Source organism: Camponotus vicinus, unplaced genomic scaffold (genome assembly GCF_025532165.1).
Source record: "Camponotus vicinus isolate PSW18456_S1 unplaced genomic scaffold, iyCamVici1.0 SCAF_10, whole genome shotgun sequence".
Taxonomy (NCBI): domain Eukaryota; kingdom Metazoa; phylum Arthropoda; class Insecta; order Hymenoptera; family Formicidae; genus Camponotus; species Camponotus vicinus.
Window position 1 is genome coordinate 9,164,295 of NW_028141946.1, and position 476,995 is coordinate 9,641,289.

At 33.9% G+C, this 476,995-nt stretch overlaps 40 protein-coding genes, 6 long non-coding RNA genes, 1 other non-coding gene and 1 pseudogene across 95 annotated transcripts; 26 read left to right on the plus strand and 22 right to left on the minus strand.

Moving 5' to 3' along the window:
* The first annotated feature begins 16,408 nt into the window (after positions 1 to 16,408).
* Positions 16,409 to 17,524, plus strand: LOC145960970 (uncharacterized). Its single transcript, XM_083080730.1, has 4 exons — positions 16,409 to 16,560; positions 16,637 to 16,735; positions 16,959 to 17,095; positions 17,287 to 17,524. The coding sequence occupies exons 1-4, from the start codon at positions 16,497 to 16,499 to the stop codon at positions 17,404 to 17,406; spliced, it is 420 nt and encodes a 139-aa protein (XP_082936856.1). The 5' UTR covers positions 16,409 to 16,496; the 3' UTR covers positions 17,407 to 17,524.
* On the plus strand, positions 17,479 to 17,733 carry LOC145960971 (uncharacterized). Its single transcript, XM_083080731.1, has one exon. It carries the CDS (start codon positions 17,479 to 17,481, stop codon positions 17,731 to 17,733), a length of 255 nt encoding a protein of 84 aa, XP_082936857.1.
* A 229-nt stretch (positions 17,734 to 17,962) lies between these two features.
* Positions 17,963 to 18,708, plus strand: Nrk1 (nicotinamide riboside kinase). The gene has a single exon (XM_083080728.1). The coding sequence runs from the start codon at positions 17,963 to 17,965 to the stop codon at positions 18,548 to 18,550; it is 588 nt and encodes a 195-aa protein (XP_082936854.1). The 3' UTR covers positions 18,551 to 18,708.
* A 630-nt stretch (positions 18,709 to 19,338) lies between these two features.
* On the minus strand, positions 19,339 to 22,627 carry Csn3 (COP9 signalosome subunit 3). Its single transcript, XM_083080714.1, has 4 exons — positions 22,197 to 22,627; positions 21,544 to 21,801; positions 20,323 to 21,047; positions 19,339 to 19,854 (listed from the first exon to the last, which is right to left on the minus strand). The coding sequence occupies exons 1-4, from the start codon at positions 22,249 to 22,251 to the stop codon at positions 19,558 to 19,560; spliced, it is 1,335 nt and encodes a 444-aa protein (XP_082936840.1). The 5' UTR covers positions 22,252 to 22,627; the 3' UTR covers positions 19,339 to 19,557.
* A 133-nt stretch (positions 22,628 to 22,760) lies between these two features.
* LOC145960973 (dynein regulatory complex subunit 11-like) lies at positions 22,761 to 35,264 on the plus strand. The gene is made up of 13 exons (XM_083080733.1): positions 22,761 to 22,984; positions 23,981 to 24,088; positions 24,149 to 24,657; positions 25,569 to 25,779; positions 26,137 to 26,414; positions 26,777 to 27,086; positions 27,404 to 27,688; positions 28,450 to 28,694; positions 29,059 to 29,346; positions 30,332 to 30,424; positions 30,510 to 30,627; positions 33,924 to 34,114; positions 34,849 to 35,264. Exons 2-12 carry the CDS (start codon positions 24,058 to 24,060, stop codon positions 34,031 to 34,033), a joined length of 2,478 nt encoding a protein of 825 aa, XP_082936859.1. The 5' UTR covers positions 22,761 to 22,984; positions 23,981 to 24,057; the 3' UTR covers positions 34,034 to 34,114; positions 34,849 to 35,264.
* Positions 35,265 to 38,348: 3,084 nt separating this feature from the next.
* Fasn1 (Fatty acid synthase 1) lies at positions 38,349 to 55,816 on the plus strand. The gene is made up of 10 exons (XM_083080709.1): positions 38,349 to 38,644; positions 45,341 to 45,507; positions 45,570 to 45,923; positions 46,546 to 49,721; positions 49,985 to 50,447; positions 50,542 to 50,905; positions 50,983 to 52,469; positions 52,808 to 53,733; positions 54,349 to 54,585; positions 54,851 to 55,816. Exons 2-10 carry the CDS (start codon positions 45,399 to 45,401, stop codon positions 54,950 to 54,952), a joined length of 7,218 nt encoding a protein of 2,405 aa, XP_082936835.1. The 5' UTR covers positions 38,349 to 38,644; positions 45,341 to 45,398; the 3' UTR covers positions 54,953 to 55,816.
* LOC145960963 (2-oxoglutarate and iron-dependent oxygenase domain-containing protein 3) lies at positions 55,085 to 59,330 on the minus strand. Its single transcript, XM_083080720.1, has 6 exons — positions 59,232 to 59,330; positions 58,773 to 59,014; positions 58,130 to 58,567; positions 57,647 to 57,800; positions 57,364 to 57,490; positions 55,085 to 57,286 (listed from the first exon to the last, which is right to left on the minus strand). Exons 2-6 carry the CDS (start codon positions 58,871 to 58,873, stop codon positions 57,138 to 57,140), a joined length of 969 nt encoding a protein of 322 aa, XP_082936846.1. The 5' UTR covers positions 58,874 to 59,014; positions 59,232 to 59,330; the 3' UTR covers positions 55,085 to 57,137.
* Positions 59,331 to 59,341: 11 nt separating this feature from the next.
* LOC145960967 (uncharacterized) lies at positions 59,342 to 60,821 on the plus strand. The gene is made up of 5 exons (XM_083080727.1): positions 59,342 to 59,564; positions 59,920 to 60,041; positions 60,161 to 60,282; positions 60,348 to 60,424; positions 60,621 to 60,821. Exons 1-5 carry the CDS (start codon positions 59,441 to 59,443, stop codon positions 60,761 to 60,763), a joined length of 588 nt encoding a protein of 195 aa, XP_082936853.1. The 5' UTR covers positions 59,342 to 59,440; the 3' UTR covers positions 60,764 to 60,821.
* A 669-nt stretch (positions 60,822 to 61,490) lies between these two features.
* Positions 61,491 to 62,521, plus strand: Galla-1 (cytosolic iron-sulfur assembly component galla-1). Its single transcript, XM_083080725.1, has 3 exons — positions 61,491 to 61,743; positions 61,979 to 62,242; positions 62,327 to 62,521. The coding sequence occupies exons 1-3, from the start codon at positions 61,491 to 61,493 to the stop codon at positions 62,425 to 62,427; spliced, it is 618 nt and encodes a 205-aa protein (XP_082936851.1). The 3' UTR covers positions 62,428 to 62,521.
* A 765-nt stretch (positions 62,522 to 63,286) lies between these two features.
* LOC145960975 (uncharacterized) lies at positions 63,287 to 111,362 on the minus strand. 2 transcript variants are annotated; one of them, XR_014435503.1, is made up of 5 exons: positions 110,785 to 111,362; positions 108,875 to 108,944; positions 78,395 to 78,688; positions 67,491 to 68,461; positions 63,303 to 66,999 (listed from the first exon to the last, which is right to left on the minus strand). It is a non-coding gene; the product is annotated as an uncharacterized LOC145960975 (long non-coding RNA). The 2 variants fall into 2 exon arrangements; XR_014435502.1 differs by having other exon boundaries at positions 63,287 to 68,461; positions 110,785 to 111,354.
* Positions 64,121 to 70,101, plus strand: LOC145960961 (serine protease snk). Its single transcript, XM_083080715.1, has 6 exons — positions 64,121 to 64,384; positions 64,768 to 64,890; positions 66,774 to 66,974; positions 68,107 to 68,372; positions 68,710 to 69,005; positions 69,272 to 70,101. Exons 2-6 carry the CDS (start codon positions 64,776 to 64,778, stop codon positions 69,567 to 69,569), a joined length of 1,176 nt encoding a protein of 391 aa, XP_082936841.1. The 5' UTR covers positions 64,121 to 64,384; positions 64,768 to 64,775; the 3' UTR covers positions 69,570 to 70,101.
* Positions 70,209 to 108,140, plus strand: LOC145960972 (dynein beta chain, ciliary). The gene is made up of 65 exons (XM_083080732.1): positions 70,209 to 70,343; positions 70,851 to 71,084; positions 71,173 to 71,280; positions 71,536 to 71,764; positions 72,111 to 72,263; positions 72,489 to 72,700; positions 73,411 to 73,644; positions 74,931 to 75,134; positions 75,251 to 75,442; positions 75,564 to 75,773; positions 75,998 to 76,272; positions 76,980 to 77,098; positions 77,172 to 77,489; positions 77,740 to 77,821; positions 77,936 to 78,115; positions 78,385 to 78,613; positions 79,222 to 79,317; positions 79,584 to 79,930; positions 80,084 to 80,240; positions 80,568 to 80,800; positions 80,872 to 81,161; positions 82,343 to 82,491; positions 82,808 to 83,053; positions 83,118 to 83,342; positions 83,635 to 83,836; positions 83,913 to 84,079; positions 84,525 to 84,937; positions 86,475 to 86,745; positions 87,235 to 87,497; positions 87,560 to 87,870; positions 89,051 to 89,166; positions 89,268 to 89,479; positions 89,602 to 89,805; positions 90,175 to 90,246; positions 90,452 to 90,667; positions 90,791 to 91,028; positions 91,241 to 91,433; positions 91,827 to 92,004; positions 92,363 to 92,491; positions 93,023 to 93,242; positions 93,304 to 93,465; positions 93,592 to 93,741; positions 94,219 to 94,380; positions 94,644 to 94,880; positions 95,204 to 95,425; positions 96,402 to 96,653; positions 97,203 to 97,329; positions 97,391 to 97,524; positions 97,821 to 98,058; positions 98,199 to 98,386; positions 98,461 to 98,630; positions 99,099 to 99,319; positions 99,492 to 99,768; positions 99,856 to 100,131; positions 100,790 to 101,195; positions 101,897 to 102,213; positions 102,337 to 102,469; positions 102,646 to 102,927; positions 103,098 to 103,304; positions 103,605 to 103,938; positions 104,179 to 104,354; positions 104,830 to 104,940; positions 105,000 to 105,173; positions 105,408 to 105,556; positions 105,781 to 108,140. The coding sequence occupies exons 1-65, from the start codon at positions 70,212 to 70,214 to the stop codon at positions 106,073 to 106,075; spliced, it is 13,659 nt and encodes a 4,552-aa protein (XP_082936858.1). The 5' UTR covers positions 70,209 to 70,211; the 3' UTR covers positions 106,076 to 108,140.
* On the plus strand, positions 110,581 to 159,013 carry LOC145960976 (uncharacterized). 2 transcript variants are annotated; one of them, XR_014435505.1, is made up of 7 exons: positions 110,581 to 110,721; positions 110,815 to 111,078; positions 154,689 to 154,938; positions 155,078 to 156,570; positions 157,141 to 157,382; positions 158,254 to 158,349; positions 158,845 to 159,013. It is a non-coding gene; the product is annotated as an uncharacterized LOC145960976 (long non-coding RNA). The 2 variants fall into 2 exon arrangements; XR_014435504.1 differs by lacking the exon at positions 158,254 to 158,349.
* On the minus strand, positions 124,848 to 128,388 carry LOC145960977 (uncharacterized). Its single transcript, XR_014435506.1, has 2 exons — positions 128,092 to 128,388; positions 124,848 to 124,898 (listed from the first exon to the last, which is right to left on the minus strand). It is a non-coding gene; the product is annotated as an uncharacterized LOC145960977 (long non-coding RNA).
* On the minus strand, positions 146,489 to 156,104 carry LOC145960959 (uncharacterized). Its single transcript, XM_083080713.1, has 2 exons — positions 155,375 to 156,104; positions 146,489 to 150,506 (listed from the first exon to the last, which is right to left on the minus strand). The coding sequence occupies exons 1-2, from the start codon at positions 155,594 to 155,596 to the stop codon at positions 149,169 to 149,171; spliced, it is 1,560 nt and encodes a 519-aa protein (XP_082936839.1). The 5' UTR covers positions 155,597 to 156,104; the 3' UTR covers positions 146,489 to 149,168.
* Betaggt-ii (geranylgeranyl transferase type-2 subunit beta) lies at positions 158,141 to 161,088 on the minus strand. Of its 3 annotated transcripts, none has more exons than XM_083080718.1 (7): positions 161,018 to 161,088; positions 160,674 to 160,744; positions 160,386 to 160,490; positions 159,839 to 160,195; positions 159,410 to 159,554; positions 159,165 to 159,340; positions 158,141 to 158,952 (listed from the first exon to the last, which is right to left on the minus strand). In XM_083080718.1, the coding sequence occupies exons 2-7, from the start codon at positions 160,674 to 160,676 to the stop codon at positions 158,740 to 158,742; spliced, it is 999 nt and encodes a 332-aa protein (XP_082936844.1). In that variant the 5' UTR covers positions 160,677 to 160,744; positions 161,018 to 161,088; the 3' UTR covers positions 158,141 to 158,739. The 3 variants fall into 3 exon arrangements, with proteins under 3 accessions (XP_082936844.1, XP_082936842.1, XP_082936845.1); XM_083080716.1 differs by having other exon boundaries at positions 160,984 to 161,081; XM_083080719.1 differs by having other exon boundaries at positions 161,045 to 161,064.
* Positions 161,089 to 161,323: 235 nt separating this feature from the next.
* Positions 161,324 to 162,552, plus strand: LOC145960964 (18S rRNA aminocarboxypropyltransferase-like). Its single transcript, XM_083080721.1, has 4 exons — positions 161,324 to 161,552; positions 161,630 to 161,796; positions 161,862 to 162,249; positions 162,318 to 162,552. Exons 1-4 carry the CDS (start codon positions 161,429 to 161,431, stop codon positions 162,431 to 162,433), a joined length of 795 nt encoding a protein of 264 aa, XP_082936847.1. The 5' UTR covers positions 161,324 to 161,428; the 3' UTR covers positions 162,434 to 162,552.
* A 139-nt stretch (positions 162,553 to 162,691) lies between these two features.
* Positions 162,692 to 171,606, plus strand: LOC145960958 (protein Aster-B). 3 transcript variants are annotated; one of them, XM_083080711.1, is made up of 14 exons: positions 162,692 to 163,228; positions 163,418 to 163,506; positions 163,620 to 163,914; positions 164,006 to 164,201; positions 164,389 to 164,669; positions 165,579 to 165,731; positions 166,514 to 166,691; positions 168,843 to 169,001; positions 169,335 to 169,456; positions 169,547 to 169,739; positions 170,098 to 170,322; positions 170,420 to 170,576; positions 170,656 to 170,776; positions 171,153 to 171,606. In XM_083080711.1, coding segments are annotated over exons 2-14 (2,208 nt in total). In that variant the 5' UTR covers positions 162,692 to 163,228; positions 163,418 to 163,504; the 3' UTR covers positions 171,279 to 171,606. The 3 variants fall into 3 exon arrangements, with proteins under 3 accessions (XP_082936837.1, XP_082936836.1, XP_082936838.1); XM_083080710.1 differs by having other exon boundaries at positions 162,692 to 163,506; XM_083080712.1 differs by having other exon boundaries at positions 162,692 to 163,506; positions 170,423 to 170,576.
* Positions 171,607 to 171,827: 221 nt separating this feature from the next.
* On the minus strand, positions 171,828 to 175,275 carry Rps27a (ribosomal protein S27A). The gene is made up of 4 exons (XM_083080729.1): positions 175,176 to 175,275; positions 172,682 to 172,795; positions 172,088 to 172,305; positions 171,828 to 171,995 (listed from the first exon to the last, which is right to left on the minus strand). Exons 2-4 carry the CDS (start codon positions 172,782 to 172,784, stop codon positions 171,846 to 171,848), a joined length of 471 nt encoding a protein of 156 aa, XP_082936855.1. The 5' UTR covers positions 172,785 to 172,795; positions 175,176 to 175,275; the 3' UTR covers positions 171,828 to 171,845.
* Positions 173,100 to 175,252, minus strand: Ip259 (NSA2 ribosome biogenesis factor-like IP259). 2 transcript variants are annotated; one of them, XM_083080723.1, is made up of 2 exons: positions 175,176 to 175,252; positions 173,100 to 174,031 (listed from the first exon to the last, which is right to left on the minus strand). In XM_083080723.1, exon 2 carries the CDS (start codon positions 173,987 to 173,989, stop codon positions 173,210 to 173,212), a length of 780 nt encoding a protein of 259 aa, XP_082936849.1. In that variant the 5' UTR covers positions 173,990 to 174,031; positions 175,176 to 175,252; the 3' UTR covers positions 173,100 to 173,209. The 2 variants fall into 2 exon arrangements, with proteins under 2 accessions (XP_082936849.1, XP_082936850.1); XM_083080724.1 differs by having other exon boundaries at positions 175,095 to 175,197.
* A 1,030-nt stretch (positions 175,276 to 176,305) lies between the features above and the next one.
* LOC145961016 (uncharacterized) lies at positions 176,306 to 177,996 on the plus strand. Its single transcript, XM_083080804.1, has 3 exons — positions 176,306 to 176,570; positions 176,653 to 177,056; positions 177,134 to 177,996. The coding sequence occupies exons 1-3, from the start codon at positions 176,567 to 176,569 to the stop codon at positions 177,779 to 177,781; spliced, it is 1,056 nt and encodes a 351-aa protein (XP_082936930.1). The 5' UTR covers positions 176,306 to 176,566; the 3' UTR covers positions 177,782 to 177,996.
* Positions 177,988 to 179,215, minus strand: Rpl30 (ribosomal protein L30). The gene is made up of 4 exons (XM_083080805.1): positions 179,135 to 179,215; positions 178,992 to 179,036; positions 178,619 to 178,764; positions 177,988 to 178,206 (listed from the first exon to the last, which is right to left on the minus strand). The coding sequence occupies exons 2-4, from the start codon at positions 179,010 to 179,012 to the stop codon at positions 178,029 to 178,031; spliced, it is 345 nt and encodes a 114-aa protein (XP_082936931.1). The 5' UTR covers positions 179,013 to 179,036; positions 179,135 to 179,215; the 3' UTR covers positions 177,988 to 178,028.
* A 778-nt stretch (positions 179,216 to 179,993) lies between these two features.
* Mpi (mannose phosphate isomerase) lies at positions 179,994 to 183,050 on the plus strand. 3 transcript variants are annotated; one of them, XM_083080813.1, is made up of 7 exons: positions 180,019 to 180,033; positions 180,106 to 180,268; positions 181,136 to 181,463; positions 181,524 to 181,839; positions 182,045 to 182,212; positions 182,285 to 182,487; positions 182,564 to 183,050. In XM_083080813.1, exons 3-7 carry the CDS (start codon positions 181,149 to 181,151, stop codon positions 182,765 to 182,767), a joined length of 1,206 nt encoding a protein of 401 aa, XP_082936939.1. In that variant the 5' UTR covers positions 180,019 to 180,033; positions 180,106 to 180,268; positions 181,136 to 181,148; the 3' UTR covers positions 182,768 to 183,050. The 3 variants fall into 3 exon arrangements, with proteins under 3 accessions (XP_082936938.1, XP_082936939.1, XP_082936940.1); XM_083080812.1 differs by having other exon boundaries at positions 179,994 to 180,268; XM_083080814.1 differs by lacking the exons at positions 180,019 to 180,033; positions 180,106 to 180,268 and adding an exon at positions 180,323 to 180,474.
* On the minus strand, positions 182,981 to 184,681 carry Tfiifbeta (transcription factor TFIIFbeta). 2 transcript variants are annotated; one of them, XM_083080816.1, is made up of 6 exons: positions 184,338 to 184,664; positions 183,900 to 184,051; positions 183,744 to 183,833; positions 183,524 to 183,648; positions 183,300 to 183,443; positions 182,981 to 183,194 (listed from the first exon to the last, which is right to left on the minus strand). In XM_083080816.1, the coding sequence occupies exons 1-6, from the start codon at positions 184,484 to 184,486 to the stop codon at positions 183,036 to 183,038; spliced, it is 819 nt and encodes a 272-aa protein (XP_082936942.1). In that variant the 5' UTR covers positions 184,487 to 184,664; the 3' UTR covers positions 182,981 to 183,035. The 2 variants fall into 2 exon arrangements, with proteins under 2 accessions (XP_082936942.1, XP_082936941.1); XM_083080815.1 differs by having other exon boundaries at positions 183,744 to 184,051; positions 184,338 to 184,681.
* Positions 184,682 to 184,838: 157 nt separating this feature from the next.
* On the plus strand, positions 184,839 to 188,981 carry Rexo5 (RNA exonuclease 5). Of its 3 annotated transcripts, none has more exons than XM_083080809.1 (10): positions 184,839 to 184,979; positions 185,655 to 185,814; positions 185,917 to 186,083; positions 186,178 to 186,424; positions 186,519 to 186,717; positions 186,893 to 187,133; positions 187,204 to 187,348; positions 187,419 to 187,669; positions 187,755 to 188,151; positions 188,314 to 188,981. In XM_083080809.1, exons 2-10 carry the CDS (start codon positions 185,689 to 185,691, stop codon positions 188,605 to 188,607), a joined length of 2,067 nt encoding a protein of 688 aa, XP_082936935.1. In that variant the 5' UTR covers positions 184,839 to 184,979; positions 185,655 to 185,688; the 3' UTR covers positions 188,608 to 188,981. The 3 variants fall into 3 exon arrangements, with proteins under 3 accessions (XP_082936935.1, XP_082936937.1, XP_082936936.1); XM_083080811.1 differs by having other exon boundaries at positions 186,914 to 187,133; XM_083080810.1 differs by having other exon boundaries at positions 184,881 to 185,035.
* LOC145961018 (uncharacterized) lies at positions 188,804 to 197,219 on the minus strand. Of its 2 annotated transcripts, XM_083080808.1 has the most exons (7): positions 196,951 to 197,219; positions 196,044 to 196,386; positions 195,699 to 195,961; positions 195,430 to 195,534; positions 195,196 to 195,285; positions 194,601 to 194,984; positions 188,804 to 194,480 (listed from the first exon to the last, which is right to left on the minus strand). In XM_083080808.1, the coding sequence occupies exons 1-7, from the start codon at positions 196,997 to 196,999 to the stop codon at positions 189,154 to 189,156; spliced, it is 6,561 nt and encodes a 2,186-aa protein (XP_082936934.1). In that variant the 5' UTR covers positions 197,000 to 197,219; the 3' UTR covers positions 188,804 to 189,153. The 2 variants fall into 2 exon arrangements, with proteins under 2 accessions (XP_082936934.1, XP_082936932.1); XM_083080806.1 differs by having other exon boundaries at positions 188,804 to 194,984.
* A 1,235-nt stretch (positions 197,220 to 198,454) lies between these two features.
* Positions 198,455 to 198,527, plus strand: Trnak-cuu (transfer RNA lysine (anticodon CUU)). The gene has a single exon. It is a non-coding gene; the product is annotated as a tRNA-Lys (tRNA).
* A 4,221-nt stretch (positions 198,528 to 202,748) lies between these two features.
* On the plus strand, positions 202,749 to 222,399 carry Axed (BTB/POZ domain-containing protein axundead). Of its 3 annotated transcripts, none has more exons than XM_083080593.1 (6): positions 202,749 to 202,871; positions 217,096 to 217,310; positions 217,817 to 217,989; positions 218,342 to 218,613; positions 218,903 to 219,297; positions 219,486 to 222,399. In XM_083080593.1, the coding sequence occupies exons 1-6, from the start codon at positions 202,844 to 202,846 to the stop codon at positions 219,702 to 219,704; spliced, it is 1,302 nt and encodes a 433-aa protein (XP_082936719.1). In that variant the 5' UTR covers positions 202,749 to 202,843; the 3' UTR covers positions 219,705 to 222,399. The 3 variants fall into 3 exon arrangements, with proteins under 3 accessions (XP_082936719.1, XP_082936718.1, XP_082936721.1); XM_083080592.1 differs by lacking the exon at positions 202,749 to 202,871 and adding an exon at positions 208,553 to 209,001; XM_083080595.1 differs by lacking the exon at positions 202,749 to 202,871 and adding an exon at positions 215,540 to 215,850.
* Positions 221,993 to 229,102, minus strand: LOC145960895 (ADP-ribosylhydrolase ARH3-like). 3 transcript variants are annotated; one of them, XM_083080596.1, is made up of 7 exons: positions 228,991 to 229,102; positions 227,237 to 227,399; positions 225,947 to 226,104; positions 222,972 to 223,214; positions 222,763 to 222,869; positions 222,469 to 222,679; positions 221,993 to 222,346 (listed from the first exon to the last, which is right to left on the minus strand). In XM_083080596.1, exons 2-7 carry the CDS (start codon positions 227,397 to 227,399, stop codon positions 222,176 to 222,178), a joined length of 1,053 nt encoding a protein of 350 aa, XP_082936722.1. In that variant the 5' UTR covers positions 228,991 to 229,102; the 3' UTR covers positions 221,993 to 222,175. The 3 variants fall into 3 exon arrangements, with proteins under 3 accessions (XP_082936722.1, XP_082936723.1, XP_082936724.1); XM_083080597.1 differs by lacking the exon at positions 228,991 to 229,102 and adding an exon at positions 228,942 to 228,960; XM_083080598.1 differs by lacking the exon at positions 228,991 to 229,102 and adding an exon at positions 228,525 to 228,544.
* A 1,247-nt stretch (positions 229,103 to 230,349) lies between these two features.
* Positions 230,350 to 235,613, minus strand: LOC145960898 (ADP-ribosylhydrolase ARH3-like). Of its 4 annotated transcripts, XM_083080613.1 has the most exons (8): positions 235,366 to 235,613; positions 235,066 to 235,228; positions 233,696 to 233,853; positions 231,340 to 231,582; positions 231,131 to 231,237; positions 230,956 to 231,047; positions 230,837 to 230,898; positions 230,350 to 230,706 (listed from the first exon to the last, which is right to left on the minus strand). In XM_083080613.1, the coding sequence occupies exons 1-8, from the start codon at positions 235,384 to 235,386 to the stop codon at positions 230,536 to 230,538; spliced, it is 1,017 nt and encodes a 338-aa protein (XP_082936739.1). In that variant the 5' UTR covers positions 235,387 to 235,613; the 3' UTR covers positions 230,350 to 230,535. The 4 variants fall into 4 exon arrangements, with proteins under 4 accessions (XP_082936739.1, XP_082936737.1, XP_082936738.1 ...); XM_083080611.1 differs by having other exon boundaries at positions 230,837 to 231,047; positions 235,366 to 235,612; XM_083080612.1 differs by having other exon boundaries at positions 230,837 to 231,047; positions 235,362 to 235,612.
* Positions 235,614 to 241,992: 6,379 nt separating this feature from the next.
* On the minus strand, positions 241,993 to 246,357 carry LOC145960900 (ADP-ribosylhydrolase ARH3-like). Its single transcript, XM_083080616.1, has 6 exons — positions 245,842 to 246,357; positions 245,460 to 245,617; positions 243,580 to 243,807; positions 243,375 to 243,484; positions 243,079 to 243,289; positions 241,993 to 242,950 (listed from the first exon to the last, which is right to left on the minus strand). Exons 1-6 carry the CDS (start codon positions 245,999 to 246,001, stop codon positions 242,780 to 242,782), a joined length of 1,038 nt encoding a protein of 345 aa, XP_082936742.1. The 5' UTR covers positions 246,002 to 246,357; the 3' UTR covers positions 241,993 to 242,779.
* Positions 246,358 to 246,574: 217 nt separating this feature from the next.
* On the plus strand, positions 246,575 to 247,939 carry LOC145960902 (uncharacterized). The gene is made up of 3 exons (XR_014435489.1): positions 246,575 to 246,662; positions 246,734 to 247,307; positions 247,373 to 247,939. It is a non-coding gene; the product is annotated as an uncharacterized LOC145960902 (long non-coding RNA).
* A 655-nt stretch (positions 247,940 to 248,594) lies between these two features.
* LOC145960899 (ADP-ribosylhydrolase ARH3-like) lies at positions 248,595 to 253,590 on the minus strand. The gene is made up of 6 exons (XM_083080615.1): positions 253,373 to 253,590; positions 253,003 to 253,160; positions 249,501 to 249,737; positions 249,292 to 249,398; positions 248,976 to 249,186; positions 248,595 to 248,847 (listed from the first exon to the last, which is right to left on the minus strand). The coding sequence occupies exons 1-6, from the start codon at positions 253,533 to 253,535 to the stop codon at positions 248,677 to 248,679; spliced, it is 1,047 nt and encodes a 348-aa protein (XP_082936741.1). The 5' UTR covers positions 253,536 to 253,590; the 3' UTR covers positions 248,595 to 248,676.
* Positions 253,591 to 257,715: 4,125 nt separating this feature from the next.
* LOC145960901 (uncharacterized) lies at positions 257,716 to 263,744 on the plus strand. Its single transcript, XM_083080617.1, has 8 exons — positions 257,716 to 258,404; positions 258,626 to 258,820; positions 258,932 to 259,003; positions 259,103 to 259,306; positions 259,388 to 259,581; positions 259,743 to 259,902; positions 260,033 to 260,178; positions 263,544 to 263,744. The coding sequence occupies exons 3-7, from the start codon at positions 258,970 to 258,972 to the stop codon at positions 260,155 to 260,157; spliced, it is 717 nt and encodes a 238-aa protein (XP_082936743.1). The 5' UTR covers positions 257,716 to 258,404; positions 258,626 to 258,820; positions 258,932 to 258,969; the 3' UTR covers positions 260,158 to 260,178; positions 263,544 to 263,744.
* LOC145960896 (ADP-ribosylhydrolase ARH3-like) lies at positions 259,563 to 272,673 on the minus strand. Of its 10 annotated transcripts, none has more exons than XM_083080600.1 (8): positions 272,379 to 272,671; positions 272,088 to 272,250; positions 271,480 to 271,637; positions 267,680 to 267,916; positions 267,466 to 267,575; positions 267,172 to 267,382; positions 264,658 to 264,832; positions 259,563 to 264,456 (listed from the first exon to the last, which is right to left on the minus strand). In XM_083080600.1, the coding sequence occupies exons 1-7, from the start codon at positions 272,406 to 272,408 to the stop codon at positions 264,662 to 264,664; spliced, it is 1,080 nt and encodes a 359-aa protein (XP_082936726.1). In that variant the 5' UTR covers positions 272,409 to 272,671; the 3' UTR covers positions 259,563 to 264,456; positions 264,658 to 264,661. The 10 variants fall into 10 exon arrangements, with proteins under 10 accessions (XP_082936726.1, XP_082936727.1, XP_082936729.1 ...); XM_083080601.1 differs by having other exon boundaries at positions 259,563 to 264,477; XM_083080603.1 differs by lacking the exon at positions 259,563 to 264,456 and having other exon boundaries at positions 264,591 to 264,832; positions 272,509 to 272,673.
* Positions 272,674 to 274,274: 1,601 nt separating this feature from the next.
* Positions 274,275 to 336,481, plus strand: LOC145960879 (A-type potassium channel modulatory protein KCNIP1). Of its 5 annotated transcripts, XM_083080580.1 has the most exons (8): positions 274,275 to 274,838; positions 275,273 to 275,448; positions 277,635 to 278,003; positions 325,153 to 325,222; positions 325,295 to 325,365; positions 327,025 to 327,297; positions 328,540 to 328,838; positions 329,298 to 336,481. In XM_083080580.1, exons 3-7 carry the CDS (start codon positions 277,839 to 277,841, stop codon positions 328,585 to 328,587), a joined length of 627 nt encoding a protein of 208 aa, XP_082936706.1. In that variant the 5' UTR covers positions 274,275 to 274,838; positions 275,273 to 275,448; positions 277,635 to 277,838; the 3' UTR covers positions 328,588 to 328,838; positions 329,298 to 336,481. The 5 variants fall into 5 exon arrangements, with proteins under 5 accessions (XP_082936706.1, XP_082936705.1, XP_082936709.1 ...); XM_083080579.1 differs by lacking the exon at positions 275,273 to 275,448; XM_083080581.1 differs by lacking the exon at positions 275,273 to 275,448 and having other exon boundaries at positions 274,281 to 274,350.
* LOC145960878 (dynein regulatory complex subunit 5) lies at positions 305,230 to 331,754 on the minus strand. 6 transcript variants are annotated; one of them, XM_083080574.1, is made up of 12 exons: positions 331,508 to 331,751; positions 327,013 to 327,325; positions 324,666 to 324,727; positions 321,398 to 321,670; positions 319,793 to 319,984; positions 314,660 to 314,830; positions 314,436 to 314,574; positions 313,667 to 313,904; positions 310,230 to 310,385; positions 309,634 to 309,748; positions 306,085 to 306,251; positions 305,230 to 305,574 (listed from the first exon to the last, which is right to left on the minus strand). In XM_083080574.1, exons 3-12 carry the CDS (start codon positions 324,710 to 324,712, stop codon positions 305,513 to 305,515), a joined length of 1,560 nt encoding a protein of 519 aa, XP_082936700.1. In that variant the 5' UTR covers positions 324,713 to 324,727; positions 327,013 to 327,325; positions 331,508 to 331,751; the 3' UTR covers positions 305,230 to 305,512. The 6 variants fall into 6 exon arrangements, with proteins under 6 accessions (XP_082936700.1, XP_082936699.1, XP_082936702.1 ...); XM_083080573.1 differs by lacking the exon at positions 327,013 to 327,325 and having other exon boundaries at positions 331,508 to 331,750; XM_083080576.1 differs by lacking the exons at positions 327,013 to 327,325; positions 331,508 to 331,751 and adding an exon at positions 324,888 to 324,950.
* Positions 336,480 to 342,639, minus strand: Lkrsdh (lysine ketoglutarate reductase/saccharopine dehydrogenase). The gene is made up of 10 exons (XM_083080563.1): positions 342,406 to 342,639; positions 341,621 to 342,103; positions 340,902 to 341,127; positions 340,247 to 340,574; positions 339,026 to 339,386; positions 338,587 to 338,909; positions 338,047 to 338,296; positions 337,641 to 337,904; positions 337,154 to 337,535; positions 336,480 to 336,762 (listed from the first exon to the last, which is right to left on the minus strand). Exons 1-10 carry the CDS (start codon positions 342,487 to 342,489, stop codon positions 336,647 to 336,649), a joined length of 2,817 nt encoding a protein of 938 aa, XP_082936689.1. The 5' UTR covers positions 342,490 to 342,639; the 3' UTR covers positions 336,480 to 336,646.
* Positions 342,640 to 342,981: 342 nt separating this feature from the next.
* Positions 342,982 to 346,081, minus strand: Tfiifalpha (transcription factor IIFalpha). The gene is made up of 7 exons (XM_083080572.1): positions 345,428 to 346,081; positions 345,261 to 345,307; positions 344,809 to 345,180; positions 344,422 to 344,741; positions 344,008 to 344,297; positions 343,490 to 343,833; positions 342,982 to 343,406 (listed from the first exon to the last, which is right to left on the minus strand). The coding sequence occupies exons 1-7, from the start codon at positions 345,449 to 345,451 to the stop codon at positions 343,193 to 343,195; spliced, it is 1,611 nt and encodes a 536-aa protein (XP_082936698.1). The 5' UTR covers positions 345,452 to 346,081; the 3' UTR covers positions 342,982 to 343,192.
* Positions 346,005 to 351,796, plus strand: LOC145960875 (uncharacterized). 3 transcript variants are annotated; one of them, XM_083080566.1, is made up of 5 exons: positions 346,005 to 346,239; positions 347,094 to 347,189; positions 348,094 to 348,146; positions 348,355 to 349,198; positions 349,376 to 351,796. In XM_083080566.1, the coding sequence occupies exons 2-5, from the start codon at positions 347,162 to 347,164 to the stop codon at positions 350,611 to 350,613; spliced, it is 2,163 nt and encodes a 720-aa protein (XP_082936692.1). In that variant the 5' UTR covers positions 346,005 to 346,239; positions 347,094 to 347,161; the 3' UTR covers positions 350,614 to 351,796. The 3 variants fall into 3 exon arrangements, with proteins under 3 accessions (XP_082936692.1, XP_082936691.1, XP_082936690.1); XM_083080565.1 differs by lacking the exon at positions 346,005 to 346,239 and adding an exon at positions 346,409 to 346,534; XM_083080564.1 differs by lacking the exon at positions 346,005 to 346,239 and adding an exon at positions 346,410 to 346,473.
* On the minus strand, positions 346,800 to 350,255 carry LOC145960880 (uncharacterized). The gene is made up of 4 exons (XR_014435484.1): positions 349,584 to 350,255; positions 348,962 to 349,091; positions 347,263 to 347,467; positions 346,800 to 347,156 (listed from the first exon to the last, which is right to left on the minus strand). It is a non-coding gene; the product is annotated as an uncharacterized LOC145960880 (long non-coding RNA).
* Positions 351,797 to 352,214: 418 nt separating the features above from the next.
* On the plus strand, positions 352,215 to 357,547 carry LOC145960876 (RCC1 and BTB domain-containing protein 1-like). Of its 5 annotated transcripts, none has more exons than XM_083080567.1 (12): positions 352,215 to 352,354; positions 352,780 to 352,881; positions 353,396 to 353,535; positions 353,605 to 353,792; positions 355,391 to 355,564; positions 355,636 to 355,900; positions 355,985 to 356,085; positions 356,156 to 356,428; positions 356,561 to 356,679; positions 356,770 to 356,873; positions 356,944 to 357,074; positions 357,162 to 357,547. In XM_083080567.1, the coding sequence occupies exons 1-12, from the start codon at positions 352,350 to 352,352 to the stop codon at positions 357,294 to 357,296; spliced, it is 1,737 nt and encodes a 578-aa protein (XP_082936693.1). In that variant the 5' UTR covers positions 352,215 to 352,349; the 3' UTR covers positions 357,297 to 357,547. The 5 variants fall into 5 exon arrangements, with proteins under 5 accessions (XP_082936693.1, XP_082936696.1, XP_082936695.1 ...); XM_083080570.1 differs by having other exon boundaries at positions 355,732 to 355,900; XM_083080569.1 differs by having other exon boundaries at positions 352,271 to 352,344.
* LOC145960881 (uncharacterized) lies at positions 356,690 to 358,669 on the minus strand. The gene is made up of 4 exons (XR_014435485.1): positions 358,584 to 358,669; positions 358,343 to 358,474; positions 358,016 to 358,263; positions 356,690 to 356,855 (listed from the first exon to the last, which is right to left on the minus strand). It is a non-coding gene; the product is annotated as an uncharacterized LOC145960881 (long non-coding RNA).
* A 3,373-nt stretch (positions 358,670 to 362,042) lies between these two features.
* Positions 362,043 to 365,857, plus strand: LOC145960882 (uncharacterized; annotated as a pseudogene). The gene is made up of 4 exons (XR_014435487.1): positions 362,043 to 362,170; positions 363,295 to 363,350; positions 363,627 to 364,442; positions 364,657 to 365,857. The product of XR_014435487.1 is annotated as an uncharacterized LOC145960882 (transcript).
* Positions 365,858 to 369,374: 3,517 nt separating this feature from the next.
* Positions 369,375 to 374,049, plus strand: Afg3l2 (AFG3 like matrix AAA peptidase subunit 2). 2 transcript variants are annotated; one of them, XM_083079690.1, is made up of 13 exons: positions 369,375 to 369,763; positions 370,184 to 370,322; positions 370,418 to 370,733; positions 370,873 to 370,966; positions 371,040 to 371,205; positions 371,322 to 371,457; positions 371,537 to 371,655; positions 371,790 to 372,065; positions 372,151 to 372,378; positions 372,519 to 372,745; positions 372,819 to 372,995; positions 373,116 to 373,334; positions 373,422 to 374,049. In XM_083079690.1, the coding sequence occupies exons 1-13, from the start codon at positions 369,677 to 369,679 to the stop codon at positions 373,707 to 373,709; spliced, it is 2,472 nt and encodes an 823-aa protein (XP_082935816.1). In that variant the 5' UTR covers positions 369,375 to 369,676; the 3' UTR covers positions 373,710 to 374,049. The 2 variants fall into 2 exon arrangements, with proteins under 2 accessions (XP_082935816.1, XP_082935818.1); XM_083079692.1 differs by lacking the exon at positions 369,375 to 369,763 and adding an exon at positions 369,948 to 370,105.
* Positions 374,050 to 381,556: 7,507 nt separating this feature from the next.
* On the minus strand, positions 381,557 to 397,156 carry LOC145960488 (uncharacterized). Its single transcript, XM_083079997.1, has 4 exons — positions 394,164 to 397,156; positions 388,094 to 389,443; positions 385,162 to 385,648; positions 381,557 to 383,332 (listed from the first exon to the last, which is right to left on the minus strand). Exons 1-3 carry the CDS (start codon positions 394,327 to 394,329, stop codon positions 385,206 to 385,208), a joined length of 1,959 nt encoding a protein of 652 aa, XP_082936123.1. The 5' UTR covers positions 394,330 to 397,156; the 3' UTR covers positions 381,557 to 383,332; positions 385,162 to 385,205.
* Positions 397,157 to 415,076: 17,920 nt separating this feature from the next.
* On the plus strand, positions 415,077 to 426,361 carry Scrt (scratch). The gene is made up of 3 exons (XM_083080118.1): positions 415,077 to 416,342; positions 422,757 to 423,501; positions 425,267 to 426,361. The coding sequence occupies exons 1-3, from the start codon at positions 416,003 to 416,005 to the stop codon at positions 425,901 to 425,903; spliced, it is 1,722 nt and encodes a 573-aa protein (XP_082936244.1). The 5' UTR covers positions 415,077 to 416,002; the 3' UTR covers positions 425,904 to 426,361.
* Positions 426,362 to 448,476: 22,115 nt separating this feature from the next.
* Positions 448,477 to 461,633, plus strand: LOC145960454 (prestin). Of its 3 annotated transcripts, XM_083079948.1 has the most exons (15): positions 448,477 to 448,750; positions 449,459 to 449,489; positions 454,804 to 454,917; positions 455,455 to 455,616; positions 456,719 to 456,829; positions 457,046 to 457,221; positions 457,610 to 457,777; positions 458,613 to 458,717; positions 458,826 to 458,959; positions 459,234 to 459,396; positions 459,627 to 459,803; positions 459,931 to 460,203; positions 460,506 to 460,679; positions 460,865 to 460,991; positions 461,313 to 461,633. In XM_083079948.1, the coding sequence occupies exons 1-15, from the start codon at positions 448,715 to 448,717 to the stop codon at positions 461,486 to 461,488; spliced, it is 2,127 nt and encodes a 708-aa protein (XP_082936074.1). In that variant the 5' UTR covers positions 448,477 to 448,714; the 3' UTR covers positions 461,489 to 461,633. The 3 variants fall into 3 exon arrangements, with proteins under 3 accessions (XP_082936074.1, XP_082936076.1, XP_082936075.1); XM_083079950.1 differs by lacking the exons at positions 448,477 to 448,750; positions 449,459 to 449,489 and adding an exon at positions 450,227 to 450,511; XM_083079949.1 differs by lacking the exons at positions 448,477 to 448,750; positions 449,459 to 449,489 and adding an exon at positions 451,162 to 451,367.
* The last annotated feature ends 15,362 nt before the right edge of the window (positions 461,634 to 476,995 follow it).

A 476,995-nucleotide genomic window follows, 5' to 3' on the forward strand; every position in this document is an offset into this window, starting at 1 on the left:
AGCTCTCAATAGACACGTGCGCGATATAATTATTATCACTTAAATATAGAAAATCGAAAATATTTCAACAATCATTTGAGATCTGTAATGTTTGTGAATATGCAATTCAGCGACCGAATTACTGCGAATTTTTATAAGATATATCGCGATTTAAAATTCGCGATAAAACGCGAATAAACGATAAATAAATCCATAAAATTCAAAATATTAAATTGCAGATACGTGAGTGACATACCGATAATCCGATAAAAAGAGGAGCGATCTTAAAAATGGAGAACGATTAACATCTTGTTTCTACATCAGATTTCGCAACATCAATCTGCGAAGAAAGTTAAGTGATCCATTGAACGTCGGGAATTCCATCGTAGGAGGGAACGAATCCTGGATCTTCCGGACTATTCCCGATAGCAATGATTTCAGTATTAAATCAAAGACAATTATCCCTCGTCATTATTTTCAATTCACGAAATTGATATTCACGTCAGAAAACATGTTCTTCCATTACTAAGAAATATATTTCTTTATTGAAAATTAAATGGATATAACCTTTGTTATTGAAATGTGATTACGAACGATTATATTTATAAATAATAAAATACATGCATTATTGGAATTTGTGTTAAATGTGCGAACACATAATTTGGGGTACCGTCTGCGCGCGCGAGACGAATCGAACCCGATAACAGCAAGATTTAAAAAATTTCAATTCGAATAGTTTTCAAAATAAAATAAATGAAATAGTTTTAATTATATAATTAATTCTAGATTAATTATCTAGATTCTTATTCTTGTAACCGTTTAAATTAATAATTTTTTTTTCTTTTAATCAATATCTTACTGATATAAGGGTACCCATTCGATTCGTCTCTAAATTTTTAAGTATTCGCACATTTTATGTAACATTCATGTATAATTTCGCGTATATATAATATATCATATTAACAAAAATTATAAAAATATTTTGGATACGTTAATTTGTTCATGTATTTTATTATACATATATATAAAATGATATATATATCTGAAAACTAATATTCCAAATTGGCGATGGATGTCCAATACTTGCAAATAGTTTCTTAAAAGAAACTAAAAACTACTATTAATATCCCCAGTACCCGGAAATAATTTTTCAAATGAGATAATTAATTAATAATTAATAAAATATATTCGTTCGTAAACATTTTTATCAAAAAATTAATAAAAATTAATTACAATATGAAATTTCTTGAAAAATTAAAGTTTATACACAACGCTATATCCATATTTAATCTACTATTAAATTTTTCTGGCATTATATATATAGACAATAATAATACCAATCCTAATAATGATAGAACATTTTTAATGAAGAAAAAAAAAGATACATTTCTCTCATCTAAATATATATTATTTAAATTAATTCGACGTTAAAGAAGCGTATCGTCCTCGAATTACTAACGAAATCATTGCTTTCGGAAATTGCCAGGAAAACCTGGGATTAATTCTAATCTTACAATAAAAATTCCCAATTTTTAACAGGGCACCGAACTAAACGTCGCGAATGGATCTCACAAGAACCGATGAGAAATAATTCTCCATAATGAAAATCGTTTCGACTCCTCCGCGGTACGAGCAACTTTCATTAACGTTTATTTAACGGAAGGAACAACGATAACTCTTTTATTAAAACGACAATCTTGTCAAAGAACACGAAAGGAACGCGGGAAAAACACGGTGATTTCGCAACCGTAATTTATTAATTTATTTATGAATATTTTCCGATACGAAATTCGTAAGTATAAATGTAACTGAAAAACAAATTATTAAATTCATAATAATTAACTCGCGATTCCATAATATCGAAGATGATCGTTAAATTTTGTGAAGCTAATATTTAATCGTTGACTTATCACATCGAATCTTCACACTCTTATTCGATCATTCTGTATATTTAATTAGCAATATTTAGGAATATTATCTGACGAGAGGGACAGCGATAAAAATCTTTTGTTAAAACGATAATTTTGTATAAGAACTTGTATTAAAAATTTTATATTTGATCGCGCGATGTATATACTTAATATGTATACCTATACATTAGACGCCACTCCCGGTTTCCGTACGAGCGAAAATCCCATTTCACTTACGAAAATCAACTTCGAGCCAACCGGTCGGGATTGCAACGATACAACGAGCAAGGACTAAGCCCAAACCGGAAAGAAGACGAAACGATTGACGGAAATAGAGGAAAATGAAGTTCGCCAACTCTTTTTCGCGCATAATTATCCTATCTCGTATCGAACCTGGACCCGCTAAGCACGATTTCAGGTGCTCCGCCCGGACATATTATGCCTCTCGCGGTTGCTATATGCTACACCAGGCTAGTAGACGGCAAAAGAAGAGGATACCCACATTTTTTAAATGCTTACATTCAGCAATTTAGAAAATGGGGAGGCAACCCCTTTTACCGAGCGAAAATCGTGCCTAGGGGAATCCACTCGACTCCTCGACAGGGTTAACACACGCAGTGCGTGTGGCTGTAGACGAGCAAAGAGAAGGGACCCATTGACGACCATTCCGAGCAATCGATCGAGTTCTAACTAATTCGGGCCGAATCACTTGACGAAGCACGAAGCAAGAGTATACGTTGCGTAGCAACGTGTGCAAACTCGAAACATCCCAGTTAGTTGGCATCGGAAGTAGAAACTCGTGACAATAAGGAAATTGGGATTTTTATACGAAAAGTCCAACGCGGAAGCGCGAAAACGCGACGACGCGAAAATACTACAACGCGGAAATGCGGTAACGAAATGCCGCCGTCCGCGACACGTTGACGGCACCGACGATGGAAAGTCGATGACGCAATGTAACTCTTTTATTAAAACGACAATCTCGTCTAAGAACGCCAAAAAGAACGCGGGAAAAACATTGTGTTTTCGCAACCGTAATTTATTAATTTATTTATGAATATTTTCCGATACGAAATTCGTAAATACAAATATAACTGAAAAGCAAATTATTAAATTCATAATAATTAACTCGCGATCCTATAATAGCGAAGGTAACGCGAAGAGAACGCGGAAAGAACACGGTATTTTCGCAATCATAATTTAATAATTTATTTTAAGAATATTCAGTTCCGCGCGATATGGAATTCATAAATAGATAAATCTAACGGAAAGCATAAAAGCATCATTATATTTATAATAATTGACTCGCGATTCTACATTTTATATAAAAATTTTCCGAATTTATTAATGACTCTTTGATATGAAAATATAAACTTCTTTTACGAATATTTCAAAAATATATACTATAGAAACAAATATGTTAATTTAACGAATTAATATTATACGTATACTTACGTATAATCATATATATACATATAATATATACGTATAATCATTATACGTATACTTTCGATAACTTTTCGTGTAATTTACATAAGAATGTATTCACGTAATTTACAATCGTAAATACAATTTCATGTAATATAATTATAGTTATAATTGTATTTTATACAACTATGTCAATAATTAAAAATATCAATATTAGATTATAATTAATATACAATTATAACTATTTACAATTTACATCGTAAATAGACACAATACGATTTACAATCGTAAATACAATTTCATGTAGTATAATTATAGTTATAATTGTATTTTATACAACTATGTCAATAATTAAAAATATCAATATTAGATTGTAATTAATATACAATTATAACTATTTACAATTTACAAAACACAATTTATTAATTACAAAGTACAATTTACAAAATATAATTTATGATGTTATCAATATCAAATAAATGTACTCGATTTATTCAAATGTTTAATAACATAAATAATTTGATATTGATAACATTAACATTTGGACTTAATATTATAGCTATACATTAATTTACACATTTATATGATATATTTTTAATTTTTAAAATCAAATATAACATGCTAAAATATATCTTGAACATTTATAATTATGCAATTTGTTTAATCTTCTTGAAAATAATTTTGATAATTTAAATTTCATTTTTAGAACATTTTTAAAAATAAATTTAATTTAATTTTGTAAGAATAATTTTAAATTATTACAAAGAATTACAAAAGTATCTAAAATATACGTATAATATAAAATTTATTAAAAATTTCTACATAGTCCAAACAAGGCTGATTAGCGATGATGAATTACGCGATATTTATTATTAATAATCGACATACAATAATAGAATTTAAGAATAGAAATTGGTTTTATATAAATAACGCTTAAACATAAATAATCGTGATCAAAAGGGTCATTAATAAAATTATTGATAGTTTTTCCGATTGTAAAGGAAAGTATTTGCATTACTGGCGCATGTAGATTATTAATATTCAAAACGCGAAAAGATAGATCAAGCTTCGATGTAAATCAATGATTAAAGTACAAGATAAATAACAATTTAAAATTCGCGAGAGAGCGATAACGAATAAATAAATCGATTATTAGGAATAGTTGATTACGAGTTTATGCATAATTTTTGTAATATGATAATCGAAACCGCTAATAGACAGCGCGCGACATAATTATTATCAAACAAATGCAAAGATATTTCGAGACATTTGAGATTTATAATATTTGCGGATATAGAATTTATTACAAATTTTTAGAAGATAAATCGTGATTTACAATTCGCGAGAAGACGCGACAAATAAATCAATCGACAATATTCGGAATATTTGATTGCGATATGTATAATTTTTATAATATAATCGGAGCCCCTAATGGACACGCGTAATATAATTAATAGAGAATAACGGGTTTAATAGAGAATAACGGAACGAATAATTTTATCAAAGTCTCTCTCTAATAATTTAACTATCTAATTATATCATCTCTAACTATCGATGTATTAGTAAAGTTTAATAAGATTTATATAATGATTTAAATAATCGCGATTTTAATCATTAATAAAATTATCGATCATCTTCTTAAATAGTAAAAAAAATATTTGCACTATTAGCGCAGACTATAAAAGACAATATTCAAAGACGTGGAAAGGTAGACAAAGTTTCGACGTATAAGTCAACGATTAAATTATAAGATAATATTAAGTTATAAGATAAATCGCGATTTACAATTCGCGAGAAGACGCAACAAATAAATAAATCGACAATATTCGGAATATTTGATTGCAATATGTATAATTTTAATAATATAATCGGAGCACTTAATAGACACGCGCGATATAATTACTATCACGCACAAGTACAAAAATATTTCGACAGGTCTGTAATATCTGCGAATTTATTTGCGATTAATACGCTATTTTATAGAAATATCGCGATTGAAAAATACATATTGAAAATACATACATCTCGCGCATGATTAGTTACATGAAATAAAATGAATCTTAAGACTTTACAATTTCAAATATAATTAACATATAATTAAAAAATCGCGTTGTTCGCCACGTTTAATAGAGAATAACGGAACAAATAATTTTATCAAAATCCCTCTCTAATAATTTAACTATCTAACTATATCTCTAACTATCGATGTATTAGTAGAGTTTAATAAGATTTATATAATGATTTAAATAATCGCGATGAATCATTAATAAAATTATCGGTCATCTTCTTAAATAATAAAAAAATATATTTGCACTACTAGCGAAGACTATAAAAGACAATATTCAAAGACGTGGAAAGATAGACAAAATTTCGACGTATAAGTCAACGATTAAATTATAAGATAAATCGCGATTTAAAATTCACGAGAAAACGCGACGAATAAATATAATGATCGAAGCTCTCAATAGACACGAGCGCGATATAATAATTATCACGTAAGTATAAAAAATCAAAAATATTTCAACAATTATTTGAGGTCTGTAATGTTTGTGAATATACAATTCACCGACCGATTTACTTGCGAATTTTTATAAGATAAATCGCGATTTAAAATTCGCGATAAAACGCGACGAATAAATAAATCGATAATATTTCAAAATATTCAATTGCAGATACGATTGCGAGTGGCATACCGGTAATATCCGATAAAAAGAGGAGCGATCTTAAAAATGGAGAACGATTAACATATTGTTTCTACATCAGATTTCGCAAGATCAATCTGCGAAGAAAAGTTAAGTGATCCATTGAACGTCGGGAATTCCATCGTAGGAGGGAACGAATCCTGGATCTTCCGGACTATTCCCGATAGCAATGATTTCAATATTAAATCAAAGACAATTATCCCTCGTCAATATTTTCAATTCACGAAATTGATATTCACGTCAGAAAACATGTTCTTCCATTACTAAGAAATATATTTCTTTATTGAAAATTAAATGGATATAACCTTTGTTATTGAAATGTGATTACGAACGATTATATTTATAAATGATAAAATACATGCATTATTGGAGTTTGTGTTAAATGTGCGAACACATAATTTGGGGTACCGTCTGCGCGCGCGAGACGAATCGAACCCGATAACAGCAAGATTTAAAAAATTTCAATTCGAATAGTTTTCAAAATAAAATAAATGAAATAGTTTTAATTATATAATTAATTCTAGATTAATTATCTAGATTCTTATTCTTGTAACGTTTAAATTAATAATTTTTTTTTCTTTTAATCAATATCTTACTGATATAAGGGTACCCATTCGATTCGTCTCTAAATTTTTAAGTATTCGCACATTTTATGTAACATTCATGTATAATTTCGCGTATATATAATATATCATATTAACAAAAATTATAAAAATATTTTGGATACGTTAATTTGTTCATGTATTTTATTATACATATATATAAAATGATATATATATCTGAAAACTAATATTCTAAATTGGCGATGGATGTCCAATACTTGCAAATAGTTTCTTAAAAGAAACTAAAAACTACTATTAATATTCCCAGTACATAGAAATAATTTTTCAAATGAGATAATTAATTAATAATTAATAAAATATATTCGTTCGTAAGCATTTTTATCAAAAAATTAATAAAAATTAATTACAATATGAAATTTCTTGAAAAATTAAAGTTTATACACAACGCTATATCCATATTTAATCTACTATTAAATCTTTCTGGCATTATATAGACAATAATAATACCAATCCTAATAATGAAGAACATTTTTTAACGAAGAAAAGAAAAGATACATTTCTCTCATCTAAATATATATTATTTAAATTAATTCGACGTTAAAGAAGCGTATCGTCGTTGAATTACTACCGAAATCATTGCTTTCGGAAATTGCCAGGAAAACCTGGGATTAGTTCCAATCTTACAGTAAAAATTCCCAATTTTTAACAGGGCACCGAACTAGACATCGCGAATGGATCTCACAAGAACCGGTGAGAAATAATTCTCCATGATGAAAATCGTTTCGACTCCTCGGCGGTACGAGCCACGCAACTTTTATTAACGTTTATTTAACGGAAGGAACAACGATAACTCTTTTATTAAAACGATAATTTCGTCTAAGAATGCAAAAAGAACGCGAGAAAAACACGGTGATTTCGCAACCGTAATTTATTAATTTATTTATGAATATTTTCCGATACGAAATTCGTAAATACAAATATAACTGAAAAAACAAATTAATAAATTCATAATAATTAACTCGTGATTCTATAATATCGAAGGTGATCGTTAAATTTTGTGAAGCTAATATTTAATCGTTGACTTATCACATCAAATCTTCACACTCTTATTCGATAATTCTGTATATTTAATTAGCAATATTTAGGAATATTATCTGACGAGAGGGACAGCGATAAAAATCTTTTGTTAAAACGATAATTTTGTATAAGAACTTGTATTAAAAATTTTATATTTGATCGCGCGATGTATATACTTAATATGTATACCTATACATTAGACGGCACTCCCGGTTTCGGTACGAGCGAAAATCCCATTTCACTTACGAGAATCAACTTCGAGTCAACCGGTCGGGATTGCAACGATACAACGAGCAAGGACTAAGCCCAAACCGGAAAGAAGACGAAACGATTGACGGAAATAGAGGAAAATGAAGTTCACCAACTCTTTTTCGCGCATAATTATCCTATCTCGTATCGAACCTGGACCCGCTAAGCACGATTTCAGGTGCTCCGCCCGGACATATTATGCCTCCCGCGGTTGCTATATGCTACACCAGGCTAGTAGACGGCAAAAGAAGAGGATACCCACATTTTTTAAATGCTTACATTTAGCAATTTAGAAAATGGGGAGGCAACCCCTTTTACCGAGCGAAAATCGTGCCTAGGGGAATCCACTCGACTCCTCGACAGGGTTAACACACGCAGTGCGTGTGGCTGTAGACGAGCAAAGAGAAGGGACCCATTGACGACCATTCCGAGCAATCGATCGAGTTCTAACTAATTCTGGCCGAATCACTTGACGAAGCACGAAGCAAGAGTGTACGTTGCATAGCAACGTGTGCAAACTCGAAACATCCCAGTTAATTGGCATCGGAAGTAGAGACTCGTGACAATAAGGAAATTGGGATTTTATACGAAAAGTCCAACGCGGAAGCGCAAAAAAGCGACAACGCGAGAATACTACAACGCGGAAATGCGGTAACGAAATGCCGCCGTCCGCGACACGTTGACGGCACCGACGATGGAAAGTCGATGACGCAATGTAACTCTTTTATTAAAACGACAATCTCGTCTAAAAACGTCAAAAAGAACGCGGTAGAACGTGGTGTTTTCGCAACCATATTATTAATTTATTTATGAATATTTTCCGATACGAAATTCGTAAATATAACTGAAAAAACAAATTATTAAATTCATAATAATTAACTCGCGATTCTATAATATCGAAGGTGATTGTTAAATTTTGTGAAGTTATTATTTAATCGTTGACTTATTATATCGAATCTTCACATTTTTATTCGATATTTCTTTATATTTAATTAGCAATATTTAAGAATATTATCTGACGAGAGGGACAGCGATAAAATTCTTTTGTTAAAACGGTAATCTTTTATAAGGGCGCGAAAAGAACGCGAAAAGAACGCGGAAAGAATGCGAAAAGAATGCGGAAAGAACGCGGAAAGAACACGGAAAGAACACGGAAAGAACACGGAAAGAACACGGTATTTTCGCAATCATAATTTAATAATTTATTTTAAGAATATTTAGCTCCGCGCGATATGGAATTCATAAATAGATAAATCTAACGGAAAGCATATCATAAAATTTATAATAATTGACTCGCGATTCTATAACAAAGGCGTTTGTCAAATTTTATAATTAATCATTAATTATATTTAATCATTAATTTAGCATCGAATTTTTACATTTTATATAAAAATTTTTCGAATTTATTAATGACTCTTTGGTATGAAAATATAAATAGTTACTCTTTTATGAATATTTAAAGAATATATACTATAAAAATAAATATGTTAATTTAATGAATTATTATTATATAATCATTATACGTATACTTTGGATAATTTTTCGTGTAATTTACATAAGAATGTATTTACGCAATTTACAATCTTCTTAAACATTAACAATTTTGCAATTTCTTTTAGTATTCCTGAAAATAATTTTAATAATTTAAATTAATAATTTAAATATTTTCATTTTTTTAGCATTTTTAAAAATAAATTCCATTTAACTTTTTAAACTGAAATAAAGCCAAATTACAAATTTCTCTATATTATATTAGACTGCTAACACGGCCATATCTCATATGATAAAATGTAAAACAAAGGCAACCATTTATAACTGGACAGAATTTATACCGGGTATCACAGAATTTAACATAACATAACTATCGCTCTCGAAAGATGCAATTGTAATTTATATGAGTATCGATTGTATATTTATTTTAATAATTGCTGGTTATTGCTTATATTTATTTAAATACTATATTTTAATATTTTGTAACTACTTATGTTCATTTTAATCACTATCTCGTAGACGTTTATATTTATTTTAATAAATGCCGGCAAAAATTGACAGTACGACATAATATGTATATTAATCTAATCTGTATATGTATATCCTGCCCAAATGTAAATGGTTATCCTGGCTTCAGCTGTTAGCAGCTTGATATAATATATAAAATTCTTATAATATAAAAGTCTCTGTGCAGATTATCAATAAAAACTGATTGATATTATAATAATATATATGTAATTAATAAGTTTTTATAGTAATGCATAATTTATAATAAAATATAAAATTAATGTGTATAACATTTATCATATTACATTTATCACATTACAAGTTATTTCATTAATTAATCATTTGGCTTTACATTAAGTTTAAAAACAATATCTACAACAAATGTTGTAATGGATGAGCTAATAAGAAATTAGAGTAAGATAAGTGAATAAGATAAATGCGCGTTAAAAGCGAATAAATTAGCATTAGATGTAATTGATATAATTTTTTGTGTTCTTTATTTTTAATAAATTAGGTAAAATCTATACAAAAATAATCTTTTCTCTATCTTTTTTCTTTATAATTAAAATACTGCAATATATTTTCGCAATGGATGCAATATATTTCGATCGAATTTATTAAAAGTTATTTAATTTAATCTATTCTAGCTCATCCATTTTAAAGCAAAGGGATTTATCTACAATCTCTATGAATCCGTCACTTTAAAATTAAATAAAAGTTTTTATTACTTACCGAAGCATTGATGTGCCACAGCGGAGTTGTCATTATCGAAGCTACGTTGTCTGTAACATACAAATATAAAATTCATTTATAACAAAGCTCAAAATACAATCAATATTTCAAAAAATTATTATTGTGCGGAATTTCATATCCGGTGTGTAAAATAATAAGCAGATATAAACACGTGGGAAGATTTTATAAATTTTAAAATAACTTTTTAAATAGAAATTTTTATATATGATTTTTATAAAAATCTTTCTCTCTAATTTTCTCTTTAATTCCTTTAAATTATAAGAACGAATTATTGTGCGTAACAATTGATATACAAATAATAAATATTCACCATCAGGTTGCTTCGCCGATGCAAGATGCCTCTCCCAGGCCTCCTCCTCCTCTCACAATAGTTTGTTGGTCTGTAACATGCAAAGAAGATTCAAATTGTAGTCACGGTCAAAAAATTATTATTATATGCATTTAATTTTATATCCGACGCACATAAACAATAAGCAGATAAACAATTTTATAAATTTTGAAAAAAATTCTATTAATAAGTAATAATTTAATAATTCTATTAAAAGCTATTCAAACATAGAAACTTTTAAATTACAGTTTTTATGTAAAAATTTCTTTCTTTTTCTCTTGTTTAAGTCATGTATATAAAAAATCAAATTACGCGATTAATTACTTAATTTAAATCGCGCGTACGCAATTAATAAATAATTATATATAAGCGATAATTTATTTACCATAGAGTTGCTTCACAGGTGCCTGATGCCTCTCCCAGGTCTCCTCCTCCTCCTCTCATGTTGTTGACGCGCGATACTTTCAACGGCACTCCCGCACTCACGAGCGATATTTTTATATCGCTATTTTCGCTATTTTACGCGCGATACTTAACAATTTTCGCAGTATTTCGATGCGATTAAAAATTTTATATTTGATCGCGCGATGTATACACTTAATATACCTATACATTAAACGGCACTCCCGGTTTCGGTACGAGCGAAAATCCCATTTCACTTACGAGAATCAACTTCGAGTCAACCGGTCGGGATTGCAACGATACAACGAGCAAGGACTAAGCCCAAACCGGAAAGAAGACGAAACGATTGACGGAAATAGAGGAAAATGAAGTTCACCAACTCTTTTTCGCGCATAATTATCCTATCTCATATCGAACCTGGACCCGCTAAGCACGATTTCAGGTGCTCCGCCCGGACATATTATGCCTTCCGCGGTTGCTATATGCTACACCAGGCTAGTAGACGGCAAAAGAAGAGGATACCCACATTTTTTAAATGCTTACATTCAGCAATTTAGAAAATGGGGAGGCAACCCCTTTTACCGAGCGAAAATCGTGCCTAGGGGAATCCACTCGACTCCTCGATAGGGTTAACACACGCAGTGCGTGTGGCTGTAGACGAGCAAAGAGAAGGGACCCATTGATGACCATTCCGAGCAATCGATCGAGTTCTAACTAATTCGGGCCGAATCACTTGACGAAGCACGAAGCAAGAGTGTACGTTGCATAGCAACGTGTGCAAACTCGAAACATCCCAGTTAGATGACATCGGAAGTAGAGACTCGTGATAATAAATGAAATTGGGATTTTATATGAAAAGTCCAAAAGTTCCGCGAAAACGCGACGACGCGAGAATACTACAACGCGAAAACGCGGTAACGAAGCGCTTGCCGTCCGCGGCACGTTGACGGCACCGACGATGCGAAAGGGTACTTAGCTTCCCATTCAGGCACCTTAAGATTTATCATAAATAGAAAAATTTAAGATAAATCTCAAGGCACCATCCAAGTACTAAGCCCTCCCACCGCGACAAGGTGTACCCCATGGGAGGGTTATATTATATATAATTTTATATATAATATAATACATAATTTGAAATTTATTTTGTAATATAGTACATAAATTTAAATTTGCAAATATAAACAATAAATAAAAATATAAAGGATAAGAGAACATCTATTATACAAAGCAATGTTCAAAATAATTGATTTTAAATTTAATTATTGCGCGCAATTAATTTTTACATTTTTACTTTTAAATAGATATATTTTAATATTATAAACTGCGTAATTACAAAATAATTTATATTTCTTAGATATAAACTTTTAAAAATACGATAAATAAGAAAATTTCTATTTCTTTATATGTGAAATATTTAAATAAATATATTAATTTGAAATGTTTTATAAAACATAAAAGTATCTGAAAATATTAATTAATAAAAAATTTTATAAATGTTTTAATTATTTTAAAATAAAATGGAATATTTTTTATAAGTATATGTATTATATATGTTACAATTTAAAATCACTATTAAATCACAATCAAAGAAATAAAATGAAACGAGAAATATGTATATTTTGAATATATATATTATTGATAAATAATTTATATATTGTTGCGTCCGCGGAACGCGGTATATATCGAACGCGATATATATCGAACGCGCGCGACACAATCGGCATACGTTGACGCTCGTGCACTCCTAAATAATAACGCGACTTAAGGTGCACAAGAATTTTAATAAATCGCGAGTAACATACAAGAATTCAGAATAATCGTAAAACGGATCACAAATAGACGCGCGTCCGCACAACTTGACAGCTGGGCTCTCTGACAGTCGTTGTTTATAACAATATCTTGACAACGCGCGCGAAAACGATCTTCTTCGAAGGAATTCAACAGGTGACGAATACATTCAGCGGGACGGGACGCGGGGACGCAACAATATAATAAATAATGAATGTGATAATTAATTTATATTAATGACTTACATCATATCTTATTGATCCATCCACTTCCAAAACCTCCTTTTTTCTTTTGCTTCCTTCGCTCTTTTCTCGTGGCACTTTAATCCTCGTTGCACTTACACTTATTCACGAAAAGTTCCTCGTTACACTTGCAATTGTGTTTAGAGAAAGAATTTGATAATACATGAAACGTCTCACATCACTACTTCACTGCTCAAGAGCCACTGAGCGAATGATCGTAAGTCAAGAACATTACCGCGGTACTGTTTATATCGCCAGGATCGACTGTGGAAAGAAAGAATTTGATAATATATGAAACGTCACTACTTTATTGCTCAAAGTTACTGTGCGAATGATAATAAAGCCGTGTAACGTATTAACAATAGCGCGATACTGTTTATCAAGGTCGAACACGGTGTTATTGTTAATTCTCTCGTTGCCGAAATATTTTCTGTAATATAAAATATTCGCGCGCGGAATATTAAATTATAGAAGTATTTTAATTTATTGATTTAAATTGATTATTTTTTAACAATTTATCACGGAGCCTTTCGTTATGCTATTTATTTGCATCTATAATTCGATTGTTTTATACTTTGTATTCTCTCATAATCCAAATTATTTTTAGATTTTCAAGTAGAACGATAAAATAACACAGATGAAATATTTGTGACTCTAGGTATTGAAATAATAATTATTATCCGTAAAGATTGCAACGATCGAAGCAATTATTTAACATTTTGGATTCCTATCATTTAATCGATTCTCGATTAAATTGTACATTGTTTAATTAACAAGGATTGTTAAAATTTAAGGTATTGGTCGAAATATAATTAATTCTAATATTGTTAATGAAATATAATAAGCATCAATGATCGAAAGTTCATAACATAATTAAGTCTCTTATCCCCTTTTATGTATATTTTGTTTCAATTTTTAATCACGGTAATGAATGATTGCGATTCGATAAAGATTTATAGTTGCGATACAGTTTCATGTCGTGAATTAATTTTTAATTAATTAATTTATATTAATATTTAAAGCAAATTATGTTTCGATACTAATCGTAATCGTGTTTAGTAAAAAAATTACAATACAATACGAAACGTTTCTCACCACTACCTTATTACTCGAGAGTCAAAGACAAAGCCGAAACATAGCGCGCTACTGTTTATATTTTATATTGCCAAAGTCGAACACCGTGTTATCAATAATTCGTTGCCAAAATATTTTATATATTATAAAATGTACATTAACGCGGAATATTAAATTAATGAAGTATTTTAATTTATTGATTAAAATTGATTATTTATTAAACAATTTATCCTTTCATTATGCTAATTATTTGCATCTATAATTCGATTGATTTACTTCGTGTTCTTTCACAATCCAAATTACATTTAGATTGTCAAGTAGAACGATAAAGTAACACGGATGAAATATATTTGTGACTCTAAATATTATAATAATAATTATTGTCCGTAAAAATCGCAACGATCGAAGTAATTATTTAATATTTTGGATTTCTATCATTTAATCGATTTTCGATTAAATTGTATATTGTTTAATAACAAGGATTGAGAAAATTAAAACATTGGTCGAAATATAGTTAATTCTAATAGGCGATTTTTGGCGTCACTGTGGTATATCAACCAAAGTATACCAGATTCTACCAGAACATTTTCGCGCGTTTGGTAGTTTGTGGTAGAGGCGTGGCTAGTCGTTTTGGTATCTAGCTGGTTGATACCACGCTATACCAAAAATGAAGCAGGGTACAAGATGTTATGTACCAGAATAAGCTCCGCCTCTACCAAAAACAACCTTGGTACATGTACCAAACTATCGCCAAAAATCGCCTAATATTAAAGCTTTAATATAGCGCGCTACTGTTTATTCTTTGTATTGCCAAAGTCGAACACCGTGTTATCGATAATTCGTTGCCGAAATATTTTATATATTATAAAATATACGCTAACGCGGAATATATTAAATTATAGAAGTATTTTCATTAATTAATTAAAATTGATTATTTATTAAATAACTTATCACGGAACCTTTCCTTATGCTAATTATTTGAATTTATTCGATTATTTTATTTTCAAAGTCAAATTCTATAATATTTAGTTTTGCATTTTAGAAGACTGACTTAGAGCGAGCTAAATAAATAAATAAATAAATAAATAAAAAATAAATAAATGATGTTGAGATGGAAAAGAACACACATAAATAAATAATAGCGTGGAAAGAGAGAACATACTAATATTTTTATAATATAATAAATAACATACTAATATTTTTATAATATAATAAATTATTATTAATTAAATTATTTATATTTTTATTTATATTATTTATATTATCAGAGAGACATATATGTTACCCTCTGAGAACATTCGTGGACATTGGCTTTGCAGTTCATGTTCACGTTTTTAATGTCCACAGAGGGAATATCGCTTCCAGGGATCACCTAAAAGCGGGCCATGACATCTCTCAGTCTTCTCTCTGGTTCTACGCTCCCTTTGTCCCGCGTAGGACAGGATCATTGGCTGCGTTCAGCAGGAAAAGCTGCTTTGCAACTGTTGTAAAATTCGTGAGCCTGATTGGTGTATGCTCTTAATTTTGACTGGATCTAAGAGCATACACCAATCAGATTCACGAATTTTACAACAGTTGTAAAGCAGTTTTTCCTGCTGAACGCAGCCATTGAGTTTTGTGGATTGCGGTACTTTGTATATCTAGTGACTTTACAGGAGCCCATACCACGGAACAAAAATTGTGCACATTATGGCCCATATTCTGAATCCTCTTTTATCGATAAAAGTGCCTCTAAAAGTGGCATATAAGCCTTTTGATTGGCTACAGGCCGCTTTTAGGAGCACTTTTGTCGATAAAAGAGGATTCAGAATATGGGCCTATATGTTATCCTCTGAGATGGACATCCTCATTCGTAGACATTGGCTTCGTAGTTCATGTCCACGTTTTAATTTCCACAGAGGGCGCATCATTCTCAGGTCTATAGTGCTCCTAGAAAATAAAATCTAGGGTCACTAAGGTCTCAGGTCTATTCTTCTCTCTGCCATATACCTCCTGATCTCAAAATGTCTATTTCACTCGTGCATAAAAGCTTGGAATTATTGAATTACGAGGAAGATCTGCATAAAGGTTAGTTTATTGAGATACTGCATGCATTATGTTCAAAAATCGACGTGACATATATTTCATGTGTGATAATTTGTAGAACTAAAGAAAAGGAGAAAGCGTAAAGACACCAGATATAAAGGAGTCTTGGACCTAATTCCCACTCAACACAGGATCATATCCAAACACGATAAAACAGGTTAACAATCATTTCCAATCATCTTTAGCCAGCTGTACATTCTAGAAAATAAATATATGTTGATTATAAAATTCATATAGATATAGTAATTATAGATAAGTTATAACAAATTATTTACTGTTACACATATATATTTTATATTAATATGTTAGTGTATATTATTATTAAATTATTTAATAAATATAGGTGGCTAAAGGTAAAATAATACAACTTCTCTTTATAGATTTCGCTCGATCCAGCAAAACTACTGTTTATGAAACTCAAAAACGCATAGCTGCTCAACAAGATTCTACTGATGCAAATGTACAACGACTTCTGTTACTTAGCAGCAATCGGATAAATTCTGAAACAGCAAACAAAGTATGAAAAACTTCTCAATTGCATTTTTGATTAATCTTACACTGCTTGCCTATTGTAAATATTTTAACTTACTCAAATTTCAGTGTAAAACTAATATGCAATAAATAAATATTGCAAGCAATGCAGGATTAAAAATATACCTTATGTGTATATGAAACATTTCTGAACAATCTGTAAAATGTTTATTTTAGTTATTGCAGCGTGCTGTCAAAAATAGATATATCCATCAACAGGAGAAACCTAAAGAGTCAGAGGAGACAGTTTTCACTGAAGAAGACTTTAAGAAGTTTGAACAGGAATATATTCAGTAATTATCAATTGTGATATTAAATGAAAGAATAAGACAACCAATTGATAAAATTAAAATAGGATTGCAAACAACAATGTTTGAAAGCGATCATCAGAAAGGAAAAGTGATATTAATATTGACATTTGTCTTGTTTTTTTATTATACCATTTGGATACTTGGTTTGCCATTTATCGACGACGATAGGTTCAGATTTCTCTTTTACTCTCACGATCTGGCTTTGATGGTTCCTGCGAGTTTCGGTCTGATCTTCATTGGCGGTTTAATATTCTTTACTCTATATCACGTGAAACCATATTTGTCTCTACATAAAACAGAGAAGGTGGATTAGCAATTCAATAGCAAATTGTTAGGATTCGAATAATGTTGGCAAGCTATATTATCATCGCAATATGTTATCATATGTATCGCACCATATAATTTATGTATATAATTAATCTCAGCAAAACTGTGATAAGCATCTGTTATATGATCGTTACTTTATCATTCCGCTCTAAATTGTTCAATGAGATAGCATTTTCTTTCTGCCATATTTTGACAATATATGCTGAGCAATACTGATGAAAAAAGTAAAGATGCCGTGGCTTGTCATTGGCATATCTGGAGCGACCTGTAGCGGAAAGAGCACATTGGCTAACAGGATCCGCGACAATTTTCCAAAATCTGTTATGGTGCGTCAAGATGATTATTTTCTGCCATCGAACGATCCTCGTCACATTAGGATACCAGAATTAAATCATTTAAATTGGGATCTGATAACTGGTCTAGATATGCAGAAAATGCATTCCGATGTTATAAAGATACTTCAGTCCCGTGAAAATGATGCGGTGAATTCGAAGAAGACCGTATTGATACTGGACGGTTTTTTGCTTTTCCAACACAAAGGCATTACGGATTTATGTGATCGTAAATATTTTCTGACATTAACGAAGGAACAATGTTGGGAACGAAGAAAAAATCGTATATACGAACCGCCCGATGTACCAGGATATTTCGACAAGGTGGTGTGGCCCGAATATGTAAAATATAAAAATGAAATTGTCCAAAACAGCAAATTGCACGAGGCTATAACGTTTATCGATGGAGCTAAGGATATGGAAGAAATTTATGAAACGGTTTTCCAGGAAATTAATCAATTATTATCTTAAAACTATATCTCTATACAGCTTTATGTAAATTTAAATTAAATAAGTATTATTAATTTAGAGTGAAAGATATTTTTTATACATATCTCAGAAATAAGTAGAGATATCATATTATGAAGATATGCAGTATTCGTGAATTAAAAAGTTGCAATAATTTTTAATCTCTTTCAATATTCCCTAAGTTCTTTTCCTTTCATTTAAATGTTTAGAATTATCACGTTTATTTTTTAATATTCTTATAATATTTATCAATCAACTTGTGTATGTATATATAAATTTCATGTTCCATCTTATAAATTTTAATATTTCTATTTTTAAAGTATTGAAAACTAAATTTGAATAAAACTATGCAATCAATAATAAGTACGCAATACTCGTCTGTCACACAACTAATAATTCATTTACGGTACTTTCTTTTTCATAAAATTTGCAAATATCAATTGTATTTCACATTTTTTAAAAGTGTAATAGTTTACTCAACAAAATATATTAATATCTATAATTGAAACATGTTAATTATGATAACAAAACTTATTTTAGAAGTATTATAAATTAACTATCAATTTCAAATTATTTGTACAAAGCAAAATTATATATATTATAACAATGAAAGAATGTGCCATTTGCATGAAAAGAGCACTTTAAGAATATAATGTCATAAAAATATCTTCAGAGAAATTTTAGTTCTAAGTTATATATACTGCAGCTTACACACAAAAATTATGATAAGTAATTGAGAATTGAGAAGAAGTAATTGAGAACTTGAGAAATTATGAAATAATGAGAAGAAATCAATTTTTCATATTATTATAATTTAACTCAACCTCTCTTATCTATAAATATCTCTACAAAATAAGCGACACATCGACCGCAAAAATATTTCTCTGTGACTACTATTATTATTATAAAAAAAACAGGTTCTTATATATTGAAGTCTTGACTCTCAACAAGATTTTCCATGATTTTCTTGTAATTTTTTAATAAAGATAACACACAACGACATATATATGTTACATAGAATAGGTGTTTTGTTTAATTTGACCTTGTGCATTTGTAACGTTCGTTGGTGCAGGTCCGGCAGCTTGATCGTCCTGATCATTCTGTCCACAAGCTTTGCGAACATATTGCGGTGTAAGAACGACTTCTTCTTCCATCTCCAGTACTCGTTTATCTAATTCTGTGCATGCTGCCATTTCCTTCTCAAAGTTGGCCAGCATTTGAGGCGAGTTGTATTTTTCAGGATCATCGTGAAACACTACCATACCATCCTTCTGATTAATAGTTGCAAAAATTTCACCATCCTCAATCTAAAAATATATAAAAATCATATAAGCAATTGAAATTTATACAATTGCAAACAGTTATGATACATAAAATATTCTAATAAAGACAGACTTTTTGATATATGCTTTACAATTTTTTTTTAAATATAGAACTATGTAAAATTGATAACTATTTACTTGGAAACTATTAAAAATTGATTTTTTTTTCTTTAATATAGAATTAAATAAAAATTTCTATTAAATCTCAATTAAAAATGATTGAAGAAATAGAGATGATAAAACATAAAACTTCAGGCTAAAAAAAATAAAATTTTATTTCAAGTAAACTTATTAATTTTGTTGTTAGAAAAATACCTCTTTGCTAAGCAAACTGCGTCATCAAATCAAATCAAATTAAAAAAAAAAAAATTTAAATCAAATTTATAGAAATATTTATGCTTAAGAGCTCTACTATCTAACGACATTTTATACATACAATGTCATCAAACTCACCATGCTTAAGATGTATTTTTCCGCTTCGGCAGGTCCCGACAGCTGAACCCTGCTCGCGACATCACTTAAACTAAGTGTCAGAAAAGTCTTAGTCAACCTCTGTATATTTTTCTTGTACAAATAAGCGAGCACCTGTTTTACGAGTCCCAAATTATGATCTCTCACAAACACTTGCTGATATTTGGTAATAATGTTCTGCACTTCCTCGCAGCTATTGACCAAGTAGGCTGTAGCCAACTCTTGATATTGTTGGCTCAATGGCTTGATATATCTGTTGATTACCTGACTCGTGTACCTTGGTAAATTCAACACTTTTCCATGTAATATCAACGAGATCAGAATGTACTTTTTATAAGCCTCCAGCATAATGTAGCTGACGGCCATCGCGGGTGTCGTCACGCACACTTCGAAGAAATACAATGCCCGATCATAATTTTTTAGCACTGTATATATCATACCGCCATAATAGTAATACAGTAGAAAGTATCTCGAATCGAACTGGCCTCCCTCCTGACTAATGCTCGTGATATCTACATCAAGAAATTCGAGAGCCGGCTTAAAGCACTTGGCCAGAAGACTTAGTTGGCAAAGATCGGCGTGTATCGAGGTCAGCTGACTTTCAAACAATCGTATCTTGCGTATCGCGCGACATAACAAATCAATTCCTCGTAATGGCGTTTTCAACTCCACCAGGCTCTGTGTGAACAAGTGACATAATTCTGCATCTGTAAAATATATTTTATTAATGTTACATATCGCCACAAAGAATAAATGTGATTGGATAATGAAATGTATCATAAATATTTTAGGAAAATTCAAAATTTTCGCGAGACATTTAAATATTTAAATCAGTATAGATACTTGAAAAAGCTCTTTCAATATTATAGACAAAATTATTTAGATTTTTATTTTGCAAAAAAATTAGCATAATCAATGTACTATTCCAAATTAAAAATATACTTGTAACACAGACTTTTGGAATTTAATTTTGCAAAAAAAATTTTCCAAATTCATACATATTTAAAAAACTCTTGTTTCTTATATAATTAAGAAATATATATCCATGCATATTAAGCATAAATCCTAAGCATGAGAAGCTTCTTAACAAAAAATCTGATTATACATTTAATTTGATTGTGCATTTAACTTGTTACATATAAGAATTACAACTAATATAACAACGATCAATCAAGTTTGTGACAGAAGGTTCGACATACTTACATATATCTGGTGCAAATCTAACTTGCTCTCCATTACATCCAATAATGAACTCCTGAACTTGATTGAATAACACCTTGTGTGCATCCGGGTTATTCCCATTAGAATTAGGTAACGAAAATTTCGCACAAAGTACTGCCAGGATACCTAACGAGTGCTGTTGGAGTTCCAACGTTTCCAACACGTTGTCCAGGTGTTGTCCATTTTTCGTTAACACCTCAGTGCTTTTACTTATGATGTCATACAGCTCCCTGAAATTACCTGCAAGTACACATAAGGCTGTATATAATCTCGATGCTTAAAATCCACCTTTACATCTAGGTATTTTCAAATAATAATGTCAATAAATATGAAAATATATATAAAATAAAATATAATATAATAAAATATGAAATAATAAATTGCGTGGGATCCGAAAGCAATTTCCCTTTTTTCAGAAAATCCACCTTCACGTCTAGGTATCTTCAACTGTCAATAAATATGAAATATATATAAAATAAAATATAATATAATAAAATATGAAATAATAAATTGCGTGGGATCCGAAAGCAATTTCCCTTTTTTCAGAGAAACGATGCACGCTTTACACGTCACTCTTCGTCGTTGAGGTTAAGTTGAGGTTAAAATCACGACGATTTTCGCAAGATCGGTCGTACCTTGCTTCGAGAGCGTTCGAACGTTATTTACAAACTGCTCCAATGCCGATGCCATTACTGCGGATACCTCCTTGTCATCACCCTCGGTTCAGCCGGTCGACGATCGTCTATTTACAGAGATGATAAAAATCGCGAGCGAGCACCCAGCTGAAGTGACTCGTTTTGAAACGAGAACGAGGGGGATGTAAAACGCACGAAGCCTAGAGGGGTAGAATTTGAAGGCCTCTCTCATAATACATGTGCACAAGGGAATCGACCAATCACGTGTGTCTAATGCAGACAATGATATGGCTCCCTTTAGATCTTTCTTCTCGCGATTTTTCTTTCTTTACTCCGTTTACTATGTTAATAATATAAAAGCTTCCTCCCGGAATCTGTCAGCGGATACTCCAATTATGTATGCGATAATCGATACCGATAATCGTACTTGAAGATCGACGGAGACGGCGAGGCAACTTTTCGAGTGGATCTCGATGACCTCGCACGGCGAGAACGCGAAGTTTTCGATAATAATGCATCAGCGAGATCGCGCTAATGATAACAAAAAAAAAACAAGCCGATTAAAACAAGCTGATCGTTCGGTCAGTTGATTTTCTTTCCTCGTTGATTTTTTTATTTCTCTTTTTCTTCTGCAGGAATAATTTAAAACTTTTCCGACTGCGATTATTGCGATCTTGCTTGAATATGGAAGATAAATCGAGAGACTTGAAGTCGCGAATCCATCATCAGCTGTCTATCCAGTAATATCAATGCACTTTCTATTCAAATGTTGCAGCGTTTTTCTTATTGTACGACGCATAATTTTGGTATTTTCTCTCTATTTTTTTTAATGTATTCGAGTCATTCGTTTCATTTTTAAAATACACTATAACTTATAGCGCTCTTACAGCGTTTTCGAGTGAAATTTGATCGTGAGACAGATTATAATGGCATCTCGAGTTACTAATCCGAGGAAAACGAAAGTCAAAATAAGGTCAATTTGACGTCAATTTTTGGTGTCAGACTTGATGTAAATTTGGTCAATATAAATTGATATTTTTGACATTTCTTTTTTGTTCTCCTTGAGAGGTACTTGGATGATTAATCAATGAAATACTTCGAGTAAGCGTTTGATTGATTAATCAGACAGAATTTTATGTTTTATTAATTAATGTATTATGTTAATTTGACATCAATAAAATGTCAAATTGACCAGGCTTGGTGTAAATTTGATCAATATAAATTGATATTGACATTTTTTCTTATTCTCCTTGGATAGAGATAATCTTAATCATAAGATTAAGATTAATCAATGAAATGTTTCGAGCAAGCGTTTGATTGATTAATCAGGAAGAATCTTATGTTTTAAAGTCAAAATAGTCAAGTGAAATGTATCTTATATTATTTATATCATTAATATATTACTTATAGTAATCAAAAAAATTCAAGACTCATTTTTTAGTCGAACATATCTTCATGACAAATTGAGTTTAATCACTGTCGGAGCGATCGATCAAACCTGCTTCACTCGAAAACACTACTAATAATTTAATATTTTATTTTTTTTATTTTTTTATTTTAAATATTTAAATTTTATTATTTTTTTTTGTCTAATTTTTCATTTTCCAATATGAAAATTTGTAAAATACAAATAAAAAAGAAATATTCGTACCTCCTTTCAAAGTTCAGTCGCGAAGTTATAGGAAGCAGATTAGCAGGATTAATTAAACTTGCGCGATTTTATTTTACATTTTGTATGAGTTTCCAGATTCTCTTTCATTTATTCTCAAATTCCCCCTTTCAAGGGCCGTTCGTACTCTAATAAGCCAGGGGATGTTTCCGACTTTCCCTCCGTTTGTTCGTCACGTATGATTTCTACCCCATGATGTCATCAGTTGCCAGGAAACCGATAAGTTAGCTATAACGGTCGATGACGGACCTTATGTGTATTTCGCAAGTTTGCGCTTATTAAGGAAGAATGTCGAATGCGACGTACGACGAGCTCTGGAGGGAGGCCCAGGCGTTGCTCGCGGAGACGATCCAAGCGGATACGGTGCTCCAGGGCGCGAAGCCGCAAAAGGATCGTAAGAAGGCGCACGACGTCGTCTCGGCCTTGTACGTCCGATACATCCTCATCTGCAACAAGCTCGAACAATGTTACGATCAGATGATACAACCGCAGAAACGTCTGCTGCTCAGGAGATCGTTGAACGCGAGTCTAGGTAGGATGTTGGAGCTCAAGCATGATCTGGTCAATATCGATCTATCGGAGCACAGCTATTACGACGACGTCTTGCTCGAATGCGGGGTGACACCGCAGGAAGCGGAGATCCAGATACCGAGATATTATAGGCGCGAACGTGCTAAAGAAATTGCGGAGAGACGGAAATTTATCGAGGATACGCTTCGAAATTTGGGCGCGCTTCACGAGGCTGTCGTGCCAAAAAAAATCACCGAGTCCCAGGCTATACGACTTATTCAGGTATCGCGAAGCTTCTAAAAAGAATCGGGGCTCGTAATTATATATCTGGCCCTTCGAAGAAAAGCTGTTTCAACGCACAGTTCTACGAAAAATTATTAATTTATAATATTCATAATTTATAAAATATTAATTTTTAATATCTTACAAATATTTTTTTCATAACATATTTATGTAATCGACAATGATGTACAATTAAAATATTATTACCTACATTATCTACACACAGAAAAAAATAAGTGTCAAATCAAAACTTATATACTTAAACTAACGCATTCATTGTTTCGTATATACGCAACAATTTATAATCTTCTTAGAAGAATTTAATAATTTTAAATTTCAACAATATTGTAGTCTAATTTTAATATTGTAATTGTCACCTTAAGAATATATAATTATTTAATTCTACTTTAAAAAAATTATAATCTTTGATTTAAAAATATTATTTTCTATCTAACATTGTTTCTTTTCCATTCAAGAAAATTAAATCTTAAATCATAAGAATATATTTTTTTTTATTAAACTATATAATATAAAATGGCTTCATTCAAGTAAGCAATTATTCAAGCAATTATATTTTTCTTTAATTAACGCAATATAATCTCATTTCAAGATTTTCATGTTAAAACTAAATATATTTTCAAAACAAGAATGTCCTTTTTTTCTGTGCATTATCATGATTAATGTCAACATTTAATAGACTCAATTAAACGTAAAATATGTTTTTTTTAAATGTTTATAACTACTACTAAATATTTTGTTATTATTATTATACTTGATGATAAAAACTAAATATTTCAAAAAATGCATCTCATAGGTTTACCAGAACTTTTTCAGTGTACATACATACACCAATGTCGCTTTAAATTTTGACTTATTATACCGCCCGTAAATTTTAATATATAATATTCTAGGCCCACGAACGAGCAAGACAAGGTAGATTGCGGTATCAATTTATGAAAGAAATTTGTAAGATGAAAGAAAGATCAACTACTAAACCAGAAATCGTTGATGAAGATGATACGAGCGAAAAACTCGCAGCATTGAAAATTCAGAAAGTATGGAAAGGATATATCACTAGATGCCACGTTCGCAAGAGACGCCTCGAGGAGATGCTGTTAATAGGTAATAAAAAAGGACGATTTTTAAATTTGAATTATTGTCTATTGGATAAGATATAATAGTCCAATCTAATAGTCTGTCTTTCTTTTGCGTGGGAAACGAAGAAGAAAATTAAAAATCAAAATGTAAATAAAAGAATTATTTAATAAGATTTATATCCTGTTTTATAAAATAATACATACATACAAATAATTCCAATAATAATGTATAATTAAAATAAGAATACATACGTATAAATACTTACAAATAATTCCAATATTGTCTCAAGTGTACTTTTTGAAGCACATGTTTCGATAAAAGGAAGCAAACACATTTAGCGATTCTTTTATTTCAATATACATATTAACATGTTAATTAAAGGAATGCTGCAGCCTAGTCAAATAATTACGGAAAATGCCAGACGAGCGGAAAGATTGAAGCAGCAAAGATACGAAAAGCAATTGGGTTTTCAACAACAATACCAGGACCTAATATTGGAGGCGAAAGAGAGAATTCGCAACGAAAGGAGCGCTATCATGGAGGAAAATATCAAGAGTGAAATTCGAAATTGGATTGACACTTATTTTCAACAAACCGGAAAAATACCCGATTTACCATCCGCCGAAAGCGGTGGTTCGCGGATGATTTTCAGCAGACAGGTAAAGTATTACATGCGAATATGAAAGCATTGAAGGATATAAGGATAGATCAAAAATATATGTACAGGTTGAATATTAATTTCTATCGTAATCCTTTTTATCGCATTTAATTCCTTTGATTGTTTACTGTCCAACTGAATAATTCAGCAACGTAATGTCTTTTTCATTAATTGGTAAACTCAATAACCGAGCAACTCAAAATTACATTGTGTAAAATTTGAATGAAATGTTCGATTATCGAATTTATCAATTAATATGAAAGGCATTATGTTTCTGAATTATTTAGTTTATTGTATATCTAAGTATTTTATAATTTACTTAAATTAATTTTGCTAGGTTTCAAAACTACTGTCTTGTTACAGGGAACTGAGAGTACCGTGAGCAAATCAACAGCGGTATCATCGAAAGAATCGAAGAAATCGAAACGCTCGAAATCGAAGAAAGATAGCGAAACGGAACAATCGGAGGATGAGACGGATCTAGGATTCAAATCGGTCCCTTCCAACTTCCTACCGGAATTGATTCACGCAAATCAGGAGTATCAGGACATCTGGAGGGACAAGGATGAATCCGCGAACCCGATGCAACTACCTTATAACGACATGATAGAAGCGGAGAAGACGAGAGAAGTCGAAGACGAAGTTAGAATAGTAGTGGATCAGACGATGAGAGGTAAGAGATCGATAGGTCAAAAGATAAGAATTCTTTAGAATTACAAAGATGAAAATTGAAAGTGGCATTAGCATCTCCACTCGATTTAACTAAGCATATTTTACGTTCAAATTTTTATTTCCAAATTTTTTTTCATTTTATTTCAATCTTTTTAGAAAACGAGCATTCGAATTTCTTTAGTATGCAAATTTATGCAATACTCGACATAACAATCGTTCATTTTTTTATTGTGTCCGTTAAAAATTATTTATATTGTGCGAAATTAAAGCGAGTTTATCGACCATATGACTCATCTGCCAATGCGATATTACAATTAGGCGATATAGAGGCTCTTCAAGCTGCGTTAGACAGAGACAGAGGATTCAAGGGGAAACGCGTGAAAAAACCACAGAAACGTATTCGCAGAAGCGGGAAAAAAAATAAGAGAAAGAAAGAGAAAGATCTGACGCCCGATAGAACAACCGAGTCCCTTTTCGAAGAACTTCTCATGCAGGGTATTATTAAACTTCACCGCGAAGTTTCCTTGGATGAATTCAAGGGCGAAAAATCATTCGTGAATTATGATCTTCGTATGAAGGAGAAAGATCCTCTTCCAGCGCTTGGTACACTTGAATATATAGTACACTTGAATATTTAAATTTAATATTTTAATTCCAAGATCATTATATTGTATACATACACAGAAAAAAAGGACATTCTTATTTTGAAAATATATTTAGTTTTAACATGGAAATCTTGAAATGAGATTAAATTGTGTTAATTTCAGAAAAATATAATTGCTTGAATAATTGCTTACTTGAATGAAGCCATTTTATATAGTTCAATCAAGAAAAATATATTCTTATGATTTAAGATTTAATTTTCTTGAATGAAAAAGAAACAATGTTAGATAGAAAATAATATTTTTAAATCAAAGATTATAATTTTCTTAAAGTAGAATTAAATAATTATATATTCTTGAGGTGACAATTACAATATTAAAATAAGACTATAATATTGTTGAAATTTAAAATTATTAAATTTTTCTAAGAAGATTATAAATTGTTACGTATATACGAAACAATGAACGCGTTAGTTTAAGTATATAAGTTTTGATTTGATACTTATTTTTTTCTGTGTAGTAATATATATAAGAAACATAATTTATTCGTACTTTCGACTGATACTAATTAATTTTAATTATACTATTTTAATTATACTATTTTTAATTATTCTACTGCAACAAATAAAAGTTTCGTTCTTCTTTTTTCACTGGGAAAGAAGTATTCTTTAAATTTACGAAGAATTTGATTATAAAATAAAATCTTTTCGGATCAATTTAAAGCATATGTATGCCTTATAAGAATTAATCGAATTGTGTCAGGTGACATAAGGCAATTAATTGCCGAATACTGCATACTTCCGCTGGGCAATCAAGCCCTGAGAGAATTCACACCATTAGTACGATCTGTTCTGATAGCTGGTCCGCATGGTAGCGGCAAAAAATTGCTGGTGAATGCAATCTGTACGGAACTCGGAGCTACGCTCTTCGATATCACGCCAGCAAATATCGCCGGCAAGTATCCCGGCAAATCAGGATTGATTATGCTCGTTCATTTAATCTCGAAGGTTTGTATCGGAGCTATAAAAATATATCCGATTAAACACGAATTTTGAATAATTATTTAGAATTTTGGAAAATATTTTTTGGGTACTTGATTCATATATAATTCATATATTAATCTTTATTCATAAGGTGACATATGAAGTTATGACGAAACAGATGGTGTAAAGATGCTCTGATGAACTGGGCTTCTCGCATTATGAAAATTTATGAACAATTAAGTAATAATATTGTCTTCGAATTATTTATCTCGTGCAATTTCTATTAATCTACGAAGATTTTTAAATTTGGACAGTTATGAGCGTATATTTAAACAATTATTCATCTAGGAATCGTACTTAATATTCGGAAAATTTTTTACTGTCAAAGGTATCACGATTGCTACAGCCGTCAGTGATCTTTATGGATGACGCAGAAAAGCCGTTTGTAAAGAAAGTACCAAAAACGGATAAGACCGATCCGAAACGTTTAAGAAAAGATCTACCGAAGCTCGTCAAGAGTATCGCGGGTGAGGATAGAATTCTGCTTATCGGGACATCCAATAAACCTTGGGACGGCGACCAAAAACTCTTGTATCAGACTTACGATAAAATCATTTACATTCCTAGACCGGATTATGGCACTGTGTCTCTGATATGGAAAGATCTATTGTACAAAGTAAAAATATTATTTTTGCTACACAGACTAGAATTAACAGATTACAAAAATAAGAATTTTTGACATCAATTGGAAATAATTAAAGATATAATAATATATTTTGCATAGAGCTACTTATTATATAAGTATTGCATATTATATATTATTAGTCTTCTGTACAATAATCTCACTTTATATATTTTACTTTATATACAGGGTATCAGGGCAATCTCTTCCCCAAAAAAGTTCTTGTAGCTTACCTCGAGAGCTTTTCAAAACACAATAATAAAGTATTTTTTCATTGGTCCATATTCTGAATCCTCTTTTATCGATAAAAGTGCCTCTAAAAGTGGCTTACAGCCAATCAGAAGGCTTATAAGCCACTTTTAAAGGCACTTTTATCAATAAAAGAGGATTCAGAATATGAACCATTGAGTACTTTTCGAATTATGAGGCTTGAAATACTCTCTTAATTTTAAATAAACCATAAAATATCTAGTAAAATATTCATTTTTCGATTATCTTACCTTAATACTTTTATGTACAAAACAATGAGAGGAATCAATTGGTGTAAAGAAAACACATAATTGTTTCGAAGAAAAAATATATAATTTGCAATTAACAATTACATATTTTTTTTCGAAACAATTATGTGTTTTCTTTACACCAATTGATCCCTCTCATTATTTTGTACACAAAAGTATTAAGGTAAGATAATCGAAAAATGAATATTTTACTAGATGTTTATGGTTTATATAAAAATTAAGAGATTATTTCAAACCTCATAAGTCGAAAAGTACTCGATGAAAAAATACTTTATTATAGTGTTTTGAAAATACTTTATTATAGTGTTTTGAAAAGCTCTCAAGGTAAGCTACAAGAGCTTTTTTTGGAAAGAGATTGCCCTGACACCCTATATATTTGCATTTTAGAAAAAATAAGACTTATGTTGAAAATTAATAATCTCTTTCATGTATCTTAAATCTTACAGTATTTTTTTTCCTAGTACTCTGGTATTAATCGTCAATTTGATACATCGGCTATAACTAAAGCGTGCGACGGTTTCACAGTCGGTACTGTTTTAGCAACGATTAACGAGGTTGACAATTTAAATTACAAGCTTTTATTTGACATACATTTACATAATGTCATCATTGATTTAATATTTTCCTTATTATTATTAGATGATGACTACGAAACGTATGGTACAACTACGAACTCATCCTTTAACACATGCTGAATTGATAAATGCGTTGAGTTTCAAGGATCCGGTGTATCGCGAAGAGGAAGATGCGTTTCTAGGTTTGTAACAATCTGTATACATGTGTGATATGTGCATATCGCTCAAAAATGTAGATAAGATTTATTTGATTAATAATTTTTCTTTCAATATTTTATATATATATACAGTGACCGGCAAAAATAAAAAGCCATTTTCCTAGTTATACTGTTTTGCTTAATGAAAGAGTAAAAATATTAAAACAATGTGATTTTCATTGATGAAAGAAAAAGCATTTATTATTTATTTTAAAATTTTATGTTACAGTCACATAAATTATTTTTTACTTTTCAGTTTTATTTATATTTATTAAATATTGCTGTTTATTATATTGACAAAATAAAAAAGCCATTCAGATTTGTTCGATATAATATGTATAATATTTTGTTTGGTTGTCATGTCAACATGTTCATGTTATTGCGCTCACTTCACGTTGTTGTTAATCATTTTTGCAACATTGGCTTACCTCGATTATTACACAAAATTCGCGGTCAAAAATGGGAGGAAGATCAATTACAACACAAGTTCGAAACTTAATTGTGCGAGATATTCAAAAAGGTCTTTCCCAACGGAATATAGCCAAAAATTATGAAGTAAGTAGAGGAGCAGTAGAACAGATCAGAAGAAAATTTCAATCAACTGGATCGGTGGCAGATAGAATCGGAAGAGGCCGAAAACGAGCAACATCCAAGCGGGAGGATATGAAAATAATCCGTGAAGTTAAGAAAAACCCAAAGATTACTGTTAGAGAAATTCAGGAAAACATTTATCTTACTGTTTCTGACCGCACTGTACGTCGAAGACTCAATGAAGCAAATTTACACAGCCGGTTTGCACGTAAACAACCTTTCATTAGCGTCATCAATAAGAAAAAACGTTTGCAATTTGCTCGGAAGTATGCAAATATGTCATTGGACTTCTGGAAAAATATTTTATGGACAGATGAAAGCAAATTCGAGTTATTTGGACAAAAGAAGCGGATTAGAGTCTGGAGAAAACACGGAGAAGAGCTTCAAGATCGTCATATTCAGAAAACTGTAAAGCATGGCGGAGGAAATATTTTAGTCTGGGGATGTTTCTCATGGGCAGGAGTGGGAAATCTTGCCAAAATTGACGGAATTATGACAGCAGATGTCTACATTGATATAATAAATGAAAATTTGGAGGAGTCTTTGTTGAAACTCGGACTAGAAGATAATTTTATCTTCCAACAAGATAACGACCCGAAACACACAGCAAAGAAAAGTCAAGCTTTTTTTCGTTCCTGCCGGATTAAACAACTTGAATGGCCTCCGCAGTCTCCAGATTTGAACCCTATCGAAAATCTGTGGGCAATTTTGGATAATAGGATTAATAAAAGCGGAGTAACTAACAAGAATTCTTATTTTGAAGCATTACAACTAGCCTGGGAGAATTTGGACCCACAACATTTAAAAAATTTAATTGAAAGTATACCAAGAAGACTGCAAAAAGTAATTGAGACTAAAGGAAATCATATTAATTATTAATTAAAATAATATTGTTGTTTTTTAAATCGTAATACTATGTTATCTTAACTGGCTTTTTTATTTTGTCACTCTTAAATAAATGATTATATAGAAATAAATACAGTATTAAATAAAAAATGATTTCTTTTCAATTAAAAACATTAAATTAATTAATAAATTTTCAGTTTTAGTTATAAAAAACTTTATAATAAATCTTTTTTTACTTTTTTGAATCAAATCAGTTTTATAGATAAGGTGGCTTTTTATTTTTGCCGGTCACTGTATATATATATATATATATATATATATATATATGTATATATAAAGAAAATATTGAAAGAAAAATTATTATTATATTTCAATATATATACAGGGTGTCCCAGACCACCCGTACACCCCTTTTAAAATGAAAATAAATGGTTTTTGTCAAAAATCGCGAACAATTTTTAAGTAAATCGGATACGCTCTATCAAATGGTGATATTTTCAACTTTTGATTCCGACCGGAAATACGCCATCCGGATCGGAAGTTGAATTTTTTTAGGGGAATATGGTACTTTTTATTATAGATTCGAATTGTACGTGAAAAAATAAGAAACTTTTGTATCAAACGTTTTTTCTGAAAGTGCCTCTGTCAATCTTAAAATTGACCTTGAAAATAACTGTGATGAACATTCAATAATTAATATTTCTATTATTATTACAAAAATCGTTACATGGAATAGGATTTCTTTATTTAATTTACTGCGCTCTACCTCCTCACAAGTGCGTGAGCTCATGCTCAGGGACACCTTGTGTATATACAGGGTGAGCCATTTTAATTAACGCACGCAATTATTTCGGAAACAAAGCATTTTAGAGAAAAATGTTTCAGACAAAAGTTTTATGGTTTCGAGGGGGCCATAAGATGGTATCATTGGTTTGACACTGAAGAGTCATTTGAAGGTCACGTGAAGGTCACTTCAATTTTTTTAAATGGAATACCCTATATATTTTTGCACACTCTTGTAGCTCATCTCGAGAGCTTTCCAAAACACTATAATTAAGTACCTTTTCGTTAAGTACTTTTTGAGTTATGAGGCTTGAAATAATTTCTTAATTTTACATAAATCGTAAAATATCTTGTAAAATATTCATTTTTCGATTATCTTACCTTAATACTTTTACGTATAAAATAATGAGAGGAATCAACTGGTCTAAAGAAAACACATAGTTGTTTTGAAGAAAAAATATGTAATTTGCAATTAACAATTCCATATTTTTTCTTAAAAACAACTATGTGTTTTTTTTACACCAATTGATTCCTCTCATTATTTTGTACGTAAAAGTATTAAGGTAAGATAATCGAAAAATGAATATTTTACAAGATATTTTACGGTTTATGTAAAATTAAGAAATTATTTCAAGCCTCATAACTCGGAAAGTACTTAATGTAAACTAACTTAATTATAGTGTTTTGGAAAGCTCTCGAGATGAGCTACAAGAATGTGCAAAAATATATAGGGTGTTCCATTTAAAAAAATTGAAGTGACCTTCAAATGACTCTTCAAGGTCAAACCAATGGTACCATCTTATGGCCCCCTCGAAACCAAACAACTTTTGTCTGAAACATTTTTCTCTAAAATGCTTAGTTTTTAAAAGAAAAGGGGTGTACGGGTGGTCTAGGACACCCTGTATATATATATATATATATTGGAATAATTTGTTAAAATCATAAATGTCCATAAATATATATACAAAAATATATACATGTATATACATATATTTATATATGTCGATTTATTCTTTTACTTGTATGACTTTCATCAAGATTCTTTAAATTTAACATTACAGCCTGGTTTTTCAAAACGCCAACATGTCGGCGGAAACAAAAAGCTCTTGAATTGGAACTCGAAAAATTAAATGAAGCCAATGAGTTACAAAAAAAGAAGGGAGGAAAATAAAATAGATCATTCATTTTGCACAATTCTTTCCGAGTGAATACCTATCTGGATTTATACAAACATCGCGAACACATGATCGCTGTATGTGTCATAGGTCAAAGCGTGACCAAGGCTATTACGCCACATGATTACGTTTTTTAAAATTACTGACAGGCGATTCATATAAATCTACGAATATATATATATATTATTATTATTATATACACACACGATACATATATATATATATATATATATATATATATATATATACACATATATATATATATATATATATATATATATATATATATATATAAAAATTACGATGTTCTACAATAAATTCATCTTATATATTTTACAGAATTAATATTTTTCATATAGAATTTTATTATGTATCTGTTTTATAAAGTTCTAGAAAAATAATAATATTATAAAAAAAGATTTTTCTCTCTAAAGAATAATATTTATTATTATTATTATTATTATATACACACACGATACATATATATATATATATATATATATATATATATATATATATGTATCGTGTGTGTATATAATAATAATAATAATAATAAATATTATTCTTTAGAGAGAAAAATCTCTTTTTATAATATTATTATTTTTCTAGAACTTTATAAAACAGATATATAATAAAATTCTATATGAGAAATATTAATTCTGTAAAATATATAAGATGAATTTATTGTAGAACATCGTAATTTTTAATCGTGATATAACATTTTTCTTTAGTCACATGACATAATAATTTCATGAATTTATAAATGATAAATCGAATAATAAATTGAATTATATGTTTTATTTATATGAAGCAAGATAGATTGGCAATTTCGTTCCTGTCATCGCGTTCACGTGATACACTGCGTGACGAGACTGCATGCCGAATAATCGATTATCTCTGTTGCGACTCTATACTTCCCTGTCGAGAAAGAGATGTAAACGTTGTTTTTGATTAGCACAACTATAAATCGCATCGTCATCACTCACAAAGTGGTATCTGTGGTACTAAACAGGATGCCTCCTGCTTGCCTTTGGACGGTGCCACACAAAGGTCTCGTTAAGCTCGACGATTAGTTATCTCGTGCACTTTCTTCAACGTTAAAATTAGGCTGTCGGGTCTATTGTTACATTGGAAGAGAAGCCCGTTGCAAGTACAAATTTGTTTTACACGCTCTACTCGATAAAAATTAATTTTTTTTGTATATATGAACTCTAATGATCCTTTAAATTTAAGAATGATAAATAAAATAATGTGATTTCTAGATTTTTAATGTGAGAATTAGAAAGAACATTATAACAAAATATTAACAGAAAAATAAATGTAATAAAAATTAAAGAAAACGTGATAAGATGCATACAAAATAGATAATATAGATAAAAAAATGTTAAAGTGGATATTATCAAATGTTGGTTTGACTACGAAATGATTACAATATTTTCATTTATGTGTAAATGATTCCCACATTCTCATTATTATAAATACAAGTTATAAACAGTGGACTAATCTAAATGGACAGTTGGACTAATCTAAATAACATAACTTCCATCAGCATAAAACATTTTCTGAATTATTTATTCTTTTAACGAATCACATGAAAATAAAAAAAAATAAAGTTTTTATCTTAGATCTTGATATAAATTATTCATTATACAGCATAATGATTTTTTTTAATATTTAACACACGACAAGAGATATCATACGACTATTTCTCAATTTCAGTGCAAAAACGTTTTATTCATTTTATGTAATAATCGTGAATTAAGTAATTAAAACAGAGTCTCACGCGAAGATTCCTTACTAAAGTACATATTTAGACAGGAAAGATCTTTTTTAACGCTATTTGCCAATATGTTGATGAAAGTGAAGTAAAAAAGATTTAAATATTCAATATATTTCTCTCAATATTAAAATATCAATTTACATGAATATTTTTTCTTTTGCATATATAAATATACATAAAAATTTATTTCAATTAATATAAAATTTAATCTTGTTTCTATTTTAATTTCTTAAAAAGGTATTTCAAACAGACAAACAACAATATTTAGTAATTAAGACAACCATAATAACATAATAAATTCTTTTTTAAAAATGTATTAAAATTTTATGAAAACATAACATTCTGTAAATTATATAAACTTCTGGAATTTACATATATATCGCATTAAATTTTTATGAGATATTTATAACGTTTATTTTTTCAAAACTCCTCATTCTCATTTATTATATTTCTACCTTGATGCGAGATAATTTAATTTCGATAAACGTCATTTAATAATTTAATATAAATTTTTATAAATCTACGTTCCCAAAATTGTACGAATGTATAATAATAACTCCTAATATTTATGCAGATCTTGTAATGATAAGATGTTTCTTTATATTTCATTTGTATGTTTTTAAATTTAATGTCAAATGATTTTATGGCACAAATTTGCGTTTTTATATTTTTTAAAAAACTGTTACATAAATTACGAATTTGCATCTTATACATACTTATCTAATTCTCAATGCAAAGTGCCATAAGTCATAATCTCAATCTCAATTTTAATTACAAATTCTTTTGCTATAAACTTTTTAATTTCTGTTGAATGCGCATTAGTGCATATTCAAACGCATATTATACTGTGTTAACCTTTTATTTAATCGACATTCAAGATAATAATTTTTAAAATTAACTGAGATATGTTTTTGGTTTATTTATCAAAAAATTGCATGACAAGGAGTTGAATGTTCTTTATCACAGGCGCAAAATTCGTATTTATATATGTTAAATCCTTCCACAGTTGCTATTCAAAAGAAATACCATCTAATTTGACGTATTTAATTTCCTTCAATGTCGTTTAAAGACACATATATTAATTCGTAAGCGAATCAGTGAAATAGGAATTTAGCAGTTGAAATCGCACATCGATGATAATATTATGCAATTTTAAAATTCGTCAAATATTCTCGAAAGCGTAATTTGAAACACTTAAATATATCCGCCGCATTACGTTCACATAAACATTCCATTCTATCAATATGATGGAAAAATAACTAGTTACGAGCGTGTTAATTAAAATATTAACGACTTTCGCTATAAATTGTTCCAAGATATCGATTTGACATCTTTGCGCCTCTGGAATTTTTAATTTATGAGAAACCTTCAAAAAATAATTTATTTAATTTTAATGTGTGGCTATTTAAAGAGCAATGCATACACATCAGCTGATAAGTTGACCGGTGCAAGAAAGAAAAATGAATTAAAAAAAAAACAGTTGTCAAAAATTGAAAAGAAAGATCTGACATCCTTGAAACTTACGCTTACGATGATCTTTAGGAAACTCTGTCTTTAACATGTGCCGGAATGAAACTTAAACTTGGATTATATTCACGATGAAAAAAAACCTCTTTAATGTCGCAAGTTAAATCACTCTCGGACCCACGCTTGTGAAGTTCTCCATTTCTGTCAAGAGATGAACACGACATTTATTTAAGAAAAAAATCTGGCTCAAATCTAATCTAATCTCTTGGTGCATCATCGGTTCTATTACATTACTAATGTAGTGTTTTAACAACATTAAAGGAGTTATTACCCAGCAAACTCCAGTTAAGTAACAGTTATATAAATGTTAGTTATAATTTCCCACTCAACGATATGTTATTTAACACATAACAATATAACACATGTTATATAATTGTTACATGTTATATAATTGTTATTTAACAGTTATATAACATGTAACAGTTATTTTGTCGAGTAGGAAATTATAACAGTTATATAACTGTTACTTGGTGTATGCTGGGTACCGTATCGGAATATATGACTCGTATAACGTAAAATTGCACGTTGCAATGAAACCCATCGAACCGAAGACAGTCGCGGTATCGATCCTCTTTCGAATCATTTGAGACAGCGCATCGAGTCGCTTCGCCCCGTCCCTCCTCGCCTCCCCTCGTCTTCTCCACGCTACACCACACCATACCACGCCACGCCACGCCACGCCATGCCATGACCACGCCGGTACGTTATCATCCCCCTGATAACGCGCTGGAGTTGTGTAAAATAAAAATAGGAGATGCGACATGTGACATGTGCGTGGCCGCGAAATTCTCCGTCACGATATCGGGAGATGTTAAGTAAGCTGCCGGGTCAGGCCTGGATTGCGATCCCTGCCCGGAGGTTCGGACGGCAAGGATGTCGGTGTCGCCGCGCGCGCCGAATCCGCGGGGCGCGCATGCGCCCGCGCGGCTCGCGCTCCCATTGGCCGTCGCCACATGGTCTGATGTCAGACCACGGGGACGGTCCAATTCAATAATAAGATGCTGGTGGGCCTAGGTGCGTGCCAGTCCTGTGTCTGATCGCACGACGGTTTGGTTGCTTTACCAGGGAGCGAGAGCTACTCGCGCCCGTCTGTGAGACGAGCGAGTGCGAGTCACACGAGATCACGCGAGAAAGCGAGACCCGCGGTGATTCAAAAGACCCAAAAGACGGGACGCGACGCACGAGTATACATCCTGAATAAGGTGTCAAGTTCCAGTTCCTCTCTCTCACTCTCCGCTCTGCGGGACTCTATTCATTTCTCTTCGGGATTATACGTGTGTACGGGAGGAACGCGAGTCAGGTGAGTCCGGACGATCGATATCGGGGGTGACGTGGATGTAATCGCCTTCCGAGGTTAGGTTTCGAGACGTCCTTTCCGGATCAAATTCTGCCTAACGGCCCTTCTGAAATCTTTACGAGTGTTCTCGAGTCATTTGGCCGTATTTTTCTCGGAGAGGAAATTTCTCTTCGTTTCCCCAGACAGCACAGACCATTGTTGTTACATTGCAGCAATGTAACAACACTGGTCTGTGCTGTATGGGTCGGAACTCTAACCCGAAAAAGTTACCGGCACGAGGCGTATCGTAGTTTTAAGGAAAAGCTTTCGATTAATTGGAAAAGCGACGACATTGATAAGAATTAAAAAACGGAGCAATTGTTCGTGCATTCCAATTGGAAATTGGTTGTATGTCGAATGAATAATGTATGTTCTACGAGATATATTTCTTACCAGAAATACGCAAATAAAGTATGTTAAACGCGATTCATAAACAAAATTGAGTCATTTCTTAAGGAGCTTTTTATAAGTAAATTTTAATAATAATATATCGTTTGTTTTGTTAAAACAAGATTTCTTATTTTCGAAAAATATACGAGACGAAACATGTATATAAATATTTTGAAATATAAAAATTATAAAAATTTGTATTCATTAATTTTCTATGATGACGACGAGTAAATTACATAAGAACTGATAGAGAAATTTAAATAAATTATGCAATATAAATTATACACGCAAATCTATTCTTTTAAAGACGATATGTGTCGGAGTGTACGAAATATTTTAGAATAAGTTATTGAATTTTATATGCATTTCAATATGAATGATATATAAAGAATACCAATTCTTTCATAATTAGTATTATTTTAAATAATCAAGACTTTCCTTTCACATTCCAAGCACAAGAAAAGAAACTAATCACGATTGTGTGCACTGTTGTATGAACAGCTAACGGAATCCAGTGGACTGATTTCAAAAGCGAAATGTTCATGCATTCACAGAGTTTTCAAGATTTATAAAGCAATAACTCACATAGATAGTAAAAACTAATATAAAGTAATAATTTACATAAATAGGAAATAGTAACAACAATATATTTTATACATATATATTTTAATGAAAAATTATTTTATCTAAAAATTCTATATCTTATATATATTTTAAAAATACCTTATACATGTAAATAATAGCAAGAAATCGCGTCGAGATTATCCAGGGGTCACTATTTTCGTCTTTCGTCTTTCGCCTTTTGTGCTTCAAGGCTAAATATTGTCAAGATTGGCGACGCTTTCTTCATGTTTGTATTATTACATCATATGTATAGTAGTAATGTAGTTCTTAGATATATGATGTCAAACTGATATCTGCAATACTTCTCTTACGAATGATTCATACATATTTATTCACAGTTATATGAGAAGTAGTAAGGGATATTGGGTGATAAAATAATATATATATATATGATTACGCAAAGATTATCATGTCGAGCCTGATAAGAATTAAAATATTAATTGATTCTGTGTTAATTATAAATTCGATTTTTATATTGCATTATTAACAATTGATATGCATATATATATATATATATATATATATATATATATATATATATATATATATATACACACAAAAAAAAATAATTTTTTTTATCTTTTCTGCTAACAAAGGTCTCCGATTAATTACGATATATATATATATATATATATATATATATATCGTAATTAATCGGAGACCTTTGTTAGCAGAAAAAAATTATTTTCAAAAAAAATTATTTTCAATTTCAAGTCAACAATTGTTTTAAAATATTAATGACTTGAAACTGAAATAATTTTTTTTTATCTTTTCCTGCTAACAAAGGTCTCCGATTAATTGCGAGTTATCTACCTCGCCAGTATCGTACGTGCTAAATACATCATCACTATGATATACTAACTCGAGTTAGCACGTCATAATGACATACGTGATATAGTGTGCGATATTTCTACGAAAACAATAAAAAAATATTTATTTTAAGTACGTACTTTAAAAATAAGGATTTCATGCATCTTCATCTACAGATTTTTTTTTATCTAATCTGTAGTGGATATTTTCTCGCTTAAGAAAATCTTAATTAAATGTAATAGTTTTTTCGTAAGTTCTTAATAATCGGTTTAAAACATGTCTGTAGTAAATTCTTGAATTAAAAGATAGCCGTCAAAGAAGGCCACTTAAGAGGAATTAAATGAATAGTTAATAAGTCCTACTATCGCTCGCAACCTTGAAACATAAGTAGCGAAATTACGTTATTTCATTTAAAAGTCGTTGCGAAATTATAATTGAAAATTCCATATTAATTAAGAAAATTCTTATGCGAGAGGAAGTACGCACTTCACTTTGGAAACCTCGCATTCTTGGCGAGCAACTTAACTTTGTTCAATGTACGAAATTGTGTATGATTTTTTATAAATATTGTACTTGTCGCACTTCGAAGCTGCAATAAATTATCAGTACATCTCGATTATCAATTGTAATCGCGTAAGTGCGTGCTCGCGGATGCATGGGCGTGCGAATAATATCTCTTTTCTGGAATTATGATATCTCGTTCTTCGCCTGCTTCTAATGACACGTTTTAATGAGACTTAACTTGTTGATTAATCAATTGGTCAAGTGATAGACAATGGATAGGAGCCATAATGATCAATCCTTGCAATGCATTGTTCGCGCGATCAGTTTTCTATATTTGTCGTGGTATATAATTCGTGTTTCTTATTTACAATTTTAATCCACATTTATGGAAAAGTTCACTTCAATTGCGTCAATATTACAATGGCATTAATATTTCAACTATGTCAATACTACAATGCCAGAGCCAAAGATCAATGTTTCTAATATGCATAACAAACTGAAATCGATCAATTATAGTAAACGATTTTTAGATTCGAGTAACGACATGATAAACAAATCGAGCCTTCAGCATAGCATGCTACAAGGTGCTAACAAGTACATATTCACACTATATATATTCTTTTCAATAGTTTGCTTTCCTAGTGAAATATATGTGTATATATGTATGCACGATACATACATTCTGTCTCGAGTCAAGTGTACATTTTCTTTCTGTTGTTTTATGTTATTTTATATACCGTTTTCGAGATGAGATGCTTGTTATACGGTTTGTACAAATTTCTTACAAAATTCTTACAAAATTTTGCCAATTAAAATTATCATTAATTTGTAAAAAGTCAAGTAATAAGTCAAGTTTAATTCCGGCAGATGTATCTTCTGTATGCATCAAGTCACTCTTGTTATCAAAATGCTTATAATATTTTTTCTTTCTCTCTTTAATATTATGCAGCAAAGAATTTAAAATGTTCATCAAGAAGCAACATTTTTAAATGCGTTTAATTTTTATAATAGTTATTTGGAAATAATTAGTTTAATAATTTAGTTCTTTGCGGATAGTTTGTATTTAAAAATAAACTATGTGTCATATTTAATGACACTTCGAACTGACGTTTTGTTATCTATATATAATATCGGAAGTGAGACATTTATGAAATAATTATGCATAAAAGCTCGTGTGACCTTTAACGCATTGTCAAGTACAAGGCAAGAAAAACGACAAAGATTCGACTTTGCTTATGTATTGCCCTGCCATAACACATCTAACGTTCTTGCTTTCTTCTAACGATATTATATACAAGAACACTTTATGTCAGGAATGTGTTTACCTGACTTGACTTTGATTTGATTTGCACTCGAATGCGATCTATCGAAGATTAAATTTAAATAATATTATATAAACATAATATTAAAGAAAATCACGAAATATTATTGTCGGACAGAGAGTTGTCACAATTCATTTACGAATTTTCGAGAGAGATTGTATTAAGAATAAAGATTTTATACAAGGTGTCTCACACACACACACACACACACAGACCCGTACACCCCTTTTAAAATGAAAATAAATGGCTTTTATCAAAAATCGCGAACAATTTTTAAGTAAATCGGGTACGCTCTATCAAATGGTGATATTTTCAACTTTTGATTTCGACCGGAAATACGCCATCCGGATCGAAAGTTGAATTTTTTTAAGGGAACATAGTACTTTTTATTATAGATTCGAATTGTTCGTGAAAAAATAAGAAACCTTTGTATCAAACGTTTTTTCTAAAAGTGCCTCTGTCAATCTTAAAATTGACCTTGAAAGTAACTGTGATGAAATAATGAACTTCAAATGTTAAGATTGACAGAGGCACTTTCAGAAAAAACGTTTGATACAAAAGTTTCTTATTTTTTCACGTACAATTCGAATCTGTAATAAAAAGTACCATGTTCCCTTAAAAAAATTCAACTTCCGATCTGGAAAAGTTGAAAATATCACCATTTGATAGAGCGTACCCGATTTACTTAAAAATTGTTCGCGATTTTTGATAAAAGCCATTTATTTTCATTTTAAAAAGAGTGAGACACCTTGTATATTAGCACAAAAAATAACAGTAATTACTTCTCTTGATATTTTTTTGTTTCATAATTAATTCAAAATTCACATATTAATTTTATACATTAATTCATATTAGTGGGAATTATTGATAAGATAATTTTTCTAATGCATATTACGTGCAGTTGCTCCATTTAAGACGATTAAAACAAAAAAAGACAAGTTTGAAAAACAAAAAAAAAATAGAAACAAAAAATGAAGGAAACCTGGAAGAAGCGGAAATTATGGCATTTAAAACGATACATTATATAGCAAAGCCTGCATTATATTTACTTGTGACGAAATGGGTACGTGTCGCGCACAAATATCATGTCATTACATACATTTTTCTACGCATCATTCATTCACATTTAGCTTGTATACAATGAACCACGGTTTCGGAATACGAAATATGATTTCTCTGATGAAAAATTGCTCCGCGCTGGCAGATATTTCCATCACATGCGTCAAACATGTGTAATTAGTGGACACAGTATAATAAATCGAAAATCAATTCGCGATTACGTGATACGGTACGAATTGATGACCCGACCTTTCGACTTTGTGATGTAACGCGATCGACTATAATCGACTAAATTCTTTTTATGCCGTGAAATAAAAGCTCTAGCATAAATTTATTTTTTTCTATCAATTTTATCATCGACTGTACGTTTTAATCGAGTTACATTTGACCGGCATCGCGATAAGTTTTTACCAAGAAATATTCATCTTGGCGATAATGCGTATACCTTCTTATCGCGGGATCGACTTAATGTCATGTTGGACGACCTGCGCACTTTTGAACGCGGACTTTAACGACGCGTGTCAAAAAAAAAGGATGATGTAAAAGTATAATTATAAAAATTGAAAAAAATTATCGAGCGATTGATGGAAATCGACAAATTACGCGGACACGTGACATTTTTCTGCCGAAACTGTATCGTGCCGATAATAAAATATTTTCTCGATCATGCGACCAATGTGATAAATTTCGTATTCGTCATTAACATTTTATCGTGTATTGCGATATCACGATTTTTCGGAATAGCACGTTTGAGATAATAGCTTTTTTTTTTTTTTTTTTTTTCCTATATGAAGCGATATTAAGATAAGATCGAAAAATTAATATATCTGACGAGATATTTTATACCTCATCTTTCTGACGTATTTGCTTAATTACTTTATAAGACACGTGTAAAATATTTTATAAAGCATATTCTTATTATTTGAGAGAGGTAATTTTTTATTTCCTTTATATACATACACGTATACGTGCCGGAAATATCTCATAAGATATCTCCGAGATATACACAGTGAGACATCTAATTTTGCATTCTGTATGTTATATGTAATAATTTGTCATACACCACAATATATAATTTACTAGTTATATTCATGGTATGTTAATTAGATACTTCACTCATATAATATATATATATATATATATATATATATATATATATATATATTTGAAAGTAAAATAGGCAATTTGCATTATCACAATAACATTTTGTGTTAATTGGTACATTAATTTGTTTTCCTCTGTAGCAACTGAGATATTTTAGGAACACTCGAGACTTAAGTGGAATATAAAATGTTTCGAAAATTTTCAAACACACAGATAAAGAAAATTGGTAATTTAAGGATACGGGCCATTTGTTGATGTTACATATTTATTCAGAAAAAGAGAAACAAAATGAGAAATATTGAGAAAAGGAAAAAATGATATCTACGCGCGAACAATCATTGCAAAATTGGTTTATCTAAGTGAAACTACTCAATTGAGATTACTCAATTAACTATGTTATATGCCAATTGAAGGTAATTGCTTATGGACCGAACGTATACAAAGAGACTGCTGAACGAAGAACCAGTGTGAGTTCAGATTTCGATGTGCTAAAAACGCGTAAATCATCTCTTTGTTTATTCGTGAGAATGGGATTTGCGACGATTGACATGATACAAAGTTCTTTGTGCCTCTAAACTCGTCGAGATCACATCGGTTGTAGTCTCTTTGTTTTAAGATAGATCAATCGGAATTATCAGGAATCCTCCTGATTTGCTTTCCAAGATCTGTTCAAAAGGGAGCAAAATATTTTTATCAGACATAATATTTTTATATGTATTTTTAAAAAAATGTGGACGACATTGAAACGTTTCTATTGTGTAAATATATGTCCTCTTCATGGCTCGTGTAACTCTTGAAGAGACAAAAAGCGAAGAGGGGTTTTAATCAATTCTATTCTAATTTGCAGGTAACGATTTTAAGGACGTCAGAGAAGATTCTACGCAAAGGACGAACCCTTCGGCAAGATGCCTGCACAGTTTGAAAGTATCAACAGCCCGATGACGCGGGAGCCGGTGGTCACAAATGGAGTCCCGTATTCCATCGATAGTGACATCGTCATTACGGGCATTTCAGGTAATTATTGGTGCGATTGATCGGATCGTTATCAGAGCGTAACGTCAACGATATTATTCCAGGTCGTTTACCTGAGTCCGCAAACATCGAGGAGTTTAAGGAGAATCTCTTGAAGGAAATGGATATGGTTACCGATGACGAGCGCCGTTGGGCGGCAGGCATTTACGGATTACCGCGAAGATCCGCCAAGATCAAGGATCTCGCCTCGTTCGATGCCTCCTTCTTCGGGGTACATCCCAAACAGGCGCATGTAATGGATCCGCAGCTTCGTATGCTGTTAGAAAGTACGTACGAGGCGATAGTCGATGCTGGCATCAATCCTTCGACCGTGAGAGGATCCCGCACCGGTGTCTTCATCGGCGTCTCCTCCTCCGAATCGGACGAATTTTGGACGAAAGACCCGAATCTCGTTAACGGTTTGTATATTTTGAAAGTTGGTTTCGAATCTTCTACAAAATCTTATCAGTCTTATCTCGAAAGCTTATAAAAAAATTAAGACAATATATACTCACAGAAAAAAAATAAGTGTCAAATCAAAACTTATATACTTGAATTAACGCGTTCATTGTTTCGTATATACGCAACAATTTATAATCTTCTTAGAGGAATTTAATAATTTTAAATTTTAACAATATTATAGTCTTATTTTAATATTGTAATTGTCACCTCCCAAGAATATATAATTATTTAATTCTACTTTAAGAAAATTATAATCCTTGATTTAAAAATATTATTTTCTATCTAACATTGTTTCTTTTCCATTCAAGAAAATTAAATCTTAAATCATAAGAATATATTTTTCTTGATTGAACTATATAAAATTCAAGTAGCAATTCAAGTAAGCAATTATTCAAGCAATTATATTTTTCCTTAATTAACGCAATATAGAATCATTTTAAGATTTCCATGTTAAAACTAAATATATTTTCAAAACAAGAATGTCCTTTTTTTCTGTGCTCCTGGACAAAATTATGCGTTAATTTTGTCCAGGAGTATATTTACTGGAGATAAATTCAGGAATTTGCATTTTATTTGCAGGATATGGATTAATCGGATGCTGCAGAGCGATGTTCGCCAACAGAATTTCCTTCGCGTTTGACTTCACTGGACCCAGTTATGCGATAGACACAGCTTGTTCCTCGGCCATGTTTGGCATGCATCAAGCAGTCGCTGCGATGCGCGCCGGCGAGTGCGACGCCGCGATCATCGGTGGAATAAATCTGTTGCTGAAGCCAGCGAACGCGCTTCAGTTTCATAAATTAAGTATGTTGTCGCAAGACGGCATGTGTAAAGCATTCGACGTCACGGGCAAGGGGTACGTAAGGGCCGAGGCAGTAGCGGTGATATACTTACAGAAGGCGAAGGACGCGCGTAGAGTGTACGCTACAGTGCTCCACACGAAAACGAATACCGACGGCTATAAATCGCAGGGTATCACATATCCGAACGGTGAAATACAGAATAAATTAATGCGCGAGGTGTACAACGAGGCAGGGATTAATCCTGCAGACGTAGTTTACGTAGAGGCTCACGGTACTGGTACTAAAGTGGGCGACCCGGAAGAAATCAACTCCGTTGACAAGCTGTTTTGCAAAGACAGGAAAACGCCACTGCTACTTGGTTCAGTCAAGAGTAACATGGGACACGCGGAACCCGCTAGCGGACTCTGCTCGATCGCTAAAGTGTTGATCGCGATGGAGGAGGGCGTGATTCCCGCCAACTTACATTTTAACACGCCAAATCCGGATATTCCTGGCTTAAAGGAAGGACGCATTCGAGTGGTCGATAAGGCCATGCCGTGGAACGGCGGTATCGTGGGCATCAATTCGTTTGGCTTTGGTGGTGCGAACGCGCATATTGTTCTTCGTAGTAATCCGAAACCGAAATTATCCCCAGTGCCGGACACTACTGAACAGCTGCCTAAACTGGTCGCTGTGTCGGGTCGCACGGAGGAGGCCGTACAGACATTGCTGGAAAAAGCGAAAGAGCATCGAAAAGATGACGAATTTCTCTCGTTGCTACACGCTATACATAATAACGATATACCAGGTCACAAGATTCGCGGCTACGAGATTCTGAGTGTCGATTATACACGCGAAATAAACGAAGTAACGAACTATGACGAGAAACGTCCCATCTGGTTTGTATTTTCCGGCATGGGCGCGCAGTGGGCGGGCATGGGTCGCGAGCTGCTCAACATCGAAGTTTTCCAACGTAGTTTGCGACGATCCGCGGAAGCGTTGAAGCCCCACGGCATCGATCTCATGAATATTATCATGAACTCTACAGACGAAACGTACGAGAATGTGATAGATTCCTTCGTGTCGCTCGCGGCTATGCAAGTCGCTCTCGTCGATGTACTTGCATCGATAGGCATACATCCGGATGGTATAGTTGGACATTCCGTCGGGGAATTAGGTTGCGCCTATGCCGATGGTGCGTTTACACCGGAGCAGACTGTTCTAGCAGCCTATTGCAGAGGCAAATCGATTGTAGATTCCAAGCTGGTGCCGGGCGCCATGGCGGCGGTCGGTTTAAGTTGGGAGGATGCTAAAAAGTTGTGCCCGTCTGATGTCAGTCCGGCTTGTCACAATTCCGCGGATTCAGTCACCATTTCCGGTCCACCTGAATCTCTTGAGAAATTTCTGGAAGAATTAAAGAGCAAAGATATCTTTGCCAAGAAGGTCAAGAGCTCCGGTGTCGCATTCCACAGCAAATATATCGCCGCGGCTGGAAGCAAACTGCGCGCTTCTCTCGACAAGATCATACCAAACCCAAAGCAGAGATCGGCTAGATGGATCTCGAGTTCCATACCCGAGGCCGCATGGGGCAGCCCGCTCGCACAACTCAGCTCGTCTGCGTATCACGTTAACAATTTGCTATCGCCCGTCCTCTTCCAGGAAGCAATCGCGCATATTCCAGACAACGCGATAACGGTCGAGATCGCGCCACACTGCTTGCTACAGGCGATCTTGCGCAGATCGCTGCCACCGACGGTGACCAATATTGGCCTCCACAAGCGGGACCATTCGAATAATCTGGCTTTCCTATTGTCTAGCATAGGTAAGTTGTATGTGGCAGGTGCACAACCTAATATTTCCAAGCTGTATCCACCGGTGAGCTTCCCCGTCGGTCGCGGGACACCGATGATTGGGCCCTTGGTCAAGTGGGATCACTCCGCCACGTGGGAAGTAGCCTCTTTCAAGCAGACGTCAAGCCAATCGGGCGAATGCGTTGTACAAGTGGATCTATCAAAAGAGACAGATGCTTATCTAGCGGGACATCAGATAGACGGACGAGTCCTTTTCCCAGCCACCGGTTATCTTATGCTTGTGTGGAAGACTTTGGCGAAATTGCGCAGCACCGACTTCGAATTATTGCCAGTCGTATTCGAGAACGTACGCTTTCAGCGCGCCACCATTATGCCGAAAGAGGGAACGGTGAAATTCTCGATAAATATTTTCGAGGGGACGGGCGATTTTGAAATCTGCGAAGCCGGCACAATCGCCGTCAGCGGAAAGATCCGCGCGTCCCAAGCTATCGAGAAGGATCAGCTGAAATTACCACCCCCATCATCAATTCCGCCTGTTGACAAGGAAATTTTACCGTTGGACACCAAGGACGTTTACAAGGAGCTAAGGCTACGCGGATACGAATATAGCGGTATCTTCCAAGGGATCAAGACTTCCGATAACTATGCCACTATCGGCGAGCTTTGTTGGCTCGACGAATGGGTCTCGTATTTAGATACTATGCTACAGTTTAGCATATTGTCTAATAAACACAAGCTGCTATATTTACCATCGCGTCTTCAATACGCTGCAATCGACCCGGTTCTTCACAAACACTTGGTAGACAAGCTACCGCAGGACGGCGGATTGCCGATATATTACTACCAGAATGTCAATATCGTCAAATCAGGCGGCGTCGAACTCAGAGGATTGAAATCTTCCCTGGCCCCTCGGCGACAGCAAACTCAAGCTTCTCCTAAACTTGAACGATATATTTTCGTACCCTATGAAAATTCACATAGCCTGGTAGAGGATCCAGCAAGGGCTAAATCTCATGCGCTGACCGTGTTATTCAACATTATGATCAAGAATATGCCAGCGTTGAAATACAAGATCTTAGAGATCGCAGGTGAACGAGCCGCAGAAGCTCTCTTGATACCGTATACAGTTGATTTCTTCCTTGGTGAAAAGGATCATATTGCGGTAAGTGTAATAATATCACAGGATTTTAATACGAATCACATTATCATCATTTCAGAAAATTTCAACAGAGATCTTAGATAAAGCAATTTAAAATCAAGAAGTCAATTGCCGGGGCCATTTTTCCTTTTTGAAGTTAATAGGCATTGAAGATAAACAATATCTATCTTCAATATCTATTAGCTTCACGCTTAGAGGGAATCTCTCAATATATGTATATATTTAGTAAATTCATTTTACAAAAAATTGTGCTTTTATTATTTCAGCTCGATTTAAAATTGATTGCTGGTTCTCCCAGTAATTATGCAACAGTTTGTAGCCAAATGGATATTGAAATTGTGGCGGAGGATACGAATGATGTATCTTCCATTCAGGACATGCATTTCATAATAGCAGCGGATGTTATATCTAACAAATCTTATGGTGTTCTGAAAAATCTGGCGGCTGCTTTGAAACCCAACGGTTTCGTTCTCCTGGAAGAGACCGCCACACAATTGAATCTTAAACTCGCGCTGAAGCAAACAGACCTAATATTGGTCGCGAAACAGATCGATCCCGTAGGAAAGACTTATCTGTTGCTGAAAAAACTTGAGAAAAACAAGGAACCAACTATAATACAGATCATGGAGAAGAATTTCTCGTGGTTGGAGGGTTTAAAAGCGGCACTGAAGAAAGCTGACAGCGAGGATCAGCAAGTGCTTCTTGTATCCCAGGGCGAACCGTTACTCGGTAAAATGTTTTAGCGAAAAACAATGTTTAAACAATTTTCTTGATTGTATTATGTAGATCAATAAAATATAAACGGTCATTTCTCTGTTTGTAGGTCTGGTCGGACTCATGAATTGTATACGAAGAGAGACAGGCGGTGGGAACGTACGTTATGTTTTTATCCAGGACAAGAACGCTCCCAAGTTCAGTTTATCCACGCAATTCTATGCAGAGCAATTAGATAAGGGATTGGTGGCCAACGTGTTAAAGGGAGGTCAATGGGGCAGCTATACACACTTGCTGTTGGATCAACAGAGCAATGTGTCTTCTCTACAGGTGGAGCACGCTTATGTAAACTCGCTGGTGCGAGGAGACTTGAGCAGTTTGAGATGGATCGAAGGCCCGTTAAGTTATTATCGGCCCGACAATTCTTCAAATACAACGCTCTGCAGCGTGTATTACGCTCCGTTAAATTTCAGGTAAATTTTGACAGATTATCTTTAATTAGTCGTTTAGAGATGAGGACGACACCTAGATGAAATATGTTATATTATAGAGATATTATGCTGGCGAGCGGAAAGCTACCACCGGATGCTCTGCCGGGAAAAATGGCCACGGAGGATTGTATATTGGGATTGGAGTTCTCCGGGAGAGATGCGGGTGGGCGTCGCGTGATGGGTATGGTCGAAGCTAGAGGATTGGCGACGACCATAGTGGCGGATCTCGGTTTCCTCTGGGAGGTACCCGACAAGTGGACATTGGAACAGGCTGCGACAATACCTGTCGCTTATGCAACCAGTTATTACGCTCTGTTTGTACGAGGTCAACTAAAAGCGGGCGAAAGTGTATTGATTCACGCTGGTACAGGCGGCGTCGGTCAAGCCGCGATCGCCATCTCTCTGCACGCCGGTTGCACAGTCTTCACTACTGTTGGCACACCTGAGAAAAGGGAGTATCTTAAGAAAATCTTCCCTCAATTGACTGATAGACATATCGGCAATTCTCGAGACACGAGTTTCGAACAGTTGATACTCACCGAGACACAAGGACATGGAGTTGATGTGGTGCTGAACTCGCTGGCGGAAGAGAAACTGCAAGCCAGCATACGGTGTCTCGCATTGAATGGTCGTTTCCTTGAGATTGGCAAGTACGATCTATCGAATGACAACAACGTAGGAATGTCAATGTTTTTGAAAAATACGGCTTTCCATGGCATATTATTGGATGCGCTATTTGAGCATGATTGTGCAGAGAAGAAGGAAGTGGTAAGACTCGTTTCAGGAGGAATCAAGAACGGCGCGGTGCGTCCGCTACCCTCGACCGTGTTTTCGGAGCAGCAGCTTGAGCAGGGATTCAGATTCATGGCGACCGGCAAACATATTGGCAAGGTATTATTGAGGATTCGGGATGAAGAGCCGAAGAAACGCGTCCCGCCGACGCCGAAGATAGTAGCTGCCATACCGCGTACTTACATGAATCCGGAGAAATCGTACATATTAATCGGTGGTCTCGGTGGCTTCGGTCTCGAGTTGGCCAACTGGATAATAGCACGTGGCGCCAAATTCATCGTTCTTGTGTCACGCTCAGGCATACGCACCGGTTATCAGTCATTATGCGTGCGACGCTGGCGCGAGAATGGTGTGAAGATTTTCATCTCCACGGCAGATGTCACAACTGTATCAGGTACGGAACGCCTAATCCAAGAAAGCAATCGATTGGCTCCGGTGGGTGGCATATTCAACCTCGCAGCTGTACTATGCGACGCATTAATTGAGAATTTGACGGAGGCCGATTTCAAAACGGTGATCCGGCCAAAAGTCGACGGTACAAGAAATTTAGATGCGGTATCAAGAAAGTCTTGTCCATCGCTGGATTATTTTGTGGTATTCTCATCAGTATCGTGTGGTCATGGCAATGCTGGTCAAACTAATTACGGTTTTGCCAATTCAGCTATGGAAAGAATGATAGAACAGAGGCAAGCCAATGGTTTACCTGGTCTCGCTATTCAATGGGGTGCCATTGGAGATGTTGGCTTAATCATAGGTATATCACATATATACGAAATATAATGTAATACGAAATGTGTGTTTCTTGGAAAGATTCGGATCTGTCTTAAGATAGCTTCCTGGATCTGTAATTTCCTAATTTTTCCGAGCCTTTATTTCTATAAATCCATCCTTTTATTTTATCTTAAAAAGCATTCATATTCATTAATAATTTCATTAAACAATGATATTCCACGATTTCCTTTATTCCGAAGAAAGATAATAACGATAAAAAATTAAAAATTAAGCGATATGCACGTACGATATTATTGTTCTAAAATCATTGTACGTTACATTTTATATAATCTGTTACTTATACAATTGTTACTCTTTTAGAAACGATGGGAGGTAATGACACAGAAGTTGGTGGTACTATGCCACAACACATGACGAGCTGCCTAGCGACTATGGATATGTTCTTACAACAACCGCATCCGGTGCTATGTTCCTCAGTATTGGCGGAGAAACAGAAATCCACGAATGACGATAACAAAGCTGGTCTCATCGAAGCTATCGCCAATATCTTAGGTGTTAAAGACGTTAGTTCAGTCAACGGTACCTTGGCCGATTTGGGTATGGACTCGTTGATGGGCACAGAAATAAAACAGACTCTTGAAAGAAATTACGATATCGTGTTGTCGCCTCAAGAAATCCGCGCCTTGACGTTCGCCAAACTAGAAGAATTATCTTCATCGACTGGCGAGACGAATAAGCAACTTGCTGTCGCGAAAGCTACCGTAAATTCGGACAAAAATGCTGCCAGTAATATGCTGATATTGCAATGGCCGGGTGAAGTGCTGCCTAAGGAAGCTCTCGTCCAATTGAAAACAAAGAGCGCAAATGGAACGCCACTATTTATCGTTCACGCAATTGAGGGTCTGATAAAACCGTTAGAACACGTAGCCAAGGAACTCGAGAGACCACTTTGGGGTCTGCAAAGCGTCGAATGTGCGCCGCATGATACAATACAGGAATTGGCCGAGTTTTATATAAAGAAAATCAGGGAAGTTCAAAAGAAGGGACCATATCACCTAGCAGGATACTCGTTTGGAACTTGCATCGCTATCGAGATGACTCTGCAGTTGGAGGTCATTGGAGAGAAAGTCAATCTAAGTCTAATCGACGGTTCAATAGAGTTTGTGCGACAACAATGCGAAATGATCGGCAAAATAGATACAACGAACTACCTTGTTTCCGAAGGCTGTATGAAATCATTGGCGTATTTCAGCATTCAATTTAACAAGAATGTCACTTATCCGGAAGTAAGCACTATGATGTCTACACATCTGTCTTTTTCTATATCTATGGAAATATATTTTTGATTATTTTAAGAGCTAATTGCACGCGAATATTCAAAGACAGATACTACATCTCATGAAAGCACAAACAAGATTCAACAGCAAATATAATGCAATTTATATTTGCAATTTATAATCCATGTGCATAATATCATTGACATCTGAATAGACAGACGGAGCATTAGCTACCGATTAAGACAAGGGGGGCTTTGATATTCGCGGTAAGGAGGGACTCTATGGACTTCGGTTGAATTCGGTTATTCCCGATGATGATCGATCAATGATTCAATTTATTCCAATCATTGACATCAAGTTCAGCTCACATGTATTGTGCAAAGTTATGTTATGAATAATGTCATTTGGTGCATGGTTCTGCAAAAGTGATTCAGATGTCAATGGAAAATAATGAATCGTTTGATAATAACTATTAAATGACTTATATGCTTTTTTCTTCATTTTTATTGTTAACAATTTACGATGACATAAAAATGATCCATAAATCCACGCATAGATAATCAGAGTGCATGTATGTATAATCGAGATATCGAATTATTTTATAATCTATATGTTTCATTCCAGGCATACAAGATTCTGAAGCAGAGCAAATCGGAGGAAGAGATGTTTGACAAAATGTTAGAGGTAATAGGTAATACTCCGTTTGTGGAAGAAGATTTAAAAGTTGCTGGATATCTTCTGTTCAAAAAATTGGCGGCCGCTACAATGTATTCTCCGGATAAAAAAATTGAAGGACCAGTGACACTAATTAAGGCTAAAGAAAACTTTATACCTATAGCAGAAGATCACAATTTATCACAGGTAAGAGATTTATTTCTGTCTTTCCGTTTCGTTCGTTAAATTTATTATTAGCATAAATATTTACAGAATTGTCACATCTAATTAAAAATCAATGGAATAAATAAATAAAATGTTGATTTTGTACACACATTTGATAAACATGTTTATATATTTGATAGATATTTTTTGAAAGCTAAATAATTCTCTCAATCTTTTTTTCATATATAAAAGAAACAATTTGCAAATCATATACTTAAAGATTTATACATACTTTACTCTTTTTCAGATCTGCGTACAACCTATAAGAGTGGAAGAAGTAAATGGCAATCACAGAACGATGTTACTGGGAACAAGCGCAAAGAGGATCGCAAGTCTCTTGCAAGCGTAATCTGTAAAACGCGAGAAACGTTCGTTAAAATGAAGTGTGTAACGTAATTAGAATTCGTGTAAAAATTTTATCATGCCTAAGAGAATGGCTTCACGCATAACACGATGTCGGTAGAACTTAATTTTCACAAGGTTGCAGGAACATTGTAGAATATATTTCATTACGTAATTACAATGACGTGATCATATGATTGCAAATTCTTTGCACATTGCCGCAATAACAGATTTCGTGCTGTATAAAGTGACACATCTTTACATAGGAATCTTTTGCGTATATATCTCTTCTCATATCCTCTCCAATATTACAAATCAGGAAACTCTTTGCAACCAAGTAAAACGTACAAAATGAGAAATGCACGAGATACAGCTTTTTAAAATGGTATACTAGTACTTCCCTTATTATTAATTAATTTAAATTAAATATAATAAGTTCGTATAATTTTTAAGTACATGGGATCAGTAATTTGTTTTTAAGACTGTGTAAGCTTTTTCGTGATATTTCCAAAGTGGACACAAATTTAATGCGCGTGCGTATCTATTTATTTAAATTATATAATTATATATTATTTTTATTTTTTTTCTCCACTTAGTAATTAATGATACTTTGATTTAAGCGGGTCGATCTCGTTATTTCATTTAATGGAGTCTCTGTAATGCTTCATCATCATTATATAGCATGATGAAATTGTAAATAACAACAAGATATATCAATGCATTGCTTAATACAGTTTTTAATTACTGACTCTTCACATTCTATATAATTAAAATATAATTAGTGAAGAGAGATTATTCCAAGATTTATCGCACAATATGTAATTTATGTTTCATTCCATTTAACGATTAAAAGTTTGGCATATTAAACAAATATATACTGTCTGTATTTTTTATTAACAGTTTCAACATATTGTGTATGTATTTGTGTTATATTTTGAAAATGTATACTTATTAATCGTAGGTATATAATATATGTACAAATTAATAATGCAAAGGACCCCGCACACACCCTTATGGAAATTGAATTTCGGTCGAATCGTCTGAAACTTTTAGAAAAGTTAGTTCTTACCATGCTAATCAAAAGTCATAATGGGCACGAAGTCCAGAAATGGCCAGGTTTTGAGATACGTATGGTTAAAAATCGGAAAAATGGCTTTTTAAGACTAGATTGCTGTATAGATTACGCAACACTAATAACCATATGTATCTCAAAACCTGGCCATTTCTGGACCTCGTGCCCATTATGACTTTTGATCAGCATGGTAAGAACTAACTTTTCTGAAAGTTTCAGACGATTCGACCGAAATTCAATTTCCATAAGGGTGTGTGCGGTGTCCTTTATATAAAATATATTTATCTCCCCGAAACTCTCTAATTATATAATCAAATAAATTTTCGAAAAAACTTATATAAACAATATCTTCCTTTAATATTATTATGATGTTCGATTACATATGAATCTAATGAAATTTATAAAAGAAATCATTTCGATAATCTACACATAAGATAATATAGGCGAATAGCGGCACAGACAGACAATTGTGAGTTTGGAATGTAAGAAGCAATCCAGCGAGGATGCCGAAGACGGTCCTGAATTTCTGTTCATACATGGAAGTCATTCTGCGAAGATTAATGATTTTTCATGGAACCTAGGTGTTAATGTGTTCGGCATCAAAGAATAACATGACGCAAATACAGCAAATGACAGAAAATATTTACAACGACAAAGAACCGGCGAAATCGAAACTAACGATTCATAACGTGGAATTCGTAGCATCGTTTTGAACAATTAATTGTTATCGATTGAGGATTATAAACGCAGGTACAATTGCGCGTCATGTTAAATTTTCTAGTATAACAATTGATGCTGATGACACAACACAGATTTCTTTCCATCAAGAGATAATAAGTCTCGTTTTTAATTGATCAATTATATGTAAACTACATGAAAAATATAATTAAGAAAAAAAAGATTTATTACTATTAATATTTTTGAAAGATTCATAAACGCATTTTTAATAGATAGCATAAATAATTGACATTTTATCGCATTTGATTAAACAAATTTATATTATTTATATGATTTTTTTAGATATTTTTTTTGTGCAAATTATTTAATGAATAATGGAAACTTATATATATACTCGATAAAAGAACAGTATGTACAATGAAATATTAACAAAACAAACATTTTAATTTAATGCATCGGTAAAATGCGAGTCGGATATCGCGGCGTCTTTATCGCACGTGAAAGAGACTGTTAAAGCATAACGGGTACCAGATTTTACTGTTTCAACTAAATGTAAATTTTCACTCCCTGAGGTGAAAATCGAGACTCTGCCTGTGAAGAAATATTGTTAAATCATTATTTTATTTTTACATATAGGATAGATTTATTTAATCGGATGTAAATCTTACCTTTTCTTGGTTCTATTGTTGTGTTGGCATTGTTCTTGTCGATAAATATAAACCGACCACCCTCGAAATTTTTTTCGTAATCATTTAAATACAGCAGCGATGTATAATGAAACGATTTATATGTCTCCTAAAATTTTACATTTTAATTTTCTTTTCAATCGTCTTTTAAATATCACACAAAACATGCTTGGCAAAATATATAAAATTAAAAAAAAGAGAGCTCTTTATATTTGTATAATTGTATTAATTAAGAGTGTGTTATATATGATGTTTGAAACCAAACCTTATCGACATGTGGATGCCAGTATTCGTCATGTATGGTTTTTGCAGGTTTATTAGTTATTCGCGAAAAAAATGTAGGTTTAGTTAGATAGATTTTATCTATATCTACTCCAAAATTGTGTGCCACTGCATGTTGTATTTTCGTTTTCACTACCCTAAATTAAACGCAATATCTTATTATTTTAAATATATATTTTTTCTCACTTAAATATTAGATATATGATAAATATACAATAAGATGTGTGTATGTGTTTAAATGTTAATTTATGTATGTAATAATTCTGTTACTTGAATATGTTTATATTTTAAAAGCTAGATCTGGAATATTTATAAAAATAATTTATTTACATGTATTTAACAAATTTAATCGATTTTTGTGTCATTAATTTTTCTACATTAATTTTAGAAAATTCTGCAAGAATTTTTGTTTTTTTCTTTACATTTAATTCTCACAATATTCATGTAGAATTAAGAAGAATCATACCTATAAATTGTTAAATCCATATTATTAAATAACTTCTTTGCCGCTGGATGTTTGTAAATATTGATAAAGCCTTGCCCTTTGCTAAGAGCGCCAGAATGAAGATCCAGAATACTTGCACCACCATCGGATCCAGCCAAATCTAATCCAGCTTTTGCTAGCTTCAGTAAAACATCTACCTCTGTTGTCGAGACGAGTTTATCGGTAACGACTCTGCCACATTTCTCTGGTACACAGCCAGGGTATTTTTCTAACTCGTCTCTATAATCCACAGAACAGTCAACATTCTGTGTACGACTTACCAGCACATCTTTCTGCTTTGCCAAAGATACTTCCTTGGCCTGTCTGCTATTATACCAAACTATTAATAATACTCCTAGTATCAGAATGCATCTGGACCACACTCTTTGATATGGAAAAGTTACAACAGGTCCATATTTCCTATTAAATTGAAAATAGGGATCGTATACTTTTAATTCACTCTTATAAATTAAATAATTACTTAAGCACAGGAGTAATTTTATCGAAATAATAATGTTTTTTTATTTGTATATTATGTATCCGATTATTTATAAATGTATATAGAGGACCGGTGTGTGTCCTAAATATTTATCATTTAATAAATGCAGTTTATAAATATACTCACAATTCAACAGGCTTGTCCACCACCTTGTTCTCTTCTTTATTAATTATATTTTCCTTTTGTGTACTTCTCTTCTTCGTTTTATTTACTTCTTGCGTCGTCATTGTTTATTTCTTGAGCTTATGTTTAACCTAATTTCTCAAACATGTCAAATGCATACATCGGTATCTGACATGAAGCATGAAGCAAAAATTCAGTGGTGGGGGGATTACATCATAAAACTGAACCAATTCTACTAGTGGCACCTGGTGACAACCAGAGTTTGTAACACACTTCAATTCGTTGATATAATCGGTGAAACAAAAATTAAACCAATTTTATAATTTGCAATGAGAATTGATAGAAAGATGGTAAATTGTTATTTATGAATATTCAAAAACTGAAGGACGTCGAAATATCTTATATGTAAATATTTATGTTAATAAGAGATTTGCAAATTAAATATAAATGTTTGAAATTTACCGCTGTCCTTTTCCTTCCGATGACGTCATAAATACGTCATGAAACGTCATAAAATTAAATTATCCCGGCTCCACCCGTATTGGCACATGCTCCTTCTTGGTATTCTTTATTCAATGCTCATTCCTCACTTGAGGATCCCTACAGGAAATGTGTCCGTTAAGGCTGGTGGTCGCTTTCAAATTTTTCTCTGGTTTTGACGAGTTAAAAAAATGGAAAAAATAATACAGCTAAAAGCAATGCATATAAAAACAGACACGTTAGTGCTTAAAAATTTGTTACAGACAGAAATTGTAGACAAAAATAAAAAAAATCAAGACCAACAACGATTTAGTGGTAAACTTTGTTATTCTTGAATATGCAGGGTGATTTAATTGAGGGAAATAAGTACAAAGTTGATAAGAGAAATTATCTATTACTAAAAGTATAAAAATTACTGTATATTATTTTGAAGCTTTTGAGCTCACTTAAGATGTATGATTTGCATAACAAGCTTCAAAATATGAATCTGTAATACATTACATGTCCTATAACTTATTTGTAAATTCTATGTAATAAATACTTTGTATATCTATTTTTTTTAAATTTCTTTTTTTACTACACAATATGTAACATTATATAAAGATTCTCTTGGAAATTATATATATTCTCCAAAGTTATATATAATTATACAATATTTATATTTTTACAGAACATGAATCTAAGATTAAAGAACTAACATCAAAATTGGCTGTTATGAAAGAAAAGCAATATACAGCAACTCAAAATTTGGAGCATAAAAATAATGAATTGTGCAAACATAATATCTATTTAGTAAGTATAATTATATATTTATTTTTATTTATTAATACAAATATACTAACATTACATTTATATTTTTCCATTTAATTTTTTTGGATATTCTATCATTGCTAAATGCTTTTTTTAAATAGGAAAAACTAGAAGTGGAAAGAAAAGAATTTTTACAAGAGATTAAACAGTTAGAGGAAAAACGAGACAACTTAAAATCTTATAAACCAAACTTACAAGATCAGCAAATGTTAGAACTGGGAAGGTATATATTATGATTCCATATTGACATACTTTTGTTTTTTTGTCATGATTTATTTTATTTTACAGAAAAAAATTAAAATTATACAAAGATTTAACAAGGATTCAATGGGATTATGAAGCTACAAAACATAGTGTAAAAGGCTGTATCCTTTTTCAATATTTGTGATTAATAACTTATTAAATGTGATTGATACATATATGCATACATGCATATTATTATGCGCAACATATATTTCAAAGTATATTTAATATCTTTTCTGCAATCTTTTTTTATTTTAAAAATATAAACAATGATCGAGCATATTTATAGATGATATAATCCTTAATTCTTGATAACAGATGTCTCAAATAATTATGATTATATTCATCACTTTTGTCATGAAAATCAAGAAACTAGTGATAAATTAGCAGACTCTTTGTGGCATGAAATATATTTGTCTACTAGTAAAGCCAGAGACAAAAATTTAACACTTTGCATGTGATACTAATATGATAGTTATAATCTTCTACACTTGTAAGAATAGAGTTAAATTTACTTTACCTCTGTTATTGTGAAGAATCTCTTCTAAATATTTAAAATATTTTTTAATTTTTTAAAATTCAGTTAATAAACATATCGTACATATACATATTATGCTTTTACAATGCAATTTGAAAGTGATTAAAAAGATATCTATATTTAACTTTTGTATATGATATAGAAAATAATTATAATAAGTAAATAACTACAATAAATACTATATAATAACTATGTAATAAGTACTATATAATAATTATAATAAATAAATATAATAAAATAACTATTTATTGGCCGCATTCAGCGGACTCAAGTTGAGTTCGAGATTTTCTCAAGATTATTTTTAAATTTCATTTTTTCAAGATTATTTTTAAGTTTCATATATAAATAAATAGAGAATCTTTGTGGAAAGAAATTAAGGGTACGTTTCCATGGAGCGGAATTCGCGTAAACGGATCATGCGGACAGTCAATCACGAAACGATTTTTATTATTTCCTTCATCTAAACAGTCTTGTGATTTCTTTTATAGCGAATTTTATAGCAAAAAATAAAATAAAATAAAATTGCGCAGAAAGTGCAAACAACGCGAACAGACCTGCATAAATTGTTAGGATATATGGGGAATTTGATTTACAAGCTTCAATCTTGGAATTCGGATTAGTGGGAAAATGATCTGGCAACCCTGCATCGGATGAAGTCCGATTTCTACTTTACATACATATGTATGTGTGTTTATTATTGCTCAATTCACGAATCATGTCGTGCTTTTCTTGTTATTATCTTTAACATGCTGTCCTTTTTTCGAAAGCTATCAATCGGCGGTAAGATAAAGGATGGTATATTACCGGAGAAAATCATGGGAACGGCAGAGGATCTCTTGACAGCGAAGAATCAGAGCGATCTGACATTAAAGACAGATACCGAGTTAAAAGAATCCGTTTACGGCAAGTTGTTGCGCTCTATTTGCGTGTTGTATCATTCGACCTTTCGGAGTATATTGTCCGATGTCAGAAAGATGGTGCGACATTGCAAATGACTTGTTTTTTTTTTTTTTTACATTTTATTGAAACAATTGAATATAGCTCGAAAAGTATTTCTGGAAAAAAGTATATTGCTGAAATTATAAGCAGCTGCGAGGATTTTCTGTTGTTTAACAATTCTGTTCTTTCCGTTTTCCAGATTTATTAAAGACAATTAAGGATCCGGAGAAACCGCAAACCTTGGAGCAACTGGACGTTGTCTATGAAGATTGCATAACCATTTGCCACAGCACACCTGGAGGAGTCTCTGTAATTCGTGTGGAATTTAATCCTACAGTACCTCACTGCTCGTTGGCAACTCTCATAGGATTATGCATTCGTATCAAATTGGAACGTTATTTAATAGCATCGTTTAAATTAGATATCTATATCAAAGAGGGTGCACATTCTACTGAACAAGAAAGTAATATATATGTACTTGTATTTATATATCGTTCCAACAGAAACATATATGCTTGGCTTTAATATTATACATATTAAATTACAGTTAATAAACAAATAAATGACAAGGAACGTATAGCAGCTGCAATGGAAAATCCAAACTTACGGGAATTAGTGGAAAAATGCATACTAGAAGAGGATTATTAGCATTTAGGTGATTGTGACATATATATTGAATATCTTCTTGGAATAATGTTTTAATCTGCATTATTTTATGTAAAAATAAATAGTATATTTTATATATATGATATATAATTAAAATGAGCCTGACTCACAATTATAATAAAATTTTTCCAATGGGAAAAATTAAATTAAATCTTTCAACTCTTGATAATATTATAAACGTATACATTTCTGATAAGAAAGTGTAAATGTTATCAACAAAAAGATTAATATAATTCAAGAATATCATATACAGAATCTAATGTAATTTGCAGATGTGATGCAAGTTTTGTTTTTATATCAATCTGAATTAGGATAAACAGAATAAAAAAATAATAAAAAAACCATACAAATCAACATGCTAGTCAACAACCCAGGTAGCAAGCACACGTCATTGTCATTTTGACGTTCAAATTAGTCATTCACTGATTATTCTTGACATCACGAGTTGAGGTTTTTATGACGTAAAAGAAAGTGACGGTCTAATGTCACAGATTCTTGACGTCATGACGTATACCGCATTTTGACGTCATAAAATGTATCATATTTTAACGTCTTTTTCTTAGCATAATAATGTATTTAATAGCGTTGTCGAATAAAGTAGATTAACCGATTCGAGAACATCATTGAACAATTACAGCCAGTCTATTCTTCAGAAAAATCTCGGATCGATTAAACTGCTTTATTTGAAAACGTAAATATAGTAAGAAAATAGGTCACAAATTTTATATTTGTTATTATTATTTTATTTAAACGTAAATAAAAAAAAACACATCTAATATCATATAAAATTTTAACAAATAATGTCTTTCGTCCTCCGTTTTATAAAAATATATTTTACCAATCAACTGTATTATAAAAAAAAATGTGTATACTTTTTGGCATTTTAATTACACTCGATTGATACCTACAGCTAATATTTTCACTGTGCATTAATTTAATGAACAGTTGAGTAGTTAAGCAATATGAATCGTGCACAGATAAACGCATGCGTTGAAAGAAAAATTGTTAAAGTCTGATCGCGAAAGTCATGTTATATAAAAAATTGTAAGATTTTTTTTATGGGATCGATGTACTAACTAATCACATTAATAATAATATAATCATCAGTTCATGACTGAAATATGACGTCAAAATAATGTTATATCAAGATGTCGATATAAAGTCGTGTAACAAATCAGTCATTTTGACGACATATGACCAAAAATGATCAGTTTGGAACGTCAAAATGACGTGTGCTTGCTATCTGGGAAGTTTCAATTTGTTTACAAGTAGTCTTATTTATTTCGCGTTATAATATTTTTTTCCGAATTCTTGTTTTAATTGATGTATAATTGAATTTTTACGACTTTGATTTATTTAATTTGAATAACAAATATAAAAAATATTTTTTTCTATAATATGTACAAGAAATACAATTTTAGACTGACACTCGAGAAATACAATTTTAATAGCATGAGGTAATTTAAAAAAATGTCAATTTTCCATGAAATACTTTAATCCTAATGTTTCAAAAATGCTTCGAAGAGTGCATCACGCGTGATGCACGATCGTTTCGCGTGCTTCGCATGTAACATACGTCGTATATACAACGTATAAAAATGAAATTATCGAGAAATTAGGTGACGTACGATACATTCACAATTTATGACAGTGATCAAAATTGCCGCGTGCGGGCGTCAGAGCGTGTCTACCCATTTCTACCGCTTCTGTGGCGACTATATACTGGACATTTACTTCGCGTGGCGTCAGTCGAGTTTAGTCGAGCCTCGAGTCGCAAGTTGGAGCACGAGTGCTTCTTTCTTCTGATATCGCATCGAACTCTCAAGAGAAAAATCATCGCATGCTTTTCTTTGAACATAAATAATTCATTTAAAAAATCGTTCACATTCGAGGTGCAAGTTGAAAGAGTTTATAAGTGTTATTACAAGCTAATTAACAGGTAAACAATATAACAGATAAACAATATAAGCATCTAATTACAATTTTTCACAGGTAAACAATATAACAGATAAACAATATAAGCATCTAATTACAATTTTTCAAAATTGAATCTCTTATAATTATAGTTGACCATTTTTTAAATAATCTTCTTTCCTTATTTAAATATTGTTCATGCTCTAATTTATAAATTATATATTTTTGTAAATTCATGATTTTTTTAATGCATACACATATAAATGAGAACAGTATATAACTTGAATTTTCTACTTTATAGTTTATAATGATAAAGCATAAAATATTTTCAAAAATTAAATTTTTAAGTTTGATATTAATTTCTCTTTCTCTCTTTTTTTAAGATTAATATATTTTTCTTTTTTCAAGTGCAACGTATGGTAAATCATCAACTGGTCAAGATGGACTTCAACTTGTCTTCCTTAATTTTCATTGTTCTCTTGTTCAAGTTTCTTACGCACGGCTTGCCAATGGAAAAACAGGAACTTTATGGTACGACAAATCAACATTACATTGAATAATACTGAATCAACATAAATATTCGATATACTAATTTGATATAAAAAAAATTGTGCGGCATCGGAAAGAGGAATTTTTATTTGGAATATTAAAAACAAAAAACTTTTCAAAACAAGTCGAAACTATTGCGTAAATTTTCATACAATTTTAACACAAGTTAATTTCTGTGTCATTACGAATAAAATATCGTAAAAAGAACTCATACACTCTAAAAAGTTAATAAGTCAATGATATTCGCGCTAATTTCACTTTTGCGATGAATATATAATGGATAATTTTAATAAATTAAGACGAATCTCTCTCTCTCGCAAAATGCTGTAGCCGCAATTTTATACAGCAGTTCCAGTTATGAGTAGATAAACGTCATAAAACACAGAAGTTCAGGATAAAGCTTTATCATAGATAATATACGCATTTCTTTATTTTGCAACTTGTTTTCCGTTATATCATAGAAATAATGACTCATTTTTATCGTGTTATTCGATAACAACACATATTTCTCGATAGTAATATAGACATACATAAAATCGAAATCTATACACAAATGGACATTAATACGTTTACATTCATTTATTGCATGCATTTCCTTTTGTTTTTTTTGTTTTTTTTCATTTACTAGAATATAATTCGAATTTACTCATTTAATAAGCGTTGAGAAAAGCTTTTTCTAATTATTGTTACTCATTTAATTCTGATGACGGATTCTATGACTCACCTTTTTCTTTAGCCAGGATAATAAAGAGATCGTTATCTAATTTTCCAATTTTCAACATGTACATTTTTGTAATTAAATCGCAATTAAAAAAATTAAAGTTTCTCTGAAATTCAAGTACGCGATTGCATTTGATTCCCTGTAACTTACAGTTACAAAAAATCATTTTTTATCCACATAATTCTCTTCTAATTGAAAAATATTATTATTCGATGTTTCAATATTTTCGTTGAAGAGAACTCGACCACGAATTCATCATAGAATATAATTGATTGTAAAGAATCTATGATCGCAGTTCGCGCAATTGTTGAAATTTCGCGGAATATTTCTTGGTTCTTAGCAACTAGACGTTGCGGTGTCGTGACATTAACGCAGCTAACGCATCGGTTGTTCTTCCCCGGACGCCGAATATAGCACCGGCCTCCACCAATGTCACGCAACGCAATAAAGAATTCAAGCAAGAGATCGAGAAAAAAATTGCGCGCGTCCGCATCCGCATAATTATCCAACACAATATTATTGATTGATAATTCCTTCGATTGATTACATGATTGCACATACTTCTATCTCATGAAAGAGCCATTATAATACGAAAATTGCTTAATTCAAAGAGTACAATATTAAAGATAAAACTATATTTCTCTAACGTTGTAGGTTTTAATTTTTTTCATTTTCTCTAGATTTTTGTTTAATATAAAAATACATTTTCCCCCGAAAAAAATCGATTGTACATAATCTGAATATTTATTAGATTAATTGAATTAGATATAAAAAAATTAATTGGATTAGATTTAAAAAAATGATTAATTGAATTAGATTAAAAAAAATATTTGAATAGATTTCATACTAAATATCATGAAATAAGAAAGGACAAATGGAATACTTCTATATAATCGGGGAGATACCTTAACTTGAGCATACCGCGAGAATTACTCGATATCTAAAAAAATGATACATAATTGCGTATTATAATCTTACGAGGAAAACAGTACTTTATAGGTCAGACTCATTACGCGCGAGGAAAAATGCGGGCGATCTGTTGATTAGTTTCAATGATCCGGGTTTTCCCTCTCGTGTTCTTCCCCTATCTTCGCGAAGCGCGTTTGTGTGCAATATATATCGAATCTGGTTCTGATTTACGTAGAAGGCAGTCACTGCAAGCTGCAGAACGGCAAGACGGGCGTGTGCAAGAAAATACACGAATGTCCATCCAAGTTACGAGAAGTGATAGAGGGTAAAAGGAGCTCAGACTCGATGGAGCGTTGCGGCTTCCAGGACTTTACGGAGATCGTCTGCTGCCAGGTCAACATCACGGACAAGATAGGGCTTCGGCCGGCGGAGATAGGTATGATTTCATCGTTTTGTCTCGCCTGGAAATATAGATAAAATGCTTTTATTATCTTACGAATAACAAAATAGAGCCATCTGAAAATTGAATACAGAATTGATAATAGGTTCTTACTTGAACTTACTTGGAAGGTATAGAAGTTGATAAAAAAGAAAATAATTAATTAATTCTTGCGTAATTAGCTGCAGAAATGAATTTATCAAAGTATGTGGTTTAGAGGAAGTATAAGAGGAGGATGTATAATTGATTATTTTTAAATCTCGTGAATTTCCACGTAGCAAGGTGACGTCTAAAGACATACTATGACGTTTTTAATGACGTACTGTGACATTTTTAAGACATTATTAAGACGTCATTTGACGTCATTCCGCTACCTGGGTTAACTTGCTCATTATCATGATGACGCGTTAAAGAGAATTACATTTAGAATAACATTTAGTAGAAAATTGGACAATAAGAAATGCTTTTGCTGCGTAGGCAGGTATCATCTAATTTTACAGATTATTATCATACTGTTATTTTGTTGGGAGATGTGCGTCTAGCTTGTAGCGATAATGAGATGAGCGAGACGATTGAAAGGAAGACAAATCTGATGATTATATACATTCCTACGAGTTCACCAACGATTAACATTCTATCTTTATTGAAGAACAGGTTTCTCAGGACTCGTTGCCATAATTTCCTATAGCGACTCTTATATATATTTCTCTCTTTTTTTCATCTGAAAAAAAAAACGGAACTTTATGCGACGGGATTGTCCCCAAACTTTAACAAACATTGACATTTTTCATTATTAAAAAGCAATAGCATACTATACTATTTTCAAATCTCTTTCTCTCTCTCTCTCTCTCTCTGCTTGATATATATGATCGTTTAACACATATACACTGTGCCCGTGTAAACCTCGGCTGTTTTATTAATGCTTATCGCGTGTATCGTCACTTTAACGTGTGCTATTAACGCGAGCGCGTGTGTAAATCGCTTCCGAGAATTCGTTTAAATAATAAATGACCTTGAGGTGAAGAGGCTGACGTAACAATCGTCACGGCTCATGACTACGGTTTTATAGAACCGAGCAGAATCGATCATTCTTTCGCACGAAGACTATGTTTAATTCGCCAATTTTCAGCGTGTCGACAATACGAGAACGAGATCGGGACCGTTGGCAAGGCCGTGAATAGGGAAGACGAGGTGGAGTTTCACATCTTCAGCGGTATGCAAGCCGAGCGCGGGGAATTCCCGTACATGGTCGCTCTGGGATACGAGGACGACGACGCAGACGATGAGAATTCGGACGCGATCAAGTACAATTGCGGTGGCACGTTGATCTCGTCGCAATATGTTCTTACGGCCGCTCACTGCGTGAACAACGTGCAGGAGAAAGTGCCGATAGAGGTAAGCAACAACCAGAGGCGAGTTCCAAGTTCAAGATCAAGAATTAACCATCAAACCAGCCGCCATCGCGTCCATTCTAAAAATTCCTCCTGAAAAAGAAATGAAAAAGATTAGTAGAATCCTTATTTAATTCTTATAAGAGACGTGTTTACGAAACACAAAAGGACACTCTTGTTTACGAAACCTGCATCTATTATAATATAAATACGACTTCTTTATGATATATCGCAGTTTTTAACAAAGATTGATGCTTGTTTGGCACAGGCAGATTCGGAAAGACCTTTCTGTAGTTCTTTATGATGCGAGATTTAAAGAGCGAATCTCTTTTGCTCCCCAGGTGAGGGTCGGCAGCGAGGATCTAAAGAACGTGGGCGACGATGCGCAACGAATTCCCATAGTCGACGTGATAACGCATCCGCGTTACAAGCGCAGCACGAATTACAATGACGTGGCCATCCTGAAACTAAGAACGCCCGTACGAATGGCGAGTACCGTGAGGCCGATCTGCATCCAAACGAAATCTCTCGCCACTATGACTATGCCGTCGAACGTATCGTTCATCGTGATCGGTTGGGGCGCTACCAGTTTCGCCGACGACGGCAGTATCAAGTTGATGAAGACACCGAGTCTCAGGTGCGGGGAAATAAAAAAATGCGACAATAATTTTTTTTAGCAGAAATTTTTAAAAAAGGCCTTTTTCCCGAGTGCATGCTTATGAGAATCCTTTTACAAAGAAGTTGGTACTCGATTTCAAGCTATTTTATTTATAGATGAAGAAAGTAAAATTCGATTTGAGTGTCATGTCAAAATTACTCGGTAAATTTCGGCATCTGATGAAAAATGTATATAATCTTATCTCTTTTTTTATATAAATATCTCATCATAGGATTTTTCTTTAGTCTTGTAGATAGAGAGTCGTGCGGCAAGTTGTTCAACGGTTTCAGCAAATTGCCCCGCGGCTTGGACGATAATATGCTATGCGTATTGGACACCAATGTTACGAGGAGATCGGACGCTTGTCAAGGGGATAGCGGTGGGCCTTTGTTGATGCTCGCTGGACCCAGTCAGACTATCGTGGGAATCACGGCGTTCGGGCAAACTTGCGGTGGATCCATACCAGGGGTTTACACAGCGGTATATTCCTATTTGGAGTGGATCGAAAGAAAAGTCTGGCCGGAAATGTGGGACAAACGGTAGATGAATCACGACACGACAAACTCGAGAGTTTCAAGGAATTTTACTTCCCCAGTTTATGTGACTTTCAAATCGACGGCGCGATTTAGATACTTAAATATCGTTCATGGTGTCGTTACGAGAATCTAGTCTGAAACTATTGCGTGAAAGAATGTATAATGGGACATTGATTACATTCTTCAATTTCTATCTCTTGCCTTATTTTTGTGACTTTAACGAATTTTATACTTTTAAATGAAAGTAATTTAATCGACCACACCGGCAATATTTATTGATGAAAAATTCACAACGTTTCGACCATGGGTTTTGGTCCTTATCAAGTGAAATTAAGGACCAAAACCCATGGTCGAAACGTTGTGAATTTTTCATCAATAAATATTGCCGGTGTGGTCGATTAAATTACTTTCATTTATTTTATCTACTGGCGACGTTCAAGAATTTATCATTAATTTATACTTTTATATATTTGTAATTTCATTCGAGAACATGTCTATGTGTGTATGTGCCTCAATAAGATATCGTGAATATTGATGTAGATCGTAGTTTTACTTTGAAAACCTTTCTGCGAAAACAAATTGAGACAACGTTCAGATCGTTCAATTGAATAACGATCGACAGCAAGGAATTTTTCCCGTAAATTTAAACATGACTGACAAGAAGGAAGAGGAGAAAAAGGAAGATGACGAGCGTCTCGAATATATTTTTAAATATCTAGCGTTATCGAGAAAAATTAAACTCGAAAAATGGATAAAGATGTTAACAAACGAGGAATACAAGGTGTAATGTATACATATATTTTTCCCTTTTTCAATCTTAACCCTTCATCGCTTGCGTCAATTAAATGCAAATTTATATACGCCACTATTTGAGATGCGTTAGAACAATATATATCCTGTAATTCTCTAATAATTTTCAAGATTGCAATATATTAAAAAATAATCTATTAGTCTAATAATCTATTAACCTAATATTAGCAACACTCTTGTGGCAAAATAATATAGCATGATTAATAGACTATATGAAAAAATTATGCGTGTATGTGTGTGTGAATCGTCCTTTAAATTTTAAATTATATATTGCTGTAAAATATAAATAAATTTTTAGTTTATTAAAAAAATGGGAAAAACTGCAATATTCTTGTGCGAACGATTTTCAAAAAGCTTCCTTCCATCCAATGTTAAAACTTTGCATTTTTACACAAAAGAAATTAATAATTGTTACATTAATAAATTGCTCGGCATAGATGCTTGTTTTATTTATATCTTAAATACGAAAACATGTCAGGAGATGATCATGAAATTCTTTGACACGCCGTCGGAGATGATTCTGATAGTGCAACTAAGTCCGGCCGGCGTATTGGTACCATTTCTCGAGATACCAACCACAAGCCGGGTAAAAGCGTCTTACTTTATAAAGAGGAGTCCCGCCAAGATCACGCGGGAAAATTACAGGGATGTTATTATACCCGGTGACATGGCACCGAAACCCATCGACGAATTGTCCGTTTTGTTCGAGGAGGTAACGAATGCTTCGATTATTATGTATCGTTTGCATCTGTAAAAAAGAGGCTGACCCAAAATTCGACTTGTGCGAATATTCTGCCTAGGCTTACGTGCCGATATTGTCGAATCCGAAGAATCACAAGGGCTGGCCGCGTGTCATCGGCGAGGATGTGAAGAAACACGTCTACGATTTCCGCAACATAATATGCCAGGTACACATTTTTAGCCCTTCATCCACGAGACATAATATTTGTCCATGTGACAGACATTGTCACGCGTCCTTCAATGTCCTCTTCTTTCTTTTTTAATATAAATAATGCTCTCGTCTTCAAAAACTTAGTGATATCCAGGCAGTAAATATGAAATTCTTAAGTGCAATAAAAATATTTTAAGTGGAATAAAAATGTCTTCATAAACTCTTTCGTTCCAGAATACTTTACGAAAAAAAGAAAAATGTCTTCTTTCAGGTCAAAGGTAAGATGATAGGACAAACGTTACTGCCGATGCCGATGGGCGTCGAGCAGGTATTCGAGGAGGAATGGAAAGTGCAGCAGAGCGGTGGTGTCGAAGTCGATCTTCGTTTGAAAAGCAATATAGAGACTATCGTGACAAAATGGTGTTCGCAAATTAATGATGTACTCAACGAGGAAAGCACACGTGCCTTTCTCAACGATAAACAGCCGCTACCAAGCGATGGTATACTTGGACAACAGTATTTAAATCTTTAGATCTCTCTCTAAAGACTTTTAGAAAAATTCTGCATGTGTTCAATAAAAGTTTTTTTTTTTTTTTTAAGGTCGACGGGATATTTTATTTGTGAGATTCGATGCAAATTATACATCAATATATTGTTATAATATCACTAACTAAAAGGATACAATTCTTTTTTTTCGCGTTATTTATTTATAATATATAATTCGAATAATATTTATGCAATTTTGAAAAAAAGAAGTGTGTATATTTTTCGATTTTTTGCGACTCACTTGATTTTTAATAAAATCGAGAATTAAGATTTTAGTTATTAATCATGTACTTTTTTTAGAGATCGAGTTCTGGCGTCAACGGCTTGAAAATGTTGAATCTATCTATAACCAGATGAGAGATCCTCGAGTAAAGAAGATGGCATCTATCTTGGAATTAACCAAGAGTCCCTATTCACAGTGTTTTAAAACTCTGTTAAAAGATGTTATCATTGGTTAGATTTTGCGTTAATCGAACAATTACTGCCAATGAGTATTAATTTAATGAATAAAATTAAAGGAATAGATATTTTATTTCTTGATTATCATTTCAGCGAATCATGAAAAAGAAAAGCAAAATTTGTCGATTAAAGGATTTTCGGATAAACTTCCAAATTTAATTCTACGTTTAAAAAAATATCACACTAAAATTCAGAAAATATTTTTATTCGTATGTTTAGCGGTGATCGAGGCGCGTGACGTGTGTTCTTATTTGAAAGCGTTGGAACCTTATTTCGAAGACATAGAAAATACCGAATTCAAAGATATACAGCCAAGATTGAAACCGTTATTGCATTGCGTGTGCCTGATGTGGTCAAACTCGAAATATTATTGCACTTCCACGCGGATAATCACATTGCTGTCCGAAATATCCAATCTGCTGATAAGCGAGGTATAAAAAGAAAATAGTTATTTCAAAATTGAAACATTCAAACAAAAATTTAAATCTTATATATTAAAAAGTTAATTAATAAAAGAAATTTAATTTAATTTTCAAGAAAGTATTAATATGTTACTTTTTATAAAGAATATTGAAAATTTTTCATTGTGTTATGATTTATTTAAATTTATTTAATCCATGCTATCCTTCCTCTCTCTCCCTAGAAGTTAATTCTTCACTAATCTTTTCACTAATCTTTTCGCTTGTTGAATTCAATATCCTATTTACGAAAGAAACACTTGAAAAGATCATCAGAAACGCATTAGAAAATGTGACTAATAGTCTTATAAATTCCCTTCCCTCTGTTCCCCTTCTCTTTTATGCCTCTCAATGAGAATTAGTTAGACAGATATAAACAAACTTCAATCAGACACACTCTCTAAAAATGAATCAGTGTATTATCACTGATTTAGTATACATACTACTTTCTGAGTGAATCACTTTTTGAGTGAATCAGTGTATTATCACTGAAAAACAGTAAATAGTCACTGATTACAAGCAGTTATAAGTACAGCACTGTAAATCAGTGATAATACACTGATTCACTTTTAGAGAGCATGCATTCAATTAAGACGCTAATGAGTAAATTAAATGTTTATCTTCTTTTTTTCTTTAAAAACGTACAATGTATATATTGCATCGCTAATCACGCAGTTTCGCAGGCTGCCAAATATTTAGATCAGAGTACCTTGTTCGTGGGCGACGTCGAGGATAGTCTGAAACGTTTAGAACACGTGACAAACATTCTGACCTATTACACAGAAATATTCGAAATGTTTCGAAGTAAGGTGGATAATTACTTCAAGCATCCAACCGAGTCGATCCCGTGGAATTTTGACGAGGAATTAGTACTCGGAAGAATAATGAATTTTCAGAAACGTCTAGCAGAAATAAAGGTCCGTGATTTATTTCTCAAAATCCGATTGAGCACGCACACAGAAAAAAAGGACATTCTTGTTTTGAAAATACATTTAGTTTTAACATGGAAATCTTGACATGAGATTATATTGCGTTAATTAAAGAAAAATATAATTGCTTGAATAATTGCTTACTTGAATGAAGCCATTTTATGTTGGTTCAATTAAGAAAAATATATTCTTATGATTTAAGATTTAATTTTCTTGAATGGAAAAGTAACAATGTTAGGTAGAAAATAACATTTTTAAATCAAAGATTACAATTTTCTTAAAGTAGAATTAAATAATTATATATTCTTGAGGTGACAATTACAATATTAAAATAAGACTATAATATTGTTGACATTTAAAATTATTAAATTCTTCTCAGAAGATTATAAATTGTTGCGTATATACGAAACAATGAACGCGTTAGTTTAAGTATATAAGTTTTGATTTGACACTTATTTTTTTCTGTACATAGATAAGTTATTTCGCACCTCGAAAATTTTATAAGAAATATTGTGCCTTTTCCTTTCAAGATAAAATAGATTATTCTGAATCTAATTTTATGAATCGCTTCCTAAGAAAGAATATATATTTATACAGGATGTCAGGGCAATCTCTTCCCAAAAAAGCTCTTGTAGCTTACCTCGAGAGCTTTTCAAAACACTATAATAAAGTATTTTTTCATCGAGTACTTTTCGAGTTATGAGGCTTGAAATAATTTCTTAATTTTTACATAAACCATAAAATATCTAGTAAAATATTCATCTTTGGATTATCTTACCTTAATACTTTTATGTAGAAAATAATGAGAGGAATCAATTGGTGTAAAGAAAACACATAATTGTTTCGAAAAAAAATATGTAATTGTTAATTGCAAATTACATATTTTTTCTTCGAAACAATTATGTATTTTCTTTACACCAATTGATTCCTCTCATTATTTTGTACATAAAAGTATTAAGGTAAGATAATCGAAAAATGAATATTTTACTAGATATTATTATGGTTTATGTAAAATTAAGAGATTATTTCAAGCCTCATAACTCGAAAAATACTCGATGAAAAAATACTTTATTATAGTGTTTTGAAAAGCTCTCGAGATAAGCTACAAGAGCTTTTTTGGGAAGAGATTGCCCTGACACCCTGTATATAAAAAGTTTTTTAAAATATAAAAAATACATTATTTACCATTACGAAAAAAAGCTAGTCTCATTGTTAGAAATACAGGATAAGTTGTGCATAAATTCAAAGAAGATAATTAATTATTCGCGCGTCAGATGTTGTTCGAGACGGCCCAGGAATATTTCAAGCTAGAAAAAATGGAATTTTCCGGGTTGAAGGGGAAAACATTGTGCTCGAAAGTATACGATATTCACGAAAAGTTTATCAAACTTTACAATGAATTCGCCGAGTTGCAATACGATATTTTAGTACCGGAAGAAACACGATTCATCGATAGCGTCACTTTTTTTCTAGCTAAGGTGAGATGATAACGGCATAAGATTCAATACACTATCCATAATTAGTGCTGTAACATAAACATTTGTATTTTATTTTCATTGTGTTGTATTTATTTATTTTTTTATCTCGTTTGCAGGTCGAAGAGTTTGATCGACAGCTGGCCAACATATTCGATCAGGCGCTTTCGGAGTGTCACAATACGGAAACTATATTTAAAATGATATGGATCATAGGTTCGATGGCCAATCGACCGATTATCATGGCCCAATTATGGCACAATTATGAGAGATTGCTTCAAAGGATTCACAATCACTTCAATGACATTAAAGTGCGCGCAGTGGGATATTATATCATGTTGATACTAATAATTAATATACAGATTAATATATAAGATATAACATAACTGCAATGTTTGAGGGTCTTGAACGAAAATCTCTGTTCCTTTCCAGATAATATTCGACAGCACGTTCAAAGACTACGATGAGACCGAATGGATCGAGACCGAGCAGTATTTTCCACGCGTGGCTGGCGCGTTGTGCACATTGACGCAATTGCGGCAACGAATAGATTGTCCGATGCAATGCGCAAAATCTGTCGATCATCCTCTGATAAATCTGAGAATCGAGCGCGAAACCAAACCGAAGTACGAGCAACTGCAGGTAATATTTCCTTAAGTCTTAAAAATGTTTTTTTTTTTTTTTTTCGATTCACTGGGTCCCTTTATAACTCCTTAAAGAAGAAATTTCTAATATTTTACGATAATATTATAATACTTCATAATACTTTGTATCATATAAATTTATAATACCTTATATCATACGATACTCATATGATTTTCGCGATGGGAATTGCGTTAATAAAAGCATCATCGTATTCCCGCAAGTCGCTCATGGACGCGATGGAGCATCAAATATTCACGGACTGGGCCAAGAAGATAGTCAATATAAGCAACGTTCACTTGTCGAAGAACTTATTAAGGATTCGCGAAGACAAATTACTTGATCTGAACCTCGATACCGAGCTGACGGCTCTCCTGCGCGAAACTCGTTATATGATCATCATGCAGAGGACAGATTTGCCCGAGGAAGCGATTCGGCTTTACTACAGAACGCAGTATTTCTTCGAGAGCACATATAATCTAAGTCTGTTCATACAATGGTAAGTACACAGTAAAAAATAAAATGTTAATTATAATATTTTTCACATGGCCCAGAAAGTCCACTCTAAATTTTAAGTTAAAATAATTCATTCGTCGTATGTTACTTATTGACAAACTAAAAGTGTTAAATAATTGACACAATACTTTACATTTATTTTTGTTATTGTGACTTTAAGTGTTATGTAAAAATAACATACAAATTACTTAAAAATTACATGAAAAAAAAAAATAACAGAAACTCGTAAGAATTGTTGTAGGATATTAACATGTAATAGTAATTATTTTAACTTAAATTATTTGTAATGGAAACATTTGATTTTAGTAAATTTGATTATTTTGTATGTCAAAGTTCAAGATTATTTGAAGATTTACTTTAACTTTTCTTAGAATGTTAAACTGACTTTGAGACATGTTGATTGTTTAAAATGATTATGTTAAAAATACTCAAAATAATATTCCATTTCTAAGAGACATATACAAAGTGTTAAGTTACGAAGTTGACATAAATGTAACACATGAAAACGTTATAAAAATAATAACATATAAGTCGTATGTTAATTTTACATTAAAGTACTAATCAAAATGTGGTAACACAAGAAAATTTTATGTACGCACAATTTTTTACTGTGTAAATACTTCGCTCGGACACTCAAGATGATTCAAACATTTTGATTCGTTCAAATATAATTGGATACAATTATGGCAGGTACAATTGGATAAGGAATTATAGTTTGCCTGTGGAATTTGAGTTGGTAAAACACGAGGTCGAGAGAATAGACGAATTAATTCGCATTGGTCAAGAAAAATATAATTGGGATTCTCCAGGTGAAAATTATTATGAATCACATAGACCATTTTATATATTATAAAAACGTAACATTATGTTGTAAAAGTACAGAAGTGCCGGAGTATATCGAAAATTTGATGGGTCCGATGCGAAAATTACATTCGCGGATTTTTCGCGCGCAAGCAAACGTCAACGCATTGTTGCGAATGATTTACTCGTGGGCGCTATCGCCGATATTAGAGCGTAAGGATTTTAAAAGCGAGAATTTGCTCGCCTTGGGCGAACGCGATGAGAATTTTCAAAGGCGATACGATCAGATCAAGCTCGCCGTCGAGGAATTAAATCGAGTCTTGGACAAAAATTACAAACTCTTCTTTAACTTGTTACCAGATATTTGGTACGAAAGAGACGAGTTCGATCTGGACAGAGGTAATTCGTATTTATCATATTTATAATTTGTAGTTATCTTTAAAGCTGGATTGTTGCGAAACGAAACAAGCTTTCGAAAAGCTTGCAAAATATTTTCTTCGAGTCTATTTTTTAAAATAAATTCGTTATATATCACATATCACACATCAGTGCTAATTTTTTATATCAGCTATTTATGCTATTTTATTCAAAATCTTTAAATCAACTTTTCAAAATATTTGAAAAATAAAATTATGACATACTCGAATAGATATCGGGAAGCGAGATATAGAATTCGAAGTAGGAACAGAAGAAGACACAGAAGATTTGCGAATTCTACCAAGCAAATTGAGGTGTACATCAGCTTTTTCTTAACATTAGAACACACATTTTTTTCGTCATATATCCCTATAAATAAAATATAAAAATTGTATTAGTTATAAAATATTTTTTTATATATATTGTAGAATTGAAGAAAAGGAAAGAACGACCATAGTCGATGATGTGGAAAATCAAAGAGCCGAACTAATGACCGAAATATTGCAAACGGAAGAAGAAATCACTCAGTGCATGATTAAATGGAAGCCATATCTCACTTATGTTGACGATCTGATGTCGAAAGCTCTGATTCAAGCCGCTTCTACCAGGTATTGAACTGTCATTCTTTGTATAAAATGTCATCTTCTAAAGTTAATTAATTATTAATAATATCAAAATATCTCTCTCTATTCGCATCTGTTGTGTAATTAAATTATTTCACTTTAACAACAGTAAAATCACCAGTATCGATCATTTCAATGGCATTTAATCGAGATTCTCTCTTTCTCTATTAATTATTAGACTTATTAGACTTATGAAATTAGCAATTATTAAAAAATAAAAATTGAAGATTAACGATTCAAGTTTATATTTGCAGTATATGTTACCTGCTCGACGAAACTGATCCGGAGAGCAACGTGTCGCCCCTCTTCGAGATTCAATTGTCGCTCGAGGTGCCTTACATTGTCTTTCGTCCTGCGGTAGATCCGGATGATCCCAAAGGCTTCTACGCGTTTTACGAGGGCCTGTTGCTTGACGTTATGAGAATGGGAACTTTGATGCCGCGCGTAGATCCCGACATCGCAATGGAACGGGAGCACTACGGAGTACGTCGTTGTATACAGGGTGCTCGGTAACAGGCGCATAATATTCACAGCATATCACCATACTATCTGAAACAACTATTTTTTTTGTTATTTATGCAAAAAAAAAACAGTTATTAAATGATAAAAGAATAATGACTTATATAAAAAAGAAAGTGTTTTGACGAGAATTGTTTGTTTCAGACATAATAATTTTAAATACATTTTATTTTCTCGATATATCTAAATACTTGAAACTACTTTTAAAACTATGCAAATATGATACCTGATAATTTTGCTATATATATGTTTTATTCTCATAATAAAAAATAAATGAAAAATTAATTTTTAATAAGAAATATTATTATCCTGTTCGCCAAATGCATCTATTTTGAGCGAAAAATTCAAATGAATGTACTTATATGTATAATACAAAACTAGTATAAATATTTAATATCAGAGTGAAAATTGATGTGATATAATACATTATATTATATAATATATTTTTATTTTTAAAAAATTGAGAAAAAATCACGATCTACTGTATGATTAGTACAATTTTTCAGCTTACTGCGTATATGAGATATCATAATATAACTCTTCCATTACTAATCGCGATATTACATGTTAAGATCGATTTAGCGGAAGAAGAAAATATCGTTTTCATGCTCGAGGAGACGTGTAACCGGATCAAACTGGGCTTGGTGCAAGCACAGGAATATATTATCGTAAGATCTCCAAGTAACTCTGTCTTTATCTTATTTTCGATCTCAAATTTGATTCGTAGACATATTTTATTCGTCATTTTTTGCGATAGCATTATCTCAATAGCATATAATCTTTTACTATTTTTAGTTATAAAAATAATATAAAAGACAAGCATATTTATTGATAAGCAAGCTTTCGAATAATAAGCACTTGTTTGAGAAAGCATTAAACATGAAATTAATAATTTGCTCATGAAAATTTCTTCTAACTATTTTTCAAACTACAGATCTTCGAGCCATTTTCCTGGCTATGGCTGGACGACAAGCAGCAATACTTGAATCTGTTTTTACGTTTCGGCCGTGCTCTCACGAACGAAGAAAAGGAAATGGTAGCGCAGGGGCCAGAAAATTTGTCGGAGCATCTAAAAGAGAGAAAACCAGGACTGGACGATTTTAAAAGAGAGATCGACTACTTTATGCAACTTTACAAAAAATGTGATAAATTCGAGAACGAAAAGATTTTCTTACGTTGGTTACGGTTAGATGTGAGGTCCTTCAAGCAAGCTCTACTCAACACAATCTGCAAATGGACTAATTTATTCAAGACATATCTCGTCGACGACGTCAACAGCAAGTATGTGTATTGTCTATATATCATTTTTTCTATTTGGAAAAGAAAACTGCTTTTTAAATTTCCTTCTCTCTCTTTCTCTTTTTCTGTAAAATTATATAATTGATATTGCATGAGAATATTAAATTTCATGTTCGGATAATGTATACATCGCAGGCTTAGAAACCTAAGCGAATTCTTGACCAATGCTCTAAAGAAATTCACACAGCCAATCGCACCGGATGATTACGAAGACTTGCTAAACACTATATATTATCTAAAAGAGGTTCGAGATCGGCAATATCAAATTGATGACATGTGGGAGCCTATAAAGGTGGAATAAAAAGTGAAATATTATGAACTCTCGTTTGATTTCTAATATCATATAAAAAAAGATCTAGATTGTATCTTATTCATAATTCATAATTTTATATTTAATTTACGTTAAATGAAAAATCCAACAATAAACGAAAATAAAAATTATTTATTAATATTTTCTTTCTTTAAAATTATTAATATTTATTATTTATTAATATTTTCTTTCTTTAAAATTATTATTTAAATATTTATTATTTAATAATATTTTCTTTCTTTAAAATTATTTATTAATATTATCCTTCGAAGAAGAATACTTTTCTATCATAACCGCTCGCGTTCATAGGCGACTATGGATCTTCTCAAGCAGTATGAAGTGAAATTCGGCGAGGAAACGTATACCTGGCTGACGGAATTGCCGGAGCAATGGACGATGGTTAAGAAATGGGCGGCGCAGGTGAAGCAGCTCGTACAGCCTTTGATGGCGCGACAAATTGAGCTGCTGAAGAAGCGTCTCAATTATTACGATTTCAGACAACAGCAGTATCTGGCACGATTCCGCGAGAACGTTGTGTTTAAGTAAGACAGCTAGTTTCCTTTTCTATTTCTAAGTAAATTTAGACACGCATATCTTTAATCTCACCGCCTAGTTTCGATTGTACGAACGTGTACGAGAAACTAGACAAGATAAACGAAGAAATCGTGAAGTTCGAAGAGGAATTAAAGGCATTGCACGATCAAGCGAATATATTTGAGCAGCAGGTAATGGAATTTAAACAAATCAAGCTCGCCAGGAGAGAATTGAGACTTCTGAAGAATCTTTGGGATCATGTCAATATCATTACGTCGAGTTTAGACGAGTGGAAGACAACAGTCTGGAAAAAAATAGATGTCGAGGGAATGGATCAAGAATGTAAAAAAATGATTCGAGAATTAAGACGTAAGTTTTGTATTGATTACACAGGTCTACAAGGTTTTGTTGTTGGGCAGCTGGGGGTCATTTCCGAAGTAATTTTCTGCGTAGAATCCGAATCCGAGGTCAGAATTGGCCTTTCACGTCAGGATTTTGAGATATTTGAGGTTATATACTCGAAAAATGGTTTTTTGGGCTACTTTTGAGATTATGTACAGGACGCACAAAATTTTTTAGTTCTTTTCTTCTAATTGCATCATTTAGTACTACTCTTTCCCTTCAAAATGAGTTGTCGAATGGTCATCTACGATTTTTCCTTGCAAAGTTACGGCCATTTTAAGATGACATGATGAATTTCAAACCCTGCGCCGTTATAGCCCAACAACCTCATGAGCATTCACATTAAACCTGTAAACTTTGAACTATAAACCCGAAAACCTGGACTGAAAACTGTATATATGTAACTGTATATATGGGTTTGATGGAGAATCTGAAATCAGATTCCAGATCAGCGACCCCAAAAATCCATGTTTTCAGTTCTCAGTTCAAATTTGAGCGAAATTAAAATTTTTGTCCACCATATTGGATCCGCCATCTTGAATTTTCAAAATCTGATTTCAGATTCTCCATCAAACCCATATATACAGTTTTCAATCCAGGTTTTCGGGTTTATAGTTCAAAGTTTACAGGTTTAATGTGAATGCTCATGAGGTTGTTGGGCTATAACGGCGCAGGATTTAGAATTCATCATGTCATCTTAAAATGGCCGTAACTTTGCAAGGAAAAATCGTAGATGACCATTCGACAGCTCATTTTGAAGGGAAAGAGTAGTACTAAATGATGCAATTAGAAGAAAAGAGCTAAAAAATTTTGTGCGTCCTGTACATAACCTCAAAAGTAGCCCAAAAAGCCATTTTTCGAGTATATAACCTCAAATATCTCAAAATTCTGACGTGATGGGCCAATTCTGACCTCGGATTCGGATTCTACGCAGAAAATTACTTCGGAAATGATCCCCAGCTGCCCAACAACAATTATGACCCCATTTTTTGTAGACCTGTGTTATTGGTGATTCTCTAGTATCACATCAAGTGTTCCTAGAGAAAGAATTCCAAGAATCCTGATTTTAATCGCATCTTGTCGGTCGCATTTGCATCACATTTGAATCATATAATATACCAAAAATGAGATGTTTCGTGTTAATTTAGAACTAGATAAAGAGACACGAGCTTGGGACTTGTACGCGCGCATAGAAGCACAAGTAAGGAACATGATATCATCGCTAAGAGCAGTTTCGGAATTGCAAAATCCTGCCATCAGGGACAGACATTGGCAAGAATTAATGGCTGAAACACGAGTGAGTAAATAATATCATTCAATGAGAGCCTTATTACTAGAAAATGATTGGACATGAAAAATGAACCGTATAAAAAATATGACAAAATTGTAATAAATGTTATATTTTTATGACTGTTATATATTTTTTATATGAATTTTTATTAATTTATTTATTAATTTATTAATTTATTTTTATTAATTTATTTATATCGAACAGATAATTCCATGTGAGATAAAATCTAGTTCAATGTACAAAACAATATAAATTAATTTCTCTATATTACCAATCATTCTATTTAATCGATTGAAATATAGCAGCTCTGTTGATGCTACAGGTGAGATTCACTATGGATGATAAAACTACCTTGGAAGATCTGCTAAAATTAGAACTTCATAAATACGAGGAGGAAGTTAAGAACATAGTTGACAAGGCAGTTAAAGAAATGAGCATGGAGAAAGTTCTCAAAGAGCTGCACAACACGTGGGACACTCTCGAATTCGGTAAAGAGACGCACGAACGTACAAAACTCAACGTCTTAAAAATAAGTGAAGAAACGATTGAGATGTTGGAAGAGAATCAGGTATGTATTGGCATTTCTTCCTCTTTAGCCTTGATCGAGAAACACAAAATATCGCTTTTCGCAGGTGCAACTGCAAAATATGTTGGATTCCAAATACGTCGCTTACTTCCTCGACGAAGTGATGGACTGGCAAAAGAAGCTCAGCAATGCAGACGCCACGATCAACGCTTGGTTTCAAGTCCAACGAACGTGGATACATCTGGAGAGCATTTTTATCGGTTCGGAAGATATAAGAAGCCAATTACCGGAAGAATCAAAACGCTTTGAGAAGATAGACAAAGATTTTAAGGTGATTTTAAATCATCGAAATCGACGAATCTTCTCTTTAAAAATTTTAAAAAGGAATAAAACAAAATATCGTAAACATGAATGATCATTTGAAAAAAAATTACATTTGAAAAGATATTAATAAATATGCTATATAAATTTAATATTCATAATATTTTGTAGCAAAGAAAGTTAAAAATTAATAATATAAATATGCAACAATCCTCCACAGTGCATAATTTATTTACTTCGGTGATTTATACGATTTTTCGATTAAACAATACTGATTCAATATCCTCGGGTTTCCTATCAAGGATCTATTGAAGGAAATGTTGACCAACTTGAATGTAGTGAAGTCGATGAATAGACCGAAACTCCTAGATCGCTTGGAGGAATTGGAGAGACAATTGAACATTTGCGAAAAGGCATTGTCCGATTATCTGGAGACAAAGAAACTAATCTATCCACGATTCTATTTTATCTCGTCCGCTGATCTATTAGACATATTGAGCAATGGTAAAATCCCCTCTTTTCATCATAATAGTGTAAAATTTGTCTCACCGTTACTTACACACGCGCTTCATCGCGACAGGAAACAATCCCGAAATGGTTTGCAAGCATTTGCCTAAATTGTACGATTCGTTGGCGAAGCTGCAGTGGAAACTCGAAGGAGGAAAGCCGACGAAGCATGCCAATGGAATGGTAGCGAAGGACGGCGAGGAAATGGCCATGCATGGGACATGCGATTGCACAGGAAAGGTATAAAATTAATTCTGCAAGACATGCAATGTGAAATGATACATAAACACAGCATTTCTATTGACTCGCGGCTGAGCATCATTAATTTAAGATTCTTATTTCTCGACAATTTCTCGAAACACACCAAAGAGTTCACGGGACTTTATTTTCCTTCGAATTACAAGATTAATCGTGTGCGATTAATTTTCCTTTTTTAAATAGATTAAAATATAAATATATTAAAATATATTTAATATATTAAAATTAATATATTAAATATATTAAAATATATTTAATATATTAAAATTAATATATTAAATATATTAAAATATATTTAATATATTAAAATTAATATATTAAATATATTAAAATATATTTAATAAGAACATTGGAGAAAGAAAGTATCTTCGTATACATCCCTTCTCGTATTTAAACTTCAGAATCAAGACAATCATCTGATTCGCAGGTTGAGATCTGGCTGAATCGCGTTACGGATGCAATGAGACGAACCGTGAGATATCACATCAGCCAGGCTGTCGCCTCGTACGATGAAAAGCAACGCGAGTCTTGGATTCTAGACCACGAGGCACAGCCGGCCCTATGCGGGACGCAAATCTGGTGGACTTACGAGGTGAATATGGCATTCGCGCGACTCGAAGAGGGATTCGAAAATGCGCTCAAGGATTACCAGAAGAAGCAGATCGGTCAATTAAACGCGCTCATTGCAATTCTACGCGGCGAGCTGAATGAGAACGATCGGCAAAAGATCATGACTATCTGTACCATCGACGTGCACGCGCGCGACGTTGTCGGGAAATTAATATCTATCAAAGCGGAGAACTCCTCCAACTTTCAATGGCAGTCGCAATTAAGACACAGGTGATTCTAATGCAGAGCTTTTCAATCAAGATTTTACAGACGAAACTTTGCAATTGTTCAATTTTTTAGGAAAATGATACAGAGCCTTTAATATATTGACAAATTAAATTATATTCAATTTAAATTCATCAAAAGTTAGTATTAATATTGTTTTGCATTTAATCTGCATAAACAAAAAGGCAATGTTTTATAAAAAACTATTCAAAGTTTTTTATAAAAGGGCTGAATGCACAAAATAAAATAAATAAATATCAATTTGTTATCTAAAGATTCCAATTATCTAAGTAAAAAATGCTTTCATCAGAAGCTTATTTTATCAGAATCAGATTTAAATATATATATATATATTCGTAATCTTGCTTTAAATCTTCTTTTCATTACCTGAAAAAATTCAAAATTAATATTTAGGAATGCCTAGAAATTGATTTTGAAAATAATAACACAGGCCTGTGAGGGTCAGTTACAAAAAGCAGAGTAGGTCTGATAGATTTTTTGACGCTGAAAAACGAATCTGGCCACAGAATTTCCCCAACACGTCAGGTTTCCGAGTAATTTATAGTTAAATAGTCCAAAAATGACAATATCGTGACAAATTTCATGAATTTATTATGGAAGAATCTAATTTTTAAAAATATTTCTGCCAATGGCATCGTATAGTACTAATCTTTATCTTTCAAATTCATTTTCGATTACCGCTGCACGATTTTTTTTCGCTGAGATATACAATTATGAATTTATAAGAAAATTTACGTTAAAGAAAATTTACATATCAGGCATCAATATAGCAGATTCACCAGCATCTTGAAATTTGAAAAGGCTTACATATGTCAGGTTTGGTTGTCCAAAAAAGTCCTGTAAAAATATATCTAATACAGTTGTTATACATTTTGATAAATTTTTCTAAATTTTATACCTTTTTATTATGATTCTGTCCGCCATATTGGATGTACCATTTTTAATTTCAAAAAATGACAGGCGACGTTCAAAAACTGATATTTTTACCCAAATTTTGACTCGTGATTAGATAGAGAGGTAACACGGTTGATTTAAAATGGCTTATTGGACCACTATGCATGACCAGTCTTATAACTTGTATATCTCAGCGAAAAAAAATCCTGCGACAGCCATCGAAAATGAATTTGAAAGGTGAAGACTAATACTATACGATGCCATTGGCAGAAATATTTCAAAAAATTAGATTCTCTCATAATAAATTCATGAAATTTGCCGAAATAGCCATTTTTGGACTATTTAACCACAAATTACTCAAAAACCTGATGTGCTGGAGAAATTCTGCGGCCAGATTCGTCTTCAATGTCAAAAAATCTATCAGATTCACCTACTTTGCTTTTTGTAACTAATCAAACCTAAAATTTCGCAAGCCTGTGTAATTAGAATACACTCGCATTGAGAATTTCCATCCTCGGTATTTATTTAATTTTCGTTCCGGTGCTGTGTACACACTAATCTTTTCGCGCAGATGTGCAGGAAGAAAAAAAAAAAATAAATTGAAAAAGATTGTTTCTCGCCTCCGTAGGTGGGACGACAAATCGGAAGATTGCTTCGCCAACATTTGCGACGCATGTTTCATATACGCTTACGAGTACCTGGGTAACGTGCCACGACTGGTAATTACGCCGTTGACGGACAGATGCTACATTACGTTGACGCAATCGTTGCATCTGATAATGGGCGGTGCACCGGCTGGGCCCGCAGGGACGGGGAAAACCGAGACGACCAAGGACCTCGGTAGAGCCCTCGGACAAATGGTTTATGTCTTCAACTGTTCCGAACAAATGGACTATAAAGTATAGTCTCCTTTTTTCCCTCTCTCTCTCTCTCTCTTTTTCTCTTTTTCCTTCCCTCCCTCCTTCTCCTTCCGTTCCTCGCGTCCTACGCGAAGGTTCTCGCGCGAGAAATGTCCAATTTGAAGAGATTCCGGTCTTGCCGGGTGTTCTTATGAAATAAACGTTCGTTTCTCTACTATCGGTTATTACATATTACACAAAGTGCTTTTAAACTTTCAAGTTACGTTGTACTTAACCGAGCGTAAAATTGAGTTTCATTATCTCTCGTGACTTTTAACTCCTCCTGCATACATTTCTATGTTTGTGACATTAACACACACGCGCGTTTTCGAATATATTGACTCATACGTGCAAAGGAAGGAAGCGTCAAGAGACTACAATATTTCTTTCCAACGCAAATATTTAATATCTATTACCAGTTTCTCTCGTTAAATTAAGTAAAATATAAAATTCACAAATTCAATTTTATCTTCCCTTGAACATTCCCAGTCTTGCGGCAATATATACAAGGGATTAGCGCAGACCGGGGCATGGGGTTGCTTCGACGAATTCAATAGAATTTCCGTCGAGGTCCTATCGGTGGTCGCTGTGCAAGTGAAATGCGTTCTGGATGGAGTGAAAAACCGAAAGAAGAAATTCTTCTTCTTTGGGGAGGAGCTCAACATCGTCGACACAGTTGGCATGTTTATAACGATGAATCCCGGTTATGCCGGTAGAACGGAATTACCGGAAAACTTGAAGACGCTATTCCGGTAAATGAGTCGAGAATTAATGATTGCATCGGTAGATAATCATCGACGAAATTGATCGACAGGCCCTGTGCTATGGTGGTGCCCGATTTTGAGCTAATTTGCGAGATCATGTTGGTGGCCGAGGGTTTCCAGGAGGCGAGATTACTAGCGAGAAAATTTATTACTCTGTATATGCTATGTCGTGAACTCTTATCCAAGCAAGATCATTACGACTGGGGTCTGAGAGCCATCAAGTCCGTTTTGGTCGTCGCTGGAAAGTTGAAGCGTGACGATAAGGAAAGGCCGGAGGAGCAAGTGTTGATGAGAGCTTTAAGAGATTTTAATATGCCAAAAATCATGACTGATGATGTGCCAGTATTCATGGGATTAATAGGTAAGGGAAGAAGATTAATATTTGAATCGAGAAGATATCGAAAAATTTCTGTACAGAAAGAAAAGCTTATCGACACAGCATATTTTACGCTGTTTTTAGTGAATTTCGTTGATTACACAGGCCCACAAAAAAAAAAAGTACCCTGTGCTGGCGATCTGACTAGGCTAATCTTATGTATTTTGGCCCGCTGAATTCGAATCTGACGTCAGAATTGCTCCATCACGTCACAGTTTTTTTTAAATCTCAAAAATAGACGAAAATTTCATAAAAATCGACATTCTAGGGTAATAAGACTGCGCTTTTTAAAGAAAAAATTACCAAAATCATATTTTAATGTATTTTCAGATATTATAAATCCAAATCCGACCTAGAATATAAACGTTGTGCTCAATTTTTTTTGTGCTCATTTTTTATTTTTTTTATTTTTTCAGGTTGTAACACCTAAAATTTACTGCAAACAGATTCTATTTATCAAGATGCGAAGATATTAAGATAGGTTTTTACCTCCAGATAGCACAATCTTTTTTTTCATGTACCTCTAGCGCTTTAAAGACATGAAAAGAGGTTTGTGACCTATATAAAGAAATTTCTGCATCTTATACGAACTCAACAGCTAAAAGCTGTAAGTTTCGAAAAAATTTTTCTCAAAATTTGGACTTGGAGAATATAAGATTAATTCTTTCCAATATAAGATTTATTAATGAACTAAAATCAAATATGGAATACGGAAGATTGCTACTTTTTCATGACAAATGTTAATGGAATCGATGGTATGATTGGTGTGACAAATCGGATTTGGATTTATAATGCCAGAAAATACATGGAAATATGATTTTGGTAACTTTTCCCTCAAGAAGCGCAGTCTTACTACCCTAGAATGTCGATTTTTACGAAATTTTCGTCTTTCTCTTTTGAGATTTAAAAAAAACTGTGACGTGATGGAGCAATTCTGACGTCAGATTCGAATTCAGCGGGCCAAAATACATAAGACTAGCTTAGTCAGATCGCCAGCACAGGGTACTTTTTTTTTTGTAGGCCTGTGTTATTGCTGAAAAATTATTCGTTATTTCGATATCTTTTTCAAGAAAAAAATTTGTAGATAGAAAATAATTTAATATTTAATATTTTAAGATGGATTTTCCGAGACATTGACGTATCAATTTTCCCTTTATTTCTTCAGGAGATTTGTTTCCCGCGTTGGACGTACCGCGAAAGAGAGATCTAGATTTCGAAATGATGATCAAATCTGCGGCTCTCGATTTGAAGCTACAACCGGAAGATGGATTTATTTTAAAGGTACATATATTATACGCAATCTTCACCTTGAATAATTGGTGAATATGTACGAAGGTAGAGAGATAAAAGGAAATTCTCCTTGACTCTTCGATTCGCCTCAGGTAGTACAATTGGAGGAGTTGCTTTACGTTCGACACTCTGTCTTTATTGTCGGCCTCGCCGGGACCGGTAAGACCGAAGTCTGGAAAACGCTCAACAGAACGTACACGAATCAAAGGCGTAAACCGCATTACAACGATCTGAATCCAAAGGCGGTGACCAACGACGAGTTATTTGGTGTCATTAATCCGGCGACGAGGGAATGGAAAGACGGGTTGGGAGACAGCGCACCCGTCAATTTTCAGCCGCGCGATCAAACGCGCTACGCGCTCGTATTAGGCCACGCTCGATAATAGGCACTCCCGCGACTTTCTATTCTTATTGCCACTTTTGCAGGTTGTTGTCCATGATAATGAGGGAGCAAGCCAATATGCCCAGCAACGGCCCAAAGTGGATCGTGTTCGATGGCGACATCGACCCGATGTGGATCGAATCATTGAACACCGTGATGGATGATAACAAGGTCTTGACGTTGGCGAGTAACGAGAGAATTGCATTGACCAAACAAATGCGCCTTCTCTTCGAAATCTCAACTTTAAGGTTGATTTTTCATGTTGGTTATAACTTTCAAACAATCTACTATTTATTTAATTTTTAATTTGTTATTATAAGAAGGTAAACAATATTTGTGAATTTTCAATTGCTTCGAATAATACGCAAATTAATCAAACATTTTACTCTATATTTAATATTTCTAGAAAAGAATAAAAAAATTGAATATGCATTACTTAACCTTTGAAAAAAAATCAATCAAAGCCCCTCAATTAAACTGAAAGAAAAGATTGAAGCAAAAGAATTAAAATTAATTTTACTTTGTTTTAATTAACTAAATATTAAAATTTGATGCGAATAAATGGCGAAAACTTTTATTTATGACAATTATCTTTTAAATTTCTGTTTTTATTTCAGGACAGCTACACCAGCAACGGTGTCCAGAGCAGGGATTTTATATATCAATCCACAAGATTTAGGCTGGAGCCCGTAAGTAATGAACACATTCGCGTACTACTGTGATAATGAAAATTCTGAGATTAAGAAGTTTCGAAGAATTTCGAAGATTTTGATTAAATTTTAAGAAAAGTTTGATTTATGCGGCCAGCTTTTCTAATTTGATTAATCTATTTTTATTATTTAATAAGCAATTGCGATTTTTAGAATTAGACCAAGTCAAGAAACTTATTCACAGATTCATCACAAGCTGGATAGAGACGAGAGATCATTCCGAACGAGCTAATCTATCGATTCTCTTCGAAAAGTATATTCCACCCCTGCTGGAAGTGACTAAATCTAGATTTAAGAAGATCACTCTCTTACCAGAGATATGTCATCTGGAAATGCTTTGTCACTTACTTGATTGTTTCCTGACTAAAGAAAATGTACCGCCGGACTGTCCAAAGGAATGGTAGCGATATTAATGAGCGAAATTATGATGTTTTCTATGATATAAAAACAAATTTTCATGATAAAAAAACAAATTGTAAAAAGAATATTGCGTACAATACTCGTACTACATTTCACGTTTCAGGTACGAATTGTATTTTGCATTCGCCTGCATTTGGGCGTTCGGTTCCGCGATGTTTCGAGATCAGCTGATAGATTGGCGAAACGAATTTAGTAGATGGTGGCAAAATGAATTCAGAACCGTCAAGTTTCCAACGGGCGGGACCGTATTCAGTTATTTCATAGAACCAGAAACGAAAAAATTGGTACCCTGGACCGAGAAAGTCGTCCAGTTCGAATTGGATTCGGATATTCCGCTTCAGGTTCCTTTCATTAAGTTTTATTTTAAAGCAAGGACATAAAGTGCAATTACACAAATAAAATTGTCATGAGAAATTATTCCTTGATTATAGAGACTGGTGCTAAATTAAATATTTAAATTGCAATGATATGTTTTCTATGAGCAAGTCTAATTATAAGCAAACAAATTTTGTATATATATTAAACATTATTATTGTATCTAATTTTAATGCAGTCTGCTTTGGTGCCAACCGGAGAAACGGTGCGTTTGCGTTTTTTCATGGATTTGTTGATAAAGAAACGCGTTCCGGTCATGTTAGTGGGTGGAGCAGGCTCCGGAAAAAGTGTTATCATGGCAGACAAATTGGCGAATTTGGCAGATAATTACAACGTCGCAAATGTTCCCTTCAATTACTACACTACATCAGGTGAATAAGAGGAACAAGTCAGTTTTTAGAAAACAGTGAGACTTTTATAGAGCCTTTATGAACTTTTATTTTTATATATTTCTCGAAATGTTCAAAGTAACTTGTACTATTTTCATAAAATTAAAAATTCTTATTTAAAAAGTTATTCTCTACTACATCTAAAAAAATAAAAAATAAAAAATTTTAAAAATCTATTTTGAAAATGTCGATATTTATTTTTTTTTAAGATTGCGTTTTAGAATCACCGCAATTTTTCGATGCATAAATATATTTTGCTTATTGGCGAGTGTAATATTGTGATGCTAGCCAATTGTATCATACATATTACAATTATCGTAGCTTTCACTTTAATCAACGACGAATCATATTGATTTTCGTTTTTCGTCCGAGAAGAGATGTTGCAGAAAGTACTCGAGAAACATTTGGAGAAGAAAGCGGGACATAATTACGGGCCACCGGGCACGAAACTGTTGGTATATTTCATAGACGACATGAACATGCCGGAAGTGGATACTTACGGGACTGTACAACCTCATACTCTCATCAGGCAACATATGGATTACAATCATTGGTAATAACTTTAATATATTGACTATGATTGCTACCCGAAGCGCGCGGAAAATTGATTTTCACTGAAGAATTAATTTAGTGACCGCGCGGAATAATTTGCTGAACGAATTTCTTATCTTTTAAATCAAAGCTTTATTTTTTAACTTTTACTTGAAATATATTTATTTTTAAACTTTAATCATTTTTATATATCTTTCTATATATTTTTAAACTTTTAATCTTTTTTATATATCTTTCTTTTTAATTAATATATTTTCTGAATTACTGATTTTATCGCTTTAAATATGCCTTTTTTTTAATCGAGAAACTAGAATAATAATGAGAAAGAAATTAAGTTCTCTCTCACGAATTTGCTGCAGGTACGACAGAACGAGACTAACTTTAAAGGAGATCCACAATACGCAATACGTATCTTGTATGAATCCTACCGCGGGTAGTTTCACCATAGATCCACGCTTGCAGAGACACTTCGCCGTGTTTGCCGTCAGGTAAAATTATTACATTCTCGTTTACTTATGCAATATCACGGAAGCGAATATTCATCATCGTACACAGAATAAAATAAGTGTCAAATCAAAACTTATATACTTAAACTAACGCGTTCATTGTTTCGCATATACGCAACAATTTATAATCTTCTTAGAAGAATTTAATAATTTTAAATTTCAACAATATTATAGTCTTATTTCAGTATTGTAATTGTCACCTCAAGAATATATAATTATTTAATTCTATTTTAAGAAAATTAATCTTTGATTTAAAAATGTTATTTTCTATTTAACATTGTTTCCTTTCCACTCAAGAAAATTAAATCTTAAATCATAAGAATATATTTTTCTTGATTGAACTATATAAAATGGCTTCATTCAAGCAAGTAATTATTCAAACAATTATATTTTTCTTTAATTAACGCAATATAATCTCATTTCAAGATTTCCATGTTAAAACTAAAGATATTTTCAAAACAAGAATGTTTTTTTTTTCTGTATACCGTGCCCTATTTGGCGCTTGTTTCCCAGCTTTCCGCAAATCGAGGCGCTCAAGCTGATATACAGCCAGATCCTCGAGCAGCACGTGACCGATCCTCGGGAAAAGTTTCATCCGGCGGTGCAGAGGTTCACGGGTCCCTTGATAAACACCGCGTTGTACCTCCACGATAAGATCTCCGCGACCTTCCTACCGACGGTCGCCAAGTTTCATTACATGTTCAATTTGCGCGATTTAACCAACATATTTCAAGTAAGAAACGCGAGAGAGAGAGACTCCGCAATTTTTTCAAAATTAACATAATATCGCGCAGGGAATGCTGTTCATCCACGGTGACGTCTTATCACTTCCGAGTCACATAATCGGACTTTACGCTCACGAAGCGACGAGGGTGTATCGCGACAAATTGGTGAACTCTGATGATCAGAGAATGTTCGATCGGCTGCTGCACGAGGCTCTTCGGAAAAATGTACCCGTATGTTTAATGACTTAATAAAAGGATCAGAGTGGAATTCCTTCCTTTTAGATCTAAACTATACTTTTATAATGTTCCATAATACTTATTTATACTGGATGTTTTAATTCAATTCATTGACGTTAGGAGCTGAATGAAAGCGAAATGGGTTTGGAGCAGCCGTTAATATACTGTCATTTCGCGGAAGGAATCGGCGAACCCAAGTATGCGCCTGTCAAGAATTGGAACCTGCTTGTAAAATTACTCGACGAAGCTTTGCTTAATTATAATGAGCTGGTACTATCTCGATCAAGTATTATCATCCGCGACTAATTTTCTACAATGCACACTTGTTTCTAATTTTCTTTTAATTAATTGTATTGCATGACACAATAACTGTATTATGATGAAAATATAATTTATTTTTTAATATAAAAATTATTTTTTATATGTTTATTTTATTATTGCTGAATGTTCAATAATAGACATATAGCTTCCTTTTTCCATTAATTTATATAAATGATTTATATAAATTTTTATATAATTTATATAAATTTTTTTTATAATTTCAACATTAAAATGTATTTTCATAATTTCTTTCAAGAGATTCTACCAAGATAAAATGCTTCTGAAAATAAAGCTTCAAGGGAAACAGATTTTATCTGAATTTCTAAAGATCCTGTCTTTTAATCGCTCATAGTTATTATTGATAAATGTACCGATTATTAATCAATCATTATGTACGACATGACTTTCTGTTATTTTTTTATATAGGTGTCTGCAATGAATCTGGTATTATTCGAAGATGCCGTGTATCACGTGTGTCGTATTAATAGAATATTGGAGGCGCCGAGGGGCAATGCACTTCTTGTGGGCGTAGGTGGTAGCGGCAAACAATCCTTGTCACGACTAGCTTCTTTCGTTTCCTCGTTGGAGGTAAGCAGGCCGTTTTATTGATCAGGCATCACAGACACACTGTGCCCAAGTCCTAACTTCTCGAGCCTCGAGGAAAATATTCGATAAAGTAGATCACGACAACCGACAAGTCGGTTTTGATTTATTTAAATAGAGAGTGAATAAATAAAAGAAACAGAAAGAAAGAGCTCGATTATTTTTTCTCAAATTGTTGAAAAAATTTCTAACGAGTATCTTAAAATTTTCTCTTTGAAATTGGATGTAAACTTTTAAGTGTAAACTAGGTATTTCAAGTACAACTGCGTAAAGGTTACTCGTTAAACGAGTTGAAAGCTGACTTGGCCGTGTTGTACCTGAAGGCCGGCGTGAAGGGTATCGGTATTACTTTCTTAATGAGCGATTCACAAGTCGCTGAGGAAAAATTCTTGGTCGTTGTGAATGATATGCTGGCGTCGGGGGAGATTGCGGACCTGTTGACTGACGAAGAAGTGGATAACGTCATTAATGCCGTGCGTAACGAGGTAAAATACACGGTGTAACGCTATTTTATGATACTGTCAGAGTATCCTTTATATCGAGATAACCAGAAATACAGAGAGAGAATTTGTAAATATTATTCAGAATGTCTAGCCACTTCAAGTATTACTTGAAATATATCCAAAATTCATCCGGAGAACAAAATTTCGCTGTTTTATTTTAATTTATATTTATTATCGCGAGTATAGAAAACAGAAAATATCCGATTTTTTAATTATTTCGAAATAAATCGGATACTCAGATGATAAGTACTCGAAAAAAGCCAGGAATTAATACCACTAATCAACTAATATCACTCTTTATATAGGTCAAGCAGACCGGAATAATCGACACTAAAGAGAACTGCTGGAAATTTTTCATCGAACGCGTGCGAAGGCAATTGAGATGCGTCCTGTGTTTCTCGCCAGTAGGGGCGACCCTACGAAAAAGGGCCAGGCAGTTCCCCGCAATAGTAAATTGCACCGCGATCGACTGGTTTCAGGACTGGCCGCAAACGGCTCTAGAATCCGTGTCGGCGACGTTTTTGGAGGTATAACACATTTTACACGCGGTTATCTCTCCCAACAACCACAAAATTGTCCGAATTGGTTCTAACATAAATTTAAATGAGGTGTATTATAATCTTAAGTGAGATATAATATAGTTCTTTTTCGTGATATTATCATAGTTACATACACAGTAAAAAATAAAATGTTAATTTTAACATTTTTCACATGTCCCAGAAAATCCACTCTAAAGTTAAAACTAACTCGTTCGTCGTATGTTTCTTATCGACAAACTAAAAATGTTAAATAATTGACACAATACTTTACATTTATTTTTGTTATTGTGACTTTAAGTGTAATGTAAAAATAACATACAAATTAATTAAAAATTACATGAAAAAATAGTTACAATAACTCGTAAGAATTATAGGACATTAACATGTAATAATAATTATTTGAACTTAAATTATTTGTAATAGAAACAATTGATTTTAGTAAATTTGATTATTTTGTATGTCAAAGTTCAAGATTATTTGAAGATTTACTTTAACTTTTCTTAGAATGTTAAACTGACTTTGAGACATGTTGATTGTTTAAAATGATTGTGTTAAAAATATACAAAATAATATTCCATTTCTAAGAGACATATACAAAGAGTCAAGTTATGAAATTGATATAAATGTAACACATGAAAACGTTATAAAAATAATAACATAAGTTATGTATGTTAATTTTACATTAAAGTACTAATCAAAATGTGGTAACACAAGAAAATTTTAACATATGGACGCACAATTTTTTTACTGTGTATATATATAAAATTAAAGGTCTAATTTTTCAATGATATTGCGTTACAAAATTTACCTTAATTTGACCAAGAAATTAATAAAAATTTGATGTATTATTTTAGAAATATGTTCAATATTTATCCATTAATTACCTGATTATAATGCAAAAATAAAATGTTATTTATAATATTTTTCTAAAAAGGCTACAACTGCAATTCTTTATCTTTACTAGGAGTTAAGGGAGTTACCGATTGAATATCGAACTTCCGTATCATTCTTCATGTCCTTTGTTCATACGAGCGTGAACAACATATCCGCGCTATATTTGCAAAATGAAAGGAGATACAACTATACGACGCCGAAATCATTTCTCGAGCAAATTTCTTTGTACTCCAAATTGTTAACAGAAAAAACGCATGATTTGAAGGCAATGATATCGCGTCTCACCGATGGATTAGTGAAGCTCGCATCCTGCGCCATTCAGGTATATTTTCTGCTTTCTTTTCAGAATTTTATAATTTTATTGTCAACATTCTAATTTTCATTTTTGCTTCGTGCATAAAATTTTAAAATATATTGAATTTTATTTTCTAAATCTAGATCTGATAATGAAAAAATCAAAAGTTTCTGAAAAATAACCGATTAAAATATTTTACAACTAGATTTTTCGCCTAGATACTTTTGTGCTTAGAATAAAAATGAGATCGGAATTTTACTTTAGTTTCGTTTTAAATTAAACATCGTTCATTATTCAATCAAGCTTTATTAACTTTTCATCATCATTAACTTTTCAATTCAAATGAGAAAAAAATTGCTGACAGAAAATTCACTTTGCTTGTATCATTTACGGTTCTATGTACATATATTTGTACGTGCTTCGCCTCTCTTATATATTCCGCGTATAATATACATAATGCACATATGTTACAAGCGCGTTAGGGGTAGCCGATTATGGCTGGCAGGCGGGTGGCAAGGAGCTCTTGCTGCGGGCGCTTCTTACGTCCATCTTCTGAGTTATCTTTTCGCGAAGTAGGTCGACGAGTTAAAGATCATTCTGACCGTTCAAGAGATCGAGTTGAAGAAAAGGAACGAAATAGCCGACAAGATACTGGCCGAGGTACGCGCGGAGAACGCGAAAGCGGAGGCGGAGAAGGCTATCGGTAAGATATCGGGGAGCGTTTAATCGCCGACGAGATAACGAGCGCGATTTCGGGATTGCAGTGACCGAGGAAGAGGCGAAAGTGGCCGAGATCAAGGAGGTGGTGTCGGAAAATCAGAGACGTTGCGACGAAGACTTGGCCCGCGCGGAGCCGGCGGTGAGGCAGGCCGAAGCTGCGCTCGATACTTTGAACAAGGTTAACGAACTCGCGATATGTATTGCAATCGAAGCGCCGAAAACACGAGTGAACCGAGTCACGCGATAGCTATTTTATATTAAAAAAAAAAAAAAGGTCAAAATTTATTGCGTCGCGTTTTTTCGATGGGAAAAGCACGTATGACACAAATGAAACGATTCTCGATTTTAAAAAATCTGGCAGCTCGATATCCATCGTGCGACAAGAGGACGTGGTTCTACAAGAACTATTTTTTCCGGCTGGGATATATTGGAAATGTAAAATTTCGCATTATAGAATAATTTTCGTGATTATAGAATAACTTGACCGAATTGAAGTCCTTCGGGACGCCGCCGGATGCGGTGCTGAAGGTCGCCCAGGCCGTGCTCATTCTGTTCTCGCACGAAGGGAAGATACCGAAAGACAGAAGCTGGAAAGCTTGCAGAGTGTTAATGGGATCTATCGACGGGTTTATGTCGCATTTGCGTAATTACGATAAAGAGAACATACATCCGGAAGTCGTTAAGGCGATCCAGCCGTACATCAAGGACAAGGGTATCCTCATATTTTAACTATTATAATGGAAGTGGGAAGTTAAAGACTTTTGCAGATATGTATGTCAAGCACATATAAAAGATGCATATATCATTTCTGGGTAAAAACACTATTGCGTTTAATACGTTACGTGTGATTAGAGTTCGATCCGGATTTCGTGTATTCAAAATCGCAAGCGGCAGCGGGGTTATGCAGCTGGGTGAAGAACATTATGGTATTTCATTACATCAATGAAAACGTCAAACCTCTGAGAGCCGCGCTTGCCCAGGCAAACGCCGAATTAAGGGCCGCTATGGAGAAGTTGCATTCCTTGAGGAATCGTTTAGCGGTGAGCTTGTTTATCTCTTTTTGTGGGTATTTTTATAAAAAAGAGATGTTTTCAAATTTTCTTCGTTTCTTCAGGAGCTTCATAAAATGTTAGACATTCTGAGTGAAAAGATGAACGTGGCTTTAGCCGCGAAACAAAAGTGCCAGGACGAAGCGGAAGTGACCGCGTTCACTATAGATTTGGCAAATCGATTGGTAAACGGCCTTGCGTCTGAGAACGTTCGTTGGGCTGAGACTGTGCAAGTGTACGTAAATTAATCGTCTAATCATGAGATAATTAATCAAATCAGAAAAGAAAACTGAATAAATAAACAAAAGAATTTTAGCAAATATCCAATAATAATTCATGTTTACCACATTGATAACTAAATCATCAGAGAAAGAGTGAGAAATTATTTTTTTTTTAAATTACGTGTCATATTTTTCAATTCATAATGTCCAGATTTAAAAAAATTTCTTTTAAATAATTACAGAATTTTTTCTATTCTTGAGAAATTTTACGACATATGCATGCCTTCTATCTATAAGAGAACTGATTTAATTCATTACTTTAATCTTATCAAATTTGTATTAATTTGATATTTATGTAAATCTAATTTTTCTTCACATCCAATTATTTTATTTTCAACGTAGTGATATCCGTTTATTGAAATAATGCCAATTACTCGTGTTAAAGGTATTTCTAAGTACATTTATGATGCACCACAAAACAGATTAAAAACGTCGGAAATTACTCTACCGGGCAACGTATTGCTCGTCACGGCATTTATCTCTTATATGGGATGTTTTACGAGGAAATACAGAATGGATCTCATGAATTTACATTGGTTACCGTTTCTCGACAATCTGCAAGTGCCAATACCGCATACACCGGACTTGGATCCGTTGTCTTTAATGACCGACGACGCGAAGATCGCCCAGTGGAATAACGACGGTAAAATAGTACATTTGATTTTCATCCTTTTATTTTACTTCATCTATCTTAATCGTGCAATTTTGAAAATCTATCTTACAGTGATTTCTCATAAATATAAATAAATAAAAAAAAAATAAATTTCTTCCATTAGCTTCACAATTTTAGCCAGTTAAATACCATATTTCCTTAGGTTTACCCACGGATAGGATGTCTTCGGAAAATGCCACGATACTCACGAATTCGTCTAGGTGGCCACTGATGATCGATCCGCAATTACAGGGAATCAAGTGGCTTAAGAATACGTACGGGGACCAATTAATAGTGTTACGTTTAACTCAAAAGAATTATCTCGACAGAATCGAACACGCCATCGCAAACGGAAATGTGGTGTTACTGGAGAGTATCATGGAAACAGTCGACGCCGTTTTAGATCCGATCCTGGGCCGGGTTTTAATAAAGAGAGGAAGGTATATTCGTACACACGATGTTCCTTTTTCACCGATAAACGCAAACTATCCGGCAAAATTAATCTTGCCAAACGAATGTTAACAAAGGGCCATCAAGGTGGGGGACAAAGAGGTGGATTACGATCCGCGCTTCCGTCTCATCTTGCAAACAAAACTGGCGAATCCTCACTACAAGCCGGAGATGCAAGCTCAGACCACGCTCATCAATTTCACGGTTACGAAGGACGGTTTGGAGGAGCAGCTATTAGGCGCCGTCGTGAAAGCGGAACGTCCGGATCTGGAATCGAGCAAAGCCGAGCTCACGACTCAACAAAACACTTTCAAGATCACGCTGAAGGTGTTGGAGGATGATCTGTTGCACAGGTAATCTTATATCACTCGAAAAAAATGATCTTGCGACTACAGCAGCAATTTTCTAGGTGCGAAAAATTAATTAAGATAGATAAATGATTAACAAATATCGTGAAATCACAAACCATGTTTTGCACTTGATCAATCTAAATGACAAACACAGGATTTATTTCTGAACCGTTAGTGAAATTTAGAGAGAAAGTTTGTCTGTGGTGTCTATCCAAGACTAATCATACTTGTTATAAAGTTTGACTGTGGTAAGAAAAATCGTTTCTCACAAAGATCTCTTTAGCTATAGAAATTCATATTTATGCTGTGATTAATATTTGGCAATGGGATCTAAATTCGCCAAAAGGTATTAATAGAATTTGCAGCTATAAATTTTACATGATACAGTGTTTTAGCAATCACAAAAAATAGCGGCAAATTTTTATAACATCTAGAAATATATATTTTCGATTCAATTTTTACACGATTATTCTACACATGATTGTTTAATATCTTTGTTTATTTAAATCTTCATTCGCGATTCAAGTTAAACATTTCTCCGTCTTATCTATTCGACACGAATTAAAGAAAAAAAAATTTCAAAAGCAAATTTCTCCCCCCCCCTCCCCCCGTCATTTAATTATATTAAGTATAATCTCATCGTGCCTCGTCTCTCATCCAGATTGGCGACGGCCGGACCCGACATCCTAAGCGACGTCGCTCTTGTGGAGAACCTCGAAACTACGAAGAAGACCGCGAGCGAGATCGAGGCGAAGGCGATCGAGGCGAAGGTGACCGCTGCCAAGATAGACGAGGCGCGAGAATCCTACCGACCGGTGGCGTCCAGGGCCAGCCTCCTCTACTTCATCCTTAATGATCTCAACAAGATCAACATGCTGTACCAATTTTCTCTCAAGGCGTTCAGCACGGTCTTTCAGAATGCCATTAAATTCGCGGAACCAGCCGACACCCTCGGTAAACGCGTCGCCAGTCTGATCGACAGCGTCACGTACCTGGTTTTTACCTACACCAGCAGAGGACTATTCGAGAGCGACAAGCTCATATTTCTCTGTCAGCTGACTCTTCAGGTGCTACATCGTCTCGTAAATGTGACGGATAAACAATAAACTCTCTCGCGTTCGAAACAATTTCAAACTTATACATTCTTTTCGAAATCTTTTATAAGGATCAGGGTATTAAATTTGTATCAAATGTACATCTCCAGCAATAATAATAATCCCTTTAATATTTAAATAATGAGACACCGAGTCATTCAATTTTAATGTAATTTTAGACGGCACGCTTTTAATATAATTGACCCCGATGAAGCCTTTGATATTTCTTGTTCAATCATCATATTTACGCTGAAGATGGCCCAAAAATAGGGTCGAAACGTTTGCAAACTTTTTATAATTGTATTTATTATTTCATACTTATTTGTTTTTTATAATAAATAACTGTGTTATAAGATCGACACTTGATTCGCATTGCCGTTAAAACTGATTTGTTTAATTTTAATAATCCCTTTATTATGTAATTACAAAGTGCATCTTAAATTTGCAATATTTATTTTTTTCATGATGTATCTTTCTGTTTTGTGTAGATAATATTATAAAATTTCAATCAATCATATTTTTTGAACTCTGCTTTCTATTTTATGTAATTTAAATCTCTCGAAATTATCTCCCTACTTTAGTTTTAATAAAGCGTTAATAAAAAAATTATATTAATTATCCGATCGATTACCTTCCAAATCGCGTACGTAATAAACGATCACTGCGATTTATAGATTCTGCTGCAGACGAAGGAGATAGATCAGATCGAAGTAGATTTTCTCTTGCGATTCCCATATTTGCCGGATCATACAAGCCCGGTGGACTTTCTGAGCAACGTCGCCTGGGGTGGCATCAAGTATTTGAGCGGGATGGAGAATTTTCGCAATCTAGATCGCGATATAGACGGGGCGGCGAAAAGATGGAGGAAATTCGTGGAATCGGAGACACCGGAGAGAGAAAAATTTCCCCAGGAATGGAAGAACAAGCCAGCCTTCCAGAGACTTTGCATAATGAGATGCGTGAGACTAGATCGAATGGTTTACGCTATACGGTATACAATTTACTCTAGAATAAACACTCGTTTGAATAAAAATCAAAACACATACGTGCGATGTATGCGATAAATATTTCCTGGTGTTTACTCCCTCGTTTAATCCTCCAACGATTTACGTAGATGTTTCGTGGAGGAGAAACTAGGTGCAAAATTCATAAAGTTTCGTATGCAGCTGTTCGAAAAATCATACGAAGAGACAAACGCAGATACGCCGGTATTTTTCATTCTGTCCCCAGGAGTCGATCCTCTAAAGGCACGTTTTTCTGTTATAATTAATTATAATTACATTCGAATACTCAGATATAGATATGAGATTCGAGATGCGCATGTACCTTGTTTTGCGTGAGAAAAATTCCTTAGAATACTAATGAGACTAAAATTGGTCTTGGACATAACTAAGAGCTAATTAACGGAGTAACGATGTCGTAGGACGTCGAGAAACTTGGTAGACGACTCGGTTTTACGTTCAACGCGCAAAATTTCCACAATGTATCATTGGGACAAGGTCAAGAACCTGTCGCGGAGAGGGCGATGGACATCTCGGCGCGCGACGGTCACTGGGTTATACTTCAAAATATCCACCTGGTGCGGAACTGGCTGCCGAATTTGGAAAAGAAGATAGAACAACTGTCGGAGGAGTCCCACGAGGACTATCGTCTCTACATCAGCGCGGAACCGAGTCCCGATCCCCACGAGTCGATAATACCGCAGGTAAAACAAGAGAAAAGTTGCCCGAGAAGCGACAAACTTTCCTTTTCTTGTGTGCAATTTATCGTGAAAAAAATGCGACAAGTTTTTCTCGCAATTTTCTGTGAGCGTCGCTTACGAATCTTGCTTTCGCCGAATTTTTTGCATATTTTAATGCGATAAAAATGCACAAGGGGATACTGGAGTCGGCCATAAAGATCACCAACGAGCCGCCGACGGGTATGCGCGCCAATATTCACAAAGCCCTGGATAATTTCAGCCAGGACACCCTAGAGTCCTGCACCAAGGAAACAGAGTTCAAAGCTATTCTCTTCACCCTCTGTTACTATCACGCTGCTGTGGCCGAGCGTAGAAAATTCGGGGCACAAGGATGGAATGGGGTCGGTATTCGCGCTATTTAAACCCAAGTCAGACTTAAATAATTTATAATTTGCAATAAAATTTTTTACAATTTTATAGGACGATTCAAGTCATAAAGCTTTGAATTTTTATATTTAATTTTTAATTTTTAATGGTGAATTATTCGTAAAGAAGAATCTCATGAATTTTAAATGGAAAATTAATAAATTTTGTATAGAAAAATATATATATTTATATATTGACGTGTGTCAGAAAATGTTGAGATTCTTTTCGAAATAAAAATCTACGCAATTCATTTAAATTTAATATTTAACATACAGGTGTATCCCTTCAACGTTGGCGATCTGACCATCAGTGCTTCGGTATTATTAAACTATCTAGAGGGTAATACTAAGATACCCTGGGAAGATTTGCGTTACTTGTTCGGGGAGATCATGTACGGCGGTCATATAACCGATGATTGGGACAGAAGGCTGTGTCGAACGTATCTCCTCGAGTATCTACAACCGGAATTGGTCGAGGGTGAATTATATCTAGCACCGGGTTTTCTGGTGCCACCCAATACTGATTACGCGGGCTATCATGAATATGTAGAGAATTATTTGCCGACGGAGAGCCCCGTTCTGTACGGACTTCACCCGAACGCAGAGATCGGTAAAATTTTTCGGTCATTTTTGTCGTTAAAAATAAAACTTAATGAGATGAGCGATTTCGTTTATCCTACAGTTTATTCGCCTATTATGAATATTTTAATACCTTGTGGAAGACTTTTATCTCTTACAGAAATAGAATGCTTGGTTTGATTCGCTTATTTGATTTTACCTCGTTTTCCCCTCCTCGATTTATGTTCGCGTTAAAACGAAATGAATAGTCGCTCGTTACCCTTTTGCGAAGGGTTCCTCACAAGCACGGCGGAGAAGTTATTCAGAACAATCTGGGGGATGCAGCCACGGGACGTCGCCGATACAACGATCGGGGTGTTATCGAAAGAAGACAAGGTGAAAGTTATGATAGAGGATTTACTCGACAAGCTTCCCGAGGAGTTTAATATACAAGAATTGATGAACAAGGTTGATGTCAGGCTATTATATCGAAGGCTCGTTATAAGAATTATAAGATCTGTCAATCTTGAAAAGAGCACTGAATAAATATGACATAAGGATATTTTTCAAGATAACGTGCAATCGTTCATATAAATATAATTAAATAATATAATTTAATATAATTAAATGTGATAATTGCTTACTTAAAGTGCGTGTCACAAAGTCATCAAGAAATTATAATTATCAATTATTCCGGTGTCATATTTAATACAGTGTCTTAACTGCTTCTATACGTTCCCTTTCTAACATCGGTCATTACACATTTTATGTCCTCGACTTTATTGCCACTTCGGACGCGAGCTTTAATTTTCTCTTCTTTATCTTTACAACATCACGCAGCAATATATTAATATTACAATTTATTTTTTATGGTAAGAAACAAAATAGACAAAAAATTTGACTCTCTTTTTCTTTCTTTCTATTTTCTCTTTATTTCTCTTAGACGGAAGATCGCACTCCTTTCGTTATCGTCGCTCTCCAAGAATGCGAGCATATGAACGCGCTTTGCAAGGAACTGAAAAGATCTCTGACCGAATTGGATCTCGGTTTGAAGGTGAGTATCGAGATAAAGATGTAAGCAACAGATGCGATAAACCTAAAGATCCATTTTAGGGCGAGCTCACAATCAGCGCAGACATGGAGGATCTGCAAAATCACCTCTTTATGGATTCTGTACCGCCGTCATGGACCAAACGCGCCTATCCCTCCACCTTCAGTTTGTCGAATTGGTTCGCTGACATGCTCAATCGAATAACCGAGCTATCGAATTGGACGGTAGATTTTAACGTAAGTAAAGGCGAAACCGCGGGTTGCGGCGAGAAAAAAATACCATAAACGGCAATTAAATTGAAAGAAAAATTATATATTTTCATGCGAAACGTGGGACAAAGAATTTAAATTTTGTCACACGTTGCAATCAATTTGGACAAACGTTGTTTCGTCATTCGCTTTATGCTGAAAAAAGCTTGTCTTTCTTTTCTTTGATCAATCCACTCTTTCTTGCGGAACGTCTTTCGGCAGTTACCGTCATCGATTTGGCTGGGTGGTTTCTTCAATCCGCAGTCCTTACTTACCGCCATCATGCAGCAAACCGCCCGTAAAAACGAGTGGCCCTTGGACAAGATGTGTCTGCATTGCGACGTAACCAGAAAACAGAAGGAAGAAATTACGTAAGAGATGACATGAGATCTTTTAGAGGATAGGGCCTTTCTGGAATATACGAAATTCCAGAAATCCAAATCCTTTATCGAACCTAAGCTCGCTTTCCCACAATAAGTCGCTAAAGTACAAGTAGCAGTAGAGATCTTTGACGCGATAAATTTTTCGGGATGGGAAACTCGACCTGTCCTCGAAGGGTCAACACAATATGATGCCGAGATGATCTCTTTATCAGGGTGCCACCGCGCGAGGGCGCATATGTGAATGGCTTATACATGGAGGGTGCCCGATGGGACGTGGCCACTGGTGTCATCGCAGATTCTCGGCTCAAGGAGCTGTTCTCCCTGATGCCGGTGGTATTCGTCAAGGCGATCACGCAGGACAAGCTGGAGACGAAGAACACGTACGAGTGTCCGGTTTACAGGACCAGGACGAGAGGTCCTACGTACATCTGGACGTTCAATCTCAAGACCCGCGAGAAGCCCACAAAGTGGACCCTGGCCGGCGTCGCGATTCTCCTACAGATTTAAACCCTCTTTTCTTCTCCGTTCACACACGATTTCGCGCTCGTAATAGTTTCCTTTTTTTTTTACCTTTTTATGCCCCTCTTCGCATGAGTCGTAATGGCAAGTCGCGCCGCGACCACGGTTTCCCGGTTAATAACCTCCTCGCAATTACGTCAAACCCTCTCCGAGTTACGGTCGAGTCGAGGAGCGGCGATAATTACAATGCGCGTATTCGGATAATTACGATTGGCGTATACGCGTCCGTTATAACGCGCATCTCTTTGTAACCGGCGCTCTCCAAGTGGAGCGATTTCGATCCGAGTGGAAGCTCGTTCTTTGCCGAGCGGAAGGAACTTGGCTCGCAGATGGGACGCGCTCGTTTAGTCCAAAAGGTGTACCGCTGGTGTCGTCAATTGAAATCGTCAATTGAGAGAATCGACATAAATGTGACAGCGTGGCGAGTACACGTTTCGACAACGGTAGGAGGAACATCGGCGACTCTCTCTCTCTCTCTCTCTCTTTTTCGTACATCCGGTGTTTTCTTTACGCGCCCACCTCACGTACACCACCCTCACGCATCATTGTATTGGCCGGTATGGCTATTTGACAAGTCAACGGTACACGACGACAATATGATTGGAGGTTTCGAGGAAGTGGTCACCCTTTATCGACTGCGACGTAATTATCTGTTTCGCGATGACGCATCTGGTTTCGCGTGCCGTCCGGCTTCCACAACGATGCGATGCGGAATTTTGGACACGCGAGTGAAACGCCTTGCGAAACCCAACCGAGTCAGCTAAACTGACAATAACGAAACGACCGGTAAACCATAGCGAAGCCTACTGTCGCGCGACATTGTAACCGCACTTGACTCGCAATCGCGTATATTTCTTCCAACGACTGGACCTGTCGTTTATCCGGAATCAATTGTTACTGATACCCTATGACAAGCATTCGTGTATATTTTTTTGTACGTGAGAATATACAGATTTAATAGCGCGAGTATCTCAAATCGTATAAATCTCCGTTCATCTCTCTACATAATTTATCAAGCTTAAATTATTGTGGAACTCTGTAATAAGACTTGTAAAAATATACTTCTTATGTGTCCATCATTATGTCCTCTAACACATGCGTTTTTTATACTTTTTATCATTAGCGGTCGAAAAAAATTTTGATTAATAATCTCTTCTTTATCGCAATATTCATCGAATTGATTCGCATCATTCGCGTTATTTTTGATTTCTCTTTGGAAATCAAATTTTCACAGAGATGCATATTTTCGCGAATGAGCTTCGACATTGAATGCGTTCAGACGAAGCCGGCGCTACCTGTCTCGGATTAAGAAGGACTCGGGAAATATTTTTTGATCATTAAACTAATTAGATTACCGGTATTGCGGCGGTCGGCTATAAATTAGTGCTCCAGGACCTTTACGGTTGCTCATCGTCCGGGCTCTCCTCGGCCGGAGAACGCCTTCGGGGCAAACGCGCGTTTCTGGTATTTATAAGGGACCTACCGAAGACGCGCGAGATGAACACGAACCAGAGGCATCGAAAAGACCGCATTCGAGTCGCATCCAACGAATCGAGAGAGACATCGCGCACTCGATTGCTACTTGAATACGCTTAAGCCCAATTTAAACGACCGATAATTCACGATAAACTTCGAAATGCGATCCCATGTAAAAGCTCTTATAAAATAATGTAAATATTTGTAGGATTATAATTGTACCCTGAGAAAAGGAGGCACATGTTTTATATTTATGGATAAAAATTGAGCAAAAAAATATATTGATAAATAATCATATATAAACATTTCGAAATTTTATGTATATCTTGTGATGTAATTATTTCTCGATCTCGCGAGATAGAATAACATACTTTCTAAGCATAATGTTAAAAGCACATCCAGCTCTCTCCTTGCGTGTTGAATATCAATCAACGATAACAGTAAATTATAATATTATTACAATCAATAATTCGCAATTAATTATTACTCTTAATGCACGCTCATCAAATGTATAAACACGTGATTAATAATAAGATAGCAAATCAAGAAATATAAAAAAATCGGTGAAAACACATTCAATTACACAATAATTATATGTATTGCGTTTACATATATGACTACAACTTGTATTTATTAGCTCGATGTAATAAAAAAAAAGTCTCCTTCTTCGCATCTATTTTTATTCTAATGCGACATCGGCGTACAAGTAGTAGTACGCAAATTACAAATGGTCTAAAATGGATTTAACGTGCAACGAGATGGGCTCGTAAATATACGGCTCGTAGTAATTAAGAAGTCAAGAGAACAAAGACCAATCAAGTTGAGAAATAGAAACTTTCCGGCCAACTGAAGACCATTCTACCCATCAAAATTAAAGTCATATCAAACAAAAAGTTTTACATAATGAGAAACTTACGTTTTACCGACATGAATGCGGTATCAATATGTCATAGAAAGCTAAGCATAAGTCGGTAGAAAGATGCCTTTTACGCGTCGCAATCATAATTGCCTTCTCCCATAGAAAAACTCGCGTATTGAAATTGCAAGAAAATTTATTCCATTTCAACATTTATTTTATGTACTTTCTCACGCATGTAATTATGATGTAAAATATATGATGTAAAATATTAATAGTTCCCATTATATAATAACATATGGAAATCAGCTGTTGAGTCATAGTCAACATTATCAACTGTTCTCAGATTAACTTGTCATTGAAATAATTCATTAGAATCATCGAGAGTATCTCGTTTACATGAGGGAGACAATAATTATGCATAAATTACTGCAAAAAATGGAAATGTGACTCACGTGCTTCCGTCGGTCGGGTGTGTCCGTCGGGAGGATGCAAAATGTTGGCAGCACAAGACACTCGTCGGAACTGAAAACATCATCGACTATATTATTACTCGATAATTTCTAAACATCGTATCGTCTTCGAGCAATAAACGAAATAAACGTATTAAACCACGTTTCACTCATTTTTATTTCAACAATTACTCAAAAAAATAAATAAAAGAAAATATTGTAAATAAATATAAATATTGAAAATATTATCGTGTGTATTTATTTTTGTGTATTTATTTTTTTAAACGATATACATATGTATCTTACAATGTAAAATTTTTTTTTCTTTAGAATAATCGAAATACTTTAGCTGTAGACAAAATATCCAAAGATTTAAGAACCAATGCTCTTTTAACGAATGTCGGAGAGCCGAGAATGTGAGGATACAACAGCTGTTAATCTAACAGATAAATTTTAAACGGCCGAGTCACTCCCCTAATCCATAAATCGTTGCAGGATAGTTCCCTGCGTATCTGTATAAGACTGTCGCGGCTAAGCGTATTGCATGTGTGTTCATCGCTAATTATTTTGCCTTGTGCCTATCATTTAATTTTATTGCAGTTTGCACATTGTATTAAGCAGCTATTAAACGTGCTCAACTAGAATCAAATAAAGATTGAGCGATATGTGAAAACAAAGGCACATAAAACATGGGCCCATGAATATTAATATATAATTAACTACACTTTCAATCGAGAATTGAAAGTAATGCGCGATTATTCTTATTGTAAATATCACGTCGTTAAGGAAATATTATGTCGGAAAAATTCCCAAGGGAGACGGGATGAAACCTCTTTTTCATCACTTGTTTAGCGCACCACCAATTAACTTAATTAACATATGACAAATTGAATAAAACGTAATGTGCTCAATTAGAATGCTTTGCTTTTAATTTCTTTGCCCACCATTTTTAAATTCGAGAGATTCCTTAAATACTAGAGAAAGTCACATACTTCCATACAGCACATTGTTACATTGCAACAATATTGCGGCAATATTGCAATGTTGCTGTAATATTGCTGCAATGTAACAACAATGGTCTGTGCTGTATCGGCTTGGACAAATTTCCGCAAAGGATTCGTCATATCCGAACAAGCTAACATAAGTTATGTTTCGATGTACGTTACAGAAATTTATAAATCGTGTAATAAATATACACAGTTAATTCATTTCAACACACGCATTACTATTATTATAATATAATAATACAAAAGATGTACAGTAGGCGCCAATAATGCCTTAACATATGAAATTGGTCGCATTCGAGACTAATAATAACTTAATATAATAACTAGTCATTATTAATCCCGAATGCGACCAATTTCATATGTTAAGGCATTATTGGCGCCTACTGTACGTGAAATATTTCGAGAAATTTAGTTATTTCGAAAATTCGAATGATATACTCGGACTGTCAACAATGAACACTATCATGAAGATTAATGAAAAAAAATCTTCGTGAATTACTCACCTTATCATTACATATATCGACGTGATGTACACACACACACACAGTTACACTTTTTTATTCACGCTACATCATAAAAAATACCCAAGAATTACATTTTTCAAACGATCGCGATACGATTTCCCGCGTCTCGAAAGATCTATCGGTAAAATCTCGTTACCAGACGCCTTCCTCCCCCCTCCGCGCCTCGCTCCCAGCGCGTCATCGCGACCTGCGGCGTACTTCACGTCGCAAGCTCCCGAAGATACGCGCGATACTGATCTAACCCGAATCGAGCTGAAAGTCCGCGATCGACCAATCTACTAAAGATCTTCGTATGTGTGTGTGTGATACTCCAAAAGAGGTATTTATGTATTTATTATCGAGGAAATTTAAGGAGGATCATATGAGCGGTAGAGTGACTTACCTGTCATTCTTGTCACTCTTGTCATCCAAGGTCGAGTCGATCGCTAGTGAATTTTCCGTTGACGTCACCCCGTCCGAATCTCCACCCCGGACCCTCCGGGGTCCCCTCGTTCGCGGAGGAGCCGAGGAGACCGTCTCGAGAGGCGCGAAAGAAGGGCCTCCCAGGATGACTCTCGCTAATCGCGGGCAGGCGGAAAACAAGCGTGATGAGTCGCCTCGTCTCGTCTCGCCTCGTCTCGTCCCGTCTCACACACGAGCTAACTCGAGTCGACGCGGCTACAACGAACTGCAACGGGTGAGTTAACCCCTTCTTTCACTCTTTCTCTCTCTCTCTCCATCTCTCTTCTTTTGCTCTCCTTCCCTCTTACCGCAGCACACGATAGTAAATGCGCACATACGTAACATTCGAGGCAACATGGACGATCCGAGACGAAAAGCATATATACGCTTCGGAACGATAATCGATACGCGTTATGTCCTTAACGTATGTCTAGACTGACACGTAGTTTAACGCGTCTTACATATCGGCGAGAGAGCTATACAATTTCTCGTACGTTTACGATGCCAGGGTTTTTATAATAAAAGCACCAATTCTGTGAGAGATCAAAAGAGAAAAAGAGAGAGAGAAAAATTTGTATCGTTTAAATTGATTTCGCTGAATGATGGATGTTAAAAATCGAATAATTTAATTATCTCGTGTATTAAATTATGTATTCGAATATTGAAAGCCTCAATGTCAATTTCTCTCCTAATAAAGTTCTTACTCTTTTAAATTGAATCAGTGAAAATTGATTAAGGCAGCGACACAATTTCACCAGAGATTAATGAATATTTCACTTATATGCTCGGTAAAAACATCTCCTTCTCTGCCTTTCATATATCATTCATTTATAGTAAGATTTCACTGTCAAATTAGTAATAATTGTATACATTTGCAAGATATAATTTTTCTTTATTTTGGATTGACATTTAAAAAGAAATCCGTATACACACATATCTGGAATGAAACACGTATAATCATGTTATATTAAAAAAAAGTCAAGGATCTTATATATTTTATATAATATTACTTGTATTATATTTCATTTAATATTACTTTTTCACTCTTAAAATAATCTTGTAAAAAAATAAACAAAATTCGATTAAATTCAGATATCTTTAGAAATATAATATATGGCTAAATTTATTTAATTTAGATTATAACGTATTTTAAAAAACATTGTTATCCAATTGAAACAGCCACCAATTGATTTTTTTAGTGAGATTTTACCGATTTGCAACGCTACATTGATAACCGAGATCATTAATGACTATTTTTTTTCTGCGAAAATACATCGATATTACACAGAAAAAAATCAGTGTAAAATCAAAACTTGTATACTTAAACTAATGCGTTCATTGTTTCGTATATACGCAACAATCTTCTTGGAAGAATTTAATAATTTTAAATTTCAACAATATTAGTCTTATTTCAATATTGTAATTGTCATCTCAAGAATATATAATTATTTAAGAATATATAATTATTTAAGAATATATAATTATTTATTCTACTTTAAGAAAATTGTAATCTTTGATTTAAAAATGTTATTTTCCATCTAACATTGTTTCTTTTCCATTCAAGAAAATTAAATCTTAAATCATAAGAATATATTTTTCTTGATTGAACTATATAAAACGGCTTCATTCAAGTAAGCAATTATTCAAGCAATTATATTTTTCTTTAATTAACGCAATATAATTTCATTTCAAGATTTCCATGTTAAAACTAAATATCTTTTCAAAACAAGAATGTCCTTTTTTTCTGTGTACTAGAGTAGCGAGATATCACGATAAGAAGGAAACACAATGTGTTAAGCTATCGGCTCGAGGTTCATCCCCGTTTCCGGCGATTTCACTTTTTGCCGGAGCGAAAGAATCTCGCGTTTCGACTCGTATTTCATCTCCTCTTCGCTTTATTTGCATACGCGATACATCGTTTTCCGTATCTCCGTGCCTCATCGTGTGCTCACGGCAAACGGCGTGCGGAGAGGTCTGAAGATAATTAATGCAAATTACACACGCGGGCAACGGGCACGCTACCGGTTACGGCGTTACACGCGGATGAAAGCCGCCGAGCGTGCGCTCGCGCGAGCGTGAGCGAGCGCGCGCGCGCGCGCGTCATGTCATGTAAGCCGTTGTTCTTGCATGTTGATCCGTCGCTCCGATTATTGCCCGATACAATTGATTCGTCGCTGATTGACCGCTATCTGCCGCTCGAACGGAGAAAGAGAGAGCGAGAGAGGGACAGAGAGAGAGAGAGAGGGAGGGAGAGAAAGAGAGAGAGAGAGAGATTAGTTTTCTCGCGCCCGTCCCGTCCCATTTCGTCTCGTCTCGTCCCCGTCTCGTTCGCGTGCAGTGAGCTGTATACTTAAGCCGCGGAGAGCCACCGCACTAAACGGACGTGGCGCGTATAATTTATGAATTATTATTTTGTACTATAATATGTCGGCCGCTCCCCCCCCCCTCCCCTCGCGGCCCCATAGTACGCGGCTCTTCTCCGAGGAGAGAGGCATCTCGTCGGAAACAGTGAGATAAAGAGCATCGACAATGGCGTAGGGATCTCGTTATTACCTCCTCCGAAGGTGCGATATATATCGCGATGCGTAGGTGCATCAAAGGAACCGCCGCGAGAAAGAGTACAGCGAGTGTAGTCTCCCTAAAGAGACGATCGTCGTGTTTACCGTAGCGGCTTGACCGACGACGGGAAGCTCGCAAGCGGCTTTCGCAAGTTTCGCGTCTTGCACACGAGAACGACACGAGAGAGATGACCCGTCGTTTCCATTCCACAGAGTACGAGTAGTTTGTTTACATCTTCTCAAGAACGACGCCCGACGCGATCGACAACATTCCCCCCCCCCCCCCCGCTCCTCTCCCACTCGGAGAGTCTTAAATCAACTTCCGTGACATATTTGCGATTCAAGAATGTATTTACGAAATTTGTCAAGAGGAAAACCAGCTTCGCCAGCTTGTACCGAACACGGGCAGCCGGAGATTCGTTCTGATTGGTCCCTAATCGCGGTTCCAATTGGTCCCTAATCCCGGATCGCGCGAATCGAGACCGTCGAGTGTATGTTTTGAGGAGCGGAATTGGAGCGAGTCCACCGAGATGTGCGCCAGTGCGATTCGCGGCAACGAGGCAGCCTGGGGAAAGACCAGACAGGCGAGCTAGCGAACCTCCGGAGCGAACGACGGGGGCGAGGGGGGCCGCGGCGAGGATGATGCGAGAGGAAGAGGGGTGAGGGGGCGACGGGGGGGGGGTTGGTGCAGGCGGACGGGCAGGCAAGCAAGCAAGTGAGCGGGCGGCGAGGAGCGCGGAGGTGAAACGGACGAGCTCCGAGCGTAGGTCCCGAGAGCTCGCCGAGTATCCTATAATTACGAGTAACTCAGCCACATTTGCGTTGATCCGACACCTTAAAGATAGCATTTAGCGGCCCCTTTCATCTCCGCGGCAAACAAACCAATTTATACCTCAGGCCGCTTTGTGCCCCGGCGAGGGACGTGCTCCGCCCCGAACCTACGAGTTAGCTCCGTCTTTTTCCACCCCTCTCACCCTCCTCCTCCTCCTCCCTCCGCGCGAGCTTCCTCCCTCTCCTCGTGCTCCTTCTTATTTTCTTATTCTTATCTCTTTCTCTTTCCCCTCATCGAAACTCTCTTTCGCGATCTACGCCCTTGGTCTCCGCGAATTTCGCTGGAAATCAATCGCTCGCGAAAAAAGAAAAAAAAAAGCGAGGCGTATTAACGTCCGCCAAATATGTGGTACTTACCCTATCTATACTCGGTTGTGCGAGAGAGAGAGAGCGATGTTTCGCGTTTTTGCCTACTTCTCTCGTAACTAATTGGCGCGCGTTATTACTTTCGTACGTCGTCCCCTCCCCCCGCTCCCGCTCTCCCTCCCTTCTCGCCACCCTTCCGAGATCTGCGAGGGGGGGCGAAGGATCGCGTGACTAAACGCTACGACGCGAGGACGTCGGAGCACACGATAATGGTAGGTTACCGCCTCTTCTTCTGGCATTCGCGACTACGCTTCTATTTATTGTTAGCGTCGAACGAGCGCGCGCTCGCGTTCCCTGTATAAATAAAGTTAGCCCCGCGACGTATAGAATTTTTCTCTCGCGTACAAACTTGCGGATCGCCAACTAAAAAAAACTTTGGCGACGCAAAGAGACCACCCCTCCGTGGAAATTCACGCAGGTGCGTCGTTCGATAACAGCTGATCGATGATATTAGTGTCTCATTATCAACCTTTAGTATCTCTACGAATAGAAATAATATAACAGAGCAAATAATATAATGAATAAAAATAATATAACAATTATGATTTTGCTGTAAATGAAAGTAATTATTATTAGTAATAGAAAGAGAGAAAAGCTTACCTGTTTAAGAACATTTTCTTCAGATATATCTATATTATTCATGTTTATTTAAACTTTTTTAAATAACTTTACAATTTTTCACAACAATTTATTATCAATAATCAACAATAATAATTTGACATGTAGGGTTATGTCAATTATTATTGCCGCCATTACTTCGAGATGTCTCCAACTATATTTCCCTATACGGATGCTTAAAAGGAATCTTATTGGTGAATCATTTTTGGTTCTTAGATTCACTCGCAGCCAATGAGAGCACGTATATACGTAATAATATTGTTTTTCCGCGTTTTATTAATAGAATAAAGAATGATAATTATATGTTCCAAACCATCCTTGGTTAATAAAAAACTGATGTGCAAAAGATGACACCGAACTATATTATTGTTATCGAGAAAAGCTGTAACAACCGATCTGAACTCGGTGAAACGCATACTCCTTCCGTCTTTTGCCAACCGTAGGTTGGCAGCAATCGGGAGTAATAATAGAATAAAGAATGATAATTATATGTTCCAAACCATCCTTGGTTAATAAAAAACTGATGTGCAAAAGATGACACCGAACTATACTATTGTTATCGAGAAAAGCGGTAACAACCGATCTGAGCTCGGTGAAACGCATACTCCCTCCGTCTTTTGCCAACCATAGGCTGGCAGCAATCGGGAGTAATAATAGAATAAAGAGTGATAATTATATGTTCCAAACCATCCTTGGTTAATAAAAAACTGATGTGCAAAAGATGACACCGAACTATATTATTGTTATCGAGAAAAGCGGTAACAACCGATCTGAGCTCGGTGAAACGCATACTCCCTCCGTCTTTTGCCAACCATAGGCTGGCAGCAGTCGGGAGTAAAAAATAAAATGATTACTTTGCACGAATAAATGTCGCGTTACGCTGAGATTAAACGATCGAATGCGAATTGTTTGGACGCGACTCTGTCGGACGAGGTCGGGGTGTGACACGTGTGTAAATCCCGATTACAAGATACGAATGTAAGACAGCTCTGTCCGTCCTCGGGAGACGGAGAGGCGAAGCGGCATCGCGCGCGAGAGAGTCGATCTTTAACGACCGGCCATCACTTTCGCGCGGGCGCCTTTCTTCTTCTTCTTCCTCTCCTTCGCCAATGTTCGATCTTTCGCCGGCGGTGGAGAGTGCGAGGAGTTTTACGACGCTCTCGGAATCCTTAAAATATCTCTGGGAATTCCTGAGGCCGCGTCCTCCACTCTGTCCATCCACGGCATCTAATACGCGGTGACGCGTCTACTAAAGATAGCTCGTAAAGAAAGATTAAAACGCAATTAATTCATGCGCGCCCGCGAACGATTCTGGAGAGGAGCTACTCGGATTACTCGCGGTATACCACCAGGTACCGCTTTGTCCCGCTCGATCTCGCGTCGCCGACATAACGTGTCATTAGCGTGGCGCGCCGCCTAACAGAACAAACAAATTGTTTCTCCACACAACCCACCCGACACCTAAAGCGTAACTAACCCAAGCCACACCCCGTGGAAACCCGACTAATTTGGCCGATTGTGGTCGACCCGAGAAACGACCTCTCCCTCTCTCTCTCTCTTCTTCTCTCTTCAAAATAGGGAGGAAGAGCGAGTGTCTTCCTTCCAGGACTCGGAGAGAAAAAAGAAGGAAGACAAACTGCGATTAATTTCGTGAAACGCGATTTGCTGGGAGAGAGAGAGAGAAGGAGACGGGGAGAAAAATAGAGAAAGAGAGAGAGAAAGTTGCGCGGTCGGCGTCGCTTACGTCAGTTTACGGACGTTTTCAATTTTGCAAGCGACAAAAGATATTTCGGTACGCGCGAGTACCGTGACGGCGGTGATTCGTCTTCGATGCCGTGTAAAAAAAGTGCGGGGCACTGTTGTTACGAACAATGCGGAGGCCCCGGCTACGCCGGGGTGGTCGGGGCCACCAAATAAATTGAACGAGCACGAGGTACGCCAAAGAAGACCGTCACGGGCCCAATTTCAAATCGATTAGCTCGCCCTCGGATCTCGGAATGAAAGGCTCCGGCTGCTATCCCGCCAACAGAGTCCGCGGTTACCTGCTTTACGAATGCCTTTACGTTTAAACGCGCGAGCTATATATGTCTCTCTCTCTCTCTCTCTCTCTTGCCGCTAGATGCGTAATATGTATACACATGTAACATCTCGAAACGGAAAATATTCCGTCCACGGATTCGGGCGCCTATGGCCCCGGGGCAGGTTGATGTTTTAGGTTGTTTGACTTGGCGGCCGAGGCGCGCTTTGTAATTATCTCGCCTTGGCATGCACTACCTGCCCAGCTGTATTAGCGTCCGCTCCTAAACCGGCCCGATATCTCCCGATGATACCCCGAAATATTATCCCGAGACCGAACGTTCGCGGTTACTCGTTACGTACGTATCCAGCAAACACCAAGTAACACTTATCTAATTGTTAGTTGTAATTTCCTACTCAGCAATATAACTGTTACATGTTATGTAACTGTTATATAACTGTTACATAACATGTAACGGTTATATAACTTTCATATTAGTAGTTATATAACTGTTATTTGGTGTTTGCTGAGTACGTACTTTGCGCGACGGTAGTGAAGAGCTAACGCTGTATAACACTGTATATGATACCTGTACGGGACGTAAGTGGATGTACGTAAGGTCGGTTTCCCGAGGGAGGATCGACGGCGGCGGCGGCTGCGAGGACTAATCATAAGAGCGACCGAGCTCCTCTCGCGCCAATTAATACCACCTTCGGCAACATCCACCCTCGGGCGTCGGGCCCCTCGACGGATGGAGAAAGACGGCGAAGGCAAAGGCGTGAAACGACTAGCGGAGCCGACCGTACGGCAAAGCGGGGGTACGGGGCGAGAAGGGTTGGAGGAGCCTCTGTCTGCTGCACGAGTTTCTCTCGCTCTCTCCACCTTGGCCATTCTTCCGATGTATTATGGTGCGGTTTAAAGAGAGAGCGCGGCGCGCAACCTCGCCTCACGCCCGGGCCCGGGAAGAACCGCAGTTTCTCTCCAAAGGGGCTCTTTTCTCTCTCCTCCCCATCCTCCTCCTCCTGCGGAGATCCTCTTCTTAGCAACCGCCGCGCAACTGCGAGGCAGCTCCGATCATCGGGAACGAGTGCGAAGAAAAGGAGTGGTAGATCAACGATCCCGTGGCATGATCAGTGGCGTACGTAATAGGGTGTAATGGTGAGACCTCTCGATACCGACCGGATGCAGCCCGGGGAGCGCGGGGGGGATCGCTACGTTAGTCGGCAACGTGCCCTTGTTCGTCCGGCGATTTTTTTTTCATCGTCCCGCAGCGATTAAGTCGATGCGTATCGATGACATAATCTCGATATAGGGACAAATTGATATATCGTTGCTCGAATACGTTTGGATGTCGTGATAAGGGTACCGTGCGCGCGATATCGTCGATATTTTTATCGGATGGTTTACACATAAGCGAGGAATAATAAATAATTAAATAATATAGTTGATATATTAATATATCGATAGACTTGAAATAATTCTGAAAATATCGTGCAGCCATAAATCAAAATAAATGACAAAGTATGTATAGCTTTAAATATTAGTAAAAACGATTTCCATAATAATTTGTTTCCTAGGCATCCTTTTCACTTCTTTTTTTCATTTGATAAAATTCTTCAAGGAAACGAATTACTCTATTCATTAATCTTTAGTGTTTATATAAATATTGATTCTAAATTGATTAAAAAGAAAATTAAATTTAAGAATGCTACTATTTTATCCAATAAAGCGAAAATAATCTTAGTAAAAAATATAAAATTTATGCAAAATAATTTTTTGTATGATTAATTATGGAAATACAAAGAGAAAAAGTTTTTTAAAGTGCTCGAATCTGAAATAACTCTCTCTCTCTCTCTCTTTTGATACCACCAGATAATCAAATTAAAATTAAAAATTAATCAAGGGATGAAAAGATATTTTTATTCAGAGATAAATATGTAAAATAATTTAAAAATATTTTGTCAATTGTTTGTCATAATTTTTTTATAAACTTTATATTTTTAGTGAATTTGTTATAAATGACAATTTCGATATTGGATATATCGATTATATCGTTACATCCCTGGTAGCTATCTTTTCAATATGAACGAGCTATTATTAATTTGTCTCATCGATATATCTACGAGTACTGCGGATACTATCTGTATACAATTTAAAACGTCTTTATTAGTAATTAAATTAGGATTAATCGGAATCACAATTGCAACATTGAAACATCTTTTTTTTACAATAATAATAAATCCATTAAAAATAGTTATTATTCTTGTAGATTAAAAAAAACGAATCTCAATGATATCACTGGAAAATATTGTATATTTTTCACAATCAGTGACGTAATCACCTGATTAAACTTCCTCCGCCCTCCTCCTACACATTCTACTTATTGTCTAAAATATGATTTTCCGCGGCTTTCGCTTTTACATTCGCGCATTATCCGTTAATACGTTTGAAAATGCGTTGAAAATTCACAAAGTATCCGTAACTGCCGATTTTGCTCGGCTCACAGCGATAGGAACGACGATAACATCCGTATCTCGCGAGAGAGGCAGCGGCACGTCTCTCGCAACATCGAGATAGGATCGAGACGGTAAATCCTGCCGCGCGATCGAGAGTTTAGAATAATCAGATTCCTCCGCCGAGATTACGAGAGTCCGTAGGGAGCGAGGACGCGTCGGTGAGCGAGCGCGAGAGGTGGGGGAGGGATGAGTCAAGGTGAGAGATAGAGGAGAGAGGTGGGGTGGACGCGCGGGATGCCGGAGAAGCGGCGGGAAGGGAGGGGGAAGGTGGTAGCGCGCGAGCGCGAGAGAGTCGAGGTAGGAGAGAGGGAGAGGGACGAGGAGGGAGGGCACAGGTGCGAGAGAGAGAGAGAGAGAGAAGTACGGATCCGAGGTGTTTTTCGGGGCGTGGCGAAGCTCCGCGTGATTACAGCGCGAGGATCGGTCAGCGCGGTGAGAGTTCAAAGCATCAAAGAGCTCCGACCAGCGAGAAATTGCTTAGGATTCATCCTCCTCAGCACGGGCTTGTGGCAACGTATGTCGTAAACGTATACCCTTCGATCCTCTCCGCCTTCACCCCGTGGCCAATGATCGCTACCACCACCACCGCACCACCCCCTCTCTTTTTTCCCACTATATATGTCTTTCTCTCTCTCGCTCTTTCTCTCTCTTTCTCTCCTTCCCTCACTTAAGTAGCCCGACTCAATACCCGTGCGTATAATGAGACCTGATTCCGATCGCGCCGCGATTACGTGCTATATACAGTCTAATAGTATCCCGTTCGAGAACTTTATTTACGAGATATCTATTACACGATCCCGAATCTCTCTCTCTCTCTCTCTCTCTCTCTCTCTCTCTCTCTCTCTCTCTTCCTCTTCCTCTTTTTCTCCACCTAACCCGCAGAAACTCATTCCAAGATCATCGCGTTCCACTTTCCTTCTTTTTTTTCCTTCACCGTGACGCGATATTAGATATTGCGATGTTCGATGTGATATCGTAAATCGATCGGACTAGCGGTAATGTCCCTCGTGTCTATCTTCGATAAGGATCAACGCAGCCCCGTCGACACTTTTGATTCCGATTGATGACTTTGATATTTTATTTATGAATACGATTTATTCTACAAAGGACAAAACGCGATACAAGTAAGCATTCTTAAAATCATTGATGAAAAAAAATGTTTTAGCCAAGGCTTAAATATTTTAAATTTTTCGATTAATGCCAAGAATCCCATTTCGCACGGGAAGATCCAGCTGATTTTCAAAACAAACATATTTACTTTTTTCTACGAGAAAATTTCGACGTCAACAAAAGTTTCTTTTTACAAATAAAATTATGTATCTTAATAAAAAAAGATCTTTTAGTATGTAACGTCCGTATACTTTTTTATAATAAATCTTTTTCCAAAATTAGGTCTTTAGGGAAATATCAAACGTAATCAATATATTGATTACTAGCCGATAGGTAGTATCATCGTAGCGAATTATTGATTAATAGATATCGTGAGAACTATTGATTGATTATTAAATTTCAGCGTGGACAAGAATCACCTCCACCTAAAAAATTTCTAAGAAACAAGGGTAAGAATCCAGCGCGGGGATTCTTACCACTTGGTATAAATAAGAGAGAAATCAGTCGGACAGCTTAGAAGAAGTAGTAGTAGTCGTGATAATAACTTAATCAATCGTTTAGCAACTCTCTAATCGCAATTTCTAACATTACTAATTTCAGAAATCATTAAAGGTATACAAATAAATAATTTGATAGTCTGAGATTAATCCTTTTTAATATTTTCGAAAGTTTAATTAAGTTTAAAATTTGACTAGTTGTCGTTGCTAAAGAGTGTGGCAACAGTTAAATAGTCAAATTTTAAATCAATAATAAAATTTCGATATTATATGCCCCAAAAAGGTGGCCGTTGTGTTCAATTAAAAAGGGTTAGTTATCAAATAAAGCAAGCTTTATTAACCAAACAAGATCCTCTTCCCTTCTTCCTTAAACAACTTAATCTAATCAATAAATCCAAACCTGAATCAATCTACGGAAAATTAATAAAAATTGACTTTGAAATAAATTATCCAAATTATAAAATAATAAAGAAAACTGATCCGTGACGTAAAATATATAAAACCCGATATTTATTTGGCTCAAAGTAACTTAAAAAGTAAGCACAAACGAGGTCAACCCCGGGTAAATTTCTTAAATGAATTGACCCAAAAGTTGACCAATCTAAAATCGGAAACGTGACAAGTAAAATTGTATATTTTTTTTATAAATACAATTACATATCTTTTGCATAATTACAATGATACATCAGAATACAATGACCACAATCATTGAATGACGATCACGAATAGAGAGAAAGCTGTTGTATCGTCGATCTCAAAATTTCTTTGACGCGGAGCTCTTGTGCACAGAAAAAAGTAAACATACCCGAGATATCAAAACATTACAACTTTACCTGGCATGTTTTCACATCATCAATGACTTGGACAATATTTAAATATTACGACACTTCACGCATATACTCGAAATCAATCAAAATTTTATTCTCTCTATATCACAGGATGACGAGTCGCTAGTGTCAGTCGCTCATTGTCAGACAAGATGACAGTCACGGAAACTAGACACGCGCAACGACTATTGGCAGTTTTTCTCCGACAAAAGGACATCTCTCCTTCGCAGAGAACTTTATTGATCGTCGCTTCGCATCTCATTCTAAAGTAAATCTCTCTTTATTACCGGAATGTGACGACAAGATAGAGACGGCGATTTGTTTGCACCGTCAGATCTTGGATCTCTCGCAAGCGTTTGTTGCGTTTGGAAAACTAGCGTGAAATTTCACGGTAATCTCGACGACGATCTTTTCCCGTCGGAGTTTCCTCCGCGATTCGAAAGGATCGAGAGGAAGAGGCGAGGCAGAGATAGTACGCCAATTTTTCCTCGCTCCCGTTGTACTACAACTCGTCGACTGTACTAACAAGTACTCGTTTATACAGGAACGTTATCAATGCGCACACGCGATACCTATTACGCCGTTATTTGTATTTGTAACGATCAGATAGCGCCGCGACGCACGCGATCCGTTGATCCCAAGGGCTCGTAATGGATCTCGCGCATAATGGTAATTACTCTCTCCGTTATTATCGTTGCTATTAATATTATTCTTTTTTTTTCCATCATCGTTTCTACCTCATCGTTATCGTTATCGGGATCTCTCGAAGCTCGCGATGAAATAAATTCCGCCTCGATAAGCGTCGCTGATGGTTTTTTTTTCATCGCGTATTTCATAAAATAATATATACATAATTTGATCGCGTTATATTGTGCGTACCGCATACGTTAATATAATGTATATCTCGCGGGTATAAAACTACGGGTCGTTTAGCTTCTTTGACGCGATGCGACGACGTGACGCGAAAAACGCGAGGCTCGAGAATCAAAAGAAAGAACGGCTGCTAACCCGGTTTACCGTTTATGTTCTGACAAATGAACGCGCAATCATGACGACCACGCCTCGGAGAATAAAAAAGTGCTCGCGCGTTTTTGCCTCTCTTCGACGGGCCCTAAAGGCACAGATACTCTGTCCGTGTTTTCGCGTGTTTTTACATTTTTCGTAGCTTTCGCGGCATTTCGTAAGAGAGAGGAAACGTCGCTCATATTTTCACGTACAAATACTTTTGCCCTTTTCCGTTAACAAAGAACAACGGGATGATTTTCAATTTTTCAAGCAAAACGTTAAGGGTGGAACTCGTGCTGCATTCTTATTTTATTGTCCGTAAAGAAATAATTTTTAAATGTCCTCCTCCCTCGCGTTTCATATCTTTTTTTTTCACAAAATAACACACACTTTTTCATCAACTTTTAATTAAAATATTTCCGTAGATTGTATTATTTAGTAAGCAATTTTTATTTTTGCTTTTCTAGTCATCGTTTGTCATTTATTAATGATATGGATATATTAGGTTTTTAACATAACATTATATTAAGAAAATAATCCAAGAGATATAAATTAGAAAATTGAAAAATTCTGGGGACTATTATAACCTATTTTATCCTACAATTTGAGATTTAAAGACTATTTAATCATTAATAATATTCACCCATAATAAAAATGATGTATACCCGTATAATTATTAGTTTATAATATAAAGTATATAATATAACAATAAATCACAAATATAATAATAACAAAGTTTATAATAATAAAATTTATAATATACCATAATAATAAATCATGAATATAAACAGAAATATAACAGAATCGAAAATGGTTATAAACAGAATGGAAAAGCTCTCAATAAAGTTGATTAAAATTATATCGAGGAAGCATTTTTTACATATGAGCACTATATATTTTATTATAAATTTCCTAAGTATTCTTTTTTTCGAAGTATGATGCGACAAACATTAAATAATCGGTTTACTAGATGAATAATCGATATTGTAAAATTTAATCTGAAACAGCGTGTAAGAACGTTGCAATTATACATATAACAAGCATAACATTGGCTTGTACGCGGTAGTCGATTTAGCAATCATAGTCCGTGAAAGGCTTAACAATCTCCTCGGCGCGGCCTGACGATTCCGCGAGGGTGAGCAACGAAAAAGAACGTTCCTCAAGCGGACTCGCAATTAATTAATAACTTGGTACTCTCCGTCTAGCCGAGAGGGGCTCGTTTTACGGTGATTCTTTCGAGCGGCAGCGAATTTATGATATCGGTCTTGGCCGTGACACTTACGAAGAGTTTTAGGATAATAAAAGAGCGGGGCCGGGTGGCGTGGGGGATGAGGAGAGGGTTCGCTGCGGCGAAGCGGGATCTCTTGAAAGAAAAGAGAATGGCAGGGAGGACGAGAGGAGGAACGAAAGTGATGGACGGTGGCCGATCAGCGCCGTCAAAATAATGATCAGCGTAAATAATAAGCCTCGTTATAATGCCGGACTCTAGGTGTTTTCTCTTCTTCTCCCTTTCCTTTTTATACCGAGTCGGGCGCTTCTCGCTCGCAACAATGTCGATCCGGCTGGAGAGTAATCTTTGATCCTCGTAAGAGAGCGGCCCCTCGGGAAAGAGAGAGAGAGAGAGAGAGAGGGGCCTCTTTCTCTTTATTCTTTCCTTCCTTCCTTTCTTCCCTTCTACCTTTCCACCTTTGTCGTTGCAGCACTGCCACTCTGAAACTCCAAATTGCATTATCGTACGGCTACTAGCTAAACGTCAAAATTAAATAAATGCTTCTCGTATTGATGCATCGCATCTAAATGCTAAATGTGACTGATTGTAGTAGCGAAAATAATTAATAAGTGATCGATAGCCAACATCTCGCACATGTTACATTTTGCACAAAGTTTAAAAATATGTACTTACGTTTTCATATAATATAAAAGATTTATTGATTAGTTTCAAAAGTTAATAAAATTGCGATGCAAGATATTCAAGAGAAGTAATTATTTTTATACTTATAAAATTATTTATATAAATCCACCTTTCGGAAAAGGCACATTCAAAATCAGATGTATTTATATTTTTTTCCCATCGCTCTTTTGACACGATTTATTTCAAGATTTGTTTCTCAATATTTTAATAATTATCAATAAAAGATTTATTGATTAGTTTCAAAAATTAATAAAATTGCGATGCAAGATATTAAAGAGAAGCAATTATTTTTATACTTATAAAATTATTTATATAAATCCACCTTTCGGAAAAGGCACATTCAAAATCAGATGTATTTATATTTTTTTCCCATCGCTCTTTTGACACGATTTATTTCAAGATTTGTTTCTCAATATTTTAATAATTATCAATAAAAGATTTATTGATTAGTTTCAAAAATTAATAAAATTGCGATGCAAGATATTAAAGAGAAGCAATTATTTTTATACTTATAAAATTATTTATATAAATTCATCTTCCGGAAAAAAGGCACATTCAAAATCAGATGTATTTATATTTTTTTCTCATCGCTCTTTTGACACGATTTATTTCAAGGTTTGTTTCTCAATATTTTAATAATTATCAATAAAAGATTTATTGATTAGTTTCAAAAATTAATAAAATTGCGATGCAAGATATTAAAGAGAAGCAATTATTTTTATACTTATAAAATTATTTATATAAATTCATCTTCCGGAAAAAAGGCACATTCAAAATCAGATGTATTTATATTTTTTTCTCATCGCTCTTTTGATACGATTTATTTCAAAGTTTGTTTTTCAATATTTTAATAATTATCAATAAAAGATTTATTGATTAGTTTCAAAAATTAATAAAATTGCGATGCAAGATATTAAAGAGAAGCAATTATTTTTATACTTATAAAATTATTTATATAAATTCATCTTCCGGAAAAAAGACACATTCAAAATCAGATGTATTCATATTTTTTTCTCATCGCTCTTTTGACACGATTTATTTCAAGGTTTGTTTCTCAATATTTTAATAATTATCAATAAGAGATTTATTGATTAGTTTAAAAAATTAATAAAATTGTAAGATATTAAAGAGAAGTGATTATTTTTATATTTATAAAATTATTTATATAAATCCACCTTTCGGAAAAGGCACATTCAAAATCAGATGCATTTATATTTTTTTCTCAACGCTCTTTTGACACGATTTATTTCAAGGCTTGTCTCAATATTTTAATAATAATGTGTAAAGTACGACGTGACAAAGCGCAAATTACATCCCTCTCTCACCGAATCGTTGAATATAAATCAGTTTCAGAAACTTGCGTGTATACTTTGTTAGCGCAACGCATTCGACAGGGGGATATAAAATAGGACGTGTACACGAAGCTCCTTGATTAAAAGCCGGCTCTGAAACGGAAGAAAAACCCGACGAAAGAACAAACGACAATCCCGCGTGCTTAAGGTCGAGCACTTAAGCCGCAATTATCCGAATGCAGGATGCAACGATGCGTTTGTTTCCGCGCGAGATACGTCATTCGACACGCATATAAAACGCACAAATTAATATGCTCGGGGAAGCATCCTCTCCGTCTCGACGGCCATTGTTCCTCGCGCATGCATTTTACCCGCATTCGACCCGATTCTCTCGTCTATGATTACTTCTTTTCCGTGCGGCCTTTCGGAGAACGAGTCAAAGACGGTGTCTCTCGACTCAGTCATCTCGAGACGCTTTGCCATTAGACGGTCACGTAATTGCATACAATTACGCTACCGTCGTTGATACACAATGACAAACTCGTGCGACTAGAAACGCAGCAACGTTTGCTTTCGCGTCATCGTCTAAAGAAAAATTGTCCCGTTTATTTGCCGACTCTACAGGGACTTTTATTTACGCATGATAAAATACATGTATTTGTATTACAATTATACAGAACGTTTTATTAATTGAATTGTCATTGGAAAAATGTCAGAAATATCAAACATGGAAACGTAGGTGCATTTTGAAAGTTTATCACATGATTAATAACATGTGACAATGGTAATTACATTGGGTAATTAATCTTTGAGAAGGAGAACGAATTGAACTTAATATTCACGATTACTATAGCTTCTCTAATGTATAAATAATATTTATGATAAGGAATTTTCTTTTATAATTGATTTCTATTTGTTGCCTTGACCAATATGTCCATATTTATATTCGATGCTAATGTCATTAAATAAAAAATAGAAAAAAACGATTGAAATCAATATAAGAGATTAATAATATAAATTATATAGATGAAAAAATAAAAAATCTCCATCATTCAGTTTATAATTTTATTCAATTAACAGGTGCAATTGATTATTTTTGCAAAATGCGCCCCGGAAGACACATAATAGCACACTTTACTAGATATTCGTAGTTGGCGTGAAGTACTCTCGATATCAAAGACAAGTTACAGCATATTCAAGATACACATAAATACAGAAAAAAAGGATATTCTTGTCTTGAAAATATATTTAGTTTTAACGTGGAAATCTTGAAATGAGATTATATTGCGTTAATTAAAGAAAAATATAATTGCTTGAATAATTGCTTACTTGAATGAAGCCATTTTATATAGTTCGATCAAGAAAAATATATTCTTATGATTTAAGATTTAATTTTCTTGAATGGAAAAGAAACAATGTCAGATAGAAAATAACATTTTTAAATCAAAGATTACAATTTTCTTAAAGTAGAATTAAATAATTATATATTCTTGGAGGTGACAATTACAATATTAAAATAAAACTATAATATTGTTGAAATTTAAAATTATTAAATTCTTCTAAGGAGATTATAAATTGTTGTCGTATATACGAAACAATGAACGCGTTACTTTAAGTATATAAGTTTTGATTTGACACTTATTTCTTTTCTGTGTAACGAGATACACGAGTGCATCGGTGAAAAATATCAATTATTTACCCACAATTACCCCATTAGAATTCCCGATCTCCCTGCGAATGACAGTTGAAAGCGAGGTATACGCGCGCGCGCGCGGTAGGTCCACGGAGAGGTCTGGAAAAAAAGCGGAGTAGCGTGTCGACCGGACGTAATCGCGTGGGAAGTCACGACAAACTACCTTTCGTTCCAGTCTCGCGCCGCGGAGGAGAGATCTCGTTCGTGGCTCGTCTCCCGTTTTATCCGGGCGTATCCCGAGCTGATTTATTATCGTCGTAACTATACACGAATGAATTATCGAAGAGGACAGCGGCAATTATTACTTCTTTCGGAGCATCCTTCTTCCCCCCCCCTCTCCCCCTCCCCTCCCATCTCCAGGAAGTTTTCGAAAACTCGCGATAGACACCGGGGGGGGGGGGGCGGATTACCGTTGAAAAATTGCACCCCCTCCCCTCCCCTCCCCCCGTCCCCGACGCGAGCGAGGGTGGACGGCGCGCGCGTGCCACGCGGAATGGCAATGATTCAATGAATTCTGCAAACACAGCGCTTTCTCGGGCGACCGGGGGTGGGTCACGGGTCCTCGAACGTGACAAGCTTACGCTCTTAGCCGCGCCCCCGCCGTGAAGAATTAATAACAATGCCCGAAGAAATATAATAATGAAAGATCGGTGAGACGAGAGAGAGAGAGAGAGAGAGAGAGAGAGAGAGAGAGAGAGAGAGAGAAGGAGAGGGAGACCAGTTCTCTCCCCGAGAGGACTCGGGGGTTACGATGACTCGAAAAATTTCTCTTTCCTTCTCGCTTCCTTCCTCGCAATCGTTCTCTCGTCGCGCGGCGTGTCCGCGCTTTTTTCCACCGAAACCTCGGCGATATAAAGAAACGCCGCGACGCGTATCGCCCTCGTGTACCCTCTCCCCTATACATCACACGACGAGAAGGAAAGAGAGAGAGATTGGGAACGGTCGCTCTCGATCCGAAAGACGAACGGCGGGCGAAGCCGACGGGAAATTGAAAGAATACGAAGCCCGAGTGGGAAGTTAATTGTTTCTCTTTTAACCAACCGACGCGGCCGAGTACGCGTCGTCACGGACGTTGCCCGCGCAAAATGGCCGTCGTCATCTTTCGCGGCCTGGCTCGGCTCGGCTCGGCTCGATGCGGCCTCTCGGTATAATAATGGCCGGCTCTCCCGGTTATATAGCTGCGTATGTACACTGCCGTGCAAAGCGGCAGGAGAACACGCGGGGTTACATAACTCGTTTACGGTTGCTCGTGCTCGTAGATTCGCCCGCCGCGTATGCGTGTGCGTGTAAATAAGTCGGCGCATTAGAGGGAACGAGCGCCCGCGCGCGCTTCGCTCCCCGCAACCCCCGGGTGGACGGAGAGAATAGGGGAATGGGTGCTAGCTATTTTATTTTATAGCCAGGGCTAATGCGCTCTTTGTGTACGCTGTAGGTTCCCGTCGCGGTTTGCAAGTTCGTATGTGCGTTTCGTTAATGCCATCGTCGCACCCGCACACGTGGTGCTTTCCTCTCCCCCTCCCCCTCTCTCTCTCTCGTGCTTCGGCGGGGAATTACTTATCGGACGCGATAAACGCTTCTGCGCGATCTGCGAAAGATCGTCGGCGTGAATCACATGTACGGTAGGCGCCAATAATGCCTTGATATGAAATTGGTTCGGGACCAATAGCCCGAAAATTGTGAAAACATTTTACAATAATGACATCGTGAAAAATTTCTCCATAATTGCACTAATAAATAATTCGCCATATCGTTATTATTTTATTGAAATACTATTTAGAAATTAATTGCAAACGCGGTTATTAATATTTTGTAAAAGATCAATATTTTTACATCTATTTTTCAAATATATCCATATAATTGCAAATCACAAATTTCATGCAAGATTCTGTCTTATAATTTTATAATGTTTTCCTATCGTAATAACTAGACACACATGGTGCTATTCATGACTGTTAATTTAAAAAGGAACTAGCAATTATTTTGGAAATTATTTGCATTTGTGAAATTGTATTCACACACATCTGTTTAACATTTCTAAATGCAATTTGCAGAAGATTGTAGACATAATTTCCAAACAAATATTGTCGGTTCCTCCTCTAACAGTCATGATGCATGAATAGTTTGATGTGACACGTCTAGTTATTACTAGCTCCGAATGTGACCAATTTCATATGTTGAGGCATTATTGGCGCCTACTATACATATATGAATTTTATCATCGACGAATCAATAATTAGAAAAGTTTTTCCGAAGCTTCCTATTCAAGCGACGCATCTCAACGAATTAATTTAACCCTCTGTAGCCCCGTGTGACTTTGAAGTCACATTCCAATACATCCATTTTTTTATTTAATTTAATTTTTGAAGCGCAATGTGACAATATACACCTTATAACATCTCCTTGGTAACCGATAAGATTTTTTGTAGAGATTGTCAACTCTAGCTTGAGATATCGAAGTAAATCCAAAAAAATTGAAAATTGTAAATTCATTGTTAATTTGTATTTAGAGGTTAAGATTTGTCGATTTCACGTTATATAAATTTTGTTATAGCCACGAAAAAAATCCGGGCTATAGAGGGTTAACACTTTTACATATCGGCAAATAATATTGCATAAATAATATTTATTATTCTCATCCCGCACAGATAAAAACGTGAAGGGAAACAATGGATTTAGGCATGGATCTCGGATGTTTAATATTCCGATCGAAACGCTCCCGTTTCTCAAACCTTACCCTATCCGCGGGCATTCGAATAGGTTCTTGAAACGATCGGCGAGATTCCGACATATCGGGCGAGCAAATTGTTGCGATGAGAAAAAAAAGAAACTTCACGCTTCGATCGCTTCTTTCATCGCGTGGTATTGGCAGACCGATTCCGACAGATACCTCGTGATCGGAAATGCAGATGATACTGCTGCCGGAACGAGACAAGATAATTTCAATTCCGACCTGAATGCGAATAATTTTCCAGAGATCTATAAATAATTTTAATATATTCCGAGGGGGGAGGGGAAGGAAGGGGGATATCACTGGGATATTTTACGTGTAAAAAAATCTTAAGAGGTCTCTAAATTAATATCACGCCGAGGAATGTTTACGTCGCAGAGACGTTCGGATCCTCGATTTAACGATGTTAATAAAGGACGAGAGATGATAGGAAAACGTCCTTCGAGATCGCTCTCGCCGGCGTGAACCGTTGCGGGCGATCGATGACGAATAGCGGGCTCCACGGGCGATTTATTTTAAATATAACCGCTCGATTCATTGGCCGATTTGTTACGGGCGTTCCGAGGGAGAGGAGCGTCCCGCACCCCCTTGTTTCCCTTTACGGTGAAAAGGGGAGAGACAGACTCCGCGCGGCAAACGCGAGGTGCAATCCGTACAATGTCACCCCGAAGCGCGCTCGTAATTCGAATATAATGGACTCTGCGTTTCTCTCCTTCTCCCTCTCACCCTCTGTCTCTGTCTCTCTTTTCTCTCCCCATCGTGTAATACACGCGCGCTCTGTATATATCGCCCTGTATTGTCGATTCCAGCCCTCGCTGCTGATTCGACACGATGGTGAACGCGCCGGCAAAACATATCATGCTCTCGCGCCCTCGTGTTCGCGCTCGCGAGGATTCCCCTGCATCTCGAATCGAGAAAATATATATTCTAAGGAATCTTTACAATTGTGCAAACTACGCGTATAACACAATCGTGAATCCTCAGGCCGATTATACTTTGAAAAATGTGCGTCTCTATTAATAGATTAGTTATTCATATATTATGTGTAGTGAAAGTATTTACTATTACTTTCAAAAGTTGCAGGTCAGCTTCAGATGATTTATATTCGTGACAAAACTCGCGACAGAATTGCATTTGATGTATTGTGTAGTAAAGAAAAAACACAGATTTCAAGAATTAAAATATATACCTGTACAAAACACAATCAGAAAACAATAGTAAATATATAAACTTGTAAATACAATTCTTTATCTTGAGAGAATTTTGCGATTTTAAAATTATAATAGAGTTTATTCCTTGAAAAACATGAAGAACTTGAATTTCTTAGAAATTTCTTTTGTATCTGGGAAAATCAATTTTTTGAAATTTTATTTGGAATTTTATTGGGACTCGGAGGATTTTTTAAAGAATTTTCTCTTTAATAATTTTGCTCTAAGGCAAGCTAAGTAAATTATGCGTTAAAATCTACATATATCTACATATCTACATATTTTTTATTTTTATATATTTAATATCTTAACAAAATGTTAATATTACGCATATGCAGTATATATTTTTTTATTGTAATCTTTAGAGTGATAAAAAATGAAAATGTTATCAAAAACATTTATCTTACAAAAGCTATTCAGTTTTTTCCAATACATTTGCAAATCTAATATTTGAAACTTGAATGGCCCTATATTTTTTTATCGCATTAGTGAAAAGCATTAGAAAACGCATGTAATAAAAAAACTTATTTTAGAAAGTTGCACTAAAAATATTTAAAACATATGCTTCATCTGAAATTTTGAACAAAAATATCTTAAAAAAGCAAGGAATTTTTGTACAAAATTTGAATAGAAAATTTGAATTGATTTGATTCTCTCCTCTTATAAATTTTGTCTAAAGCGAGCTTTCATTATTGCAACCAAACATGAAACTTTTAAGGGAGATTATGACAAGTATACGCGACAAATGATAAATAACACCAAATGAATAATTGATTTTGAATAAACATACGAATCTAATTGAATCTATCTTTTTCTTCATATAATACAATTTATACAAAAAAAACTCTCCTTTGGATCAGAGTCTAGAGACTCGCATCTTTTACATAGCCCAGGATCTTGCTACGAGAAACGCATCGCGAAAAGCATTAGAAAATGCAATGAAAAAACTTATTTTAAAAAGTTGCACTAAAAAATATTTAAAATATACTCTTCATCTGAAATTTTGAACAAAAATATCTTAAAAAAGCAGGGAATTTTTGTACAAAATTTGAATAGAAAATTTGAATTGATTTGATTCTCTCCTCTTATAAATTTTGTCTAAAGCGAGCTTTCATTATTGCAACCAAACATGAAACTTTTGAGGGAGATTATGACAAGTATACGCGACAAATGATAAATAACACCAAATAAATAATTGATTTTGAATAAACATACGAATCTAATTGAATCTATCTTTTTCTTCATATAATACAATTTATACAAAAAAAACTGTCCTTTGGATCAGAGTCTAGAGACTCGCATCTTTTACATAGCCCAGGATCTTGTTACGAGAAACGCATCGCGAAAAGTATTAGAAAATGCAATGAAAAAACTTATTTTAGAAAGTTGCGCTAAAAAATCTTTATAATATGCTCTTCATCTGGAATTTTGAACAAAAATATCTTAAAAAAGTAGGGAATTTTTGTACAAAATTTGAATAGAAAATTTGAATTGATTTGATTCCCTCCTCTTATAAATTTCTAAAGCGAGCTTTCATTATTACAACTAAACATGAAACTTTTGAGAGAAATTATGACAAGCGATAAATGCGACAAGTCATAAATGGCACCAGAAATAATAACACGAAATAAATAATTGATCGAATAAATAAATAATTGATAAATTATTTTTAACTAAATAAATAATTGATTCGAATAAACATGCGAATCTAATTGAATCTATCTTTCCCCCCATTATAATACAATTAATACAAAAAAACTTTCTCCTTTGGATCAGAGTCTAGAGACTCGCATCTTTTACATAGCCCAGGATCTTATTACGAGAAACGCATCGCGAAAAGCATTAGAAAATTCAATGAAAAAATTTATTTTAGAAAGTTGCGCTAAAAAATCTTTAAAATATGCTCTTCATCTGGAATTTTGAACAAAAATATCTTAAAAAAGGGAATTTTTGTACAAAATTTGAATAGAAAATTTGAATTGATTTGATTCCCTCCTCTTATAAATTTCTAAAGCGAGCTTTCATTATTACAACTAAACATGAAACTTTTGAGAGAAATTATGACAAGCGATAAATGCGACAAGCCATAAATGGCACCAGAAATAATAACACGAAATAAATAATTGAGCGAATAAATAAATAATTGATAAATTATTTTTAACTAAATAAATAATTGATTCGAATAAACATGCGAATCTAACTGAATCTATCTTTCCCCCCATTATAATACAATTAATACAAAAAAACTTTCTCCTTTGGATCAGAGTCTAGAGACTCGCATCTTTTACATAGCCCAGGATCTTGTTACGAGAAACGCATCGCGAAAAGCATTAGAAAATTCAATGAAAAAACTTATTTTAGAAAGTTGCGCTAAAAAATCTTTAAAATATGCTCTTCATCTGGAATTTTGAACAAAAATACCTTAAAAAAGGGAATTTTTGTACAAAATTTGAATAGAAAATTTGAATTGATTTGATTCCCTCCTCTTATAAATTTCTAAAGCGAGCTTTCATTATTACAACTAAACATGAAACTTTTGAGAGAAATTATGACAAGCGATGAATGCGACAAGCCATAAATGGCACCAGAAATAATAACACGAAATAAATAATTGATCGAATAAATAAATAATTGATAAATTATTTTTAACTAAATAAATAATTGATTCGAATAAACATGCGAATCTAATTGAATCTATCTTTCCCCCCATTATAATACAATTAATACAAAAAAACTTTCTCCTTTGGATCAGAGTCTAGAGACTCGCATCTTTTACATAGCCCAGGATCTTGTTACGAGAAACGCATTGCGAAAAGCATTAGAAAATTCAATGAAAAAACTTATTTTAGAAAGTTGCGCTAAAAAATCTTTAAAATATGCTCTTCATCTGGAATTTTGAACAAAAATATCTTAAAAAAGGGAATTTTTGTACAAAATTTGAATAGAAAATTTGAATTGATTTGATTCCCTCCTCTTATAAATTTCTAAAGCGAGCTTTCATTATTACAACTAAACATGAAGAGATTTTTTGAGAGAGATTATGACAAGTATACGCGACAAATGATAAATAACACCAAATAAATAATTGATTTTGAATAAACATACGAATCTAATTGAATCTATCTTTCCCCTCATATAATACAATTTATACAAAAAAAACTTCCTCCTTTGGATCAGAGTCTAGAGACTCGCATCTTTTAGCCCAGGATCTTGTTACGAGAAATGCATCGCATTAGTGTTCTAAAATTGCGAGTATTAAAAAAAAGAATGCTTTATTGTAACTCGCGGCGCGTTCAGCTCGCCATTCGCTCGCGTACGAGCGGAACGAAAAGAACGAGCGGTTAGGCTACTATTCGCTTACCGAGATGGTCTCCGCCTACGTCGACCACGTTGTTACGGTAATTTCGTTCCGCGACGCGGGGCCGGGAAGAGAGAAGAGCGAGAGCGTCTTTCGCGAGGGAAAAGCACAGGAAATTGTCCAGGAAACGGCGACGCGGCGCTGCGAAATATTAGTTTATGGCATTGGAGTTTATACCTCCAGTCGAGCCCGGCGGGCTTATACTTGCCAAGGAACATCCGTCACGGATGTGTAATTAAAGCACGATGGATGGGACGATTAACGAGCGCTGTTATCGGGATCGTTACGCTCGCGCGCTTCCCGTGTGTGCGCTCATACACACACACATGTATGCGTGTATATGAGAGACGTATGTGTATATAATATATAGTATACGTAAGCAAATGATGTGCCGCGGAAACGCATCGCGAGGACGCGTTCCGTTCCGGATTCTCGCGCTGCTACCTCGTAATTATTCCGGCCGCTTTCGATTACGCTCCTGGAGGAGATTCGAGGCGTTCTTTCTTATTTAACAAGACCGAGCGATTTGTTCCTCTTGTCGAAATTCTCGTCGATTTCCAGCCCCTTCTCTCCCACCCTCGGCGCGTCGTTTCGTTTCAGTTAATTTGTTTCAATGCTCGTTAAAGGGAGTCGAATCAATTAGTAGCGTTTTATCGCATTTCCATTAGAGTTTCTCGGTAAATCGCGATGATCCGTCACGGAAACTCTTTCAGAATTTCGTATGTTGAATTATCTGTACGTTTACTAGATTTTTTCTGCTAGATATGACGTTGAGACATAACGAAATAAAACCGAAAGACACCCCCCCCGACTATGGGACGCATCGCGCGGTCGGGTCGCCATCTTCCTATTGTAAGATACTGCACGACACGTAATGTATCGGCTCGTTAAGTTCCAACAGTTCCAGGAGCACGCGATAGATCACGGTTTCCCCCCTTTCCCTCCCTCTCTCCCTCTCTCGTCTGCACCGCGTCTCATCTCATCTCCCGTCCCGCGTCGAGATTTCCCACACACCAGTGCCAAACCACTACGGCCCACTCTCTCCACCCTTATTGTCGGGAGTGTTTCGAATGCGAATGTAATATTCGCGTACCATTAACCCCGAACATGTGTAGGGCGTAATCGTTTCAACCCCGAGAGAGCGGCCCTTCCGGGGGTGCGAGAGCGAGATGGGGGTGCGCGATGGAAAGAGGGAGAGAGAGAGAGAGAGACGGCAATTTCGCAACCCATCCCAAACAAACGCGCGCGCGCGATTCTCCTCGGGTAGCCCGATAACAATCGGGACGCGGGCAACATTGTCGACTTTACGACATAAGCGGGCGACGTCGTCGTCGTCGTCGTCGTCGTCGTCAAAGCGGCGACGGTGACGGCTGCTCTTCTCTCTCTCTCTCTTTCTCTCTCGGATAATCCAACCACGTTCGAGCGCGAGCGCGAGCGCGCGCCGCCTTTCTTCCGACATCTGGCACGATTCGCATTCAGCCAACCAAACCGCGAGCGACTCCGCTGCTCCCGCCTCCGTGTACACTTCGATGTCCTATCTACCTATCCTGACCTTTCGTTCGGTGCGCTCTACGAACGACGCGTTCGCGATGTTACGCGACGAGAGTCGAGCTCGAAGCAGCTCAATCCCGCAGGATGAGGAAGAAACCCGGTAGCCAGCCAGCGGTTAACTGTTTATGAGGCAATAACGCGGCCCGGCGAAATAAGAAATGAGAAAAGCCGAGTATCAATCTTGGACGAAAATTAAAAAAAAAATACATTTGTGGAATGTGGATATTTAAGTAGCAGGGATGATCGAAAACGAATTTCCTACGGCTCTTACTACGTAGTTTTGATCGAATCTATTAGAGTAAATTCATGAGCTGCCGGCATATGTTAATCATATGTCAACTATGTGTTCATATATTTAATATAAAGTAGCCTTATATGAGTTTATTTTTGCTCCAGTTACGCGAATCTCTGTCTCTGTTAGATTATTTAACATATTCAATCTATGAAGAATTTAATCTCGATATTCGATTTTGTGACGAAATATTAAGATGCCAATTTTTTACGAGAGCTGTCTTTGAAATTTTTTATTTAATTCTATAATAATTTTATAACAATTTTGACTTTAAAATCTTCATGTTCTGATATACTATTGTAATTTTACACTTTATAATTCTATCTATATAGGATCACTTAGTAAAGTATCCATTAAAATGTATTAAAAAAGATAATAGAAAATATGCAAGTAAATAAAAAAATATGTAGTAATATATGCGACACAAGTTTAAATAATAGAAAATATGCAAATAAATAAAAATATAGATAATAGAAAATATGCAAATAAATAAAAAAATATATAGCAATATATGCGACACAAATTTATGTAATATTTTACAATCATTATATTGTTTCATATAAGACAATTAAAAAAAAAATCAAACCACGTTTCAAAAACAATATATGAACACAATTGAAACAATTGAAATCAGATTGTGATCCTTTTTATTACACCAATAGTTTCCAAAATTATAAACGAAATTGAAAACGACAAATTTTTTATGAATTAAATTTTCGAGAGACAAACTTAATCTTCAGCTAATTTCAAGTGAATACTTCACTTGAATAAAATTTTAATAAATTTTTATAAATTTCTTTTATACATAAGATATTTAATATTGAAATTTTATGAAAAATGATTATATACCTGGAGAATTTTATTAAGGAAACATCAATTACGAAGTCGTCAGAGTTTGTCATTAAAGTTGTTTGTCATTAAAGCAAAATTAAAATCACAAATTGTGTGGGGAGACATTTCCTATCATAAAATCTCAAACATTTTATTCTTATAATTGATTTCATAAAAGCATATCTTTAGATACACGTGTCAACATTAGTAAATATAATGAACAAAGAGTTAAACTATAATCATATGTTTTATCTGACATCAGTATGTCAGAACTTGTTCTTAAAAAATCTGATAGCATAAGCGCACCCCAAATACATATATTATAAAGCGCAAGATATATGTATATATACAATATAAAAAACATCATTATATAAGGACAGACGTGTGAATAAGCTTCAAGGGTGAATCGCATTAACAGTTAAGGATTCAGACAAAATGTAAGAAAATGTTATAATTGCTAAACCTCCTCTTTATTTTTAATAACAAATTTCACACATACACACACGCACGCAAATACAATCTTAAAGGAAGTAGGAATGCTGGTATGAAAAAGCAAATAAAATTTTCATTAAGCGAAAAATGATTAAAATCAGAAATTTGAAAATATATAATAAATTCAAATATAACAAAGGTAAATCTCCCTTTCTTATTTAAATTTTTTAATTCAAACACGTTATAAAGAAATTTCGCATACATATACATATGCAAATAATTCTTAAAAGTAAGGATGCTGGTATCAGAAAGCAAATAAAATTTTCATTAAGTAAAATAATTAAAATCAGGAATATGGAAATATTTCTGATTTTAATTATTTTACTTAATGAAAATTTTATTTGAACAAAATATAAAGAAATTCAAGGAAAACAAATCTCCATTTTTAATTAACATGTTATAAAAAAATTTCACATACATAAATACAAATAATTCATAAAAAAATAGAAATACTAGTATCAGAAAACAAACAAAATTTTCATCAAGTAAAGATGATTAAAATCAGAAACACGAGGATAATAATAAATTCAAGTAACAAAACAAATAGCAAAATATAAGCAAGAAAAAAGAGTAAACACGAGATGGGCAGCTATAATTAGCCTCATAATAAAATATTTATTATATATATGTAATTAATATATTATATATATGTATTTATTATATATTTGTAATTAATATATTTAACTGTACTTTATATTGTAATTAATATATTAATATTAATATATTAATATATTTGTAATTAATATATTTAACTGTACTTTATATTGTAATTAATATATTAACATTAATATATTTTTATATTTTATTTCAATTAATATATTTGTAATTAATATATTTAACTGTATTTTATGTTGCTTTAAATTTCATAAAAAATAGAAGGTTTTACATTACATATATATAGACATATATCACACGGTTCTCACACATTATGCTGCGTCTAGGATCCCGAAACATCTCGATCGTGCGCGCAACGCAACATAAACGGCCGAAATTTCATTCTCCGGCTTTTGCGGCAGTAGTTAATCCCGACGTGGCGGCTCTCACTATTCGTCACATAGTCGAGCCGAGTCAACACTCGACTCGTGCGTTTCGGCGCTATAAAAAATAAGCTACTCTTTCGTGTAGACACACTCGCTCTGCGGGGGCCGAGGCGAGGCGAGACGAGGCGATCCCACACAATATTAATAAACCTTCTCTCTTTCGGAGCCGCTCCGAGAAACCTCTCTCCGACCATCTCTCGGTCCTTTTTTCGGGCGAGCCTCGGTAAAAGGGGCTCACGCCGAAACGAGAATGGGCGACCGAGACTTCCAGACAGCGTGGCTCTCGCATGGTCACAGGTGTGCCTTCGGGCTCGTTCGCTTCGACCGCACACATACACACAGACAGACAGACAGACAGAGGCACACTCGCGCGCTACCGAACATGCGCGTATCCAAAAAGCCATTACTTGTTGGACGTTACATCGTCGAACCTTGGTGTCTCTCTCGGTCGTCGTAGTTTCCATCGAGGCGGGCGCGACCCGGGATCGACCTTTGCTCGGACTTTTATCACGAATCTCCCTCGCCCATCCTCCTTCGCATCGCACCGTTTCGAATTCGTCGCGAAATTTGGCCGCGAGCGCCGAAGCGGTTAGCCCTTTAGTTCGGATCGGAACGCGGACCGGACAACAAAAGCGACGTTAAAGCATTCGGTCCGTCGGCAATTTTTTCTGGTTCGATTTTGCGGCGGAGGCACCTCTCGGTGAGGAATTCCATCCATCAGTCGGGCCTAGATTACGCCGCGTTAGTTACAGAGAGAAAGAGAAAGAGCGAGAGAGAGAGAGGGAGGGAGGAGGGGGAGCATGCGTGTGTGCGTGCGTGAGAGATGGAGTGTTTCGAGGGGGGGCGAGGGAGAAGCCCGAATAGAGGTAGAGAGAAACTGGCCCTGGAGTACCTTAAGGCTAGACGCGGCGGCGGCGAGGGAACGAAATGGGCCGAGCGAGCGCGGCTGAGGAACAAAGAGGAGGGCGCGGAGGGAGACAGAGAGCGAGGCGCGAGAGAGACGCGAGAGAAAACGCTCTTGGGATTCAGGTGTTGATGACCAGACACCGCGTCAGCGCGCGAAGCAGCAACGAAGAAGGCGGCAGAAGCAACGCGCCGCGCTGGCGGTGGCTGAAGGCGGGATGCCTTTCATCTTTTCATCTTTGTCTCGTACCTCCGAGGCTCTCTCGCACATCTTTCCGGACGGAGCGCGGCCTGGAGGCTCTCTCCTCTTCCTCGCCCTCGACGAGAGATGCGCGTATACCCACCGAAAAACCCCGCAGCGGGAGCTCGCCTCTCGATGTTTCTCCTATAACGTTTCCTAGACACGTTGGCTCTTCGAATCGCTTCGTTCGACGACGAGGAACTGATTTCGGCCGGATTCGGAAGTCAATTTTATCGCCGTCGCGGTGCCTCCTGTGATATGACATTAACGCCTCCGGTGACTTATGTAAGAAATTTGAGAAGAAATTATTTAATAAATTGTTATATCGATGATATAGAAAAAAAAGAGTATTATAATTGAACTATTTTTGTTTCTTGTTTAGATTTATGTAATATTTTATATAATATTTATATAATATTTTTATATAATATTTATATAATATTTTTCTTCTCAAAAATAGGTTTGCGAGAGCTTGAAATTATAGTCAAAATATATTTGTGAATATAAAATTTCATTTGTTAATTTAATTTGTTTTTAATTCATTTTATACATACAACTATTATACTTTTGCTCAAAAATACGGTTACGGTATTTTTTATTGGTACTGTCGATGTGTATCATTAATAAGTAATCATAATTGAAATATACTTATGAAAGAATTGCTCATTTCCATTGTACTTTCTGAAAGGATTTAGCGAGGCAAAGGCTTGTTAAAAAATGGAAAAATGAGTTAATTATGAAAATTTGTAAAAGCGATATGTCTACAACTACCTACAAAATGATTACATTTGAAGAATGGAAATGAGTCTAATAAACCCGAGGAAGATTAAACGCATTGTTCGCTCGCAAGGGATGCTCCCTTCAAAGTGGAAGGAATCCCGCGAGAGGAGAAAACGTACACTTGCGTTACAAAAGACGGAGAGGTTGTCCGTGGCGTGCCGCGGCGAAATTAGCCAAATTCTCCTTCTCCGTTGAATCATTTGAGGTTCCCGTCGCTTCCGTTGCGCCTTTTGTTTACTCGCGGGACGCGAAAGCGCAACGAACTCCCTGCGGATCCGATGTATACGTACACCACAATCGGGCATAGAACTCTTGGACACGCAGCGGTTTAAGGCTGCCCTGGACGGTACCAGACGGAGGTTCCGACATCGATTTTCAAAATCACGGAGAACCGATATATTTAACTCGCATCAGTTGTTGAAATGTCAAGATACTTTTGACGTATGACGCAAGAATAAGGATTATTAATTTTTTCAAAAATTGTTCTACCTTATTTTTTTCTCAAAAATGAAATCTCGTATTTTATTCTGCACTGTAAAAAAATAAAATGTTAATTATAACATTTCTCACATGTCCCAGAAAGTCCACTCTAAATTTTAAGTTAAAATAACTCATTCGTCGTATGTTACTTATTGACAAACTAAAAATGTTAAATAATTGACACAATACTTTACATTTATTCTTGTTATTGTGACTTTAAGTGTAATGTAAAAATAACATACAAATTAATTAAAAATTACATGAAAAAATAGTTACAATAACTCGTAAAAAATGTTGAGGACATTAACATATAATAGCAATTATTTTAACTAAAATTATTTGTAATAGAAACACTTGATTTTAGTAAATTTGATTATTTTGTATGTCAAAGTTCAAGATTATTTGAAGATTCACTTTAACTTTTCTTAGAATGTTAAACTGACTTTGAGACATGTTGATTGTTTAAAATGATTATGTTAAAAATACTCAAAATAATATTCCATTTCTAAGAGACATGTACAAAGTGTTAAGTTATGAAGTTGACATAAATGTAACACATGAAAACGTTATAAAAATAATAACATATAAGCTGTATGTTAATTTTACATTAAAGTACTAATCAAAATGTGGTAACACAAGAAAATTTTAACATATGGACGCATAATTTTTTACTGTGTGTATTGTTTGTACATAAAATTTTTTTTTCCTCGCTGATTTTCAGATACATATATCGATATTGGCGATAACATTATACAATAATATTATAAAATTCAATTTTTCGACAAGCATCTGTGCTTGATTTGAGATAAACATCGTTCGTAGCGGCCTTAGGTTGATTTTCGACCGGAATGTTTGCCTAGTAACGAGTTTGGTTTCGTCGATTTGCACAATGTATATCGCACCGAGCCTTATCACCGAGTCACGTAGCACTCGCGCGGCCCACGTTGCTTTCAATAAAAGCCGGACAGGTTGTAGAGAAAGAGAGAGCGAGAGCGAGAGAGAGAGAAAGGAGGAGTAAAAGAGGAGCGAAGGTAACGATGAGAGAGGACTAAGAAAGGTAGAGACCAAAGGTAATTCCGTTTGTGTCCCTTTCTATCCTGCAGATTGGCACGTACGAAGCCGCCACGGCTTCGATCCTCCGACTTCGTTGTTTTTCCCCGCATGAATTTGCTCCAAGCCTTGTTAAGTCCTTGCTTTCGGACCGCGTTATAATGGCACAAATAATGACCCGAGCGCGAACGCGCGCTCTCGTAATCTACTACTAATCTAATCGGATAAACGGCCGACTTTCAACATTGATTTTTCAAATTCTGCTTCGATTTTTATAACACATACACACACACACACACACATATTTGCGGTGTGTTAAAAATTTATTTCACATGTACATTTATTATATATAAAAGGAAAAAATGCCCAAGCGAAGCTGTCTCACAAAATTCCCGTTTTCTCTCTCTTCTAAAATTATATGTACAAAAATATTTATTTATCCATATTTTTGTATTACTCATTATACTATTTAAATTGTGCTTATATTATTGGTCTTTAAAAATATTAAACAAAACATTTGCGCGATTTTTCACCGAAGTATAGTATACTTATGTCAAGGATTTAATTTACGACAAGGATTTAATTTATGTCAAGGATTTAATTTACGACTGAATAAATTATTATCATATATCGCTAATGAAAAAATAACCTCGCGAAATATGACAACTATTTTCTATTTTCCTTACAAAAAGATTATATATAGATTTAAAATATTTTGGTTGTGGGTATTGAATACATATTTACATTAAACTAAACAGTAATTTATAAGCGAAAGAAAGAAAATATTAAAACATGAAAAAAAATACATTTGTCGAATCTGATATTTTTTGGGCTTTCTGATTTGCCTGTTTCTATCTACATTTTACATTTTTAAATTACTTTTAATCTCGCTAAAACAGGCATCGTATTTACATCTTATCTCATATTGCGATCCTCTTATCTAAATATTTTACGGCTAGTGCTAGCGATCGGTGCACGCTAAATCGAACTGCTGGTTGACGTAAAACTACTACTAGTCCAGGTGACCTCTAGGTGAGGGACTATACCCTACCGAGAGAGAGAGACTTGTTTGCCGAGCGTTGGCTTAACGAGCTTTATTAACGATAATCGATTCGCGTAGTTATAGAGCGTAACGATTGATCGTACGAGGTCGATGTGCCGCTGTTGAGTTCTATCGCGACTGCTTTGTCCATAAATCGTTCTCGATGGAAAGTAATAATGGCGTTCTATCGCGTCGCCATTATTTAGTCGCTTATGACGGTTTGCCAATCGCGGTATCTCGCATAATCGTGCGCATTTTCGACGTCGGTCCGTTTTACTTTCCTGTCGAATCGAGATACGGGATTATATCCGATAATTCTCGTTGCGATTTGATCTGAATCGCCGCGTTGATCGTTTGCGAGTTTCTCGATATTTTTAGAAATAATTAAGATATTTAGTTTATGTGGAAAGTATCAATAATGTAGGAAATAACGAACGATATATTTATCATAATTCAATAATTTTTAACACGAAAACAATATTTGTTTTTAAATTATAATCGACAAATATATTTTTGACACATGGTTTGAGAGGATTTTACAAATCATTTGCTGCAAATACAATTCAGTAAACATTTCTAGATTTTATTTAATTAGATTCATTGGACAAATATTTAAAATTAATATTTAAAATATTCAATATTTAAAAAAAAATATTTTATCAATTTTATTTAAAATATTCAATTTTATTTAAAATATTTAAAATATTCCGAAATATTTCATTGTCAAATATTTAATTTTAAATATTTGTCCATTCATTGGACAAATATTTAAAATTAATATTTAAAATATTTAATATTTAAAAAAAAATATTTTATCAATTTTATTTAAAATATCAATTTTATTTAAAATATTTAAAATATTCCGAAATATTTCATTGTCATTTGAGAGAAGAGAATCGATACGAAAAACTATTTACACTCTCTCGCAATCTGTATCTTATACTCCTTTCATTGTCAGATGTATCGCAGGACGCAACGAGACCCACCAACGAGCGTGACTCGCTGAAGTAGTCCTTATTAAATCTTCCCCCGTCTCCATTAGAGGCAGAAATTACGGATAATCCTTTTTATTACGCACGCTACGCGGACTCTCATGGAAGGAGAGCGCAGAAAGGCAGCCGGGTACGTTGAAAAAAAGTCGGGATGGGTCGCGGCCACGGTTCGACGCGGCATGGTGGTCCGCGCTTCCCATTCCCGACAACAAAGCGCTTTTAAACAATCTCCATTGTGCCCGTAATCCCGAGCCATGCGTGAAATCAACACGTTTTTCCACTTAATTGACAAACACACGCCTCTCTGTCCGTGTATTCCCGACGAGCACCTATCAAATATGACTTTATAACGGTTACGTATCTCGAGAATATGCGTGTAACGAGTAATGTAACCATGTTATTTTTCCATAAATGTACTAGTCCATGCCACACGATCATAGGTTGGAGCAGAAGTGAATCCCTTGGATTTTCATCAGCTTGAGACATGCGTTGTGTATAGATGATGATTGTAAGAAATACTAAAAGAGTTTCTGTTAAGGAAGCTTGCAATATACGTGAGATGTGTTTAATATTGATTCTTTGAAATTAGTTTTTTTTTTCGTCGTTAAATCGGACTTTTTAGAAAATCTATAAAATTATACTTTTTCTTAAAGTTTAATCTGATCTTGCGATAGATATAAATTTTGCAAATCATTAGTATGCTGTGTGATATATGAACACTTTAAATCGTTTTTAAAAGTTTTTGGAATCTTAGAAATTCATTATTATATGTTATTATAAAAAGTAAAAAAAAAACAAATCTTAATTTCTAAAAAAATTTATATATATTTATATATATTTTATTGTTAATATATATTTTACTTTTGTTTTTTAATTTTTACAATATAAATTCAAAATTTTCTTAGCGAAAAATATACATGTGCGTAGTTTCTGTCAAAATATATGAAATTCTTATTATAGAAGAAAAAAGATAAAAAGTCAAAAATGTGCATAAATCTCGAGGATTGCTTAATTTTGAACATTTGAAAATTTATTAAAACAAATATAAGATATAACATTAAATATGAATATTATAATTATATCGATAAAAAAGAATACCAATTAAAAAATAGATATTTTTATATTTTTGAAATTATATTTTTGAAAGAGAAGAAGGGAGAAGGCAGTGGTCAGACACAAAATATATATAAATTACCTTAAAATGAAATACATTTTTTTCAAATTAAAATGTCTAGGGAAAAATTAATAAGCAAATGGGTGGAAAATGTCCTGTAAATATGTATTTATGAAGTTTCCATTGTGGATGACATTTAAAACCATAAATTTAATTTATAAAAATATATAAAGAGTGAATGACGACGAAGGATAAAATTTCAAAGGATTATTCGGTAAAAGAATCAAAGAAACAACACTCATTTTTAGATATATCCTTATTTTACGTATATACAATAATTTATTTCGCTACTAATCGTTTCTACATTTACAAATCGTTTTCACTCGAGTGAGTATAGAATACAGATGGATGCACAAATGTACGAATGTAACGAGCAGCCTCTTCTTTTAATGAACGCGAGATTTTGAATAATTAAATTGATACAATTAGAGATCGCATTATTCAGTGACATTGATGTAGTTTCAAATTTTACAAATTTCATATCGATCTCTATTAACTGGATATTTTCCGTATAAAAGGAATCAAGCGCCTTCGTGCTTTTATATTTTGATAATATGAATCTAAAATATAGATTTTTGGACATTTTTTTTTTTCGAGAAAAGAATATACGATGTAGGACTTCATGTCGTAAAAATAATTTACAGTGTAATAATGTGAATCTTAATCTACTTCTGAAATCGATGATTGGTTTTCTTAAAATTTAGTGTTAATAAATTATTTATACATTAATCTATAAATATATATTTACATTTTTACAAAAACAAGTGAATAAATACACATGGAAAAAAAAACAAATTAATAAATATGTTACATTCATTGTCCGTTACCGGATTATTATAAAAAATATATATAATAAATTTTTTTATAAATATTCTTGAGAAAAGAAAGAAATTTGTAGATTTCATCGATTAGTTAAATCTGGGGTACTTGGTTCCTTTTATATAAAATACTCCAATTAAATGTAATTACAATACAAAAGCAATATACTTTGGCATTCATATACAAAATATATCACATAAAATGTTACAAAGTGTGTGTGTTTTCTCCGAAACTATTAAAGGTAGCGAGGATATTCTGTTCTATTCTTTCTTTTTTATGGTTTGTTGGGACCTTTTAAATGACAGACAGGGTACCGCCGTCAATCTCTTAAAAAAAGACGATACCTCATTTTTTAAATGGAATAGTAAATGTAAATTTCTGCATTTTTAAATAGATTTCTTTTAATATGGCAACATTTATCTGAAATATTTTTTTATATATCTTACATAGTTAAAGAAAAGCATTCTTCGTTATAATTATTTAACTATGCAAAATATGAAAAAACGTTTTAAGTAAATATTGTCATGTTAAAAAAGATCTGTTCAAAAATACACAAATTAATACGCTACTTTAAAATAAAAAAATAAAGTATTGCCTTTTTAATCTTTTTTTTAAGAGATTTGCGACGGTTCCCCATCTGTCATTTAAAAGGCCCCATAAAAATTGCAAAAAGAATATCCTCGCTACCTTTAATAATAGTTTCGGAGAAAACACCTTATAACACCTAATGCGATACGCCTGTATATTGCAAAGTTAATTTTACACTGTTAAATTTATATATTAAATCTAACGTTGGTGTTTCGTGCTCGCGCCCGCGCCTAATCGTTTAGAGATCGTCTAATTAGTTAATTACATATTTTCGGAGTATCGCGGTTGACAATAATCAACTGACCGCCTTCGCGTGTCATAAAATAGCCGTAGATTACGAGTAACTATAACTGTTAACTGCCCGGACAGCTCGTAAATTTCTCGAGACCAAGCGACTCCTGCGACGAAAACCAATATCAGCAAGCAAAGCTTTTATCTCTCGATAAAAGAAGACGGTATTTACGAAATGAGGAACTCTAACGCGTTGTCTATACGATGTCTCCCTATGATTTGCGTCACCGTTCGCGAATTGGACAGAGGATCGCAGCGATTACATCTGATCGATTGCGTCGCGATTCGAGGCGAAGGACATCCACGATCATTTCATTTTTAAATCCCCATTGTTTTGCTGGACAAGACAATGTCGATTTCGAGAAGCTGTAAAGAGCAACTTTTCAGAGTCGAAGAGATTCTCGCGGATCCTTCTCGACGGATTCTCGTAAGTACAATACATTACGCCTTTGCTTATCTAATTCGGTATCGAAACGGATTTTTTCACACATTTCTAACGAGGGAGAAGTAACACACATCCACTTTATACATATGTATGAACATTAGACCCGATTCGGTCACAGCTGTAACGAGGGAACGTCGTCTGTCTTGTCGTTAGAGTGGTAAGAGTTTCTCTCTCTTTGTCTTCTGGAGGATATTAGATAAGCGAAGGCGCAATACAGGGTATTACCAGGCGTATACAGGGTGTCCCAGACTTAACGAATCAGCCGTTAATGGTAGATTCCTGAGATCATTTGGAGACGAAAATTCTAATACCAAAATGTTGAGGAAGACTTCATAAAAATGTCCAAACTACTGACTACTGTCGCACGGAAAACACAATCGCGCTCACTGCAGAATCCTATTTTTTATTTTATATTCATCCCTCTATCGATATCGATATTATCGCGCTGTACGCGAGCTCCTTGATGCGCTATGTCCCTGAGCAGGAGAACGTAACGCGCCGATTGGTGATCTTTAATCTTTTATAGCGCCGAAACTACATCTTCCTCAACAATTTGGTATTAAGATTTTCGTTTCCAAATGACCTCAGGAATCTACCATTAACGGCTGATCCGTTAAGTCTGGGACACCCTGTATACACGGGTGGCATAAAATATGTGTCTGTGGAGCGCGGCGAAGGGAGGTGATTCTCTGAATTTTGGGAACGGACGCTCGTAGGACGTTTCTTGTGAACTTTGTTCGGTTATTCCGTCCGATGTAACGAACCGACGGGCAGGTATTCAGGTGGCGGTGCCGTACGAAGGCCTCTGAACTCCCGTGGTCGCGATCGACATGGTGTACCCGGCGTAGAGCGGCCTCGGGACGAGGAGCGAGGACTTTTTCGCGATCGACTCGTCGGGCAGCCTCGAGCTGGCCATCTCCTCGTCGCCGACACCGGCATTAACGCCCACGCCACCACCGCCATCGCCGTTGCTCTCGTTGTTATCATCGGGCGCGATGATGTTCTCGATGGTGAAGGGTTTCTTCACCCTCTTCTCGGGATTGGACGTGGTCAGAAGGACCGTGGCCGCCACCGGGTCCTCGCGACCGGAGGGCAACTGGGTACGCTCGACCTCCACCACCAGGCTCGAGATGGGCGACAGGTGGCGATAGGACGACGACGACTTGGACGCGTGCGAATTTGGCGAGATCGGCGACGTCGGCGGTGGCGAGGCGGCGACGGGCACGACGATACTCCGGTAGAGATTCATCCTGGACGACGAGGACGAGGACGAGGGCGACGAAAGCGGCTCCTCCTCGAGTTTGTCACGACTGTAGCCGGTGATCTCGTAAGCGCTCTCACCCGCGAAGACCGTCTCGTTGTCCCTGGCGACGATTACCGGCCCGTTCTCCAGCGTACGATCGCCCCGGCGCTCGTCCCGGATCTCCCGCGTCACCGGATGAATGGTCTGCGACCTGTTGACGGTGGTCTGTTGCAGGTACGGCAGCTGCGACACCGCGTACGACGGCGAGACCGTCGGGAAGCCGGGGAAGTTCCAGGAAGCGGCAGAGTGCAGCAACGCGGCTGCCTCGTACGTCCTGAGGATCTCGTTGCCGCCGTCGGTGCCGCCCGTCAGTCTCTGCCTGACCTCGGGTGACAGCAAGTAGTAGCCGGCGGTGACGGCTTCCGGGGCGGCCGGTCCGGTTGGCAGACCGGACGTGCCGTCGAAGCGGCCGAAGCTGGCCGCGCCGGCGAAGTCGCCGTGATTGGCGACCATCATCCGCCTCTCCTGCATCTCCCAGCGGAGAAGGTCGTCCCGCAGACGATGGAGGTTCGCCAGGCTGAGACCGTTGCCCGAGCAGGTCGCGCCGGTGTCCCCGACGCCGATCCCGCCGGTGGTCGCGACCGGTTCCGGCTGCGGCTGCGGCTGCGGCGGCGGCGGAGGCGGAGGCGGCAACGGCGGCGGCATCGCCGAGGCGAGGGCCTGTAGCTCGGACTTGAGCAGCTCTTTGTCCGGCTTGTGCAGCTTGAATCGTTTCCGTCGGCGGAGGAGCGAGCCGTTCTCGAACATGGACAATGCGGCGGGATGCAGCGCCCAGTAGGCTCCCTTTCCCGGCCGATGCGGACCGCGCGGCACCTGAAATCCGGTCATTCGGTTTATCACGTCAGCGCCGGCTTATCACTCGCCGGGTGAGATTCCGTCTGGGTCTGGGAGAAGAGAACGACAGCGTCGTTTGCGTTAAATATGCGTCTTTTATCGCTGTATCTCGTAGCCAAAGTATTCCCTGTGACAAACTTTTCAAAAGTAATACGTGTACCGTTTCGGAAAAATGCGCTCTCATGCTCATTAATTTGATAATTCCAGACTGGCGTACTGCTCTTCTTACTATCGCGTGAAGGAAACTAATTTAGAAATAATTCTCTTGAATTTTTCGTGTACAATAAATGCAAATAATCCCGAAACTGTGCGTCTCGAATGAGCTACTTAAGAATCAAGCGAAATTAATAACATGTATACTGACATTTACAAAGATCTATCTAATTTTGAATCGCTTAAGAGACGCTTTGCACGATGACAAAATTTATATCAGCAACCTTGTTTGTGCAAGAAGCTTGTGAAAATTTAGCGCTGTATGAACAGTCGAATGGCAGCTCGATCAGCACGCGATGGCGAATAACGTGATAATAAAACAAATTACATGGATTTTGCATTGAGTCGTTATCAATTTTGAGTCAAACATTTATTTGTGACGGGCTGCTGCTTCCAAATCTTATTCTAAGCTTCTGATGAGAAATTACAGTCGCGTCAAAAGAGCTTCAGGATTCGATGCAAATTCGAAATTGCATCTGTTGAGACCCTCGCTTTAATAAACGAACTGTCACAAATGTCTTTACTTCCGTAAGTAAGCGCATTTCACACTTAGAATATATATATATATTTACATTTAATATTCATGGATCATAACTTAAAAGCGTGTCTGACAGTTTGACAGCTGTTTATACGAAAGATTAAATACAAGATATAAGATAAGAAAAGAGAGGGGGAAACAGAGATTATATAATATTCAATTGAACAATATAAAAAAAAAGTTTTTAACTTTTTGAAGGAGAAGGCAACAATGTACCAATATCAAATACGATACAAGATAAAATCGATCCTTATTTGCATTTAATCATCATTATTCATTATAATATAATAATAATTGCTTAAAATTAAAATAATTCAATAGGAACAGAAGTTACATCCTTATGTTGACTGGAAAATTCGAAATTAGGTTTAGATGCTATTTCGAAAATCCACACGTTTGTGGGAGTCGCGCCTTAATTGATATCTCTGATGAGCGATCGGGGACGCCGGCTATCGGTGGGAACAATGTTTGAGGCAATTACGCGAATCTCGTAAGGCACGATCGCTCATGTTACATACTCAGGCTCACCTATAGCCCGTGTTTTTCCCCTTCATCCCTACGGAAAGGCGCCTAGTGCGCGTCGTCCACCGCGATAGCCGATATAAAGGCGCAGGCCTTAGCGGCGATTGATGAGCTGTAGAGAGCCGGGGGTTCATTACTTGGCCAGGAACGAACAGGTTTTACATTTAATAACGCGAAACGATTATCTGCCGATCGGCCGAGTTAATTCGATCGGAAAGGCATAACCTGTTGCCCGGACAGATCTCGCGCGCGCAGAGGGAAATATATTGCCGTCGCTATTATTAGTACCACGCCTCGACAAGAGGTCGAGACGCGAGATCGGCGTTCGCATCTTTTGCGCCACTTTTCTTTCTACAGTTAACTATGGCAAACCTCGATCTCGAGTTGCATTTGCGCGGGAGACTGCGAAGGAGATACGTTCGAATGCTGGAGCAAATTCGAGCGATTTTTATTCGATATCGTGGCATCGAGACAAAAAATTTCTTGCATTTATCGAAAGTGGCATGTCGCTGTACTCTTGAAAAAAAAAGCAAAGTTGCAAGATATTTAAATTGTTTAATAAAATATTACTCCTTTTACTCTGTGTATTATTAGGCTCGATTACGCAATTGTATTCACGTTTTCGGATTATTGATGTCGATTTTTAGCATTATCACAAAAATATAAAATTCTTTTACAAAGGATCGTGAGAATAAATCATATAAAATAATAATAAATAATGGCTTAAACCCCGACGTGGATGTTAAAACGTTAAATTACAAAAGTGAAAGAATGTCAAAGGCACAAATAATATAAAAGTTTTAGCATTATGTTTATAGCTAATGCATTATAAATTTTATAGACTTAAATTTTTTTATAAATAAAATATTTCAAAATAGTAACTATTAATAGATATAATATAATGTCATTACGACCACTAAAAAGACAATCATAAATCTCTAGCGGAATATGTATCTTATCTTAAAATGTGAATATTTTTAATTTGTTGTTTTGAAGAAGCCGGTAAGGTGAACAGATTCAAAATTTATATAATTATTAGACCCGTATTTTATTGATATTTAAAATGGAATTTATTGTTTTCATTTTCAATTACAATTTGATGAAATTATTTTTTTTATATATGAATTAATTGATCAATTTTTAGTAGATGTTTTCATTTCGGAAATTTGACTTGATGTTTTTTATTGTAACTTTCGCGACATTCAAATTTAATTTAAATAATCCTACTCTAAGTAAAGTCGATCCGATTTTAAATAAAAAATATAATCTTATAAGTCTCTATGAGGAGATATTTGCAAGACAATTGTCAGATTGTAAAATCGTTAAAGAAATTAATTTCAAACTAAGATTGAAGAATTGTGGTAAAAAAAACAAATAAATGTAGCATAATCTATTATAATATGTGTGCATTTATGCGAATAATTTCATTAGTTTCATTCGTTTATACGATCGATACCTCTCTCTTCCGGAATAAAATTTCTCGAAAATTTCTCGCAAAGACATTATTACTTTCCGTTTATGGTTTTACGCTTTCTAGCGACGATAATTATTATTTGTTACAAATAGGGCCATACACAGGGTAAAATTTATCCAATCTACGAAAACAAAATTATTTTATATGCTTTGATAAAAATACTTTGCGTGTTTTATTTTAAGATTGTTTGGTTCAAATTGATTAACTTGAATTTAAAAGTGTAAATAAGAATAATTGTTGAGAAAATATGGATGTACGTGTAAATGTATATCTATGTAAATAGATACAGAAAAAGCAATGTTTTCTTTTCTCTCAAGATAATCTATTTACATAGATTATTTCGAGAGAAAAGAAAACATTGTTTTTTTGTATCTACTTGCATAGATTATCTTGAAAAAAGAAAACATTGTTTTCTCTGCAATGTGATTTTTCGATTCTATAAAAACTAATAATAAAATATAAAATTATAAAGTTAATTTTATTTATGAAATCTATAACTTGCATAAGCTTTTAAGTATAAAAGTAATTCAAATTAAAAGTCTACAGTTTGAAAATACTCGAAAAAGACAATTTTAATCGTATTTGATGCATTCTAAACTTTTGCATACATAAAAATAAAAGCTAATGTTCATTAAGTAAATAAATTTCAGAACCGCAATTGTCTGAACTTTTCATGTAGTTTTCATTAAATTCTAATATATGTATTAAATTTTATATTTAAAATAATATACATCTTTTTTTAAACTCAACATACATAATAAAAATATTATATAAATAATATGACCTTTGTCAAAACATAATAGTGTTCAAATTAATTAGAATGAATTAGAAATTATAATAGAAATAAAAATGAATTAGAAATTATAATAGAAATAAAAATGAATTAAAAATTATAAATATATTGCTTGTTATTCACAAACAATATTTCGAGGAATTCTTGCATTCTAAATTCTCAACAATTAATTATATTCTATTATGTTTGTAACGAATATATGTCTGTAATGAAAATATTCTTAAATCAACGAACATGTGCAATGTGCATATGAGACAAATATATTAATCATAGAATTATTATTTATTATATTATAATATGAGACAGTAAGTGTAATATAAAGGTTTAAAATATTGTTACGATTATAATTATCGCGTTTCTTAATATTCGATTATTTTTCCATATGATTTTCATATCAAATTATGTGGGAGCTTTATTTCAAGAATTCTGGCTTCAAAAATCACACTAGATTAATTTAAAGATTTAAAGTAAGTGTTTCATAGTAAAATGTTTCATAAAAAGTCGCAAATCGAAATGTTAATGTCTCTGATAAAATTCATTTGCGGTCTTTGCGATTGAATGATTTTTGCATTATATGACACGGCGCGAAATGTGTTTGAGGAACTGTTTTACTTTTTTTAGGAGGACTCCCTTCACCCCTCCCCCCGAGAATCGGGTGACAGGCGACGAAAGAACCGGCATTCTTTCGTATAATTTTGAGGAACCGCGTGTAAAACGCGCCATGACGGTGATCGCGCGGTCGCACACGTTGGCAGGTGCGAAACAGATGGCCCGATAATACAACAACCAGACACCTTGCGCGTTGCGTCGTCGCTCCCGGACGGACCCGGACATTCGCGTTGAAAAGACAACATCGCGTCAGTCATAAAAGGTAAGATCCGTTCTCTGTGCTCCATTCGCCATGCTATTCGCGATGTCTTGACGACGCTCTTGAACGTGACCGCGATTCGCTAGGTGTTACTTTGACAATATTTAAATTGACGTTCAGCGGTTTGCCGTTTTTGTTTCAGGCACAGACGAAGAGGGAATTAATTCTTGTTCATCGAGATGGCGATCATTGTTTCTCTTCATCTACAAAGGAGTTTTCTAAATATGTTTTTATAAAAATTAAATTAAATTAAATTAAATTAAATTAAATCAAATCAAATCAAATAATAAGCTTATTCAAGACCGTGTTTAATAAAAAAAACATTTTGCAGCAATCTGGTATTATCGAATCGACGAGTATTATCGGAGAAGCTTGATCTCCGGACCAACATCGATCGGAACGAATCGAAACGGGCATGGATGAATACGGATGGACTAACCTTGATGAAGCAATCGTTGAAGGACAAATTGTGCCTCAAAGAGTTCTGCCATCGTCGCGTGTCCTTTCTGTAGTACGGGAAGCGGTCGGCGATGAACTTGTAAATCTCGGCGAGCGGCAGCATCTTGTCCCTCGACGACCATATCGCCATCGCCGTCAACGATATGTAGGAGTAGGGCGGTTTCTGGTCACCGTAGGTATCGCGCGAGGGTCGCGGCATCATCGACGTCGGGATCGACGCGATTCCAAATAGTCAAATTAGCGTCCACGTCAAAACCCACTCGTCTGGAAGAAACGTCAACGCGACGTCCTCACACGTTGCTCGACACTTCCCGGGATCTTTGCCGATACTCGCGCGCCAGCATCCTCCGGACCGCGAATTGGCGGCGGGAGCACCGGAACAGCAGCTGCTCTCCGGGGACGAGGATCTCCATCGGACCCAACCTCGGGCCGAGGCCCGCGCTATTACCGCGCACGTAAATCACAGTATATCACAACAATCCGGACGACGATTTAGGACTTGAACACTGCTCCGGTTCCGACAAACCCTCGTTGCGCTATTCCGCAATTCGGGGAAGAGACCCCCCGAGAGCGCACGCCCAGGCACGCCGAGTACCCGTGATCGCGTCTCCGCGGATACTGCGGCCGATCTATACCCACACCCCCGCAACGGGCTTCCCCTACCCGCGACCTCCCGGCACCGCTGTATCCCGGATTGGAGGCAGTCGCGGATCGCGTTCTCGTCCGGTTCTCGCTCCCAGTTCGTGCGACCACCTCCGTCCAATGGCGCAGTGGCTCTCCCACCTTCCCGAAGGAGGTTTCCGCGACGCGAATAGGGCGTCGTCTATCCATTCGAGCGGATGTCGAGGGCGTGTTCTCTCGCAAACACCGCTGCTTCAGACCACCTCCCTCGAACGAACGGGAACAGCCAGTGCGTCGGCCAATCCGGTCGAGTGTCGCGATCGACCTCGCGCGCGCGTTCACCGCGACACCGTGTATGCACCGCCGAAGTACGGCACCGGGTACATTACTACTCCCCAGAGGGTAGGACGAAGAGAGAAGGCCCTGTCTTCCGCGCGTCGCGCATCGATCCGCCAGCATACTTTCGTTCCGAGGATTGAAAGCGGTGCAATTTCGCGTTGAGTCTAATTCTCTCGTATTGAGACGGCGGCGTCTGGACCCGTTTGGAGAACTAGAGTAAAGTTTTTTCTCATTTAGTTTGTACGAGATCAATTGTCGTTATTTAATTTCGATTTTATGATATATCCCAATTCATATAGATATTTCTTTACATTCATCTTATTATTTATCTTATTATTTTTATTATTTATTTTCTCACTTGTTTATTTTATTAATCTTTTCTGAAGAACGACAATTAATTTCACAAATATATGTATAATATATATATTTTATTTCTTTAACAAAATATATATACTATCTCGTAACAGTCTCTTTTTTGTATTTTCGTAACGACAGTGTTGCTGTCATTACGTTCATAAATAAGATAGCGACATTTAAAGTTACATAGTGAACATTAGCTTCGAAATAACTCGAGATTTACTGAGCAAGAGATAATAAAGCTAAGCGAACAAGAGGACTATTACGAACATTATCGCGTGGTTCAACCATCAAATCTGGTTGCTAAAATCGTATTGGTCTCAACCCTGTCTCGGTGAACCATGCGAGCATCAGCACAACCATGTTTAGTATTATTAGCGATATTGCTGTATTGTTTATCGAAAGAACATAGGAATCTTTTTTTCCTAGTTAATATGATCAAAGCTAATCTTGATCGACAACCGGCGATGAACCTAAAGGTAAAGCAGAGAAAGGGGTGGGAGAAGATAAACACCAATCGGAATAAAGCGTCTTCCTCGCCCGTACTTTGTTGGCAAGAGGCGTGTCGCTACGCCTCGTGCTTCACCGACAAAATGGCAATTCTCGTTGTTCATATAATGTATACTAAGCTTCACATTCATGAACAAGTCGGCCAGAGGCATTTTCGAAAGGTACGCATCATGTCTAAACAAAAAGATTCATAATAATGACAGTAAACAACTCGCAATATATAATTGGGGTGACTCTCTAGCGTTTAACTTGTCATAATTCAAGTATCTTAAATAAGATAAGTATATATTTATTCTGTATGAAACAAATTTATAAGATTTTTGTTTTCTGTAATTTAGAATTAAAAGTAAAATTTTCTTTAATCGGCTTATTTATTTTAACAGAATTTCGACAGATTTATAAGGATATGTAGCAATTATATTATTATTTATTATTATTATTTATAAGCAAATGTAGAAATTGGAAAATGCAATAATTTCTTTCGGAAACATCTACTTAACATTGTTTAAATCTGTATAATTAAAATATTAAATTTTAGGAAGGGTACACCTCATATATAATATATATGCTTTATTATTTTTTCTAAATTTATAATAATTTAGTTTCTCTTTTTATGTCGTGGGAGAACTTTATTAACTCTATATATAATATATTGATATCCGTGCTATGTACTATATTTGATGTGATCTTATTTCATCATGGGATGAAAATTGAGGATATTTTTTGTGTAATATTGTGAGCATTATATTATACCAAAATAAGATGTCCACATTTTTTTTAAATACCATTAATCAGATTAGAAAGAATCTTACTTAGAAAATGGCGAAAATAATCTGTGTAAAAATATGCCGGATCGATTTCGAGACTGTATTCGGTGAATAATAAGGAAAATGAATGGTAATAAAAGAAAGCAGGCAGATAAAAGTCAACTCTTTTTTATTAGAGTTTTTGTTTCGCGTTGTTGTCCATCGTTATACAAAAAAAATAAACTTTGCATAGAGTATAATACCAGTATTAATGCAAGAATTGCAGGTACAATTGATGAGGAAATCGTGAGATCGTGTCGACTAGAGTAATTAAGATTTAGTTGAACGAACGAAAAAAAACATGGCAAGGAACAGTCAACAAGTATGTTAATTGATCAATTTAGGACAGTTTTTTCTCTTCATATGTATTATAAATAATATTTATATTTATATAATAAATAATATTTACAATCAAAACTCTTGAATCTCTATGAGACTATCAATATGGTGCATCCAAAAAATGCATAATTTCTCAAAGAAAGCAAATTGCAGTTTTTTAAATCTGTTTACCATCAAATCAATTATTGGAAAAATATAGTAAAATTTTTCAAAATGTAGAATAAGTTTTATAGTTGAACATATCTGAGCATGTTTTTGAGGATGTTAGGATAGTCATATACATAAAACTCGAAAGATGTTTTGTAAAAAATCTATAATCGTGTATTTTTAACGAAAAAGTGAAAGAAATAACGAGAGCATGTCGGATATATAATCATGCATCGAGTCGTGACGGTTTAAGACCTAAACGATCGATTATATATTCTGGCATGCAGTATGTAGGATTAATTGGTTTTAACGAGAAATTCTTGTCCAATAGTGACAACGCAGTGAGGCCGAACAAAGTATGAAAAGGATCGACCATATCTCCAGGTCGATCGCTGAAACCACCAGATTCAACATCCTGACAAGTCAAAATGTAATCGATCTGTAATGAAAAATAGAAAAATAGAATTAGCTGTATTAGCTAATTAAATAATTGATATTGATTTATAATTGCTGGTTTTATATCATTGTTTGGCTAACAGAGGCATCATAATAATGAATAAAATCATAAAAGGAATGTCTGATTTAAATGATATGAATTGATTGAAAAGTATTTGTAATTTCTTTAAACGTTATTCAGGGATATTTAGTTACCAAGGCTTTTTTATCTATCCAATGAAGACGACCTAGGATTGTCAATGCCGATAACACCCACCAAGAATAGCACACATCTGGCAACTTTTCAGGTCGGCCATTTAAACCACCAGAAGGTAATTGTCTCTCGCATAACCACCATCCTAAACGATCAGCATCTATCAGATGCAAATGTCCTAAAGAATATTTTGATAAGTCAATATTTTATATTTTCTATACAGTGTAGAGTCATATGTTATATATACCTGTTATTGAGAGTAATCCTGTACAACAATAAATTAAACCTGCATGACTCTCGGATCCTGGCTTTGAACCAAATCCTCCATCAAAATTCATACACTTCAATACAAATTGTACTGCTTTCTCGACGTCTATCGCGTCTAAACGATTCTGAAATATGTTGGTAACAATATAAAAGATTTTTTTAAATTTTTTCTATCTTTTGATTTTTAAACGAAATTCAAAAATTTACTTTTTCTAAGATTTAATAATGTTGCTAATGTGACAATTGTCCTTAAAACTACTAGAGTTTAAGGATTCTCAAAAAAGTAATATTTCTGTAGAATATCTATTTTATCTCAAGAATTTTCGTTGGAATAATTGAATGTTTCTATTTCAACACATTTTGTTCAAGCACTCAAAGATTATACTATAACAGTGATTATGATATTTACCAAAAGTGACAAAGTGGCAACAGCACAGAATGAAAATCTGACATCCACTTCGCCCCACTGATCACCAGCAAAACTTCCATCTGCCTGTTGCCTCTCTTTGACATAATTTACAATTTTATCGACGTTTATTACATTTAATGCGTCGTACATACACAATATTTGAATAGCACTGAGTGTATAAAGTAAATGTGGATCGTGTTGCATACTGGCACTAATACCACCGCTATCACTTTGACACTGTTTAATAAATTCTAATACTTCCTCTTTATTGGTTTGCTCTAACTTTCCCATTAAATCTAGAGCAGTAAGACCCCAATACATTCCAGACATCCTCATGTGCTCAGTCTGAGAATAATTCTAAAACATAAGAATATGTTGATCTTGAAAGTACTATAAATGTATAAAATATATTAAGTTTTGACTGAACCCATTACAATTTATATAGATTTAAAATATTAAATATATCTTTAGAGAATGGTATGAATAAAAATCTGTGTAATTTTATACGATTTATGAGATAACAAAAAAGATTAAAATAGATTCTTACGTATTCATCTTTGTTGGTCCCATATGAAATGAGATAGTTTGCATGCTTCTCCAGTAATAATTCTGGAATATTGCTTGGTAGTTCAATATCGTGCTTCACTGTTGCCTGAATAAAAAAATAATATATAATGAAAAAATAATATACATTAATTATCAATTCACTTATATTATTGAAATTTGCATTATTAAGATCCTGACTAGTGTAAAAACTGATTAATATTATTTTCTAAATACATTCTATCTTGTGTTTGCAACTTTCCTTTAAAGTAACTAAATAGATTAGACTTACCATCCTGTAATTGTAGCGTAATGATTATAAATTATAATATAATTGTGCTTTCCTAGATACCCATCGCGAATCTAAAATTGAATTCTGAATTAAATTTTTTTTTATTTGAATATATTGGCAAGTTCAAGGTTGAAAAATTAATTGAAGAAGCACATAATCTAAGATAATCGAAGACGAGGATACAAATACTGCTCGATAAAATACACTTGTTAAATAATAATATATTCGATGAGATCAAATAAATTCCGACTAATATTGAGTTAGCAATGTAATTTACAATTAACAACAAATATCGAATAATTATAATTACAGTAAACACATGATAAATGCCATATAACACGCACACATAGCACGCAAAGAAAATCACGTACACACAAGTGTGGGTGACGTGTTGTCTCTTGAAAAAAGTTTGACGAAAAATATATTACCAGCTATATAGGGTGTGTTCAAAAATCTCACCTGTGAATAGAACAATTTATTGACCAATCAGAATGAAGGGAACAAAGATTCCTTTCTCCTGATTGGTCAATTAAACGATACTTTACCCCATCAATAGGATCTCTGAACGAACTTTTATAGGATTCCTAGGACCAATATTTCAATTGGACAATCTGATTCCATGCGATGACGTAACATCAGTGGCAGCCTGAATCCTGAATCCCTCTTCATCTCTCGTAGGTTATGATCAGGTTGTCTTAGGTAATGATATATGCACGTTGGAAATATAATAAGAGATAATACACTCGCTGCGAAAGATGTCAGGACGCAGGAGGAAGAACAAGAGAAAATTATTGGAGAAGAGACCTCGACATGTTCTCGGTAAGGAGCAAAGGTACCATCAGGAGAGAGATAAAGGATCGGACAAGGACGACGAGGCAGGTTAGACAGGATGAATTTTGTGGATTTTTTGCGCTTCGAGTAATAAATATTGAAATAATCTCTGATTGAACTCGTAGAACCCTCTAATGAATCGTTGATCTCGTTTCCCGTGGCTATGTGGGACATGGAGCACTGCGATCCCAAGAAGTGTTCTGGGAGAAAACTGGCGAGGCACGGCTTGATAAAGATACTGCGATTGGGCGTTCGATTTGCTGGCTTGTGTCTTACTCCGGTTGGAGATAAGGTAGTTAAACTGAGGTACGATAACATTACAACATGCTCGAGATGCTAATAATGCTTTGGTTGCAGTGCGTATGTCCAACGGATCGTGAAATCATACAGGAGTATGGCTGTGCAGTTGTGGATTGCAGTTGGGCACGCTTAGACGATACTCCCTTCAACAGGATGAAAACATCTCATCCCCGTTTATTGCCATTTCTGGTCGCTGCCAACCCGATAAACTATGGGAAACCCTGTCAATTGAGTTGTGTCGAAGCTATAGCAGCTACTTTGATTATAACAGGATATCCAGAAGAGGCCAATCTTTATCTTGGAAAGTTCTCTTGGGGGCACGCGTTCTTAGAGTTGAATAGTGAATTGTTGGAGAAGTATGCTCTTTGCGCAGATAGTAAAGAGATAATCGCTGTACAAGAAAAGTTCCTGGACAAAGCCTGGCAAGAGAAATTGGATAGACTTGGTAAGGATGCTCTGTACCTCTCTCTTTCTTTCTAATTTCATTTAATATTCATTATATTTTTATTATAGCACTCCCTGATTTTCCACAAAGTGATACGGAAGAAGAAGCAGAAGAGGGAGGAGAAGAGAAAGACGAGGACGTAGCATCAAAAGTAACAGAAGAACTAGGCAATGTAAAAATATAAAGTACAAGATTGATTAAAGATAATTGACAAAGATAAGTATTGCAAATTTGTACATATATATGAAAAAGTATCCTGTATATGTTTGAAATAATTTATTAAAATATTATTTTTCTATTATACATTTGTGATATTGTGATTAAATTAAAACACGACTAATATGTAGAAAATAATAATGTTTTTGAGATTTGCATACTTGTTTATTTTATATATTTAATTTTTTCGACAAATAAGACAATAAATGCTGTTCTATCTTCGAAAATGATTTTTTTATTTTTTTTTAAATTTAGTTGAAGAATGAAAAAGACCCTCTTTAAGTTGAAATTCCGTATACATGACTCAATTTTACTTGTCATCGAAGGAAAAAGATTGGGGAACCGATTAGTAAATTCAAATTCCATTTCATGAAAAAATTCAAATATTAAAATCGCTAGTGATTGGTGTATCAAAAATAACTAGACGTATGTACCAATCGAATTCATCTTCCGAAAGTCGACCGTTGCGTGTCTCGAGCACAATCTAGGTCATTGATTACTTCGTGCTCGATGATCGACGCATCGCTTTCGAATATCACGGTTGCATTTTTTTTTTGGCAGAATGTGTTGTGGCATGTAAACGTTGTTTTTCCACGCGAGAGAGGGACTTTTTTCAATGTCGTAAATAGCACGAGGGGAAAAACAGGGTGATGACGAGGCAGAAATCGGCGATAATCGTCGAGCTACCGTGATATGAAGGGAGCGATGCCTGATACTCTGACGTGCGCTGGCTCTTTATCTGAAATGTGTCAATCTTATCGCGGTAGGCGCAAGTACCCGATGCCCAATGTGTGGATAAACATTTTGTCCGCCAATTAAACGCATACTAACGATCGCACACCGCTTATATACGCTACAATACGCTATCTATCTCGCAATCCGATACCGATACCGCGACACTAACGTCTATCTCCCAGATCCAGTGAGATTCAAAAGCTTTGATGTTTGACAGCTCCAGCCACGAATGCGTGGATGCTAACATCGCGTAACTTACTATGCACTTTGAGACCAAGACGTTCAAAAGCATTTGGTATCAAGCATGTATGTACTGCCAGTAATTTGTCTGTGCAACATTTTGTGAGAAAACCTACATTCCATGAATAACATGTGTATAACGCTTATTTGATATTTGATATTTTCTCTGTTATTGACAGGAACAAATCTGTGGAGAATTTGTTGATATCTAGTCACGAGGTCATCAGCAGCATTAATTCTTCTGGTTTGGGTAATCAGAATTCGGCGACAAATCTGGGAAATGCTGCGTCCGTGGAAAACGTTCAAGAAATCACTGGCAGTTCTGGCATTGATCATAATAGTCCTGTGTCCAGTCCTAACTTATCCCCACGTCCTAGTCCAAGAGCTCATTCCAGGCGAGAATATTCTAGATTAAATTCCGACTCGTCTGCTAAAGAGTCCTCTCGTGCGAAATCCGACGATCAGGTGTCTCAGGCATGCATCAATTTTAAAACTAATTCTTACACATCTTAAAGTATCTTGAAAAAATTGGAGAAATAATTGTTTTGCATGTATATTCATACAGGATGTGATCAATAAATCGTCCGACTCGGCTGAACTCAACAAGAGTTCCTCTCATGAAAGTAAAAAAGAATCACGCAGTGACCGGAGTAAGAAAAAATCTTCCTGGTATAATGTACTTTATCCGACTTATAAGTCACGTTCTGAGGATTTTAAACGAATATTTAAAGATGTGCCTGATGATGAAAGATTGGTGGTAGGTAAGTGCTGTTTAAAAAATGTCGACTTTTATACAAAATATATTATTTATACAAAAATATATTATTTCATATTTTATTCCTTGTCAGTTACTCCTTAAACTAACTAGTTCTTGTTATCATTTGTTATATCCATACAATTGTAAAACGACATTCCATGATTTTATTAATTTAGCAATATAATTTTTAGATTATTCTTGTGCTCTTCAGCGTGAGATATTGGTACATGGTAGACTTTATGTGTCTCAAAATTATGTGTGTTTTTATGCTAATATATTTATGTGGGAGACATTGGTCTCCTTACGTTGGAAAGATGTTACATCTATTACCAAAGAAAAAACTGCACTTGTCATTCCAAACGCTATCCTGATTTGCACTGTTACTGACAAGTTCTTCCTAACATCGTTTGGAGCAAGAGATAAAACATATGTAATGTTATTTCGTGTTTGGCAAAATGCTCTTATTGGTGAGGTATGCATACATTGTATACAACTAAGTTTTTTTATTGTAATTTTGAAAAATATAATATATATCTTGAGATATACAGGGTGTTGAAAAAAAAGGGTCACATATTTTGATAGCAGGTAGTATTGATCAAAACAAGAAGAAAAGGTCTAATTAACATGGGTCCTAAAACTAATATCTTCAAAGATACAAGCTATTTTGTTATTTGAGCTCTGTCATTTTCTTATTAGTCGTGTCATCTTTAGAATGTAATGAACAAAGGAGTAGGGGAGAGTGGGGTACAATGGGGATATCTTTTTTCTAGGTGCCTTAAAAAATAAAAAATAAACAAAGAGAGATAAAGAAACAATTTTTATTTTAATATGAAATGTAATCATTTATCTTCCATAAAAAAACTGAAGTAAAGAAACTGAATGTATGATAACAAAATAAAAACTCTTTTTTTACAAAAAACAAAATTTTAATGCTGACTCAGCATTAGAGGAGATGCTCTATGTGATTGCCATTCACTCTCACGCATCTTTCAGCCCTACGTCTTAGAGAATCACGCACTTGTTCATTACATTCTAAAGATGACACGACTAATAAGAAAATGACAAAGAGCTCAAATAACAAAATAGCTTGTATCTTTGAAGATATTAGTCTTAGGACCCATGTTAATTAGACCTTTTCTTCTTGTTTTGATCAATACTACCTGCTATCAAAATATGTGACCCTTTTTTTTCAACACCCTGTATTTGCAAATAAAGATGTCTGTCAAGAAATTTAGTATATTACTGGACTTTTTTTTTCTTCTATAAATATTTCTTTACAAAAAATTGAAGTATAGATATTTTACAAATAGATTTATTCTAATACTTCAAAAATATATCTTTGTAATGTATAGTCTTCTAATAAAATATTTTTTATTTTTAGCCAATGAGTATGGCTGAAATGTGGCAACTTGTACATGCTTGTTATGGGGATGAATTAGGTTTGACTTCCGATGACGAAGATTATGTACCGCCATTATCTGCGGCAGAGGAAGAGAAATTACCAACTCGTCTTTCTGTAGATTCTTTTTCTGAGGTAAGCAATATTTTCTTTTATAAGACCTGAAACATAATATTATATTATTATTATATTTAAGAAAATAACAGTAATTTGTTGAGAAGATCAATCAGTGAGAAATCAATCTATTAGATTAAATAATATATTAAATTAAAAAGATGAAAATTCTTTGTGTTTTTATTAAATTGTTTTTTATTTAAAAAAATTTTCGTCCCTTTTTTTTCTTCTGTTTTTTGAAAATAAAAAAATGAGATATATTGATATATATGTATTAAAATCTCAATGATTACTTTAAATTCTTCTAAGATCAACAAATATTATTCTTAATTTAATATTTTTTTAATTGCATCTAACAATTATGATAAATATTTTAATTTGCTATCCATGACTTTTCAGTTTTTTTATCTCTCTATCACAAATTTGATATTCTATTCATTGGAATCTTAAATCGGTTCCTCTCTTGTATTTCAATGAAAAATTTCCAAATCAAATCAGTTTTGGCTTCTCTCAGAGTTCATAGATAGCATCACCATACCTGGTTTCCTAGTAAAACTTGTTTTGTAAATAGTATCTATTGAAATCGGCTTCCGGCGAAACTTTGTTGCAGACGCGTGTGCAGTGATAGTTAAATATATTTAAATTTGTAATTAATTCTACATTTCAAAAGATTAATAAACTTAATGAATTAATAAAAATAAAAAATGAATAATTCCACATGATAATTGTTGAAAAAAATATATAGAAACTAAAATTGGCTATTTAATATTATATTATTTTATTTTTCTTTAATTAAAACAAAGGCTGAGGTAGCTACTGTGGAAAGTTCAGTACCTCCAGCTGTGGAACCTGCTCCTGTGGAACAGCCTCTTGCTGAACCTCAAGTTCAGCAACCAGCTGTGCCTATATCTAAACCAGAACCTGTTCCTGATCCAACAGATTTGAGTGACACAACAGAAAGCGAGGCTGAGAAATATGGCTGTAAGTATTTCCAGATAGATACTGTTTTAAAATTTTTATTTTATCAGAACTTTTTTTTAAAAAACAAAATCTATAAATTCTTAATAAAAATATCACAATTATTAAAAATGTATAAATTTTTAAAATTTTTATATCCTTAATACAAATATAAATTGTTATTTTAATATTTTCAAATATAATAAATTCTCTATCTAATCTAAGCTAAAAAAACAAGTTAGCCATTCCTCCTTCTTTTTTTAAAGATACTCTGGACACTTTCAATTCTTTCCATCCTCGTCTACAATTCACAATGGAAATTGCTGTAGACAATAAAATTAACTTTTTAGATGTGACTTTAATTTCCGACAATAATTTTATAATTTTTGACTGGTACCATAAAGATACCTTTTCCGGTAGATACCTACACTTCTTATCTCAACATCCTCTCTGCCAAAAAAGAGGCACAGTAATTGGTTTAATAGACAAGGTTTTCCGCTTGTCTCACCCTGTTTTCCATTATAAGAATATTAAATTGGCTATCAACATCCTTTTAAGCAATGGATACCCTTTAAATTTTATTTTCCACACATGTGTTGACCGCCTTAAGAAACACCTTTTCAAACCAAATTCCTTAGTGAATAATACCCAGGTCATAAACACAAATGATCACATTACTTATTTCACGATACCATACGTTCCTTCAATCTCCGGGCGTTTTAAACATATCGTTAAGGATTTGGATGTTCGACTCTCATATTACAGTATCAATAAAATGAAAAACTTTATCAGGGCTCATAAGGATCCTCTTCCTACTTCCAATTCTTTGAACGTCATATACAAATTGAACTGCATGGATTGCGATGCGTCCTACGTTGGACAAACTTGCAGACAACTGCATACCAGAATCAACGAACATCGCAGCCACATTAGACATAACACTAATTCTCAATCAGTCATCACGAATCACAGGGTTGGTTTTGATCATACTTTTGATTGGGATGGCGTTCAGGTTTTGGATCGAGAACCATACTTGAGTAAAAGATTGATCTTCGAAATGCTATATATCAAGAGGCAAAAAAATGGTCTCAATTTGCAAACGGATACTGAACGTTTACCGGAAATTTATTTAAATATTGTCAACAACTTGCCAAAAATTTAACACAGTTTCTATCATAACAAATAGGTCTGCGACTTTGCGTATGTGTACATTTATACATTATTTGACTCTCTTTACCGTTTATATATAAGTCACATTTATCCGTTAAAGACGAGTCGATCTTCGTCTTCGGAGATGTTAAGTTGTATCTATTCATCTCCTCGGCGCGTCATTATCTTCGATGCCTGGAAGTAAGTCTTATTTCCGTAGTTTTAACTTCTTATCTTTTTAACCTTTTAATTTTTATTTCTTGACTATATGTTCAGTTTATTTAGATCATTTTTAATAAATTGACATTAAAATAATTTCAATCTCTAATTTTCATGTAATTCTTAGTACTTTTTTCTTTCTATGTTCATATTAGTCATATTATTTATTTAACTTATTTATAACTTATTTATTTATTTCTTTGACTTTATGTTCAGTTTATATTTAGATCATTTTTAATAAATTAACATTTCAATCTCATAATTTCATGTTTAATTTAGTACTTTTTCTTTCTTTGTTCATATTAATTACATTATTTATTTAACTTATTTTACTTTTGTCCTTTGTTTTTACGTAGGCATCGTCAAGATAATGAGATACCGAGACATTTATTATCGCTTTAGACAGCACCCTTTGTAACAGACTCCGATAAAACACTTTGTTATTATATTTTTTCATTATATTATCTTTTGTTATATACTTTCGCGCTGAAGATGACCCAAAAATAGGGTCGAAACGTTCGCTATCCTCTCTTTGTATGCTTTAATATCAATATTTATTTGATTGTAATATAAATAAATGTGTTATAACATCGACACTAGACTCGTATTGCCATTATAACTGTTTTGTTAATTTTATATTTCGAGTCTTATATTTATTAATTTTTATTAATTTTTCTAAAAAAACAAGAAAAAAAGTCTGATATTTTTAATGATGTGTTTAAAATAAGCTGCTATATATATGTTGCAGCATTATTTTAATATATTTATTAGCTTTGTATAATATAGTCATGATAATGTCTGTTTCAGTGAAAATGAACATACGGAGCACCATGGTCTGCACTTCTTTGCACGAAGGTCGGCAAATTAACAAAACGACATTACCTATGCACATCGATCAACTATTTACCCTGCTCTTTACAAATTCGAAATTTTTCCTAGATTTTCATACTGCTCGCAAGACCACTGGTAACAAAATAATTCCGTTATTACTATCATACATAGTATCAGAAAATGCATGTGTCTTAGGCATCTTAGTATATTTACAAAATTTGTGTTTCTAAATCATTTTAAATAATTATCTTTTGTATATAGATTTGTGTAAAGATACACGTATGTGTGTGTAACATACAATTCCTATTTTTTAAGAACATAGATTCGAGATGATTTGGAAATATAAATTGCTTTATTTATAATTATATATTTGCTAACATTTTTGTGTAACATGTATGTAATTTTATCTCTCAGAAACAATATAAATTTGTTTCTAATCATGCTTCTCTAACATCTTCATTTATATAGATTTAATACAATCTGCATGGATGATAAACAATCAAACTGGTCAAAAAATGAGAACTCTTTCATTCACGGTAGCTTTGACTCAAGCTATTGGTCCAAGAACTTGCCAAGTTACAGAAACACAGGTAAAAAAAATTTTTCATCTTATCAACTTATGATAATGTTATATGCATTATGTTTCTTTTCTCTCGTAAATTCAAAGTTATATTTTACAGGTGATGTTACCATGCAGTAGACCAGGTCATCTTTATTGTATAGATGTGGAAAGTACTAATGCTGGTATACCTTATGCCGATTCCTTTAGCATTTTGACGCATTATTGTATAAATAATATTTCGGATATTGAGACAAGTCTTGCAATTTTTTCGCAAATGAAATATAAAAAGAGTGTATGGGGTATTATGAAGAGTAAGTTCAAAAAATTAAAGACTAAATTGTAGTTTGATAAAAAAGTATTGCAGCTCGAAAAAATCTTTAGAAAACTGTAATAAGTCAAATCAAATACTTAAATTAGATTTGTGGATTTATACTTATTGTTATACATATAAAATTGCTATAGAATGCAAAATATGACAAATGTACACAGATAGAATGCAATTAGTTTACTAATGTACTCAATCATTAATTGATATAAGTATTAATTTTTATAGTCTGTACTTTTTTAATTGAGCTTTCTCTTCCAAAAATTCCATATTTTTTGAGTTACGATACTTTTCTTTCCAAAATATAATATTTTAATAAATGGATATTGTTTAAAAAAAACTAGGTGTGATTGAAAAGAATTGTTGGGCAGGCTTAGAAGAATATTTCAATAGTTTAGTAAAAGCATTGGCAGTAGAGTGCGAAGAAAGTAGCGGAAGCGGAGGTTTAAAGAGAAAGACGAGAAAACGACGGCGTGCGACAGGTGTAGGTGCTACATTGCAGACACATGTTACTGAGCATATATCTGTGAATCATCAAATTTCGCCCTCCAACTTGCCACACACTCATAGTAATATATAATCCAATATTTTTCTTACAATATATACAATATATACTTCATTTATAAACATTATGTTAAATTATTTAACAATATTTTTTTTCCATAGTAGCTGCTAATACTAGAAGCGACACCAACATAATTCTCAGTTCAATGCTACTAGTGGCTGTATTGTGTTTAATGGTAATCAACGGCTTGTTGTATTATAAATTATGGGGATTGGAAGAAGCCGCTGCATATACCATTATGGATTTACATGTATTGAAGTACGTATTATCGGTTTCTTTTGTAAAATATGTATTTTAATATTGTATTTTTTATATCCACGTTTTTTTCTGCTTTCAGAAATACACCAAAGACTGAAGAGGATTGGATTAACCTTTTGCAACAGCAAGAAAGTTTACACAATGTAGAAATGAGGAAATGGCAAAGAGTTTTGCATACTGCTGCACAATTACTTAGACAAGTAAGTCTCAGACAAGATTAAAAAGCTAATATAGATAATAATAGATAGCTAATAATAGATAAGCAATAACAATCTAATTTTACAATATAAACATATATTGAATGCAGAAAAATTCAAGACTCATAAAAATTCTGAAGCAATTATTAATTCATTAATTGAATAACATTTATGCAACAAAAGTATTTCTTTATATGAATCTAAGTCTATCAATATTTTTATAAAAATTTTTCTTGATAACATATCTCTTCATATTCTTTTAAATTTCAAGACCCAATATAAGAATTTGTGACTTATTCAAATAATTTTTCTGCATTTTTTATATATTTTATAAAAAGTCCTTTAATCTTTACATTTATATTATTTATGTTTATTTTAGACAGAAGAATCTTTAACGGAATTACAAATGAGTATTCATCCCACTGCAACAGAAAAAATGTTTTCAATATTAAAACCAAGCTTAAACAGTATAAATACAGAACGACGAAGCAAATCAGAAATGTAAAAATATATATGTGCTTTGCTACATAAAATCATAGGAACAAAAATTTTGTGTAAAATATTAATTTGCGTATTGTAGATAAATCTTTGCGTACACAAGAAAATGTCTACCAGCTCTGTGTTAAATGTGTGTATTCTTCCTATTATTTTAAGAATATCAATAGTTATGTGTACAGCTTCATGGATCAATTATAGTTAATTATTATGTTAATATTATTAATTTAAATATTTACAGTATATTTATAGTATATATTGAATGTAAACTTACTTCACATATATTTAAACATTGTAAGAGAAATGTTATGAAAAATAATAGATGATTTTTAGAACAATTCTTTCAAATTATTAGTAATTCCTTATCCATTTTAGCAAGAATAACTTTCAATGATTACATTACAAAAAATAACACGAATGTTTGAGGAAAAAAATAATGGTTGTGATACTGCGATATCGTAAATTTCTCATTATTTTAAATAGAATGTTTGATTAAATTATTTAATCAAGTAAAAGAATAAGATAAAGGATAAAATATAAGGACATAAAATTTTTACAATTGTAGGTGGAAATATATTTATTTTTCTTCGGGCTTATTGAATACAAGAGTGTATCCACATTTGCCGCAATAGTGACGATCTTCCATTGCAGCCATAAATACACCAGCACCGCATTGCTCCATAGGACATTCTCGTCTCAAGCGGTGTATTTTCCCGTTTTCGTCCACCTGTAAAATATTTTTCATGCCAAACTTAAATATTTTGATGATAAGAAAAGAAAGGAAATCTCGAAAGCAGATATAAAGAGATAAAGTGTTACCTTATAATATTTAAGAACAGCAAGCTTAACCTTCTTCTTCTTGTGCTTAATTTTCTTAGGAGTGGAGTAATTCTTCTTCTTACGTTTCTTAGCTCCACCTCGCAAGCGCAACACTAAGTGTAAGGTAGACTCCTTCTGAATATTATAATCAGATAACGTTCTACCATCTTCCAGTTGTTTGCCAGCAAAGATCAATCTTTGCTGATCTGGTGGAATTCCTGAAACGATAAAAAATCCAATTTAAAATTGGAAAGCAAAATTTATATTCATTTACTTGAGATAAAAATATATACAATGTGTACCACATTTCATTTATAAGTACTTGGGTCAATACAAGGATTGACATGTTTATCCAATAAAAGTACAAAGATATATAGTTTGCTTTTTGAAATAAAGAGATAGTAAGGGATTGGGATTTTTATAAATTAAGTTTTAGAGTAAATGGAAATAATGCAACTTTATATTTTCCATTCAATTTCAAATTGATTTTAAATTCTTGACAAATTACATCATTTCAATATATGCTTTTCCAGCAAATCTTCAAAATCGATTAAAATAAATCATAAACATTCCTGCATATCAAGATTTGCTTACCTTCCTTATCCTGAATTTTCGCCTTAACATTTTCAATTGTATCTGAGGCTTCAACCTCAAGGGTGATGGTCTTACCAGTAAGAGTTTTTACAAAGATCTGCATGATTGCTGATCCTGTAACATGGAATTAATGTACATTTAAAAATAAGGAATTTATTTCAAATTAATAAGGAATTTATTTCAAAAAAAATTTTTAAATGCATCTAAATATGTAAAAAAGCTGTAATATATGTAGACTGAAGTCCAAACACGATGCTATTGCAGTATCACTATAATTAAGATATTATTAACATATCATTAAGATTATGATAAAATATTTAGAATATAATGATATATATTAGGACTTATACATGCATTTGAAGAAGTGTTTTAACGACTATTCTAAAAGTAAAGGAATAATTCTGCAATATAAAATATATATTTTTATGTATAAATTAATCTTTATTTCAAAAATTACAGTCACTAAAGAATTAAAATAACACTTAAGAATTAAAAAATTTTATAATAATCTATTGTTTATATTGTTCTCTACACAAGCAGAACAGCATTAATACATCCATCATTTTCAGGATTATTTGTAACTTGCGCAAATTTCCCCCATACCACTTTGCCCGACTGCGTTACAAGACCTAATTCCGAGATATTGATTTCAATAATAGTTCCTTTTGTGATGACGCCTAAACTCGTGTAAAGAGGAGAACTCGGATTTTTTTTGACACCGATTATTGGCAGGGAAAACGTTGCCTTTAACTCTGGATGAGTGACATGAGCAGTTTTGAATCTCAGTGCCATTGGTCTGATGAATCTCTCAAATTTAGGTGGTTTTCTCGTGAAGTTCTCTCCAACAAAAGTCACTTTAGTTACCATCCTTTTCCATGATTTTCGTTTCGACTTTCCACTTCGCAATACTTTGAACACTTCAGATTCAGACTGCGCTCTTACTTTAGGGATTGGAACGTCCCATTTGCCAACCTTTTCCTTGCGTTTTTGCTTTATCATATTGGATAGTACTTTTGCACGATTGGTAACATTACGATCCAGCAGATATACAGGTAACGCTCCGTCTGGTAGTTTATCGGATTTCTCTTTGACCTTCTTCTCCTCATGTGCTTTAATTTTCTTTTTCATCTGAATTTTTTCGTTCCGCCTCTCTTTATTGAAGATCTTGGCCTTTATACCACGTAGAGTACGAGCTTGCTCCGCTCGCTTGTGAGGTGCGCGAGCCTCTCTCTTTCTCTTTCTCTCTTCATAATCCAAACGGCGACCATAGAGTTTACGGTGCCTCTCAATATATTCATTCTGTGGCATCTTTCTATGTAACTTTTTGTTCTCGTATGGGATTAATTTTCTCTGAAAAAGAAGTTACTACTTGAAACTTAATGAGTTATAATTTCATACATAGAAGTTTACTTATATTTTGTAAGATAAATTTCCTTACATAAGTAACTTAAAATTTCAAATATACCTCTACCTACCTTTATTTATTATTCATCAATTTAGTACATATAGATTTTAATTTTTTTCAAATTTCAAAATTATTAAATAATCAATGTCACTCAAGAAATATAAAGAATATAACGAATATATAATCCCTTACGAGGACAATAGTTATATAGATTTTGTTGTATTTAGCAAAGATAACAATGGGACAAAGACAATATTCATTTATTTGGATTAAAAAATAATTTCACTTCAACATCATAAAGTAGCTTTTATTTTAATTCATGATTTTGTATCTTATTCTAGTATTCTAGTATTTCTTCGATCCAGATATAAAATTAAAAGAAATAAATTTTCTTAATAAGCAGTTTTGTATTAATAAATTGTTATAAAGAATATATTGATAATATAGATGAAAAAAAAGTCTCTGCTCTCTATTCGTGTAAATAATAAATTTGCTTAGAATAATTACAGAATTTCATTGAAAAAATTATAAGGAAATTTTAAATACAAAAATAATTTTTTAAAATATATAATTACATATGTGAAAAAATTAGTTTATATAATTATTTTTTTAGGACATTTTATCTTGGAAAAAATTATTAAATTTTAAAGATTTTAAAAATTATTAAAATATCTGAAACATCAGTAGATTGAAAAGGTAAATGAGCGATGTGAAGGAAATGGAGGCTATTCGACCAACGTGTAAGGTCGAGTCGGTAAAAAAAGAAATCTTAACCTCGATGATGTTGAGTCCGATTGTTGTCTTTGCCAAAGTCTTTCGCAGTTATAAATTACAATTAAATGCAATGAACGTTAGATGCTCCGTATTTAATCGAAGCACACAGATAATGCGAAGACAGGCGCGTGTTCGGAGACACATTTGTCGACATGTGTTCGCAGTTACTTTCGCCGTGTCGGCGTTTATAAGACGAAGTAAGTTGTCATAAATCGGTAAAATTTCAATGCTTACGGTAAAACGCGGAAATAAACTGATAGCGTCGTGTTTGGGCTTTTTTTCCTCTAAATTACAGAAAACCACGTTGGATCTTACCTTTGATCTAGCAGCAAGAGTACGAAAGAGAACGATGATCCAGGAGTGATATTTAATAGAATCGCTTTCGCAATAACGGAAATGACAGCTTCCGCGACATCTATAAACAGTTAGTGTAAGTATAAAGGTACCTTTTCATGCAGCGAATTTTTCGCTGCGAATGATTTTTAGCGAGTAGCGAATAATTCGCCGCAAACGCCGCAAAGTAGCGAATTATTCGTCAAGAATAGTTTATGAACGTCACATCTGTATGATTGCGTGTCAATATACTAAATATTTAAAATATTATTTATAATATTTATTTTTATTTTATTAATAACAAATAACAAAATCTTTTTTAATAGAGGATTCAGTTATAAACTGGATTACTTGCGATATAATCAACAAATGCAGTATTAGTTATTTAATAGTGTATAAGGCTGAGTTTCCATTGAGCGCGTCACGTGTCGCGTCATCCAGCGCGAGCCAATCAAAACATCCCATTGTAATAACACGGAAAACATGTTATTACAATGGGATGTTTTGATTGGCTCACGCTGGTTGACGCGACGTGTGACGCGCTCAGTGGAAACTCAGCCTAAGAGTATAAATAATTACTACCAATTAAATAAATATACCAAAAAGGAAAGCTGATTTTTTTGTTAATTTTATTTTGTAATAAAATTGATGTTTCTTTATAAGCTATAGATTTGTATCTTGCTAACGTTCGCGAATATTTGCTGAAAGCTGAAAAAATCCAGCGAACAGCGAATACTCGCTAGTGAACAGCGAATGATCATGTGATCTTCAATCGCAGCGAAAAATTCGCTGCATGAATTGGCACCTTTAAGGCGCCTTTTCATGTTGTAATGGTTCTCGCGCTCTTATATGAAATGCGCGATGCAAGGTCGTCGCCAAAAGCATATGTTACATTATATATATTTATTATATATTTCCAAAACAATTTTTAAATATCCAGTAATTATCTTGGATATATCAAAAGCAAGAGATGGTGTCCACGCAAGCTCATGAATAAATTTGACGTCTTGAAAAGTTATGAAAAGACTTTAAAAGTATCTTGTCTATGATGAACATCAGGGATTTACCAGATTCATTGTTTGTCTCATATAGAAGAAGTTATGTGATTCATATTCTCTGTTCATATACATATATATATCACAACGATTGCATAGTAAAGATAACATTCTGATAGTAACATAATGATAGTAACACGTATTTATAAAGTAATAGTGTGGAATCATCAAATTCCTATGCCTTTTAGTTTCTGTTTCTGTTGAAACATATTACACTTTACTTTTTTCTCTTGCAAAATAAATTTGATATAAAAATACATAACAAATAAAAAATATACATAGAAATATATTGAACAAAGGAGTGATTGTAAAATAAAAATGGGTAACTAAATATTATTTGCACAAATAAGAAAAAAAAATTTGTATTGTAAAAAATTTGCTTTATAAATATTGTATATATATAGGTAGTTCCTCTAGCCAAGAAGCTCTAAATAATGAACAAGCAGACTCTGTCAATGCAAATGAAGAGATTTTTCCAAAAGATACACCTGCAAGTACAGCTGCTATTGTACCATCCAAGTTTATTTCGAAAGATGATTTTTTTACAACATGGTTATCTTGGAAAGATGAGTTTCTTACCTATATAAAGGATATTGATAAAGAGGAAGCCAACAGAAATATGTGGGGTATTATGCTTTTAAATCGTATGGGTCCTGTTGGTCAAGAAATTTACAGAACATTTTCCTTCTATGATAAGAATGCAGAGGAAGATATAAATGTATTAATCAAGAAATTTGATATTTATTGTATGTACAGAGATAAGAAAAAAGTTAATGAAGATATCGATAAATATGTAAATGACTTAAAGGTATGAAACTACATATATTATAACAACTATATACCTATGAATATAATTTGTAAGTTATAATCATTTGTCTTTTGCAGCTCACTGCTATTGCACATAATTATGCTGATCCTACGAGTATAGTGAGAGAAAAAATTATAGAGGACATCAGCACTCAATGTTTTACAGGAAAAGCTGCGCTTTTCATAGAACGGAAAGGAACAAATTTTATACCATTCTTGCAATCGTTAGATCTCAACAATATTATTCTCTTTTGGAAACAATGCGAAGATTTAATGACACAAAAATATAATAATGAATATAATGAAGAAATGCCAAAACAAAGCTCTGCTCATGTCACATCTACTATAATAGATTGTAATAGATGTGGTAAAAAACATAGTCGAAATCGATGTCCAGCGTGGGGTGTGCAGTGCAGTAAGTGTAAACAATTTAATCATTTGATGGAGTGTTGCAAAGTTAAATACGTGGATAACTGTACTAAATGTGGAACGAGCCATATTCAATCGCGTTGTCCGGCATTCGGCGAAGTATGTACAAAATGTGGCAAAAGCAATCATCTTTCGTGGAAATGCCAGATTCCCTTCATAAACAATTGCTGGAGATGTGGCCAAGATCACGTTGCGTCCGCGTGTCCTGCACAAGGACAGATATGTCGTCGATGTAACAAACCAAACCATTTGGAAGAACAATGTGCGAGCAAGCTGGACGATAGTACACAGCAATAGTAATTGTGATAAATCCCATTATTTTTTTAAAATATCAGATATATTTTATAGAAGATGCAATATTATATATTTATATAAATAAATACTACTTTTTAAATATATAGGCACCGATGGTTTTAAATGTATAACATTTATATTCAAAACTTGTTTTAGTATATGAGCAAGGATATTGTATATTGATAAATAAGGATGAAAATAAATAATAATTTTCAAGATTTTCAGATTATTTATTAAATAAAAAATTATATTACGCTTGATCACCAGTTGGCATGGATTTTATAATATCAGAATTGCCAGGATCTGTGATCGAAAGAGTACAGACACGGAAGTATTTACCACAGGCTGTTCCTAATTCAATGTTGTTTCCCGTGTAATGATGTACACCAGTCTTCGCCAACATGGCATAGTACTCGATCTCCGACTTCCTATTAAATCCAGATTAAATTATGTTAAAAAATTGAATGGAATTACAATTTAATGCCCTGTGCACTTACAAACAAGGGCAGGAGACTACTCCATAGAACTCCTATTCAATTTACAATAAGCAAATTGATATAGTCATCGATATCATTAACTTCATTAATGATTTATTTACTTGATATAACATTTTTACAATAAAATATAAAATTCTTATAACACATAATAAGCTATATATTTGATAGAAACTTTTATAAGTTCTCTCTATTGAGCTATTCTTATATTTAAATTTTAGATACACATGTTGCAATTATTAATATCTCCATCAAATGTTCTTCTTAATTTATTTTTAAGAGAAATATGTTCCTACTCAACATATCAATTCGCTCTTACAAAAGGAGTGCTACTTCTCAGTCTCACCTCAACGGCGGTGTATTACTAGCGATGATGACCAACTTGGCTTTGCCTTGGCGAAGGGACTTCAGAGTTTGCTTATAACCAAGAACATATTTACCAGATTTCATAACGAGTGCTAATCTGGTATTGATGCTCTCTTGAGCCTTTTTCTAAATAAATAAGCGATAAAATTATTTTACCATTTATATTTAATCTCAGAAATAAAATTTATAAAAAATATTTTTATTTTAGAAAAATATTTAATTAAATATTTTTCTTTTTTTATTACATATAGATGTGTAATCGAAGATATATTTAATATATGTAATAAAAAATGTGAAGTTTCGTTGTGAAAATTTATCTAAGTAAGCACGTGGGCGTGCAACAATGCAATTACCTGTTTCTTCTGGGCCACCATTTTTGCAGGTGATTTTTCTCACGACTGTAATAACATTCGCAATTATTAATTTTATGTATTCATATAATTATATACAAAAAAATGATATTAAACGTTCAGAAATCTTCAATATTACAACATACCTCGTGGTAAGACGAACGATGAAGAAGAAAGAACGAAGACGAGATCATTGCCTTGTGCACCAACGTACATGAACTATAAAATACATAGAGAGAAGTCAAACACACACAGGCTAATGTTATTTGTGTTTCAATGTGATTGGTGGAGGGTACCCGATGGACTACGTCGCCAATTGGCCAATTCAAAATAGGACTCTCTGATTGGTTAATCGTTGCTGGTTACCCTAGGCACAGGTCGATATAATTGGCTATGGTCAATCGCAACGTGGTCAAACGAAATACTCCCGTGATTGGTCATTCAATTGATTACTATTCTAGCGCTAAATTCAAACTACGTTTTAAGATATTTGAGAGAAATATATATTTATATACAAAAATAAGTAAAAAAGAAACAAGATTATTGTTCATTAGAGATTCCTTAGAAGATATCATGGATGAAGTAATGCGAATCGAGTCTATATCTTGGCAATAAAAAATAGAAAATAATAAATTTGACAGATATTTCTTACATCTCAGATGATTGTAAATTGACGCAATTTCGATTTGACATTTGTTGCATTTTTACAATTTTTCCAGTTTTTTTCTTCTCTTCATACTCTTTTTATTTCCAATGTTTAAATATTTTTATTATAGAAAATATATAACGTATATATATATAACGTATATATATATATATATATATATATATATATATATATATATATATATATATATATATATATATATATAAATTTTATATAAATATATAATTTATATTTATTTCATTAATTTACTTATTTCATTCTGTAAACAATATAATGCAGTATTAAAGGGAACAAACCCTTATATCTGAGCAACAGTTTTTAATTCTGTGTGTGTATGTGTGTGTGTTGCATAGCAGAGAGAGAAAGAGAGAGCTGGAAGTAATATTAGTAAAAATAATATTTAATAGCTTTTCAATTATAAATATATTTGTCTCTCTCCTGTCTTTATAGATACAGATCGATCGTACGCAAAGAATGAATTTGTCGTAATAATAATATTATTTGAAAAGAAAATAATTATGATTTATCTTCAAGAGGAAGTACGCGTACACGTAATTATATTGAAATGATAAGCTGTAAAGTAATAAGATGAACTTCGACTTAGATAATACAGGTATTGTCATATCGTATACTCGGATTTATTTAAGGCGTTTGCTCGCTTCTTTTTTACATTGTTTCGTACATAAAATGTTAGGAAGGGAAAGAAAGGGTTATAAACTTTTGCAACATATGTATATAGCAATCACTAAATTATGTAAACAAATGCATACATAATCAGTACAGAGTGAAATATTCATGTTGCCACGCTTACAGGCTTGTGTAAGGATTATCATTTTCAATATGTGAATATGTATATTTATCTAGCAATAATTAGATCAAATTTTTGATGAAAAATGGATAAAAATAGGATAAACTAATAAACTTCCTCAGATCTGCAAATTTCAATTCTTTGATTTTTGTTGAAAACTTTGTATCGCATTTTTGTGTGCATATATTACTGATACATAATGTAAAAAATAATAATAGTAAATTAAAAATATCTGTCGTATTATATAAATAATGCTAAATTTAAAAGAAGAGAATTATGTAAAAATAAAAGATTATTTTACCTATAGAAAAAATATATGTATATTATATAGGAGGATATATATTTTTATCAAACATTTCTTATAACTCTGACAGGATGAATGTTATAATATATATTAAGAACTTTTATTCAATGAATATTATATGTACGCAGTGAATCTTGTTAGTATTATATAAATTCTATTATAAAAATCAAATGTATAAAAATGAACAATTTTAATTTCTATTACGCATATGCAAATATTTAAAATTTATTAGCTCCTTGTGAATCTTCTGTTAGCGTTCTATATAAATTCTATTATAGAGATCACAAATATAAAAAATAAATAATTTTAATTATTTCTTATTGTGCATATGCAAATATTTGAAACTAAATTAATTCCTTGTTATATAGATATATCTTTAAAATGGAACTCAAATGTGCAATTCAAACATATAATTGGGGAAAACATGGTATGGACAGTATTGTTGCAACTTTGATGAAATCAGCTAATACTGATTTTGTGGTGGATGAGGAAAAAACTTATGCGGAACTATGGATGGGTACTCACGAGAATGGTCCATCGTATCTCAAGGACTCAAATGTTTCCTTGCAGAAATATATTCAAGAGAATACTAAGGTGTTAGGTGATACAATACAAATGTTTGGCTCTGACTTGCCTTTTCTCTTTAAGGTCTTGTCTATTAATAAAGCTTTGTCCATTCAAGTGCATCCAAATAAGGTAACGATACTTTTTTATTAACTGTAAGAGTAGTGTATTATGATTGATTTATGATTTCAGGAAAAGGCAAAAGAACTACATGAATTGTATTCAAATATCTACAAAGATCCAAATCACAAACCAGAATTAGCAATAGCTTTGACCCCTTTTGAAGCACTCTGTGGATTCCGTCCAATCAATGAAATAAATGATTATCTGAGTAATATACCAGAGTTACTTTCTGTGATAGGAGAAACCAATGTTCGCCGTTTACTTCAAGCAACCGATTCTATGGTTGGTGACGCTTTGCGACAATGTTTTTACAGTCTTATGACCTGTGATTCTAATGAAGTGACACGACAGTTGAGAAGTTTGATAGACAGATTGCACAATACAGGTACAAATTTCTACATATAAAATGTTAAATAAATCATGATCACAAAAATCCCATATAAAAAAAAAACATTCTTTATAAAATTATAAATAAAATTTCCTTAATAATTGTAACATAATTAACTGAATATCCTGTATATTTTTGTATTCTCCGTTCTGTAGGAAGAAATTTTTATTAGAAAAATATAATCATATCCAGTTGCTCTTAGATGATTCTTACAGGCAGTGGATAAAAGCCGATGTATTAAAACGCCTCTATGAAGATTATCCTGGAGATGTGGGCTGTTTTACAATTTACCTGTTCAATTATATAACAATGCAGCCAGGCGAAGCCATATATATTGGACCAAATATACCTCATGCATATCTTTCTGGCGGTGAATTATTTTTGAACTTTTGGAATTTAAATATAAAAATATAAATGACTTATATTGACTTTCAATTTTCAGATTGCATAGAGTGTATGGCATGTTCAGACAATGTGATACGAGCTGGACTTACACCGAAACCAAAAGATGTGCCAACTTTAATACAAATATTATCGTTTGAATGCGAGTCAGCTTCTGCCAGAAAGACTCAACCATTTCGAGAAGATGTGTTCACCGAAGTTTTTCGTCCACCGATCCCAGAGTTTGCAGTAGCCAAGATCACTGTGAGTTTTAATGTGTTACCATTCAACATTTGTGATTGTATAGAAATATATGCATATATTTATATTACATACGCAGCTACCACCTGGACGACCATCTCACAATTTAAAACCAAGGAATTCAGCCAGCATTCTATTAATAGTGAGTGGCAAAGCAGAAATATCTTCCAAGATATTTTCTCGCGGCTCTGTTCTGTTTATCCCTGCTAATGAAGCAGTGGAAATTAAAGTTTTATGTGGCTGTCATCCCATGCTAATGTTTCAAGCATTTCCAAATGTTTAAGGATATAAAAATCGACTAACAAATCTCTTACAATATTTGTAAAGTGCAAAATATACTTAATTTTTTGTCTTTGAAACAATTGGTACATCAAATAACTTTTGGTAAGGAACATCCATTTTTCTACCTGCTATATGATTGTACATAATTTTTCTTTTAAGCATAATTATAAATTATAGATTACTGGAAATTTACAGTAATTAAAAAGATATTCAATAAATTTTATTAATAACTATATTTGTGCATAAACATGTATAAATAAGAAAAAAAGTCAATCATCTTCTGATTCATTGCCTCTTTTTGAAGTACTTTCTGTAGGTTTTTCCTCTTCCTTGTAATGTCGATATTCTGGCTTTAATTCCCACATATTTCTATGAGGATTTTTTAAGTTATAGTTACAAACTTCATTGAGGATTTCTTTTAAATAAACCTAGAATTTTTGAATATAATATGTGAGATATTAAATAAAATTATGACTTCTATAATACATTATATATTCAAATATTGCATGAATAAATAAGATATATATATTTACAATAGGTTGTCTTGTAATTTTCACAAGATCTCTTATATTATAATATTGATGTTTCTCAAATGCTGCAAAAAGCATATCTTGTACAGCATTTCTATCATCTCTCATTTTCTTTCCTTCTGCTTTCTTCTTCTCAGCATATTCAATCTGTAAAATGTTTATGAAACATCTGTTTATGAAACATCTTAATCTAATTATGTTAGAAAGTGTCAAAAGATAATACTCACATTGTGTTTGTGATCAGATACAGGCTTGAAATTCTGTACAACTCTATCTAATTGTTGAACTTGTCTTTGTGGCACAGAAGCTCTCTTGATACTCTCTAGTTTCAGCTTCATATAACAATTATCAGCTAAAAAAAAATTTAGCAAAAAATGTTTGGAAAACATACATATATATATATAAATCTTTTTCTCAACACACACTTTATTTGCATAAGTAATATACCATATGGTCTGCATTCTAATTTTTGTACAATCCTTCCTTCCATAAAAAGCTTCTCTGTTTCTGGAACAATTGCATCTGAGCTCGCGGATGCTATAAGATTAATAATAGATAATGCCAGAAAATATACATCAAATTTGAAAATAGTGTCAAACTTACGGGTAACATGAGAAAATACTCCTAGCATTTGTCTAGTAACTGTCGTAACATCTAATCTATGTTGTTTTGGAATTTCTTCTTCTCCAGATTCTTTCAGAGCCAAAACAGCCTCTGACAGTTTGAGAGATACTTCGGCTTTCTGTCCTGGGTTTCTAAAAAAAGATATACAGAAACAAAAATAAAATAATTCTCGAACAAGGAAATTAAAATTTCACATTTATAAAAATTATCATTTATAAATATTATCATTATAATTATATTAACAGTACAATGATTTAATATATCTTTCAAAATATAAATCCTTTATAGCAGACACAGAATATTGCATCAAACATTACATGGTTCATACTTTCTTTTTTATTTTTTTATAGAACAATTCCTCCAAGAACAATTTTAAATTACATATACAAATTAATGTAGCAATATAGGCAAACTTACTTCGTAATCTTTAATTTGCCGACTTCTATATTGCCAGGTGCTTTTTCCCACTTGTTGGCTATATATTTAGGCACTTTGACAAGCCACACACCACGGCCAGCATTACTCAAATCCAATTCTTTTTCCGTATGCGAGGTATTTGTGGACATTATCGTTTTTATTATTTTTTTAACAGCGTGTAGTAAAAAAGATTATTTTTTTCCTCTCTCTTAACACAATGTAATTATTATACTTTCCTTTTTTTTTAAATATACAAGCACTTGAGCATACCACGTGTAAAATGAAACACTCATCTGAATCGTCTGCTTTCTGCTTACATCCTATGAATATATATAACAGTGATGAGAAATCATGGGAAGTAATTTTGGATATGTTTAATTTGATTCCAAAAAAAATCGTTCGAAGCTGATTCCAATCAGAACAAAGAAATCTTTGAACTTTCATCTTGATTGGTGAATCTATTTAAATTTAATTTGATATATTTTTATCATTCAGTTGGTACTTTTGACTATGTATTTTAATAGTCAAAGGTTGGTACAAAATATTTGTACACTTTCTAACCTGAATCAACGTGAAATTTATTTTTAACAACATATTACATGATTAAATCGGAGTAAAAGATGCTGAATTTTTCTCAAGCAGGTGATGTTAATCTACTGAAACCGATATATTACAAATATATAAAAGATTCTGTAATGGTAATGTATTACAGAATATATTTTACAATATATATAATAATGAATTTATTATTTTGAAATATTTTTTTTCGCGATAAATATTCTGTCTTATTTTTCACAATTAAATTATTACAATTTGCAGTAAAATATATTCAATATTCCGATTTCTTATAAAATCTAAATTATCATCCATTCATATTATTTTATTGAATCATATTATTTTATTGATAAATTATTTTATAATCTGTATAGCAAATTGTGCAATATTTAATGAATAGTAAACTTTATTAAGTTAACTTTATTTATTATTAAGTGACTATGAAAAGAATAATGAAATAGTATTTTTTTTAAACATACAACTCACACATTTCATTACTTTTCTCACAAATCAACATTGCATGGGATTTCTTTAACAAAAAAGCATGTTATTTCAAATTAAAAATTTATTTTAAATTTTAATGTATTTACAATATATAGAGACACATTATTAAGAAAATATTAAGAGAACTGTTTGAAATCTAAAAGTTATTAAACATGGGGTTAAAAAATTATTATATGAAATATTTCTAAAAAGATATTACATCATACAAATATATATTCTTAAATGAATATGGAATTTAATTATATGTATTTGTTGCAGGTTATAAATGTTTTCAATAATCAAATATTAAATTATGAAGGAATTGACAACAAAACAATTACAAAGATTGGAAAAGAAGAAAGCAAAGATGGCAGCATTTTTGGAAATTGCAAAACTCAATGATAAAGACAAAGAAGCAAAATTACAGGCTTTGAGACAGGTTTATATTTAAATCTAAAATTATTTGAAATAAAAATATATATAATCCTCTTCAAAATGTATAACATTATATACATTTTTATTAAATTATAATTATTTTCAGACATCAATCATTGATAGCTCTAACAATTCAAACAATAATATAGGAGGAAATTCTAATTATAAACGGTCTTATAAAGATTTAGGTGATACATCCTCAGAAATTTACGAGAAAAAGGAAGATTGTCATGAATCAAAGTCACAGAGTCTTTTTAATAATAAAAAACCCAGGTATTTGATTTATGAATAAGCTATTCATGAATATGCTTTATGAATAAGCTTTTATGTATTGGATATAATTCATTTCTTTTTTTTTTTTATACAGATTAAGCGATTGCGATGAATACATAAAGCTAAAGCAAGAACTTAGAAAACGTAAAAAAAAGCTTCAAGCAATTCCAAGGATTACCCTTAAAGCAGTCGGTGAGAATGCTACTCTAGATATTGCAAATATGAAGAGTAGAATACCAATATTTCTCAGTGATATACAGCATCTTCTATTATATTCATTGCTTGGACATCATTCTCCCTACCTGCCAGCCAGATGGTGTCAACTTGAAAAATATAACAAAGTAATAGTCACAGTATTATATTTCCAAAAATAATATCTTATTTCAATCTATATTGTATGATTCAATGATTCAAAGTAAACAATTTTTCTTAAAGGTAAGCCATACTGTAGTTTTTGTGGTTGAAGGCTTGTCTTCGTATCATTTTGTGGCTTATGAGAACATGTTTCCACATATAACAAATAATTTGAAATATCACTTAGAGGTAGTAACACCTGCTGCTTATGGAGCATCCATAATAGAGGAGCTTGCAGCTGTACCTTTGACAGGAACTCAAAGTGATAAATTAATAAGAAGTATGTATATATGTATAATTATGTTGTATATTTATAAAATTTTTCTGATCTTTATCTTCCATTAAAATAAATTTGTCTTTAAGTTTATTTTATCTACAAAGTAAAAAATTTTAATTAAATATTTTTAAAGTATATAACAATTATAATTTATCTATTTTGTCATGTGAATGTGGAGGAGGTAATTCTCATTTTTCAGGATATGGTTCTGTGGAATCTGCTTTGCAAACAAATGGAAATGTCATAAAATTGCTGAGAAGCGTTTTTCCAATGCATTCGGCAAACAATGATGTGAAGAACAAACGCGATATAAGTTTACCATCTACTGATAAATTTTGTAGAACAAAGTTGCTTTTGTCATTATCACAGATGGTGGAAGAAAATTATCCTGTACCTCTGAAGGGAATATTAGCAGAAAAGTGAGATTTTTTTCATTATACAAACACAAAAATTATATTGTATAACAAAATTATAATCTTTTTTTTTTAGATATGCTTCATATCTATTGACAAAAGATGTTTATGAAGAGGCCACAGCAACATCGCCAATGTTTGGCTTAGATTGCGAAATGTGTCTGACAACGAGCGGTAATCTAGAACTCACCAGAATCACCATTGTGGATGAAAATATGAAGGTAAGTACTATTAAATATTTGCATATTAAAAGGAAATACGTATAAATCTGCGCTTTAATCTTTGTCACAGATTATTTATGACACTCTGGTGAAACCGGAGAACGCGATAACGAATTATCTAACTCGGTACAGCGGTATTACTAAAGAAATGTTAAACGATGTCACAGTTACGTTACACGATGTTCAGCAAACATTAAAAATGTTACTTCCTGCGGATGCAATTCTTATAGGACAAAGCTTGAATTCTGACTTGCATACGTTAAAAATGATGCATCCCTATATCATTGATACTTCTGTAATATTCAATCTTACGGGAGACAGGTATTCTATATAAAATACTACAAATATTAGTATAGTTATAATGTCTCTTGTGCATTTGTTTGATGAATTTCATTCTTTTACACAGATGTAGGAAAACAAAGTTGCAGATTTTGGTGCGCGAATTTCTCGGAGAGAGTATCCAAGATAGTAAAGCTGGACATTGTTCGGCGGAGGATTCGAAGGCTTCAATGAAATTAGTCCAGTTAAAATTAGCGAATAGTGTCGATTATGGGGACGCCGTGTTGCTCGGTGACCGCAATGTGAGAACAATGGAAGAAGAAATGGATAAGGAAAAATCGCAATGGGCATTGCAGAAAATGGAGATGAAAAAATATGCCACGTCGATATTTAATCATATAACGAAAAATAAAAATACCGTCGCCATCATAGGTAGCAGTGAAATAATGTCCGAGTATTCCAAGTATCTGATGAATTCGTCTCTTAATGTCATGGATGATGAAAATTTTGCAAAAAACGATCAAGTTAGTACATGATATTAAATATTTCTGTCTCGAATAAATGTATTAGTATCGAGCAAATATATACAAATAAAAAGATAGAAATAACAAACTCAAAAAATAGGAATAATCAAGAACCATAAAGTAATTTTAATTATTTCAACATTATATTTATTATAATTACAGGTACGTCTCGTAATAGCGGATAATAATAAACACGCCGTAGATCGAACTGCAGAAATTGCAATGGAACACGCTTTCGTGTTATGTCACGTGAGAATTAAGGAAGAACAATTGAAGGAAGAGCAGGTAGAGAAAACGTTGCACACTGTGAATAAGTGGAGCCACAAGCTTTGGCAACATAATGCTATAAACAGCCTTGCATGTGTGATATTCGGTGGACAAAATAATGCTGCGAATGGTGCCTGTTTCTTGAATATCAAGACGGAAGTGTCGCCAGATATTGTCATACGAGCTTAGAAAATCCGTTGCTATGGACCTATCTTAATTATTAAATAATCTATGAGAAAAGAAATAACGATCTTGTTAATATTGGATAAGAGCGTAGAGAATTTCTCGTGGCTATGTATCAGTTTAGATACAATTGTACAAATAAGTATCGTTAATATTTTATATCCTTTGTATTATTTTGATATTTGGAAAAAAAATTATCAAATAATTTGCAGAATATATTTATTTGCACAACATACTTTATATATATAGAAGAGGAATCTTATAAAGAGAAAAAATAAACCAAATGTATGTTCAATGTATTTATATATATGCGATAAGCATATATAAATACATTGGACATTAGAAAATTATATTAATACATGCAACCAAAAAATACAGCATTTTCTTAGTTTTATTTCTTGACAACACGAATATTTTATTCTAGACAACACTGTTTGCTCAAAATGTCGAATGATAAAATCCATATATGTAAATACAGTAACTTAATCTTATATGAATTATAAAGTTTTTTTTAAATTTATGAAATATTAGTGAAAATTAAATAAAACGTTTTCAAAACGCATTGTTAAAAAATTGATTACTCGAGGTTGCCTTTTGCTTTTCAAGATACATCATATAAGCCGAAACGGGTTCCCGGTTATTCCTAGCGAGCATACGTTGTCTGAATGAAGCTGCTGCGGTACTGCTTTTTGATGATTGTTTTTCAGCCTTTTGTAGATCTACTACAGTGAATTGTGCGGTGCTACCAGATGAACTCAATGTAACCAAGCCACCGTCCATCGCAGTCGTTACCTTCGATTTTTTGTCCGGCAAAACGGATGGAACGCTCTGTTGCTGGATTCGTGAAAGTTTCTGTTTCTTTTTCGCTCTCGTTGGCTGATCCGTAAGATTTTCGACCACATCATCTGGAAGTCGTTTCAATCTACCTGAAGACGATGGTAAGAAATCAATCTTCTCTGCAACTTCTTTTCTTTGTTTCTTGTCAGGAATTTTTAAAACTTGCTTCTGAGTCGTATTTTCGATATTCTCTTGCTTTTTCTTTTTTAATTCTTTCTTAGCCCTAATGCGCATCTCTGCAGCACGAATCGCTTCTAGTGCTTCATTCCGTGCTTTAGTAAAAACAACATTTTTGGATTTAATCGTGTCTGATGGAATATTTTGTTTTTGGAGTTTATTAGATGCCAGATTCTTAGTGGATTTTAATTCTGAGGTTCCAATTTGTAACAATGAAATTTTCTCTTCTCTCTTCTTCTTCTGCTTTGATAACTTTTCTGGTACAAACATTTCTTCACTTTCCGCTATCTTTTGTCGTTTAGATTTTTTCTGAACTGTCATGTCCGCAGATAAATTCAAGTCCGAACTATCTACAATTTCATAATTTTTCCTCTTGCGTCGCGTCGACTCCGCTTTGTTTTCGCGAATATTCTTTTGAAATACGTTCTCTTCGTTTACATTTTCATTCTGTTCAATAACACTAAATTGCTTCTTCTTCCGTTTCTTTTCTTTTTCATCAGTTTGATTATCTCTGCAGGTATCATCTTCTACAATTTGTTGTGCAAGTTTAATACGTTTTTTCTTTTTAGGAACATCTGATTCCATCACATCTTGAGTTAAGGCTTCATCAGGGATATTTTCGCTTGAAATGTCTTCCGTTCGCGCCTTACGTTTCTTCTGTCTCTTTCTACGCTTTTGTATGGCATCATCACTAGATGGAATTATCAGATTAGGTATTTCCTCTTCATCATTTTCCAATTTTGTTTTAGCTTGCGCAATATCTTTCACCATTTTAGCAGAGGATAGTTTTTTCTTTCCTGAATCAAGTTCCACGTTTAATGCTGATGTATTTTCCTCTTCATCATTTTCCAATTTTGTTTTAATTTGCGCAATATCTTTCACCTTTTTAGCAGAGGATAGTTTTTTCTTTCCTGAATCAAGTTCCACGTTTAATGCTGATGTATTTTCCTCTTCATCATTTTCCAATTTTGTTTTAATTTGCGCAATATCTTTCACCTTTTTAGCAGAGGATAGTTTTTTCTTTCCTGAATCAAGTTCCACGTTTAATGCTGATGTACTTTCCTCTTCATCATTTTCCAATTTTGTTTTAGTTTGCGCAATATCTTTCACCTTTTTAGCAGAGGATAGTTTTTTCTTTCCTGAATCAAGTTCCACGTTTAATGCTGATGTATTTTCCTCTTCATCATTTTCCAATTTTGTTTTAATTTGCGCAATATCTTTCACCTTTTTAGCAGAGGATAGTTTTTTCTTTCCTGAATCAAGTTCCATATTTAATGCTGGTGCACTTTCATTTAATTTCTCTTTTCTGAGATGTCTTATTGTAGGTGATTCAGTATGAGTGATATTCATTGTTCTGCGTAATTCACTCATCTTGGAACGTACCGGTTTCGAGAGTCCTGCTTTTTCTATAGCTTCCACTAGGTCGAATGGAAGACTTCTATTTAATCGTTTTTTCTCATTGCTTGTACGATTAAACTCCCTCAAACTGACGTTCTCTTTTAATATGGAATCTCTCTTCGATTTCTTTTTCTTAAACGAAGTATCCTGTGTAGTTTTTGTATCATCTGTCTTGGTATCCTTAATTTCCGAAATTCTCTTCACTGTTTCAGGTGTTTCATTAAACTCGAATTTCTGCGTACAAGTGTCAAGTTTTGGGGTACTACATTCCATAAATTTGTGCGATTTTGACAACTTTCTTATTTTTTCAGACTTATTTGATTGTTCCATCAAGTTTTGTTCTGTTACATTTTCTGGAGAAAATTGTACATTTGATCTCTTTTTCTTCTTAGCTGACAAATTAGGTGTATTCAATAAAATAATATCTTCATTCTTTTGTGTATAAGATTTATTCTTCATCGATGAATCTGAGTTTGATGTATCTAATAAAATGGTTTTATTTTCCATGTCAGATTTCTTTTTCTTGAAATCTCGTTTTATTTTTGTGCTTTTTACTTCAGGTGAAAGCATTTTTGTATTAGATGGGATATATTTAATAGAGTTTCCTTCTGTGTCTCCTTCTTCATCCAATATAACATTTTCTTCAGCTTTGTTTTCCACATTTTCCATATCTTGTTCATTATTTTTATTTTTTATTTTCTTCTGTTTTGCAACTTTATTCTTTTCTTTTACATTTTGTTCATCTATACCTTCAACATCTACTTCCTCCTTTTCTATATCCATATCTTGTTCATTACTTTTATTTTTTATTTTCTTCTGTTTTGCAACTTTATTCTTTTCTTTTGCACTTTGTTCGTCTATACTTTCAACATCTACTTCCTCCTTTTCTGTATCCATATCTTGTTCATTACTTTTATTATTTATTTTCTTCTTTTTTGCAACTTTATTCTTTTCTTTTGCACTTTGTTCATCTATACTTTCAACATCTACTTCCTCCTTTTCTGTATCCATATCTTGTTCATTACTTTTATTATTTATTTTCTTCTTTTTTGCAACTTTATTCTTTTCTTTTGCACTTTGTTCGTCTATACTTTCAACATCTACTTCCTCCTTTTCTGTATCCTCGGCTTCTTCCATATTTTTCACATTTTCTTCTTCATTGTTACTTTCCTCTTTTTCTTCATCATCATGGAAAATGTTGTCATCGTCTTCTTCTTCTTCTACTACTTCATCATCATCAACTATAAAACTTGTAAGATCTGAACCATTATCATCAGGATCTGAAGCTTCCGATTCTGAAGCTCGGCACTCATCAGCAGGTACATTATCATCAGAAAATTGTTGTTCTCCTCCATTCAAATTATATTCTCTCTCAATATCAGAATTAATTAATGAATTAACATCAGAATTACTATCAGCATCATTGCTATGAGTTTCAAGTGGAACAGCTGGAGTGTCAGAATTATCTTCATCACTACTATCTGATTTCTCATCAGAATTTGATCCCTTAGATGCTATTATAGAATAATTTTTAGTAAAATTCATAACTGGTATAACTACTTCATCTTTATCACTTTCATCATCATTTGACGTCTCGACGTTTGACAAATTTTTCTCTTCAGATTTGCTCGTGTCTTCATCTGTATTTTGTGATTTATTCAAGGAACGTTTTTTCTTTTGTAATTTTTTTTCTAAATCTTGTACTTTCTTTTCTAAATATACTGTGTTATCCAATCCTTTTCTTGAGTAATCTTCTTGAGATTTATTTAGAGAAATATTTTGCACAACTTTATCTTCTTGCCTTGAAGGTATATCTTTTGTTAAGGATTTATTCAATGATTTCCTTCTTTCCATCGATTTTGATAAAGATTTATTTTTCTTATTTACTCGCAAGCTTCTGTTTGATCTATTTGAATCATCTTCAATTTCATCTGATTCATCATCTGTTTCAAATGATTGTTCCGTTGCTTTTACAATTTGCCCTGATTTATTTAATTTGGAAACAAATCGATCATTACTTTGATTCAAAATTGCTTTAAACTCATTTATAGATTTATCTACATTCGCAATTAAATCGTCCGATTCATCTTCCGTACAGCTAGGTGAAGAATTCTTACATTTTTCAAGCATATGCTTTTTTCGTTTTCTAAATGAAATATTTGCTTCTTTATCGTCTTTTATCATTTCTTCTTCCTCTATCATAATCACCGATTTTTTACCACGATTTCTTACTTTCATCTTTACATCTACTTGATTTTCTGATGATGAGTCTTCATTTATTGTGGGCAATTGTTCATAATTCGTTGTTCTTGCGTCTAATCGGCTCTTTAATAACACAGTATCATCGGAATCATATTCGAAAGATTCAGCTTCTTTTGCCGCTTTTATGTTTTCAGCAGCTAACCATGCTTTCTTATCTACCAAAACAAGATCACATTCAGTTTCGCTTTCATTTTCTTTCAATAACTGAGAATTAGAGTGCACTGAGCTGATTTCAACATCCATTTCTTCTTCAATTTCTTTTTCGTTAAAATTATCATTAGGAATAGCATGAAATATACTAACATCAGGATCGATATTCGTATTTGTATCTTTCTGGTTTTTCAATTGCAAATCCTCTTTTTCTTTTTCTAGATGATCATGTATATTATCTGTATTTTTCTGTGTCAAGTCTTGTTTTACAATATTTTTCAATGTACTTTTTGTTTCTGTTTTTTTAGATGACATATTTGTTGGAAATTTTTCAGAAGGTTCTGTTAAAATAGGAGATAGAAGAACATCTCGAATTACTGCATTATCCTCATTTGATTCATTGGATGTGGAATTAATTGTTTCCAGAGCAGGATTGGAGGATTCTAAATCTGATTCTATTGCATACTTCGAGGAATTTCTCTGTTCCTGTTCTGTAAAATCATTATTATCCTGAGTTATAATTGACTGTTTCTCCATTGCATTGGATTGATCATTAGAATTTTTATTAACTGATGATGTGGTTACTAAATCTACTGAGGGAGATTTATTTTGATCTTGATCTTGACATTGCTCTTCTAACACTAATTTCATTTCATTATCATCAATTATAGAAATAGATTTCAAGTTTTTTTTGTTATCACCTTCCTGTTCTATTTTACTTTGTATCTTAGATGAATTTGGAACTATATTTAATTCAATTTTGTTAGAATTTTTGCTGACATCAGTATCCATAATAGTATACTCCACTTCAACGACTTCATCTGATTTAGTGATATCTTCCATTGTATTTTCAATAGGTTTACTTATCTGTTTAATAGGTGTTTCATCTTTGACAATAGCTTCGTCAATTATTTCTACATCTTCATGATGTGATAAAATTGATTCATTTGTATCGTTTGTAGTCGATTTATTATCTGCTTCATGTATCAAGCTCTGTCTTTTAGTTGTATCATTTATTGAAGGGCTACCTAAACACTTTTGTTTGTCTGTCAAATCTGAAATCAAAGAATCTGTAGAAATATCCATCTTTTCTTCAATCCTATCAATAACTTTTTTGCATAAACTGTCGCATTTTATTATAGGTTCTATAGATTCTTTTGAGTGATATTGTTTACCTAAATTTGACTCATTTTTAGTAAATTTAGTTTCCTTTTCATTTGATGATTTATTCACAAATATTGGATTCAGACATTTCGTATTTGATGATGTCACATTGGTAATAGCCTGTATGTTGCTTTCTAACGTGTCATTAATAATATTCAGAGTTTGATTTTCCTTGTTACTCGGACTTTCTTTTTGTTCAATAGGAGCATTCAAAAAGTTTTCAATCTTAATCATTAATTCCTTTGTGGTCGGATATTTTAGTGACTTTTCTATTTCTGGTGGATTTTTAATTATTTCCAGTTTATCTTCTTCTTTAGAACTTGAAAGATTTGAATTGTTCTGCATTTCATCAGTTGTGCTACTAGATGAATTTTCCTCAGATTTGCATTTTCCAACTATTATAAATGTAAAAAATATATAAATTTTGACTTATACTATTTTATATGAATTGATATATATAAACTTTTAAGTAGTTGTAATAAAGGTAATGTGTGAATCTAATACTATATAATAATTTGAGATGTAATAGATGTATTTTTTAAAGTACAAAAAAAGTATAATTATAATATTTGAAGATATAGGAAAAAAATTTTCAATTTTACTTACCAAGAATAGTTTCATTGTCCTTTGTTATTTTATCTGTATGTTCATGTATTTCGTCTTTTTCCTCTAATAGTCGAAGTGCTTCTTCTGATTCTGAGTAAACAGATGAAACAGTATTAATAACTAAGATAGATAAGATAATTGAAGGTGATTTGTTTACAAAAAAATTTAGTAAGATAAAAGCATTTTTTTTTTAAAGATTATATTGAATTATATTGAATTAAAAACTTTGCTTACCATGAGTATCTCCTTCAACTTCACTATGTATACTTTGACTTTTTTTGTTAATTCTTTGGCTTTGTTGGAAACGTAATGCTTTTTCTGGAGAAGAATCTGAGTTTCCTGCATATATTTAATAAAATAGATTTGTTATACATTCTGACTACATAAACATTACATAAATTGTAATAACACATGTTAGGTATTAAATAATGTTAATATGTTCATATGTGATTTTCGATATAAATATTTACTTGTCAATAGATGCAATAATTTAAAAAAATTACCTGAATTTGTAAATTCCTCAGTCTCAACTATTGTAGCATCCAATCGTACATAAGGTATAAGGTTCTTCTTTTCATCTTCTTCTTTAACTGGAGAATCTGGTGTTACATATATTCGTTTATATGTTCTAACTGGTGTGCCAGGTTGACTTCTATTTTGCTCAGATAAAGATTCTGGATCGACAGAACTAGCTCTTGTTCTACGTGTAGTTCTAACCGCAGGCAATGGTGATTTTGTTTCAGAACCAGCTCGTATAAAACGCTTACTGATAATTATTTCAAATAAAACATATTACATCAAATAATTTCATACATATATCATATATTCTATTAAATATGATAGCATACCTTGATGCTCGAGTGTTAATTTTAGTAGGAGTACCAATAGAACCAGCAGTCAAATTGCTCCTTGTAGTTCTTTTCTTAGGTGTCCCTACGATATCGATGTCCATTGATTCACTGATATCTGAAGAAATGGAAGCCTTTCTAGTACGACCATCTCTTAATGTTTCAATATTATCCATGGTTCCTGCTCGACTTCTAGTGTTTCTGACCGGTTGACTATTGCTGATGTTACTGGTATCGCTTTCAGAGGAGACTGGTGAATATTTACTCTGTTTTATTCTGCTGCTACGGCGCAATGGAGAATTCACTGTAGAATGTATGTTAATCCTCTGAGATCGTGTACGACCTATGATAACAATATACAAAATAACGAAAAATTAAGCTGACTAAATCAATATAAAAACAAGATCTGAAAGAAAAATCCAAGTAATATCCAATTTTGAAATCTAGCAATTCTTTGTATGATTAAGCAATTAAGGAAAATATGTTTGCCTTCGTTTTTATATAAAATATCTACACATATTGTCTACATAAAATATAAAATAATAATTAAGAATAAAGAATATTAAAAATAAATCAAAAGACTAGATATAGAATATTACAAACATATTAATAGATTAACAAATCAACAACATATTCAGTTACAGGTCAAAGGGGAAAATAAACAAGCCATCGATATCTTCGAAAGCGGCGAGATATTTTAAAGCTCAATGATAGCGATCCCGAGAAATCTGAAGAGAAATTCAAGGAAATCGTTTGGAAATGAAAAGAAGAAGAATAAGCAGAGAAAATTCACTTGCATTCACGTCCTGATCGGCGACGACAACGATGAGCGGGAAACGATATCGAATCGACCGTTACAATCAACCGTCTCGCGCGCAGTATGCGAAAAAAAATGTGCGATACAAACCTGTTTTCGTCTCCGCATCGTCGTCCGAGTCTCTCGCAGATCGCGGCATGCTTGGGATTATTTATATCGCGCCGATGAAACAATATCATTCGTATAAAGTACGAGAGATATGGGCACGTGGCGAATGAAAATGTGATGGCCAGCGAAAAAAGGTTATCAGAAACCACGTGTTTACTCGGCGATACGAATTTCGAAAGTCCATGAGGCGCAATAGAGCCGGTGATCAATGGACCTCGCCGATTTTCCGTTGTCCGCGCGTGATATGCTAGAGTTCCTCAAGTAAGAGTTAGGACACCGCGTGATGATTTCTGATTGGTCGCGCCATTTGTAGGGAAGCAGTGAGTGAGAAAGAGACAGAGAAAAGAAGAAGGAAGAAGACAAAGCTATTCGAGACGTGTCACGGTAAATAATGTATAGGTATGTATTAAAAATAAATTAATTTTTTATTTTTCATTTCATATAACGATTATTAAGTGATATTTATTAATAAAACGTATTCTTTTATTGTAAATTTATAAACTTAAAACTGAGATATAATTAATCTTAATGTAAAACTTTACTTATATATAAAAATAGTTTGGAAAGATAATTTTAAAAATTGTTACAGATAAAATGCAATAAATGAAATATAAATGAAAAAAAAAATAAATGAAATATAAATCTCTATTTAATAGAATGTACATGATAGAATAGAATGATATAAGTCTTTCAAATTGCGCGCGCTACAGTTCCCTGTTAATGGCGGACGTTGTCCTAACTCTTACTTGAGGAACTCTATGATATGCGCGATACACGCGACATCTACCGGCGACGATATCTGTCACGAGTCTCCCTTCAAAATCGACTATTGATTAAGGTTTAAATTCGTGATTACCGCGCGCAGTCGCTAGATGTCGTGCGGATCGTATGTAATTCGCGAAGAACTTTAGAAGGACTAAATTCAATTTCGTTGTCTAGAAAACATTTGTGGGAACTGTAGAAAGTTTTAGCGCGTTCTATTTCTCCGAACGAAAACTACTTTCACGGAGATACTTGAGGATAAATCGTGGGAGAATTCGAGTAGACTTCTATTGAAATATATTGGTAAGAGTTATTAAAATATACTTCCAGTATATTTTCATGTTTTCGATTATATATGTAAATAATAGAAAAGAAAATTGACGGTATATGTTTATAATGATATTTTAAAGCCGCGTGAAGTGATTTTTAATTTGCAATAAAATTCGGAATAGGATTTAATTACTTTGTATGTCGTGTCATGTAGAAAACATATTTGCAGAAAAAAAATATATATCTACATGTATAAAATACATACTCAAACACATATAAATATATTAGCAAGTACAGCATGTAAAATTATAAATAGAATTCTATCTTGAATTTTATTGAATATTATCGTTTAAAATCAATTTTGTATGAACATTTTTTGTAGTAATATTTATAATTAATGTTTAACTATTTTTTTCTCATTTAAAAGACTTTCTCAAAAGGAGATTTCTACCAAGCCCGGCTAGCTCAGTCGGTAGAGCATGAGACTCTTAATCTCAGGGTCGTGGGTTCGAGCCCCACGTTGGGCGAGTTTTTTTTTTTATCATATCATTGCTTGTTAACTAGCGAAAAAAACGACGCATTATTTATTTTTAAAGTTTATTTGTGAAAAAGCTCTATTTGTAAAGTTTATTTTTATCAAATTGTTAAATATTTAAAAAAATTTAAAGATATAAGAATTGTATAATATTATGAAATACATACAACTTCCTTTTCTAATTTATTTATCTTTTACAGGGGAAGCACGAAACAAGGATGAATATTTTACGCTATACTCTTTATAATAATTCATTATCAACACTAATCATCCATCTGCGAATTAGAGATACACGCGGTATAAGGTGAAAGGCTGTCCCTGATCAGGTAAGGAATTTGTTTCTTTCTCGGCTGATTTATCAGTTTTTTTGTCAAAGTTAAAGAATAAAGCGTATAATTCATGAAAGACTCATACTGATGAGGAAAAAGACACTTTTAAATTGACGGCTAGTACTATAATCTCTAATCAATATAGCATAGACTTTTAGTTATCGAGGTTACATCGTCTATTTCAGCTTTAATTTCATTAATTCAATTTCATCAATTTCGAGCAATTTATTAAAAAAGTTTGATATTTATAGAAATCACATAATATCGTATACAATGACAATTGACAATAGTAATTGATAGTGTCAAAAATTGAAAATTTCAGAAAAATAATAGCGATATTAAAGTGAATGTGATATGAAATAACTTTCAACATTACAATTGACTTGTTATACTTTTTTAAAATTTGTTCAATGATATTCTTAGATAATTATCGCATTTTTTAAATGATTTTATAATAATCGTTCGATTGAATGTGGAAAATATAATACAATTAATTATTATTAACAAGGTACATTACACTTTTTTGCTTGTATTCAAAATACAACATGTTGCCTATTAGATTGTTTACAGACTGTAACCTAATTAACGTAACAATCAAGCTTCGTGTGTTTTAAATACATATTATTTCACAAAAGTTAAAAAAAAATACGTTAAGAAGTTTAAATAATTTAGCAGATTTAATAATCAAGATCCAGACTAATTGATGTCTGCTATATTAAATAAAGACGTCGAACCAAGCACGAGTCATCTCAATTACGCGCGAAAGATTCTCTATAGCGTGTCATTAAGTTCAGTCTCGAATCATTTCACATGTTCCGCGGACGTGGAAAGTAGCTCCATATAATGACACGTATATTATGTTTTTTGCTTCCGACATCATCATTCATTTAAAGAGCAAAGACTTAAGTTTGATAATTGTAATTAAAATAAATTTTAATTTATAAATAAACATACATGTACGAATTTAAACTGAATTTAAATTGAATTTTATAAGTGAATATTCGAATAGATGTACAGAATATTTTAAAATTAACTCTGAGAATTTAATGAGAGTTTAATTTTAATGATAAGTGCTTTGACGAATCTAGAGTAGACTTTTTTTTAAGAAAATTATCGAAAGAAATAATTTATTTTTCTCTCCCTTTCTCTTTCTCTCTCAATAAATAAATAAATATTTTGTAAAAGACAAAGGATTCTTTTCTTCTTTGCAGTGAATCAATTGTTAGTTTGTGTTAGAAGAGAATCAGCATACATTTTGTAAGCGTTATTTAGTCTCAGTGCACTTAAATCGCGCGTTTGCACTTTGATAACTCGCTGATCAACGCGTCTGCATGTGCATTCGTTTCGTTACGGTTCTGATTATATATTTATAACGATTTCACTAACAGGATTTAGTATGAAACACGATCCCTAAGTTGATGAACGAGAGGGATCGGGTCACGTACAAGCAACTTTGTTGACGTAATACGAATCGGTGCGCGTACGCGCGCATGAAGTAAGATAAGGAGCGTCGATAGTCGCGGCGAGACGAAATCTCTCGTCGCGTCTGACTAAGCCGGGCGTTTACTACTTGCCGCTTTGATTCGCTTCACACTTCCGCGGATTCCACCGTGATTCACAATTTTTTTCGAGTAACGGCTGATTATAGTTGTAATATTTTGACAGGCGTATATTTCGATTTCGAGCACACGTTTTTACTATATATTTTATATTTATGCCTTTTCGGGAATTCTTGATTAAATCGATTTTAATATTTCAATTCTTAAATTGCAAAAATTCTTAAACACTCCTCGATCATAGATTCTATAGAGCTCGAAGTTTTTCAATAATGACCTACTTTCGCGATCCATATTTTCAGCGACTATCGACTCCATGTTTATAACCGGATAACGTAACGTGACCTAATTTTGTAGGACTGTACGCTTGCGTCTTGTCGAATCGATATTATCCTGGTCGACAGGCGATAACAGATTCAGCAATATATTTTTGTAGATTCAACAAAAGAAGTAGACAGGAAAGAAGTTCATTAATGAAGTTTTCCTTTATTGATATACTTTTCACTCATTTTTCACATATTTGAAAACACAATATTTGTTTCGAATGTTTGCTGTGTAAAGAAAAATTAACTACAATTTAATGCATTATAAATAAAAAAAAAAATATATATATATATATATATAAAGCAAAATATTAAAAAATATAGTATAATAAGAAATTAAAAAAGCATCTTGAAAAAATTTATTTTCAATTTTATATAAAAATAAATCTACGTTGTGCCTTTTTCAAAAATTCTTTCTTGAAAAGTTTTTTTAAGATATTGCATTATATTCATATATTAGAAATATATAAATTTCGCGCAATAAGAATAATAGTTTTTTTTAATTTGCTATGTTTAATTTTATGTGTTACATACGTACTTTGATTACATTTATAAATTGTTCTAAATAAATTAAATATAATATATTATTATTGTTATTATTTATTTAATATTAAATTAATATTAATATTTAATATTTTGAGATATTAAATTTTATTATATTGGTATTTTTCTTTTCATTAAAATATGTAAACAATGTGATGCATGCCTTACGGGATGAATCACGACAAGTTGTTAGGAAGATAATGCCTTTCTTTATCAGTTTCTTCTCAGGAAGCTATGTGTCCCTTGACCTCCTCTTATTGCTTCTTGGATTGGATCGTATATTTCCTTATCTATCATGCAGCGGATATGCCTTTGAATACTGTACAAGTTCATTTTGAGAAACCGAGTGTGATGTTACATAACAACATCCGTTTTATTGAAATCAGTTTAAGATCTTAAAATGCCGCGATGAGTGAGTCATTCAATTATGAAGCCTGAAAAGTTAAAAAAGAAGCTAATTTCTTAATTCACAAAGTAATTTTAATAATTCTCAAGAGAAATAGCAAATGTTATTATCGTATTAATACATAATAAAGTATTAATATCGTACTCATACTTTTTATAATATATTATACTATTGTCTATAGCGTCGTGATCTAAAGTGCGAGTGTTGCAAATTATTAGATTCACTCATGGAATCACGAATCAATTGTTCAACCGAAAATGGTGCATGAATTTGCGTTGAATTGATTGGCCTTCAACCCCGCGCCGATATTATGATTCGTGTCAATGTACCTTCTTAAAGAATGCAAAACAGACGATACAAACACTTGTATATATTTGTTTAAATTTAATCCTTTTTTATGTTTATGTTTTTCTTCATATTTAACGTAATTTTTTATTCGAAATTATCCTAGTTATTTCAAATTGTATACATGTTCTATGAAAAATATATAATTATCTGCTCCTATTTTTTTATTACAGGAAAAAGAAAACGATATAAGTTTATATTTATTATCGCGATTTAAAAACTCTGTTGATGAAACTCTAACTTTATGAAGGTATAGTTTTTATTAGGCAGGTCAGAGTCTGTCGTACTTTATTTTGAAAAGCCGATCTCAGCTATTTTTGTGAGTCCGTCTTATTTATCTAGGTCATGGGCATTTGGATAGAAGAGTTCTTTCTTCTCCACATGTACGGTTTAAACTCGGATTTTAACTCGAGTCATTGACGCGTCGAGCGAAACGAGAGAGAAAAATGTCAATCAACGACTTTCTAAGGCGATTTTTTTTTGACATTTCTTTTCTTTTATTTAACATTTCGTCCGCGTGATTTAGAGGAAGACGGAGAGGGAAAGAAAGGAAGAAGGGGGAAAATGTTTAATATTTTTTTATCCCCCTTTAATGTGTAAAAGCGTCGGGACATACCAGGCGTCTGCGCATCGCGCGAGTCGCGCTATGTATAGCCTGGTGATACGCCTGGGGCATCGGTTCCTTCGTGCGAATTATATGTATGTTCATTGCAGGGCCGGTCATCGGCCAAAGCGCATCGAGCCGCTTCTCGGGTGCGGAAACGTTGTTTAAAAAAAAAAAAAAAACATCCTGTTCGCGAAAGTCGATGCGAGCGCGCAACCGAAGACGAAAAGGTACAGATTCTCCGCAAGAGACTTGCAATTCTCTCAGTGGTATATATTTTTTTAGCGCGCGTTTTCCTCCTTTAAATTATTACGATCCGGTTACTCGAGAAGAAGAGCTTTGATGATGAAAAATATCGGAAGCTTTAGCAAGTAGCAAAAATTTTTCTTCGTGAGTGAAATTTAAATGTGAATGTTTAATGAAATAGTGCAATTTCCTCATCAGCTGTTTGCCGATTGCCGAATAAATTTAGAGGTATTTTTCAATGAACGCGATCGATACAAGTTTGAGGAAGGATTGCGCTTGGAACCAGCAATAATTTTGCGTAGAATAAAGAGGTAATTGTTCAAATTGATAAATTATATAAAAGATATATTTTCGATACATTACTTAAATTACAATGCAGATTTTTAAAAAGTGTTACTAAGTTAATTTAAAATTAAATATTAAATAAGAAAATAAAGAGAGAGAGAGAGAGAAAGAGAGAGAGAGAGAGAGAGAGAGCAATTATATAGCGAGCATTATATATGGAAAACGACATTTTCGAAATTTGCATTTGAAAATTAACTTTAAATTTGTCTGTCATTAAAATTGAATGCCGATAAAATAAAAAATGACCAAAATTTTGAATCAATATGACTGCATAATCAATTGTTTCATTTTTTTAGTAGACTGAAATTAGAATCTTTATCTAGTTAAACGCATTATTTTTACTAAATGCTATGCTTGGAGGTCGAGACAGGCATATGTGTGTGTTTGGATTGAATATACATAAAGCGCTATCGCGTTTCCAACAATTTTCATGAGCTCTTCGTTGATCACGATTTTGACTTGTAGAGTGTTCGCCGCTATTAAGGCAATATTTATCGAGCCAGAAATGTTATGTGTCTGCCCGCGAGAAAATTATAAATTTCGGCGTACATGAAACGGCAGCACCGAGAGCCTGTTTATGGTGACGGTGCGAATAAACATTTGTTTTTCGCGCCGATTATCTTCACGGACTGGCGACCGAGAAAACACAGATTGTTTAATCGTAGATAATTATCTCCTTAAGGCCTACGTTAATTGTTCGCCGTATTTTCATTGTCGTACCGACAATGTCAACGTCAAGTAAATTAAAAAAATCGTCGAGAAGACTAATTCTAACAATAAACGATTAAAGGAAAAAGGAAAAAAAATTAAGGAAGAAATAATTTTCTGCGATAAATTTAAAATTTGGACTTTTTATTTAACGAAAAAGTTAAAGCTACGATACATTATACATCGCTAAGAACGATTATAAAATCAGTAAACAATTCAACAAAATAAATTTAGAAAATTTTTGCCATACGTAAAATGTGTAAATAACAATTATAATCTTATATTTAAAAATAGCATCAAGTAAAAAATGCGAAAATCTTTTAATACATCCTCGATTATTAGTCGTATACATATATAAAGATGCATGTGGTCTTAAAAATCTTTTTTTCGATTCGCGACATTCCTTTCTCCCCTTGAGTTTACCGATACTATTGATTCCAGTGTTGAATACTACGCGGAAAATCGCATCGCATGCAAATTATGCGATAATTTCCGTTGTCATAAGAGAGACATAAGATATCGATTATTTCGTATTCACAGAAATCTAAGTGCGATCAAGAGCGAAGAATTCTCGAATTCTAGAAAACCACTTGACGTTTCAAATTTGAATTAAAATTTTTTCTCCCAAAAAATTTCTTAGAACTAGCATTAAAGAGTTAAAAATCGAATAAGTTCACATTTAATATAAAAGCCATATCTCTTAAATATAAAATAATTAATATAATTAATATAAAAATATAAAAATATAAAATAATTATCTTAAATATAAAATCTTAAATATAAAATCTGCAAATTACAGAATTTTTGCGTCAAATTTTAATCTTTAGTCACTCGGAGATCGAAATGACGACGATGGGACATCTCGCGAGGATTATCATATAAATACAATGCAAACGATTGTTCCGCGAATAATACGTCGGAGCTTGACTAAGACCTGCGCGGTGCTTGGAAGCGATAAAATCGTTAGCAAGCTTTCCGATAATATCGCGGGGGGTGGCTTTGTCCGACCCGGTGCACAGACCCTCTTTCCCTCCTCCGAGTGAGGGCGAGTTACAGTGGCAGAGAATGTAGATACCTGGCCCCAAACTGTACACGAGTTGCGAGTATTGATCACGTCGGCACGTTCTGGAGCGGCCATCTTTAGAGGAAAGAGGGAATCGCTCGCAAAATTGACGCGCACTTTTCTCCCGACGTGACAAAATTGCACGAAAATTTTCCGAGCCACGAAGACGCGTCTCTTCCCCATAATAATGAGAATAAACTGGCTCATAGAAAATAACGTAACAACTTTTATGGATCCATTTGTCAAATAGCTAAATTAAAAAAATTAAATAAAAAATATTTTTTTTATTTAAACTATTAATATTGAAGATAATTTTTGTGAATATCTATTCGTACATTAATACTTAGAAAAAGTGTCTATATCAATAATAGATAAAATATACATAATTTTTTTATTTATTTTTTAGGCAAAAAAGTGAAAATTGTTATTTTTATGAGATTTTTGCAACCTTTATTTGCGAAAATATAAAAATTTCTTGACTTAAAAATTTCTCGATTTTTTGTTTAATTTCATCGAATTTTTTTTATAAAAATATTGAGGGGTTTTAAAAATTAGCGTTAGATGATAGCAAATTAATCTAATTTTTCCAAAAATACCTATCTTGTTTATCATTTTATGACGATATGTCGAGCATGGAAATCGCACAAGTCCTAGAAAACAGACTCGAGTAACGCGACACGCGTGTATAGTGTTTTCTCAGAGCGTCACGCACGATCTCTCGCTAAAGATGTGAGTCAGATTATGAAAATGTATCGAGCGCGGCGTTTAAGGAGCGTTGAAAAAACGCTAACGACGTGTTTGAGGTAAATCGACTCGGACAGAAACGGAGTGTCACGAGTGTGTTCGAGTCCGTTCGCGATTCGAGGTATCGATGGGCTATTATCGTGCAATTATACACGGTTCGATGCAGACGGCGTACAGTTGCCTTCTTGTCGAGCCGCGATTACACACTTTCGTACAGATGAATGAATCTCCGACGATGATGAACGTAAATTCTTCCTGGAAGCGTACCCATAATGCATATCCCGCGAACTCTCCTGTCTCACCGCATCGATAACGCGTAAACGCCACGCTTCGCTTATCGATAACGCGATCGAATCGTCGCACACATATGTCTCGTAGCGAGAACAAGCGTGCATGTTACAAAACTTTCGTCCTAATCTTTCTCAATTAAATATTTTTGCAGGAGAATTGCATGATTCATTAAAAGGGATTTAATGCGCGAGTAAGTATTTCGAGGAATTTTAGAAAAAAAAAGGAATTTTAGGAAAATGAGATTCTGCAATTTATGAACATCTGTAATATTCGATGTTGATGATTTCCTTTCCTCGAGAAATGATAATAGCGTAATTATCCATGGTCTTACTCAACATCGAATGAGAAAAACGCTGTCAGATCGATTGTGTCTGATCGGTCGATTTAAATTCGCGAGTATGTATTACAGCGATTCTCGTTAATGTATTCCGTAGACACGTGCATGCGCGTGAGTAATAAGTTTATGCACCAGGCGTTGCGTGCCCGATAGGATATACGAGCCGCTTTGGCAACTTGATTCATCCACCTATGACATACAATAAAATCCCGATTACTTTATGATTCAGTATAAAAACACCTTCATCTAATGCATTCGACGAGTGTAAACACTGGTACGACGATCTCGCGTTACGAAACTCTAGCGCAAATAATATAGCTCTGTTTATATATTATAATTTGACACTATAAATACCACAAATCTTGCTTTGATTTCTGCAGCTGTGAAGTAAATATTTGTATGTATTTTAAAATATTACGTGTTAACGACTGTTATTTAGATAAGATGCATCTTGTATTATGATTCCACTGGAAATGATTCAGAAATTACAACCCTTACAGCACAGAATCTTGTAGCTGCAACATTGCAACATTTATGGGAAAACATTAAAATTTCTCTGATTTCTTTGATTCACTACCTGTTTGCGGAATTAAATTTCATATCGTTTATTGTAGATTATTGGAACGTTTAGATTATTAAAATATTTCTTTGAAATATTTAATACCTGAGAAAAAAAGGAGTGCAAATTCTTACATATTGATCACATCTCATTATTAATTATTGGAGAATTGATGTTAAAAGAATATTGTTATGTGTGAAATCAAATAAACGATAAATAGTAATATGTCATAGATATAAAATTCGTAATTATTATTGTATTTAAAATGCAATTTTCTATTATTTTCTTAAATATATACTTTACAGTTACCTAACAATGATCGATAGAGCGAGTGTATCGTTTCTCGATGCGCGCGGTAATTATTCGTGACCTCGCGCAATTTATCATTGCTGATAAAACTGCGATAGTTTTCATCGGTTATCGAAGGCGAGCATTGGTAAAACTATTGCGTAAAACAAGAAAGATAAAGAAAGCGAGAGCTTTAGTTTTCTTTCATAAATTAAAATAATTTATAACACTGCCTAACGTTATCTTATTTTGCGATTGTATTCAGCGTATTCGGTTCTTAAATATTCAAAAATGTTTCTCAATAATACAAACAATCAAAGATATATAAAATTACAATTTATATAAACCGCGAAAATCAAGTTCGATTAATATTCGAATGAATGAAGGAATCGCTCTTTGTAGCAACATTAAATTCGATTTCAACTTTTTCTTTTTTATTGTGTGAGTTGTAAAAAAATCTTTGAAATATATCAAAATAAAAACGAAACTAATTCCGTTTATAGAAAACGATTGAATAAAATTACGCGAAATTAATGAAATTGCTGTACGTCAATTAAATTGCATTGAATTAAATTAAAACTTTAATTTTATTAACAATCAATTAAGTTTACAATTTTATTGTTGTTTTAATTACGTAAAACTGAATAATTTTGTTTTGTAATGTAAACTTATAATTTTTTGCAAAGAACTTATGTTTTAATTATATCAAGATATATAAATATATCTATATAGATATATATGTTATAAACTTATAACTTAATATGTGAATGAGAATAAGAATAACATAATTAAATAATATTATGTGATCTGTTAGTGAGGACTATTACTATTTTACACGGTTGGAATACAAATCGCTATAGCTATTAAAATAATTAAATTAAATAATTAAATAATTAAATTGATTATTAAAATAATTAAATAATATTAAAATAATTAAATAATTAAATTGATTATTAATGCATAATATGCGCTTTTGTATTGGCGAATTAATACGTATGGAAAAATTTGCACATTTTCCATATCATGGAAATGTATATCCCGTTCGCTTTGGTTTTCTTCCGTTTCTAGTATTTCCCTCTCACTCTTTCACGTTTCCACGTTCGTTTCTTTACTCTCTATCCCTCTTCTTCTTGTTGTTCACCGCATCCGCTGCCATGTTTCCTGTCCGGACGATAAGAAAAAAAGAGTCGAGGATTACATATTCGATATTGCATATTTTTCTAAGTCAACTCGGGTTTTCCTCTCGCGGGGTAGGGAGGAGAGGAGCTACAACGTACCGGTACGATAATGTTTCACACGGTTTCATTATGTTCTCGTAGATACACTGGAAACGTGCTCCGCTTCGAATCGATCAGGACTAAAGGAGTGAAAATTTTTTTATCCTGATTGGCCAATCAAACCCTGTTACAAGAAGTTCAGGATCCAAGTAGGGTAGTATGGCTTAGAGATAGAGCAAAAAACGTGACGTGTAACGCGATGTTTGATCCGCGACAGGTTCACTTGCCGATTGTTGTTCGACCGGTATGGTTTCGCCGATTCCGCCTTTCTTAAAAGACCTCGTCGAGAGACGAGGTTCGCAGTTGCGCACAATAACACGCGGATCATCGTGTGATCGATCAGAACGATCGTATGAGTGTCAATCATTTATATGTGAAGTGCAAACGATGGAGAAGTTAAACGTGTTCACTCTTTTCAAGAAATATATGACGCGAAGCGATCGCGATACGACACCTTTGTTGATAAAAACCTTTGTAGAAAACGGAATGAATTATGCATCAGGTAAGACAAGTCCATCAGCTTTAATCAAATTTGATGATCTGATCTCTTTATATATGACGCGTACGAGAAGTAATTTTTAAATAAATTAATGCTCTTGCATTATAACAGTGAAATTGAGAAAAATTGAATTAATCTATTATCTAGAAGAGATAAGTAATGTAGATCAATGAGAGATATTCTTGAAAGATTTTTGATCTCATAAATATTTTTCTTTTTTCACTCGTTAATGTTTAAATAAAATTAATAATGTTAATTTAAATAAAATTAATAATGTGACAAAAAATAAGTCTTCTAAATTGTATAAAAAAATTAATATTTGTTTGTTTCTTAATATGCAGTGTCCCAGACCCGTACACCCGTTTTAAAATGAAAATAAATGGTTTTTATCAAAAATCGCGAACAATTTTTAAGTAAATCGGGTACGCTCTATCAAATGGTGATATTATCAACTTTTTTCAACTTTGATTCCGACCGGAAATACGCCATCCGGATCGGAAGTTGAATTTTTTTAGAGGAACATGGTACTTTTTATTACAGATTCGAATTCTACGTAAAAAAATAAGAAACTTTTATATCAAACGTTTTTTCTAAAAGTGCCTCTGTCAATCTTAACATTTGAAGTTCATTATTTCATCACAGTTACATTCAAAGTCAATTTTAAGATTGACAGAGGCACTTTCAGAAAAAACGTTTGATACAAAAGTTTCTTATTTTTTCACGTAGAATTCGAATCTGTAATAAAAAGTACCATGTTCCCTTAAAAAAATTTAACTTCCGATCCGAACGGCGTATTTCCGGTCGGAATCAAAAGTTGAAAATATCACCATTTGATAGAGCGTACCCGATTTACTTAAAAATTGTTCGCGATTTTTGATAAAAGCCATTTATTTTTATTTTAAAAGGGGTGTAGTGGTCTGGGACATCCTGTATATACATATAAAGCAATGAATTTCTTAATATATAATATAATACAAACCTGATATTTTATAATAAATAATAAAAGATTTGTAAAAATGTGTGGATACAAATACATATTTTAATATCTTAATTTTGATTGAGAGATTTATCAAATTTATTGTTAATATTAATCGACTTAATTGCATATTATTGAAGTTAGAATTTTTTTCGCGTTTTAAATAAAAAAAATTAAAATTCATGGCCATTTTCACATTTTATCATTGAAAATATTGTGTTTATGGCCAGTTCTCGAATGTTACTCGCGAGATGTACCTTTTATCTAGCTCTTCACAAGTACGTCTCTATTGACATTCAATTTCTCATCCGCTTAGCGGAATCCCCTCAAATGCGGAGACCTTGCGGTTGCTAAAAATTCCGACGCACGCACAATTATTCATGAATATCAGACACGGTATGCTTCTTCCTGAATTCAGCAACAACGTTTACCACATTTACGACATCGATGATCGCGTCAAGGTTTCTGCGAGACGCGCGTGGGGCACACATTTTTTCGCACATTCGCACATTGTGAGGGCTGCAGCTGTGCCACGTGTGGCGATTCAATTCGCACGTTTCTGCATTGTCCGCGTTCGTTGCTGTCCTCGTCACCCTCGCGATGCATCGATTATGTGCACGTCGTTGACGCAATATCGAATTATTAATAGACGTTTGCGTACTGAATATACGCTCGTAAATGTCGCCTTTATGGCGTTCTCTTAATTGCGTGCTTAATTGAGAACCTTCGGGGTTAGACCTCGACTGTTCGCTGCAACGCGGAGATCGTACTGTACAAGAATTTTACGTCGATTGTATCAACTAGGCGATCTGTTGAAAGATATGACAAAAGGTCAATTCCGGCTCATCTTTTTTTTTTAAATCTTAAGTAAGAACTAGTGATCAACTAGATAAGAACTTTGGTTCTCCTAAGGTGATACTTTATGATGTACAACCCTTTGTGATGTCTTCCGCAAACGGTTGATGATTTTCTTGTGCAAAAAGCATAAACTTTGTTTATGTGTATGATATCATCTGTTGCCAAATATCAAAAATTTAAATAAAAACTACAATTATTTTCATAATAGAGAGTAAAATTAAAGAAGTTTATTTTTTAGTATTTCATTTTATGGCTACTAATTTAGATACCCTTTTTAGACAAAGAATTGAATTCTCACAGAGGTAAGATCAACTTCCAACTCTCTTAAATTTAGAATTTTTTGCTATTTTCGGAACACTATGTGTAAATCGAAAGGAATGCGAGACGCATTGCGATAAAGTTGACTCCGACTTTTTACAAAATTGATTTGAACGAAGAGGTCATTATCGGACTTCAAGGCTTCGTCATGGATATGTTCAATCAATTTGCCGTTTCAATTCGCCGTTTTTTCGCTCGTCTGCTCATTTCTTTGTTTCTTGTTTTTTCATTTTCACACGCTGAATTATATTTACTATTAAAATTATTAGAGCTTGACGAAGGAAAGAAGGCAAAAAGTTGGATTAAACATTTAGTTTGGGCAAACTCGAACCCCGATGATCGCGTTTATAGATAATTGCAATAAGTGGCCAATATTATATCGCTGAAGTATAATTGACTTTTTGCTTTGGCTATTCACGGTTCATTTCATATTTTAATTTCGCTATAATAATCCATTATCATGGCAAAACTACACGTAATAATAAACATATTTATATTATTTATTAATATTATTACACATTTATATTATTAACGTAATTTGTGTGTGTGCGTGTCCATCTCGTTTCTTGTGTTTCTCATTTCTATTATACGTTTACTATTTAAACTACTAAAGCTTGACAAATGAGAAAGAATAAACAAGAATCAAAAATAAAGAGTAAAATTATTTGTAACATAAAAGGAGTTAAAGAAAGAGATTTTCGAGAGTTTAAAATGACATTCGCTAAATTAAGTGAAAAGTATTTAATCAGCATAAATTAATAATATACTGAAAAAAAATAATGTTAGATCAACAATGTCGGTGGTGATTGGAATTTATTTTATTAATTCAATAACAATATTAATTAAATCAATACACCATTGTAGTATATTTAAGTATAATTAATAAAATTATAAGTATATTTAAAGATGATAATAGCAATCACTTTTAGCTTTACATTCGTTCGAGAAGAAACAATTGTAATATACATGCGGGCAAACTCGAGTGAAGAAGAAATCTTCAACATCTTCTGCTTGACTGAATCAATTAGCGAACCCCGATGATCGCGTTTATAGATAATTGCAATAAGTGGCCGATATTATATCGCTGAAGTATAATTAACTTTTTGCTTTGGCTATTCACGGTTCATTTCATATTTTAATTTCGCTATAATAATCCATTATCATGGCAAAACTACACGTAATAATAAACATATTTATATTATTTATTAATATTATTACACATTTATATTATTAATTTTGATGCCTGATGTTTTGAAATTAAATAAATAGGAACAATATAGAAAATAAATAAGAACAATAAAGAAAACGATATTAATATCGAAAATTGTCATCATTTTAATCGTAATAGATTTTTAGATAATGGCAATGCAACTTTTTATTTCTAGCTTTTAACATCTATTATTATTCTATGATTTAAAATTTCAGCACATGCATAAATTGGAAAATATCGTGCGACACATTTGATATGTCGAGTGTCCGAAAATAACATTCGAAATTTTTGAGCATCCTTTTTTTATTTATTGTCCCCATGCATCTTGCTGAAATGCGGGTGCGTAGAATGAAAGCATTAATTGGATTAAGGTCGAGCGGATACTCGTTCAACTTAATTACTTGCGTAGCCGTCAGTTTGCATTAACCACTGTAGTTGCGCTAAATTCTATCAAATTCCCCTTGTTTCATTTCCATTCGGAACAAACTTCGTCAAGTATATCTTGAGAATACGGGACCCACATGCATCATACATAAATATGTAATTGTATTTCATTTATTCTTCTTATTTGAATTTTTTAATCATTTCTCTCGATAAAGATATTATATTCTTTCAAATTATATTTTGTTTCATCTCATTGGATTTCTTGAGACATTCAGCGCTTGTGCATGGAATTTCGTGATTCTAATTTTAGCAAAACCGTGATTCACTAAACATCCGCGGATTTCGCAAGCCGTTTTGTACTATAAGGCGAGGATCCGGTCGGACTGAAATCATATTGTATAGTAATATTTCATGCTTCTAATCATCTCACTGTATTTTTTTTTAATATAAATAAGTTTAATAATACTTATTTAAAAGTTATAAAAACGATATTTTTGAGTTGAATTGAATTTTTTATTTTATTAACACAAATAAATATTTAATAGCATAAAAAAACTTGCAATATTTGAATAAATAGTTTATGTTAGAACAAAAAATAAAACGTACATTTGTTTTGAGATTATAATGTTCCTGCTAATACCCTAAGTTAATCTTATCGTGTTATGCAATATTATGTCATGATTTAAGATAAAAGACACATATAAGACACACAGAGTATTAAAAGAAACTATCTTTTATTTATATCATCTACACGTCGCTATCAGTGTTTTAATTTTTATTTTTGTAACTTGTGATATCGAACATGTAATTTTACATATGATTTTTCTTCGCAACATTTAATGCAGTTACACGCACAATCAATAATGTTTACGAATATCCGTGATGTCTGTTTCAATGAGCCACTCCTCGACTCATAAACACACGCGTACATTGAAATTCTTATAACGCGATGATTAATAATGGAGCACATACTGTGTGATGCCCCGCTTTGTCGTAAATTACTGCTACGTTAATACGAAGTGATGTGTGACACGCGTGATGCACGAATGTAGGTCTACAAAATATGAATTTTTATTGACTTGGTTTAGGATATTTGTAATAATACGATATACTATAAAAGTGCACAATGATTCATACGTTTGTTTGCGTATTTCTCGATAATTCAAGAATGCTCCCGCGCATGTTGATCTTTTCTGTAAAATTTTTACAATTTATTAATTTTTTAAATTTATTAATTTTTTTATTTATTTATTTTTTACTTTGTTTATTTATGTAATTATTTTTTATTACATTTTTTAATATTTATATACATATTTCTATAATAATATTTATATATTTTTTAATATTTATATATTTCTTTATACGAGCGATATTTATTAATTATTCTGTTCTACACAAATCTTCTGTGCGTATGGAAAAGAATTTACGTCACGGTGTATTAAGGACCGCCATTATTTCGCGAACGAACGTACATCGACGACAATGTCTTGTATTTTTTGCAGCATAAGCTGTAACGAACTTGAGATCCCGACTTTTCAAACGGACTCATTCACGGCCGTCCTGAATATCATTAGTATCTTCCTGTATCTTACGTCGTCAAAGAGACCAGCCGATTACGATCGTTTAGCGCACGCGGCAATTATCCATTCAAACCACGACGAGTTTCAGCTGTTCGACGATTAACACCTTTCCGATATTCCCGGATGATCGGCGCGTATCCGCGTTCCTCGCAATGACGGAATTGTTCTACCTACCGGAAATCTACTTAAACGCACGGAGTGTAAAAGAGCGTGTTTGTTCTGGTGTTCTTGTGTCATCGCGCAACAATATTTCTCACATCAACCTCGTTGTAAAAAAATAATATTATTTTCTTTATATCCAACTCGAAAAATTCCGCTATTCTCCGCGATGAGTAATTTTAGTGATGAAATTCACGTGTTAAATTTATATTTTCGATAAAGGAAAAGCTTCCGGGCAAACTCTATTGACAAATAATTCTGAGAAAAATTATACTTTTGTCGATTCCATCGCGTTAAGCTTTATCGAGAAGGCTTGAACGATGTGGCGCAGACGATAACGCATTCTTCGACACTCGTCTCGAGTTCGAAGCACAATATAAACCGTTTCCCTTGGCTCTTATAGACCGCAGCTTCTCGGTATCGATAAAGTCCCTTTTACCGGATATGAGCATATATTCCCCAGCGCCTTTTCCTAGGTCTAAACAGTCCCTCAAGCGCGCGGTCGACGATGTTTATAAACAAGTATTAATGTGGTCGATGAAATTTAAACACATTAGTAACCGATCCCTCTGAGAGAATCTGAGTCACTCATAATGTAGGCTCAACACAGATCGATCTGTCAGTCGAACGGTATTTCTCGTTTTGAAAGGGCTGCCCTCCCCGAGTTTCTCGTCGAGTAGATGTGTCTTGTTCATTGATGGTATTGATGGATGAGCAAAGTGTTTTCTAGTGAATGCGACAAATGCATTTCGATTTCATGAAATAATTATGTTCATGAAGAAAAGTTTTTTGTGTGAAAGGAAATTATTAATATTATTTTCGAGGATATAATAACAGGTTTTTTTTAAATGCAATTTATTATAAAACAGTGTGTTTGTGTATGTGTGTATATAAAAATGCTTCAAATTGAATCGGTGTATGATAAATAATTAGTAGCAATTTTTTTCTTTCTCATTTTAATCGCATTCTTTGTTCTGTTTTATATTTAAAGTGAAAAATGGAGATGTATTCAAGCTTCGAATTCTGAGTGAAAAATTACAGAGAAATATATTAAAAAATACGGTTTTTGAGAAAAAGGGAAGAGAATGATGAATGAACTGATTATCAATGACGAGACTTGCAAAATAAAGATTTGCGAATTTAATTCAGATAATGCAAAATAGAGACGCGTGTACAGAGTTTATTAGAGTATAAAAGAGTTTAGAATTAAAAGAGATTCACAACCGGGCTGAACGGTTGCTATCAAACATTCCTCGCTGTTTTGTCAATAGAGCGGCATCTCACTCGTGTTAACGTCGCTTGTGTTACTATCAATTTCATCGATATACATATGTATATAGTGCATCTCCCACGTTACGAAATAAAAAGTTAGTAGTTATTTGCTCTTGAAATCAATATTTGGGTTCGATAACTTTAGCTTAATTGGTATCGCTGATATAACTGATATTAATGCAATAATTCATACTGCAATAATATATAAGATATATATATATATATCAAAATCACCGTATCTAATTTTGAGGCTTCAAATCCGAAATATACTCAGAGTGCAATGTATTATTATTTTTCTATTTATCTATTATTTTTATTATTTTTTTGCCATTTGTAATATATTTATTTATAGGAGTCTATTTATTTATAGAAAGATAAATTTCTCTTTTATTACTTTTATTTTTATCACATTTTTCAATTCAAAGAAATTAATTTTATGATTATGTAATAATCTCTATTTCTCTCAGTTTAATCATGAAGAATTTATATTTAGAGTTTGTTTTTCATATAAATGATAAGCTTATTTGTTGCAGAAATTGCACAAGAATATCACATATTGCATTTCATATACTTTTATCTGTAGATATTGGATTTTCGTAGAGTCACACTACAAGCATTCATTTTGCAAAATTGCACGAATCGCTTTCTCATTCTCTCTACACATATCTTGTAATAATATTTGTTTAATTCTATATATATATTACATTTAGAAATACACTTATATTGTGTTATCTATCTCTATCATTAAAAATCAATAAGTAATTACAACATAAGTCCTATCTTCTGCAAATACTGCCAAACCCATGTGTAAATTAGATACTGTACCTCTTAACATTGGCACAGCAGTCAATGTAAAGTAAACTGTGATGATCAATAAAACGCGCAAAAATCGAAATCATTGAACCGCCATGAGATAGCGATTCCATGAATCATAAATAGTCTTATCGCAAGAAAGTGTTCGAAAAAAAAAAAAAAAAACAGCAACAGAACATTTATCGATGATGGATGTGTTTCTGAAGATGCAATATTGTGCAAGCGCGAAACGATGCAACATACTGCATTTGCAGGACAAGAATAATAAAAAATAATAAATAGAATAATTTATATAAAATAATTAATAAATAGAATAATTCAGATTAGAGATATTAATTTTATTAAATACTAATAAATTGGAAAAAAACAATAACATAATTAATAAATAGAATAATTTATTTTTTTTTAGAAAATGCATTATTTTATAGTGCGTAAGATGGCTTTATTTCATGAAAACTTTTAAATAACTAAAGTGTTTTGTGTGTTTGAGCAAAGATGTCTAAATAAAATTTTATTGTTTTACATAGGCGATTCTCGATGCTTTCGTATCCAGTCTAAGAAGGAACGCGAAAAATCTCACAGAAGATTGCTAAGTAGATTTTACTCCAAGATTCAGATCTCGCCATTGATCAAGACAAAGACATCGCACGAGGATCTTCCGATAGACATGTCTCGAGCATCTCTTATAACGCCTGAGAACAATTCGCAAGCCGCGGATCGTTGCAACGTTGTAATGCTTGAGGTATGCATTTAATGCATAATAAACGTAAATTGTTTTCGATTAAATATAATTTTCGATATAGTAAATTTAATACAAAACATTTTTTTAGATTATTTATTTATAATGTCGATTTTTATTAGATACTTAAGTTGGTTCAATTTTTTGGAAGTAAATCCTCTAACAAGCGAAAATCAAGAAATATTATTTATTTGTATTTTTAAAATTATATTTAGTAAGAAACCTTCTTACTTTCTAATATATACAATACAATAATATACTATATACATATTTGGATTATCTCTTTTTTTGAACAGGAGATAAAAACGTAAAAAAGACAGAGAGAGAAGAATAAAAAATTACTAAAGAAACAGTTAAATTTTGTCGAGTAGAATATAATAGTAATCTTCAATCAATTAAAATGCCTAAAATGACAGAAAGTAAACTTTAAATTACGCGGAGGCACTGCTATTCGTATGCACAATATGAAGACACGCATTGGAATGATTGTGATGAATTTTGATACACAGGCTGGATTACCCGGCGATTCGTGGACATATTGCGTCGAACGAGAACAACTGGCCAGAAGATCAGAATGGTTTCGAGCGATGCTCACAGGTCCGTTTGCACCACCACCGACGGATTCACCACCGTTGTTACAGTTGCAACACGTTGACAAGCGGGCATTTCATCATTTTCTCAAGTAAAAATTTGTCGCTTAACTTAATTTAAGATAAAAGAGATGCCCGATGACACTTGAATCCTATTTGAGGCTGCTAAGCTATTTTTCAATTGCTTTTATAAATGTTTAGGATTGTGTTAATATAATAATTTGGAAAAGAATCTTACATTTTTCGGTTTCTATTCAGGATGCAAAATATTACGGTAATATTATTATAATAGTTAGATTACAGGATAAATTAGATCTGTTCTTTTTAGTTGAACTGATTGCATTAGCTCAGCTAAAAAGAATAGATCTATTATTTTCACAAAACTGATTTCTTTCTTTAAATTTCTGCTTTTGTTTCTAATAATATGTTCAATCTGTTGTGCAGATATCTTCATGACGAGCCCGTCAATTTTATATCAGTGTCGACAGCCCGAGCTACACTTGACGCAGCTCATCAATATCTCTGTCCTGGACTGGCGCAACTCGCCGTGAAATACTTAGAAAATCACTTAACTCCATCGACGGTATTGGAGATTTATCAGGGCTTAGGACTTTATGCGAACGATCAGAGAGAGTGGGGAGAACGTTCTGGTTCGGACAGATCGCCAAACTCGCCGACCGCACCACCATTGCCCGGGGACGATGCTGGTGCAATAGGTATAGGTCGTTTTTCTTTTCTCGATTACATATATTTCTTTTATAATTCTTTTGGAAACAATTAAAATTAATTAAATTAAAAATATTAAATAAATATTTGATTCAACTATTATTTATAATTATAGCGAATAAAGCTATATATACATATAACTGATATATAATTTAAATTTATCTTTTTTTTGAAGCCTAAAAAGAGGCAAAAATTAAACAAGATTTCTTTCCTTCGCTTGTGCCTCGTTTAATTTTTTAGATATTTTATTTTAACTATTATTTGTTGTATTCTGTGCAGCCGTTGTGTGCACTGATCTTCTGCTCAAGTGCTTATCTGTCATCGATTCGAATCCGGCGATGGTACTGGGTCAGGAACGTTTCGAGGAACTTAGCGTTCAGGAAGTTGCCGAATTAGCGTATCGCGATACTCTAAATCTCGGCAGCGAGTGCATCTTATTTTCCGCGTTGGATAGGTGGGCCGCGGCTGAATGTAGAAGACAAGGTATCGAACCTCTTCCAATCAACAAGAGGCTCGTGCTCTCAGATGACATTTGCTTCAGTGTGCGATATCTTCTTATGAACGATCGGGAATTCGTCAGTGGTCCTATGGCGAGCGGTATTCTCACGAACGAAGAGTGCGTGCATATCGTCTCCAAGATACTTGGACATCCCGAGAGTTCGAAAAATGATAGCGTAAGTATATATATGCACATTCTTAATCGAATAGTCATCATTTGCACTGATTTGCCTCTTGAAAATATTCTTGGAATAGATTAAAAGAATTAAAGTAATCGACTATAAATAAAAGTCGATAAATTTTATTGTTTTAATTCAATTTTTTATTCTTAATGCTAATAAATGATTCTTTTGCAAATCTACAGCTTCGGAGTTCTACAGCCGTTCATCCGTCCAGGTTATCCAATATACCCAGGATGGGCACATATAAGTGCGACGAAGACTGCAATATGTTGAGGCCGGGCAAAAAAGAACGACAGGATAACCGAAAAAACAGAAGAAAGGAATGTGCCAGTCAAGGACAGAGAACATGTGCTCGGATTGGAAATTGCCTTATACAAATCCTAGCTTGCATGTTCGATTAAAAAATCGTCCTTAATTATCGCAAAACTTTCAATCCTCCCACCGAAAAATATATGTTATTATCTTTTTATCTCATTTTGTCTTTTCGGTTATAACTGTTACAGCTGGAGGAATTAAGATATAAAATATTAAAAATTAAAAGCTTTGCGGAAGTTCAAAACACGTTTAATAATCATCTGAAAAATCATAACATATTTTACTTATCGGACAATCGAATCCAACATCTATAGAAGATTGTCAGCATAACTGCATAATTGAAGTAAAGTTTATGTTTGTTACAGGTTTTTTTAAAATCGGCTTTTCTACAAAAAAGTTTAGCCTTTTTAAAGCGTCGATTTTTTTGTAGGTTTTACAAAAAAAACTAAATTTATAAAGAACTTGTAATATATGTAAATTTTAGGGATTTAAATATTTTTTATTTTAATAACTTCAGAGCGCGGCTTCATAAAAATGTTTCATAGATATTTCTTATTAATTTTATTAGATATTGAAAAAGGTAAGCGATTCCTATCATAATTAGAATATTGTTAAGTTGTAAGAATTAACTAGAAATATTAAAATCATGCAAATCGCGATATTTAGGCGATATTTTTGAAAGCGATAGAGACTGAGATATATCGAAAGAAATGTTTTATAATGTTCTTAAAGGCATATTTAAAGGTTTCTGGCTAATTTTTATTGATTAAATACTATTTTAGAGAAAGAGAATAAGAGATCACGTATATATACTGATTCGTATGAAATCACGTATATATACTGATTCGTACGAGATTACGTATATATACTGTTAAAATTTTTAAAATTGCGTAAAAATTTAGAATTGTTACGTATCACTTCCATTTTAATATTATAAAAATATTTTATTGTTTATACGTGTTTTGTTATTTTAGGAAATATTTAACCCTCTCGCTTGCAGCTTTCGCATAAGATCTATATTTACGAGAGATGAAAACAAAAGATTTCTGCTTTTATAATATATGAAAAATTCGTTTTTTTTTTTTAAATGTACACTTTATAAGAAAACGAAAGATCTTAAGACTTTTAATCAGTCATCGAAAACAAAATCTATTTCTACAACAGATATAAATAATTAATGGCCCAAATCTAGAAAAATCTATTTTTTTTTATAAATGTTTTTTAAACTTTATGTAAATTTGACATATATGAAAATACGAGAGAAAATATGCAATTGGCGCCGCTGCAAACGTGCACCCTGTTGAATGTAATCACGATGTCTTCGTTGTGTTCATAATTGTTGTTCAGAGTATATGAGCTTCAAATTATTTATAATGATGTGTATGTAGAATCATGGCTGGTCCGTGAGAATAAATGACGTAAGGATATATAATATTATCTTGTAAATTGCGGATCGAGAGTTGCCAAGTTTTTATCGATTTTAATATCCGCCATTAATTTTTGAAAATTTAATTTTTCTTATTTATCGCGAGTATCTAGAATTTTTTAAAATATCCATATATCTATTTATTTCAATAAACAGAAATGTGATTATAAACTGAATATTTTAAACAAGAACACAAAAACATTTAAAAATTGTGGATGTATTATTAAATATATGATAAAAATAAAAAAGAATTCTTTTATATTGATAAGAACGAGCAAATTTTTATAGTTTTACATAAAACACATTGCGTATTCTCACGATATACGTATCGTTGCCATTTATATTTTTTAGTTGCGAGTTTCTTAACATATCTATATATAATGAATCTTTTATCATATGCTTCAATAGAGTTAGAGACTGATCATGTGATAATGCTTATATTTAAAATCTCTGCGATTGCTGAGAAAAGATAGGGAACCGATTTAAACCAAAATTCAAACTCACTGTTTTGAATGTGTTCCATATTTATATTTTTGTTTATATCAAATTTCCTTATGTAAAATGCCGATATTATTATTTATTTTTGTAAATCTAATAAGCATTATTATATATGAATGCAAATTTCCAATTCCACAGTGAGAATAATAGTATTAAAAAATTCAGCACTAGCCATACTGATTTGTTTCTCTAAATAATTAAATTACCAAATACTAATAATTAATTCCTTGCACGAGTCTTAAAAATCAATATGTTTAACAATACAAATGAGAGAGTGCTGAATGAGAGAGAAATAGATAAAATAGTGAAACAAATAGTAATTTGTTGTATTGTAGAGTTATAAATTTATATTTAGTAAAAAGTATATATCGCCTCAACAGTAAATTATTGAATGGAGCTCAAAAGAGCATAATGTAAATAAAATATGTACACCAAAAATGCTGAGCATAGTCTTCTGCATTAATAAAATTGTTATTAATTAATTATTATATTGTAAAACGTATTACAATAATTATATAAATGTGATAGACTAAAATAATAATATTTTAATAGAATTTTCTTATAATTTCATGTAATTTATAGCATTTATTCACAAATTCTCGTTTTATCTTCTTATGTATTATATTTACTTATTTATGTTTTGGATGTTGCCACATTTAACAATGCATCAGCCAGTTCTTCAAATCGATCTGCTTGTTCACAATGTGATAAAAGTAATCGACTAAACTTTTCATGGCCATAAAATGCACCTGCTATCGCGCCGGTCATACTAGCAATTGTATCTGTATCGCCTCCCAAAGTAATCTAATAATGTAACGAAGATATAATATTTAATTATAAATGACATTTTTTAAAAATATTTTTCTGTACAATATTATTATAATTAATCTGCCATGGTATCATAAAACATAAAATTTATAACTTACAGCATATTGAATTGCTCTTCTGACAGGATTATCAGTTCGTATCTTCTTTATACGTCTTTGTGCTTTTAGAAAACAAAAAATTGCAGTAGGAACTGATTCTAAAGCTGTAAACTTATTACCTAGTTCTTTAATTATCCTTTGTTCATTAGGCTCATCTTCAGTTTCAGAAAGTAGATTCTTTACTACTTTTAACCGTTCTTTATATGGTTGGCTGTAATTTATTTGATATGATTAAAATAATTTTGTTTAAATATAATACATATATATTATATATAATTTTTCTTTAAGAGATACCTTTCAACCTCGATTTTATCCATTTTGTTTACAAGATCGTCAATGAAATTAGAAACATTTAATTCTTCACTGGGATGTAAACATAGACTTTGTTGAATTGCTATAGCCTGTGATAACAAGAAACTTTTGTGTGACAGATAATCTGTTAACATAGATATATTAAATGTATGCATTTTTCTTCTTATTAACACAAATGAATCTGTAATTACTTGTAATATAGCACCATTTATTCCCAATTCATGTGCATGTGTAATTTGTGTCACTTCTTTCACATAATGTAAAAGATTATCATAATTGTTGTACGAAAACAACGAAACAGGTGCAATTTTCATTGCACCGCCATTACTATAAGAACCTGCACCACGAAATATATCCTTTGCTGGACCTTTTACATCTATTCCTGGCTCAATTTTTTTATTTTTTAATTCTTTTAATTTCTTAGTAGTAAGTACCTATATATGCACAAAAGATTTGTTGTAATTTATTTTATTACAAACCCTAATGAAAAAATTATAATTACAATTGCAGAAAGAGATATCTCTTATAATTATAAAAGTATTTTATTATATATATATATATATATATATATATATATATATATATATATATCTTTCTGCAATTGTAATTATAATTTATATAATTACCCAGCAAACACAGAATATAGCAACATTGCTGCAATGTTGGGTAATTATTTATTTATACGGACCACTTCCCGATTTCAATAATTCTCACATATGTTATCAAAATCATCACTCTGAGTAATGTTGTGAAGGTTTTAGTCGGCGGTCATTGTTTATTAAAAAGATATAAACAAAAGAAGTTTCATAAGTTTATTAATACATTTATCGAAAGAATGGTCGTGTATATATATACACACACGACCATTCTTGTGTGTGTGTGTGTGTGTGTATACATATATACATATATACAGGGTTGGGAAGTAACGCGTTACTTGTAACGCCGTTACCGTTACTTTTTTTTGATAACGGTCTGGAAACAGCGTTACATTTTTTTTCTGTAACTGTAATGATAACATAGTTACATTTTTTAGTAACGATAACGAATTTAACAGTTACTTTTACCGTTACTTTTCATATTTTGAAAATACTTATGACATCGTATTTCTGTCATATTCAATTTTTAGTCATCGACCGACATTCATATAAAATTCGATAATATTTCGGATGAAATTTATTGCTTTGAGAGGTGTCTGTGAAGCTGACACGACAATCTACGAATTTAAAAAAAATACTAAGAGTTCTGATAGAATACGAAGAGTTTTATACTTTTCATAGTTTTACAGTTCCTGATAAAAATTAAAGAGTTTCGCATTCCTTATATTAAAAAATCGAAATCGAAAAAATGTGCTAATTTCGCGAATCTAGCACGACACTCTTCCCTCTAAAGAACCAAAACGCGTTGAATATTATTATTTTTAGCAAGAGTTCCCAATAATTCTGCTATAGTTCAGCCTATATATGCAATTTCAGACTGATATTTCAATAATTAATAAATTTTTATGAATTTTTAATGTCCTCGTCCAGCACAACACTTAGTAAAAATGTGTCGTGCTGATGATTTTCCGTAGTTTTAACGGCAGTTCTGGACAGTTCTATAAAAGTTCTATTCTTTAGAAACATTTTTCAAGCAGAGAGATTTTTTAAATAATTATTTATAAAATAGTAAACGGTCGGAACTCTGCGTAAAAATGTTTCTAAAGGATAGAACTTTTATAGAACTGTCCAGAATTGCCGTTAAAAATACGGAAAATTATTAGCACGACACATTTTCACTAAATGTCATGCTGGTCAAGAACATTAAAAATTCATAAAAAATTATTAATTTTTGGAATATCGATCTAAAATTGCATATATAGGCTAAACTATAGCAGAACTATCGAGAACTGTTGTCAAAAATAATAATTTTCATCGCGTTTTACTACTTTAGAGGGAGAGTGTCGTGCTGGGTAATTGTAAAAAATTGTTTAAAAAATAGTAAACGGTCGGAACTCTGCGTAAAAATGTTCCTAAAGGATAGAACTTTTATAGAACCGTCCAGAACTGCCGTTAAAAATACGGAAAATTATTAGCACGACACATTTTCACTAAATGTCATGCTGGTCAAGAACATTAAAAATTCATAAAAAGTTATTAATTTTTGGAATATCGATCTGAAATTACATATATAGGCTGAACTATAGCAGAACTATCGGGAACTCTTGCTAAAACTAATATTCAACGCGTTTGGTACTTTGGAAAGAAGAGTGTCGTGCTAGATTCGCGAAATTAGCACGACATTTTTTCGATTTCGATTTTTTAATATAAGGAATGCGAAACTCTTACATTTTTATCAGGAACTGTAGAACTATGAAAAGTGCTATCAGAACTCTTAGTATTTTTTTGAAATTCGTAGATTGTCGTGCCAGCTTCACAGATACCTCTGGAGCGATTAATGACACCATTGGTCAATCACAGTTATTTCATTCTTCTGAGGAATGGATGTGATTGGCCAGTTTTTAAGTTTGACGTAATATCGGACGAGAGCACAAAAAGAATGCAAATTTAGCTGTATTTATAAATTTAATGGAAATTAAAATTTTTTTATTTACATGTGAAGTTACATGTTAAATGCTTTAAAAACTATATCTCTTTAAATTTTTTACGGTTTTGTAAATTTAAAATAAAGAATTTGTTGCTTTTATATTAATATTTTAATAAAAAATATTACCAAAGTAAATTTTTTATTTAATTCTATCTTGTTTTAACATTAAAAGTAACGGGAAAAGTAACGAATCGTTACTTTTGAAGTAACGGTAACAGTAACTAGTTACTTTTAAAAATAAGTAACTAATAACGGTAACGAGTTACTTTCTTTATTCGGTAACGAGTAATGGTAACGAGTTACTTTTAAAAAGTAACTTTCCCATCCCTGTATATATATATATATATATATATATATATATATATATATATATATATATATATATATGAAGTAAGATACTTTTTAATATTATTAAAATATATTTTAATATAATATGTTTAATATTATATTGTTTTAATATGTTTAGATATGCATGAGGGAAATAAATTTGGATGTATAATATAAATTTATATACTGAATATGCACACTATATATTTTCTTAAATAGATTAAAATTATATAAATACTAAAACTATATTACTGACGTTCATACAACCAATTTCATAACCACGTTTGGGATCTTGGTAATAACTTTCCACAAATCGTTTTGCTACGTCAACAATATCCAGATCTCGTTTCTCAATTACGGATTCAGCTACGGAACGAGTCATTGCCGAATCATCTGAAAACTCCATAACGGACTCTATACAATTAAAAGAGGTTTCATATAAAAAAAATTGTGATTTACTAAACAAACTAAAAATATAGATAAAATATAGAAAAAAAAAAAATATATATATATATATATACAGGGTGTCCTAGACCACCAGTACACCCCTTTTTTTTCGAAAACTAAGCATTTTAGAGAAAAACGTTTTCGACAAAAATTGTATGATTTTGAGGGGAACATAAGATGGTGTCATTGGTTTGACCTTGGATGGCATCGTTAAGGTGAGGTCAAGGACACCTTTAATTTCTTAAATGGAACCACCTATTTTTTATTGCATATTCTTATAGCTTATGTCGAGAGCTTTCCAAAACACTATAATGAAGTATTTTTTCATCAAGTACTTTTCGAGTTATAAGGCTTGAAATAATTTCTGAATTTTACATAAACCATAAAATATCTAGTAAAATATTCATTTTTCGATTATCTTACCTTAATACTTTTATGTACAAAATAATGAGAGGAATCGATTGGTGTAAAGAAAACACATAATTGTTTCGAAAAAAAAATGTAATTGTTAATTGCAAATTACATTTTTTTTTTCGAAACAATTATGTGTTTTCTTTACACCAATCGATTCCTCTCATTATTTTGTACATAAAAGTATTAAGGTAAGATAATCGAAAAATGAATATTTTACTAGATATTTTATGGTTTATGTAAAATTCAGAAATTATTTCAAGCCTTATAACTCGAAAAGTACTTGATGAAAAAATACTTTATTATAGTGTTTTGGAAAGTTCTCGACATAAGCTATAAGAATATGCAATAAAAAATAGGTGGTTCCATTTAAAAAATTAAAGGTGTCCTTGACCTCACCTTAACGATGCCATCCAAGGTCAAACCAATGACACCATCTTATGTTCCCCTCAAAACCATACAATTTTTGTCGAAAACGTTTTTCTCTAAAATGCTTAGTTTTTGAAAGAAAAGGGGTGTACGGGTGGTCTAGGACACCCTGTATATATAAATATATATATATATAGAAAAACAATGTGCGAAGTTTGTACAGCAATAATTCGCGCGAAAAATAATAACACGTGAGAAATCAACGGCGAGAGAAACTTTATTGTGAATAAAAAGAAATTTCAAAGAGAATAAATCTAACCTTTGAACTTTATTTCCTCCAAAATATCGAGTTTTCGTTGTAAGTAGATTTTCTTGCGATCTGATATGACTTTCTCGCCCTCGTACGGTCTTCCAAGAATATCTCCGACCAAAACACCTAGCATTGTACCGCGAAATTTACTTTTCAACAATTCCAAGTCCATCTTGAACAATAGTTATTTTCCATTTACACTCAAGTGATACTGAGTCACTCAGTTATGTATTTTATATTCAATTAATGACGTCATTATTGAAGCCTCCGCTACAATGACTCTCGAGCACGGTCTTACATATAGGTCTGGAAACTCCGGTGGTGGGGGAGGTCTCACTTAGTGTGTCCGTTTTTCGGGAGTTCACAGCTTGCCTGCTAGGTTCGCTGCGATCTAGAAGTTGCATTTAGACGTATGTTAGAGAGAGAACGACTACTGCCGTCTATCTCTGTCTCTCTCGCTCGTATTGCGACTTCTAGTCGAAAAACGGACACACTAAGTGAGACCTCCCCCACCACTAAAAAAGGCCTGAGTTTCCAGACCTGTATGTAAGACCGTGCTCTCGAGTGTCTTCTTCTTCCTTTAGCTTAAGTGGCCACTTCTGATCTGAAAGGCGATCAGTATAATCGAGCCAACAACTGGTTTAAATGAGTGGATATTACAAGAGATAGAGAAAGATGAGTAAGGGGGATTGCTCTCGAGTGTATCTACAAGTCGTACAGTTATATCGATGGTCGTTTGAGGTGATAATTTCGGTTGCAAAACAGTCGTAGTCGCAATCGTTTGAATATTCAATTCCTATTCGAGCGACTGCGACTACGACTGCTTTGCGACCGAAAATAATGCGGAAATAAGGAAATAACCATCTCAAACGATTATCGATACAACTGTACGACTGAATTGTAGATACACTCGAGAGTCATTGTAGCGGAGGCTTAAGTGAATAAAAGGAAACAGGCAAATACAGGTTCGTGATCTCACTTGCCAACATCAAAAGAAACGTGCATTCAACTGAGCTATGACGTCATAAGTTAGAATTATATCTGAATTTTGATATAAATGCAAAACACCTATTATATATAAACATGTGGAAACCTAACCTAACCAAATCCGATCCGAAAGCTCATATTCTGAGTTCTCTTTTATCGATAAAAGTACCTCTAAAAGTGGTTCGTAGCCAATCAGAAGGCTTGTAAGCCACTTTTATCGATAAAAGAGAACTCAGAATATGAACCGAAGTATATCACGGATGACGTTCGACGCGCATGTGCAGAAAAGAAAATCCATTTATATACTGACAAGGGGAACACCAGACAGTGGAATTACCGATTTCGCTGAACTTAGGGCTTCGACCAAACTTCGATTAATTCAATCGTTGATTAAAGGGTTGCCAACATGACAAAATAATTCAGTGTGACCAATTGTATTTCTAACAATATACAGAGAGAAGCCAATATAATTGTAGAAATACAGTATATCGTCAGAAATACAATTGGTCACACTGAATTATTTTGTCATGTTAGCAACCCTTTAATCAACGATTGAGTTAATCGGAGTTTGGTCGAAGCGGCCCTTAATATATATTATAGTTCCACCCTCCCACTAATTCGTCATAAGGTAATACGACGCACCTCTCAAGTATTACTTTACGACGAATTAGTGGAAAGGTGGAATTATAATATAAATTAAGTTCAGCGAAATCGATGATTTCACTACCTGGTGTTCTCTCTCCCCTTGCGAGGCTGCGTTCGCTTTGTATACTCACGCGCTGTGAGCATCATTCTGTCTTCATTGCACATCGAATATCAAACGAAGATAAAGCATAGAGCGATACTTTCACCGCTAAGGCCCGGTTCCACAACTTACTTTAACCGAAGTTTAGCTCGTTAAAGGAGGATTTGCATTGCATCCAAAGCCCACTGTATCCAATCGGACGTCATACATCGGACATTGGACGCAATGTAAATCTTCCTTTAACGAGTTAAACTTCGGTTAAAGTAATGCGTCGTCTACAATGAGATTTTAAGGAGACTTAAGGCGTAAGATTTAAGAAATTGACCAATCACAGTCGAGTATTCTCTTAATACTTGACTGTGATTGGTCAATTTCTTAAGTCTTACGCCTTAAGTCTCCTTAAAATCTCATTGTAGATGACGCTTAAGTTGTGGAACTGGGCCTAAAAGCGTTAAAACGAATGTAGCCCGACTATGGGCCTGAGCACAAAGATGTCGTAACTGTTTCCGACAAAGTCGTATGCGTAAGTCGGAGACGTTAGTTAAAGCCGGTTATACAATAGCTGTCGTAAGTCGGGTGTCGTAAGAGTTAACCAATCACAGTTGATTTTAGAGAAGAATAATCGAATACGATTGGTCAACTCTTACGACACCCGACTTACGACAGCTATTGTATAACCGGCTTTAACGCACAAGGATTTTACGTAAACGTAGGTATCGCATAACATGCAATACAAGATACGGCCTACGTTTACGTAAAATCCTTGTGCGTTGACTAACCTCTCCGACTTACGCATACGACTTTGTCGGAAACAGTTACAACATCTTTGTGCTCAGGCCCTATAGCTGATGGCAGAGAATGAGACGTAAGCGCTTACATCTGTCGCAGTCGTGAACGTAAAGTAAGAGAGAAGAACGCATACGTAAGTTGCATATACTTTTTTCTCTGCCTTACTTTACGTCCATGACTACGACAGACGTAAGCGCTTACATCTCCTTCTCTGCCATGATATTGCTAGACGTCTTCACGCATGCGCGTAGCAGATAACATATTACGGATGCGAAAAAATAAATTAACATTAACATTATATTATCCAATTTATTAAATATAAATCATAATATTAATAATTTAAAATCATAATATATTATTAATTTAATTAAAAAACTTAGCACTGCCAATTTTATCAGCATATTGTTCAGCATAGAAATATTGTTAAATTTCCAAATATAAATCAACATAAAATAATTAAAGAAATTAAGTAATTAAATTTAAATATTACACAAACAATTAGAATTAATAATTAAAATGTCTATGTTTTAAATATGTATTTAATTACAATATGCAATATTTCATTGGGAGCGCCACAAAACAAAAAGCAAGAACACAAAAAAACGTTTAAAAATTGGATGTATTATTAAATAATACATAATAAAAATAAAAAAGAATTGTTTTATATTGATGAGGACTAGTAAATTTTTATAGTTTTACATAAGAGACATTGCTTATTCTCACGATATACGTATAGCATTTATTCATAAATTCTCGTATTATCTTGTTATGTATCATATTTATTTATTTATGTGTTGGATGTTGCTACATCTAACAATGCATCAGCCAGTTCTTCAAATCGATTTGCTTGTTCACAATGTGATAAAAGTAGTCGACTAAACTTTTCATGACCATAAAATGCACCTGCTATCGCGCCAGTCATACTAGCAATTGTATCTGTATCGCCTCCCAAAGTAATCTAAAATAATGTAACGAAGATATAATATTTAATTATAAATGACATTTTTTAAAAATATTTTTCTGTGCAATATTATTATAATTAATCTGCCATGGTATCATAAAACTTTATCATAAAATTTATAACTTACAGCATATTGAATTGCTCTTCTGACAGGATTATCAGTTCGTATCCTCTTTATACGTCTTTGTGCTTTAAGAAAACAAAAAATTGCAGTAGGAACTGATTCTAAAGCTGTAAACTTATTACCTAGTTCTTTAATTATCCTTTGTTCATTAGACTCATCTTCAGTTTCAGAAAGTAGATTCTTTACTACTTTTAACCGTTCTTTATATGGTTGGCTGTAATTTATTTGATATGATTAAAATAATTTTGTTTAAATATAATACATATATATTATATATAATTTTTCTTTAAGAGATACCTTTCAACCTCGATTTTATCCATTTTGTTTACAAGATCGTCAATGAAATTAGAAACATTTAATTCTTCACTGGGATGTAAACATAGACTTTGTTGAATTGCTATAGCCTGTGATAACAAGAAACTTTTGTGTGACAGATAATCTGTTAACATAGATATATTAAATGTATGCATTTTTCTTCTTATTAACACAAATGAATCTGTAATTACTTGTAATATTGCACCATTTATTCCCAATTCATGTGCATGTGTAATTTGTGTTACTTCTTTCACATAATGTAAAAGATTATCATAATTGTTGTAGCAATACAACGATACAGGTGCAATTTTCATTGCACCGCCATTACCATAAGAACCTGCACCATCAAACAAATCTTTTGCTGGACCTTTCACATCTATTCCTCGCTCAATTTTTTTATTTTTTAATTCTTTTAATTTCTTATCAGTAAGTACCTATATATGCGCAAAAGATTTGTTATAATTTATTATTACAAATCCTAATTATGAAAAAATTATAATTACAATTTCAGAAAGAGATATCTCTTTCTGGAATTGTAATTATAATTTTTTCATAATTAGGGTTTGTAATAATAAATTCGTGATCTTTAAACTTTTCCTATTTGAAAACTATCATAACTTCAACATTTTCGTATTAGAATTTTCGTCTTAAAATGTTACAAAGAATTTGTCACATTAAAATATTTATCGTGAATTTAGATACACCTTGTATATTATATATACAGGGTGTAACTGAAAAAGCGCCCACGGAGCAAATAGCGTTATTCCTGATTAAAAATCAAGTCGAAAAGTCCTGAACCATTTTTTTCTATAATGCTTAATAAAGCGGTAATTATTGAGTAAAGTTGCACCAATAAGCACCGACCTTTAGACGGGCGCACGTCAATGATCCGCACGCTTGGTAGTGTGCGTGAGTGTTCCGCCGTTTCGGCGCTATGTTATGCCGCTATCGTGCAATTTTCTTATGCGTTGCAATAATGTGAAAAACTTTATTTTGCATTAAAAATCATATTTCTTCCGTCAAAAGCGTTTTCTTAAAAAAAATTTCGACAAGGAGGCTAAAGGTCGGTGCATATTGGCGCAACTTTACTCAATAATTACCGCTTTATTAAGCATTATAGAAAAAAATAGTTCAGGGTATCGATTGTGTAACTTTTTCTAAAGTGAAAACGTAAAAAGTGAAGAATTTCTTCCAATCACACATCGATTTCATTTTAAAATCAATACGTGATTGCCGAAAATTTTTCACTTTTCACGTTTTCGCTTTAGAAAAAGTTACACAATCGATACCCAGGACTTTTCGACTCGATTTTTAATCAGGAATAACGCTATTTGCTCCGTCGGCGCTTTTTCAGTTACATCCTGTATATATATATATATATATATATATATATATATATATATATATATATATATATATACAGGGTGTAACTAAAAAAGCACCAGCGCTATTTGGAGCAAATAGCGTTATTCCTGATTAAAAATCGAGAGTCGAAAAATCCTGAACCATTTTTTTTTATAATGCTTAATAAAGCGGTAATTATTGAATAAAGTTGCACCAATAAGCACCGATCTTTAACCTCTTCGTCGAAATTTTCTTTAATGGAAACGCTTTTGACGGAAGAAATATGATTTTTAATGCAAAATAAAAGTTTTTCGAATTATTACGACGCATAAGAATATTGCACGATAGCGGCATGACATAGCGCCGTAGTGGCAGAGCGCTCACACCGAGGGGTAAACCGCTGAGGGCATTGCGGTGTACAAATTTGAGGCATTACTGGGCATTGCTTGGGCATTACTTGGGCATTATTAGGTTTTATTGAAGTATTAATGCGTATTATGGACGTTATTAAAGTATTATTAAGTCTTTTCTTCCAAATAATAATTTTAAATTTATTAAAATTTAAATTATTAAATTTTAAAAATTTAGCAGTAATGCCCAGGAATTGGGCATTAGTAGGCATTAAGCGTCGTCTACAATGGCCGTAGCATAAGGTTGTAAGGCCGTAGTCGTAAGAAATTGACCAATCCCAGTTGAAGTTCAGGAGAATAATCAACTGTGATTGGTCAATTTCTTACGACTACGGCCTTACAACCTTATGCTACGGCCATTATAGACGACGCTTTAGTGTACATAATTTTGATCAGCGGTTTACCTCGGCTCACACTATCAGACGCCCGACTCACTGACATGCGCCCGGCTGAAGATCGGTGCTTATTGATGCAACTTTACTCAATAATTACCACTTTATTAAGCATTATAGAAAAAGATTCAGGACTTTTCGACTATTTAATCAGGAATAATGCTATTTGCTCCGTGGCGCTTTTTTAGTTACACCCTGTATATATGAAGTAAGATACTTTTTAATATTATTAAAATATATTTTAATATAATATATGTTTAATATTATATTGTTTTAGTATGTTTAAATATGCATGAGAGGAATAAATTTGAATGTATAATGTAAATTTATATACTGAATATACACTATATATTTTCTTAAATGGATTATAATTATATAAATGCTAAAACTATATTACTGACGTTCATACAACCAATTCTATAACCACGTTTAGGATCTTGATAATAACTTTCCACAAATCGTTTTGCTACGTCAACAATATCCAGATCTCGTTTCTCAATTAAGGATTCAGCTACGGAACGAGTCATTGCCGAATCATCTGAAAACTCCATAACGGACTCTATACAATTAAAAGAGATTTCATATAAAAAAAATTGTGATTTACTAAACAAACTAAAAATATAGATAAAATATAGAAAAAAAAAAAAATATATATATATATATATATATATATATATATATATATATATATATATATACAGGGTGTCCTAGACCACCAGTACACCTCTTTTTTTTCGAAAACTAAGCATTTTAGAGAAAAACGTTTTCGACAAAAATTGTATAGTTTTGAGGGGAACATAAGATGGTGTCATTGGTTTGACCTTGGATGGCATCGTTAAGGTGAGGTCAAGGACACCTTTAATTTCTTAAATGGAACCACCTATTTTTTATTGCATATTCTTATAGCTTATGTCGAGAGCTTTCCAAAACACTATAATAAAGTATTTTTTCATCAAGTACTTTTCGAGTTATAAGGCTTGAAATAATTTCTGAATTTTACATAAACCATAAAATATCTAGTAAAATATTCATTTTTCGATTATCTTACCTTAATACTTTTATGTACAAAATAATGAGAGGAATCGATTGGTGTAAAGAAAACACATAATTGTTTCTAAAAAAAAAATGTAATTTGCAATTAACAATTACATTTTTTTTTTCGAAACAATTATGTGTTTTCTTTACACCAATCGATTCCTCTCATTATTTTGTACATAAAAGTATTAAGGTAAGATAATCGAAAAATGAATATTTTACTAGATATTTTATGGTTTATGTAAAATTCAGAAATTATTTCAAGCCTTATAACTCGAAAAGTACTTGATGAAAAAATACTTTATTATAGTGTTTTGGAAAGCTCTCGACATAAGCTATAAGAATATGCAATAAAAAATAGGTGGTTCCATTTAAAAAATTAAAGGTGTCCTTGACCTCACCTTAACGATGCCATCCAAGGTCAAACCAATGACACCATCTTATGTTCCCCTCAAAACCATACAATTTTTGTCGAAAACGTTTTTCTCTAAAATGCTTAGTTTTTGAAAGAAAAGGGGTGTACGGGTGGTCTAGGATACCCTGTATATGTAAATATATATATATATATATATATATATATATATATATATATATATATATATATATATATATAGAAAAACAATGTGCGAAGTTTGTACAGCAATAATTCGCGCGAAAAATAATAACACGTGAGAAATCAACGGCGAGAGAAACTTTATTGTGAATAAAAAAAAATTTCAAAGAGAATAAATCTAACCTTTGAACTTTATTTCCTCCAAAATATCGAGTTTTCGTTGTAAGTAGATTTTCTTGCGATCTGATATGACTTTCTCGCCCTCGTACGGTCTTCCAAGAATATCTCCGACCAAAACACCTAGCATTGTACCGCGAAATTTACTTTTCAACAATTCCAAGTCCATCTTTAACAATAGTTATTTTCCATTTACACTCAAGTGATACTGAGTCACTCAGTTATGTATTTTATATTCAGATTAATGACGTCATTATTAAGTAAATGAAAGGAAACAGACAAATACAGGTTTATGATCTTACTTGCCAACATCAAAAGAACGTGCATTCAATTAAGTTATGACGTCACAGTATATTGGATGATGGCGTTCGACGCGCATGTGCGGAAAAGAAAATTCATTTATACACTGACTATGGCTGCGTTCGTTTTGACGCTTTCAGTGCTGAAAGCATCGTTCTATCTTTGTTTGATATTCGATGTGCAATAAAGACAAAATGATGCTCACAGCGCGTGAGCGTGCAAAGCGAACACAGCCTATGCCATGACCAGCTATAGGTTTGTTCTTTTTAGCTGAACTAGCTGCACTAGCTCAGAAAGTGTACATTGAAACTTTTTAGCAGAAGTGACGTCAGATGCTGCTGGTTTATATACTTTTAAACTATATGCATATATGTTTATATGTATATATGAAGGCAAAAATATTATTAAAATATATATTATTTATAAATAATGTAATTCATATTTTAATAATATATAATATAAAATCAGAATATAATATAATAATTTAGCGTACGTTTATTATACAATTCTACTTATTGTCTATCTATTAGCTAATTTGTATTTTTTTTATATGCTACACGTGTCTTGAAATCTTATAGCGAACACATAGGGAATCTGACCGAATGCTCGTGTTCGTTACAGCTGAGAAAAGGAACGAACAACTTCAGAACATGTACGCGAATGTCCGAACGTTCGCATTCGCTGTTCGTTCGGTATTCGTTCGTAGATGTATACCCAGCTTAACAATTCACTGTACTGTCCATACTGTCCATCATTCCACCATGGTACTGTCTGTCCTAGGTCTTGAAGTAGTGCAGCGGTGCAGTTCAATATGGTGATGTGTTTAAACACAAACAGCAGTTTAACCTCTAATTAATAACGTATTACCCTGGCAAAAATGAGACGTTTGTTTGGCGTTTACATGAACGTTTGTGGAAGTTCGTCGAGAGTTTAAAAACGATTAGTAAAGAGTTTGTAGAACAAAAATTGCAACACTGCAGCGTTTAAAAGACGTTTGTACGTTATAGCGTAATCGTAAACGTTTGAAAAGTCTGAGTAAACTCTGTACACGAAGATGTATCAACGTTTACTGAACGTACTCTGAAAAATGTTACCTCAGCATTGCAAAACTTTCATGTAACATTATATAAAGAGTTTGTAGAACAAAAATTGCAACACTGCAGCGTTTGATAAGCATTCAAAACCCAACAGCGTTATGTAAGTGCTCTTACAAAGTTTGAAAAGCATATAAACTCTCAGAAAACCCTCACTCAACGGTTGTTAACGCTTTATAAAGTTTCTTATTTTCGCCAGGGTAATTGCGAAAAAAGACATATAATAGTAATGAAAGTAATAGTAATATAAAGAATATAGATGAAAACAATTATTAATGAATAGAAAAATTAAAAAAATTTAAAAATTTAAAATAAATTTTTAATTATAATTAATAAACTTAAAGTTAATTTTTCTACAAATTTGTAATAAAATAAATTTCATTAGAAATAAGTTTCTTCTTCTCGGACAAATCTCGGATAATTCTTCTTATTTATAGAACATTTATATGTTTCTCATATTTTGATGTGCCATGTTAGTACTGCACTAAATCGTTCTTTTTATTCCCAATAAAGCCCCTTGCACAATATTAGGCAACAGGCAATAGGAATAGGGAATAAAAACTATTCACCAATAAAAACGCAAAATAGAAAATATTCGCCAATAGGAGTAGAGAATAGATACTATTTCTGTTCTTATTGCCTGTTGCCTAGCATTGTGCAAGGGCTTTTATTGTGCTCGTGCACTGGCAGAATTTTCTGCTGCTAGTTCTAGTGCAGTTCCAGTGCAGCACTAGTTTGGCTACAAAGAACAAACCTTGACTGATATTGGCCGCATTCAGCAAACTCAACAGTTGGGCAACATTACTAGATTTTCCGAAGTAATTCGACGCTGATTGGTCGGACCTGAAAGTAGAAACCAATCATGTTCGATTGCTACTTAGCGGTTGAGTCCGCTGAATGCGGCCATTGCTAAACGTTTTCACGCATGCGCGTAGACAAAATATTACGGGCGCGAAAAAATAAATATTAACATTATATTATCTAATTTTTTAAACATAAATTATAATATTTAAAATCGCAAAATATCGTGAATTTAAGAATTATTAGTAAAACTGTAATTAGATGATTCTTGTAGAACGGTTGACATTTCGTTTTATAGTAGTAAATCTTTCTATGCTACATGTAATGAAGATCATCAAAAATGTTGCAATATTTATTATGTTTCCAAAGTTAAATATAATTTTTAGAAAAATAAAGACGGAGGGTTGAATATTATTTTGCTATACTCACAGCATAGTATATGTAATGGACAGTAAATGGACAGTTTCCTGGGATCGTTTTTGATGCGCCTGCTCGAGTAATTATGTATATAATTTCCATAAACTTACTTTTTTAAAAAAAGAAATAAAAGGCCAAGTTCATGCGGCAATAATTATTTTAATATAATTATAACATATCCTACAAAAATAATACTAAAAAACTGTGTCAATTAAGGATGAAAATTTGTACAGGTTTAAATAGTAATATTTTAATTGAAAACTCTATTATATAAAATGGTTGTTTTAATTTTTAAAAATATTAAAAAATTAAACATTTATTTAAAAATTGAAAAATACAAATTAATATAAAACAAAAAAATTAATAAAATTTTAATTTAAAAACAGCACTGCCAATTTTATTAGCATATTGTTCAGCTTATAAATATTGCTAAATTTCCAAATATAAACCCAGACAGCACACAAATATCCGAAGGACATCCATAAGATGACCATTATTAAGGATATTGAGGATATCCACAGATGATCCGTTTTACGTTCTTCAGACATTCAATGAACGTCCGTGGTATATATGTTTATGAAATTGGTGGACATACTTTAATCCCTAAATGATAATATAATTTATCTATTTCATATAAAATTTTACATAAAAATTTCATATAAAAATTTTATTTATAATTTATACTTGCATATTGCACTTTACATTTTAAATAGGTAATGAATGGAGTATTTTCGTTTATTTGCCGGACATTTACTTGTCCGACATATAAAATCAATTTAATATCTGAAGCTCCTGCATTAAGATCAGAAATTAAATTGAACAGTATATTGTATGTATTTCATTACAATATGCAATATTTCATTTGCAGTGCCACAAAACACAAAAACAAAAAACAAGAGCCATAAAGAAAAATTAAAAATTGAATGTATTATTAAAAATTTAATTCATTTAGTTTAAAAATTGGATGTATTATTAAATAATATATAATAAAAATAAAAAAGAATTGTTTTATATTGATGAGGATTAGTAAATTTTTATAGTTTTACATAAAAGACATTGCGTATTCTCTCGATATACGTATAGCATTTACTCATAAATTCTCATATTATCTTATGTATCATATTTATTTATTTACCCAGATAACCAAATCTGATAGAACAGATTTTCGTCAAATGCCCATTACAAATTTTAAAGGCAGAAAGATTACAGTTTGTATAAAGAAACTGATATATTCGATTATGTTGCCAGCATCCCTGGCGAAAATAAGAAACTTTATAAAGCGTTAACAACCGTTGAGTGAGGGTTTTCTGAGAGTTTATATGCTTTTCAAACTTTGTAAGAGCACTTACATAACGCTGTTGGGTTTTGAATGCTTATCAAACGCTGCAGTGTTGCAATTTTTGTTCTACAAACTCTTTATATAATGTTACATGAAAGTTTTGCAATGCTGAGGTAACATTTTTCAGAGTACGTTCAGTAAACGTTGATACATCTTCGTGTACAGAGTTTACTCAGACTTTTCAAACGTTTACGATTACGCTATAACGTACAAACGTCTTTTAAACGCTGCAGTGTTGCAATTTTTGTTCTACAAACTCTTTACTAATCGTTTTTAAACTCTCGACGAACTTCCACAAACGTTCATGTAAACGCCAAACAAACGTCTCATTTTTGCCAGGGATGTCAGCAGAAATACAACAAAATCTAAACAAAAGATTGTAAACAGAAACAAGCAGAACTTGTTGATATAACTGACGGCAGATTGATAGCAGAAATTGAACAGGATCTGTGCGGCGCAATTTGACAACAGATTGTCGGCAGAAACCGAGCAGGATCTACGCAATGAAATTTGATATCAAATTCTCGGCAGATATCGAGTAGAGCCTGCTGATATAACTAACGGCAGATTGATGGCAGAAATTGAACAGGATCTGTGCAACGCAATTTGACAACAGATTGTCGGCAGAAACCGAACAAGATTTGCGCAATGAAATTTGATGTCAAATTATCGGCAGAAATCGAGTAAAGCCTGCAGATATAACTGACGGCAGATTGATAGCAGAAATTTAACAGGATCTGTGAGGCGCAATTTGATAGCAAATTGATAATAAAAATCGAGCAGGATCTGCGCACACAATCTCTGATAGCAGATTGACGGCAGAAACGGAACAGGGTTTGCATGATTCGATAGTTCCTTCACTTACCGCTACGTGAGCTGTACTTTCTCGTAATCTAATTTCTGTCAGAAGTATATAAAGTCGCGAATATGAATAAAAGATTAAAAATATAGTAATTATCATTTTAATTTCTATCACTTTAACTTCTGATATCTGATACAAGCAGATGAGATTCAGAATATTAAACTGATTGCAATCAATATGATAAATGGAAAATTATTCATGTACTGCCTATTTGAGGCATAAAGCAAGAATTTAATTCTAAATAAATTACATTTCCAGTTTTACTAGTTACATTTACTTTTATCATTTACTTTATTATTAATTTAATTAAATTGAATTAGACCTTCGCTATATGAGATATAACTACGATATAACATATATTACATTAACATATATTACGATATAACATATGACATATATGTCATTTTAGAAGAAAATTTTAATTAACTTGCCGATAATATTCTTATTTAGCACCTGTAATAATCAATTTTGTAGCATTTATATAATATTAATAAAAGTAAGTGCAAATCTTGTGCAGTTTCTGCTGTCAATTTGCCATCAGGTTGCATGCGCAGATTTCGCTCGGTTTCTGCTGGCAATCTAATATCAAATTGCATCGCGCAAAGCTTGCTCGGTTTCACCTCAATATAGTTAGCAGACAAATTCAATATTTCGCATTTTCTATTATTGCATTCGTTTGGGAATCATTTGGGCAAGTTTAGGAAAGCATTTTCATAGTTTGGGAAATAATAGTTTATTTATAATTAATAAAAATAAGTTCGGCGTATAGTTAGCAGAAATAATTTAAAAAAAATTTTTTTTTTTTTTAATCAACGTAGAATTATTTGGGAAACACTTCTGTAACGGTCCCATAGTTTGGGAAATAATAATTTCAATGTAATAAATAAATAAAAATTTCACGATCATATAGTTAGCAGACAAATTTGATATTCTCTATTATCTATTAAACCAATCGCTTGGGAATCGTTTGGGCACATTTAGGAATAGATTCTCATAGTTTAGGAAATAATAGTTTATTTATAATTAATTAAAATAAATTGAGCGTATAGTTAGCAGACATAAATATTTAAAAAAAAATTTTTTTTTTTAATTAACGTGAAATTATTTGGGAAATATGTCTGTAATGTTTTTAACGTTTGGGAAATAATTATTTCATCTGAAAATCGGTAAATATGTCGATGAAAGGAGCCCGCCTCGACCTCCGGGAACATAGCCGGGCAACTTCGACTTTATTAATTTTTTTTTTTTTTTAATCGTTTGTTGGTTAATTTCTTACGACAAGCATGGAGCTGACACACACACACACACACACACACACGAGGGGGGGGTGCAAGGGGGGCCTTCGGCCCCCCTCCCGCACCCACCCCGTCCCCCTCGCTTCGCGTGAAAAGTTGCAAAATGGAATCTCGCTTTGCGTGGAAAGTTGCACCCTACCGTAGGCACCCCTACCGGCGGGGTGGGTGCAGGAGGGTGCAACTTTCCACGCGAAGCAAGGTTTCACTTTGCAACTTTCCACGCGAAGTGAGGTTCCACTTTGCAACTTTTCACGCGAAGCGTGGGGGACGGGGTGGGTGCGGGAAGGGGGCCGAAGGTCCCCCTTGCACCCCCCCCCCGTGTGTGTGTGTGTGTGTGTGTGTGTGTGTGTCAGCTCCATGCTTGTCGTAAGAAATTAACCAGCAAATGATTAAAAAAAAAAAAAATTAAAAAAGTCGAAGTTGCCCGGCTAAAGCCGACGGCACACGGTACGATTTTTCGTACTGGATTTGATAAGATTTAGTAAAATACTAAAAATGCACCAATCAGAATGCAGCATTTCTAATATTTTACTAAATCTTATCAAATCCAGTACGAAAAATTGTACCGTGTGCCGTAGGCTTAAGTTCCCGGAGATCGAGGCGGGCTCCTTTCATCGACATATTTACCGATTTTCAGATGAAATAATTATTTCCCAAACGTTAAAAACATTACAGACATATTTCCCAAATAATTTCACGTTAATTAAAAAAAAAAATTTTTTTTTTAAATATTTATGTCTGCTAACTATACGCTTAATTTATTTTAATTAATTATAAATAAACTATAATTTCCTAAACTATGAGAATCTATTCTTAAATGTGTCCAAACGATTCCCAAGCGATTGGTTTAATAGATAATAGAGAATATCAAATTTGTCTGCTAACTATATGATCGTTTATTTATTACATTGAAATTATTATTTCCCAAACTATGGGACCGTTACAGAAGTGTTTCCCAAATAATTCTATGTTGATTAAAAAAAAAAAAATTTTTTTTTAAATATTTATGTCTGCTAACTATACGCTCAATTTATTTTAATTAATTATAAATAAACTATTATTTCCTAAACTATGAGAATCTATTCCTAAATGTGCCCAAACGATTCCCAAGCGATTGGTTTAATAGATAATAGAGAATATCAAATTTGTCTGCTAACTATATGATCGTGAAATTTTTATTTATTTATTACATTGAAATTATTATTTCCCAAACTATGGGACCGTTACAGAAGTGTTTCCCAAATAATTCTACGTTGATTAAAAAAAAAAAAAAATTTTTTTTAAATTATTTCTGCTAACTATACGCCGAACTTATTTTTATTAATTATAAATAAACTATTATTTCCCAAACTATGAAAATGCTTTCCTAAACTTGCCCAAATGATTCCCAAACGAATGCAATAATAGAAAATGCGAAATATTGAATTTGTCTGCTAACTATATTGAGGTCTCGGTTTCTGCCGACGGTTTATTGACAGGTTATGTTTTACAGACTCTATCCCCAAAACAAAAGCTTAGTGCGGACACAGATGGTGTCTACGGTTCTGGTGTGGGATTCTGATCGAATTTGCTGCCAATCTGCTGCCAACCTGCTAACATTTTGCTTATTGGGTTATGTTTTGGATGTTGCTACATCTAACAATGCATCAGCCAGTTTTTCAAATCGATCTGCTTGTTCACAATGTGATAAAAGCAATCGACTAAACTTTTCATGGCCATAAAATGCACCTGCTATCGCGCCGGTCATACTAGCAATTGTATCTGTATCGCCTCCTATAGTAATCTAAAATAATGTAACGAAGATATAATATTTAATTATAATATAAATGACATTTCTTAAAAATATTTCTCTGTGTAATATCATTATAATTAACCTGCCGTGATAGTTTTATTATAAAAGTTATAACTTACAGCATATTGAATTGCTCTTCTGACAGGATTATCAGTTCGTATCCCCTTTATACGTTTTTGTGCATTTAGAAAACAAAAAATTGCAGTAGGGACTGATTCTAAAGCTGTGAGGTTATTACCTAGTTCTTCAACTATCCTTTGTTCATTAGGCTCATCTCCAGTTTCAGAAAGTAGATTTTTTACTATTTTTAACCGTTCTTTATATGGTTGGCTGTAATTTATTTGATATGATTAAAATAATTTTGTTTAAATATAATACATATATATTATATATAATTTCTCTATAAAACAAATACCTTTCATCAACCTCGATTTTATCTATTTTGTTTATAAGATCATCAATGAAATTAGAAATGTTTAATTCTTCATTGGGATGTAAACATAGACTTTGTTGAATTGCTATAGCCTGTGATAACAAATTTTTGAGTGATAGATATCTATTAACATAGATATATTAAATGTATGCATTTACCTTATTAACATAAATGAATCTGTAATTACTTGTAATATAGCACCATTTATTCCCAATTCATGTGCATGTGTAATTTGTGTCACTTCTTTCACATAATGTAAAAGATTATCATAATTGTTGTACGAAAATAACGAAACAGGTGCAATTTTCATTGCACCGCCATTACCATAAGAACCTGCACCATTAAACACATCCTTTGCTGGACCTTTCACATCTGTTCCTGGCACAATTTTTTTACTTTTTAATTTGATAAGTACCTATATATGCAGAAAACATTTGTTGTAATTTATTATTATTACAAACCCTAATTACGAAAAAATTATAATTACAATTGCAGAAAGAAATATCTGTTATGATTATAAAAGTATTTTATTATTTATATATATGTATATATGTATATATATATATACACACAGGGTGGGGCATTTATAGTGATACAAGCAATTTTTTCGAAAACGAAGCGAGATATAAAAAAAAATGTTTCAGACAAAAGTTGTAGGGTTGAAAAGGGGCCATAAGATGGTGTCATTGGTTTGATCTTGAAAAGCCGTTTGAAGGTCACATGAAGGTTACCTTCAATTTTTTAAATGGAACCCCCTATTTTTTATTACTTATTCTTGTAGCTTATCTCGAGAACTTTTCAAAACACTATAATAAAGTATTTCTTCATTGAGTACTTTCCGAGTTATGAGACTTGAAATAATTTCTTAATTTTACATAAACCATAAAATATCTAGTAAAATATTCATTTTTCGATTATCTTACCTTAATACTTTTATGTACAAAATAATGAGAGAAATCAATTGGTGTAAAGAAAAAACATAGTTGTTTTTAAGAAAAAATATGTAATTTGCGATTAACACTTTTTTCTTAAAAATAACTATGTGTTTTCTTTACACCAATTGATTCCTCTCATTATTTTGTACATAAAAGTATTAAGGTAAGATAATCGAAAATGAATATTTTACTAGATATTTTATGGTTTATGTAAAATTAAGAAATGATTTCAAGTCTCATAACTCGAAAAGTACTCAATGAAAAAATACTTTATTATAGTGTTTTGGATAGCTCTCGAGATAAGCTACAAGAATAAGTAATAAAAAATAGGGGGTTCCGGTTAAAAAATTGAAGGTGACCTTCACGTGACCTTGAAACGGCTTTCCAAGGTCAAACCAATGACACCATCTTATGGTTTCCTTACAATCCTACAACTTTTGTTTGAAACATTTTTTTATATCTCGCTTCGTTTTCGAAAAAATTGCTTGTGTCACTATAAATGCTCCACCCTGTATATATATATGTACACATACACATACACACACACATACACACACACACACAACACACACACACACATATATATATATATAGGGTGTTCTAGCTATTGCGTACCAAAGAAAAACCATAAGTAGATCTCGCTAAACTGAACTAAAAAATCCTATACTATTTTACAAGAAACCACGTAAAATTTCGAGATATTAATTAAAAAACATCGACCAATTCGCGTGAGTGAAAGCGCGCGGCGAGAAAGGCTGTCCCACTGTAACTCAATACTACGCGCGCGGCAAAACGGAGTTTATTCATCAACATAACGCTGAAGCGCCGTGCGTCGCTATTATGTTTTGGAAAGTGTCTCACTCACCTCTGCTCGCATATCCAGAATCAAGTATATTACACACACACACACACGCGCGCGCGTGTGTGTGTGTATGAAATAAAATACTTTTTAATATTATTAAGATATATTTTAATATAATATGTTTAATATTATACTGTTTTAATATGTTTAAATATGCATGAGGGAAATAAATTTGAATGTATAATATAAATTTATATACTGAATATATGCACACTATATATTTTCTTAAATAGATTATATTTATATAAATGCTAAAACCATATTACTGACATTCATACAACCGCTTCCATAACCACGATGGGGCTCTTGATAAAAATTTTCCACAAACCGCTTTGCTACATCAATAATATCCATATCTCGTTTTTCAATTAAGGATTCAGCTACGGAACGAGTCATTGCCGAATCACTTGAAAACTTCATAACGAACTCTATACAATTAAAAGAGGTTTCATATAAAAAAATTGTGATTTACTAAACAAACTAAAAATATAGATAAAATATAGAATATATATATATATGTATATACATAAACAAAATGTGCGAATTTTATACGCTAATAATTCGCGCGAAAAATAATAATACGTAAGAAATCAATATCGAAAGAAACTTTATTATGAATAAAAAAAAAACTTTCAAAGAGAATAAATCTAACCTCTCAAATTTGTTTCCTCTAATATATCAAGTTTTTGTTGTAGGTAGATTTTCTTGCGACCTGACACTTCTCTGAACCCGAATGGTTTTCCAAGAATATCTCCAACCAAAACGCCTAGTATTGTACCGCGAAATTTACTTTTCAATAATTCCAAGTCCATCTTTAACAATAGTTATTTGGCCATTTACACTCAAGTGATACTGAGCAATACTCAGAGTTTCAGTTATGTGTTTTCTATTCAGATTAATGACGTCATTATTAAGTGTATAAAAGGAAACAGGCAAATACAAGTTTATGATCTCGCTTGCCAACATCTTCTCCTTCTTTTTAAGTGACAAGGAGCGGGGAGATTCCCACTCATGCTGCTGTGGTGAGGTAGTATAAGTAAATGATAGTATAAGATCATTAAGTAAGAGAGAAGGAGATCGAACTCCATGAAACAAAAGTGGTTTCGATTTGTGACTAATTGAGAAGGAATCCGCTGAGGGAATAGCACGGTCGTGTATACTCTTAGGTCTTGCAACTCTAGTGGTGGGGGGTGACTCACATCTTGAAGCCGTTTTCAGTTCATCGCTTAACCGTAAGAGTCGCCGTGATCGGGTGTCCACCCACGGGTGCGAGAGAGATAGAAAATGATTTTTCTCTGTTACAGCGCACTGTAATCTAATCTCAGTTTATTATATAACTGTATTAATGAAGTTATAAGAACTGTAAAATTAAATAGACTAATGATAAAAATGCAATGGAATTAAAAATACACCAATGACTAATAAATCAATAAACATTAAGCATATTTTATACTCAAATGGGAGCGTATTTCCGTAAATACTGCATAATTATGGCAAAAAGTGGCTAAATATTATCTTTTTTTACAAAACATTGATAATTTCAGAGAAAAGTGCGTTTGTAATATGCAACGATATCTCTTGCGCTCGTGCGAAGCACCAGGATGTGATAGATACTCTACTCTACACTCTTAAGTGTTATAGAAAAAGATATAGGAAAAAAATAATAACGCAATATCGTAAAATATATTATTTTAATAGTTTTTTAATTTTTACTGTTTCTTTTTTTTAACAAACTGTACTGGCAACAGTAAGTTTTGTATGGTTGGGCGCCATTTGCAATTATTAACCTTACCCGGCCAGCCCGGCTTTATTTCAGTTGTTTACCTGTGGCTTTATGCAGTTTTATCATGAAAAATGGCATGTTGAATACGCGAATGCACCACCAAAGGAAGAAAAAAAGATGCTTCAAGGAAAAAAAGCTTTTTTACAGCTCGCACGGAAAAAATGTTCAATAATTGGCGTGATAGAATTGCTGAGAGAGGCATCAACGAATTCAGCAAAAAAGTCCCATCTGTGAGTTGCATTTTCAGAATTTGCACTTCTCTGACACAGAAATGCGATTTCAAATATTTGATGACTGAAAAAGAAAAACAAGAGGCAATAATAAATAAAGAAAATGTATGTGTATATAGCTAACACTGCTTTACAAATGGTGTCCATTCATGAGAAGTTATTCTTTTCAGCGGACTCCCTCTCAATTAGGTGCCACAAATCGGGACTATTTTCTCTACTCGCGCGCTATCAAGTTCGATCTCCTTCTCTCTTACTTCATGGCGAGGACTAATATTTTCTACTATGACTTCGTTCCAATATTCACTGCCAGTACTGAAAATCTATAGTTTACGTGTGACGTACCATAGATTTTCGAAGTACTGGCAGTGAATATTGGAACACAGCCTTTATTTCTTTATTAATACACGCTGTAACCTTCTTTTCAATATCTGATTGATGGAACTACATCCTGTCGTGCGTGCTCTCTATTTAATCGTAAATTAACTAAAAACATTGATGCGACACTACAATGCGCATGCTCGAGTAATTATGTATATACATAATTTCTATAAACTTACCTTTTTAAAAAAAGATAAAAGAGGCCAAGTTCATGCAGCAATAATTATTTTAATACAATTATAACATATCCTACAAAAATAATATCAAAAAATTGCGCCAATTTAGGATGAAAATTTGTACAAGTTTAAATAGAAATATTTTAATTGAAAACTCTATTATATAAAATAGTTGTTTTAATTTTAAAAATTATATTAAATAATTAAAATTTATTTAAAAATTTAAAACTGAAAATTAATATAAAAAAAATTTAGAAAAATTTTAAAAAATTAAGCAATGCCAACTTTATTTGCATATTGTTCAGCTTAGAAGTATTACTAAATTTCCAAATATAAATCAATATAAAATAATTAAAGAAATTAAGTAATTTTTAAATGTCAAACAAACCATTAGAATTAATAATTAAAATGTCTATTTTGTAAATATGTATTTATTAGCCAGGACGCACGTGGAGGTAAATGAACACTCGTATGAATATTGATTGACTTGAATTAGATGCACTTTATTATATTAAATATTAATGAGATACAACGGGAGACACGTTATTACATGTGACTGACGGTATATGTTAGTGATAGATAGAGTCCTATATACATCGACTGTGCTGTCATCTATATGTGCAACGTATTGTCATATCGAATTAGGCGCGTAATGCGAATGCTTCAATAATATTTAATTATAATATGCAATATTTATTAGCAGTACCACAAAACACAAAAAAACGTTTAAAAAAATGAATGTATTATTAAATAATATATAATAAAAATAAAAAAGAATTGTTTTATATTGATGAGAACTAATAAATTTTTATAGTTTTACATAAAAGACATTATAGTATTCTCATGATATATATATAGCATTTATTCATAAATTCTCGTATTATCTTCTTATGTATATTTCTTATGTACATCATATTTACTTATGATTTAGATGTTGCTACACCTAACAATTCATCAGCCAGTTCTTCAAACCGATCTGCTTGTTCACAATGTGATAAAAGTAGTCGACTAAATTTTTCATGGCCATAAAATGCACCTGCTATCGCGCCGGTCATACTAGCAATTGTATCTGTATCGCCTCCCAAAGTAATCTAAAATAATATAACGTACATATAATATTGAATTATAATATAAATGATATTTTTCACAAATATTTTTCTGTGCAATATCATTATAATTAACCTGCCATGATAGTTTTACTATAAAATTTATAACTTACAGCATATTGAATTGCTCTTCTGACAGGATTATTAGTTCGTATCCTCTTTATACGTTTTTGTGCTTTTAAAAAACAAAAAATTGCAGTAGGGACTGATTCTAAAGCTCTGACGTTATTACCTAGTTCTTTAACTATCCTCTGTTCATTAGGCTCATCTCTAGTTTCAGAAAGTAGATTTTTTACTCTTTTTAATCGTTCTTTATATGGTTGGCTGTAATTTATTTAATATGAGTATAAAATAATTTTGTTTAAATATAATATATATTATATATATTATATCAATATATATTATTATATATTTTTCTTTAAGAGATACCTTTCAACCTCGATTTTATCCATTTTATTTATAAGATCATCAATGAAATTAGAAACGTTTAATTCTTCACTGGGATGTAAACATAGACTTTGTTGAATTGCTATAGCCTGTGATAACAACAAACTTTTGTATAACATATAATTTGTTAACATAGATATATTAAATGTATGCATTTTTCTTCTTATTAACACAAATGAATCTGTAATTACTTGTAATATAGCACCATTTATTCCCAATTCATGCGCATGTGTAATTTGTGTCACTTCTTTCACATAATGTAAAAGATTATCATAATTGTTGTAGGAATACAACGATACAGGTGCAATTTTCATTGCACCACCATTACCATAAGACCCTCGACCATCAAATATAGCCTTTGCTGGACCTTTCACATCTATTCCTGGCTCAATTTTTTTATTCTTTAATTTTCTTAATTCCTTAAGTACCTATACATACATATATATATATATATATATATATATATATATATATATATATATATATACAGATGGTTTGTTGTAATTTATTATTATTACAAACTATAATTATCAAAAAATTACAATTGCAGGAAGAGATATCTTTTATAAATGTAAAAGTATTTTATTACACACACACACACACACACACACACACACACACACACACACACACACACACACACACACACACACACACACACACACACACACACATATATATATATATATATACTCAGTCCAAAAAAAAGCGGTACACTTAAAATTTGAAAAAAAAATCATCAAATTTCAAATGACGATAACTTCGTAAATAATAAAGATAGAAAGGTCTGTAAAAAATGAAAATGAAGCTTGGAATCTCTGCTTTAAGAATCGATTTATTTTAATGTTGCGAGATAAATTTATTTAAAATGGCGGATAACAAAGCAAGAACATGCGAAATTGAAAAATAATGGTCCGAGTTTGCCACGGCACATGGCGTCAGCCAAATGTCGCAACTGAATGGGATAAAAAGCATATGATAGTACAGAGTTTCTTCCTTAAAATGCTTTTTTATTCATCTCGATACGATTATTTTTCGCCGAGACATTCGCATTTTAATAAGAAGGCAGCTTTTTACTTTAAATGCGAATAACTCCAAAAAATCATTGTATCGAGACGAACAAAAAAGCATTTTAAAAAGGAGACTCTGTACTATCATATGCGTTTTATCTCATTGAGCTGCGACATCAAACTCTCGCCATGTACCGTGGCGAACTCGGGCCATTTTTTTTCAATTTTACATGCTCTCGTTTTGTCATCCGCCATTTTCAGAAAAATTGTCGTACAAAATTGCGATATAAAATTTCGAAAACTAGAAATACGAACCTTTAAAATGCTTTTCATAAAATCCTTCTAGCTGTATTAGGTGCTGTGATATTCAATTTTGAATTTTTAGCAACACCGAATTGCAAGAATAAAAATTACATGGTTCGCTAGTACCGCGGTATCTTAAGACTTCAAACCGTACTCGTAGTGTGCGTATGTGTGTTAGTGAGTGTGCCTGCGTGCGTGTATATGTGTGTGTGTGTAATTCGTGCAAGAAGTAGTCACACACACACTAATAATACAGTGCCCCCTCTCTCTCTTTCTCTTACACACACTCGCGCACAAATGCACGCACAAGAAGGGTTTGGAATCGCAAAATACCGTGGAGCTGATGAGCCATGGAGTCCTTATCCTTGAGATAAACACACACACACACACGCGCGCGCGCGCTCACTCACTACACATACACACATATACTCGCACGAAGGTACACTCACTAACACACATACGCACACAACCACGAGTACGGTATGGAGTCGTAAGATACCGCGGTACTAGCGAAACCATGGAATTTTTATTCTTGCAATTCGGCGTTGCTAAAAATTCAAAATTGAATATCTCAGCACCTAATACAGCTAGAAGGATTTTATAAAAAGCATTTTAAAGGTTCGTATTTCTAGTTTTCGAAATTTTATCGCAAATTATATCGCAATTTTGTACGACAATTTTTCTGAAAATGGCGGATGACAAAACGAGAGCATGTAAAATTGAAAAAAAATGGCCCGAGTTCGCCACGGTACATGGCGAAAGTTTGATGTCCCAGCTCAATGAGAAAACGCATATGATAGTACAGTCTCCTTTTTAAAATGCTTTTTTGTTCGTCTCGATACAATGATTTTTTGGAGTTATTCGCATTTAAAGTAAAAAGCTGCCTTCTTATTAAAATGCGAATGTCTCGGCGAAAAATAATCGTATCGAGATGAATAAAAAAGCATTTTAAGGAAGAAACTCTGTACTATCATATGCTTTTTATCCCATTCAGTTGCGACATTTGGCTCACGCCATGTGCCGTGGCAAACTCGGACCATTTTTTTTCAATTTCGCATGCTCTTGCTTTGTTATCCGCCATTTTAAATAAATTTATCTCGCAACATTGAAATAAATCGATTCTTAAAGTAGAGATTTCAAGCTTCATTTTCATTTTTTACAGACCTTTCTATCTTTATTATTTACGAAGTTATCGTCATTTGAAATTTGATGATTTTTTCCCAAATTTTAAGTGTACCGCTTTTTTTTGGACTGAGTGTATATATATATATATATGATAAAAAATATACAGGGTGAGCCATTTTAATTAACGCACGCAATTATTTCGGAAACAAAGCATTTTAGAGAAAAATGTTTCAGACAAAAGTTTTATGGTTTCGAGGGGGCCATAAGATGGTATCATTGGTTTGACACTGAAGAGTCATTTGAAGGTCACGTGAAGGTCACTTCAATTTTTTTAAATGGAACACCCTATATATTTTTGCACACTCTTGTAGCTTATCTCGAGAGCTTTCCAAAACACTATAATTAAGTACCTTTTCGTTAAGTACTTTTTGAGTTATGAGGCTTGAAATAATTTCTTAATTTTACATAGACCGTAAAATATCTTGTAAAATATTCATTTTTCGATTATCTTACCTTAATACTTTTACGTACAAAATAATGAGAGGAATCAATTGGTGCAAAGAAAACACATAGTTGTTTTTAAGAAAAAATATGGAATTGTTAATTGCAAATTACATATTTTTTCTTCAAAACAACTATGTGTTTTCTTTAGACCAATTGATTCCTCTCATTATTTTGTACATAAAAGTATTAAGGTAAGATAATCGAAAAATGAATATTTTACTAGATATTTTATGGTTTATGTAAAATTAAGAAATTATTTCAAGCCTTACAACTCGAAAAGTACTTGATGAAAAAATACTTTATTATAGTGTTTCGGAAAGCTCTCGAGATAAACTACAAGAATATGTAATAAAAAATAGGCGGTTCCATTTAAAAAATTGAAGGTGACCTTCACGTGACCTTCAAAAGACTTTTCCAGGTCAAACCAATGGTACCATGTTATGTCCCCGTCGAAGCCATACAACTTTTGTCTGAAACACTTTCTAGTAAAACTCTTCCTTATCGAGATATTCGACCGTGTCCAGACTTTTTTAACACCCAGTATATATAATATGATACTTCTTAATATAATAATATTATTAAAACTAATATTATTAAGATATATTTCAATATTATATTGTTTTAATATGTTTGAATATGCTTGAGGGGAATATAAATTTGAATGTATAACATAAATTTATATACTTAATATGCACTGTATGTTTTTTTAAATAGATTAAAATTATATAAATAAATGCTAAAACTATATTACACTTATACTACCAGTTCCATAACCACGATAGGGCTCTTGATAATAATTTTCCACAAATCGCTTTGCTATGTCAACAATATCCAGATCTCGTTTCTCAATTAAGGATTCAGCTAAAGAGCGAGTCATTGCCGAATCATCTGTAAACTCCATGACAGGCTCTATACAATTGAAAGAAGTATAAAAAAATTGTAACTGAACAAACTAAAAAAATTTAGAAAAAAGTATATTAAAAATATAAATAATATAATGGAAAAACAATGTCTGAGTTTTATGCAGTAATAATTCGCGCGAAAAATAACGCCCGAGAAATCAACATCGTGGGAAACTTCATTATGAATAGAAAAAAACTTTCAAAGAGAATAAATCTAACCTCTGAACTTTGTTCCCTCCAATGTATCGAGTCTTCGTTGTAAATAAATTTTTTTGCGACACGATACGACTTTCTTGCCTTCGTATGGACTTCCAAGAATATCTCCGACCAAAACGCCTAGCATTGTACCGCGAAATTTACTTTTCAACAATTCCAAGTCCATCTTTGACAATATATATAAAAAACATACGGAGAAATCTAATCTAAAGGTGCCTATACATGGGGTCTGTTCTTTTTAGCTGCACTGCTGCACTAGTGCAATAAGTTAGAAAATGATAGCGGCTGCGGTCGGGAAAACGTTCTGGATGCTTTGAAGCGTTTGATTGACCAATCAGGTTAAAGAAATCTTTACTCCTTTTATCCTGATTGGTCAATCAAACGCTTCAAAGCATCCAAAGCATCTCCCCGACCATAGCCATTATCAAGCGTCGAGCGTTTGCGCAGAAAACCATACCGGTACCATTGCGCAGATTCAGAACACCATTGTGCAGATTCAAAACGAGTTCGAGTGCAGCTACAAAAATAGTTGTATATTATTATATATAATTTAATCAATTATAATATTTACCATTAGTAGAATAAGAAGTTTTAGACTGTGAATTAATGATGATCGAATACCAATCCTTAATGTAATCATGATTAAAATTTTATTTTCATATACTTGACATACAAACTTCACAAGTATCAAATTTGTTGCCTATAAAAACATTGTTACAAAATATTTCTAACGTGGAGATATATAATAAGAGATATATAAAATAGGACTGTGTATGTTACAAAAAGCATGCAAGAAAAGTTCATGAAAATTAATTCTTTAATGTTTGATTAGATTTTAAAACATGATGCATCGATGTAGTAAAATGTTCTATAATATATTTAATTTACTAATAATAGTAGTATTATGTATAATGTTATTTTATGTATAATGTTAATAAATATTAATTTTAATAAGTATTATATATTAGAATATCTAATTCTTTCTATCTCGTGTGACATACATGTTTGTTATTCGTCGTAAGAAGCTGGAAAAGGCCCTTGCACAATGCTAGGCAACAGGCAATAAGAACAGAAATAGTATCTATTCTCTGCTCCTATTGGTGAATATTTACTATTCCGCGTTTTTATTGGTGAATAGTTTTTATTCCCTATTCCTATTGCCTGTTGCCTAGCATTGGGCAAAGGCCTTAACTCAGAATCCTGCGCAATGGTACTAGTAATGGTTTTCTGCGCATACGCTCGACGCTTGATGCTGCCATGTATAGGCACCTTAAGGCCCGATCTACAATAAGAAGTTGGCCTGTCTACAATACATGGAGTAAGCATGGATTAAGGATTAAGAGCGGCGTAAGGAGTTGGAGTAAGGGAGTAAGCGAAATAAATTATTTCCATTTCGTCTTAGGCCCGATCTACAATAAGAAGTTGGCCCGTCTACAATACATGGAGTAAGCATGGATTAAGGATTAAGAGCGGCGTAAGGAGTTGGAGTAAGGGAGTAAGCGAAATAAATTATTTCCATTTCGTCTTACTTCTACTCCTGCTTTTCTTACGCCGAGCCAATCAGGGCACAGGAGGAAGAGTTGCGTCGAGTATGCGAGATTCGAAGTTGCGGGAGTGAATCCGTTCCGTTGTAAATATAGATTACACTTAATAAAAAAAATTATTAATATTGATAAATAAAGAATTAATTTAATGATGAATTCCGAATACGAAGTGCTGGATAGTGCTGCAATTCCTTTGTCTTTGTTTTTGTCGTTTCCATTCTAATATTAATTGATGGTGCCATGCAATGACTAATATACTTGCCAATATTAATTCATTAAACTCCATTTCATAATATAACATTTTTATTCATTACAGTGTCAAGGTAAATAATCTCGAATCTCTCACACACTCGATGCAATTTTCCTCTTGCGTTCTGATTGGCTCTTAATTCTTTCTACTCCATCGTATTGTAGACGGGACCAGCGTAAGCATCTTCACGTCAAAACTCTTACTTCTACTCTTAGGGTGCGTCCCGATGGAGAAAGAAATAGCGGAACGGAATAGTAACGGAAAAGTAACTATATGATGGCTAACCAATCAGAATGATTCCGTTCCGCCTTTACATGGCCGGGTTCCCCATGGCAAACATTTTACGGAACGGAATAAAAACGAAAATTACGTACTACATAATGTCATCATGTATTAATATAATATAATGAATATTTACCATGTCGCGTTAATAATAAAATTAATTAAAAAATCATTAATGATAATATTAATGTTAATTATATAATATAATGTTAATTATTGATAACATAATGTTAATTATTTTATTACACGTGATTTCAGTAAATTGCTTCACCAGGTTATAGGTTATCACAGACATGATATATCTATGTAATACATGATGATATTATGTAGTACATAATTTCCGTTTTCATTCCGTTCCGTAAAACGTTTGCCATGGGGAACCCGGTCACGTAAAGGCGGAACGGAATCATTCTGATCGGTTAGCCATCATATAGTTACTTTTCCGTTACTATTCCGCTCCGCTATTTCTTTCTCCATCGGGACGCACCCTTAGGGCTCGTTGCCACTGAGCGCGTCACGCGTCGCGTCAACCAGCGTGAGCCAATCAAAACATCCCATTGTAATAACACGAAAAACATGTTATTACAATGGGATGTTTTGATTGGCTCACGCTGGTGACGCGACGCGTGACGCGCTCAGTGGGAACGAGCCCTTACTCCTTACTCCATCTATTGTAGATCGGGCCTAACCGTCGCACATGCGCGCTGCAGATGAAATATTATGGGCGCGAAAAAATAAATTAATATTAATATTATATTATTTAATTTTACAATATAAATCACAATATTTAAAATCATAAAATATCATGGATTTAAGGATTATTAGAAAAAAATGGCTAGATGAGAATATTCTTCTAGAATGGTTGGCTTTTCATCTTATAGCATGTAAATAAGCTTCCTATATGCTACATATGTACCCATACAGCACACAAAGATTGCATACACATTGCAGCAATCTTTCACCACAATGTTGCAACATTGCAAATTTACTGCAAGATGTTGCTGCACCATTGCTGTGGGATTGCAGCAACGTTAAAATGTCCGCTTTTAGGAATATTGCAATGTAAGATTGTAGTAAAATGTTACGGTGCAACGTATTTGTAATATTGAAACGCGTTTTACTACAAATGCAGACCGTTTTAAATTTAATAAATAACCTTTAAAAGTATAAAAAAATGTTTAAGAAAGATAGAAAAAAACATTTACCTTTAAAAAAATTTCACGGCTTTAAAAAATCATCTATTAGTGTTTTTTATTAAATGTTTCTTATTAAATATTTATTTCAATAATATACATACAATTATTTTACATACCCTCGACACCAGAATATTTTAATACGTGCAATAAATGAACTCCATGATAATGATATCCATTCAAATTGAGGAAAATCTGTTTAATATTCTGAATCCCAACGAGGGATCCAGATTATTAAACAAATCATGATCCCATATTATGATTCAGAATATTAAATAAATCAAATCAGTTTATCAGAAAATAAACTGACACAAGACAAGAAATATATAATTACTACATTAGTCCTTTGTAGACCTTATATCTACTTTAGATGAAAATTCGAATACGAGTTAATTAAGTTTGGAATCGCCACGTAGCGGCAAGTAAAGAAACACATGTTATACATTTTCGCTATGTTAAAACTAGAGGCGTGCAAATCTGCTCTCACTCCCGCTCGTTCTCGACAGCGAGACTGGATTCTCGAGACTCAGATTATCGGGAGCGCTGTTATCGAGAATAGAGGCTCGAGAACGAGCGAGTCCCGAGTCTCGATGCTCTATTAGACGGAGTGAGGATAGGAATCTACCCCCACTCCGTCTAATAGAGCATCGAGACTCGGGACTCGCTCGTTCTCGAGCCTCTATTCTCGATAACAGCGCTCCCGATAATCTGAGTCTCGAGAATCCAGTCTCGGGAACAAGCGGGAGTGAGAGCAGATTTGCACGCCTCTAATTAAAACGTTGCTGCAACATTGCCAAAGTAATATTACAAAATAATGTCTCTGCATTATTTCTGCAACATTAACCTGCAATGAGCAATGTTGATGCAAGCTTCTGTGCTGTATGGGAAATGTTATTGCTAAATTCCTAAATATAAATCAACATAAAATAAGTAGAGAAATTAAGTCATTAAATTTAAATGTTAAACAAACAATTAGAATTAATAATTAAAATGTCTATTTTTTAAATATGTATTTAATTACAATTAATATATGCCAACTTTCAATATGTATTTAATTATACAATATGCAATATCCCAGGTAGCAAAGGTTCGTCATTTTGACGTCAAATACTAGTCATGTTCGTACGAATGACGTCAAGTGACCAAAAATTGACATCATATATAAGTCATTTGAATGACATTATAAGGACGTCATTATTTTACGTCAGTATGACGTAATATTTAAGCCCTACATTTATTTTATAATGACGTCATCATATAGTACGTCAGTATGACGTAATATTTAAGTCCTACATTCTTTTAATTTACGTATTTAATGTCACGAGCATTGTGAACGTCAAGTGCGTGAAACAGATTACGCGCATGCGTCGTTTATTGCGCATATTTTGTTATATCGGCGCGAAAAAATTATCAGTCATCTATGTTAGGTCCACGTGCTTCTCCGTATGCAAGTCCGTCCTTGTTCAGACGCAAGCGAAAACATTTCGTATAAACTTTTTTATTATTTCATATATTTATACGCAATATATTTTCTTGATTATATAATTACTAAAATGACTTTTGTTGGCGTCGAATTTATTGCTAGTGATCTTGCTGAAACATCAATTGCTTTAGTACATCGTTCATGGTTAACGCCACGAAAAAAGAGGTTTGATGGCCTCCGTATAAAACTGGTGCACAATTTAAGAAAGCTCTCATCCTTGAAGAAAAACCGAAAGATCAAACATGGACATTATACGGTATAAAACAAATACTTTTTTCTTGTGGTACGTATACATATATTTATGTGTGTGTGTGGGTGAGTGTGAGTGTGTGTGTGTGTGTGTGTATCTGTGTGTATTGAGTATATTGAATATATTAATTGCTTATTTAGTTAATTAATATTATATTGTATATTGTAATATTTTTAATTAACAAATTTTATTGCATAAAATTAGGTTATGTTTATAAAACTTGCCTTTAACAATTTTATCTTTGTTAATTATAGATGAATATCAGAAAGCTAATAAGAAACTAAAAAAGTGTGAAGAATTTTCTGATGTACAGTCTTCTACAGTGGAAGATAAAGAGCAACCAAAGAAAAGACAGCCAAAACGAAATTCTAAATACATATCTACAAGTGAAGAAGAAGATGATGAAAATGACCATTCTTTACATCGACCATCAAAGATATCCACATTTGGTAAAAATATTTTTCAATTAAAAATTTAAACTTTTAATTAATAAATATAAATCTAATTTTATCTTTTTGTAAATATTGGAAGCAATTTATTATCTAAGCATTACTGTTTAGCACATGCGCTACAAGATAAACAAAGATGTTTAACATCAATGCCTATGACATCAAAAGGCCCTCTAGAAACAGGTATAAAGAAATAGCAAAATATTAAAAAAAAATAAAGCATCATATTTTTAAAATTTTGTTTTTAATGTTTGTATTTTTTTTAAATTTGTTATATTATAGTATCGCAACAAGACATAAATTCAGATTCTTCTGATATTTCTGCACACAATATCATTACTACGAGATCAAAGGATATAAATTCTTTAAATAGAACCACAATATCACCATCTTCAACTGTTTCCACAAACATCAGTTCTCGATCAGAGTCTGTAAATTCAATTCTTAATGAATCGTATGGAAGACCATATTTTCGTAGCTTTACTGGTATGTCTTATTATTATTCTATAAAATAAAAAAAATATTTTGTTTATATACTAGAATGCCTGTTTATATTAATTTTTTCAGAACAAATTTTTACTGAAATAAAAAAGGTGCGAGAACAAGTTAAAGAAATTTATGGAATATTAAGGCATTCCAATACTAAAGGTGGCATACTCTCTATCCCAGATGATTGTCCTGTTGAATTTCCATTGAAAACACGCGAAGAATTGCAATTATTAGAAAATTATTTTAGCTCCCGTGAAAATAAGCACGCTGTGGTATAATTTTATTCAAAATACATATTTTAACATACATATACAGACATATACTATTATTACTATTACTACTACTACTATTATATGTGTGTGTATGTATATGTTGTGTATATGTATATGTGCCTATGCATGCATTAATGTTAATTTTTCTTATTATTTTACAGTCATTGTTCTTATCAACACTAGGAGGTGACACTACTACTGCAAGAACTAATAAAATTTTAAAATACGTTTTTACTAACGAACTTGCGAAAAGTTTCAACTTTGCAGGACAAAAAAATAAGGAAGCTTTTGAGAAGCTTTCTTTGAAGACTGTGGTAGTCCGTAAGTTTGACAACATTAAATATTTTACAAAAATTAATTAAAATTGATTAAAAATAAAATTTCTCTCTTGATATAATATATATAATTCATTATAAATAAATTGTATAAAATTTTTCTGTTTTGTTTATAGGCGCTGTACAAATAAAATCACCTTCAACCACGGAAAAAAATATTGAAGATGCAATCAAAACTTGGTTAAAACATGCTTCTGATAGATTAAAGGAAAGTTTGAAAAGAAATCGAGAAAAGTTATAAATATTGTATTATATTCTACACGTATGTATTATTTTTTATTTTTATTTTGTCTATTGATAAATTAATATTAATTTTATTAATTTCACGTTTTAAGTTTGCATTATTCACTTTAATAATTAGTTATCAAAATATTATATCTTTTGTTTTCGTTTATTTGCAAAATTTATCATTATGTTAAAAACTAGACGTAAACGTAAAGAATTTATTGGACGGCGCCAACAATATCGAAGAGTAACGCAAGCTGTAAACAAAATATTTGCTGCTAATGTTTCTAATAGAATACCTTGTAATAATTTGAATCTATCAAACGAAATATATAATGGATCAAGTGATTTAGATACTAATAGGAGTACTAATAATAAAACGAGCAATAATGAAAATTTTGAAAATGTAATTGTCTCTTCAAATTTTCAAAATGATAACTATTTAACTATTAATGCCGTATCTGATTTTTCTAATAAGGTAATAAATAATTCTTCTGACACAAATATAAACAGTAGCTTAGATAATCAGAGTAATTTTATGTATGAATTAATGAAATGGGCCACTGAAAGACACATATCACATTTAGCTCTAACAGATCTTTTGCACATACTTTCCCCCTATCACCCTGAATTACCATTAGATTCTCGTACCTTATTGAACACTCCAAGTTTTACACGAATTAATAAATTAGAAACTGGAGAATTTTGTTATTTAGGTTTGAACATAGCTTTGAAAAATGTATTGTCACAAAAGTATACCCAAGAATGTTTAGAACCTGGTGAAACATTAAAAATCTGTTTTAATGTAGATGGTATCCCATTGTTTAAAAGTAACAAATTACAACTATGGCCTATTCTCGGACTTATTAAAAATTTTCGTAGTATTCCATTTATTATTTCAATTTTTTGTGGCACGTCAAAGCCTAAACCTTTAAATCTTTTTCTAAGGAATTTTATAGATGAATTAAATGATTTATTAAAAAATGGATTTGATTTTAATGGGAATCACTTTAAAATAGAAATCCATAGTTTTATATGCGATGCTCCTGCTCGTGCTTTTCTAAAATGTACAAAGACACATTCGGGGTATTCTTCATGTGATAAATGTATCGAACCTGGAGAATATTATAAAAATAAAGTTGTTTTTACAAGTGAAACAGCTCAAAAGCGCACAGATGATTCTTTTAGGAAACAGATAGATGATGACCACCATCATGGCTTATCTACTTTAATAGATTTACCTATAGATTTAATAACATCTTTTCCCACAGACTACATGCATAACATTTGCTTAGGCGTAATGAGAAAGCTATTAAATACATGGGTTGGAGGTCCATTAAACGTTAGATTACCTAACAGAAAGGTACAAATTCTCTCACAACGTCTCATTAATTTACGGCCATTTATTCCATTGGAGTTTAATAGAAAACCTTGGTCCTTAAATGAGTTAGCGTATTGGAAAGCCACAGAGTTTAGAACTTTTTTGATTTACATCGGTCCTTTAGTTTTAAAAGATATTGTAGACAAAGCTATTTATAAAAATTTTCTATTATTGCATGTTGCTATTTCCATATTAATATCACAAAAACATATAAATGATTTTGGAATTCCATTTGCACGAGAATGCCTACTAGCTTTTATCAATCATTGCAAAAGTAAATTGTACGGTCTGGAATTTGCTGTTTACAATATTCATCTCTTAACACATATATGCGACGACGTAGAAATTTATGGTCCTTTAGATGAATATTCTGCGTTTCCGTTTGAAAATTATCTAGGTCATTTAAAAAAATTAATAAGATCTTCTAGTAATCCATTACAGCAATTACATCGTCGAGTTCAAGAAATAAATTCTTGTTTCTTAGAAATAAATAAATGTAACTTAAAAGAAGTCAAAGCTAAATATTTTGTTGACATGGAACATAAAAATGGACCTTTATTAAATTATAGTTCTTGTCAATGGTACAAACAATATAAAAAAATCAGTTTTACAAATTTGTCATTTTCTATCAATCGCTACAGCATTGCAGACAGTTATTGTAATTTAAAAGACAACACAGAAGTAATAGAAATACATAATATTGTAGAAACAACAAAAGGTGATATTTTTATTATTGGAAAACATTTTATTAAACAATCACCATTATATTTATATCCGTGCGACTCATCTCTACTTAATATATATATTCTCAAAAATTTCAGTAATCTCAAAATATGGCCTATTAGTCTCATTAGCAGCAAATGTATTGTAGTACCTTATATTAATGATAATACTTATGTTTGTTTTCCAATCATACACATTGATTAATATTTTTTTATTATTAATTTTTAATTTAATATTTATGAATACTTATTTCAAATAATTTAAACAATCATAGTGCATATTAAACAATCATAATGCATATTGTGCAATGCATATTGTGCAATTTAAGATGACTATTAATAATTACAAATATACATTATAATTGTAAAATTTAATAACAAGTTTTTATATTATAGTTATTATAATAAGTTTACAATTTATTTTATAATAATTATATCAGTATAATATATTAATAAATTTTTGTTTATATTAAAATGTGATAATAATAATAAAAAATTTATATATACATATATTTACATATTTCATCCAAGTTTTATATACAGGGTGTCCAGTGTATCAGGTAACCAAAAAAAACTCTTGTAGCTTACCTCGAGGGCTTTTCAAACACTATATTGAAGTATTTTTTCATTGAGTACTTTTCAAGTTATGAGGCTCAAAATAATTGCCTTAATTTTACATAAACCATAAAATATCTATTAAAATATTCATTTTCGATTATCTTACTTTAATACTTTTATGTACAAAATAATGAAAGGAATCAATTGGTGTAAAGAAAACACATAATTGTTTCAAAAAAAAAAAATCTAATTGTTAATTGCAAATTACATATTTTTTTCGAAACAATTATGTGTTTTCTTTACACCAATTAATTCCTCTCATTATTTTGTACATAAAAGTATTAAAGTAAGATAATCGGAAAATGAAAATTTTACTACATATTTTATAGTTTATGTAAAATTAAGGCAATTATTTCAAGCCTTATAACTCGAAAAGTACTCAATGAAAAAATACTTTAATATATGTTGTACTTCCATGTTTTGAAAAGGTAAGCTACAAGAGTTTTTTTTTGGTCACCTGATACACCGGACACCCTGTATATGTGTGCGGTGTGTGTGTGTGTGTGTGTGTGTGTGGGCGCGCGCGCCCGTACCCATTAATTGATAACTATATTAAAACTCTGCGCACTATAAAAAAGATATTAGGAATAAATATTAAATATTAGAAATAATAATTATTTTAAAATAATTATTATTCCTAATATATTTAATATTTATTTCTAATTTTTCTATTGTGCGCAGGGCCTAAGAACGTCTTAATAACGTCATTATATTAATCAGAAAAGACGTCATGAAATGACGTCAAAATGTGGTTCTTTTCGTGACGTCAACAGTCTGTGACATTAGACCGTCATTTTTACGTCATAAAAACGTCAAGTCATGACGTCAAAAGTAGTCAGTAAATGACCAATTTGGGACGTCAAAATGACGTGTGCTTGCTACCTGGGATTATATTGGCCGCGCCCCAAAATACAAAAACAAAGAACAAAAACACAAAAAACCGTTTAAAAATTGGATGTATTATTAAATAATATATAATATGTATTATTAAATATTACCCAGCTAACCATTTGTTTGCGGATTGCTAGCAAGCGGAAAACAATTTTCTGCCGAACAAAGTTATCAAATCCAGAGTCTACTGTGTCCTCGAGTGCACCACAATTGCAACCAAAAGTTGAAATCGCATTCAGAGGGTCGATTGTGTATCACGCAACTTGGTGAAAATTACAAAAGTGAGCAAATTTACTAGATATTGACTAATGAAATTATAAATATTCTAGTACATTTGCTCACTTTTGTAATTTTCACCAAGTTGTGTGATACACAATCGACCCCCTGATGTTAAATTGTGTGCAATACCAGAGCAGATGTGTCACTAACAGTGCGATAACAGATGAACGTAACAAACCAAGAGCAGATTTAACAATCATAGAAATAAATCTTCAAACTACTTTTGGCATGTCTACGTGCTTTTTGTTGCAAAATGACGTTTCAACAGATCTGCTGTATTTCTGCTATCACCACTTTCTACAAATCTGCTTGCTGTTCACTGCCACTTTGTCATGTAGTCTGTCTGAGAGATATTGATGAATATTTGCTGGAATTGTGTTCATAGTATCTTCAATGGCAAAGTATGTTTCTCATCTGCAGCCTTCTGATAAACAGAATATGTTATCTGCATTTGCATTCACAGAAAAGGTTAGCTGGGTATATATAATAAAAATAAAAAAAATTGTTTTATATTGATGAGGATTAGTAAATTTTAATAGTTTTAAAAGACATTGCGTATTCTCTCGATATACGTATAGCATTTATTCATAAATTCTCGTATTATCTTCTTATGTATCATATTTACTTATTTATGTGTTGGATGTTGCTACATCTAACAATGCATCAGCCAGTTCTTCAAATCGATCTGCTTGTTCACAATGTGATAAAAGCAATCGACTAAACTTTTCATGGCCATAAAATGCACCTGCTATCGCGCCGGTCATACTAGCAATTGTATCTGTATCGCCTCCCAAAGTAATCTAAAATAATGTAACGAAGATATAATATTTAATTATAATATTAATGACCCCAATAGCCAAGTTTGCTAAAGCAGATCTTGTCAGGTAATCTGTTACAAATTTTTGTCGACAGAAAGATTACAGAATTGATGCAGGTTCTGATATATCATGGGATGTCGGCAGAATGTCAACAGAAATATAACAAAATCTGTTCACATAAATGGACAACAGATTACACAGGCCCACAAAAAAAAAGTACCCTGTGCTGGCGATCTGACTAGGCTAGTCTTATGTATTTTGGCCCGCTGAATTCGAATCTGACGTCAGAATTGCTCCATCACGTCACAGTTTTTTTTAAATCTCAAAAATAGACGAAAATTTCGTAAAAATCGACATTCTAGGGTAATAAGACTGCGCTTCTTAAAGAAAAAATGACCAAAATCATATTTTGATGTATTTTCAGACATTATAAATCCAAATCCGACCTAGAATATAAACGTTGTGCTCAATTTTTTTTGTGCTCATTTTTTATTTTTTTTTTATTTTTTCAGGTTGTAACACCTAAAATTTACTGCAAACAGATTCTATTTATCAAGATGCGAAGATATTAAGATAAGTTTTTACCTCCAGATAGCACAATCTCTTTTTTCATGTACCTCTAGCGCTTTAAAGACATGAAAAGAGGTTTGTGACCTATATAAATAAATTTCTGCATCTTATACGAACTCAACAGCTAGAAGCTGTAAGTTTCGAAAAAATTTTTCTCAAAATTTGAACTTGGAGAATATAAGATTAATTCTTTCCAATATAAGATTTATGAATGAACTAAAATCAAATATGGAATACGGAAGATTGCTACTTTTTCATGACAAATGTTAATGGAATCGATGGTATGATTGGTGTGACAAATCGGATTTGGATTTATAATGCCAGAAAATACATGGAAATATGATTTCGGTAACTTTTCCCTCAAGAAGCGCAGTCTTACTACCCTAGAATGTCGATTTTTACGAAATTTTCGTCTTTCTCTTTTGAGATTTAAAAAAAACTGTGACGTGATGGAGCAATTCTGACGTCAGATTCGAATTCAGCGGGCCAAAATACATAAGACTAGCCTAGTCAGATCGCCAGCACAGGGTACTTTTTTTTTTGTGGGCCTGTGTTATTAACAGAAACCGAGCAGAACTTGTTGATATAATTGACGGCACATTGATGGCAGAAACTGAACAGGATCTGTGCGGCGCAATTTTGACAGCAGATTGGTAACAAAAATCGAGCAGGATCTGCGCAATGAAATTTGATATCAAATTGTCAGCAGAACCCGAGTAGAGCCTGCTGATGTAACTGACGGCAGATTGATGGCAGAAATGGAACAGGATTTGTGCGGCGAAATTTGATGTCAGATTGCCTGTAGAAATCGAGCAGGATTTGCGCACACAATATCTGATAGCAGATTGACGGCAGAAGCAGAACAGTGTTTGCATGATTCGATAGTTCCTTCGTTTACCGCTATGTGATATACTTTCTCGCAATCAAATCTCTGTCAAAAATATATATAAAGTCGCGATTATTAATAAAAGATCAAAAATATAGTAACTATTTCCATCACTTTAATTTCTGACATCTGATACAAGCAGATGAGATTCAGAATATTAAACTGATTGGAATCAATAGGATAAATGGTAAATTATTCATTTACTGCCTATTTGAAGCATAAAGCAAGAATTTAATTCTAAATAAATTATATCTTGTTTTATAAATTAAATTACTTTTACTTTATTATTAATTTAATTAAATTGAACTAGTCCTTCGTTATGTGAGAATAATTACGATATAACATATATTATTATACATTATGTCATATCAGAAAAAATTGTAATTAACCGATAACTCACCGATAATACTCTTATTTAGCACCTGTAATAATCAATTTTATTGCATTTATGCAACATTAATATAAGTAAGCCCAAATCTTGTTCGGTTTCTGCTGTCAATTTGCCATCAGATTGCGTGCGCAGATCCTGCTCGATTTCTGCCGACAATCTGTTGTCAGATTATGTTTACAGATTCTGCTCGGTTTTTGCCACCAATCGAGCGTCAAGTCATGTTAACATATCCTGCTGGATTTCTGCTACCAATCTGCTGTCAGATTCTGTGAGCAGGCTCTGTCAGCAGAATATAAGCTGAATGAGGACGCAGTTGATGTCAGTCTGCTGATATACTTTGATTAAATCTGTTACCAGTCTGCCGACATACTGCTAACATTTTGCTTACGGGGGACATTTTTTAAAAATATTTCTCTGTGCAATATCATTATAATTAACCTGCATGATAGTTTTATTATAAAATTTATAACTTACAGCATATTGAATTGCTCTTCTGACAGGATTATTAGTTCGTATCCCCTTTATACGTTTTTGTGCATTTAGAAAACAAAAAATTGCAGTAGGGACTGATTCTAAAGCTCTGAAGTCATTACCTAGTTTTTCAATTATCCTTTGTTCATTAGGCTCATCTTCAGTTTCAAGAAATAGATTTTTTACTATTTTTAACCGTTCTTTATATGGTTGGCTGTAATTTATTTGATATGATTAAAATAATTTTGTTTAAATATAATACATATATATTATATATAATTTCTCTTTAAAAGATACCTTTCATCAACCTCGATTTTATCCATTTTGTTTATAAGATCATCAATGAAATTAGAAATGTTTAATTCTTCACTGGGATATAAACATAGACTTTGTTGAATTGCTATAGCCTGTGATAATAACAAATATTTGTGTGACAGATATCTATTAACATAGATATATTAAATGTATGCATTTTTCTTCTTATTAGCACAAATAATGAATCTGTAATTACTTGTAATATAGCACCATTTATTCCCAATTCATGTGCATGTGTAATTTGTGTCACTTCTTTCACATAATGTAAAAGATTATTATAATTGTTGTAGGAATACAACGATACAGGTGCAATTTTCATTGCACCACCATTACCATAAGAACCTGCACCATCAAATATATCCTTTGCTGGACCTTTCACATCTATTCCTGGCTCAATTATTTCATTTGTTAAATCTTTTAAGTTTTTGAGTACCTATATATACACAAAAGATTTGATGTACTTTATTATTATTATTATTATTACAAACCCTAATTTTGAGAAAATTATAATTACAATTCCAGAAAGAGATATCTCTTATAATTATAGAAATATTATATACATATATATTGTATATATATATATATATATATATATATATATATATATATATACAGGGTGAGTTTTAATGGTTGTGTCAATCTTTATATATATATATATATATATATATATATATATATATATATATATATATATATACACACACCCATACAGCACAGAATATTGCAACAATATTATTAATATTGTTGTAACATTGCAGCAACATTGCAATATTGCCGCAAAATTACTGCAATGTTCTGTGTTGTATGGGTATACTGGGAGTAACTTAAAAAGCGCCCACTAAGCAAATAGTGTTATTCCTGATTAAAAATCGAAAAGTCCTGAAATATTTTTTTCTATAATGCTTAATAAAGCAATAATTATTGAGTAAAGTCTCGCCAATCAACACCGACCTTTAGCCGGGCGCACATCAGTGAGCCGCGCGTCTGGTAGTGTACGCTCGCGAGCATTATAGAAAAAAATGTTTTAGGACTTTTCGACTCGATTTTTAATCAGGAATAACACTATTTGCTTAGTGGGTGCTTTTTAAGTTACACTCTATATACAGGGTGAGCCATTTTAATTAACGCACGCAATTATTTCGGAAACAAAGCATTTTAGAGAAAAATGTTTCAGACAAAAGTTTTATGGTTTCGAGGGGGCCATAAGATGGTATCATTGGTTTGACCTTGAAGAGTTATTTGAAGGTCACATGAAGGTCACCTTCAATTTCTTAAATGGAACCTATTATTTGTCATTGCATATTCTTGTAGCTTATCTCGAGAGCTTTCCAAAACACTATAATTAAGTACTTTTTTGTTAAGTACTTTTTGAGTTATGAGGCTTGAAATAATTTCTTAATTTTACATAAACCGTAAAATATCTTGTAAAATATTCATTTTTCGATTATCTTACCTTAATACTTTTATGTACAAAATAATGAGAGGAATCAATTGGTGTAAAGAAAACACATAGTTGTTTTTAAGAAAAAATATGGAATTGTTAATTGCAAATTACATATTTTTTCTTCAAAACAACTATGTGTTTTTTTTACACCAGTTGATTCCTCTCATTATTTTGTACGTAAAAGTATTAAGGTAAGATAATCGAAAAATGAATATTTTACAAGATATTTTACGGTTTATGTAAAATTAAGAAATTATTTCAAGCCTCATAACTCAAAAAGTACTTAACGAAAAGGTACTTAATTATAGTGTTTTGGAAAGCTCTCGAGATAAGCTACAAGAATATGCAATGACAAATAGTAGGTTCTATTTAAGAAATTGAAGGTGACCTTCATGTGACCTTCAAATAACTCTTCAAGGTCAAACCAATGATACCATCTTATGGCCCCCTCGAAACCAAACAACTTTTGTCTGAAACATTTTTCTCTAAAATGCTTTGTTTCCGAAATAATTGCGTGCGTTAATTAAAATGGCTCACCCTGTATATACATATATACATACAGGCTGTACTTAAATTCGCGATAAATATATTTTAATGTGACAAATTCTTTGTAACCTTTTAAGACGAAAATGATCTAATACGAAAATGTTAAAGCTATGATAGTTTTCAAATGGGAAAAGTTTAAAGATCATGAATGACAGGGTTAGAATTTTGCGCGCTCAGGAGTGGCAAAACAGCCAGTGGTAAAGCGGGAGCACAGACTTTTGCATAAGCGCATAACCATAAGCATAAGAAAATTGATTGGTTCATTTTCTTATGCATATACTTGTGGACCAATCAATTTCCTTATGCTTATGGTTATGCGCTTATGCAAGAGCCTGTGCTCCTCGCTTAAAGGTGCTTCCATCATGAATGGAATGCTTTTGATATTACCCGGTTAGCCAAGTCTGCTCGAACAGATTTCGCCAAGTGCTTGCTAAAAATTGTTGTCAGCAAAGAGGCTACAATTTTGCTACAAGAGTTGTTATTACCTGATTAAGCTGGCAGATTGGCGGCAAAAACCGAGCAAAGCTTGCTGACAAAATCCGACAACAAATTGGCAGCAAAAAGCAAGCAAAGCTTGCTGCATGACTTGACGTCAAATTGGCAGCAAAAACCGAATAAGATCTGCGCGCAAAATTTGACGGCAGATTGGTGGCAGAAACCGAGCAGAACCTGCATAATCGGTATTTAAGTGCCTTGATCAATAGTTCCTTCGCTTTCCGCTACGCGATGCACGCTTTCTCGCAATCAAATTTCTGTTAGAAGTAGATATAAAGCTTGCTAGTGGCTATTAATAAAAGATCAAAAGTATATTTCTATTGGTTTAATTTTTGATATCTCATACAAGCCTAATATGAGAATATTAAACTGATTAGAATCAACAGGATAAATGGAAAATTATCCTATTTGAAGCATAAAGCAAGAGTTTAATTATCATATAAATTACATCTCAATTTTATAAATTAAATTTAATTATTTTCACAATTTACTTTATTATTAATTTAATTAATTATTAATATTATTAATTTAATAAGTTGAAAGAGAATTTGCTACGTGAGATATAACTACGATATAACATTACATTTCATAGTTATTTATGAAAAGAAAATTATAATTTACCAATAAAACTTATTCTGTAATATTAAATTTTATTGCACTTTGGTCAAAAGCAGATCATGCTCGGTTTCTACCGTCAATATGCTGTCAGATTGCGTGCGCAGATCTTGCTCGGTTTTTGCCGACAATTTGACGTCAACATGTCAGCAAGCTTTGTTCGGGTTTTGTCACCAATTTGCTGTCAGGTTATGTCAGCAAGGTTTGCTAGCAAAACACGAGCTTAATGCGGACACAGATGGCTATGGATTTAGTGTGGAATTTTGATTAAATTTGCTGCCAATTTGCACGCAATTTGTTAACATTTTGCTTACTGGGTAGTGAAGTTATTGTAAGAATATTCGAGAATTTCATTAAAAATCTATTTCTATTTATCCATAATGAATTATAACAACAGTTGAAAACGTTTTTATTTAATAATTTAATATATCGATATTGATAAGTATCAGCTGTCATATGTCGACCAACCTCAGTGGAGGCAATTAAATTTGACTTTAAACTTTTTCCACTTGAAAACTATTACAGCTTCAACATTTTCGTATTAAAATTTTTGTCTTAAAATGTTACAAAGAATTTGTCACATTAAAATATTTATCGTGAATTTAGGTACACCCTGTATGTGTGTGTGTGTATATATTACACACACACACACACACAAACACACACACGTATGTATGTACACACACACACACACACACACGAAATAAGATACTTTTAGTATTTTTCTCTCTGGTATTATTAAGATATATTTTAATATAATATGTTTAATATGTTTAAACATGCATGAGGGAAATAAAGTTGAATGTATAATATAAATTTATATACTGAATATGCACTATATATTTTCTTAAATAGATTAAAATTATATAAATAAATGTTAAAACTATATTACTGACCTGTATATAACCAGTTCCATAAACACGTGCGGGATCTTGGTAATAACTTTCCACAAATCGTTTTGCTACGTCAACAATATCCAAATCTCGTTTCTCAATTAAGGATTCAGCTACGGAACGAGTCATTGCCGAATCACTTGAAAACTTCATAACGAACTCTATACAATTGAAAGAGGTTTCATATGAAAAAAAATTGTGATTTACTACAAAACAAACTAAAAATACAGATAAAATTTAGAAAAAAATATATATTATAATATATATATATATATACATATATATATATATATATATATATATATATATATATATATATATATATATAGAGAGAGAGAGAGAGAGAGAGAGAGAGAGAGAGAGAAATAATGTGTGAAGTTTGTACGGCAATAATTCGCAAGCAAAATAATATAACACGTGAGAAATCAACGTCGAGAAACTCTTTGGTCCATATTCTGAATCCTCTTTTATTGATAAAAGTGCCTTTAAAAGTGGCTTATAAGCCTTCTGATTGGCTGTAAGCCACTTTTAGAGGCACTTTTATCGATAAAAGAGGATTCAGAATATGGACCTTTATTACGAATAAAAAAAATTTTCAAAGAGAATCTAACCTCCGCATTTTATTTCCTCCAACATATCGAGTTTTCGTTGTAAGTAGATTTTCTTGCGACTTGATATGACTTCCTTATTCTCGAATGAATTTCCAAGAATATCTCCGACCAAAACGCCTAGCATTGTACCGCGAAATTTACTTTTCAACAATTCCAAGTCCATCTTTAACAATAGTTATCTTCCATTTACACTCATGTGATATTGAGTCACTCAGTTATGTATTTTATATTCAGATTAATGACGTCATTATTAAGTGAATAAAAGGAAACAGGCAAATACAGGTTTATGACCTCACTTGCCAACATCAAAAGAACGTGCATTCAATTAAGTTATGACATCACAAGTTAGAATTATCCGAGTTTTGATGTAAATGCAAAATAACTGTTATATATAAACATATGGAAATCTAACTTAACCGACCCGAAAGCCCATATTTTGAGTTCTCTTTTATCGATAAAAATGCCTCTAAAAGTGGCTCGATCAGAAGCCACTTTTATAGAGACTCTTTTATCGATAAAAGAGAACTCAGAATATGAGCCGAATATCACGCATCACGGATGATGACATTCGACGCGCATGTGCAGAAAAGAAAATCCATTTATGCACTGACTAGAGATCCTCTAGTAAGAGACTGGCCATCAGATAGAGTGAGCGCATATTGAGAGTATGGGCTACTGCACACAGGACGTGGCAACGCGTTACGCGCGGCGGAAGCTGACGCGATAGCCAATCAGCAGATACGTAACATCCACCGCGCGTCAAAGTTGAACTCAATCCAACTTTTGTATTGGTTATCGCGTCGACTTCCGCCGCGCGGCAAGCGTTGCCGTGTCCTGTGTGCAGGAGCCCTATGTTTCGTCCATGTTTATGCAAAATCCTGCGAGAGAGATAGATATAAAGTAGGATCTATATAGAGACTCTAGATTTCAGATCTGTTTTTTCAATATTCTTGCGTAGAACCACCGACGAGATACTGTTAAAGACCGACAGTCCTGGGTAAATTTTCGTGACTATCAAGTAGGTCCGGAGATAATAGAAGATTGATGATATTACCGGCCGTTTTGATTATATTAAAGACAATTACAAGAGTTATTTAATCATACGAGTATTTTAGGTCATTCAGTTATTGTTTTATTATCGAAAATATATAAATCTTTTTATATACCTGCTTCAAAAATGACAAATTATGTATCAAATCATTATTTTATTATCGACAGTATAAAGATTTTGTTACCTACAGTAGCACTTTGCATGTTTTTCTGGTCACACTAATGGCCATTTCTACCAACACCGCTTAACTTTAATCTTAGCTTAACTCATTCTTTGTCTCTTTCTAAAGGAACAGTTAGAAGGAGACAAAGAGTGAGTTAAGCTAAGATTAAAGTTAAACGACGTTGGTAGAAACAAGCATAAGTCCCATAAGATCATCGGTCTTTAATAGTATCTCTTCGGTAGAACTAAAGTAAAATAGGTAGATGTGCAGCAGAATTTTGCAACAATTCGTCGGCGAAAGGATATGTGATAAAAATATTTCCCAAAGATGCCGCATGTCGTGCTGCATGGATTAAAAACATTAATCGGAAAAATTGGATGCCTACAAATCAATCATATCTTTGTGAGGTTTAGTAACATATAAAATTAATTTAAAAAATTTTTCTAAATAATATATGTCAAAATAATTTTTCATATTTACTATTTAAATAAAATAAAATTTATCATTATAATTTTATATCATTATAATTATTATTATTTATAATATTAATATTTTAATTTAAATAAAATTTATTATTATTATTTAAATAATATTTCTTATATATTATCTATATATATAATATTCATTATTTATTTATAATATTTATTATTAATAAATATTATTTATATTCAAAATAGGATTATTAAAATTTGAATATGAGCGCGAGTTGCATAAAAATGGCGGACTAATCAAAAGTGGCCCCCTGATGGCCAGTCTTTTATTAGAGGGTCTCTAGCTCTATCTTTTTCGAAGAGACCTTTGACTAGGCAATCTATGTTTTCTATCGTTTATGATAATCGGCCGCGCTGGTTTGACGCGTCGCCGCCGCCACCGCCACCTTCGCTGCCAACTCGCGATTGGTCGAAGCGTTCGGCCAATGAGCGGCGCCGTGCCGTCTAGGCGCGCTCTATCCGGGCGACCAGTGTACCGCCGGTCGCGTATCCGTTCGGGTTGTTTCTGTCGTCGAGCTCGCGTCCGTAAGATTTTTAACCCTTCGCGGGCGGATACCGGTAGTGCATCGCGAGATTTTCAGATATCTTCGCTTTCTCTCTCTCTCTCTTCTTGTCTTTCTTTCTCTCTTTCTTTCACATCGGATAATGATAGGTACGCGTCGATGTTAGGGGTCGGCGCGACGATACAAAGCGCGAGGGGATCATGTTATGGAGATCGGCGAGTTGACGTCCTCGTGTCTCGTCGCCGCGCCGTTTCCCCGCTCGACGGCGGGTGGGTCGTCAACCGCGTCGCCGAGTGATTCACCCGCTCGAATCGACGACAATCATCATCGCCGCCGCCGCTGCCGCTGATGCAGCCGCGTGCGAGCCGCCGCTGCCTCTCGCTCCCGGGACCGTCGTCGCGATCCTCGCGCGTTGACGCACGCGTTTCCATCCCCCGTTCCATCCCAGCCGCTGTAGACCGATAAGAAGTCGCCCGCGGGTTCGCCATCGTCACAGTTCATTATCGGAGTTCATTATCGCTAACGCATCTGCTTCATTAACAGGTGACAATTTTTCGAATGCGATCTTTATCTTTTATCGAAACGATGTGAGGAATATTTCTTGTCTTTCTCGACAGTTTAAAGCCTTTAATATGATATCAATAATATTAATAATATATATCATAATATTAATAATAGTGATTTTTTTAATGATAGCGATAGTAAGAAAAGAAATCAGTGATAGATAAGATCTTTAAATTAAATTGTAAGTTAATGAAATTTGCAAATGTTATACTACAACATGTAATGCATACGCGAGAGATTTCTCTGGTAATATCTCATTATATATTTCACAATAGATATTCTCCTATGCGTAATAGTTCAATAATTACCATTAATTAAACTGCAATATTCAATTTTGGGCGAGAAACAATACTCCCTCTGTACGTTACATCAGAAAATGTAAAGAAAATCCCTTTCTGTTTTTATACACTCAGCTCGGAGTCCGTTATATTATGATAATTAAAACAGGCGAGTTTGAAATGCAAATGTCATCTGAGGAGAAATCTCGAAAAAATATTTTGCGTAATTGAAAAGTTCACGATTCACGTCGAGGTCATATCGAGCAATTGACGCGTAACAACAGGTTGCTAAAAACTGATCTCTCGTAATCGTAAGTAAAAAAATTTACTTTCAAGTTTATATAGTTAAATATACATATATGGAAAAAAATTTATATATAAAATTTTGTACTCAAATTATGAAATTATCTTATCTGAAATTATCTTCTTTTTTTTTATCTTTTAATTTCTTTCCGCGATAAGGAATCTAGTTATTTAGTCTATATCCATTAGATTAATTTTTTTAAATAATAATCATACATATTAGTTAAATATGTGTGGCTATAATTGTCGATATATAAATTTTTACTTAAGTATTAATAAAATAGAAGTAATTGTGTGTGTGTGTGTGTGTGTGTGCACACACACGGGACTAAAGCAAACTCAAAGATTTGTTAAATGCCAAAGATTTTACTTTTGATGTAACGCGTTATTGCTCTTGTGACATTTTTTAACATTTTCCTGAAATGCTAATTTACATAATTGCCCATTGTAATTGTTTCCGTGCCATTAAGCGCAGGTACGACGTAGAGCTTTATTTATACATGATACAATATGCCTATTGACCCCATATGCCGCGTTATTATATCTACGCGATCTCATCGCGATATAAATATTTTGACATTAATCTTTAACATTTTCCATGAAAAATTCGCGTCTATTAACGTTAATTAAAGCGCACAGAAAAGTTGTTGCACCGCAAAACTCGGAGTGGTTTTGTTAGTAGCATTATTATTCTTTTATTATACTTTATCTCTCTCTCTTTCTCTCTTTTACATTAATATTAAATACCATTATTTTGTATTACGATTTATTATTCTGGTAAACTATGAATATTTCAACCGGTAAATTTTAAACTAAATAAAAATAAATCACATATAGGGAAAGATACATTTTTCACACAATATCTTCGAAAAATATATTTTTACTAAAAGTATTATTTTTTATTTTTACTAAAAGTATATTAAATATATATTAAAATTATATTTTTAATATATATTTTATACAATACCTACGAATAAAATTACTAAGTTAATTTAATTAATTTAATAAATCTGATGTAAAAGTTTCCTTCTTTCTTCCAGTATTTCGTAACTTGTTTTTATGTCGGAAAAAAAAGTAATTTGATAAAGGGAGAGAGAGGTTCTATATATCAAGGGGTTTCTCTATGCTGCTAATCTTGCGAGAGAATTGCGTTTTCTGGCTTTTATCAATAAATTTCGAGCGACCGCACCCCGAATCGATTTTCAAGTTTTGGCACGGTAACCTTTTGCAAAGTCATCGATTTTTATGCGAGCGATATTCATTCCTCTTATCCTTCCGGGCTATTTTTGCAGTTTTCTTCGCGGGAGTGACCCCGAAATCTAGATCTAAGATGCAGCCTCAGCTTATATCCTTACTTAATAGTGATTAATAGCGCGTATGCACGCCACTATCAAAGGAGCGGGAACGGGCTTATCCTTAGGATCGCGAGGAACTCGAAGCACTCGGAGGAGGGCCGGCATATATCAGATTTCTCCGCCCTTGCCTCTCTCGTCCGAGTCCATTTTTATTCGTAATGTCTTCCCTTCACGTGGGACTTATGCCAAGCGCCGAGAAATCACGCGCCATTACCGATGTAAATAACAAATACCGCAAAGTGAACTCTCTTCTCAAAGCTGTCACGAATTTCAATATTCGGAAAAATTCTTCGAGTTATTCCGTAAACGCGAAATAACTCGATTTTTCTCGACACGAATAACTTTAAAGATAGTAATTTACATTAAATTAATTTATTTACATATTTTTTATACATATTATTTACATATTATATTATTTACATATTATATTTATACATTAATCTACATTAAATTTTGCACAAATATATCAATCGACATCGATTTGGAAATATAATAATAAGAAATTCTCTCACAAATATAAAGAATGATTTATTCGTTATAAAACGAGAACATAAATGCTTTTAACAAGATGGAGCTTTCAAAGATGGAGTATATTACTTTGGAGGAGAATCTCTCGTGCAAATTTCGTGTATTCGTGTCCTCTTTGGGGTCATCCATTCAGTTGTAAGGACGAAATTATCCGATCGGAGGGAATATTGATATAATCGATAAACGCATCCCATGTAATTAGAACGTTAAAAATACCGCCCGTTACTATCTGAACGCGTATGGGATCACATGGGGGATATTTTTCGAAAGAGCGAGAGACAAAGAGAGAAAGAAAGTTTGTCGTCCAACAGAGAGGATCGACAGAAGGAAGTCAAGTGAGACGCGGCGGATCGATAAGGAAAAACGCACGATGGTGACGAGAAACGTGACGACGATGATGGTGTGACCTCACGGGACACCGGATATATTAAGGAACAGGAAGCGCGGGAAAAGGCGCCGCCGCTCGCCTTCTTGTTGGATTCTCGACAATTTAGGCGGCGGCAGGATCAAAGGTCATGGCGACGCCGCCGGACTCGCCAGGACCGGAAGAGGCGTTCTTCGAGTTCGAGACCGTGAGGGCGAGGCAGCAGACCACCAGGCCGGTGCCCATCGAGGAGCTCCTACGACAGACCAAGTTCTCCCGCCAGGAGATCCGAGTCATGTATCGCGGCTTCAAGCAGGTATGTGACATCTTTCTCGACCTATTAGAAGCACTATCGATTCCTTCCCCTCGGGAGGACTATAAACGTGAAATTATGCAAAAGGAGCAAAAGAAATGTTCTCACATTGTGCCACCGTTTTTTTACGATTTTAGAGAAGATTAAAAAAAAGGACGTCGATATTTTTTTATGGATAAGAAAAAAAATGTGTTGTACGAAAGAAATGTTTTTTTTTTTAATCATACGTTCAAATCTATTTTTTTCCTATCAAAATTATGATATTATATCGTATGATATTAATATCGTGTCGATTAAAAATAAAAAATTATTAATTCACGGCGTCATCAATTTATTTTCAGCATCATCAATTTATTTTCGTTGCCAGATTTTAGTAACTATATTACATAGCTCTTTTTTATAATATATACAAGATTTTTCTTCAATTTATTCGTGAGCAATATTTCTCCTATTTCACTCTTGCAGTTTCGCAATTCTAGTCCATAATATTCAGGATTCAAATAAAAATGCTTTAAGTCTCAAAAGAGAGCGAAAGCTTCTTGACACTAATTTACTCAGATCAGATATTTAACGCGCGAGCAGAAAGATTATTAATATAATTCTCGTATTCCATTATATTTTTCAATATATCTTGAAATATGTAGCTAGAAGACACTTTTGAATTTTATAATAGAAAATATAATTAAGCGTATAATTAAGTCTAACTCCAGAATCGACCGTTTTGAACTTGGAATCTTATCGAGGCCAAGATTTCCGAACATTGTTTTGTTCGACGTCGTCAAGATTACAGCAACATACGATAGCTGACAGGGTATCTGCAGCTTGTATTTTTAACTCCTTCTTTATTAAAGATAGTCCCGCAAAGTATTGATTATATTCACGGACATCCCACAGAAATTGTGTTAACGCGGTTACGTAAATGAATTGATTACAGCGCTGCTGGGCGCGAACGATCGTTAATAAAAAGCATTTCTTTTCAATTGACTTACCACGTCATCATCATCGAGTCTCTTCGGTTCGCATCCCTAACTATTCGCGACATATTTTACATCCTAGGTAATCCTAGGTAAATAGTAGACAATGCCTTTAATCTGTAAGACAGATCAGTTAACATTCTCAATATTTTCGAAAATTAAAACATAGAATCACGATAAAAAATATATCCCATGTAATGATTAACGACTACATTTAATACTATGTTTTTTTTTTTATGATACGATACGTAAGATGGGTCTCGATAAACATATATATATATATATATATATATATATATATATATATATATATATCTATAGCGATAAAGTTTAAATTGCGTTAACAACGCGGGGGAGTGATTGTATTGGACATAAGGCATTTATATCGATCTGTGAAACTTTGAAATATGGTATCTGGTTGCAAGGGAAAAGACTACGGCAAACAGAATTTACCTGCGTACATAGATAACAGAAACAATGTGCGATACAGGGGCGTGATAGTAAACGAAAAACACATTCATATAGCCACGAATGATTTGATATCCTGTATCCAATCTATGGCCAGAATTATAGCCATTCATATTGTCGTATCTTTTCCAAAAATGCAATAAGTTTACAATGGATTTTAGTAAAAGCTAAATCGTATTTTCCGAGGGGTAAACCGCTGATCAAAATTGTACACTAATGCCTACTAATGCCCAATTTCTGGGCATTACTGCTAAATTTTTAAAATTTAATAATTTAAATTTTAATAAATTTAAAATTATTATTTGGAAGAAAAGACTTAATAATACTTTAATAACATCCATAATACGCATTAATACTTCAATAAAACCTAATAATGCCCAAGTAATGCCCAAGCAATGCCCAGTAATGCCTCAAATCTGTACACCGCAATGCCCTCAGCGGTTTACCCCTCGGTATTTTCCCATAATATATAAAATATAACATATTGTTAAATATAACATGCTATATTAAATAAATAACATAATGTAATAAAGTAAATCTCTTTATTTTATTTCTACTTTTACAATTATTGCACAGATAGTTTTATACCACTTTGTTTAGAAATTGGGAATTTGAAAACCTTAAGATAAAAGATTAATTATATGTATATTACAGATTACTTATCTATAGAGAAATTAATATATATATATATATATATATATATATATATATATATATATACACTAATTAATTGTAAATAAATATTCACTTTAATTTTTCTTCGAGTATGTCAAGTAGAGCTGAAACATTCGCGGCGAGTATCGAGAAAATAGCGAGATATCTGCGATTTTCAGGTGAAATTAACACACACGTACCTTCCCTCTCTGCGTGCACGTAATTCTGCGTCACGCGTGTGACAGGATTCTTCATTCATGCCATGCGAGTGGATCAATGTAGGGAGAATGTCGGGGAGAATTCGCGCTATTCTCATACCTTGGTGCATAATTTTTTGCCGATGCACGGCTCGATGAAGCTCAAAGCTTCGGAGTCCGGTGCGATCCGTTACTTTTGCCACTCTTGTAAAATATTCACCGGCAAGTGCGGTCGCACCGACTGACCTGAGATTCCGTGTACAAAGTAATGGTGGCCAGTCCACCTGAGTCGATCTCTCTCTTCGAGGCTTGACAGCGAAAATATCCTCTCGGGCTCACCCTCTGGTTGTCGCTGGTTGTTTTATACGATCTATCCTGGAAGAAATGTGCACGCTACGCCGATGAAATTGCGCATCTCTCTATGTACACTACGATTACAACCGCAAATCATTCCAAAGGGAATGGTCTGAGGCGTAAATTCACATAAAGACTCGTCTCTTTATATTCAGTGTACATTCGGATTTTTTTATTTCATAATTTTTTTATTTTATTTTATAAATACTCTGACCTATTTGAGGTAAATTTATCTTTTTTTTTACGTAAATATCATTATTAAATTTTGCCGTCAGATTTTAATCTTCTGTTACAATAAATATTATTATTATTATTATTTATAAATTATTATTATTATTATTTATAAATATTATTATTATTATTATTTATCTTTGGGACACCTCTCGTATGTATCTATATCGATGTATCTATATCGATGTGTTTCGCGCCTGAATGCACATATCTAGAGGTGGTTTGATGAGTACGTCACGTGTAAAATTCCGCCATGCACGAAAATTACACATTTCCCTTGATGCCCTCGTTTACTGGGATTTATTCTCGCATGGATGCGATTTTGGAATTTGAGAGAGACGCCATGTCACGCGCGTACAAGGTATCGTCCCTTTTTCAGAGACTGTGGAAGCATAGGGTCCCTCCCGGCGCAGCTATTTGAATTTATCGCGATCACGGGAATACCGTCTCGCAAAAGTGGTTGTGTTTCTTGGACATTTTTGCTCGCGCGGGAAATCACCCACGAGATTGTCGTGATTGCGATAGACGGGCACATGTGAAAGATTGTTTCTTAAAAATTGCGATTTTGATAAGATTAAAATATTTAATAATTAAATTTAATTTAGTAATTAAAATATTTGTAATAATGATACATTTGAATTAGATACATGTTTGCTGGAAAAAAAAGCTGGAGAAAAGAAATTATTTTGTCTCCGTTCTTGTTTCTATTTCTGTCGCGATATATATACACAATTCGCCTTCGCGTTAATAAAAAATAGGATTAAATATTGACGTATTATTTTTATTAAAATTTAATGATAATGATAATATAAGTAAGAAAAAAAAGTAATGTACAAAGACAAAACAGTTTACTAAATACATTTGCGAAATATTGAATGCAGTCGTTAAACATGTCGCATGTTGACACATCTGTCGCATTTGTGTCTATTTATATTAGCGCGAGGTAGAAAAAAAATGCGACGAGAGTCGCAATAAACGGATGCGTAAAAAGCGCGAGGATGTGTGTGTGTGTCTATATATTTTCGCAGGTATTTTTTTATATTCTATTATTTACAAAAAATAAAGATATATTTCATATAATATATTCTCATCTCTGTCAAAACATTTTGTTTTTTAGCTTTTATACTAAATATATACACACACAGGGTGTCTCATTTTAATCGATCACCCTAGTAAATCGTCCAACTTTTGGCTATAATTTGGCTATAAATCTTTATAATTTTTTATACATAATGTTACAAGGAATCTATTTCATAAAACAATCAGAGTAGTTCCATTTAAAAAAATTAAGTAGTCCTCCAAATCTATGAAATATCGTTTGATCTATCTCATGTTTCTTTTGAAACCCTGCAATATCTTTTTGTCTGAAAAATTTTTTTCTAAAATCAAAGACAGAAAAATTTAATGGATGATCGATATGTGTTTTCTTTACACCAATTGATTTCTCTCATTATTTTGTACATAAAAGTATTATGGTAAGATAATCGAAAAAAGAATATTTTACAAGATATTTTTACGGTTTATGTAAAATTAAGAAATGATTTCAAGCCTCATAACTTGGAAAGTACTTAATGAAAACTAACTTAATTATAGTGTTTTGGAAAGCTCTCGAGATGAGCTGCAAGAATATGTAATAAAAAGTAGGCGATTCCATTTAAAAAATTGAAAGTGGCCTTCACGTGACCTTCAAATAACTATTCAAGGTCAAACTAATGACACCACCTTATGTCCCCCTTGAAACCATACAACTTTTGTCTGAAACATCTTTTTTCTAAAATTAAAAATAAGAAAGTTATTTGGGGTGGGACATTAAAATGGGACACCCTGTATATATGCATCTTACTTTTTAGGAGAGATAAATTTACGGAACACATGCGCGCGCGCGCGTGCCCCGAATATTTATCGGGATGCTTAAACCAGGGTAACTTGTATATCTCGGCAAGGGCACCGTTTATATCGACCTCGACTCTTAGACTATTTATTCAACTTCTGTGAAAGCTCGGTTCATTCGCTCGTATCTTGTACCTTGACGTATCGTACAACATGCAGCAACATTTCCACCGTTCGCATACTCGAAACGCCATACTTTCGCCAAATGCGCTCCGCGTATCTGAAATATTTCAAATTTCAAAGCCAAATACGTAAACCTTTGAGCGCTTAGAATATATCGGGCTTCAAAACGTACAGCTCCTTTTGATGCTCCTCCATATGTCAATAAAATCTTCTTGATTTTCGAATTTTTCCGTACGAGTGAAAAGATTTTACCAATATTTTTCATGACGTTGTAATACTTTTGTTCTCTTTTTTCCCCTATTATTTTTCACATTTACGAAAAGATTTTACAAATATTTTTGTATAATATTATTACACATCTTCGTTCTCCTTTTTTTCTATTATTTTTCACATTTAATATTAAAAGGGAAAATTATGCTACCACGAGAAGTATCGAAAAGTTAACAATTCACTGCAAAATTTAAGTCTATTCACGATGATTCAATTTACTTAGCGAAACGTGGCAAGCTGTCTGGTCGCTAAATTATTCAGTAGTCGCTTACACAATAGAGCGCATACATCGCGAAGGTACATAGGGTGGCGTATAAGTGCGAGTTAAATCCTGATATTTCTTCATAGTTGTTCCTATTTCTTCGCGATTCTAATGATATTGCACGCAATTGTCCGATTGAATCTTCTGAATCAAGAATACAGGACGAGTTTGTGTATGTGCTTCTTTTTCATCCGAGGGCAAGAATGAGGATATCGTCTATAATTTTTTTATTTTTTTCGAGAATGCAAATGAGAGAGAGAGAGTGAGAGAGAGAGCTGAGACAATCGCATTCTCAAGACAATATGCTTCGTAATTATTGTCAGCTCACAATGGGGTGACGATAGGGCGAACTTTTGAATAATGAGAGGAAGGCATAGTCGGATCCGCCATAGTTAGATACCATGTGTCATTGTGTAGCAGGTTGTGTACAGATTAGCCTGCGAGAGATGCTCGCAATCTTGCTAGTTTAGTATCTTAGGCTGATGCATGTAACCCACATCTATCTGCGAAATCTGGAAATGTCTGGAGGGAAGCCAATACTATATGCTTATTTCAGTTATTTTTTTTGGCTGTCTCATATAAAAATTACTCTGTATATTTTTGCTCCTCTTATTGAAATGAAAACATTATGCTTTTTTTAACTTATTTAACTTGCCAAGTCCATCGTGAATTGTTTTTTGCAAAGTGATTTCTCATTTTTTCCAAAAATCATATTATTTTCCCAGTCACCCGTTGAATCATTAACTATCTTCTATTTTCGAGTCTATTATACTTTTTTCACGTTCCCCGACAAGCATTCGTGTCGATAATAATCAAATTAATCGGAACATCAAACGGATCCAATTACGAAGCTCATTTCGTACACAACCGCAACCGTCGCGACACTCGCGTAAGGATGGATCGTCGAGATATGCGCGAGACGTGTTGAATCACCACGTGCCTACAAAGGTGCAAACATAGCGTATTACATAGCTTGGGAGACCGGAATTAATCCCTTGTCAGAACACACAGTAGTTACCCGAGAGATCCTTGTTCCATCGGTTGAAAGCTGTCTGCGAATCGAACTGTACTATGATTTTCGAGATCTTTTAGTCTGAAAATCATGGCAAAACGATGACGATATTTTATCCTCCCACATGCAAGGAGAGTGGATTTTGCCCGAAATTAATAACTCGTACAGGACGTTCTATCGCATTTAAATGAAACTTTTTTTAATTCAATATTTTTTTAACTTAATTTTTTTTAACTTAATAAGAGATTCCTCGTGGCAAACTCTTCGAAGTAATCTCTCCCTCCTTTTTCTTCAAGCACGAATTGTCATTCGCTCTCTTCCCGAGCAAATGACAATTATTGCGCTGAAACTTTTAACACGATTATCTTGACGCGCCGTGTATTAATCGCGGTTAAGTTAATCGCGCGAATTAATATCGATCCCGTGGGAATAACGCGTAAATTATGGGCCGCGACGGGGATAATGGATTCCACATGTAGATCGATGACTGGAAAGTCTCGTATCCACGAGGATATCGGGAAATGCGTAACGTCGACGGCGTGACAATTGCAGCTGCATTATGCTAATGCGATTCGTGTTCGATGTCTATCTTGAGAATCGACGTCCAGGAAATTACACGACTTAACGAAATTACGACCCTTCCTTTCCGCTCGATTTTTTTTTTCTGCATTGCTCGATTTTAAGGACGTAGTACCTTCCGCTTGTTTTATGCGAGTCGATAGTCATGTTTGTTCAAGGAGGCAACCTTGCACGTTATGTTTCATCGATCGACACAGTGTATACGGATTTATGGGATATTAAGAGTGTAAAGAGTTCACTATAGCAAAATGTGCGAACGACGGATTCCTCGAGTGTAATATAAATTTTTATTCAGTATTATCAGATGCTTACGAAGGTAATTATGAGGAATTGATTACGAGAACATTTAATAAGGAGAATAATTCTTGTTGAAAATTAAGAGGAAGGAAAATAAACGAAAAATTTTCTCTCTGATTTCTAGCAAATTTTATATCAACAGAAATGTAATTTGATTTTTAATTGCTCAGTCTCTATCTCTACGCAAGATACTTAAAAGTTTGTTACATTTTAGTTGAGCAGATGAATGAACAGCAGGTTCGTCGAATATATAATGTTGATTTTTATTTGAAATTTTGTCAAATGCTTAAGGTAATTATGAGGAATTAATTACGAAGACACGTAATAAGGAAAGTAATTTTCGTGAAAATTAAGAGGAAGGAAAATAAATGAAAAATTTTCTCTCTGATTTCTAATAAATTTTATATCAACAGAAATGTAATTTGATTTTTAATTGCTCAGTCTCTATCTCTACGCAAGATACTTAAAAGTTTGTTACATTTTAGTTGAGCAGATGAATGAACAGCAGGTTCGTCGAATATATAATGTTGATTTTTATTTGAAATTTTGTCAAATGCTTAAGGTAATTATGAGGAATTAATTACGAAGACACGTAATAAGGAAAGTAATTTTCGTGAAAATTAAGAGGAAGGAAAATAAATGAAAAATTTTCTCTCTGATTTCTAATAAATTTTATGTCAACAGAAATGTAATTTGACGCTCTATCTCTACGCGAGATACTTGAAAGTTCGTTACAGTACATTTTAATTGAACAAATATGAACAGCAAATTCATCGAATATATAATGTTTTCATCCGAAATTTCGTCGAATGCTTACGAGGCTAATTTTGAAGGATTAATTACGAAGATACTTTGTAAAGAAAATAATTTTGGAAGATAAGAGGAAGGAAAATAAACGAAAAAATTTTTTTCTCTGATTTCTAACAAATTTTATATCGACAAAAATATAAAAAAGAAATATAAAAACAAAAATATAAAAATAAAAAATTTTTTACACGAGATACTCAAAAGTTTATTGCAACAAATTTTAGTCGGGCAGATATGAACAGTAAGTCCATCAAATGTGTAATGTCGACTTTTATCCGAAATGTTGTCAAGTGCTTACGAAGAAAATTATCAGGAATAAATTACAAAGATACTTAATAAGGAGAATACATTTTTGTGAAAATTAAAAAAAAGGAAAAATAAACGAAAAAATTTTTTCCTCTAATTTCCAGCAAATTTTATGTCGACAGAAATGTAAAATTTGACGCTCAGTCTCTACGCGAGATACTTAAAAGTTCGTTGCAGCAAATTTTAGTCGGGCAGATATGAACAGCAGGTCCATCAATTTACGTTATCAAATGTCGACTCGGATTAAATTAATTCCAGACGAAGGGGGGAGATGTTCTTTCTTTTTCCACGCGTGGATTTCGTGCTTCCTACGCGTGTGGGAATGAAATTAGGGCTTCCATTCATCGGCGAGCAATAATTTTCCCGGCAAATCGCCGTAGCTCACACTCAATTATCCGCGCAAACCGTATTTCTCCGCTCTTAATCTGCTTCCCTTCTCGATCCATTTCAGTCCCGATAGTCAAATGAGCGTGTAATAGTCGGCGGCGCGCCCTTCTCGTGCGAAGAAGCAAAGTAGATACATTCGTCATTCCCGATGCACTTTGACACGACATTAAGCATTCGTTCGTTTATACATGAACCACGTGTAACGAATCGACCGTCGTTTCGTGACGGTAAGAACCATTAATCTGCTGATGAATGTCGGGTCTTAATTGAACAGTCATATTGATTTGTGTCGCGTATGGCAATATATACAGAGTGCTTTGGGTATGAACTATATATTCCAAGTATTCCAAGTATTATTCAGAGCCTATTGTGATAACAAAATGATCCCCTCTTTCTCTCTTTTATTCTTCACAAGATTTCTCTAAATTATCTAAAACGAAAATTGTTTAAATAAAATTAATTTTTTTATAAAATTGTATTATAATTAATTAATTAAATATTATAATTATGTGTATTATAATTAATTTTTAAATAAAATTTTTATTTTTAATTTTTCAATTTCATTGTATTATTTTTTTAATTCCGTATAAAAAGAGGAAATCTACAGTTTCTGTCAAATAATTATATAAATTGCTCGTTATTTTACTTTTAAATATTAATGATTTTATATTTGACCCTTAATTACCGAACGACACGAACATTACGATTAACTTGCTGCCCCCGTAAAGAAACACTTTACAAATAATCTGCTGGATTGAGCGCGCGCTGTGGGATGTCGAAAAAAATCTTCACAAGATTTCTCTAAATTATCTAAAACGAAAATTGTTTAAGTAAAATTAATTTTTTTATAAAATTGTATTATAATTAATTAATTAAATATTATAATTATTTGTATTATAATTAATTTTTAAATAAAATTTTTATTTTTAATTTTTCAATTTCATTGTATTATTTTTTAAATTCCGTATAAAAAGAGGAAATCTACAGTTTCTGTCAAATAATTATATAAATTGCTCGTTATTTTACTTTTAAATATTAATGATTTTATATTTGACCCTTAATTACCGAACGACACGAACATTACGATTAACTTGCTGCCCCCGTAAAGAAACACTTTACAAATAATCTGCTGGATTGAGCGCGCGCTGTGGGGTGTCGAAAAAAATGGGGTTACGTGCAAGCAGGTGCGCGGCCTCGGACGATGTTGCCTCGCTATAATCGTCGGCGATTAAGTTGCAAGAGAGTGGAAATTAGCGTGTAACACGCGGACCTCCCCAACACGAACATTTGAGATGCGTGATGCCGAAGCGTTTAGCGTTTACATTATTTTCGCGAACATACATCCTCTCTCTTCCCACCCTCACTTTTCTCTCTCTCTCTCTCTCTTTCTATTCTCGCGCAGATCTTTCGGATCTAATCTAAACAGGTGGTCGTTCTTTTCCGGGCTAGGCCGCGTTTTATTACTTCCAAGACTTCCCTCGAGCCCGGATTTATTAAACTGAGGCAAGGAGAGAGAGCGGAATTTTGCGTCATGAGCCGTTATATTGCGGTATCGACTAACCGATTCTTTTCGGGTAATTTAAGATATATAAGGTCTACGAGCGCGTTATGTGCTACGCGGTATATACCTATGTGTGCAGATCGGGAAACGTAATATTTATCAGATTACGAGAAATGGGAGTCGTAAGAAAAATGGATTCGATTTGTGCGAAGCCATATTCGCGTTTTATTGCTTGTTAAATACGGCGAATTAAAATATCTTCAATAAATTTGGCGTGAACAATCATACATATTTCTGGTATATCCGTAAGCAGACTATGCAACTTTTTACTTTTCTTTTTATTTTGAATAGAGCGTACATTTTTCATTGATTTTCTTTTTTAAGGTATTACTGGATTTATTTATAAACATTATTATTATTTATTATTCTCATATTGTTGTGCCAAATTATTATGCGATATGTGAGAAATTAAATTGAGATTGTATTATTCGTAATTACCGATCTGGAAAAATAAAAAATAACGCTTCTCTCAAATAAATAACGAAAAATTAAAGGAAGATAAATTCAAAATATTACTGCATCGTGATCGTAATGATGAACTGATAATAATTCGTAAGCGAGCGAAATCGACTGGAAATGATGATAACGCTACTTTAAGGAGCGGGGAAGCTTTAGATTTTTTGACTTGTCCTACACTCCTACACGTTAATGCTAACATTTTATCAGGAAAGTTGACGAAAAGTAATTCTAATAAAGACTATTAGCATGAAAATTACGCTCTATCTATACGAATATATCTCGCTATTCTTTCTTTCTTTCTTTCTTTCTCTTTTTTTTACTCTCTAGTTTTTTTAGTTTCATTGTTCCTGCAGAATGGTTTCTCCTCACCGTATATAAATTTTCCATTCTTTCCTTGCTCTTTTTTCGAACCTTTTTATTCCTGGAAACGGAAATTTTTTAATGCACAAGAATTTTTGATATATCTACTTTCGTGTATAAAATTATAAAATTTATCACACGTAGCAGGCAATACAGTAGGACATTAATACATTTATTAAATTCATCGGAAAGTTTCTAATAAAATATTTGAATAAAACAATTTATAACAAATGAGATGATTATATATTAAATTTTCGACATATTCATACATGTTATAATTAAATCGATAATGTTATTAAACACCATGAATTAAAAATGATAAATATTGCTACGCGAACGATTTATCGTTCCATTATATCACACACATATAGTAAGGTGTTAATTAAACTATTATCTCGATATAAACAAGAGAGGCAAAGTATATGATATTTTCGGAGATATATTTTCACGAGGCGAAATATGCAAAGTGGAATCGGAAGCAGCAGGAAGTTTGCCTTCTGAATATATTTCTATTGATATAAAATTATTCGCCAGGCTCTTGTCTCCGTTTAATAAGCGGCTTTTCCAGCGGAGAGAATCCCCCCTTCTCGGGGGAAGTCCGGGAACGTCCCTGTCGTCTCTTTGCTTCTTTTCTACGCCATCGCTAGCCGTATCCCCATTTTCCAAGGATGAAATTTCCGCTATTCTTCCGTCGTTTCTAGTTCGTAACTCCCCGCGATCCAGGGCGCTTTTATGTCCTGACAGCTGTATTTCTGGCAAATACAAATCTTCGTGTGCATGTGCGCGTGCCAGCGAATGCACACCCCTTTCGCTCCACTTTACCCCTATTCGGAGCCTTTTCCCTTCGCGAGCTTTTCCTTCGCGCAAAATGACGCAAATTGTGCTGGTATTATTGCATTACGTCTAATTAGATTACATCCGCGGTTTCGAAGTAATATGCGGTTTACTTTAAGTTTAAATAGAATGTTTTTCGAATTATTTGCATTTATTGATCATTTTGTAACTATAGACACATCATGCAATCAGATTATTCGTGCGGCACGAATTTAGTCGATCCGAAACTGATTGTAATAACGTAACAATGTTAAAATATCATTAGCAACTTTAATTAATTTTGCCTTAATTTTGCGTTAATATTCCAATGATAGTTCGCATTTGACTGATTCACCATTTTTAGAACACAGATTATTATTATTATTATTATTTTTATTATCATCATTATTATTATTATTATTATTTATTATCATTATTATTATTATTATTATTATTATTATTATTATTATTATTTTTATTTTATCATCATCATTATTATTATTATTATTATTTATTATCATTATTATTATTATTATTATTATTATTATTATTATTATTATTATTATTATTATCATCATATCACGATAGCTTTGTCCCCAAGATGCGCAAGAGATTAATTCGTATTACTAATAATAAGGCAGACATCTCGAATGCCATCTATCACCGCGGAATCCTTGGACCAGGTTGATTTGGCAATCGAGGAACGTCGAGAAGCGTGTGGTTTCTGTCGCGGTCCATTTTCAGAAGCGGCGAATACCAATGCATGCCTGCATCGGATCAGCCACCGGGGAGAGATTCGTCTTTATTAATGCGAGAGTGAAAAATGGCTCGTTAAACGAAGAGAAGAGGCCTTCGTGCCACCGTACTTTCACCGACTCTTTCGCGAAAATAGAAGAAATTTACCGACCAACGTTTCTTCTCTCGTATAATTCCGTTTCCCGCAAATCAATAGGTAGGGCAGAGATTCGTGCATTATGTTAAATATAGATACAAATCCATAATTGATATATATATGCAAAAGTGACGGAAATAGTTCAGAAATATGCAGAATATCACTCCTTTTCTCTCGAAATTTTGTTTTCAGTATTATGTGTATACAGCACGTTTAATTAATCATCTGAATGTTTTTCTTCTTGAAGGTGAAATTTTTGAAAATCTGACTTTTTTATTTTTGTAAAAATAGCTATTATTTCGAAAAGTGTGTTATATTAGGGTGTATTAATTATAAATTTCGATAATATGATAATTTAATTTATTCGAGGCGCTATTATATTTAAAATAAGGAATTAATGGAAAAAATCATAGACGGTTAATAGATTTACAAGCAATCGAAATTGAAATAATTTCACTCGTTTTTCTTTCTCTTTTAATTTTAAGTGAACTTTAAAATTACTGCACAAATTGGAATTTAATTATTAAATTTAATTATTAAAATGGAATTTAATTATTCAGATATTTAATGAAGAGAGAAGATTAAGCAGTAGAATAATTATAGTTTATTATGTTCAATTTGATATTGAACATCTCGTAATGACCTATCTTATACAGAGATGAAAAGAGATACATTTATAACTGTAAATATAAATAACCGGATTAGACGACGGATACTTGTAAAGAATGAGAGAATATTCAGTTTCACGAGTGCAATTAATAAAATACATGTACAGAGAGAGGATATAACAGCAGGTTATACGTCATCACGTGTACAATGTTTTTACAAAGTAGGAAAGAGTAGTCGGCAATTTTTCCAGGCATGAATATTAATAGACAATTACATGTATAATACCGTCAGAGCTAGATCACGCATATCATTTATGCACGAATACTACACACATATAAAGAAAACATACTGATGAGAGAGACTGGCCATTTATATTCATAGTCGGTTAATAAGAGATAGAAAAAATTCTCACGGATTCATTAGGCATCTCGTAAATCGTAAATTAGATTAAGAGGATCGTGTGATGTGAGAAACAAATTAAACAAGCATGATTTTTTCATTAATCTTATTTTATTTAATTGACATTTTGTTTTAATTGTTAAATACATAATAATAAGAGTAGACAATATTATATAGGATCTGCATATTATGCCATGCATGTAATTATAGTAAAAAATGTGTAATCATATATTTATTATTCTGTAATATTTTTTTACAATGTAAAGGGGATGTTATCAACTACTAAAAGCCATGGAAAAATTCACATTCGCTGAATTTTTATTTGTGCACAATAACATATTCGGACATTGTTACCGATGTTATTCCAAATTCTGTACAAGCGTATTGTCAATAATGTATTTTACAATTAGAAATACCAAATATGTTTTACTCGTCAGCTTTTTGTTTGTTAATTTATTATCTTGAATGGCCGAGCTTCCGAATGGATACAAACATCGAGAGTCGCATATTATTGTTGCAGTTTTATAAAGAACTTTGTCGACTTGCATTTTTTTATTTATACACTATTTTATACGAAATAAAATAAAATGAAATCTCAATCGAGAAAAAGAGAAAAAAAAAGATGTTAAAGATCAGTTATGGAACGCGAGTTTTTTTTTTGGAGCACGGAAATCTTTATTTTTTACATATAAATTCGCTTTTAGTCTTTTCTCGTTATTTTTACGGATTAAGGCGGCATGTATAATTTAGAAGCAGCGGACTAACGTTCATTATCCGGGCTAACGGAGTGATTTTGTCGGAAAGCTGGATAAAATTTATTTCCTAGAGGCCGAAGAGAAGTTGATAAAAATGAATTTCTGTACAAAATTATATCTACACTTTAAATGCTGCATCAGAGAGAGAGAGAGAGAGAGAGAGAGAGAGAGAGAGAGAGAGAGAGAGAGAGAGAGAGAGAGAGAGAGAGAAAGAGGAGACTCTTTCATTGTAACAAGCTGATAATTGTAACGCTCTGATAATTCGAGGCCTTATATACCATTATTCGCGCTCGGAAATGCGAGAGGGAGATAGGTCGCTATTTATCGCGTAAACATTTAATTTTCAACATGCCTTTGCGCGAATGTCAAATTAAAATTCTACCAAAGTGCAAAGATAAATTGAAAAATAAAGTGCGTTGTTTTTCACTTGTCTTTTTTTAAAAAGATTTAGTTTGCAGAAAATTCTTTTTCAATCAACACTTATATACAGGGTGTCCCAGATTTAACGAATCAGCCGTTAATGGTAGATTCCTGAGATCATTTGGAAACGAAAATCTTAATACCAAAATGTTGAGGAAGATGTAGTTTCGGCGCTACAAAAGATTAAAGATTACCAATCGGCGCGTTACGTTCTCCTATTCTCCAGGGACGCATTAAAGGGCCCGCGAACAGCGCGTGAGCGCGATTTTCTTCGACAGTAGTCAGTAGATTGAACATTTGTATGAAGTCTTTCTCAACATTTTGGTATTAGAATTTTCGTCCCTAAATGATCTCAGGAATCTGCTATTAACGGCTGATTCGTTAAGTCTGGGACACCCTGTATATTCTCGATGTTATTATATCTCTGTCAAATTAAAATTTTATCGCGGTACAAAAATTAATTAAAAAATGTATGGAGTTATTTGTTTCTCGAAAGCTCGGTTTGCGAGAAATTCTTTTTATTATTATCTTATTTACTGCTTCTCACTTGGAGAAATTACGATGGCATAATCCGTATTTGTTTTCCGTAAGAATTCTCGTGCATCCTCGAACTGACAGAACTCCAACTCCAATTTCCCGGCGTATCACGATGAAAGGAAGATCCGTTGGTGAAATTTCCTTGCGTACAAACTCTCGTCTCGCGTTACCTCGCGTTGTACCTCGTGTCACACGGTGCAGTGATAGTGGAGCAATTTCCAGCGATTTATCGGGACAGGTGGAGGAACGACGTCGAGGCAGGCATTTTCTAGCTACATTCGTTCTGATACACCCTATTCCCCTTTTTCCCCTCTCCCTTCTGCCTCTTTCCGGTCGCTTCCGGCCGCTGTCGGCGGTGGAAACGTTATCGCACCTCGTCACGAGGACCAATCGACTTTAATGACTTTAACAGTCGGGAGGAAACGCGTCGGGTTTACGAGATTGCCTAGCAATCGCATTGTGACGCTTTTATGGAGGATTAAAGCCAATTCCGTGCGTGTGTTGGTGATGATGATGATGATGGTGTGGTACAGGGTGACTATAATTCCTGCTTCGCATCTACCACCCAGATACTGAACACCCTGTTATATAGCCTCGGTTTACGCCGAGATTTACGATGTGTCTTGTTTGTAAAACATTTCTTCCACGCGAAACCCATGTTTTATTGTCACATAAATATATACGAACGATCGACCGCGATTTTTGACAAAACATCGCGGCAAGATAACACGATGCAAAAAGAATTAAAGATCTCTTTTCTTGAAAAAAAAAACTTTTTATATTTATGTAAAATGTCGAATAGTTGTATAAAAGATGCACAGATGAAAATACGCACATGTGTAACACTTTTTATTTTTTCAGAAAACGGAAAATATTTTGCAGTCTTCTTTACGCCATGTGTTTTATATAGATAATAATATCAGCGTGAAAAATATTCTGGTTATGGATTATTGTAGAATCGTTTTGTTTATCAATGTCATTATCGTGATCTTTAATCTATAGAGTAGTGTTTTGTCAATATAATACATCAGAACTTAATGACATACATATTCCTCATCCAATTTGAAATCGATTTTTCCTATATGAAAATGTCGAGGTCATCATTTTTCGCGATTTATCTCTGCTCCTGACATAACATATTTCACAAGTCTTCAAATTTTCCTATGGAAGTATACAGGGTGTCCCATTTTAATGTCCCACCCCAAATAACTTTCTTATTTTTAATTTTAGAAAAAGATATTTAAGACAAAAGTTGTATGGTTTCAAGGGGGACATAAGGTGGTGTCATTAGTTTGACCTTGAATAGTTGCTTCAAGGTCACGTAAAGGTCACCTTCAATTTTTTAAATGAAACCCCTTACTTTCTATTGCATATTCTTGTAGCTTATTTCGAGAGCTTTCCAAAACACTATAATTAAGTTAGTTTTCATTAAGTACTTTCCGAGTTATGAGGCTTGAAATCATTTCTTAATTTTACATAAACCATAAAATATCTAGTAAAATATTCATTTTTCGATTATCTTACCTTAATACTTTTATGTACAAAATAATGAGAGGAATCAATTGGTGTAAAGAAAACACATAATTGTTTCGAAAGAAAAAATGTAATTTGCAATTAACAATTACATTTTTTTTTTCGAAACAATTATGTGTTTTCTTTACACCAATTGATTTCTCTCATTATTTTGTACATAAAAGTATTATAGTAAGATAATCGAAAAAAGAATATTTTACAAGATATTTTACGGTTTATGTAAAATTAAGCAATGATTTCAAGCCTCATAACTTGGAAAGTACTTAATGAAAACTAACTTAATTATAGTGTTTTGGAAAGCTCTCGAGATGAGCTGCAAGAATATGTAATAAAAAGTAGGCGATTCCATTTAAAAAATTGAAAGTGGCCTTCACGTGACCTTCAAGTAACTATTCAAGGTCAAACTAATGACACCACCTTATGTCCCCCTTGAAATCATACAACTTTTGTCTGAAACATCTTTTTCTAAAATTAAAAATAAGAAAGTTATTTGGGGTGGACATTAAAATGGGACACCCTGTATACAGGGTGTCCCAGACTTAACGAATCAGCCGTTAATGGTAGATTCCTGAGATCATTTGGAAACGAAAATCTTAATATAAAAATGTTGAGGAAGATGTAGTTTCGGCTCTATAAAAGATTAAAGATTACCAATCGGCGTGGTACGTTCTCCTGTGCTCAGGGACATAGCGTATCAAGGGGCCAGCGTACAGCGCAATAATATCGATATCGATAAAAGGATCAATATAAAATAAAAAATAGGTTTCTGCAGTGAGCGCGATTATGTCTTCGATGCGACAGTAGTCAGTAGGTTGAACATTTTTATGAAGTCTTCCTCAACATTTTGGTATTAGAATTTTCGTCTCCAAATGATCTCACGAATTTGCAATTAACGGCTGATTCGTTAAGTCTGGGACACTCTGTATAGGGAAGTAAAGTCTATTTAAAATTAAATGAAGGATATTGGCATCTTTGAAGCTTAATTTATGAAACAGTTCTCATTCTCTTAATTACTAATTGCTTTTAAGGGAATATCGGTATCCGTTTTCGAAAGATCGATTTTAATTTCGCGAAAGAATTTGCTATTAAGCATTAAAAGCGATACGTGACGGGACATTCTGTATATGTATACACATATACACAGTAGCAAAAGAAATTCCGTGTAATTGCTAATTTCCGGTGAGACGAATAACCAAGATAGCTTGCCGGATGTGGCGTGATGCATAAAGTTTCGCACATGGCTCGCCACAGTTTATACGCTTCACCTTACCTTCTCTCACAATGAAACGTCATAAATGCAGTTTTAATGCCCGACTTTATTCATTCTTCCGATATTCTGTAGTCTTGAGAAAAAGGAGGAAAGAAAACGAGAGAAGAGAGGAATACTTTAGGCAAAAAATGCACGTCAAGGTGCTTTATTTGCATTCTCAGCTATATTTCTGTATCACGTTTTCCCAGTTTCGCTCCCTTACATTACAATCCTGTTACATTATAATCCTCGTCGACAGGACGAAAAAGAAGGATCGAAAATCACGCGGTCATGTTTGCCCTGGCTATGAATGTAATCGCTGGTTGCGTGCGCCAACATCTGTCGTGATGGATGACTTTCTGATGAACGTCCGGGCTGAAAAACAATTCCCGGCCGCGCATATTCATTAGGGCGATCTGCATCGCGATTCATTTTCATCCAAAGTTGATTTTAATCGCGGCAGATTCCAATCGATCGGGAGATAATGAGATGAGAACGAAGGGCGAAGGTCGTCCGCGATGCCATATCGGAAATGAGACTTTGTACATAAATTCCGTCAATTGCCATTGATTTGATTGAAGCTCGTGCTTCGATAAACACGACACGTGATATCGACATGTTCCTTTTTTCTATTTTATTTTTAAACATGTTTGTTCAATTAATAAATCTTTTATATGGAAATAAATTGCTCTATTCTTTTGATTTGTTTCTGCATATATGAAATACGTACGAAAAATCACATAGACTCGTGTATACGTTATCTGTCTTTTTAAATTTCCGTCATGTTTTTAGCGCTCGAGAAAAATATAAGCCCCTTTGCCGAAGCATTGTTCGCAAGCGCTCTATTTACACTATGTAAGCATTTTCTTTATACATAGTCTACCGCTTTATTCAGACTGCGAAACATTTTCTCTGTCGTTATTTTTCCATTTTATGTATATAATAAGGGAAGTAGAACAACGCATTTATGATACTGAGAACTCTGATATATACTGTTATCGAGAGGAGAGACGCAAAATATACGCGTTTTCACAAAAAAATCGTTAACATGGGAAAGTGTTTTTCGGTTTGCTTTTCACAGTTGCAGAAATTATCCGATGAATTCGCTTTATTTGTAATTACATTCGATTTCGATATTGATCGTGGATGCGATTGAATTCACATTATTGGTTTCAATATAATTACATAGGATCGTGTTTCTCGTTAATCGCTTTATGCTTGTGTGTCGCGTTGATTGTTGTTAAATTCTCACATTTTATCGTGTAGTAGCTATAATTAGAGGATAAATATTCGCTCTTGCTGAAACAGAGAGTTAAGAGCGAACGAAACGGTTCAGTTGATATAAACAGGTCACACACGTGGTTTGTATAAAAACTGAATTCTAAAAATGACTAAAAATCTGGTAAGTATTTTCGAGTGTAATGATTCGAGAAATACAAGAATTAGATTGTCATTGCCGGGGATATAGAGGAGAAATGATTAGCATCACGTATATTATTTTTTATCATAAATATATCAATATTTGTAAAAAAAATATATGTATAAAAGATCGATTATATTAATTATAGAGTACATGATAATTGGCTGAATATATTTCTCAATTAACTGATCTGCAAATTATTATATACTAATTATTTACGCAATCATTTGCTAGCTTTTGTTTGTATTTTATCAATGCGTCCCTATTAGTAACACTAATTGAAATATTATTCAGTACTAGTAACTAGTATAATAAATAATTGAACTACTAGGACCGATTTACCCGTTTTAATTAACCACACGTATAATGAATGCTGTCCGTGTTTCATGCATAGTTCAAGCTTGTAGCACGAAATGCCGGGATAAACGTTGAGTGCCCAAAGGAGATCTTGTCAGTGTTTCGATCCGAAGAGAAAAAGGGCGAAAGAGAGAGTGTGTAATATGTGAGAAAGAGAGAGAGAGAGAGAGAGAGAAAATGGGATATATTAGATATATTACCCTTTACATGCAGGAACTTTGAAGGCAGCTTAGAAATCAAAGAGAAAAATAAAAGGAAAAAGATGGCCTATCAAGACGAAGACAGCGAAAAGGAAAAAAAATAGAAAGAGAAAAGAAACATTTTTGCAAGAAACAAGAAAACAAAGAGAACAGTGGGGGTCGTAGCAGCAAAGGCTTAAGAGAATCTCACGTGGGATGAAAGAGAAAGCGAGATGAAAGATAATTCTAATGAGAAGGTGAGAGAAAAAGAGACGTGAAGAAAGATGGCTGTAGATAGGCAAGATCAGTAAAGGACAAGAAGAGGTAGATGTAGAGAAAGAGAGAGAGAGAGAGAGAGAGAGAGAGAGAGAGAGAGAGAGAGAGAGAGAGAGAGAGAGAGAGAGAGAGAGAGAGAGAGAGAGAGAGAGAGAGAGAGAGAGAGAGAGAGAGAGAGAGAGAGAGAGAGAGAGAGAGAGAGAGAGGACGAGAAGGAAGGTGGATGCTGAGCTGTATCGATCCCTCCTCTCCTCCGTCCGTGACGTCACTGACGTACCCCACCAGCGGCAGTGATGATACGCTTGTCCTTCGATCACAGGCGACAGACTTAACTTTAGAGCCATTCATTCAGTGGCTTCGCCGGCGATATTTATTTAGGCGAGCGGTCGCGTGGCACCCCCCCACCGACATTGAACGCATTGTACGTACTTTTCTTCACTTTCTCTGACACAATTAACGATGTGAGCCCACCGCTCATCGATATAAACTCGATGGGACTGACTGTTTCTAATATTATAATTAACATTTTCATCGTATCGACATTTATTGCATCAATATTTTTAACAACTCGCTTATTGCATCAACAACTATTATTCCTTTCATGTAAAGATTAATGTGACAATTTTAGATTTAATAAATAACAGCATGTAATGCTGGGATTTGCAAATTCCAGAAAATCCGCGCATTCTTGACATGAAGGATCTCTTTTTTCCGGATTTTCAAATTTACATTTAAAGAGAATATTCCATAAGAATTTATGGTAGTGAAGAGAGAAAGTCTAAAATATTGAATGCTTGAAAAGATAAAAAGTGCAAAAAGTGGTAGTCAATATCATCTTCAAAATTATCTTCTCGTTGAAAATTCTTAATTCTAGATTCCCTCGAAAATATTTGCGAAAAACGATATTATTTTAGCTCATGTCCGTAAAATGTCTGAGGGTTGTGAAAGATTCAAGTTGTCGGAATTATATCACGACTTCAATCTCTGTTCTCTAGATTGATTACAAGTCAGATTGTTTTGCTCAGGACGGGGAGATTTAGCTATTAATTTAAATTGTAGTGTAATACGAATCTTACAGGAGATTAAAATTAAATTGCGCATCTCGCCGGAATAATATTCTTCGTTGAAAGTACCGATATCATCATCAGCACGCGACCACGAACAGGTTGGAGCGATGGTGCATGTTTTAGGGCTGCGTATCGATTCGATGTATAAAATGAACGCCGTTCGAGAGATACGCGAGCTGCGCAAATTCTGTTAAATTTGTGGCCTTACCAGCTGTTAACTTTCTGTATATATCACGAATAAGCATATACATATACGTCGTTTCCCGTTATGTGTATCCGCGATAAAGTTACACAGGAAGGTTATCGTTTTGCATCAACTGCTTCTTGAAAGTCGGTTAATTTTCTTGCGAATGACATCACTGCCCGCGAATATCTTTGAGCGATAAGAGATTTTATCGCATTCTAGGCGGTTAGTAGCTAGAAATTTAGCTAGTTTGGCCAAATGTTAGATTTGACATTAGCACCATGGCGTTTAATTTTAGCCGATACATGCGCGGATGGTAAATTCGTAGGCCCCATACTTGGCACATTTCGATGAAATCATAATCGTAGCGCGATTCAACGAATTTCGCTTTCTTTGTTTCAAACGCGAATTTTGATATCAATTATTTTATTGCTAATTTAATTATTATAATTATTTATTATTTATATATATTTTATATTATAATTATTTATTATATATATATATATATATATATATATATATATTTATATATATATATATTTATATATACAGGGTGTCCTAGACCACCCGTACACCCCTTTTCTTTCAAAAACTAAGCATTTTAGAGAAAAACGTTTTCGACAAAAATTGTGTGGTTTTGAGGGGAACATAAGATGGTGTCATTGGTTTGATCTTGGATGGCATCGTTAAGGTGAGGTCAAGGACACCTTTAATTTCTTAAATGGAACCACCTATTTTTTATTGCATATTCTTATAGCTTATGTCGAGAGCTTTCCAAAACACTATAATTAATAAAGTATTTTTTCATCAAGTACTTTTCGAGTTATAAGGCTTGAAATAATTTCTTAATTTTACATAAACCATAAAATATCTAGTAAAATATTCATTTTTCGATTATCTTACCTTAATACTTTTATGTACAAAATAATGAGAGGAATCAATTTGTGTAAAGAAAACACAAAATTGTTTCGAAAAAAAAAATGTAATTTGCAATTAACAATTACATTTTTTTTCTTAAAAATAACTATGTGTTTTCTTTACACGAATCGATTTCTCTCATTATTTTGTACATAAAAGTATTAAGGTAAGATAATCGAAAAATGAATATTTTACTAGATATTTTATGGTTTATGTAAAATTAAGAAATTATTTCAAGCCTTATAACTCGAAAAGTACTTGATGAAAAAATACTTTATTATAGTGTTTTGGAAAGCTCTCGACATAAGCTATAAGAATATGCAATAAAAAATAGGTGGTTCCATTTAAGAAATTAAAGGTGTCCTTGACCTCACCTTAACGATGCCATCCAAGGTCAAACCAATGACACCATCTTATGTTCCCCTCAAAACCATACAATTTTTGTCGAAAACGTTTTTCTCTAAAATGCTTAGTTTTTGAAAGAAAAGAGGTGTACGGGTGGTCTAGGACACCCTGTATATAAATTTATATATTTATTATTATTGTCAATTTTGATTCAATCATTTGTAAACTACTCGATGGACGTTCTTTATTTCATGTATAAACTATAAAAAAATAGATTTCTGAGGTCTTTTTAAATATCTTCGTGATACAGGGTATAAGTTTGCAATTGGAATTTGCAAGACGAAAGCAAACGCGCGTGTTTTCCTGCAATGTCTCCCTGAGGATTGTCGAATAGCATTGAATAAATTCAATAGAACGCGAAAGCGAACGGAAGAATCTTCGAAAAACAGTGAGATTTACATTCCGCATCGTCCCCCTTCAATTTGTCGAATGCGCGGAGATCTAGATCGACCTTCTTCCCCGAGACAGATCGGAAAATTTCGCGCTCGCAGTTGTTTAAACAATGTATTTCCCCAGACGCTTCCGCATCTTGCCAGGGATCCAGATTGCCTGGGAGAGAGGAGGAGGAGGAAGAAGAGACCGCGAGTATAGCAAGGTCGCGAAAACACAAATCGAGCGCGCGAACTCCGATGTACTTTAGCGAGAGTAGCCCTCTCGCTCCCTCTTCCCCTTCCCCACGAAATAGTCGATCCACGGTGGAAACTTTATTTTCGAGCTTTTTAAATATACATGATACTCTGCTCTCTGCCCGAGCCGAGCTTTTAGCCTTTTTAATACTATTTCGCGTATGAAAAGTCCACCATTCGAAGAGTGTACACATAATGTTATATCGACATAACTTGTTATATCGAGGAAATAGAATTTGATTTGTAAATCAAATTGTAAGTAAGAAAATAGGACGATTATTTTGCTCGATGGATTCTTATATGGAACGATTGTCTTATTATGTCTTGATTTTAATAAACAGGTAAAGGGATATATTTAAAAAAAATTTTCTTTCAACGAAAACATAGGCTATTTTTTGTTTTTAGAGTGTTTGTTTCATAAATAATTAAAAATTTCATTATTGTGCAAGATACGTATCTTGAATATTTTTTATATCTTTCTTTTATTTCTAGATTTCATTTAAATTAGGTAAGAAAGAATAGAATTTTCGTAGATTCATGAAAGGGCTCTCTCAATGTGTGTGGAAATGTTTACGATGCGTACGAAATACGAGGGTGGTTTGAAAAGTCCGTGCAAAAATGAAAACTACTTAATTTTTCGGGATAAACCTTTTTTATTTTTCAACGTAGTCTCCTTTTAGGCTTATACACTTCGTCCAATGCTGCTCCAGTTTGTTGATCCCTTCCGAATAATAGGATTGGTCCAACTCTGCAAAAGGCATTCGTTTCCGCAATCCTCGTTTGAATAAAATCTCCTTCTCGCCAGCCATTTCTTCATATTGGGGAACAAGTAATAGTCCAAGGGAGCTAAATCTGGAGAATAGGGGGGATGCGGAACGAGTTGGAACCTTAACTCCATCAATTTTGCGGCCAAATTCTCTTTCATACATTTTTTAGAAATCACTCGACTTCCTCGATTCAAACGAACGCCAAACACAATGAAATAGACCGGTCTGGCTGAAACTTGATGTGTATTCTTCCAAGAGATGCTACTAACTGAAAATAACCTCGATACACACCAGTGGTGCCATCTCTCTGACTTTGCACGGACTTTTCAAACCACCCTCGTAAGGGTGCAATTCCACGTAGAAGAAAAAGCGGAACGGAAAAGAAGTATAGTGGGGGTAACCAATCAGAACGTTTCTCCAAAAGACATATCTGTTCCGATTTTAAATAACCGGGTTCCCCATGTACCGGAAAAAGCGGAAATAAGTAAGAGTAAAAAATTATTTTTTATGAATTATAGTTAACAAGAATAATCAATTTTGTAAAAATATATCTTTTTATAATAAATGGAAAATTCCAATGGAATATAATTTACGAAAAAACAAAGCTAATTCGGAATTATTGTAAATTTTAGGTTAGAATTTTTTCCGTTTTTGCGTAAAATATATTCCATGGGGAACCCAGTCATATAAAAGCGGAATGGAATAAAGAACTTTATAATAATATAAATTTAACAAGGGAAATATATTATTTTAGTGTAATTTTGTTATGTTTTTATATTTTGTGAAAATAAAATTAAACTAAACTATTATAATTATAAAACAATTATAAAACTAAACTATTTATATGAAACAATGATAAAATTACATTTTATATTGTAACAAATATTTTATTCAGAATAATATATTTTCACCTAATTTAATGTTAAGTGTAATAAATTGTTACAAAATTTAATATATATATCTGAAAATAAAACACATACACACACATATTTTATATTATAATAAAAAAATTTACCGATGACATTATTATTTTATATAAAAATAAATTTATAAATTTTATTTATGAATAAGAAAGACTAGATATGCTAGGTATGTACATACATACGAGAACGCTAGGTATGATGTCTTTTGGAGAAACGTTCTGATTGGTTACCCCCACTACACTGGGGGACTGCACCCTTAAAGAGGAAAAGAGCCATAAGAAGAAGAGGGATAGAAACAACACACGTGGAGGAATGAATCCTCATCCTCGCGCAATTCGATACGTTGCATAATTTACAGTGACAACTGGACCAAGTTAGCCGAGATCAGTCATCCGCAAATAAATATACACACACGAACACACAAAAATGGAGAGAAGATCCAATTGAGCGAAAGACAGATAGACAAGGTAAAGGGACTATGACAGTATATATGACGGACAGGAGAATTTTTCTCTTTTTGTTGCTTTTCCCTCCCTCTCTCCTCGTTGGATAGGATCAAAAATAAAAGCCGCGGATCGCGGTCAACGTGGTTAATATTGATTCAGGTCGGATTCACGCGAACTTCACTTGAACCGGAACACCACTATCGTTTTAACTCTCTATCTAGTGCCCGTACTTTGTTTTCGAAATTGGTTTAAAAGTCACCGCAGGGACTTCCCTTTTTATCTCGACCAAAAAAAAGCGACTGATCGAGCGAAACGCTCTTCGTCAGCCAAGTAAATTGAAATTAATGCCATTAATGCAAATAAAACGATTGCACTGAATGGTACAAAGAATGATGTTCGAACGAGCTTTTGGACCTCGCTGGAGGGGGATTCTAGATCGACCACGAAAACCCCATTTGCGCGAAAATAAAAATATATCTAATGCTCGGTTCGTAAATAAAGTGTGAATTCCACGTTGAATTGTCGAGGGTGTATAAATGTCTCGCTTTGCAAAATGCGATAACGATAGTTTTCACGACTCGTCGCGCCTGAAAATTTTCCGTTCCTCAGGTTATTTACAACAGTTTTCCCGCATTCAATCGAATCCGGTCGCAGATGCAAATTTCATTGTTCCCGTTCCGCAACTTCGTAACTTTGAATTTTTCCGGGTAGTCATTCATTATAACAGTCGCATACATAACAATCGGGCCCGATTGTCCGTGCGAGCGCGCCTCGTATTCGTCGAAAAGAGCACGTGTAGCACAGAAATTGTTATTGCAACTCCGTACAATGACAGCATAGATATTATTCACGATAGTCCGACGATTGCTGATTTCAGTTCACAATTTTCATTGACGTACGCGTAATGAAAGACGCGTACGTCACGTTACACGTGTTCGTATTACATCGTCATGTAACTATGCTCTTTGCGTTTATCGTCATGTCACGTATGTCTCTAAATTCCCAATCGGTTTAATCCATACATGCACATCGACGAGCGTCGCTCCAATATGTGACGTAGGGAGTAATATTTGCTGAAATCAGCTGGAGCATGACGTTCGGCTGGTTTAGTCGATCAAAAAATCTCCGAAAAGCAATTGAAAAATGTCAATATTCCATCGGAGAAAGAATCGCTCTGTTAAATTAATAAATCATTATTTTTTATCGCAAAATTAACAAGACAAGGCTGAAAAAATCTAGAATTATTTATTTATCATTAGAGACATACAGAAATAAAACATGTAGAAAATTATTACTATGAGATGAATATTCTACAAGATTTTTCTGGCAAGTATCCATAGCTTTCGTTTTTTAGTAATAAATATGAAAGTTATGTACATTTTCGAAAAATAGTTTTATTCATTGAAATTGGGGAGCTAGCCATGGATATGGAGCCTGTATGTGATCGCTTTTTATCTGAAAACCCTGCTGGATACGTCTCGCTCGTGGTTTTGCTGCCAAATGGTGTCTTAAATTTTCCATAAACGAGAGAGCTCGTCTGCTTCCCTTAATAGGTGGGATTGTTTCTACGCCAAGTCTTGAGAATTGATTTCATCAATTCCACCTCGTCTGTAATTCCATGGTTTTAATTAAATTTAATAACTTTTAGAAATCTTGTTCTGAACATTTTTTAAAGCAACTCGTGTCGCTTTAAGCTCGAAAAGTAGTCAAGTTCATTAAATTGAAATGTTATGAGAGAACTAATTACATCAAAAATTACAAAAATAAATGCTAGATATATTAATAGATATATAAGATTGCGTTCAGAGATTCCATTTGAATACAAATATTGAATATATAAAATAAGATTCTTATATATTTCTTATAAACAATATTTTATTATAAACTTAAATATTTTATTATAAACATTTCCTTGAGTTGAATTTATTTATCTTGCTAATTTTGCGAGTTTATCTTCGCAATCGAAATGTAGCTCATTTAAATTAAATCAGTTAAGACGTATGGCAACAAGCGGTGATTCGCGTGATATTTTTACATTTTGCACAACGCCGCTGTATTTCATGTGCAGAGATTAAATCGCAATATAACGCACGAAGAAAATAATACAGCAACTCTTACCGACATCGATTTGTCTGCCAGTAAAATGATTCACAATACTCGTCGACTCTGAGAATGACGGCCCAACTTCCGGATGTTGTTGCAGATTCTTGGCGCTAGATGAATTATGGACGTGTCTTGGAGAAAACGTTGCTCTGTTCCTTTCCTTTTTCATATTTTGTTTATTCCTGTGTAAACGTAGAATGCAAACATTTATAACTGCGACCGGGCAGCAATAACTCATTGCGATAAAATAAATTGAAAAATGTGGTCGATGGAAGATAAATATGCGCGATTGCAGTAGACCGAAAATGTGGATATAAAAATGAGAATACAATAAATCGAAACATGATAACAATGACGATTCTTTTCAAGTATGAGGAAGGAAATTATTCTTATTTGTCATCAGAGATAAAAAAATCACAGATATATTTTTTTATCAAAAATGTATCTTTTTTTGTTCTTAATTATGATGAATCAGACTTAAGATGTAATGATACAGTCGGAAAACACATCTAAAAAATAACAATATTAAAAAAATGAGAATACAATAAATCGAAACATGATAACAATGACGATTCTTTTCAAGTATGAGGAAGGAAATTATTCTTATTTGTCATCAGAGATAAAAAAATCACAGATATATTTTTTTATCAAAAATGTATCTTTTTTTGTTCTTAATTATGATGAATTAGACTTAAGATGTAATGATACAGTCGGAAAACACATCTAAAAAATAACAATATTAAAAAAATGAGAATACAATAAATCGAAACATGATAACAATGACGATTCTTTTCAAGTATGAGGAAGGAAATTATTCTTATTTGTCATCAGAGATAAAAAAATTACAGATATATTTTTTTATCAAAAATGTATCTTTTTTTGTTCTTAATTATGATGAATTAGACTTAAGATGTAATGATACAGTCGGAAAACACATCTAAAAAATAACAATATTAAAAAAATGAGAATACAATAAATCGAAACATGATAACAATGACGATTCTTTTCAAGTATGAGGAAGGAAATTATTCTTATTTGTCATCAGAGATAAAAAAATCACAGATATATTTTTTTATCAAAAATGTATCTTTTTTTGTTCTTAATTATGATGAATCAGACTTGATGTAATGATACAGTCGGAAAACACATCTAAAAAATAACAATATTAAAAAAATGAGAATACAATAAATCGAAACATGATAACAATGACGATTTTTTTCAAGTATGAGGAAGGAAATTATTCTTATTTGTCATCAGAGATAAAAAAATCACAGATATATCTTTTTATCAAAAATGTATCTTTTTTTGTTCTTAATTATGATGAATCAGACTTGAGATGTAATGATACAGTCGGAAAACACATCTAAAAAATAACAATATTAAAAAAATGAGAATACAATAAATCGAAACATGATAACAATGACGATTCTTTTCAAGTATGAGGAAGGAAATTATTCTTATTTGTCATCAGAGATAAAAAAATTACAGATATATCTTTTTATCAAAAATGTATCTTTTTTTTGTTCTTAATTATGATGAATCAGACTTAAGATGTAATGATACAGTCGGAAAACCCATCTAAAAAATGACAATATTAAAAAAATGAGAATACAATAAATCGAAACATGATAACAATGACGATTCTTTTCAAGTATGAGGAAGGAAATTATTCTTATTTGTCATCAGAGATAAAAAAATCACAGATATATCTTTTTATCAAAAATGTATCTTTTTTTGTTCTTAATTATGATGAATCAGACTTAAGATGTAATGATACAGTCGGAAAACATATCGAAAAAATAACAATATTCTGTATTAAAATTTATGAGAACGCAAGTATACATTTTTTCTGGCGAGATAAGCGTGTGCTGTTAACTTGGGACAAATTAATTTCTGATGTCAAGTCGCTGGACGCGTCTTTCATTTTTACTTGTAGCTGTTGAAAGATTGCCGCGTAGAATTTCATCTCGTGTGTGCGATGGACCTTTTAGAATCACGCCGAGGTGTATTCAGTGAGAATCCTTGTGCTACGTTTATATTACGCGACACGCGAGTAAACGGCGTCAATAGGTCAAAGGTACACGGAAGGTACGATCAGCGGGAGATCTGCGTAACGAGAGAGGGAGATAACCGCGTGTGCGTTCCTAAAAAAAGAAAGGAAGGAAGGAAAAGCGGATAAATCGATCGACTAAATTAGCGTTGGGTTGTGGAACGAGGCGCGTTTAAATAGCGCGTGTACAAAGTTGTAACTGGGTGCGAGAAGCGAGGGGAGGGACAGTGACTTGTGGTGAATCTCGCTGCCGATCTTCCTCGGCTATGACAATCGAACTCGCTCTTGCGAATTAACGCGGTATGTATTAACGATGTCTCTTCGTAGTGACATTGTCGTCTGTCTAGTGAAGGAGAAAAGTTATCTCCTGGCGAAGGGTTGGCGCGTCGCCAAGCACGTTGCAAGATTCGCCGTCCTTGTCGCGCGGACTCCTTGCACCTTGGAGTTGTCGACCTATTCTATTCTGGCGGCGATCGTGTTGTCCTTTCGGGCGTAATGACGTTTGCAAACACAGCCTGCCAACCGAGAACGAATCGGATATCTCGCGACGACGTTGACTTGGAGAGAATCGGAATGTCGAAGGAATTATCTCGCCTCGTCTGTCTCTCGATAAAATTTTCAGAAAATAAAACGCATTTTCGTGCATAAAATAGGAAGAGATGTTAGTAAGAATTAAATATAGTAAATATATACATGCAATCTTATATTATTAATTTAAATAAGATATTAAAATAAAATATAAATAAAATGTAAATTAATAACAATTATAGTGTGTATTATACACGTATACTTGAATTACTTAATTGTACATTATTTTAATTCCGACTTTAAAAAAGGGCTGATATATATATATATATTTATTTATTTATTATTTTAATACTGTATAAGAAATAAATACTAATAATGGGTTAATGTAATAATAAAAAATATTAATTAAATAAATTAAATAAATTAATAATATTACAGTGTGTATTATATGTATATACACATATTTGATTGTAAGATTGCTTAATACATTATTCTGATTTAAAAAGAAAGATATGATGTACGATGTGAAATACATTGCATTGAAATACATTATAAGGTTTGGAATATAAATACGAGGAGCAGCATTTGGAAATTATATCACGAGCACATAGAAATCGCACGATTCCTCTTAGGAATATAACAATCTCTTTACGTGTCTTAATAAATTATAACGGGTGAGCAATGAGTATATGGTTCGTATATATGTGGAAGATCCGCATAAAATCGCCAATAAAGTCAAGTATCATGGAAACACGACAGAAATTTATAAATCTGCAGCAGGCTGCGCACGCTTCTACGACATCCTTTTAGTCCTTTCTGTCCCTTAAGAGGTTTAATATTAAAATTTACGATATTGTATCTCCCGTCGCGAGTCGGATGATGAAAATCGTGGATAAAATAAGAGAGAGAGAGAGAGAAGGGTTGTTCGAAGGTTCAATGAATTTTAACAGATGGAATGTTTATTCTATCCGATGATCGGGTCTCACCTGTACGCCATCTCATTGATCGAGTACTCCGATTCTTTCGAGAAATTGCACATTCGACCATCCAAGTGGATAATGTACGAGCAGGAGGCCACGGCCGCTTCGAATGACTCCCCAGCTGGAACAAATTTTATTGCCGTTTTTTGCATCATGCTACAAATCTTTCAAGAGTAGATCCAGACACTAGATTCTTGTTAGACTATTATATGTCGGATGGAAAGTTGTTTTAATAACACAACGTAACAATAATAATTTTTTAAGAATTAACAGATTTTTTTAGAATTAACAGAATTGCCATTTTTTAGGAATTTTCACACGGCTATTAGTTAATACATACGTTACCTTTTAATTATTTCGAGATTCTTATTTCAATTTTTTGATACATACATTATTTATATATAATATAATATTTTTATAAAAAATTGTAAAAATTTCCTTTATACTTATTATCTCAATTATATCATTTATAGATGACTTTACAGATCTTTGAGAGATTTTCCTTTAAACTTTTCCTTTCTTATTGAGTTATATTACTACGAGAAAAATATTTTCAAAGAAAAATACATTTTATATAGGAGGATCAATTTTCCTTTCAATACCAGTTAATCCAAAATCGTTGTTTGATACATCGAGAGATAGGGTTTCAAGTTTCACGCAGCCGGAAGAAAGGACTCCTGCAAGCGCTATGCCGGCTTCAGATCCTAATTCACAGCCGCTGATATTCAAAGTTTCCAACGTTTTGTTTCTCACTAGAACTGTAATAAAAATGATAAAAATGATAAACATATAAATACGATAATTTCTTGTAGATAAATTAACGATATTATCGTAACAGATTTATTATAAGCGATATAAAAAATTATAAAGTAAATTTTATACAAAATTATAATATAAATTTTATGTAAAGATAAAACCTTAAAAATGACTATTTATTAACCCCTTCACTGTCAAGCGAAAAGAAACTTTCCGTGCCAAAAGTGTGTCGAAGAAAAAAGTTTTTAAAATTGCATGAATACGTCAGTATAAATATTATTGAGGTCGCCGAATCCGAATCTGAAGCCAGAATTACAAAATTCAAAATGGTGAATCCAATATGGCGGATCAAAATTCAAAATAATTTTGAATTTCAATAAAAATGTGTATCATTTTTGGGGTTGCAAAATCCAAACCTAATATCAGATTTTCCAAATTGAGAATGGCAAATCCAATATGGCAGACCAGAGTTCGAACAAATAGTTGACATACATAAAGGTTGTATATTTCTCTCTTCAATTATTTTTAAATCCCGCTCTCTGCCGAATCCAGAGTCACGAATCGAGGACGTGGCGGTTATTGACTCCGTTAAATTTGCAATTTTTAATTTGGAAAATCTGATATTAGATTCGGCGACCCCAAAAACGATAAGAAACCCATTTTTATTCAAACCCAAAATTATTTTGAATTTTGATCCGCCATTTTGAAGTTCGAAATTCTGATTTCAGATTCGAATTCAGCGACCTCAGAAACCTTAAAATACCCAAGGACAACCAAATCGTAATAGTAATAACATGTTTTTTTCAAGATGCCCCTATGGGGGTCATGAAGCAAAAGTGGCACGAATTTTTTTGGCTCCTATAGGGGTCACTGACAGTGAAGAGGTTAAGCTCAGCAATACACGCAATCGTATATATATATATATATCATATATAATATTTTTTATTAAGGCACTCCCCCCCCCCCCCGGTTATACAATCTAAAAATGCCAACCGAACTTTTTCAAGAAAATTAAAAAAAAATTTCCAAGCTGCAAAAGTGAACCTATCTTTTTTCATTTATAGATGCAAAATTGATTCTATAATTTTGATAAGCAGCACACGTGTATTGCACATCCGGGAAATTACGGCAGTGATTTTGCTCTTGTAATGGCAAGTGCTATTGCCCTTTCATATATTTTTATATGTAATGAGAGCTTCGGTCACGTTCCGCGTGCCATAACATGCGATCTGTATGCACGCGCATGCCGCGATTTGCTATTCAGTTTGCATTTATTTAAATAATTCAGCGTGCCGTTTATGCCACGCTTTCTCGACTCGCGGGTCGATTATGCTATGCTAATGTTTCGCGATTATATAGAATTCAGCTTTTTCTTTTTTTTTTAATTCGCAATAGCATTCACCGCGACCTTGCTTGTTACGAGATCGCGGATAGACTTTTTTCTTGAACGATAAAATGGCTACACGATATTAAAATAAAATTCATGATAAGGATACTTTCTTTAATGAATTTTGAATTTTTCAACGTTAGACGCTTGCATTTTCTTTGCATCTGTTCAGCATTTTTCCGCGCGAATAAAACATTCTTAATCGTTCACGGAATTTCGCGAAAAATTTTCTAATCAAAAAATTCTCTGGCGTTTGTTATTTGTCTTGAATATTACATTCGAGAACGTAAGTAGAACACGTACATTTCGAGAAACCCGAGTTTATTATCGATCATATATACCTATAATGATAAATATTAGTTTTTCCAGAGAGAAAGAGAATAGTGTGTCGGAATATGAAGAATTTTTCGTTGTTTGGCGAGGATGCAACGCATCCGCACGCCAACGCTTCGGATAAAGCAGCACTACACGCAACATTAAATTTCAATTTACTTGGGCGAGCTTTATATTACCCAAGCACTAAATTCCGCAGAAAACAAATGGATAATCTCCGGAGTAGCGCCGCGCGTTTTCAAAGAAACAAAAGAATTTCATCTATCGCGTATATATCGTTGTTCTAGGATAAAGAAACAGAACTGTAGAGAATAATCGTTAAATCTAATCACACGTCTATTTACGCTCATCGCTCTATTTCTCTCGGAAGGTTATCTCATTAGAACGTAAGTGATGAATCGAGTTGTTTATTGAAAATTGTACGTGCTATTTGTGTAACAGTATAACTAAAAAAATTGGAAAAGTTTAAGTGTACATTGAAAATTTATTATCACGCACACACACAAATATTTGTCGATTTTATTAAAAGATATCTGAAAGTCATGAGATTTATTTGAGAGTTTATAAGTTAAAGAATCCGATAGTGAATTTTAATATATTCGCTACTATTATATTCATGCCCAACGGGAAAACTTTCCAAAGTCTTTTTTAAACACTTGTTAAAAACTCTCTTTTAAACACTTTTTTAAAAACTTGTCGATCTTTTCATCGCGAAACTACTCTAGTTCAGCAACGAGTTAGGTACTTTTTAATACACAAGATGCTTTATCCAAAAGTCTCGAGGCTACACAATTTTAATCCCGAAACTTTTTTAGATTATTTTCCCCTCAGATTTGGGAAGAGAGATAACTAGTCTTTTCAGGATCCTAAAATTAAATGAGAAACATTAAATATTAAATGTAATAATATTATGGGAAGAATATGAAATTGTTTAATTGTTAGTTTTATTACACAGAAAAAAAATAAGTGTCAAATCAAAACTTATATACTTAAACGCGTTCATTGTTTCGTATATACGCAACAATTTATAATCTTCTTAGAAGAATTTAATAATTTTAAATTTTAACAATATTATAGTCTTATTTTAATATTGTAATTGTCTCAAGAATATATAATTATTTAATTCTACTTTAAGAAAATTATAATCTTTGATTTAAAAATGTTATTTTCTATCTAACATTGTTTCTTTTCCATTCAAGAAAATTAAATCTTAAATCATAAAAATATATTTTTCTTGATTGAACTATATAAAATGGCTTCATTTAAGTAAGCAATTATTCAAGCAATTATATTTTTCTTTAATTAACACAATATAATCTCATTTCAAGATTTCCATGTTAAAACTAAATATATTTTCAAAACAAGAATGTCCTTTTTTTCTGTGTATCAGCTTCTCAAGAAATAAGAATATACGTATTTCTAGTTTTGAAATAAAAACGCCGAATGCGAATTTCGTACTTTTTTTTTTGCTTTTCTCTCGAATATTCTGCACTGTCGCTTGATATCATCGAAAGAGAAAACGGCAGGGAAAACGGTATTATGGAAACGCTTACGTGGACTTACGAGCGCATACGTGATCAGCTCCTTCATCTTGCAGGGGGTTCAGTCTGAGGTCCAAATTTTTCAGAGCAGTCGAGCTGGCTTTCAATATTCCATGAACGATGCCAGCCACTCCGATCGGTCCTATGCTGTTGTTCGTCAAATGCAGAGTTTTCAATTTCCGATGCATCGACAGAAACTCACCCACTGCGTGGGCGCCGGTGTCCATCAACTTGCAATGCGACACATCCAGTTCTTCGATCTGTATCCGAGATAATTGAAACGTGCAGTGCATTGCGTGTGAATTGTATATATGCGGTTGACTGAATTAAATAAAATTTATCATTATGTGGTGCATCGAGGAGAGAAATTGTGTCACTTGTGATTATATTCTCAAAATATTATCTAGCAGTAAACGCTAATAATGCCAGGTATTACCAGGCAGTACCTAGTGTCATTCTTTTTCATTTTGTCATAATGAAAAAATATTGAGATAGATAACATTTGCAGACTTTTTTTAACGCATATTTTTCATGAAAATCCCTGCATTTTAAAACTCTTTAATAGAGAATAACGCTGTGCGTAGGAACAAATTTCATTCCTGAGATTTGTCTATATTTGTTCAATTCTTTTATTTATTTGTAACTTTTTTTTAGGGTCAAAAATGATTATCTGGACAAATATGGATAAATTTTGGACAATCGAATGCCACATCAATTTTGTGAAAATTTGAAATTTTTTCCCAATTTCAGATTTCTATTCATATCTCTTGATAAAGAATTTTTCTACTAACATTATCGTTCGACGCCATTCCTTGAAGAATAGCGGCGATTCGTGGGCGATCCAAGTTGCTGCGGGTTAAACTGAATTTCTTCAATTTCGAGCTGGCTTTAATTCCTTCCCCCAAACTTATGCAATCCTCCAGCGAGAATCTGTTGGAGCGATAAACTTCTTATCGATTATCCTGCATCCCGAACTCGGGATCTTCCCTTTATCCTCCGCGCTCGCGAAACTTACTCGAAATCCCGCCACTCAAAACCGTCGTCCATATAGATCATACCAAAGTTGAGGTAAATTTCGGTGAGATGCGGGAATTGCGACAGTATAATTGCCATGGGAATATGATGCACGATGTCTTCCTCTAAGGTAGATTCGCTATTCTCCGCGTTAACTCGCTTTACCTGTTTTCTGTAAGCAGATAATGCAAACGCAATTCTATCAGCAATCAATTTTTTATCGATGAATATCTTTGCTAATCAAAGCGCGATAATACGAAATTTTTAACACATGACACACTGAAAAAAAAAGTTGTTAACTTAACCGTTCGACTAAATTATTATTTTTTTAATTGAAATATTTAAATATTTAAGTTAAATAGATGTCATGTTAGATTTAATATGTATTATTAAATTTAAATAATTGAATATTTCAATTAAAAATATAATAATTTAGTTGAATGGTTGAATGGTCAAGTTAACAATTTTTTTTCAGTGCTTCAATATTGCAAAGATTTAGCGATAAATTTCATTTTTTAATTTAAAAATTATTTTTAGCTAATTATTAAAAAATATCATTGGATGTTTCAAAGAGCTTACTGAAGCGATTAAAAAAAAGTTTTAATTTCGTGATAACTCTTCATTTTATAATCCCTCCACCGTTATGTATATATGCGCTTGTTATATCTATTCCGAGTTTTTATATTACGCCCGTGCTATTAATCAAACCTCAACAGGAGCGGACGAAAAGAAACGGTATATTTTTTAATACGGGAAAAAATATTTTACACACTTCGAGGGGACATTACGCAATAAGCTCATATGTAATGTTCGACGCACGCAAAAAATTAGTTCGAGTGTCGTTATTCAACGATTTATTCGCGAGACAGTTAATGTATTAGAGCGAATCGAGGCTTTGATCAATATTGGACGATTGATTACGCTATACATGTATCGCGAATGTAGAGACACGGTCGCATGATAGCTGCAGTGAATAATTGAAGAACACGCACATGCCTGACCATATTAACTGCCACATATATGATAGAGATAATGTCGGATGTACTAGATTGATACGGCATAGAATTTCACATAATGAATCCATGAGCATTGAAAAAATAATATCAGAGGCTTACGTATATTAATTAATATAAGATATTAATTACATCTGCCATGAATAACATCTTGCGCAAAAAATACTCTTAAAGGAATTTTTATTATTTAAAGAAATCGAGATAAATATATTTCTAAAGAAATCTCTGTACAAGCTTTATTAATTATTGCTTTACTGAAATTTTTATTAATATTTATTTTTATTTAATTTGTTTGAATTCGGGAAAATATTATCTCTTTTTGATTAATTTTTTTTTCATCAAATATTGCATCCAAAATTTCTATAATTTCATGAAATTATTAACTGTGTATGTATAATTTTATTTATTTAAATTAAATTAAATTAAAAAATCTTTTCTATAAATAACCAAAAATATTTTATAATTGCTTTAATTTATATGAGAGTTTACAGAATTTTTTTTCATACATATTTCTTTTTTATATATATCATATCGTGAAAAACATTTTTATAAAATATATTTTGTTCATAGTTGTTTGGCTGAATTGCGAAAAACTATTAAGGGGAGGAAATAAAATTCAAACATGTCGCGATAAAAAAAAACTCATCATTCGCAGTACAAATAAAAGCGGAGATAAATCTTGCTAGCGGATTTACGAATTGCTTTAAAAAGGGAGCAGCCCGGCGTGATTTGAGAAAATTACTTTCCTTAAGATCTCTCGTGGCTTCTAATTAAATGAGACTGCGATCTCCGAGCTAGGATCCAGCAGCGGTCGCTTTCGTGAACGATAATGCTTCCTTGACTCGCAACTTTGCTTATTAAAAACGCATACGTTACGCGCCATGTAATGAGAGACGCGTCTTTAAAATTATCAATGCACTGCCATGGCTCGCAAAGAGACTCTCAAAAGAAAGTGTATTATTAATTTAAATTATTAGTTTTAGAGTTTGAAAGCTTCGATGTTAGAATTAGGTAGAGACACGCGACGAATAAACTGTGGATCTAAAGCAAATGAAATCTTTGGACATTAAACATATATTGTAATATTTTGGCAAAAATTGTTATTTTGAAAAACATATTTTGATATTTTTGCTGCAATTTTAATTAATGTTTTAACAGATTTAATAGAATCAAAACATAATTGCCGAATTATTTAATGTTGAAAATGGTTAAAAAAAATAAAAATAGTGAAATTAACTACAAATCTCTATTATTTCATTTAAACAATTTTTTTTAAGAAATAGATAACGTTTAGTGTGTTTCCACTGTAATAAAGCTTAATCACGGAATATTAAAATTTACAGAATACACTTTTCAAATTGTTCATAAGGTTCGTATTGTTATACTTTTTGCACGTTGATACGGGAACTCTGCAAAATTCGCGCATGTAAAAATTAATTAATTTTTTTTTCTGAAAATAGTACGAGAGTACGAAACCGTTTCACTTGTTCTATCCGGGATTAGTTTCGCAAGCCCTATCGCGGAGAGAATTCTTCCCAGGTATTACATACATACCTATTTCAACTTGGTTTCAGCGGCAATAAGAGACCATCTCTATTCTGCCGACTCGACGACCGTAACTATGTAAATTTACCTTTGATACTTTTTAAACAGTGCCCCTCTTCTCGGCAACATTTTATAAATGCGGCCTTATAAGGAAATGAAATAAAAATGAAATGACGGCGAAGCGAACACTCTTCGTAATGCGTATTTATAAAACGCTTCAAATGCCATGTCTCTTTCCCAAACATGTACTAAAAATTTTGCATGTGTGCAGTCGCGAAATATTAGAAAACACGGAAAAAATCTGTTAGTTATTTTTTTGTGGTTTATTATTAAATACATATTTTTATTTCATATATTTTTACATCACTAGTAATTATGTTTGCATGTTTCGCTTATGCGTTCTCTTGTCGCAAAACTTGCATCTAAATTACTTTGTACTTTGTAAGAGCGTTTGTTAGCCAGCCTGTCCAGAATCAACTGTCACACATACGAGTTTGGCCGCGTTGTGTTGCAATTTCGCGCGAAAATTTATTCCGCCCGGGATCTAAAATTGTTAAACGGCCGCGGCAAATTGCCGGCGTTGTATATTCCGTTGTGTATAATTAGAATCCTTAACGCATTAACAGGTTTATTCGCTCGCGAGTCCGTCACGTTTAGATTTTGACAAATTCGGCGTGTTAAGCACAGACTCGCAGGTAACGAATTGAATGGAGGCAATGTTATAGTCGTGAAGAATCGGAATCTTTCCCTCGACAGGGAACATCTTGAGAGGCACAAATATCTTTTATACGTTATGGATAAAAAGATATTTCGCGTGAATAAAAAGAATATTTTACGTGCCACAATATTTCATTTCGAGTTTAGGCGTTTAGTTTCGAGATATTTCCCCGAAAAATAGCGATGCAGAGAGTTTTCGAAATGAAATGAAAGCGATGGGAGCTCCAAACAGAGAGCACACGAGCAAAATGATTGGATCTCTTTCGAAGGAAAACAAACAAATCAGTCGCAAATATTCGCACAGCAGTAAACTGTATCCGCCGTTGGCTAAAGTGATTGGCGTTGTCAGGAAAGAGACAGGGCAATCCATCTGATCCCTTGTACTGTTTCGAAGCGGAACAAAAGCTTTTCGCATTTCGTAAGAGCTAAGAGGAGATGGACGTGAAGGAGATCGCGTTGAAGGATGAAGTTTTAAATAGCCACTGCTAACTTATAGGCTCTGATTTACGATATCGCGATAACTACTCGTGATGCAAATAGAAAGGAGGACTAATCGACTACGATATATTCGCGATTTTCCGACGCATATACAGGGTGTCAGGCAATTTTTTACCTTCACGAAGTAAGAAGGTAGATTGGCTCAAATTAAAAAGGAAGGTACTATACTATTTTGCGATATTCGCAATAATTAACGAAAAATTAATTAAAGAAGATCGGCCAATGCGCGTGGCTAGAAGCACACGACGGCGAAGGCGGTCTGACTGTAACATAATGGCGGCGCGCGGCGAAGCGGTGATTGGGGAGGGGAGGAGCCTTCGCCACGCGCTTACACACTCATCGCTCCTCCCCTCCCCAATCACCGCTTCGCCGCGCGCCGCCATTATGTTACAGTCAGACCGCCTTCACCGTCGTGTGCTTCTAGCCACGCGCATTGGTCGATCTTCTTTAATTAATTTTTCGTTAATTATTGCGAATATCGCAAAATAGTATAGTAGCTTCCTTCTTAATTTGAGCCAATCTACCTTCACACTTCGGGACTGTCAAAATTTCCCTGCCACCCTGTATACGTGTCCGTGTGCGATTATAATTGGCCTCCTAGATACTCCGGCCAATTATAGAACCGACCGCCACGCTTTCGTGCGATATTTACACGCGCGAGTCCATCGCACTCCTTTGGATCTTCAAGTGCAAGCACTGACAGTTTTAGCCGACAAACTGACCGGCTCTAATAATAATTTTCGGATGTTCCTGGCCGGCGTAAATACGTAACTGCGGATTTCGCCGGCGATGCAAGGTCCGCTCGCAAGCTCTGTCGATGCACAGATATCTCTTATTACTATTATATCTCTCATTGCTATTCGAGACATGATGATCCAGAAATACAGATTAATTTTTCACTTGGGAATCTTTGAGCAAATTCTCGTATACCTGTATTTTAACAAGGTTGCCTGTGAAAAGATTCATGGCACCTGGGCTTTGACTTTGGGACTCCAATGAAGCTTGGATGTAGCTCTGCTTCGAGATATTAAATTTAGAATGATGAATGATTTGGAATGATATTAAATTTAGAATGAATTGTAAATTTTTCATTCGCGTTAAATATATCGTAAAGCTCAAGATTTAACAAAATCTTAAATAGAAGCTTGTATTGAATAAAATTAGAATCCATAAAATTTGCGCACGGTCTCTCTTTTTAGAAAATTTCTCAAGATGTTAGTTTTTAGGTAGACAAATCTTGCCTATTGGAAAATCAAGTCTATTTCTCCTAAACTGTGGATACACAGTTGTTTTGGTTTGACCATGATTGTTGCCTCGAGCGCAAGAATCAGTTGAGGATTCGACAAGTGAACTCGTCTTACTTGATGGGCACGAGAGAACGAAGTCTTATGACACGTATGTAGTCCTTGACGAGACTCATTAGTTTCTCGCATTCCTCTCTTTGAGCCTCGAAGTAGCTCGCGTCCAAAGTTTCCAGATATTCGGCTAAGTGGCGCTCGCAATATAATCGTCGCCATGAATCCCCATACTTGCCCGGATCATTGTGTTCCCATCTGTATAAATAGAACGATTAAATAATATACACACGCGCTAAATTGTTTAAATTCGCGCTTTTAATATTAATAAATCCATAATAAAATCAATTCTGACTACAATTAAATAATTATTCTCTAATTAAGGCAATTTTAATTGTCTCATATTTCTGTGAATAAATAAAAATACCCTCCTTCATAAAAATTAAAACATTTTTAATAAGACAGGTGTCTTTTAGGATAAATCACAAAAATCACAAAAAAATTAAAATGAGATGATTAAAGAAAAATTAAGATTTATTAGTATGTATTAGTACATTTATTAATATATATTATTAATATACAGGGTGTACCAAAAGTCTGGAAACGGTCGAATATTTCATAAACTATGCATTTTAGAAAGAAATGTTTCAGCCAAAAGTTGTATGGCTTGAAGGGGGCCATAAGATGGTGTCATTGGTTTGACTTACATATTCTTGCAGCTCATCTCGAGAGCTTTCCAAACCACTATAATTAAGTTAGTTTTCATTAAGTACTTTCCGAATTATGAGGCTTGAAATCATTTCTTAATTTTACATAAACCGTAAAATATCTTGTAAAATATTCATTTTTCGATTACTTTACCTTAATACTTTTATGTACAAAATAATGAGAGGAATCAATTAGTGTAAAGAAAACACATGGTTATTCTTAAGAAAAAATATGTAATTGTTAATTGCAAATTACATATTTTTTCTTCGAAACAACTATGTGTTTTCTTCACACCAATTGATTCCTCTCATTATTTTGTACATAAAAGTATTAAGGTAAAGTAATCGAAAAATGAATTTACAAGATTTTACAAGATATTTTACGGTTTCTGTAAAATTAAGAAATGATTTCAAGCCTCATAACTCGGAAAGTACTTAATGAAAACTAACTTAATTATAGTGTTTTGGAAAGCTCTCGAGATAAGCTACAAGAATATGTAATAAAAAATAGGCGGTTCCATTTAAAAAATTGAGGGTGACCTTCACGTGACCTTCAAAAAACTTTTCCAGGTCAAACCAATGACACCATCTTATGGCCCCCTTCAAGCCATACAACTTTTGTCTGAAACATTTCTTTCTAAAATGCATAGTTTATGAAATATTCGACCGTTTCCAGACTTTTGGTCACGCTGTATATTGGTATATATACTAATATCCAATAACAAAAATAAATCAACCAAATATTTAATATATTGAAATAAGAGAGGAAGAAAAGGGGGAGAGAGAGAGGGAGAAATTGAGATAAGATTGGAACAAGATACGGGAGGTCAATTAACATCGACCGTAATTAATGTGTAACTACGTCAGGTGATATATTTCACGCGATAGTACGTATGCGAAATATCCTCGATTGCACGAGGATATTTCGCATAATCGGACAGATCGTCAGAACGCAATATCTCACCTGTCCTTGGCCGCGCGTTCCCAATAAAATCCGTCCTCGATTCTCGTTATCGTCAACTCGAAGGGGAGATCAGTTGGCAGTGTTTCCAGCAGCACGTCTCTGTCGACGCACGTCGACAGATCCTCCAGAACAGGATTATCCTTCCACGCCGAGACTATTGCGCGAAGCGCCAGTATCTTCAAATCGGGGATTACGCCGTCGTCCCAAGAGATGTCCTCCGCTCGCAGCGTCCTTCCTTGCTCCTGTGGCAATAGCGACGTCTCCGGCGAGCATCTGCGGACCAGTTTTGTTTTTGTAGAATGAATAAATTTTGTAGAATAAAATGATTACAATGTTAAAAGAAAATACGCGATATTATTCTGTCGCGCAATGAATAACATTTATTATAAAGCTGTTCACTCGAGTGGATTATTGCCAAGGGGTGTCTCACTGACTAAAAATTTGTACATGTATTGCGAATTATCAGGTAATTTCAAGTAATTCCATGTAATGCACCATGTACTCTAAGTAATGCGACGTAATACGAAACAATTCCATGAAATATAAAGTAATTCTATGTAATGCAAATATATTTATTTATAATTTTTTATTTTGCAAAATATACATATTATAAATTTTAAAAAATGTCTTATTTTAAACTTTGTTCCAATTATTAATTAAAAAAAAATCTTTCATTTTAAACTTACGAACATGAACACATATAAAATACAAATAAAATTAGTACAGATCGGAATAAAATCATTAATGATTTTATAAATTATAATATTTAGTTATACATATATTTTTTAATTATTCATGTATATATTTATTTTATATATATATATATATATATATATATATATATATATATTTTAATTATTCATGTATATATTTATTTTATATATATATATATATATATATATATATATATATATAAAATAAATATATACATGAATAATTAAAAAATATATGTATAACTAAATATTATAATTTATAAAATCATTAATGATTTTATTCCGATCTGTATTAATTTTATTTGTATTTTATGTGTTCATGTTCGTAAATTTAAAATAAAAGATTTTTATTCTAAACTTATATATATATATAAGTTTAGAATAAAAATCTTTCATTTTAAATTTACGAACATGAACACATATAAAATACAAATATTTGTACACATATTTGAGTTACGTATAGTTAATCATTATATATTCTCTTTAATTCTTTGTATCTTTTTTCAATTAATATTTTTTCATGTCTATTTAAATAAAACGGTTCGGTTCCAATTAGAGTAACTGATCCAAAGAATAAGTATTCATTTTGTACTATTTGAATATCTGTTTCTTTAGGCCATTTATAAACATCTAATTCGGATTTTAAAAATTTAATTTTTGTAGAATTTTCAAATATTTCAATGACTCTTCCAATATAGAATGTGTTATTATAATAGGCAGCATAATATTTTTCCTCATCCAAAAGTCTTAAATTGGAAACAAACTCTTGAGAAATTATTTCACATTCATTTACATGCTGTTTGATACGTTCACAAATTTCAACAAAGTTTGTGATTTTTGTTTGATTTATATCTAAAACAAGATTTCTTTTTGTCTTTGTTCGATCTAATCTGCTTGGAAAATTTGTTATCTTTTGTGGAAGCTAGATAATTTCATCAGAATTGCTGTTGTCATTTTGATTTGCCTCCTTAGTAATTTCACTCTTAGAAAAATCCGAGGAAAAATCCAAGAAAAGACTTGCATTATATGATGTTAGTTGATCATCCGTATAAAGTTGAGTACATATGAAATTAGAACTTTGTGATACATTTTCAATAAAATTAATTTCTTTTTGAATCGAATCATCAACACTTGATGAAGAACATAATGAGACACTTGATAATTTTTCAGCTTCCATACATGTATTTTCTTGAGTGCATTATCATACGGAATTATGACGACATTATTATTACATTCATCAGGTTGTTCATTAATATTTTTTTCTATTACATTAGATTTTGGATTTACTTGAAGAAAATTTAAAATATTAGAATTTTTTACCATATTTTGACTTTTTATTTTTAAAATGCGTTTTAAAATGCTTATTAAAATTTGAAAAAACCCATTTATATTTATTATTTTCAATTTGTGTAAATGTTTTAGAAAAGAAATTGCACTCTGTGCAATTTACATAAGCAGTTTGATTTTTTATTTCTATGCTAATATTATCTAAGTTAGAAAGAGTTTGTGATTTTTTAGCTTCATCATAATCGATGTTTTGTAGGAATTTAATATTATATGTAGGAATTTAATAATATAATTTGAAACTACGTTTTTAATATGATTAACAGCTTTAGATTTATCGTCTTCAGTTAAATAAGAAGATTTGTTTTTAGATGTATTAATTGTATCATCAAAATTATTTTTATTACGTTTTATATTTCTATCTTTATTTAAGCATTTACGTTTATTAGACGTGCTTTGATGTTGTGTACTAACGTCACATAAACATTCTAAATTTTTTTCTTGAGTTTTTTCAAGAATAGTAGATTCAAGAAACTTTTTACTACTTTTAATTAATATATTTAATAATTCTTTACGCCTAAATAAAATTTCAAAATATTGTTCTTTTGTCGTGTATATACCAAAAAAATCTTTTTTTTCTTCAGGAGTTAACAATAAAGTTAACTTTTCTTTGGCAAAAGTCTTTCTTCGTTTATTTTGCTTATTGATATGATATTGTCATATCCAGTAAAAAGGAGAAGTTGCTTTAAATAATCAGGAGATACAATATCTTGTAGACTGAACTTTTCTATAAGTTTAACATCGACAATATGTGAGTGGGAATGGTTCTGAACGGCCGTACATGCATACAGACACTGTGTACCATCCAAAATGACCCCCACTCATCCCCATTCCTATGCTATCGATGCTGCTTCAGACGTAAGCGCGGTAAAATGCGAAATAATACAACGTAATGCGAAGTAATTCGAAGTAATGCAAAGTAATTCGAAGTAATTCGAAATAATTCGAAGTAATTCGAAGTAATGCATAAGTAATTCCAGGAAAAATGTACATGTATTGCGACAGTGAGACACCCCTTGATTATTGCATTAATGTACCACGTGTTACAGGATTTTATTGTCAAAATTTCATGTTATTTTATAAGAGAACTGCTTTTCTAGCATATTTTGTTGTAAAGAAATATACGGATATCAAAATATACGTGACGAGAAAATGATAAGGGAAGATAACGCTGGAGAGACTCTCGTTTATTCTATTCTACTTTATTTTACCTGTAAGCAGCTATAACGTTCTTCGATATCCTGTGCGGAATCCTCATTGTTCATATTTGTTTCTGTACAAAAATATAAATAATTTCAGTGAGACATATAAATATACTTTATGCAATATCTTTATAGATGATTAATGATATGCACTCGCTCTCTCGATTATCTCACCCGATGTATGCAAATATGTGCCCCGATTAATAAAGATATTACCTATACAAGATATACCTCAGCTTTACAAATTATTTTGTGCGATCCAATATGTCGAAGTTCGAAAACGGTCCGTGTGGTTTTGCGCTTGGTTGATGGAAGAACGAATATTCAACCGATGTATATATTCTCTCGTAAACCGCACATAAAATATCGTCGGTTGCATCCGAGAAAATGGTCGGTGGCGTATAATGTATAGAGTGTCGCTTAATCCCACTCCGATAAAACGCTCGCGGAACCGAGTATGATCATTTTTCATGATCTTTTCTTCCTCTTCTTCCAGGAGTGTCCCGAGGGAGTGGTGCACGAGGACTCGTTCAAGGACATTTACGCGAAATTCTTCCCGCACGGCAGTGAGTTCCAATTAAATAACAGCCCGCGTTTTTGCGTAATTAGTTAATGGCCACCCCTCATGCGAATTGCAGACTCCAGTCTCTACGCCCACTACGTGTTCAAGGCCTTCGACGTTAATTGCAACGGGGCCATCAGCTTCAGGGTAATTAAGTTTCTCGTGTAGTATATAGTCTTTTCATTAATTTTAAATCGTTATGCTCTCGCTGCGCGTTTACCTTAAATGAATGACAGCGTCCGACGTCCATATCCCAAGAACTTTTCCTTAGCGTGTCTTAAGAGAGTTCCTAACTTTATCACACACAATTATACTCATCTAGGAAACGCAAGATTACTCGTAAAATTAAAAAAAAAAAATTAAATTTATTAAAATATATTAATTAAATTAATTTTTATTTTAAATTTATATTTTAATATTTATTAAAATTAATATTTATTAAAATATATTTATCCATTGACATTTAATTGCTTATATTCAGAAACATATCTCGTGGAATATATGAATAGCACACGTGTTTTATTTACGTGAGTTTCGTAATAAATAGCTTCAATATTAATCGTAATAATAATAAATTATTAAAAGCATGAAGTAGTTTGTATATGAATTTAATGCATCATTACGGTCAATCGTTTAATTTAATTCCGCATATCTCTAATTCAGATTTGAGATCCGGAGATTTCTCGCATATTTGTGTTTGCACCTGTGCGGTCGCACGTCGATATCGACGCTCGAGTCGAAATACAAGGGAGGGAGAGATACGATGTGAAACTCGCCGACGAGATTTCGGATTGGGAAATTTCCGAATACGCTAAACGAGCGAACGCGATCCATTGACAAGCGACGAACATGTGCCGGCCAATTGAGCGTCGGGTGAATATTGCTTATCGGACGAATAATTAATCGTTTTTATTCGATAAACGCGCGCCAATGATCATTCGTCATCTCGCGAGTGTGTCGCGAATCAAGATTTATTGCGGGTTGGCAGCGTAATATTCGATACATCGAATCTTTTGCGATATACGCCCACGTGGGACCTGAACTATCATAGGATATGACCCGGACACGTGGAAACAATTCCATTTGATTAATTTCCGTCGCGTCCTCCACGCGAATGTTCTTTCTCCTCGAAGCCACTGGGCTCTCGTATGTTGTAAGCGCATCCGCTTGATGACTCTACGACCACTTCTGTGATTACATAAAGTAATTACGTATGCTGCTGGTGGTAATAGAGTTGCAGCCATGGTGACATAATTTCGTTCAATTTCACTTCAATTTAATTCGACGACTTGATAGTTCCAATTTCAGAGTTTAAATAATACATTTTCCGCACAAAAATGTAATCGTATCGTGATTGCAATTATAAATGTAATTTGTCACATGTGTGTGTCGTAATATTTTTATATCAAATTGTCTCTCTCTCTCCAACATACTTCCTGCGCTGCAATTTTTCTTAGAACCTTAGAGCAATTTTATTTCACGAACCGGACGGTGTTAATAAATATTTATTTTAGAGAGAAAATATTTAGATTCCCCTACTTTTTGTTGCTCGCCCTCTTTACATTAATTTCCACTCTAATTATTTCTTATTATTCCCTGAATTGCGAAATCTGATTTCGCCTTTTGGTAAAATCGCAAAGCGACTTCAACGCCCGGATAAAATTATCTGATTGGAATAATAAAGAAAAAAAGAGGGATAGAGAGAAGAAAGCGCGCGGTGAAAAAGCGTTTCGTCACGTTTCGGATTTAACGTCGTGCGGTAAACAACTAAGATAAACAATTTTAAGACAATACCGGGGGTTGCAGGATCTCCTCGTGACACTGTCGACCTTGCTGCGGGGCAGCATCTACGAAAAACTGAGATGGACCTTCAAACTGTACGACATAAACGGCGATGGCTGCATCACCAGGAGCGAGCTGGGCGAAGTCGTGACGGCGGTCCACGAGCTCATGGGCAAGCGACATCACGCCGAGGAGGAGAGGAAGGCGAGGGAGCAACTGGACAGGGTCTTCAAGAAACTCGATCTCAACCAGGACGGTGTTATCACGATCGAGGAGTTTATCGAAAGTTGTTTGAAGGTACGCGTCCCACTTGACCAGTGAACAACTGCGAACGATCGAATAGAAAAGCATAGGTAGACGAGTTGTCCCCAGTGTCGCTTTCCTCTCTAACTCTATTCTTTCGCTCATTCACGAGCGACCTTTATTCAGCATTTCGCGTAAGCTTGGTTCTCGTATCACAACGGACCGCTATTTACATTTTAATAATAACTCGAGCTTAGTTAAATGGAAAAATCTGGGACACCCTGTGTAAGTACTTCGTAAATGAACGTTAAGTTCCTCGAGACATACGATATGGCCTAGATCTGCGGGGTGTTTCTTTTAGCTACAGTGTACTTTAACCAGTTTTGGAACAAATCTCTCCTGCGAGAGGATCAAAAGTTTATAACTTTTTCCGTGTCGTACATCTTGATAATTAATTATCGTTATCGTTGAAATAAAATTCGTTCACTCAACATCGAGAATTATTATTCTATTATATATACAGGGTGTCCCAGACTTAATGAATCAGCCGTTAATGGTAGATTCCTGAGATCATTTGGAGACGAAAATTCTAATACCAAAATGTTGAGGAAGACTTCATAAAAATGTCCAAACTACTGACTACTGTCGCATGGAAAACACAATCGCGCTCACGCGCTGTACGCGGGCCCCTTAATGCGCTATGTCCCTGAGCGTAGGAGAACGTAACGCGCTGATTGGTAATCTTTAATCTTTTGTAGCGCCGAAACTACATCTTCCTCAACATTTTGGTATTAAGATTTTCGTTTCCAAATGATCTCAGGAATCCACCATTAACGGCTGATTCGTTAAGTCTGGGACACCCTGTATATTTTTTAAATTAATTAAGACGAAGATTAATTTGACAGAATTATTTGATATTAAAGAATAAAAATGTCGAATTTGATTCCTCGATTGAAGCATTCGTTCACACATCACAAAAATTTACCGTACAATATTTATCAATCATTTACATTCGCCTTTCGCGGAATAGAGAAATACAAATCTCTGAAATAAATGCACGATTTTGTAATACATTTTACGACAAGCATGTAGCGAAATGAACAAAAGGGCGCCAGAGATTGATCGATGTTTATGGAGCTTGCGCGAACTTGTTCAGTATTTTCGTCGCGATGCTATAATAATATTCTACACGAGATGTCTAGATTTTCCTCGTCCTTGTTGCGCGAATACTTGGCACGAGCTGAAACTCTCGATAGTAGAATCTTGTTCTTCTCACATGAGGAACTTTACATGCAGGACGACGTGATCACACGATCGCTGGCGATGTTCGACTGCGCGCTTTGATCTCCGGCTAAGGACGAGCCTCCAGCAACAATGGTTAGCAACACGACGCCGCCGACGCCGCTCTCGACGACAACCTTCTCGCAATCCCTGTCCCCGTCGCCGCCACCGCCATCCTATTCCCTGCTGCCGCCTATCCCGCCGCCCTTGCCCTCTCAACCGCCACCCGGGTACACCGTCCAGGACCAGGAACTCTATCTGCTCCTAGCCGCTCACTGGTGGAACCAACCGGAGGCGCCGCTCTTTTGTTGAAGGTGAATTTCTCTAGAAGCACTCTAGAATTCCCGATACTCGAACGAGATCGAGAATAGGTACTTCTCGAACATAGTTCCTGTGAAAATCGAGAATACTGGAATAGTTACAATATAATGAAGTGCATCAATTCTATTTTGGAACAACTATAGAAGCGGCTCTCCTCGACAGGATTTGTTGAGAGAAAGAGAAAACGAAACTTTTTGTTCTTGCTAAATTTTCCTTTTATCTTTATTATTATTTATTTTTTATTTTATCAATTTCAAACATCACACTTTAAACTCGTATGTGAAAACAAAATATAATTATTATTAAGAAACGAACTTCCAATTTTTATTCTCACAAGTTTAATTCGGCAAAATTTTACAGTTTGCAATATTCTACTATTTTCTTTTCAAAATTCATTTTGTCGATCTCGTAGTCTTTTTGATTGAAAAATTTTAAAAATTTCTCTTTTTTAGGGCTACGCGATAACACGGCTCTTTGTGAGATAGAATAGGAATCAAGGTCTAAGTCTGTGGAATCGGAAAATGGACACATTGTTGTCCCTTTCTTCTATAAAACGTCGCAATATGAGAATACGAAGCAAAATATCCTTCCTTATCCTCGCAGATCAACGGAGGCTTAGTGAAGGCTCAAGAAAGCCGCTTTGAAGACAACACGCGAAATATCATGAGACTGCCGCCGCTTTACCATCGAGACAATCTTGCGGAAAAATGCGACGATTCTGCGACGACGAAATCTTGATATTTCGACAATCGACACTTGGCGTCAATTTCTGGCAAGAATCAAGCGGAGTTATGCAATCTAAGGAGTTACCTTCAATCTAAGATCATATAACATTAATAAGCAAATATAAATCTCTAGGTTCTCTTTCATAATTAAATACGAGGAACGGCGTCTAAAAAAGATAATCTCGAAAATAATAAAGTAATAAAAAGATATCGCGCGAGAATTCAAACAAGATACGCGCATATCGTCTTCTATAACTGATTCAAAAAGATCCTGCGATCGAAAAATCTATTATCATAGTATCAAATCATAGCGTTGTGGAATCTTGGGACAACAACGGCGACGACGACGGCGATAAAAATGATGGTAAAATGCAACGCGTGGCTGTGAATCGGAAATGCGATAGGAAAACAAGGATCACAAAAAATGATTAAATTGATATAAATGCCAAAAAGATATTTGTAGAACATCTAGGAAATGTCGCATTCAATGTCTTAGATAATGTTTGCATTATCCGTACAATTCTGCTCGTACAATAGGTGTTAAGGTCGAAGATTAACGAATCGATTGCGTGACTTTGCGTTGCCGGAAACGACGTGATCATGCGACTCAATTTTAAATACGCATCTTCTCTCGTCTCACACTTAAAATATCTTCTCCCAATAATTCATGCGATCGTATAAAAAATCTCCCGTGTCAAGAAATTAACATGAATCCTATTGTAGGTTGCTCTACGTTTAAAAAAAAACTTTATTAAAAAAATTTCATATACAAATTATCTTTTTTAGCAAATTATTTATTTCATTAATTTGAGGAGTTTCTGCGTAATGTAATATGTGCGGATTGACTTTTAGCATCTATTACTTTGTTCCAAGACATCCCATGTAATTGTTTAATATCCGCTAATCTCTATATTATCCGAAGTTTTGCAATTACTTATCATGATCGCGTGATCGTGGCGATTATGTTTCATAAAGATCAACGGCGAGGCACGGTATATGATTATAGTTTCGACGTGATGACGCGTCGATTTCTCTCGACTAAATTGTTAACGAAATTGCACGATCGTTGACGATTATAGATATCATACGTACGTATTTTTTGTTAGTAGGTTCGTAGATTGATACCTCATTATACGTCCTTTTCTAGATTCGATTGATCCTAACGGGCCGCGCGCAAGCGTTCAATACTTATTATTGACGATTTTGTCTGTGTGTGTGTGTCATATGCTCAATTTTTACGATATAAATCTATATCGCGATCGATACATATTTTTATTTATTAATAGAAATTCTTTATAAGAATCTTGCTTTACACCTGATTTTATATCTCGATTTGTCGCGACAGAATATTATTATGGTATTAAACGAGGTTTTTATCGAAAAGTACATCTTGGTTTTATCAATCTCTAATTTCTCTCTCGATATTTTTCTTGCATTGAGTAATTGCGATATTTATCACATTCATCATAATGTCAGTACTAAAACACTGATAAGAAATATTGATCGCTTGCGGGCTCCTTATAAGCGTTCATAGTGTGTAACTTATTGTAGGTGTACGTGCGTGAGAAGCATCGATTTTCTAATATATCCGTTATTGCGAGTCGTAGGCGTGTGAGCGTGCGAGCATATGTCAGACTAGCGCATAGCAGCCCGAGAGAGTGGCACTTATTAATTATCAAAAAAAAAAAATCGATTACAATGAAACACCAAAAGAGCTACTACTGTAGTTAGCGGTTATCTAAGTAAACAGATATAATAATATAGTGCGGTTTACATAGTTAAGATAAATTCGCGACTAAAAGAAGACAAAAGTGAAAGAGGAAACGCACGAGTAGTCGAGAAATTGGCATTTACGATCGTACATTTTTAGGGATAATTGCATTATTTTCCAGAAAATACTGTCAATATATCCCATACAACACACAAATCCCATGTACCTTCTTCATGCAATTATCCTACGTTCTCGTTATTTCGCATCAGGCAAGTATGAACCGTCGTTGATCGTCGTTGCAATCTGATCGCTCGTGAATTATCAGCTTGTTCGAGCTCGCACACATCAAGTGTATTTAATCGCTCGGGTCTGCTATCGAGGAAGAGATCTCGTTGCTGAGGGCCTTCTGCCGCAGACTAGCTTTCACGGGGATCAGGAATACGCGAGCGTTGCTAAGCTACGTCTAGCGCGTTTCTATAACAACGATTAATAACGACGAGATTGCGGTTTCCAATCGAACGCTGAATAACTACTAGATTGAGTTATAATGGATCTGTATAAGACAGGGATTCGCGTACATAGACTAAGTCACTGGAAAACAGAACACTTGAATATCTCTCTTGGAAATTTTAAGACACGAAAAGATTTTGTAAAACACTATTTAAATTTCCTAAGGAAACAGTTTCTTTTCTCTCTTTTTTTTAAGGATTTCTTGCGATTCTCTTAGATACTTCTATATATGTTACATACCACATTTCGAGTTCGCGATCGTATTCAGCGAAGACTAAATAATTCTATGATTACCAAACGTCAGAAAACCAAACTTGGAATAAAGATATACGTACAATGCCGGTCATTAATTTGCAAACGCTTACAGAAAGATTGCAAATGAAACAGCAGGTAATCTACACAAGTAGCGATCTTCCAATTAGGAGCGCGCGAGTGTTAATCTGTCGGAAAAAAATTGTTTAATTCCAAATCGATCACACAGAATGCTTTTATATCGAAAGTTTAAGTGGTATTCTGTGAGCATTGTCATATTAATGACCGCTATATAAACTCGAGAGAATGATATAATTAATTGAATTGAAGAAACTATTAGCATTTAACGCTATATTAATATACGCGATGAATAACAGTGCAAAACTGCTACAATTAACGCCGGGAAAACTGGTCGAGCACTGACAGAAGATTTATATTTCTTAGGATATATGAACGTATATCATATCTTCGAATTTAAAGTGATGTATAATCGATGGATGTAATCTTGTTGGTAATATTCGGATATCAATGCGAAAGTGATTGGATGACAGGATTCGCATTATTCGTTCCATCTCGAAGATAGCGATATACATATTTATTATATATATCTTCCTACAGTCTCTCGTTAATGTAAATTTATACATATATTGCGTTAGCGCTACGAAGATATGTATAATCGAAAACATTTTTCGGAAATACCTACACACTTGTGTCAAATCTGCCAAGCGCATTAATCAAGTGCGCTGTAAAATTTGTTACGTAACTTGAAAACTCTGTAAAATGACAAACTATTTTGAAATTTTGAAAACTGAACTTTTCGAATGGACTTTTGCTATTATTCGCACACTATTATTCCAGACCTAATTGAATCGCGCGAGCACAAACATCGGGATAAAATTGACACTTCCCTTTGTTTTTGTACGTATTTCATTGTGAAGGAATATAATATCCTGTACGCGCATAAATTGTACAAACACGGAATATCGTATATTTTTTATAAAGTTTTGTTATCTTTCGCGCGCGAGGCGATATTCGAGCTCTCTAAAAGCGTTTCTATTACGCATCTATTGCGTGTGATAATCAGTAACTTTTGCCGATTGCAATCTGATGAAAAAAGAAAGAAGAAATCTTAATTAATAAATTCCTAAAAAAATACTTATAAAGCATAAAAATAATGAGACGATTGCTACTATTGCCTACAAAAATTGATATGCACAGATTTTGATTTGAATACAATTGATATTTCGCATTGCTTGATATTTAATGATTAATATTAAAAAGACGCCTCTCTCTTTCTCTCTCTCTCTTTGTAAATTACGAACCGAGAAAGACAAAACGTTACACGAAACAGAATATTTAAAATATGCTTGCTTCCAAATGATATATCCGACATTATACGTACTTACAAGACGTCATAAATTCTCGAGATAAATTGTCACAATGTTGCCTGGAAAGATAAAAATGATCAAACGCTGGATATACGTTAAGGGTAAATTATTGGAATAAATTATTTAGAGAATATTGGTTAAATATAATTTTTTGCTTCTCTTTTGTAAATATATCACAGAGTGTAAATTTTTCTTATATATATTCTGTTACTCTTATATTATGCAATACTCTTCAGTTTTCAATTACGATGGAACAATGTTGCACGTATATGAAAAAATGCTGAATTATGTTAGATCAATTGTTAAGGAAATATAAGGATTAGAGAGCGAGATGATACATGGCTACATAAAAGCGGTAGAAAAGGATATAACTCCAGGAAATTTTGCCGCGATATTAATATAATATAAAATATTCTATAAAGAGAATGTCATATCACCGACTGCGTGCGTCTTAACAAAGATACGTCAAACGTCAAACGTAAATCTTTAATTAATATACGGCTGATTTTTAATTTGGAGGATACGTTTGAGATTGGCCTTCGATTGTCGGGAATGATTGGCCAGTGAACGGACGCGACTCCGTATAGCAAATTGAATCAATTGCAATGATCCTCCGAGAGATACGAAGAAGGGAATAAATGAGGAGAGCTATAGCTAGCAATCTAGCTGAAAAGCAACCTAGTCAATTCATTAACGTTTAGATTTATCGTACGATTGTAAAACTCTTGCGTGACTTTAAACTTAAATATATTGTCGAAGTATTATATTATGATTAGACATTATCAATCACTAAGCGAGGAACACTTTTAGCAAGCGCGGCGCGGCCACCAGTCTCCAACCCGTAAATGTGCGATAGTCATACATCAATGCGCATAAAATAGTCAACAGGATTTACGGAGCCATCGATATTCGAGCAAATTATTTCAACCTTCGAATCTACACATTGATTATTATGTTCATTAATTAAACTTGCATATATTTGTATTGTTACAGAATATATATATGATTATATTATTATTATTCTATAATTACATGTTAATATCATCTCTTTATAGTTTAATTATACTCTATATATTACTTAATAGATCTAATAAATTGTTTAAAATTAAATTAAATTGAGCGAATAAAATTTATATATATTGTATAAATTGTTAGATTGCATTATCTACAAATGTTTTCTAGTATTCATCGTATTTTTATTGAGCATATATTTTTATCGAACAATACAAGAATACTGGCAAGAAATTTTCATTTTGATTATTCGAATGTAGAAATACATTGAAACTCGAAATATTTGAACGGCTCCCAGATAATAGACTAATATTGCTCGTGAAAAAGATGTCACAATTTATTACAATAGTTAAAATTGTTACGTAATATCACCGGTTATATATTAGAGATGATACAATTGTTGAGCTTGGAAGCACTTTTTTATGGTGAAGTCTCACAGTTAGAGATTTATGATCGATTTTAGCGGAGATCCTGCTTGAGGCTCGGATCTATTGCTATAGTGATAATACAGAATACATTATACTACATAGCGATTATGCAGAATGCGTTAATTATATTGTCTCATACTGCCAACTGTAAATCATCATATATAGTTTCTAATTAATGACATCGATAGATAATCTCTAGTTAAAGATTACGAGCGTAGGAGAGGGTGGTTTCTTTTTCGGGACACTTTAACGAATTGTTCAAATCTTTACTACTATCAATGCTTTATTTCTATCTAAAGCAAATGTAATTTTACACACACACACACACACACACACACACATACATACATACATGCATACACATATAAACAAACAGCACGCGCTTGCACAGATTTTACTTTCGTAAGATTATTTTGAAAATTAAAATTATCTCTTTTTTATGAGGACTTTTAAAAGTTATTTAATTAAACTGCATCTCTTTATACCCGTTTTTTAATTTCGATTAAATATTTAGAGGAGAAAAAAGTGTGCATTTTAAAAAACCCTCGTAAATACTTTATAAAAATTACGATCGTCTTAGTAATTTTTCAGATATACACAAAGGCCGATTAGAAATTATTGTAACCACCATTGTGATAGTAATAGGTTTTAGTATAATACAAAACACGGTAATTCGAAGTTTGCAGCGTTTTAGTTTTAATTTTAGTTTTAGAAACGAGGAGCAAACACATCAAATTATATGTCACGCACAAGGCCAAAACTTAAAGACCGATGTAACTTAAACTAGTCACTGCTTTTAAATGAAAAAAAGATCACTAATAAGAATACATACATATTTTACGTAATTATTCACGTTAAAAAAAATATCAATCGAAAACTAATGACATTCATAATTTTTTCTCCATTGAGTATTATAAAAATTCCAATTTTTTACGTGCACTTATGTATATTTTTTTAATTTATATATGTATATGTAAATTTTTTAAATTTATATATGTATATGTATGTTAATTATTTATTAATTAACTATTTTATCATTTTTTGAATACTCTTGTTTAGTCGACACAAATTCTGCAGATTAAAATGTCAGCAGTGAATAACGCCAATCATCGTTACTGGATTTATCGAATTCTTGCAAAGCGTGATTGAATTCATCACACAAATCAACTAATCGTGTGACATAGACGTGTGATACTGGACATGTGCAAATCACGGCTGCAGCTTAATTACTTTACCGGTGCAGACTCGTTGGAAGTTTCCGATTGTTCCAACGCATAAAAATCGATTCATTTCCAATCAAATTCTAACGGGTAGAGGCGAAGAGTGTTCCTGTGTTATCATTCTAATTATATCTTAAGGCGATTATAGAATTACTGCGATAAAAAAAAGATTGCAATAAGCGAGATATCATTGTATTGTTAGCCATTTTCCACACTGAGGTGGTAATATCAATAAATGTTAAATATATCAAATTAAAAATCTCCTGTCTTCCCAATTTTTCCATCAAAATGCTTATTAATGCGAAAGAGAGAAAGAAAGAGTTTTAAAATAGCAAATGTTTTTGATTTATGTAGATAGAGAATGGAAAATAAAAAAGAATTATTGCACACATATTTTGTTTAGTATTTGTAACTAAAATAATTTCTAAACTATTTATATAATAGCTTATATATTTTTGTCATAATATAAATAAATATAATATATATATATATATATATATATATATATATATATATATTGATTGTTAGAAAATTATGGCAGTTTATTGTGAATGAATCACAACCACTTGGAAATCTCAAAGGATTCTACGCCTTCAGCTCTCAACCGATTAAGAATTGGTCGATATATATCCGGCGTAAAAGGTAACACCATTCCACGCTGCTGAATTTCACCTGTGAACGAAATTAGATTTTACAGATATTAATGTAAAATTTTGCAGATGTTTAAAATTTTAAACATTTTGAATTAGATTAATATCTAAATCAGTCAAATAAAAATTCTTTTCTAAACATTGCGATTATAATTTATATTAATGAAAAGAAATTTTTTTTAAATTATCTTTTATAAGATAAACTCATTCTATTGAGGGAATATAATTTATATATTTAGATTATATTTATGTAATAATTTGATTATATAATGGGATATTTATATATGTGTTTTTGTTGACAAATAATCGCGTTTCGATCATTATCTTGTGCAAGAAAAAAATATAGTTGATTAATAGCAGCTCTTATTAGTTGAGAAATTGAATAAATAATCATAGAAAGATAGACTACGAACCATCCAGGATCATTTTGACAGCGATAGCCGTGGGATACCCGACGGTACGCGCCATTGCAGAATGTCCGGCAGTGTCTCCATAAAGCACCAAGTTGATCCCTCTGGATTCTCTTCTGCTGTCCGGCCAAAGTATACCTATATCGTGTCTTAATATCACTAAATCGCGTTCGTTTTTCTCGTAATAGAGTTTCTTCGACAAATAATGCGTAAGCGTATCGAGAGGAGTGTTTAGTTTCAAGACTAAGTCCTCCTGTAGAAGACCGAGATCCTCGATGGCCTTGACACGTTCCCACGAATTCACCCTTTCTGCCAATTTCTGCTTCAGATTCTCATAGAAGATATTGTTGTTCGCTAGACCGAGTAAGTTGCACACCAACATTCGCTGAAAATTTAGACGGCGATTGGAAAAGAGAATTACTTTTCGTTACTGGAAGAGAGATACTTTTCGATACGTCTTGCGTGTACGCAGGAAATTGGAAGCACGCACCCAGGTGATGTCCGGTCCATTCGGATGCAAGATTGGATCTGGATTGGGATCGATCAGGCCGAGCAATTGCAGACCCAGCACGGTATCCGAGAAGCCCTTGAATCTGAGCGTTCCTCGTAGCATGGTATCCGCGTTCTGCAAACCGTAGTAATCCCTGTACACGATGCTATCACGATTGGGGAAACCTTCCAAGGCGAAGCCAGGGAGAAAGTCTAGTTCCTGTACAGCGGACATCAGATCGCCGCCCCCGGCGATCTCCACTTCCTAAAAAAGAAATGTATGAATAATACTAATATATTTTCCTTAGATCTTTTTCATGAATTTTGTTCGAAAAAAAAATTATGATAAATTATCTTTTTTTAGAGATACTAAAATGATTATAAAACATTTTGCAAAGAGTTATCACCTGCCCTGCATGAAGGTATTTTGCCGGCGCCAAGGTATTCAGCAATGCACCTCGTGGAGACCAACTGAATTTATATCTCAAAGGATTATAAGAGCATTCGGGTGCGGGCAAACCTCCGCACCACGAGACGAAGGACTCTATTTTACCACCTGCTTGTCTCACGTCGTCGAAACACTCGATCGCCAATAGATGATCAATGCCCGGATCCAACCCTACTTCGTTCAGCACAGTGACATCAGCTTGTTGAGCTCTAGTAAGAAAATAAAAGACTTTGATTTAGTTGAAATTTTAGTTAAACATGTTATTGTGAGGTGATAAACTACTTATACATTCTGTTATTAAATTCAAATCACATTTTAAATTTATTTTTCGCGAATTATAAGGCACAAAAATAGCTAGAACTCTATTCATCATTGGCTGTAAAATTCCAAACATTTTATTAAAAAATATTCATTATTACAAATGCTATAAAATTGACATTAAACGTATGTTTGTCAGATACATTTTGCGACACGTAATCTTGTTTACGGAAACACTTACTCTTCATGTAGCGCTTTGACGTCATTATTCATATAGCTGGCTGTTACCAAATGAGTCTTGGTCTCGATGCAAGCTTTAGCGATGACATGATGCAATGAATAGGGCAACAAGGAGACGACCACGTTCGCCGACTTCATCACGTCATGTAAGGTATCTGGTCGATCTAGCACGTTCAGAAAGACCGGCTCCACTCCTGGAAATCGATTGGCCAGCACATCGGCCTCGTCCTTCAATTGTGACGCCACCACCAGTCTTATATTCGTATCCCTGTGCAGATATTCGACCAAAGGTGCAGAGACGTATCCTGCGCCGAGAACGACTACCTGTTGCAAAATTGTTCATCACATATCGGTTAATTTCATCAGAAATAGAGGCGTCCGATCTTTTCGATTGGAAAGATATTATAATAAATAATAAGAAGAATGTATATTTTATATACCGTATTCCTTTGTAGTTCTCTATTATCTTTGTGCTTGCTGCGCTGATTCAGCTGTCTAAGTTCTTGGATATATTGGAAATTGGGCGTCAGTTTCCCGTTGGACGCCATGATAGCTGCATGCACGGCGGAAGTGAAATTATGTTCTTCCAGTGGCTTCTTCGCATCCGATCGTATGATATCCAGAGCATACGGATACAAGAGATTGCCGAAAAAATCCGTCGATTCTTTCGGCAGTTGCGTAGGCATATTGTCGATCGAGCAGACCAGCACGCCGGGACCTTTGAAGGACTTCATATCCTTATTGTGATCAGCATCGTATAGGCAGAATGGCGTATCAATCGTCGTGCACTCGTTCATGAACCTTGGGAAAGATGTATAAATTAATATATAAAATTAATATATAAAATTAATATACAGGGTGAGTCTGATAAAACGTCCACCGTGTTTTTCTCGAAAACGGTAAGAGATAGGTAGAAGACATCCATTATGAAAATTGTAGGATAAGTAGGGGCATATACTTTGATGACCTTGAATAACCTTGAATGTCCGTTTTTCACATCAAGAATTAAAAAAAAAATTTTTTTAATGGAAAGGGGGTACTTTGTAGTCACTCTATCGATAGTACTCAATGAGCTTAATCACTTTTGTATCAGAGTTTTTTTCGAAAATTCAACCGTTGTCAAGGTATCGACAAAATAAGTCAGAATGAAAATTTGGAAAAATCCAAACATGTTAAGTCGGGTGATCGACCTCACTTTGAAATAAATACGAGGCAAGAGCTCAACAGAATGTTTCCAAACAAAAGGATAGGTAGAGGTGGTCCTGTACTATTTCCTGCGAGATCACCCGACTTAACATGTTTGGATTTTTCCAAATTTGGACTTTTACCTCTGGGGAAGAGTGAAGGAGTTAGCCTATTTTCAACGTCCTACCACTCGAGAAAATATGATAGAAAGAATTAAAATAATTTTTCGCGAAATAACCACACAGGAGTTAGAAGAAGTACAAGCAAGCTTTTCGCGAAGACTACAGGCATGTCTCAACGTGGTGCACATTTTGAACACTTACAGTAAGTGTACTACAGTAAGTACAGTTAGGAATAATAAAAAAATTTATTAATTGTTATGTAATTATTAATTTCAACGATAAAATATTGTATGCTTTTAGAAAATTTTCAAAAATCTGTAATATTTTTTCAAAATCGCAGGTAAACTGACGTACTCGATGCTGCCGCCGGGATCCGCGGATATGTCGCAAATAGCAAGCATTCTGTGCGGCAAGGCAGGTGCACCGACGCTTGTCGGCAGCCATGGTGTATGAGCGGGTCTGAGCAGATACTTTGCGTCCGGTATTGTCAACAATTTTGGCGAATCCACGGCCCAGTATATTCCATTGATGATGACCGACGCGTACGGTGCTATCTTCTTGCTAAAGGTGGAGAGATATAATTCCGGATGTTGATCGTACTCTTCGGGATCGAAACCGCCGCCCTCCTTCCTCTCCAAGTGATGCCTACGTCGTACCTCGCAGCCGTATATCTTTGTCGTATCTATGCGAAACGATTCGTAGAATAAATAGATATAAGAAGATAATATTTGTTATGCGTGAGATAATTTTCGGGGCAGATTCCATGAGTCTTGCACGGATAGTTTCTGTTTGCCGAGGTTTGAAGAGATCTAATGATAAAGAAATTAAAAGAGATATCTACTATAGAGCTATGAGTAATCATGTAATTATATGTTTCAAGCGCAATACATTGATTATGAATTAAAGAAACTCCTGTAACATTTTGCAATTGAAAAAGCGAGCCTGAAAAATCGGTTTTGGCTCGAAATCTAGTTAATAACGATCGCAATGTTGCTAAAGCGATATGTACCACCATGCTCGGCGACTTTCCGCAGCATTTCGGGCGGCACGTATTCGTGAGGCAGCTCTTGGAAGACCTCCTGGCCGCCTTGGCTGACGTTTCCACTACCGGTGAAAACGAAGGTCAATGGGCCAATCGACTTGGGCATGGCACCCAGAGCGATCTCGTACCCGGCGCCGCGAATCGCTTGGCGAGCCATCGCCGAATCCCTGTAGTTGTGTGCCGGTCCAATGTGCTAATCATAAACGATTATAATTGTGATTTAATCCATTAGCATACTATATGAATTCCCTACAAGAAAGTTGTAATAATCTCATCAAGCTCTCGTGGATCTTGACTAGTGTTATCATGTTTGGATTAAAGATAATTTTTTCCGAAGAAAAAATAAATTGTCAATTAGATAATATGTATCCTTTAATATCATTCTACGTCATGAGAAAATTTAGACAGACTGCACTATTCAACAATTTTGTAGAAATGAATTAATTCTAAAAATTCTTGTATGACTAAAGCTCATTACTCGAAAAAAATGTATGAGGAGGATAAAATACTCATCAAATTATAAATATATTATCAATTATAAATATTATCCATAAATATCAAATGCAATAAGACAAAAAAAGTATTATAATTTTTTAGAATATGATCATCAATCATGATCAATATTTTAGGTAACAGAAAGATATCCTAAATAGAAAGATTTTTCGATGTTTCCAAAATACACGTACCATAAACGGGGTGTGATGACCCAAGGCTAGCAGTCTTAAGCCCAAGCCATGCAATATATTCACCATACCAGCCACCCCGGCGTACTTGCCAAAGGCGACTACTCGCTGACCATCGGCGTCGGTAAGCTTCTCGTAATCCAGGAAACGTATGTTCTTTTCCAGAATCGCGTCCAGGAGGGGCATATTACTCTCCTGTGCCTTGATAGTGTGCGAGAAGAAGCAGTACGTCTTGTTGGGGATCAACTGGTCCACAGGCACCTGCTTGACGCCGAAGATGACCGAGGCCGAGCTGATGTCCTCCTGAAGCAGGGCGCCTGCCGCTTGGTACGCCTGGGCGGGATACGCTCGTCGGTTGCTGGGCTGCACGATCACCTTCACGCCTGACCTGACGAGGCGGCGAACGTTCGCCGGGGCTAATGGTGCTCTTCTCTCCCATACTGATTGATCCTCTCGTCTTATGGCTATTACTTTGCCCTTAAGATTCTGAAAAAATTCAATGCTGAAGAATGCTTGAAAATAATGTGCGATGCTTACTCAAAGAGATTCATCTTCTGTATTTTTTAACAAAATATCATCTTGTACAATTGACTATTTGATGGCGTCAGAAGAAAAATGAAAAAACCTTTTAATTCACAGCGCCTAATTTTAAAGACGAGACACCTGTTCTTGGAATAAATTCGTTTCACGTTCATCTATTATTTTCACAAAACTTAGCAAAATTGGATGTCGGCGCGAGCGTTTAAGCAAAATTACATCACATGAAATTCATTACTTAAGATGCTTACACTTATGTACCTGACATTACAGGTATCGGCACGAGTTGCAATAGTCAGCAGATGACGTGATTCGATCAATCCTAACATCCGCATCACACCTTTATCGATATCGATTTAATGACAGTGTAAAGATGAGCGTTGTCGACAAAAAAATTCACGATTTGCAATGATTGAAATAATGTAGTTCTTCTTATGGAATCTTATTTGTGTCTTCGATGCGTCTTGCTCCGAATCTATTATAGTAATATTATATCAGTGTTTGTATACATTATATATGCGCTATCGGAAAGTATTACAAAATATTCGATAAACTCGAATAACTACACTGGTGTTATCAATATCAGTGTGACCCTTTGGTCATCATATTGGTCGTTCATTGAAACAAATTTATTGAGAATATCCCGAAAAAGTTTTTCCTCTTGCACCCGATTATCGTCGCCGACGCGATAAACAGAATAAGCGGGCGCGTGCATATTAAGAGTAAACAATTGCAAAGAAGGGATTATAAGTCATATGCAGTTATTCCGATAGTCCAATACTCGCTATAATTGAAAAGGTCATAAGTTTGGAGTTAAGATGCTTCGGTACAGTTTTCTGCAAAACTTTTAATATAGAAATTATTTTTCATCACTATTACAGAAATTATTATAATTAAATATTAATTAAATAGTATTATACAGCACATAATCATGAACATATCAAGTAACGTATAGTATTATATAGTATAATAGTATTATACAGCACATAATTATGAACATATCAAGAAATCGTAAAAACGATAATTGAAAAACTAGAGTTAATTGGACTGTGCTTTGATTGATAAATACATTTTATTCTTGATAGTCTGCTTAGTGGGATTTATTTTCTTCAGTATCTGAGTCATAATGTTAACAAGCTGCTCGGATGTGAGACCGGTTTTCTTGGATTTGAATTTCTGCAGCAACTCGGTCGTCGTCATTGGTTTGCGCATTAAGTACCGTCTCACCGCGTCCTCCGTAATTCCCGATTCGCTAAAAAGTACAAAAAATGCGAGTAATATTTAAAAAAATATTAAAAAATTCATTATATGTTTAATGCGAGGACAAAAACATACTTTGTTCCTGGTATGTATGATGTTACTGGAACTAGATTGAAGTTGTCCAACTTTAATTTCTTCGCTTGCGATAAGTCCGGAGATCCAGATCGTTTTCTCTTAAAAGAATCGGAGAGCCCAGATGCCGCAGGTGTTGGTGTCGCCGATCTCGAACTATGAGCGCTATTAGGCTTTTTGTTATCTTTATTATCTTTCAACGTTGTATCAGAATTTGATTCCGAGTCGCTAGAGAAATCGCTAGAGGAATCCTTGCCGGAAGCTGACTTTTGATCTTTCTTCTTGGCTTTTTTCTTCTTCTTTTTATCTTTCTTCTTATCTGTTTCTTTACCGACTTTGTCTTTATCCTAAAATGTAAGATAAAATGCATTAGAGAAATATAAAATAAAATATTTAGGAGTTGTATTTAACGATAAATAGATTGATTTATATCATTCAAAAAATATGTAGAAAACATAATATGCAACATATGCAATGTTTATCAATAAGTGTCATAACAATAATACATCAGATCTCCTTACTTTATCATCCTTCTCTTTTCCTTCTTCATCCTCGTCTTTGTCTTCTTCGCCTTCTTTTTTATCTGTTTGTTCTTCATCATCTTCATCTTCATCAGATGCAAGTAATTTTCTTAATGCATCTTCCTCTGCGACAGACTTAATTTCTTTCTGTTTTTCTAATTCTGATTCAGAATCAGAAGAATCAGAAATATAATCGCATTCCCTTCCCTCTTCATCGCCATCATCACTTTCCTCAAATGCTTCATTATCTGAAGTATCTTTCTTCTTCTTTTTTTTCTTTTGCAATTGACCTGAAATATTAAGTAAACTATATATTGCATATACTTATCTATGTATAACAATTCTCTTATATAAAAATAAATATGTATAACCAATATCCAATGCGGTGGAGGTATAGGTTATTTCATTTATTACCTTTGCCTTTTATCTTTTTTGCATCATCCTCATCTTCAGATCCTTTTTTAGTCTCATCTTCATTGCTGCCTGATTCATCATCATCACTCTCCATCCACTCATCCATTTCTGATATTTTTAATTCCTTTTCTTTCTTGCTTGGCCTCTTGACTTTACCACCTTCCACTAATTCTTCGTCATCACCACCATCCTCATCATTTCTCAATCTCTTACGTAACATTAATGAGAAATAATTCACTAGTTTGTTCCTACGACTGAATTCCTGCTCTGCTTCTTCAGCACTGAGAGCCTTGTATCTCTGTATTGGCTGAAAGTTATACCTGTATGTGAAAGTTACATGTTTTTCAATAATTACCAATGAAACAATTAACAATACAAAATACCTACCATTCGTGTAAAGGAAAGGCTTCTATTGCACCATCAGCAGCATGGGTAAAAACGTAGTACGCTGCATTTTCACTGACTCCTCCCTCTCGAATGCCTTTAAATTTCTTGCCAGTCTTTCCTCCTGATTTCAGAATCCATGGTTGATCTTCCGGCTTATACTTTCTACTGGTAATGCCATATTTTTTTCTTCTGGCTTCCTCTCTAGCATCACGTCCGAATTCGGATCCGGCACCAAATTTTGGCATTTCCTCTTCTAAACCTTTGTACTCCTTCATGTTGTTTTCCCGTTCCATTTTTACTTGCGTCCATTTTGAAAAATCTACATTCAGCGTCGCATTGAATCTCATGACATTGTGTTTTTTTTTGCTGTTTCTAATAGTTTCATAAATTATTTTCAATTAAAAATTTGTGATAAATATTAAATGAAAAATATAAATGTTAAAAATACAAACTTTGGTACTCTAATGCTGAATTCCTGCACAGATGGTACAACTGGATGCTAAAAAGAAAATTACATCTTGTAGAAATTATTGTAAAAAATATCATTTTGCTTCTAAGATAATGTACAATTTTCAGTCTGGTTATAGTGACATAATTTGCAACTACTATCTATACATACCTTTGACACTGTGCTTGAATTCATGATTAAGAAGAATTTTCGGACAATTTAATTTGTATTTACAATTTAAAGTGTTCTATAAATAAAATCAATCAGGTTTAAAGTCGAATAATCTCAATAGATTCTACACAGAAGAGAGTGGCATAGACTGCACCTAGTTGTTTTCTGCATTTGGAAATCTTAAAGCACAGTATATACTATATATGGTAGATAGCAACCCATATACCTATAAAGTAAAGTCACTAGATATATAAAGTACCGCAATCATTCGCCATTTTGGCTCCAATAAGCGGTTCATTCAAATTATATATTTACATGACCCCTTAATGATAATGTATTTTTGGCAATTAATTTCAGCCATTTTTTGCATCTTTTGTTGTTATTTTCGCTTTTTGTGATGCGAAATAAACGAAAACCTTTTTCGCTTTGATTTCTATAGCCTTTTACGCAACAACCTAGTTACGAATGCTTCTCAGATTTCACATACAGGTTAGAAAATTGCACTTAAAGTGTACATACATACGTAACAAAAGTGTGCACTTGTACTTTTTGGCGTCATTTTGGCTCCAAATCCTTAAGGTGCAATTTCACGTGCTGCTAAAATAAGTAATTAAAGCGACAAATTTGTCGCACGTATTCCAGCGGCTATAATTTTGTAGTTTGAACTGATTCAACTACAAAGAGAGAAAAAGTGTTATCGCTCAATTGCTATGTGAAACACTACTGCCGCGCTGTGTGATTGTGTGTACTAGTGTACCAAGAAAGACATAACCTGTGACATAACATTGCAGACAGAACCGAGAATTCTTAAGGTAAAAGCACATAAAACTGCATAGGCGCATAACCATAAGCATAAGGAAATTGATTGGTCCACAAATATATGCATAAGAAAATGAACCAATCAATTTTCTTATGCTTATGGTTATGTGCTCCTGCAATTTTATGTGCTTCCACCTTTAAAGAATCCATGAAGATGCAAAGATGAATCTATTCGAGGAAGATGAACATGAAGAAAATAAAAAAAAATGAAAAATCTGTCTTAACTGGTTACACAAATAACGCAAAATCTGTCTCAACTTTCAATTTTGTCGCTGCTACCCTTTTTATGTACAAAAATTACCATTGTAATAGTTCAGCGACAAAAGTTGTTACGTGATCATTTTTGTCGCTCAAACAATCGGTTTCAGCGACTCGTGAAAAGGCACCTTTATACATTGGCTGCGTTCAGCAGAAAAAGCTGCTTTGCAACTGTTGTAAAATTCGTGAATCTGATTGGTGTATGCTCCTAGATTCAGTCAAAATTAAGAGCATACACCAATCAGGCTCACGAATTTTACAACAGTTGTAAAGCAGCTTTTTCTGCTGAACGCAGCCAATGTTGACCGGCCAACTTTACGGAGATTTCATAAAACGAGCCTTAAATCAGAAAACACCATGAAAATACCCAAATCAAGTTAAAGTGTTACCAACTTTATAACTAGAAAAATAGCGAAATTAAAAAATTAAATCAAAATGTATACCGGGTATTCACCGTTGTTTCTCGCATCTCATTGTTAGCTGTTTGCTGACTTTGCATTTCATTTTTACTTGTTGCTGACTTTATTCGACGTTTAACATTGATAATGTTCACTTCTAGCCAAGTGTACAATCATTTCTCATTCAATAGATATTGTTCAAGAGATTGCCTTTGTTCAGTTGGTGTCAAGTCATAGAAGAAGAAACAATTGTGCTAAAATGTGTATATCAAAAAATAAAGAAAAAGGTAATAAAAAAATGTTTTCTATGTTCTCTCACTCTCTTATTATGTGTAATTATTTCGCTAAATTAAATCTTGCCTGTAATTTGTCACGGATGATTTTCGCGAGTCTGTCGAATAGACCAAGTCGGAATCAGGGTTCGGGAAGGCGACAGTAATCTTCATCGGAATGAAGCTTCTTCGGGATGCTTCTTTCGGCGGATGGGAATTAGTAACGGTGCACGAAGCACGTACAGGGATGCATCGTTACAAATTACATAAAATTAATATGTCTATTTTTATGCCTGAAAGTAGAATATGACAATAAACTATAAAATCTCTTCATTCATCATTAGAATCTGATTTAAAATTTTAAATTTTATTGGGAAATTGTAATATATCAGTTTATAGAAGATTATAATTCATAGAGATTATTGTGGAATTTTTTGTGATATTTTCGGTTAATTCGGAAGTAGTGAAAAATATGATAACAGCCATTCCAGATGATAAGCACAAAAAACATTGCCATGACAAGAATTATAGTAGTGTGCTTCAATTAAATTAAAAATGTAACACGATATCATAATGCTATAACTTTAACATTTCACTTAAAAAAGTATTAGCACTGGCATAAAACATTGGAATAAAATATGAGATGTCATTTTGCAAAGTTAAAAAATTGAGATATCATCTCGTTAAATAAGGTAGAATGTGCAAATAGGATACGTATTTTGACAGATCTATAGAAGTATATAGAATAAGTATATAAATCTATAGAAGTATAAGTAGATTACAAAATTTTAAAAAAGAGACTTTTAAATGTTAATTCAGTAAATAAACCTACAATTTCTAATTTGATATTATAAATTGCTAAGTTATTTTGAGTAAAACCATATGCAAATTAATAATTAATTAATAATTTTATTTGCAGAAAAGAGGTCTCTAAATTCTACAAATAACAAAACAGTCACAGATACACTTTGGGTAAGCTCTTGATTTTAGAATAAATATAATCTTATATAATCTTATATTGAAATATTCTCAATTTAGAAACATTATCTTAATATTATTTTATTATAATCAATGTTTATTTGTGTTTAGCTTTCCAAATATATAATATTTTTAGGAATTTGAAATTAACTAATGAAATTAATTATATATTAATATATATATATATTTTTTTTTCCTTCAGGAGGAAATGAAGAACCTTGCTATTGAACAGCAACAATGCTTCTATGAATTACTTCCTGAGTGCATAGAGTATCAATTTAATCAACATAAGTTCTTACGACAGAATATTGGCTATGCGATTTATGGATTACCAGAATATTGTCTATATGATTTATGGGTAAACAATAAGAAATCAGAAGATATAAGTGACATAGATGCAGATATAGCTGACACAATAAAATATGATGAAAAAGCTAAAAATGTCATAGATATAATATATAATAAGATATGCGAATATACAATAGGAACTAATAACACCCAACCAATTTACTTTGGTATAATTTACAATGTAATATTTCCTCTGAAAGAAAAAGAAGTAAAAAAGAAAATGAATAAAGAAACAAAGACAGAAAAAAAAGAATCAGTAAAAGAAGAAGAAAAAGAACCTACAATATCGTCTATTCCAATTTTTACAATTAGAAGAAATATTGAGAAAAAATCCGACATACCAAAAAATTCAAAAGAAAATACAAAAATCGAAAATAAAGCAGACTATGAAATTTGGTACATTGATACTTGTGGCAGAGTGTATAAGAGTTGGATAGATTATGTAGAAAGCAATAATTTACCAAAATGTACTATGATTCTTCCCAAAGATGGCTTTTATCAAGCAGATGTGTCCTATCCAATAACAGAAGACTATTCCACAGTTTGGCTCGAAATCACAGAATCTCCAGCATGCAGATGGACATCAGTAATCTGTAATAGAGTGGATATTGTTTCTGGTATTACTGGATTAGGAGGCACAGTTGGTTTATGTGTTGCATCATTGTTTACACCTTTTGCACCAATTGCTGTTATGACAGGTCAGTTCTCATAAAAATATGTATAATTGATGTAATATCAATTTGTCATATATATTAAGCATCATGTAAATTTTATAATCAATTGTTTTATACCAATATATATTAAAATATGAATTTTGGGAAATATGAATTTTGTATATTTTGTTTTTGAAACATATTCTGCAATATATATTATAGGTCTTGTTGCTACTGGTGCAAGCAGTATTTGGACAGTCGGCCGATCTTCTCAGCAATTGGCAGATCGTATAACCCATGAGGAATCTATTTTGGATAAAGAGGCATTACCTCATTGGCTTAGCATAATTGGTACAACATTTGGTTTAGGAGCACTAGGAGGTTCAGCTGCTCTGTCCAATGCTGTTGCAAAGGGTAAAATAATACCTACCTTCGTAAAAGTAGCATTTAATACCGTGCAAGGTGGCAATCTACTCTTGAATGGCGCCGGTATTGTATATCAGGGTTATTATATAGTAGATAAATATATGACGGACAAGAGTCAGATCAATAGTGTAGACGTGTTAAATTTTGCGATACATATTATGTTTTTTGCTGGCACTGTGGTAAAGATTCAATTCGCCAATGATATCATTGAGAATACCCAAGGTAAAATCATCAATGATTACAAAGAAACTTTACGTAAGAGAAATCTTCGTAAGGAATTTAATCGCGTTGCACGAAAAGCTGCCGAGAATAATACATGTAAAATATCCGAGAACGCGGATGTGATAAAATATATAAGACATCGTGAACAGATATCTGTTAATCAGCCTGTTAATCAGTCTATTGCTTATGATCAAAAATTAAATCAGGTTACAAATAATATTATATGGTCGATCGAACAGGGTAAATTAAAAGTCAATGGTATTATATTGTTAGATCCTATTGAATATGTTGTTCGTTTCTTCGAAAATTCGGATATATTTAATGAAATTCATCCAAATAATGCATCTTGTTCCCAGAACAATGTTAATGATTCTATCGCTAATCCGTTAAAAGAAGTATTTATTGATTTATTAAGTAAGTTCTATATGAGTGATGCTTGTCCCAAGAGCAAAAATCTGCCATTGCTTCCCGACTTTGAACCACTTCTTAAAGATATGAGTTCTATGAAAATCAATAAAGAATGTCTGAAAAAACTGTTTAAAATTGTTGAAAAATTAATGAAACGTTCTAGAGATAAAAGCGATTTTTTACTCATGGCTTTTATTCTTGTCTGGCAATATTGTAAAGCAAATTTAAAGCAATGGGGCATATCTTCGTATTATCGCGTGCGAAGCAATTCAGGCTCCAACATTTTACAAAAGATTATCACTGCCGTTTCGGAAGCTATTGATATGATACTTAATAATCTTTGTAATGCCTTTGCAAGATATATAGAAGTTAATGCGGACAAATTGAGTAAAAACATAAATTAGATATGCGTGTGTATATATATATATATATATATATATATATCAAAAGTAATTCTTAATTCGGGTTTATTCCACAACGGAAATATTTGCTGTTGTTTTGATTGGATACCTGTTGTGATTAACCACTCTTTATCTCCGTCTATGTACGGAGTTCCGAAAGAATCTTTTGCGATATTAATTGGAATTTCAATCCTTATGTATAGATTGTATATTCCAGGCAACAAGACATTTTCGCAATTGAACACGACTATATTGTTTTCATCATAATAATTTGTTAATTTGTTTTTACAAATCATTTCACTGTTATTTTGCGTTAATTTCAACGTCCTTACATTATTTATTGGGTCCAGCACATGAAAACTTATATTTTGAGTTGCATGAATAATATAAATAGTAATTGTGCAATCGCAAATGAAATAATCGTTGGCTAATCTTAACTCCATGTTATAGTGTAATGGCATTATATAATTTGATAATTTATGGATTAATGCGTTGCGTCGTGCGCTTTCTGATATTTCATCAATAGAAATTATTGTTGCCACTGTAGCAATGTGTATATTAGACTACTGCTTAATAATAGTTTTATGAATGTCATGTTAACTTTCACTCGGATATCCTACTTGTTGAATCAGACGTTTAGTTAAGTTTAATTCCAAATTAACATTCAACAGCAATCTTACCGCTTCAAAAGACTGTTATATATATATAACAGTCTATATATATATATATAATCTTGTAGAAATAAGCAATTTCATAGAAACATAATGTATCAATTAGTAGATTAATAGAAGTTGTACACATATGTGTGTGTGTGTGTATTTTACACTATATCTTAGTGAACTACTAATTATATTTCTCTTTATAAAATATAAATTTAAAAGAGAATTTAAGAGACAGTACATTACATTAAAAAATGTTTATTCTTATTTATATATACCACAGTAGAATATATATTGATATAAAAAAATTTCATTTTAAATTTTAAAATTAAGATAAATTTCAAGGTACATTTTGAAATGATTTTTTGTGTCTCCATTGTACAAAAATTAGAAATTGACATAAAATTTTTTACATTCATTTTTTTGTTTCTCTCTTTTTAATTTTAAAACAATTAATATGTATTTTTATGCGTATTTTTAAAATCACATGTATTTTACATCATAAATATATATTAAATATTATTAAACTCTGTGTATTTACTAACAATCATTTTTTTATAAAAAATGAATTTTATAAATACAAAATAACATCTATAATAAATATGAATAATAATATATATTGTGACGTGATGTCTTTCTGGGTCGGTATTTAGCTGCGAATATCGGTATCTCGAAATTCGAAGAATCTCGCCCAATTGACAGCAGGAAAACGAGCGGATCAAGACAAAAATTAGAGGACGAAGAGCGGAGGCCTGGCTGGAAGTCGCGGGAGCACGTCAGGTCAGAATATCATTCTAATATTACAATATCTTAATTATTTCACTATCATCGAGCACAATATCGGTTGTTAATTCTGTTGATCTATTCTCGGCAGCTAAAAGAGTTTCCATCAAAATGGTGAAGTACCGAGCTTGGAAAGTATCGATGAGGGGATGGCCACTCTACACGTGACTAGTCAAGCTAGTTTGACGCTGATTGGATTGCAATGGTTTAACAACTGGCAACGGGATATTGCAACATATTCTGGAATGGCCCTAAGGATGACGTGAGAGACCCAGACATGGAGCATCATTGAGTATAATGACGTATATAACTAGACGTTAGATTATAATTCCGGTACTTAATCGTCGCCAGCGCCGCACTTGATACTAATAGATGTACAAATTTAGACTCTATCAAGCCTAGTTCAGTCTTCTGGTTTCTAGTCTTCGTAACTATACTACACTGTTAAATGGTTGAGCTCGTGAACAACTGGAGCATCCCTTTCTGTCTATTCAGTCGCCATTTCTGACTAAAAATATTTGACACATTATTGTTCACACTCTAATGTAAGAACAAAGAAATGTTACAATTGTTTGAGGATATTTAGTTATATTATAAAATAAGAATTATTTTCTTCGTGCTGTGCTTTGTAATTAGTAACCAATATTACCAGTAATCTATTGGCAAAGAATTTAATTACCATCAAAAAGGGTGAGAGAATTAATTTTTTTTCTTATCTTAAATCTAGAAGTCGTCTCATTTGGTCATACACAATGAGTCAAACCGAAACAGAAAAGACAGATATTCCTGAAAATCGTAAAACAAAGAAGTCAGCAACAAGTGAGGAAGAGTATGTTGATTTTTTTTTATTTTTCTTTTTTTTCATTTCCTGAAGAGCTTTCCAAAGGATACCTTGTTTACAAATTGCGTACAAAGTCATAATAAAAATTGATAGTAGAAATAATGTGTAAATGGTTGACATGTTTTATTTAAATTTTTATAAAAAGTGAACTTATAAAAACTCATTTAATGTCTTTTTGTGTAAAAACAAAAATTTTAAAATCGTTGCCTTAAAAAATATTATATCTTAAACTGTTTAACGTAACATTTGCAGATTAAAGTTTAAAATCTTATACTGAAGCCATATATAGTTATGTATATGTGCCTTGATTATTTCATGTGAGATTTGGATTTTAATGTAAAATTAATATTTTTAATGCTTTAAGTATTGAAAGTTATTCAAATCGAAATCTCAAATATTTGAAGCAGATTACATTTATTAATTAATTTGTCAAACTTGTTATATTAATAAATTATTAAGTAAAATAAAAATCCATAAATAAATAAAAAATCTGTATGTATAGAGAGATACAAAGTGACAAGACAAAAAGATTGCAAGATAATCTTCTTAGGAACAAATATCTATTCAACTTCAAGAAATGGCCAATCTTTACTCTGTTAGAAGAAGAAATTCTCCTGCGAACTGATCTGGCTCTGATATATAGTAAAATTTCTTTTTGTTATCTTTTTTACTTTGACAATAACATTTATACTTTTATATATTTTCAAACAGATGATGGAGCTTTAATTGTAACAAGAGATAAGATGGTATATGCCATAGGTAATAATAAGAATTATCGATTAGGGATACCAGAGAGAGGTAATACATTAAGGCCAACAAAAGTAAAAATCTTATGTAATAAAAACCTAAAGAAGTTTGCTTATGGACATTATACGTTTGCTCTTACAGAAGAAGGAGAAGTATGCTCAAAAATTATAAAGTTAAAATTATATAAAATGTTTTTATATTTTTTTATAAAGCATTGATAAAAACAAATAAATTTTGTTACATATAAGTATAAAATTTTAAGTACAATGTTTGAAAAATATAATTATAATTGTTACCTTTTTAAATAAAATATAAGGTAAAACTAGACAATTGCGGCCTATACGCCGATGACCTTGACCTTGACATATGTTGTCAAGGACACCTTCCCGAGTAATTTCATGTATATATATATAATAGGCGGACTCTCGAATAGTTTAGCCCCTACCTCCATCTCAAAGTTTCAAAAGACACGTGAAGCAAGGTCCACCTTGCCTACCGGCAGGGTGGTTGCGGGAGGGGGGCCGAAGGCCCCCCTCGCACCCCCCGCGCGCGCGCGCGCGTGTGTGTGTGTACACATACATTTTTGATAATTTTTAATATTGTATTGTATTAAATTCTATATAAATTTAATACAATTAAAAAATATCAGAAATGTATGTGTACATACACACACACACGCACGCGCGGGGGGTGCAAGGGGGGCCTTCGGCTTCCCTCTCGCAACCACCCCGCCGGTAGGTAAGGTGGATCTTGTGGAAAGTCGCAAACCCATGTGAAATTTTGCAAATATACACCTCGTTTCACATCATTTATATCATTAACTTCATTTGTTAACAACTTTTTAATAAGCAGCGACCTCCAATTATTTTATAAGCAAAAGTTACTTAGAATGATGCCCTTGGTAATATATATGAAAATCAAAGTCATCGGGGCGGAGGCCCGAATTGTATAGAAATTACCTAATTTTTTATATAACAGCCAAAATAATGGACTTACGTAAAAAATGCTTATAACATTTTTGTAAAGCTTTTTAATAGCCTCATTTTTTGTTAATAACTTTTTTGTCCAAAATCGATATTTTCGAAGATATTCAGCGAAATCTTTTGAAACTTTGAGATGGAGGTAGGGGCTAAACTATTCGAGTCCGCCTATTATATATATACATGAAATTACTCGGGAAGGTGTCCTTGACAACATATGTCAATCATCGGCGTATAGGCCGCAATTGTCTAATTTTACTAAATATAATTATAATTGTTATTTTTTTTAAATAAAAAATATAGATAAAGAAAAAGATTTAACTTTGAATTTCAAAGTTAAGAAAAATTTTATATGTTTTTCTAATATTTTTATTGTATAAAGAGAAAGGAGATTACAATATATAATTTTTTCACATTTAATACATTCACTCTTTGCTTTGAAGATATTTTAAAATTAATGTATCTCTTTATTATGTTTACTTTTATAATATCGTATGTATATATTTTATATTATAAAAACTTGAAAAATTATGTATTTTTACTAACAATCATTGATTTTATAGAGAATGGACAGTTTTATAATAAATTCATCAAATTACATATATGTAATATTCATGCTAAAATAATATAAATGAACTGAAAAAGAAATTTATAATTTTATATAATTTTTTTTTTTGGTATTTTTATAATCAAATTTTTTGATATTCTATAAAATAAGTTAGAATGTATAAAGAATATTAAAATTAATGACATCATTGCCTTTTTAAAAGGTATATTTATGGCGTTGTATTGGAATACCTTTATTGGCTTTTATTCCGGATATAATGGACTGTGAAACTGAATTGCTAACTAAACCCACTAAGATATATAAATTAGAGGAGAAACATATTATCGATATTGCCTGCAATGAAAAAATTTTTCTCGTTCTTACTGATGATGGAAAAGTAAATATTTTATGTGAAACCTAACAATAATATTTATATCATTATTAGTTAAGTAACTTAGATTATTTCAGGTATATAGTTGGCATTTGCATACTGAACCAAGAATGTTATCTTCTTCAGAGTCAAAATCGAAACCAGACTTTTCCTCAGACATACTATTTCTTCAGTTACAGGAAGAAAAATTTGATGGAAATAAGATCATTTGCATCGCTTGTGGCTCGTTCTGCAATATAGCTGTTAGTGATATAGGTGAAATATACCGTTGGAGCTATTCTTTTCATTTTTATAGCTGTCGATTTCTACGAAAGATCAAAGAGCTTTTAAATCTAGTAATAGGTAATTAGTTCCTAAAATTTTCAAAAATGTTAAAGACTTTTAAATGTAAGCAAGACTGCTGAATAACTGATATTGATATTTCAGTGAAAGTAGTCTGTGGATATAAACATTCATTGGCACTTACAAATGAAGGACAGCTATATGTTTTGAAACACAATGATGTAACAACTCGTTATTTTAACTTGGTAATTCATTTATTATTTTCGTTGTCGCAATAAAGAAAATAGAAATCAGATAATTTTGTTTAATCTGCAGAACATACCGGGATTGCAAAAGGTATTGGACATTGCTGCAGTATATCACAGTGAGAGAAGTGTCATTCTTGGAGATAATGGATATATTTATGTATGGGGCAATTATTTTGGCTGTCATATTGAATCTCCGATTGTTACTCATTTTTCGAACATGCAAGAAGCGCTTATGCATTGTATCGACGAATATCCGATGATTATATTTACGAATAAACTTGGATATGTAGCTGTACAATCGGATATATTGAAATGCTCGCAAACTTTGTTCGATGATCCCGTATGTCTTGTTCTATGATATTTGGTGTTTGTCATCTCTGCATGCCTTTTTCGCGTTTTTAAAATAATGTTTACAAAATAATGTGTATTCGCGTATTGGTGTATTTAAAAATTTTTGTTTCTTCCCTCATAGTCGACAAGTGATTTTATAATACAGGTGAAGAATCATTCTATTCACGTTCACAAAGCTATTTTGCGTACTCGTAGTCAATATTTCGAGTCTATGTTCCATTTTAAAGAAAAAGATCAAAGGTAAGTATTTATAAAAGAACGAATATTATTTTTATTAACAAATTCTGTACTAAATTGATTTCATCATACTTTGATATTTTTTTTCGATAGTGTTATGGTGTTGCCTTCATCCGAATATTCCTATATCACGTATAAAGCCTTTCTAAAATACTTGTATACTGGAATGATTGATCTATCTATGCAGAAATTATTAAGTAAGCTTTAATTAAATATGCTGTATATTTTTGCCTATACGTTTTTAATTAAAACAATATTTGTTTACAGAGTTGTTGAAATTAGCTATGATGTTGTATGAAACTAAGCTTATAAGAAGTTGTATACAAGAAATAAAACGAAAAATCACTCTAGCAAATGTAGTCTTTATTTACAATACTGCAATGGAACATGATAATGAAGTAATTATTATAATTCACAATTTGATATCAAAATTAAATTAATTGCTATATTTCTATGTATCACAAGTAACACATGAACTTTTTCAGGATTTAAAGAAATTTTCAATCCAATTTGCTGTGGATTACGCATGGTCTACAACACAGATAGAACGTTACAAGAAAATAGACAAAAATATTTTAGAAAGTTTTAAAAAAGAAATAGCAAATGCTAGTGCTTTGTAAGTTGTGAGTTCCTATGAATCTAAATGCAATAGAATGAATCAGAATATTTTTTCTCTTATATCTGTGATATGATAATGAGAAATTTTACTTTATTATTATAGTCATATCATAATCAAATATATTTTATAGGCATAATTTCTTTGTAAAAACGCACGCGTGTCAAATAAATTTCTGAGTCTTTAAAATTCAATTATTGTTTATATAAAATGTCAATAAATATAGTTATCTAATATAAAAAATTATAATTAATAATGGAGTGCTTGATTGTTAGAAATTGTATAAATAATGTAAAAAATTATATGATTCGAAAAATTAAAAAAATGTTCTTAAGAAAAGGAGTATCTTTTCATACATACTAATATAATAGTAATAATTTTATTACTTATTATAGTTTCTTTAAGCTATAGATTAGAAAAGGAAAGCAAACGATTGAAATTTCGCGAATATTATATCACGGATACTTTATTGATGCTGTGCTTCCAAATGACCTTTAATTATAGGTCGTTGAAATCGTCTCAAAGTACGCTATCGAACTAAGGATAGCGTGCCATTAGAAAAAATAGAGGTGACCTTGAAATCTTCGAGACACTTCCACTTTTTGAAAAAATACTTTTATCACATTATGGCTCCTTTGATATAGTACAACTTTGGTAATTACAATTTTTTTTCATATCTAAAAGTAGCGGAGATATTCGAGGTGGGTAGAATTATTATCTCACCCTGTATAAACAGAAGAAAAATTTCTCGATATGGTGGAGCCAATCAGCAAAAAGCCTCTACTTCTGCCACACTCAATGGCCACACTTTACCTTGACTCGCTCTACGTATACTCGGGTATTCACCGTTATTTCTCAAGTATGCATTTCATTTTTACTTTGTTGATTTTGCTGACTATAAGGCCAGGTTGCACCAACATTATTTTAGATTTAAGCAAGACTTACATATATGTCTGTTTTCAGCTTTTTTTCTAAATAAATAAAGACAGACACATATTTAAGTCTCGCTTAAAGCTAAAATAACATGTAATCAGGCCTAAGTTTGCTGACTTTATTCGACGTTCAACATTGACAAAATCGACTTCCAGCCAAGTGTACAATCATTTCTCGTTCAGATATTAAAAGATTGTCTTTGTTCACTTAGTGCCAGTTGAAATCGTAGAAGAAGAAGTAACAATTGTGCTAAAAAGGTGCATATCAAAAAATCAAAAAAGCTAATAAAAAATATTTTTTATGTTCTTATTGTGCGTAATATTATTTCGCTAAATTAAATCTTTAATTTGTCACGAACTATTTCCGCGAGTTTGCTGTCGGATAGACAAAGTCGGGATCAGGATTCGGGAAGGCGACAATAGGAGAGAACGCGGTTGATTGATGTCAAAGGAAATAAAATTTATTGTGTCTTTTGTTATGTGTGTATGTACAATCGGTCGTTGTGCAATCTCGGAAAGAAACACTCGAGTCGCGAGAAATGCAGTGGTGTCAATTATCGTGCAAATGCAGTCAATAAGTGCTTGTTTTAGCTTTATTCTAGGGTGATATGATATAATTATATCATATTTAACATTAATGTTAAATAATTTGAAATTTGGCTCAAATAATTAAAAATTAAATCGAAATTGGCAAGTAAGACCCACAGCGCGGCCCTGGCAAAAATGAGACGTTTGTTTGGCGTTTACATGAACGTTTGTGGAAGTTCGTCGAGAGTTTAAAAACGATTAGTAAAGAGTTTGTAGAACAAAAATTGCAACACTTTAGCGTTTAAAAGACGTTTGTACGTTATAGCGTAATCGTAAACGTTTGAAAAGTCTGAGTAAACTCTGTACACGAAGATGTATCAACGTTTACTGAACGTACTCTGAAAAATGTTACCTCAGCATTGCAAAACTTTCATGTAACATTATATAAAGAGTTTGTAGAACAAAAATTGCAACACTGCAGCGTTTGATAAGCATTCAAAACCCAACAGCGTTATGTAAGTGCTCTTACAAAGTTTGAAAAGCATATAAACTCTCAGAAAACCCTCACTCAACGGTTGTTAACGCTTTATAAAGTTTCTTATTTTCGCCAGGGGGTAGTTGGAGCGCAAGGAAGAAATAACATTTCCTTCTTTCTGATTACTCCATCATTTATTTTAAAATAAAAATAATTACATTAATAAAAAACGAACGTTTCGGATCATCTTTTGATCCCTCTTGTTAACATCGCGTTGAAGACAGATTAAAAGATAATCTGAAACGTTCGTTTTTTATTAATGTAATTATTTTTATTTTGAAATAAACGTAATCAGAAAGAAGGTGTTATTTGCTGCGTTCCAACTACCGCGCAGTGGCTCTTATTTGTCAATTTCGATTTATCATATACTGTAATTAATATAATATAATGTAATTAATTTATCAAATATAATGTATGAAATATAATGTATTCGAACGTGCAGTCTCTGTTTAAGTTCGTTTTTGCTGTACTGATATTTCTTTCGCGATTCAGCGCTCAGTCTCATGGCCGGGATTTAACTCGCTCGATTTAAAGATGATATATTCGAATGTTATTCGAATGTTATTAATTATCTTCAGTAATTGGCGCAGTTAAGGAGATAATTTCAGATGATGGGAGTAGCGAGAAAACGTTGTTTTAACGAGAGCATCTCGTCGGAGGTAGCTCTCTACCTAAATATTTTCGACATGTTGGACGGTCGGATGTAAAACCGCGTGTTATAGTCCGAAAGACTATAACTTTATTTTACCGTTAATATAAATTTTATAATTAAAATGCGATAGAATGTTCGCGAACCGCGTAAAATCGCCACTTCAGCGAACCACGCGCGAGTTCGCCGCGAAAATGCCAACGAAGGGATTTGACTTTTGAACCTCCTTCGCTTGCATTTAAACTTGACCGCCACGAAAAATCTTCCATGATCGTATATGTCGCTAGGTGATCCCCTCCAAAATATCCCCAAAAAACGAGGTATTAAAAACCGTCTACCGTGAGTCCGCGGCGAACAGTCGTTAATTAAAAATCAATTGATAAAGAGTGCGAATCCGGGGCTAACCGTTATTTTACGCATCGAACGTTAAAGGAAATCTGTTCAAGCTCGAAAGCTAACGACATTAAGGAAAGAAGGCTTGAATGAAAGCAAGCAGATTAATATATGTGATTATATTTGTGAAAAGGGCAATAATAATAATAATAATAATAAATCTAAAATCAACCGGCGGTCCCGAGGCCTTGGTTTCTTTGGTCCGGCAACATCCCACATTCCGTGCTGCTTCAGGCACAACACGCGTAATCGAGGAATCTCGGAAGAATCGGAGTGCGCTCCAATCCAGCGGCCTCGGTAAAGCAGTGTGCAGATTTTACTCGATCTATCGAGAACCGAGAAAGCTCGGCCGAGGAATGATCTCCACTTTCTGTCTTAGGGTGCAGTCCCACGTAGAAGAAAAAGCGGAACGGAAAAGAAGTATAGTGGGGGTAACCAATCAGAACGTTTCTCCAAAAGACATATCTGTTCCGATTTTAAATAACCGGGTTCCCCATGTACCGGAAAAAGCGGAAATAAGTAAGAGTAAAAAATTATTTTTTATGAATTATAGTTAACAAAAATAATCAATTTTGTAAAAAAATATCTTTTTATAATAAATGGAAAATTCCAATGGAATATAATTTACGAAAAAACAAAGCTAATTCAGAATTATTGTAAATTTTAGGTTAGAATTTTTTCCGTTTTTGCGTAAAATATATTTCATGGGGAACCCAGTAAAGTCATATAAAAGCGGAATGGAATAAAGAACTTTATAATAATATAAATTTAACAAGAGAAATATATTATTTTAGTGTAATTTTGTTATGTTTTTATATTTTGTGAAAATATAAAATTAAACTAAACTATTTATATGAAACAATGATAAAATTACATTTTATATTGTAACAAATATTTTATTCAGAATAATATATTTTCACCTAATTTAATGTTAAGTGTAATAAATTGTTACAAAATTTAATATATATATCTGAAAATAAAACACACACACACACACACACACACATATTTTATATTATAATAAAAAAATTTACCGATGACATTATTATTTTATATAAAAATAAATTTATAAATTTTATTTATGAATAAGAAAGACTAGATATGCTAGGTATGTACATACATACGAGAACGCTAGGTATGATGTCTTTTGGGGAAACGTTCTGATTGGTTACCCCCACTATACTTCTTTTCCGTTCCGCTTTTTCTTCTACGTGGGACTGCACCCTTAATCATGAGGGTATTTCGGGAAGCGCTTTACTAGCAAGAGCTTTTCTGCGCTTTACTAGCAAGAGCCCTGGCGAAAATAAGAAACTTTATAAAGCGTTAACAACCGTTGAGTGAGGGTTTTCTGAGAGTTTATATGCTTTTCAAACTTTGTAAGAGCACTTACATAACGCTGTTGGGTTTTGAATGCTTATCAAACGCTGCAGTGTTGCAATTTTTGTTCTACAAACTCTTTATATAATGTTACATGAAAGTTTTGCAATGCTGAGGTAACATTTTTCAGAGTACGTTCAGTAAACGTTGATACATCTTCGTGTACAGAGTTTACTCAGACTTTTCAAACGTTTATGATTATGCTATAACGTACAAACGTCTTTTAAACGCTGCAGTGTTGCAATTTTTGTTCTACAAACTCTTTACTAATCGTTTTTAAACTCTCGACGAACTTCCACAAACGTTCATGTAAACGCCAAACAAACGTCTCATTTTTGCCAGGGAGTCGGATCGTTCGTTTGCGCGGGTGACGATCGAAGTATTGTTTTACATTGTCGAAAGTCCTTTTACATGGATAATTAGCCCGCACTGACGTAATCGGAAAAAGCTCCCACCGATCAGCGGTAAGCGGAACAATACAGAATAGAGTCCGCTGTAGGATGGACGCGGCAGCACCAAGCGCGATTTTATCGTCTTACTCAACGTATCGTCGGTGACCTTCGACGGTTGCCAGAGTTGTTTTTGCCGGCCCTAACTAATTTAAAAGATTAAAAATGGGCGCAACGCGTCTTTGTCTTTGTCCCTGGCGAAAATAAATATATATTGGAGCGTAAGTCAAATGTAAGGAAAGAGTAACAAAAGTGTAAACGAAGCTTCTAGGAGGCGTAAATTGAAACGAAGTGTTAACGCTTCATTTACGTTTCATTGTTTCAATTTATGCTTCCTAGAAGCTTCGTTTACACTTCTGTTACTCTTTCCTTACATTCGACTTACGCTCCGATATTTATTTTCGCCAGAGGTCCGACCAATCTTTGTCGGGCGACCGCTTCCGGCGAATGGACGGTTAGTAACAGTGCACGAAGGGGGTGCAATGGGCTGCATCGTTACAAATTACATAATTAATTGTAATCATCTAATAAATTCATCTAATAAAAATAGAGAGAGAATACGAATAACAAACTATCAAAAATCTTTTCATACATCATTAAAATCTGATCAAAAATTTTTCTATATATCGATTTATAAAAGATTATAATTCACAAAGATTATTATTGTGAAATTTTTTGCGATATTTTCCGTGAATTTGGAAGTAGTAAAAAATATGATAACAGCCACTCCAAATGATAAGCATAAAAAAATCGCGATGACCAGAATTATAATAACGTGCTTCAATTAAATCAGAAATGTTGCAACTCGATATCATAATATTATTAATATTATTTAACATTACTGAAACATTTCACAGTAGAAAAGCACTAGCGGTAGTATAAAACTAATATGAGATGCCATTTTGTAAAATTAAGAAATTGAGGTGATGTCATCTCATTAAATAAAGTAGAATGCGTAAATACGATACGTATTAACAGATGCATAGAAATATATATAGATAACGAAATTTATAAAAAGAGACTTTTAAATGTTAATCGTTCAATAAATAATTCTATAATTTCTAATTTGATATTACAAATTGATAAAATATTTTAAATAAAAACACATGCAGAATAATAATTAATAATTTTATTTGCAGAAAAGAGGTCTCTAACAATGGCTACAAATAACGAAATAGTTACAGATACACTTTGGGTAAGCTCCTCATTTTAGAACAAATAATCTTATATTGATTATATGTTCTCAATTTAGAATCATTATTTTAACATTATTTTATTATAATCAGTGTTTATTTGTGATTATCTTTCCAAATATATAATATTTTTAGAATTTGAAATTAATTAATACTAAAGAAATTACTTTTTTGGTCTTATTTTTTTAAAAATTCATTTAACAAAAGTATAAAAATTTTATACATATATATATATATATATATATATATATTTTTTTTTTCTTTTTTTTGTTCTCCAGGAGGAAATGAAAAATTTTGCTATTGAACAACAACAATGCTTCTATGAATTACTTCCTGAATACATAGAGTATCAATTTAACGAACATAAGTTCTTACGACAGAATATTGGCCATGCGATTTATGGATTACCAGAATATTGGCTATGCGATTTATGGACGAGCAATAAGAAATCAAAAGATATAAGTGACACAGATGCAGATATAGCTGACATAATAAAATATGATGAAAAAGCTAAAAATGTGATAGATATAATATATAATAAGATATGCGAATATACGATAGGAACTAATAACACCCAACCAATTTACTTTGGTATAATTTACAATATAATATTTCCTCCTAAGATGAATATAAAAAAAGAAACAAAAACAGGAAAAAAAGAATCAGTAAAAGAAGAAGAAGAAAAAGAATCTACAATATCATCTATTCCAATTTTTACAATTAGAAGAAATATTGAGAAAAAATCCGACATACCAAAAAATTCAAAAGAAAATACAAAAATCGAAAATAAACCAGACTATGAAATTTGGTACATTGATACTTGTGGCAGAGTATATAAGAGTTGGCTAGATTATGTAGAAAACAATAATTTGCCAAAATGTACTATGATTCTTCCCAAAGATGGCTTTTATCAAGCAGATGTGTCCTATCCAATAACAGAAGACTATTCCACAGTTTGGCTCGAAATCACAGAATCTCCCGCGTGCAGATGGACATCAGTAATCTGCAGTGAAATGGATGTTGTTTCTAATATTGCTTAGGCACAGTTGTTGCATCATTGTTTATACCTCTTAGACCAATTGCTGTTATGACAGGTCAGTCATAAAATTGTCTAAATATAATTGATGTAATATCAATTTGTCATATATATATTATATATATTAAATATAGATTTTGTAAATTTTATAATCTCCTGTTTCATATCGACATGTAATAAATGAATGAATTATATGTAATATATGTATTAATTTATAGGAATTTGTATTATATTTTGATATTTTTTTAAACATTCTGCAATATGTATTATAGGTCTTATTGCTACTGCAAGCAGTATTTGGACAATCGGCCGGTTTTCTCAGCAGTTGGCAGATAGTATAACCCATGAGGAATCTATTTTGGATAAAAAGACATTACCTCACTGGCTTGGCATAGTTGGTACAACATTTGGTTTAGGAGCATTTGGAGGCAGCGTTGGATAGCTGCTCTATCCAACGCTGTTGCAAAGGGTAAAACAATACTCACCTTCGTAAAAGTAGTATTTAATGCCGTGCAAGGTGGCAATCTACTCTTGAATAGCGCTGGTATTATATATCATGGTTATTATATAGTAGATAAATATATGACGGACAAGAGTCAGATCAATAGTGTAGACGTGTTAAGTTTTGCGATACATATTATGTTTTTCGCCGGCACTGTGATAAAGATTCAATTCGCCAATGATATCATTGAGAGTACCCAAGGTAAGATCATCAATGATTACAAAGAAACTTTACGTAAAAGAAATTTCCGTAAGGAATTTAATCGTGTTGCGCGAAAAGCTGCCCAGAATAATACATGTAAAATATCCGAGAACGCGGATATAATAGAATATATAAGAAATAATGAACAGATATTATCTGCTAATCAGCCTGTTAACCAGTCTGTTGCTCATGGTCAAAAATTAAGCAAGATTACAAGTAATATAATATGGTCGTTCGAACAAGGTAAACTAAAAGTCAATGGTATTATATTGTTAGATCCTATTGAATATGTTGTTGGTCTCAAAAAGTCAGATATATTTAATGAAATTCATCCAAACAATCCATCTTGTTCCCAGAACAATGTTAATGATTTCATCGCTGATTCGTTAGAAGAGGTATTTTTTGATTTATTAAACAAATTCTATATGAGTGATGCTTGTCCTAAGAGCAAGAATTTGCTATTGCTTTCTGATTTTGATTCACTTTTTAAAGACATGAGTTCTATGAAAATCAATGAAGAATGTCTGAGAAAACTGTTTAAAATTGTTGAAAAATTAATGAAACGTTCTAAAAATGAAAGCGATTTTTTACTCATGGCTTTTATCTTTGTTTGGCAATATTGTAAAGCAAATTTAAAGCAATGGGGCATATTTTCGAATTATCGCATGCGAAGCAATTCAGGCTCCAACATTTTACAAAAGATTATCACTGCCGTTTCGGAAGCTATCGATATGATACTTGATAATCTTTGTATTGCCTTTGCAAGATAGAAACACCGACGATATATATATATATATATATAATATAATACTATTAAAGATGGACTATCTTGGGTAAATTTTCGCGACCACCAAGTAGGACCGGTAGTAATAGAAATAATAGAGATAATAGAAGATTGATGATATTATTGTCCGTTTTGATTATATTGAAGACAAGAGTTATTTAAAGAGAGTTATTACAAAAGTTATATATATATAAATCATGCAAATATTTTATCAAATCATTATTTTATTATCGACAATGCAAAGATTTTGTTACCTACACGTAGCAAGTTTTTTTCTGGTCACACTAAATCGCATAAAACCATCGGTCTTTAATAGTATCTTATCGGTGATAAAAACTAATTTGATAATGCAGGTAAATTTAGTGTAAAGAACTCTAATGAAGAAAACAAAAATTAGAAGTAATATGTATAATAATCTTGTGAAAATAAGCAATTTTATAGAAACAAATTGTATCAATTGGTTTAATAAAAGTTTTCAGTCTTATTAGGTAAAGCTTTTCTTAATAGAATTTCTGTCATACAGATATATACTGATACATATTGTGCCTTGAACTGTGAGAGATGTCAGTTTTTTATCTAATATTTATAATTTATATATTTATTAATATATATTATCATCTATATATATTATTTTATAATATATATTACCACCTTTATATATTACCAATTTTGTATGATATATAAATGAGAATTATGTTAATTGAAATAAAATTTATATATATATATATATATATATATATATATATATATATATATATATATGTACATATAGGGTGTCCCAGCTTAACATATGTCAAAGAAAATCCATAAGTAGATGTCGCTAAATTGAATTAAAAAGTCTTATACTATTTTGCAAGCAATCACGTAAAATTGTGAGATATTAATTAAAGAAGATCGGCTAACACGCACGATCCGCATGGCTAGGCAGCTATAAGCAGTCGGCCATTCCAGCGAGCCCACCGCCTACCTGAAACACGCGACTGCTTTTAAATATTAGGCAGCAGCGAAAAATGAAATAAAAATAATTCTTATAAATTTATAAACACTGTATCTAAAAATCTAAAAGTTTTTTTAGAATTCTAACATTTTCTTCAATAGTTCTTGAGTTTTATATAAACATTTAAATAATTCTGATGATTAAATACAAAAAAAATCGAATCCAAAATTATGGTGCGTTAAAGTTCACCAAATCATTTATTTCTTCGGAGTTGTAATTTATTTTACAGTTCTGCAGTTTTGTGTCAAATATATTCACTAGTTTTGACAAATAGAAAGCAAAAAATCGATTTTTGAAGACTCCAACTATAATCCGTGTAAGAAAAAAGTAATGACTGGATTGTAATTTTGCGTCATTTCCACACAGTTTTGTAAGAAATTTTAATTACTTTCTAATCAAATAATTATTTTTCAAATGAAAACTATTTTTAACTTATAAAAACCAACATTTATAAAAAAAAAAAATTTTTGCAGACTCTAACTGATCTGATAAGAATTCTGCGCAGCATTCCTTGAATTCTACAGGAAAATCTTATAACTTTTTCCTGTAAAATAATTATGATATTTTAAATTGAATTTTTTAAATGGAATCCATTTTTTATTATATATTATTCTTGTAGCTTTTATCTTGAGAGCTTTCCAAAGCATTATAATAAAATATTTTTTTATTAAATACTTTTCGAGTTATGAGACTTGAAATAATTTCTTAATTTTACATAAACTATAAAATATCTGGTGTAAAATATTCATTTTTCGATTGTCTTATTTGAATACACTTTTATGTTCAAAAATAATGAGAGAAATCAGTTGATGTAAAGAAAACACATATAGTTGCTTTTAAGAAAAAATATATAATTTGCAATAGGCACTTTAACAATACATATGTCCAAAAAAAACGTCTGGAAGATATCCAGGGATATTTTGTTTTCTGGATATTTTTTGACCATGTGTGCTATTAGGGCAGCTACATATTTTTTTCTTTAAAAAAATGAAGTTGAAATAACCCTTAAATTTGACTCCAAGATCAGGGTCAAGGTCATCATCAGGTGTCTCCCTCTGAACTCTACAACTTTTGTATAAAACATTTTTTTTCTTGCCCCCCTACTTTGCGAGATATTTACGTGCGTTGATTAAAATGACTCACCCGGTATATACAGGGTGTCCCATTTTAATGTCCCATCCCAAATAACTTTCTTATTTTTAATTTTAGAAAAAGATGTTTCAGACAAAAGTTGTATGGTTTCAAGGGGGACATAAGGTGGTGTCATTAGTTTGACCTTGAATAGTTGCTTCAAGGTCACGTGAAGGTCACCGTCAATTTTTTAAATGGAACCTCCTATTTTTTATTACATATTCTTGTAGCTCATCTCGAGGGCTTTCCAAAACACTATAATAAAATATTTTTCCCTCAAGTACTTTTTGAGTTATAAAGCTTGAAATCATTTCTTAATTTTACATAATCCGTAAAATATTATATTATAACCGTAAAATATCTTGTAAAATATTCATTTTTCGATTATCTTACCTTAATACTTTTATGTACAAAATAATGAGAGGAATCAATTGGTGTAAAGGAAACACATAGTTGTTTCGAAGAAAAAATATGTAATTTGCAATTAACAATTACATATTTTTTCTTAAAAATAACTATGTTTTCTTTACACCAATTGATTCCTCTCATTATGTTGTACATAAAAGTATTAAGGTAAGATAATGAAAAAATGAATATTTTACAAGATATTTAAATATCTTGTAAAATATATATATTTAAATATCTTGTAATATTATAATGTTATATCTTGTAATGTTATATATATATTTAAATATCTTGTAAAATATTCATTTTTTCATTATCTTACCTTAATACTTTTATGTACAACATAATGAGAGGAATCAATTGGTGTGTAAAGAAAACATAGTTATTTTTAAGAAAAAATATGTAATTGTTAATTGCAAATTACATATTTTTTCTTCGAAACAACTATGTGTTTCCTTTACACCAATTGATTCCTCTCATTATTTTGTACATAAAAGTATTAAGGTAAGATAATCGAAAAATGAATATTTTACAAGATATTTTACGGTTATAATATAATATTTTACGGATTATGTAAAATTAAGAAATCATTTCAAGCTTTATAACTCAAAAAGTACTTGAGGGAAAAATATTTTATTATAGTGTTTTGGAAAGCCCTCGAGATGAGCTACAAGAATATGCAATAAAAAATAGGAGGTTCCATTTAAAAAATTGACGGTGACCTTCACGTGACTTTGAAGCAACTATTCAAGGTCAAACTAATGACACCACCTTATGTCCCCCTTGAAACCATACAACTTTTGTTTGAAACATCTTTTTCTAAAATTAAAAATAAGAAAGTTATTTGGGGTGGGACATTAAAATGGGACACCCTGTATATTCTCTGCGAGGAAATTATAATAATCGAATCGTTGCGATTTAGAAAAGATATCGCAGGCTGATTACTTTTTCAGTTAACAAATTTCAGTTTATTCGGAATTTCGAAAAAAAAAGGCAAGAAAATTTTACACGAAGAGCATAAAGAGATAAGGGTTTCGCGCGGAAACTGATTACACACATGCCCCGATGACGACAGCACCGGCGCTCGGGATCCGGAGCCAATGCGTGCCGTCCTCGCCGTTGAGCCTCGAGCCGCGGGTATCGCTTCATCGTCAGTAACTGAAATGGTTGCTCGCGGCCGGTAGTGCGTCGCAGAGATTTTTCAGCGAAACGTTAATAATAAGACGAGACTAAATCCCATCGCAGGCCCATCCAAGTTAACACCACCCAAGTATGGCGCACCAAATGCTCTCGTCGGCCAGCAAACTGGAAAGACTGATCCTCAGGTCCACTCAGAAAGGTTATTTCGACACGCTTCAGGTACCGTCATAACCTGTCGTCCATACCCTGTGTCCGTAATATTCGCGATGTAACGCGCTATAATCGTCGTGTTGCGCGTTTTTACGAAAGTGACACGACAAATGTCATCATGCTGCTCGATCGTTTTACGCAATCCTGAATATCCGCGATTGTCGTGTGATTAACGTATTCACGGTCGATAAGCATTAGATAAATAATTACGTTTCTAAACGAGAAACATTCACGTGTTTGTTGTCTCTTACATCTTTCTGCGTAATCGTGATCTAATTTATAGTTTACATCGATTGTGTTTGTTACTTGCAGTTTTCATTGGAAGATTATATGTCTGAAAAATCAAGAATGGTGACATAAATCTTGTCATTTTTTTCAAATATCTTTTGCCACTAAAACAATAACATTAAGTTAATTGTATTTTTTCAGTTGAAGCGACACTTAACTCTATGGCATGGAAGCATGTTTAAAAATGGCACAACATTATCCATGATTGAAGAGTTGCAGCAGAAATGGAGATTATTTTGTAAACAGCCTCCTAAAGGATTCGAGAAATTCTTCAAACCAGGTTCCTAATATTTTTATATTTTTTCATTTTCTCTTTTTTTTAAATCAATTTGTATAGTTTTGAATAAGTGATATAATATAATACTGTCGATATAGGTGGAGCTAAAAGTGCTGAAAGTAGTGCTGAAAATGTTGCTAAAAAGGCGGAAGAAGCATCGAGTAAAAAAACTACTACACAAAAACCTTCTTCGTCTACCTCCAGCTCATCATCAAGTTCCAAAGATTCAGGTTTCCAGTGGACATTTAAAGTTTTTAGTGATAGTTCAAAGCGAGGAGGTAAATCGTTTGAAGGTGGCGACAAGGATAAGACATTTATGATTTTGGGTGCACTTGGAGCAACTGGTCTACTTGCGTATGTACTTTCTCAGGACCTCAATCAAAAGGAGATCACATGGAGGGAATTTACATACAAGTAAATTATATTCCTATGTAATTATATATAATCCTTAATATATGTTTTGATAAAATAGCAAGTGTATATTGATTATAAAAAACATAAGTAGTCAATACTTATAGTCATGCTAATATTATTACATCTTTCTTTCTCTTAGTTATTTAAGTAAAGGTCTTGTTGACAAATTAGAAGTAGTAAACAAAAAGTGGGTGCGAGTAAGACTTTTACCTGGACATACTGTCGATGGCTCTGTAAGTTTGCCTTTGTGAAATCAGTGGTAGAGTTCACTTATTTGTCAGTATTAGAATTTATATTTTTTTATAGGATGTATTGTGGTTCAATATTGGAAGTACTGATACTTTTGAAAGAAATCTAGAAAATGCACAAATAGAATTAAACATGGGACCTGAGAATTATATTCCTGTGGTTTACAAAAATGAAGTAGAAACTGCAAATATAATAACATATTTGCCACAGATTTTCATGTTGGGTAAATAATTAATTATTAATTTTATTAATTATTATAATAGCAAAATAATCTTTATGTATTCTATATATCAAAAAAATATATAATCTATACATATAAAAAAAAATAATATATTTTAGGATTGCTCATTTACTTTATGCGAAGATCTGCAGAAGCAATGATTGGTAAAGGAGGTAAAAGAGGTGGACTTTTTGGTACAGTAATGGAATCAACTGCGAAACTAATAAATTCGAAAGATATTGGTGTACGATTTAAGTAAGTAATAAACAGTTTGTCATTATATAAGTTATTTTTCATTTCTTGTTCATTAATGAAAAATTTCATTACATATTAGAGATGTAGCTGGATGTGAAGAAGCTAAAATTGAAATTATGGAGTTTGTAAATTTCTTAAAAAACCCGCAGCAATATATAGATCTCGGAGCTAAGATTCCAAAAGGCGCCATGTTAACAGGTAACTTTAATAATTTAAATAAAATGTAATTTTTAATTTTAGATATTTAGAGAGAAGGAGAGAATGAACTTATATTTAAAATATGTCATCGAATTTGAAACGTTATAAGAGAGTATATGTTAATTTTCTCATAGGGCCGCCTGGTACTGGTAAAACTTTGTTAGCCAAAGCTACGGCTGGTGAAGCGGACGTACCATTCATTACAGTATCCGGTTCGGAATTCTTGGAAATGTTTGTGGGTGTTGGTCCATCTAGAGTGCGCGATATGTTCTCTATGGCACGGAAGCATGCACCGTGTATATTATTTATTGACGAAATTGATGCGGTTGGACGAAAAAGAGGAGGTCGAAACTTTGCAGGACATTCTGAGCAAGAAAATACATTGAATCAACTCTTGGTAGAAATGGATGGTATGTTGGATGTAATGGTGTTATGCAACTATGAAGAGATTGAAATTATGGAGAATAATTTTTAATGTTCACTATCTTCTTTAAGGATTTAACACGACGACTAATGTGGTGGTGTTAGCGGCGACTAATAGGGTAGACATTTTAGACAAGGCGTTACTTAGACCTGGAAGATTTGATAGGCAAATATTTGTACCAGCGCCAGATATCAAAGGACGGGCATCCATTTTCAAAGTACATTTAGCTCCTTTGAAAACTTTATTAGACAAAGATCAGTTAGCGAGAAAAATGGCTTCTTTGACCCCTGGGTTTACAGGTATGTAATTGTATTGAGTATTTTTACAAAAAAAAAAAATATATATATATATATAAGAGTAGATAAATATTAACAAATATTTATATCCAGAATGAAAACTAGATGAAAACTGTCAGGACATCATGTATAGATTTTTTCAGGAGCTGATATCGCGAATGTTTGCAATGAAGCGGCTCTAATCGCGGCAAGAGATTTGAATGATAATATTCAACTTAAAAATTTTGAACAAGCTATCGAGAGGGTAGTTGCTGGTATGGAGAAGAAGACCAATGTATTACAACCTGAGGAGAAGAAGACGGTCGCGTATCATGAAGCAGGTCATGCGGTAGCCGGTTGGTTCTTAGAGTATGCGGATCCACTGCTGAAGGTACTGTATTTTATCCATTTTTCGCAGCAATACAATTTCTTCGCTATTATCAGACTTTTGTTATCTCCCTCAGGTGTCTATTATTCCGCGCGGTAAAGGATTAGGATATGCCCAGTATTTGCCACGTGAACAGTATCTTTATACGAAGGAACAGTTATTCGATCGAATGTGCATGACGCTCGGTGGACGAGTATCGGAAGAAATCTTTTTCGGTCGCATAACCACAGGCGCTCAGGATGATTTACAAAAGGTATTATTATAATTAACTGTAAGAATAATGAGACGGTATTTTTACTCTCATGGTCTACATTTTGATGTGTATCTTTTTATCTCATCGAATTGATCAGTATATTTCGGATTTGTTTTAAAGATCACAGAAATTGCGTATGCGCAAATTATGCAATATGGTATGAACGAAAAGGTCGGCAATGTCAGCTTTCAAATGCCGAAGCCGGGAGATATGGTCCTGGACAAGCCATATTCCGAATATACTGCGCAACTTATTGACAATGAAGTCCGAGATTTGATCGATAGGGCGCATAAGCGAACACGAACCCTTCTAGACGAGCACAAAGAAAACGTAACTAAGGTAAGCAATATTATATCATCTATTTAAATAGTAAAATGAGTTTACGTGCGCGTCAAGCTGTAATCAAAATAACGACATCAATTTCAGGTTGCCGAGCGATTGTTGAAGCAAGAAATTTTAAGCAGGGACGATATGATCGAATTACTTGGTCCTCGGCCCTTCCGCGAGAAATCCACCTATGAAGAATTCGTCGAAGGTACTGGATCCTTTGAAGAAGATACTACATTACCGGAAGGTTTGAAAGAATGGAACAAACCTAAAGAAGAGTCCTCCGAGGACGGTGACAAAAAGGACAAAGCAGCAGAGTCTGGCGAGTCGCAGGTGCAGCCTTCTAAAGCAGCCTCCAGTAATAAACAGCCGCAGCAACGATTATAACCTGTAATATTTTAGTCTCGCAACTGCTGTGTATAATAGTTCGAAATACACAATCAACAACAATATAAGTTTACGGATATTTAACAGTATATTCAGCTGCATCAGCTGTTGTAACCGTTGTATATGATGAAGCCGTCAGTTTGACGTGATGCTCTTTTCTTGTAATTAAATCGAAATTACAGCATTCTACAATTTTTTCCTCACGTCGCAAATCCGTTTTCATCATTATATTAGCTGAGAATAATATTGTACGAAATAATACTATACAAACTCGCAAAACTCTTAGAAACTTTACGATCTCTTGCGTTATAGTAATAAAATTATGTAGATATTTGGTTAATTTTTGGATACATTTCTTTGATATAATTTTGTCATCACCCTTCACATATTTTGGTGGAATAAGAGGTGGACGATTTTATTATTACATATTTATTAATTCTCACATTTTTCTAAAATAGCGTATATACCTCCTCGAAAAATAAACTCGAAGATTATAGGAATAAATAAAATCGAATAAATCGTTCAATGTGCAATCCATATTTAAGGTTTAGTTTATTGATAAGAAACATATCAGTAACACGATCGGCTTCTGCATTACATTACTGGGTACGAATTAATTACGTCTGACGTGTGTCGCTTATTGCACATCGCTGTAAATTATATATATATATATATATATATATATATATATATATATATATATATGTATATGTATATATGTACGTAAAATTGCTTTTGTCGAGACACCGCAATGACGTGGAACGTTGCTGCGGTTTGTGCTACGTAAAATTTGTAAAAGTGTATCCGCCGCAATTTTTTATTCGTGGTTCACTCATGTTGGTCGAGCTCGTATATTTGTCGTCATCCGTAAAACGTTTTATCCTACGTATCTCGGGCGAGTGCTTCTTCGTGTCTTGTCAATTACGCTCGATTCAACACCTGACACGCGAAATCCGACCTGATGATTATTAGTTTGAGTATTTTAATGAAAAAAAATCGGAATATGAAATCTGGAAAAATTTTTAAATGTGTTAAAAAATTATCTGAAGAGATTAGAACGTGTTTTTTTTTTAAATACTCTTGTTATCTGAGATACGAGCATAAATCCTTCATGGAGATCTTAGCATCGTATTAGAATAGAGCGTGACAGGTACTGAATCTGCGAAGATGTTGAGCACAGTGTCTCTCTCTGTTCCCTTCAAAGGGGATAATCGTTTTATATCGACGGATATAGGTGTACAGATGCAACGACACGACGTTATAAATGACTAATAAAGTCTGGTTTGACATTAAAAAGTACGCGCGACGTGTACATATTTCTAGTTGAAGTTTGGTGTTACATTGTTCCAAAGTTGGCATATTCACCTTTATCACCTTTCGTACATGCACAAGTTCTTGTAATGATAATTCGCAAAATTTTCTATGAGAAAAAGTTACATAGCATAATGAATCAATCTTGACATTACAACGATACAATTATCGAATTATCGGCTTTACTTAAATAAGGGTAAATCGCAAATAATAGATTCGTATGCACGCGTTTCCGCGTATTTCGAAAAAATAAAGATTTATAAAACGGCTGATTTATCATATATTTCTCATGCTGCACATATTTATTTCAATACATTGCAGACAATATTTCTTATTGCGATGCTTTTGCAGAGATATCTCTTATTAGTTTAATGACGTTTAAGAAATTAATACCCATGCGTGATGAAAAATAAGCGATATAAAAATCGAACCGTTGCTAATAAATTGCGCGCTGTGTGTATATTTTCTAAAAATTTTATATATAAAGTTGCTCCGGGATGTGTTGAAAGAAGTGAATTCCTCTATCAATTCACTTTTTTATTTACGCTACAAATTTATTTACGGTTACAAGTTTCCGATAGCAATAAATTCTTCGCGTTCCTTTCATCTTCCATTAAAACTTTGACGTTCAGAGTAAACCTTCTGCTGACGCGATCTCATTTCTATAAAATGCAAATTCTTTATTTTTCCACGATAATATTGTTAAAAATGACAAATTGTCATTGAATATTATACACTGTAGTAGTTAATAATGATGCCAAACGATTCTTTTGAAGGAATAGTTTTAACAAAATTATAAAAAAAAGACTTATATATTCATTTCAGTCTCTTTCTTCAAGTGAGGATTTTCATTATATACGGTGTATCATCAGCAATATGTGAAGATAAGCGAATGTCATAAATCACTGATTATAAGCGATACAAGCTCTGCTCTGCGAATTATTAATATTTAAGTATGAATCAGTTTTTTTTCTTCTGCTTCTTTTCGCAAATCTTTTTCTTTCGGCATGCATAAATTTGGCACCTGTATAAGATGACTCTTACCTTCTAATGATGAAGCATTGCATCATACTATCGGAATTTAAAGGCGATGTATCTATCTTGGTTTTTGTCGATATAATCGAACGAGTATTTCAATTATTCAAAGCTCATTCCGTTATGAAAAACTCACACAACCTTCTCGAAATAGGACCAGTTGATTGCTTCTTCTTTTATATATTTTTTTTTCAATTATTCAAGAAAAGTTTGTCTCTTGCCGATACGAAAGAAAAAGATCCTTGTGGATTTCTGATCAGAGTTTATGTATATGTATTGCGGCTCTTTGTCCCTGCTCATTCGCATTCAAACTACCAATTTTTTTCTTTTTTTTTCTTTTTTTCCTAAATTTTTGATCCCAAGACAGTTTTACTCTGAAATGGCAATCTTCCCAGCGTTTCTACAAAACTATACGATTTATATCGAGTAAATATTTATAGATTTCGAAAGTATCGTTAACTTAGCACTAATTCGCTAATCAAGTATATCGTACAATCACTAAATTATTGCTTTGTCGTACCTTGTATCACACTAATCTAAACCCTATGTTTCCTTATATGCGTTTTTTTTCTCTCTATCTTTTCCCTCTCCGCCCGTTTTCTTGAAAAGCCAGGTTTAGCCGGTGATCATGCCTGCTTCTCCGCAAATTTGTGTACATGTGTATGTATGAATGTGCGCGCAAAATGCGCAATTTCGCAATTTTATCTCCTTAATACATTGACTATCGTGACATATTTCTTTGCTTCGCTTTCCATTAGAATCAAGTACAATAATTCCGGAAATATATTAATTGACGGAATCATATTTGAAATTCTCTTCGTCTTATTCCGTCTATTTATTTTCAAAAATCTCGAACAGAAAAAGAACATGGAAACAATTTTAATAGGAAATAAATTATATATAGCGCTTTGCGCGCGAGCGATTAAATCAATAAGAGTCAAAGAGCTTCACATTATTTGTTGTCGAAAATATTACGCAACAAATGCATTATTTTATTTCTGCCACCAAAATGCAGCAAATATAATGTTAATATAATCTATTCGAACATAATTTATTAAAACGTAAATTTTTATATTTTGATCGAATTGAAAATGAATAAAAATTCTTGGGTTTAGTGTAGTTCCGTCAATTAATACATACATGTACATACATCTATGTGTGCGTGCGTGTGTGTATGTAACATATATTTATATTATAATTATATATATATATATATATATATATATATATATATATATGAAATTATAATATATAATATATAATTATTATATAAATATATATAATTATATATAATATATAATAATTATATTATATATATAATTGTATATCATATATTGTATAAATATATAAATATATATTTATACAATATATAATTAATGTGATGGGTATCTTGCTTCTCTGTGTATCTAATTGTATTATTTTTATATTTACGTGTACAATGCTTGTCACATTTTCGTTGTTCTCTTTTTACGTTCGATATATTAACATTCAATTAGTTGAGTAAGTTATTCTCTCTATCGCTTATATTGACGATTCTTATCACCTCGAAGACGATATATGTATACTACGACGACTGTTAAATTCGCCCCGCGTGCGCGTGGCATAGAAACGGTTTAGCAACTTGGTCCTCTTTAATTGGGAGTTTTTATAATAATGTGTGACAGCGCTCCTTCTATCTCATTCGTACATTATTGTTGCTTGCATGTTATTTCTCTATCGGATGCTCCTCTCTTTACATTCGACTTGATACATGTATATATATAATTTGTCTTATCATAAAAAAGGTTCGACTGTAAAGGATTAGATCCATATAAATGCGAATAATTGCTCTTGCTTCATATTTTGATACAGTAAGATCGAAGAAAATGTTTTCATATAATTTATGTATAATTATGAATATATATCAATCCTTATCTGGGCAATATTGACTTATCAAATTCACAAAATAAACTTATTCCTTTTCTAAAATAAATTTCCAGTTTTATAAAATTCTATATTATTTTTAATCGTTTAAAAACAAATATATATATATATATATATATATATATATATATATATATATATATATATATGGAGAGAGATGACTGAAATATTTTATATAAAAAATATTTTATATATAAAATTAACAAAATATATTTTTATTTTATACAATATTTTTATAAGTGGCTGTTTTACTTTAGGTTGCTCAGATAAGGATTAATCCGTCTGACGTCTTCATATTGTTTGTCTAAAACGAAAAAGTTCCAAGACGAATGCGCCCAATTTGCGAGGTTACTGTTGTTTTCATTCAGACCCGATACACGTAATACAGAAGAACTTTGCCCAGACGTGAGAAACGTATAAGGCATGATCGTCCTGGAGCCTGGCTTAAATCATATCTGTGTATCTTTCTCTTTTTAAATAGCAATAGCTGTGCCCATCTATCTTGCGCTTACGAGTATCAGTTCTGTGACTTTTGCTCATCCTTTCGACAATTCTATTGCAATAAGGGATGTTCTTTTCTTGCTCTATTTCTTTCATTGAATGTTTCGCGTCGATGAGTATCGATTTTGTGGCAAGATTTCGTGGACACATTTTCATTTGCGTTATAGCTTGATTAAATTCACATAAAACAGAGATCGATGCGAATAAATAAATATTTCTATTAATAAAACTCCTTTGTATAATTATAAATTAACAATAATATTAATAATTATTTATATTGTAATACAAAGATAATGAAAGATTTCAATATTTTTGTTCTCTAGTGTTTTAATTTATAATTTATAATTTATTATTTCTAACTTACTATTTTAATTTACTTTATTATTTATAATTTATTCTTTTTTTAATATTTATATAATTCTATAATTTATTTTTCCTTTAATATTTATTTACAAAAGGATAATAACTCTGATAAATCATGAAGATAGGAAATCAATAATACATTTCGTTATAAACGAAAATTTGTTAATCATCTCGCGGGTTTCCCAAATTTCAAATTGAGAAAATTATTATGTTACCAGCGAGTACAAATATGTACGCGAAATATGGTACACGAAATCGTGCCACGAAACATCGTTTCACTTCTTGTCACCCTTCTTACTTGCGATACTAAAACTACTGTAAACTGTGCCACGATGTTCACGTACCCTCGATGGAATTCACTTGGGACTCAACTTGGTACGATCTCGCGGATCCTCCTTCACGTTACATCTTTTTCCTATTATTGACTACCGTTATGAGTTACTCTATTAATTATAGATTCGATTGACTGTCGAGTATTGTAATACGGTACAAGAGAGACGAGTATCTATAGGTAATATCTCAAATATTACGAAAAAACGTGGCCGAGTTGCAGAATTACGTGTGTTTCGTGATTTCCCGTAAGGCTACTAATCTACTTTTTTGCGAGACGACTTTATACGAGTCGAGATACGAAATATAAGAACAAAATACGAGCCCAATGTCGACGAGTGCGTCTTGCAGAAAATAGACGAATTAAAAGTTCGCTTAAGGGAAATTTCAATTTCTGTAAAACCTCTATCATTTCATCATCATATTGCGGGAAAAAGATCCAACCTGCGATAGATACATCGATAATACATCAATGCACGATAAGCAAATTAGAAACGAATAATCGCTTATGTTTCTCAGGTCAATTATTTTATCATATCCGCGTTATTATATTAATTTCGTTGCTTCGTTCAATTATTATTGCATTAATAATGTCGTGAATTTTATTCCACGTATATTTCTCTCATATCTTATTTTTACATTTCGGTGCATCTCGACGTTACCTGCCCGTCGCGTTTTCGAGAGGAAGGAAGAAAATGAATCGTAGATGACTTCTCCTCCCGTTTATCGCTGCATTTCTACGACGAAAAAAGCGATCGAGGTCTACTTGGTGTTGATACTTTTGTACTAACTAAAATCACTAAATCTCTCTCTTTCTCTCGCTTACTGGGCGCTAATCTCGTTAACGATAAGCGTGTACGCCGTTCCACGCGTTTAATTAATTAAGTTCGGTCAAACCCACCCCCGCTATCTTACAATCGCTCGTAAAATTTTTTGTACCAAAATATGTTATATTAGAAACGCTTTAAGGACGTGCGCGTGGAGAAATGGGGGAGAAAAAAGAAAGTAGGGATTTTAAAATATACGTCGAGAGAGAAAATAAGCGTCACTTTTCCTTCTCGCTTATACCGCCTTAGGCAACTAAGATAAAAGGGATGTAATTCAAGCGCAACTTGTTGACTAGATCGTAAGTACTTTTTCTTCTCTCCTTATAATTCCACCCTCCTGCTCCTCCCTCTGCTTCCCCCTTTTTGGTCATATCTTTAGTATGACGTTGCGGATTGCATCGTCTATAAAACGCATTCATACGCGATTCACTCTTTTCATTCTTCCTGCTCGAAATGCAAAAAAATATCTCTCAAATATAATATCTCTTTATCTATATTTCAGTTTCAGTGTATCGTGTGCTACATACGCGATTTTTTATGATATTGCTAAAAGATAGGAATCGCGTTCTACCCGTAAAAATAATTGTATGACTAGATACAGCGAATCTCGAAACTTTATAACATAAAACAAACAAATTGAGCAACAATTCCTATTAATACTAAGGATGTAAATATTATTCGATTTCTTATATATAAATCGATTTCTACATATATATAAATAATATACAGGGTGAGCCATTTTAAGTTACCCACCCCAATAACTTTTTTATTTTTGAATGTACAACAAAATGTTTCAAATAAAAGTTGCTTGACTTCGAGGGAGACAGAAGATGGTGGCAAAAATTTGACCTTGGATAGTCATTTGAAGGTCACATAAAGATCACTTTCAATTTCTTAAATGGAACCTACTATTTTTCATTGCATATTCTTGTAGCTTATCTCGAGAGCTTTCCAAAACACTATAATTAAGTACCTTGTCGTTAAGTACTTTTTGAGTTATGAGGCTTGAAATATAATTTCTTAATTTTACATAAATCGTAAAATATCTTGTAAAATATTCATTTTTCGATTATCTTACCTTAATACTTTTATGTACAAAATAATGAGAGGAATCAATTGGTGTAAAGAAAACACATAATTGTTTCGAAAAAAAAATGTAATTGTTAATTGCAAATTACATTTTTTCTTTCGAAACAATTATGTGTTTTCTTTACAACAATTAATTCCTCTCATTATTTTGTACGTAAAAGTATTAAGGTAAGATAATTGAAAAATGAATATTTTACAAGATATTTTACGGTTTATGTAAAATTAAGAAATTATTTCAAGCCTCATAACTCAAAAAGTACTTAACGAAAAGGTACTTAATTATAGTGTATTGGAAAGCTCTCGAGATAAGCTACAAGAATATGCAATGAAAAATAGTAGGTTCCATTTAAGAAATTGAAGGTGACCTTTATGTGACCTTCAAATGATTATCCAAGGTCAAATTTTTGCCACCATCTTCTGTCCCCTTCGAAGTCAAGCAACTTTTATTGGGAACATTTTGTTGTACATTCAAAAATAAAAAAGTTATTGGGGTGGGTAACTTAAAATGGCTCACCCTGTATATAACAAAACATATAATAAAAACAAATTGATAATATCGTATCAATGACTTTGTTCGTAGGAACTCTGGTAATAATGCAAACGTGCGATGAGAAAAAATCTCTGTTAAAAAAAGGAATCTCTTCATCAAATATTAAAAGTTTAAAATAAAAGATATGAAAGATATATAATATTTCAATGTCCTATAAAAATAACTTGCAATATGTAATTATTTCACCGATGGATTGAAGAGAAATCCGCCACGTATGGGATGTATCTCTTTTGCGGATGTAAAAAAAAAAATATCGATAAACTTGAAACGCGAAACATTACAATTGCTTGCGCTTTTAACAACCGAGGAAATGATGTGTTCCATAATTCAGGGTAGCAGTACGACCGACCCTTTTACCACCGAATGGTCATTTCTGCATTCAACAGGTGGTCCAGTTTACGTGAAATGTTGATGAAAACTTTCCACGAGTACTCGCGCGTGCGTTATGTTAAGGAGATCCTGGCAAAAATCGCGCAGGAGTGCACTATTAAACGCGCAAACGACCTTACATTATCAGGTGTCATCAAGTGCTATCGTTGTATTCGAAGTACTTTTATGAAAAAAAAATATATATATAAAATAACTTATAACGATAATTAAATTTGCGATAGCTTCAACAGCGTCAGATTCTAATTTTAATTGCACGTTTTGAGATCATCTTTTTAATAAATGAGATTAATAGAGATATTTTTTCGTTTGAGAGAAAATTAAAAATTTTCTCGAGTTTGAGGAAAAGAAAAAAGTAACGAGCGAAACTTCCCTCGTCGAGCAAAGATGAATGAAAAAAGTGCTTCTTTAAACTACGTAAGAAACTTATTGCACTATTTTTCGCAATCGACTTTATCGCTGCTCATTCCGAGAGAGCATCTCGATTCGTCGTTCTTGCGAATTTCACGAAATGAGATAGGGTATCTGCGATGCTATCATATCGATCTTCGGCGCGAGAGGATGCCCAAACATATTGAAATATTGATATCGCTTTATGTCGAGACATCCTTACGCGGCAGACTTGCCTAAAAATAACTAGCGAATCAGAATACAGATCTTTTCGCTGATGGAAAAGAAGTTTCTCTGTGCATCGAAGAAAGAGATAGTCGGCGAATTTTTTTTTTATTACGCTAACACTTTATTCAGGAAATAGCCATTTGGAGAAATCAAGCATAAAGGTTTTTACGAAGGAATTGAAGTTTATTATAGGCGAAACTTTATCGGAAAATGTAGTCGGTAACGATTGAAAAATTAATGATTCCATCGATTCTCGTTAGCCAAAGTATTTGTTTTGTTAAATATACGCGAAGCTCTCTTCTCGATCTTCCGGTGTCAAGGAGAAGGAGAGAATCGGGAAAATGATCTTAAAAATAGAAGCGAGCGAAATATGAGAGAAGCGAGGCGCGGTGAAATATTCAGAGAAACTTCTTTCCTCTCCACGAGTGGAGGAGACGAGCGCGAGATCCAGAGACGCCGATATGTCAATTATCTTCTCGTCCTCGTTCCCAGTAGCAGCCGCCGAGATTTTTGTCGCCTTCCGCCCATCCGCGACGTTTAAAGCCGACGAGTAAATCGAATTACTTTGCGCTTACCGAGAGATACCCGTTGAAATTGGATGTTACCGGAGATTCGACGTCTGATCGTCGTCTGCGATGCACAAAAGAGCGAAGCTCTTCTTGACAGTGACAGCAAGTCATTAGCCCGTTCTGCAATTTTCAGTAAAATCTTATCGACTAATTGGAAGCTGTCTCTTTCTCTTCTCTCTCTCTCTCTCTCTCTGTCTTTTGCCACTTCACGTATTCTCCAATCCGAACCAATTCAATCTCTCTGGACTTAGTGGAGAGCAGAGCTCTCGTTACGACAAATTTCGAGACACTCGGATCTCGAGAACGCGTTTAATCGCGCTAATATCCTCCCTCGAGGAAAAAAAGTAGAAAATTTTACTAAAGAAAGGAAACGCGAGAAAGAGAGAGAGAGAGAGAAAGAGGAATTTTGATAAATCGACAAATGAGAAAATAAAATTTAGATGCATCCAAGATTTCCACTCTCATCAAATTGGGACGCAATGAAAAAAGTATCCAATCAATTTGGATTGCAACAAAAGTGCCAGTCAACAAGAATGTCACAATTCGCGATATTTTCAAATTGCAATTTTTTAGAAATCGAAACCAATCGCATCCGCACGGTGATGAGAGGACTGCAGCGTATGTTTATATGCGTGTATGTCTGTGTTCATCTTCCCTTTCTGTCCTTTCGGTCTATGAATGGGTGCAAAGGTGTGTATCTGTGCGGCACACCATGTATTTCCTCTTTCTACAGCCGGTCAACGCTGCAATCTTCTGTTTACGTCGTGCACGACCGGCTGTAAATTGCGGATTGATCGGTTGGCACGGGCGCGCTATTAGGTTTAAATACGAGAACAACAGTCGCGATCGATCGCGGGACTGTCGCGGCAAATTAAAGTGCCCGTAACTCACGAACGTGAAAACGCAAAGTTGCTCGCGACACGCGCAAGCTGAGAGTTTTCCAAATGACAAACGATAAAAAAAATCCACGTCAATTTCACAGGCCCACAAAAAAAAAAAGTACCCTCTGCTGGCGATCTGACTAGGCTAGTCTTATGTATTTTGGCCCGCTGAATTCGAATCTGACGTCAGAATTGCTCCATCACGTCACAGTTTTTTTTAAATCTCAAAAGAGAAAGACGAAAATTTCGTAAAAATCGACATTCTAGGGTAGTAAGACTGCGCTTCTTGAGGGAAAAGTTACTGAAATCATATTTCCATGTATTTTCTGGCATTATAAATCCAAATCCGATTTGTCACACCAATCATACCATCGATTCCATTAACATTTGTCATGAAAAAGTAGCAATCTTCCGTATTCCATATTTGATTTTAGTTCATCCATAAATCTTATATTGGAAAGAATTAATCTTATATTCTCCAAGTCCAAATTTTGAGAAAAATTTTTTCGAAACTTACAGCTTCTAGCTGTTGAGTTCGTATAAGATGCAGAAATTTCTTTATATAGGTCACAAACCTCTTTTCATGTCTTTAAAGCGCTAGAGGTACATGAAAAAAAAGATTGTGCTATCTGGAGGTAAAAACCTATCTTAATATCTTCGCATCTTGATAAATAGAATCTGTTTGCAGTAAATTTTAGGTGTTACAACCTGAAAAAATAAAAAAAATAAAAAATGAGCACAAAAAAAATTGAGCACAACGTTTATATTCTAGGTCGGATTTGGATTTATAATGTCTGAAAATACATTAAAATATGATTTTGGTAACTTTTTCTTTAAGAAGCGCAGTCTTATTACCCTAGAATGTCGATTTTTACGAAATTTTCGTCTATTTTTGAGATTAAAAAAAAACTGTGACGTGATGGAGCAATTCTGACGTCAGATTCGAATTCAGCGGGCCAAAATACATAAGACTAGCCTAGTCAGATCGCCAGCACAGGGTACTTTTTTTTTGTGGGCCTGTGTTTTCAACGAAAAAAAATCACGATTCCGCAAAGTCGGAAAACCTACCAGTAATCGCCGTCCACGGTCGTCCCCGACATCCCGGTTACGTCCTATGACGGCGCGTCGACGTCGTAGCTGCCGTCGCTCTCATTCTCGCGCTGGCACGCCGACTCCAGGTGCTTGTTCAAGTAAGACTTGAGCGCGAACGACTTGTGACACTTGTGGCACTCGTAGTTCTTGTCGGCCGAGTGAGTCTGCATGTGGGCCCGTAGATTCGAGCGATCGGCGAACGCCTTGCCGCAGTGGGCGCATCCGTACGGCTTCTCGCCGGTGTGGCTGCGCAGATGACCCTGCAGCAGCCAGGGTCGCGAGAACATCTTGCCGCACACGCCGCAGCTGTGCGTAAGCTTGTGCGTGAGCACGTGCATCGCCAGGGCGGGCATGCTGACGTACGCCTTGCCGCAATGGATGCACTTCTTGGCCGATTGCGAGTCGATGCTGCGGTGCGTCTGCTTGTGCCGCGACAGATTCGACGAGGTCGCGTATTGTTTGCCTGGTGGATGAAGAAAAGAAAGGGTGCGGGTTGACTGGAAGGAATATTCACACTATTCACGCTATTCATGATCCTTTAGATTGGGTATCTCGCCACTGAGAAAAAAATCTGGTTGCATTAATTAGAATTCTGGTAGATTCAACCAGTATGTCTGTTGGAAAGTGGACGAACCAGAATTCTTGTAGGAATTACCAGATGATTCTGATTAATTTCTTCCTGTTAAATTTACCAAATTTTCTGGTTAATAATACTAAACTCACCAGCACCAAGTCATTTAAAATTTTTTCCATCTAATTTCAAAAATCTGTTTAATTCTGAATTCCAACAAGATTATTGGATAAATTTAATCCAGATTATTGAATAAATTATTTTAAATTCAGTTTGTTAGAAATTAAACTGATAAAACAGTGATGCAAGAAGAGGATGCAGCTCAAACACACACAATCAGAGAGCTAGCGCCTTCTTTCTGGCACTACTGCTCGTAAGAGAAAAAAAATATACCTTGGATTTAATGTTAATACTAGTTCTTTATATACATTTCATGGCAAATATTGAATACGAGTTAAGTTAAGAGTGGCTCGCCGCCTAGCGGCAAACAAAGAAGTTAATAAACAAGATATTTTATAGATTCAACCAGAAAATATTAACCAGATCCTTATAGTAAAATCTATTAAACGTTCTAGTTATAAAAAATCAAGTCTTATCATGATAACTAGAAATTCTTGTTTGATTTAACCAAAATGCCTTCAATCATATACGTCTTGTTGGTACAATCAAACGATTTTTCTCAGTGCGGGATCGTCGTATCCATATGATATTCATCAACCCTCATCAAAAATTGAGTATTAAATTACTATAAACAATTTTAAATAAATTTATAAATATATAATATTACACATTAAAATATATTATTACATATATAATATTATATATGATGCAGTAGGATAAAGGGACAAGGAATTCCGGATTATTTGAAGAAAGGCTGGAGAGAAAATAGGCAGAAAGTGGCGAAATATAGATTAGGAAATGGTGTGAATAAAAGGTGGTAGAGCTGGAAGGAGGAAGAAGAGAGGATATGTAGGATATGTGGGATAGAGAGTGAAACGTGGAAACATGTATGGGAAAGGTGTTTGGGATGGGGGAGAGGATAGCAAGAAATGGTGAGAGAGATTTTGAGAGAGGGAAGAGAGAGAAGGGTTGAGAGAGTTGAAGAGAATAAGGAGAGAATGAGTGGGAGGAGAGGAGAGAGAAGTGTGTAGTGAATATGAGAGATGAGAAGAAAAGAAATGACTAAGAGAAATATTAGGAATAATAAGAAATAACCGGAAGCGGAGGTCCAAGACTTGGATTGGATAGATTTGATTAGGGAATGGCGTGTGTGTATGTGTGTGCGATAGATATAAGTTTTAGTTTCGAATTAGGTTTAAGTTTATGTTATGTATAGGATTAAGGCGAACTTTTGCGGTTAGATGTAAGATGTAGTTTAAAAGATGTAATGATTAAGATTTTTTATTAGTTAGTATAAATTGCAGCTCTGAGGGGATCAATAAATATATCTATTTATGTACCTAATAATATTATGTATTAAAATATAATATTATATATTAAATATTATTAAATAATATTAAATAATATTATATTAAATCACATTAAATAATATTAGTAAATTATATTAAATAATATTAATAATATTATATATTAAAATATAATATTACATATGTTATAATATTCTAGAAAATTATATGAGTGTAATATGTACACTATAAATATTAAGAAATCATCTTGAGAATATATGATGTAATTAATTTGGTCGATTGAAACTCTTTCCTTAGTATTTTTTTACTGTTTAAGATGTGTTATTATATTACAAAGTATATAAATAAAATATTTATATTTTTAACTTTTTTATTTTCTTACAAATCCTCTATAACAAAAAAATATTAAATATATAATGTAATGTAATGTACATGTGTGTATATGTGTAATGAATGTTATTGAAGGCACATGTGTAGTATGTATAGTATGTATATATAATCATAATCTTTAATAATTTTATATCAACTTTTAAAATATTTTCAACATGTTTCACTCGCGAAAAGAATGTTGTACAAAATATAATTATGTTCTTTATCCATATAAATTTGGCGTGAGATAGAGTATTTAAAATACAACTTAAAAGATATGAAAAATTATAAAACAATAAATTTATATTACACAAGTAAGTGTTAAAATATTTGTTCAAAGTAAATTTTAAAAAAATGGACATGAACAAAACGAAAATTATCAAATCAATCAATTAAAATCAAGGATGAGAGAGATAGATAGATAGATAGATAGATAGATAGAGAGAGAGAGAGAGAGAGAGAGAGAGAGAGAGAGAGAAGTTGAATATATTGCAATTGATTAATTTAATTTATCCTCAATTTATATCTACATTTTACTCACCGCACTCGCAGCACATATAGCGACCGGTCTTGGAGGTCTCGGGTGTCTCGATCGGTTCTGTCTCCTGGTTCTTCTGCACTGGAGGCGCCTTCTTGTTCTTCGATCTGCCGTCTGAGACAAGCAACGTGTCGTACGTATAACTAGCCGGCTTCACTCCTTCCGTCTGCTCGGTGATGGTCTGCACCTCCTTGTCCCTTTGCGTCGGCTGCGAGTTCGGGTTGCTGTTTTCAATGTCGCTACTACACTCGGAAGTGGGTGGCGTCAACGGCGGCGTCGCTTCGATCTGTTGCAACGGCTGTTGCTGCGATTGTTGCTGTTGCTGCTGCTGCTGCGGGAGCGGTGGCGGCGGCTGATGCTGTGGCTGTTGAGCGACGATCGACGTGCACGGTATGGTGGACGTGCTATACGTGAGCAGAATCTCCTGTACCGGCGACAAAGGTATGAAGACGCTGCCCGAGGGTGGTACGATGGTCGCACTAGGCTCGTAGATGATGCCGGCGGCCGCGGCAGGCTGTTGCTGCTGCTGTTGCTGTTGCTGTTGCTGATGATGATGATGGCCATAGATGGTCGAGCTAGCTAGATCGATCGTATTCACCTGATAAATCGGTTGCTCAGCAGGTTGGTAGACCGTCATCTCCTGGACGTCGCTCGCCGGCGCCTCGATCACGCTCTGAGGACCGATGGCGACGCTCGGCGGTGGCAAGGGTGGCAGCGATCGCGACAGCTCGAGAAGATCGTGCGCCGCCTCCGTCTCCGCCGCGGAGCGATCCTTGAACATGGATGATACGTGGCTGGGCATAAGCACGCCGCAGGACGCGGGCGCGAGTCGTATCCTGAAATCGTTGGCTGTCCTCGAGTGCTCCGGAGTGTCTTCCAGATGATAGGACGTCGTCGACGTGCTGGAGATGGCGGAAGACGATTCTCCGACGGAAGTTGGATGATACAGCATCGCGATGGACGTCGTCGCGATCGCGGCCTCGGGCCTCCCAGAGGACGTTCGCACGACGCTCGGCGAAGGTAAGGATGGGACGACCGTCGTCATCGTTGTCGTTTTCTCAACGGGAGAGACGATCGATTCCGTCGGCGATGGAGTCGTCGGAGACGTCGTCGCGGTGCAAGGTGTCACGGTGATCACGGTGGTCGTCTCCATTCGCATTGTCATCGAGCAATCTGTTGCGGATATTGCATCTGTGGAAATAACGGATAACGACGATGATGATGATGATGACGACGATGATGATGTCGTGGTCGCTGTTGACGTGATCCTTGCGTCCGCATCGCTCGATGCTTCTTCCTTCAAGGACTTAGCATCGGGCACGGCGGAAACCATAGGTTGCGTGTCGGGACATTCTGTAGGAATTATAAAGATTAAATTTGCGCGTTCGTGATAATTATAGTTATCGCGTGAATCGTATAAGAGAGAAGGACAATATACATATACAAGGTGTCCCATTTTAATGTCCCACCTCAAATAACTTTCTTATTTTTAATTTTAGAAAAAGATGTTTCAGACAAAAGTTGTATGGTTTCAAGGGGGACATAAGGTGGTGTCATTAGTTTGACCTTGAATAGTTGCTTCAAGGTCACGTAAAGGTCACCTTCAATTTTTTTAATGAAACCCCTTACTTTCTATTGTATATTCTTGTAGCTTATCTCGAGAGCTTTCCAAAACACTATAATTAAGTACCTTTTCGTTAAGTACTTTTTGAGTTAAGAGGCTTGAAATAATTTCTTAATTTTACATAAACCGTAAAATATCTTGTAAAATATTCATTTTTCGATTATCTTACCTTAATACTTTTATGTACAAAATAATGAGAGGAATCAATTGATCAAACACATAGTTGTTTTTAAGAAAAAATATGGTCCCCATTGAAACCATACAACTTTTGTCTGAAACATCTTTTTCTAAAATTAAAAATAAGAAAGTTATTTGGGGTGGGACATTAAAATGGGACACCCTGTATAAGCTGATCGATTTAAATCGGATCGTATTGTTGCGAAACGTCTTTGTTCGCCACGGAGGTGTAATCTCGCTTTTTTGCTTCCGTTTGACTTTTTAATCGAGATTTAACGACGCCATGGACTTTTAAATGGGATAAGAAAAATATCCGATTCTCGTTACCGGCGCGATAGCAAAGAGTGTCGAACCTCGATGATGGCAGCAGGAAGTGCAGCGATGGAGGAGGGTAGAAGAGGGGAGGAAAATGTGGGTTGCACAATATACGGATTGCGGACGTAGTGAAAGAGAGGAGGGGAGGGGAAGTGGGGGAAAGGTAGCGAGGGATTATAACGGCAAATATGTTAGAAACGAGGTCAAAGGGGTTGGCAGCAGAGAACCAAGAAGGTCGCTCGGAGAATAAGCGGATATAAAATTTCGCGATAACTCGGTTATGAAAGTGCACGTTTCGTTTTAAGAGCAACCGACTTCCTTACTCCACCAATGTCGGCAGGCCGATCCGTTTTAATATTTCTGCGTCGTTGTTTGTTTCTGCAGCGTTAGGTTCAGGAGCGAGATAAATTTCTATCGCGATCACGAAGAGTTCGCCAACGGATCGACGTTCGCTATGAATTATTATGCGAATGTATCGTAGGTGTCCTATCCTTTTCGCGTCGTATATTACTGTTTCGTTCGTGCCGTATATCAACTTAGGATACACGCAAAAGTTTTGCGAATACACATCCCGGTGTATCATACAGGTATTGATATTCTACTATAAAGAGAGATATGAGATTATAAAAGTTGTATATTTTTTATATACATATATATTTTTATATTAATAAAATTCTTTAGATAAAAAAGATAAACAATCATAAGCTATATGAGCCAAATCTTTTTAAAGAACATAATTCGAAGGACTGTGATCAGTAAAAATAATAAAATATTAATAATAATTGTTAGGTTTATTAAAATTAAACTAATATAATGTAAAAAAGGCGGGCGTTTTTTGGGGCCATCTTTAGTGCGAAAATAAAGTTTAAAATTAAGCTAAAAATTAAGTTAAGCGAAAGACTTGATGCATTACGGTCAAAATTAAATTCTTCAGATATAAAAAGATCCTCTAACGCAACGGTCAATAATAAATCGTCTAGTCACGTTTCTCTATAGCTAAAAGACATAGAGGTCCGAGAATTAATAGATAAAAACTATAAGTCAAAAATAAAATTGAACGCAACCAAGTAACGATGAAATTAAAAAGAAACTTACAGAAATGGTCGAAATACAAAAATATACATGGAAAATCACAATTAAATTAAAGTATCCAAGTAATTATCTGAAATAATCGTTGATAATAGTGTGATTAATGATAATGTGATATGTTGTTTATGACTGAGGAGAGAAAATAGCGCAGGGAGTACAATGACTTCTAATATTATGAAAATACACATAAGAAAATAGAGATCTATATAAAGGATATATATATAAAGGAAATAGAGTTATAGTCAAAACATTAAATATTAGGAAGCTTATTTATACTGCAGATATATAATTACGATGTAGGCATTCCTTGTCAGTTTGTAAATTAAGGCTATTAGCCTGTCTGTTTATGAACAACATTTCAGAAATTAATCTTTTATTATAAAATGGTTCGTTATCTAGGACCATGAAAAATTGACATCATCAAGATTCTTTATATTAATATCGAAGAATATTAGAGTACGTTTTTTTTTACTATACTGTATACCTATATTAAGGAAGGGAATAGGAAAATTATTAAATTAAAGTTTGTGATTCCCTCTTTCTTCATATCCGCATAAAAATTAGGAAATTATTTCTTCTGAATAAAAATAAGTTCAGGTTGCTGAACGATTCAAAAATAGAGCAAACAAATTAAAAAATTAATTTCCATGATATTTCATATGATCATATGATTACAGAAATATATATGATGCCTAAAATTACATCAAGAACCATAAAAGTGCAGGAAGCTTTATTCTTAGCTCAATAATTTTACTATTTGCTCAAAAATCAATATACGCTTCTATGATTTTTGATGTAATTTTAGACATCGTAATACGATAAAAATATCATCGCGATTAATTTTTTTAATAACTCTATCTTCGAATCGTTCAGCAAGATTTCAATAAAAGACTCGCTGCACTTTGAACGTTTCCGCAAACGATTTCAGCTAATTCCGAATTACTGTCGCAGCGCTCGAAACTCCATCGTCTCTTTTGTGCCGACAATGTGCTATAACACGCGCATTGCCATTACGATGATTCTGAGCGTCGCCTTTGTAACTGCATTTACTGTCTCGGCAAGTTTCGCATGCCATTTTCGTACGAAGAGAGTTTACGGATGCGCATGTACAAGTAGTAATACGCCACGGGGAATTCCACGGACAATTAAGGTCGTTTCGTTGCGACCAGGCAACGCGCATTGTCGGGAATTACGTGGTGCGCGCAGCGGCGTGTGCCATTATCGCTTGATAATTCGATACAAACGGGCCGACGCGTTTATATGCGTCCAATGAATTTCACCAAGTATCGCTAAAGTACTAAAACAATCGTCAGAGTATGAAAAAAAAGAGTAACTATCGCCTTTTTTAAATATCTTCCAAAAAGAGGGCGAGAGAGAGAAATTATTTTATGCAAAAGATATATTAATATACAGGGTGTCCCATTTTAATGTCCCACCCCAAATAACTTTCTTATTTTTAATTTTAGAAAAAGATGTTTCAGACAAAAGTTGGTTTCAGTATCAAGTATGGTTTCAAGGGGGACATAAGGTGGTGTCATTAGTTTGACCTTGAATAGTTACTTGAAAGTCACGTGAAGGCCACTTTCAATTTTTTAAATGGAATCGCCTACTTTTTATTACATATTCTTGCAGCTCATCTCGAGAGCTTTCCAAAACACTATAATTAAGTTAGTTTTCATTAAGTACTTTCCAAGTTATGAGGCTTGAAATCATTTCTTAATTTTACATAAACCGTAAAATATCTTGTAACATATTCTTTTTTCGATTATCTTACCATGATACTTTTATGTACAAAATAATGAGAGAAATCAATTGGTGTAAAGAAAACACATAATTGTTTCGAAAAAAAAAATGTAATTGTTAATTGCAAATTACATTTTTTCTTTCGAAACAATTCAAGGTCAAACTAATGACATCACCCCTTATGTCCCCCTTGAAACCATACTCCAACTTTTGTCTGAAACATCTTTTTCTAAAATTAAAAATAAGAAAGTTATTTGGGGTGGGACATTAAAATGGGACACCCTGTATAATTCATATAATATAAATACAACATCATATATTTAATGCATATAATTAATGCAATATAAATATATATTAATAAATATATAATAAAAATATATAATAATAATATGTTGCGTCTGGCGAGTTTTTTATAGTTTTAAATAAATTCTGGTAAATAAGCATAATAGGTCACATTTGATCGATTTATCGCGATTTAGATACGTAGGGGAGATTATTTTGTGTAATTCCATGCAAAACTCAAGAGTGAGAGTCGGCATTTATTTTGGAGATAACAAATTAAAGTTTGTATACGACTGTTTTTTTAATTGAAAAATTTTGTTTACTTTCACGCGTGGACGAGAGAGGGATAAAATATCCATAATTCCGTAGCTATTTTTTAAATAATGTAAACAAAAACTGTTTCTAATTGATAAATACAAATAAATTAGAATGCGTACAGAAATTTTATACACGCCGTTCCTAGTATCAATTTATAATATCTAAGAAAAGGCATTAAAATGGTGAAATTTTAATTTGCTGTATGCCCTAAATTAATGTCATCTTCCACTTGATTTTTGCGAGGATTTACCTAACCTCCCCTACAACATATCTAAGCGACAATAAAATCGATGAGGTGTGTCTATTATACATATTTAATAAATCTTTTCTTTTTATTCTATTCTTTCATACATAATATCACCATATTTTTTACCAAGCTAGGATGAGAATTTTTTTGTCTAACATCAGTCGAAATTGGCACCCGCGGCAACAAAAAAAAAAATCTCTTGCAAAAGAATAATTATGTCAATAGCGATCGATCACGGTTAAGTTCTCGGGAGAAATATGGCGAAACGCGCGACATACCTTGTGCAACAGGGGGTGCAACGTGCCCTTCAGTGGGCGAGACGAGCAGCTGCATGGTGGTTGGCGATGGCGTGCTCCTTCCGCGACCCCAGCTCTCGAATCCTCTGGCAACGCTGCTTATGTACTTGTTGCACAGGGCCTTCTTTACCATGTAACAACGCGGCATCTTGGCCTCTGATCGTCGTGCACTTCTCACCGGGATTAATATCGCGGCGTATCGTTCTAAGATCACCAAACAATCGCGTTAGGTAAACAACCCTCTCTCGAATATCTTCTCCCTCGTCGTTTCTTCGTATCGCGAAAGCGAGTACTTTATTGCGAATATACGTTTCCGTGATGATTTGCCAAGTATCAATCGCAAAGTGTCGATCGTGAGAGAAAGTATCACGTTTTCCCCTCGCACCAGGTCGCACCGCTTCCTTACGTAGGTGTTCGATACACCGTTAATCGTTCTCGCGGAAGCGCCGAGTTTTATCTTCCACCGGACATCGAGATCGATTCCTCAATCGATGCTCCAACTGCCCGTTCCACTGCGCTTCCTCTCAGATCTCCCGAGACATGACATGATCGTCTCGGTGACAGATCGGATTGTTCCTTTTACCCGGAGCTCCCGTAACAAGGAGGAGCGAGGAAACGACGCTGTTCCCTTAGAGAAAATAAAACGCTTAGCTCGACAAATAATTTGCCCAGATATATCACTATTTAATCCTAGACGTCGTTGCACGATTATTCTCAATAGGACTCCTGTGTAAACGTACATATATATATACATATACATATATGTTATAATTATATATGAGGATGAATGGGTGCGAGCGTCCGTGTCTTTATACGCGTGTATATGCATTCATATTAAAATATCTCTCAAGTGAAGCAAAGCTGGGAGGAGCTCCCGATCGAGTCCGCGCGAACGGGGGTGAAACTTGTATACGCGACGTGCGTCTCTAGCGCTGAGTCTCAGGTCGTTTGGGGGCGAAATTATATAAATGGTTGGTTGGCGAGAAGCGTGTGTGCGGCTTGCCTTTGCTTTGTTCCTCGAGATTACCTTGTTTGTAGTATTGCTTTCGTTGTATATATTCACGGGTGGACGATTTACATTCTCTACGACGCCGGTCTCATGCCTGTCTGCGTGTTTCGTCGGTCTATATGGCGCGTTCTAGCCATGTCTGGTGTCTCTCTCTCTCTCTCTCTCTCTCTTTCTCTTCCTCCCACCTCCTTCGCTTCACCACCGCGACTTCGTTATCCCACGTTTCCTCCGGCAGTGCATGCGTCGGCGGAAACGGTCGTACACCGAGGTTTCCGTCGCTCTAGGGGAATCAAACGTTTCACTCGCCCGGTTGCTCCAGGTGGTATCTCGTCTCGCCGATTCCCGATGACGTCGTTGCCCTGGGACGCGCGTATTTCGACGATAACATTCTCATCGTGACGATCTAGATCCCCTTGCAACGACGAATGTTTCTGTAAATTGATCAAGAACGACGTGTGGAAACTCTTCGAATTGACTTTCGAAATTGCGATGCGGTTGAAAGGCGATTCTTCGTTTATTTTGTTGATGAGGTCGGGCTTCTTCCGCTTCGAAAAAATGTCGAGACTTCTTCAGCGAATTTCTTCCGCTGTTGCTCCCTTTATAATTCGATAAACGTAACGACTTCTATTCGATACGTGAATAGTTGAGTCTCTCTATAAGGAGTTGGTCCTCTGAATTACTCAGCGCGCGTCGTTTCCTTTGAATCGTAGGAAACGTCGGATATTCTATCCTGAAGATGAAAGAAGAGCTTTTCTTCTAGCGCTCGTCTCCCTCGATGCGTCTTCGCTTGGTTTATATAGAGAGCGAAAATACGAGACGTAGAACGAATCCCATTCTCCTTGCAAAAAGATACGATCCAATATAATTTCCGATCGAAGGAACACCGACGATGAAAAGTTATAAAAATCTATACAGGAAGTGGAAACACTGTGTATATTAATCGTCGTTAAAATTTCCTCCGCTCTTATCTCTCCTCTCGCTTCGAGAGAACGTCGGAAACGTTTCCCCTCGAGTTTCGATCCTCTCGTCTACCTCACGTCCGCCGTTTCCGGGGTCGGTGCTCGGTCGTCGAGCGCGATCCTCCGATGTGCGGTGCGGTCCCGACGATCCTCCGCGACCGTCGCGCTTCCTCCACGTTCTCCTCCCTTTTCGAAAACAAGTCTCCTCACCTTCGACTCCGGAGATGGGCGGGTGTGCCTTCGCAGGGACGAGCAACAAGTTGGACAACAGGTCCGCGATGTTGTGTATCCGTGTGCGCCGGTGTGTGCGAGAGCGCTGCCGCCGCCGCCTTACGTGTGTGGTCGATAGCTCCCTCTAGCCCTCTCCGCGACCCCGGAAATCCCGCGCGGACCCCCTCCCGACCCCACACTCGCCCCTCGGCTCGCGCGCGCTCTCGCTCCCCTCGGCGATGCACACACGCAGTTGGAGGTGACTTGGCTGACGTAGCGTTACCAGCCCCAAGTTAGCAGTGTGGTACTCTTCTCCTTCGCCTCGCACGTCTATGGCACGCTGGTGTCGCCAACTCTCCCGACGCTTTCCTCGTCGAGAGCCGAGGACCCGATGTCGCGGTGGACGCTCCCGTAACGTGGTGTCGACGACGCGATCCACGCGGACTACCGGTGGGTCTCGCTCGCTCGGCGGACGGATATACACGAGGCGTAACCACGACAACGAGGCACCGCGACGGCGACGACGGCGGCGACGGCGGCGGCGGTGACGTGGAACGAGAACGAACGAGTCGAGCAAGGACGACGACGACGATAACGACGACGACGACGAAGACGAAGACGATGATAACGACGACGACGAGAAAGACGACAACGATGACGACGACGACGACGACGACAGCAGACACGACGAGCACCGACCGAGCTTCGCGAAGATCGAAGACGAAGATGTACCACCTGTAGGCGCAGAAGCAACAATTGTCCGCCGTGTATCGCGGTGGAGGGTAGCCCGACTACATGGCTCGTACCGGGTGTGGCTGGGGTGCAACTGCCAATGCAGCGTCGCCGACGAGCGTCGCCCCGCGTCCCGGGCGCCTGCGTCCTCGCCGCCGCGCTCGTGTGCAGCGTTTCTCCCCTCTCCCCCTCCTCCCGCCCGCGTAACTCGCGTTCCCAACCCCCCTTTCTCGAGGGGGGTCCCCTCTCGTCGCCGCACGTCGGTTGCGGCGCCGTCCTCCCGCAGCGTTCTCTCGTTCTCGCTCTCCTCTCGTTCTTACGCGCCACCCTCTCTCTCTCTCTCTCTCTCCTTGTATTCCTCGATCGAGGAGAGTTAGGGGAGAGAAAGGCCGACGGGGTGGATCGGCGGGGAAACCCCTCGCCGACGCCGATCCGGCTGTCGTCCATCGATTTTGTACGAGTTCGGGGCCAGACCAACACCTGTTACCGCCAGTGGGTGGGCAAAGAGGGAAGAATGGAAGAGCGCGCGAGGTAGAATGGGACGGAGAACGCAGGGGGGACGTGGGGGGGGGGGGGACAGGGAGAGAAGTGAATCCCTTCCGCGGTTGAGGGAGAAAGAGAGAGAGGAGGAGAAGGTGGAGAAAGGGAGAGAGCAGCCACCGACCGCTAGATACAGACGAGGAAACACCGACGCCAATCGATAGCGTCGACCTCGGCATCCTGCCGCGTTCGCCGACGGGGTTTGCGATAGCGCGCCATCCGACTCGCGCGCGCGCTACCCTCTCTCTCCCCTTCGCACCCTTCTCTCCCCTATCCCCGTCTCCTTCTCGTCTGCATCTCGCTCTCGTGCGCGAGAGCGTGTCTCCCCTGTCCGTCCCTCTTTTTCACCCTCTCGGCGCTATTCCGCGCCTCGGGTACCGTCTGCCTCCCTTTGTCGGCGTCGTCTTCTTCGTCGGCCGGTTAGATCGGGCCGCGATCCGCGTTTTCTCCCCTATTTCGCCCGTCTCGCTCGCGTGTGCGTCGTATATTGGATTTATTTATCTCGTACGGCGCTACGTCTATTCTCTTTCCGCGGGAGACTCCTGGAATTAGCGCTAACAAGTTGGCCCGGGATGTAACTCCGAATGGAATTAGCTCGGATTATTTTCTTAGAAGTTGCCGATGGTACGTCGTTTTAACTTTCTCAAGGGAGCTTCGCGTTAAGCTCGAAACGTAAAGCGGAATGGACTACACGTGTGCTTCATATAAAAGCTAACGAATATCGATTCTTCTCGCTTCTCTCGCGGTCACAGCTTTATTTTTTACTTACATTTCATTATTTACAATTACTGTAGATGTATCGCAATGTTATTTAGAACTGACGGCAAAGATGACAAAATACTGATGCCACTTGTAAAATACGTAATTTTTCTCCTACATCATGTCCCGCTATATCAATATTTTTGCGCGTAGGAGATTATGTATTTAGTATCTTTAGTAAATGAATTTTTTCCCCTCTTTTTTTCCTATAGCATTTTTAATAAAACTTTCCTACCCCAGAAGCTATTTGCTGGTGCTAGCGATATTTCAATCCGGCCTCTCATTTTCTTTTTCTCGCACATACGTGCCGTAAGAGGTAATAATAAATTCGCGGCGACGGATTCACATGGAATTTAAGAGACGTTGCTAATCGTCTCAGGACACGAGATTGCGCGAGAGATTATGATGGAGTCGTGTATAATTAATGAATACAGATCCTTGACGAATTGCACCTTAATTTAGGCATTACAGGCTGACAATTAGAAAAATTTTAAAAATGAATAAAAGAGATCAGACATGGCCGTTTGGAATAAAACTATGTAATAAATTTTGCGCGTTGTTAATTAAATTCGAAAATTCCTCATTACATAAGTAATAATAATTTTAATGTCTTTTAAAACATTTAATGCCAATCTTTTATTTATAATTCCAATGGAAATACATACTTCAATATAAATTGCTATTAATTTAAAAGCGTTATTCTTTCGTTTCGAGTTGTTGGAATAAAAGTATTTCCTTGCCTGCTACTGCGCATATATATGGACAATTTATCTTCTATCTTTGTTGTTTTATCTCACTGATTATATATATGTTCTCCTGATGAAAACTCATGTCGAACACGTACGAGTGTAATTCCGTAATTGCAGTTGCACCAGAGATTGGTGGACACCAACAGCGCTATTCGCTAAAGGTGGTTACGGCGATTCACCCTATATACACCCTACCGATTTGTGCCAGCTCGTTCGCGAAGTGTCTAACGGCGTCGTCAAGGTATAACTAACATTTGACGTAATGATCATTTGGTTAACGAGTACCACTCGACAGCTTTAACAGTCGAGATACAGAAAAAGAGCAAGAAAAAATCGAGAAATTGAGAGAACAAAGGAGGAAAGGGGAGAGAAAAAGAGAGAGACAGAGAGATCGAACCACCACACCGGTTATCCACCCCCGCCGCCATCATATAACGACACGTCGCGAGTCAGAGGTTGCCGAGCAACGGATGATGGTCGGCGAAGCGATGTGCTCGAGTCGAATGGAGAGCGAGAGAAACGAATAATAACGAAACGGCCGGCCATTCCCGAATTTAGCCGCAGGCCCGTAAAGCACGGGAGGCGCCGTTCAATTGAAAGCGCGATCGAGAGCGTTTCTTCTCTTTGCAGAAAATCGTCGCGTTCAAGGTTTTTAAATCTTTCATAAGAGCAACACAATTAAGAGTAGTATAATTGCAAATTTATTTCCTTCTGCTAAAAGAGAAACGTTTATAATGATATACAGGGTGTCCCATTTTAATGTCCCACCCCAAATAACTTTCTTATTTTTAATTTTAGAAAAAGATGTTTCAGACAAAAGTTGTATGGTTTCAAGGGGGACATAAGGTGGTGTCATTAGTTTGACCTTGAATAGTTGCTTCAAGGTCACGTAAAGGTCACCTTCAATTTTTTAAACGAAACCCCTTACTTTCTATTGCATATTCTTGTAGCTTATTTCGAGAGCTTTCCAAAACACTATAATTAAGTTAGTTTTCATTAAATACTTTCCGAGTTATGAGGCTTGAAATCATTTCTTAATTTTACATAAACCATAAAATATCTAGTAAAATATTCATTTTTCGATTATCTTACCTTAATACTTTTATGTACAAAATAATGAGAAGAATTAATTGATCAAACACATAGTTGTTTTTAAGAAAAAATATGGAATTGTTAATTGCAAATTATATATTTTTTCTTAAAAACAACTATTTTCTTTTGTACATAAAAGTATTAAGGTAAGATAATCGAAAAATGAATATTTTACAAGATATTTTACGGTTTATGTAAAATTAAGAAATTATTTCAAGCCTCATAACTCAAAAAGTACTTAACGAAAAGGTACTTAATTATAGTGTTTTGGAAAGCTCTCGAGATAAGCTACAAGAATATGCAATAGAAAGTAAGGGGTTTCATTTAAAAAATTGAAGGTGACTTTTACGTGACCTTGAAGCAACTATTCAAGGTCAAACTAATGACACCACCTTATGTCCCCCTTGAAACCATACAACTTTTGTCTGAAACATCTTTTTCTAAAATTAAAAATAAGAAAGTTATTTGGGGTGGGACATTAAAATGGGACACCCTGTATATACTTTAAATCTTCTAGAAATGCTTGATATTTTCGTATCTTGAAATATTGATATAATAAAAATATAGAATTTATTTATTTTTTTGCAATACTCTCTCCTGCAATTTAATAAAATAATATATCGATTCACACACACATATATACGTGAAAAGGATCGAAATAAATCGTGGGGCACCATCTTGTCTGAAGTCGGTCCTGCGAGGCGCACAACATGCGAAATAAGCCTGGACGCGTTCGGGAGATCGTGAGGAACAATAACGTACGATACATTCCAATTTCGCTCGAGTGGTCGCCATTTTATTAAAGGGGAGTTCCATTAAGCGAGGGGTGATTTTTCGAGTCGCACAAGCGAAAACGACGCGTACATAAATATATATATTACGTCATCTTGCGCGTACAAGGTGTTTCATTCTCATCTATGTAAGTGTTATCTCTGGAAACAGCATGAGGCGTAAAGGGTAAAAGTCGAATATGTCACGTAGCACGTGGGTGATATGGATTTCGTCTTCTCCCTGATGAGGCCATGTTGTTTTTCTTTCGAGGATCCCCTTATTTCAGTCGCTATGTGAGTGTTAAAATAAAAAAAAAAGAGGAAGAAAAAGAAAACAATATTACGGTCGATTAGTCGTTTTACATCCATTTGATATTGAATTTATCCTCATTTGCTATGCAAAACTTTATCAAAAGTTTTGGAAGAGATAGAGATTAAAAATGGCCCTTGAGTGAATCCTCGCAGCAGTAATGATCCATTTATCCCATATAATGTAATTATTAACTTGGCCCATTATACCTCGACGTATCCAAATGAGTTTTAAGTGAGCTAGATATATCAATCTAAATTACATCCGATTATTAAACTGCCTTTAATGCAATTCCTTTTATTTTCCAACCTAAAGCTAGAATAAACGCATATAAGTGACACACAAACGTTAATAGGGAAAGCAATTAACGAAATGAGTAATAGATGACGTTAATAACACGACGTTTGCGCTCGCGAAAGTTACAATTCCATTCTCTCTCTGACATCTCTCGGCTTTTTTCTACTCATTGCTTTTTCTCCGAGACGTCTTTCCAGTAAGTAGCGCCGTATCACAGAGATGATTTACCCCGGAACTGTAAATTACGTTAGATAATGGCTCACCGTGGAAACTTGGAACTTTAAAGTTGAACCGTAAAATTTGAAACTTCGTTTAAAATACGATAATACGGGCACGATGATGACTGGCCGGCGAATCGAGAATACCGGCTGTTTCAAATTAATCTTTTTCTCTTTAATGTGTCTTTATTTCTTTAATATGCTTTTTCTATTCTTTATTGCGTTTTGATATACATTTTGAAAAATCTATTCAAATATAAATATATGCGAAGCACAAGAGAGAAAGAGGGAGAGAGAGAGAGAGAGAGAGAGTGAGAAAGAGTTTCGTGCGTTCTTTTTGTAAGTTTTGAAAAATATTAAACAACCTATTAAATAACTTTTGTATTTTACTATAATATTTAATATTTCTATAATATAATATTAACTATAATATTATAATATTTACTACTTGTAATATTTACTATAATATTTAATATTTCTTTTATTGTAATTTAAATGAAAAATATACGATATAAATATTATAATAAAAAAAAATTATGATATAAAGATATATTATATATATATATATATGTGTATATATATATATATATATATATATATGTATATATATATATGTGTGTATATATATATATATATATATATATATATATATATATATATACAGGGTGTCCCGAAACTAACGCTTGATATTTTAAAGGCAGATTCTCTGGCCAATTTAAAAGCGATTTTTCCTCAGCGAAAATGTCGCGGCACTAATAGTTTTCGAGTTATAAACGATTGAAAATAAAGGGTTTTTCGCAAACTAAGGCTTATGGGAATAAAATATTAATAAAGTCACATTCTTTAGTTAATTTTAGGTAGAGTTTACTTTAATAGAATTTTAATTTAAGGCTTTGTTAGAAAGATACATGATGACAAAAATTGGGAATATGCAAAAAATAATGATCTCCCTCGACATTTTCGCTGAGGAAAAATCGTTTTTAATTTGGCCAGAGAATCTGCCTTTAAAATATCAAGCATTAGTTTCGGGACACCCTGTATATATGTACATCTTTATATGCAAAAAATAATAAATTTCATAAATAAATGAACTTTTTGAACGTAATACTTGAATGTAACTTCTAATTTTGAATGTAATTATTTGTCTGCCCCTTTTTTCTATATCAAATGAGAAAAGATATGAAAATATCCTCGTTTTATATGCTATAATATTCGGCTACTTATTATTATGCAACCCATTCGCGAATTATAGTGGTAAGTCGCTGGAGATATTACGGTAAATTAACAACATTAGGAATTAAATTCGCTCGAGTTAATAACTTCTCTGTTCCTAAAATATTCATATCGAGGTTGGCGAAAATTAACATCTCGTTGATAAAGAACGTAACTGAATTGCTGCTCGAAAGAAGATAATATAAGAAATATATATGTACCTTTTTTTGAGAAATCACTCGAGCAATAAACCACATGTACAAAATCAATATCTTGCAAATTCATGTAAGGTAATAGACTTTAAAAGCCCTTGATATCTACGTCAGCTGTCTTGGATTATGACGTCAGAAGGATAGAAATACATACGAATGATTCTCCCAGTGTTCTTACACACACACAAATTTTCAAATATCTACAAACATTTTATCTCTTATAATTCTCTTATCTTCGTATAAGCATATTTTGAAAGTGGTATAAATGTAATTTTGGAGAACGATTAATTTAACCGAACGATTAAATAATCGATGGAATTAATTTGAAATATCGGATCGGAATCAGAGAGTGTTCAGTGCATGAACGAGGTAAAGCCGAGGTAATTTATGTAAGATCTCTATTTTGCATGCAAATTTTCTGTGTGTTTAAGAAAAACCTTACAAATTATCGACTTATTTCTCTTCATTTTTGTGTTTCAATTAATATATGTCTCTCGTTCATACACGAAAAATTTAATTTACATCATGTTTCTTGGTACGAACAATTTATATTCCGGAGGAAAAAACTATCGCGATAATAAACAACATTCTTTAATATACAATTTGTATTCCAGAGAAAAAAACTTGCGATAATATACAACGTTCTCTAATATACATACATGTTTCCATGCGATAAACTCCAGCATTTCACATGTCTCCCTGCTCGTCCTTCTAAATCCATCCGATCGCTTACCTCTCCGCCATAGCATGATATTTTTCTCCTTTATCACTATATCTCACGGTCCGGCCCTCTTCTCCTTACGCATAAATTTATATCATCCGACACAAAGACCTGACCTCCTTCGACGGTACAAAGTGCGCGGGGAGTCGCATTATCGTCGAGGCTCGAGAACGAGGAGGGGAATGATTCACCCTAGAACTGCGGAAGGGTGCTCGAAAGAGGGATAATCGAAGCGACGTTGCCAGAAATGCAGAATTTTTATATAAAATTTCCACAATTTCAAATTTCCACTCTCAATAATTTCATTTCATTTTAACATAAATTACTACAATAATTAATAAATGTTTCAAACGTAATCAAATAATTAGACATTAAATATATTAAAGACTTGTCGCTTTAATCGTTTCATATTTAACACAGTGAGAACATTTTATCGTACTTATTATTTTTAATATTTAATTCTGATAATTTTTTGATAATGTTCGGACGCCGATAACAAAAATATTTCCGACCCAGCTACCGTACAAGGTCGATTCTGTTACGATGATCTGCGTCATTCTCGACAGTCCGTACGACCGTACGAGCGTAACGTACGTACAAAGTTGACTTTAAAAACATCACGAGACGAAATAGAGACGCGTAAGAGGCCGATGGGATTGCACCATCCCTGTTTCCGTTCGTTCCAAGTTCGTAAATCGTAAATCCACCGAGTATATATCACGCGATAAAGTGCTGCAGATATATCCTGCTCTTGTATTGTTTTAGAACGTCTCTAACAGTTGGCAGGGCGCTCGCACACGTGGAAGGATGAGATATATACATATGGGGTGGTGCAAGCATATGGCGACAAAGCCGCTCTTTCAATCCCCGCAAGACTTCTCCGGTATCTCCGACAGACATTTTGAATTAGCTCTATACTAGAAAACACTGTCGGACAACAACGCAAAATTCTTGCGTGTCTGTACGATCAACACAGATGTTGAATATTAGATGAATAAATATATTTATTAGAAAATTGATTTATTATTTTTGATAGTATTATAGATTGTGGACAAAGAAAGAGATAAAGAGTAAGTATGTATGTAACTTAGTAAGAATCGAAAAGTTTCAACTATCATCATAATAATCAAGATAATACTGACAACGAGGGAAACTGTTTTAAAGAAAGAATATTATACAGGGTGTCTGAAAACTTTTCGCAGTCCCGAAGTGTGAAGGTAGATTGGCTCAAATTAAGAAGAAAGGTCCTCTACTGTTTTGCGATATTCGCAATAATTAACGAAAAATTAATTAAAGAAGATCGGCCAATACGCGTGAGTAGAAGCGCGCGGCGACGAAGACGGTCTCACTGTAACATAATGGCGGCGCGCGGTGAAGCGGTGATTGGGGAGGGAAGGAGCGATGAGTGTAAAGGCGAAGGCTCCTCCCCTTTGGCCGATCTTCTTTTATTAATTTTTCGTTAATTATTGCAAATATCGCAAAACAGTAGAAGACCTTCCTTCTTAATTTGAGCCAATCTATCTTTACACTTCGGGACTGCGAAAAGTTTTCAGACACCCTGTATATGTGTATATATATCATATATATTTATACAACGTGAGAGAGAGAGAGATATGTAGAAAAAGAAAAAAAATTTTTATTAATTTTTACTCTCATGTCACTTTCAAATATCGCATGTTTGAAAAATTAATTTTGATGTATTTTTTTAATTAAAAAAAAATCAATTCGATATAAAGTAAATATTTAAAATAAACGATATATTTTTAATAAATATTCGTCATTTCAGCATTAATAATATCTTTGTGGTGTAATTTAATTCGTATACACATTTTCTCTCTCTTTTTTTTTCTCCACTGTTGTATCTTTGTCTTTTAACGAAGAGAAGTTCTATTATATGGCTACAAAAGTTCACGTATCTTGGATTCCCCCTTCGTTATCCTTGATTTTCACGATGCGAGAAGAAGCCATTAATGTATGCCGATCAATAATTCCAGACATTATCATAGCATCGACCCTAGCTGGACGTTACTCATTGTTCATGTGTATGAATACGAGCTTCGAAACGTCTTGTTTTCAGAACAACAATGACAAGTTAATACTTCAAACAGTCACACTTTTCACGATGCGCAAGGGCCTGCGTTCTACTTTTATAGATAAGTAGATTACGAGATGACGCAATGCAGTGGCAAACTCAGTAAGATAAATAATGTATAATGAAGCAAAAAGGAGAGAGAAACGAAAGGTTTGTTCTCTCAAGATTTTCCAGAAGAGAGACGTCATATTCAATGTAATACTCTGGAGAGGAAATATTGTCTTTCGAAGGTCCCTAGCTTCCGAGCATTTTCATTCGCTTATTCAAGAACTATTGCTATTTCATCGTGCTTTTGTTGAGAAAAAAATTTATCGATAAATCAGTACTTTTTCCTCTTTCCTTTTTTCTAATACTTTATATATACATAAAATTAATATAATTATTTTTACAATAAACATAATTGATACAATTTTGTTTCAGTAGACTTATTCATAAAGAGTTGATTGCACATGTTGTAAGATATTAATAAATAAAAAAAAGCGTACAGTTAGATGTTAATAATAACAAAATTAATATTACTATATATCGCGCAAAAGACATAATTATTTCACATAATCGAAAATATAATTGCACGTGTAATTAATCAAATTACTCGTGTAATCTTCGTAGTACCACAAGTAGTGTGTTTTTGTCGATAATTTCTTCGTCCACTATAGTGTCGTAATCCAAGGTCGCAAGAACCTCTTAAGATGCTTAAGTATCCTCCCTCGCCAATCTCTTGTCAAATCTGCTTTAAGTGGCGGCCTCAAACTGTCAAGGAATCGTTATGCGCAAGAATTTTCGAACCGTTTATTCTTCTTTGTTCGCGCCGAATGATAAGCGACAGCAAGAAAAGCGGGAAATAACGTCAGAATAGAGTCAATCGCCAAACTGTACGCGCGGCCGCATAAAGCATCAGGCTTTTTTATCCTTTTCCCGTTGCAGCTCGGGATACACGTCAAAGTGTTTCGCGATTGAAATCACGCGAACCGTGCAAGGGCGCCTGTTACACAACGCGCATACGAGCGACGAGCACACGACCGATCGATCTTTCGTATAGTTATATCTAAAGTTCGGTTTACCCAGCAGCCGAAACCTTGAACGCCCCAAGGCTTCTCCCGAAAATGTGTGTCGGGTTTACCTGTAAATGATTCGATTAAATAATCGCCGTGATCAATAATTAAATACTTATTAATATATATTATTAATATATAATATAATATGTAATTTTAAATAAATTTAATTAATAATAAAATTATATTATATTACATATATATATATTTATATATACAGGGTGTCCCAGGTATCTTCCGTCCAAAAAAAAAGGCAGATTCTCTGGCCAATTTAAAAACGATTTTTCAGCGAAAATGTCGCGGCACTAATAGTTTTCGAGTTATAAACGATTGAAAATAAAGGGTTTTTCGCAAACTAAGGCTTATGGGAATAAAATATTAATAAAGTCACATTCTTTAGTTAATTTTAGGTAGAGTTTACTTTAATAGAATTTTAATTTAAGGCTTAGTTAGAAAGATACATGATGACAAAATGGGAATATGCAATTGGGAATATGCAAAAAATAATGATCTCCCTCGACATTTTCGCTGAGGAAAAATCGTTTTTAAATTGGCCAGAGAATCTGCCTTTTTTTTTGGATGGAAGATACCTGGGACACCCTGTATGTGTGTGTAATTAATAATTACGATACATGTGTATATCACCACTATTTTCTTTAATCTAGAGAATTTAGGAAATAAATTTCACTGTCTCCTCGATTTGGAGAAAAAAATTACTTGGATCGGGTGTGTAATTAATATAAATTAATTATAATTCTTGTTCTTATTTCTCTCATGATTTAACATCAATTTGCCACCTACAAAAGAAATCCGCCGTGCATAAGAATGCGATCGCAGCTGCGTGAAAGTTTACACAAAGCACTCTCCGGAATAAAATACGCTTGGCAACTCGCGAGCCAAAATTCAAAGTCCTCTCCCTCCTCCCTCTCCCCACCCCCCCTCCTCTTTACCAATCTTGCATTCAAACATGGGAGCGCAATCCAACACGGTCGTGAAGCCAGCAAAATCCGGACAACGAAATCAACTACCTGTGGATGCGAGTTAAGCGACTTATACAGCGGCAATGTGACGACAATCGGCTGCACAATCGGGTTTCGATTCGCTTCTGGCTCGATTCCGCGTATATCGGAGAAATTCAAGCAGCCGTGTATATAATATAAGCAATTATTCTTCTTTGCCGGCAATATTTAAATATTTAAATATTATATTAAATTCGGATGAACAAAATAGAAATTTATTGTAATAACTGTGACGTACTATATCACACACACATATCTTGCAATATACAGGGTGGCCGATTTATCTAAAGACATTGAAATATCTCGAAACCATGACGGTTTCGGTGAGAATGTTTTAAACAAAAGTTGTATGGTTTTAAGGGGGCCATAAGATGGTGTCATTGGTTTTACCTTGAAATGTCGTTTGAAGGTCACGTGAAGGTCACCTCCAACTTTTTAAGGACACCCTATATACTTTTGCATATTCTTATAGCTTGCCTCGAGAGCTTTCCAAAACACTATAATTAAGTACCTTGTCGTTAAGTACTTTTTGAGTTATGAGGCTTGAAATATAATTTCTTAATTTTACATAAATCGTAAAATATCTTGTAAAATATTCATTTTTCGATTATCTTACCTTAATACTTTTATGTACAAAATAATGAGAGGAATCAATTGGTGTAAAGAAAACACATAATTGTTTCGAAAAAAAATGTAATTGTTAATTGCAAATTACATTATACAATATTTTACATTATACAATATTTTACATTATACAAATTACATTACAAAATATGTAATTTGCAATTAACAATTCCATATTTTTTCTTAAAAACAACTATGTGTTTTCTTTACACCAATTGATTCCTCTCATTATTTTGTACATAAAAGTATTGAGGTAAGGTATTCGAAAAATGAATATTTTACAAGATATTTTACGGTTTATGTAAAATTAAGAAATGATTTCAAGCCTCATAACTCGAAAGGTACTCAATGAAGAAATACTTTATTATAGTGTTTTGGAAAGCTCTCGAGGCAAGCTATAAGAATATGCAAAAGTATATAGGGTGTCCTTAAAAAGTTGGAGGTGACCTTCACGTGACCTTCAAACGACATTTCAAGGTAAAACCAATGACACCATCTTATGGCCCCCTTAAAACCATACAACTTTTGTTTAAAACATTCTCACCGAAACCGTCATGGTTTCGAGATAATTCAATGTCTTCAGATAAATCGGCCACCCTGTATAAATAGGCTTGAATTAGAACGGATAATGGATAAGGTCAGAATCCAAATAAAATGTCGCATAAAATGGCGATATGAAATTTCGATGTGTCCCCCGTATCCATTCAACAACTCCGAAAGGTGATCGTAATTGGAAAGGGCGCGTTGATATTCGGCCCGTCGACGACGGGGAACGAAAACACGCCGTCAAACCCGACGTGGAGAAATTTCCGACGAACGTCGGGCCGTCGCGACTCGAAATCAAAATATTTGCGTAGTTCCGATTGAGGACACACACACATGCACGCACACACACGCACACACACACGTGCATACGCGCGCGCGCGCACACGAGCAGCGAAATATCTCGTTAGCGGGCGCTCTCTTTATAACACCCGGGGCGATTCGGTCTTCCACATCGACGACCTTTCAGGTATCTCGAGAGAGATTGCGGGACACGGGGGCGAGTGGCGTGTCGTCGGAGCGCGCGATTCCTATCGCCTACGCGGGTGGGCTGATTTCGCACAATCTCGCCCTCGTATTCGCGTGCCTCCGAATCGGGATCTAAATCGGAGCTCACTGTACCTCGTAAATTATTCTCACTTACATTGTGCTCGTTAACAACGAGAGACAGAGAATCTCGTCTTCTCGCTTTTGCCGTAAATATATGTATTAACTTTTTCTCTACGCATCGATGACGTCTGCCCAAAACCGGCATTTTCTACTGTGTTTCGATCTGTCATTTCTTGTAATTCATAAAGTGCGACGCAAAATGTTGCATAATTATACAGGGTATTTCTTAATAAGTGCGAAAAATTTTAGGACATGATTCTTTGTCGAAAATTAAGGGAGTTTTTCATATAAACATTAAAATGTTCTAATAAAAAATTGAATAGGGGTTGCTAGTTTCATCCCATTATAACAATACGGGAGGCTGAAAAAAATATTAATAAATAATCTTTTTACTGGTAGAAAATATCCACCTAATTTCATTTCTTTAATTTGTTCCAAATTTGAGAAAAAAATAAAAACCTAATTTTTACTCCCATTTTTGGAGGAGTGTAACTCCACAGGGAGGGATGTAGGAGTATATGTTTATATGAAAAACCACCCTTAATTTTCGACAGAGAATCATCTAAAATTTTTCACACTTATTAAGAAACACCCTGTATATCTCGAAATTATATATATGCAATTAGATAATTATTTCTCTTCGCTTTCTTGGAAACCTAAACTATGCTAGCTGTCAAGGCGCATCATGTATGTATATAATTATACAGAAAAGTACTATATTCTTCTAAAAAGTCATTTATTATGTCGAGGGTAAATGTTTCACGACAATTGTCATTAATGCGCTTTACTGTAAAAGGAGGAAATTCAGGATAAATACCCTACGTGACCGAGCTCGCGTCGGTGGAAATAATTCAGAGGCACCTCGACGTGGCCCCGATACTTTACGATAAGCCGGACTAATTAATAACGATTTCGCGTAACCGGTGTGTCGCGAGGTGAAAGGTGCGGCTGTACAGAGGCTTATCTGCCCTTTGTGGCTGCATCGCGTTTGGTAATAGATTATCGTTGATGACACAGTCCTCATCCCTCCCTCTCGTTCCCGAAGCAAGATTTTAGCGGAATAATAATCGCGCGATAAAACCGGACGAGAGGCTGTCGCGCCGGATTACACGAAAGATAATGGAACCGCGCGATAGCTCCACCAAGTGGAAACAATTTCTTTGTGTTAATGGAGAAATTCACATCGTGATGCGCTTAATTCTCCCTCGTTGCTTAAGATAAAGCCCAGCGCAAAGACTATCGTAGACTAAATTCAAAAACTGCACGTTGAATCTTCGTCTAAACATGATGCTCATACTTGCTCTCGATCTTTACTTGAGATTTGTATGGTATATACGGGGTGTCCCAGACTTGACGAATCAGCCGTTAATGGTAGATTCCTGAGATCATTTGGAGACGAAAATTCTAATACCAAAATATTGAGAAATTCAAAATGTCCACACTATTGACTACTGTCGCATAGAAAACACAATCGCGCTCACTGCAGAATTTTATTTTTTATTTTATATTCATCCCTCTATCGATATCGATATTACTGCGCTGTAGGCGGGCCACTTGATGCGCTTTGTCTCTGAGCATAGGAGAACGTAACGCGCTGATTGGTAATCTTTAATCTTTTATAGAGCCGAAACTACATCTTCCTCAACATTTTGGTATTAAGATTTTCGTTTCCAAATGATCTCAGAAATCTACCATCAACGGCTGATTCGTTAAGTCTGGGACACCCTGTATATGGTGGCCGTACAATATACAGTCAACTCTTACGTGCTCTTCTTAATCTACTTTAATTAATTAATTAATTTAAGGTAATTTGATGTTATACTCTAAATATCTCTCGAGATATGTCTTGCCATTTTCGAACTTGAGACGAGAAGATGAAATCGAAGTAGTTCAGAGGCCCGGAGCACGAACGAGGATTCTAGGTCACTCTGTGTAACATCATTCTATTTCTAAGAGAAGGTTCCAATTAGCAAGTATTATCCGCGGCAGAAATTTCCAATTTTCCTTATCGAATTCAAATATCGAGGCTTGCTCGCGTTAAACGTGTTGACGGAACAGCGTCGAGAGGTAAGCATGCGGAAAGTGACTAAATTCCACAAGGAGGATAGATCGTAATATACGTAACTGTACACGACGAGAGGCTTTGATTCTCCGAGAGATAAAAAGAACGCGTAGCATTTTTCGTTTAGTTTCCTCCCCTTTTCTTCCCGTCCCCTGTCTCACCCTTTCGTTCAAACCTCCTCCGCGTTATTTCCTGCGCGAATTTTCGCATACATATCCATCTGAATGAAAAATATTTTATTCATAACGTTAAGTTTCATGTTATACGTTTGTCGCAAGTTCGTCGTATGTAGCAGGAGATGAGGGGGGAGGGATGATAAGTAACGGAATTTTCTGCATTTCGCGACAGAATCTCGCGAAGAATCCTTCTGCAAACTAGCGCGCGCTCATCAAGATAGTTTTGCGACGCGTGTAATGTAACACGGAGCCTCCCCGAAACCGAGTCGTTCGACGCAGGACGAGCGGTCGACGCGAGAGCCACCCCCGAGCTCGCGGGTATCGAGATTCCGGCCGCGCGCGCGCCCCACCCCAGGGAAAGAACCCGGAATTCCGTCGTCGTCGCCGGGTATCCGCGGCGCGCGCGTGTATCAGAGGCGCATCAGGAATTTGGGAACCGAGGGACGAAGGATCTCTCTCTCTTTCCCTCTCGCCTCTCGACGCTGCTCGCGTTGGCGTGGGTCAGTAGACAAGTGACGCCCGGAGGAGGGTGAGACGGAGGGGATGGAAAGGCTGGCGGGATATTCGATATTCCGAGGGCATGGATCGCGCGACGCGCGGGAAGGGATGGCCCTCTGGTGCCACCCTAACGTGGCACGTGGGGCGCTACCAGGTGTTGCCTAGACATCGGGTCGATGCCGAACGCAGGCGCATGTGCGACCGTTCCCCTCGTCCTCCCTTTCCTTCCTCCGTCACCCTCTTCGTCCCTCTTCTCCTCCGTTTTTCCTTCTTCTTCTACCATGCTCTCTCTCTCTCTCTCTCTCTCTCTCTCTCTCTCTCTCTCTCTCTTTCTTTCTCCCTTTCTCTCACTCTTCACTACCTTCCTGCGCTCGTGCCGCGCACACCACCCTCGTTTCTCCTCGTTTTTGCACGAGGGGAGATACACCCCTGCCGTAGTATCGCGCCCCGACGTGTGTGCCACCCTTGCACCATCACCACTACCATCACAGTCGGCGACAACAAGTAGACGACGTATATCGCATCGTCACTATGCAGCCAATCTTCCGTAGGAATTACCATCGGGGTTCTCTCTCTTCCTCTCTCTCTCTCTCTCTCTCTCTTTTTCTTTTGAAACAGGGAGAGAAAAAGAGTTCTTAAACTCGCCAGGAACGAGACTCGGGAACGCAGCACCCTGACCAGCTGCTGTTCCCCCTTCGATTTTTGCGGGAGCCCCGGGATGTGTTCATGTGCGTGTGCATGTGCGTGTACACGCGGCACTGCGCCCGGAAGCGATACGGTGCGATAAACAGCGGCGGAGAGTTTGCTAGGAAGAGATTTACAGATAGCTTAGTATGCGTTGCGTAGCGTAAGAGGTCGATGACCGAAGGATCGACAGTCTTTGCCGGTCGATCGGAAATCTCGTCTCGATTAACTGCACATGTCGCCGTTGACGTAAACGCATTTCGATTTGTATTTGGGATACTGATTCTTATTCATGATTATAAGAGACCAGAGCAAAGTGTAGCAAATTGTAGAGAAAGTTATAAAAAAATGTAGAAAATATTATTATCGATTCTCTGAGAAAAATTATAATGATGTAGCTTGTAAGGTTGAGGAAGCTTGGAATTTTTCTTTATTTATATTAAATAAATTTAAAGAAGAATATAGATATTATATTAATAAGCAAAGTAATTTGAAAAAAATATGACTAAATTGCAAGAATAGTTCACCGCTCTTATTGCGAATAAATGCAACCGCAGTGAATACGAGGTATTACAGCACAGCTTCCTTGCTTTACATTTTTCCAATCTCCTTTTTAAATCGGGCTAGGCGACCCAGTCTACGTAGCGAGCTTTGAAAAAAAAAAATAGGAAAAAATACGCGGTATAACATAAATTCAACTTTACACAAAGCACGAGTGTACGTACTAAGAATACAAAATCATCGTTTATAAGGGTAAAACGAAATATTGCGGTTACAATACATTGCTATGTCGTTTACGATATATTGCCATTTTCAAAAATTAAAAAATTTATGTGCGTGTATTTTTAATAAACGTCAAGTTTTAGCCATAAATTGTGTAGAAATTGTACTGCTGCATAACATTACATACATAGTCTACTTTTCGTGCTAATAAATTAGCTAATCATTAATCTTTCTCTTAGCAAAAATGTCGAGATCAATCATTTATCGCTTTTTATGTTGCAGTAAATTTTAAAATTCCATTCAAGTAAATTCCATCTGATAAATGCAATTTTTAAAATTATTTCCATTTAGATAAATATTTCTCTTAAAAATTTAGTTTGCAAAAAATCTTTTTCTTTCTTAATCGCTTATACTTTGGATTATTATTTTGATGTCTCCACTTTATTAATAAACTATTCGTCTCTAATTAAAGACATTATTTAATTGCATATAACAGAGCACTTTTATACGGATCTTTCTTCTCTAAAAATTCTTCTCGTTTCTTATGCAAGTACAGCGATTAACAGCGATACTTGCGCGATACTGCGCAAACAATTCGCGCCCTACGCCATTGACATCGTCAACACATCGCTCGTCCTCGTGCCACGCGCGCGTGTCACGCATGCACAACCACAACGAGCGACCTGCAGGAATCGAGAACCGACATCAGCACTCTCGAGGGGTAGCTGTGCAACCCCTCGCGCAGACGGACCATCACCATCACTATCAGCAGCAGTAGCAGCAGCAGTAGCAGCAACAGCAGCGCCACCCTTCAATTCCATCCGTAGGGGAGCCGCAACGGAGGGACGCCGGGGGTGCTGCTGACTGGTCGAGTCCGCAGCGGAGCAACGAGAACAACCCCCGCGAGCGCGACGGAGATGGTGATCGTCGCGGAGAAGGGGTAAAGGGCCGGGAGGACGGTAACGCGGAGCGGCAGCGCCACCGACTAAACAGTCGCACCCCGTCGTCGCCGTCGTATTCGAGGCCACCCCCTGTCACTGGCGAGAGCCGCGACAGGGAGCGACCGAAAGAGTAACGGACGGGCGGACGGACGGACGGACGGACGGACAAACGGACGAACGGACGAACGGTCTTGAGTCAGTCAGTCAGTCGGTCGGTCTTCTCGGCAGTCTCGGGGCGCAGAGAAAAGCCACCCCTAACTCACGCACATACACACATACATACAATCACGCGATATATATACACAAGCGCGCCCGCGCGCGGGTTTACACACGTATACACGTACACAGACTACTCGTATACAGACCGCAAACCGCGGAAGAAACGATCCAGGTAGGAGTACCTCGACGATCATCCCTTCGAGCGGAGAGGAGAATCAAATTCAAGCATAGCTCGCAAGAAACGCAGGCCGCGCGTCGGTGGCTGGCATGGTGGCGGTGGTGCATCCGTTTAAGGAGCCGCCCTCGCCGCGCCGATGACGAGGCTGCAGGTCCCACACCAGCGCGTACCACGTAGGACGAAGGCGAAGCCGGCCAACGAGCGGCCACCTAGTCGAGGTGGTTCCGACGTCCACCGGTTTGACGACGGGCCGCAGACACAGACGGCCGGGCCGGGCGACGGACGGGCGCGACGTAGACGTCGGCGTCGCGGTAACGTCGGCGACCACGGCGACGTCCGCGGAAGAGGCGGGGCAGCCAGCAGACGCGACGGCGACGGACGACGCGCCGTAGCCGCGGTTATCGCCAATCGTGACGACATCGGTGGTGCTGCGGTTGGTGCTGCGATTGTTGGTGTTGAACGTGTCGGTGTCGGTGGTGTCTCGCGTAGGTGTTCCGTTCCATCGGGCTTCTCCGAGTCGTCGTCCCTGGTGACTGGACGACGACGACGACTATCATCGCCATCGTCGGCTCCTGGTGCCGCCGCCGGTCGACGCGATCAGCGTCACCACTATGCCACGCTGTCTCATGGCGAAAAAGTGGAAGTGGAATCAGTGGCAGGCCCGCGTGGACGATCAGGCGAACGAGCAGAAGGACGCGACGCCACCCGGGGCCGCGAACCCGCAGGAGCAGCAGGCGCAACACCATCTGCTGCATCAGACCGCGGATGCTATGGAGAAACGGTCGCACAGGCATGAGCCGATCGAGGACGAGGAAATCGACGTGGTCGGGGACGTCGATAATCATCAGGTCGATCATCAGCAGACCTGTTGGGGGCCGCACAGTCCCACGGCGGGGGCTACCGCCCCCAGTCCGCCGCCCCTCAACGCTTCCGGCGCTCTGTACTATCACGGTAAGTTCTCCTCTAAGGGTTCTCCTTTCACTCTGGCAACATAGTCACGCCAATTGCCGCTTTTACATGATGTGTAACGCGAGTGTAGGTTAGACGCGCCACGCCCAAGATCCAAGACTTTTCTTGTTGGATTCGCATAAAAGGCAGAATCCTTTCTTTTCTTTTTTTTTCTTGTTCTCTTTTTTTTTGGTAGAGGCCTCCCGCTAGCTTTGGCATCTGGTGCAGTCTGGCCATGCGTCGAGCACGCAGGGTGACACACCCGCCTATTACAGACGCTAGCGTGCGCTATAGACAGATATTGCGGTAGCTGCTAAACGCGCCATGTCATTATACGATTGTCCCTAGAAAATGCGGAAAGATAAGTTTGTCAACGACCGCAGCACAACAAGCGTTTCCATGCTTTCCCGTGGAAAACCATTCGCGAAATCCATGTGTTCGCACATGTATATACGTATGTACGTACATGGCGACACACCCGTCTGTAGATCGTCGATCACGTCGACGATCACGTTTGGCACCCTTAACGTTGAGTCATGATTCCGATATGTCATTGTAAGCTATTGTAGTCAAGAGCTATTTCGTCCATCGTATTTATTGAGCTCTCAATCAGACAGGGAGGAAACTGACTGCGTTTTGACGTCGTTGGTTGTTGTGTAACCACAGCTATCCAGAATGGTCAAATTGCTTTTATGACGTAGATGAATACGCCTACGATATCGGATTATGTCAAGAGCAGACTGTTTGTTGAATATCCTTGCGCTATGAAACTTGTTTTATAATTATATATTTTGCTTTGTACGTAATAACTTCCCATAAATTTCACACGAATTACACGAATTAATTGTATTACGCGAATAAAAAGGAATTCTGAATTTTAATTTGTTTTCTATTATCAATTTCTTCAAAATTATTTTTTCAACACAACGAAAATTTGAGACCTGTATTATGCTACATCACATCTGTATTAATCACATTTTTGCGTGGAAGAGACAATAAAGAATAAATTAGTCGATTTTTTTTCTGTTAATTGAAAATGTCATCATTTTTTAACGTCAAATACTATGAGATAAAATTATTATACATATTTATGTATTTGTTATTTATTTATAAAAAATGCGAAGGCTCTTGCATGAAATTATTCTATAAAAATTAAACGTACTTTAAAACTTTTGCGTGCATGTGAATAAATCACCGATGCTTTAATCATTCATAGGTATTCTTAAAAGCCAGAAATATAAAGTAACAACTTCCTTTTACCTCATTTATGCTGCTTATAGGCAGTAGATTGCGCACGTGTTCACACAATGGCGCAAATGACGTTATGTAACAAGTGTTCTCTTTATCACTGCGTCACGATTTGAGTACAATCGCGCTCGTTCTGCCAATTTTTGCAACTGGAATTTCAGATTTGACAGTGTCACAATATTTACCCCAAAACAAAAATTAAATAATATACTTATTATTAATAAATACTTAAAAATATTTATAATTAACATTATATAATTTTATAATTAATGAAAAATTTTCTAATGTGAAAAATATCTTATAACAAAGATCCAAGTTTATACAACAGAAAGTTTTGTGCATGATTCATTGTGTGAACCCTTATTTAGATTAACGTTTATTATAGATACACCTATAAACAGACTCTATAACAGAATTATAAGAAGAAAAAAAGCAAGTCGTATAAAAGTTTATCTATCACCACAGAGGTTAAATTTTCAACAGGATTACAATCACGTAAGAAAAATGTAAGAATATACATTCACTATATATATTCACAGGTTTCTTTGACCTTGACTTTCTTATTGTACAATTAACGATTGGTTCTTACTTGTTTGATAAGGTAATATATACATAAAAAATGATAAAGTCTTTGATAAAGTCGCCGTTCTGATCGTGAGATAAAATGGTGTGAGGGCATAATATTTCTTACAGCAAAAAATATCTCGGAAGAAAAATTACTACATTAATTCTTAAATTATTGTGGAAGATGTAATCTAATAAAAATAAATTTAACTCATTAATTATTTCGATAAAATTTATTTAAAATTGTCGATAAAATTTTAATCTATATATATTTTTATGTTTATTCAGACATCAAATATAATATTTATAATCAATATTTTATTTTAAGAATAGACGAATATTATTTTGTTATTTATTCAAAACGCGACAAGTTTATTTTGCGTCCACTTTTCTTTTTTTTATAATTTTAAATACTTTTATTATCACATAAAAATATTGGCAAATGTTTATTCTAAGACAAAAATTAATATTAACAACTATCGCAAATAATTTAACGGCATAAAAGTATAAATTTTTATTTAATTATAAATAATTTGATAGATCAAGTATAATATATTTATACTTGCTGTTTGTTTTGCGCTCACAGGGTCGATAAAGATCAAAGGCGATAAATCTACAGGAATGTGCGGAATGTTCATTCAAGGTATATAAATATGCTTTATGGGCTATATCTGTGATCTGCGATAGATAACGTAGATATAGAGAATTCACTTAGAATTCATAGATAATTCATATCACTTTACACCGTTCTATATAATGATTTTATTATTTCCTAATTGTAAGAGGTTAAATCAGATAGAACCAGTAATTACGTCATACCAATCGATAAAAATGTAATTTAATTAGATACTTTGGATAAGATTATATTCTCTTTGTTATAATAAAAACAAATTATTTTTCACTTTTATTATCGATACATCATCATAATAATAAATCTCTGTATAGTTGTTTAGTTGTATGTTTTTCATTAATTTTTCATTAAATGAGAGAAATCATAAAGTATAAATACAAGTATCATATAAATCAAATTTTACATCGCCTTTCGATAAATAAATACAATATGGTACGGTAATAAAATATAAATCTCATTTTTTTCTTCGTTATGTCTTTTATAAAGACTATCTCTCTTACATTCTGCGATAAATTGCGTGCGGCTAGTGACGAAATATGTAAATTAATTAATAGAGAACACAAATACGATCCATTAATTTCTACGATCGTTTTAAAATTGTATCTGCGCGATTTCATTATTCTATAATCTTCGATAGAGAAGGGACAAAACGAAGAAAGAAACTCGACGTTAATGTTAATCGCAACGGAGATTTTTATCGGTCTTTAAAAGAGCCTAGAATCAACGGACTCGTGGGAGCGCGTGGGAGCGTTCATTCGCTGTTATTGATTCCCCCCTCCGCCCTATACGACCCTTTTGCAACCCCTCCACCCTTCTCGCTCCACAACTGCTGCGCTCCTTTTGCTGTTGATGAAATGCACTTGCAGACATGGCCATTCTCTTTTAGCTCTGTGTTGACTTCCCTTTATTTCAGCCAATAATAGATACGCGCCAGCTGATCGATCGCACGCGAGCAGCACACTTTTCTGATTTATTCGCCTTCCAGTGTTCCGTTTTCCCCTAGAACCCTCGTCTATTTAGGGGAAAAGTAGTGTTGAAATAGGATGTTCGGTAAGGAACACGTTTGACGCACGTGACGGTCGAAAACTTAAGCAATTTATCCTTGTAAAAACTTAGGAATCTGTTTTCCAACTGTGACTGATTCAAAACAAAAGTATTTTCATCAATTTTCCAGCCTCAAAATAATCTTGTTTCTCAGCAAATTTTTAATAAATTTGAAGTTAAAGAGAAAAAAGGCATACATAGTTACTAAGATATTCGATATTAAATCTTAAGATGCAAAAAAATCTACGTCAAAATTAAATTTTAATAAAACAAATTATATTAATCTTCAACAGAAATATATATTGTTTTGTTTATCAAATATTATCAAACATTAGTTTAATAAAATATAGATAATTGATCTAAAAATAATAAATCATTATTGCAAAAAAGGCAGTAGACATAAAAAAATTTTTCAATAATAAGCAAAATTTTACAAATTAACTTAATTTATTATTAACTTAAGCAATTTATCCTTGTAAAAACTTAGAAATCTGTTTTTCAACTGTGACTGATTCAAAACAAAAGTATTTTCATCAATTTTGTATCCAGCCTCAAAATAATCTTGTTTCTCAGCAAATTTTTAATAAATTTGAAGTTAAAGAGAAAAAAGACATACATAGTTACTAAGATATTCGATATTAAATCTTAAGATGCAAAGAAATCTACGTCAAGAATTAAATTTTAATAAAACAAATTATATTAATCTTTAACAGAAATATATATTGTTTTGTTTATCAAATATTATCAAACATTAGTTTAATAAAATGATAATTGATCTAAAAATAATAAATCATTATTGCAAAAAAGGCAGTAGACATAAAAAAATTTTTCAATAATAAGCAAAATTTTACAAATTCTTGATCATTAAATCTTTGGTTTGATACAAAATTATTGTTTGTTATCATTTCCACATCATTATTTTCGTAATACAATGAGACATAGACACATGGACAAGTCTAATATTTTTAGCTATTAATATATGTTTGTTTTCAAAAGTTACATTCTTTGAAAAAGAAATAATCAAATTTTTTGGATTATTTATAGGAAAATTAGAGCGTCTTTTTGTCATAACGGCTGATTCAATTCAAATTGCCGAAACGTTTAAATCAGAGATAGTAGCACTCGTTAATTAATCCCTACATAATATAGTGTGTTCGCTGCTTATGGAACAGACTTTCGCGTTACGTAACCAGCTGGACGGCACGCGTATCGATTTCACGGCGAAAGTCGTCCGTTGCGTGTTTTATCTACATTCTCGGGAGCAATAAAAGAAACACAAATAGGATTTAGACGGCATCAATAACTAATAACGAGGTAACATTCGAATTGCAAGTAGCAGCAATTTAAAGCCATGCGGTAGACGCGAATCTATCCAAAACTGTTTTCGAGATTTGCAAATCCCAAAGATTCATGACTCATATCTATTCTAAATTCATACCGTTAATAGTATCACAATAATTTTGCTCTTTTATGTTATATCACTTAATTATTTTTAACGTTGATATTAAAAGTTAATATAACAATACGCAGTCTGCGATTCGATAGCTTATTGTAAGTTTTTATCATTGAATTCTACCGAGTGTCATCCAATCATATCATAATATTAAATTATTAAAATTCCAATCAATTCGTAATAGCATTACAGTTTATAAATTTATTTATAAATTGTTTATAATTTTTATTTATAAATTAAAATTATCTAGAAAATTATCTAAAATTATGTACAAGAAACTATGAAAATATTATCTAATTAAGAAAAAAAATATTGTCATTTAAATAAATTCGCTCTTCGCGCGAAAAAACTTTGGACATCCAGGAAGCGGGGTAGTTTAACAAGCTGGTATTTTAATTGAAAATTAGAGTTGAATAATATATGTTTCTTGCACGTATATAACGGCGCTGGAAATGAGAGTGCTCGAGGAAAAAAACGTCGTTATATACACGAGGCGCTATTTGCGCACATTTCGCATGAATCTTTCGCGGTCCTTCCCAGCAACAGCAGCGGCGCGTATTTCGCCCTTCATCCCCTCTTTCCCTCCCCCACCCCCTCGGAACCGCCCCTGCGCAACAGCGAGCGGCGCGCAACAGATACAACATTGCGTTATTATACACCCCCGCGTTCACGTGTCGCGCCATCACCACTACCTCCTACTGCACACAACCGACTTTTTTCTCCATCCCCCTTTATACCCGTTAATGACCGTATACGGTGGAAACAGCTGGCGCACAGGAAATGAAACGCCACGCAACTCGTGAGTGATTCACGAATTCAAATATTCATACCGCCGAGAGACGAATGAGATGTTATACCGTGCGTGCACGTCGCGCCCTCGCCACCCTTTCGTCGTTATATTACGAGGGGGTGTTTTTCATTTGAGAAGAAACTCACGACCGATTATTATAAATTAAATAGCAGTCGCCGTATCTGTTTCCATTAGGGACATTCCGATGCATCTTCTAATATTTAATGTCATGTGCTTGATCGGACTTTATGTCGTGTCATCGTGAATGCGATCTATATGTGCTATCTAATCTATTGAGCGCGAATAAAATTTTAGATACCACCGATAAATTGCGTAATAACAGATACTTATGTAGTATAGACGACACAATAAATAAAAATTCAAAATTATAATTATCGATGATTTAATAAATTTAGTAAAAAATTAGCGAAAGATACAGAGTACGATAAAACCGAAAACTGCTTAATTTTTTCATTGCGAGAGACATGAAATAAATTACCGCGATGACCAAATATAAATAGAGCCCTTTTACGATTCCGACTGTATCTCGTAGCTTGTACGAGCGGTAGAGTAATAACTTTCGGCTTAAAACAAATGGAAGATAAGACCCCTCAAGAGCGCAGCCTAATCAAATAAAACTACCACCGCCTATCTCTGTGGATTAATCTACTCGCTACCCATTTCTAGGCTACACGCACGAGGCATGGATCAACCACGAAGAGCCGCCCAAGTACGCGACGCTGCGCTCAGCGGCGGAATTGGCGCGTCCGGTAGCTCCGTCGCCGCCGCCCCCGGTTGCGCAGCAGGAGCTACCGGTCCCGGTACTGACCGGGCCGAGCCTGCATCAAGTGCCGTCGCATCAAACCACGAGTCCATCGTCGTCTCCGTCGTCGTCGTCGCCATCGTCGTCGTCCGTCACATCGCTGTGCCTGCCGCCGCGCAAGAGCCTCTCGATGTCCTTCACCAGCACCGGCACGGCGCTATCCTTACCGCCCAAGAAGAAGGACATCTACCGTCCTTACAGCCTGCAACCGATCTCCGAGATACGCACCTCCGCCGAGGAGGACCTGTCGGCCGCGCAGGCCATCCTGGATCTCAGCGCGTCGCCCGCCGCGCCCACGCACTCTGTTTTTATTCATACTCTATCACCGCCGCCGCCACCGCCGCCGCCGCCGCCGCCGCCGCTGCCGCCGCCGCCCGCCGCGCCGAACGCGACCGCGACTGCGCAGCAGCAGCAGCAGCAGCAGCAGCAGCAGCAGCTGCAACCGGCACCGACGGCGGGAACGCAGCAACCTATACCGGTCTCCGTGCTGGTGCCGGTGCCCAGTTCGCAGACCAATCAGCTGCGCCAACAGGAGCAGACACCGCCACAGCCGCAGTCGCCAGCAACCGCGGAGGCCACCGGCGGAAACTGCAACGTCAGCAGGGATAGGTAAGTCTACTGCCTGTCGTCGATCAATCATTTCGAGTTCTTCGCGTTCGTTAAGGGGATCCCTCATTGAACGGCGAACTCTTACACGATTACAGCGCCCTCTAATCTTCATCTCGTATCTCTCTCTATCACTTATTTATAAAGAAGATGCACTGCTTTTTCTACTCTACTTTACCAACATTTCAGGTACATACGACTGAAATTTTTGGGCATATGCCATTTATTAATTAGACTACTAAACTCAATTTTTACAGTTCCTCAAGTTTTTATTGTGCAGTCCGCTATTGGGTATGCTATTGTTTTATGCATAAAAGCTACAGAACATTTATACAAGGCTAATGTCATTACCCATATAGCACACAAAGATTGCATACACATTGCAGCAATCTTTCACCGCAATATTGCAATGTTGCAAATTCACTGCAAAATGTTGCTGCATCATTGTTGTGGGATTGCAGCAACGTTAAAATGTCCGCTTTTAGGAATATTGCAATGTAAGATTGTAGCAATGTTACGGTGCAACGTATTTGTAATATTAAAACGCGTTTTGCTACAAATGCAGACACCGTTTTAAATTTAATAAATAAACTTTGAAAATATAAAAAAATGTTTAAGAAAGATAGGAAAAAATGCCTTTAAAAAAACATCTATTAGTGTTTTTTATTAGATGTTTCTTAAATATTTATCTCAATAATATACATATAATTATTTAACATACATTCGACACCAAAATATTTTAATTCGTGCAATAAATGAACTATTTCCTATTTATCCATTCAATTAAGAAAAATCTGTTTAATATTCTGAAACCCAATGAAGGATCCAGATTATTAAACAAATTATTTGTTTAATAATCTAGATCCCTCATTAGGATTCAGAATATTAAATAAATCAAGTCAGTTTATCAGAAATTAAACTGACACAAGACAAGAAATATAATTACTACATTAGTCCTTTGTAGACCTTATACCCACTTTAGATGATCTAAGGAGTCGATAAATAAATATATAATTTTATACTTTTTTCTTTTTCTCAGTATATAATCGGCTTCCCCATATCCGTTTACATCTATACTTCAACCGTAGAGAAGAATTTTTAATTCTATGTAGGCAATAAAAAATGGCACATGCCCAAAAATTACAGTGTTTTGTCGATAAAATAGATAGATTGAGGGATCGCCTTAAGGGGATCCTAAAGTCTGTTTTATCGACAAAAACGCCGTAATTTTCGGACGTGTGCCATTTTTTATTGCCTGTATAGAATTAAAAATCCTTCTCCAGAATTGAAGTATACACGCAAACGGACACGTGAAAATTCTATATAGTATGAGATTTTATATTGATAAAGAAAATAAGTATAAAATTACATTTTTATTTATCGACTTCTTAAATCAACATGGCGTCAGAGCTGTCAACTTGTACAAATATTAGCTTCTTATAAAAGTTTTATAGCTTTTATGCATAAAACTGTAGTTTTCACGATTATGTACTGCACCATAGAACATTGTCGAACTATAAAAACTGAATTTAATTGCCTAATTAATAAATGGCATTCTTCCAAAAATGTCAGTCCGTATGTACCTGAAATATCGGTAAAGTAGAGTGAAGGAAAAAGCAGTGCATCTTCTTTATAAATAACGTGATAGAGAGAGATACGGGATGAGGATTAGATGAGGGCGCTGTAATTGTGTAAGAGTTCGCCGTTCAGTTTAGGATCCCCTTAAAGCTTTTGAATGCGAATCGTCACAATAATGTCTGTCCAACAGCTCCGGCAGCAAGACTGTCGCCTACACCTACGAGGCCTTCTTCGTGTCCGATGGCCGATCGAAACGTCGCGGTGGCAGCGGCAGCAACAATAACGGCGCCGCCGTGCCCGACAAGGAGGCGGCCCAGCCGGACAGGCCCAAGTTCACGTGCACCGAGTGCGGCAAGCAGTACGCCACGTCGTCGAACCTGTCGCGGCACAAGCAGACGCATCGCAGTCTCGACTCGCAGTCGGCCAAGAAGTGCATCCACTGCGGCAAGGCTTACGTCAGCATGCCCGCCCTGGCGATGCACGTGCTCACGCACAAGCTCGCCCACAGTTGTGGCGTATGCGGCAAGATGTTCTCGCGACCCTGGCTGCTGCAGGGTCATCTGCGCAGCCACACCGGCGAGAAGCCGTACGGATGCGCCCACTGCGGCAAGGCGTTCGCCGACCGCTCGAATCTGCGGGCGCACATGCAGACCCACTCGGCCGACAAAAACTACGAGTGCTCGAGGTGCCACAAGACCTTCGCCCTCAAGTCCTATTTGAACAAGCATCTGGAGTCGGCGTGTCTGCGCGACGAGGAGATGCAGCAACAGCAGCATGCCGGTAACAGTGCCACGCAGCATCAACAGAACACCAATCGAGGCTTGTAGCAGCGCTTCGAGAAGGGGAACAACGACGCCACGAGGATCGAGGGATCGAGAAAGAGCTAGCGGTGCCACGTGATCGCTGCTTGATCGCGAAGAGGCACGAGGATACGAAGAGCAAGGGAGGAGATATAAGGTTTGCCGTAGATTTTAAGTAGAAAAGTGCCAGTAGAGACAGAAATGAGAGTTAGAGAGAGAGAGAAAGCGTGAGAGAGAAAGAGAGAAAAGATGCAAAAGAAAGAATGACGCGAGTAAAGAGTTAGAAGGAACGAAAGGGAGCAAAAGAGAGGGAGAGCGTGAGTTTATTAATAATGTCTAACATTAATAAAAACGTCCAGTAATGTTAAGTCGTAAAAGAAAAAAAACACGTCGAACGATGACGTCCACACTGCAGAGTCTAGTCACTCTAGTCGATTATATACCTATTACATTATGATATTATATTATTATATATATATATTATAGTATATATATAAATATACGTGTATATATATATATATATATATATATATATATATATATATATATTTACTAGCGCGTACGATAGTCCGCGAGCTCGTTACGAAGACACTATTTATTAATACTTAGCTGCCTAAATTAAAGAAAGGGAAACGAAGAATAAACCGAGAGAGATTTACAGGATCCATGAATCGCGATTCGCGCGCCCATCGAATCTGGATCGCGGCGTAGCCTCGATCCTTTTTACGCATTTCGCTATCACGATCGAGATTGCCGAATCGCCGTAACATCGAGACGCGCAGGTGTGATCGACGACTGGCCAAGCAACTCGCCGATTTTCATTTTGTAAAGAGAGAAGACCTGGAGAAACCTTTCGAAATGATACCGCGTATATTTTCAGCGGTGACAAAAATCACCGGATCGATTGAAAATTAATCCGTCTCTGCTGCTGTCGGTATCTTTAAGTAAATAGTTGGCTTTAAACAGCTGTTATTTGGAGTTGTGCATTTCCACAAATATTAAATATACTATTTAAATAATTATAACATAATTAATATGACGCGACGTGCGTTAAAATCATGGTTGTTTAAAGTTGCTCGAAGCTACTGTAGAAGTGCAGGAAGGGTTAATGGTCGTTCGGTGGATGCGCTCCTTTAAAAATTTCCTCGAGTTTAATCCATTGGGATAGAACGAAAGCTACGGCTAATCGATAAGCACAATAACCGCACAGCGATTGTACCCGCAAGCCAACTTGCGACACGTCGCCTTTGACTGACGCGTGAATAAAGGCCGGGCAAAGTGTCTTTGAAGATTCTGAGGGTACGCATTAAACGGAAAACTTTATGCTTCATGGCATCCCCTCTTCTATATCTTCTTTTATATCGAGTCAAAGTCCGCACACCTGCGTATCTCGCACGATTATGCGATTTACGACGCGCGCGTTTCAGCTACGGAGCGAGGAGCGAGATGTCGAATCAGCGACGGAAAATCGTGCGTAAGAAATATATCGTAGAGAAAATATCGTGGTCTCTCTCGCGATCGATCGATCGCGAACGCGAACGCGCGAACGATGCCGTATTATAAAACGGATCCTCACAACGTACACACGTACTTAGAGCAAATTCGAGTAATAGACGCGTGTAACACATTGTTATACAACACATATTTTATAGAGGCAATATAAGAAAAAATAAATAAATAAATAAATAAATATGACGCGACAAGTACGGTCAAAGCAATGTTTCGACACAACGAATTATATAATTATACATATAGAGGCAAACATCGAAGTTTAACCAAGTTTTGAGCAAGAACCGATGATATGCTTATATGCATGATGGAGAACGATCGCCCGATCCACACCCCCTGGAGTGTCTCTCGTATTGATCGATTTTGACAGCGAGAATCCTGGAGTCGAATCAACATTTCGTTAAAGTAATAACGTTCGTTTTGCGACTTTTGTAAGATCGTTATTTTTTAAGTCGATGGAGAATAATTTTCGAAACTGTTTTATTATAAAAAATATCTTTTATCACATATTTAGTTATATTTGTCATATTTATGTGGATTCCTGCATTCGCGTTGCACATAATAATATTTCTTTTATTGAATATTAAATCACAATATTCAGACAAAATTAATTAATTCCATGCGATGCATTCGTTTGTGCATTCAATATTTAATCACGAAAAAACGATTAATCACGTCTGCTGATGAATATACAACATTAGATGCAGATCAATGTATCGAGTTATGCGAACGGAATAAATTTGTTTGTATCGTTTTATAATTAGACCATTTATTTAAATCGTGTAAAATAATAATTATTAATTTTTCAATAACGCAATTAATTAATTTTTATTTGAAAATGAAATTTTAAATCCAGTAAAATTATGTCGTATTTTATCACGAATGTGAAATAATTTTTATCCAATGAGAAAAAGAATGTGATAAACGAGCGATCGGCGGGGTGTGGATCCGCGCTTTAAAGTCGCGCCCACAGCTCTCTAAAAGAAATAATAACTAAACAATAAAACAATTATAATGGCCGACGAGCAAAACGGGCGATCCGCCCGATTCTTCTTTTTCTTTTTTTGCATCGATTATATTGCGAAAGAGCGCGATAACGTATTTCGCATGTACAGTAGAGAGAAGCTCGCCGCCAAAGAAAGTCGCAAGGAAAACAGAACGGAGAACAATATTTTTCGCGTAGCTCGTTCGATTGGATCGATTCTTAGGATCGGTTAGCAATGCTTGACGCGCAACGCGCTTGAGCTTGTTCAATTTTTCTTTTCCTTTCATTTAATTCCATCTCGCGCGGCACTAGCCACTGATAAATACGCGCCATGCTGTGCTATTAATGCGTACATACATATAAATAATATGCGGCTTTAGAGCAATAAACGATTAAGCAATAATAACTTATTCGCGTAGCGCACACAACGAAAATCCGCAATATTGCGCGCCAATCGCGCTTTACTCGCATATGTATATCTCGTACATAACGTCTCTTTGTTGTTTAATTTGTATTTTTTTTCTGTGTTACTTAACACTCGTTTATATCGTACTCTTCGTTCTACGTTTTCTTGTACGTTTTCTTGTACGTCGAAAATATCATTACTTTTTCAACAGTCATTATAATTATTCTTACAATTAGTCGTAATTATTTGTATTTATTATTGACGGATTTCAAGATATTGAAATATGTGAGAATATATTAATACATGCATATAAAAAATATACATAATTTTTGGAGATATGTAAAATGTTACCAATTTTTAAGTACTTTGCATATCTCAGATTTGTGATTCGAGCCATTTCGTTTGAATGTGTGTGTATTGTTATGTATATCACAATATCTTGGCAAGCTGTCATGTATTTATTGATGTTAATATTAATATTATCACATCTCATTATATTATTTTATTATTATCTCTCACTTTATATTATTATTATTTATTATTATTTATTAGATTATTATTACTATTATTATTATGCTAGTACAACGATTCGATACAACGATCGATATCCATATGTTACAAGCAAAAAAGCTAAAACATGTGCAATTTCCATTCTGATTTGTAGGTGGAAACGCCAGCATTCCGTGCGATAAGCTACTTTACTTAAGGTAGTGTCTCGCGTGTATAGTTGCTAGTCAATACACTTAAACTTCCGAATCATGATAATATATATGCATATATATATAGCACATACACACACACATACACACACGTACATTTATATAAATATATATTATAATATACGTATAAATACAGAACGTCCCCTCGCTAGAAGCAAACCAATTTTCGACCTTTACTAGAAGAAGAAAAAAAAGCATAATGAGGCAATTGAACAATATTTAAAAGTAGCCATCTTATTTCATTCTACAGATTTCTACTTTTCACTGTATGTGTATATTTTTGTCTATTTTTAATTTATTTTAAAATTTATTTGTTATTTTTACATTAATTTTATTAAACCTTTTTCAATAAAACAATCATTATTGCGAAGATATAAAAAATCACGCCATAATTGATTTTGCAATTGGAAAAATTTTTGTACTTTGAAAATATGTAATGTTTAGCTATAATCCTACAGATTGATTTATATATTTAATTAATATTTAAATTCTAGAATAGTTTGGAATAATAAAAACCGCCGGTCTTGGGACACCCTGTACATATTTACAATTCATAGCTCGAGCGTGTATAGAGACAGAGTGCTCGTCAGACTTAAATGCCCTTGAGAAAAAAAAAGTCGGAGAGCTTTAAAAAGGGACGATCGAAAGGGAGCATATCCACTTTTCGCACGATTCGCGCGTAGAAATCGAACAGCCGTAAAACGCCGATTAGAGAAGAGCAAGTCGATGACTATAGTCGTGATTAGCGGACAGGCGAGGGTTCGTTGTGGGAATTGCGCCGGTTCGTTAGACAGTCATCTAGTCAATTTCTTTCCTCGTTACACGAATGATCGTTATTCGATAAAAGAAGCAGAGTCACGCCCGCTGCCGGGAAAACTTATTCCCGACGATTTATTTTTTTAACCCATTTTAAGGATAGCGATTATATACGACTATAGAAATGTGAAATTTGTAGAGAGAGAAGAGAGACAATTAAAGACAATTTATTAAAATTACACAAATACTTCCCCTCTTCGCCCTTTTCAAATAAGACGACGCGATATATAATAAACGCTGCTAATTTAAATTTATAATTATAAAAAGAGAGGAAGGAAAAATTTTTCCATGATCAATTTCTATCGCAATATCTTTCTCTTATTGTCACTAAATTCCGCACGATATATTAGTTTGGCAAAATAATTTGCAATGTTACTATATTTATATTTACGCAATCTTTAAATGTCATTTCACACTCTATACCGAATCTTTCTATGATCTCTGTCACCTTTCGGAAGATGATAACGTTTCAAAAGAATCGCCATATTTTGCCTATTTTTTCCCCTTTACAAATACGTGTCATTGCCTTAAATGCCAACAACAGGGCGGCTACTCCTATAGCGAATTTCTCGAGCCTCGCCGATAGCGTTTAGAGTCGAGGAAGAAACTTCGATTCAAGCTCAACCATGTTATCGTAAAATTGATGTTACTTAGAGGTGCTCAAAGAAGTGTGTACAAAACAACAGAAGAATATAGATAAACCGCATTAAAATGGACGGTATATTTATTGATAACGAGAGAGAGAAGTAAATATATTTAACGTAGTAGGAGCTCTATATCGGGCGTAGAAGAGGAAAATAAATTGCGTCTCTCGTAGCCGATGTAGTATGTACATAATTCCAATCTTACTCTTGCACTCTTTAATCGCAGGATTATATAGTGATACATAAGACGTAAGCTCTCTTCTATATTATACTGTATATCGAGACATATGTACGCCATTGATCGTGGGAAGAGCCCCCTCCTCTTAAAAACGCACCATTGATGCGCGCGAGTATATGATACTCTTTCATTTCGGCCGAAATAAAATCGATAATTTCATTTAATTCACACCGCACGACGAGCATCATTTATTATTGGTTTATAAAATAATTTTTATTTTCGGGATTCCCCGATGAAATTCATTTTTTTTTTGTTCATTATCATTATTAAAAGTGTAAAGATGTCTTATTAATTTTGATGAGATTAAATGTTTCTTGCCTAAAATTTTGTCATTTCAGAATTATTCGAATAAATTCTAATTTTGTCAATCAAAATTATTCGTCAATGGCGGTCGCGCGCAAAAAAGCTCAAGACATTCTTATCGCTGTCGTCACGGTGTGATATAAACTAATGCGCGAAGATCGCAGGCATCGTTGCATAACCCGAGAGACCACTTAAAGTTATATTTATATACTATATATAAAAAAATTATATGCATTATAATAAAATGTACATTTAAATAAAACGTAACGATAACGTATTAGCAGTCCACGTACTAATTAATCTAATCGCCTGACATCGTCTTCGATAATTAGGGCATCGTTATACGAAGTAATAACTCCCTCGGCGGGGAATAAAATGAGTAGAAAGAAGCTCTTCCCTCGATCGAAACTTGAAATCCTTCTCTTTCATACTTTCGATCTTGGAAACTCGACTCCTAGGAAAAGCCCTCTCACGTGGCGTGCTCGACATCAAATCGAGGTCAGAATCAACGTCGAAAATGCACACTCTTCGTGACACACGATAAACAATTTCCACCAACAAAACTATGAGGTGCGCGTGAGAGGGGTGACTTTTGCGCGATTAACGTGGTTCAACGGGGATTCTTCTTACGCATGTACGCATACTACGCATACGCGTAATGACTTAGCACATATACACACACCCACACACGCATACATACAGTAAACTCTCTCTAAAGACTACTACAAGTTCTTCTAACCTTCTATTTCGAGTGTTCTATCTTGCTCCTCGGTGGTTTTAAGGTCAGATTGGGAAAATTTCGGTTGAATCGTCGTACAGTCTAATTAATCATGGAAATGGCAGCGTGTTTGGAGTTCGTTCACGTCTGGATCTGCGCATCCCGATGTATCGTTTCGTTTAATTACGCGTGTCTCCGAATTCGACGACGGAAATCGCCGTATTTTTTATCAAACTGATATCAAACCGGCGCTTAATTTCGTAATATGAATTAAAGCGAATCTGGCCGCCGGCCTGTAAAACTCAACGTTGTTTTTAATTCACTTCCGCATGGGGCGAATTCGCGCCTGTGTCATTTTGTTTTAATCTACCTTTGATTTAACTTTAATTTAGCTCGCACATACAGATCGACCGTCATTTCGCTTCAATTTATCTTTGATTTAATTGCAATATCCGACCGCGCCGCGCGCGCCAGGACCGTCGTTTTATATTTCAATTTATTTTTGATTTAATTGTGATTTCCGTCCGCGCCGTTATTTCGTTTTAATTCGCAAGCGGCGTCGAAATTCCTCTTATCACCCCGTCGCGATAACGGCGCGTTTTCACGCGCGCGAAAAAACACAGAGATCGAATTAGAATTTTCATCCGAACCTGCGAAATCGCACGTGACGAATCACGCTTATCGTGTAATAGCGACCGAATGTGAGGGATGCGAGGGCAAATCGGATTATATAATGAAAAATCCGCGGCCTTCGTGAAAAAAATGGAGCGGAAAAAGTGGATGTTATTATCCTTCCCTCCCTTTCTCTCGCTAATGTCGATGCGCGCCGAGTTTTTAATCCGAAAAGAAGAAAGTTCGCGCACACGTCGATTCGATTTGCCTGCTGCATTCGTTGCAACTGCACCGCTGCTGATCGATAAACGCGTCCCAATACAATCCACGCTAATTGACGGCGATGGCTTGCGTAATTTGCCGAAGACACGCGACACAAGGATGTATAAACGATGAACTTAATTCGCTTGTCGACTCGAATCAGGTGGTTCTCGCCAGTTGCTATAGCGAATCGATACTTTTGCATGCTGCGCAGCTCGCGATGAGGGCTGGTGAATATGATTAGGTCGGAGAGGAGGGCTCTACGAGCGATCGAAGATAGAAGGATGCGCACACACGTGTAGCATCAGCGCTTTTCGTCACGTATCGCGAAGAGCGCTCGATTGGATTCATTCCGATTGGATCCTCGGATGGAAATTCAGCGAACACTTTGACGGGGAGACGAACCGCCAATTCCACCTTTCCCACAACTGACCGAGACTCTTCTGTGGACTTCGAATTTCACTCTCGGCGCGCGCGACGCGACAAGATTCTCCTCTCGGATAAGATAAACTGTGTTAGACACAGACCAGATAAATGATGCGCCACGCATTTCGTAATTCCTTCCAGCGAGAGCCTTGACAATTTTTTAAAACCGTTTGCTAGTTGCTTTAGGCATAAGTCAGAAGAAGAGAGTAAGGACAAAAAGATTAAGGAAGAAAAACGGAAAAATAAATATAAGAAACGATCTCGAGCCCGAAGGTACGTGCTATCCTGCAGTCTCGACTATCATTGCGACAGACTGCAGTTTTTGCGACACCGTAAATCGACCGAAAACGCAAACGAGTCTAGGACGCTCGTCAAACTTGCTACGCGAAAAAAAATCGTTGGTTGCAAAAGGAGCCGGTTATGCCGGCGCTAATCACTTGGTTAACTGAAATCCGTTTCACTATTCGTATAATACCGTGATTTATGCTTGAAGAAAAGAGAATCGCCTGAAAATTATCAATAAAACTGACTTTCAAACTGGCAGACTATTGAACAGCTCGTGTTGAAATTTGCATGTCGAAAACGGTAATCGTAATTCAAATGAGAAATCGATGTAATCGAGCTCCTTAAAGGAGAAATCAAATATTTCATACGAATAGCACAAATATTATAGTTATGGCGACCAAACTACGACTAAAGTACGTAAATTCGAGTTATAGAGTTGTCTCTCTTGTTGGATTCGTATTTTAAAAATTCTTTAATTTTTTTTACTTCAAATATACGATATGAAGTATAAGTAGGCATTGCATTAAATTATTAATTATATATTCCGTACTATACTTTCGTTAAAGCATAGGATGTGTTATCACTTTACGATTATTTGTAAAAATTGCTGCAGCATTGGAATATATTAAAACACTAATGTATGACGTATAATTTACATTGCAATATCACTATCATTTATCAGTGACACTATATATGATTATCATTTATGACATTTCAGAATCGGACAGGATTGAATAGCGAAGGATGAATGTAGATCTGACGATTTTGGCAAAATACGCTAACATCGAGGTCCAATTTATAATTCACGATAGGGATGCTTACATTAATACGGTATCAAAATACTATTACCGTGCTTTTTTCAATACTTTGCGATATAATATCTTTTGTGATAATAAAAATTGCAACAAAATGGAATAAATGAAAATTGATATAAAATAATGTAAAAAATAATGCGTAGAATAAGTAACTACTACACGTAGCGTTTTATCAGCTATTATACGTAATATTATTAAAAATATAATATTATATTGAATATTCAAGAGTTTAAAGTTTATGCACGTTTTTATATTTTTTGTTTCAAAGTAATGATAATTATCTAACAAAAATATTCAACATTAGCAATAATATGATACTATAAAAGTATCGTAAGCATCCTTAAACAGATGTGGTATCAGTTTCGCGTTGTACATCGAGTTTTAAAAGATCCCGGAAGTACCTTAGATTCTTCTCCAATAATAAGAGATGCGCTTAACAGCACGACACTTAGAGATCGATGTGTTCAAAAAACCTAGTTGTTACATTATAACATTAAATACACACCAAATATACCGGACTCCTCTACTGCTCGAGTCAAAAACGAGTCAATAACGAGTTATCTTTATCGATCCCCCAAAAGAATCTTAGAAATTGAAGCTTCTGCTTACACTTTATGTAAATTCTGTCAAACTATATATCTGGAAGTGGCTCAAAAATCGTAACGAAAATTCTGTGTGTGTACGCGTACGTGAATTAAATTGTTATTTTGACGAATCAGTTTTTCGAAAGAGCTCAAGAGTGCTTGGTGAAAATCGAAAAATCGATTCTTTCCCGGTTTTTATTACTCAGCAGATTCGTCAATTAATATCCGATGCGCGAAAATGCATATTTCTGCGAAAATAATTCCCGATGAATCATCATCGACAGATATCGCGTAGCTCAATAATAAATTTCCGACAAAAGCGACATGTCTCTCATTTATATATAAGTACAGAGGAAGGAACTATACCGGATTATACAGATGTGTCGATCATATATGGCGGCAAATCGTTAAGTCATATATATGATTATGCTGGAACGGAATATTTTCGTGTCACGATTGCACAAGCTTCTCCACTGATCATATTCTCGTTATGACGCTTCCGGTACGCGGCGCATTGCTAGTCGCGATGGGAGAAATATTGAAGGAGAAGATTCCATTTTCTCTCGCGGGGAGTGAAAGCGCGCGAAGCGCCGGGAAAAATCGAAAGTCGAGAGGCGCGATAATTAAGCCCGCCGATTAATCATCACTTCTGTACACTAAACGAATACAAAAAGGGAAACATTTGTATCGCACACGAGGATGCGTTTCACGACGCGCAATGCATTATATATCTAGTAAGTATATTACAATACTTACATAAACATGCTTACATACATATATACACATGTACATATATATATGTATGTATATATGTGTATATATGCACAACATATGTTACGGAATCACACTCAAATATACAGTTACATATGAACATGTATACACTTATACACGTATACATATATTAAGACAACTCTCTCGACTATAAAATAATATCGTTATATTAATATCGTTATTATTAACATCGGTTTTAGTCTCGCGTCTCACGTTTTCTTTCTACCATAAAGAATATGTATATAATTATATAAATATATATATAAGCAATACACACAGCAACGTCACGAGTACTAGAACGTAGAGGATATAAAGGAATATTTAAACGAAAGCAGCACTCTTAAAGCATATTGTATAAGCGCAGCAGGATGAAGTAAAATATTATAAATAATGTTATACTGGCGAGAGCTGGGTCCCCAGTCGGGCCAATATTCGATAAATATCGGCGTGAAAGTCTCAATCGAATTCACTTTTTCTTCAATAGATACGACGCGCACATCGTATATTTATGTGGTAAAGTGGCCGGCGTCCATTTCTACATTATTTCTTTTATTCCTAGACGTGCCGCAAATGTCAAAACAACTCTTGTTCCGTGTCGAAACCTTTCCGAGTTTCGTCTATTGATCGTGTGTACAACAGCTATTATTTACGAGATATTGCAAGTAATATGCATGTAAAACGTAACAATCCTTTTATTAAATTTTTCGGAACAAGCTTTCCTTTTATATCACTGGATGCGATAAATTTTCATTTATTTAATCATTTGAAAAAAATTGTATAAATGATCTATCAAACTGAAAATCTTGCAAGAAAAGCTTATTTTTTTGTTGGACAAATTAAATATTTCACGTCCAGATGGGTCTTAATCCAGATAAATCTTAGTCTCTCTTTTATATTTCTTATTTATATCTGATTTTACTTTCTAAAATGATAAAAATGCATTAGAGAATTAAGAATTAAGAATGCATCTATAATGACGCGACATTGGAAATGTATTGTATTGCACATTGTACAATACAATAATGTAATGTATCGACATTCAAAGTATTGTGATATAATACATAACAGTAAGAAAGATTGCAACTATATTTTGAACATATAATAGCATTTAATAAAGAATAAATGAAATAGCATTGTTATGTCAAAATCGAAGATTGATTGAATATCGACAAGTTGCACGCGAATTTTACATTCAATATTACATTTTGCTAGCTCATTAATATAAATAAACCGTGATTTAAAAAACTTTAAATTAATTTAATATTTTATTATTTTGATACTGATGAATTTTTTAAATAAAGTTATGTAAAATTTGTTCAGAAAAATAATAGTTAACGAATTAAATCACACATTCTTATCATCTACCGTTTCAGATTTATTAATTAATCAGAAAAATTTCAGAAACTGGGAAAGGTTATGCACGAACATGAAAAGCAATTAATCGGTAAATGTCACATAAGTTTCTGTCGAAACGTATGCGAGGTGTTAAAACACGTAGAAAATAGAAACATCTTTTACAGTGGATTAAGCTCACCGAAAGCGCATTCGTTAAATCCAGCACTCCGTATCGAGAGAAACTTTAAGTAGATAATGGACGTTTAAGCCGATCCAAGTTTTGTACAGCCGGAAACTGTAAAGTATTTACGAAAGTTTTCGGACTTCTTTATTTTCGTTAAAAAAAAACAAAGAGTAAAGAATATATTTTCCTAGTTCCCGAACGATTCAATCGTTTTAATTACGGCGATTTTTGCGACAAAGTTCGCGTAGTGTGCGTAGTTTCCAATACAAGCGCATCGACGAACACTAAGCATAAACTTTTATCCGGATGGATCGAGAGGAATTTTATTTATCGCGAGAGTTTTAAATTAATAAGCGACGAAAAGCACACACCATACCGAGCGAATCGCGAATCTAACTCAAGAGCAATAACGAAATCGACGAAATTATAATTAGTCGAAAATAGCGGCGAGATGTACTCCGCGTCGCGACTATACTTGTTGATAGCGGGTATAGTGCCAGGTCAATAATAATAAATATTTGATAATGTCTCGGCTGTTTTTTCGAACTTCCCTCCCGATGAATCATGCCGATGAGAAATGCAGAATACCCTTTTGATATTTTAGAATGCGAGCGAGTAATTGAGAAACTCAACAATTCAACTCGTATCTCTAGTAGAAGAGCGACCGTTAACGATCGCGCTTGAGAATCAGGGCAAAGCAATACTCCATCTAGCATAATTTTACGTGTAATGTCCAAGCGAATGTACAAATATTTGAGCCAATCTAAGCGCGGATTTTCGATGTTCAGCTATCTCGGATTACTTTCGCGATATTCATGGTGATTCGCAATTAATTCGACGGCGCGGAAAGGAGGGGGAAATGTTCGTGATCGATACATGCAAAAATGTCAAACTGATGACAACAACTTGCACACTTAACTTGTTTACATACGTGAGGAAATAAATAATCACAGGAGGGAAAAATCTTTTACAATTTACAAACAATAAATCGTAAAATCCCCCATGATCTTTACTAGTATATTTACTAGTATCCAACAGCTTGTGGAGCTAAAACAGGCATAAATTGCAGAGAATATAATTTAACAAAGTTTTATATAAGCTAGGAATCAATTCGATAAAAATACGCGCCGTGGAATTATTGTATTAATTACGAAACGTGCGGATGTTTCATTGTTTTTCACGAAAAAAAAAAAACGTGGCGAATGCGATCGAGAAGATCGAGATCGAGAGACGAGCAAGAGAGAAGCAAAATCGCTCAAGAGTGTAAACGAGTCAATATCGAGTCAATAAAATCTTAGTAAGCGACATAAAATCTATCGACTACAATAGTGATATTAAGTACAAAGGGAGCGAGAAAAGCGAAAAGGATTCGCGCAAACGAACCAGCTTCGAAGTAGCTTCCGATCTCGCGAGTGCTCGATCGATTCGCGCGTCCGTCTGATATAAGAGAAAAGAGAAGGGGATAAAAAAATAAATAAATAAAATAAATAAATATAATGCCGCGCACTTTCGGGATGCCTTAAAGCGAAAGCCGAAATTCGATCTCGGTTTCGAAAGTGTCCGGGGTTAATCGGAACGTTAATGTTGTAGAGTTAGGTGGTTAATAAGAGGCCGGTTCCTTGGAAATTGTGAGATGATCACTTTTCGTACTTCGTGTCGTGGAAATGTCTTCTACACCTGTCGTCGTTTACTGTGCTATCCACTTTGTCTGTTAACGCTATACACGCGTGTCTATGTTGTGCATGTGTGTGTCTGTGCGCATGTGTGTGCTAAATAACGGCTGTTGGTTGTCCGGAAAGCGCATAATTAAGAGGACGATTTGCCTGTCGTTGAAATTATACGCGCTCGTATGCGAGGTAACGCATTTACGATCGATAATGAACGGCCTTTCGATTCACTTTGAAAACGACCATCAAACGATAGAATAAATAAACGACTGAATCGATAGTCTAATTGTGTACACCTGTACATCAAAGAGAATTACAATATATTTGTAATTGAGTTACCTCGCGTGAGACGCGATCAGAATTCGTGTCCTGTCATTAAAGCTCGGTTCCGCGTATCCAAGCGGATTTGTAAAGAGAAATAATTGCACTCTTCAAGTTTTTTAACGTCAAGCTCGACGAATTCAATACTTTTTAGCAAATCCGCTTAATTGATTTACATACATTATTGCAAATTTTCGAGGGTGGTTTGAAAAGTCCGTGCAAAAATGAAAACTACTTAATTTTTCGGGATAAACCTTTTTTATTTTTCAACATAGTCTCCTTTTAGGCTTATACACTTTGTCCAACGCTCCTCCAGTTTGTTGATCCCTTCCGAATAATAGGATTGGTCCAACTCTGCAAAATAGGCTAGATTCGTTTCCGCAATCACCTCGTTTGAATAAAATCTCCTTCCTACCAGCCATTTCTTCATATTGGGGAACAAGTAGTAGTCTGAGGGAGCCAAATCTGGAGAATAGGAGAGATGCGGAACGAGTTGGAATCTTAATTCTATCAATTTTGCGGCCAAATTCTCTTTCATCCATTTTTTATAAATCACTCGACTTCCTCGATTCAAACGAACGCCAAACACAGAGAAATAGACCGATCTGGCTGAAACTTGGTGTGTGTTCTTCCAAGAGGTGCTACTAACTGAAAATAACCTCGATACACACCAGTGGTGCCATCTCTCTGACTTGCACGGACTTTTCAAACCACCTTCGTAGCTTCACATCGTTCGTTCTCTCTCAGCAATAATTACGATGTTCAAGATATATCCTATAAAAGATTCATTTTTATCATTTTTGCTAAAAAATACGGTATAGCAATAAACGGCGAAATGTTTGCAAATGGAAGAATATATTTTGGAATGTGAGACCGGGCATAAAACTTTCTCTGTCTATTACAATATAACTTTATCGACGCGAGTCTTTTCTTCCCTTTTTCATCTTCTCGACCCTCTTTTCCTGTATCAAGCTGAAAGCTCAAAGTCCATGTTAATCCAATTAAACGTAATCTTAAATCGTTGTTAGTGATAAGGAACGGGAAGGAGATACAACGATAAAACGAAAGCAACAAATTCTACAGAGTGAGACTGTTCCCCATATGAAGGAGACAAAAGAGTGAGAGAGTGAATGAGAGAGAGAGAGAATGAGAGAGAAATAGCGAGAAAATGAGAGAGAAAAAGAGAGAGAGTGAGAATAAAAGGACGATAGAGAGGAGAAGAAACAGAGAAAAAGTGCCTATACGCCAGTAAATTATTGTTTAGCGTGTTTAATGCGTTTCATGCAGAGTACGGGCAGTGTCAATTACAGGTTTGAAGGAACTGAAAGACAATGTTGAGACAAAAGCAATAACAATGGCTCCCTAATGTAATAAAAAACGGCAAATCTCATCGACGGCTACGGTAATGTGATTCTCAATTACGGTTATCATTATCCCTTTGTTATCGACGGCGAAACCAATAATTATTGCTTGTCGAACGGCATGAACAAAAAATTTACCAAGTAACGGGGATGATCCCTTATTAATGTGCGGTTCAACGAAAGTGAAACCCGCTCGATAAAATGCTCTTTTATCCGCTACTTCCTCAAAACATGATTTCGTAACATAAATATTTAGTAAGATCAACCGATATATTTACAATAATAAAAAAAATTATGAAATTCTGATGTGTAATTTGCTCTTACTCTTGCCCGTTTACGCAATTAGAGAATAAACAATTTCACGTAACTTGAAACCATAGAAAACCATCGATCGAAAATATTACCTCCGCGTTTCTTGTCTGCGTTCGCTTTCTCATATCTTGCGATATCTGATCACGGAAGTATATATTATACAAGAATCGTCCGATACATATTATACACATAAAAAGGAATCCGGATACAAACTGATCCAGATTCTCAGCGGGATCATCCTCGTTGATGATGAAAGCGAACAAAAACGGCCGCGACACTTTCAGGATGTATGTGATATAAGGTGAACCTTTTACCTTACCTATAACGCATATATAGATATTGATACTGTACGTATTGTGATAGAGCAAGTTGTCCGTATATAAACCCACCACGAAAAAAGTAAAAAAAAAAGAGGAAAAAAAAGCGAGAATTTGTCTCGTTGTGAGCGATCCTACATCCCTCTCCACCCCTCCCTATCCCGAGTACGACTGATATTTACAGGATATTGTTCCAATTGGATGCTCCCAAGGAAGCCGGGGTATTCAAAAGCAATAACTTCGTAGACGGTCGCGCGTCCTCGATGAGGCGCGCGTCCGATATAATATATAATTATTAAGTAAAGAAAAAGAGAGAGAGAGAGAGAGCGAGAAAATGTAAGAGAATGATAGAACGAGAGAATGGGAAATAGATCAACGAATTTTTCATTCGCAATAGTTTAAGCCTACGCGATGACGTAATCGAACACGATTATTTATTACGTACACACTTGCTATGAATGATCGAATTAGCGGAACGTGTGAAACAGAAGAGAGACAAGACGATGTAATAACGAAGTAAAATATAATAGATCGCGTAAGAGAAGCAGAATGAATCGAGCAACGCTTGTAAATGCTACAGAAAACTTAGCGAGGAAGCATGAGATTAGTACGAAAACTAAAGAAAAAAAAATAGAATTAAAAGTAGCGTTGCGTGAGAAAGGTGTGGTGTCCTTTTGATTTCGCGAGGAATAATAAAAATATAAGATGCACAGTTTCGTCGGAAACACGTGCAAGGTGAAAGATTAAAGGAAAAATCACACACACGAGAAAGCAAGAAAAAAAAAAAGAGAAAAGTTGTCAGTGTATTTTGGGGGAATGAGTGCGCGCACACGTGTGCGGTGTGTGTATGTGTGTGTACATGTGTGTGTGCGCCGCACACAGGTATCTATATTTTGTAGTTTTTACTTAAGAGTGCAGTACACACACGCAAAACACATAAAGTTAACTATATTTATAAAGATACGTTAACGCGCGGTTATATTATCGAAATTATATCGAATTAATTCATAGAACAGCGTTATCACGATTAATCGCTCGTGCGCACGTACGCACGTGTGAGTAAATGAGGAAGTGAGAGAGAGAGAGAGAGTGTGTATACTTTAGCAGCTATTGTATAGTGCGTTCGATAGGAAATCGTGGATTGAGAATTACGACCATTATATACGGTTATCATTATATACAATGATAATGACGAACGAAAAATTATTATTATTATTACGATTATTATTATTATCACACTACTCCCACTCTATTATGATTACTTATATTACTTAGTAACGAGAAAACTACCAATAAAATATACCTTGCATGATTACGTAGGGCTATACTGCCGCCGAAGCAATACAAAGAGCAATATAGAATTAATGCGAGCGTAATTAACGGCGTAAAAAGGTACTAAAGGTAAATTATATTATACCGATAATGCAAAAAAATTATAATAATTCGTAGATAAAACATACACATATTGTCTACACTGTGCATGCGACATATATACTCGGCGCACACGGAGAAAGGCACACACACACACACACATACGCGCGTATTTATACATCCAATACACATACATGCATACATACATACATACATATATAAAAACACACATATACACGCACATATACACGCATAACACGGACATTATGTATGGCCCTTAACTTATTCTGACCGTAGTGCTAATTGTATTTAGCATTTACGTAGATGACACTAATTGCCTAGAGATCGACCAGCCTGGCTGGTATTAATTATATTGCCGATCGAGACTATTTTCGACGGGAATAACACGTCGGCGCGTTTAGCACGTAGAAAGCGACGATAATAAACATTCCAGACGATTGTATTTCGCCTCCGAGGTAGTGATATAGAGTTATCGTAGATTGCTAATGTATTTCACTCGGTGCCTGTGACAGTTGGAATCGCTATTTGGGCTTATCAGGGATTTCGGTCCTTTTCATTAAAATTGAAAGAAAGGAAAAAAACATACAGCAAACTTGCTGTCTCGCTCAAACACTCTCTTGTGCAAAACTTGAAATAAATCATTTCCTCGATTCTTGAATACCGCAATTACGGCATTGAATTTAATTTTTGAGCGCATTTTTGACTCTTTAGCATAAACGAAAGTACGAAAATCAATTTAATCAGATATATGTTACCGTTACGATTACAGATTATTTAATAAAGAGACATAAAATATAGACAAGAATGAATAAGATTCTTGTAATCCTTGTAACTTTGAATATACGATTGACATTAACCTCGATCTCTCGTAGCCATAATAATTTAATTACCGCGAATGGACAGTAAATCGATAATATCCAATAAAAGTTAATCTCAAGGTGAGACTTCGATAATGGAAGATTCGAAATTGTTTAGTCTTTTTAAGAAGATACACGATTTACTTACACGTCGAATCTGCGCAAATCTTTAATTGCTCCTCTGATTCAGCGAACCTTTTTTTCATCATTCATCGAGAGTCAACGCAAATATCAGAATAGAAATTATTCTTCATGTCAAAGAGAATCAATATTTAAGCTCTATTGTGAATCCGATCTTTGCCAAAGCGATATTTTCATTCAATATTCAACAACATGATCGATTCATATCCTTTAATTAAGCGTTAAATGTATCCATCCCATTTTGTCTCCCACGAAGATCGCAATACTATATCGCAACCAATCACATTTAGCGCTAAATATAGGATATGAGTCGTGGACCCTTATCTTTATGGAGCAATTAGTTGTTAAATTAATTAAAATCACTCGAGATGTCCATACGTATATCGAGGATCTTCGATTGACCAAGCTGTTCATGGGTACCAGCTGGAACACGTAGTATTAGCACGGTGTGAAAAAAAATGATAGTGACGCTAGATGAATTAGCTTTAAGCTTCTTTCTCGCTAAGAGAGAACCTATTATTATATAACAAATATTTACATACATTTGTATTATTTGTAAACTAGCGCTAATACAAAACTCCAATTGTGCATCGACAAGACGCGACACAAGACCTAAAGATCCATCCCCGCCCTCCCCCCCTGCTCTCCTCATCAATCTTCCTCTGTCATTTCCCTCCCCTTTGCCCTACTCTCTATAAACTCTGTCCTTTATCGTCTGGCTCGTGCTCTAACGGGCGCTCTTTTTTGTAAAACTAGTTTGATTTCTTCGTTCCGAGATCTCTGTAATCTTGCTCTATAACGTTTCGTCTATATATCTCTCTGTATATCGGGCCTTTTCTCCAATTGAAGAAGGAAAAAGAATAAATAAAAAAAAAGAGGAAGAGACGAGAACAAGACCTTACCTATCCCGACATGCTTCTCATAGTGTTGGATGGTAACGTTACAAGACAAAAGGAAAAAAAAAAACGTTAATTGAGCATTGTTATCTATGTAATACAACATAGGATGTTTTGTATTATATTTTCATAATAAATAGAAACGTAGAAAAAGACGTATTAACCACACTCGTGTCATTTCTCACTTGATACCCTTGTATCGCTCCAAATCCTTATATTTTTTGTAATTATTATATCTCTACAAAAAACTTGATTATTAAACACATAATAGTTTGCGTTTTTATTTTAATAATCAATTGGAGAAGTTTGATAATTCTATGATGCAATAGGAGATTAATTTATATTTTATTTATTAAAAGGTAATTAATTATACAGGGTGTCCCATTTTAAAAAACGCACCTCGATAATTCTTCAACGAAGCATTTTCAGCAAAAATGTTTCAGACAAAAGTTGTATGGTTTCAAGGGGGACATAAGATAGTGGCAAATATTTGACCTTGGATAATTGTTTGAAAGTCACATGAAGGTCACCTTTAATTTTTTAAATGGAACCCGCTATTTTTTATTACTTATTCTTATAGCTTATGTCAAGAGCTTTCCAAAACACTATAATAAAGTATTTCTTCATTGAGTACTTTTCGAGTTATGAGGCTTGAAATAATTTCTTAATTTTACATAAACCATAAAATATCTAGTAAAATATTCATTTTCGATTATCTTACCTTAATACTATTATGTACAAAATAATGAGAGGAATCAATTGGTGTAAAGAAAAAACATAGTTGTTTTTAAGAAAAAATATGTAATTGTTAATTGCATATTACATATTTTTTTTTTAAAACAACTATGTTTTTTCTTTATACCAATTGATTCCTCTCATTATTTTGTATATAATATAGTTATTTTAGATATTTTATGGTTTATGTAAAATTAAGAAATGATTTCAAGTCTCATAACTCGAAAAGTACTCAATGAAAAAATACTTTATTATAGTGTTTTGGAAAGCTCTCGAGATAAGCTATAAGAATACGTAATAAAAAATAGGGAGTTTCATTTAAAACATTAAAGGTGACTTTCACGTGACCTTCAAACAATTATCCAAGGTCAAATATTTGCCACTATCTTATGTCCCCCTTGAAACCATACAACTTTTGTTTGAAACATTTTTGCTGAAAATGCTTCGTTGAAGAATTATCGAGGTGCATTTTTTAAAATGGGACACCCTGTATATTGAATAACAGTAAGTTGCAATTGTTTTTTATTTTAATAAAGTTTAAAAAAATCTAAATTTGATTACATGAATCGAATATAATTTAATAATATAAGTTTAATTTTTAGGTTAAAAAAGTTACTTTATATATTTATGATATAAAATTTACTTGTATATCTGTTAAATTATAAAATTTTTGAAATCTAATTAATTACATTAGAAATATACATACATACATATACATACATATATGATATATGAGCTGAGAATATATTATCGCATTATGATTACTTTATCTATAACTTTATCTATAGCTTTATGTTATTATATTTGACGTATGATATAAATTGTCAGAAAGTGAAAACTTGGAATACTTGGAATTCTTGATCTTGATCGTATAAAAAACAACGGAGAATACGAGCGAATTAAGGAAACCTGTTACGAGGAATTGCAATCGATTCGGTCATTTCGAGGCGATGGTGAAAAACAGGTGTTGGGAAAAACAGGTTATATTTTCAACGTGTGTCGAAAGATTGAACGATATTTCTTAGAAAAATCACGGCTTTCGACCGTAAAAAGAAAATATGGAACATAGACGATTTTAAATATTCGAATTTTGGTGTATTTTTCCAATGAGTTAAATGCAAATTTAAAAAATGTGAATAATTAAGATTTTTGAATTTAGTTGCAAAAAGAGAGAAAATGCTTTCAATTTCCTTGTTAATCCTAAAAGTTTTTTCATGAAAATGGTTTCAGTTTATAATATGCAAATTAAATTATTTTATCTCGTATGCAACCATTTTCTTATAGAAGAGCGACATTAGTTAATTAATAATTATTTAACCAAATATTTGCATTCACACGTAGAAATTATTCAACGATTTGAATAGCAATTTTACGCTTTTCTTTTAATATTTTAATATTTAAAAAGCAAATGTATGAGAAAATGGAGATGAATTATATCGCGTTTCACTTGTAAGATTTTCACAAAATATATTCATTATCTATTTGCATATTGTATTCCGTTCAAGCGAAAGCCGTTCAAAAGGAAGCTTTAAAGAAATGGAAACTAGAGCAACGTATTCTAGTTAGAACACATGTATCGAGTTTGATGTTCAGGCACGTATCACTCGATATTCAGGCACGTATTATTGGCTCAAGCTCGAGTGGCTCCGCGAAATCTATAGAAGCGGTCACGTATCAGCTCTTTTATTATGAAGCTTCCATACACCCTTCCACGATTACTAACACAAGAATAAGTACGCGAACGTGTTGAGCTCTATTCAGCTTTGCTCTCGATCTCGATCAAATTCCGCACATTTGCACATCGTTCTTTACAGCTCGTGCATTGTCGTGACAATAAATGAAAATTTTTATACAATTCTGATTGTTTCAATCGTAATCTGTAAGTATTTATTGACTATTTCAACAGAGATTTTTCAAAACTTCAGTATTTTTTTGTTTATTTGTGAAATCTTGTAATAACATGTAATGACTTTTGAATAAAAATTTTATTCAAAGCACGTAAAAATTTCCATTTTATTTTCCTTATTAAATATCTCAAATTTTAGCTTAATTTAAAATTTTAAGAGTATATATATATATATAAACACATATAAATAATATATATTATATCTGATTTACACATACATGTTTAAATTTTTTTTTAAATTTTCTTAAAAATTATAAAATAAAATTTAGAGAATAAATTTATATATAATATTATATATCGTATTTAAAATGATATGCAGTTTTCTCCATCAAGTTGCATCTTGAATAACACTCTTAGGAATCTCTTAACCTTGTATATGCTACTCCTTCTAAACAACGTACGAACGTTATACATTTACATCAGAGATACTACGAAATTTATCACAGCTGATAAAAACGGCAAACAAGTAGATGCAAATAAATATAGCGGCGCCGCTTGAGCTTACGTACGAACGCGATAAAATGCGACTACTAATACAGCACATTACAACGATACAAATGTATGCATTTGAAAAAAAAGTTACCGATTGTTTAGATTTAGAATATTAAAAACCGCATATTTTTCACACTTTAAAATACTGCAAGATATCTAAGACAAATTCAAATTACATTTTTATTTTTTATTCATTATATTCATTTTTTATTTTACTTTTTTATTCCTTCCTATTTATTTTTATTTATTGAATACATGTAATTTCTTAACGAAATTCAGAAATTTATTACAAGACAACAATTTGATTAAATATGGAATTAGGGATAAATTAATTAATCTAATAATAAATTAATCTAATCGTTAAGTTGCACATTTGTCTGTTTTTATGATATATCTGGCAATCGAAATAAAAAAACGTCAAGTCAAGAGTAACGTTGAATGAGGCAAATGGATCGAGAGAAACGTTCGTTCGTTAAATGAGAGGTCAAGCACAATCATTTATGTTGCGTATGTTTTATGTCCGTTCGAATTATCTGGTTTAATGAATATCATGCGCCCAATGAGCTCTGATCATTCGTATCTGCGCAAACAAGGAACGAGAGAAACTTGGCGCGGATAAGGAATACGTAACAGTACAACACACACAGTGCCATCCGACGTTCAATGGATTAAGGTAGAATAGATTTCGGATCCTAGGTTTATCGTATCGTCCTATAGCGATACAACAAACTTATCGTGAAGAAGAGTAACAAGAGAGATTACCAGTATAAATCGCACCAGTATAAGTAACACAGTGTATGTACACCTACGGACGATGAGACAGCGGCATAATGGGAAATTCCAAGTCGACCAGCGAGGAAAATCTGGTAAGTAATATTCACGAGAGAAAGTGAAATTTTTAAAAATTTTTAAAAATTTGTAAAAAGAGGACTTTCCTTCCCTTCAAGAAATATCCCTTCCAAAAAATCATAGGCGTTATATTTCTCACATAATGTAATTATGTAGATACATGCGTGCGAATAATCGAGAAATTAGAGGAATACTACTTGTATACTTCTTAGAGATAGCGGTACATATAACCTTCTATACTTCTAAACTGTATTTGCTTATTACGAAGAATACGTTTGATATCACTATGCAAGCTGAGAATTATATACAACCCTAAATCTGAATGCGAGTCTAAGTACATAGATTTAAATTCCTTCCCCCCCCTCCCACCCTTGTAATAGAGCGATCAAGCATGCGAAACGTTTGCACAATCATCGTTTGCATTATTTCAACATTTACAATTATCAAATTGATCGTTTGCTCTTCCAAAGCATATTATATCAGAGAACGAAATTCAGTTCAAGTACACGCAAACTGTACAAGTTTACATTTTAACACACGCACGCACGTGTCATGGATGAAAAATTAATAGCGCGTATCAAACCTGTGGAATTTTATCTCTGATTTTTGTGCTCTTCTTATTTATAAATGTTAAAAGAAATTAAACTCGCCTTAAATTCGTCGTGACTACCTGTGGTACGATCGATAACGCCTCGTATTATCAAAATCATATTTTTCTTTTTCAGCTGAGCTCCAGCATAACAAGCTATGGAGGAGGTACGTTTTGCTTGATATCTTTTGCCGTGACATAAATATTGAGGAAATTTGCTCGTTGATTAATTGCCGTAATATATCTTGCGAACGATGCGCTTGAAAAAAAAAATATTTCTTCATTAAATGCTCATAAACGATTCTACTCTTCGTTTTTATATGTTCGCTATTCTTACATTTTTTTAAATTGATGCTTGGATATTGCTGAAAGTTCAGACATAAAAAATTTGATAGTTATTTAAAGGTTAAGTTATTTAGAGATCATATCCTCTTTATATCATGACCAACAAAATGCATACAGTATCATTTAAAAAATGCAAGAACCTTGATATTTCCGACATGTGCAAAAAATAAAACTGTTTTCAAATACAATTTATCAGATTTCAAACAGTTGAAGAAAAAAATTAATAAAATATATAATCAACCATTATATACTTACTCTAAAAATGATACTGTCAGAAATGTGCTCCGAAATAGTGCATTCAAAATGCATTAGGATATTTATGATGTCTAATGCACCTTGAGGCGATTTCGTAATGAAAAAAAAATTTACACACCTCTCGTCGCATATCGATGCGTTTGCCCGCGTGATTTCTCAAGATCAAGAGAGAAATCGACCGATATTCACTGTTCCTCGCAGGAACACCTCTGTTTGATTAGGGCCAATAAACTAAACGGTAAACTCACGCTGACGCAATCGGATGAATTCCCTCGAGATTCCGCGAGTAGAATTTCGGCGGGCGGCGAGACCGGCAGTGTTTGTCGTTTATTTAGGTGCGACCCGTTAGTGCGTAATCAAAACTGTCTTACAGAAACGAACATGTCGTGAACGCCGCGATTTACGCGAAAAAAAACGAATCAGTGAAACGAATTTCTCTTCTTCAACAACAAGAGATCCTATTATCGCACGTTTCTTTTATTTTCCTTTCCTTGTTCGATTTATCGTGCAATAGATCTCTCTTGGATGTGACATTTTCTCCTCAGAATTGGATCAGAAGGACGTTCGCTGTTATTGTTAAAATATATAAGTACGAAGGAATAAACTATCTTATGATTTTTTCACATATATAATAATAATAATAAATAAAATGAAGAGCTTTAAATCAATATTAAATAGATTAATTAATGTAAATTGTGCGTTATTAAAGCCCGTTTAAAGATATATTTTTGAAATCTATTAGTGTGTGGGTATATGTATACACATTCAAAATTATCTATTGCTTTGTTTCGAAGCTATGTAGGGAGCGATAATTTTTCACGCACGTGTGATTTATGATAATACGATGATTGAGGAAAATTGGCGGTGAACGATGTCTCGACGTAATCTCAATCTATCCTTGTCGCTCTATTTCGTATAAGTACACACGTAATTTGACAACAGATGGATTTAGAAATCCCGAATTTATAAGCACATTAAATTCATATTAAATTCATACATTGACACCAACGTGATTAGATTGTGATAGAGACTGACAAAGATGCGTGTCTGTTGTTTCCGCGCGATTTGCTCTCTCGTAACACGCGGTATATGATGATATATTGCTCCAGGGCAAATGATATATGTCACGTCGCGATTATGAATCTTTTGAAATTTGTTATATAGCGCACGTGTGCACTGTCATCGGAAGAAGCATATTGCATTATGCGTTCGTTTATCGCCGCGTGCACTTGCGGTCCGCGAAACCGCGCGCGCGAATAATTAATTATTGAATCGGCAGTGGTTAACGCGAGTTACTATAGTTATAGACTCGAGTATAATAAAATCGAGTTCAGTTAAGCGAAGCTCTATTTCTAACCTCATATCGCGAAGAATATGCTGGTTGCTTCTGTGCTTCTTTTTATTCAATAATTACTACAGTGGATTATACATATTTATATGTTACAGTAAGTTTGCAATGATTATTAAATTGATATGAAACCAACCATTAAATACGCTTAAAAAAGATATTGATACTTGATCAAATGCAATCTACTTTATTTTATAAGAAATCGTTATCTGTTTCTTAATTTGTCAGTCACATTTTATGATAGTGCTCACACAGAAAAAAAATTCTTGTTTTGAAAGTATATTTAGTTTTAACATGGAAATCTTGAAATGAGATTATATTGCGTTAATTAAAGAAAAATATAATTGCTTGAATAATTGCTTACTTGAATGAAGCCATTTTATATAGTTCAATAGAGAAAAATATATTCTTATGATTTAAGATTTAATTTTCTTGAATGGAAAAAAAACAATGTTAGATAGAAAATAACATTTTTAAATCAAAGATTATAATTTTCTTAAAGTGGAATTAAATAATTATATATTCTTGAAGTGACAATTACAATATTAAAATAAGACTGTAATATTGTTGAAATTTAATTTGATTTGACACTTTTTTTTCTGTGCAATATATCTACATTTTAAAATGTTTCAAAAATAACAAACTTTGTTATTATATTTTTAGAAGGAATAATTGTTATAATATCGCGCGCGCGCGGTAGCGAACCTTAAGAAATAGAAGTGCTGACGCACAGTAAAAAGTAATTCAAAAATATGTAAAAATATGTGAAGTTGTCACTCTTTCTCCTTGTTCATTATTTATGCTGTAAACTCAAAGTTTCACAAATTTTTTGCGATATAATAAATTAAGAGTGTAATATACATACAGGGTTTTTGAAAAGTCCGGAAACGGTCGAATATCTAAAAAATAAAGCATTAAAGAGAAAAATGTTTCAAATAAAAGTTGTCTGGTTTAAGGAGAGCTATAAAATGGTGGCAATGGTTTGACCTTGAATAGTCGCTGGAAGGTCACATGAAGGTCACCTTGAATTTTTCAAATGGAACACCCTATATATTTTTGCACATTCTTGTAGCTCATCTCGGAAGCTTTCCAAAACTATAATTAAGTTAGTTTTCATTAAGTACTTTCCGAGTTATGAGGCTTGAAATAATTTCTTAATTTTACATAAACCGTAAAAAATATCTTGTAAAATATTCATTTTTCGATTATCTTACCTTAATACTTTTACGTACAAAATAATGAGAGGAATCAATTGGTGTAAAGAAAACACATAATTGTTTCGAAAAAAAAAAATGTAATTGTTAATTGGAAATTACATTTTTTTTTTCGAAACAATTATGTGTTTTCTTTACACCAATTGATTCCTCTCATTATTTTGTACATAAAAGTATTAAGGTAAGATAATCGAAAAATGAATATTTTACAAGATATTTTATGTAAAATTAAGAAATTATTTCAAGCCTCATAACTCGGAAAGTACTTAATGAAAACTAACTTAATTATAGTGTTTTGGAAAGCTCTCGAAATAAGCTACAAGAATGTGCAAAAATATATAGGGTGTTCCATTTGAAAAATTCAAGGTGACCTTCATGTGACCTTCCAGCGACTATTCAAGGTCAAACCATTACCACCATTTTATAGCTTTCTTTAAGCCAAATAACTTTTATTTGAAACATTTTTCTCTAAAATGCTTTATTTTGTAGATATTCGACCGTTTCCGGACTTTTCGAAAACCCTGTATATATAGTATGTCGTTATTTTTTCATTCGATACGTCACGTTTATTAAGATAATTTTTCTTACCTTTACTGTATCCAACGTCTTAAATGATGCTCGTGATGTCTATTGACAGCTGTCTAATGTCTTATTTCATGATCTACTTATCTCAAAGATTACTTATCTCAATCAGCGCTTTCAGCTGAATCCAATAAGTAGTGTAAAATCTTGAATGTAAACCATGTATTAGGTGACAGATATGACTGTATTAGGTGATGCATACATTTTGTGTTCATTAAAAAAATTATCTCTATTGAAAATATTGAATCAGGATATCGGCCAATTACACTGACAATAAAACTGAATAGTACCGACTAGTGGCGCGTTACAAACGCTCATTTAGTTAGCAGATCTGCTTAGCCCGTGAAAGTTCGCTTATCATACCACGAGACAGAATCGCGAATAATCGAGATACCTCAAGATACATTTTCACGATGTCAACAGGTAGTTTGTGACCGAAATACTAATAATTATATTATTAAATATTGATATCGTTGCGTAATTTAATTTTAATCGTGATAATATTCATTGATGAATGTAATCAATTAGAAAGTCGCATTATTAAATTAATCGTGTGAACGCGAACGTGACCTTACACTCACATCTTACAATTAGTTTATCTCAATTGCATTAAACTTTTATAATATTTAAAAGATTATTGACTTGAGTTTATGAACTTGAAATTATGTTAAAATTTATCGTTTTTTTCGTTTTACATAATAGAGTTTTTACTTGAAATTTTAAAAGAAATAATGGAAATAGTTATACATATATATATTTCTTCTACTAAATCTATTATTTCTTTTAAAATTTAAAATAAAATCCCTGCTACGTAAAAAGGAAAAAAGCGATACATTTTAACATAATTTATATATTTTTATTTATTTATTTATTTATTACCGCTCATTTAAAAAAAAAACTCATTTTCAATAATGCATCGATCTTCGGTCAAATTATCGCACATTGCAATTTAAATTTTCCGAAATAATGACTGTAAACATTTACCAATATAACTTGTCAAACGCAAACCATACAATTCTATCATATAACTCGATCGCATGTTATCGATTACGTGATCAATTTCTTTCGACAATGCCGGCCATGCCAAACTAATCTTCTCATAATACTCGTTTAGGTTTACATCGAACAAACGAAATTTGCTTGCCTTAACCTAATAGAAAGCTTGCAAGCTTGATAGATTGCGCTCGCTGTTTACCGAAGAATTCTTGGCGATTATATCGCGCGATTAATACGTCATTTTAACAAAATACGCGTCATTAAATGCGAAAAGCGTATGACATGCTTAACAAAACATGTGTACACACATGAATATAAACATAAATTTCTCCTCACTTACTTAATCCATAATCGAATAAAATAAATCTTATTCTAGTTCTTTCAGGCGTTTTTAAATTTTTATATTATTGATAAATTATTTTCTGCAATATCTGTATCTTTTCATTACACGATTTTAAATATTAAAATATAATCAAAATATTATGTTCAATTTAAATTCAATATCTACATTTTTCTCAAATGCTATAAATTATGTTGAGGACTCTTCAAATCATATGAGTCATTCGATAATGAAGATAAAAATAACAATGTTCTGTTTAATCTATTAATTCCGTTTATCTACTAATTATTTATTAATTAACTTGCATGGCCGAAAACAAGAAAAGAATTCGATAACTTTTCCATATTATGAGGATAATTTCTATAAGTTTTTAATTTCATTCAACTGTTATTCGTTCGCAGACTACTGGAGCGACGACATGTCGGCGACTGTTCCAGAATTGACAGTCAGACGACCGGTCTATCAGCAGGACGAACTTAATCACTTGTGTAAATATGTGAAACCCAAAAGAATCTGTAAGTGTCAAAATCCTTTCAACATATATAATAATATAATAAAGATAGTATTTATTTATTTTTTTATCACTCTAGCCTCACACTTTTTCGACAAATCATCTTTCCGTGCTCGAAACATTAACCGTTATTAATAAAACCGTTATTAGTTGAAATTGATATAAACCGATTGACAGAGAACGCAATAAGATTCTGAAAGAAAGGTCATCGTTTTTTTCGTAAATTAAGTAGCATTATATCTACGCTAGAAAAAATTTAAAGTTTCATGGTTTTAATGAAGTTGATATAATTGTTGTAATTACTCGATATTCTTTAATAATAACTCAATTGTATTTGAAAAATATAAAGTAGAATTGCTTTAAAGTTTTATAAGCGAATTATTCTTCTTGTCCCTCTCTCTCCACATTACTAAAAACATTATATGACATTATATATTTAATATTTGATGTTATATATTTAAAAAATAATGAAAATATTCAGATTTTCTTTTTCAGTTATTATTTAATTTAATTAATCACAAAAACTTCTGGTTTTCTTTAGTTAGCAATGAAGTGTCAAGACGATGCAAAAATATCAAGCCAATTAAGCTTTTAAAAAGTTCAATACCTCTAATCGACTGGCTTTCTTCGTACGATTGGAAAAATAATATTTTGGGAGATATTATTGCCGGAATTACTGTTGCTGTAATGCATATTCCACAAGGTATGTTGCACTACATGATTCCGAAACGATAATGTATAATATATTGGTGAGAGGGCTCATTATCTGGAAAGTTTAGTCTGAAAAGGAAAATAAGTATCCAAACGCGATCTTTTAACGCTTATAAAACCGGTTTCATCGATTATAATTTGTTTAAATTTTGCGAGTGCATACATGTCATTTTTCTATGGATGATTCGTTTCATATTAATTAATTAATTATCACGCGCATTTTTATTAATATCGACATAATTTTGCGAGTGAATTCAATGCGCGAATGTCTGATGAACCTTAAGAAACAATCTGAGAGGAGAAGGAAAAAGTCTGGGAAGCATCAAGCAACGGCGGAACAATTTTGAGGTAATTAATTTTTTTAATATGTTAATTTGTGATTGATATCAATCGCGCGCACGTTTTTCGATTTTTTAAATTTTGTCCTTCTTTATTATATTCGTGTATTTATTTAGATGATTTGTTTGGATGATTTAAACAAGAATTTAAAAAATAATTTTTAAATGTAATATCCTCTAAAAACTTGTATTTAAAAAAATAGTTGTTCGAAAATTATAATGTAATTATTTCAAAATATCTGCTGATTTTCTTGTATACATCAAACATGAAATGCAATGCGCAAAATAATAATTTTTTGAAATATTAGTGATTTTGAGCATTACTATATAATTTGAATTTTATATTTGTATGTTACAGATCAACATAATTTACGTAATCCACTCCGCTATTGCATATCGATTGAAATGAGTGAAAAACTTTTACTTTATGATAAAGAAGAAATGCCAAATACATATATCTTAACGTTTTGTCTTCTTAATTTTTTTCAAACATTTATTGCACTATTAAAAGTTTGGATACTTATTTATTGTCATATTTATGGCTTGTTACAAGAGATACATATTTATTGGGATACATATTTATTTTGTTTTCTTTTCTTTCTTTTTTTTTAAGAAACGTTCTTGTATATTTTGTTCTATGAATATTCGACGATACTTATCATCATAACTACGAATTCTAGTATCTCTTGTTATACGTATCCGGTGATTCATATCCGGTGATTATTTAAGGCTCTATTGTCGATGTTGTTCTCATAGGTATGGCGTACGCTATTCTGGGCAATGTTCCGCCAATTGTTGGTATATACATGGCGTTTTTCCCGGTTCTGGTGTATTTTTTCCTCGGCACATCCAGACACAACTCCATGGGTAAGTGTATTTTGTAGATTTTATTCAAAAAAAATTAAAAAACACGGAACATAAACGAACATTGTTCATATTAAAATAATTTAATCCAGAGGTCAACAAATTATTTAAATTAATGCAAACCTTCGAGTCAATGTTTATTCAGAAATTACGTTTAGCTGCTGCTTAATTCAGAGAGCACCGTAATTAAGCAGGATTGCCGCTTCTATGTTAATTAAGGTACATTCGCGCTCATCTGCATGATGACTGGAAAAGTCGTTACCACATACAGTACCAGTGCAATTTCGGCAAATAGCACGTCAACCGAGAACGGCACCTTAATTTCCGACATAAGCCATCAATACTCGCCGGTGGAGATTGCAACTGCAGTCACATTTACGGTTGCAGTTATACAGGTAACTGCTTTATACATATTCCAAATCCAATTATTTAATTATATCCAATTAATTTATGCTTTCTATCACCATTTTTTTGTGCTTTCAACTTTTCTTTGCTACATATTTCTTCCAGAGTCATTTTAAGTTAATCCATTTAATTTTTTATTAAAAATAAAATTAAATATAAAAATTAAATATTAAATATAAAAATAAAAAATTGAAAATCAATTTAAATTTTAAATATTTTTTTCCCTCTTCATTTCTGGAAAGAATCCAATTTAAGAAATTATTTAGTATTTTGTTTCGGTTGGCTTATTTTAATTACTTCGTTCCCACAATCTGGGGTATGTTTATACATTTCGCTCCCTTAACCTTTCTTGCGCATTGCTCAAAATATTTCATCTAGTTAGGAATGTACGTGCTGCGTTTGGGCATAATCTCGTCTCTCCTTGCGGACAGCCTCGTGAGTGGATTTACGACTGCAGCGGCAGTGCACGTGTTTACATCGCAAATAAGGGATCTCTTCGGGCTGAGCGACCTGCCACGACGCAAGGGTGCGTTCAAGCTTATTCTCGTGAGTACAGTAACAGCTAAGTTTTGTTTGGCGATGCAAACATTAGTCGAGTCTTCTCTCTAACTGAAATGAGTATGCCACTACTAATACACTTCTGCTCTTACGTTTCTTCTTTCTGTTTTTCCTTTTTCTTTTTCGTCGTCAAACATATAACGTTTGCACTCGACAAACATTTAAGCAATCGTGGCGAACGCTTCCTGTAGATATATCTCGTGTAATCAAGTTGTAATTTAAACGCTGAGAGAATATTACGTGATATGTATGCAAAGATTACGTGAGGTTGCAGAAAGGTCAGGGAGCATGAATCGCGATATGTAACATCTCATTAACAGAAACTAGTAATAAAAATTATTTTTGACAATACACAAAAACAAAATCCAATATAGATATAATTATAACACTGATTTCAAATAACTATATTTTAATAGTAATTGATTACACAATTGTTACGAGAAAATGGTCTATTATAAAACAGTTGAAATAGCACGGGAGAAAATATAGATTTTTTATTTTGTCGATTGCTTCAATTTTCTTTAAAAAAATCCCAAAACGTCAGTATTTTTTTTCATTAAAAGATGCATGAGATTTCTGATGATACGTTTTTGTTATGTGTGTATATTTCTAGTTTTCATACTCTAAAAATATAAAACGCAAAGTAATAGATAACACGTTTTAACAACGTATTTTCGTTTATTCCAAATATATTCACTACACTTATCACTTTATAAATTGCTATTTTGTGTGATTTCGGTTCTGGTATTATTATAATTTCAGCGGAATAAATTTTTATTTCGAAAAAAGGTCGACTTAATACAGCACGAATGATTTTTTTCAGACTTATGTAGATATTTTCAACAGTTTCAACGATAGCAATACAACAGCAGTAATATTATCTTGCATCACTATCTTAGCACTTATTTTCAACAATGAAGTTCTTAAGGTTAGTAAGATACGTAATTATGCTTTCTGAGCAAACAATCGAATGCATTCTATCAAAAAAGCATGTATAATTTTTTTGCGTTCTAAAAAGAAATAATTTGAATTTCAGCCAAGAGTCTCAAAGTTATGTCCCCTCCCAGTTCCTATAGAAATGCTTGCAGTAGTAGTTGGTACTGTGGTATCAATGCAAATGAATCTAGCGGATACTTACGGCGTGGTAACTGTCGGCGATATACCGGTGGGGTAAATACTTTTTGAATCTTTAAACATTTGATCGATTTATCTTTTACAGCTTTTAGTGAAAAATTTGTAGTCTATTGCGAGAATATCATCTTTGTATGATTATATTAAAAATAATTTCGTGAATTTTATACATTTTTGAAAAAAAAATATATATATTTTAATATTGAAAAAATAAAATTATTAAAATATATACATATATTTTAACATCACAAGGAAGCTGTGAAAGTAAACTATTAAAATAAACTTCAAACTATCATAATGTCAAGATTTTTAGATTGCCAGTCCCGTCAATACCACCGTTATCACTTATACCTAACATCTTAGTGGACAGTTTCGTGATTACCATGGTCGCTTACACAATATCGATGTCTATGGCATTGATTTTCGCGCAGAAGATAGGTTATGAAGTTGATTCCAATCAAGAATTGATAGCGCAAGTAAGCATTGAAAATATAATATATTTATAATATATTCAAAAATAAATATCGAAATGTATTCAAAAAAATGTATTTAAAAACATAATTTTTATCGCAATTATCATTTTCAATTAGACTTTTTTCTTCTACTATATGTATAATATATTAGAAGTTGGTGTTGCCTTTAATAAATTTAATAAATATAAAAATATCAATATATTTCAAGAAAGTTAAATTTAATTTTTTTGCAGGGATTAGGTAATCTTGTAGGCTCCTTCTTTTCCTGCATGCCTATCACGGCTTCATTATCCAGAACGTTGATTCAGCAAACTGTTGGCGGACACACACAGCTGGCAAGCTTGATATCATGTACAATCCTAGTCAGCGTATTGCTATGGATCGGGCCATTCTTCCAACCTCTGCCACGAGTAATTATTCTCTTTTGATTTTGTGTGATATTTTCATTTAATTTATATTTAAAAAACGTACTGAGAAACATTTAAAAATCGAATAAATTCAATAGCAGCAATTATGATATCCGTTGGGGATTCACAGTGTGTTCTAGCGAGCATAATCGTGGTGGCGTTGAAAGGGATGTTGATGAAGGTCACTGAATTCGGGAAATTCTGGAGACTGGACAAGACGGACGCTAGCATTTGGGCCGTCACTTTTGTCATCGTAGTTTTTTTCGACATAGAATACGGTTTATTGGTCGGCGTGCTTTTCTGCGTCGTGCGATTACTCGTCCTCGCAGTGCGTCCTTACACGTGCAAGCTCGCTCTGGCGCCCGGCACCGAGCTCTATCTGGATGCCAGGAGATACAAAGGAGTATGGAGAACTTGTAGTTCAACTTTCCTCGGCATTATTTTATCTCTCTAATTTCTACCTCTTTTTTGATACTCTAATTTGTTGACACTCTAATTCTAACAGTATATGTAAATTTGTAAATTAAAAGAAATGATGAATTATAATTCAGAATTAAAGTTTGAATTTTCGGTTTAATGTTCGAGCAAAATCATAAAATCTGTGGATTATTCCAATAATTTGAATCTTCCGCTGAGAACGATTTACTGAATTTAACGAATCGTTTGAATAGCAAATTAATGACATCGGAAAATAAATATTTTCAGACCGTAGAAATTCCCGGTATAAAAATCTTCCATTATTCCGGCAGCCTGAACTTTGCGTCCAGGCAATATTTTTATGAGGAAGTATACAAGATTGCGGAGTTAGTGCCTCGAAAAGAACTAAACAAACGTCTGAAAATCTCGTGTAATGGAGAGACGACGGAGGAAATTAAAAAGGTAAATTTAAGGAAATTAAAAAGGTAAATTTAAGTAAATTTTGAAAAAAGTCTGCGTAGAAAAAAAATTAAATTATCCGACGCATAATTTTATATTCATTTAAGATAAATAACTATCTTTATCATACTGATTTATATTATTTCAAGTATCTTTCTAACTTTACGCTCGATTTTTAATTTATGCAGCTACGCATTCTCATATTGGATTTCACCGCGTTGTCGCATGTCGATCTGGCAGGTGCGAATGCGATACGGAACATCATCGATGAGTATTGCAGCATAGGAGTGTCTGTTTATATAACCGGTTGTTCCGGTAAGTATATCTATATAAATCAATCTTCGACGTAAATTTATATTCACGTAATTTCGATCAATAAGAGGTTAATTATATGCAAAATTTAATCAATGTTATTTATCATACATGACATTTCCTTCCCGATTAATATCTTAATGCATCCTAGACACGAAGAAGGCTCGTACCTGAATCATCGCGTTTCTATTATTACAAATAAATAAACGATTTTTTTTCTACTTTTCTATAGCACAAAAATCCATATTTATCGAAATTACACCAGCTTTGATATCCGGAGTCAATTTCTTAAAAAGAAAAATTCAATATCGCGATTTTGTGCAGGTCCAGTTTATGAAACAATGAGGAAATGCAACATAACCGAATATAACGAGAATTTTTTCGCCATGTTTCCCACCATTGCCGACGCAGTTCATTTCGCACTTTCTCACAACGAGGTGCCATCGATACCTGCATGGAACGCTAGGATTCACGATGAGAATTCCATTAGTAGATTATGAGACTTGCATAGCGTTTATACAACGAAAAAGAAACGAATAGTTTTTCTTTATTATCGCGAATATTTATAAACGTTAATACGAATTTAAATACTGCTTTATTAATGTATTTAATGTAGATACATAACAATACAAATATTCGACGCAATGATGACTGTTTAATCATAGACAACTATCCATAACGGACAATTATCATACATCTTCAGTTAAACTTAACTAAATGTCTCGAATAACAAAATAAAGGTAAATGTTTACTTTAGGTTACACACCTCAAAAAATTTTTATTTTCACATATGTTGTAGAGGATACATTCCTAAGTAATACACCGTTTGAATTTTGCAGCGGTCTCTTTTCGTTTCTAAGATATGCACTTTTGAGGTTTCATACTTTTATGGCATCTTTTCGTTATATTTTATTTATGTGTTTACATTTTTTGTTTACATTTGGTCATCACGGTTTCATATTATATTTTACTTGCGTGTTTATATTTTTTGTTTACGTTTGCTCGTCGCTTCCATGTCGCTAAGCTATAGAATTATTGTTTATTTTCGCAAAATAAAAATTGTACTTTTTATTTTACCTAAACTTTTAATAAATGTTTGTATATAACTTCCTTCGTTTTGCAAAGTACATGCGTGGATACCGCATGTTCCGTCCCCCCTACGGGGGGGCTCCATTTTCGGAAGATATAACCTAACCCAACCCGTGTCTGAAGTGTGGAATATACCTGGCTTCGCATAGAAAGTTGTAAACTTATATAAACCATATGAACCATATAAAGCGAAATGTCATATATCAAGGTATTTCCTACACTTCAGATACAAGTTGGGTTAGGTTATATCTTTCGAAAGTGGAGCCCCCTGTAGGGGGGGGGGGGCGGAACATGCGGTATCCACGCATGTACTTTGCAAGACATAGCAAAGTTTACAAATACATGTATTCTATTAAATATATTTCTTCTTGAACATACATGATATGGTGAAATTATATTCTATTCATGAAACTTTTTTTGTTAATAATTATTTAATAAATAACAAGCGGCTAAAATCTTCTGAAAGTTATTCAGAAAGATGACCTCGGAAAATGTAAACAGAAAAATATAAACATATTTAGAATGTAACGGAAAAATGAGTACAATGAGTAAGTATAAAATATAACGAAAAGATGACATACAAGTATGAAACTTCAAAATCGCATATCTCAGGAACGAAGAGAGACCGCCAGAAAATTCAAACGGTGTATTACTTAGGAATGTATCTTCTACAACATATGTGAAAATAAAAATTTTTCGAGCTGTGTAACCTAAAGTAAACATTTACCAAAATAAATTCTTAAATGTGCGACAGCGAATTATTCATGTCATTAGTAGGTGAAAGATAGGTACAAGTTAAATTTGAACAAAAAAGGGGTAGAATACAATAATATAACTAAATAAATAAAAATTATTGACTAGCAATAGCAATATTGCGACTCATTATTATATTAGCAGAAGCTCAATGTGGAACTTTATATGAAAACTTACAAATAAAGAAGAAATGACAATGTTTGATGTCTCATCGAAATATCATATGATAATTAAAGTCATCAGGAGATAAAATAACATAAATTATAAAATTCACATAACACGAAGAATTCATATAAAACGAAATCAACATTTATAAATTAATAAATAATATATAGAAATAAATAGAAAAGTTTTGTAACAATATTTTTTGCGATGTTGTAATAGCAAAATTAATAATAAATAGAAATTATTAAATGATAATTATATTAGTAATTATATATTAGTTAAGTTATATTAGTATTAACTTTAATATTAGTATTATATTTAGTATTATATTAGTATTAACTAACATTTTATACACATATCTCTATATGTACACTACAAAGAGCAAAAATTTATTTTTAAAATTTATCTACGAAAGTATTTTTAATCTATCTTTGACCTGAGTCATTCAATAAAGCCAATATATTATGCAGGTCATAGTATGGATTCATATAGCGATTTTTTCAACAATATATCTAGCAATGAATTCTTTTTCAATCTCAATTATTTCATAAAAAGTATTATTGTCGTTATTATCAATTATCCGCCTGAATATATTAGTATATATAGTTATATATTATTCAGCAAAATGTAAAAGAATTAAGAGCTTTCTTTAGAAAAATATCGTGTATAAGAAAATTAAAAATTAAATCAAAATTAGCAAATTAGAGCCACAGCGTGATAGTTGTGTTGCAAGGAAGAAACAACATTTCCTTCTTCCTAATTACTCATATATTTCAAATTAAATATAATAATTAAATATAATATTAAATATAAAATTAAATTAAATATAATAAATTAAATTACATTAACAAAAACGAACATTTCGGATCATGTTTTGATCCATCTTTAGCGACATTAACAATATGCAGAATGTTACAGAATGTTATACGCATTAAATTATAAAATGGTGACGCATTAAATTATAAAAATATCTGTCCTCGACGCGCAGTTACGCTAAATTGTATCTCGCAGAGATCTGACAAGAACGCTGTTTCAAATAATTCTTCCAATTATACAGGCGACATTTTAGGTTCTGTTAGTTACAAAGAGCAGAGTAGATGAATCTGATAGCTTTTTTGACGTTGAAAACTAATCTGGTCGCAGAATTTCTCTAGCACGTTAGATTTTTGAGTAATTTGTAGTTAAATAATCCAAAAATGGCTATTTCGGGCAATTTCATGAATTTATGGGGAAACTTAATTTTTTCAAATATTTCTGCCAATGACATCATATCAGGGATGGGAAAGTTACTTTTTAAAAATAACTCGTTACCGTTACTCGTTACCGAGTAAAAAAAGTAACTCGTTACCGTTACTAGTTACTTATTTTTAAAAGTAACTAGTTACCGTTACCGTTACTTCAAAAGTAACAGTTCGTTACTTTTCCCGTTACTTTTAATGTTAAAACAAGATAGAATTAAATAAAAAATTTACTTTGGTAATATTTTTTATTAAAATATTAATATAAAAGCAACAAATTCTTTATTTTAAATTTACAAAACCGTAAAAAATTTAAGGAGATATAGATTTTAAAGCACTTAACATGTAACTTCACATGTAAAAAAATTTTAATTTAAATTTAAATTTATAAATACAGTTAAATTTACATTCTTTTTGTGCTTTCGTCCGATATTACGTCAAACTTAAAAGCTGGCCAATCACATCCATTCCTCAGAAGAATGAAATAACTGTGATTGACCAATGATGTCATTAATCGCTCCAGAGATGTCTGTGAAGCTGGCAGGACAATCTATGAATTTCAAAAAAATACTAAGAGTTCTGATAGCACTTTTCATAGTTCTACAGTTCCTGATAAAAATTAAAAAGAGTTCGGCATTCCTTATATTAAAAAATCGAAATCGAAAGAATGTGCTAACTTCGCGAATCTAGCACGACACTCTTCCCTCCAAAGTACCAAAACGCGTTGAATATTATTTTTAGCAAGAGTTCCCGACAGTTCTGCTATAGTTCAGCCTATATATGCAATTTCAGATCGATATTCCAAAAATTAATAATTTTTTATGAATTTTTAATGTTCTTGACCAGCACGACAATTAGTGAAAATGTGTCGTGCTAATAATTTTCCGTATTTTTAACGGCAGTTCTGGACGGTTTTATAAAAGTTCTATTCTTTAGAAACATTTTTACGCAGAGTTCCGACAGTTTACTATTTTATAAATAATTATTTAAAAAATCTCTCTGCTTAAAAAATGTTTCTAAAGAATAGAACTTTTGTAAAACTGTCCAGAACTGCCGTTAAAACTACGGAAAATCATCAACACGATATATTTTTACTAAGTGTCGTGCTGGTCGAGGACATTAAAAATTCATAAAAAATTATTAATTATTGAAATATCGGTCTGAAATTGCATATATAGGCTGAACTATAGCAGAATTATTGGAAACTCTTGCTAAAAATAATAATATTCAACGCGTTTTGGTTCTTTAGAGGGAAGAGTGTCGTGCTAGATTCGCGAAGTTAGCACGACATTTTTTCGATTTCGATTTTTTAATATAAGGAATGCGGAACTCTTTAATTTTTATCAAGAACTGTAGAACTATGAAAAGTGCTATCAGAACTTTTAGTATTTTTTTTAAATTCGTAGATTGTCGTATCAGCTTCACAGACACCTCTCAGAGCAATAAATTTCATCCGAAATATTATCGAATTTTATATAAATGTCGGTCGATGACTAAAAATTGAATATGACAGAAATACGATGTCATAAGTATTTTCAAAATATGAAAAGTAACGGTAAAAGTAACTGTTAAATTCGTTATCGTTACTAAAAAAATGTAACTACGTTATCGTTACAGTTACAGAAAAAAAATGTAACGCCGTTACCAGTCCGTTACCAAAAAAAAGTAACTATAACGATAACGGCGTTACAAGTAACGCGTTACTTCCCAACCCTGCATCATATAGTACTAGTCTTCACCTTTCAAATCCATCTAACGTGCTGGCGAAATTCTGCGGTCAGATTCGTTTTCAGCATCAAAAAATCTATCAGATTCTAACTCTGCTTTTTGTAACTGACCCGCAGGCCGAAAATATGAGACGTTTGTTCACATATCTATATATTTGTTATTATCAAATCAACCGAGTTTGTTCTCGATTGAGTTTATGTTTACGATCTAACAACGAGAACACATTTATATATTTCATCATTGAATTTCAAGTCACCATGAGAGATATACAACAGCATACTGTTATCAATTTGAAAAGCGCAGAATCTAGCGAACCATGTTTCTGACTATTAATTAAAACATAAAAAAGTTAATTTACGTGTAATATTTCTTTGCATTCATATTTTTATTCGATTTAGGTTAATTGGGACTTAACACATTGACACATTACATTAAGATGGATCAAAAATAATCCGAAATGTTCGTTTTTGTTAATGTAATTATATTTAATGTGAAATATACGAGTAGTTAGAAAGAAGAAAGTGTTGTTTCTTCCTTGCGCTCTAATTATCACGCTATAACTCTAATTTGCCAATTTTGATTTCATTTTTAATTATTATTATTCGAGCCAATTTCAATTTCATTTAATCGTAAAAAAACAAAGACAAGAATAAATTGAATTTATATCGCGAGAGATGAAAGTAAAAGATTGGACTGCAAAAGAGATTTCAAGCAGAACAAATTTCGATAAAAATTAGTTTATATAGTCTCGTGCTGTTACGGGAATATTTCATGAGAAAAAAGCATGCGACAAAATTTTTAAACAAACCATCAATTTTTATCAAATTTAAATAATTTGAAAAACTTTTAATTATTTCGGATGTAATTTCCACTCGTTTTTTACGAGCTTTCTGACGGCGTTATATATTCAAAAATTAAAAAAAAATTCTATTACAATATTTTAAATTAAAAAATGTTGAAGCTAAATTTTCAACTTACTTGTAAAAATAAATATATGCAAAATACAAAATTGAAAAATTGCAATAGTTTAGACTTTCTTAAAAAATATAATCTGAAATAAATATCAACGGATATTGAAAAAAAATCGTCTAGATTATAAAATTATTAATTTTAATAGTTTTATACGTTGACAGTCGTATCTATCTTCGCGAGATTTTCGTAACGAAATCACGTTAATATGTATTTGCTCATTCGAAAAGTAACTGAAATGGCAGTCTGTTTACTTGACGACATATTTGGTATACAATTGTGCAATTATAATGAGTAGCATAATAATTAAGAGCTCAAATTGTAACACAATATTCTTCTTTATACATTAACATAATAATAACTTTTACTCATTTATTGGGTTGGTCAATAAGTCCGTGCGGTTTTTGCCGATAGATGACTCTAATGTTCTGAAAAGCAACTATATTCAATTCAATCGTGAAAGCGCGCATTTCGTTCGATAGGTGATATTTCAACGTGCATTTAAAAAAAAAACATAAAGATCAGTTGTGTTTTATGTGTTTAACATAATTCGAAAGATGGATAACAAAAACTAGCATTTTTGCCATATTATGTTGTTTTATTTTAACAAAGGTAAAAACGCGGCACAAACATCTAAAAAGATATGGTAAGGATGTCGTGAAAGAACGTGTGTGCCAGAAATGGTTTGCAAAATTTCGTTCCGGAAAAAAAAAACGGCAAAAATTATTGGAGCTGGGCTGGGATATTCTACCGCATCCTCCATATTTTCCAGACCTTGCTCTTTCGGACTATCACCTGTTTCGCTCCCTACAAAATTCCTTGAATGGACGGCGCTTTACTTCCGAAGAAGACATCAAACGGCACTTAAAACAGTTTTTCGACAAAAAAGACAAGAAGTTCTACGAGCGAGGAATTATGAAGCTGCCTGAAAGATGGCAAAAGATAGTAGATCAAAAGGGCCAATACATTATTGATTAAAGGTATTGCCTTCTATTAAAAATTATCCATCATTTACATGTAAAAAAACCGCACGGACTTATTGGCCAACCTAATACAATTCCAAAAGCATCAAAGTTATAATAAGAACATTTTTATACATATACAACGTAGCAAAGTTATATTCAAGATTATGTCAAAGATAAACCATCAAATCATGAGATAAATTAAATTTTCCAATAAAAACACGATATATATAATTTGTTAAATAATTTCAAGAGACGTATAAAGAATCAAGAAAAATGTTAATCACACGAAACAAAAGATTTAGTAGTTATATTTAAATTGATTTAAATTGATTCATTAGTTAAAATGGCGCAATACTATTATTAGAAATAATTAATGAAACGTTTAGAGAAAAAATATCTTCCATTTGTCTATAAAAAAATTAAGTCACAATCACAGGAAGATAATATTTTAAGCTGTGCTTGTTATTTCATTAATACACAAAATGATTATAAATTGATAAAGAATACTCTGCCCCTCCGCCGCTCTATTTCTACAAGATTTTGCTCATTTCGAAAATCCTGACAAACAAAAACGAGAATACACTGGATTTCTTCTATATCGTAATTAGGCGTGTGACACGACAATCGCTGTTTTCGCGCATATTAAACGCCTGTATCGCGTTTCCCACGCTGATTCATTACGAATGCAGCACGTGCGCGAAAGAAGTCGCGTCCGAGATACATGATGTACTGTCATGGGATATCTAGCGGCGTTTAATAGCGCGACAACGAGGGAATCGCTATGAGAGGCTCTTCACTTTTAAGAACGTCAGTACCGAACGTAGAAATTTGGCGGCATTCTTTTCTTTCTTTTGACGTTGCGTACGTGCACGTTAATCGACGTCGATTATTCGCACCGTCGAGATAGCCCGTTCTTTCGAAAGTCGTGTCTTGTTGTCGTTTAAATCAAAAGATACAGTCTCGTGCCAAGTCACGTGCAGTGAGATGATCGTGTATCCGTCTGTTCTGTCCGCGCATTCTGTCTGCCGAGTGCAAAAAACTAACAAAAGTTACACGTGACTCATTAAATCCCACGATAATCAACATTGCTTAATGAACACAAGAGATTACTGAGGAAATGATATGTATATACTATGATTATACAGAAAAATATTCAATTATCCGCGATTATTTGCATACCGTCTAATTAAACATTTTAATTGCCCTAATAATGCACGCATATAAATTTACATGAGTGCCCAATAGCATAGGATAAATTTCTCACACGTATATATTTTATTACAAAGATAACGTTTTAAAATCTTTTGATTTGACAAGCATAATAGTTTCATTAAATTAATATTAATTACGATTGATAAGGAAACAATAATTTAAAATAACTATAAGAAATTAGGCTCTGTATATTGAAAATATAAACTTAAATTTAAACGGGTCATCAGAGCCAAACGCGGATGGTAGTGCGTAAGTTCAACGAGAATTAAGTTTTCGTTGAAACTTTATTTGTGTGCACAGGGCACAAAATTTTCTTGGTACGATACCAAGCGAATTTAAAATAATTCTCAATTCGAGAAATTATTTAATTATCCCTCTTTCCCCCCCCTGTAGTGTTGTAGGCGAGAAAAATATCGAATATTATTATGTTTAATATATAATATATAATATCTGGAACTATAGTCGCGCGAAATTAATTTTACAGATTTGTCGCATCTTTTCTTTCTATCAATGTAATACATCTTATTTATGCATAACATAACAGTTGTGTCCGATACTTTTCTTAACACTCCCGATACTGTACACTTATATGCAGGTAATATTTATTTTCAAAAATAAACATATTGTTGAAGTTACAATCACAGAGATTTTATTTGATGAGACTGTTACATATTTGCACTACTGACGCGATATGCTGTATTTCCGCAAATAATACAACGATGCTTACTCGATACTTTTTTTAACCCTATTAATATTCTACAATCATTTACAGGCAATATTTATTCACGGTAACTTAAAATCATAATTTGGATTTGACGAAACAAGTGATATTTTTAAGACCGTAATAAAAGAATACAATTGATCATACCTTTGATAACCAATTGTCACAAATTACGTTTTCTTACGAGAAAGCATTTATCGTTAATTATTAATAAACACCTTGAATTTTCCTTGACAATTGATTTATTAAATAAGTGAATTTATTAGATTAATTTATTAGATAATTAATTTATCATTTTTAATAGCATTAGACAAGATTGACAATGAGATTGAGAGAGAGAGAAAGAGAGAGAGAGAGAGAAAGAGAGAGAGAGAGATAAAGTATATGTAATAAAACATATACTTACATGTAATATATCTGTTGTGACCGCTATTTTAAATTTAGAGCATGAAATTATTGATTATTGGCAGGTGACTTTGGTCAGCGGCATACTCTTTTGACGCGATTCTCTAAAATTTTCGAAATTTCTAAAAGTCGGAACGATATTAAAATTTTTGGGCGCCAGATGCGGAAGTCTGCACTCTAACAAAAATCTCATAAAATACTCTCAATATAAATTAATCGCAACGAAATACGCTCGACAGAATACGCCCCTTTCGAGAATGATAGAGGGAGCGGTTCGTTAAATTAATCGGGAGAAAGGATCGAGAATGCAAGGTGGCTGAAACGAAACAGAGATTGTTACAATGATAAAATATGATATATTTGACAATAATAAAGAAAGATGTCGAAACAATTTAGAAATTATTATAGATGGAAAAGATGTACACTTTCGATTTTCGCGATCGCGAGCGTGCCGATGTTCGACCACGAGCAAGCACAATGATATCGATTGATGCGCGGTTGTAAAAAGCACGAGAAAAAGCACACGAATTCCGCGCGATAGGAGGCTTGTCCAGGCCACGTCAGCTTAGATATAATCGAATTCGAAAAATTAATAAATTAAACTCGCTCTCGGTACGGCAATTTAGGAAAACTAAAAGATTGAAATATATTCTGATGTTTAGGCGAAAGAACAAATCGATCCGCAATGATAATCTCGATATGCTGTACACAAATGCAATACAATTAATGCGGTCTACGATATCTCATCAGTTTTACGCAGGTCGTACAATCATAAATTTTTCGCGACTGTAAATCTCGATGGAATATAATACTACGATTCTATTATAATTACCGCAAATAATCCTTACGTATCTCGTAAATATCTTGAATTGACTAACTCTTCAAGAACTCACTAACAATTGACGCGAATGAAATATACCACAAGAATGAAATAAGATATTTTAACAAATGTTTCGATAAAGAAAAATTCACAAAATCACGACGGAAGAGAATCTCAAGAATATACGAGTCGGCGCGACGTCACATTCATCGGCAGCTGAAAATAGCAATTACGTGTGCGAGCTCGCGTGAACAATAATTTCGATACAATAATCACGATACAGAATAAAACAGTAACACGCAAATAAGTTTACTGTCGGCTACAATGACCCGAGAGAGACAGGGCACTTACTCTAAGAAAGCTAGAACAAAATCTTCCGGCCGATCGTCTTTAATCTAATACTCAAAATTCTCCAAAGAACGTTATACTCCAAAAATGAACTTTTGACGACAACTACTAGGCCATGATACTTGTTCGAACGATCACTATCTGTACAAAAATCAGCGACTCTACAAGGATCGACGTCTGTCTCACCGGTGGTTCCTCGAAATCCTCTCGGATCGCGGCATCCATGGATCGATTCTACTGGGCTGTCGTGCTCTCCAAGGGTCTGCCAAACAGTGACGAGCGAGAGGCCCGCCGGAGTCACGCCGGCGAATTAATATCGATCTAGGCCACTTGTGGCGCTTCCGCGTCCTATAGGATCGTCGTATGGCCTAATGATTCCTGCGGCTTTCAGGACCGTATTCGTAGCTGCCGTTCCCATGCTTTGATGGAATTTTCTTCTTCTCAGCTGTAAACGAGGAATTTCCTGGCAGCCGCCATTTTGTTCCTTGCTTCTTCTGGTTCTTATTTTCCGGATCCGGTTGGCTTCTCGGAAACTGCTCCGATTTGAGGCTCCGAAAGACTTTATGTATTCTCTATGTGGAATGGCTTTCCCCGTAACTGCTCCTCGCACCTGGCATGATCAATCTTCAATAGGCGGCAGCGATAGTCCTCGTGATGACTTTATTTAAAGGGGATTAATGAAAAATATAGTCTTTTACCAGGCATGCCCCGGTTGTTCGATGCCTTCGCTCGTCCCGTTTCCTCCTTTTCTTTCTTCTTGTCGCTCATCTTCGCCGCGTCCATCGGTTGAGATCCCGTCACCCGCGCTCATAACGTGCCGCAACTAACTTAAAGCCTAAATTAAATTCAAAACTAACGAAAGAATCGAAATTGAACGAGAGACGAGTCTGAATTCCGTCTTGAACGGCCGTTTTCTTCCTAAGATGAGAGAGAACGAGAGCCTCAAAATTGTCCGCGGTCGGATCTTTTGATCCTTATAGCTGACTTGAAATATGTCACAACTCCCCTCTCCTAGAGGAAGACCGAGGAGATCTCGGTCACCGACCAATGTCGACAGCCATCGATTCCAACTGAACTCCACATGATTCTTCAAAAGTATCTCCGAATGCAACGTATCCTTGAAATCAAACTTCAAAATTAGTCTGCTCTTCACTACAGTTTACCGTGCTATCTCTACTAAGTTAAACAACATGTGCCATGACACAATATTCAATCAGACACAAGGAGGAATAAGCAAAAGTACAGCGCAAATGAATTAAGGAATCTCTTAGCTTATCATGTCAAGGAGATAAAGAAGGGGAAAGGGAGTGCGAAAATTAAACGAGACTATCATTGATTCGGTTCCTCAATCCTTTTTATTATTATCCTATATAGGAGATGATCCGTTATTGAAAAGCGAACAATATAGGAGTTATGCTAATTGACCTAAAGGGTCGCGATCTGGATGATGAGGTCCTAAATTCTTCCACTCCTCGCTGCAATCTGGGCAGGTGCGCAGAGTCACTCCTTCGTGGCCGCACCCGTAGCAATAAGAGCGGTCACGTGGTAGCGGGCAGTTCGAATAGCGGTGACCGGTAGAATGGCAATTCCAACATATATTTGATTTTCTACCGGTTTGTCGCACGGGCTGATTAGGGGTGAGACCATCTCGATTTTCCTTCCGCTGAATGGGAAGTGCTGACGATGTCATTGAGGTCTTCAGTGGTAGAATCCCGGGAATAGCCGAACTTAGTCCGGAGCAGGGAGACGGTGCCACTAGCCAAGGTGATAATTGTTCGGGTAAAGCCTCCTTCGGGTAGGGCCGTGGTAGGCCCGAACCCGACTGAATGGACATTTGGGATATCCTTCCTCGCCCACGACCGCAAAGTGCAGTGGGCACCCCCTCCCGTATTGAGTTGACGGGATTGACGGCATCCACTATTATATGCGGAGGGAAATCTGTTTGGGTTTCCACTGAGCGTGTTTCGATTGGGATCGTCTGGGTGGCGGCTTCTTGCAGCTCCGATCCCACGCCGAAGATGCGCTGACCCATTGTTCGTCCATTCGCTGCCCGATTCCGGATTCCGCATTCCATCGTTGAGGGAAACTCTTGCACCACATTCCCTCGGATGGTGTTCATCTGATGCTCCCAGGTCTGAACTAACTCTAAGAACTCAGTCCAGAAGTCCGGATGGCGCCGATGAATGTCCTGAATAACATCCATATAGCGCAAACTGAAAATCTGCCAGTCGTGTTCCATGGCTTCCCCTTATCTTCAGCAGCTATCTAAGGAAGCGGAATATGATAAGGTTTGAGATTCTGAACATGCACTTTATTCATAAAATTATTGTTCAAATTAACGAGCTCACACACAATAAGCGATAACATGTGACTAACTCGAAAAGGTCCGTGGAATTTCGATAATAGTTTTGCAGTAATATTTTGTGTCGCTGACGATAATACATGTTGGCGTTTCAATACTAAATCGTCAACCTGAAAGTCGATATCCCATCGTTTCAAGTCGTAGTACGCGGATTGCTTACGGTACGCGGATTGGTACGCTTGCTTAGTCCAAATTCTTCGTCACCCAGTCATATAAGGTGTGCAATTTTCTCATCCACTCCGTCCAATTAGCGGGATTTCGCGGTTCGACTTCGGCCGTCTTTACATAACGAGCGCGCAGCGTGTTGGGAAGCTCTAATTCTCATCCCAAATTCAGAAAAGCAGGTGACGTGCCGATCGATGAATGGTGAGTGTTATACGCGAAACGGAAGTTTTTCAAATGTTCCCATTCTTTATGATCACGATCTAACGCGACAATCATGGTTTTTAAAACGCAATTGACACGTTCTACAAGATTCGCCTGCGAGTGATACAGTGGAATGATGGTAATCTTAATTTCGTGTTTGTCCGCGAAAGTTTGTAAAATCTTATTCGCGAACTCCGTATTGTTATCGATGAGCAAGAATTTCGACGTTCCCCATCGCGATACTTCCTATAGAGCTTCGCAAATTTTTCTACTGTTCGCGGCTCGCAGCGGAAAACTACACCCACTTGATGAATAAATCCTGCACGACCAGGATGTAAGTAAATCCCAATTCACTCTTTGGAAACGGTCTCATTATGTCGGCAGCAATAACGGTCCATGGGCCTTCCACGACGCAATGACCCATGAGTTCTGCCAGAGGAGCCTGAACTTTCGTACTGACAAATATCGCACTGTTTTACGTACTTCGCTATGTCCCTAAACATATTCGGTCAAAAGTATGCGACTGCGAATATCTGAAACGTTTTTTCTACGCCTAAATGTCCGGATTGTGCCTCTCTCAGAGCCTCTTCCCTTAATTCCTATGGTAACACTAATTTTCATCTGTCTAAGTCTTCCACTATCTTAGACACAATGGCCTTCGGCAATAATACAGCTGATCGTCTACTATTTTCCAATTAGTATATCTCTTAGTTTGGTCGGCTATCTCCGCAAAACGTCTGCGATACCACTCGTCCGCGGTGTTCGCAGCTATGTCCTTCGGCAACTAATACTTTAGCCTCGGTGTCACTCTCATACATTCTCGACAAAGTATTCGATATGTGGTGTAACACGCCTTTTCTATGCACGATTTCGTAATCATACTCGAGCACTTCCAGCGCCCATCTCGCAAGCCCGCCCGTATTCTTTATGTAGCCATTATAAGCTACTATGGTCAGTTATTATCGTAAATTTGTAACCCTCTAAATACAGCCTAAATTTTTTGATCGCCCATACTACTGCTAAACATTCCTGTTCGGTAACGGAATACTTCCTTTCCGGATCTGATAATACACAACTCGCGAAAGCTATTATGTTCTCGATTCCGTCTACAGTGCTTCAAAACCGCTCCTATTCCGACGGAACTCCCGTCAGTCTGTAAAATAAATGGGACGCTGAAATCAGGACATGACAACGTAGGCGCGGCGATTAAATGTGAATGAATTTGTTCGAAAGTATGGAATTGAGCCTCCGCCTATTCCCCTAGCGTTGGTTCTTTTTCAGTAACCTCGTTAACGATTGACTAAGGGTCGCGAATTGCGGAATAAACCGTCGATAACAAGATGACATGCCTAAAAATTGATGTAACTGTTTAGTATTTTGCGGAGCCGGATACTCTAAAATTGATTGTACCTTTTCCGGGTCTACGGTTAGCCCATCATTAGCCCATCTCTTTGTAATAAATCCAATATAACGAACCTGTGAACGGCAAAACTTACACTTCGCCGAATTTATCGTGAGACCAGCAGCGAAAATTTTATCTAACACGCATCCTAACCATTCCAAGTGTTCCTCAAAAGTTGGCATTACGATCACTATATCATCTAAATATGCGAACGCGTGCGGCTCCATTTCCGGCTCAATCAGTTTATTTAATAATCGCTGAAATGTCGCGGGTGCTCTCCGTCAGTCCATAAAGCATTCGCGTGAAGTGGTATAATCCCTTTCCGAGTACACTAAAAGCAGTAATCTTTCTGCTCTTTTCTTCAAAAAGTATTTGAAAATACGCCTGACTCAAATCGAGGGTGGAGATAAACTTTGCTGATCTTAGTTTATCCAAAATGCCGTTCATGTTTGACAACGGATACGCATCTTTTTTAGATATACTATTGACCGGAAATCTAAACAGAATCTATATTTCCCGTTAGGTTTCTTAACCATACTATAGGATTTGATCATTCACTAAAAGACGATTCTACAATCCCAGCCTTTAACATTTTATCCACTTCGTCGCGAATAGTCTCCTGGATTTTAGGCAAGACTAAGTAACACTGTTGTTTAATGGGTCGGTGTTGCCCAACATCAATCACGTGCTCTATGAAAGAGATGACACTGGGGTTCCGATAGCTTCTGGTACTCTATTCTTTAAAAACGACTCTAAACGTTCGCTCTATGAAGGCGTTAGCTCGGGGAATTCACATACGCGGTTCCTCATTTTGCGGCTCAAACGAATACGTTACGACAGGATTATCCCTAAAGTTCCATTCCGAAGTCTAATTTATGACAACACTAAAGTTCCGCAGAAAATTCATACCAACTAAACGAGAAAATAAAATCCGGTAATAAAGAAGCTGATATTGTAAGAACACAATTCTTTAAAAAAACCGAGATTTCTACCTCTTCGCGCGCCCTCGCTATCTATCAATTCGCGGTATGAATTCGAATAAGGCTGATGGCAGAGAACTAGACGTGAGCACTTACGTCTGTCGTAGTCGTGGACGTAAAGTAAGGTAGAGAAAAACGTATGTCGTACAAGGCCATTCGTTTTTCTCTGCCTTACTTTACGTCTACGACTACGACAGACGTAAGCGCTCACGTCTAGTTCTCTGCCATCAGCCTAACCCGTTGGCAGATAACGGTAACGCAAAACGAATCTCGAACCGAAATCTCGAGCAAGCCAATCGATAAAATTTTATTCTCCTACAATCCGAGCGCGTTAAATCACATCGAAATTCCACCGACAAATGACACAAAATATAATTAAAATAATAATATTTTCAATATATTAATCGCTAAGATAACACCTGAAAGAAACGATATTAACACACAAAATATAAATTATGACAAATAATATCAATTATAATCACAT

Excerpts from the sequence above, each read along its gene's own strand:
- LOC145960970 (XM_083080730.1), top strand. The coding sequence starts at position 16,497 with ATGTCTATTTCACTCGTGCATAAAAGCTTGGAATTATTGAATTACGAG. Across the intron at positions 16,561-16,636 it reads CGAGGAAGATCTGCATAAAG|AACTAAAGAAAAGGAGAAAG; the intron begins GTTAGTTTATTG and ends GATAATTTGTAG. Across the intron at positions 17,096-17,286 it reads ATTCTGAAACAGCAAACAAA|TTATTGCAGCGTGCTGTCAA; the intron begins GTATGAAAAACT and ends TGTTTATTTTAG.
- LOC145960971 (XM_083080731.1), top strand. The coding sequence starts at position 17,479 with ATGTTTGAAAGCGATCATCAGAAAGGAAAAGTGATATTAATATTGACA.
- Nrk1 (XM_083080728.1), top strand. The coding sequence starts at position 17,963 with ATGAAAAAAGTAAAGATGCCGTGGCTTGTCATTGGCATATCTGGAGCG.
- Csn3 (XM_083080714.1), bottom strand. The coding sequence starts at position 22,251 with ATGGCATCGGCATTGGAGCAGTTTGTAAATAACGTTCGAACGCTCTCG. Across the intron at positions 21,048-21,543 it reads TAGATTTGCACCAGATATAT|ATGCAGAATTATGTCACTTG; the intron begins GTAAGTATGTCG and ends TATATTTTACAG. Across the intron at positions 19,855-20,322 it reads AAAAATACATCTTAAGCATG|ATTGAGGATGGTGAAATTTT; the intron begins GTGAGTTTGATG and ends ATATATTTTTAG.
- LOC145960973 (XM_083080733.1), top strand. The coding sequence starts at position 24,058 with ATGATGTCATCAGTTGCCAGGAAACCGATAA. Across the intron at positions 25,780-26,136 it reads CGAGGAGATGCTGTTAATAG|GAATGCTGCAGCCTAGTCAA; the intron begins GTAATAAAAAAG and ends TGTTAATTAAAG. Across the intron at positions 27,689-28,449 it reads AGATCCTCTTCCAGCGCTTG|GTGACATAAGGCAATTAATT; the intron begins GTACACTTGAAT and ends GAATTGTGTCAG.
- Fasn1 (XM_083080709.1), top strand. The coding sequence starts at position 45,399 with ATGCCTGCACAGTTTGAAAGTATCAACAGCCCGATGACGCGGGAGCCG. Across the intron at positions 45,508-45,569 it reads CGTCATTACGGGCATTTCAG|GTCGTTTACCTGAGTCCGCA; the intron begins GTAATTATTGGT and ends ATATTATTCCAG. Across the intron at positions 53,734-54,348 it reads AGAATGTCACTTATCCGGAA|GCATACAAGATTCTGAAGCA; the intron begins GTAAGCACTATG and ends GTTTCATTCCAG.
- LOC145960963 (XM_083080720.1), bottom strand. The coding sequence starts at position 58,873 with ATGACGACGCAAGAAGTAAATAAAACGAAGAAGAGAAGTACACAAAAG. Across the intron at positions 58,568-58,772 it reads GTGGACAAGCCTGTTGAATT|GAAATATGGACCTGTTGTAA; the intron begins GTGAGTATATTT and ends TCAATTTAATAG. Across the intron at positions 57,491-57,646 it reads GGCATCCACATGTCGATAAG|GAGACATATAAATCGTTTCA; the intron begins GTTTGGTTTCAA and ends GTAAAATTTTAG.
- LOC145960967 (XM_083080727.1), top strand. The coding sequence starts at position 59,441 with ATGGAAAAAATAATACAGCTAAAAGCAATGCATATAAAAACAGACACG. Across the intron at positions 60,042-60,160 it reads GCAAACATAATATCTATTTA|GAAAAACTAGAAGTGGAAAG; the intron begins GTAAGTATAATT and ends TTTTTTAAATAG. Across the intron at positions 60,425-60,620 it reads AAAACATAGTGTAAAAGGCT|ATGTCTCAAATAATTATGAT; the intron begins GTATCCTTTTTC and ends TCTTGATAACAG.
- Galla-1 (XM_083080725.1), top strand. The coding sequence starts at position 61,491 with ATGAAGTCCGATTTCTACTTTACATACATATGTATGTGTGTTTATTAT. Across the intron at positions 61,744-61,978 it reads GTTAAAAGAATCCGTTTACG|ATTTATTAAAGACAATTAAG; the intron begins GCAAGTTGTTGC and ends TCCGTTTTCCAG. Across the intron at positions 62,243-62,326 it reads ACATTCTACTGAACAAGAAA|TTAATAAACAAATAAATGAC; the intron begins GTAATATATATG and ends ATTAAATTACAG.
- LOC145960961 (XM_083080715.1), top strand. The coding sequence starts at position 64,776 with ATGGTAAATCATCAACTGGTCAAGATGGACTTCAACTTGTCTTCCTTA. Across the intron at positions 64,891-66,773 it reads GGAAAAACAGGAACTTTATG|AAGGCAGTCACTGCAAGCTG; the intron begins GTACGACAAATC and ends TGATTTACGTAG. Across the intron at positions 66,975-68,106 it reads GCTTCGGCCGGCGGAGATAG|CGTGTCGACAATACGAGAAC; the intron begins GTATGATTTCAT and ends GCCAATTTTCAG.
- LOC145960972 (XM_083080732.1), top strand. The coding sequence starts at position 70,212 with ATGACTGACAAGAAGGAAGAGGAGAAAAAGGAAGATGACGAGCGTCTC. Across the intron at positions 80,241-80,567 it reads ACATGTGGGAGCCTATAAAG|GCGACTATGGATCTTCTCAA; the intron begins GTGGAATAAAAA and ends TCGCGTTCATAG. Across the intron at positions 98,631-99,098 it reads TGGGCTGAGACTGTGCAAGT|ATTAAAAACGTCGGAAATTA; the intron begins GTACGTAAATTA and ends ACCACAAAACAG.
- LOC145960959 (XM_083080713.1), bottom strand. The coding sequence starts at position 155,596 with ATGATGCCGCGACCCTCGCGCGATACCTACGGTGACCAGAAACCGCCC. Across the intron at positions 150,507-155,374 it reads TCAACGATTGCTTCATCAAG|GTGCCGCGCGGTCCGCATCG; the intron begins GTTAGTCCATCC and ends ACCGGATTTCAG.
- Betaggt-ii (XM_083080718.1), bottom strand. Across the intron at positions 160,196-160,385 it reads GGACCAACAAAGATGAATAC|AATTATTCTCAGACTGAGCA; the intron begins GTAAGAATCTAT and ends CTTATGTTTTAG. Across the intron at positions 159,555-159,838 it reads TTGCCACTTTGTCACTTTTG|AATCGTTTAGACGCGATAGA; the intron begins GTAAATATCATA and ends AACATATTTCAG.
- LOC145960964 (XM_083080721.1), top strand. The coding sequence starts at position 161,429 with ATGTCAGGACGCAGGAGGAAGAACAAGAGAAAATTATTGGAGAAGAGA. Across the intron at positions 161,553-161,629 it reads GGACAAGGACGACGAGGCAG|AACCCTCTAATGAATCGTTG; the intron begins GTTAGACAGGAT and ends TTGAACTCGTAG. Across the intron at positions 162,250-162,317 it reads AGAGAAATTGGATAGACTTG|CACTCCCTGATTTTCCACAA; the intron begins GTAAGGATGCTC and ends TTTTTATTATAG.
- LOC145960958 (XM_083080710.1), top strand. Across the intron at positions 164,670-165,578 it reads AAAATGCTCTTATTGGTGAG|CCAATGAGTATGGCTGAAAT; the intron begins GTATGCATACAT and ends TTTTATTTTTAG. Across the intron at positions 166,692-168,842 it reads CGAGGCTGAGAAATATGGCT|TGAAAATGAACATACGGAGC; the intron begins GTAAGTATTTCC and ends TGTCTGTTTCAG.
- Rps27a (XM_083080729.1), bottom strand. The coding sequence starts at position 172,784 with ATGCAGATCTTTGTAAAAACTCTTACTGGTAAGACCATCACCCTTGAG. Across the intron at positions 172,306-172,681 it reads GAAAATTCAGGATAAGGAAG|GAATTCCACCAGATCAGCAA; the intron begins GTAAGCAAATCT and ends TTATCGTTTCAG. Across the intron at positions 171,996-172,087 it reads CTGTTCTTAAATATTATAAG|GTGGACGAAAACGGGAAAAT; the intron begins GTAACACTTTAT and ends AATATTTTACAG.
- Ip259 (XM_083080723.1), bottom strand. The coding sequence starts at position 173,989 with ATGCCACAGAATGAATATATTGAGAGGCACCGTAAACTCTATGGTCGC.
- LOC145961016 (XM_083080804.1), top strand. Across the intron at positions 177,057-177,133 it reads AATATGTAAATGACTTAAAG|CTCACTGCTATTGCACATAA; the intron begins GTATGAAACTAC and ends TGTCTTTTGCAG.
- Rpl30 (XM_083080805.1), bottom strand. The coding sequence starts at position 179,012 with ATGGTGGCCCAGAAGAAACAG. Across the intron at positions 178,765-178,991 it reads TGGTGGCCCAGAAGAAACAG|AAAAAGGCTCAAGAGAGCAT; the intron begins GTAATTGCATTG and ends TTATTTATTTAG. Across the intron at positions 178,207-178,618 it reads AGTAATACACCGCCGTTGAG|GAAGTCGGAGATCGAGTACT; the intron begins GTGAGACTGAGA and ends TGGATTTAATAG.
- Mpi (XM_083080812.1), top strand. The coding sequence starts at position 181,149 with ATGGAACTCAAATGTGCAATTCAAACATATAATTGGGGAAAACATGGT. Across the intron at positions 181,464-181,523 it reads TTCAAGTGCATCCAAATAAG|GAAAAGGCAAAAGAACTACA; the intron begins GTAACGATACTT and ends TTATGATTTCAG. Across the intron at positions 182,488-182,563 it reads TTGCAGTAGCCAAGATCACT|CTACCACCTGGACGACCATC; the intron begins GTGAGTTTTAAT and ends TTACATACGCAG.
- Tfiifbeta (XM_083080815.1), bottom strand. The coding sequence starts at position 184,486 with ATGTCCACAAATACCTCGCATACGGAAAAAGAATTGGATTTGAGTAAT. Across the intron at positions 184,052-184,337 it reads GGCAAATTAAAGATTACGAA|AAACCCAGGACAGAAAGCCG; the intron begins GTAAGTTTGCCT and ends ATCTTTTTTTAG. Across the intron at positions 183,444-183,523 it reads TATCTGATCACAAACACAAT|ATTGAATATGCTGAGAAGAA; the intron begins GTGAGTATTATC and ends AACATTTTACAG.
- Rexo5 (XM_083080809.1), top strand. The coding sequence starts at position 185,689 with ATGAAGGAATTGACAACAAAACAATTACAAAGATTGGAAAAGAAGAAA. Across the intron at positions 186,084-186,177 it reads TTTAATAATAAAAAACCCAG|ATTAAGCGATTGCGATGAAT; the intron begins GTATTTGATTTA and ends TTTTTTATACAG. Across the intron at positions 187,349-187,418 it reads TTGTGGATGAAAATATGAAG|ATTATTTATGACACTCTGGT; the intron begins GTAAGTACTATT and ends TCTTTGTCACAG.
- LOC145961018 (XM_083080806.1), bottom strand. The coding sequence starts at position 196,999 with ATGCCGCGATCTGCGAGAGACTCGGACGACGATGCGGAGACGAAAACA. Across the intron at positions 196,387-196,950 it reads CGATGCGGAGACGAAAACAG|GTCGTACACGATCTCAGAGG; the intron begins GTTTGTATCGCA and ends TTGTTATCATAG. Across the intron at positions 195,962-196,043 it reads ATTAACACTCGAGCATCAAG|TAAGCGTTTTATACGAGCTG; the intron begins GTATGCTATCAT and ends AATAATTATCAG.
- Axed (XM_083080592.1), top strand. The coding sequence starts at position 208,746 with ATGGTTTCGCCGATTCCGCCTTTCTTAAAAGACCTCGTCGAGAGACGA. Across the intron at positions 209,002-217,095 it reads CGGAATGAATTATGCATCAG|GCGATTCTCGATGCTTTCGT; the intron begins GTAAGACAAGTC and ends TGTTTTACATAG. Across the intron at positions 217,990-218,341 it reads GCATTTCATCATTTTCTCAA|ATATCTTCATGACGAGCCCG; the intron begins GTAAAAATTTGT and ends TCTGTTGTGCAG.
- LOC145960895 (XM_083080596.1), bottom strand. The coding sequence starts at position 227,399 with ATGGACTTGGAATTGTTGAAAAGTAAATTTCGCGGTACAATGCTAGGT. Across the intron at positions 226,105-227,236 it reads GGAGGAAATAAAGTTCAAAG|AGTCCGTTATGGAGTTTTCA; the intron begins GTTAGATTTATT and ends TTAATTGTATAG. Across the intron at positions 222,870-222,971 it reads TAAATGGTGCTATATTACAA|GCTATAGCAATTCAACAAAG; the intron begins GTAATTACAGAT and ends TTGTTATCACAG.
- LOC145960898 (XM_083080611.1), bottom strand. The coding sequence starts at position 235,386 with ATGCACGTTCTTTTGATGTTG. Across the intron at positions 231,238-231,339 it reads TAAATGGTGCAATATTACAA|GCTATAGCAATTCAACAAAG; the intron begins GTAATTACAGAT and ends TTGTTATCACAG. Across the intron at positions 230,707-230,836 it reads GAAGAGCAATTCAATATGCT|ATTACTTTGGGAGGCGATAC; the intron begins GTAAGTTATAAA and ends ACATTATTTTAG.
- LOC145960900 (XM_083080616.1), bottom strand. The coding sequence starts at position 246,001 with ATGGACTTGGAATTATTGAAAAGTAAATTTCGCGGTACAATACTAGGC. Across the intron at positions 245,618-245,841 it reads AGAGGAAACAAATTTGAGAG|AGTTCGTTATGAAGTTTTCA; the intron begins GTTAGATTTATT and ends TTAATTGTATAG. Across the intron at positions 243,485-243,579 it reads TAAATGGTGCTATATTACAA|GCTATAGCAATTCAACAAAG; the intron begins GTAATTACAGAT and ends TTGTTATCACAG.
- LOC145960899 (XM_083080615.1), bottom strand. The coding sequence starts at position 253,535 with ATGGACTTGGAATTGTTGAAAAGTAAATTTCGCGGTACAATGCTAGGC. Across the intron at positions 249,738-253,002 it reads ATGGAACTGGTAGTATAAGT|GTACTTAAGGAATTAAGAAA; the intron begins GTAATATAGTTT and ends ATGTATGTATAG. Across the intron at positions 249,399-249,500 it reads TAAATGGTGCTATATTACAA|GCTATAGCAATTCAACAAAG; the intron begins GTAATTACAGAT and ends TTGTTATCACAG.
- LOC145960901 (XM_083080617.1), top strand. The coding sequence starts at position 258,970 with ATGCCTATGACATCAAAAGGCCCTCTAGAAACAG. Across the intron at positions 259,004-259,102 it reads AAAAGGCCCTCTAGAAACAG|TATCGCAACAAGACATAAAT; the intron begins GTATAAAGAAAT and ends GTTATATTATAG. Across the intron at positions 259,903-260,032 it reads TTTGAAGACTGTGGTAGTCC|GCGCTGTACAAATAAAATCA; the intron begins GTAAGTTTGACA and ends TTTTGTTTATAG.
- LOC145960896 (XM_083080600.1), bottom strand. The coding sequence starts at position 272,408 with ATGCACGTTCTTTTGATGTTGGCAAGTGAG. Across the intron at positions 271,638-272,087 it reads GGAGGAAATAAAATGCGGAG|AGTTCGTTATGAAGTTTTCA; the intron begins GTTAGATTCTCT and ends TCAATTGTATAG. Across the intron at positions 264,833-267,171 it reads GAAGAGCAATTCAATATGCT|ATTACTTTGGGAGGCGATAC; the intron begins GTAAGTTATAAA and ends ACATTATTTTAG.
- LOC145960879 (XM_083080580.1), top strand. The coding sequence starts at position 277,839 with ATGGCGACGCCGCCGGACTCGCCAGGACCGGAAGAGGCGTTCTTCGAG. Across the intron at positions 278,004-325,152 it reads TGTATCGCGGCTTCAAGCAG|GAGTGTCCCGAGGGAGTGGT; the intron begins GTATGTGACATC and ends CTCTTCTTCCAG. Across the intron at positions 327,298-328,539 it reads TTATCGAAAGTTGTTTGAAG|GACGACGTGATCACACGATC; the intron begins GTACGCGTCCCA and ends CTTTACATGCAG.
- LOC145960878 (XM_083080574.1), bottom strand. The coding sequence starts at position 324,712 with ATGAGGATTCCGCACAGGATATCGAAGAACGTTATAGCTGCTTACAG. Across the intron at positions 319,985-321,397 it reads GAACGCGCGGCCAAGGACAG|ATGGGAACACAATGATCCGG; the intron begins GTGAGATATTGC and ends CTATTTATACAG. Across the intron at positions 309,749-310,229 it reads CAACGATTTTGGATTAACTG|CTGGGGAGTCATTCGAAGCG; the intron begins GTATTGAAAGGA and ends AATTTGTTCCAG.
- Lkrsdh (XM_083080563.1), bottom strand. The coding sequence starts at position 342,489 with ATGCGGATGTTAGGATTGATCGAATCACGTCATCTGCTGACTATTGCA. Across the intron at positions 337,905-338,046 it reads AATACCTTCATGCAGGGCAG|GAAGTGGAGATCGCCGGGGG; the intron begins GTGATAACTCTT and ends TTTCTTTTTTAG. Across the intron at positions 337,536-337,640 it reads ATGGACCGGACATCACCTGG|CGAATGTTGGTGTGCAACTT; the intron begins GTGCGTGCTTCC and ends CTAAATTTTCAG.
- Tfiifalpha (XM_083080572.1), bottom strand. The coding sequence starts at position 345,451 with ATGAATTCAAGCACAGTGTCAAAG. Across the intron at positions 345,308-345,427 it reads ATTCAAGCACAGTGTCAAAG|CATCCAGTTGTACCATCTGT; the intron begins GTATGTATAGAT and ends TTTTCTTTTTAG. Across the intron at positions 345,181-345,260 it reads TTCAGCATTAGAGTACCAAA|AAACAGCAAAAAAAAACACA; the intron begins GTTTGTATTTTT and ends TGAAACTATTAG.
- LOC145960875 (XM_083080564.1), top strand. The coding sequence starts at position 346,428 with ATGAACATGAAGAAAATAAAAAAAAATGAAAAATCTGTCTTAACTG. Across the intron at positions 346,474-347,093 it reads TGAAAAATCTGTCTTAACTG|ATATTGTTCAAGAGATTGCC; the intron begins GTTACACAAATA and ends CTCATTCAATAG. Across the intron at positions 348,147-348,354 it reads CAGTCACAGATACACTTTGG|GAGGAAATGAAGAACCTTGC; the intron begins GTAAGCTCTTGA and ends TTTTTCCTTCAG.
- LOC145960876 (XM_083080567.1), top strand. Across the intron at positions 352,882-353,395 it reads TCAGCAACAAGTGAGGAAGA|AGAGATACAAAGTGACAAGA; the intron begins GTATGTTGATTT and ends CTGTATGTATAG. Across the intron at positions 356,874-356,943 it reads ATCTATGCAGAAATTATTAA|AGTTGTTGAAATTAGCTATG; the intron begins GTAAGCTTTAAT and ends ATTTGTTTACAG.
- Afg3l2 (XM_083079690.1), top strand. The coding sequence starts at position 369,677 with ATGGCGCACCAAATGCTCTCGTCGGCCAGCAAACTGGAAAGACTGATC. Across the intron at positions 371,206-371,321 it reads GCCACAGATTTTCATGTTGG|GATTGCTCATTTACTTTATG; the intron begins GTAAATAATTAA and ends AATATATTTTAG. Across the intron at positions 371,458-371,536 it reads GATATTGGTGTACGATTTAA|AGATGTAGCTGGATGTGAAG; the intron begins GTAAGTAATAAA and ends ATTACATATTAG.
- LOC145960488 (XM_083079997.1), bottom strand. The coding sequence starts at position 394,329 with ATGCCGCGTTGTTACATGGTAAAGAAGGCCCTGTGCAACAAGTACATA. Across the intron at positions 389,444-394,163 it reads TGCACCCCCTGTTGCACAAG|AATGTCCCGACACGCAACCT; the intron begins GTATGTCGCGCG and ends TAATTCCTACAG. Across the intron at positions 385,649-388,093 it reads CTATATGTGCTGCGAGTGCG|GCAAACAATACGCGACCTCG; the intron begins GTGAGTAAAATG and ends TTCATCCACCAG.
- Scrt (XM_083080118.1), top strand. The coding sequence starts at position 416,003 with ATGCCACGCTGTCTCATGGCGAAAAAGTGGAAGTGGAATCAGTGGCAG. Across the intron at positions 416,343-422,756 it reads CGGCGCTCTGTACTATCACG|GCTACACGCACGAGGCATGG; the intron begins GTAAGTTCTCCT and ends ACCCATTTCTAG. Across the intron at positions 423,502-425,266 it reads TGCAACGTCAGCAGGGATAG|CTCCGGCAGCAAGACTGTCG; the intron begins GTAAGTCTACTG and ends TCTGTCCAACAG.
- LOC145960454 (XM_083079948.1), top strand. The coding sequence starts at position 448,715 with ATGGGAAATTCCAAGTCGACCAGCGAGGAAAATCTG. Across the intron at positions 460,680-460,864 it reads CGACGGAGGAAATTAAAAAG|CTACGCATTCTCATATTGGA; the intron begins GTAAATTTAAGG and ends TAATTTATGCAG. Across the intron at positions 460,992-461,312 it reads TTATATAACCGGTTGTTCCG|GTCCAGTTTATGAAACAATG; the intron begins GTAAGTATATCT and ends GATTTTGTGCAG.